A 576,716-nucleotide genomic window follows, 5' to 3' on the forward strand; every position below is an offset into this window, starting at 1 on the left:
TTAAATACATTGTGAAATGACACTGTGATAAAATATTGCAAAGCTGCTAAATTTAGGTTTTTGAAGAATGTTTCCTGATATCATATACTCACATCTCAATACCAAATTTTAAAAGTAGAATAAAAAATGATATGCATGTTGTGATCCCAGTTATCAAAAAACACATGAACATTTTCATGTAAATGAAATTCTAAGATATATTAAAAATACTCATTTACTCTGGGTGGTATAATTTGGGGTCATTTTCATTTTTTTTAATGTGCTCATCATTTCTATTTTCTCTACAGTGAATATGTATAATTGTTATAACAAGAGAAAGTGATAACAATTATTTTATAAGGGCTATTTTTATTTACTGAATTTTTGTGTTAATTTTCTATATAATTTATGTGTGTGTGCACATACACAAACTTATTCTGTACTACATTTCATCCTTTTATTTTTTTTAATGTTTATTTTTTAAATTTTTTTTAATGTTCATTTATTTTTGACAGAGAGACAGTGCAAGTGGGAGAGGGGCAGAAAGAGAAGGAGACACAGAATCCAAAGCATGTTTCCAGGGTGCGAGCTGTCAGCACAGAGCCTGATGTGGGGCCTGAACCCAAGGACCGTGAGATCATGACCTGAGCTGAAGTTAGATGCTTAACCGGCTGAGCCACCCAGGTGCCCCTACATTTCATTCTTTTAAAGATGACCCTGAGATAATTGGGAGAAAAAAATGTTTTTCTACTTAGTCACTAAGGAATAAAAAGTGCCTAATGTTCTTCTAAGAGATTTCTTTTTTTCAGGAAAAGGTTAATATTATTTAGAATCACCAATTACAACTGAAGCTTCAGTTATGGTTAAAGTTCGTTTAAGTGCTGCATGAATTTTGTTTTGTTTTTGAGAGAGAGAGAGAGAGAGAGAGAGAAAGAGAGAGAGAGAAACAGAGGAGAGAATGCAAGCAAAGGAGGGGCAGAGAGTGAGAGGGAGACACACAATCCGAAGCAGGCTCCAGGCTCCGAGCTGTCAACACAGGGCCCGATGCGGGGCTGGAACTCAGAAACCGCAAGATCATGACCTGAGCTGAGGTCGGACGCTCAACCGACTGAGCCACCCAGGCGCCCCAGTGCTGGATGAGTTTTAAGGGCCGGCAATGGGATAGCAAGATGAAAAGATAATGCAGTTATCTCTAAAGGGCTCGCAAAAATGTGAACAAATGTGAACACAGATGTAGATGTGCACATATACCTACATGGCTGGATTGGAAGTGGGATGAGCATTGAGGAGTCAGGGAAAAGGTCAGAGCTCAGAATGGCTCGTGAGTGGAACTTGAAGGCTGGGTAGTAGCTCGCGATTCTACTGCGTAGTGTGCATATATGATGTGTTCTGGAGATGGTGCTGTATCTGGTGAGGACTTGGGCACATCGGAAGGTGCAGAATGAGATGAGCCTGTATTTTCATGTTACGAAGTGGGACTTACGCACCGTACACAGTGAACAGACACTACCAGACTTTAATCACCAAATTCGATGACTGCAGATTTTCATTACAGAAAGAAAATTCTAGCGGCACTAAAGAAGGAAACTGGGGACAGACAATGTTCTCTGAGGATGTTCTCTGAGACAGAGAGAGAAAGGGCCTGAATCAGGATCCTGGCGTGAGATAATGTAATAAAGGGGACCCATTTGGAAGACGTGTCTTAGTCAACAAACATGTTTGGTGAATAAGGCCATGGGAGAAGTTAAGGGCGCACTGCTTTCCTACTCAATCCATGCTTCCTAAGAGATGTCCTTCACCCATGGTCAGCTGTCACGTATCTGTTTATATCTTTCAAACACATATCTTCAGGATGGCTGCACATCATCCAGCATCTACCTGTTGTAACCAGCTGGATGTCCCATAAGCGTTTCAAAGTCAACAGACTGGATTAAAGCAGAACTTATAAACTTCCCCTCCAAATATATTTCTAGATACACTCCGTTGCTTAAAAGGTGGTATCTCCCTGGAGTCTCCATGAGTCTTTTACTTGCCTCCACCCTTCCACTTAATCACCAAGTCTGGCTGATTTTGACCCTTGAAATATATTTTTTTCCAAATCTGCCCTTGCCTTTCTGTCAATACTATTGCTATCTCCGGGTCATCCATTTCCTTCAACTCCCCTCCTTCCTTTATTCCATCCAGTTCATCAAAACCTCGTTCCAATTTTGTCTCCTAAAGATTCATTTTATTTCTATCTTGGTTCAGGTCATCACCATTTCTCAGTTTTATTAAAATAATAAAGTAATAGTTAAAATGATGCTTTGTAATCTCCTCACCAGTTTGGTTCCTCAGCAAATTTCACCTAGCCTATTAAGGCATGTATAACCGGCCTCTCTGCTTCCCATTCAGGCCATTCTCCACCACCCCTTCCCCAGGCAAGCCATCTAAAACATGATTTGCCCATGCCACACCTCTGCTTACCACCTTTCATGGTCTGTCACCAACACTATGAAGGCCAAGATTTTAGCAGGGCTGACAGTGTTCTCTAAGCCTCCACCTCCTTCTCCCCACCAACTCCCACTGCTCCCGTTTTCACTAAGTAGTTTCTAATTACATACATTAGCATAACCATAAATACAAGTTTCCAAAATCAAAACTATTTAGTCATTTCCTGTTCTTTTATGCACAACCTGTGGTTCTTCAATACCTCTAATTATTGAATTAGAATATATTACCACATTCTCTACAGAGCATACAGTAGTCCAGTATTCTTGGATAATCATAATTACAAATGTAGTCCTAAAGTTCTGTATTAAGATACTGAATCTTTAATGGCATTTCCACGATTGAATTATGGAACAATTACTATGGCTTAAGTTTATCTGGTTTATCCTCAACCCTGGCAAATAATGATAGCTGTAAATAGTGATGATGATGATAGCTACCATGTATTGAGGACCAGCAGTGTCTCAGCTGTTAGTAAATACAGTTGACTCCAACAGTGCGGGGGTTAGAAGCGCCAAGCCCTGTGCAGTTGAAAATCTGCGCATTACATTCAACTCCCTAAAAGCTTAACTGCTAATAGCTTACTGTTGACTGGAAGACTTTATCAATAGCATAAACAGTTGATTGGCACATCTTTTGTATATTATATGTATTACATACTGTTTCCTCTCAATAAAGTCAGCTGGAGAAAAGAAAATGTTATTAAGAAAATCAGAAAATAGAGAAAATACATTTCGAGTGCTCTACTGTATTTATTGGGGAAAATCCCCATGTAAGTGGAGCCATGCAGTTCAAACCCATGCTGTTTAAGGGTCACCTGTACTTTGTCCACGTTATCTCAACAGTTCTCAAAGTATATATTATTGTCTCCATTTTACAGATGGATAGACTAAGTCTAAAAGAGCCCCAGCTTCTTCCACAAAACAGTAATGCCAAAGTGAAGATTCAATCTCAAATCTGATTCCAAAGGTCACTCTTGCAATCATGAGACAACATTTAACAAGAGTTTGTTAAATGTGTGAATAATTACATTAATTATAATAACAAAGTATATAAAGTTATCTTTAATTCTGTGCTTAAATTCATGCTTTATTTTTACCAGCTTGTGCAAAAACAGTTGCCAATGCTTAAACACTTACAATAATGTTCAAAGGATAGCAACATAATATCTTTGCAGTTGGCTGTAGAGTTTACACTTAAGTTAATTGCATGTCAAAAAAAAAAAAAAAAAAAAACAACTCTAAACATACCTGGGTGTCTGCCGGTGCTGATCCTCATGGAAGCTTCCTGCTATTATAAACTTCCTCAGGGGAGACTGCCTTCCCCCCATACACATTAGGTTAGACCCCCCACTCCTTGTACTATGTTGCAAGCCCTGGTCTTCTTCTATCATCCAATTTTTAAAAATTATAACTTATAAGTTTTTCTGTAATTATTTCTTCAGGAATATCTCCCACAGAGAGATAAGAAGCCCATGGCTGGAGGGAACCGGTCTCTTCTTTTCATTGTCTCCTATCATCTAGTCCTGTGCCTGGCACAAGCATTTGCTTTGCACCTGTCAGATGAATGAATGCATGCACAAAAATGGCAAGGAATACAGATATGTGAAAATCCTTTCAATGTTAAAAATCATCAAACACGGATCACAGGAACTGAGGAATGGGAGCTGTTGAAAGAGGTAAATATCCAATTTCAGAAGACCACGAGTGCCATGCTAAAGAGTCATAAACAGTAATTAGCAGGAAGTACAATGACTAACACAGTGTGTTGATTATAGCAGTCTTACGATGGAAAATAGTAAATGATCAATTTGATTACTTTAAGTTCCTAGTTACATGAGCTGGTTGTTTAATAGCTAAACAATAATTCAGAAAATTCGCCTGATGATTACCACATATGTTTTCACTTACTGCTTTGTAAATAAAAACCTTAACCACATTTAAGCTTTCTCAAAGACACCATCCACATTACTCTCTCGTAGAACTCTCTGTGCTCATGACATAAAGGGGCTTTGCAGTCACAACTCCCCATCTTACAACTTCTGCTGTGGCTGACATAAAATGAAACTAGGGAAGAGAGTGTGATCCAAAATTAAACAGGAGGCATTACATTTTCCATCTAAACAGTGCCCTAGTTCAATGTATGGCTGATAGGAAAGGTACATGTGCAGCAAGCCTCACTTTCTTTGCTTCAAAAACTAGCAGTCATAAATTGAAAAACATCTCATGAAGTCCAGTAACTTAATTTTTTAACTGGTACATTTTTATCATCATGTAAAAACCGATGATCATAGGGAAAAAAAACTAACTTGTGAAGAGCATGAGCTTCTCATGTAGAAAATTAATTGCCACATTCAAAACCACAAAATTATGTGTATGATCTACAACAAGGCAGTTGTTTCCCAGGCCCTCATGTGGTTCAGCTTTATAACACCCCATTGCCTTTTATGGGAGCCAGCCTCCCAAATGGTCTCCAGTGATCTTCACCTGTTGGAGTTCACAGCTGTCTGTAGGCCCCTCTCACATTGTACTATGGTAAGTCTGTGACCAACAACATACAACAGTAGTAATGGTATGTCCCTTTTGAGATTAGGTTATTAAAAAGACTGCGGCTTCTTAGATGATGATGCCTTTTCCTTCTCCTCCTCTTCCTTCTCTGTCTCTGTCTCTCTGTCTGTCCCTCATCTGGAATCACCCAGTTGCCATTAACATTAAATCAGCCTATGAGGAGGCCAAGATGGCAAGAAACTAAAGTCTCTGGCCAACAGACAGTGAGGAGGTGAAGTCTGCCAATAACCATGAAAGTGAACTTGCATCTAGATCCTTCGACCTGGTCAAGTCTTGAGATGACTACAGCACCAGCTGGCATCTTGACTGTAACCTCTAGAGAGACTCTGAGCCAGAAACAATCAGGTATGTTTCCAGATTCCAGCCCCTCGGGAATTGGAGGTAATAAGTGTTTTAAGCTGCTAAGGTTAAGCATAATTTCTTACACAGCACCTACCTCAGAAAATTCTTATGAGGGTAAAATAAGAGAAAGTACTTAGAAAAATGAAAATTAAAGTGCTATCCTAAGGTCAACACATCATCCCGGCTAATTCCATTTCCCACTAACTCTAGTAATAGACACAGTGTCTCAAGTGTCTGAAGAGAGATTTCTGCATAACAAAGTCAGCTATGGACATGTTCTCCTCAAATCTCGTAAAATAAAAGGTCTCTGAAATATCACCAGCTGTGTTCATTATTACAGCCAGCCTAAAATTCACTCTGTTCTGCCTTCCTTTAGTGAAAATTAAACTATAGTAATTTGTTTTTATAAGAAATTTTCTTAATGTTTACTTTTCCTCACTAAAGGGATACTACTTTTTAGCACTAAGAAGATAATCCTGCTGGGAATAAAAAATACCAATGTTACATTCATAATTTTAGCATTCACTTTAAAAGCGATCCAGTGTGTGAGTGACCATCACATATGTATAGCCAGAGATGTCCCCCAAGAAATACTTACCTTTTGAAGAAGCTAAAATCTTGGCATTGTTCTTCCAAACTGAAACTGGTAATAGCCCTAATAGCCTGTAGGAAAGAAAGAAAGAAATATGTCATTACCTAAAGTAACTCTAGTTTGAAAAAATATGATAACAGTTAATGCTTTATAGCTTTAAATTCCAGGAGTAATATATTTCAGAAATGACTTAACCTCCAGGATTAATATAATTCTGAAAGTAGTTAAAAGAAAACTATTTCTGGCAGTAGATAGTCTACAACAATATTATGCTTCATTTATGACTCATTTTCCACATGGAAAAAAAGTTTTAACAAATACATTTATAAGAAGCAAAATGTAATAAATAAACCAAAGAAATGAAAGTGCTTTATAAAGCTGTAAAAAATCAGATAAACAACAGGTATTAGAACATTGGCAATGTTATTATAAAAGCAAACCGTAAAATGGCATTTGGGGAAAAATGTGGACAGTGAGAAAATAAAAGCTACATAAAAGAACAAGGGAGGAAATTTAGACTCAGTCATGTCAAGAGCAATGTGTTTCTTAACCACTGAAAAAAAGCATTTCCATTAGAAGGACAGATTTAAGTGGTTTAACATTGGAAGACCATAATCTTCTGAAGGACGGAAATCTATGAAAAGATCTGTGAATAATAAAAGAATTGAAAATAGAATAAAGGGCAGAGGGAGGACAAGGAGGAGAAAAATGAGTAAAAAGATGCTTCTTAACAATATAATTTGAGTTTAAAACTCAGAACATCTGCTTTTATAAAAATCTGAGTGTATTAGCTTATAATAATTAGTATCTTCAATTGCAAGAAAGAAATAAAAGGACTATTAGGAAAAGAAAAAACCACACACCATCTTGAGGACAATAAAATTTTCTCTGATTCAAAAGGGGAGCTTCTTACAGACCAGTAGCAGCTGTATGTGTATCTTTCAAAGGGCATTCTTCTGAAAGAATTTAGATCAGACAGTCCATTTATTTTTGGTAATAAAAAATTATATCTGTAAAAAGATATTTGTTCTCTGTTTGATCTTCTTTTCTAATCTTACCATCATTTAAGAACTATGCACAATAAAAAGAAAGATCTCTTCTGTTTTAAAAAGTTAACATTTTAATTTGATAGAGTCCTCGAGCCTATCAAAGAATTGTTAGAAATACTCCTTATCTGAAAAAGAAAAATCTAGATTCCAAATTTTCACTCAAGGCTATAAATTCTTCTTTTGGCAATAATTGCTATAAGTATTTCATTTCCATAAAGGTGATTTTAAAACTGTATTTTCTGGGAATTATGTGACTTATTTTTATAAATTTCTGGGAATAAGATACATCACTATAAACTTCTTTAGGTTCTAGGGGCAAAATACCTAATAATAATATTTACTTCCTGAGAATATTGTTTCTCCTCTTGATATAGCAAAATTCTATGACCCTCAGATTCTCTTTGGTTTTCTACCTCTGGTTATATTCATCTTTGATTTTATATGTATTAAAATTACTACTTTCTAACTTGTTTTTACAAATCACCATGTTTATAGTATGCCTGAATCCCCTTCCATATTTCATATAGTTTAGAAAAACAATAAGCTTTTGTAGGATTTGAATGTTTTGTGATCACATTATGTCTCACGTGCATCAGGTTACCATCACCTGGAAGAAAGAATCTAGTTTGAAGGAAATTGCAAGACAAGAGGGTCCAGACAGAGCAATCTAACCCATCAAGTGCAGATGCATAAGAGTTTTGTAGTTCTTCAGTGTCATCTTTCCAGCCCAGCCTACAGATTTCTAGCTATTCTACTTACCGCAATGGCTTAAATTGTCTACTTTACTGCCCAAATGATTGGCTACTTGCCAAACCACAACTTTGCTTTAGAAAGCACTCCTTAAGTGGAGAGTTAAGACAATTATTGAGATAATTCATCCCAAAAGAAATGCATTGAGAAAATCCTGCCTTTTTTTTTTCACTTTATCAAGATTGATATTGTCTACGTGGATGAAATTCATTGCACAGTTTTTGTATTTTGCCTCCTCTAAACTAGACTAGTCAGGTCTGTAAACTAGAAGAGACTTCATTCTGCTATCTCATCTGACCAGCTCTGACTTTAACTGCCTCCTGACAAAGTTTTTCAGAGGCATATCTATGTTAACACACAAGAGAGCTGGCTTTTGTGTTACCTACATAACTCATTATGAAGTAAATGATGGAATGGATTTTTGAAAGCTCGATTGACCATTGACAAAGACCAGTTATTTTATTTATGTTGCATAAGGATCATGTACAGTTTTTTTGCAAGAGGATTTAACATTCCATCTAAACAATATTTGATAAGAAAATATATTCTGAATTTGTGTGTGTATTTGGAGTGATAAAATTGATATTTCTCCTCCCAGCTCTATTTTCATCAATGAAAGGAAATCAATAATCTTTTAAACATGAAAATCATCTAAAAGTAATAGTGATTATATAAACTCAGAATTAGAATGACATAAATCAAATATAAGAATTACACAAAAGTCTCCCAGAGAATATATTAACCACTCATGGTCTCCATGTAAGTTGTTAGTCTTATAAAAAAATACATTGTATAAATTATTTTTTTTTAACTTTAGTTCATATAATAGAACTTACTCTATGCTTAAGTGTTAATATAAATCCTCACAATAAACAATGAGGTAAGAACTATTATTATCACCTGGCTCCTTCATCAAATATTAGTGGTAGTCACTACAGGATGCCCACATATGGGTCATCTAATGCTCATCCTTCTCGACACATGCTAAGTTAGGAACAAATGGATAACTTTTTTGGTCAAAGAAAGGTGTGCAAAAGTAGTCTCTGTCATTTCCATGAAAAAATTTTAAGTGTTCATGTATGATTCTCAGCATTCCTTTCCACTACCTCAATAATTATGGAAATTCTTATCAGGATGGTATTTTCATTAACCTGAATCCCAGAATGATTATGACAAATAAAGGCCCCCTGAAGAACAGCTTAAACATATAGAATAATTAGAAAAAACTGTTGTTGTTTTTTTTTCTGTTGAGTTACTGGGATTTGGAGACTTGTTTGTTGTTGCCCCATAACCTAGTTTTTCCTAACTCATACACTAATTATTTCTTGCAACTTACCATTGTTAGTCTGGAACACATAAAGCTATCTTGTTGTTGTTGTTGTTTGTTTGCTTTTTAAAAAGATTGGAAGAGGAATGATGAGCAAGGAAGGAAGAAAAAGAGGGAGTAATACCTTTATGCTACTACTACTCCTTCTCATCTTTTCCTTCGTTCATTTTCATCTTCCTATGATAAATCTTGAGCCCTAAAATGGAATTTTATCGACTCAGGGGCAGGAGTGGAGAGAGTTTGTTTCTAGATATGGAAAAGAAACATGGAAGCTACCCATTTAGGACTCAATAGAAATATTCTTAATTGCTATGTTGGGAATATGATGGAAAAAAACCAGCTGACTCTAAAATATCAAATATCTTCTTCCTACTATAAAAAACTCTGAAGAATTAGCTTGCACCATGTGAAATTATCATTCATATGCATCAAAATGACTAATAAAATAACTTCAAGATAGTCACCTCTGACCCCTTCCTCATATAACATTGGAAAGAATGTGGGAGGAAAAGTAGAAAAATTATGCTTATCTCTTCAATTAGTACAACACTCAATAGATTGGCAGATTGGAAGTGTGAAAGGAAAGGGAAAAACTAAGAAGGAACAAAAGTCGAAAATCATTGGAATTTCAGAAACAGGTACAAATTACACAATTTCAGTGACAGCCAACAGGGTGGATCAGGATTGTGAACTAAAAGGTTAAAGGCAAGGTATAAAGCAAGAAAATTATAGTTATAGAGCAAAACTATTAATAAAAGATTTTTAGTAGTAGAAAGGGAATTTTGACAGATCCGTCAACACTTTCTCATAACTTTCCAGCATTGATCTTCAACATGGGGGCCAGAGCATAGAAATTAGTTGTAGATAGTTGCTAGTAATGGGGATAGAGGAACAGAACATAGTAAAAAGTCAAGGAGATGAGAGATGTTGGATGCCAATGAAGAGATTACTGAAATCACTACTGGAGGTCAGAGGATGTTTATATAACTTCGTGGATTAAAGTATTCTATTCCCCTGAATTACCCACCATCTTGGGATTCTACATGAGGGAGGCAACTAGATGTGAGGATGGGCTGTTTTGTTTTGTTTTTTTTTTAATCTCTGTTAGAGGAGCCAATCCAATGTTTTAATCTAATTTATTTTATTTTAATGTATTCTTTCCCCCAGGCAAGAGTTTTGCTTAGGGGAGATGGTATAAAGCTAACTGATAAGATGAAATAGCTAAAAGTATTTAAATTTTCTATTTTTTAATTTTTTTTCCAATTTTGAAATACAAATGGAAGATGAAAGCAATTCATATTATGAGTTTTATAAGTTGAAAACAGGCTTCCTGTGAATCATGTGCAAAGTAGCTGTAAAAAAAAAACAATTCAATAGAAATGGAATTGCCAAGTCATAAGAGATTCACAAATTGCCCTCAATTAGGCTGCTGAATTGATCTGTGGTCTCCATATCCACGGAGGAGGATGTTTACTGTCCTTGGCACAATAGAACAATCCTATCCAAATCACTACATCCAATCCTTGATGCATTCTTTTTGTTTTTGTTTTTGATGCATTCTTTTAAGGAACGTTGACATTTTGTGCATCCAGAGGGCAATAATGGGAGGGTACAGATGAGCAAACTAGAGTTTTGCAGCTTCAACGACTCTTGAAATATTTCAACCTTCTGTCACTTGAGAGAAAGAGATTTGACTCAGTGCTGTAGCAAAGGATTCAGCATATTTCATTTGGCTTTAAAAATCATGTTAGGTTGCTATTGAAAAAAATAAATAAAGGGCATTCAGAAATTCTGGGGGAAATGGTGGAGTAGGAGGACCCTAAACTGAACCTGACCCAGGGATACAACTAGATAACATCCACATTAGTGTAAATAATCCAGAAAATGGAAAGAAGACTGGCAGAACAGACTTTCCACAGCTAAATGGAGAGAAGAGGCCACATCAAAGAGAGTAGGAAGGGCAGAGACACGCTTGGGGACTAACAGGCCAGCAGCACTGTCTGTGGAAGGGAGGACACCGCACAGAATGGGGTGGGGAGAAAATAAGAGCCTCGCACCAGAAAACCCAATCAAAATAGGAGAGATAGAGTTTTTCAGACAAACCAAAGTTAAAGAAATTCATCACCACTAAACCAGCCCTGCAAGAAATGTTAAAGGTGACTGAGTGGAAAGGAAAGACCATATAGTAGGAGTAAGAAAGTAGGAAACACAAAAGCAGTAAAAATTAGTCAAGGGATTCACAATACATGAGTGTGGAGTATTATACCATATACCTAAATCATCGTTGGTGGGGGAAGAGGAGTGAAGAACGGATTGAAACTTAAGTGACCATTAACTTAATATAGACTGCTATATGCAAAACATGTTGTATAAAAAAAAAGGGGCACCTGGGTGGTTCAGTCGGTTAAGCATCTGACTTTGGCTCAGGTCATGATCTCATGGTTGTAGGATCGAGCCCTGCATCAGGCTTTGTGCTGAGCATGAACCCTGCTTGGGATTCTCTTTCTCCCTCTCTCTGCCCCTCCTCCTCCTCAAAAATAAATAAGTAAACATTTGAAACAATAAAAATAAAAAAATTAAAATGCAAACAAGTAAAGTAGTATCTAATGAAGTCAGTCTCTCTCCTTTATCTGAGCCTAGTTAGATTTCTGCTCTGATAATTTGTAATTCTCTGTAAATGCCTGTCTCTTCAATTTTGGGGAAATGGTCTGTCCTGGGACCTTACTTCTCTGAAGGATCTAAGAAGAGTTGATTTTTCAGTTTGTCCAGTTTTCACTTGCTAAGATGGAGTGGTGACATCCAAGCCCCTTGCATGAAAAACTGGGATCTGGGAGTCCCTGTGCTTTATTTTCTATAGTTCCAATGGTATGTTTTAAGACCAATGAAATTTCTTCATCATATAATTTGCAGTGAAATTTTCATGTAAGATATGAGTGTTTTAAAAGTTTATTTATTTTGAGAGAGAGAGAGGCTGCATGAGTGGGGGAGGGGCAGAGAGAAAGGGAGAGAATCCCAAGCAGGCTCCATGCTGTCAGTGTGGATCCCCAGGCAGGGCTGGATCCCACGAATTATGAGATCATGACCTGAGCTGAAATCAAGAGTCAGATGCTTAACCAACTGAGCCAACCCAGGAACCCCAAGATATAACATTTTTGACTAAATTTCCGTTTGCTCCTCATTAGATCTTCCATCATTGTCTTCATTATACTTGTGCTTTCCTCTATAATCCTTGAGTCATTTTAATATTGTTTGACAAGTCTACTATCTCTGCCATTTGGGGTCTCTTTCTGTTGGACCCCTTTTTTTTCCTGGCTGTGGGTCACATTTGTCTACCTCTTTTCATGCATAGTAATTTTTGTGGTTGATGGTCAATTCTGGACATTGTAAATTTTACACTGTAGCTTTTTAATTTCCTCTAAAGACAATTATACTCTGTTCTAGTAGACAGTTAAGTTACTTAGAATCAGTTTGCTCCCCTCCAGGTACATTGTGATGCATTGTAAAGATACCTCTTGAAATGCCTGGCTGGCTCAGTGGGTAGAGCATGTGACTCTTGGTCTCCAGGAGGTAGCTTCAGCCCCACTTTGGGCCTGGGACCTACTTAAAAAATAATGTCTTTTTCAATGCCTCCCCCTTCTCTCTGGTAACCTTCCTCCTTTTTCAGCACAACTTTCATTACTCCGCAGGCTCTGGTGTTTTCACATCAAATCATCCCTAAGAAAGAGAGCCTGGAAAACAAATTCATTCTAAGAAAGAAGTGACCCTATCTCACCAGAATGGTCACCCAAGGGAATAACCTCAAAATGATCAAGTTTTGACACTGGGTTAACTGGGTAAATAGGTTTTTGAGAGTTTGATGTTCTCCAAGCTCCCTTATAAATCATAGCACATGGGAATATCTAAGCCTAACCTACATTTGAGGAATTACTAGTCTCTTTTAATCACTATAAGGCTGTCAGCTTCTATGAGCTCCCCTCACTGTTCTGATAGTCTGGATATCCTTAAGGAACAGGTGAAACAGATTCTGCACCCAAGGGTGGGGAATCTTTTCCTAAAGAACTGGCTTTGACTTCTACTTGGGAAAATTACATGGGTGGTGCCAAATACTGAATTGCTAATATGAAGAAGAGTGCACATAGCCAAGAGAGAGAGCCTGACATCATTACCCAACTTCTAAAAGTGGCAAATCAAAGGGGGGGGGGGCACCAAATCAGGTGATATCTCAGTATGCCCATCTGAGCTCTGCTCTAGACCCCACGATTCTAGACTAACAAGTTATCCATGGATTTCCCATGAAATTTGGCCCATAAAAAGGAAAAATCCATTCAAATCAAATGAGAATATTTCCTTGACTCTGTTCCTTAGAGGACATATCCAGCCTTGGGTGACGTGACCGCCTTTGCTCTTCAAAAGCTACTGCCTTTCTCCACAGTTTAATGTTAAAAGTTATTACTTATTAAAGATTATGGCATGGTGTCCTCAGAAACTATCAGAAAGTCCCCAAATAACCCAGGTAATTTAAACTCCTCATGACTTCTGAATAACTGTAATCATTACAGTTACTTAGGATTCGTATCAAAAAAAAATTAAATTTAAAGCTCATGTTAATGAAGGCACCATTTCCCCAACAAAATTTAACTATAACTACTCTTCAAATTGTATTTGATTTAAAAATTTTCATTTCCCTTAAAATTCATATGTAAAAGAAGAATAATCATATGAATTTTTGGTCTTTTAATAAATGCATTTTAAAACTGTACTTAGAAACTGAGAATTATGCACAGAATTATGCTGCCAAGTATAGATTTCTACTAACTGCCTCCTTATGGCAATCCCAAGGCTATTGGTTTTTGGGGAAACTTGTCAGACTTTGAAGGTAGCTGTCAATAATTTAGAAACAGATATATCACTGACAAAATGTATTATTTTTATTCAGTAACTCTTGGCTTTTTTTAAGTTCTCTTTCTCATCTTGGTTGTCTAATCGGTGGCATTTCTTTCCTCCAGAGAATCCAAATATTGTATTTTAGGATAATGCAATGTTTTTCTAAGCCGTTCTTCGCATATTTCACTATTATACTAACCTTGTGAAAGAAACAAGGTAGGGTTGTTATCCTTATTCTATTAATTAAAAAAGAAAACAAAACTGAAGCACAGAGATGACAAATGGCTTGTCTAAAGACATGAAGTTGGCAGTACATTAAAAACTATTATTAAAAAATGATGACTAATCTCAAAATATTTTAGTGATGCAAAATGTTTACTTCTTCCCATTTTCAGAATCATACATAGCAAGAGCCCATTATATAGCTATCTTTACCTCACTTCCAAAACATGTACACTCTCATCCATCCTCTCTTTTCACGTTGCTGTTAGAAAATGGGTACCTGAGAGTGAGCCATGAAACTATGTCACCAAATAATCAAAAATAAGTGAAAACCATAAAGAGCCAGTTTCTATCCATCCCTGCCCCCTTCCCCAGTGCCCACCGGGGGTAAAAAAAAAAAAAAAAAAAAAAAAAAAAACACGACAGGCTTGTAAGCATCCAGCTATGGCCACAGAGCTGTTTGATTGCTTAAGCCGGGTGGTCAGACAATAGGACCAGAAAGAATGGCTGCTTCCTTCCTTCCTGTTGAGTGTTCTGCCTGAGTGAGCAAATTCAATAGCACTTTGCTTCACAGCAACACTAGGCTCTAGCACGAGGGAGAATCAACAAAGAGCCATTCTAGGGCATTTCCAACCCCACCTAAGCCAAGCCTCTGAGCTATAGAACCATGGGGGAGGGGCTGGCCAGGTTTGGCACTCCTGGGAGTGTGTGCATGAAAGCCCATAGACACGCAGGTTATTGTTTATATTAAGACCGCTGGTTACACAGCTTCAGGAATCTGTAATTGCCCAGTTGAGTTGTTATCATTTTGCACTTTCTAATATACAATTCTCTGAAGTGTTTCAAAATGTTCCTCACTGTGGCAACAAAGACAAAATCGGTATGGACAAGTGTGATGACAGTAATTCTAGAATCACCTGGCAGCCTCCTGCAGCAAACCATCTTTCTCTTCCTCCACTGACTTTTATATCTATATGTATAATAATTTAGCCAATTTGGCAGTTAAGAATGGGAACCAGAGAAAGTGTAAAAGTCATTAAATATTTAATACTGTGTAGTTTTAACTAAACCTAAATTTCTAAGTTAATACTGAAATAATTTTGTATTATCTGTAGAAGCATGTATATATATATATATATATATATACACACACACACACACACACATATATACATATATACATACACACACACACACACACACACACACATATATATATATATATATATATATGCATGCTGAGTGTATAACTTCAAATATCCTCAAAATTACCTATGTTGTAATTATACACAGGAGAACTAATATTGAGGATGATTCTTTCATATTGGTTCAATTTTTTCCTCTTACCATTTATGTGTATATACCTATGCTGTTGACATTTCAAGAAAATATACCTCTAAATTGCCCATCAAAAATTAAATATCATCTTACAGAATAATGCATTATTTGTTACTCCCCCTCCCCCTGCTCTATGTCAGTAGGCTGAATTTCTAGAGACAGTCCTCAAAATTCCACACCCTAGTCACTGGAGCCTATGAATGTGATAAGATATTACTCCCACGATTGTGTTATGTTATATGGCGCAACTGGTCTAAAAACAGATTATCCAGGTGGGCCTGATCTAACCATACAAGCCCTTTTTAACCAAAGGACTTTCTCTAGATCCCACATAAGAGAGATTCAGAGTGTGCAAAGGACTTGACCCACCAAGGTTGGTTTGAAGATGGAAGGAGCTACATGAGAAGGGGTGTAGGTGGTCTGGAGGAGCTCCGTGTGACTTCCAGACAACAGCCAGCAAGGAAACAGGAGCCTCGGTGCTATCTATATGTGCTAGGAACTAGATTTTGCCAACAATCTGAACAAACGTAGAAGGGAATTCTCCCCCAGAGTCTCCAAATAAGGGCCCAGCCCAGGAGATAACTGATTCCAGTCTGTGATACCCTGAACAAAGAATCAAGCCAAGCCCATCCAAATCTGTATCTACAGCACAGTGAGATAATAAATGGATTTTATTTTAGGCCAGGTTCGTGGTAATTTGTCAAGGCAGGAAAAAAAAAAAAAAAGGACCAAAGACAAATTTCCTTCTCTTCACTACATTGAATTTTCTTAATTGCAAGTGCAAAGTTATGAATATGAATATGTATTTTGTCATCTATTGTTATTGATATGGACACAGTTTCTGCCACTGTGACATCCATGATGTTTCAATATTTCTGACAGTGAAAGTATATGTGTATTTATACACAGACATTTCCGTAACTGGAACTTGGTGGCATCCAACATTGTTATTATAGAGACGTTTAGAGTACATGAAGCTATAATATGGTTAAACTAAATTATATTATTCATCTGATGGATTTGAACTGAAACATATCTTGGATTCACAATTGAAGATGAAAGATGAGATTCTTTATTATAAAGTTAAAAGATAAGATTCTGTATTAAGTGACTAAAGAATGTATAATGCTTAATCCTTTAATATGAAAAATTGAACTCGCCATGCATTCTCATTTGTAGTCATTTACACACGACTGCATTATAGCCTTTATTTTATTCCATAAAAATGAGTAAGGAAGGGGTGCAGTTGGTTAAGCCTCGGAGATCAGCTCAGGTCATGATCTCATGGTCTGTGAGTTCGAGCCCCACCTTGGGCTCGGCTGACAGCTCAGAGCCTGGAGCATGCTTCAGATTCTGTGTCTCCTCTCTCTGCCCCTCTCCCACTCATACTCTGTCTCTCTCCAAAAATAAATAAACATTGAAAACAATTTTTTAAAAATGAGTACGGAAAATAACCTCTAATGAAGAAAAATAATTCCTACAAACTAGAAATTATGTGAAGGCCTTTTACATTGAAACTTTATTTTCTTATCTTTTTTCAAGTTTATTTATTTATTTTAAGGGAGAGAGAGTGGCTAGTGCAAGTGGGGGAAGGGCAGAGAGAGAGAGAGAGAGAGAGAGAGAGAGAGAGAGAGAAAATCCCAAGCAGTCTCTGCACTGTCTGTGCAGAGCCCGATACTCGAACTCAGGAACCATGAGATCATGACCTGAGCCGGGATCAAGAGTTGGATGCTTAACCAACTGAATCACCCAGGCGCCCCTTTAATTGAAATTTTAAAACAACCCTTTTAAGAAGTTACTACTCTGAGGGGCGCCTGGGTGGCGCAGTCGGTTAAGCGTCCGACTTCAGCCAGGTCATGATCTCGCGGTCCGTGAGTTCAAGCCCCGCGTCGGGCTCTGGGCTGATGGCTCAGAGCCTGGAGCCTGTTTCAGATTCTGTGTCTCCCTCTCTCTCTGCCCCTCCCCCGTTCATGCTCTGTCTCTCTCTGTCCCAAAAAATAAAATAAAAAACGTTGAAAAAAAAATTAAAAAAAAAAGAAGTTACTACTCTGATACCCCTTTCACAGAGGAAGCAACAGCAGCTCAGAGAGGTTACAGGATTTAACCAAGCTCACAGACCGAAGCTGGAATAAGAAACAAGATGACACCAGAGTCCTGGGTCTTATTTTTAATAATGAAAAATATGATTTTGTTTTGAATTTCGAACATATTTAAGAGTTGCAGGTACAGAACAAAGAACTTTTTTTCCCTGAGCCATTTGAGAATTAGTATCTGATCTGATATCCCATTACCACCAAATGCTAAGTGTATATATCCTACAAATAGGACATTTTCTCACATAAGCACAATACAGTGATCAACATTAAGAAGTTAACCTTGGTACATTAGCACCATCTAACCCTTAGACCCCATTTAATATTTGCCAATTGACCCAATAATCTCCTTTATGAATATGGATCCAGTCAGAATTACACATTTCACTTACGTGTCATGTTTCTTTAATCTCCTTCATTCTGGAAGAGGTCCTCAGTCTTTGCTTAATTTTCAAGACTTTTGAAAATTCTAGGCCACTTGTTTTGCAGAATATCTTTCAATTTCTGTTTTGCTGTTGTTTCCTCTTCATTACATCCAAAGGGATATCACAAGGTAATTCCGAGTTCTCATTATACCTTATCTAGTGGCCTACAATGATGTTGTTCACTTTAATCTCTCTCTTTTTAAAAAATGTTTATTTATTTATTTTTGAGAGAGAAAGGGAGCATGAGCGGGGAGGGGCAAGTACAGACGGGGAACAGAGGATCTGAAGCAGGCTCTGTTCTGACAGCTGCGAACTGGACGTGGGGCTTGAACTCAAAAACCCTGAGATCATGACCTGAGCCAAAGTTCGACACTCAACCAACTGAGCCACCCAGATGCTCCCACCTTAATCTCTTGATCAAGGTGATATTTGACAGATTTTCATACTATAAAGCTTTTTTTGTTCCTTTACAATTAAAGTATTTTGTGAGGGAGGTTATTTGAAGGTATAAAATATCCTATTCCTAAGTAAAGTTTCAGTTTATTCATTTAGTATATCAGTATCATCTCATAGATTTTTACTTTATTCAGTGACTAATAATCCATTACTATCATTATTATATTTATCTTTATCTTGGCCAATGGGAGGTCATATAGGGTGGCTTCTATATTCATTCATTTGACACATTAACTTTTTATTTAAATCACTTCCTTACTTTCTGATACAATTGCTTTCTAAAAAAAGGTCCCAGAATCAGCTATTTCTTCAAGGTTCTTTGGTTCCTTTGTGTAGAGAATGATATGTAGAAGCCCAGATTTGGGTGCTAGACGTATTCATTGCTATTGGGGTATTATCCTGAGATCCTTTCACAGAACTAGGGAATGTATGTATGTATATACATACACATTAACATCTATTTTTATTTCTGTATAAAATATATTTAATATATGTTAAGAAGATATATATATATAAAGATATATATATATATATATAATAGATAGATAGATAGATAGATAGATAGATATATTTAATGTATATCTTTGTGCATTGAAATCCACGAGTCCACACCAATACTTCCTATTCCAATGCAACATCACAGGGTTAACTGTCATTTCCCCCTTTCCTCATTTATAACTTTCTTGTCAGAAAATAGGAACCTATCTCACTTTATCTATATATTCTACATTTGATCAATCACACAGTATGGAACAAAAATCATATCACCACAATTACCCCTCATTTTTATCAGGGCATAATGACCCTCTCTGAGACACCCCAACATGTAGAAACCCTCCTCATCTGCTTCAGCTCTAGAACTCCATTGGGTCTTTTCTCCAAATGGAAACTTTCATCACTTTGCTTGGACTCTACACCCAGCTGACACCCCCCTCCCACTCCCAACCACCATCACCATGTACTTGCTATTATCACCCTACTTGGGCTAAACATGCTGGCCAGCCCAACTTGAATACCCTTCCTAGGCAGTGACACTGATACCAGGACACCGCACAGGTGAACACCTTTCTCACCTTGCTTGGTGTCCCACATCCTCATCAGGCCTTTCTCCTTTGGGAAACCTTCTTCACACTAGACCCTGGTTCTTATGCACTCACATGAACACGGAGAAGGATGAAGCTATTACACTTGAATAATAATTTCATTTGTATTTGCACCTGACATGATGAGTAACAGCTGCTACTGAATCTACCTGCACAGGAAAAGACAGAGAGGATTAAGTAATTCATTTTCCCCTGAACTTAGAGATACCCTAATCAAAATAAACCAAGTTGGAGAAGTTTGCTCTTAGTGATTCCATCCTGCTCAGTTACCTTTCTTTTCCAGGACATAAGACCTTTCTCTTTGACTAGCTTCTTTAAGGCATCAGGCAAATTTAGGCTTAATGAGCAAGACAGGTTTCATTTTATTTTTTCAAGAAAATGCATTCACCCCTTTTTTGTCTCCTATAAATAGCTCAGGCTCTGCCTACATAAAGGATAGATTCCTTTGGTGCTAAACTCTGCTCATACATAAAAAGGCACCACTCCTAAGTCAGCTTCCAATACTATCATATTAGCTAATTGTTTCATTTGTGCTCCCAACTAATTTAGAAGTTTCAAGGACCATATTGTATTCATCTTTTTACCCCTAATGCCTGTAACACAATAGACTCTTAATAAATTTTTAATGAATGATTGAATAATTGAGTAAATGAGTGAACAGCAGGACCTATAAATGAAACTTCTTTCAATCCTTGGCATAGTACAAACAAATAATGAGGGTTTTGTAACCAAACTGTTTGCTTACATGTAAATGTATATATATCCAATTTTGTCCTCCATCTCATGCTGCTGTGAGGGACAAGAATTCTCAAATTCCTTGGGTGACATGTGACTCATTATAATTTCAAAGTCACTTCTTTCTCATTCACTAAAACACCTGAGCTTAATACTGTTTATGATAATAAGACAGAGAGTTTTCCTTCGTATCTGCCTCTGTTCCCTGCACATCATACATTTGAGCATAAAAGACCATCTCCCCAAGCACTTATTGTGCTCTGAGGGCACAATAAGCCAAACATTATCACATTTGGGCTTTAACAGACACGCACAGACAGTACTGAAAAAAGATTTGCTAATTCTAGCTTCCAATCTATCAAAATCTGTTACATGCTTTCCATACACATATACAGTTCTAAATTAACCTGTTTATAGCTATCTAGAATTCAATAAATCTAGTACTCACTACAAAATTCCCACAGATAGCTGATAAGATTCGCATAGTTAATGAGTGCTAAACAGAAAATCTTTCAGTCTGCTTGAGTAGGAAGACTGACATATATTTTAACTGCATTAACATTTTGACTGATTCAAACCACAGTATAATCAAACTAAAATGATGACAAAGCCTGTTGTTTCTATTTATGAGGGAAGAGTTATAAAGCGGAATATATCTATACCATCCAATTAGAATACCTCTTTCAATAACCGTTAGGAAAATTAATAACACTTAGAGTTTACAAGAAGAATTTACTGTAAAGTTTACTAAAACTTAGAGTTGAAGATTCTCAGGTGCATCGGTCTATAAAAAGTGTCAGAGGGTCGGGGCATCTGGGTGGCTCGGTTGGTTGAGCTGGTTGAGCGTCTTCAGCTCAGGTCATGATCTCACAGTTTGTGGGTTTGAGCCCCGCATCAGGCTCTCTGCTGACCGCTTGCGCAGAGCCTGGAGCCTGCTTCAGATTCTGTGTCTCCTTCTCTCTCTGCCTCTCCCCTGCTCATGCTGTGTCTCACTCTGTTTCTCAAAAATAAATAAATGTAAAAAAAAAAAGTTTTTTAAAAAAAGTGTCAGAGAGGCACCTGGCTGGCTCAGTTGGTAGAACACGCAGCTCTTGATCTCAGAGTTTTGAGTTCGAGCCTCATGTTGAGTGTAGAGATTACTTAAAAATAAATCTGTTTAAAAAAAATGTTAGATGGTCATGAGATCAGGTCCTGTGTCGGGCTCCACACTAAGCATAGACCCTACTGAATGTTCTCTCCTTTGCCCCCCGCCCCCACTCCTGTGCTTGCATGCTCTCTCTCTCAAAAAGAAAAAAAAAATTGAAATAATTGAAAAACTTAAAAATAACTAGAAATTTAAAAGTTAAGATTTGGGGAAATACACACACAGAAACAGACACGGGTGTGCCTGGGTGGCTCAGCTAGTTAAGCCTCCGGATCAGGTCATGATCTCCTGGTCCGTGAGTTTGAGCCCTGGATCCAGCTGTCTGCTATCAGCAGAGACGACTTCAGATCCTCTCTCTCCCTCTCTTTCTGTCCCTCCCCAGTTCTCACTCTCAAAAATAAATAAACATTTTTTAATCAAAAAAAAAAAGCACACAAAGACACAGTGTATACCTATTAAAAGAGGTCTTCTCAGATTAAGGTAACATGCTATACATTGCTATACATTAAGATGCTATACACTGAGTGGTGTTATGAAAAATAGCAAACCAGGAAGCCCCAAAGTCAATCATTTTATCCAAAGAAAAATTAAACTGGGAAAAAAAAACATCAGGATCACTTATTTTGGAACTTGGGAACAGGATTAGACATTTATGATAACCAGAGGAGTATTTGATAAAGGAAGAGGCTGTTGAACTTCGGTAGAGAGTGACCTGTGGGAACCAGCTATCATCCGCCATACCTCAGCCTCCCCTTGGACATGGGGATGGCAAACCCTCCTAGAGCAATGGGCTAAATCTAAGGTGTGCATGAAGGGCATTATCTTTCACATATTTAGGATTGTGTGTTTTGGAAGATCTGGCAGTTCCTTAAGGGACAAATGCAGACATTACCTTTGTTTTGTCCCCCTCAGACTGCAGGGAAGTCCCTGGCAACTGATTCTACTGGAATATTTAGACATATATACCTTTTATATATATACACACACATATACACACACACACACATATATATATATATATACATATATATATAAATGAGAGAGAGAGAATTATGTGTGTATATATATATATGGATATATATATAATTCAAGCATTTAAGAAAATAGGTCATAGACTGACCTGCAGAAATAATGGTACAGAATGTTTTGTGGTCACATATAGCAAGGAATACAAAGCTTGCAAAAATAGGAAAAGTCACTGTACAAAGGGACAACCAAAGCCCTCAACAAAGAACAAAAGTAATCTCTGAGGAGGAAGTGAATCTGATTTCCAGGCTTACTGCATTATAATATTCAATCTGTCCAGTCCTCAACAAAAAATTACAGTGCATACAAAGAAACAAGAAAACATGGCTCATTCACAAAAATAATAATATGATTTGACAGAAACTATCCTTGAGGAAGCTCAGATATTAGAATTACTAGTCAAAGACTAGTTAACTGTCTTAAATATGCTTAATTCAGTTAAAGGAAATCATGGACAAAGAACTAAAGGAAATCAGGAAGGGGTATCTGGGTGGCTCAGTTGGTTAAGCGTCTGACTCTTGGTTTGGCTCAGGTCAGGATCTCACAGTTCATGGGATCAAGTCCTGTGGCTGCCTGTGGGCTGACAGCATGGAGCATGTATGGATTTCTCTTGCGCGCTCTTTTTTTCCCTCCCCTGCTCATGCTCTCTCTCTCTCTCTCTCTCTCTCTCTCTCAAAACAAATAAATCTTTAAAAAATATAAAGGAAATCAGGAAAACCATATATAGACAAATGGAGAATGTCAACAAATAGATAGAAATTATAAGAAACCTAATAGATATTCTGGAGCAGAAAAGTATAATAGTTGAAGTAAAAAATCCACTAGAGGGGCTTAATAGTAGATTTGAACAAGCAGAAAAATCAGTGAACTTGAAGATAAGGAAATTGAAATTACTCAGTCTGAGGAGTCAGAAAGAAAGAAGAATAAAGAAAAATGAACAAATCCTGTAGGACACAATTAAATATGCCAACACATGCATCATAGAAGCCTCAGAAAAAGAAGAGAGAAAAGGGGGAAATATTTGAAGAAATAAAGGCTGACACTTCTTAAGTGTGATGAAAGACATTAATCTGTGCATTCAAAAACTTGAACAAACTCCAAAAAGAATTAAACTCAAAAGAGATCCACATCAAAACATCAATTATAGCAAAAAGACAGAGAGAATCTTGGAAACATCAAGAGAGAAAGGACTCGTCATGTACAAGGGAAGCATTAATAAAATTAGCTGACTCCCCATCAGAAATCATGGAGGCCATGAGGCAGTAGAATGACATATTTAAAACACTGAAAGAAAATAAACTGTTAACTAAGAATTCTATATCTCTAAAAATAAAGGAGAAATTAAGACATTCTCAAATAAACAAATTCAGGAATTTTGTTATGTTCTAAAAGAAATGCTAAAGGGAGTCCTTCAGGCTTAAATGAAAAGATAGCAGACAATAACTAGAGGTCATGTGACAAAAATACAGGACAGTGATAAAAATAACTAGATGAGTAAATATTAAAGCCTATATGATTTTACTTTTGATTGGTGACTTCTCTTTTTTTCTTTTATGCAAAAGTGTAAAACAATGATTATAAAAGTATGTTAACAGCCACACATAACATGTAATCTGTTATAATAATAACATAAAGGGAGTGGGCAGAGACAAAAGTTCAGAGTGTTGCATACTATTGAAACTAAGTTGGTATTAGTCAAAATAGATCGTTATAAATTTAAGATGTTAAATGTAAATTCCAAGGTAATCACTAAGAAAATAACAACAACAAAGCAGAAAACAAAGGAAAAGAATCAAAATGATACCTTACAAAAAATTAACCACAAAAAAATCATTAATAGAAGAATTGAATAAAAAAATGTATAAGACATATAGAAAATGAAGAACTAAATGGTAGAAATAAGCCCTTCCCTATTAACAATTACTTTAGACATACATGGATTAAACTCTCCAATGAAAAGACAGACATCGGCAGAATGGATATTTAAAAAAAAATGATTTTCTATTTAGAAGAGACTTACTTCAGATACGAAGACACAAAGAAGAAGAAAGTAAAAGAATGGAGGGATGCCTGGCTGACTCAGTCGATGGAGCATGGGACTCTTGATCTCAGGGTCAATAGTTCAAGCTCCACTTTGGGCATAGAGCTTACTGTAAAATTTTTAAAATACAAAACATATATTTAAAAAAGGGAAAGAATGGAAAATAATATTTCATGCATATAGTAACCAAAACAGAGCAGTGGTGGCTATATTATTAATCAGACTTTAAATTAAACAGATTTTAAATCAAAAAGATTAAGAGAAAAATGGGGCACTTGTCTGGCTTAGTTGGATTAACATCCAACTAAGTTGGATTAACATACAACTCTTGATCCTTGGGGTTGTAAATTCGAGCCCTGTGCTGTGCGTGGAGGTTACCTAAAAAAAAAAAAAAAAGATTAAGAGACAAAGAATGACGTTATATACTGATAAAAGATGCAATCCATCAAGAAGATATAACAATTATTCTTAAAAGTACACACCTACCAGAGCAATTAGGGAAGAAGAATAAATGAAAGGCACACAAATTGGAAAGGAAGTAAAACTATTTTTGTACATAGATGACTTAATCTTACATGTAGAGAATCCAACGAATCCATACACACACAAAAGTGAAAACAAATAAATTCTGCAAAGTTACAAGGTACAACATCAAATGCAAAATCATTTGCATTTCTATACAACAGCAGTGAAGAATCCAAAAAGAAAATTTTAAAAACATTCCATATACAATATCATCAAAAAAGGAATAAAACAGTCAGGAATAAATTTAACCAAGAAGGATCAAGACTGGTACACTGAGGGATGCCTGGGTGGTTCAGTCGGTTGTATCTGATTCTTGATTTTGGCTCAGGTTATGATCCCAGAGTCATGGGATCCAGCCCTACGTTGGGCTTCGTGCTGAGTGTGGAGCCTACTTGAGATTCTCTCTCTCTCTCCCTCTGCCCCTCCCCCGGGCTCTCTCTCTCTTTAAAAACCAAACAAAAGATTAGTACACTGAAAACTATAAAACATTATTGAAAGAAATTAAAGAGGATATACATAAATGGAAAGACATCTCGTGAGATCATGACCTGACCCTAAATCAAGAGTCAGACACTTAACCGACTGAGCCACCCAGGTGCCTCAAAAAATTCTAAGAGTTTTAAAATATATGTGCCTGGAACCTGGACAAGTACCAGACATGTGTTTGTTTTTTGTTTTTAATCTCACACATGTAAGAAAGTACTGGCAATACTATAAATTAATTCTCTGATAGAGTTGGTTTGAAATATGAGGAAACCATGCCCAGGGCAACGGGCTTGGGGAAAGCATCATAGAAGTGATGTGATGGAGGGAAAAATCTTGGGAGCTACATTTTCAGTGAGGAAAAACACCTGTTCAAAGTCACAGGTCCTGAAAGAAAAGGGATTATAAATGAGGACAGGCCTTGAACTTCCAGGAAGTTCAGGAGATGAGGCTGGGAGACAGGTGGGCTGAGGCTGATAAGGCTCATCAGTGCAAAGGGATTGGGGATTGATTTTATACGAAGCAGGGATCCCACTGAGGTCTGGCAAGAGGGGAGTGTTGTATTTATTATTTTTGAAGATAATGCAGGCAGTAACAAGAAGGATGGACTGTAGTGGGAAAGAGAAAAGAAGTAGGAATACATTTGAAAGGCTGTTATAATTTGTGTAACAAAGTTAACGTAAGACGGAGCCTTGCAATGGAGATAGAAAACTAGGCAAAAAAGCATTGGACATGGTTGTTCTGTTTGTTAAGATGCCTCAAATTGTAATTTGAAATGTTCACATGAGTATTGTTCTCCTCGTTAAAGGACAACAACTTCAAAACATAGTTCCAGGACCCACAATATTTCCCATAAACACTCTCTGATAGCTGTATTGTCTTGAGGATGAGGCTTAGAGGTATGTGGGAACCAACTTTGCTGTGTTGGTTCCATGCTGACCAAGAGAGGTATTAGGAAAGTGAAATAGCTCATTTTCATGAAAGCGCTTCAAATGATGCAAACCGTTCTAAGTGCATAACCTGCAGGTTAGTTAAAGCAAAGTTAAAGGATACAATACCAAATGCAAAATCATGTGCCTTTCTATACAACAGCAGTGAAGAATCCAAAAAGAACTTACTTGTAACTTACTTAAAAGTATATAAGCTTATAACTTACTCTCCAATAGCATTATATATGTGCCTCCTCTCCTTGTGTGCAATACAATAAATGTCTAGATCTTCCTGACATAGTACCTGGCACAAAATGTGTTAACAAAAAAAGTACTGAATAAACAATGGAATAAATAATAAATGGATAGAATGGCCAGTTTTTAGTTCACTCAGTGGAGGAAAGGACCAAATGCCAGATACCTGGCTTGGTCTGACTGGGGAAAATCCATTTCAAAGTATTGCCTAGACTGTAAACCCAGAGCACACTGGGATGATCAGATAAGATACACATTTGTTTCCTTTAAAAAAAAAAAAACAGTTTTATTTATTTTGAGAGAGAGAGAGAGCAAGCTAAGGAGAAGCAGAGAGAGAGAGAGAGAGAGAGAGAGAGAGAGAGAGAGAGAGAGAGAGAGGGAGAGAGAGAGAGAATCCCCATCAGGCCCCACACTGTCAGGGCAGAGCCAGATGCAGGGCTTGATCCCACAAACTGTGAGATCATGACGTGAGCTGAAATCCAGAATCAGATGCTTAATTAACTGAGCCACCCAGGTGCCCCAATGCACATTTCTTTCTTGTGTTTTTGACAACTACATTTGTCAGGTTAACCAGAGACATTATACCTAAGTGTTATTTGTTTTCACTTATTGCGAATTCCTGTATTTTGTTGTGTATAACTCACTGGTATTGCAAGATGAGTCCATTAAACGTGTTCCCAGGATGAAAATAAACACAGCACGGAAGGGCAAATATCACTATGTTAAATTAGTAAAACTGCAGAGAAAGTGAGAGTAAATCAACCAGTAACTATTTGCACTATTAGAAGAAAGACAATAATCGCCTTTTGGATATTTTTAAAGCCATTTAAATCTTTTTTTAAAAACATTTTTATTATTCTGCCTTTTTCAGTTAGCCTAATTTGAGAAATAAAAGCACTGAGACAGAATTGAAGGACATGTGTCAAACGATTATTTAAGGATCCTGTATTAGATGCACAGTTTGGACACGGATCTCCGGTTTCTGATTTTTGCTTCAGAATTCTGTTCACTAATTTACAACATTCTGAATTAATGGCTTTTTTTTTTTCAAGATTCTTTTACACTTTCCCTTACAAAACATTGTCAGGATCGCATCTAAAAAAAAAATTTTTTTTATGTTAAATGGTATCATTCACTCTCTTTTTCAAAAAGGGCACACAACAGGGGCATCTGGGTGGCTCAGTCAGTTAAGTGTCCGACTTTGGCTCAGGTCATGATCTCATGGTCCCTTAGTTGGAGCCCTGCGTCGGGCTTTGCTGACAGCTCAGAGCCTGGAGCCTGCTTCGGATTCTGTTGTCTCCTTCTCAGCCTGCCCTTCCTCTGCTCCCGCTCTGCCCCTCTCTCTCTCACACAAAAATAAATGAACACTAAAAAACAATTTTTAAAAAAAGGACACACAACTTCTAATAGTACTGATTCAGCAAAGGCAGTGATACTCTCTGTCTTTATTAGAATTCTGAATTTGGGCAAAGCTGGTAGAAAAGTGAAATTGTCCCCTAACTTGTGGTTCATAAGTGTACCTCTAGAGTGGGTTACGGCCACTCCGTCTAGTGGGTGATTTGGCATCCCCTTTAGTTCATTAAATGCTAGAATATATGTACTAATTATTCATGATAGAGCTGTCTGCTTTGCACTGCTGTTTACTCCATTATAAGTATGAGAGCACACTGTTATTTTGCTTTACAAAAAGCAGATCAGAAGTATTTAATTCATTTAGTGTGACTGATGTGCCCTCAGAAACAGAATGAAACGGTGGGTTGAAATAAATTAGGGTATTAATATTTGTAAACTATAAAGATGTCTGATAATACTTTAATCTGTGAACATTTCGTTTTCCAAATTCTATTAATAATGCAGAAAAAAATGTTCTCCCTTGATTTTCATAAAATATTTACCATTTTCCTTCTTTCCTTTTTTTCCCACCCAAACTAGTAAATCTATCTCTTTTCAGGACTTATAAAAGTTCTCCTGAAGCATTTATATGCTTGCAAGGTCTTGCACATTATTATCCTTTAACTATAATTGTAATAACTAAATAATTTTTCTAAATCCATACTTTATTTGAGGCTAACATTAGGTTCAAATGTGTGTATACACCGGAATTTAGCAGGATGTGCTATTTCTCAAAATCAGGAAGACTTTGTTAAAAGCTCCGTAAGAGGCATTCAAGGTTAAAATTCAGCTGGACTCTTTGGGCAGAGCGGGCACCTTCACTTCCACCCCCACTCAGCTCCTTGCTTTCCTCCTCTCCCCTCCCCCAGACAAGGAAGCTCATCAACATTAGCACACAAATGCAAAATAACCAGCCAGGCCTCTCCCTAGGAATACAAATTAGGGGCAGGTAGTTGAAGAGCTTAGAAAGCTGAAATCATTCACAATGAAAAGGATGAATAGATGAGAGACTGAAAGTAGGGTAAAGTGTTTAGCTTTTGTCATTTAAAGTGACGTCTTTAACTCTTTGCCTTCTAGAAACTACCCCTCACCAAATAATAGAGCTTTGCAATCAAGAGTTCCTCGGGTAAAAAAAAAAAAAAAAAAAAAAAAAAAAAGTATCGAGTTCCCTTTTATAAGATATAATGATAAAATTAGATATTGGTTTCACTAGGGCCTATGTGTGACAAAAATATGGTAGAGAACCTGTGACATTGAATAATTTAGTAGCAGACTTTTTATTAAAAAAAAAAAAAAAAGAAGTCCACATTAGCTGACTAGTGCATTTCCTTCCCCCCCACCCGCCCTTTGGTCACTACTCTCAGCTCAATGCAAATCCTGTTTTACTGCATTTACACTTGGCTGAGTTTTGACTTGGGAGGTGAGTTTGGCTAGAAGCTCTTGAATCTTATTTTCTAATTAGCTCTACCTTATCTAACAATCCATGGCAGAGACTTGACATAGGTTTTTGTAGTAATTATGAGATCGATGGCCAAGCAAGTCTTTTCCTAGATTGCAGAAGCTTTGGATACCCTGAAATTTTTATATCCTGAAATCAATACTGTAAATAAAGCAGCCAGCAGTGTGCATACACATTCTCAAATTAAAATCAAAATATTTAAGCATGATGCTACCTCAGCGGTTAGAAGCAGAACAGCTCCAGAGTAGGAAGATGTCTTAGAGTCTTATTATAAGACAGACAACCAAGGGACACACATGTACGTGCTCAGGCGGCTTAACAACTGAAACCCAGGGCTTCTACAGTGGCACATTTTGACTTAGAGCTAATTTTTGTTTGTTTTGTTTTGTTTGTTTTGTCTTATCTAAGAGTGCATTTCCTAATTTGGGGAGACCAACCCTGCTTTAATATTGATAAAGATCATAAATCATGTACTATAAGTATTTATTAAATACGTTTAATTTGTGTTGTGTGCCCTGCAACCAGACGCATGATCATCTCTTCAGTTTTTGGTAAGACTAGTTTAGACAAACAAGTTATAATTGCTGAAGGAGATACATGTCCTTAAAGCAGAGAGTGGGTCTGCCACAATGGTTGTTTATATGATGGTATTGACAGGGGGGGTGGTTAGGGGATGAACATATTTGTGGGGTGTGGTGGACATGCATGTGATGAGTTTTTACAATTATGTATGGCATTATATTCACAATATTTCCATTGCATAGAAGGGGAAGTGGGACCACAGAAAGTTTTGACAGTTCTGTTTTATGACACTCCTAACCAAAGCCAATGCATGACCTGTTTCCTCTTTTCCTCTTGTTTCTTGAGATACATGCAATTTTTGAGACAAAAATTGTCTTCCTTTATCAGTGTCTTGAATAGTACTGTTTACAGTATTAGTGCTTAAATATTTAACAGTTTAAGAATACCACTTGTTAAAAAGGAGACAGCAGGTTCAAAATAGCATCACTTGTGCTAAAGCCCATGTCAGCAAACAAAGACATCATACCCAGCCTAATTGCAGTTTCAAACCCACAGCAATGTAACCTTTCACGGTGCACGTGGAATTACCTGCTCCACGCGGAGTTACCTGATCCACGCTAGGAGGTAACCTGCCCCATAGAACCCCCTTTGGAAGGTGACTTTGCCTGAAACAATGCATTCTTTTCTACCCCCTTTCCACCTTTAACAACCTTTCCTTTTCTGCAGCTTGGCACAGCTCTTCTCTATCACTAGATAGGATGCTGCCCAATTCATGAATTGTTGAATAAAGCCAATTTGATCCTTAAATTTACTCAGTTGAATTTTTGTAGTTTAATAGATTTAGTGGCAACAGCGGGACTGACAGAGACTTCTGACAGCTTCCAGGACATGAGAAGCACAGGCATGGTATGCTGTGAACCCTTTCAGTTCACTGTCTTTCTTGCTGTTGCCCAAGGCTGTGGGTAGATTCTCTTCCGGTTCTGAGCTCTGCTCCTTTGGCGTTGAGCTCCTGATCTAATTGGCTTTCCAGCCCAGGACTTAGTAGGTCAGCTTGAACTGGCAGATGGTTCCATCTGGAGCTCCAGACTCTAGCTTTTGGCTCAGTCTGAAATTCCCCAGATGTTTGCAATCCCTTTCCCCAGTTTCAGTCTGCTGTCCCCATTTACTGGACATTGCTGGTTTAATCCACTCTCGATATTGCTGGTGGTGCCCGTGGCTTTCTCTTGCCAGCTCAGGTTAACATTTCTTGGTTACTGCTTGTATGTTAAATTGTGTGTGTTTGTTTGTCTTGTTTTGTGTAGATAAAGGCTATTGCTTTGGTTTAAGGAAATGTGGCTGGTTTGATTATCTAGACCACTAAAACTTTCTCCGTATCGGCAATAAGGCTGTTTTGCTCTCTTATCATTAGCGTGTTCACTGGAGTAGCACTTTTAATTTCCTTTAAGAACTTTTCCTCTGTATTTACAACACGACTATTTGGCACGAGAGGCCTAGCTAGCATTTGGCGCATCTCAGCCTTCAGCATGACTTTTTCACTAAGTTTATTCGTTTCTAGCTTTGGATTTAAGTGAGAGACGTGTGATTCTTCCTTTCGCTTGAACACATAGAAGTCATTGTATTGTTTTTAACTGGCCTAATTGCAATATTGTTGTGTCTCGGGGAATAGGGAGGCTTGAGGAGAAGGAGAGAGATGGGGGAACAGCCAGTCTGTGGAGCAGTCAGAATACACACTGTTACCCACTCGGTTTTGCTGTCTTACACTGGTGTGGTTCATGGCATCCTAAAACAACAATTACAATAGTAACATTAAAGATCACAGGTCACCAGTAACAAATGTAGTAATAATGAACATGTTTGAAATATTGTGAGAATTACCGAAATGTGATACAGAGATATAAAGTGTCCAGGCACTGTTGGAAAATGGCACCAATAGACATGGTCAATGAACGGTTGCAACAGACCCTCCATTTATTAAAAAAAAACAAAAAAACAAAAAACACCGTGTCTGTGAGGTGCACTTCCTGTAATTTACGATCCCTAGAAGCCCAAACCCCCTTGCCTTTATCTTCTCCTCAAATTAATCACCCTTTATTAAAATGGTCCATAAGCCTTTTGGGGTCTTCACTTCTTTTCTATGATGGCCTTCAGAAATGTAATAATTAAAATATTAACATCAAATGAAATCTGTACACTTTTTCTCCTCTTAACCTGTTTTTCTGTCAGTTTAATTTACATGCCCTAGTTACTGAATGTAAGAGGGTAGAGGAAGAGGGGCTTTTGTTGTCTTTGTTGTTCTTTTCCACCCCTACATACATTATAAATCCTCATACATGAATGGTCAGTTTTTGTATCCTATTTTTTTGACGTTTTATTACTGCACTGGTATCAGCTGAGTTAATTACCTTGCTTATAGGGCATAATTTATATCTGCTAAAGCAAATTACTCTCATCACATGCTGTTCCAAAACTTTTTTGCTAATTTTGTGTACTTATTAGGATTAATGTACAAACTCTACCAAAATGACATTTTTATTGGAATGAAAAGAAACTGACAAATATTTCATGAAGAAAACATGTTTAAAATATTTAGGCTTCTCATTCATAAATGTGGTAGCTTTTTTCATTTCCTAAAAAGAATCTACTTTTAATTTTAAGTATATTTTAATATACTTTTATAGTTTTCTTCATATAGGTTTTATATATTTTTATTGTTAATTCCCATTTTTTTGTTCTTGCTTGTTGTTCTTGTTGTTAAGAGGATATCTATACCCCATTCTCTCCAAAGTTACTTTTTTCATAATTGTTGGCCTATCCAATCCATTGCCCTGGCTTTTCAGTTGCTTAATAGCATCTCTATTAAGCATTTTGGCTTCCACCCTAATTCAGCCCCAAAGTCTTATTCTAGATCTGCACTGTCCAACATAGTAGCCAATAACCACATGTGGCCATTAAACACTTGAAATGTGGCTAGTCCAAAATAAAATGTGTTATCAGGGTAAATACATATCATATTTCAAAGACAGTATGGTATGAAAAAAGATCAAGTATCGCATAAATAACTGTTAAATTTTGATTACATATTAAATGGTAATACTATTGATAAATTAAATTATATTAAAATTATTTTCACTTTTAAAAAATGTTTATTTATTTGAGGGGGGGGGTTGGTAGGGGCAGAGAGAGGGAGAAAGAGAGAATCCCAAGCAGGCTCTGTGCTGGCCACCAGCATGGAGCCTGATGCAGGGCTTGAACTCACGAACTACAAGATCGGAGACTCAACCGACTGAGTCACCCAGGTGTCTCTTTTTTAAACTTTTTTAAATGTGGCTACTAAAACATTTTAAATTTCATTTTAAATTTCATTTGTGACTAGTATTACATCTCTATGGTTGGTGCTGCTCCAGACCTTGTTATTTCCAATAACTGAAACCCTCTATAATCTCAATTTCATATATTTAACTACTGAGCCATCATGATTCAAATTTTTTTCCTCTAGTACTTCCACCCTCACAGGGATAAACAGTCCATTGATCCCACTACCTTTTCATTATACCTGATATTTTGGCCTAAAACAAAATTTTAATGTCTCTCATAATTGTTTGGTTGGACTTGGCCCAGGTGGGCTGTTCTCACTTGTGGTCTTGGGGGCAGTTGCGGGTGTAGGGAGACCAGGGCCACGATTATCCTACATTCAGCCAGGCTAGACATCCAAAGTTAGCTGTTGCTAACTACAGATTGGAAGTTCACCTGGGACTGTCATGGGTCCTAGCATTGCACTTCTACCCCTCATGCAGGCTCAGGTTTAATATGGTAGAGGGAAAGAGCTAATTCCACCACTCAAAAGAGCAGCAAAGAATTTGTAGCCAACTTTAATTCAGCACATCTATGTCCCTCTAATATTCACTTCCCTTCTTACTCAGCTTAAATTCTTGGTCAGTTGTTCTAGACACAAACACCTTTATTTATAATTAAAAAAATTTTTTTTTTAATGTTTATTTATTATTGACAGAGAGAGAGAGAGACAGAGCATGAGTGGGGGAGGGGCAGACAGAGAAGGAGACACAGAATCCGAAGCAGGCTCCAGGCTCTGAGCTGCCAGCACAGAGCCCGACCCCGGGGGCTTGAACTCACGGACTGCAAGATCATGACCTGAGCTGAAGTTGGACGCCCAACCGACTGAGCCATCCAGGCGCCCCTAAATGCAAACACCTTTAATTCCTTTGCCCCCTTCTCAATTTTTGTCCTCATCTAACTAAACCATAAGCATGGATACAGCCCTCTGTCTACTTTTTTATGCACCAGCACATCTGGACAGAGCTAGAGAAAACCGTATCTCCCTGCTGGCTAGTTTCACAAAATGCATGATCACTAACATATAGTAGACTCAGTGCTGCCCAGCAGTGTTCATTCTGTATTACCTAAGAGACCAGATGATTCTTTCATAACTATTCCTTCTCTTCAAACTTAACCCAAAACTGCTTCCCTCTCGCCACTCCCAGCTGGCAATTTGCTTCGTATTTCACTGCAAAAAAGAGAAATAAACAGGAGAGAACGTCCATAAATTCCCACAAACAATACACCTGTGTCTGGCTCCATCATTCTTTATTTTTTCTCCCAATTCTGTGAATTATCTGTCCATGTTCCCAGCCAGAGTCAGCATCTTTTCTTATTTTCTAAATCCCTCTCGCTGCTTAATGAGCAATGATCTAGAAGTCCTTTGCCATGGCTCAACAACCTCTTCTCTCAACTGGATCGTTTTCAGTAGTATTTCTCCCATATTAAACTGTCATTTCTCACATACTGAAACAAAACCTTTCTGGACTTCAATTCTCCCTCTAGTTACCAACTAATTTCTTTCCTTCCCCTTTCAACGAGACTCTTTTATTTATGCCCACAGCTTTCAATGTCTTTATTCCCATTATCTTTAACCGCAATGTTCTACCGCAAGCTGCTTCGGTCAGCATCATTAGTAACATCGCATTGTTGAATCCAATGGTTCATTCCCAGACTACATCTTGTTTGTCCTATCTGCAACATTTGACCCTACAGATTATCCCCTGGCTTTTTGAAATAATTTCTTTCCTAGGTTTCCAAAACCTCACACTGTCCTAGTTTTCCTTCTCTATCTCTGGCTGCTCCTTCTCAGCCTCTTTTGCTTGTTCCTTCTCCTCATTTCCACCAATAAACAACAGAATGCCTCCCAGGACTATTTACCCTCAGTCATTCATCCAGTCATGACTAAATACAGTCTCCCTGCCAATGCCCCCTAGTATATGTCTGACAGAGATCTTTCCTCTAAGCCACATAATCCTATACCTAACTTCTTTCTCAATATCCCCCCATGGAATCTAACAGATATCTCAGTCTTAAGATGTCCCAAACTAAACGTTGAGTATTTCCTCTCAATCCTGGTTCTTTTCCATTCTTTTCTGTCTTAGGGTATCTCTATTCTTTCAGTTGCTATGGCCAGAAATCTGGAAGAGGTTCTTTACTCCCCTCTCTCTCCTGTCACACATCCAGTCTATCAGGAAATCCTGGCAGCTCAACCTCTAAAATAGAATTATATCACTTATACTTCCATGTGACCAGCCTAAGTTCAAACCACCTCCATCTCTACCCTGCATTATTGCAATAGCTTTCCAACTAGTCTCCTTTTTTCTGCCGTCTACCTGTGTGGTCTGTGCACAACACATGAATGCTTTTCTTCCTTTCTTGTCACTTCTCTACTCAAAACCCTGCAAAACGTCCCCTCAAAGTCCACTCCATGAATTATAAGGCTGTATGATCTGTACTCACTGTCTCCCTAGCTCAGTCTCTTTCAACTCTTCCCATAGTTCATCCTGCTTCAGCCTCTCTGTTCCTCTTTGTGGCCTTTCATTTCTTCACTTTACTCAGAGCTCTTCCTCCAAATATCTCTGGACTTTTTCCTCACTTCCTAGAGGTCTTTACTTCAATGCTGCATTCTCTGTAAGGCCTTCTTGGTCTAACCTCTCTAATACTGCCAACCATTACACCCTCCAGCGCTTCCTGTAACCCTTCATGGCTTTATTTTTCTTCTGAGTACTTATCACTATCTAACATATATATTTTTTCTAATACACATTTTATTTATTTAATTATCTTATTTGTTGTCTTCTTCTCTAATGTAAACTCCATGAAGGCAGAGGTTTTCAGTTCACCGCTGAATCTCCAGAGCTAGCCACATAGTACGCACTCAACAAATAATCACTGAAAGAACAAGTGGATGTAGAAGGTATCTTTTATACGTTTCTGATTCTGTGGGAATTTTCTCAGATTTCGATTTTTTATTCTGTTACTTATCATTTATTTAGGTATATACTCTTTCTTAAGGAAATTTTCTTTTGACTCTCAATTAACTTAGATATGTTATAAATGGATGTTAAATTTTACTACATGTCTCTTTTCATAAATATCGAAATAGTCACATGCTCTAGTCCTTTAAAATATATTGACCCAATCTTGCATTCTGGACAGAAACCTTGTGTGGTAATGGTTCTCTAATGTTATTTTGAATATTTTTGCATTTCTATCTATAAATGAGTTTGATCTATGTTTTTCTTTTGTGAGACATCTTTGTCAAGTTAAATATTACTATTTTACTGGCTTCATAAAATTAATTGAGACACTTCCTTCCTTCACTCCCTACAACACTTCCTGTGTTCTGGAATAGTTTGAATAACATAGGAAATACAATTTCTATTTGTAAGAAATTAGAAATTATGGCATGGAGAGAATAGCCTATAAATCTACTGGTACCTGACATTCTTTCAGGTATAAATCTTTAGCAATGTTTTCCAGTTGCCTCTGTGGTTGCTCATCTATTCATATTTCACTCTCCTTGAATAAATCTTGCAAACTCACATTTTCTTAGAAGAGCATTAATTTTATCCAGATTTTCAGATTGTTTAATAAACAACCCCAATTCAGTAAAATTTATGTTCTTTGCTTGCAGCATCATTGGTTTCCCCCTGTCTATATTAAATTGAATGAAACTGCTTGGAAATCCCCTGTGTATCATAAAACTGAATTATAAACTTGTATATCTGATGAAGAAATAGGATTGCTGAGGTCTTTGGAGGCATATTACTTTGGGGGGAGGAGCAGAGAGGGAAGATTATGCCTGTTTCCTTCATTGGGCCTACCACATGAGTTAGATCTTTTAAACACCCAAAAAGGGAATATACTGATTATGCCAAATGAGGCCAAGAGTGTCCTCATTCTCTGTGCAGATTAGTGGATTCTGAAACGAGGTATTTCAATTATCTTCTTTACCTTTCCTGTACCACCCACCTTGGGTAGACCCATTTATCTGTCCAAATCTTTGGCAATTTAATATCCCCAAATTGTCAAAACAATTGCTATTAAGCCACTGATCCAATCAAGTTGAAAGCTTACTATGGGCAAATGCTATAGGCCTTCTGAGAAATATAAAGAATAAGACATGGTCTTTGCCATCCAGGAACTGACAGTCTAGTTGGGAAAACTTGGTTGGAAATAGCTTCATAAAAGTCAATTTATAGAAGGGATACTAAACATCATTACAGCCTGTATTCTATTCAACAAACATCCAGTCAGTATCTATATACCAGGTGCTATCCTAGACATTATTGTATAAAGATTAATAATCCTCAAGAAGCTAATGATCCACCCAGAGGACACTCAGATACATAAAGCTAACTACACTGTGATGTGATTTATTCATGTATGTGATGAGTAAAATGGTGCATGGGAGTCCAAAAGAAAATTGTGGATAGGTAAAGAAATCAGTCATGGGAATGGTCTTATTGTAGTGCTAATATTTAAGATGGACCTAGGAGAATAAGACAATGTGGTACTAGGCAAAGGAAGGGAAGATGATGATTCTGGACTCATAAAGGCTCATAAGGAAAGACATTAAGAGAACATATGATCTTACAAGTATAGCTGACCTGTTAAAGTGTGTTTATACTGGACAGGGGACCTGGGTAGTGGAAAGTGATAACCCTGCAAACGTACATTGAAGTCAGTTATGAAGTATCTTGACTTTTTGAATATGGTAATAAAGAACTTAAATTTTTAAAGCAGCAGAGCAATATACATTAAATGCTCTGAGTGCCCTTTATCTCACCACAGCAAAAGAGTTGAATTTGCTTCATCAAATTTGGAACTTCTATTTGGATTGATGAGCCCTAAAACAAAGTTCTTGGCATGTGTTGGATTTAAATTGGGGGCCATAGGAGAATATGTCTTCCAGTATAGCTAAAAGAGGCTTGTGTGCAGCCCATTGGGAGAGGACTAACAACAAATTAAAATACTGTGGACAAAGGAATAAATAGTGGTTTCAACTATGAGCTCTAAGAGCAAATGTTCCAAATTGCAGACATTGATTTGCAATCAACCTGCTTATTATTAGAGTTCATTTATTTCATAAAATTCTTCTTTATTTAATGATGGCTAATAATTCACCCTTTCAACTCTGAGGAGTTTAGCCAGTATGAAAGTGAGGATAATGATGGTAATAATGTAATAGGAGCTTATATTTCAAGCATTTTGACAGAGCGTTTTTGTAGAATGAATTTTGTTTTGAAAATTATGTGCGTTACACTGCTCAGTTATCACAAAACTCCTATGAGATGGGTACCATTTTTATTCCATTGAGCCTTGAAGAAACTGAAGCCTGAAGAGATATGTATCTCTCCCAAGGACATACACTTGGTTGCAAATCCTTACTTGCATATACAGGTCTTGAATTCTACCTGTCTTTCAGAAAGACATTCTCAGTGATATTGTTGTTTTAGAAAGATAACTAGCAATAATTGAAAGGCAAAACAGACACAGGCTAACTGGAAAGAGAAAACAAGCCAGGAGCTTAGTGCAATATTCCAGGCAAGAAATGAAAAAAGTCTGGTGTCTGACCATGTATGAGTGGAGTAAACGGAACATGTATGAGTGGAGTAAACAGAAAAGCATTTTAATATTAGTGTTTCTGAAAAAAATGTGTAATATTTTATGTGAAAAGCAAAATATAATGCAAGAATCTCTTTTAACTGCTTTAAGAAAACTTAATAGCCTTAAATAAAGAGATTCCAAAACTGACATTCAACAACTATTACTAAAAATGCTTTTCATTGAGAATTTCCAGGGAAATATTATCCAAAAAAGCACACACACACACACACACACACACACACACACACACACACACACACACACAAAATGAATAGAAAGAACTGGAAAGATTCCAGTGACATTTTAAGTAAGCATGTCCAAAAGCTTCTCCATGTCCTCTGCTATTTTCAGGAAGGTTTAGAAGTTTCACTAGCTAATGTCGGCAGTTGTTTAGAAAAGTTTTTACAGGAGATTGCAAGGAAATGTGACTTTCCCATGAGGGAAGGGAACTAGGATTCTACTGGGCTGACTTTAAGCACCAGAGACGGAAATGGAAATTCATTCTTCTGAGAGAGTTAACAAGTGGTGTACTATACTTTGCAAACTCTCCCTGGAGAGAATGTTGCTAAATTCGTGCTCAGCAATGTTCATACCTGATTCATGCTCTATAAAAGAGAGGTCAAGGGATGTTTAAATTCGTTTATTTTAACAGCCTAAGAATTTCAGTCCAATGAGATTAGAATCCCCCCTCACCTCCCTAATGAAGCCACTGTGCTGTACTACTACTATTTTTATTGTTATTTTGATCTTTCTTTCTTTCTCTCTCTTTCTTTCTTTCTTTCTTTCTTTCTTTCTTTCTTTCTTTCTTTCTTTCTTTCTTTCTTTCTTTCTTTCTTTCTTTTTCTCTTTTTTCCCCTCTCTCTACCTCCCTCTTCCTTCCTTCCTTCCTTCCTCTCTTTCTTTCTGATTTCTTTTACAGTATCCACTGTGCTATTCATTATTATTTGAGTGAGTTGCCCAGATATCTGATTTGATTTTCTGTGAACCACTACAATAAGGAGAGATGCCATGATCAGAATCAGAACTCATAAACATGAGTTTTCTCCGGACACAGATCTTAGACACTGAGGGTTGGTATCAACCAATTTGAACTTTAATATTCATAACATATAGATAGCAGAACAGTATTAAGACAAAACATAAATGATCAGGAAGGCAGTTTTTCCAAACTGTGTTTGGAGACATATTCATACATTCCTTAAAAAAAATGACTTCTGGGGAAAATACTTCTGAAAAATGAAGAATTAAATAAAATTAAACAGGTTTACTTTAGGAAGTCTCAAAAATATTAACATAGTAATGTGTTTTGCAAATCTCCAAGATGACTATGCAGCATTGCTCAAATTTACACACTTTTCCAGAAAAGTATATTAGAACAAAGTTTAGGAAATGTTGCAGTAACAACATGAATGAATGAGTGAATGAATTAATGAATGAATGTCTAACACATTAACACTGTACTGTGCATGGTATTTGCCAAACACTTTTTATTGATTGATTGACTGATTGATTTTTTATGTTTATTTATTTTTGAGAAAGAGAGAGCACAAGCAGGGGAGGGGTAGAGAGAGGGGGACAGAGGACATGGAGGTTGAGAGTCCACTTTGGGGATGCTAGGAGTGGTTAAAGAAACTGAAGGAGAATTGCTTCTTGGTGACTAGGTAGGAAAACAATGGAAGAGTTTAGCTATTCCCAGTTTCTAGATTTCTCTTTGCTAAGATCAGAACTGATTCTTTCTTTTTTTTTTTTTTTTAATTTTTTTTTCAACGTTTATTTATTTTTTGGGGACAGAGAGAGAGCATGAACGGGGGAGGGGCAGAGAGAGAGGGAGACACAGAATCAGAAACAGGCTCCAGGCTCTGAGCCATCAGCCCAGAGCCCGATGCGGGGCTCGAACTCACGGACCGCGAGATCGTGACCTGGCTGAAGTCGGACGCTTAACCGACTGCGCCACCCAGGCGCCCCCAGAACTGATTATTTCGATAAAGGGTTTTGGTGACCATGTAGTATTAATCCAGTTACCCTACTTCACAGGAGGCAAAAATGAATTGAATGACTTGCCTGCTGTTACTCAGTTGGTGACAGAATCGGGATCAGAATCCGGTTCTCCTCACTGTTGCTCCATTTACTCTGCATTTTCTGACTTAGGAAGAATAGACTACAAATGCCTTTTGTAGAGGAATAGCCCACACCCAAGGTGCAGAGCCCTTGTGCAGTTTATTTACTGCCAGTAATTTACTGTCTTATACAGATGAACAAAGCCTTTCTTGGGGCAATCAAGCAATTAAATCGTTGTTTTATAAAGCATGCTTCCTTGATGTGGCATTTGTTGTCCTGGAATCTTGTCTGTAGGATGCCTCTGCTGAACTGCTTCATGAAACTCTGAGTTTCCATGACATACAGCATCCTTATCATTGTTTTTCAATGAACAATTTACACTCACAAGCTTCAGACTCTTAGAGGTGATAAAAAGAGTGAGGGCAGAGGAAGCAAATCTGGGATAATGCAAGCAGTATAATGACCTTGAGATAGGACACACTCAAGGAAGTGTTATCTGGTTACTCCCTTTGCTCGTGTTATTTTGGCAGACTGAGTTCACAGCAGCGGGAACAACGCATACGGGAGGATGTAAGGAAACAGAAGCCAGTGCAGTTATTGCAGCTTCATTTTAGGTTGTCTGTAGGATGAAATGTGTCCACCTGGTGGTTTTGCACATATGGCATGTGAATGTGGTCGTGCTAGATCTCTGGAACTCCTCTTCACAGTCCAAGACAAGGTCCTGTCCCTTGGTATAGGTGTATTGTCCCTAAGGCCATAATAGTGTAATTACAAAGGACTCACATCAGTTGTATTTTGCAGAGACTATGTAGGACCTTAGGGTTGGTTGAACTTGGAGAATCTTTACTGCAGGATCATGGTTCAGATAATGCCGATGTCCTAGCATCTCAAAAGCAGCCTCCAGGGATGCATCCAGTTTTGTGGGGCTGCCTCCCTGATACCTGAGCAACTCCAGGAAATGCTGGTCACCCTGTTAAAGAGAGAAACAACGTGACTCCTCAAAAGGACTTTTCAGTGTAATCCTTCAGAACAGGATGAGAAGGGCACTATTGTAGGAAGAGAATTATTCACAGTATTCAGCCTGTGTGTCTTGCTTAACTACAAATCTAAAGCTGAAACACCAAAACCATGGTTAACAGGAGAGACACAGGCTGTCACATCAGAGATTGATCGGATTGGGAGATATAGAGAATTGGAGATAAAAAGGAACTAACACATCCACCATCCACCATGAGCTAGGTGCTGGACTTGGAAATGCAAAACCTTATCATGAATTCTTATAAAACGTGACAGGTAAGTATTACTTTTTTCCTTAATAAGGATGAAGCAACTCAGAGAGCCTGAGAGCTGCTGAAGGCTATGTGGTTTTCTACTAGTAGAACAAGGATCCAATTAGGGTATCACAGACTAAAAAGCTCATGCTCTTTCTGGGACCCTGTACCAATAAACAAATAGAATAAAGAAATCATTGGACTATTTATTTTCGTAGGAAATTAATCTGTTAGTACAATAAGCAAATAAACTAATAAACAAGATGACTCACAGGAGTCTTTTAGATGTGCTCCCTACCAGCACATGTATCCCTGCAATGGATTAACCTACCTTGAAAATGTTGACATAATCTGTGACAGAACTGTAGTGTAATTTGTTCTGGTTCCACATGGAGCAACTGGAGTGGAGAATAACTGAATGAAGAAGGAGGGAGGTGGAACCAGGCTCTGGGTCCTTCCTTCTGGCCGTGATACCTGACAGATTTCGTTCCCTGACACTCAGAGCAGAGAGTAACACAGGGTATTTTCCTGTATCTTCCACACTCAGAGAGCTACCCTAAAAATCTATTTCAAAAATTAGCAAGTGGTTTGTTTCTCTCTGAATGTCTAAGCTTTTCTTTTCATTTAAAAATGAATAGGGACGCCTGGGTGGCTCAGTTGATTAAGCATCTGACTTTGGCTCAGGTCAGGTCACGATCTCCTGGTTCATAGTTTTGAGCCTCCTGTCGAGCTCTAGGCTGACAGCTCAGAGCCTGGACCCTGCTTCAGATTCCATGTCTCCATCTCTCTCTGCCCCTGCCCGCTCGTGCTCTGTCTCTCTCTCTCAAAAATAAATAAACATTAAAAAATTTTTTTTAAATGAATACACTACAGTCTCTCCTATATTAAATGCTCTCATATTTTCAACACCTGCAAAACAAACACAGGTCAAAGAATCCCGGCAAGGGCTATCAAACTAGTACTAACTCATTTAAATTAGTGGAGAAAGGAACACAACAAATGCAAGTCCACAATTTTTATCTGTAAACTTTCATAGCTTAGCTTTACCACAAAACTCACACCTGTTTTTTTTTAATTCATGAATTATTCAATTAAACTTAGAATTGATAAGATGCAATTAAACTTAGAATTGATAAGACTGACCATCAGGCTGACCAAACCAATTGCTTAGTGACTCTACCTCCATTTTCATCTCTGCTTTTGTTTACCAGTTATACTTAGTGGGCTGCAAGCCACGTCAGCTCTGGGTACAGAAAGGAGGTGAAGAAGGTGAATCAGCCTGACACCCACTCCTCCAAGCCCTATATAAGAACCACCGGGAATTCTTACTTTCTGCTATAATGGCTGAAGTCAGCCTTTTTTGTATCTTAAGTGGGAGATAAGTTATTGTTCACTTAAAATAGGACGTGGTGATTTAGCATGGCTTTAATTGGATTTGGACAATAAAAATACCCTTTGCTACTGAAAAAAGAATGCAAAACTTGAACATGAAGGTTATACAACCTCTTTACAGCAAAAGAGCAATCTTTTTTTCGAAAGGTTGTCCTCACAATAGAAACTGATTTTATATTCCTAAATGAGGCATGGGAGACAAAATCTGCTCTTGAAACATTTCAACTTTCTTCAGTGTTCTCTGTTTAATTATAATTGCTTCCTATATGAACCTCCCCAGCTAGCAATCTAATAACCATTAACAGAATTTATTTACTGTTTAAATTGCTACTTAAAGTTTAGGCTTTGTAGCAAGGATTTCGTCAGGTAACTAATAGAAGGCTTGGCCTTTTAAGTCAAATCCTTGCCTCATCTCTCCCTTCAATGTGTACACAAGGACTTTTCTTGTAAAAAAATAAACTTGAAGTCCTAGGAAAGACTTGTTTTTTTGGGGGGTGGGTGGGTTACAAGATAAGCAGATAATTATATGTATCTAAATACCTGCAAATCTGTTGAACTTGGCAAAAGTTTAGATTCTTTTGTTCTTTTGAATAAGCACATTTGCAGATGTGAATCTTAGAGTTTAAAAATGTATGAGACTGACAAATTAAAACAATAAAAATGGATCTGCCACACTCAATAGGTCAACATCTTTTCATTTCCTACACAGGAGAGAAAAAAAAAAAAAACCACAGTAGTAACCATCCTAGAATTTAGGAAGCTTGTAATTATAACTCTAGTACATTCCTTGGACAGACCTTATCTAGCATTTTACCAAATTCAAATAGAATATAAAATTTAGTGTTTTAGTTTCTAAATTTTAATATTTTGTCCATTTTTAGATGAGTCTGATTAGAACAATCACAATTGCGTTCTATAGTTATGAGGGCTAAGAATATCAATAAAATGGTATGTTTCCAAATGATAACTAAACAGGGAATTGAATGGCAGATTTTGAGTAAACTATTAGATAAATTGTTCTTAAACTCAAGGACCATGAGAACATTCTTTTAAATTGTTCAACAACTTTTTCAATTATGGTTCATTAAAATGCAACACATAGAGAGGAAATGTATTTTCATAACTTTCTCTTTCAATATGTTTCCAAATTGATACTAATCACTGAAGGAATAGTAGCAATGTTGATGGCAATTATAATTAAAATAGTATGAGACACCATATAAGAATATAATTTGTAATATCTTAATTTTGAATGATAATTTGTTACCTGTGTATGAAGACGCTAGAAGAAAAATGTCATCAGTGCAAAATGCGTTTAAGAGATGTTTCTCTGCAAACATTGATAGGAAGAAGCAGCTAGGATATGATCAAAACATGAGACTTGGGGTCGAAAGTCTGGGCTTGGAGGTGTTTTCACTTGCTTACTGTATGATTTGGAACAATTGTCCCATCTACAGAAATTTCAATTTCCTCTTATGTAAAATAGGAATATGAATATCTGCCCTATAAGCATCTCCAGGTTAGCAGTGAGGATCAAAAATCAAAATGAGGTATTGCATGTGAAAGCAACAGTAGAGTTCTGTTCAGTTATGTTTTGCACAGATGTGGCCTCAGTTTCCATATTGAGGTTTGGATCTAGAACTCAAGGGGAAAAACAAAGGTAAGGTACATTGGTACATAATGATATTTAATTTAAAATGGTTTTATTTCTATCCTACTTAACCCTGCAAAAGAAGGGAAGTGGTGGTCTAACAGCAAAAGCTGCCCTTTATTAAGTGCTTTGTTTATTGCCATGTGTTTGCGCTGCAAACATTGCAAAACTAAAGCACATGCTAGATACTGAGAATACAATATCCTTTGCCCTGTCCAAATTCAAGAAGCTTAAAGAAGACAGTGGTGATGCAGTATAGTGTTAATAATGAAACAGTTCACAAAAAGAATAGTCTTGGGGCACCTGAGTGGCTCAGTACGTTAAGCATCTGACTCTTGATTTTGGCTTAGGCAATGATCTCACAGTTCGTGGGATCGAGCCCTACGCTGGGCTCCGTGGTGCTGACAGCTCTTTTTCTCTCTGCCACTCTTCCATGCTTACTCTCTCTCCCTCTCAAAATAAATAAATAAATATTTTTAAAAAAGAATAATCTTAATCCTTCTTTATATATGAGTAAATTGATCTCAGGGATATTAAGTAACCACCCCAAGGCCATTCAGCCAGCAGGTGGGAGCACCAATGTGAGATACCATCCATCAAGTTCCAAAGCCAATAATTTTGACTGTACATTTGTATTGCATCAAAATAATTTTTTTGGTGCTTCCCTAGGGACCCACTAAAAGCTCTAAAAGGTAGTTTGGAAAATAAAAATAAAAAATAAAATAAAAGGTAGTTTGGACATTAAACTATTCCTTTGTAAAGTTATTTATGTACATAATGATGTTTGAAATGTCAGTTTTCAGAAGAGAAATATATTTTATATTCTTTAATATGACTTTTTGCTTAATACAGCAGTCTTAAGCTCTCATTAAAAATTTTTAAGTATATATTTTAATGTTTATTTATTTATTTTGAGAGAGAGAGAGCACGAGCATCAGAGGGGCAGAGAGAGAGGGAGAGAGAATCCCAAGCAGGGTTCACGTTGTCAGTGTGGAGCCTGTCACGGGGCTCGACCCCATGAACCATGAGATCATGACCTGAGCCAAAATCAAGAGTTGGACATTCAACTGTCTGAGCCACCCAGGTGCCCTTTAAAGTCTCATTTTTTAAAGCCCCATTTTTTTTTTTTGTCATCAAGCAGTTAATGTATGATGCATTGCTAAAGTCCTAAAGGCAAAGCCAATTAGGCATAACTATTTTAATTAAGAACCAAGTGTTTTCCTAGATCCTTGTTGTTTGTGATGGTTAGTTTTATGTGTCATCTTGTCTAGGCCATGGTACCTAGATATTTGGTCAAACATTATTTTGGGTGTTTCTGGAGGGTTTTATTTGTATGGGATAATTAACATTTAAATCAGCAGATTTACTTACTAAAAAAAATTTTTTTTAATGTTTATCTATTCTTGAGAGAGAGAAAGAGACAGAGCATGAGTGGAGGAGGGGCAGAAAAAGAGAGGGAGCACAGAATCCAAAGCAGGCTCCAGACTCTGAGCTGTCAGTGGAGAGACTGACATGGGGCTTGAACCCACGAACTGTGAGATCATGACCTGAGCTGAGGTCAGACACTTAACCAACTGACCCACTTAGGTATTCCTAAATTGGCAGATTTTGAGTGAACTAGTTTGGCTTCCATAATGTGGGTGAGCCTCATCTAATCAGTTAATGGCCTCAATAGGCTGACCTCCAAAAAAGAAAGAAGGAATTCTCGTAGCAGATGCCTTTGGACTCGAATTGTAATATTGGCTCTTCCCTGGGTCTGTAGCCTGCTGGCCTATCTTACAGATTTTGGACTTGCCAGCCTCCATATTCATTAGTGAGTTCCTTAAAATAAATCTGTGTGTGTGTGTGTGTGTGTGTGTGTGTGTGTGTGTGTGTGTGTGTATCCTATTGATTCTGTTTCTCTGGAGAACCCTAATACACTGTCCAAAGTGTGATGAGCAGACCTGCAGGATCTGTATAACCAGCATCATTGAGAGTTTGTTAGAATGCAGAATCTCAGATCCTTCCCTCCTTGACCTATTTTTTAGAATCTGCATTTTAACAGTGTCTCCAGGTGATGGTGTGCAGAGCTAAGTTGGAGAAGTCCTACCCAGGATGATCAGAAATTCAAGATGCTTTTTATCTCCTTCTTTTTCCTTTTCTTTTTATGCTTATATCTCTGCTAGACTTGGCACGTGTCTTCACAGCATGTGAGGGTCTTTTGATTTCAGGTTGGTTGATTGCTCTGGGGCAAGGAAAAGGTTAATGAGGTAAATTTTTGCTGGTTCTATTTGACTACTACCAAAGTTTCAAAAAAAGTAATAAAACTCTTTCCAGTTCTGTAATCTAACTTATTGCCACTAGGAAAGCTTGTTCATTTCTCTTTGGGTTGATGAAATAGAGGCAGGAACTGCTCAGCTAAGGAAAACACAAATATATTTTAAAGGGTCATGAGTATCTGAGATAAGAAATGTATACATTTAAAATCATAATAGACTCATCTGTATAATTGTTGGATTGTGTTAATAAAATCCCATGCAGAGAGTGCTTAGCTCACTCAGTTGGAAGAGATTTCGACTCTTGATCTCAGATCATGGGTTTGAGCCCCACATTGGGTATAGAGACTACTAAAAAAAAATAAATATAAACTAAAAAAACTCATTCAAATGATATTTGGAGAGCACCTATTTTATGCTAGGCATGTGATAAGCACAAGAGACAGAAATTTTCATTTGTCTGTTTACTTTTATTTATTTTTTTAAGTAGGCTCTGCACTGAAAGGGCTTGAACTCATGATCCTGAGATCAAAAGTCACACGCTGTACTCATTTCTGTCTTTAAAAACTTTACAATCAGTTCAGTAGAAGGATAGATGTGTAAATAAGGAAGAGCAGTAACATAGTACAGCTGCCCCCATAAATTGCCATGAAAGGAGGAAGTCAAGTTTTCTTCAGCTAAATTCTTACTCTTGTAATTTATTCCACCTAAAATAATCAGCGGAGTTTTCTAAAATGGCTACTTCTTCATACCTTTCCTTTCTTAGGAACCATGAGTATATCTTTACTCTCGATTGAATTCATTCATTCATTTCTCATCAAATACTTATTGAGCACTTCCTATGTACCAGGTGCTGAGCTTGGCCCTGGAAACCCAGCTGTAAACCAAATAAAAAAATGTCTAATGGAGAGAAATAGTCCACAAGTAACCACACAAATAATTATATAGCTACATTTGTATTATGTGCTATGAAAGAAAAAGACTTAATATGACAGCCAGTTACAAGGGAATGTTATTTAGATGAGGGATTAGAAGAAGCTTTCCTGGGAGGTGTCATTTTCACTAACTCTTTTTTTTTTAACGTTTATTTATTTTTGAGACAGAGAGAGACAGAGCATGAACGGGGGAAGGGCAGAGAGAGAGGGAGACACAGAATCTGAAACAGGCTCCAGGCTCTGAGCCATCAGCACAGAGCCCAATGCGGGGCTTGAACTTACGGACCGTGAGATCATGACCTGAGCCAAAGTTGGACGCTCAACCGACTGAGCCACCCAGGCGCCCCTTTCACTAACTCTTAAAGGAGGAGTAAGAGTTTCCCAGGTGAATGGATGTAGGATGAGGGTTAAGCATAGAGAAGATTCCATGTAAAAGAAATACTATTTGTGAAAGATGTGTTGAGGGAAGAAAAGAAACTGATACTGGAAAAAGAGAGAAGGTGGACCTTGATGGCTGGGGTGTAAAGGGACAAAGGAACAGGTATCAGAGTGGAAAGAACCAGATCATTCAGAGTCTTGAAAAAACTGGAACTTTGTTCAAAGAGCAAAAGGAAGTCATCACATCTGTTTAAAAAGGGATCAAATGTTTAGAATACACTTTTGAAGGATCATTTTTACTGTCCATTGGAAAATGTTATGGAATGGCCAAAAATAGATTTTGGGAGACATGTTAGGACAAAATCCAGGTTCTCTAGTTTGACATTCAAATTTCTCAGAGTTGAGGCCAAATCTGTTTCCAGTCTTCGTTATCACTTCTCTCTCACATGAATGTGCATTTCAGCCAGACCCATCCATTCTCTCTCCCCTGAACGGGATTTGCTCACTCCTGATTTTTGGCTTTCCAGAACACCTCTTCACTACGTATTTTTTTCAAGAACCAGACAAAATTTCATCTGTCCTCAGTACCCTGGTTGAACATTGCTCATTTCTGTAAATATCTCAAATGGCTACAAGGTTGAAAATTTAAGATACCATGGATTATAACAAACACCAATATTTTGAATCATGAATAAAGTGAATGTACTGCTGAAAAATTCATGACAAAATCTTAACATTAGACTGCTGAGATATGTAAAGTGGTCATTTTAGTTTAGCATTGCTTTGAAATTTCTCCCATCTATTCATGTACTTATGGGTTTCTCCCTTTCTTAGGTTCTATAAAGCACTTAATTGTTTTTTTCAAGAAAAGTTTGATCACAGTAGTTTGTCCAGGAACATGTTTTTTCCTTACCATTAAGTTTAAGGCCAATAGCACAATATTTAATATCCTTGCTTATTGGATACATGATAATTTTTCATTTCCATGCTGTTTCATGAAGACATTTTAAACAACAATTAAAATAGGGGTGTCTGGCTGATTCAGTTGGTAAAGCATGTGACTTTTGATCTTGGTGTTGGGAGTTTGACCCCCACATTGGGTGTAGAAATTACTTTAAAAAAAATCTTTCTTTGGGTCATCTGGGTGGCAGAGTTAAGCGTCTAACTCTTGATTTCAGTTCAGGTCATTATCTCATGGTTGGTGAGTTGAAGACCCACATTGGGCTTTGTGATGACAGTGCAGAGACTGCTTAGGATTCTCTCTCTCCCTCTCTCTGTGCCCCTCCCCCACTCTCACACATGATCTCTCTCTCTCTCTCTCTCTCAAAATAAATAAATTAATTAAAAAAACCTTAAAGGGGCGCCTGGGTGACTCAGTCGGTTGAGCACCGGCTTCAGCTCAGGTCACGATCTCACGGTCCGTGAGTTCGAGCCCCGCATCGGGCTCTGCGCTGACAGCTCAGAGCCTGGAGCCTGTTTCGGATTCTGTGTCTCTTTCTCTCTCTGCCCCTCCCCCATTCATGCTCTGTCTCTCTCTGTCTCAAAAATAAATAAACGTTAAAAAAAAATTAAAAAAAAAACCTTAAAATGTGTAGAAGCAACAATGCATATTAACTCAATTGGAGTGGAATAATATGAATAGCAATGATCAAGGTTAAGCACTGCAAACAATGAATGATAAGTATGCCATGACTGCTGCCTAGCCAATGACAATTATAAAACATCATTCATTGTGAGATGCATCCTGGTTTCAGAGATGTGTAAGTGAGAATACCAATGTTCACCTTAGAATTGAAGACCTATATTATATTTATACCATTGAATTGATACTTACATTTTACCATGTATTATTATTCATACCTTTTCTTTCTTAGCTCCAGTATACTTTTACTTTCCATTGAGTTCATTCATCTAGTCATCCACTCATCAAAAATCTTTATTGAGTATCTCCTATATGCCAGTGTTGGACTCTCCCCAAATGGACAACCATCACTAGCCCCACCACCCTTACCACCACCATCCCCACCCTGCCAAAACACACCTAAATCCATAGCATTGCCATAAATCCAATCATGAAGTTATTAATGTAAAGACACAGTACTTGGGACTATGAATGGATTCCTAAATTTCTTCTTCTGATTTTTTTTTTCTGATAGTGCTCTCAAATTAACATTGGATAAAACTGAAGTATATAAATCCATTGGCAAAGCTGTTTGTTTTAGTTGAAATGTTATGAGTCTATATATGCACACAAACGCATGAACACAGATACATGCACATACATGCATATACACATTCTCTGTGGAGAAATTATAGTCTATTGAACATATAACTACATTATTAGCCATACCTGCTTAACGTTTCCCTGTTAACAGGTACTGTATTTAAAGGGAAGTATCTCATTTCACTGTCAGGCCCCTCATGAGGTGTGTATTATCACCCACTATTTGCAGGGAAGAAACAGCCCCACAGAGGTTAAACAACTTGCTCAAGATATATGGCCAATGTTCCTTCTATTAAACCACTTTTAATATCTTATAGGTAGTTAATATCCAACAGTAACAGTTTCACACAATTTTTCTTTTCAGACTTTTATCTTAATTATGTTATATGAAAACTTTCATTGCTTTACAAAGGGACTTACCTGTGGTTTTTTTGCAGTAGAACTTTGTTTTAAATGTATGCTTCAATTTGTCAACTACATAGGTGAGCAAGAAGAAAATAACATGGTAGTGCCTAGCAACAATCAAAGATAAGTCTATAAAGAAGGGGCTTCTGAAAAGATCTTTAATCTTAACAACACAACATCTTTCTTTTAACTAGAATATTATTTAAAATGATTGATAATCTACCTTTTTTCCAAGAGCTTTCAAATAGCTTAAGATAAAAGATAGTATTCACACCACAAATTAATTAAAACTGGAGTAGGATAGGGGCGCCTGGGTGGCGCAGTCGGTTAAGCGTCCGACTTCAGCCAGGTCACGATCTCGCGGTCCGTGAGTTCGAGCCCCGCGTCAGGCTCTGGGCTGATGGCTCAGAGCCTGGAGCCTGTTTCTGATTCTGTGTCTCCCTCTCTCTCTGCCCCTCCCCTGCTCATGCTCTGTCTCTCTCTGTCCCAAAAATAAATAAACGTTGAAAAAAAAATTTAAAAAAAATAAAAAAATAAAACAATAAAACTGGAGTAGGATAGCTAATAATTTCATTTACAGAATCATCCTAACATAAAGTTTTCATTTGGTATACTTTTTTGGTGACAAAGGGATCTTGTGAATTTTATGGGATAGTTAACTAAGTTTGCTACTTGAAACAAACTTATGTCCATTAAGAAATGTCAGAGGCAATTACAACATCAATAAATTCTAAAGATGTGCATCTCTTGAGTACATGTATATATACACATACATGTATATACATACATATTGATTAGAAGCTAATTATCAGGACCAAATCTTTTATAAAGAAATATTTGTGTGAAATTTATCAATCCATTGGGCTTCATGTAAAAAAATTCAACTGAAATACAAAATAATAATAAATACTTCTTTAGTACTTACTTTGAACCAATCTCAAGGGTTAATATTTTACACATATCTCTTCAACCTTCACAAAAACCTTTGGGTCAAGAGTTACTATCTCTCAGAGAAGGCATTAGGCTTAGGGAAGTTAAGTAACTTGCCTGTAGCTGCACAGCTAATAAGTAACAGAAGAGGGCATTTGCATATAGGCTTATCTCCAAAGCGCGTGAACTTAAAGTATTACAGAAAAGTAGGTATATTGGACATATATAGATATTTACAAATGTAGGGCATTTTTCCATTAGAAGAATTTCAGAGGCTTAGCACTCAGAATGGAAATTCCAAAGTTGTGGTCCCAGCAATCTCCCCAAGTCCTTTGACCTCACCCTCCCTCACACAGCTGACAGCTTTCCTTGCTGTGTCAGGATATAGTACATTTTCCACTACTCCCCCAGCTTCCTCTATAGCAAGATTTCTGAAACTCAGCATTATTGGCAGTTAGGGCTAAATAATTCTTTGTGATAGAGGACTGTACTGGGCATAGTTAGTTGCTTAGTGGCATCCTTGGCCTCTACCTCTACCAATAGTTCCCTAGTTCCCTCCCTTGCACCCCCAGTAGTGAAAAACATAAATATCTCCAGATCTTGCCAAATGTCCCTTCGGGGATCAAATTGCCTAGGAGAGCAAGTCGGTAATGCTACCAGTCATTTTCTGTGACTTAGAATCTAAATCCTAGATAATTAGCTTCCAAAGGGCTATGAACATCATTCTTAATCCACTAGTCCACAATCACAGACCTAGTGAATGCTTTCCTCTCCACTTACTGTAACATCCTTTACACTGAAGATACACAATGAACATTAACTCGGTAACAAGCGATTGCACCCTAGGCTTGTAGTTTTGATTGCTCAGGTGGCAGGGCAGATGATTACAATCAGACCAATAGTCTGTAAAAGAATCCATTTCCAAAGTTTAAGCTTAAAGGTAGAGTGCTAGTCAATGAACTAAATCAATTAGGCTCTATCCTAATTGGGTAGGTGAGAATCCAGGTGATATCTAGACCTGATGCAGATGTTGACTGTGTGGTTGCTCCTGCCTCCGGACAGTTCCTCACTAGCACAGTGACAGGTTGGAAACATACATCCCGTGGGACATCCTAGCCATTAGCTCAACAACATAGTGGGTACTAAATGTATCCCAAGGCTCTGTATGCCCTAAGGCTTGATGCATGCTAGGCCTCTTGGTTATTAGGTTTTATAATGTTCACAGTGACCATTAGATATGCATCCTTAAATGCTGTTCTGAACTTACAAAGATGACTTTCTAACAAGAGTCTCAGGAACAGTTTTCTGGTATGACCAGCTAGATATTATGACTACTTTGTGCCTACTTTCGAGCAGAAAAACCAGGTTTGGGCTACAAAGAGTTCACTGAGCCTGTTAAGAGCTTGGAGTAATGAGAGATGATAAATATGGTATTTACCAGAGCCCTGCTTGACTGTAAGCCCCACTGATGCAAGTCAATAAACCAGATGCTATTTGGAGCACAAAACTATGTCAAAATGTGTAATTGTATTACCTTAAGTGCTAGAGATGGTCACCTAGGTTTGAGAGTCACATGAATCTGAGCAGCCCAGCCTCAGGTATTGTTTTTTGTTCCAAAGCTCAACCACTTCCCTTCACACTATGACGTATGCTCTTTTTTCCCCCTCTACTTGATTATCCTCAATTTGCTCTTAATAAGTAATTATCCTTTTCTAGGTACAAAAGCAAACTAAAATTATGAGCTAAGGGCAAGAGGTAAATTCCAGCAAAAACTGGAAGAACAAGAATTGATGAATTGTTTCAACTTTTTTCTTAGTTCTATATCTTAAAAATGTATTTTTTACTTTTTTTTTTTTTAGGGAAAGGTTTTAGTGAATCATGAATCTTAAAATTAAGAATAAACATAGCAGGATATAGCTGCTTAACTATTAATCAAATATCTCTACATTTCATTTAGGATTTGGGATATGAGCATGGTGAACATAGTTTTATTTAATGAGTAACATTAATTCTGTTGCATCTCTCTTAGCAGAACTCTTTTGGCTATTTTGGTAGCCATAACCATTACCGTTGCAAAGACCTGGAGACCAAACCCGCTATTGAGAATGCATCCATGCTTTTCCAATTTCTGTACTCTCACAGCACTTTGCTTGTGCCTTTGCTATGAAAGTCCTGTCTTGCATTAAAGTCACTAACACTCTCCTTTTGTATTGCATCAACTAGCTCTATGATTTGTAAAGTGTAGACATCCAAATGAATTGAAATGCCAAGTTATTTCGGTGCCTAAATTCCATTCCAAGTGGGTCCTTGTATTAAGCCAAATCATTTATTCTTCTCTGTACATTAGGATTGTTTTGAGAAAAAAGCTTCTTTCTAATCTCCTTTAATAGTTTATTTTTTTAAAGTTGCCAAATAAACCTGGCTTGTAAAAATTCTTTAGGTCAATCAGAATGCAGTTTTAGATAAAAATGTAAAACATTTTCTAGCCATAGATATTTCAATGCTAACCTTTTTTTGTTTGCTGTATTTCTATCCCCCCCCTTTTTTTTTGACTCTAAGTGAATATTTCGAGTTTAATTTGACCAGAGATGCACTCTCATTAGTGGTGTTCACATTTGTCTCTCATTCACATGGTTGTCTCTCGTGTTGTACGGAGGGTGATGGTGTGGCAGCCAAATGAAATCCAAGTATAGGATGTATATAGTCTGACAGCTTTATCCTCCTAGGAATGACCAAACCAGTGATTAAATGTTCCAGATGTATAATCATTCTGATAATCAGTTGGTCCTTATTTTAAAATTCTGCTCTGGTCTTCTATCAGTGGAAACCCACCCACCCTTGGTAGGTCATAGAAAAATAAGGCAACTGTCTTACTTAGAATAGAAATTAACATAACTTTTACCTTAATGAATATTGAAAACCAATATTGATACAATATTGATGTAGCTAGTTCATGATACAGTATTGATATAACAAGTTAATGCCATATTTTTCTTTTTTAAAAATTATTTATTTATTTTAGGGAGAGTGTGTGAGCAGGGGAGAGGGGCAGAGGGAAGAATCTCAAGCAGGCTCCATTTCATCCTGGCTTAGCATGGAGCCTGACGGGGTAGGGGGGCTTGATCCCAGGATTCAGATCATGACCTGAGCCAAAATCAAGAGTCAGACTCTCAAATAACTGAACCACCCAAGCGCTCCTCCCCCATTTTTATTTTTCTTTAGTAAAATAGTGGGAAATATTCTGCACAAGATGACAAACTGTTCTTGATCTATAGTTTAATCAGTTTTCAAAGTTGAGACTTTTGCATCTGTATCTGGGTCCTTGGGCACACTTAAGAGAGGGAGGCAAATGGCCAATTGTGGGTATAAATGCTAGTGAAACTCTAAACCCATTAAACCTTTGAAGAGTTTGACCTATATGCTCAAGTTAATAAATTACATCAAAACCCATCAGTTGCTTCACAACACTGTGCAAAGATCAAATTCATTTCTCTGGCATCATCAATATCTTAACTGATACATCCTGGAGGCAAATAATCCTGGAGACAAAGTGTATTGGAGAAAGAAGTTATGCGAAAAGTTTGGGTACTTGGTTTTGTCTTTCTTTCACCCACAATCCCCAGAGCCTGCTCCAACATGGCAGAAATTTGACAAGGCCTTAAAGTCTCAGTGCACATAAATGAATGTTTAAAGTAACAACCAAAGTAACAACTGTCATCTTGTCATTCTTAAATGAATCTCAATAGAGAGAACATACAGGTTTCTTAAAAGAAAAAAAATTGAAAGGCAAGAAACCAGAAATATAGCTAAGATCTCCCTAACTGCTTAGCAGTCAGTTGACAGGTTTGCTGCATCATACTTTTAACCTCTCACAATATCAAAATAATGGCCGCTGGATTATAAACTCCTTATATTTATATAGGACTTTTCGTAAACTTTATAGAGATTAAGAACCTGGGGTGGTTATTCCTCCATCTCAAGATGACCTACAACATTTAAAAACTCACTCACTCAAGTTACAGTACCAGCTGCTCTCAATCTGTTTAGATAGAAATTTAATTTTCCATATTCTGAACATGAATTTTATACTGTTATATATTCTAAACATTTAACAGTTTCATTGGAAGCATCTTGAGGAATCCAGTTTTCCTGTTTGTCTTTAAATAGTTTTCATCAGGACTTAACATGTACTTATACAGTCTCTTCGAATTTCAGTTGGTTATCACTAGATTGTGCATTTAAGCTAGTGAATTATGCTTTATATCCACTCCATTAAAAAAAAAAAGGCGCTAAATTAAGAAGCAGTTCCTCGGGTCAGTAATTTTTCAAACTGTATATGACTAGTGGAGTGATTAAAAATGCAAATTCCTAGGCAATACTTTATGACTCTGAGTAACCATGAGGGAGGGGTCTTAATTTACTTTTTCAGTAAACACCCAACTGTATCTGATGCGATGTGTCTGTAGAACACTTGGAAAACTGCTTGCATGCTGAAGAAAAAATGACTCAATTTCTATTCCAAATAAATCCTATCAGCGCGTATGGCAGTTTTTGATGAGTAAAGCTAATTAGTCAAAGTTTTTGTGCTTTACAAATCCTGAAAACCATACAATGAACAAGAAACTCTGCCCAACTTTCAACGTTGTAATTTCTCTTAGACTATCAGGATTAAATCTAAGAGTATTAGAATTGCAACACTCAGAATCCCAAAGTTGAAGTTTAGAGTAAACCATTTCTAAATTAATTTAACCTAGTGTTTTCTGGAGAAAGTTCATAGGACTATGAAGGTCCTTACAGCAAGGTCTTGGTTTAGAAGGCTGCATATTTCCTTGAAAGCAGATTTTAAAAAACAAAACAAGACAGCCTGTACTATGATAAGACCTAAAGAGGAGCCTCAGAAACAGGACCCAAGATTAAACAGTGACAGGTAAATCATTTTCTAGACTTCCGGTGATTCTTGGCAGCAAGAGGTTTGCTTTGGAAGAAACAAAAAAAATCCTCATCCACAAAGTGACTAATTAATGAAGTGACAAAATTATTGCCAAGTAAGAAAACCTAGTATTTCTTGAGATGGGCTATAGCAGCCTGCAATGTATTTGCTACCAAAAGACAAATGCAAACATGGGGACTTCTTGCCGGGTTGCATCTTTTTCCCAAAGTACAATTTAACCAATTCTCTGGATAATTTGATTAAGTAAGACAGGGCCTCTCAACTGGCTTCCTTGGACTTGAATTATGAGGCCTAGATTGGATGAAATTTCATGATATCCAACACCTGAATCAAAACAAGTTATGATTTCTGTGTCTCTCCTAACATAAGAAAGTTGTGGTATCATGGTGATAAACTTGAGTCTGAAACCAAGACGAAAAAATACAGCCATAATTGGCTAAGTGAAAAAAACATTTTTGCCTCAATTACAAGCATTGATCTGTGTATGCTGCATGCCTGACACAGAGGACATTCAATAAATGTTGAACTAAACTTGTTTTTCTGGTCTTGAATTAGCCTCATGGCTATTCTTAATACTTAATTCTGTATATAAAGAAAAAAATCTAATTGTTAATCTTTTAGGGAAGTCTCCTGAATGAGTTTAAGATTTAAAAGAAAAAGAAAACAAGGAAAACAAAGGGAAGCCAACAAATCTGTAAAAGGCAAGAACAGTAACAACGATATGGCCAAAACAAGCACTCATGATTAATACAGGTGAGTCAAATGCTCGGTTATTTCCCTCCTGATTGCTAGAATTATCTCTGAAAAAAAAATCACTGAATCTCCTCTTTGAAGAGTTTATAGATAAGTGAAACTATTTCATGGAAATGCTAACCTTAACATAAAATGTGGTCTCTTTCACTTCAAAAAACAAAAACAAAGCAAAGGTAAAATAAGACAAAACAGCTCAGTTTAATTTCAAACGTTAATATATTTTCTATTTTATATTGAACATATGCATCTGTAACCCCTCATTTGCAGCAACTATCACATCCTCATAAAAGGGGCAAAATTTGTAAGATGCCTCTTAAAATAAATATTCTTTTTTATAAAATAATAAAACTTCAAATAAATATTCTTTACACTAAACAATATGTTGAAAAAATTAGAAAATAAAGGTTGAATTTTACTGTAACTGTACAATATACATGAAGTCCAAAGGGAAATCAGAGTCTTACAATAAAGGCTTTTCTGTAAGGCAAAATACAATCTAAAAACATACTGATTGATTCACATTCTTCCGAATGTACAACATATTAGTATAATATTTTGTGACTGTGCCATATAGCATGACACAACGTGTTTTTCACAGTTGCAAATATTATTGTATATACAAAAATATAGCACATTATCTCTGGAGAAAACAATGGGGAAAAAAAAGTCATCTGCTAATTTACAAATTTTGCAAGTACTATTCACAAACAAAAACTTTGCCTGGGAGTGTCTGTTGTTTTAGCTGATGCAACACGTGGGTCCCCAAGTTCTGTATCCCATACCTTGAGCTCCATTAGCTGAGTTCTAACAAGCGTATCAGTTAAAACGGCACATGGACAAAAAGCATTTCACTGCAAACAGCGAAGGCTATCCCAACCCTCTATTAACAGTGCCAAGATTCTAACTGTTTAGTTGGTTGCATATGCGTTAAAAAAAAAAACAAACAACAAAAGAAGACAATCCTTATTACTGTCATATTCCTGATTAATGGTGCTATGTTGGTTTTTCAAAGTTCCTGGGTGGGACAGTGGGAACTTTGCAGCAAACCGTGTTGGAGTTTTTACAGCGGCATCCAGGCCGGTTAACCCGGTCATAACACCCCTGGCACAATTTAAGGCAACCCTTGGCTGGAAGGTAACACCATAAACAAGGCAAAAAGAGGGACATGACGCCCATGGCAGACCAGCGTGTACAACAGTGAGACTGGCTGCAAGAACACGGGTTGTCCGCACAGTTATCCTCGTCATCATTAGAACAGTGATAGAAGAGACCTTTCACACAGCACACGCAAGTCCCATAGTCAATCACGTTTTGGGCTGAGCAAAGGCACTGCTTGTCGCAGATCCAGTCTGATGGCAGAGGCCTAGGATAGGTGCACTCCTTACACTTGCACTTGCCACAGTCCTCACACCTGTAGGCGTGCAGGCCCAAATCTTCCTTGCTCAGTGGCTTAAGCTCACCTGGCTTGAGCTCCGATTTGGGCTGCACGCGGATTATCCCATCAGCGACGGGTCCCGAGGAGAAAGATGGTCCCAACAGTCTCTGTTCAGAGGAACTGCTGCTGGTACTTGTCCTCGTACTGCTCCGAGACCCCGAACTGACTGTGCTGATGGATCTGGACAAAGAGGCTCGTGCAGAAGAATGGACCTGTGGGTGCTGGAGCCTGGGGGGCTGGCGGTGCTCGGGCAGACCATGGAGCCTCTCGTGTTTGTGCTGAGTGGAGGGGCGAGGAGCAGGCTTGAGCCCAGGTCTCGGGACCACAGTAGGCCCCTCTGTGTACTCATTGGTGTTTCGGATGGCTCTGATCTGATCCAGAGACAACACGTGTACCTGCTGGGTGAGGGCATCTCTGGGGTCGGGCTCCCCGCGCTGCCTGCCACCGTCACGGGGTGTCTGCAGCAAGGACTGCGACCCGCTGCCACTCTGAGCTCTGGCCTCCATCAGGTCTTGGAAGTGTGGTCACTCCAGCGGGCTTAGAACACATCTGAATTCCTGCGGAAACCAAGAGGAAAGAGCTGGTTTACACTCCAGGATACTTCCCACTCTCCGCCTACCTGGATTAACTCTTGGCTTTCCACTCCCTAGAGAAACAGGATTTGAAATGGAGTGGCTATGGAGGCTACCAGACTAGCCATATGACCAATACCATATCAAAACGTGCAGGTTATGGAAGGATTAGACAATTCTCTAATCCTGTGTTGTGTAGTTACACAAAGCTGATCTTTGTTTCAATTGCACAGGTAACGATTCCTTATTCAAATGAACATAAAATTGCAAGGTTCAGGCTCAAAGTAAAGATTGCAAGAAACTAACATTAGACCATAACATTGCCGCCGACATACATGAAAGTTGAATACTTTTTCAAAATTGGAAATAGGTTTTTAAGTTTGTTGTGGTCATTTTTGCCTTAAACATCAATAAATGCAGCCTAGAAATTCTTTCTTGGTTCTTATTTTGTCTGTTTTTACATCAGATACCTTTAACTATGACTTATCCAGTATTCAGGAACTTTTTAGAATACCGTAGAATGAATGTGACTTGCAAAAAAGAAAATAGTCACCCCCCCCCAAGGAAGTTACAAATTTTACAACAGTCATGCATTATTAAGTATACAGTAGCAAAAGTTATAAATTAAAAACAAATCCATTCAAATCCTATTAAGCGCCAGCAACACAAGAAAGCAAACTTACACAATCATCAACCAGCAGCCGAATTTATTTTCAACTTCTCAACAACTTGAGGATCAAATATTTTACAGCCTGATAGCCTAGGAGAACATCTTAAATTCTGTAGCATACAGATTGTTCTGTTTTAGAAATAAATTATGTCAAAAATCTTAATGGCTTTGCCCGTTTCCAAAACTTTAATAGTTCAGGACATAAACCGACTAGTGATAACAGGAAGTGTTTCAAAAATTGGTGTCACGTCTCAAATCTATCATTCTGACAAGTAATTGCAATCCCTCTGTATATTTCAAAACTATCATCCCCTCTGGCAAGTCTACAATGAACAAAAACGGGCAAAAGGGGACCTTCATCCACTCTCCGATTTTTATAAGAGAGAGACGCAGGCAGGTGACACACGCCTCCCAACTCGGAACAAGGCAGAGCTGGAAACCGGATCTCACTTCCAACAGAAAGGCAGACAAGACAACGTTGATCTTTGCTTTCACTCCGTTTTATCGGCTCTATCGGCGTCCCAACACCGTCCCCAGCAGGTGGGACTCAGTCGGAGCCCCGGGGGACTTTTCTCCGGGGAGACTAACGCAGCCCAGGGGCTAAACTGCCCTCCCCCTGCACACAATCCGAAGACTGCCAAGCAGGAGGGGGCGGGGGGGGGGGGTGCCGGCGCCTCCCTAGGGGACGTGCCTGAAACGCTGGAGCACACTTCCCCCTCCCGACCTACGGGCTAAAATATACCCCACCCCAGAGCACTGGAGGGAGCCACTCCGCCCCCAGGCAGGGGTCACGCAGCCCACCGCAGGGCGTTCTGGCTAAGGCCCTTGAGTGTCGGGCACAGGTTTCGAGCCCTGCCGCCGAAAGCCCTGACTTACCCGCTGCCCGGACAGGTCTAACCCACGTACACTGGGCAACTCCACCACGCACTGACCGAAGGGGCATTGCCTGCGATCCGCACACCCATCTCCTTTTGGGTGGAGAGAAAAAGTGAAAGGAAAATTGCTTTATAAAAGAAGGGCAAGTCCCAGGGCCTCACTGAACAAACCGGGTCTGCAGGACGCAGATCCCTGGTCTGGAAACTTTCGCGCAGATTTGCTTGCAGTTTTAGCATCTTTGATAGGGGGGTTGGGAGGGATTTTTTTTTTTTTTTTTTTTTTAACAAAAATGACTGCTGCCCATTTCTGGCCTCCTTCGCAGCGCACGCCACCCACCCCCCACTCCGAAAGTGCTTAGAAACCCCCTTGAAGAACTGTGTGTGATCAGACTAAGGATTAAGGGGAAAGGACTTCAGCACAAGGGTGGGGCAAGCACAGAAATGGCTTTGTAAAAACGCACAAGATCCCGAATTCAAAGCAGCAGCAGCGACTAAAAAGTAAATCAGCCCTTCAAAGGAAATAAAACTATCCTCTTTTGGTACCTATTTTCAGGTAATGGAAAACGATCGCGACCGCTTGATGACTTTCTTCCTGTGCTAGGTCAGCCCAATCTTCCAAAAATAAAAAAAGCGTGACCCAGGCCGACCACAGAGAACGGAAAAAAGAAAGAGCTGCCACTTCCGAAGCGTAGCCCCGGCGTCCGGCAGGGCGACGTTCCCACCCGCACCCGGCTAGCCTCGGTGCCGGGCACCCTGCCCAGTTTTCACTCGCGGGGTCTCGCTGCCCCCGTGAGGCGAGCGACCCGACCCGCGAGTCCCCGGTCCCGCTGGCGCCCCTGCCTCGGGACAGCCTCACCCAGGACCTGCCTTCCCCGGAGCGGAACAGGTTAGAAATGCGGGCGCCTACAACGGGGACCTGGAAAACACAAAGTGTTCCTCCTCCCTCTCCCGCTCTCAGCGCCGAATTCGCGGTCAATGTAGGGCCAGCAGCCGACTCGCGACGAGCGGTCCGCCACCCCAACCCCCCAGAGCGCGGGCGCGTGGGGTCCTGGGGCTGGGGACACCGTACCCGGCGCGCACTGCTGCCCCCGCCAAGGCAGGCCGAGCCTGGGGCGAGGCAGTTCCACAGGCAGCTCCCTGGATCCCCCCTGGGAACCTGCGGGGTTAGAGAAAGGGAGGCCTGAGGAAAGACAGACCCCACTCCCGGTCCGACTGCATCTACTCCATGTTGCCCACAACGCGCCGGCCACGGCGCCAGGAGGGTAAGAGCCAAACGTGCCTCACCGTGATCGCGGCTTTGCACCAACCCCTCTCCGTTGGATTCTCTTCTTCCAAGCGATGTGCAAATAAAATCCAGCCCCGATGCAAACTTTTCCCCCTTCTTCCTAACTCTGCTTCAGTCCAAGTTCCGAGCGATCGGCGGGAGGAAAAAAGGCGAGGAAAATCCCGAGCCAAGTCCCCAGCCGATGAACACTCCGGGGTTCGGGGCTGGGGGCGACCCCCCTTCTAGAAACGCACGCGGAGTATTTCCTTTTTCTCAATGAACTGGAGGCCGAAGCGCCAACGGCGAGTCTCCTTTCCTGGCAGATGAGCGAAGGAGAAAAAGAAAACGGCCTTACACAGAATCTAAGGCCAGATGGCCAAGTCGTGCGGCCGCGGCCGCGTCGGAGCGGAGGTGGCGCGGGGGCGCGGGCCGGGCCGGGCGGGCGCGGGGGCCTGGGCGCTGCGCGCTCCGCCGGCCCCTCTCCTCCGCTCGCGCTGCGCCGCGCGGCTCTCGGCGGTGCAGACTGGGCGTTGTGGAGGCGCGGCGGAGAGGCCGAGGCGGGGGCGGTGGGTGCGGAGGAGGAGGTGAAGGAGGAGGAGGAGGGTCTGGGGCCCGGCCGGGGGGGCTCGCCGTTGGCCTGCGCCCTCGCCTTTCCGGAGGAGGCAGGGAGCTCTGCGGCGGCCGCGGCAGCAGTAAATGGCGTCATGTGGATCCGAGGCGGAACAGAGCAGTTGTTGTCCCAGAGGATATATCGCATCCGGTCCCAGCTCATTGGCTCCGCGGGGCTACATTCACTCACACTTCAGCGCCCGCCAGCGCTCCGAGCCGCAGGAGGCATTCAAAAGGGCAACCGCGCCGCCCCGCGCGTCCCCGGGCCGGTCCTGCAGCCCGGGCGCCGTCACGCGGGACGCCCGCGGGGCCGGGCTGGGCACGGCGGGGTCAGTTTATCTAGTTTCAAGGAAACACTGACCTTAAGGTTTCCCAGAGGCCATGAGGACGAGGTTTAGGCTCGGACTGACTTATGGAACTTTCTTCTTGCCATTAGGAAGAAAGGGAATGAACATTTAAAACTAATCCGGGCCACGCAGTGTTAGCATTAAAACAAGTTGCAGGTTTTAAGAGTTTATTCGGAATCCATTTCAAGCCCACCTCTCCCCTTTTCTGTTCCCCCTCGAGGGGGCGACGGGGAGAGGAGAGGGGGGAGGGGAAGGGGAGCGGGAAGTGAGGTGGGAGGGCTATTGGTTTATTCTTTGTCTTCTGGATTAACCCGATTATACACCAGGCACCAGCACAAACCGCCTCCCCCACCTCACAGCCCTGTAGGAGAGGAACGGAATGCAGATTCGGGTTTCAAGTACTTTATGCTCTGGCCGAGATTTGCTTTTAATTGTGTCGCTCTGTAGTTTTTGTTTTAATATTAGATTTTTTTTTCAAGAATTAGCTATAGATGGAGGCTTTTTGAAGATCTTTCTGTTTTGTTTGACGCAGTAGGTGAAGGAAATTCTACAGTCTATGCCTTTTAAAAATTATTTAATTCAACAACACATACAGGATAACTCAAGGTCGACATGACGGGCTTCTGAAACGGGAGGGGGCTCCCTGTTCCACTGCAGATTTCCTTCACTCAACCAGAAGTCATCATTTCCGACTCCTCTTTGTCACCTAGAACGTATCCCAAAAAGATCCTATTGTACATTTTGAAGGTGGTCTGTATTTTCCCACTTAAAAAAGTAGAAACATAAAGATAGAAAACGCGTAGATAAGCATTGCTCTAACTGCCGTTCATTTACTAAGAAACGTGCTTGCACGTGGGAGCACCGGTGGGAAATTACCGCCCCCCCCCCCAGACACTCCTGTTACTGGATTCTAATAATTTACAGAATGTTTTTACTTTACAGGGAAGTACGGGTTAAATCTCCCGAATAGCACCTGCCCCCGTGAGGGGTTAGAGTTCTTGAAATAATGCTAGGAAAACGTGGTGCTTGATTCCCCGGGTCCCGCTCCAGCTCACATCCATTCGTAGCTACCCTGGCACTCGCTGCCTTCTCCCGAGCTCTAGCTCTAGAATGTCCTGGGCGCGCTCCCCACTGCGCTGCGCTCTCGCCCTCATTCTCCATGTTTCTCTAGGGCTCTCCCCACTCGTCCCGGGTTTGGAACAAGAGATGGCAGGGGAAGTGGCATACATTATTTCCGGGTGCTGGCCTACGTTACCCCCACCCCAGCCCTCGGTGAGGGTGGACAAGGTTAGGTCGGCCCGCTCCGCTGTGTCCCTGAGGCTAAGGGCAGGAGAGAGTCGGGTCTTCCCAGCCCTGGCTCTTCGTCCAACGCCCAAGTCCTTTGAGCCTCCGGGTGAACTTAGGCGCCGCTGCGTTTACAGCCTATCCAGCCACCAGGGGGCGCCCAACCGGCGCAGGGTTGGGGCTATATTCTTCCCCGGCACTGGACTAGGGCAGGAGAGGGAAATTGCCGTCCAAAATGTATATCCTGTAGTCTGGTTCAAAGTGAATAAAATTCAGATAGCCTTCTCTACCATCTCCTCGGACACATTCCGTTTGGAATACGAGATGAGGTACCAAGGTTCTGAAGAGCTCCAGCTTTTATCAATGAGAAGAAGGAATTGGGGCCAAAGGCAAGTTGTGCAAGGCTAGTGGGGTACTCGTTCCCGTGTGAGGGCAGCAAGTCTCTGGCAGAACAGGTGGAAGATACACCTTCTCTTAGTCTTCTCAAATCCCTGCACCCAATGACTGCTCTTTAGGAGACACTTGTGCCCGTGTTATTCTCCCAGCACTACAGGAACTTTTTGAAGACACACTGTTCTGGATCAAAGCATAAAATGGAATTTAAATTAGGAGCTTCCAGCTGGTCAGAGTACCTTATATTTTTATTGAGTCAATAGAGAAGAATCTAGGAATTTATATTTCTCTTTCGTGAGCTATAAAGAATCCCATGTTATCTAGCTCTCCCATCCTTCCCCCACAGCATTTAACTGGGAAAACATTTAACCTATAACTTAAGCACAGAGCAAAAACAAGAACCTGGTGGATTCTTTCTAATTTACTCTTTATTATTTTATTTAGTGAAATTATTATTCTTTTTAGATGTAATGTATAGAACAATATATTGTGCCCCCAAAATTTGCTTGGTGAATTATAACCCCAGAGAGGAATTATGTTTATGTGTATGCATGTGTGCATATATATATATATATATATATATATATGCATATATATATGTGTGTGTATATATATATACACACACACACACACACATACAGAATGCAATGTTGGGTGCAGCTCTTGTAAAGTATCCCCAAATTAATTCTCACATTGCATTCCAAAGTTATAACTGGGATTACTTTTGGAAGATATTTCAGAATTACAAAAGAATGTTAATGTAAAATTTCACAGTGAAGCCCATTTTCAAAGGTGTTGTGCAAAGTTCCAGAGAAGCAACCCTGATGCATGAACAGGTGTTGCCATTTTCCTAATGTTGAAAAAAACTGAATCCATGGCAACACTTGCTGCACCAAAAGTCACTTCTAAGTTCTCAGGTTGCACCAAGTAACATGCTTTCTTAGTCCTAGCTATTGAACAGGATTGTGTGACATACATTTGGAATCTCATCTCTGCATTCATTTTATTTTCTGTATTCGTTTGGATTTACTTCATTTTATAAGTATAATTGTCCTCAATACCTTTTTTTTTCTAGATGAGGCATTGTATAAACCTTTGTGAATTTTGCCTCCAAGTTTTAGTAGAAGGCATCAATAGGGACAGTGTAGACATGCTTCTTTACCAGTAGGTTTGCTGGCTGAGTTAAGTCAGTATTTTCAAGGTTGTATTTACTCATCTAAGCTTCTGATTTATGTTGTAGTAATGGGAAAATGTAGTTTTAAAACAACTCTAGTTCCAGGGTCTTTGTGAAATTGAACAAACCACTTGGCCTTACTGGCTTCAGACCCAGTTTTGATGCCTACAGGGAAATTCTGCAGTGATATGATATGTGAGAGAAAGAAAAATTAATAGGTACTGACTATTTGGTTGTTTTGTTAGTTTTATAATCAAGGCAATTTATTTATATATTCACAATTAAAACTGGCCTGGAACACAATACTGTATACTGCTTCCAAGGGAAACTATTTAGGTCTTTCTCCTCACATCCCAAATGCAATAGAAAACTTAATTTATGCATGGTCTCTACTAGGAGGGACCTTCCTAAATTCAAGGGCTTTGCCATCATGGACCTTTTAAAGATTTGGTGGCCATGATTGTGGTCATTCAATTTTTGAATTGCTTTGATTTTCCAAATTCCATTGATACTGCCTCTAGGAGAGATTGGGAGTGACTACACTAAAAGATGCCAAGGAATTCAAAATAGACCAGGAGAGTTCTTATCTATATAGCCTGGAGAACTGGAAACAGTTTATCTCTGCATCTAACCTTCTTTGATGATGTCCTTTATCCCTAACCAAACTGGGAGAAAGATCTGGAGTGGTTAAGAGGGTGGTCTTGATGAGCTGACTTTGAACAGGAGGCTCCCGGGAGTCTTGTCTTTTTCAGAGACCTTATATCCAACCTGAATCCACCTAGTGGTTTCTACTGGTAAATCAATCTTCCAGCTATGACCATGCAAGTTATTACTACAATGTATGCAAAGTCAGATGTGGACTGAAGTTCTCTAACAAGGCAAAACAGAATCTCTTTGCTGGCCAACATGATTTTCTCATTATATTTTTAATACAGTGTATTTGTCCCTTGACCTGAAGATTAAGCCTTTTCCTTTGTAGGACTGATATGTGCAAAGAAACTCTAATCAGTGTAAACACTGCATTGTTGCTTTGCCTTTACTCTAATAGCCTGAGGTTTATTTGTTTTTCTGTTTGTTTTTAACATTTGATCCACTTTGTTCTGCAATCTTTTTAACTCAATGCTAAAGCTTCATATAAGTGAAAATCATACATTAAAATGAGTATTTGGATATTACTGGCCAAGCTTAGTAGCAGTAGGAAGATTTTAGCCTCTGAATAAATAAGAGATTTGGGTTTTATATTTTTCATTATGAGGACACTTGATCAAAAGAGCATAGAAAGTTCAACTTGTTTTCTAAGGAAGATGTAGTCAAACAGATTCCACTAAAGTCATTCTTATGGACCAGATGCCACAATATCGAGGATGCCAGCAAGCCCTGACTTAATTTCAGTTAACAACTCAAATCTAAAAATGTTTAATTTGGTAAATGGAGTAAGAGTGCATGCAAATTTAATTTGTTTGCTTCTTTGGACAGGAAGTGTTTTGAAGCTACAGGGAGTTGTGAATCATTTGAGGATATTATGGTGTTTATATAAAACTGCTTTTCTCATTTATTTATTTATTTATTTATTTATTTATTTATTTATTTATTTATTTATTTATTTTTGAGAAATTTATTTTTGAGAAGGGGGAGGGGCAGAAAGAAAAAGAGAGACAGAGAATTCCAAGCAGGCTCCGTGCTGCCAGCACAGAATCCTCCACACTCAGAGCTCGAACCTACATATTGTGAGATCATGACCTGAGCCTAAATCAAGAGTCAGATGCTTAACCGACTGAGCCACCCAGATGCCCCTAAACAGCTTTCCTGTACACACTCTGTGTTGAGTATGACTCTTCAAAAGGATAGACTATCCCAGGTATCTTGGGAGTGTATATAAGAGCTGCCATATACTTCTTTGTTAGGGGCCTGAAACTACAATAGAAAGATTCTTCACCCTCTCAATCTTAAAAGAAAGAAAACACACACTCTGATCTTTGTAAACATTAGACGCTCAGTAGTGCTTTTCAGTTAATGAATGAAATTAATGAGTGTAATTAATATAAGCAAATATTTTTTCTTAGTTTGGTAAGTTTTTTTGAATTTTTTTAAAGATTTTTTTTTCTTAGAGCGAGAGAGCGAGAGAAAGAGACGGCACGAGCAAGGGAGAGGGACGGAGGGAGAGAGAGGAAGAATCCCAAGCAGTCTCCAGGCTCAGTGCAGAGCCCAACGCACGGCTTGAACTCACCACACTGGGATCCTGTCCTGAGCCAAAATTGAGAGTAGGTCCCTCAACTGACCTAACCATCCAAGCACCCTGAAATTTTTAATGACAGAATTTAAGAGTCATTCCTCTAGCCTGGACATTATCATGGAAGTGAATGGAACATGTTTGTTAACACCATGATTTTCAATCACTGAAATAGCAAATATTATAAAATTAAAAAATAAATTCTGGGGCGCCTGGGTGGCTCAGTCAGTTTAAGTGTCCAACTTCAGCTCGGGTCATCTAGTAGTTTATGAGCTCGAGCCCCATGGGGCTCTGTGCTGACAGCTCAGAGCCTGGAGCCTGCTTCAGATTCTGTGTCTCCCTCTCTCACTGCCCCTCCCCTTCTCTCTCTCTGTATCTCTGTCTCTCTCAAAAATAAATAAACATGAAAATAAATAAATAAATCCCTATGGAAGTTTTGTGTAATAGGAAGGGAGCCTGTAGAGAACACCTATTCTTTTTTTTTTTTAAGTTTATTTATTTTGAGAGAGAGAGAAAGTGTGCAAGTGTGGAAGCAGTAGAGACAGAGAGAGAGAAAGTGTGCAAGTGTGGAAGGAGTAGAGACAGAGAGAGAGAGAGAGAGAGAGAGAGAGAGAGAGAGAGAGAATCCTAAGCAGGCTCTGTGCCATCAACACAGAGCCCGTCATGACATGAGAGGAAATCAAGAGTTGGACGCTTAACGAACTGAGCCATCCAGGCGCCCCAACACCTATTCTTAAAGTATATAATAAAGCAGTTAATAAACAGGCTGGTGATGGGTGGCTAGAGAATATAGGTAAAAGTAAACCCTTGTGAATTTCTTACTTTGAAAAGTACATTTGGCAAAAATATGACCATATTAATAATTAAAATTAAGTACTAATCTGTAGTGTCAAATTAAGAAGTTAGCACTGGGGCACCTGACTGGCTTAGTCAGAAGGGCATGTGACTCTTGATCTTGGCGTCCTCAGTTTGAGCCCCATGTTGGGTGTAGAGATTACTCAACAATAAACAAACAAACAAACTTGGGGGAAGAAAGGAGTTAGCACTTGTTAACTTTCAAGAACTTATTTTATACACAGTTGCAAGAAAGCCACCAAATAGTGAACAATTTTGACTTTCATGTTCTATATGAAAATCTCCTTGCCGTTTTGCTAAATATTCGTCTCACCCTAGTTTGACATCATGCAGAGACAAAGTTGCATTATACCCTAAAAGATACTAAAGTCGTGCATTTGAAAAATGAGAAATTAGGGCTTCAAAATTATTATTCCTTGTTTTTTTTTTAATTTTTTAATTTTAGCTGTAATTGCTAAAAGAAAATGATACTGAAGGTAGGATTCTCAAATGTCCTAATAGGTTTTGGAGGCTTTGGGAGTTCAAGACCTGGATTTAGATTTGGTCTCAGTAACTTTGGGCAACGCGATCCCCTAATTCTTAAATTCCACCCTGGCTTCTCATTACTCCTAGGATAAAGATCCAAGTCCTTAACCCAACTTCAAGGTCCTACCATCCAGCCAGCCCCTTTCCCATCCCAGCATCCTGTTACACCGCATTCCTCTGTTGTCTGCCCTATGGCTATAACTACTACCTTTTGGGTGCTCAAAGTACATCTCTCCTGCAACGGGGCCTTTGTATATGCTATTCCCCCATTCACTTTTCTGGCCTTTCCCATATTAATGCCTACTAATCTTTCACCTAGCAGTTACCTTGTTCTCAGGGAAGCTTTTCTGACCTCTCTGAATAGGTCAGATCTCCCTTTTTCCTCTCCTGACCTTCTCTGCTACAAGCATATGTGTGATTAGGTAATCAATTAGTAACTGTCCCCTTCACTGTATTTTAAGCTCCATGAGGTCAGGAATCCAAGTTAGATTTTTGCCTACCGTTTTACCCACAGCACTGAAGGGCCTGGCACAAATAAGGAACTCAAACATTATTTTTAAATGCAATGAATGAATGAATAAAGAATGAATGAGGTAATAAACCTTAGCTCCCATTTGTAAAGGGGTTGCTATAAGGATCGGATGATATAAAGCCTACCATATGGGGAGCTCTCAGTGGGCCACCATGATAATTTCAATTAACTTGGGCTAGGTGGTTTATTTGATGAAATTAGCTGTTTTGCCTTGGCATTTTAAAAAAAGTTTTTTAAAATCACTAAGCACAATTTGCTTTACTTTATGTATCCTATTTGCACTTACATGGAAATAAGAACCCAGGTTTAGAACAAGTTTTAATGACTGTATTTAGCTATATTTAGCTATTAATATTTCTATAGAAGCTTTAAGCTTACATTGATTTTTTGTTGTTGTTGTTTTGTTTTGTTTTCATGTATGATCTCCTCAGAGTAGATAAAGTACTTTAGGGACAAAGGGACCTATTTAAGCTGATGTGGTTGTTTCAGACTGGGATGTGTACTCATTGAATTCCTTGTTCAAGAAATCTGCAAGCTAGAGAAGTGTGAGTTCCCTCTTATTTGAGAGTGACTTCAGCATTTGGGCTCTTGTCCCACACTGAATTTCACTGTATATTTTGGGGATGGAGCCTTGTGTCTGAAATGGTATTGAAGCCCCCTCTCTTGTTGGGTGGAAGATGTATGTTCACTTACATTAAATGTTGTCTGGGGGCGCCTGGGTGGCGCAGTCGGTTAAGCGTCCGACTTCAGCCAGGTCACGATCTCGCGGTCCGTGAGTTCGAGCCCCGCGTCGGGCTCTGGGCTGATGGCTCAGAGCCTGGAGCCTGTTTCCGATTCTGTGTCTCCCTCTCTCTCTGCCCCTCCCCCGTTCATGCTCTGTCTCTCTCTGTCCCAAAAATAAATAAACATTGAAAAAAAAATTAAAAAAAAATAAAATAAATGTTGTCTGCAGAGATATTTGTTGTATATTAGAATGCTCTATTTCACTGTCCTAAATTCCTTAGATTATTGTGACTGTGTAAAGGTGAATTTGCATATGACTCAGAATAATAACAGTCAAATGCAATTCTTAGGTTGAGAGTCTTGCGCTGTGTAAGGAGTCCTATTCTACAGCATTTTGGGAAATCAAGTAGATATCAAGTGCTCTCTCTTATTTAATATCAGCAAGTACGTATTGAGTTCTCTTATTTAATATCAACGTGGTGTGGCCTTCTAGGAGCAGAATTCCTGTCTTCATGGCCTAGGCCTGGGGAGCTGCTGGCTCTATGACTTTGATCAATGGATGTGAGATGAGCATTACCTACTTTCTTAGAGCAAATCTAATGAGGAGATGAGGCAAATAGCCATGAAGGTACCAGAAAGCCATTTGAGGGAATCTACTAAGCCAATTTTCAGCTGAGTGCTACTGATGCTTGAGGGTATATTGGGCCAATAGAGGTAATGCTTAACAAGGCTCATGAAGGAGGCAATCTCTGAACAAGACAGTTGGCTATGGGGCGCCTGGGTGGCGCAGTCAGTTAAGCGTCCGACTTCAGCCAGGTCACGATCTTGCGGTCCGTGAGTTTGAGCCCCGCGTCAGGCTCTGGGCTGATGGCTCAGAGCCTGGAGCCTGTTTCTGATTCTGTGTCTTCCTCTCTCTCTGCCCCTCCCCCGTTCATGCTCTGTCTCTCTCTGTCCCAAAAATAAATAAACATTGAAAAAAAAATTAAAAAACAAACAAACAAAAAAAACAAGACAGTTGGCTAGTTGATTTCTTTGGTCCCCAGTTTACAGGTCTGGCATTTGTTTTTGTTTGGTTGGTTGGTTGGTTGGTTGGTTGGCAGTACAAATTATAAGTGTTTTGTTAAAGAATTTAACATTTCTCTGAATATATACAGAGAGTGTGGGTGAAAAAGGCCCTTATGTTTGTACGGGGCGCCTGGGTGGCTCAGTCGGTTAAGTATCTGACTCTTGATCCTGGCTCAGGTCATGATTTCACAGTTTGTCAGATTGAGCCCCACGTTGGGCTCTGCAGCCCAACTGACAGCATGGAACCTGCTTGGAATTCTCTCGTCCCTCTCTTTGCGCTTCCCCTGCTTGCTCACTCTCTCTCTCAAATAAATAAATAAACTTAAAAAAAAAAAGACCCTTATGTTTGTAGTACTGTAACTTTATAGTGGAGGTCAACTAAGACAGTTCTAAATAGAAGGTGAAATATGTTAATTGCATTAAAAAGTCCTATAAGTAAGTATATTCAAGACATCATAGGGGCATTTCAAAATCAGGCAGTGCCAGGTTTGGGGGCAAAAAATGATTGTGTTCCTGTATTTGGCATGCTTTTCTCAAGAACTTTATAGAATTGTTAAAATAAGTTGCTTTCATGCCCTATCTTCTTGACCACTTTTCCGGTTATTAGTGGATCATGATACTTCTGAAATGTAATATAATGTCAGACATCCTGCGTCCATGGTACTTAAGTGGCAAAAGGCATCTTCCATGTGGTAGTCACCAGCATTCCTGCTCAGCATGTATTATAAATCAAATCAGCTGGGATTGGGAGGGATTTAGTGTACTTCAGTAATAGAGTGGGGATTTTACCAAAAATCTCTAGTATATTTTGATGACTTCCATCAAATCCCACTTATGCTTACTATTTGATGAATATTTATTTAAAAAATCCTTTATAGAAGTGTGAATTAAGCTTTATTCAAGACCTAACATAAAGTTAGCCACATTCAGTTGGCAACTTATTAAATATTTTTTTCAAATAACAAGAGTCCTTGCTTTGTTTTCAAATTCAGTGATTCTCAGCCCTGACTGCATATTAGAATTCCACTTGGAGATTTAAAAAAAAATCAGATGATAAGATCTTTTACATAGCCTGATTTAGGTTGATCTCAGAGGGAGGACTTGTATAAATTTCTCCATCTTCCACTGTCTTAGTTTCCTTTCCCCCCACCCTCACCCCCCACACACAGTGGTAGTAAAAAGTGAGGATAAAACTATTCTTATGTCCAAGCATCGTTGTGAGGGATAATGCATTGGAATTTTAGAAGTCTGACCTACAATAAATGAAAGTCATTGTGTTATTATAACAAGACTATAATAGAGATTCATAGCTCACCAAGAACAAGAACAGAAAATAGAATAGACATCAAACAGAGTATAGATAGATGAAGATGCTAGAACAGGCTCATACCTGCTTGCAAGGGCTGATTGTGGATATCTCTTCTTGTCTCTACACCTAGCAATATTAGGTTTGAAAATCAGCCAAGATGGGTATGTTTACAATAAAGAAATCACTGAATGCTAAAATCAAGGTGTTCTTTCTTTCTTTCTTTCTTTCTTTCTTTCTTTCTTTCTTTCTTTCTTGTGCCCCAGAGATCTAGTTATTAACATTTATATTTACATGAGAGGGCCAAGGCAGTTGACAAGGAAGTCTGGAGTGAAAAACAAAATATACATACTACATGGGCCTGGCCAAACATGGCATATGCCATTCATGGTTCCATGGCCTGAGCTTTGAGTCCCAAAGGGTTCTAAGAGAAAGAGCATGGTGGTCTTCACTTGGTTTTGAATCGAGAATCATTAGACTGTGATTGAACGCTTACCTAATCATTAATTCTAAGTTTTGAGGTAAATTACTTAAACCTGTTCTCAACAACCTAAGGATTTAAACTCATAGAAACAGAGTGTAGAATGGTGGTTGTCAGAGGCTAGGGGACGGAGAAAATTGGGAGAGGTTGGTCAAAGGGCATGAACTGTCAGTTATAGGATGAGTAAGTTCTGAGGTTCTAACTTACAGCATGATGACTATGGTTAAAAATAGTGTATTGTATACTTGAAGTTTGCTAAGAGAGTAAATCTTAAGTGTTTTCACCAAAAGAAAAGAAAAAAATCCAAACAAACCAGTTGCTATGTAAGGTGATGGACATGTTAATTAACTTGCTTGTGGGAATTATTTCACAATGTATACATATATCAAATCATCACGTTGTACACTTTAAATATATTACAATTTTTTAAATTATACCTCAGTAAAGTGGGGGGGAAAACACTAAGGATTCACAGGATATACCGGGGGACACAGGCAGCCATAAGATAAACATGGTGCGCGTAGTTTCATTCACTTAAATTCTTAAAACACAAGCAGCTAATAATGACCATGATGATGATGAGGTGATGATGATGATGATGATGATGATGATGATGATGATGAAATCCCACTTGAGACCTACTTAAGGTTAATTTTGGAATGCTGCAGGAGCATATTTACAGTCCTTTGCCTTCGTTGGGTATTCCAGTGGAAATAGTTGGAAAGTATTGAAAAGTACTGGAGGGTCTCTGTGCCTCAGTTTCCTTATTGATCAGAATGGGATGTTTGTCACAATGAAATGAGATAATGGATTATAATCGCACAGTACTTGTAGTTACCGCCTCAGTTTTAAAGAATATTTGTTGGGTCAGTTCATGACCTAAGAACTTAGGGTAAGGTAAGGCACCCAGCCCAGAGTCTGAACTTTGACTTCGGGCCTCAGTAGCCCTCTGTACTCCTTAAGACCATGAGTCCTAATAGACTCAGTAGAGCTAGATAAACCTAAAGAATCTCATTGTCTAAAATTTGTATGTGGAAATTTATTTTCCACGTAAATCAGCATTTTTTTATTGTTCAACTTTACCTTTCGCTAACTTGCTTTAACAAAAGAGACATAGTAAACATTTTCTAGTAATGACTGAAACATTCTTCACTTAGGGAATTACAATGGTTTTTTAAAAAGCAGCTTGCATCATTCTGCTACTTCGTAATAGATTTAAAATGTGCAACATTGTTATTTTGGATTATTTCCTATGAATCTGTGTATAAAATCATGCATGTAAAAATGTCAATGTGATACTTTTAATTTCTTAATAAAGAAAATCCAAACCAAGATTTTATTATTGTAGCAAGAAAAATAAATCTCCTAATACTGAGTTATACAGTTACTCAACTAGAAATTTACATTTTTATAATTTCTCCTCCTGGGAAGCAGCAGGTATGTAAAATTATTACATATTGTGTTTATGCTGCATGCACATAAAATTCAGTAGAAACCCCGAAAGTAAGCTCTTTGGAACCCAGACTTGATTGCCAGGCTGAATACCCTCGGAAAACAAACTCTCTTTGTCTGAACATATGAAAGGTACCAAAAGAGAGTGAAAACTAGTTTTACTTTTTTTTTTCTTTTCTTTCTTTCTTTCTTTCTTTCTTTCTTTCTTTCTTTCTTTCTTTCTTTTTTTTTTTTTTTAACTTTTTGTTTTTGTAGGAGAACCAGCAGTGGAAGAAAAGATCACTTCCTCCGTAGACACTTTATGGGTTTCGGATTCTGTAAACTCTGCCATGTAACTTGACCCCAAAGCTAATGAAATCCTGTTAGATTTTCCCTGCCCTCCTTCCTGCTTCCACCTTTTCGATTGTCTCACCTTTTAAAAACTTGATTTGTATTTGTATATATGTGTGATCCTCATGTCATTGTTTGGCTTTTTACCCAGGAACTTTTCACCTACATCCTCTCCTTCCCTCATTTGGCAGCCGGTTTGGGCTTCTTCCTGCCTTGAATACCACATTCCCTAGTTATTCAAGCTCAGTCATTAGCACCCTGTCCCCCTACTAAAATTATGAATGAAAAGCCTTGTTGTTCTTTACAAATAACTCAGGCTTCCTCAGTCAGTCAAATTCGGATGGCAGTGACTGCCAGACAAAGGGGCGGGATGATGGACAGTCCTCACAGCAAGTCGTCAATGCCCACAGGAAGTTTCTAAGCCACAATATAGGTAGAGAGGGTTGGGCGTTCCTGGAGGACAAGCCTACAGAAAGGGGCTGGGAGCGGGGCACTCTTTGTGTCTGTATGGATCTCAGAAAAAAATGTCCACGGAGCCCAGAGACAACAATATCCAGAGTCCATTTTGCCCTAGCAAGAACGTAAAAATCCTTCCATGGAGACATCTACCTTGCAGTAATTCTGGTTGGAGCTGACACACGCAGACAAAAGTGAAGGCACCAGGCATTTACTTGGATTTGAATGCCGAACGGTGCGAGAGGGGGTTACGTGCTGGAGCCGCACACCTCCCTGCTGAGAAGTTGCATTGTCTTGGGTCCCTTTTTCACAACAGGGGAAAAGGTAATTGACAGCCCGATTGTTTGGCTGGGACCCCTGCTGTTTTAAAATCCTGGAAGGCCCCAGTCACACGTTGTCAATAATAGCCGTCGGAGGTGCAGAGTGAAGGACTGTTCAGGAAACAGTTTGAGCCCTTCAAGTGGACAGGCCTCAGTGACTTTTCTTGCACTCTGGCTGCCACAAGCAGCTCATTCAAAAATAACCTTAAAGTAATAAATCAAACTCGTTTCCTGAACTATACAAGGAACAGCTGGTTATTTTTCCTCACTTTTTTCTTTTTTTTTCAAAAACAAAAAAAAGAAGAGGTTGTTTTTTTGTTTTTTTTTTTTTTTTTTTTTTTTTTTTTTACTACAGGAAGTCAAGCATGTCAAAATTTGGCAAAGCAATTTGGATGATTTAACAGCTAAACACTTCTCTTTTTAATGTTATGCTTTCATCGGTCTTTTTTTATTTAGGCTTTTCAGTTTTGCATTCTGTTTGCTGCGATGCGTGTCTCTTATCTATTCTCTTCTCACTTTGGAAAGGAAAATGAGCCCAGTCTCCTGTCAGAATAGTTTCGGTGCAATTTCTAGTGTATTGGTCAAGTTGCTCAACGTGGACAGCTCAAATTTGTTTTCTTTTACAGACAGAGTTTGGTTGTAGATCTACAGCTTCACGTATTTGTTTCTCGTGAGATCCATATATTTCGAAGTTCTGATGACAAGGCAGTTTTTCTTCAGTCTGTTGATTTAGAAACCCCAAGCTAGTACATATGTCGTAACTGAAGTAGTCTGGTATTTTAAGAAAGTACATTGTGGACTCTTTTTGTCTCTTTGTGTCTCTGTGTGTGTCTCCCTTGTTGAATATGTTTGCCCTCTGGATTCTGGAAAAATCTGCCAACTTCTGATTGACTTTAAGAATAATTAGAAATTTGAGTATAAAGTGACAGAAAACAACTCCCTTCTGTGATGATTACTCTTTATTTCATAGATGACTGGTACTTTGAACAGATCCATTCTATATGGAAATATTGTATGATTAGTCAGTGTGTGTGTCAGAGATTAGCTTTTCACAACTTGTGGACATTTAGAATTAGGAAGGAAATGTATTTGAGTATCTGTCAAGTTTTAGGGCACTACATCTCTTTTAATCAATTTAAATATAATTAAACAGTCAAGATTAGATATAAAGATTAGGTAACACATCTCTTTCATATGCTATTTTGACCACTACTTGAAAATTACAAAAAGAATTACTGATCATAGCTTAGCATTATATAAGAAACTACTTAATTAAATTTCGGGATGCTTTCTTATCTGTATGATAAGTTTATTTTTCTCCTTCATTTTGTTAAAGAGATTACTCATTTGTAATAAAACAATTACAGTAAAAAGTATGTTTACAGGAAGATAATAATGGAATTTACATAGAATTAAACTACTGTAGGCTTCTGTTTCTATTCTTTTCTTCATCTACTTCTTTTTCTTTGTGTTTTGAGTAAATGACAGTGCCATAACAGCACAATAAATCCGTCTTTGAGCTGTAAGCTAGACCGGCACACTTTACTTTGTATATACGCCATGGCTCAGGTGAAGCCTGTGAACGCAGCAGTGGGTGTGGTGTCCGTATAAATGTTCTTGCATATATGGTTGATACATCCTGAACCTGTTTAGATGTAACATTTCTTTACTTTCAGCATTTCTAACTTCAAACATGTGATATGTGACGGGATAGACTTCCTTGAGAACTGTATTAACAGGTTTCAAAGAGTTCAATTCTGAGGTTAATACCATGTCAGAAAACAATGTTCCTCGAAAATTTGCACAATAATTATGTATACGATCATATAAATGACTACAGAATACAATTCAGAATTCATATGTGAGTTATATAAATCACGTATTCTGAGTGATACGAAATACCCACTTCTGTAGGTGACTCCTTCCCTCCTGGTTAAGTCGCAGCCTTTCATTTTGCTAAGAGATGCTCAGGACTCGATGAGTTAAGTGGACTCTGAACCTGCTGATGTTCCCGACAGCCTCACATCTCCTCCCATGGTCCTGCAGACTCTGGCTGCTGCAGGGGTGAGATAGCGAGTGTAGACTGAAAGTGCTCTGCACAGACTTGCTTTCTAGCCTCCCGTTCAGCTGCCAGTCTCACAGCTTGCCCTGAGAATGGACTTCCTGTGCTGTCATTTACACTCAGTATCACACTAAGCACTCTTTGTCACTCAGCCTTTGAGAAAGAAGGGGGTGAGATAACAAATCTAGACTGCTTGTGTTGACTTTGTGGATAAAGTAAAGGGCTGGAGTCAAGAACCCAGGGTCTTATCCTAACTTTGTGACTGCCTTTCCTGTGACATTGAGCCAGGCTTTTGACCTCTCCATTCCTCAGTTTTCCTCATCTATCAAATGAGGATCAGTATGCTGTGTTCTCTTATTTTCTCACGAAGGCGCGGTCATTGAAAAAATTTTGGTATCCCTAAGTCCCTTAGCAAAAAGGAGAAAAATAAATCAGATAAAATGACTTTTTCTGCTTTGGGGAGATGGAAAGGAAATCACGGCTGATTAATTGCTCCCCGCTTCCGGAAGGAATTCTTTCTATAATCCTCCCTGTAGGGAATTTCCCTTCCTATGCTGGTCAGCTTTCTCTCAGCCTTTTCTTTTGCTCTTTTGCTCTATCTTTCTCTTCCCTTCTCTCTTTTCATCCCTTTCTTTCCCTTTCCTTCCACCCCTGCAATGTTTCCTTCATAGCCACATGCTATATGATCAAGGTGCATAGGGAACTGGCAAAGGTGAGGGAAACCTCTAGTAGGTTCTGTCTAAAGTCAGTATTCAGAGACACAGAGGAAAATAAGGAAGGCTGTTTGAGTTAACTGGAAGCGGGGAGACAGCCAGGGCTATGGAAGCTTCTTCAACTTTCCTGGGCTCACAAAGATAAATCTTCAGAAGTTAGCTGCCAGCCGGCTAGATAGGTCTCTTTGGGACCTGGAACCAGTTATTTAGAAGGTTCTCTTTGCAAAGAGGTGAGGTTGGATGAGGGTAGGAACCTATAGAGAAATCCATGGATTCTCTCAATGGGATGGGATGGAGGGCCTCTTCTGGCCATATCTATGGCTACATCCTTTTTTCTTTTCCAGTTAAATTATGCAAATGAATGGAACACAGCTTTGAATGGAAAGGGTTTGGTCCACTACTTCAATTGGAATATGTGAAATATTGTGAATTTGAAAAAAATCCATTTTAATACATTCCGCTTTTTAAAAAGTTTGAGTGGTTGAGTTTTATTATGGTTGTTTTGTTTTCCTTTTGTTTTGTGAAGAGCTTGGTAATATAAATTGTATACTAGAAATTAACTCACCTAGTATTCCTCATGGCATTTTAAAAGGGCATTGAGCATTCTGGCTTGTTTATTTGTTTTTCCAGATCCACACATTCATTGAGATGTGTTTAGATTTTTTTTTTTTTCCATGTGGAAGGCACTGATATCATTTTGGTATTCTATGCTTTTGACCCTCTGTACACACATGGTTTCTATATGGCTTGACATTGTGTTTATTTGATACTTCCTCTTGAATCCACTGCATATTCATGGATGTTTCATGGTATTTTGCTACCTACAGATAGGCTTTTTTTAGTAGGACCCCACTTAAAAAAAACAAGTGAGGAACTCCTACAACTTTTTTCCCCTTTGTTTTAATGAGGATATGAAAAGACACATACAAGTCTGTTTATAACACAGAGGATCTCAAGGGGAGGTAAGAGATTATTAACTTTTTAAACTTCTTTTCCTGATTTGTTTCACTTTGTACAAAATGTGTTACTTTCTTAACTAAAATAATAACAAAGAAAATGTTTCAGTACTGATTTAATAAAAACGATTGAAAAGAAAATTTATCAGTCACAAATCATATTTGTATTTTACGAAGGTTTTGCCAATCTTGATAAAGTGTCTAAAGTGTAAAGAAAAGATAGTTCCTTTGTTTTTAGAGCGCACATACAAAAAAACAATGGTCGGTGCTCCCTCTGCTGGTTTCCTGCAATAGTTAGCTCACCAACTTGCGAGTGAAAAGACAGCACAAGAAATTATAATTGTTTGATCTTTAAATACCCTTTCTACATACAAGTCTTTCCTTGATTGGAAACATGTGTCAATGTAGTTTGTGAAAATAGATTCTTTCCTAGCATTTAACAGTGATACTGTAGTTGGGCTATCTAGATAATTATAATTCTTTTTAAATTTATTTTTTCAAGTTTATTATTATTACTATTTTTTAATAGTCTCCACACACAGCGTGGGGCTTGAACTTATGACCCCAAGTTCAAAGTTCCATGCTCTTCCGACTGAGCCAACCAGGTGCCACATAATCCTTTTTTTTTTAAATGAACTTTTCCTTTCTTATATCATAAAGGAGGACATAAAACACAACTATTCTTAATTTATTAGGGTGACTATTAGTCTTGTATAACTAATTCTCAGTAACCAGATCTAGTAGTCAGTAGGCTATTTGAACATCTTTACACTAGTAAATAATATTGACGGGTGAGTGACATTATCACTGGACAATTACCTTTTTTTATTAAACGCCTTGTATCAGTACTGCAATCTATACCTTCCTATATAGAAGATATTTGGAAATTCATTAATTTAGTTAATATTGCTGTCTGAATTATAATTAAAGATTTTTAGAATTCATTGAATTCATCAGTTGGTTTTCTGGGACTCCTGACTTTCACGGAGTAGAGTATGTTGAGCCATATATATTATTCATTTATCAAATACTTGTATTAAACCATTTCTAAATCTTTATTATTTCTTTATTATAGTACTATATTCTGTGTCTTAAAGGTGTTTAATGTGAAGATTCTGTTTATACATCTTCAACTTTTTCTGTTTCGCCTAGGGATATATGCATTTAATAAGGAGCTCTGGAGAATCTCTAAGCTTTCAAAGGAAGTGTTTCTAATGGTAGGTTTCAGAGACAGTGCTGCTAGTAAGATAGAGCAGACGGGAGAAGGGTTGCTTCTAGAAAATGGACAGGCCCTTGGGAATAGAGTGGAGAATGAAGCAATCTCCAAGCAATAGACAATAAAGAGTGGGGGAGGTGCTGTTTAGCAGGGAAGACAAGAGCTGCATTTCCTTGATAGAAATTAACAATACTTTCCTCTCAAAAAGGCATCTTTGTGAGGAGTGCTCCGTGAATGGTGAAGAAAAAATAACAGGGTAGAAAGCCAGAGCTCCTAAGTCAAACTTTACCCAACCTTGATAAGCTGGGGGGTCAGATCATCCTAACACCCCGGACAACACCAGGTAAACATGTAGGCAGGTGGCAATGTTAGCGAGAGGCCGAGATCCAGCCATAGCTACCGGAGTTTAGGTATGGGATTTCTACCCTCTGGAAAGAACGGGGAGGGTGAGTGTTTGAAGTGTGCGTATATTCTAGGACTCCAGTGCTGGAAGGCCTGGAGTACCAGGCATGAATTGAAGTAAAGACAAGACACAATTCCTGAAGCGGGGCTCTGGGGTCAGGAGGATTTATGGCAGGATCCCAATTCTGGATCATGGGGTAGGAGCAGTCAGGGCTAAGACTGATTTGATACTGACCCCAATGTGCTGCTATGTTCCTTCATCCTGAGTTTGGAGAGGGTTTGTACACATGAGTGCATGTTCAGTTAGGACCTACAAGTCACATAGACAACTGCCCCAAAGTGGGAATTTTGGGAGATATTATTGGAAGGGGGGTCATGCCCTTTGCCACTCAAACTGTGATATGTGGACTAATGCTTACTTAGCCTACTTATAAAGTCACTCTGCATTAGAGTGTAGGAATTAAAGAGACCAGAGCACCCCTTCTTCAACTTTTACATTTACTATTGGACTCACATAATTGTTCTCTAATTTTTTTATGTATTTGTTTTTAGTTCTGTCTTTTCAGATGATATATTTCAAGTTTGTTAAGTCCAGCACTGCTGTTCACATCTTTTGCATTTCCCTAAGTGCTTAATTTAATTTTCTACCCAGACTATTCTAATGATAGAGCTATTAGGGTTTTTTTTTTTCTTTTTTTTTCCTTTTTTTTTTCTGTGATGCTCTGTAGAGTTGCAACAATCCACATAATGCTGGGGAGGAGGGAATGGAGCTTTGACTTTACATATTTGGCATTTGCATAGTATTTCTCATGAAGAAAGAATTACCTTAAAAAATTTCAGAAAACTATGAAAGTGTTCTGCTGATGATCAAATTGATACTTTGAAGCAACTGAACTTGGAAACTTTTCACTGAAAGCTTACATTTTTCTAAGATGGGTTCTTTAGGAATTAATTTCTTTATGAATAAATCCTTTATGAATTTTTCATCCTATGTAAATCAACTTAAATGTATGTCTTTATCTTGTTTTGTTCACAAAAGCTATTTTTTAAAGTTTATTTATTTATTTAAGTGATCTCTACCTCCAGTGTGGGGCTCGAACTCAGGACCCCAAGATCAAGAATTGTATGCTCTTCCAACTGAGCCAGCCAGGCACCCCCATGAAAGCTATTTTTAAAATTATGTTTCTTATTGTTAGAAGAATTATTAGTCAAAAGTTTGCTCATAAGTCTCATAGTCTAAGAGATGGCAGTTTGCAAAGAGAAGAGTTCCTCTGTATTCCCAGGAGTTCCACATGGAATAGATTAGATTATATATATTTAGATGGGTGCACGTTTTCCCACCTTTGGACCATATCAAATCTAACACTAAGCAAGGCATTAATCTGAATCAGGTTAGAAAGCATATCAGGTCCTCTTTAACCAAAACTACCTTTTAGCTTTATTTACATTATCTGAGAAATATAGGTGGATCAGCTATCTTCTTCCCTGCTTCTATCTTTTTCTGGTCAAAAGGACAGGAATCCTTTAGGGATACACTGTTAACAGTAGCCATTAGCCATATGTGACTACTGAGTACTTGAATTGTACTGTAATGTACACCATATTTCAAAGACATAGTACAAAAAAGGAGAAATATCTCATTTATATACTTTATACTGACTATGTGTTTAAATGACAATAGTTGGGTTAAATAAAACATTGTTAACATTAATTTAACCTGTTTCTTTTTACTTTTTCATTACTTAACACTATTTGTTACATAAGCTGCTCACATTTATAATGGAGAGAACTCGTCTAGACCAAAAGTTCTTAAACTTTTTTTGCATAATAATGAATTCCCTTGAGAATCTGCTAGAATTCAATAAATTATAGAGATGGTAGATATTGTCAGTTCTACTATTCCTAACATATGTGTTCCTAAGTCTCACTATGCTATGCAAAAATCATGCAGTAGAAGCTATAGGGCTGGGATTGGGGTAAACACTCAAAAATGGGGCACCTGGGTGGCTCAGTAGGTTAAGCATCCAACTTCAGCTCAGGTCATGATTTTGCGGGTTCTTGAGTTCAAGCCCTATGTCGAACTCTGTAATGACAGTGCAGAGCCTGCTTGGGATTCTCTCTCTTCCTCTCTCCCTCTGCCTCTCCCCACTTGTGCTCTCTCTCTCTCTCTCAAAATAAATACAGAAACTTAAAAAAATTTCATCAGTGATACATTATGAAAAAGAAAGTAACATAATGAAAAGGTAGCATGGTTTTATCCATGGTAAATGGTGAAGAAATACATCAACTGAAATAAATATGTCACTTTACCTTGAAAAATGTCTCATTTGTCTATGAGAGTGACCACTCCTACAATTGCTCACAAGGCATGCCCGCCTTGTTCCCATGGCTCCCACCCTATGTGCCAGAGGAAGAGAACAATAGGGAGATAGGAGTGAGAGAAAGCAGAATAAAGAGAGAAAAAGAACAGAGAGCAGAAGAAAAAATACAAAATAGGCCGAGTAAGAAGAGAGGAACAATGCAAGGGGAGGAGTAGGGTCAAGTGGTTGGTAGGCCAGGGTTGCAGCTTGTGAGTCATTGAAAGAGGTTTCCTGAAGTCAGATGGAAAGCTGCAGGTGTAGAAAGTTGCAGCAGTAAATGAAACAGCACATGTAGAGCTCACTGTCCTCAAGAGATGAGGGTGTGCATGCGTTGCGATGGTTCCTGTGCAGCCCAGTTCAGCCGGGTGCAGTTTTTTGTATGGGCCTGGTGATGAAACCGGCACAAGCAATTGCAAAATTAGCATGGTCCTAAAATTTCTCCTAACTTAGTCACATTGGAATAAATTCTCATTTTCAAAACGGGCATTATAGCGGAACTGACTGTAGGTCCGCACACCACAATAGATTGTTATGTACAGCTCATGCCAGAGACCTCCAGACTGGAGGACTGCTAGAGCATGCCAAGCATTAGGAATCAAAGCTGAAATGCCAACACTAGGTTCTTTCAAGGGGCTACAGCCATGAGGGGTGAGATGGACAGCCTGATGAGCAATTTGTGGAGACCGAGTGGACCATAGAGAATGAATGTGTAATTGGGCTGGATCCATGAAGGTAGAGGAGATATGTTGGATTCACAGGGCAGAGAAGGTAGATTCCCTATAGATATCAACCACAATGACTTAGCTGCACAAGTCTTTTCTAATCTATGCCCAAATAAGTCAGGAAGACCCATTTGTGAATGGGCCTATCACATTTGTTCCCGGTGATAGTAAATGAGTAATTGGAAATTCCAATAGGTAGCAGAGAAAAAGGGCAGATGCTGTCTTAATTTTCTGCTTCTACTTATTCTAGGATTTAGTTGTAATCCACAGAATTTGGTTCCTGTAAATTCAGAGAAATAGGCCTCAGTATCTGTTAAAGGGAAGTGAACTGAAAGGATCTTTAAGTCACTGAGAATAATGAAGTAACTTAAAATTAAATCAAAGCATTGAAGGTGGTTGCCTGTCAAATATGATTTGAGGACGAGGGGAAGAGGGGGAGGAGGAGGAGGAGGAGAGGGAAGAAGAGGCAGAGCTGTTATTTATTGGGTTCTTAGTATGTGCTGGGAAATGTACTATGTTTTATGTATTTTATTTTGTTGATTATTCACAACATTTGGGGGTAGGTTTTGTTGTTGCCTCTTTTCATGGATGGAAATAACTCAACCAACAGCCCATTGGTAACAAGTAGCTAATTTGGGACTTGAATGCAGGCAGTCTAAAACCAATGTTTTCATGGAAAACATCAGACTCTTCGGCCTTATGAGTGGTATTGTTGGGGCCTTTCATTGTCTGTTATTGTATATTCTGGTACTATTTGAATTTGTGTAGTTAAATTATATTGAATTCTATTCATGTATTACTATTATTATTATTTTAAGGTTTATTTATTTATCTTGAGTGGGAGAATGTGTGTGGGAGGGACAGAGAACGAGGGAGAGAAATAATGCCAAGCAGGCTCTGCGCTGTCAGTGCGAGGGGCCCGATGAGGGGTTTGAACTCATGAACCCATAAGATCATGGCCTGAGCCGAAATCGAGAGTCAGATGCTTAACCAACTGAGCCACCCAGGTGCCCCTTGCCTGTATTATTTTTAAAGCAGGAGAAAAATACACACACCCACACCCCCCCACCCCACACCAAGATTTATAAGAGGAAACCTACAAAAAATGAATACAGTAAAAAGGATTTTAAGAAGTGAAAATCAACTTCTAAATTCTATATTCAATGTTTATTTATTTAAAAAAATTTTTTTTAAATGTTTTTATTTATTTTTGGAGGAGAGAGAGAGACAGAGCATGAGCTGGGGAGGAGCAGAGAGAGGGGGAGACACAGAATCCGAAGGAGGCTCCAGGCTCTGAGCTGTCAGCACAGCGCCTGATGCAGGGCTCGAACTCACAAACTGTGAGATCATGACCTGAGCCAAAGTCGGACGCTTAATCGACTGAGCCACCCAGACACCCCTATATTCAACGTTTAATAACACATGTATTTGGGTAGCATGACTTGAAAATGTTGATTTTACACATGTGTGGAGGGGGCTGTCTATCCACGTATAGGCTCCTCAGCAAACTCCCTTTGCCATCAGATGCATAAGGGATACCAATAATAAATTATAGCAACAGTAGGCAATATAATCAATTTTAAATTGCTGTTTGGTTTTACAGAAGAAATATTTAATATGAGGCTATTAAAGCATTAACAAATGCCATTCATAATTTTTCAGAAATGGGAAAAGTAATCATTTTTCTATGTCTAATTAAGTTTTCTTGTATGTGTTACAAGGATATTATGCTGCACCAAAGGTAATATATTATTGTAAACTCTACGTGTTTGTTAAAATTATTTTCCATTTATGATCTTTGCTTAGATTCTAACTTATAAGAAGTCCGTGGTGAGATATATCATATTTAAGCTGAAGCTAATTTCTTTAAAGACATTATTTTTAAGTAATCTTTATACCCCACATGGGGCTTGAACTTACAGCCCTGAGATCAAGAGTCACAGGCTCTAGGGGCGCCTGGGTGGTGCAGTCGGTTAAGCGTCCGACTTCAGCCAGGTCACGATCTCGGGTCTGTGAGTTTGAGCCCCGCGTCAGGCTCTGGGCTGATGGCTCAGAGCCTGGAGCCTGTTTCCGAATCTGTGTCTCCCTCTCTCTCTGCCCCTCCCCCGTTCATGCTCTGTCTCTCTCTGTCCCAAAAATAAATAAAAACGTTGAAAAAAAAATTTTTGAAAAAAGAGTCACAGGCTCTAGGGGCGCCTGGGTGGCTCAGATGGTTAAGCCTCTGACTCTTGATCTCAGGGTCTTGAGTTCAAGGGTCTCAAGTTCAAAAGTTAAGAGTTCAAGCCCTGTGCTGGGTGTGAGACCTGCTTAAAAGAAAAGAAAAAAAAGAAAAAAGAGTCACATGATCTGCAGACTGAGCCAGCCAGGCTCTCCTAAGTTAAACCTATTTTTTTTTAATGAAAAAATTTTCCCACAATTAACAAGGGTAATGCCTCATTTTATTTCCCCTTATTAATAATATTGATGACTATTAATAAATATATTAATAAATAACATTATTTATTAATAATAGTTTTATTAATCCATTATTTCTCCAGATAATCAGTTCTCTTTAGTGGATCAGCAATGGGGGATTTTCGCAATGAGAGTAAAAGACTATCCCTCTTCTCTTCCTCTTAGAATCCCTAGTTTCAGATGTTACATGACTTGCAGCGTGTCCTGTCACAACCTCCCTTCTTCATTCTCTGCTGTGTGAGAGGAAATGGGAACACTCATCGGCAAAGGGAATTTCTTAAGGAACTCTTATTGCTGGTGCTGCTGTTGTTTGAGACTTCCAGAAGCCCATTATCTCCTGTTATTGGACGGTGAGTAACCAGTGAGGCATGCTCGCTCTTCCTCCTGTCCCTCCTCAGATTTCCTCAGAGAAAAGCCACATACCTGGTTTGCTCCCACATTGCCTCATCTCCTTACCTGGCTCCGCAGACATTCTTGGCTGCACTTCCCAGAAAGATGGTGTGTCTGAGACTGCTCCAGGGAAGCTGTTCGGTGCAGCTGCTCTCCCCTCCAGTGCTGGCCCCCATTCGGCTTCCCCGAAGGGAATATTCCTACACGGCTTCTTAGATGGTGTAACTCGTGCACTTCTGCCAGCAGCCCCGGCCAGGGGCCAAAGGAGAGAGAACAGGGGGTGTCTCCTTCACCACCCCAGAGATACCTTCCTGCCCTGAGTGCCGAAAGAGGACTTAGTTCATCTCAGAATACTGTGGATGAAAAATAAAGAGTGGCAGGCGGGAGCTAACCTTTAATAAAGGAATATGCTTTCCTGAAAAATACGATACTAGTAATTTGTGATAAAGGGTTGAGTTCTAGTGAAATAACACTGATGCCCATGTATTTGTGATGCCAGACTAGTGGACATTAGGCTGGCAGTTTCCCTTTGAGTCTGGGCAAGTGCTAGCATTTCCCTCAGAGGCTGTTATTTCTCTAGCCTTGATCATGAATTGAGGCATGTCTTGGTTGCCTTGGCATTACCATTAGTTCTTCCAGGGCACCAGGAAAATGGTGCATAATTAAACTCATTCTTTGACAGGGGAAAACAAGCTGATAATCATATTGGAGGACAGAGTTTTCATCTCTGACCTCCCTCCTTATTTCCCTTATGTCCTTCCCGCTTTCCCACAGTCTCCAGTCCATGGTCACAGTAAAGTGAGTGCCTCGGGCACCAGGGAGCAGCACACTGAGTGTGGCAGGGGAAGCCCCATGAATCCCAGCATGCGTCCCTCCCTACAAGTCAACTCGCCCTCATGACTAACAGCTATGAAGGAGATTGGGACTTCTGTTGGGGAAGGTCATCAAAAAGACATGGCCACTGGTTGATCCCTGAGCAGGCCCTAGGGCTCTCAGAAGCTTCTCACCCTCTCCCCTCTCCTTGGAATGTGGGTGCTCCTTCCTTTCCTGCCCTCAGAGGCTGCTCCAAGCACATAACCTCGAGATAGTGATTTGGTATTGACAACGCCTGCACGGTATATGTGACTGAACCTAGTTAAGGTCTCTACAAACTTTTAAGATATGGTGGGCAGGTGCAGGGATCCACATATCTTGCTGCCGCCCAAGACAAGCCTCGTATGTAAGTTCCCTCTGCTTATTAAAACTGCTATCTACCAACTCAAGTGGCCCTCCCCTTCCTTTGGTCTCTCCCTGCTCTCTGCATTCAGAAGCTGGTTTCAGATTTCGCCCAGGAGGCTCCTGAGGAGCTTATAACTCCTTCAATAATGTATTGCCCATGGCATCTTTTGGAAACAAAATTTAAAAATGCAGTGATAATTCTAGCACCATTCTCCTCCCACCCACACCAGAGGATTGGAATGGATTGATGAAGGGAAAAATAGTTGTCCAAGTCAACTTCTGTGTATGCTAAGGAAAATAAAAAGCTCATGTGCTAATTCAAAGTCATCAGGCATATCAAGGCATGTCATGTGGAAGAAGGCAATGTGTCTTGCAGTACTGGTTAAATATTTCATCCTGCATTTAAAAAAAAAATTAATGTTTTATTTATTTTTAAGATAGAGAGACAGAGAGTGAGTGGGGATGGGGCAGAGAGAGAAGGAGACACAGAATCTGAAGCAGGCTCCAGGCTCTGAGCCGTCAGCACAGAGCCTGACACGGGGCTTGAACTCACGAACTGTGAGATTCACGAACTGAACAGAAGTCGGACACTCAACTGACCGAGCCCCCCCAGGCGCCTCAATTTCATCCTGCATTGTAACTATTAAAGCTCTCAGATGAAGGCAGAAGTTAGTAAGTTTCTGAGGTTCCACATTCTGAGGCTCTACATTGTGGCAAGTGCAGCCTTTAGCAGTACTCCTGGTACTTCCTCCTCTTCCTGGATAGTGTGCGTGAGTGTATCCTGGAAGCAGGCCAGGAACCTTGCTCAGGTGTAGGTCATTCCCTTTCTAGAGGGCAGTGGGGGGCCAGTGATGTTCTGAGGTGAGCCCAAGGTTTAGGAACTTCGTACAGTACTATAAAAGGAAACTGTTTTTCTCCTCTATTACCAATAGTTCCAATAGCAGCTTTGCAAATTTTTCCCACACCAAGTAATTCTCCAACTTTCAGTGGACACTGGCTGGGTGTCCTATAAATTTAACTCAATTTTGACACTATCTATCTGGAGATATCATTGGATCCCACAGGTCAAGGCCTCAGTCCCGTAAGACTGCCCTCACTTCAGATGCCAATTACAAGTCCAGATTGCCACCTATACTTACCGGCTGGGATCTGTGACCCCCTCCTTAGGTTCAAGAATTTGCTAGAATGGCAAATGCTTACATTTACTGATTTAGTATCAAAGGATACAACTTGGAAACAACCATATGGAAGAGATGAATGAGGCAAGATGTGGATGGGGGAAGGGGCATAGTTTCCATGCCTTCCTAAGGTGGCTACCCTTCCAGTTCCTCCATGTACTCACCAGTTCCGAAGCTTATCAAATCCTGTTGTCCAAGAGTTTTTATAGAGCTAAATCTCTACCTACCCTCATTACCACCTTGGGGTGTGAAGCTGAGTTCTCCCACAGAACAGGAGGGTGCCAGTCATTTAGGTACATTTAGGCATCTTTTTCATGTTTATTCTATCTCAGTCCCATACATTGATGTGGTCTTCTGTGCCTAAAGAAAATACTTGAAGACCTAATAGGAATAAGACTGAGTTGGTTCCTGTAGGAAGCTCACAGAAGTTGGACCTCAAGCCTAGAAAAAGATGAATTGGATCATTCAACAATAGCCTCAAAATAATCATCCCATGGGGCACCTGGGTGGCTCAGTCGGTTAAGCTTCCAATTTCGGCTCAGGTCATGATCTCATGGTTTGTGGCTTTGAGCCCCACATCAGGCTCCGCACTGCTTGGAATACTCTCCCTCTCTCTCTACCCCTCTCCTGCTTGCATGCTCGCTCTCTCTCTCTCTCTCTCTCTCTCTCTTCCTCTCTCTCTCTCATAATAAATAAGTAAACTTAAAAAAAAGTAAAAAAAATATGTAACTCATCCCACTTGAATGGATAGGAGACCCAGCACTTCTTACTATGCAAATTGACTTCGTTTGCTAAGGCTGCCATAGCAAAATTCTGCAGACTGGGTGCCTTAAACAACAGAAATTTATTTCTAACAATTCCAGAAGCTGAAAGTCCAAGATCAGGGTGTTGGCAAGGTTGGTTTCCTTGAGTCCTCTCTCCGTGGCTTGCAGATGATTTCCTTCTCGCTCTATTCCCATGTGATCTTTCTTTTGTGTGTGTGTGCATGTGCATTTCTGGTGTCTCTCTGTGTGTCCTAATCTCCTCTTCTTATAAGGACACCAGACCCTGATGGTCTCATTTTAACTTAATTTCCCCTTTAAAAGTTCTGTCTCTAAATACAGTCACATTCTGAAGCACTGGGGGTTAGAGCTTCAATATGTGAATTTGGGGGGATACAAATCAGCCCGCAACAGGAATAATTTCCCTTTGTTCCTCCTAAGAACACCCAAGCAGTAGTTGACTTTGGCTTCACCCTCTTCTTTTGAAAGGCAGGATGGTGTTCTTGGAAGGAGCATGCATTATGAAATTCAACTACCAGCGGTGTGAATCCTGATTTGATCACTTGCTCCTTTTTTCACTTTGGGGTCTCTGGGCCTCAGTTTCCCCATTTGTAATATGTGTGGACTCTTTACTTGGGGGTTAGATGAGATAACCTATGTAAAGTGCCTGGGGCAGCAATACAGGCTGTAAGTTTAGTTCCACTTCTGTCTCTTAAAGGATAGGTAAAGGTTTCTGTTACATTGAAGGAAAGATATTCTCCCGTGGCTTAAGGAAAGATATTCTCCTGTGGCTTCTCTAGTGAGAATTCAGTACCTCTCTCCAAAGGAAACGACATGGCAAAGGAAATAGGTGGAAGTACCTGAAATACAATTTTAGGTATACCATCCAGAGGTATATGGATGACTTGGGCTTTTGTGGGTTGGACCTACTTAGGCTTTTGGGATTAATAATCATTAGAACCCTGTATTTTAGGGAAATGACATTCAGTTTGGAAATTAAAAAAAAACAGTTTCAAGAGCTAGTGTTTTGGACAGGAGTTATAAAAGTTGGGTAGGGAATTAAGGACCCAACAAAATGTTGACTGAATAAACCAATACAGAAAACTCAGTTGCTGGTATGGAACAAGCATAGCAGGGGTTTGAGGAGCAGCTAGTAAACGAGTGGATTTCAAAGAAAACCACATTTGGGGCCACAAAACAACTTTCAGCTTGAACCTATTGGTGGTTCTAGGGCTTGTGATACATTGCTAAGTAGCTTGTTTGCCACAATTGTAAGTCTTTAGAATTTACCAGAGTAAGTCTGGGGAAGGTAGGATCTGGACAGTGGTCTGCCATTAGATGACAACTAATAAGCATTTTCTGAGTGTAATTATTGCTCCGACACTTTGCCCATTTATCTAATCATAGAAATAACAGACTGGATAATGTATAATTATCACCATGTTACTTTGACCTTCAGATCACTTCTAGAAAACATTTCTGATGATTCTTTTTAATTTTTTGCTATCATAATGATTCACAGTGGAGCTGGATAAGGAAGAATAAAGGAATAAGGTTAAGTAGAAAACTCAAACACACTATGGACTGGTAATTTTCCACTACTGAAGAGAAAATGTCACTTTTCTCCCAAACAACCCAATCTTTACTCATACCACCAATGTACGTAACATGATTGATATTGCATATCTGCTACATAAACATTGCTTTAATATTTTTCATTACTTTTGCCCAAATGACCCTGAGTAAATGTAGTATCTGGCACAAGGTGCTAGAGTCATGGCACTGATTCAAAGCCAGTGGCTTTGTTGCACAACATGGAACTCTCAGAACTTTGGCATAGCTAGAGGTTTTTTTCCTTAAAAAAGTTTTATTTGATATTTCACCTTTATTATCCATGAAGCTCTATTGCCTAGTAATAAGACACTAAAGGCTAACGGGAACCAAACAAATGAGATATTTTAAATTCCCAAATAGGGAAATGGTAAAGAAATACTCTACATGTGAATAGTGCCCAGCAGTTGGCAAAATATTTTAATTTACACACACATACACACACACACACTCTACCTTGTTTGTGTGTGTGTGTGTGTGTGTGTGTGTGTATTTTTTTTTTTTTTTAAGTAGGCTCCATGCCCAGCACTTCAGAGCACACTGTGGGGCTTGACTTCAAGACCCTGAGATAAGACTTGAGCTGAGATCAAGAGTCAGAAGCTTAACTAACTGACACTCAGGTGCCCTACCTTTTTGGTAGTAGTAAGAACTGATGTTAGCAAGAATAAAGCTTACCTTCTTACAAAAGAAGGAAATGTTATTCTCTTCTTTCTATAAATGTCCTCATATTTACTGATAGCAATGTTTAGAGAAAAGTTTTTAAACCTTCTGAGTACAACCTTCACAGTTGTACTCTTATTCAATGAAGGCCAGCTATCTGCACCCTTTGGACTGAGTCAAGAACATTTCAAGGACATTTAGATTTTCCATGTGATGCCACATGGGGCTGAAGCACACATTTTTTTTTTGTTACAATAAAAAATCAAGTGGAGGAAACTTTTGACACAATCTTTAACAGTTCTATTTTTATTTAGTTATTTTAAATTTTATTTTAACGTATATATATTTTTGAGAGAGACAGAGTGCAAGCAGGGGAGGGGCAGAGAGAGAAGGAGACACAGAATCTGAAGCAGGCTACAGCCTCTGAGCTGTCAGCACAGAGCCTGATGCAGGGCTTGAACTCACGAACTCTGAGATCATGACCTGGGCCGAAGTTGGATGCTTAAACGACTGAACCACCCAGGTGCCCAAACAGTTCTGTTTTTAAAAAACTGTAATTTCACCTTCTTCATGTCAAAAAGATATAAGTGTATACATCAAATGATCCTAGCTCACATAAACCAGTTGGAGTTTTTCTATGCCTACAAATATTTTATTACAATTTCTTAATTCATTTTTAAAATATAAAACATGTAAAAAAAAGAATTTTTAAATAAAAGCTTAGTAGATTATTTAAAGACACCTCTCAAATGTTCATCCATACTTCTCACAATGCAGTCATCAATTCTATGAAAAAAAATTTTTTTAAATCACACTAATGGTATTTTAATGCATTTTATTTATTTTTTAAATTTTAAAAATTTTTTAAAAAGTTTATTTATTTCGAGAGAGAGAGAGAGCACACGTGCATGTGCATACACACAGTGGGGGAGGGACAGAAAGAGGTGAAGAGAGGGAGAATCCCAAGTATGCTTTGTTCTGTCAGCCAAGAGCCTGATGCAGGGCTCTATCTCACAAACATGAAATCATGACCTGAGCCAAAACCAAGACTGGGTCTCTTAACCAGCTGATCCACCCAGGTGTCCCTAAATTTAAAAAACAATTTTTTTTGAGTAAGCTCTAGGCCCAATGTGAGGCTTGAACTCAAAACCCCAAGATCAAGAGTCCCATGCCATAAGACTGAGCCAGCCGAGGGTCCCACACTAATGGTATTTTAAATAGATCGGGCATAATCTCCATGATCAGAAAGCTACAAACACCCTGGAAATAATCACCAGGTTATTTTATCTTTATCACCATTGTCATCTTCTTCACTAATCATTCTAGGTCCTGGTGAGCAGAACTCTTCCAGAGAAGCTTTCACCCTATAAAAATATCCCCCAATCCTCTTAAAATGCAAGTAGTCCGGTTTTCTTCATGTATGGAGGGAAAACTGCTTACGACAAATTTACTTAGATGAACTGAGAAAGTGGTTGAATGAGAGGCAAAGTCGAAGCCGACGGAGTGGGACTGGGATACACTGTGAGTGAGGAGTCCGGATGCCTGGCTTCTCCATCTCACTTTGCCACTTCAAAGTTGTTTGGTCTTAGATGAATCTTTTAACCTCATCTCCATCCCTGCCCAGGACCTTGGTTTTTACATCTATAAAATGGAGATGCAATACTTTGTTCTGCTTACTTTGTAGCATACTTCTAGGATCAGATGAGATGGTGCATGTGAAACGCTTTGATATTTCCAAATGTCATAAAAATATAAGTGATTGTTGTTATTTCTGAAAAGAGGGAAATGCTTCATGAACCTGTTCAGAAAACTCAAGTCTAAGTTCCCATTCTTCCACTTACTAACTAGGGGGACTTGAGCATGTTGGTGAATCTTTTTCCATGCCTCTACAAAAAAGGGTAAAAATACCTACTTCACATATATAATATATAAAGTCTCTGTAAAATCCTAAGTAATCTAGTTTTGTTCCTGTATAGAAGATTGTCACAAATGCGATTAAAGTAAGAAAGAATTTGTGTAAGAGGTGATATGCAAGTTGTTAGAGTTTTTAAAACGTAAAAAACAGTAAAAAGAAAGTGTTTTTAAACTGTAAAGCTCCTTGCAAATCTTAAATCCACTTGCTGACAGCGCCTACATTTTTCCATAGGATGAACTATCAGTAAGACCGGGCTTGAAACAGCACTGGCATAGGACTGAACCTGAGAGTGAGCAAATGTTCATGGTCCTTAACAAGGGACAGGATAGAAAGCCCTCCTAACTGGGAGCTCACCAATTCACTTTGGTGCTGCTACTGGGACCCTCTATTGAAAGTCAGGCAAAAAGATCTAAGATTTCTTTGCATGAAAGAGTCAAATTCAGCTCACTAAGAGATGATTTAGAAAACAAAGAACATACAAGTGGAAATTTCTTTTTCTTCCTCTCCTCTCCTCTCCTCTCCTCTCCTCTCCTCTCCTCTCCTCTCCTCTCCTCTCCTCTCCTCTCCTCTCCTCCCCTCCCCTTCCCTCCCCTCCCCTCCCCTCCCTATCTTCTCCCTTTCTCTTCTTTCTTTTCTTTTCTTTCTTTATTTCTCTCTCTCTCTTTCCTTTTCTCTTTCTTTCTTCCCCTTAATTATTTACTAAATACAGACTTTAAGAACGTAAATAAAAGTAATTTACAGGAAATAGAAATGGAGTTTTTGATAATAAAAATCAACATAGTTTCTAAATCTAAAAATTAGTGTATCATTGCTAATATCTCATGTTAATTTTTGATATTAGTAAATCATTGATAATATTACTTCTGATACAGCCACATTCAAAGGGAGGGTGTTTCAGATATATTGGAGCAACTCCCTACATTAGCACTCATTTCAGTTACAAAAACTCCAGTGCTATCCTGGCTGTCTAGTTTTCTTCCGAAAGTAGTTCTCCTAGCTCTCCAGTTCTGTAATCTTCCTACTTCAGTTCTGTAAATTAACTTCGCTGCCAGCAACCAGCCTATTTGGCTTTGGGTATGTTTTAATAAATGTGGTGTTTGGCAATAGAAAGCAGGCAAGGAGTCAGAAGACCTTCAACCAGATAGCCTTTTATGGTTATGAAAATACTACTGCTAATGTCTTTTTTCCCCCTTTTCTCTCTCTGTGCTGCTTCTGATAAAAAATTACTAAAGTGAGAGCAGAATTACCAAGGATCCAAAAGATCCAAGGAAGTCCTGTCTCTGAATCTCAGTGTAGAAGAGGACATGAAGTGTCTGGGGAGCTGGTGATAGCAGATTTCCCCACTTGCTTGCCATAATCCAGCCAATACAGTGTTCTTGGTGCACTTGCAGGGTGCCCAGAAGAGGCGTAGGTACCCCATGTGGGTTCTGTGTTACCTCTTCTGGCAGATTAACATGATCACAAATCAGCAGTTGTAATGACTGGAGAAGAACAAATACTTCATTTTCCCATGTATTGAACTCCCCCAAGAAGAGTGACATGAATGAATGAATGAATGAATGAATGATGATCAGTGCCACACAACATTGATACTTCTGGCAGGAAAAGATACTTTCAAATCAGTTACTAGTTAAGGACACTTTTTTTTAGCCATTAAAGTTCTTCACTGACCATTGCCTTGTCTTTTGGTAATAGCTCTTTAATTTTTATAATGTAAGTACATGATTTATTTTGCGTAAATTTTTATATACGGTGTGACATTTAGGTCAAGTTTCACTTTCAAACAATTGATATCCAATTGTTCCAGTACCATCAATTGAAAAGGCTTCACGGAATTTCTTCATGGGTAGAAGTGGAATTCACAGCGTTCCATTTTAATGTGCATGTTTTCTTTTTCCTTCAATGCAGGAAATTTTTTCCCATTATGCCTCTGAATATTTTTCCATTTCCATTTGTTGATTTTAGAGAGATATATCCTTCAAAGTAGAGGTAGCTTGATTAGTGTCATTTCACTCCTTTTGCTTAATCTATCCCAGAGAGCAATCAATGATGCATCTGAGCTCTGCATTTTAGATGAATAACTTAAACCTGCTTGTCTTGGTTTCCACTCTTTTTCTTGTGGAGAATAAAAGCCCGAGGGAAGCAAGAACCAGGAAGCAGGATAACTTCAACCTTCCATGCAGTAATTCTTACTGGATCAGACCACCCACGTCCCATCACAAAGACCGCAACTCTCATCAGTGCTGCCTACGCCTGAATAAATAAGTCTGCTTGATTCTAGGGTTCAGTTAGCAGGTACATTTGGCCATCACACTAAATCGTGTCCTCTGCTTGGGGCTTTATCAACTGTAAAGGTGAAATTTTGGTTGTCCAGCAGCTAAAATGTCTCCTTTTTGAATTTCTAAATAATCTCAGCAGGAGAGAGGGGTGGTATTTATTAGCCCTTTGAAAGTCCTAGCATTGTTGTATAGGTCAGAAATATTGCATGATATAACAAAGAATAGAACTTGGAGATGAAAATTAATACAGGAAGAAGCTTTATGCGGCTTTGGACATTTGATTTTTATTTTTGAATATTTTATTTTTAAGTAATCTCTACACCCAATATGGATCTGGAACTCACAACCCTGAGATCGAGAGTCACATGCTCCACTGACTGAGCCGGCCAGTCACTCCTGGACATTTGATTTTAATGTATGTGTAGATTGTTTTGTCTTGGCACTTTGTAAGATATATATTTAAAAATTAAAAAACAATATTTATTTAGTTTTGAGAGAAAGAGAAAGAGACACATTGTGAGCAAGGGAGGGGCAGAGAGCGATGGAGACACAGAATCTGAAGCAGACTCCAGGCTCTGAGCTGTCGGCATGGAGCCTGACACGAGGCTTGAACCTACAAACCGCAAGATCATGACCTGAGCCACCCAGGTTCCCCTATTATACTAGCTATCTGATGGCACATGGTATTTGACTTTGGTCTGTGTCTTAATAAGCTTGAGCTTTTATAACAAAATACCATAGACTGGGGGGCTTAAACAACAGAAAGTTATTTTTCACAATTCCGAAGGATGGGAAGCCAAAGAATGAGATGTCAGAAGACTTAGTTCTTGGTGAGGGCTTGCAGATGACTGCCTTCCCGCTGGCAGAGAGAAAAAAACTCTGGTGTCTTCCTTTTCTAATAAGGACACTAATCTCATCATACCCTCCTCTAAACCTAATTACCTCCCAAGGACCCCACTTCCTATACCATCACACTGGGGGTTAGGGTTTCAACATATGAATTTGGGGGCACACAAGCATTCAGTCCACGACAGCCTGTAACTGTAGTATATAGGGGCTTGATACGCGGGTAAGGAACAGTTTCTGTATATTCAGGGAACATTTAAGGATTAAAAAACAAACAAACAAAAAAACCTGCCCATGGACTCTTTGCTTCTTTATCAAAAGTGCACAGACATCTTTTTAGGTGCCAAGCGTATACAGGGCTATGAGACCATGTTAAAAAGCTTGTGGGAATGAGATTCTTGGCAGGAGTACAGAGAGGCAAATGGGGCCTTGACAAGGGTACACAGATCCTGGCAGGTAGGCTGTAAACTGTCATCATCAAATAACAACCATGTAGGGGGCCAGAACCACATCTGTAAGCAGGTTCTAGGAAAGTCTATTTTTTTTAATTTTTATTATTGAAATATGGTTGATATACAATGTTTTTAAAAAAAAATTTTTAACATTTATTCATTTTTTGAGAGACGGAGAGAGAGAGCACAAGCAGGGGAGGGGCAGAGAGAGGGGGAGACACAGAATCCGAAGCAGGCTCCAGGATCTGAGCTGTCAGCACAGAGCCCGATGTGGGGCTTGAACTCATGAAACGCGAGATCATGACCTGAGCCGAAGTCAGACGCTTAACCAACTGAGCCACCCAGGCACCCCAGATATACAATGTTATATTAGTTTCAGGTGTATAGCATAATGATTTGACAATCCTTTTCTTTTTAATTTTATTTATTTATTTTAAGTAATCTCTATACCTAGTGTGGGGCTTGAACTCATGACCCCGAGATCAAAAGTCACATGCTGTTCTGACTGAGCTGGACAGATGTCCCTGATTTGACAATTCTCTACATTACTCAGTGCTTATCATGATAAGTGTAGTCATCAATCTGTCACCATACAATGTTATTATAATATTATTGACTATATTTCCTAAGCTGTACTTTTCATCTCCATGACTTATTTATTTTATATCTGGAAGTTTATACCTTTTAATTCCCTTCACCTATTTTTGTCCTTTACCCTTCTAGCAAACACTAGAGGAAAGGTTTGAAAGTACAAAGTGACATAACTTGTTATGCAAACTTAACTTTTCTTAAGCGTATTAGCTAATACATTGGTTGCACTGATTAAATCATTACATTAATAATTAGTAATACTTAATAATCAATTAATGCATGAAGTATACTGATGGTCCCTATTTTTCATGCCATCTGTATGTATGCCTTTTGGTAATGCTCTCCCATACTGATTCTGGGCTTGCTCATATGATTTTCTTTGGCCAATGGAATAGTAGCAGACATGATACAAGCAGTAGTTTGAAAAAGTACTTGGGTGATTCTGCTCCCTTCATAGAATCCTGCCGTTGCTATGAAAACAAGCCTGTATAGTTTGCTGAAGGAGAAGAGACCACATGAAACAAAAAAAGGTCATGAGTCCCTGACCGACTCCTTCAGCTGACCACAAATGTATGGAAGAACCCAAATGAGAGCAGCTAAACCTAGCCCAGGTCAACAAAATGGTCCAGCTGATATTTAGACCCATAAGAAATAATAAATACTTGATATCTTAAGCCTTAGAGTTTTTAAAAAATTAAATTTTTTAAAAATTCCACTGACTTAATATGCAGCGTTGTATTAGTTTCAGGTGTACAATACAGTGATTCAACAAGTCTATGCATTACTTAACGTTCATCACGATAAATGTACTCTTGTTTTAAAAAATGTTTTATGTTTATGTATTTTTTGAGAAAGAGAGAGAGAGAGCACGCTTAGAAGGGGCAGAGAGAGGAAGAGAGAAATCCCAAATAGTCCCCACGCTGTCAGCAGAGCCTGATGCTGGGCTCGAACCCACAAACCATGAGATCATGACCCAAGCTGAAACCAAGAGTCGCACCATTAACTGACTGAGCCACCCAGGCTCCCCACGATAAGTGTACTTTTAATCCCCATCACCTATTTCACTCATTCCATCCACCCACCTCTACTCTGGTAACCACCAATTTGCTCACTATAGTTAAGAGTCTGTTTTTTGGTTTCTTTCTTTTTCTCTTTGTTCATTTGTTTTGTTTCTTAAATTCCACAATGAGTGAAATCTTATGGTATTTGTCTTTCTCTAATTTCACTTAACTTTATACTAAGTCCATCCATGTCATTGCCAATGGCAAGATTTCATTCATTTTCATGGCTAATATTCCCTTGCTTATATATACCACATCTTTATGCATTCATCTACTGATGGTCGTTTGGGTTGCTTCCCTATTTTGGCTTTTGTAAATAACGATACAATAAACATAGGGGTGCATGTATCTTTTTTAATTAGTGTTTTTGCTTTCTTTGGGTAAACACCCAGTAGTGGAATTACTGGATCATATGGTAATTCTACTTTTAATTACTCGAGGAAACTCCATACTGTTTTCCACAGTGGCTGCACCAGTTTGTATTCCCACTGATAGTACATGAGGGTTCCTTTTTCTCCACATCCTTGCCAATACTTATTTCTTGTGTTTTTGATTTTAGCCATTCTGACGGGTGTGAGGTGATATCTCATTATGGTTTTGATTTGCATTTCTCTGATAATGAATGATATTGAGCATCTTTCCATGTGTCTGTTGGTCATCTATATGTCTTCTTTGGAGAATGTCTGTTCATGTCTTCTGCCCATTTTTTAATTGGCTAATTTGTGTTTTTGGTGTTGAGTTGTGTAAGTTCTTTATATATTTTGTATACTAACTCCCTATCGGGTATATCATTTGCAAACATCTTCTCCCATTCAGTAGGTCATCTTTTTGCTTTTTGATTGTTTCCTTTGTTGTGCAGAAGCTTTTTATTTTGATACAGTCCCAATAGTTTGTTTTTGCTTTTGTTTTTCTTGCCTCAGGAGACATATATAGAAAAATGTTGTTCCAGAGTTGTCAGAGAAATTACTGTCTGTGTTCTCCTCTAGGATTTTTATGGCTACAAGTCTCACATTTTGAGTTTATTTTTGTGTATTTTGTGTATTTCAAGTAAAAGCCTTGAAGTTTTAAGATGATTGGCTATACAGCAATAACTAACTGATACAGGAATCAAAGTTCCGAAAATAGAGAAAAGAGATTCTTTAGAGGCCGTTTAAGCATGTTTGGCCATCTCTCTGCCCTGCAGTCGCTTCACTTGAACTATAAGGCAGCTGAGATTTTGGTTTTATATTCTTACTCTCAGGCCCAAGTAGTCAATACCAGATAGACTGACACAAATACAGCTGAATTTTCCTGACAGGAGTAGAGGGAAAAAATACACTTGAAAAAAAACCCCACATAATAAAGAAAGAAATGCCTCACAGAATCTGGAACATTGCATGGATGTTGCCCTTTGGGGGTTTCCTGGGCTCTCAGTCTTAAGAAATATCTGCTTCCAATTATGAATGTGTTAAAGATGATTTTTCCAGTTAAATGTGGAGACAAGATGAAAACTTAATTGTGAGACTTTTTTTCTTTTTTAAATACCTAAGCCATTCTATAACAAGAGACAATACCCATAGAGGTATAGTGCTGAAAATGCCCAGTCATAGGAATTTGTGGATGCTATCTTACCAGGTAGAAGCCATATCAAGTTGAACAATGGAGTGAATAAAAGAGAGATTTTGAGGAAAAATCTTGGAGGAAAAAAAAGGGGGCCCTTGAATAAGACCAGGTGAACAGAGCTGCCTCCACCACAAATTTCTAATCTTTGCAAGAAAGTAGCATACATGTCAGGATGTACTAGATGGTGCTGCAGTAATAAACAACTTCCAAATCTCAGTGGCTCTTAGCACAACACAATATAACTTTATAGCTTTCACTTGACAGTGTTCTCCGTTGGTTGGAGGGCCTCTATTCATTGTAGTCTTTCAAGGACACAGGCTGATAGATACCCCATCTCAACCCATGCTTTCATAATTGCCAAGGCAAAAAAAATGAAAGGAGGAATTTGGTGAGTTGCATACTGGCTTTTTTTTTGTTTTTAAGTTCTTATGTATTTATTTTGAGAGAGAGAGAGTGCATGAGCTGGGGAGGGGCAGAGAGAAAGGGAGAGAGATCCCAAGCAGGCCCCACATTGCCAGCACCAGAGACTGATGAGGGGCTCACACCCACGAACCATGAGATCATGACCTAAGAGTCAGATGCTCAACTGACCTAGCCACCCAGGTGCCTCTGCATACTGGTTTTTAAAGCTATTGCTTGGAAGAAACATATGGCACTTCTATTTACATTTTACTGGTCTAAGCAAGTCATGTAAGAGAGGGAAATACAATCCATCTGTTTGCCTGGAAGGAGAGGGAAGCAGAACATAACCTTAATATCTCCTACAATCCCTCTGTGCAACAAAATATTTGGTTCAGGCTCCTTTTTATGTGCAAATACACTTGTTCCAACCCTAAGGCGGGGGGGGGGGAAACTATACAAAGCCGCATAGAGTAATGACACCAAATTCAATATTGAGGCTATCAGGTGATGTGCTGTAGTCTCTACATCAGGTCTAGAAATGGTGCCTTTTGGTCCAGAGACTTTAGGGCTAATGTGGTAAGTTTTCTCTACATATCCAATGTACAATGATGGTATTGGGTGGAGAAACCGTACAAACTTTCCCACTCAGAAAGACAGCAGTTGGGAGACACACAGTAGAAGAATTCTAAAATCGATGACATAGACATTTTGAGAGCCTGTTCACTGTGGGCGAACATTGTCCCTCTTGTAGTGTGTGTTCCATTAGTGTAATTCACATCCTCTGTCCGCCTCTTGCCTCATTCTATCCTCAGATAGAATTACTTATCATTGATAATTTTGGAAAATAAGTTGGGGATGCTTATGTCACTTCTGTCTCTCTTCCCTGTGGGAGTGGGCACAACATACTTTTGGGGAGCAGCCATTCACCTGATTAGGTACCCTATCCTCATAGCTTTTGGGAGAAATGGTCTGTTCTGACTCAGAATTGCCTAATGGATAAGGTAAGCATGCCAAACACTGTGATTTGGATAGCAGGTCTATTTAGCTGCACAGCTAAGCTATATACTTAGCTTTTATAAACAATGGTGGTGATATTTTGATTCTTTATCACTGATCTGCTTTATTTCTCAGTTTTTTCAGATGGGAATGATTAAGCAGGTTTTTCTCAGAGAATTCAACAGTTGAGTTTTCTATTTCAGAAATTCCAGTTAGCCTTATGTTGGAATGTCTTCACTGTCAGTATTTATGTTCTTTTCTCTAATTGCTCTGATCTGTTTGTTTTATCCTTTTCATTCATGATTATTTTTTTAGGATTTTCCTTAATGTTGGAAATTATATGTTTAGCATGCTTCTATTTCTGTTTCTATTTTTTTAGTTCTATGATCATGTTATTTTAGCACTAAATTAATTTTTTTGCAGACTCCTCTTGTATGTTGCTTTGCTGATATTTGAGTACAGTCCAGATATAGAAGTGAGATGAGATCATTTCTGTAGATCCTGATCAATTGAATGGGGAGATGAGGGAAACAGAAGAATAAAGATAATTCCTAGATGTCTGGCTTGAATAACTGGGTGGTTCTGTTCATTGATACAGAGATTTCAGCAGGAGGAATATATTGACCCCAGAAATAAATTTCTTTTACATATTGGACCTGATTTTTTTAGCCAGTGACACCTCAGACCTGAACAGTTAGGAATTTTCATAGGGCATACCTGACTGTATAGCTTCAGTGGGAGGGAGGGGGACTTAGGAGGCCTGTAAACACTGAATTTCTAAAGACACAGCCTCCAGCATGTTAGGGAGGGGTGCTAAAAAATGATTGGGACAGTGACAAAGATGAACTTAATGAGTTTCAGAAATTTATCTCAGATTTTAGAATCCTGAATTTTAGGAAAAAGGAATCCCTCTCTCTTCTTCTAATGGTCTGTATATAGGATGACTCCAAGCTCCACCAATCCAGTACTCTCTACAAAACTATAATTCACTCATGTGTTAGAATTGCAGGCTAATATTAGATTCTAAGGGCTATTTACAAAATGGGGAAAATAAGTTTCAATTTCCAAAAATAAGACAATGTATAAGAAAGTGCTAGTTAAACTGAATGTTTTTTTTCAATATGAAATTTATTGTCAAATTGGTTTCCATACAACACCCAGTGCTCATCCCAACAGGTGCCTTCCTCAATGCCCATCACCCACCCTCCCCTCCCTCCCAGCCCCCATCAACCTTCAGTTTATTCTCAGTTTTTAAGGGTCTCTTATGGTTTGCCTCCCTCTCTCTCTGTAACTTTTTTTTCCCCCTTCCCCTCCCCCATGGTCTTCTGTTAAGTTTCTCAGGATCCACACAGGAGTGAAAACATATGGTATCTGTCTTTCTCTGTATGACTTATTTCACTTAGCATAACACTCTCCAGTTCCATCCACGTTGCTACAAAAGGCCAGATTTCATTCTTTCTCATTGCCATGTAGTATTCCATGTGTATATAAACCACAATTTCTTTATCCATTCGTCAGTTGATGGACATTTAGGCTCTTTCCATAATTTGGCTATTGTTGAAAGTGCTGCTATAAATATTGGGGTACAAGTGCCCCTATGCATCAGCACTCCTGTATCCCTTGGGTCAATTCCTAGCAGTGCTATTGCTGGGTCATAGGGTAGATCTATTTTTAATTTTTTGAGGAACCTCCACACTGTTTTCCAGAGTGGCTGCACCAGTTTGCATTCCCACCAACAGTGCAAGAAGGTTCCCATTTCTCCACGTCCTCGCCAGCATCTATAGTCTCCTGATGTGTTCATTTTAGCCACTCTGACTGGCATGAGGTGGTATCTGAGTGTGGTTTTGGTTTGTATTTCCATGATGAGGAGCAATGTTGAGCATCTTTTCATGTGCCTGTTGGCGATCTGCATGTCTTCTTTAGAGAAGTGTCTATTCGTGTTTTCTGCCCATTTCTTCACTGGATTATTTGTTTTTCAGGTGTGGAGTTTGGTGAGTTCTTTATAGATTTTGGATACTAGCCCTTTGTCTGACATGTCTTTTACAAATATCTTTTCCCATTCCGTCGGTTGCCTTTTAGTTTTGTTGATTGTTTCCTTTGCAGTGCAGAAGCTTTTTATCTTGATGAGGTCCCAAGAGTTCATTTTTGCTTTTAATTCCCTTGCCTTTGGAGATGTGTCAAGTAAGAAATTGCTGTGGCTGAGGTCAGAGAGGGTTTTTCCTGCTTTCTCCTCTAGGGTTTTGATGGTTTCCTGTGTCACATTCAGGTCCTTCATCCATTTTGAGTTTATTTTTGTGAATGGTGTAAGAAAATGTTCTAGTTTCATTCTTCTGCACGTTGCTGTCCAGAATGTTCTCTCAGCACCATTTGTTAACGAGACTGTCTTTTTTCCATTGGATATTCTTTCCTGCTTTGTCAAAGATTAGCTGGCCATACTTTTGTGGGTCCAATTCTGGAGTCTCTATTCTATTCCACTGGTCTATGTGTCTGTTTTTGTGCCAATACCATGCTGTCTTGATGATGACAGCTTTGTAGTAGAGGCTAAAGTCTGGGATTGTGATGCCTCCCGCTTTGGTTTTCTTCTTCAAAATTACTTTGGCTATTTGGGGTCTTTTGTGGTTCCATACAAATTTTAGGATTGTTTGTTCTAGCTTTGGGAAGAATGCTGGTGCAGTTCTGATTGGGATTGTATTGAATGTGTAGATTGCTTTGGGTAGTATTGACATTTTAACAATATTTATTCTTCCAATCCATGAGCATGGAATGTTTTTCCATTTCTTTGTATCTTCTTCAATTTCCTTCATAAGCTTTCTATAGTTTTCAGCATACAGATCTTTTACATCTTTGGTTAGGTTTATTCTAGGTATCTTATGATTCTTGGTGCCATTGCAAATGGGATCAGTTTCTTTATTTGTCTTTCTGTTGCTTCATTATTAGTGTACAAGAATGCAGCTGATTAAACTGAATGTTAAGATGATATAGGAATTCAGAAAAAGGTCATACCAAGGTAAGAAGGAAAAATAAGATGAGGGCAAACAAAGAAGAGAGAAGAGGGTATTCTAAATGGAGACAAGGGTAAAAAGGACAGGATTAAAATTGGGTATGAATGTGTGTGTGCATGTGTATGTGTATATAAAGAATGAGAGAGCAAGAGAGAACACCAATAAGTGAAGTAGAATGCAATAAGAAGACAAGCTTAGCTAGAGAAAAGTTTTCATGGGCAGAAGTGGAAAATAATGATAGGCCTTACAGAATGTTGGTCTTCTATGGAAAGATTTGGTAGGAGTTCATCTTCATTTAGTGGGTAAATCGGAGACATTTTGGAGTGTTTTAGCAGGAGGGTAATGTAGAATTGTTTTTGAACAACTGGACTGGGGGTAGAGCCGTGTGCAGAGCAGACTGATGTTGGTAAATAATGGAAGATGTGGAGATGGGTGTAGAGGCAACTGTAATCATTCAGAAGGAAGGAGATCAGGGTCTAGAAAAAGTGAAGCCATGGGAGAAAGCATGAAGACAAGAAGCATTATAACTATCAGATCATGAACCTGGTATTTAGGGTGGTAAAGTTTATGGAAATCAGTATCCTCGGGGCAAAGCACAGAAAGTAGCTTAAAGAAAAATAACAACAATTTACTAGCATGCACACCGAAACTGTGGGGAGAGTGGTATTGAGACTGTCCTTGGGGATAGTTAGAACAGGGAGCAGATCTCTGTCTCTCATTTCTACATCCTGGACTCAGTCTGTGTCCATGAGGAAGGGAACCAGGCTGCCACTAGCTAGGGAGATGGCTTTTTACTCAGTATTATACAAAATCATATAACAATATTTTTAAAAAAATTAAATGGAAAAGTAAACAATTAGCCATAATCTTATAACCTTAGGGCAGTTATTGGAATGTTTTAGTCCTTTCCTTATCATTGTTTGTGGATTTATATTTTTTATGTGGCTATAGCTTTAAATTAGTTGTTTTCTACTTCATCAGTAACACAAGCACTTTTTTATATTGTTACATAGTCCCCACATTTAACATTTAAAAATTTTTTTAATGTTTATTTATTTATTTTGAGAGAGAGAGAGAATACAAGTAGGGAGGGGCAGAGAGAGAGAGAGAGAGAGAGAGAGAGAGAGAGAGAAGAGAGAGACAGAATCCCAAGCGGGATCCACACTGCTAGTGTAGAACCTGACACGGGGCGCCATCTCATGAACCATGAGAACATGACCTGAGCTGAAACCAAGAGTGGGACGCTTAACTGACTGAGCCACCCAGGCGCCCCTCCCATACTTTTCTTTTGACAGGATAAGTAGTTGGGTACTGAGTGGTTTTTAATATTTAGCCATTTAAAATAATACTGTTATGAGTATATAGATATGGATAGGTCCTTTTTCTCTTGTATTTTAACATAGAATAAAATTCCCACAAGGAGGGGCTACCGGGTATAATAATGAATATATATATTTTTTGCTGTGTATTGGCAAACTGCTCTCCAAAGGACTGTATAATGTATGTTGCCAGCAACACTGTGTGCATATATTTTGTCAGCATTGCATTACCTAATTTTAAAGGCAATAATTAATAATTATTACTAGGCAAAAGCTATTATATAATTTTAAAGGCAATTATTATTGGGCATAAAATTATATCTTATTGCTTTAAAATATTGCATATTTTTTGGTTACTGGTAAGGACTTGAATATTTTATTTATGTACTCATTGTATTAACTTTATAAAAAATTATTTATTTTGAGAGAGAGATAGAGATCAAGAGGAGGAGGGGCAGAGAGAAGGAGACAGAATCCCAAGGAGGCTCCGTGATGTCAGTGATGTCAGAGCCTGATATGGGGCTTGAACTCACAAACCATGAGATCATGACCTGAGCTGAAATCAAGTGTTGGATGCTTAATCAGCTGAGCCACTCAGGTGCCCCCTCATTGTATTAACTTTTATGTTAATTGCTCATCCATATTTTTGGTCAATTAACTGCCTTGTCATTAAGTTTTTGTGTAGTTAAATCTGTTAATTATTTTCTTTTGTTGTTTCTATTATATGTTAACTGTAAGAAGCCAACACCTTCTTGAAGAATTGTTAAATGTGAGTTTCTCTTTTGGTTTTCCATGATTTGACTAGATTTATAAAAAGCAACGTACTGATCCAACAGAAAATACTTTTCTCTATAATGTGAACTATATTTCTACATTTTTTTTGCCAAATTTTTTAACCATTAGTACTATGAAAGGTTTTTATAATAATAATCAGAACTGTCTAGAAATGTACTGGTTTGCTGTTTCTAGAGTGGGGACCATATACTGACTACTGGCCTTATTGTAGATGTCAAGTTTCAAATGGGTTGAATTTGGAAAATGTTTTAAGAATTCTTTTGGGGTTGCCTGCCTGGCTCAGGCAGGAGGAAATGCGACTTGATCTCAGGGTGTGAGTTTGAACCCCATATTGAGTAGAGAGATTACTTAAAAAAATTTTTAAAATTAAAACAAGATTTTGAAAGACCTCTTTCAAATCTGAAGTTCAGGAAAAAGGTGAGTTTAGAAGGGAACTTAAATGTGTCTATTTTTTATTTATGGGAGATTTCTTAAGAAGAATAAACTTTTCATTGCTGTTCAAATGAGTAACAGCAGAGAATTGTGATGGAAGGTAATTTGAAAAAACCCCACTAAACAAATGATTTCTTTTATTAGAAAGCAGTTTTCTTCTGGGGCACCCGAGTGGCTCAGTCAGCTGAGTGCCCAACTCTTGATCTTGGCTCAGGTCATGATCTCACAGTTTTATAGGTTTGAGGCACGCATCGGGTTCTACATTGGTGGCACGGTGCCTGCTTGAGACTCTCCCTCTCTCTCTGCTCCTCCCCCACTCACACTCTATCTCAAAATGAATAAATAAACTTAAAAAAATGATAAAAAAAAAAGAGAGCAATCTTCTTTCAAAAGGAAGTTATCTACCTGCAGTCACAAATTAAACTTCCTACACTTGATTTGATGTTAGTCTTTATAAGAAACTCTCTTTGAAATGCTCATCATTAGCCCCTATTGCTTGATCTGCCACAGGGAAGAGGTTAATGATGTATCTTTTGGGCATTTAGAGAGAAAGCTTCTTTGGTCCTCTAATGAATTCTTTCTCTTAGGTACAAACCTCTCGTCAGCAGCAAATAATACTCAACTGTCTATGATCTGAAGCAGTTGCTGATAGAATTTTGTTTCAACCACTTTAAATTCCATGTTTAGTGTGTTTCCTTCGTGGCTGTGTTTCCGGTATCTGGAAGCAGGATGGGGCAAAGATAAGATAATTTACTTATTGGAGACCTCTATGATGTGAGAAGCACCAATTATCTCTATTTACCAACAAAAACCCCTGCAAGTACTGAACTTTGTTATCAATAGCAGAATAATTTAGTTTATTGAACAAACACTTGTGTAGTGTTATTATGTGCTAGATAAATTACAATCTGACGACCTGAGTATTCTTTGTTATTCCGATTTTAAGATGAGAGAGGTGAGGCTCAGAGAAGTTAGGAAACTAGCACAAGTCACACAGCTGGTAAGTGGCAGAGCCAGGATTCAAAGACAGGCAGTCTGGTTCTGGAGAACTATTATTGTTCACCAATCAATAAGGCTAGAACCAGGAACAAGATCTCCTGTCTTGTGATTTAGTCCTCTTTGCAGTAAACTAGGTAAGTGCACATTCAAAGCCAGATCCACATTTCTGTCTAATGAACCTCCTTCACCAAGTTTTCACCAAGCATTCTTGCTAATCAGGCTCCTTGCACTTGATCTGCTGCTGGTCTTTATAAATGACTCTACCACAAAAGGGAAACAAAATCAATTCCCTTCTATAAGGAGCTGAGCCACTGAAAAGTACTGAACATTTTTGCTGGAAGTTATACTCTTTGAAGATATAGGTGTTAAAGAAGGATTTCCTGCTTGGCTGCTTCAAAGAGATAAAAAAGGAAACTAAACACAAATATGGTCAAGCTAAAAACGACCAGAAGATGCCCATGCTTTCTCCTACAGGCAACTTGAAAGACCACACCAACTCTATTCTCATCAATGCACTTGTTCACAAATAACACGAGGGCAAGGTTAATTAACCCCTGGAGAAGCAAGAGAGTTTAAGAAGAGTTCTTAACAGTCCATTATTTAATAGACTATGCAAGAGGGTTTCGATTATCAGCACAGTGATTTTTGCCACCTCTCCTTGAATCTGGATTCAATTGCTGCAACTACAAATTCTCAACCAGCTTTGCTACGAATATTTATAAGAGAGGGAGCCATGAGTTTATGAATATTACCTTCGATTTGTATTCCATTGGATTCCTCACTTCTTAAATGGAATGCAAATCTTAAAGCATTATGCTAAAATGTATCATCAGTTCAGGTTTCTTTGAAATATCTAATTCTTAGTTTTTCTGATATAAAAAAAATAGAAAACAGAATACTGCTTAAAATGTCAACGTTCATAACATTCTGAGCTATCAGTATTGTTATTCATATACCCTCTTCTCACAGTAAAAGCCTTACTTTTTTTGTGTAATGAACTCAAGCATTGCTTTAACCAGAACTTTGAACTGCTTGCTTAGGAGAACTGCAACATATGGTTTTCCTCTTCCACTTTTTAATATTTTGGTCTCCGGTGAATCCGCATACAAAAGCTTCCTTCCTTTAGCTGGAGTCCACAAATGAAAGGCTTTTCTTTTTCTGATTGTAGATTAGCCTGCCAAGAAACAAACACGAGCTGGAGAACATCACTTTAATTTATTGATGGGATACAGATGACAAGAAAGTCTGTCCTCTTGTAGGCTTTTGGGAACGCTTCAAGCTGACCCAGCACAGCCGAGTTCATACGGCAAAGACAGACTTTGCCAAAAACCAAAGCCAATAGTCATTGCAAACCTCTGAACCAAAACATTCCTTTAGTGCTTGAATTTCCCTATAATTTGTGTAGATTCCCTTTTTGTCAATGAAGCTAGCAGTGGATAACTAGCTTAGTGCAATCAGACAAAACAACCGTGCCATTCATTCAGTAATTAGATGAGAGCCGGACTGCATGCTTTATGGTTTCCGCTCTTCATTCTTTCCTTTCTTTTCAAGTCCTTGGAGACAAACTCTGGGATGTTTGGCAGAGCGAGGCCCTTGTTGAAAATATCCTGTCTTTTTTACTTCAGGGTTGCTAATAAGTTCTATTCTCAGAGGCAAAACATTAGATGCACAAGCAGGGAGGTTCAGCCAAGTTAAAAAAAAGTTTGGTGCTTATGTGTGTTACCTTTTGCCTCACTTCACCGTTTTGCCTCACTCAAGACCGAAGAAGGGGGAATTCTTTCTTATATCTAACGGCACGTAAATGAATTTGATACTTAAGCTAAATGCTTATAGCAGATCTTACATACGTTACCTTTTAAACTTTCAAACATGAACCTTGCATGAGAAGTGAAGCAGAGACAGGGAGATGGGGAAAAAGAAAAGGACAGCAGATCTGTGTGATTAGTTTAGCTGCTTTGAGGAGCACGTAGCTCATTCAATTTCCGAGAGGCACCTTGGGCTGATTGTGCTAATACCGTTCCCTCTTTCTTAAAAAATTTTTTTTTTTTTTTTTTAGTTTCCTAAACCACTAAAAGGGAAGGGAGGAAAAGCTTCTACCAGAAAATAGGAACAGCACTTCAGGTTTTGTTGCCTTGGCTTCTGTGATGATGTAGTGCTGTCAACATCCACAGAACAGGTGATGTTGGCTGCCTTCCCTGAAGGTCATCTGGCCATGGTAGTCAGGGGGCTTGGTTGTAAGAGATACCTCTTGAGTTACTTAAGGCAAAAGAGGGACATTTTTGGCTGCTGTACCTAAATTATAGGCATGACAAGAGTAGGTGTCTTTATGGTGACTGGAATCACGGACCTAGGGCCTGTCTTTTTCCTGTGGCCACCTCCCTACCCCACCCCCCTGCCCCCCGATGTGCTTCTCTTTTGGCTTGATCTTTTTAAATTTTCTTTTCTTTCTTCTGGGCTACCTGGAACCACAGCTAGAAATATGGTGTTAAAAATAAACTGAAGCATATTAAAAGTTTTAAGAGTTTATTGGAGCCAAAGTTGATTCGAAATGGATAGTGCCAAACTAGAGGTCGTTGAAGTGTTCCTCCAACAAGAGCTTGGTAGAGGGACTTTTATAGGGAGAAGGTGGAAGCACAGTAAGGGAATCATTGATTGGTTCTAGCTTAAAGCCTAATTGGCTCATTGTGATTGGTTTTCTTTAAGTTTCAGTTGGTAACCTTGAGGCATTTACAGATTTAGGTTTTTGTTTGTTTGTGTAGGCAGCTGCAGTATTAATGGCACCTCAGTCTCATGGCCTTGAAGGGGAGCAGAGTATGACACCCAAAATATGCCTCTTTGGCATGAGGATTATCTTGAGCTGATTACTTGGGAATGCCATAAGTTGAGATTCTCCCCTGAAAATACAGTAGAAGCGAATTTACCAAATGGAAATGTACCAAGTATATCTTAGTGGTAACATTAGGGAGGGGGAGAGGGCAGTCAAAGGAAATAAATGGTGTTTATAGTCATTGGTTTGACGTAGGAGCACAAGGGAATTTTGTAATTGCATCAAGTGTAAACTTCCCTTCCACTCTAAGAAACATTTGAGGATTTTTTTCTAAGCATTACAAAATAGTACATTGCCGTTAAACAAAAATCTAAGTTTTCTCATTATTCAAGAAAACAAGTTGGTCTGAAGGTGCGCTGTAGTGTGTAAGGTGCAAAAGGGAGTATGAGACTGTCAATTTGCTCGTGAGAGGGGATCAGCAAACTTTTTCTGTAAGTGGCTATATAAGAAATATTTTTTTGCTTTGCAAGGCATAGTCTTTACTTCAACTGTGCAACTCTGTTAACACTGAGGGGGAAAAGCAGCCATAGACAATAGGAAAATGAAGGAGAGTGGCCATGTTCCAACTTTATTTACAAGTAGAAAATATGCTCAATAGCATTTTGTTGACCTGACATACATAATATATGCCTAAGAGATGTATAAATTGAAATATTAAATAAATCCTATGCATTACTAGCATTACTAACACTAGTGACCTAAGGGTAGATTTATAGAAACAGCTTGATCAGAAGATTGGTTATTAAATATAAATATGTTTAAAATGGTATTTCTTGGGTAAAACATAACTACAGTTAAACTATTTTCATTATTGAAAAGTGCTTGCAGATTCACCATTTATTTTATAATGTTAAAAAGTTCTTCAAAAATGAACATAGCATTGATTGAAATTCAAATCTGATCTAACCCCTTGGGATAAAATGTGTTTTTCACAGGATGGGCATACCTAACTTTTTATCTGTTTTACTTCTGGGACAAAATGGTTACTGGCCATATATGTTGTAAGCAAATTTATTCCTTTATTTGTAATGCTTGCAGTCATATGAGCATGCCATTATTACTTGACATTTGAAATATGTCTCAATTGAAACATGAAACCTTTTATGAACTGAAAAACTTGGAAATCCTTCAGGCAGAGGATTATATTTATGATATAACTTTCAGTATTTCCATTATATACCTTTATTTTTAAGCATTTAATAGGTAGCTATAAAAAATCACTTTGGGACCAATTTGATGTGTTTCCTAAATGTGATGATTATACCGAATAAGAAAATGCATTTTCCATATTTCATCAATTCTAAGACACATTTTTTAAAAAACATTTTAACATCTTTGAAGACAGCGTTCTTCTAAAGATGGAAAACATCTTAGAAATTGTTTTACTCATGAAAACGTTGTAACTACCTGCATGAAATTGATCCCTAACTCCTTTCTTGGAACTTTATGGTAAGCTACAGAAAGCATGAAAATGTACAGTATGAAGGTCAGTGTCATGGAAGAAAATTCTTGAGACAATGGTGGTGTGCTCTCTTAAGGAATGTGCAAGATGCCCATCTTCATGTCACAAAACAGTCCTTTGTAGAAAGTCATAGATTATCAATGAGGCTCAATCAAATTGTGATTTAGAAGACCAGCTTCTGACTGCGGAATAGTTTGAAATACCTTTAGTGATGTATTTTTTTAATATGAAATTTATAGTCAAATTGGTTTCCATACAACACCCAGTGCTCATCCCAACAGGTGCCCTCCTCAATGCCCATCACCCACCCTCCTCTCCCTCCCACCCTCCATCAACCCTCAGTTTATTCTCAGTTTTTAAGAGTCTCTTATGTTTTGGCTCCCTCTCTAACCTTTTTTTTTTTTCTTTTCCTTCCCCTCCCCCATGGTCTTCTGTTAAGTTTCTCAGGATCCACACAGGAGTGAAAACATATGGTATCTGTCTTTCTCTGTATGACTTATTTCACTTAGCATAACACTCTCCAGTTCCATCCATGTTGCTACAAAAGGCCAGATTTCATTCTTTCTCATTGCCATGTAGTACTCCATTGTGTATATACACCACAATTTCTTTATCCATTTGTCAGTTGATGGGCATTTAGGCTCTTTCCATAATTTGGCTATTGTTGAAAGTGCTGCTATAAACATTGGGGTACAAGTGCCCCTATGCATCAGCATTCCTGTATCCCTTGGGTCCATTCCTAGCAGTGCTATTGCTGGGTCATAGGATAGATCTATTTTTAATTTTTTGAGGAACCTCCACACTGTTTTCCAGAGCGGCTGTACAAGTTTGCATTCCCACCAACAGTGCAAGAGGGTTCCCGTTTCTCCACGTCCTCGCCAGCATCTATAGTCTCCTGATGTGTTCATTTTGGCCTCTCTGACTGGCGTGAGGTGATATCTGAGTGTGGTTTTGATTTGTATTTCCCTGATAAGAAGTGACGTTGAGCACCTTTTCATGTGCCTGTTGGCCATCTGCATGTCTTCTTTAGAGAAGTGTCGATTCATGTTTTCTGCCCATTTCTTCACTGTATTATTTGTTTTTCAGGTGTGGAGTTTGGTGAGTTCTTTATAGATTTTGGATACTAGCCCTTTGTCCGATATGTCATTTGCAAACATCTTTTCCCATTCTGTCGGCTGCTTTTTAGTTTTGTTGATTGTTTCCTTTGCAGTGCAGAAGCTTTTTATCTTGATGAGGTCCCAAGAGTTCATTTTTGCTTTTAATTCCCTTGCCTTTGGAGATGTGTCAAGTAAGAAATTGCTGTGGCTGAGGTCAGAGAGGGTTTTTCCTGCTTTCTCCTCTAGGGTTTTGATGGTTTCCTGTGTCACATTCAGGTCCTTTATCCATTTTGAGTTTGTTTTTGTGAATGGTGTAAGAAAGTGGTTTAGTTTCATTCTTCTGCACGTTGCTGTCCAGAATGTTCTCTCAGCACCATTTGTTAATGAGACTGTCTTTTTTCCATTCGATATTCTTTCCTGCTTTGTCAAAGATTAGCTGGCTATACTTTTGTGGGTCCAATTCTGGAGTCGCTATTCTAGTTACATGGTCTATGTCTCTATTCTTGGTCTATGTGTCTGTTTTTGTGCCATTTACTGATGTATTTTGATGACACATTCCTTTTTTATATATGCACAAGAGTAAAATACAATAAAAATCTGTATCTGAGTCTAAAAGAGGTCTTCCAATAAATGTAGAAATTCCATAGGATGAAAAAGCATTGTGTCATAGATTAATTGGAAGCACTTTTTTTCTTAGTGGTATATAATATAATGGTGCTTCTTACAATCAATTATGTGTTAGATGCAATGATATAAAGTAATTAATATGTATATTTAAATTAACAAATCACAACTTTATTTATTATATTTGAAGTGATAATAAAAGAACCCTTTACTGTTCCTGTTAAAGAAAATCCAACTTGGGGCGCCTGGGTGGCGCAGTCGGTTAAGTGTCCGACTTCAGCCAGGTCACGATCTCACAGTCCGTGAGTTCGAGCCCCGCGTCGGGCTCTGGGCTGATGGCTCAGAGCCTGGAGCCTGTTTCCGATTCTGTGTCTCCTTCTCTCTCTGTCCCTCCCCCGTTCATGCTCTGTCTCTCTCTGTCCCCAAAATAAATAAACGTTGAAAAAAAAATTAAAAAAAAAAAAAAAGAAAATCCAACTGTTCACTGAAAAAGTTTGGTGACCTCATCATCCATTTTACTCAATGAAGTTTCATGAAGTCTTTCAAAACACAACTTGAAATGATCCAGCATGAATGCTCAATTTCACCACATCGAATTCAAAACCAAATACACATTTTACAAGGCTCATGTCTAGATTGTGATTATCATCGGCATCATCAATCTCATATTTTCTTTTTAATGTTTTTGATGACTTTTTAGAAGTTTTTTGTGATAACAGCACTCCAGTGGCAGTAAAGATAATTTGAGGCCCAATTCATGATGTATTATTGGGAAGATTTCGAATGGCAGGTGTAGCAACATGGGTGATTTTATAGTTGTAAGCTACTGTCTTACTTGCTCTCAGAAGGATATATCTTAGAAAATAATTATTATCAGTTTACCACTTTAGTTGAGGCCAATGTGCATTATGGATTTGGTGTACTTAGGCTGGAAGTGTTGGGGCTGCTTGAAACCAAGCCTATAGTTAATAAAGGAACATTCTTCAGAAGTAGCTGACTTTTGGTAAGGACTTAAATATACAGTTCAATGCATAAACACCATCTGTCACACTGCAATCTAGGTCATGAGTATGGCTTTATTAATGCCAAATGGGTTTGATATTTTTGCTCTGAAATATATAATAAATAATCATTTGAGAGGAAAGGTAAAAGTTTGGCCAAAGTAACAACTTTGATTTGCCAATTTAACTTGATTGCCAATCACACATTATCAACATTAGCAGTAGTTTCCTTAGTGATACTTGGCTACCTTTTTGCATGATATGAAATGTGGTCACGTATTGAAAGAAACATTCCAACATCTAATTTATAATTGTTGGCTTCTATTCTCTGATTACCATATGCTTCAGGATTTATACTATCATCTGCAAGTTTTGGCATGCTCTCGGGAGATGTCATTTTAGCAGAATCCATGATAGCAAGTGATCATACTTCTTTCACTAAGTAACCCACATTCATATATTTTGTTGCTATTTCAGTGTGACTTTTCCTTCCTATAGTGTATTGATGAGTAAGATGCTGGCTGACAATGTGGTTCATGCAGTGATTAGTAATATATTTTTGGTCTAAAATATAAACTATTATTTTCTTGTGATTTAATTCTCATTTTAATTACTTTTAGGATAAAACATCTGAACTCTTTTGGAGTCACACTACTTTAGTAAATTAAGGAATTTGCTTCTGCTTTGGGAACTCTGAAATTAACTTTAACTTTCCACATTGCAAATGAATTATACATTTCCAATTTTTGTATGTAGACCAGTAGATTTGATGTAGTTGGTACCTGGAAATGGGGTTTTACTCCACAAGCAAATGAAATGTACCAGAAAGGGGGTGGAGACCGGCAGAATTTTGAGGAGCATGATAGAGAAAGATTAATTTCTTTCAATAGACTGTTAGTTAACAATCTGGATTTGATGACACTGCTCCGTGCGGCTCAGGAGGAAGTGAGGAACATGTTACTGGAAACTGGAGAAGGAGGATCCTTGATATCTAGTGCCAGAAAGCTTTGCAAAATTGTTTCTTACGATTACATGTCAAGTAGAACTTACAGGTGAGGACAGCTCCAAGTAAACTACTGAAGGAGCCACCTGACTTCTTCCTGTTTATAGTAAAAGGTGAGAAGAGAGAGAGAAATTGAGGCAAGGGCTGTGAAACAAAGGAAGCAGGACTTGATAATCTTGGAAATTCTTAGTCTTCCTCATGGCAAATTGCTTAAATTAAGATATGGCTTCTGAGCAGTGTCGAGAAAGCATGCTTTAGAGAAAAGGCTGAGGGTGTGGTATTACAACCTTTTGCTAAAAGTCAGAAAGATCAAAAGCACAGAGCATTCAGTCACACAAAGGGACCTTTCGAGAGATTAAGGCTGCGCCTCACAGATTTTCTCACTCAGACCAGGGAACCTGCCAGAGGTTTTAGGGTGTTGTCTCTCAACCGTATCAGCAGGAGGCTGAGGTAGAGAAGGGTTTATATAATAAAGATCTGTGGGGTGAACCCCATTAAAATCCAGAGGAGACCTACAAAGTTCCTGAGGAAATTATTTCAACAGAACACTGCCAGCTCGGACTAACATGGACAGAGAGAATACGAAGTGAAAGCAGGCCGCCAGATCCTCAAAATGCCACAGCAGGAGGCAGGCTGATACTATTACTCAGATGTAGACACATGTTACTTTTCTTGAAAAGGAAGAGGAACCAAAGCCCAGAAGGTGGAGTCATATTTTACTATACACAAAATGGAAACCATGAGAAAGAGAGGAGAGAGAGAGAGAGAGAGAGAGAGATTGAGAGATTGCATACTAAAGTTATTTCTAGGCTTCAAATCATAATAAAGGAACTGCCAACATTTTTCCAGCTGGATTTCAGAACTGCTATGGATCAATGACTGATTTTTTTTCTTCCATTTTCCCCCTTTTGAATATGAATGTCTATGGCTGTTATCCTATGTCTACTCCACCACTGCACCTTGGGTATATTGGGGGCAGCTAACTTGTCTCTTTAGTTTCATAGGACCAAAAATGGAGAGAAATTTTGCTCCAAAAGCTGTACTTAAAGGATTATACCTAGGAGCCTTATCTGTACCTTGCTCTAATTTAGATGATAAGATTTTGGGCACTTAATTGAGTTTATAATAGGATGAGATTCCTGTAGACCTTGAAAGGGAGTGGTTTTTTTTTTTTTTTTTTTTTTTTTTAATGGAAGAAATTTGAAACATTAGGGGTCACAGGGCAGACTGTGGTGACAGGATTTAAGGAACCCTACCTGCCCCCCTCCGCCCTGTCTCCACCACCTGGTATTTATGTCTCTGTTTAATTCTCCTCTGCTTGAGTGTGGACAAGACTTGAAATTTGCTTCTAACCAGGGGAAAGGAGCAAAAGTGATGGGATGGATAGGGTTGCTTGAACATAATAACATAGAATGTATCACCTGTTTTACTAGGATTTCTCTCACCCTGTTACTTGCTCTGAGGAGGGAAGCTTTCTCAAATCTTACACCCACAACCTTCCAACAACCTGAGGGAGATTGGAAGTAAATCCTTTCCCAGTTGAGCCTCTCGAAGGCTAACTTAGCCTTGGCCACAAAAGTTTCGAGGTCATTAGTTTGCCACAACTACAATAGTCAGTTAATGTTTGTATGTATTTATGAATGAATTGGTCTGCCCATCCATCCATCCATCCATCCATCTATCCGTCTTTCTTAGCTTTTTCCAGAGCTGGGAAGGAAAGGAATTTGTTTGCTCTCGCTCAATGTTGTGCGACAGGTCAATTTATGATTGGGCATCATTCATTTTCTTAGGAGTTACTGGAATTTTGGCTCTGGCCACAGCTGGGAAAAGAGTTCATGGGTGTGCTTGTGTGAATGTGTGTGATTTTCAGCTATTTGAGTTAATTTACTGTTGTACAAAGAAGGAAGCAGTTCCCTACAGAGACCTATGAAGAGTTTATGGAAGTTTACTTATTACCTGACCAATTGGATGATTAGATTTACCAATAGTCTATTAGGAACCCATTTATTTTCTTTAGTCTTATAAGTGAACAGTAGTATTGTCTATTTTTGAGACCATATGTGTCTGTCTGCTGAGATCCTTCATGTCCTGGGGTTCCACATATACTACAGTTCTGAGTGTGTGGTTGCCAGGAAAATGGAGGGTGATCAACACACTGTAATTCGTACAGAGTAAACAGATAATTGAATTCATTAGAGACTTTTTTTGTGTGGATGTTCCCCTGGAAGGACACTAAGAATTGGAAAAACGTCATCATGTTATGTCCCTGGCCCTGTTTCTGCTCCTTAGTCCACATCTTCTTTGGATCACCATGTCCATACTAATGTGCATGTTGCTGGCATGGTATCATATAAACCTGTGCTTCCACATACTAGATTTATGATTTTTTTTCCTCATTAGCCTTTATCAATCTTTATTGTTTTGAAAAGATGCTTACACTTTTCTTTAATCCCACTCCTTCTTACCCTTTGAGAAAGGCTGCTGATAAGATCTATTACTAAACAGAACCTGAGGTGATATGAACATAACCTAGATTTGAGCAATGTCTGCATGTGGATTGCTTAATGCTTTCCCATCTACTGTCCCTTTCCTCACCCCTCTCATTTCAGAGTTCAAGAAGCCCCGAAACAGAAAGAGGTCAACTATATCGCACAAGTGTATCTAGTAAATCAGTAGGTAAAGATCTCATTTGCAGCCTTCTCTTTGGGTCTATGACAAATTCTATACTGTCTCTCATAGCAAATCTATTAGATTTAGAAAAATAAGCAGCTCTATGCCAGAAATCTTGCATTCCCCATAAGTGTGAGGAAAGTTACCTCAGATCAAACCTCAGAATTGAGCCTGTGCTTGCCTCCACCACCAAATAGCTAGTCTTTGCCAAGAACCTAGTTCCAAATTTTTTCTTAGCTATTTCTCTACATGCTCAAAACAGTTGCACAGTTACTAGGAATAGTGTGACAACTCACAGGATACAAGAGGAGTGAGGCGAGAGTTGCTAAAACCAGGGCTACACAGCTTTCCTTGAGACGTGGCTGTGTAGAGCTAGCTACCTCAGCATCTCACCTCTTTTTAAATATTCATTTAATTTTTTAAAAAGTTAAATTATTTTCTAGTTATGAAAGTTCTATATGCCTGTTCACAGAAGGTTGCAGGAAAATAAGCCACTGTAAAGAAACATCCATAATTTTACTACTTACTACTTCACATGTAAATACATTTCCTCCCATGATTTTCTTCAGCCTTTGTAATTTTTTTAAAGCTTTATTTATTTTTGACAGAGAGAGGGAGAGAGAGAGAGAGAGAGAGAGAGAGAGCAAGCAGGGGAGGAACAGAGAGAGGGAGACACAGAATCTGAAGCAGGCTCCGGGCTCTGAGCTGTGAGCATAGAGCATGACGTGGGGCTTGAACCCACGAACCGCGATATCATGACCTGAGCTGAAGTTGGACGCTTAACTGACTGAGTCACCCAGGCACCCCAATTTTCTTTGGCCTTTGTAAAGATATTTGAAATCAGAGTACTTTGCATAGGAACACTTGTACCCCGATGTTTATAGCAGCACTTTCAACAATAGCCAAATTATGGAAAGAGCCTAAATGTCCATCAACTGATGAATGTAGAAAGAAGATGGGGTTCAAATATACGATGGAATACTGCTTGGCAATGAGAAAGAATGCAATCCTGCCATTTGTAGCCACATGGATGGAACTAGAGGGTATTATGTAAGTGAAATAAGTCAGTCAGAGAAAGACAGATACCATATGTTTTCACTCATATGTGGATCTTGAGAAACTTTACAGAAGACCATGGAAGTAGGGAAGGAGGAAAAAAGTTACAAACAGATAGGGAGGGAGACAAACCATAAGAGACTCTCAAATGCGGAGAGCAGACTGAGGGTTGATGGGGGTCGGGGGAGAGGGGAAAATGGATGGTGGGCATTGAGGAGGGCACTCGCTGGGATAAGCACTGGGTGTTGTATGGAAGCCAATTTAGCAATAAATTATATTAAAAAAGTAAAATCAGAGTACTTTTACAATGTTATATGGCCTTAGTTCACTTAACATCCTATCACAAGTTTTTCCAACCTTATTAAGAAATATTTATACACATATTTTTAATATCTATATTATAGCCCAACATCTTGAAGAAATACTAACTCTTCCTTAATATGCTGTTCATTTCATCTGGAGAGTCTATTATAACCAAATTTGTAATTATAAGTCCAAGTCCTAATGATGGCTCATGAGACCCTATGTTACCTCATGTCCAGGTACCTCTCTGAGTTTACCTCCTACTACTCTGCCTCTCTTTATTCTACTCCAGCTTTACTGGATTCTTCCCTGTTTGTTGGCCTGCCAATCTCACTATCCCTCCAGCCTTCCCAGCATGTCCTCTGCCGGAAATGCTCCTGAAAAGCTTCATGGCTGGTTTCCTCAGCTCCTCAGGCCTTTACTTGAACTATACCTTCTCAGTCCTTTTTTCTTTTCTTTTCCTTTTTTTAAAGCAGAAGTTAAATTTATTAATATAGACAATGCAGAATTTTTTAAACATTTTTTAACATCTTTTTTTATTTAAAACATTTTTAATTTTTTAATTAAAAAAATAATTTATTTATTTTTAAATTTATATCCAAGTTAGTTAGCATATAGTGCAACAATCATTTTAGGAGTAGATTCCTTCATGCCTCTTACCCATTTAGCCCATCCCCCCCTCCCACAACCCCTCCAGCAACCCTCTGTTTGTTCTCCATATTTAAGAGTCTCTTATGTTTTGTCCCCCTCCCTGTTTTTATATTATTTTTGCTTCCCTTCCTTTATGTTCATCTGTTTCATATCTTAAAGTCCTCATATGAGTGAAATTATATGATATTTGTCTTAATCTGACTAATTTCACTTAGCATAATACCCTCTAGTTTCATCCATGTAGTTGCAAATGGCGAGATTTCATTCTTTTTGATTGCCGAGGAATACTCCATTGTATATATATACACCACATCTTCTTTATCCATTCATCCATTGATGGACATTTGGGCTCTTTCCATACTTTGGTTATTGCTGATAGTGCTGCTATAAACAGTGGGGTGCATGTGCCCCTTCGAAACAGCACACCTGTATCCCGTGGATAAATACCTAGTAGTGCAATTGCTGAGTCGTAGGGTAGTTCTTTTTTTAATTTTTTGAGGAACCTCCATACTGTTTTCCAGAGTGGCTGCACCAGTTTGCATTCCCACCAGCAGTGCAAAAGAGATCCTCTTTCTCCACATCCTATTACTTTATGTATGTATATATGTATGTAGGTATGTATGTATTTTCTACTATTCTTTTCCTTAGTATTTGTCACCATCTAACACTCCTTTAAAATTTGTTTCCAGACTCCTGGGTAGCTCATTGGGTTAAATGTCTGACTTTAGCTCAGGTCATGATCTTGCGGCTGGTGAATTCGAGCCCCGAGTTGGGCTCTGTGCTGACAGCTAGGAGCCTGGAGTCTGCTTCAGATCTGTGTCTCCATCTCTCTCTCTGCCCCTCCCCTACGCGTGCATGCCCGTGCACACGCTCTCTCTCTCTCTCTCTCAAAAATAAACAAACATTAAAAAAATTAAAGTTTCTTTGTTTCCTCATATCTATGTCTCCCACCCTCAACTAGAATGGAAAATTCCACAAGGACAAATGTTTTTATTTACCTCTCTATCCTAGATGCATAGAACAACAGTGTCAGGTTTTTAGTCTTCAGTTAATATGTGTTTAATGAATGAATGCAAAAAATAAACATTGCAGCAAATGTGTTTATAAATTGGTCTACCAGCATTATAGGATACTTCCTTAACACAGACTCTTAGGAGTGGAATTACTAGATTTATGATTTATTATTCATAATTATTAAACTATCGAGAATGCTTTTGAAAAATACTCAAAATTGATATATACTCATTTAATACTTTCCTCTTTCTTTCTTTCTTTCTTTCTTTCTTTCTTTCTTTCTTTCTTTCTTTCTTTTTTTTGTTTTTAAAGAAGATGTATTTATTTGAGTAATCTCTGCATCCAATGTGGGGCTCAAACCTATAATCCTGAGATCAAGAGTCACATGCTCCACCAATGGAGCCAGCCAGGTGCCCCAATGCTTTTATTTTTCAACTGACTCAAAGGAAATTAATTGAGCCTTTTTTATTTTATTTTAATTTTTTTGGCTTTTTTCTTTTGAAGGTTCTAGATAATCCAGGTAATGCAAAATGAGTCCCTCCCTTTACCTGATAGAGCAGGTTTGCAAAACCATCTATAATTATTATCTTCTCCAGTTTTTTCACTGAGTGATGATTCTCCAGAACATTCATGTGAAACTTTATTGTTAATATATCCTGATACACTATTATAAGCATGTCTTTATTAAAAAGAGTATTAGCACTATGGCAGTGTCAGTATTCATGATCTAATTTAGAGCCTTTGAAATACTGGAACCTGAGAAAAATTGGAACAATTTCTCCTGTAAAAATATATATTTAGGATGATGGGAATATTATTGGTGTTCTTCCAAAAGCAGAAAGTAATATCAGAAATCTTATATTTTAATACAACACAATTTTCCCTACTTTGGTTAATTTTGTCTTGGTGCTTTGATTCATATAAATGTAAAAAAAATATTTGAAACAAGAACAGGTTTCAAACTATTTGGTAGTACATTATCGGAATGCTTGTTAACACATACCTAGCAACCCACACCCTTCAGTATTCTGCTGCATTTATCTGAAAATTTCTGGAAAATTTCTTAGAGCCTGAACTTTAAAAAAATTTTTTTAAATGAATTTTCTTAATCAACAAATGTGTGACCAACTCTGCTGTAGGTTGGAGGTAATGTGGTTACTTATGTAAAACCTTAATCCATTAATTCCTTTATGTTCTCAGATTAACTTGTATGGACTATAGCCCAGTTTCATATTCTTATTTCCTAATACTTTTGTAAGTATTTGAAATACAGTTCCAGGTTCTCTTGTCACTGAGCAAGGTTAAAGAGTTTTCTACCTTTGAGTGATAACTACTTCTTTTCTTTCTCCTCCTTCTCTTCTCCGCCCTCTTTCTTCTGTACACACACGTAGGACACTTTACACACACACACACACACACACACACACACACATACACACACACACACATTTGTTATATTTGGGTAGATACCATATCAACACTGGGAACTTCTCAACTAACTTCGGTAGTAAAAACTTTTCAGGGCTCCTGGATGGCTCAGTTGGGTATGCATCTAACTCTCGACCTCAGCTCGGGGCATGATCCCATGGCGTACGAATTCCAGCTGTGTCAGCTCTGACCGCATAGGGCCTCTTTGGGATTCTCTCTCCCTCTCTTTCTGCCCCTCCTCTGCTCTCTCTTTCTGAAAAACAAATAAACATTAAAAAAAACCCAAAACTATTCATCTTACTTGATATCACTGATATGTTAAAATAATTGTTCCTGAGTAAGCATGTGAACCCTTGAGGTGAATTTGCCTTTCTGATGAGCCTATTACCATTTCACTGAGCTCCTCTTTCCTTGGATCTCCAAAATGGTGAGGAATTATTATTCATCCTCACTCTTGTTGTGCAGATAAGTTGACTCTGTCAATACCCATTCCAAACTCCGTCTCTTCTGACTTCTCCCATAAGATCTAAGGAGAAAAATAACCCACAAAAATCCCACCTCCTATAAGCCAGCCTGATGATGTAACACGGCAAGGAGAAGGTGGAGGAAATTCTGAGGGAGGCCTTCCCTCCTTTTCTTGCAAAGAAAAAGACAAAGTCATGTAAGGAAGGAGATTTTACTCTTCCGCTCGTACCCTTCTTTTTCTTTGTATGCCATGTCGAGAGGTTTAGCAGCTGTCTTGTGACTATGAGGATGAAAGTCATATGCCAAAAAATGATGGGACGGAAAAGGAGCAGCATGCTGGTTCCTAGGGCAGCAGGACCTTGTTCTGTGAGAGACATTCACCCCTCCCTCTAGTCATCGTTTTTTGGGTTTTCTGTTATTTGCGACCAAGCCCAATGCTAACTTCCTCAGGAGTCTTGCTATCACCCCTCCGCTGTACCATGCTTGTTCTCTTCTGAGGTTGTGTGGGGCTGTCATGTCTCCACCTCCCACACTTTGAGGGGCTGCCAGCCAGAATGACTGATGCTTTTCTAGTCCTACTTCCCCCTTGAGGGGAAAAAAATGTCCAGAGAACAGTGGAGTGGCAGGGATCGTGGTGAAGGCAAATTTCGACTTATGTTACTGTCATCTGATGTCCTTCATCTTTTTTGAAGTCTTTGACCAGAGATAAATGTCCACTCTCCATTGCCTCTGCCTCAGTCAGTTGATGCCTCTCTCTAGAAACAGGAGACATATTTTCACTTGTTTCACATAGAGTATAACCAAGCAACTATTATACTCATGATGTAATAATGGAGGGGTGGATTTGTTGTTTAGAGCTATGATCACATTTTAGAGAAACAGGATGATGTAGGATTTGATAAATGTGGATAATGCAAAGTCATGTCTGTAACTGAATTTTGAGAGGTGGCTAAAAAGAGTAAGAAACATCAGGGGTTATACAGAGGGATGGATTAAAGAAAGAAAGGGCCAGATGAGGAAGGAAAGACCAGAGAGATGGTTTAGGCTGGAGTCCTAAATTGAATAAAATGGTCTGTGAGGGGAAAAAAAATATCACAGCCATGAAGGTCGCTAAAGGACTGTTTAATAATGTCAATGCAGTATTTAGTTCGAATGGATGCTTGGCTTGAATGTAAAACTTCTTCTATGTCTTCCTCTCTTTATATGCCAGTTAAATCTGTTATTTTCCCAAATGATTTTGGAGAGAAACTACAGGAAAAGCCTGACTGTCACCTTTGGTTCAACAAAATGCCAAATAGATGTTGGAAAAGCAGAGTGGCTCCATGATTCAATGAAACTGCCACTAAAAAAGGCCGATGTTCTAAGGCTTCCTGAAAATCACCAAAATCTCATAGAGCAGACTTCTCAGTAATGCGATGTGGTTTACAGAGCCATGTGGACCCTGGCATAGGCATTAACCATTTAGAAGAATTGCTAAATTCTTATAAACAGAAGGGTCTATCCTAATAGGTATAAAATTTTGCTCCAATATTATTTCGTATTTGGGAAACTTTGGGGAGAAAATTTTTGTTTTTCCCTAAAACTTTTTTGCTTTTTTATCCTATGTGTAACGTAAGCGAAGGAGCAAAAGAACTGTTTTGTTTTCCAATAGATTCCTGGAATCCAGGGCAGACCTATGTAAGGGGTCTCAGTAGGTCATACCTAGTCACATAATAGATCTCAAGAAATACTTTTGATTGAATAAAATTGATTTAGAAATGGATTTTAAAGACATGAAATTAGGAGAGTATAGATTAAGAAGTTATGACTTCTTTTGTTCCAAGTATTGTCTAAAGATAATACGTTATTTAAAAATTGTATTGAAACCCTACACTGTATATTGCTATAGACACATTCAGATCCATTGGTAGAGCAACACAGAACTTTCTGCATTAGCACCCTACTGCTACATTGGATGAAAAAGTTCACTTGTCAGTTGTCACATTTTTTTTAAAGATTGTTTTGCCAAACCTCATTCATGGTAGAGTTTTTGTTTTGCTCTTTGCATTTATTTTGATGCTAAAATACAATGCTATGTGTAATGAATTTGAACTACATGATTGAAGAAATTTTAAGCAAGACAAAGTAATTAAAAGTAGCTATAAATAACAAAAACTTGGAAATAATGTATTAATCACCTGGATTTAGAGCCAGGCCATTTTTATTTTTTATTTTTATTTTTTTAAAACTGTTTTTTTAAATGTTTTATTTATTTTTGAGACAGAGAGAGAGCATGAGCAGGGGAGGGGCAGAGAGAGAGGGAGACACAGAATCCGAAACAGGCTCCAGGCTCCGAGCTGTCAGCACAGAGCCCGACGCAGGGCTTGAACTCATGAACCCGGAGATCATGACCTGAGCCGAAGTCGGACGCTCAACCGACTGAGCCACCCAGGCGCCCCGAGCCAGGCCATTTTTAAATACTATCCTAATTGCTTTTATCCATGTTATCAATCCTATTACTAGAATATTTGTATTTTTAAATACATAATATATTTTATATATTATATATATATATATATATATATATATATATATATATATATATATATGTTATGTATGCAGGTATTTTATTGAAAAATCCTGATTTTTTTCATCAGCATTCACCATAAATTCCTTCTTCTTCATTTCCCCCATATACTTCATTATCAAAAGACCCTGTTTCTTCAGAAGCAGTAAAAGGCTGTCAGACAAAAACTTCCTCAACTGAACCTCATGCTTTCCCCTTCTGATGTAGGAATTAGTTACATTGTTTTCAAATTGGTTGCAAATTCCAAGAGAGGTGGTGGGTTATATCAATGTAAATATCTTGTCTACTATATTCTACTATGGTTTTTATAAAAACGTCACTGTTAGGGAAACTGGGTAAAGTGTACATCCATGTCTCAGTTTTATCTTTCTATCTATCTATCATCTATCTATTATCTATCTATCTATCTATCTATCTATCTATCTTACAAATCCATGTGAATCTACAATTATCTTAATAAAAATTTCAGCTGAAATAAAATCCAACATAAGTCTGTTTCCCAGCAGGACAGGTTGGCTTTGGAAATGCAGGCATTTGTGATGCTTATTGTAAAATAAAGCCAGATTATTGATTAATTAGCATGTTGTAAATTGAAGTGTCTTTCTCCTCCCTAAAGATAATCCCTCACACTTAACTTTTGATTTATCTCTTCTTTCAATGGCAGGATCTTCCTCCTTTGAATAACTCCTGTATCACTATATGTTCATTTTTCCTTTTTGAATGTGGTAGTGGCATTACTTAATTGTTCCCTGAATTTATTGTTTTATAGCAACTTCCAGCTTCTGATTTCTGATTTTGAGAATCTGTGCACCTTTGAATGGATGAAATCAGTGCTGGAGAATATTGCTGAGGTTTGATCACGTCCTCCTGGACTGAAAGATTGGTTCAGTAGTAGAATCATGACATTCACAGTTCCAATCAAATTCCAGAGAATGTTGTGGGAACTCAAGCTTTCTGTGGTATGCAGATGTAAGGCCTACATCTCTTCTGTTACTATAACCAGCAAGCCAGGGATGGACTTCCTTCACAGAGGTGAGCAGACTTGAGAGAGAGGCAGAGGAATGGATATATGATCAAAAATTAACCAAAGACTACATAAGATAACCATACAAAAACCAACCAGGCAAACAAACAAACAAGCAAAAACCAGAACCAAAACCCAAATCTTTTACTGTTACAACATAATGCGTCTTACTGAACTTGACTAATCTTGACTTCAGCAATAGAAAACAGGGTGTTGTGGGGCACCAGGGTGGCTCAGTTGCTTAAGCATCTGACTTTGGCTCAGGTCATGATCTCACAGTCTGAGTTGGAGCCCCACGTCAGGCTCTGTGCTGCCATTTGGAGCCTGGAGCCTGCTTCAGATTCTGTGTCTCCCTCTCTCTCTCTGCACTTCTCCCACTCGCACTCTGTCTCTCTCTCAAACATAAATAAACATAAAAAAAGAAAAAGAAAATAGGGTGTTGTGAGTAAAAATGGGCTGGAGAGTTTGCTTTCTTATTTGTCCTTACAAAGGAGTTTTTCCAACTATGGCTTGTTAGGCTTTGAGATAAGGACCATGTAAGAAAGGTCAAAATGCTAAAATGTGTTGAAGTCTTCTTCTAATGTTTAGTAATGTCCTATGACAAAGAGATCTGCTTTGATTGAAATCAGGCCTCTGAAAGTTGAGGAGAGAGAAAATATGTTTTGTTAAGGAGGGTCTTCTACTTGTAGACTGTTATCAAAAACTACTTAGAATCTGGTTATCTGGTTTCTCATAGGGTTGGGATACCCAAATCCTGGCCCCAAGCTGTGGTTAATATATGCAAAAGAAGGGGGAGAGAGGATGTAGCAAGAGACAAATTTAGGGTACAGGAGAGGCTTGCTTTTCCAATCTTATTCCTAGTTCCTCTGCTGAGGCTTCACTATTTGTCAAAAAGTAAAAACCCTTCATGTTTTGGTGAAATACCTGGGATGTAGCCATGGGGAGCAAGGAACACATTATATTTGCCTTGTCAGTCACATGATTTTGGGTGGAAACTGTTATACTGAGGGCTGGAGTAAGGTAGAAACCAATGCTGGCCTAGTAGGAAACCGAAATTTCTAGGTCCATGTCTTGGTTTAACAGCTCTTACTGGATAACATCTATGGTTTTAACTAACAGCCTTTGATATGGGCTAGAAACAAATAGATAAGAATACTTTTTAATTTCCCATGCCAGCAGCATTTACCATGAAACCTAACCAAACCTAGCTAAAAATAGCCTATATCTGTTCAACCCTAGACCCTGAATTCATACTCTCAGAAAGTAGTCAGCTCAGACACAGCAGCCATTCTCTCGTCTATCTCTGATGTTGCAAAGGGGTAGGGGATAGATAAGGAAACTCTCCCAGAAAGTTGTCCTAGGAAGTGTGCATTTAGAAGGGGCTGGAGAGCACTGTTGATTTCAATTCTTCTTTATCTCAAATGGGAGGTTTTATTGTAATGATCCTGTTCTCCCTTCACTAATAAATGCTAGCTATTGTGTGGTGGACCAGTTCTCAATTTTAGCTGTAGGTACTGTAGGTGTTCTTGGAGAACACAGTACCTGGATACAGTAACTGGAAAGGATTTTGAGTTCACTCCATTTGGGGAGGGAGGGAGTATATTTCACATAGGCACAGGCGTCTTTAAAGTGTGTATCTGGGATGAAAGATACGTTTGGATGTCAGATATAGTAAGCAAAGGTGTGCACTACAGTGGAATCACCTTTTGGTTTTCTCCTCATGTCTATTGCCAACTTTTCCCTCATTTCACCAACAATCTCTAATTGGGCAAATCACGAGGCACCAAGGAAGCCAACCCCACTGCTGACTCCAGGGACTGGTTTTTACCAGAGAAGCAGAAACTTTTATCAAACCATTCCTGAAGGTGACTCTACTTCTGGATCATTTTGTTTAAAGAGTCAATAAATTCTCTTTGTTGTTTAAGCAATTCAAATTAAATTTCATATGTATCACATAACAGGAAAACATATTCAAAGCTCAAATCCTTTTCTTTTTTAAATTTTTTAAAAAATGTTTTATTTATTTTTGAGAGACAGAGAGAAACAGAGCATGAGTAGGGCAGGAGGAGAGAGAGAGACAGAGGGAGACACAGAATCCAAAGCAAGCTCCAGGCTCTTGAGCTGTCAGCATAGAGCCCGTTGCAGGGCTTGAACTCACAAACCGTGAGATCATGACCTGAGCCAAAGTCATATGCTTAACCGACTGAGCCACCCAGGTGCCCCTCAAATCTTTTTCTGGAAAGAAAAGAAACAAATCTCCTTTTGCATCTGAATCCTCCTGGCTATCGTTTCATTATTTTTCTTTTTATCATTCCAGTTGTTGAAAATGCAGTGTTTGCTTGATCTCTGCAATTCCTCTTCTCTCATTTACTTGACAGCCCCCTGGCTTCTGCTTTCCATCCTAATCGTTGTACAGAAACAACCATACATAAGGACATAAGTGGCTTGCAAATAGTCAAATAAGCGGACCTGTTTCAGTTCTTAACTTATTCAGTACCTCTCCATTGGTGTCAGTTGATACAAACTTGCTTTTTTCTCTTCTTTTCTTTCTTGACCTTCTTGAAGCCCCTCTCTCATTACTTGTTTTTAAGTTTATTAGTTTTGAGAGAGAGAAAGAGAAAGAGAGAGAGAGAGAGAGAGAGAGCAGGGGAGGGGCAGAGAGAGAGGAAGAAAGAGAATCCCAAGCAGGCTCCATGCTGTCAGTGCAGAGCCCAGCACAGGGATTGATCCCAGGAATGATGAGATCATGACCTGAGCTCAAATCAAGAGTCGGACACTTAACTGACTAAGTCACCCAGGCGCCTCTTATTACTTCAGTATTTTATATAATTTTCAAACAGCTTCTGCTCACTCCTCTTGCTTTCTCTTCTATGTTCTCCTATTTTCCAGAGTTTCATTGATGCTTTCTTTTTCCCATTCCTTTGAATTGTAAGCAAGTCAAAGCTTACTATACATCCTTATATAAATTAAACATTTTCCTAGCTTTGTGGCAATCCCCAGGACTCCTACCTCCTCCAATCTTCTTGTTTCTAATATAAATTATTGCCTCTGTGACTTGAAACTTGATTTTAATTCTGAGTAGTCCAAACTCGATAGTCTGATATGTGTTTGCTTTAACTGAATTTCAGCACAGTCATATGAATTTATGCTTGGGTTATCACTGGTTTTCTACTCCCCTGTGGCATTGGTTAGGAATTCTCTGTCATACCTTGGTCCTTGTACTAATCAGGGTTCTCCAGAAAAATAGAAGCAAGAGGATATATACAGATACATAGAAATAGGTTTGTTAAGAGGGATTGGCTCACATGAGCCAGTGAACCACTTATGGAGGCTGAGAAGTCCTACAATTAGCCATCTGCAAGCTGGAGGCCCAGGAAAGCCAGTGGTAGTCCCAGTCCAAACTTGAATGCTTGAGAACTGGGATGGGGGCAATGACTTACAGTCACAGTCTGAGTCCACAAGTCTGACAACCAGGAGTGCTGATGTCCCATGGAAGGAGAAAATGGTTATCCCAGCTCCTGAAGAAGCCAAATTTATCCCACCTCTGCTTCTTTTTGTTCTATTCAAGCCCTTAACAGATTGGATGATGTCCATCTGCAGTGGTGGGGGTGATCTTCTTTACTCAGTCCACTGATTCAAATACTAATCTCTTCTAGAAACACCTTCACAGATACACCCAGAAATAATGTTTTGCTTGCTACCTGAGTATCTCTCAGTCCAGTCAATGGAACACATAAAAGTAACCCTCCCAGGTGTATAGAACACAACCCCTACTTCATCCTTCCTCCACGTCAAGACAAGGTAAAGAGGGAAGAATTGAACATAGATTCATTTTCCTTCTTACCACCCCCTGTACATTAATTAAAGCTGGCTGTATTACAGCATCAGTGAAATCCTAGAAGGCCATTGGAAACCAAGAGAAAGATACAAAGGAGGGCTTCATAACTGGAGGAATTTTTTTGTTATCATATCATAGTCAGCATCTTTAACCAGTGATATTGGTTTTACATGAGGTAAGTAACAAAGAGAAAAAATGAATTTAAAAGCTGAGGGAGGAGCTGGTAGATTCCCTTTTTGGTCAAGTAGAACCTAATTGGATGGATGGTTCTTTAGAACTGTGCACTTAGGGTGGTCCTGGGGGAAAATGGAGAACCTCTGCATATATTGGAGATCTATGTGGGAGTGTTAGTGGCAGATAGCTGGTCCCTTATTTGTGTTACTTTTAGAGATATGCCCTCTGAAAGAGTTGTTTAAAATGTAGAGGGGTTTGTTATTCTTCAGACTTTGCAGTTTGAAGTTGCCAGAAAAGAATGTAAGGCTTGGTTCTTGGGTTAGAAACTTGGGGCAGGTAATAATTATTTGAAATCATTGCTCACTGAGAAGGAGCTGCCAAAGACAAGAAAATATTTTCAAGGGGCTCTACATGTCCAAGGAAACTAGAGAGAGTAATTAACGTCATACCATCTCATCAAGAAAGGAGCTGTGGTCCAGAATGATGTGATTTATTTTCTAGTCTTCCTAAACTCATCTCTTAAATTATGGTATTCTCCAGATGTCCATCCTCGACCCACTGTTCTCATGCTGTGAACTCTTCCAGAGTGATCTCATTTCCTCTCGTGATTTCAGTTCCTGATGACTTCAATCCTCTATCTTTATCCTTGACATTTTCCCACAGATTCATACTTCTATCCATCTGTCTACTCTATGTCTCCCATAATGTGTCTTAGAGTCTCAAACTCAACTTTTATAAAATGGTAATTACTCCCACCATCACAAATCTGCTCTTCTCCCATCTGCCCTACTCCTTTATTATTACTATTTCTCCATTCTTTGTGGTGTTTGGAAATACTGACAATACCTCATTTACCCTGGGCTAAAAATGGTCCTCAGTGACACTTTCTTCTCTTTATCCCAATATCCAATAACTTCCTATGAATTTTAACTCCTCTTTTTCTACCCTCTCTCCCCTACATTCAGTCATTCTTTACCCTTACTTGGATCAGGCCACTGTCCTCTTTTATCTTAAATTATTGCAAGAACTTCTTAACTGGTCTGTCAGAATTTTCATTGTAAGCAATAGAAAATGATGTTGGCTAGCTCACGTAGAAGAAAATATTTCATAAAGGTTTGGGAATATTTATAGAATCAACAGGATAGTTGGAGAACAAAATTCAGAAAATGTGCGGAAACCAATGGAGTCTAGTCATCTGGGGCCATAGCCAATGGGATGTGTTATAACAATCTGTTTAGAATGTTACTGTTAGCACTGGCCTTGCTGAAAAAAGTACCCTTCTTACCTCTGGCCTTAATGACACTCTGGCCCCTGAACAGTGCTATTTTTGAACGCCACCACTAACTGTCCTTTCACATTATTCACTCCACATTCAAAGTTCTGAGTGCAAGTATTGAACAGCTAGCCCTAAACTACATGCCCATGCTTTAGGTACTGGATGGTGGGGAGGAAAAAAATTTCTGTCCTCATTTGGTTGCTGTGGTGGGAAGTGAGTCCTGCTGTCCCCAAGGTTCACACACTAGGGCAATTCTTTTATATGGGAAATACTGAAAAATTGGGTAGCAAGAATAATAGTAACAAAAAGAAATATCTAATAAATGGACCTCTTTAATCAATCTTCCTCATGGAAACCAGGGGAAGAGAGGAGACCAGTACTCATAAGGAAGTTGCTGCAGAGACACCTGCAAGAAATTATGGGCTCCTGAAGTAAAGTTGTGACAAAAAGGTGTAGAGAAATGGGCAGATCTAAGAGATTTGTAAGGGCTAGCATCAACAGGGATTTGTGATTTACAGATGTGTGGGATGAGAGAGATAAAGAAATCAAGATTGGCATTGAAATTTATTTCTCAAACAATGAGGAAGGAGTAATGATTCCTTTAATTTGGAGTGCATTTAATTTGGGGGCTTGTGGGAGAGTCAGTGAAGATGTCATTTAAGTAGATGGCTCTGTGAGTCTGGGGTTTAGAGGACAGAGCAACATTGGAAATGTGTTTTTGGAGCCATTGTTGTAAAATTGATAATTAACGTTGTAGGAACTATGTGATCACCCAGGTATGGTATACACAGTGAGAATGCCCAACTCCATCAAAGCTGAGACAAATAAGTTCTGTTGTCCCACCTGCCTCTTTGTGGCAGCCATCCAGAGACATTTGGGCCACATAACCTCAAATCCTCCAGATTTAGCACTTGGCTCATTGCTTCTCCTTTGTTAACATCAATCCTGCCAAATTTTTGGTGATTTCAATATGCCTCTACTGAGTGTATTTCCATCACCCTGGTCTCTCAAATCCTTGATCTCATTTTCAAAGATTTAATCTTTCATCCTGCATCAACCTCTCACTTTTTATTGCCAGACCCTGGATTGGTATTTTTGAATCATGACCTTTTAGCAGATCTTGAAATCAGTGAATTTGTCATAAGCAGCATTTCTTCCAAATTAAATTTCTTTCAAAATTTCTTCTAAATTGAAAATATTAGCATGCTTAGTCTATGCTTAGTGTCTAGACTGGGTTATACATTGATATAATCTAATTGTATACAAGATTTACAATCGTTCACATTCTGTAAAAAGAGAAAAGATAGACTAAAAAGCAAGATGGCAAGTTTGGGTGGGATTATTTTGAATTTTTTTAGTGAATTGCAAAAGTATGTTTTCAGACAAGAAGAAGGACAAGAATGATATCTTTGCATAGACAAGGGGAAATGGAATCCAATACTCAAAATATGATTGCTCCTACTTTCTCTGTTTAACTGTGTAATTAACTTTCTTTGTCTACAATATTATTCTCACCTGTATACAAAGATGTAATAAAATCTGCAAGGAAAAAAAAGAAAAAGGCCCCAAGAAACCATATATCCTACTCCAACTCCTTCATTTTTGTTTCTTTTTTACAGAAAATTTTCTGTACACATTATTTCTTTTCTTTTTTTCTTTGAAACTTATTATGACCACTGCAGTCAGATTCTTATTTTTACTGCCCTACCAAAACTGCTCTTTTGAAGTTACAAGGATCTCAATAAAAAAAGCATTTGATCTAACTTAATTATGAACAATGTTTGACATGGCTGATCATTGTCTCCTTTTTGAAATGCTTTCCTTGCTTGACCTGATTCTTTAATAGTGTCTCTTCATTCTTCTCACACTTCACTAGTATCTCACTGGTAGCATTTTAAAGTGTTAACCTCTTCCTCCAGGTGGACACAGTCACTTCCTGTGGTTTTAGTGAGGCCACTGAACTCTTCCAGTTTATTTTTCCCCTCTTGAGAGACTACTCAGTTTTCTTCACAAGCTTCTTTTATTATTATCCCCCAAATCCTCAAATATGAATGTTCTTCATGGATCCCTCCTTAGATCTCCATTCTTTATTTATTCAATAAATATAGAGGAAAGGTTTATTATGGATCGACATTATCATAAGTGTTAGAATGTAGCAGTGAACCAAATAAGCAGAATTTGTTTCCATGAAGTAGGATCTGGTGGGAGGCAGGAGAAAATAAAGACATAGCAAAAAACAAAACAAAACAAAACAAAACAAAACATGGATGAATGAAATGAATGAATGAAAATAAAGCACAATGAGGCTATACAAAGTTACTCAATGGAGAGGCAGTTTTATGCAGGGGTCAGGAAAAGTCCTGAAAAAAATAAGGGAAGTTACAGGTTATAATTTGGAAGTGTATATTTCAGGAAGGTGAAACAGCAATACACAAAGAACTTCAAGTAGGAGGATGCTTAGTATGTACAAGAAAAAGCAAGAAGACCAGTGTGTCTCGAGTGGGAAGAAAGAGAGAGGGGAATGGTAGGGTATGGAGTGAGTGAAGGAGGTGAGGACCATAGCAAGGAAAGCTTTGTGAACCATGAGAAAGACTTCAAATTTTATTCCAAGTGAGATGAAAAATCACAAGAGAGTTTTGATCAGCAAGAACCCATGTCTTGAAGTTTAACTTTGCTAAGGAAGGACTGAATGATTTTAGTGAAAGTTGGTGGGGGGAAAGTGAATCATAAAGGCCATTTAAGAAGTTATTGAAATCAGTCCTCTGAGAAGTGATGACAATTTGCCCTAGGGTGGTGGTGGGAGAAATGATGAGTACTGGAAAGATTCTGGATCCATTTCAATGACAAAATTGACAGGATTTCTTGAAGGTTTGGATGTAAACCTTGAGAATAAGAAAGAAGTCAAGGATAACTCTATGAGCAGCTGGTAGAATGGAGTTGCCATTAAATGAGGTGGGGGTGACTAGAGGGTAAACAGATTGGGAGAAGGTGTTGGGGAAATCAAGTTTTGGTTCTGTGCATTTTAAGCTGCACCTACCTGTTAGAATTTAAGTGTGTATGTTAAGTAAGCAGGTGGGTATGATACTGGAGTTTAAGGGAGAAATCCATGTTAAAAGTATACATTTGGTTATTGTCAGATCATAGTTGAAGTCATGGGACTAGAGAGTTGGAAGTCACCTAGGATGAGAGTTAGATAGGGAATTAAAAAGTCGGAGCCCCTATTCTTGTACATATGTCTGTTTTTTTTAATTTTCAAAGTTTTATTTATTTTGAGAGAGAGAGAGAGAGAGAGAGAGAGAGAGAGAGAGAGAGAGAGAGAGAGAGAATGGGGTAAGAGCAGAGAAAGATGGAGACAGAATCCCAAACAAGCTCCACACTGTCAGCGCAGAGCCCAATGCGGGGCTCGACCCCACGAAGCATGAGATCATGACTTGAGCCGAAGTCAGAAGTTCAAGTGACTGAGCCACCCAGGCACCCCTATACATATTTCTTCTAGCAAGGGCGGCCCCACTTAGCCAGGAGTCTCTGATGTCAGTTCATTCTTCTTGCTGTCTTGAGCCTCAGCATTGCTAATGCCCTTAACTGTGACATCAGAGTGGAGTCTTCAAATGGCTCTGATTCTGAGTAGACATTGGAGCTAAAAACTAATGGAATATCAGGAGTTTTCTAGTTCAGGAGAAAATGAAATAAATTTGGCTGCAAAGAATAAGAGGATTTTTTTTTTTAACTAGAGAGCTGAATTTTGTCATGGATCTTTGCCAAATCTGTCCAGATGCTGCCCTGCTAAGAAGGGAGAGGAGGATGAGTATTATCAACAAGGCAAGGTCATGTTGGAGGAGCCCCTGGGACACCGACCCCTTTGTGATAATACGTGCAGGATTATAAGCTAGGCTCGTCTAAGCAGGATGCTGGTGGAGCAGCATGTCGGGCTGCCTGGTGGATTTTTTATTATACCAACAGAGAATCGCTTGAGGAGTGTGTGGGAATTGGAGCCTGGAATCATATACTTTTGGTCATCTCCATTTTGGCTTGTGGTAACATTAAATCTTCTCCCTTCAACGCTGCTCCTGTGTTGCCTTTGGCTAGCATTCCTTCTGAAGTCATGCGCCTTCTGGCTTCTGGCAGGTGGTGCAAGGGGCCAGTCTCTATGTTGGCAATGGGAGTGCAAGCATGCCTCTTGGCACGAATGTCAGGGGGATGCCAGCTAAAAGAGTCACACTTTTTGCCTTGGAGTTTGAAGTCAAATCTCTACCCATCCTCTTCTAAAACACCTGTGACAGCACATGTGTATTTGGGGGGAAAGGATATGTTTTTATAAATTTAAGGAAGTAGCAAAATATAGCAAACAATAAAAACTGAAACTCCTGAATGAAGACATGGGTCACATAAATGGATCATCTGAAATACATAATGGACCACTAAATGAACCATCCACATTTGCAGAATGTTCTTCAAGCGTGTTCACTCTCCAATTAGTGGGTTGTTATTACTGTATTCCCTAAGGGTTTTAATTTAAAGGCCAGATACAAATGGAGCAAAGAAATTGAATGAAAGGATATTGAGAGTCTCAGAATCACTGGGAAGGCTGAACCAAGAGGTTCTGATCTCATGCAGTAAGAACCACAACCTAAAACACATCATATAACTGGTCTGGAGAAAATACAATTGCATCTAATGCTAAGAACTATACCTTGATGTGTATCCCACCCACACTGCTCCCGGGGATCCCCTGGGTCTGCCATCCCTGAAAAACAGATACTGATGTTTCCACTACCACCAGGATCAGCTCATATTTTCAGCTCTTCCTTCTTTACATTGTTAATTTCTGATTTATAATACATGGTGGGTGCATCTGATTGGCTCAGCATGGTAAATGTGCCCATCACTAGTGGCAAAAACATCTGGGTTGGTTGTATTTCTGGCATCTTCTGCTTCTACAGTAGGATATGCCTCCCATCAAGATCTATAAGATGTAAAATTTCCTAAATGTACAGACGAAGGTCAGATGCTGGGCAGCCAAAAAAGTGACATGTCTATAGTAGTATATACCCTTTGGCTGCTTAAAATCAACACATACTTCTTTCTAAATGTACATTTCTAAAAGAAAATTGCTTGCACGTAACATGATAAACTATTCCATATAAAACCGAGAATACACCCACTACCTTCCAAAATGTAAACAACTCAAATCTTATCAGTTACTACATCTAGCTCAGGCCACACTCTTTGAGTAATATCCTTTCCTCCCTTTGCTTTGCCATGACCCCAACCAGAGATTCCTTCAACTTTGGATTCGTTGTGAAGTTAACCACTTCACATAAAACAGTGGGGAAAGGGAACAAAAGAGTAGGAAAATTAGTAGAGGTGTATAAGTATATATGGGACATAGAGAGGAAGTCTTTTTTTAAATGTTTTTTCCTAAGTTTGTAAGTAATCTCTACACCCAACATGGGGCTCGAACTCACGACCCCAAGATCAAGAGTCACGTGCTCTACTGACAGAGCCAAGCAGGGGCACGGGAAGTCTTTTTTAGAATTCACAGAGGAGGGTTCACAGACACTACTTCTCACTCCTTTTTAACTCTCTCATCCAGCTCTGTATTACACAGGCATGAAGACAATCTTACTGATAAAACCTTCTCAGTTTATCACAACCTTTCCACATTTCCTACCTCCACAACCATCATCTTGGATCAAGATGTTGGTGTACAATAGCCCCTAAACGTTTTTCTCTTTTCCCTCCTTATCTCCCTACCAAATTGTTTCCATAAATCTAGTTATCTTGAAAACTGCACATCTGATCGTGTCACTTCCCTGCTTCCAGTAACTTGTAATTATTCTTTGGAAAGAGTCCACAGCTCTCAGCATGGTCTGGCAGGTTTTCCATGTGTGACCTCTGTCCTTCCCCAGCCTCATGCCCCGCCCCCTCTTTCTCCTTTTTCATGTTCTCCTTAACACTCCTCTATCAGTTTCTCAGAAACCCGCTCCTTCCAGCTACAGGGACTGGCAATGATAATCTCTTTGCTTGGAATGTTCTCACCAACACCTTCTCATCCTTCAACAACTTGGATCTCAGCTCAATTTCAAATCTTCGTGTCTCTATCACATATTTACCCCCAAACCCAGACAAGTAAGGCTCCACCTTGACTGCTCTTCATACCTCTGCCACAAATATTATTCCTATTATGATTTGCTAAATACCTGTCTTTTTTTTTTAAGTTTATTTTTTTGAGAGAAAGAGAGAGAGAGAGAGAGAGAGCATGGGAGGGGCAGAGAGAGAGGGAGAGAGAGAATCCCAAGCAGACTTTGTGCTGTCAGCTCAGAGCCTGGTGTGGGGCTTGATCTCACGAACCATAAGATCACGACCTGATCTGTAATCAAGAGTCAGACGCTTAACCGACTGAGCTACCCAGGTGCTCCAATACCTGCCCCGACCTGTGAAACTTAACGGTCCATGAGGAAACAGGTCAGCCTATGTACTGCTGTGTCCTTGGTGCCTGGGATACTTACAACTTGGCATGTGGCAGGTGTCCAACAGGTATCTGCTGACCAGGTGGATAAGTGAAAAAGTCCTGCACTGGTAATTACTAGACTAGGCATTCTATATGGCTGCTTTCAGACTTCTGTTTTCTCAGGATTAAACTCCTTAATTATTTAATCCTCTGATTTCCTAGGTAATTAGATTTGACTGGGAAGGCATTAAAAGAAGAATTCTGTTTACGTTAAGGTATCAAGCCCTTTTTTTGCCATGGAGAGGTGCGACAGCTTTACAACAGACCAAATATCATTTGGTTCCCGACACTAAACTTTGGCAAGAATATTTCTCTGCTAATTTGAATGACCAAGAAATTATGCCATTTCTTTTGAAGAAAATTATCCTTTGAAGAACATGAAGAACTATTTGATTCTCTTCACCTAACTTGATCGTATTACCAGCCTCCATTCCTTCTTGCACCTGACTTTCTTTTTTCTTATAGAACACTGATTCTATTTCCTTTGTATAAACCTCTTGTTTTAAAAAATTTGCCTTGCAAATGCACGATGTCCTAGGATGTGTATATTGAACGACCAGAAATAACTCAGTGACATATTCTTCTTGCTTATTTCATACATATTTCCAACTTATGACTCATTGGTTTAAAGAGGACAAATGGGAACTAGGAGCAAAACAGAGGGCTTGATGTACTTGTGCCTGAGAGGAAGATGAATCACTCTGCTGCTGGCAAAGTGTCCCGGTCAGGGTCAGGGTTGCCTGTCTCATGGGTTTGAATGACCCCCACTGTTCCCTGCCCTGGCCCCACTCACAAACTCACAAGCAACCTCACACAAACACACATCCCAAACACCACACACGTCTTACTTTAGAAGCCCCGGGGGACTATTTTAGGCTGGAAGGCATGCATATGATGAAGAAAGTGACTGTCTTGGAGGCTATAACTTGATATATGAACGCGTCAGAGGGACCCAAAGTGTTAGCAGTGGCATTTCAATTCTCAGTTTTCAAAGAATTTTATTTTCCTCTCTCCTTCCACCATCTGTTTTTCTTACTGTAGCAAATGTCATTTCCTATGGAGTTTAATAGCATATGAAATGGGATTGTTTTACAGTGAATTTTGATGTAGTTTCATGATTTTCCCAAGAGTGGTTTTTCTCCCTCCCTCCCTCTCTGTTCCACCCCTCCCCCTCCAGCCCTCCCCTCCCCCTTTCTTCTTTCCCTTGCTCTTCTCTTTAACCCTCCCTTCCTCCTTGCTTATTTCTTTCCTTCCTTCATTTTACTCAGACAAATTAAGCTAGCTTTGACATCATGCTAATCATATCAACTTAAAAATAACTACTATAAGTTTGCTTCTAAATTCTGGACTGAAATCTGTGATAAGATGAAGCTCTGAACTAAGTCAATATTTATTTTATTTTGTTTTTGTAACAAACACAAATTCCCAAATGGCATTAAACTGCTAAATAGTAAATTCCTACTGAAGTGATAAGCAAAGGATTTTGACTTCCGCTTTTGTGTATAGAAGGAGTGACTGACGAATGCAAAGTAGAAAGAGCAGTGACCGGGAAAGTGCAGGAAGTGATAGTGAGAAGGCACACTGAGACGCCACTTCCTATGTGACAGGCAGGGTTTAAACTCAACATATACGGATTAATTTAATTGTCACCATAACACCTTGCTGGAGGTATTATTGCTTCTCCAATTTACATTCGAGAAAACTGAGGCATAGAGATATTAAGGACACACAGCTACTAATTGGCAGAGGTAAAGGGTCCACACACAGAAGGATCATACTGCGCTGTTTTCTCTCAATTGAAACTGAAGCATAAATTTGCAGCGTGACGGAGGACAGAGTCTTCTGTGAAGCATTAGGACTGTCTTTTAGTGCCTTCCTTTGAGGGAAGAAATCCCAAAGGGTTTCAGAAAGCTCCTCTCACCATAGTAAGGGAGGACAACTCCAGAAGGCAGGAGTGTGGCCAGCCTGAGAAGGTGGCCGTGTGGCACGATGGAGACTGGTGGAGAGAGGTGAGGAGAGAACCGGCTTGGGGGGAGAATGAGGTGCATTCACTGGGGCTGTACTGACTGTGGACTCTGCTGAGGAGAAACACCATGATGTCTGTGCTGGAAAAATCCCACTGCCTCAACTCTTTTCTCTCCTTGACTGATTCAGTGACGATCTGCTCTCTCTCAAGGAGAATGAGGATTCAGAAGGGCAGACATGACTCCATCTATTGAGAATGGCTCAAGTCTGTGGTGTCACTAGGAAGAGCCATGGCACGGGAAGATAATGTTTTAAACGTATCAAGCCGTGCTTCTCAGGGAAAGATGAGCTAGAGATAGACTGATTCATACTTTGGAGCCATGCTTTAGGATCAACTACTATGCTTTAAAAATACAACAACAAACTTTTCTCATTAGAGGAGGCTTTCTTTTCCAACAAGGGCTTCAATACTTAGATGTAGCTGAATGTTGGGGTCCATTTCTTGGGCTTAGGACCCCACTTCTCTCCACTGCTTCTCTTCTATTTATTCGGGGAGTCTGATTTTGTTCCCAGACTCTATGTGAGACCACCTTCTTCAAAAAAGGAAGTAGTCTTCAATTTTGCAGGCATTTCAGGAGTAGCAATTTGGGGAATCCTTGTATACTCTGAGTTTATGACTTTCATGAGGAAGAGTCAGAAATATTGACAAGTATATTTCCCAGATTGTCCTCAGGATAAATTTGTTGGGCTCTATGTAACTTTGGGTAGGATTTTACCCTTGAGTGTTTCTTGGCAACAAGTGTACTGACTTGTAAACTGCTGTGGGTCCCATACAGGCAAAACCTCATTTGCACTTAGAGAGCCTGGAAGAGGAAAAGGACGATAGCTTTTATTCTCTTGGCCTTGGGTTCCAATATAAAAGAAAGAAACTGAAAAAAAATCATTTCTTTTTTATATGTTTTGAAGATATTCCAGTTTTATTTTTCTCAACTGGAAGATAATATACCCATAAAACTGGGTACTTATTACCCTTTAGAGAATAACTAGAGAGGAGGGCCCTCCCCCACACACAGTTCTGCCGTCCCAAATGGAATGCAGCAGAATAAACAAGCAACCCACACCCAAATAATGAACTGAACATGTCGTATATGATGTGGTGTATCAATCATATATCTTTGATTCAAATTAGATTAACCAAAATAAGGGAGTTCATTGTATTTTAAGTTTGGAAAGGATGATGGGGGTAGTTTACATGATCAAAAGACAAGTTTCAGGGATTAGGACCTTACTGGTTGGGACTAAAGCTCAGTACTGGCAAATTTCTCTTCTCCTCTCCTCTTACCTCTCAACCTATTCTGTTATTTTCCCTTCCCTTTCTCGCTTCCCCATTCTCTGTCTCATACAAACACACACATTTGTTTGAATTCATATGCTCTTTCTAAGTGGCAGGAACTATTGGACTGCCGTAAAGCCCAGATTCATATTCTCACAGATTAGCAAACCTGGTAGAAAGAGGACTTCCCTCCCCAAGTTATATGTCAATCCCAGGTAAGGTGTTTGATTCTCTTGCTTGAATGAATGTTCACTCACAGATTAAGTAACATGGAATTCAAGTTAGCTGGGGGTTGAGGAGGATCTATTACAAGACTAACAGATGGTGCTTCCAACTTTTTGGTCTATTCAAGGTTGCAATAGTACATTTGGAAAAAATTAGTACCCATTATTTGAAAATGTTTATCAAGTTTATATAATTTTCCATTATATAAAAATCGAACTGTATTTGTAGGTCTACTGAAATGCCAAATCCATCTTTCATAAGATAAAATCTTTCTTTGGTGCCCCAGAATCCAGAGGATTCAAACTTTTGTCATGAATATGAACTTAATAAAAACACTGAAGCTATATATTTAATACTTTTGTATGTTTTTTAAAAAGTGTTTTAAATGTTTATTTATTTTTGGGGCGCCTGGGTGGCTCAGTCGGTTAAGCGTCCGACTTTGGCTCAGGTCATGATCTCACGGCCCATGAGTTCCAGCCCCTCATCAGGCTCTGTGCTGATAGTTCAGAGCCTGGAGCCTGCTTCGGATTCTGTGTCTCCCTCTCTCTCTGACCCTCCCCCGTTCATGCTCTGTCTCTTTCTGTCTCAAAAATAAATAAACGTTAAAAAAATAAAAAAAATAAATGTTTATTTAGTTTTGAGAGAGAGCGAGCATGAGTGGGGGAGGGGACGAGAGACAGAGAGGGAGACACAGAATCCGAAGCAGGCTCCAGGCTCTGAGCTGTCATCACGGAGCCCAAAGTGGGGCTCAAACTCATGAACCGTGAGATCATGACCTGAGCCAAAGAGGATGCTTAACTGACTGAGCTACCCAGGCACCCCAATAATCTTGTATTTGAAACAACGTGCAGATTTGCTTAGTTTTACTCTCCACCGCTTTTCTAGCCAGTGTAATTAAGAGCTGTTCCTTTGCTTAAATCAAAGATTGTTCTATTGGATTATTGATCTCTGTCAGTAGCCCACATAAGAAACAAAATAGAAACCGTGGACTTCTTAAAACAAAAGAGTGCTTTAAATAAAAGTATATAACTCTATAACACTAGTCCTATAGGATTTTTTGAAGTGCATTATTTTAGTTTTCCCCATGATGCAGAGATTTAAAGAAGCAAGAAGTACCATTTACTAAAGGGTGTTGGACTCCAGGTAGTGGAACAAATGAAGAGCATCCAGCTCATGGATCACTGCTGGTGTGAGGGCAGTGACTGAGCAAAAGCAAATAAATGCATGATGTCCAGGACAGAGGTACAGTATTCAGACAAAGTTCGGTCATGTTATTTTTGGTAGTATTGGAGTTTTATGTAGTTTGTAAACACACTGGACAATGGTTCCAGCAGTTTCAGTTGGTACATTGGGCTTTCTTTCCTTCTCTCTTTCCTTCTCTCCTTTCTCCCTTCCATAGAACATAGATAATTTTATGGCATATATGTACACAGTTATCAATCAATCACGCACTACTAAATAACTTTTGAAGAGAACTTAAAGTTGGCCCAGTCTTTAACTTGATTCAGTGAAATATGAGATATTTTATTGTAGATAGTTCTCTTTTCTGATCCTTCAAATAAGCCCTTGCCAGAGAACAGTGCTTCCCTGACAAAAGAGAACAGTCGTCTAAATCTTTGTTTTTCAAAATGTAGTCTGTACCACCAGCAATGATATCACAGGAAAATCTCAGGCTCCACTTCAGAACCTCTTGTATTGGAATTGGTAAGATCCACCAGTGAGTCAAAGTGTTCCTAGGATTTGGATAAGCAAACATTAGTGGTAAGTGCTTTTCTGGAAGGGAGGGTCAGAGGCAGCCAGGTATGTAGGATTTAAAGATCCCTGAAGATTGATCTGGATATGTCTAAGATTTTTTAAACTGAACAATAAAGTAAATAAAGTGGTGTTTAAGGAAGAGCAATATGACCCCAACTGGCAGGTGGGCATGGAAAGAGAGAGTGGAAGAACTGAGAACAAGTAGGGTGATAGAACCCAAACCTGAAGCAGACGATATTGGTCTGATATGGCCTTTCGGCAATGGGGATGGCAAGGAAGGGACTCTGTCAAACCCTCTGACTAGTAATTTAAGTGACTGGCTGGGGTGAGTCCACTTCCCGAGTTCCTCACGGGAAGAGGAAACAAGGAAGTATTCTTTGAGTTAGGAGGTGGAGATGTAGAATGCAGAGGATAGGAGTGCAGTGGTGAGCCAGAGAGAGAGAATATATGAACAAAATCTAGCTCTCTGTTTCTCAGGTTCAGACCCTACTCATGGCCTGGTATTGCCATGGTAACTAAAAATTCATTTAAAAATGAGGGTAGGGAGGGCATCTATATAGCTCTTAAGAAATTGACTACTTTATTTATACATGGTTATATGGTTTGCATATGGGAAGTTTTGACTTCTGCTCCTTTGGTACAAAGGACAATTTAGATATCCATTTTCTAAATATTAGCTAGAAACATTTAACGGCCACTGGCTATATTATAGTGCAACTTTTCAATATTTCAAAATTTAATGTTGTGAAATAATTCAGGGCCGTTATCTTCAAATAGAAAAATCGTTCTGAGAGGATTTGTGTTAGACAATTACTGGTTTTATTTTAAAGATTTTATTTTAAAAATGTTTATTTATTATTTATTTATTTATTTATTTATTTATTTATTTATTTTTTGAGAGAGAGAGAGAGAGAGAGAGAGAGAGAGAGAGAGAGAGAGAGAGAATCCCAAGCAGGCTCTGTGCTGTCAGCGCAGAGCCCGATGCAAGGTTTGATTTCACAAACGATGAGATCATGACCGGAGCTGAAATCAAGAGTTGGACACTTAACCGACTGAGCCACCCAGGTGCCCCAAAGGTTTCATCTTCTAAATAATCTCTACACCCAACCTGTGGCTTGAGTTTACAGCCCTGAGATTAAGAGTCACATGCTATACCAACGGAGCCAGCCAGGTGCCTTGACAATTACTATTTTTTTTTTTCATCTTTTTCCTCCACTAAAGCCATCAAAAAATATACATCAAATTCATTTTAGGATTACAGTGAATCCAAGAGATTAAGGACATTGAATAGTGATAGCACATACAACGTTTGCATTTTCTTAAAATAAAATATAAAACAAGGTACATATTGCTCTTGTATCATTGCACTCAAGGAATTCAAAGGAACCTAGGATATTCTTGACAGAATCTCTGAGAGTCATAAAGTAATGGTGCTTTACTTAAAATGACGTTTTTGACATTCTTTGTTGAATTGCATTGTTGCACTCTGCAATGGACATGGAAACTCTAATTCCAAGAGCAAAACCAAAACCAAACAGCCACCCCGCCCCCTCCCCTGCCCGCCTTTGCGGCATATTCCACCTCACTGTTCCTTCCCAGATTGTTCCCATTCACTCAAAATAGGCTTGAGTTCCTGCCTTGCAGGGATAACTAAAAACTGCAGTCAGATGTAGGAGCTGCTTAATCAGGTCTGGAAACCAGGCCTTAATTAGAATGCTTGGAAAAGAGGAGCAAATGAAAATTATTAAGCTTCATTCTCCAATCCTGTTTCTAATTTTAAAGAGGAAATCATGCATTAATCAAGCCCCATGCTAGAGCTCAGAGGCACGTTTTTGAAATATCCCAAAATAACAAGGGGAAAATTTTGCTCCGTTTCAATAATACCACCCTTGACTACTTGCTATGTATAGTAAGATCTATTCCAATGTGTGGTGTGCTAGGTTACAATATACTAAGCTTTGGTTACATTAAACTTTTTTTCTGGACTCAAGGTATATAGTGTGATATTCAAGGTTAGGCATGTATTCCCTGAAAATAAAACCAAAATTTGCAGAACCCATTTTCGGAGGCGAATGGAAGTGAATTAAATGGTTTAAGAGAAGAACACATCTCTACCAAGAGCCACATGGCAGATAATTTCTGATGAGCAGACAACTGCTTCTATAGCAACACGTTTTTGTGATACAGATTCACAATCAGTGATGATACTGTACTTTGTGTTGATCAAACTTACGCTTAAAAAGGGGATAGTAATTGTTTTATGGGACGGGGGAAATTATTCCTGTTTTCTACAATACAATGAAGTATAAATGCCATATTCTTAAAAATTTCTTAGCAATAATTCTCCAATTTTATATCCTGATTTCATATTATAAAAACAAAGAAACATAGGTCAATATACTCCCCATAAGTTTCTTTATGACTCTGAAGTAGTAAGGTTTAAGTTTTTGTTCCTACTGGCTTCACTAATGTTAGTAACTTCCTTTCAAAGGAGATTATATGGGGGTGAGGATGACGAATCAGGAATGCTTCCTTGTGAAGCAGTATTTACTTACGACACAGGAACTGTCTTTCTGCATCTCTGCTATTCTCTCAGTATCCAGAGGCCATAATTTAGAGACTTGCTTAGTCTCTGTTGTCTGTTTTTACCTTGATTCTGAAAGTCTTTATGATATAGATGCTCTAATCTTTAAAAATGTTTTTAAACATTTTTATTTTATTTATTTTTGAAATGTTTTTTATAAATATTTATTTATTTTTAGGGAGAGAAAGAGCACGCACGCATTGAGTGGGGAAGGGGCAGAGAGAGAGGGAGAGAGAGAATCTCAAGCAGGCTCTGTGCTGTCAGCATGGAGCCTTATGCAGGGCTTAAACTCATGAACTCCATGAGCCAAGATCAAGAGTCTGATGTTTAACCAACCGAGCCATCTAGGTGTTCCATGTTTTTAAAATGTTTTTTAAAATCAGGTTTTCTGGAGCCTAAAAGCTATGTGAGGACAGAGATTGAATCCATTGTGTGTGTGTGTGTGTATGAGAGTGTGTTTCTTTAATCAGTGTAGAGTTTTAAACACAGTACTCATACAGAAAATATTGGTCAAGTGACTGAAGCTACAGATGGGGGAATTGTTGGGATTAGGTGAACATGCCTGGGGATTCAGAGATATGATTCATCAAGAAGATGGTAAAATACTAAGAGATTAATGAACGTATAACTCTTCTAGGAAACTTTAATAGGCAGAGTTTCAAAACAGTCGCATTAAGTAGGCAAACTCATGTTCTCTCCTTACATTTAAAAAGAAGGGGAGTCTTCTTTAATTCTTGTCCTTAAGACTAGGGCACTGTGCTAACAGGCTTTTGTGTTGGTTGGTTTTCCTAGCATTTCATTTCAGGCACTTTCTCATTTCTGACATTTTTCTGATTTTCTTGTATTCTGGAGTAAAAGATCCCAGCATTTTCCTCCAGCCAGTTCTGGCCTTTCATCCACCCTGCCTACCCCAATATTATTAGTGATGATTTTGAAGATAATGATGATGATAACAATCCCTCCCCCCACCAAAACAAAACAAAACAAAACAAAACAAAACAAAACAAAAAACTACAAGAAAAAATCAAAGCAATCTTCCCCCATAGGCCTTTGGGACCCAATGACCAAGACTCTGTTTTAGTAAAGGTTGTTTCCAGATCTTTCACTACACCTTGGCACACTTAGTGTTACAGTTTCCTTCTCCTTCTCCTTCTCCTTCTCCTTCTCCTTCTCCTTCTCCTTCTCCTCCTTCTTTTTCTTCCTCTTCCTCCTCCTCCTCCTCCGCTGCTGCTGCTTCTTCTTCTTCTTCTTCTTCTTCTTCTTCTTCTTCTTCTTCTTCTTCTTCTTCTTCTCCTCTCCTTCTCCTTCTTCTTCATCTCCTGCTTCTTCTGTTCTTTTTTTTTTTTTTTTATGAGTGCTTTTGTTCCTCGAGCTCACTTTTAATCATGTCCCTAAAGGAATGGCAGAACAAGCAGCAGCAGGACTTAGGACACCATATCATGGCAAAGATAGCTAGCATTTGGCCTCCTGGTAAAGAATTAGCTGTTTAATGAATAACATATTATAAACAGACCCTGAGGTTAAAGGATAACAGACACAGTCTTGGTCTCTACCTTATTAAGTAGACATACTCTAGAGATGTTGGGAAGCACTGGGGCTAACTCAAACGTTTCTGTTGTAGTTTTCATCCTGTTTACTTACTTGGACTGCAGATCTGAAAGGGGCCAAGCTTCAGGTTGATCTTTTCTATTTTAATATTGTTTAAAAAGTAAGAGACCTCTGTTTTGAAAATTGGGTATGTTTTTATCACAGTGTGGTAAGTGCTGGGGGTGTGTGGGTAGTGAGCTTAGCATGTGTAGGCTGATAGAGAGGAAACTGGTCAGACTAAGGAGCAGAGGTGTGAAAAAATGTTAGCAAGAATAGGCTATAAAAACACGCGCTTCTTCTTACCAAGTAAACACTGTTTACATTTGCTAAAAGAGCCGAAATGTCCTGGTAAGTGTTGACGAGGTTCACATCCTCATTGATTCAAGTTCATCTTTTTCAGATAAATAGGCCCAATACTAGGTGTTAGACAGGTATTTTTGGCTCATGGGCTATTTGCCTTCAACAAAACATTTATTATGCTCCTATTATGTGCCAGGCATTTTGTTCAAAGCCGGCAATACTCAAACAAATAGAGCATGTTTTTGCCCTCGGGGCAATTTAGAGACTGGGAAAAACAATGGACATATAAACAAATCCTGTATAACATTCTGGTTTTGGAGCTTTGGTTAAAAATAATTATAAAGAGTATCTAATGGTCATAGACAAAGAACATTAATACTGTCATGGTTGGTGGGGAATGGGAATGAAAAAGAAAAACTAGGAGAGGGGGAAGTTTACTTGAAGTGAGATGTTGCTGGGCATTCATAGGAATGATTCACAGATACCATGCAATGGGAACAAGCAGGTAAATTCATGGAAGTGGTTTGCAAAGCATGGTCCCTGCACTAGCGGTATCACCATTACCTGGACCCTGTTGGAAATACAAATTCCATGCCCCATTTTAGATCTACAGAGTCAGAAACTCTGGAGGTGGGGCTTAGCAGCTGGGCTGTGGTGCACGCTGTATTTTGAGAACCACTAGTTTTAGAATGTGGGCTTTTAAACTTAACTTCACAAGGGCACCTGGGTGACTCAGTTGGTTAAGCATCTGACTCTTGATCTCAGCTCAGGTCTTGATCTCAGAGTTGTGAGTTCAAGCCCCGTGTTGGACTCCACAAAACAAAACAAAATAAAACAACAACAACAACAACAACAACAACAACAAACCCAACTTGTCTTCACATCAGAAGCGCTAGGAGTTTAAAAATATGGTGCCTGGACCTCACGCCCAAGATTATGATTTAATTGGTCTGAGGAAATTGAGACTCTGAGAGATTGACTAATTTCCCCAAAGTCATAGTAGAGTTAATAGGTAGGAATTAATGCTTAGATTAGACTGAAACGAAGGCCATGTGTGTCCATTTTGTTGCATACACCTGTCACACTGTGTGAGGGCAGAAGTTGAATAGCCTTTCTCATGGGCACTGAGGCTTATTATAAAAGGCTTCATATTATTTCTGTTTCCTCAAAGGAAAGAGTCCTTAAACTACAATGGTACATGTAGATACGATTTTGTATGTCAAGAACAAGGTATCGATATACCTTAGCTAGGTTTGTTTTATGCTACTTCAAAAAATACACTTGTTTATAAATTCATGAACCATCTAGACTTACTGTAATATGCCCCCATTTTCAACGAATGCGATATACAGAAATTCCATATAGAATTGAAAAATAGAACCACTCAAACAGGACAATATTTTCACATTATGAAAAGATTCATGGCAGGGTTTTGAGGCTTTCATGTGCATGGCCCTTGAGATTTTTAGTGGTATGCAAATGGATATTCAAATGATTAATAGTTATGCACGATTTAATGGCTTTTTCTAAACAATTATTCTATCTGATCTCTCTGCTAGATCCTTTACATGGATTATGTCATTTAATTGTAGTATCTGCTATGAGATACATAATACTATTCTACTTATTTTATAGATAAGGAAACCAAGGCTTAGGGAGATCAAATAACTTCCACGGGCTGTGTGGGCTTGGATATAGTAAATTCAGGATTCAGTTCAGACAATCTGAAAACAGAGACCAACTTTAAACTGCTTTGGATTCCAAGTCACTCTGAGTATCTCAGTATCCACAGTCCCTTTTCAGCAACATGGCCACCAGTTTGTTCCTTATTGACTGCCAAATGGCAGCTAGCCACAGGCTGGGCACCTGGAAAGTTGGTGATCTAGAAGGTGGCCTGGACTGAAAACTCTGTCTTCTAGGGATGTTCTCCAATGTGTTCTGCCTAACTGACCCAATTGGATCATTTCTTTCAAAGGACTTTGACATACATTAATCAGGTGGTATGTTTAGAACCTTGAACAGACCCAGAGAGAAGTCCATCCGACCGCTGCAGAGAGAGTTTTCTTTGCTTACCTACTTCTGGGTGTTTTCTTCCAAAAACTCATATCAGTCAGAGTAAACTTGCCATGTCTCTGTTCCTTGCCATCTCAAAGAGCCTGACTAATACAATCTCCGGGGAAACCAATGAGAGTTATGCATGTATGGGTGTGGAGAATTAAAAATTTAGCCCTGAACCTCCATATGAGTCAGAGGTGATTTTGTCAGCCTGGAGACATGAATACAGGATTCCGCCCACCATTCTCAAGTGATTTGTTTTGATCCCTGAAATAGTGAAAGGGAGGGTGTGAGTTCTTGACCCAGTTCTATGACAGGGCTGCAAAAGATCTCTTAGGGCACATTTAGTTTTCATTTCTGCTGAAGCTTTGAGTGACACTGGCATTCAGAATCTAGTCTCCACAGCACATTAGAGAAATTGTGGGATAAACAGGGTTGCAGAAAAGCAGGAGTTCAGACCTAAGAGGCCTTTATAGGAAACAGGGGCACCTGGGTGGCTCAGTAGGTTGAGCGTCTGACTTCAGCTCAGGTCATGATCTCATGGTTCATGGGTTCAAGCTGTGCTGACAGCTCAGAGCCTGGAGTCTGCTTCAGATTCTGTGTCTCCCTCTCTGTCTGCCCCTCCCCTGCTCGCACTCTCTCTTTCTCTCAATAACAAATAAACATTAAAAAATTTTTATAGGAAACAGATAATTTACAAATATGCATCTATAATGTAGGTGTTTTAGGATAAGTTACGATTCCACATGTACTTTGATAGAATTATGATTTTTTAAAGCTAGCCTATATAATTTTCTTTTCTATTTGAGATTTCGATTTCAAACCTAGGTAACAGCTCACCTATTATGCCCAGTGTGTAAACAGCTGAACCTCTTTTCTGCTCAAATACCTGAAATCATAATTACCTTCTTTAAAACGTGGCCATAGGCAAAACCTTTGAGTAATATGTTCTCATTCAGCATGCCAAGTCAGGATCTGAGAATATAAGACAGAGTCTTTGTTAGATTATCACAGTATTGCAGGAAAGTGCAATATAACTTCAAACTACTTTTAAAAGTCAGATGTTTTTTCTTAGTATGTTATTAACCTAACTATCCAAGTCATTCAATTTTTATTATAACAGTACTTAGAAGAACTGGCGGGACATCTGCAGCTCTTTCCCATCCCTGCAATCTGCTTTGACACCACCATGTTAACAGCTGAATCCTTTATGTGATAATTATACGAACAAATGTAAGTACTGTTTTCATAATGGATGTCCATAGAGAACATTACCCGAAACAATTCAGCCTAAGCCCACAATTATATAACGTTCCTATTCATGAAGATGATGTCACAGAGTCCAAAGAAGGTCAAAGAGACTTGGGAAATGGCCTTTTAAAGAGTTCTTAGACTATAAGTGTTTATTGGAAAGATCTCAAATAGTTGTATTATTTCATAAACCTCAGGATAAACCTGACAAGAATGTTTTGATCAAGATTCAATCAGTTGCTTTTCTGAACAATTTTAGGTTACTGTTAGGTTAGAATTTCCATAGAAGAAGATAGAAGTGTTTGTTTTTACTTGGGGTTTTGTTTTAAAGATGGATCTACTGGATGGAAGTAGGCTCACTTTGGCACAAGAGGCCTCTGTCCATGCCTGTAACCTAGTTAAGCAGTCTCCTGGCTGTGCAAGAGAGATTGATGCTCCTGTTATAATAATTTGCTTTGGCAAGAGATTTTATTCTGTATTTACTTTTCTTCTTGTTGTGGGTCATTTAAACATCTGTTCTTATGACATGAGACTTTTCCAGATGGATGCGTTGTTTGTCCCTCTGTCAGAAAAATCTAATGTTATAAATAAAGGAAGTAGCATAATGGCCAAAGTGTTCTTCATTCCCCCTGATAGTAATGAGAAAAATCCTTTGGAATGAATGCCTTCTCCACATTAAAGCTAACAAACATCAGTCCTCTTTTTCTATAACGTGACCTTATTACAATTAGGCCGATTGTTCTTAGCCTTCCTCAGCACATGCTGCATTGTTCCGCCAGCTAGGGATGTACTTCTTTTTCTTGCAAAGCATTTAGAGTCCATTCATTACAGGCCCAGCCCAAGACTTCTTTAGCCCTTCCATAAAGATATTTTACTGAGGGTAGTACATCTTTAATAGAACGAACAAGGACTTTGGCACCTGATGGCTCCCTGTGTGATTCCTGGGTTTGGTACTAACTGAATGGGAACCGTGCGGCAGGTTACTTAATCTTTCTGAATCCCAGTTTTCTCATTTGTAACACAGAAGTTATGTCTATCTCATACAGCATTTGTAAAGATTAGATGTGATGAAATTTGTCTGGCACTCAGTAAATTATTTTAGATACCTGTATTATACCTATTTATGATAATTTTCCCCTTAAGCAAAGGAGAATTTACTTGTATCAAGTTTATTCAGGCCCATGATTGAAATATCCAAAATACCGTATAAGATTTGCTTGTGGCATACAACGGTCCTCTACCACTTTTGCTTATTCTCCTGCTGCACATGGCCACTTTCTTTTTAAAATTTTTTATGTTTATTAATGTTAGAGAGAGAGAGAGAGAGAGAGAGAGAGAGAGAGAGAAAGTGAGTGGGGGAGGTGAAGAGAGAGAAGGAGACACAGAATCTGAAGCAGGCTCCAGGCTCTGAGCTGTCAGCACAGAGCCCGACGTGGGGCTCGAACTCATGGACCATGAGAGATCATGACCTGAGCCTAAGCCTGATGCTAAACTGACTGAGCCACCCAGGCATCCCTGCGCATGGTCACTTTCAACTCTGTTACTGCCCAGTCCCTTGAAAATTCTTATTTTGTGGCCTATTAACCTTGTGATTGACTATTGGTATTAACTATAAGTATTAACTATTGGTATGGAAGGGAATGAAGTTTGCCTTTACAGTCCTTCATTATTCTCAATTCTCTCCCTCTTCCTGTTACCTTACTGTTATTATAGTTACATTACAATTTTAGTGAGATCAGTATTCAGGATTTATATTATTATGACTATGTAAACACTAATTACAGGTGATGAGACTTACGATATATCATAGTTATTTTTTCTTCCCAGGAGTAGTTATTAAATGTCTTAACCTTTTTGATTTGGTTTTATTTATACTTATTCCTAATTTAAGTCCCAAATATCTATCAATGGTCTAAGTGACATGTTCACATTTTTGAAGAAATCTCTCCTGGTGCTTGCTGAACTGCTTAAATCCCGGCAAGCTGCCCTCTGTGCCTGGTACACAACGATTCTCCTCTCATCTGTACCTCCGCCGTTATCCTAAATATTTTCTTTGCCTCTTTCTGGTGTTGATCTTCTGTTTTCTGCACCACATGTGTTTGTATTTTCTTTTGGTAGAGCTATTTTCTGGTAATTTTCTAAATGTGGGTTCATGGAGGTAAACTGTTGATACTTACATATCTAATGAATTTTGTATTCCATCCTTATACTAGTTGATAGTTTTTCAGGATAAGAATTTTATATCAGAAAAAAATATTTTTCAGGAAATGGACTTAGGGCTTGTCTATGCTAAATAAAGTTGAGATAACAGAAGTTTGTTTGCATAACATAGGAGAAGGAATCCAAAATCATAGAGAGATAAGAATGTTATAGCAATTTATGTTCACTTGTCCCAAGAGGGCCAGAAGACATTACCTTCATTCAGTTTTAGATATACATTAGTGAGAAGAGCACAGGAATCTTTGAAAAGCACTGTGGATTATATTCTCTGGTGATATATAACTGGGGGGTATGCGTATTTGACATTACCATTAGAATGGGCTCCCTGTGCTCCCTGAGCACAGATGTTGGGATTCCAACAGAATAGAGGCCAAACAACATTGCTTATATGCTAGAGGCAAGGTGAATATAGTTACTCTATTAGCTGGTCAGGCCTACAGTGATCTTTGGGTGTTGGCTAAGTGATCATGTAGTCCTGGGACCAAAACAGATGGTTAGGGCACTGAAATCCTACTGAAATCTCTGAAAACAATATAAAACCCTAGGTTTGCTGAGTAGAAGCATGGCTTTCAGCCTTGAGCCACATCACATCACATCACATTGAGCTGTTGAGTGACATCACAGAGCCAGAACTTACTGAATATAAGAGATAAGTACCCTTGGAACAACATATTGTATCAATATTACAATACTTATTTAAATCTTCCTTCTAGCCTTCCACAAAAAGATTTGTGGCTACTAGGCACTGAAGAAGGTGAAATATCCAAGACTTTGCAAAGTCATTGGGCATAGATTGGACCTAAGACCAATCCCTGGGAACCAAACTGTCATTATGATTTCTGGCCAGGTGGATATCAGAGGATAAGTAATATTTTGTTCAAAGATCATTTCGTGTTGGTTTCAATGAGTCCCCAAGCCTATACTATGATTACTTCCTTAGTTCCTGTGTGTATAGTTTGGTGAGATATATTCAGAAAGTAGCAGGTTCCCCAATCTTTCCCTGACACATGGTGTTAAGACCACAATAGTGGCAACGGCATAGTGGAGTCCTGCAGAACATACCCCCTAACAAGATGTTAAGTCAAAAGCAATGCCACATCACTGGGGGATTTGCAGAAACGAGAGTCACCACCAAGAACTTGGCCACAGCAATGATGATTTCTAAGGTATCTCCATTAAACTTACCTGTTTGGTCTTTATAGAAGACAGGTAGGCAGATCTTAGGAATGATAATGAATTGTAGTATTTACAAGTATCTCATGACTCCATTCAGCAGCTATTTCATATGGTTCCCTTTAGTGGAACAAATCACCACATAACTAGAAGTTGGCTTTCTCTGTTCCTATCAGTATAGCATTTTTTTTTTTTTGGCCTCTAACTCCAATAAGCAGAACCCACAAGAAGAAATTTGCTTTCATTTGGAAGAGATAAATTCAAGCCTTTACCTTTATCTTTGTCAATTCTCTAGCTCCATGCCAGAATTTAGTCCTCAGGGATCTTTATTACCTTATCATCCCTTAAGGTATCATCAGGTGTATTTTTATTATCCTATCATCTTTTAGGCTAGAATGCTGGTATAGTATATTAATCATGCTGCTAGGGCCATGTAGTAGTAGTAGTAGTAAAATAAATGTTTTAGTAATACATGCACTTGAAAGAGAATGAAGGATATATCACATAAAATTCAGAGATCTGCTAGTTAAAATTTCTGGGGGTCCAATGTTGTGGAGTTTGTTGACATATCTCCTTCAAAGTGAAAGTCTTCTAGGGGTCCTCTTTATCCTATACTAATAAAGAAGAGATGCAAAGGTTTGTGGACTTATTCGGGTTTTGGATTAATATATAACACATGTGGATATGTGGCTCTGACATGTTTATCTAGCGAACTGCTTACAAAATTGGTTACAAATAGTGGGGCCAGAGCAAGAGAAGGCATTCCAGCAGATCTAGGCTGTAGTACAAGCAGTTCTCCCCCTTGGCTCTTAGGAAGCAACAGATCCGATGGGGCTTGTGATATCTTTGGCAGACTGATGGGTTATATAAAGCACATAAAGTCCAAATAAGAGAACTACAGTAGAAGCCACTAAGGTTTTATTACAAAGCTCTGTCTTCTTCAGCTAACTATTCTTAGCTTGTTACTGGTCTAAGGTAGATATTGCAGGCACGTGCCAGCAGCCTGAGCTCCTAAAATGAACGGTTGCTATGTTGTTCTCCAAGCATTAAGTCAGGTGTGCTGAAGAGTTCTCCATCAACAAATTGAAGTGGTAAGTATAAAATCCAGCTTTATCAGATTCTGAAGGCACAAGAACGTTGCATGAGTGAGTAGCCGATCCCTAGCGTACCTACTCTAAAGGCTCTGCTTATGACCCTCTAGAATGGCCTTAAGGGGCTGTTTCTATGAACAACTGACTCTGGGAGAAGGAAAATTTGAGTCTGCTTTAAAGAGGACAAATAAATTGCTGGCACCAGATGGCAGAGGACTAGTTTACTGTACAGCCCATCTGACTGGCAGCATTGAGACCAAAAGTTTCTTGGTGAGAGAACAACCACTCACCACCAGTTCACATAGAGTACCTGATGACTACATTGACCAGTCAGGGATTTAGAAAGAAAAAGCAAGACTGGTGACAGATGAGCTTGGGGAAGAGAATTATGGATGGGCCTCGCTCTGGGTTCAAAGTATGAGAACACTTGTGCCCTGGGTGAAAACTCACCAGAAGGGCCCTTCTGTGGAGAAGTCTCTCCATAATCAGTTAGAGAAGATTACTCTGTTGATGTCAATCACATCTTTTCTCACCCAACCCAGTGCTTATTTAATGGGTTCATTAGGAAGTGGTTATAATAACAGAGCTTGAGGTCAAGCATGGACTCAATGACACAAAACTCTCTTCACTGCAGTTGATCTGACTACCACTTCAGGTGGGAGCCTAGTCTGTCAGAAAAACAACAAACCTTGAGCCCCTCGTATGTTGTTGTCTTCTGGAGAGGCAAATTGATTCACTGCTCTAAGGAGTATTCTAAAACATAATCATGAAAAAAGGATTTGGGAAAATATTAAGTTAAGCCAGAATTCAGAGCTTAGCTTTGACTTACTAGGGATTCCATAATGATATTAATTTCTTCCCTACTAGGTATAGTTTTTATTTTCTCTAAGTAATTAAAAAACATCATGGTGTGGAAAATACTGTTAATAGTAGTATGACACAAATCAGAAGAAAAAATGATCTAAATTTAGAGATAATACATTATAACTCACATTATCCAAGAGAAAAATAATAGTTGTTTGAAATCATTTGGCTATTTTTCTTTCATTACACCCAGATTGCTTTTAATTTTGATTGATTTGACATTATCGTTGAACAAGAAGTCCATTTATTGATGCTGTTATTTTTACTTAACTTTCTATGTCAATAATTGCAGTTTCTAAAAAGTGATCCATAACTTCAAAGTGAATGTCTCTTATTACTGATAATGAGATTTGGGCTAGTAGATTTCCTTGCAGAAGAGGACTTTTCTCATTTTAAGTTGGAGAAAAATTGTTAACTTTTGGCTGTTGGAAACATGTTGAATCATTTTTCTGTAGCTAAATTTTCAGTTAATAAACTGCAAGAGCTCACAGAGATTAAATTTCAGAAATAATTATTGCATAGTAGTTGAAAAATTGTTTGTTATTAACATTTGCTAGCAATGTTGAAGTAAAATTTATTTAAATTGAAGGAGATTTACACTAGGAACTTGTTAAAAACAATTTAATGAAAAAGGCATGAACAGTAAATTTAGGAAAAATTTTAACTTTAGAATGAATAGAGCTGTGATGGCTTATAATTCTTATGCTCCTGAAGTTTCTTTTAAATGATATAATACATAAATACTATTTTGGTTACACATAGAAAAATTCTTTGGCTACTTTAAAAAACAGTGAAACTGGCTAATATTTATTTGTCTACTAGGTGAATATCTCCCTATGGGGCTAACACTAAAATAATCATAGTTTCTGCTGTCCAAAAATTCTTGAGGTAATTGAGTAAATGGGATTTAAATACTGTAGCTAAATAAAATTTAAATAATTGCTTAAGAGAGTATAGAGAAGATGTCAAAGACAGTCAATATATAAGTCAAACTAATTTTATTATAATAATTACTATAGGAATTCAGAGAAGGGACAGATCAGATAGGCTTGGTCCAGAATAATGTCACTTTTCAGTAGGAACTCTACCTCATTTTGAATGTGTTTTCTGGGCTAGAATAGGTAAGCAGTCAGATAGTTATGGGCTGTTTTAAAACTTCTTGAATAAAAATATACTTAGCTTGGGGCGCCTGGGTGGCGCAGTCGGTTAAGCGTCCGACTTCAGCCAGGTCACGATCTCGCGGTCCGTGAGTTCGAGCCCCGCGTCAGGCTCTGGGCTGATGGCTCAGAGCCTGGAGCCTGTTTCTGATTCTGTGTCTCCCTCTCTCTCTCTCTGCCCCTCCCCCGTTCATGCTCTGTCTCTCTCTGTCCCAAAAATAAATAAACGTTGAAAAAAAATATACTTAGCTTGAGAACTTCATTTTTAACATATCAATGTTAACTAGAAATGTAAAATGCACATTCAGACAGTAAAAGTACTAAGATTTCAGTTGCCTTCAATTCAAAGAAGGAGGTGAGATCTGAACTGTGTAGAAAGAAAAGAAGGCAGGTCAATAGAGAGGAAGATCTCTCCCTATCATGCATTAGGGGCATGGGTAACAAAAAAAAGGGGGTAATGCTTATGGTCAAGGGTACAAATACATTGGTTGAAGCAGTGACATCATACAAGGAAGTAGTTGACAATGAGGCTGGGAACTTGGGATGTTTGTTGTGGTCAAGGATCAAAGACCTTGAACACCCAGAATAACTTAATGTATCAGAATGAAGGACTGTGTAGTAGATTTGGAAGAAATCAATGACATGGAAGAAAAACTAAAAGACAAGATAATAAAGAATGGTAATTTCTCATGACTTTCTGACAGATGTACATCACTTTCCAAGATGCATCTTTCTGTGGCAGGTCCATCCAAACTAAATTCACAAGGCCTGTCATTGTACTGAGATCATTCAAAGCCAGTTTTTTGTTTTTTCGTTTTTTGTTTTTTTTTGGAGGGGGGAGGGGGGAGTAAATATAATGAAATAGTAAACTTCCAAGTATGTGAATTTTGTGTACTCTAGTGATTCATGGATATCTGAAAAGCCAAAATCAGAGGTTCCATTTAAAAAATGAAAATGCAGGGACACCTGGGTGGCTCAGTCGGTTAAGCGTCTGACTTCGGCTCAGGTCATGATCTCGCGGTTTGTGAGTTCAAGCCCCTCAGAGCCTTGAGCCTGTCTCAGATTCTGTGCCTCCCTCTCTCTCTGCCCCTCCCCTGCTCTCTCTCTCTCTCTCTCTCTCTCTCTCTCAAAAATAAATAAACATTTAAAAAAATTAAAAAAAAATGCAAAGGTATTTAAGAAAGGTTATCAATTCAGACATATCTGCCACTTATACCTCAGCGTGAATGCTTTCTCTAAAAACTTTCCCCAAAGAGTATGAGCAGATGGTATGGAAAAGAAAGCATGGGGCAAACACAGGTAGATGTAGCACATTAATGTCTGCTCAATCTTCTACTGATTCCATGTGGGTAAAGATGTGAGAAGGGATGCTAGTGTGAGAGAATGAAATATAAAAGACGGTCTTTCTGGTCCCAACAATACTACTTCAGTATTTTCCAGAGCCAGTTGATTATCAGTCTGTTTCCTCAAATTGCCTTATTGGACAGCTTTTCTTATTTTAACAAATATATAATGGGAGAATCAGTTGAGTGATTTCAGCAGTAAGCTAATGTGCTACCTGCTTTCTGAAATGGAGGTCTTGGAAGTTGCCAGAAAGAAGAACTTTCATTTTATTGCGATATTTTTTTCTTTCATTTAGTCATCTTTGTTTGGGGAATGCTGTCAATTCTTTCCAGTTCCCTGGTCTAAATGTCACTTTTAGGGCATAGTATCTTAAGGGCTCTACTGTATGCTCTGAATATAGTCTTGAATTCTATTTAAAGATTTAACTTGCTTTTCATTGGGAAGGCTAGGCATCTTGTTTTAAATATGCTTTCCTTGGATAGAATAAATAGGCAGAGAATTATGGGTGAGCTCTGAAACTTCTTGACAAAAGATGTTTGAAATATTTATTTTTGAAATATCATCATTATCTGAAAACAAAATGTTAAAGTCACTAAGATGTTAAAGCACAAGGATTTCAATTATTAATTCAAAAATACCGTTCTTAGTCAAGGTCTGGAATGATTTATGTAACTATTTAAAAAAATTACACATGGTTTTATTTTGTTAGTTCCTGGTTGTTATGAATTTGATTTTGCCCATGTTTGGTCAAGTTGATAAGTTTCTAAGAATTCTTCGACATTCCAGGCTTATTGTTTGTTAGGGATCTGCCAAGTCACTGAGCACATAAGGCTGCTCATGGCAAAGTGTCTGCTTCAATATTTAGCATCATATTCTCAAATGGACCAGAAGGACCAGCTGGAGAACACAAGATACTTGGCAGATATTTCAACCAGAATTGTAAGTTATATGTGAAAACAAAGCTAAAAGCTTGATGGGGTATAGGATGATCAGCAATGAGGTCGTTAAACTGGTACAGGTGTGATTGAAGTAAGGCCCAAGTGAAACCCTGTTTCAGATTTCTAAGGCCACAATAATGCACCATAAAAGTAGTAAGCATTTATTTAGCTGACAGGCCTGGGGGTCAATTACCTACTCTTGGCTCGGCTGGGCAGTTCTCCCTGTTTTGACTGGGCTTATTCACATGTCCATCTATCAGCTGGAGTGCTGGACACATGGGGCTGCCACATATCTGTTATCCTCCAGGAGGCTTGCCTGGGCAGGTTCTCATGGCAAAGGTGCAGGAGTGAGAGTGAGGGCAAGTAAAGGCTCATGGCCTGTTAAGGTCAAGTCTCAGGACTAGTACACTATTCACTGCTATTACATTTTATTGGCCAGAATGAGTCACAAAGCTTGCCCAGTTTTAAGGAATGAGGAAATAGACTTCTCCTCTTGATGGGAGAGGTTGCAAAGAGGTGATGATTTAGACCATTAGTGCAATAAATCTACCACAAAGCCCTGAACCCCAAGGATTGAATACTCTATCCCTAAGCTTCTATGTAGTTACAGATCAGTCTAGGTGGTTCTTGACCTAGGATGATCCAGGCCAGACTGGCCAAAGGACATGAGATTTGATTACAGGTCTTCTGTGTACAGAGTGATAAGTAAGCATCTCTTTTAGATTTACAATGGTGACAGATGATAACCAGAGAGAACCAGAGATTTATGCATGTTTTATCATAAATATGAGTGTGCTATGGACTGGATATTTGTGTTCTCCCAAAATTCTAAAATGGAAATTGGTACCAAGAAAGTGGCGTATTGCTTAATAAATATCTGAAAATATGGATGAAGCTATGGGACTGGGCAATGGGTAGTGGCTAGAAGAATTTTGAGGTGCCTGCTAGAAAAAGCCTGAATTACCTTGGACAGACCATTGAGGGTGCTTCTGGTGAGAGCTCAGAAAGGAAAGGGGAGAGCTATAAAGAAAGCCTCAGTCTCCTTAGAGAACACCTGAGTAATCTAGAACAGAATGTTGGTAGAAATATGGTGATAAGGGCCATTCTGATGAGATCTCAGGAAGAAAAATGAGAAACATGTTATTGGAAACTGGAAGAAGAGCCATCCTCATTATAAAGTGGCAATGAATTTGGCTGGATTGTGCTCCTGTGCTAGTGTCTTGTAGAAGGTAGAACTTGTGAATGTTGAAATTGGATATTTAGCTGAAGCTATTTTTAGGCAAAGTATTGAATCAGAGGCCTGGATCCTCTTGACAGTAAAATCAGAGGAGAGAGAAATGATTTGAAGATGGAATTTTTTAATCAAAAGGATAGCATAACTTTAAGATGTGGAGAATTCTCAGCTTATCCAAATTGTAAAGAATGAGGAACCCTGCTATACTAAAGGGTGTGTTCAAACAAGTGTGTGATAAAGAGATTAGCCAGCCATGTGCATACAAAATAGAAGCTCATATACGGGACCATGGAAGAATGCAAAGAAGGAGCCACCTCAGCACACACTGCCCACTGAACATTGCTGGCTCTACTCCAGCACCCCAGGTACAGCTCTGGCAGGCCTGGTGGCCTCTTCCAGCAGTGCAGTGGCAAACCTTGGCAGTGTCCCTGCTGCTGTCTCTGAAGGCTTGTAGAGTACACAAGCTATGGGTACTTGCTGCCTACACCTAGATTTTAAAGGTTGCAAGTCAGATCAGAGCCACTGGGCACTGGACACCACCTTATGAGAAGTGGGCATGGTACACCAGCCTTTGGGAAGGGTCCAAGCAGAGAGCGAAGGTGGGGACTCCCAGCCAACCTGTGGGGACAGGGTTGCCCAGAACCTCAGGGGTCAACCTGCCCTGCAAACCTGCAGGGGCAGGACCCCTTCTCTGGTGGGTCTAAAGGACAGAGCATTGATTCAAAGAGCATCGTCCTTGAGCCTAAGGTCTATTGGAATTTTCCCGTTTGGAATTGGGGCTTGCTCAATAACATCACTCCTTTCTTATTTCCTAATTCTCCCTTTTTGGAATGGGAGTATCTGTCCTACACCTGTTCTACCAGGTTTCAGAAGCAGATAACTTGTTTGATTTCACAGGTTTACTGCCAAAGATCAGTTTCTCCCAGGATGAATCACAGTAAGTGAGACTTACTGTATCTGATATAGATGATGTTTAGATGCGACTTTGGACTTAGACTTTAGATTTGATGCTGGAATGAGTTATGGCTTTGGGGGCTATTCCAATGGAATTAATGTATTATGCATTCAAGAAGGACATGAATTTTGGGGGGGGTCAATGGCAGAATTCTATGCATGAATATTTGCATCCTCCTCAATTCATATGTTGAAACCTAATCCCCAGTGTGATGGTGTGAGGACTTGGGGCTTTTGGGTGGTGATTAGGTCATGAGGGTGGAACCATCATGATTGGGATTAGTGCCCTTATAGAAGATGCCTCAGAGAGCTTTCTCCCCTCTTCCACCATGTGTAGCACAGCAGAAAAAAGGCCATCTATGAATCAAGAAGCTGGCTCTTGCTAGACACTGCATTTGCCAATGTCTTGATCTGAGATTTCCAGCCTCCAGAACAATGAGAAATGAATGTTTGTTATTTATGAGTGTTTTGTTAAAACAGTCCAAACTAAGAGAGAATAATAAGATATTTATAAGAATGTTAAAAATTAAACATGATGAAAATATGTTGATCCTTACAAACGGTCTTGTTAAAAGGGAAAAAAGAACCAAAAATTGAACTTTCATGGAAGAGGATCTTCTGGAATGTGTATTAGCTTCAGAAATGCTGTATACCTTCATTGTATTGGTAAAGAGGACCAATAACGATAGTTTTTCAAAGTCTTTATTGGGAGTGTAATGGCAGTGGATTTGAACGATTAATTTTTCAAAGAATATTTTTTGGGTGGATTTCATCTACTAAGCAGTGTTAGGCACTGAGTTTATGAAGTTGAATGAGGTGACAGGGAAGGGACCTTTAAGTGACATGAATGAATGAAGTGTTGAGTATTTCCATGGGACATGCTGTTTTTCCCTTCTCTTCACTTCTATTAACATGTACTTCCTCTCTGTTAGCACACAGTCTCTCACTATGGTGATTTGGAGGGCAGAGGGCATTTGTGACCAGTGTGGTGATCATAAAGCACTACTTGAAACAAATAGAATTACACATCCCAGAAGATCCTTTTCCCTGAAGGTCCGCATTATATCTCCTTTCATCGCAAGTAAATAAATCTATAGAGCAAAGAAGTCAACCTGGAAGTGAATCCATCAACCAGCTATTTACTTATCTGATCTTGCTAGTTGCTATTCCTCATACTGACTCATCTATTTTCTTACCAGATTTATGTGGCTAAAGGATCAAGAACATATCCATGTGGATGGCTTATTTTAGCCATGCAAAATTTCAGTTCTTCTTGAGCTCCTATTGTTTTATGCTGATTTTATATCAGCTTATGAAGTTATTTGGTGAACTCTAACACTGTAGTACTCTTTGAACACAAAAAGCTGTTGTCTCTAGTAGATTTTTCATTTCTAATACAATATGTAAACAATCTTTATTTTTGGCTTTTTAAACAGTGCTATTACAAATTGCAGCTTGTATTTCTGATTCCTTTCCTCAAATAAATCTTTGAAAATAAATCAGTGTGCTATTTCCCAAACTTACATCATACAACCCTGACATTTGAATCATTGCAAAAATGTGTCTTGGAAATATTTCCAGTGTCTTGTTAGTCAAAGTTTCATAACCTAATCCGTACATGGGCAATTGCTAACTTGTTTGCATCTTTGCCTGTTTATAATTATAACAAAAAAAATTTTTAAGATTCTCTGGTCTGCTCTCTTCTACCAAATGAAAGAAAGAAGTAAACATGCTGTAACACATAAAGATATGAGGATGTAAATATGCTATGGAATGCTTTGATTATTATGTGCCTCAGGACCAACCTTTTTCCCCTTCAGGGTCTTTTGGGAAAGCAGTGGATACCAGATAGCACCAAAGAAGGTTTTTTTCCCCCTTTTTCATGACTATATTGTTCCTCGTTTCCCTCTTTCAGCATTAAATTTTCTACCCAGTAGCTTCTAACCCTCCTTCTCGCCACATCTATAATTAGTATAATTTGGGAATCCTGGTTTCTGCTCTGTTTTGACTCTATTCCATATTTTGCTCCTCTTACCTTTCTTCCTCAAGATCTTTAGTGCTACATTTTATTCTCATTTGCCTTCTCATGGCCAGTCTTTTTCTGTTGTCAGTGCAGGTGTTTTCTCATCCATTTCCTTCCTTGGTATTTCTCCACAGAATCATCATAACATGCATTTGAAATACAAAGTAACTATTATTCTCATACGAGGCATTGCATATAAAGGACGTAAGGACAATGACTTGGGTGGTGTTACGACCATGACAGGCCCAGGTTGCGGTTTAGAGCTCAAGTCCAACTCTTAGTCTGCGCTGTCTCATTTAGGCTGCAGTTTCCCTTTCTATGAAAGAGTGAGCCATGACATTTTGACCCCCAACTGTAATTTATTTTGCCTTTATATAAATTCATATCAGCAACCTCCAGCCATAGAGTTAGTAAAACGTTAACATTTTCTTCAGGGCTTCCCATTGTAAGTAATATTTTACCACGTGACACTTCTCTGAAGAAAGCAGAGAAAGCCATAGTACACTGGTTCAGGCCTGCTTGACTCAGAAAATTTCTGCAGATTAGATAGATGATGTGCATAACCTCAGAGTATCTTTTCTAAGAAGTAGCATATCACAACTGATTATTAGTCCTCAGGTATAGAGTCTTCCTAGGAATCAAATTGCTCCCAATTTGTTGGATTTCATTCTTTCAGTAATCAAGAATGTTCTCTTTTTTTTTTGTCCCCCAGAATCATCTGATGCCCAAGAAATCTTGGAGGGTTATCATTGGATTTTGATGGATTTAGAAGCTCACTGATTTTTTCATAAAGCCTCAGACAAGTTTAAAAATAGTACACACTTGGTTAGTAAAACTGCACAGAGGAAAGGGCATATGGTTATATCAGTTAGTGGGTTTTATGAATAGCATTCATGTATATATAGTTTTTACTTAACAAGGGGTTATAATTTCTATACACATAGATACATCCTGAACCAGGCACATTTTGAGCATTATGTTTCCCCTCCTGGAGAATATAATGTCACATGAAACCATGGGAACAAAATAGAATTGACTTACAATTTTAGCAGCTAATTCCTTAATATATTCCTGATGTTTGATTTCCAGAAAGTCATTAAGCTGTCTGGACAGAATAGGATTACTGATCACCTGTATTTGGGGGAGTTGAATTCCTTATTTTAACCAAAAAAAATGTGATTCTCCCTTTTCTCTTGAGACATTGCAAGAAAGATACCATTGCAAGTATATGGCAGGATGATTTCAAACTGATTTTTGCTCTTATTTCTTAAATGTTTGTTTATTTATTTATTTATTTATTTATTTATTTATTTATTTATTTATTTATTTGAGAGAGGCAGAGAGAGAGGGAGACAGAGGGTCAAAGCAGGCTCTGCATTGACAGCAGAGAGCCTGATGTGGGTCTTGAACTCATGAATCATGAGCTCATGACCTGAGCCAAAGTTAACTGCTTAACTGACTGAGCCACCCAGGCACTCCTAAGTTTTGCTTTTTATTTGACTATAATCAAACTGACAAATAATTCATTTGAGGTGGTGGAACTTGTGGCCATTGAACAAAACTGTTCTATGTTACTGCAAGAAACCAGGTGGCTGGCTTCGCCCTGTCCCACAGCACCTTTGGTACTATTGATCCTTTTCTCCTTTTCTGAGGCATTCCAGCTCCAGCATACCTAATTTGCTTCAAGTACAAAAATTAAATGTTTACCTATCTAGCTAATGGCCTAAAATTGTGTGTGCATGTGTGTGTATTGTTATGCATGTTGAGTGAATATGTGTGTGTGTGTGTGTGTGTGTGTGTGTGTGTGTGTGTGTGTAAATCACTCATAGACTAATTTTTCTGTGGTCTCAGCACAGCTCTTTTAAGTAATAAAATCATAACATTCCAGGTAATTCCATTCTCCTGTGTTTCTGGCACAGAGCAATAACTGTTGGTTTTTGAGGAGGACAGACCTGGGTCTAGATCCCATCTTCAGCACTTATAAATTAGATATCTTTAGGCAAGTGTGATGGTTAATTTTATGTGTCAACTTCACTGGGTCATGGGGTACCCATATATTTGATCAAATACTATTCTGGATGTTTCTGTGAGAGTAGTTTTGGATGAGTTTGACATTTCAATAGACTGAGTAGAGGAGATTGCTCTCTCTAATCTGGGTGGATTTCAATCAAATCACTTGAAGGTCTGAATTGGACCAAAAGACTTATCTGCCCCCAAATAAGAGGGAATTCCTTCTTTTGACTGCTTTAGGGCTCAGATATTGTTTTTTTTCTGCCGTCAGATTTGAACTGAAACATTGGCTCTTCTTGGGTCTTGAGACTGTAGACATTTGGACTAGAATTATGCTATTGGCTCTCTTGGGTCTCCAAGTGGCTGACTGCACATCTTAGGACTTGTTGACTTATTTAAACATGTGAGGTAATTCTCTATAATAAATCTCTTTCCATATATATTTTTTATGTAGGATATATATACATATCTATATATCTATATATCTATATTTCTATATATCTCCTATTGTTTCTATTTCTCTGGAGAACTCTGACTCATGTGGCAGGTGACCCAATCTTTTGCAGCCTTGATTTTGTTAGATATAAGGGGGGGAAATATTACCCATTTTTAAGGTTGTTGTAAGGTTAATGAGATCAGGATGACAAAATATCTTGCACAAAGTAGGTATTTATTAAACGACAACTGTGTTATTATAATGCTTATTTTTCACAGCACAGAACCTTTCTTAAGGCCCCAATCTTGAAGGAAACAGTTCTAGTTCAATTATTTTCTTCTTTCAACTTTTCTTTTCAACTGCAGGGAGATAAGGCTTCCTGCAGTTAACTTCCTTTTGAATTCTGGCAAAGTACTGTTTATATTCTACTGTCACCTCCTTCAAAATTCCAGCCCCCCCCCCGAAAAAAAATTCCTGGCCAAAATTGTTTCTTACAAAATTCTGTAACTCAGCAAAGCAGCTAATGATACTCTTGAGTCTCATTTTCTGTCTCCCCAGGCTCCAACTGCTTTTGACCATACCACTCAGGATTAAGGCATCTGGACTTCCCTGTATGTGACAGATGTCCCTTGGGCCTGGACAACAGAAGAAGTTGCCATGAGATTTTGGGCCTTCTGGCTTGAGCTCAGGATCTAGGAATGTGGTTAGAAGAGGTATGTTGGGTGAGAGATTTGGGGTCAGATGTATCATGTCAAATACTCAAGTAGAGGGCTATGCTCTGAGTCCCTCTGAGGTGTGCTCTTTTTCTCTGTAATGTTTACTTCTCTCCCCTCCCTGATCACCCCTTCCTCATCCCTACACACACACACACACACACACACACACACACACACACACACACTCACACATGTTTGTATTCTTCCACCTTTTCTGTGGCTTGACTTGGTATGTGTGTGTGCAGTAATACTGTGCTTACAAGGTGTGACTGGGCAAGTACTCAACCTCTCTGCTTTCATTTCCTCAACTTTAAAGTGGTGCAAGTAACACCTACACCTGGGATTGTGGGGAAATTAAATAATACAATGTATACAAAGTATCTTGTATTCTGACTAGTACGTAGTAGGTGTACCATAAATTATAATTATTGCTGTTATGTGATTCAGATAGAATAGGCTCTGAGTACCAGGGCGAGAGCACAGAGGGGAGACTAGGTCAGAGAGATGTAGGGCGATGCAAACTTGTCAAATTAATGTGGGCAAAAACTATAGCTGAAGTAGAGGGTACTTTCATACATCAAAAAAGTGTGTGCTGCTAAATCCATTTATCTATATATCAATTTAAAGACCAAATCAAGGTTAGAGATTGGGCTGTATGGCCAATAGAGGCTGTATGCCTCTATAGAGGCAGCAGGCAAAAATAAGCACTAGAGACAGTTTGTAGGAATCCATAATGGCTAAGAGGAAGCAGAGAGAATCATAGTTCAGGTATGGCAAGATTGGGTTAAACTGTGTGCAGAGCCCTGAAGGATGACAGGCTGGCAAACTTGCAAACTGTCAACAGCCAGGTGTGAGGAGATACCTACTGTGATTTTGATTTGCATTTTCCTGATGATTAGTGATGTTGAGCACCTTGTCGTGTACCTGTTAGCCGTTTGTATGTCTTCTTTGGAAACATGTCAGTTCCCTTGCCCACTTTTTAATAGGATTGTTTGTTTTTGTTTTTGCTGTTGGGTTGTATGAATTCCTTATATATTTTGGATATTAGCCCTTTATCAGATGTATGATTTGTAATTATTTGCTCCCATTCCATAGGCTCCTTTTTCATTTCATTGATTGTTTCTTCTGCTGTGAGAGGCTTTTAGTTTGATGTAGTCCTGTGTGTTGATTTTTGCTGTTTTTGCTTGTGCTTTTGGTATCATATCAAAAACTCCTTGCCAAGACCAACGTTAAGGAACATTTTCCCTATGGTTTCTTCTAGGAGTTTTATAGTTTTAGATTTTATCCTTAAGTCCTGAATCCATTTTGAGTTAATTTTGTGAGTGGTGTGAGAAAGAGGTCCAACTTCATTTTATGCGTGTATTTATCCATTTTCCCCAACATGATTTATTGCAGGGACCATTATTTCACCATTGAGTATTCTTGGCTCCCTTGTCAAATACTTAGCTTTTGACATGCAGGTGGTTATTTCTGGACTCCCCATTCTTTTCCATTGGTCTCTGTGTTTCTGTTTTTATGCCAGTACTATACTGTTTTGATTACAGTGGTTTTGAAATTAGGAAGTGTGATGTTTCCTGCTTTGTTCTTCTTTCTTAGAATTGTAGGGAGATGTTAATCAAAGGGTACAAACTTGCATTTAGAAGATGAATAAATTCTGGATTGTGATTATAGTTAATAATACTATATGCATATTTCAAAGTTTCTAAGAGACTAGATTCTAAATGTTCTCACCACAAGAAAGAAATGAAAATGATATCATATGATATGCTGGAAGTGTTAGCTAATGTTATGGTGGTAATTATATATATTGCAATATATAAATGTTTGAAATTGACATGTTGTGCTCCTTAAACTAGTCAAGGCTGTATGACAATTACAGCTCAATAAAAAGAAAAATTGTCACAGTCAGAGTAGGGAGGACCATGGGTGCTCAGGCATTGACCACCTGTCTTCTTCCTTTGTGGTGGCACCCATTTAGTAAGGGTGGAGATGGTTGACTGTTATGTGTGGGGACCAACCAGGTTTTCTGGACCACACAGCTAGCCAGAGAATTAGAATTTGATCCCAGAACTTTCAAACACCAGCTGTTTTGCAGAGCAAGGTTTTCACCACATCCCACATTCCTATAGTGCACACTTGCTGAGGAATCTTCAGGAAAGAGGAGATACTTGAACTAACTTTTGAACAGCATTCTCAACAAAGAGCTCTAATTAGGAAAGCACAGCATGTTTAGAGAAGTTAGAGCAGAAGGTGTCTGAGTGTAGGCACAAAGTGGGCATGATAATGGAAAAGGAGCTTTGAAAAGAGTGCAACTTAAAACTAATAAATAGAAGTGTTGCCCTGTAGTCCTGGAGTTACTGAGGAGATCATTAGAATATGTTAAGCAGAATGACATGATGAGATTTGTGTTTGAATGAGTAGTGAGCGAATTGGAAGGGATTTAAGCTGGACACTAGTAGATCAATTAGGAAACATTTCAATAAATGGTAAGAAATGGTAACAAATCCAATTGAGGAAATGTTTGTGATGGAGAACAGGGGATGGCTCTGACAGATATTAAGGACATCCAATGTAGGGCAAATGAGTGAGAGGGAAGAGTCATTAAATGAGTTAATAAACACAGGAAAAGAAGTGGCTTCTGCTACCAAAGGTTTTCCATTTGGCTTGAAACCCTGCTGCAGGAGAGTTTTGGCAGATAATGTGCACCTTGCTAGAACTTAGCCTGCTACATAGATTTCTAGAAGTAATCCAGTTCTTGGATGTGAAGGAGAGGAATATCATCAGATCTTATTGAATAGGGGTGTATTTGTCTTTGTAATCCTCTTGCACTTGAATTATACAGTCTCTGAGTCACTGCTAGATATAGAGAGAGTTGAACTCTAAAGCTATATTTGGTTCAAATTCATTGTTTTACAATGGATCATTTTTTTCCCTGATATTGAAGATGACAGCTTCATTTAAAAATACTATGGCTAATCAAATACACAGACCATTCCAGCGTATTGTGGCGTGCCTATAGGTACCTGCTCAGTTTACATGTTCTATACATACTCTTTAAGAAAACAGCTCCATCTGCCATGATACACCCAGGAAAACTAATTATTTTTGAAGGTGTTGAAATGAATATATATTTAGCTTTATCTTAGTATGTGTTTATGACTAAATGCTATTGAGCATTAAGAGGTAAAACCCTTTATGACCTTTTTTAAAAAATATAATACAGCATGATATCAAACTTAATACCCTAATTGCAAGCTAACAAGAGATGCTTTTACAATTACTTTAATGTTTGCAAGGTTATGACTCACAAAGAAATTACTTTCACGGTTGGGTTGTGTTTATACAAGACAAGGTGTGAATTTTAAAAATGGATCAACAAGATGGGACAGATTTAAGTGTGGACATATTTATGTAACATGTTTAAATACGGGAGTAGAGAAGCAGAAAAACAAATACCTCTTTTGGCATGTTCAATACTTAAGGAAGAATTTGTGCACTATTAATAAACATTTATGAATATTGAATGAAAAATGGTATCAGGAAGGGTATTGGGAAAAAATTCTTTAGTTAGGGTAAATTGAAAGCTAGTGACACTTCAATCCTTAAGATAATATGTAATAATGCCACCTGCAAATCCTTCACTGTCAACAAATGGAATGCAAACTCATTCTAAATGGCAGGCCACTCAACAGTGGCTAATGAAATTAAACCAATAATGGCAGTATGAATGTGTAAAAAAAAGGAAATAGACCATCCAAGAAATTAAAATGGAAGATTATTATTCTTTCACATCTAGAAATACACCTCATTCACAGGTGATATGCTAGCTCACTCTGGTAATTGTCATCCAGACGTTTTATTCTATGCTGATTTCCTCTTTTGCAAATGTAGCCCTGCTGTTGTTATGCACTTTACCCACATCTGAGTCCTGTATCCCTCAGATTGATTGTAAGAACTGCCTAATGCAGTTCTTACATACAATAGGTTCTCTGATGTGTTGCCAAGGTCTTAAATAACTCTTCTCAGAACACTTAACAGGGGTCAAAAACTTGAGTCTTCTCTGTGGTTCTGAAACCAAGGGTCTTTTAACCAACTCTGCCCATGGGTAAGGCCAGTCTGCTCAAATGCAATCTCTGAGCAAGTTCAGAATTGTGCAGTGAGTAGAATGCTATGCATTACCATTTATATTAAGCTAAATTGGTCTTATTAAGAGATTAACTGTAGGACAAAAAATAATTCCTAGAAGCTTAAGAATTCTATTTAAAAATGTATCTCAAAGGAGGAGACTAGAAAAAAAATAATCATCCACTAATAAGTAATTTAGGTGGGGGGGGGGGTTATATAACAAAGGAACCCAGATATAATATATAAATATGTATCCTAGTAAACATTTCTAACTCTGTGTGTGTATGCATTTCCTATACCATATATATTATTATTATGCCTGTGTTTAATTCTAGCATTCTACATGGACAAAATCAACTAGATGCCTACATCACATTCCACTTTCTTGACACTTTCTGTCACTAATAATTAGGGAATGATATCAAATTGTTTGTCACAGGTTCAAATCTTGATCCAGAATTTCTGTGATTCCAACTCTATTGTTAGGTAATTGTCAGCATCTTTTAGGGAGATTTTATAATAAAGAGAACAATTTCTTCTTTGTCAGAAATACTTAGCAAAGGATTGTGATACAAATTCTTTTGCCCTGGGCTTATTGGCATCCTTTGAACTCCCTGTTATTCTTGTGGGATTCCCAGAGACAATCATTCTTCCTTCCTCCTTTGGCTTAGAGCTACTTCTCTCAGCATTTCTAGAGCACCTAATATCAGTGCTCTCAGGTATAGAATCACAAGCTTCTTTCAAGGACTATTCCACAGAAAAATTTCTAGGAATCCTTGGAGATTGTCTACAGAGTATACATTTTCCTGATGACTGCAGAATGTTATCCAAGTGATCTCAAATGATCTTCACAGGGGCTGCATTGCAAAGCTCTGCAAAATAGAAGTGTCCAAACCCTGTACCCATACTTCATAAGAATCCTGATACATTTTTCATATGTCCCTGCCAAAAATCTGTGAGATATTATGAACATCACCTTCTTTCTCTCCTATTTCCACATATTCAGTTCTATGAATTCCACCTACACAGCGCTCTCTTGAATCTCTTCATCCCAAACATCTTCACCATAGCTGATTCACTTCTCATGTGAATACTGTAAAATCCTCCTCTTTGATTTTCCCACATGTACCACTGATGCCCTCTGATTAGTCTTCATACAATACTCAAGATATCTTTACACTTACCATATTCTTTTTATAGTTAAAACCCTTCCAATGACTTGACTGTTTCTTAGCTCCAAAATCCTTAATGTGGTCTATAGAGCCCTATCTGATCTAAGACCTGCCTGTCTTAATAACTTCATTTCTCACAATGCTCTCTCTTGAGCTATGATCTCTGGTCTTCTTCCAATATTGTTTTCTTGTCTGCCTCAGGACCTTCGCACATGCTCTTCCCTCTTTGGGAAATACTTTTCTGCAACTCTCTATTCACTTCTTTATACAGTTACTCCTACTAATCCTTCACATTTTAACTTAAATATCACTTCTTCAGAGAATCCTTCACTGACCCCAGTTCACACCTTCAAAATAGGTAAGATCAATTATTTACTCTCAGCACAAGATTCATCACTAACCAATCATCACTGACATTAATAGTTCAATACTTATATTCTCCTTTAGACTTTAAGCTTCAAATGAGCATGGACTATATCTTGATCCTGTTTACAATGTCTATACTACCATTTTCTCTATGCTTAGCTTGGAGTATTGCATCCTCTAGGTGCTCAATTAATGTTTATCTATCCCTTACTAGGTGTCTCTGGAAGTGCCTGCATAGACTTTAGTTCAATAAAGTAATCTTGAACAATTACTCTATTAAACTGATTATACTATTAAGACTTTGGGATATATGAACAATTCCAATTTTTCCCTTATTTTTTGGTATGGGTAAAATTGTTCACATAAATAGCTTGTTTCTGGAAAATTATGTCTTTTTCTTTTAATCTCATATGTTAGCTGCATAATAGATATAGTTGGTTAATTAACAAATGCTTAAGAGGGCTTTCCACTGCCCTAATTCTTTGACTTCTTCAGTATCTCTGGGGATTTATTTGTTATTTTTTAATTTTAGAGAGAGAGCAAGGAGGGGCAGAGAGAGAAGGAGAGAGAGAATCTTAAGCAGGCTCGGCATTTTCAGCATGGAGCCAGACATGGGGCTGGATCTCATGACCTTGAGATCATGACCTGAGCAGAAGTCAAGAGTTCTGAGTCACCCAGGCCCTCCATCTCTGGGGATTTAGAGCTATTTCATTTGATTGCTTTCTTGGTTTAATATTAATATCTGAAGTTAAAAATTAGTTATAGGTCCAAAACTATGTTTTTTGTCTTATCTATGGCTGAAGTTTAACCTATTTACTAATGGTGATGTTTCTATAATCTCTTTTTGGGTTTGGAATATGTATATAATTTTTTAAGCCATGTCACATAGTCTGAAAGGGAGTCTATAGGATGAAAGAAAAGCCAGAAGAATCACATCTGCTCTTGCAGATGGTAGTAAGTCATACTTACTACCTGCATGTTGATTATACTGATACCAAGACACGTTTGGACCTGCACACAAGACTGGATTTTTATAAACAGTTACTGCTAATTGGATTATTCCCATATTTCTTTTTGAACTATATAAGGGAAACTCAGAAATATGTCTTATTTCTCTTTTCTTCATATCATCTTTCAAAGTTTCAAATGAACAAAGGCTTAATAATGAGAATAATTTATTTATATATTAACACATGAGTACTCATTCAAAATGAAATAAAGATGAATACATCTTGAAATTTTTTATTCTGGATTTCATTTTATTTTCAGCCTCTCAACATATGGATGTTGAAATCTGTGCTTGGGTATAGACTTAGTGCTTCTTTTTGAAAAATATGTGATCTTTGGGCTAAGTCTGACAATGATTTATTTCTCTGGCTTAAACCTAAGAAGTCTTCTCCAGTTACTCATTTTATTTTTTAATGTAATTAAAAAATATTTAATCCACTCATATATTCAGTATGTTCTCATTGCAAAATATGTAAGCAAGACAGGTAAAGCAAAAGTCATTTTTGATAGCCCTATCTACCTTCTACCATTTTCTTTCCCAACACTGACCATGATTAGATGTTTGATATATACTTTTGTTAAACTTCAAAATGTATTTCATACACATATGTGCATACAAAACAAAAGAAATTGACAATTTTAAAACACATAAACAGTATCATATGTATTAACATGTAATGTTCTCCTGATAGGATAGTGTCTCCTGAAGGTTGTTAAATGTCTTCACATCCTATAAAATACCGCTTGGTTTTCAACAGCCTGATCATTCAATTGTTGATAGACATTTACATCTCTTTACATTTTATGTTAGTCCAAACTCATTACACAGAAAACCTTGTTCATGCCTTTGGCTTTTCATGAATATATCAGAATATTACAAGGTAAAAGGAAACCTGTGTTTTTAAGTTTTATTAATACAGACAAATACCGTTCATATAGTCTCTGACAGTTTACATTTTCAATCAGAGTTTATAAGAATATCTCTTTACACGTATTCATTGATATTCGTATTTTTAAAATATTATTCCCAATGTAATGAGTGAAAAATGGTATGTATTTTATTTTCATTTTCTTTGTTCTTAGTTAATATTCTTTGATAGGTTTATTGCCATTTTTATTTCCTCTTCTGTTTATTTCCATGCACAATTTTTTTTCTGTTGGGTTTGGTTAATTCCTTTAAAAAAATTGAATTAGAGGAATTATTGAGGTATTTTGGATATTATTTATATTTAAAATATTTTTCTTTCATTGTTTACTTCTAAAAAAATTTCTTATTTTTTATTCAGAAGTTTTTATAATGTGGTAAACTTAACAATTTCTTCCTTGTGTCTCTATGTTTTGTGTTGTAATTAGGTTTTGTTCTCTTTCCAAAGTTACAATAATGTCAACTTATACAATCTTTTCCTACTTTAATTTTGTTTTTATTAAGTTTTATTTTATTTATTTATTGTGTATATGTGTGTGTGTGTGTGTGTGTGTGTGAGAGAGAGAGAGAGAGAGAGAGAGAGAGAGAGAGAGAGAGAGAGAAAGTACAGGCAGAGAAAAGGGAGAGCCTGACAAGGGGCTTGAACTCATGAATGGTGAGATCATGACCTGAGCCAAAATCAAGAGTCAATGCTTAACCAACTGAGCCACTCAGGTTCCCTAATTTTGATTTTCATATTTGTTTGCTATAACTTATCTATATCTGCATGAATAATATGAGGTAGGACCCTAGTCTAATTTTTTTTTTAACTGGATACATCTTCCAATTTTTTCAACAGACTGTGGAATAGCGAATGTGAAGGACTTAGTATGACATCATCAGTTATTTTATTATAGTTTAAGCATGATTTTAAATATTATCAACTTATACTATATGTAAACTTAAAGCTTTCCAGATCTTGTCAAGTTAATTTAGGTATCTTTCAATAGTATGTGTTTGAATGATCTAAAATATTTATTTTATTACCTATAGTAGTTTACTTTGAAATTTAATAAAAAGAAAGAAAATTTTTATCTTAACGATTTTTAATAGTCTAAGATCTACCCTGTGAACAAAAATCGGGTTGGCACTGTAGGTGATGGAACAATTTACCAGCTCTTGAGGCTTTAAAAAGCCTGACAGCTGACGAACAGGCATGTTACAGGTGATCTCCAGGGAGAAAGTGATATGGAGGAAGGTCACTAATGATTTAAGGAGAGTTGATGATGATAGTTCATAAAAGGGATAGGAGCTGGATATATGATACAATGGAAAATTTGTATGCTAGTGCAGTATAGATGTATTTGTCATGATTAACCACAATTGCTGATGGGAAAGTTTCTATGTTACTTCTCTGCCTTATTGAATCTTTCTCCCTTCAGTTAAAAAAGCAATTGCTATTAGTCTGCATTTCAAGAGATATTATAGTAGCAGGGGTGAGAAATAAGCAGAAACAGAAGATAGTGATTTGAGATGGAAGTTGTATGCACAAAAAGCATGGAAGATAGGAGTTGAGATATAGTCCTTTTACTGTGTGAAGGGATAGTAGGGAAGGGTTATTAGTTTGTTTGTCCTGTTTGATACTTAAGACTCTGAAAGATGAAGTGATTTACTTTCAGGTCATACTATTAGTGGTAAAACTGGATCTATGGACTTCCCTTTTCATTTCCCTTTCCACACTGCCAGCTAGGTCATGTGCCCAATCAAATAGGCATCTATTCCATGTTGCTCAGAGCAGACGTCAGGAGCTATTTCTTCACATTTCAGTTAATGCTACTACCAATAAATAAATTGCTTAGGCCCGAAATGTGAGAGTCAACCTTGATTTCTGTTTTTAAGATTATCCTTATCTAATTCTTTAGCGGATCCAGTCAACTATAAATACACTATACATTCAAAACGTATTGAAGTCCCCTTCCCTTATACCATTTACTCTGTCAAAGCCACCATCACCTCCCATTTAGACTACTGTAAGAGGCTTTTCAGTCTTTTTGCTTCTTTTATTGCTTCTTCTATTTTATTTCCCACCTAGCAACCAGGGCTAGATGTATCTTATCTCTATTTCTGTATCTTTATAGTAAATTATATTTAACATGACTTAACATCAGATCACTTTCTTGCTTCAAATTCTCCAATGGCTTTCCATGTCACTTAGTGTATAATCATTGTATCTCTCCCTGGACTATTAAGGACCTTCATAATCTGGTCCTTGCTTGCTTCTCTAACTCATTTCCACTTGTTTACTATGGTCCATGCACAGTGGGTTATTCTATTTTTTAATATGTCCTGCACGTGCCTTCCTTAAAGAATATTCATGGGCCCCTTCTCTCCCTGGAATAGTTGACACCAGACCTTTTTAAGGCTAGTATCTTTTTATCATTCGGATCTCAGCTTGAATATTATTTCTTCAGAGGGGACAGTTATTCTAACCATTTAGTTTCTGCAAAGTACTCTTTAGCTAATTATCTCACATGAATATTCACAGAACTTACTACTACTCAGGATTACATATTTAAAAAACCCACAAAACCCATGATGATTATCTGCTTTCTCTACTAGAATATAAACTTCAGGAGAGCAGGGTCTTTGTCTGGCCTATTTATGAATTTATTTCCAGTGCCTAGAATAGCACTTGGCACATAATAACTAATTCTTGAACAATGAAGAGTGGAAAGCTAAGAAAGACCTGTTCACACCATGTTTTGTCTTAACATTTTTAAAGTCCAATAGAATTGGATGTGAGTTCTATGTATAGTTGTGCATCATGAATAAGTTACTTAACTTCTTTAAGTTTTCTCCTTTGACAATTGTAATAATGATAATAATACAAGGTGCTTCATCAAATTACTGTCAGAATATTAACTGGATTAATGCAAGCAAGGTGACTGGCCTTGTGTCTGGCATATAGTATATGTTCAATTAACATTATCATTCTCTGATTTGAATAATCAGATGTCACTCATTTGTGTCATCCTCCCCCTGACAACAATTTGCTATCTATCCATGGAAAAAAGTATCTTTGTAAGAGCTGTGGGATCTAGCACTAGATGCCACATGACCTAGGAGGAGTCTTGCTCACCCATGTGTCAAGGGGTAGGCATACAGCACTCAGCCCCAAGCCCTAGCTGTGGACCTGCAGTGGTCTGTGAATTGTTTTCAGCCCCTCTTGCTTTGCTGGGGTCTGGAAACCCCTGGAAAACACTGTTTTAGACAATTTCCCAGAGACCAGAGAGACTTTGCGGAAGTCTAGGTCCCCAGTGGAGAAGTTCCAACATACCATTAGAATAAAAAATATGAAGTTTGGATCCATTAGAGCGGGTAAAAGAAACTCGCATCAACCACTCTCACGGCAGCACGGCTTACAGCCAAGAGAAATCTTCTTAGTTGTAATAAAATAAAACCAGAAATGAAAAATGAGATATTATAATTGATACTAGAGAAATACAAAGCATCATAAGAGAATACTATAAACAATTATACACCAACAAATGGGATAACCTATAAGGAGTGGATAAATACTAGCACATAAAACTTACTGAAACTGAATCATGAAGAAATAGAAAACCTGAACAGTTTACAATTATTAGTAAGGAGGTTGACTTAGCAATAAAAAATACCCAAATAAAGAAAAACTCAGGACCAGATGGCTTCCCTGGTGACTTCTACCAAGCATTTAAAGAAGAATTAATGCTAATCTTTCTCAAAATCTTTCAAAACTGAAGAGGAGGGAAAACTTCCAAACGCATTTTATGAGTCCAGAATTATTCCAACACCAAAGTCAGATAAGGACACTACAAGAAAACTACAGACCAATTTCTCTGATGAGCATGCAAAGAGGAATTCTCAATAAAACATTAGCAAATGGAATTTAACAATACATTAAAAGGATCATAAACCATTATCAAGTGGGATTTATTTCTGGGATGCAAGGATGGTTCAATATATACAAATCAATAAATGTGATACATCACATTAATGTAATAAAAGGTAAAAATCATGTGATAATTTCAATAGATGCAGAAAAAGCTTTTGAAAAAATACAACCTCATTTCATGGCAAAAACTTTTATCAAATTGGGTATAGAAGGAATGTACCTCAATATGATACAAGCCATATATGACAAGCCCACAGCTAAAATCATACTCTATAGTGAAAGTAGGAAGTCTTTTCTTTCCTTTTTTTAAAAAAATTTTTTAACATTTATTTATTTTTGAGAGACAGAGAGAGACAGAGCATGAGTGGGTGAGGGGCAGAGAGAGAGGGAGACACAGAATCCAAAGCAGGCTCCAGGCTCTGAGCTGTCAGCACAGAGCCTGATGTGGGGCTTGAACTCATGAACCATGAGATTATGACCTGAGCTGAATTCAGATGCTTAACGGACTGAGCCACCCAGGCACCCCAAGAAGTCTTTTCTTTTAAGATCAGAAAAAGACAAGGGTGCCCACTCACCACTACTATTCAACATGGAAATAGCCAGAGAAATCAGACAAGAATGAGAAATAAAAGGCATCCAAAATTGAAAGAAAGAAGTAAAATTGAATTTGTTTGCAGATGATATGATTTTATATGCAGAAAATCCTAAAGACCTCACCAAAAAAATATTAGACAAAATATTAGAAAAGTTTCAGGATACAAAATCAACATGCAGAATCAGTTGCTTTTCTATACACTAACAGCAAAATCTCTGAAAAAGAAATAAAGGGGGGTGCCTGGGTAGCTCAGTCGGTTAGGCAGCCAACTCTTGATTTTTGGCTCAGGTCATGATCTCCTGGTTCATGAGTTCCAGCCCTGTGTCAGGCTCTGTGCTGACAGTGAGGAGTCTGCTTGAGATTCTCTTTCTCCCTCTCTCTCTGACCCTCCCCCACTCACTCACTCTCTTTTTCTCTGTCTCTCTCAAAATAAATAAATAGACATAAAATTTTTAAAAAAGAAATAAAACAATCCCATTCATAATAGCATCAAAAGCAATAAAATACTTAGGAATAGTGGTGCAGCCACTATAGTAAACAGTATGGATATTTTTCAAAAAATTAAAAATATAATTAGCATATAATCTAGCAATCCTACTTCTGGGTCTATAGCCAAAGAAAATGAAATCAGAATCTTAAGGAGATATCTGCCCTCACATATTCACTGCAGTATTATTCACAATAGCCAAGATATGAAAGCAACCTAAGTTCATCTCCAGATAAATGGATAAAGAATATATCATACACACACACACACACACACACCATGGAATTTTACTCAACCATGAAAATAAGAAGGGGCACCTGGGTGGCTCAGTTGGTTAAGTGTCTGACTTAGGCTCAGGTCATGATCCCGCAATTCATGAGTTTGAGCCCTGCATCAGGCTCTGTGCTGACAGCTCGGAGCCTGAAGCCTGCCTCAGATCTGTGTCTCCCTCTCTCTCTCTGCCCCTTCCTCCCTCACACTCTGTCTCTGTCTCTCAAAAATAAATAAATATGAGAAAAAAGGAAAGAAAAGAAGGAAATCCTGTCATTTGTGACAACATGGATGGACCTTGAGGGTATCACGCTAAGTGAAATATGTCAGACAGAGAAAGACAAATGCCATATGGAATCACTTACGTGTGAAATCTAAAAGAGCTGAACTCATAAAATAAAATGGTGGTTGCCAGAAACTGGAGGGTAGGGGAAAAGGAAGATATTGCTCAAAAAGTAGAAACTTTCAGTTATGTGATGAGTAAGTTCTGAGGATTTAGTATACACTATAATGGTTACTGTTAACCATACTGTATTATATATACTTGAAAGTTGCTAAAATAGTAGATTTTAAAAGTTCTCACTACAATAAAGAAATGGTAATTATATGATGGAGGTATTAGCTAACATTACTGTGGTAATAATTTCATAAATGCATAATACCTGTATAATGTATAATGTCGAGTCAACACATTGTACACCGCAAACTTAGACAATGTTATGTGTCAATTATATACCTATAAAGCTAAAAATAAAATGACAATTAAAAGGGGAAGAAGATGGGGCGCCTGGGTGGCGCAGTCGGTTAAGCGTCCGACTTCAGCCAGGTCACGATCTCGCGGTCCATGAGTTCGAGCCCCGCGTCAGGCTCTGGGCTGATGGCTCGGAGCCTGGAGCCTGTTTCCGATTCTGTGTCTCCCTCTCTCTCTGCCCCTCCCCCATTCATGCTCTGTCTCTCTCTGTCCCAAAAATAAATAAAAAACGTTGAAAAAAAATTTAAAAAAAAAGGGGGAAGAAGTTAAGAAATAGAGCTAGTTTAAAAATTTGGCATCAATTCATAAGTGACATTTCTGAGGTCTCTCATTTTTTAATTTCTAGCCCAATGTTTCTAACTGAGGAGGAAAAAGATTTATTTGCTTGTTTATGAAGCATGAGAGAGTAGGAAGGCAAAGATAAACTACTTTGAAAACCCATCTTTCAAGATGGCGGAACAGCAAAAAGGTTTTTGTGTCTCTCGCATCCATGAAACACAGCCACACCAACACTAAACCATCCTGCACACCCAGAAAACTGATCTGAGGATTAACACAGCAATCTGCACAACCTGAACCACAGAATTCAGCAGGTATGTAGTGCGGAGAGGTGAACTTGGGGAGAGAAGCTGCCAAGGGCAGGGAGGTGCTTTTGCGGGCGGAGAGAGGATGGAGACGGTGAGGAGAATACAGGAAAACCACCCCTCCCCAAAAGCAGCTGGAGAGAAAGTGGAAAACTGGAAACAGCTGCAGGGACTGAGCTAAAAAGGGAGAAAGGAGAAAGGAGAGGGTTTATATTCCATTAAGACTGTAAACAAGGGGAGCACAGAGTCTGAAACTCCGCAGTTCAATACCTGGCAGTGCTCTTGGGGGGAAGGGCAAATCCCTAGGAGCAGAGTGGAGTCCGGGATGTTCTCAGGCCACACTGGGAAAAGCGGTTCCACTGCTGGAAGGACATGTGGTAGAGGCTGTGAGGCCACCTGGGCCCAGCAGACCCCAGAAGGTTGCCACATTCGCTGGTGCTGGAACAAGGTTGTTGGGGGTGAAGCCTGGTGCCAGATGTGTGTTGTGATTTTCCACAATCCTTGAGGCGCTGCTGCTACACTGTCTCGGGAACTTTTTCTGGGGTGGGCTGGCACCTGGCAGCAGTCTCTGGGCATTGGTAACAGCACGATCCTGCAAGCGTTCCTGGGTGCTGCCGGCAACTGGCCATTGCTCAGTGAGACCCTCCATTGCTTGGTGAGAACCTCCGCAGAGGGGTGGCGCTGGTCAAAGCCACAGTCCCTCAGAAGTGGGGGGCTGGGGCAGCCACATCTTAGACAAAACTGGGGGGGGAGGTGCTGCCTGGGGCTTGGTCACGGACAGTGTGGAAGCAGGGAGTGGATGGAAGCCAAGGACAAAGGATGGGTGCACGATTGCTGATCAGGGAGAACAGAGTTCTGATACTAGAGACTGAAGAGGTGGGTGACACCATTTTCACTGCTCCTGCACAAGTGCATACACACTTACAAACGCCACAACAATCCACCCAGTAAGCTAAGCAGCGCCATCTAGTGGAGAATGAAGTCGTTACACTAAGCTCCGCCCAACTAGGCCAACCTTGCTCTTCAGGAACACAAGTCTCTCCGCCTGCTTAGTTTATGGACTATAAAGCGCTTCATAGTTTGACTTCTAAGGGAAAACGAAGTGATTTCAGTTGTATTTCAGTCTGTTCGCTGGTCTATTCAATTTTCTTTCTTTTTTTTCTTTTTTCTCTTTTTTGTGTCTTTTCTTTTTCTTGAATACAGAAAGAGAAGAAACTCATTTTTAGTTTCAATTTTTATTAAAAATATTTTTCTTTGATTTTTTTCTACTATATTTTTTACTTTTGTGTAAATTTTTTCAAATTCTATTTTACTTTCATCATTTAAGTTTAGTCAACTTCAGTGTATTCATTTTTTTCAAATTTTCAAACGATTTCCTTTTTTTCCCCCTTTATTCTCTAATTTATCAAGCCACTTTCAACACTGGGACCAAAACACACCTAGGATCTAGCATCATTTATTCGATTTTGTGTGTGTGTGTTTTTAATTTTTTAATTTTAATTTTTTTAATTTTAATTTTTTTAATTTTAATTTTTTTTTATTTTAAATTTTTCTACCTCATTATTCCTTTTCTCCCTTCAAAATGATGAAATGAAGAGATTCACCCCAAAAGAAAGAGCACGAAGAAACGACAGTGAGGGACTTAACCAAAACAGATAAAAGCAAGGTGTCTGAACCAGAATTTAGAATCATGATAATAAGAATATTAGCTGGAGTCAAAAATAGATTTGAATCCCTTTCTGTGGAGATACAAAAAAGTAAAAACTAGTTAGGATGAAATTAAAATGCTATAACTGAGCTGCAATCTCAAATGGATGCATGGTGGCAAGGATGGATGAGGCAGAACAGAGAATCAGCGATATAGAGGACAAACTTACAGAGAATAATGAAGCAGAAAAAAGAGGGAGATTAAGGCAAAAGAGCACGATTTAAGAATTAGAGAAATCAGTGTCTCATTAACAAGGAACAACATCAGAATCATAGGGGTCCCAGAAGAGGAAGAGAGAGAAATAGGGGTAGAAGCATTATGTGAGCAAATCATAGTGGAAAACTTTCCTAACCTGGGGAAAGACACAGACATCAACATCCAGGAAACACAGAGGACTCCCATTAGATTCAACAAAAACTGACCATCAACAAGGCATATCATAGTCAAATTCACGAAATACTCAGGCAAGGAGAGAATCATGAAGGGAAAAAAAGTCCTTGACCTACAAGGGAAGACAGATCAGGTTTGTAGCAGACCTATCCACAGAAACTTGGCAGGCCAGAAAGGAGTGGCAGGATATAGTCAATGTGCTGAATCAGGAAAAAGTGCAGCCAAGAATTCTTTATCCAGCAAGGCTGTCATTCAAAATAGAAGGAGAGATAAAAAGTTTCCCAGACTAACAAAATTTAAAGGAGTTCGTGACCACTAAACCATCCCTGCAAGAAATTTTAAGGGGTACTCTCTGAGGGGAGAAAACAAATAAATAAATACCAAAAGCAACAAAGATTAGAAAGGACCAGAGCCCACCACCAGAAACTCCAGGTCTACAAGCAACATAACAGAAATAAATTCCTATCTTTCAGTACTCACTCTAAACATCAACAGACTAAATGCTCCAATCAAAAACATAGGGTAACAGAATGGATAAGAAAACAAGATCCATCTATATGCTGTTTACAAGAGACCCACTTTAGACCTAAAGACACCTTCAGACTGAAAGTAAGGGGATGGAGAACCATCTATCATGCTAATGGTCAACAAAAGAAAGAGTAGCCATACTTATATAAGACAATCTAGACTTGAAAATAAAGATTATATCAAGAGATGAAGAAGGGCATTATATCATAATTAAGGGGTCTACCCACCAAGAAGACCTAACAATTGTAAACATTTATGTGCCAAATGTGAAAGCACCCAAATATATAAATCAATTAATCACAAACATAAAGAAACTCATTGATAGTAATACCATAATATTAGGAGACTTCAACACCCCACTCACAGCAATGGACAGATCATCTAATCAAAAAATCAACAAGTAAACAATGGCTTTGAATGACACACTGGACCAGATGGACTTAACAGATATATTCAGAACATTTTATCCTAAAGCAGCAGAATGTACATTCTTCTCCAGTGCACATGGAACCTTCTCCAGAATAGACCACATACTGGGACACAAATCAGCCCTTGGCAAGTACAAAAAGATCAAGATCATACCATGCATATTTTCAGACCACGATGCTCTGAATCTTGAAATCAACCACAAGAAAAAATTTGTAAAGGTAGAAAATACTTGGAGACTAAAGAACATCCTACTAAAGAATGAATGGGCTAACCAAGAAGTTAAAGAGGAAATTAAAAAGCATGTAAGCCAATGAAAATGAAAACACCACAACCCAAAACCTCTGGGACGCAGCAAATGCAGTCATAAGAGGAATCGAGGCCTTCCTAAAGACGGAAGAAAGATCTCACATACACAACCTAACCTTATGCCTTAAAGAGCTGGAAAAAGAACAGTAAATAAAACCCAAAACCAGCACAAGACAGGAAATAATAATGATTAGAGCAGAAATTAATGCTATTGAAACCAAAAGAACAGTAGAACATATCAACGAACCAGTAGCTGGTTATTCGAAAGAATTAACAAAATTGATAACCCCCCTAGCCAGTTTGATCAAGAAGAAAAAGGAAAGGACCTAAATAAATGAAATCAAGAATGAAAGAGGAGAGATCACAACCAATACAGCAGAAATAAAAACAATAATAAAGAATATTATGAGCAATTATATGCCAATAAAATGGGCAATCTGGAAGAAATGGACAAATTCCTAGAAACATATACACTAGCAAAACTGAAACAGGAAGAAATAGAAAATTTGAGCAGACCCATAACAAGTAAGGAAATCGAATTAGTAATCAAAAATTCTCCCAAAAAATAAGAGTCCAGGGCCAGATGGCTTTCCAGGGGAATTCTACCAAACATTTAAAGAAGAATTAACACCTATTTTCTTAAAGCTGTTCCAAAAAATAGAAATGGAAGGAAAACTTCCAAACTCTTCCTATGAAGCCAATGTTACCTTGACTTCAAAACCAGACAGACAACCAGACAGACACCCCACTCACTAAAAAGGAGAACCATAGACCAATTTTCCTGATGAACATGGATGCAAAAATCCTCAACAAGATATTAGCCAACCTGATCCAACAATACATTAAAAAAATTATTCACCATGACCAGTGGGATTTATACCTGGGATGCAGGGCTGTTTCAATATCTACAAAACAATTAACACAATTCATCACATCAATAAAAGGACAAGAACCTTATGATCCTCTCAATAGATGCAGGGAAAGCATTTGACAAAATACAGCAAACTTTCTTGATAAAAACCCTCAAGAAAGTAGGGATAGAAGGATCATACCTTGAGATCATAAAAGCCATGTATGAATAACCCAATGCTAATATCATCCTCAATGGGGAAAAACTGAGAGCTTTCCCCCAAGGTCAGGAATAAGACAGGGATGTCCACTCTCACCACTGTCATTCAACATAGTATTGGAAGTCTTAGCCTCTGCAATCAGACAACACAAAGAAATAAAAGGTATCCAAATTGGCCAGGAGGAGGTCAAACTTTCACTCTTTGCAGATGACATGATACTCTATATGGAAAACCAAAAAAATTCCACCAAAAAACCTTCTAGAACTGATTCATGAATTCAGCAAAGTTGTAGGATATAATATCAATGCCCAGAAATCAGTTGCATTCCTATTCACCAACAATGAAGCAACAAAAAGAGAAATCAAGCAATCAATCCCATTTACAATTGCACCAAAAACCATAAAATACCTAGGAATAAATCTATCCAAAGAGGTGAAAAATCTATACACTGTAAACCATAGAAAGATTATGAAAGAAATTGAAGAGGCACAAAAAAATGGAAAAAGATTCCATGTGTCCAGATAGGAAGGACAAATATTGTTAAAATGTCAATACTACCGAAAGCAATCTACATATTCAACGCAATCCCTATCAAAATAACACCAGCATTCTTCACAGCGCTAGAACAAATAATCCTAAAATTTGTATGGAACTAGAAAAGACCCCAAATAGCCAAAGCAATCTTGAAAAAGAAAACCAAAGCAGGAGGAATCACAATCCCGGACTTCAAGCTACACTACAAAGCTGTAATCATCAAGACAGTATGGTACTGGCACAAAAACAGACACTCAGATCAATGGAACAGAATAGAGAACCCAGAAATGGATCCACAAACGTATGGCCAACTCATCTTTGACAAAGCAGGAAAGAATATCCAATGGAATAAAGACAGTCTCTTCAGCATGTGGTTCTGGGAAAACTGGACAGTGACATGCAGAAGAATGAATCTGGACCACTTTCTTTTGTGTACACCATACACAAAAATAAACTCAAAATGGATGAAAGATCTCAATGTAAGACAGGAAGCCATCAAAATCCTCGAGGAGAAAGCAGGCAAAAACCTCTTTGATCTTGCCCGCAGCAACTTCTTACTCCACACGTCTCTGGAGGCAAGGGAAACAAAAGCAAAAATGAACTACTGGGACCTCATCAAAATAAAAATCTTCTGCACAGTGAAGGAAACAATTAGCAAAACTAAAAGGCAACCAACAGAATGGGAGAAGATATTTGCAAACAACATATCAGAGAAAGGCTTAGTATCAAAAATCTATAAAGAAAATATCACACTCAACACCCCAAAAACAAATAATCCAGTGAATAAATGGGCAGAAGACATGAATAGACACTTCTCTAAAGAAGACATCCAGATGGCAAACTGACACATGAGAAAATGTTCAACATCACTCATCATCAGGGAAATACAAATCAAAACCACAATGAGATACCACCTCACACCAGTCAGAATGGCTAACATTAATAGCTTAAGCAACCACAGATGTTGGCGAGGATGTGGAGAAAGAGAGAGGATCTCTTTTACATTGTTGGTGGGAATGCAAGCTGGTGCAGCCACTCTGGAAAACAGTATGGAGTTTCCTCAAAAAACTAAAAATAGAACTACCCTACGACCCAGCGATTGCACTACTAGGTATTTATCCAAGGGATACAGATGTGTTGTTTTGAAGGGACACATACACCTCAATGTTTATAGCAGCACTGTCAACAATAGCCAAAGTATGGAAACAGCCCAAATGTCCATCAATGGATGAATGGATAAAGAAGATGTGGTATATGGTGTGTGTGTGTGTGTGTGTGTGTGTATATATATATATATATATATATATATATATATATATGTATACACATATATATGTGTGTATATATATGTATATATATATATATATACATATATATGTGTGTATATATATATATATATGTTTATATACACACACACACAATGGGGTATTACTTAGCAATCAAAAAGAATGAAATCTTGCTATTTGCAACTACATGGATGGAACTGGAGGATATTATGCTAAGTGAAATTAGTCAGAGAAAGGCAAATATTATATGACTTCACTCATATAAGGACTTTAAGAGACAAACCGGATGAACATAAGGGAAGGGAAACAAAAGTAATACAAAAACAGGAAGGGGGACAAAACATAAGAGACTCATAAATATGGAGAACAAACAGAGTTACTGGAGGGTGTGTGTGTGTGTGTGTGGGGTGGGCTAAATGGGTAAGGAGCACTAAGCAATCTACTCCTGAAATCATTGTTGCACTATATGCTAACTAATTTGGATGTAAAATAAAATAAAATAAAATAAAATAAAATAAAATAAAATAAAATAAAATAAAAAGTACATGAAGTACAAAGGAAGAAAGATAAAAATGATGGTTGACAGATGTTGGGGGAAGTCATCAAAAAGACACGACCGCTGGTTGACCCCTTAGCTGGATCCTGGCAATTGCAGGGTCCTCACCTCCTCCCCTATCCTTGGAATGTAGGTTCCACTTGCCTTCCCTGCTCCAAGAATTTGTCCCAAGAACATAGCCTTGAGATAGTGATGTGGTACTGAGACCATCTAGATGGTATATGTGATTGAACCCAGTTAAGACCTCTATATAAACTTTCAAGATTTGGCAAGTAGGCATGGGGATCTACTTGACTTGCTGCTGCCCAAGACAAACCTTATATATAAGTTCCCTTTGTGTATTAAAACTTACATCTACCAACAACAAAAACAAAAAAGAAAACTCATCTTTCCTTACCTTTGGATGGGTCTGCTTCCTCTCTTTCACTTTTTTTGAAGCATTTCAGGTATGAACATAGAAGGAGAATCAGGAAACAGAATACACTAAAATTCTGTTTTATTTACCACATGGTTAAATGTGTACTGTTAGTGGAATTCATGAACTCTATACAATTTAGTCTACCCTCCCTGTGCAAATAGCCATATTATAAGCAGAAAACCTGAGATGGAGACAAGATGGTCAGTTTGTTAGTTCAGAACTAGTGTTTGTCTATTTCTAGTATACAGGACTTAAGTTTATCTAAAATTGTAGACAAGCCTTTCCTACCAACCAAATAATGCTCTGTTCTTTACAAACAATCGCAGTTTGGAGTCCTGTTTAATTTTCTCATGAAGACAAACAGGAAGGGGAAGAAGTGAAATTCTTAAGACTGTGATATAAACAATTGCCCAATGAAAAGATGTAGACTGTTATAGCCAGGTCCTCTCTGGCCCTTTCACTCTTTCATGCTCTTCTTTTCCTGGAATTAAACCAGAAGGAAATTAATCTGGTTAGCAGGAATTTCTCTTGTTTAAAGATTATTTACAAGAAGGAAGAAAAACTATACAAAATGTTTCCTTGGGTAACAGCATAAACTGAAAATATCCAAGTCTCAGTCAGCATTTCGAGCATGTGTGACAACTCTTGTTGGAAGGTCCGCCATGGCTCAAGTCTTTAAGTTGGGAAGATAGAAGGACCGGATTGACTGGGAATATCTAACTTTTCAATTCACAGTAAGAAATCAACTGTATAATGAATTCTGGCACTTCCAGATTCAAGAAAACACCAGCAATATGCACTAGATTCTCCCCTTCTGCCTATTTTTCTCTTAACTAAAAAGTCAGTGAAATCTTTAGTTTGACATATCATCAGGAGATCTGGTTTTATCTAATTTTAGATTTCTCCTCTCACTTTGTCTGAGTTCTGTTGATTCCTTCTCTGTTTCTTGGTCTTTCTGTGGAACATTTTCTTTACTTTCCTAAGAACTTTGCAGTAGGTTTTTAGATAGAGCGTGGAATGCGGGGGATCTGATCCCAGGTCGGGTGCTTCCTTTGTGGATTTTCATGTAAGTCATTTAACCTCCCAGTCTCTTGCTTTTTTCTCTCTCTAAATGGGACTTAAAAGTGACAACTTCATGGGGTTGACATGCAGATGAAAAGAGTTAATAAATGAAATGTGTTTAGAAAGGTTTCTAGCACATCAGAACTGCTATGCACATTTTAGATACTATCTTTATTTCCAGTGGAAGATTTAGTTCAGTTTCACCTGCATTTGTTCAGATTTGTTCACTTTTATTAACTAGTATTTTCAAAGATATTCGTGAAGAGGTTGTTCTCAGCATCATATTCTGTCAACTGCCTCTACTAATTGTTTACAGCTCAGGAAACGGTTTCTGTACTGGACATCATGGCCATGATTAATCCAACAACCATTGCCCCCTACCTTGTAAATAGAATCCAGTTTCCTTTTAGCGAATTCTCTCTCTACCACCTTTAGGTACAACTTGGCAGAAGGTGATTTCTTCCCCTCAAGTCTAATTGGGAATTCTCAGAATTCTGAGAATTCCAAGTAGTGGGCAGTGGGCAGTGGGCAGAGTGACAAATGGAAATGGTTGGACCTGTACATTCCACCTGGATGAATTTCTCAAGTAGCTCCTTCTAACTTAGACTGTAAACACTACCTGATTGCTACCTGAATTTTCCTCTTAGTCCTGAGCGCTCCTTCTATATTCATCCTATATTCATTTACTCAAACTTGGCGAGAGTAAACTTCTGCTACTCAAAACTTCATGTATCCTACCTGATATAGGTTCTTCCCCTGTGTGTTAGCCCTGCAGCTCTGCTTTCTACTCACACATTCTGTGCGTACCCCAGTGGTTTGCTCTGTTGTATTCTTTATGCTCTGCCCAGCTGCCTCTGTGTCTTTCCCACTGCAGCAGTTGCAAGCATATTTCATTCTAGTACATTTGGCAGAAAGAATTGTTTCTTGATTAGTATCTGAGCTGAAAACGGTTTCTCAGTTGAGCAAAATTATCAAAGCTGTACTAGACTTGTATATAATGGCCTGCTATTTCCTCAGCTCTTTCTATGGGAATCTGCTGAGGTCCTTGCTTGATAATGAGTGGGTGTGTTACGGTCATGTGCCATGTGATCACACCATCTGGCTGATACTTATTGGCTCAGGGATGTGCATCTACCCCAAGGCAGCAAGTCTATGTTTCAGCAAGGCAGAAACTTCTGACTTGCATAGCCTGGCTCAAAAAAATGTAAAGAGGGCCAATCAGATCCATCATTTAGGAATTTAGAATTGGGAAACAGACCTGCCTAAGGCAGTTAACCTTAAGGACATCATCACAATGATGTATGAAGAGATGCTTATTGTGTAGAGGGGGCTGAAGTACTCATTTGGAGAAATGTGCAGGCTGATGCAGGAAGGGACCCTTGCAAGAGGGACAAACGAATGAAGTAATCTAGCAGAAAAAGCAGAAATGCATGAAAAATATGATCCCAAGAGAATCTTTGGTTTCTGACGGCTTTCCTTGTCTAGTTCCTGTGAGACCTGGCTAGACAGCACTACCATTCTCAAATTTCTGGGTTCTTTATATAGCCTTAAAATATTATATCCTACTCTTTTTTTCCCTATGATTTTGTGAAGCCAAATCTTTCCTGCTTTAAGCCGATACTATGACACTTTCTATTTAACACCAATAATTGTACTCTTTGGCAGTAGGATGTCAAGATTATTTCCTTTAAGCAGCATGGGAATTTTCATATAATTTTTGTTGTTTTTTTGTTAAACTGTTGGCTTTGCATATGCTACACCTTCTTTCTGGATTTCCTCTCCATCTTATTGTCTAGGTAGTAGTGATCTGTTCGAAGACCCAACACAGCATTAGGCACTGGTACCTGTAGTCGGCGTATCTCACCAATTCTCTATGACCATTTAAGAGCACCATGGTTCAACCAGATGTTTAAAGCTCTTCAATTTTTGCCTTTAGAGAAAAAGATTAATTTGCATTTTCAAGTAGACAGTTGCTTCATTCAGATGTCATGTAATCATCCCCACCCCCTCTGCTTTTGTAAATGCCCAATTCCCTTTGAAAAATACTGCAGAAAATCTTTTAGGAGTTTCTTGGAATCATGCCGTTACAATAGTACAATGAATTTTACAAACTCTAGCTACTGAGGTAGTATTGCATGGTGGTCAACACCACAGGGTCTATCTAGAGCTGTATTTGGTTTGATCTCAGCCTTTACAATTTTGCTAGTTGTTGCTTTGGTTAAGTGCCTTAATTTCTCTAATCTGTATGTTTAAAATGGTGATAATGAGGGGCCTCTGGGTAGCTCAGTCGATGGAGTGTCTGACTTTGGTTCAGGTCATGATCTTGCGGTTCATGGATTCAAGCCCTGTGTCAGGCTCTGTGCTGACAGTTCAGAGCCTGGAGCCTGCTTCAGATTCTGTGTCTCCCTCTCTCTCTGCCCCTCCCCTGCTCATGCTCTCTTTCTTCCTTTGTCTCTCTGTCTCTTTCAAAAATAAATTTAAAAAACATCAAAAGATATTAAAATGGTGATAATGATAGTAACTGTGTGTAACAGCTAGAGGATGGGATAACCTGATAAAACAACAAAATCTCTAACAACTGTGGATGAAAAAAAATACGGGAATTTATTTCTGACTTACGTAATAGTCCAAAGGGAGGGGAGCATTTAGAGTGGGAAAGTGACACTGTAATCCTCACACTTAGCTGCAATATGTGGGTCCAAGGTGGCTACTAAGATTTCACCATCTCCATCTAGCAAAAAGGAGAAAAGGCTGAGAGGATCCTATGACAATTGCATTATAGGAAATACCCGGGTATTTGCACAAACATTATATCCTTACCTTTTGCTGAAGGTCACCCCTAGCCTGAAGGCATGCGGTGAAGCGTTCTATGGGTGAGCAACCATGTGCTTGGCTTCAAGGCTGGGGAAGATTAAAAGAATGGCTAATAACAATATTTAGTTTTCTGCCACAGTCCTCATAAAGTTGTAGTAAGGTTTAAATTAGTTAATATAACTGAATTATTTGCAAATGAGTTAATACTCAGGAAAAAGAGTAACAAATCATACACGGATTCCTAGTTACATGTCAATTCATTCCCAAAAGCATTTACATTGCTTCTTTGGGAGGAAAATAAAAGTTTTCTCTAAAGAAACTACAGTATACACAATACACACAACATAACACATGATCTAATTTAGTCTTGATAGTATTGACGTTTCAGAATAGTGGGTTGCTATCCTGTGCATTCTAGTATGTTTAGCAGCTATATCCAATAGATGCCCATAGCTCCATTTACCCTTCGTTTCCACAACCCAAAACATCTCAAGACCTTGTTAAATGTTTCCTCCAGTGGGAATGGGGAGGGAGAGTGGGCAAACCTGTCTCCATTTGACAATCATTGTTCTAATCTCATCAACTCTCTCATTATTATTATCAATGCATTTGTTGATTTCGATTAGCCTTTTGAAAAAAACAAAGAGTATCTTTACCATTCAGGTCAATGAGTTGGAGATAACATTCATTACTATTAACTAATGAGAACAGTTTAAAAATTTGCATGTCAAGACATCTTCTCTTGGGTTTTCTGAGGTTTCTGCTTGTTCATTGAATTAAAAAGAATCATGATTCTTTGTTTTCACCTGGTGTGAACTTTTTTTTTGGTCCTTCCTAAATCTCTAAATGCATCTTGAAACTTGTAAAGAGCTTTCTCTATAGTATATACCACAAAATGGCCACCAGCAGATGAATTTGTGTTCTTTAGAGATCCGCATGGAACAGTGGGTAAATGGCTCGAGTTCCCCACAGGGACATTTGGAAAAATATTGTCTGAAAATGCCATTGAAAATCCCTCAAAATGGCAACACACATTTTTCAAATTGCCAATTATGGCTAAAGGGACTGTGATTCCTTAGTGGGTAGGAAATATTGTGCCGCTTGAATGATCTATAACTGGTTCTTTAGGAGAATTAATGCACCCTTTCCCATGATAATATTTTCAATTATGCCCTGTGGGAACTTGGTTAAGACCGAAAATTCCCAAGCCTTTGTCTGCAAAATTCAGAGGCACTTATTAAAATAATATATTATTTTGAATAGAAATCATTGTATAAAGTTTGAGATACTCAGGAAAGGTCAAAGTTAAAAATAACTAGATCCCATTCCCTTCACCCCAAAACTATGGTTAATATTTTGATTTATGTCCTTTTAGTCCTTCTATCATTTCCTTATTACATATAGGTGCTTCCAATTTATGTCATTGTCAAATAAAGACAATTTAATCATCTTTCTCTATGTAAGACTAATTCTTTTTCTTACCTTTTTACATCATCTGGAATTTCCAAAAACTGCTAATGCAGACAGTAATGTTAATAGCACTAATAGTGGTAACAGTGGGTAATAGTGGCAACTGTTTCTTACTTTGTTGGAAATATTTCTGCCATAATCAAATGTGACATTAGCTATTTTTGAGATAACATTTTCTATCCTGTCTAGACACTCCTTACTATATTAATTATCTTTTTATTCATAATTGATTGAGATTTTATAAATGAATGTTGAATTTAAACACATGTATTTCAATTTCTATTAATCTTGGGTATGTTTTATCTCATTTTTGATGTAATAGATTATATCAGCAGGTTTTCTAATATTAAGCAATTATTCTATTATTGGGGTTAACTATACTTGGCTATTGTGTGTTGGTTTCATAGATCACATGATCCATGTGGGTTTCATGGATCCGTTAAGATTTTACTCTCTTTACGTATAATTTAGATAGGCTTCTAGTCATACTTCAAATTGCAGATTTCAAAACCTGTGTCTGACAAGAAAATTTCCTGTATTATCTATCATCACTTAAAAACTCTGATCAAATCTTGTAGCCTGAAACTTGTTTTACTTATTTAAACTTAGCATTTCCTAATGATCTTTAACTACAAACCCCCAATTTTCCCAAAAAATATTTAGCATAATCCTAGATAACTCGAATTCTGTAGAACACTCTTCAGGAAGTGGTGGTTTGCTATTTTCCTGTGGGGGTTAACTTTAATGAGATGCATTTCTTTAAGAAAAGACATAAGACAGTGGCGCCTGGGTGGCTCAGTTGGTTGGGCATCCGACTTCGGTTCAAGTCATGATCTCGCACTCCATGAGTGAGTTCAAGCCCCACGTCAGGCTCTGTGCTGACAGCTTGGAGCCTGCTTCGGATTCTGTATTTCCCTCTCTCTCTGTCCCTCCCCACGTTCATGCTCTGTCTCTCTCTGTCTCAAAGATAAATAAACGTTAAAAAAAATGAAAAACAAAAGAAAATACATAAGACAGTTTCATTTATTTTTATGTTCCTGACCAATTTAATTAGTACTGTAATTCTTGACACATTTAACTTGCTGATAAACGTATGTGGAAAGAATAAAGTTTTCTGTTGAAGGTCCTTTTTGAAAACATTGCAAGTACTTCACTCATTATAGTTCTATTTCAGTTTTTCTAATACTTTCAGAATAAATTCTGATCTGTATCTTCCTCTGAAAATAATTGATATTAAAATTTTCAAAGATATTAACACAGAACTCTATTAATATTCCTCTATAACGAAGAAAAATTCCTTGTATTTAAACCTTCTTTCAAAGGCCCACTACAACATTTATTCATTTTTTTCTAAATACTCTTGTTAGAAGTTTGTGTATTTTATTAGTCTTTTTGATGAAGGCTTTTCTCTGGCTCTTGAATTTTCTTTTCTTTTTAGAGTTTATTTATTTATTTTTTTTGAGAGAGAGGAGTGTGTGTGTGTGTGTGTGTGTGTGTGTGTGTGTGTGTGTGTGCCCCTAGCAGGGGAGGGACAGAGAGAGAGGGATAGAGGATCTGATGCAGGCTCTGCACTGACAGCAGAGATCCTGATGCGGGGCTCAAATTCACAAACTGTGAGGTCATGACCTGAGCCAAGGGAGACCTTTAACTGACTGAGTCACCTAGGCACCCCCTGAATTTACTTTTCAATTCTATTGTTACTCTGCTCTATAATTTATTAACTTTTGTCTTTCATTATTTCAAGATATTTTGTTCTTTACTTTCCCAATTGTAGTTGAATTCTGACATATTTTGATTATTTCTTACTTATAAATGAGGAATTTAAATTACACATTATGAGTACCCTTTAAAAAATCCCCAAAGTTGGGGCGCCTGGGTGGCTCAGTCGGTTAAGCGTCCGACTTCGGCTCAGGTCATGATCTCACCGTCCATGAGTTCGAGCCCTGCGTCGGGCTCTGTGCTGACAGCTCAGAGCCTGGAGCCTGTTTCAGATTCTGTGTCTCCCTCTCTCTGCCCCTCCCCCATTCATGCTCTGTCTCTCTCTGTCTCAAAAATAAACAAACGTTAAAAAAAAATTAAAAAAAAATCCCCAAAGTCAGGTAGCTTTCACACTTTCCTAATTTTTAAAGTAGTCTTAATTGTAATATTGCAGAAGTTATTTTTTCTTTGTTCTAAAATTATTAGGAGTTTAGAAAATAAATTCTTTGCATATGAAGGAACATTTTTAAATTTTATTTTTATTTTTTTAAGTAAGCTTCATGTCCAGCATGGAGAACAATGCGAGGCTTGAACTCACGACCCTGGGATCAAGACCTGAACTGAGATCAAGAGTTGGACACTTAACCAACTGAGCCACCCAGGCACCCTGCAACACTTTTTTGGAAAATTAAACTTTAGTCATAAAGCTCTGATTTTAATTAATTTAGTGGATTTATATTTTCTTTTTTAGCAATGGTGGAGAAAGCTGTCAATGTGCCTCCTCATTTTAGCTTGATGTGACAATATATTTGGTCATAGCACACACACACCTATTTACTTCACCTCCAACTTACTCTTTTGGGACTTTGTTATCAACAGTTCCATGTCCTGCTGATTTCAAGTCTATTAGGAAATCAATAATAGTCTTTTTTCAAAAAAGATTGAATAGCCCATCTTAGATCACTTTAATTATTGCAGCAGCTTCTTTAAATTCTTCTACAGCATAATTATCTATATAAATGTGAATCTTTTGTATCCATCCATTTACTTTTTCATTCTCGTTTGTTTCATAAGTGCTTGGCATATTGTTTTCAAAGAGCTACAATTCCTCCTGTCCAACCAGCCCCTTAGAAATGTGCCTTTATCACTCTTTTTATCCAGAGAGAAAGTCTCTTTGCCCTTCTTTTGATCTGTGCGGTCGTGTGATCTGCTATGACCAGTGGAATACAAGAGTGGTGACACTGTGTGACTTCTGGCTTTATGTGTTAAGAGGTTTTGGTATTTCCATGCCTACCCTTGGAAAGATTCTCTGTCTAGACAACCAAATGGTAAGAGTAGATTAAGATTACTAATTGCAGAGACAGATTATGTGGGGAACAGTTGCTAGCATCAGAGCCCGAGATATGTGAGTGTGCCATCTTGGACCCTCCAGGCCCCGTTAAGCTATCCAGACAATGCTATATGGAACAAGAGCCAGGTTTTCTCTTACAAATCTTGCTCAAGTTCCTGAACTGCAGAATGATGAGCACTGAAATGGCTTTTGTTTTTAGCCAGTAAGGTTTGGAGTAGAACCACTATAATGTAGAGACAAAAAAAATAGGTAGGTATGAAGCACTGGGGAGAAGAGAATGTAAATTAATCATGCCTAATTTTAAGGCAGTTTAACTTATTTGTTCTGAATTGTGTATCTTGGCCTTCTTAGAGTAAAATAAATAATACCAAATAAAGAAAACTCAGTAGTAAAGGAATGACAATTCCACATTTTCTGTATCTAAGAAAAACACCACAAATTGAGGAAACAACTATTAAATGACAGCTATGCAAAATGTGACATCAATATACTACACAAAAATCTGTGGTCTTTTATCATGAAGGGAACATAAAAGCTAGTTTCTGAGTATAGTATAATATTTCAAAGCATGTGTGCATTATTAAAGGTTTTACTGTTTTGACTCTTCCCTTCCTTCTTCTCTTTCTTCCATACCCCCTTCCTTCTAGTGTATGGCTAGCCATTATAAAAGAAAAGAATCCTAAGTACCAAAATGGATTTTTGGTCCTGTTCCTTTAAGTAACTACATTCGACATTTTGATTGGTTGAAAATGACTCCCTGTCTTACTGTCACCTCTGACAGCCACACATGGGAAGTTGTGTCTTTATTTATCTATTTTTATTTCTTCCATTAGTGTCTAAATAACAGCAGCTTGTACTGAATTACCGTAGGGATTGTCTCTCCTTCTTTGAAAAGAAAGTCATTCATTAGGATGCCTTACCTTTACCAAGAGACATGCTCTCAGCCTCATGATGGCTGGCAGCCAGAGAAGCAATTTCCTTCCTTTTAAAAGGGGTTGGAAAGCATCTGATGGTATCAGGAAGAGGTATTTCAGTTTTCAAGGTGAAAGAACACTTGCTTCTTTTATAGATAATGGAAGAAATAAGATACATTAGTGAAAGGCAGAGGGCATACCAATTAAAAATATCCAGGAAGGGCAGGACATAGTCTGTCCACATGTTATCTCAATGTAAATTAGCAGAGCAGGTAATGACACTAGTTTTCTCCTTTACAACTTAAATAATTCAGCTTAAGACAGGTTTTATTTTTAGAAATATTTTCTATACCAGAACAACTGATTATACAATATTTATTACTTAGAAGTCTTTACATTTTGTTTTCCTTTCTTAGACTAATATTAAATGCATAGAATTAGTTATAATGCTGGGGGTGGGGGGAGAGGTGGGAAGGAAACCCCTTACCTTATCCTGGCCTTTAGAATTTGTTTAAAAGACAGAGATTCCTGGAACTAGCAGATGTAAGAATTATAGCCATTGAAATTATCTTTAATTGTTGTGAATCAAGATAAAAAATATAAATTAAAACCCATGGAGGGTATGCAATTAATATTTATTGTCTACCCTTTCCCACATACGCTTTATACAAACATTGTCCAATAGAAATCTCTGAGCCACAAATATGAGCCACCTGTGTAATTTTAAATTTTCTAGTAGGCATAATTTTTTTAAAGATTTATCTATTTTTGAGAGAGAGAGAGTGCAATTGGGGAAAGGGCAGAGAAAGAGGGGGACAGAAGATCCGAAACGGGCTCTGTGCTGAGGGCAGTGAGCCCGATGCAGGGCTGGAACTCATGAACCACAAGATCATGGCCTGAGCTGTAGTTGGACACTCAGCTGACTGAGCCACCCAGGCACCCCAAAAGTAGGCATACTTTAAAAAAAAGGCAAAAAGAGGCCTGTAGTGTATTTTATTTAACTTGATATACCCAAATAATACCACATCAATATGTAATCAATATATACATTATGCATGAGATTAAAACATTTATTTGAGTATAGTTGAAACACAATGTTACATTAGTTTCTGGTGTACAACATAGTGATTCAACTTCTCTACATGTTATGCTATGCTTATCACCAGTGTAGCTACCCTCGGTCACCATACAATGTCATTAAAACGTCATTGACTATACTTCTTATACTGTGACTTTTACTCTCATGATTTATTTATTCCATAACTAGAAGCCTGTATCTTCCACTACCCTTCACCCATTTTGCCCATTCCCCTACCCCACTTCCCTCTGGCAACCATCAGTTTGTTCTCTACTTATAAGTCTGATTCTGCTTTTTGTTTGCTTATTAATTTATTTTTTAGTTTCCACATATGAGTGAAATACGGTTATCTCTCTACGTTTTACTTATTTCCCTTAGCACGAGATATTTTATATTCTTGTTTATACGTCCTAGAGATCTGTTGTGTATAGATCCTACATGTAACATATCTCCTTTAGCTACAGTAGCCAAGATATGGAAGCAACCGAAATGTCCATCAATGGATAAAGGGATAAAGAAGATGTGGTATACACACATATAATGGAATATGACTCAGCCATAAAAAAGAATGAAATCTTGCCACTCACAAAAACATAACTCAAAATATATCAATTTCCATGCAAAGAATCACCTAGAACAGTTTTCCTAATACATTTTTTTTTTGTATTCAGAGCTTTCTGAGTTTCCTAGGGTAAGCACCTACTATTCTGTAGGAACTTTTTGAAACCAGATGTTATAAAACAGAGGACACACATTATGTTCTAATGCTCACAGTCCAATATAGAAATGCAAAAAATTTTTATTTGCTAAAAATATAGTTTTGCAGGGGCGCCTGTGTGGCTCAGTCAGTTAAGCATCCAACTTCGGGTCAGGTCATAATCTCACCATCAGTGAGTTTGAGCCCCGCATTGGGCTCTGTGCTGACAGCTCAGAGCCTGGAGCCTTCTTTGGATTGTGTCTCCCTCTCTCTCTGCGCCTCCCAGCTCATGCTCTGTTCTCTCTGTCTCTCAAAAGTGAATAAATGTTAAATTAAAAAAAATAAAAATATAGTTATGCAGAGAGATAAGTGGAGGTGTAGTGAAGAAGTGGTTACATTTAGTTGGGGCATGGTCCCAGAAGACTTCATACAAAAGTTGATTTCAAAGAAGCATTTTAACTATAGATGTTCCCAGTTGGGCGTGGAGATAGGGAAGGAAAGGTAAATGTAATTCTGGAATGATGATGCAATCTTAATGGAAGTACAGATGTGCAACCCAGAAGCTGGAAGAAATACATTACGGTTTAAGTGTTGAACACAAGGTGATACAGCAAGTGGCAAGGCAGGATCAGTCGCTACTTGCCTGGTTATGGAAAGCCGGGAGCTTGTGGGCTTGGGCTTTATTCCACAGGTCACAGGAAGTTCTTGAAAGATTTTAAGCCGTTGAGTAAAATGTCAAGATTTGTATTTTAGGTTAGATAACCCTCATAGCACTGTTGAAGATGGATTCAAGATGCTGGCAGCGTGAGGAACGACCCTGAGAGTGGGGGTATTCCTGCTGTCTGTGAAAGCGCTGAGGAGATGAGGCTTTGAGAAGAGACAGCCATGGGCAGAAAGAAGGGATGGGACAAGTAAAAGGAGAGAGTAATAAATGTCGGTGCAGGTGACAGATGTGAGGCTGAGGATGAAGAAGGAGACTAGGATTATTCCCAGGTTTGGTCCTCAATTTCTGTCTGAATTACTCTGGCTTTCGAGAAAGAAGAGAACCCAGAAAGATAAGGGCATCTGGGAAAAATTCTATGTATGATTCTTGTCATTTTAAGAGCTCCAATCAAGGAGGTATGGTAGGTGTTTGGGCACCTATTTTAGCTAAAGTCATGGATGAGGATATCAGAGAACGTCTGGCAAGAAGAGAAGATCAAAGACAAAGACGGAAGGACATAAAGCTTCGACAAGTGGGCAAGCAGAGGTGGCTGAGGGATATTTAGAGGTAGGAGGAGAACAAAGGGGAACAACAAGCATGTTAACAGTGACACGGAGTGCATGCACCTAATTCAAATGAAATAAGGACTGAAAACAACCCATTAGAAAATTGTGACATTTACTGCAACATTCACAGAGTCACGGGAGGATAGAAAGTTAAATTTTAAGTCATTTGAAGAAGTTAATGAGAGACGGTGGAGACAGCAATTTCAGGTCATTCTTTTGAAGACTTGGTCACCAAGGGGAAAGCTGGGATAATGTGTGCAGTAGCAAATGATGGAGATGATGAGGTAAGGTCTGATTTTCTTGATTACTTAATTAATCTATAAGATGGGAGAGCCATTCTGAGCATGTTTATAGCACATAAATCAGGAGCTGAAAGTGGGAGAGAAAAATTATACAGAAAGAGAACATAACTGCTGGAACAAGTTCATATCAAGAGTAAAACCTACCTTTGAGGAGGAAAAAAGACAGCTTCCTCTAATACTAAAAATGGATGATATGGTCTGTGAAAACTGTCTTATTTAAAATCCGAACCTCGTGAAGGTAGCAGTTTCTGAGAACATTACATGAGATGATATGTGCTTAAGTGCTCTACACACATGATGTGATTAATGCTGATTTATCTATCTGCTCCAAACCTTATAATTTTCTCTTTTCAGTACTTGTATCTTGTAATTTTTTCCCCAACATTTTTCTTGGCACCAGGAAAATTCCCTCTGAAAAAACCATTAGTATAGACTCTGGTTTCAATTACTACGATTGCCCATTACTTCATCAACCTCAACACTCAGCAGCCACAGACCTGGTTAATTTTAAGTGAGAGCTTCTTTCTCCGGGTCCAGGCCTTGTTCCAAGCTTGTTCCAGTACGACATACTGTTTCTTAAACAAAACAAAAAACAAACAAACAAAAAAAACCCACGATGCTTAAATTCCAACAAAATTATTTCTGAAAATTACTTTTTAAACAAATATAGTAAGGTAAGAAGTAAAATAAGTAAATGTATAGTTTTGATATTTACATTCCAACATTTCTACAAGGCTTTTAATGAAAACAGTGTCTGTTTCTCTCTCCTTTTTTCTACCTTGCCCAATCAGTTTCAAATCATCTTTGCTTTTTTTTGATATTTGCTTATATATTTTTGAAAAATCATCTTACTTTAATAAGATAGCTATACTTTTTTAGTTTTAGAAATGATGGATTCACTTACTACAGTGAAAGACAAAGTTTAATTCCTTCATATCCCCCAATCTCCACTTTCTTCTCCCGCTTTTCCAATGTTTATTTTTGATTGGTCAGTAATCAGTTTTTACATTATTGTGAGTGTGTAAATATTTTTCACAGCTAACTCATGTAAATTATTATGTGTACCTTTCCTTGATTTGATACGTTTTTATTTTCGGTTTGCCTTTAATTGATTTAAAAATTGTGTGTGTGTGTGTGTGTGTGTGTGTGTGTGTTGTTTTAGTTGCTTGATTTTCTACATACCTATTACTTATTTATCTCCAACTCTGCTAAAGTATAAATGTCTTCTCAATATTTTAAACATATAGGCATTTCTATGAATTCTATCTTCTCTGAGCTATCCTTCTAGTATAGTTTTCTTCTCCTAGTCTTTTTTCGACTGACTACTCTCTTGGCTTTTTGCATAGTTATTGTTGTTTTGGGATGTTCCTTCATCATTATCCTAGAAACTTTCATCCTTTTTCAAATGCATTGGTTCCCCTGTGTGTAAATCCATGTCTTTCTTTTTCTTGATTTACACCTTGTGTGTGTGTGTGTGTGTGTGTGCGCGCGCGTGTGTATGACGTGTCTTCTATTAATTTCCTGAGAAAGCACTCAGGAGGATCAAGTTTGTGGTACTTTATAAATACGGTATGTCTTTTTTAATTTTTTTATCTATTTTTAGAGAGAGAAATAGTATGAGCGGGGTAAGGGCAGAGAGAGGGAGGAGATGAGAGAATCCCAAGCAGGCTATGCACGATCAGTGCGGGGCTTGACTCACAAACTGTGAGATCATGACCTGAGCTGAAATCAAGAGTCAGACGCTTAACTGACTGAGCCACCTAGGTGCCCTGTAAATATGGTATGTCTTTATTCCACTCTCACCCTTTATTTCCAGTTTGGCTGTTGTAAAAATATAGGATAACAATAATATTCCTAATTTTGAATCAGTGTTTTATTTGTTTATCTAGTGTTGCTACTGGCAACTTTGATGTGGGTTTTTTCTCTCTGGAAGTATTGTCCATGTTCTAAGTTTTAAAGTGATATACATTGGTGTGGGTCTTCCCCCCCACCCCCACCCCCCACTCCCAGCCCTGCATTGTGTTAGGCATTCAATGGACTTTTCACTTTGAACATTAGTTTTAGAACATTTGTTAAATTATCTCCTTGCTAATCTCCTTAGCATATTTTTTTCTGTTCTCTCTGACTTTCCTATTATTCAGATAATGAGCTTCTTAAATTGATGCTCTATTTTTTCTTCTGATTTGATTTTTTACATTTAGGCTTTTTATTTTAATTTGTTAGAGATTTTCTTAAGTTAAAATTCAACATTTTCTACTTAATTTTTTCACCATGTCTGCTAATATTTTTAATCTCCAAAAGTTTTCCTTTACTTGTCTGGATATTTATTTTTTTTACTATCATGGTCTTTTTTTTTCTGAGGAAGTAAAATTTCCTAGCTCTAAGAGGTAGAAGTTAAACGTGCATGCACACACACGCATACACACGTGCATGCACATACACACATACACTTAGAGCTTTCTAGGGCTTCCATCATTTTATTTTCTCTACATTTGTTATTTCTGTTTGGTCTCTGTCTTTCACCTTAGAGGCTTCCTCAGATGTCTGGGGATTCTTGGCCACATATAAATATGTAAGAATGAGTCACTAAACGTCTAATTAGATACTTATGGGCTTGTCAACTGGTGCACCTCCTTGGTGGGTGATCTGGCCTTGCTGTTTGGTCAGTGAACTCCCGACTGATAATAATTTTTGGGTCTTTTCTTTCAGTCTGGTTCGATTCCCCAGAGAAGAATTATCCAGCCTCATACCAGGAGGGTCTAACACTGGATGCTAGTGTTCAGAGAGTTAGGTTAGGGGAGAGATCAGGAAGGCCTCATGTGTTCTGTGTGCAGCCCATGAATATAGAAATGTCCTAGCCAGGACCTGTGTCCTCTACTGCAGTGTGCCCTCTGACTCTTTTACAGAAAGGAAACCTCAGCCTTCCATAGAAGAGGAAGCCGTGATGCAGTTAGGGATCTGGTTCTCTTCATGTAGACATTCAATAATCCTCTTATATTTAATTAGCTTTAGGTTCCTGGATACTAATGATGGCAATTCTGGAGAATTCCTGAGTTTTGCAGTACAAATAAGTTTGCTTCTGGGGCACCTGGGTGGCTCAGTCGGTTAAGCGTCTGACTTCGGCTCAGGTCATGATCTCACAGTTCGTGAGTTCGAGCCTTACAATGGACTCTGTGCTAACAGTTCAGAGCCTGGAGCCTGCTTCAGATTCTGTGTCTGTCTCCTTCACTCTCTGCTCCTCCCTCGCTAGCACCCAGTCTTTCTCTGTCTCTCAGGGATTAATAAGCATTACTGGGTGTTATATGTAGGGGATGAATCACTGGATTCTACTCCTGAAATCATTATTGTGCTATATGCTAACTTGGAAGTAAATTAAAGAAAAAAACAAAATAAAACAAAATAATTTTGCTTCTGCTTCTGGACATTCTTTATGAATATCTTGCAATTCACCTTTCTTCAGGCTAAGGCAGTTACTATTTGTCTATTTGCTTTCTAGCTTCCAAAATTGTGTCACAATATCTTTTCTTGCATGACGTTTGTATTTGTCATTTAATGCCTTAAAATCCACTGAGTTATTTTAGTAGAGCGTCATGAAGAAACAGAGGTAAGCATGCATTGGTTCGGCTATACAATTTAGGCCATTTAAAACACACACACACACACACACACACACACACACACACACACCTTCCTTTCCATAACTGGAAATCTGTACCTCCCACCCCTCATCACCCATTTTGCCCATCTCCCACGCCTTTCCCTTTGGCAATCACCAGCTTGTTCTCTGTATTTAGAACATATAAGTGTTTTTGATACAACCTCTTAAGATATAGCATTATTTAAGAACACTGCTCTAAGCATGGAAGTCTCAACTTCTAAATGTTTTATAGAATGCAAAAACCCAACATGAGTTTCTAAATGTGATAAAATTGAATCACGAATCCCTTCAGTAACAAATAATCTACATCTAGTTCTATGTGCTTCACACATCTCTTAATAACCATGAAGGGATTATAGTATTCTCAGTAGATCAATTCCATACTTCTTCTTATTAATCATTCTAACTTTTATAATGCTGAAAGTGCCAAAATATCTCCTCATTGCAGCTGCACATTCACAGTCCAAAACATTCTTTCCAGTATGACTTGATTATCCTCATCAACTTTGTAACAACCTTCATATGTGAGGTGAGAGAGTGAAGAAATCAATCTTGCCATCAATAAGATTGGATTAGGAGTTCCAATGTGAACTCAGAAATAGTGCACTAGTTGGGAGGGGAATTAGTTGGAATGTTTGCTCATTCTGTAGCAGAAAATAAAAAATAAAACAAAAGTAAATTAGAGTAAAAATCTTTTGAAACATGACTATTTCTCGCTTTCTAGAACTTGATGAAATATTTAATAATTTCAAAGAATCAATAAATGTTGGGTCAGAAAAGCAGACATCTTCACCTGGATGAAAAGGCGAAAATGAAAATATCTGTATCTAGTCGTGTCGGTGTGGCTTCAAACCAATATGCTAGTAGAAAAGATTAAGCAACATGTAAATTAGAATCGAAGAACTGCCTCCGTTTTTGTAAGGTACAATTCTGAGGTCTGAATAATTTCTATGAGTTAAAATAGTCCACAGCAGTGAGTGGTTTATATGACAAAAGAACTTGAAGAAAGTAGGAGAGTTCTCCTGAGGGCCAACCACCCTTATTCAAGTAAATGGGATAAGTGCCTGAATAAAGCCTCAATCAGACATTGAAAAAAAATTAAGCAAAATCTGAAGTTAGAAAAAAAGTACCATTTTTCCAAATAGACTTTTTACTAATGAGCACTTCAGTTTACATGAATTTCTTTAAAAAATTTACATGAGTTTTTTTCCCCCAAACTATGTATCTTTATGCCACATGTCCCTCTGTAAAGAAAAGTCTCATTCCCCATTGCAGAACACAGAAAATGAAATATGGTAAAAATATTGGTGGGAAGAGAGGGGAGGGTGGTGAGATGTTCTGAAATTAAGTCAGAATAAAATGAAGAATATTTATGTTCCTTTTCTCTTGGTTCTATTTCCAAACATGCACTCTCAAATTAGTATAGAAAAATATTTATTAAGTGCTTAATGGCATGTAACTCCACTAGATAAATTATAAAGAAAATGAAAGATATATTAAAGTTACATCCAACTCTGAATTTTAAAGCCAAGAGAGAAAGCAAAGTAAACAAATTAAATGTAGAAAATGAAAGCCAAAAAAAAAAAAAAAAGAAAGAAAAAAAATGAAAGCTTTACACAAAACTCTAAGGAAACAGAGCAATGCAAAACCATTTCTAAGGAAAAAAAATCTACACCTATTAAAAAATCAGAGGGACTATTTTATCGTGTTGACTCATGAACTCAAGAGATATCAAAAGATATCCAGTGCACTTTAATAACTTGTCGAAATCGGTCCAATTGTTCAATTCCATTTAACGTAAGAAGATGTAAATTGCATAATGTTGACCACAATTTAAACAGATTTCATCACCTAGATCAGTTATATATCTATCATTCATTCATTGCTTTATTCTTTCACCTTATAAACAATTACTTAGTGTTTATTGTCAGCTGGGTGTCAGGATATTGAAGTGGAAAAGACACGTGGTTCTCATTCTTTGTGAACTCAGTTGGAGAAGGTGAATACAATAACTTATAATACTAGAATTGCCATGTGATAAGTTTTTATAGAGATAGGATGTTAAATGTTGTGGTGGGGAGAATAAAGGAAGGTTTCAGGAGTTATTATTGGGGTGCCTGGGTGGCTCAGTCAATTAAGTGTCCGACCGTTGGTTTCCGCTCAGGTCATGATCTCATGGTTCATGAGTTCAAGCCCTGCGTTGGGCTCCATGCAGAGCCTGCTTGGGATTCTCTCTCTCTCTCTCTCTCTCTCTCTCTCTCTCTCTCTCTGCCTCTCCTCTGTTCATGCTCACTCACTGCCCCTCTCTCTCTCTCTCTCTGTCTCTCTCTCAATATAAATAATCTTAAAAAATTTAAAAAAGGAAGTTATTCTTGATTTCAACCTCAGTGTAACTAAGTTCTCAACAATAAATCAGTGGAGGGATTGTTTCAGGTAGAAGAAAATGTGCCACAGCACAGATCCTGAGAGAGCATAGATTGCTTTTTGGAAATTGCAGCATAAACATTGCAGATTTTCAGGAAGTAGTAGGAGAGAAAGGTGTTTGAAGGGACTTATGTATGCTAAACCAAGGGATTTGTACTTCAGTATAGGTATTGGGGAGTCACTTAAGAATTTTAAGAGGGAGATAAATGATTTAATTTGCCTTTGAAAAGGTTTCTTGGTAGGATCTTGGAAGGTGAACTGGAAAGAACTGAGCACTTAGGCAGGAAGAAAAGTGAGTAGCAATTACAAGAAGAGAGGAAAGAATAGTTCTGAGAAATATTTAATACTTAGAGCCATCAGGTTTGTATCATTACCTAGATTCAGAGGCAGAAAGAAATCAAGCATGATTACCTGGTTTTTAGTTTGGTGACTGATGTTTCTATTACTCAGGTAAGTAGAAAAAGAGAAGAGCAAAGAGAGGATAATTTGTTTTGAGTAAATTGGATACTTTAACAATGGAGAGTAAAAGAATTTACTTAAATATAAATGCAAGCAGAGCTTTTGGAAAAAATTGTTTTTTTCTTTGAAAATAAATCTTTTTTCCCCTAAACCCTGGAAATGTGTTACTAATATTAATTGATCTCTACAAATCCATACATGTACCTTTCCCATTCCTGGAACTGGGTATTATTTAAACCTACTTTCTTTGGAACATTGCCTTTGGCAAATAGCCTGAAGAAGTATATAAATTTAGGAAAGCCTTTGCAGATGGAAATTCTGCTTTCCCCATTTTATTACCATTAATGTCCTTCCCTTTTCTTGACCATGAAGAGGAAGAATTCAATTAGAGGACACTTTTAGGTTTCAGCTTCGCCTTATAATAATTGGATTTCTTTAGTTATCACAGGACTAACAGATGTGTCTGAAACCACCTTCTGTTTCCCAACATAATATTGTTGATCTCTATTTTTTTTTCTTTTTGGAACAGGGATGAGACAAATGGTGACCAGACGGTCCAGTCTGGGAAAGCATAATTGCCAACCGTGATTTAAGTGGGAGTGGAAAAATTCCTCAGAGGAAAGTGGGAATTTAGCTCAAGATAGTAGTTTCCATGTGTGAGAGGGTTTTAATTTCTCCAAAGGAAGAAAAATCGGAATAACAGAAAAGAAAATCATTTACAGGATTTAGGATGATAAGTTTATTTTTAGGGAATCTATTTAAAATAGCTGTTTCTTGTGTGTGTATATTTGTACTAGTAGAAATAATTAAACTTTTTTTTTCAGGTCTTAGAATTTCCCATCAATACTTTAGAAGGAGTTAACTGAGCTGACAGATTTGATTACTCAAAGTGGTCAGTCTCATTTTTTATTTCACTTTGACATAAGACTTGGCACAAGTCTATTACAAGCTATGCTCATTTACTGCTGCACTTCGAAGTTATAAATCTGGTTTACATCTATGGAAAATGTAGTGTAGAATTGAAGACATGTCCAATTATCTGGGCAATTTGTTTTATGAACTTATACCAAATTAAATAGAAAGCATAGCCAGTATTTGTTCTTCCTCTGTGGGCTGCAAATCAGTTAAAAAAAGAAAAAAAAAAAACAACCTTCTTGAACAGGGGCATTGAAAGTTCTGGCTTTTGAGACTGTTTCCTGAATGTGTTCTGATTAAAACAGGATCTGAAAGTCTGATTGATAGTCTCTATTTCCTTTCTTAATGTCACAAATACATTCAGAATGTTGATCCCATGAAAGGTAGAATTGCTGAGCTGGACTGCATCGCCTTTAGCAGTTCTTCATATTAGTTAGAGGAAATGATTTGACTAAGCACTTAAATCATGGATATGCAAGGCTGGTTCACAGGAAATAGTTATGGAAAGGGATTTTGTGAGTCTCTCATCTATAAAAACGAAATAAAATTCAGCCTAGGATGGGTAATCAAGACATGGTATTGCATGTATACACGTTTGGCTTTTACAAACAGAGTGACTCATTTAATCAAGCATCATACGTAAAGATGAATTGTCAAGCATTTGTCTGCTGGTAATAAAAAGTCCAGGAATATAAGACTATGACATTAGTGGGGATGATGGTGGCAAACTGTCTGCTTTTTTGATTTTACTCTGTTTTGGAGAGGGAGACAGGACTACTGAATTAAAACAAAACAAAACAAACAGTGGAGCAGACTTTAAGCTCTTGAAAACTTCTTTGATGATAGGATTCGTAATTGTATACATTTGCATCCAAGATTACTTGTGAGAATGTCTGTTTATGCATTTGCACAGCCTGTTTGATAAAGGTATTAACTTCTGCTAACACTTGCCCTCTACTGGGGCGCCTGGGTGGCTCAGTCGGTTAAGTGTCTGACCTGGGCTCAGCTCATGATCTCATGGTTCGGTTCTTGGGTTCGAGCCCCGCATCAGGCTCTGACAGCTCAGAGCCTGGAGCCTGCTTGACATTCTGGGTCTCCCTCTCTCTCTCCCACCCCCACCCCCACCTGCACTCTGTGTGTGTTTCTCTCTCAAAAATAAATAAACATTAAAAAATAATGACATGCGGTCTATTGTGTCTTCCATTACATTCAGAGACATACACATTTTCTTAAAGGCTGGTTTTCTTGTTCTGAATGTTTCTTGTTTCTAGGCACTGACAGCCACCCAGGTCTGTGCTGCTCTTTAATGCAAGCTCCCGTAGCTGCCTTCTATCTTGGAAATTGACCTCTTGTTCTCTGGAGAAGGGACACCTGCACGAGGCTGGACCTCCCTGAAATGTCCCTGGAATATCCTCCCAGGCCTGCAGGACTATGATGGAGCACCCAGTCTATAGCGAGGCCTTCTACCTTGCATTTCCTGGGTCACATTTTCCCTCTTCATTGTATTCCCATCCCTATTTCCATTACTTAGCAATTCGACATGGTTTCTGACTGCAGGGGGTTTCTCATCTTATTTTTCCGGATAGCTGTGTGTTTATTCAGTTAAGCTGCATTTCCATCAACTTAAAGATTTGACATCATTCATGCTGCCATATTGACTGGAATCAATACTTTTTTTTAAGGCTTCATTGAGATAATTGTGTTTACTTAGGAATTTTCATTGCTACCTTAGTCCAGACTCTGCTTTAAGACCCACCACCAACTGTCTCTGTACTGGAGACAGTTACCGTCGTGCACATCCAGAGCTCTACTGTACATGGGGACTCGTCACTTAATTAAATTATTTCTATTTCTTTTAAACAATAACAATTTACAAATCTCAAGAACATACGTATTAAATAATTTTAAAAAATAAAAATTAAGCTGTCTTATTTCTTTCTATTCCTTTATTATTATTCCAGGTCTTAAATACAACCACTTTTTCTGTCAACAGAGGCAAAAAAGGTATCAACAGGGAGGAATATTTTAAAATCCAAAAGTAATGAACCTTTACTTCACTCTTAAGGTTATTTGCCAGTGAAAAATACTTGCTTAGTTTCAAATCTGCAATCATATATGGCAAATAGATTAGCACAAATAGATTTAGAAAATAGTCCTTTGTGCTAATGAAAAAATTAAATCACTTGGTAAAAATAATTTATTTTTGTGGGTGAGGATTTTGCTCCTTAGAGGATAGTCAACACTCATCATTTTTATCATAGATAAGAATTTAAAACTATTTCTCAGGAGAGCTATTATGAAAGCCTTAAAAGGAATCTCCTTATTCTCATATACATTTCCTGATCTGTTTTTCTTTCTGCTGTTAAAATTAAGTGGATGCTGTATTGAAACTTATCCTCATTGCTTTTTATTCTCTCCAGAATTGTTCACGTCATAGTCTATTTTTCTCCATTTATTATACTAATTTGCTCTTAATTTGACAGGTTTCCTCATGTCTCAATGCATTGTTTTGACAGTGAGTTACTCATCAAGATTTTACTTGAAAAAAGAAAATGATAATTCATGTTCACATGTTAAACTTAACTCATTTTAGTCTCTTTTTTTTCCCACAGTCCTATGTGCTTTCCAAATGACAGAGACTATAACTGACAAGATAATGGATTAAACTTTATAAGTTAATCTAGCTAAAGAGGGTTCACTGGATACTAGAAAGTAAACTAAGAGCAATGTTTTTTTTTTGTTTTTTTGTTTTGTTTTTTAAATAAAAGAATGCCACCCCCCCCCCCACCCCCCACAAAAACCCACATGACACCTGGGTGGCTCAGTTGGTTAAGCATTTCACTCTTGGTTTCAGCTCAGGTCATGATCTCGCCAGCTGTGAAACTGAGCCCTGTGCTGGGCTCTGGGCTGACAGTGCCAAGCCTGCTTGGGATTCTCTCTCTCCTTCTCTCTCTGCCCTTCCCCCCCTCACACTGTCTCTCAATATAAACAAATGTTAAAAAAAAAAACCCACAAGAATGCAAGCTGGTGCAGCCACTCTGGAAAACAGTATGGAGGTTCCTCAAAAAACTAAAAATAGAACTACCGTACCACCCAGCAATTCCACTACTAGGCATTTATCCACGGGATACAGGTGTGCTGTTTTGAAGGGACTAATGCACCCCAATGTTAATAGCAGCACCATCAACAATAGCCAAAGCATGGAAAGAGCCCAGATGTCCATTGATGGATGAATGGATAAAGAAGATGTGGTATATTTACAAAGGAGTAGTACTCTGGTTTCTCTTCAGATCGTATATACAATGGAGTATTACTCAGCAATCAAAAAGAATGAAATCTTGCCATTTGCAACTACATGGATGGAACTGGAGGGTATTATGCTAAGTGAAATTAGTCAGAGAAAGACAAAAATCATATGACTTCACTCTTCACTCATTTAAGAGACAGAACAAATGAACATAAGGGAAGGAAAACAAAAATAATATAAAAACAGGGAGGGGGACCAAACAGAAAAGACTCATAAATGTGGAGAACAAACTGAGGGCTACTAGAGGGGTTGTGGGAGGGGGGATGGGCTAAATGGGTAAGGGGCACTAAGGAATCTACTCCTGAAATCATTGTTGCACTATATGCTAACTAATTTGGATGTAAATTTTAAAAAATAAAAAATAAAATACCCCCCCAAAAGATGGAAAATAATTTATTTGAAAAAGCCAATACTTTTTATACTTAACAAGCTAACATATACACCATTTAGTCCTGTTTTTCTTCATGATGCATGTGACCTGGAAAGGTATGCCATGCACTGGCTTATGAGTAATAATAGTTTTCCCTAATCTGCACTCCGCCTCTTCCTTTTTGTGCATATTCCCCTTGATTAATGAACTTTTCTGTTTTCACTCCTTTTCTCCCCTATACTGTCTGCTGTTATTTTTTGTGGGAAGAGGCAGGGACAAAGCGTTCAATTATCTATTGACCTCTTGATCTATTTATTTATTTATTTATCTTTATTTTGGTCTCTATCTCGGGTATTTTAATAATAGCCACTGACATAGGTTTGATGATGGCAATGAGACTTTTCTTTGCACATTTTGTCTATATGCCCTTACCTCCTATTCACTACAGAGTTTGATAAAGAAGATTGAGAGGTTAAAACTCTTTGAGTCTACAGTTTCTGGAAAGAGCATTTTGTTTGCCAATATTTGCAATCTATTAAGCCAAGGTGTCCAACAACCGGTAGTGGGTGTGGTGGGCAGCTTACATGGAGGTCTTTACTCAGTATATTATATCAGGTGTCATCCACCCACAACCCTTGAACTGGCTCTGCCTAAAAGATAGTGAAAGACAGACGAGACAGGAAATTCCTACCCCATTCTGTGTCTCTTTTTTTCTTCTTAGGAAAACCCACTTGGTATGGAATCTGTGGTAGAAGGGTGTTTTCTCTTTTGATATAGATTCAAAATATTTCACCACTATTTTTCACAAGTCTATGTAAAGGCCCATGGCATTGAACCAAATAGCTGCCTCTCCCTTATTGAGGACAGTTAAGAAAAAAGATCAAAAGCACTATAATTTTCGAGTGTGTGCAAATTTTGAACAAAATAGGAAAGATTACTTTACCTCAATAGTTAATTTTAAATAAAAACGCTTGCTTTTATGGCAATCATTTATTTAATTTTTAAATATTTTTGGATCATAATTATCATACTAAAATCCGTGTTAATATGACAGAGAAATTTAATAGTCCTTTTATGGACTTAAAAAAATGTTATCCCAGTATACATCATTTAAAATTCTTCTGAAATGGTTAGTACAAATTCTATAGAACTTGGATGGGGTTTTAGCATGGCTTTAGTTTAAAAATTATTCTTAAACACGGCCATTATCATATTAAATGCATAGCTGCTCTATTACCACTTTTTTGAAGCACTGATCTCAACAATAAGTTGAGAAAATCATTCTCACTCATAAAAGTCCATTTAAATTTAGTGGTGTGAACATCCCATTTACTTTAAAGAAAACCCCTTCTTATTCAAAACATTTAGACAAAAAATTACTTCACACAAAGAAGTTAAATACCACTGTTTAATGTTTTATTGCAGCACTGGGAACATTAAATAAATAACAATGGAAATAAAGGAGGGCAGAAGGTCTGTTAAGCAGCCTGGACTTTATTTACACAAGAGACTGTTGAAATTTATGCTCAGGTTACTGAATACCAATTTATATAACAGCTGAATATGTGGTTGTCACATTTAATTCTTTAAGAAATCTGCTTTTCAGCTGGAAACTGTGCCTTGCTCCACTTCATTGTCCTAGACATGCCATTTTACTACACAATAGCCGATTAGTTTAAAACTGGGGAAATTAGGGTACCCCATTCTCTTGGCCTCAGATTGATTGACTGGTCTAGTTATAGGTACAAAGCCAGTGTTGGCCAATGCATCCTTTCTCTAGTATTATCTTCTTGCCATGTGCATTTATTGTGGCTGAAGTTTTAATATGTAAAGAAGGCTGCAGTTGCAAATTGACACATGTCATATTTCATTGGCTGTAAGGGCAAGGGTGGGTTCTCTGTGGGGGCAGGGGATTGGTAGAGGGACAGTAGAAAGAATGAGAGAGAGAAAATGAGAGAAGTGGAATGAAGAGAAGAATGTGAAGGGAGAGAGAGAGATTAAGGTGACCCACAGGGTGAAAGAGAGGAGAGGTGGATAGTCCTGATGGCGCTTGAATTATTTGAATTCTTGGTACTCTGCCTTGCCTACAGCCCGGTTGTTCTGCAAGATACTCCAATATCTTTCCAATAAAAAGGCTCCTTTAAAGTTTGTTTTTCCTAAGTATCTGTTATTACCACCAAGATATTTCTAAAAAAATGCAAATTATATCTTATTTTACAGGTCTCGTTTAGAGAAACATCCATTTGAAGAAAGGCTAACTTGCAAATATGGTCTATCTCCAAATGCAGAGATCCTCATAAAACTACTTACCATTAATTATGTTTAACTTTTCTTTTTTAGTGTTTATTTTTGAGAGAGTGTGTGCATACAAACGGGAAGGGCAGAGAGAGAGAGAGAGAGAGAGAGAGAGAGAGAGAGAGGATCCAAAGCAGGCTCTGTGCTGACAGTAGATAGCCGGATTCAGGCCTTAAACTCATGAACTGTGAAATCATGACTTGAGCCAAAGTTTGACGCTCAACCGACTGAGCCACTCAGGCGCCCCTAATCATGGTCAACGTAAAGAAAGCAAATAGCAAAAGTAAAACCGTTGAATCTACTAACATGACTTAGTTCAAGACTTAGGCTTTCTTAAAAGAGTCAGAAAGGCAATTGATGAAATAATATTGCATATGAAGTTTGCTTACTCAGTTTACTTCATGGAGACCTAAATAATCCTAGTGATTTTTGAATGTCTTAGTAAAACTGGCAAGTTATTAGAAATGAATTTTACCCATTTTCATACATAAATCCCATTCACTTTTGCCTGTAAAATGAGCTCTTATAGTCCAACTCCAAACTCTTCTTACTTTAGTATCCTTCTTAAGGGCTTTCATTGTAAAAATCCTTGTTTTCAATTCTGTGTTGGTACAGGCATAGTCCCTGACATAATGTAATTTATATTTAGTGGAGGAGATAAATAAAATATGTCACTATAATACTGAATGACATACAGAAGCTATGGATATTTACTATGAGGGCTTAAGGATGCTTAAATTGCAAGACCTGTGTCTGCCTTTTTGGAGGTCATCACTATTTTTTTGGCTTTTTAGCCATCAACCAGAAAACTAGGAAATACAACTTTTATTGGGTAGCTCAGCAACCCATGTTTATAATTCTGTAATTCAAGACAGTTTTTAGGATAATAGCTATGCAGAATATTTTGTCAAGAGTACAGATCAGGGAAGAGCTCAGCCTCTTATGGAGAGGCTAAGGAGCACTTATATTGAGCCTATTTCTAGTCTCCTTAAGGAAACTCCTTAACAGTTGCTAAACTGATGATGTCACTCCAGCCCCTGATAATTGTTTCTGAGTTTCCTTGACTTAATTCTTTATCGAATGCTACAGCTCTAAGGGCTCTGACTGCCAGATCTTTGCTTTGCTGCTTTGCTTGCTTATTTTTGCTCTGACTCAACTTTCCTTCTTTTGACCTAAGTTCATGGCTGCTGGGTGATGATACACTCCATGCTCTTCATTTTCTTACTTTGGTTCACACCCAGTTTTGACATCCTTGCTTTTCTGTCTTCAGAGTTTGTCTCAAAGGGACTGCAATTCGTTTGCCCCTTAATTTTCTTAGAAAAATTGTCTGTTTCTTCCTAGACATTTACTAGGCTCCTTTATTGCTTAGTTAGCATGATGTCTTATTTCAATAAATAAATTAAAAATAATAATTAAAGTTTATTTAAAAAATTTTTTTAAATGTTTTATTATTTATTTTTGAGAGAGAGAGAGAGGCAGAGCATGAACAGGGAGGAGCAGAGAGAGACACACACACACAGAATCTGAAGTAGCTCCAGGCTCTGAGCTGTCATCACAGAGCCCCACGCAAGGCTTGAACTCATGAACCTGTGAGATCATGACCTGAGCTGAAGTCAGATGCGTAACTGACTGAGCCACCCAGGCACTCCAAAAATAATAATGAAAGCTTAAACCAAGGCTGCCAGGGAATGAAAGAAAAATTATAATCAACACTACCTGACCTCTCTTTAGAACATGGAGGAAAGGAAGAAGTCTAGGCCCACTCTCAGATTTAGGTTCATGTTTCTGTGTTGGTGCTATTATTGACAAAGCAGAGGAAATAGCAGGGCTAGCAGTTTTTGAAGCTGCAGAGGATGACTTTGGTTTTTGTTGCGTTTAACTTTCGAGACCCAAGGGGTATCCCAAGGGAGCTGTCCGTTAAAGTGTTAGGTATTTGGATCTGGAACTCAGAGGAGAGATTGAGGGTTAGATGATGGGATTCTTAGAGAGGGGAATCTCAGTTTTTAAAGAGTGAACTGTAAGCATATGCTATAGAGGAGATGGAAAAAGATAGATTTAAAAACTATAAAGGTAAATAAAAGAACAGTGGTGTAGAAATTGGAGAAGAGAAAATATTCAATGTGATGAGAATGCAGAGATATACTGCATGTGGTACTTCTATGGTTTGACCTATCCAAATGGGGGGTGCAGAGCAAGATGCACTGGCAGAGAATCTTCCAACTCTGCCAATGTCCTTCAGTTGGAGCCCCCCACCCCCACCCTTTTTTGTAGGGTTGACTGCAGAGGCTACTAGAGGTATTCAAGACAATCTGTGTTAATAGCTTTCTCCTCTCTGTGCAACTGGAGTGCATGATGCCATCTTTTGCTGTGATCTGATTCAAGCATTCACGTTTCTCTTTCTCTAATTGGAGAGCATTTGCTTGTATACTTGAGAAGATTGCCTTTGCTTAATTTAAGATAAAGAATTTCACCTCTGGGTCCTCAAAAGAATCTCTGGGCAAACATCCTCATTTTAACCTTTAGTTACTTGTTTCCTAAGTGGTATCTGAACACATAGTTTGTGTTTACCCAGAAAATGTCAAATGAATGATGTTGCTCTTGACCTCTATATTTATTATAATCTGTGAATATGGCCCACATAAGGCTGATTGCATTGGGTGTTTTTAAAATATACATGTGGGCATGATCATTAGTCAATCTAACAAATTTTCAAAAAACATTTTTTGATAATTTTATTTTATTATTTTTTAACTGTTTTATTTTTTAGAGAGAGAGAGAAAGACAGAGCATGAGTGGGGGAGAGGCAGAGAGAGGGAAACAGAATCCAAAGTAGGCTCCAGGCTCTGAGCTGTCAGCAATGAGCCTGACGTGGGGCTTGAGCCCATGGACCATGAGATCATTGATCTGCGCCAAAGTCGGATGCTCGACTGACTGAGCCACCCAGGTGCCCCCATTTTTTATCATTTTAAAGTGGATTCCATCTGTGAGATGAGATTGGTAAAGGAAGTGAAAAATGATGATTTTGATCAATAAAATGTTCAAATATTTCTTACTCTTGGTAATTTTAGTGACAGTTTTCTTACCATTTCTATGCTTTAGTTTTTGACTCTGGAAAACTGAGTCTACTTGGACTTGAGCCATTGGCCTATTTTGTGTTTCCAGTTTTTGCAAATTGGAACATGTATTACATTTCAGAGTTCCTAAGCCAAAAGTATATTAAAAATCCCCATTTGCTCTTTTCTAATGGAAAAACAAAGTGATCTCCAACAGAGAGGGACTCCCTTTTCTGTGAGCTTGCCTGCAGAACAGGAGAGTATTTGCATGTGAGCTCAGAATCACTGTGCCAAAAAGGTGGTGTGTTTTGATGTATTCTATCAATCATTTTGTTCTTTTGTTAAGATTTTTATTTTGTGTTTCGCAGAATGTAAATCTGGCTCATTGCCTTTAAATATTCATGTGGAGTCATATATTATCTTAAAAATTTCATGTTTTTCTTGGCATAATTCTTAAATTAGAATTAAGAGCCTCTATAATTTATGAGCCAATCAATTGCATTTCTGGATATAAAATGGAACCAATCAAGCCAATGGAGTAAAGATGCATAAGTCAAGTTGCTCTGGAAATGAAAATACAGTTGAGAACTATATTTTTCTGCTGGAACAAAACAGATCGTCTTTATGAGAGTTATGGGGTAACTCAGTCAAGTCAAATAATCAAGCAATTTGTTTTTGCTGTTGTTTCTACTCTGCTGAGGTGATCCCAAATCTGGATTTCTTTTATTATGGACTGAATGTTTGAGGCTACCTCAAATTTCACATGTTGAAGTCCTGTGGTAGTTGGAGATGGGGTCTTTAGCAGGATACTAGAGTTAGATTAGGTCATGAGGGTGGGGTCCTCCTAATGGAATTAGTGGTCTTATAAAAAGAGAAAGTGAGAAAGAGATCTCTTTCTCTATCCACCTGTGTGAACATAACCAGAATGTGGCAAGCCAGGAAGCGAGTTCTTGCCAGAAACAGAGTTGGCCTGTGCTTTTATCTTGGATTTCCCAGCCTCAAGAACTGTAAGGAAATAAATTTCTGAAGTTTCAGTTACCTGATCTGTGGTATTTTTGTTATGGGAGTCCAAGCAGACTAAGACAAATACGATGGTCCCTTAGCTGTTTCCTTGTTTCTTCATTTTTCAGAATCTTATTTGATCCTTCATATTTCAGATGCAGACAAATCAATAAACAAAATGTTCAGAGATTGTGAGGTACTGTATGGGACATAAACAGGGTAATGTGATGGAGAAATAGAAGAGTAATCAGGGAAGACCTCTTTTTGGAGATGGCATTGTTGTCGAGAATAAGGTTAATTAATGTTGTGAGGAGTAAGGGCGGGAGAGTGTTTTAGGAAGAGGGAATGGCCATCTCACTGATCCTGTGTGCACCCTAGAATCCACTCTTTGCGTATTCTTAATATTAAATAGAAACAGCTGGAAAGAAGTAGAAAAGATGAAGTTTGTTTTGAATTTGGTTAGGGCCTTTGAAAATATAATTTTTTTTTTTACTGAGTACATATGCAAATTATTTAAGAGAAAATAATGGCAAAGTATCTAAAATTGGAACAATTGCTGAAAATGTTGTTAGTTGACATTCTCATCCTTCCTCTGTCCTCTACATTTGGGTTACGACACAATTTTATGTGTCTCCAAATTTTGTAGGATCTCCGTTCATGATTGTGAATGCCTCTCTACAACCTGACGTTAGAAACTATGAATGGATTTGGGAATTCAGTGTAGATTTGCTGGAGCGCAGTGTCTTATTTCTACCACATAGGTTAAAGTCGAACCTCTGGAGCCAGATTTCTGCAGCGATTTCCTGGCTGAGGCTCTACAAATGTGGTTGGCACCACACTAGGTGGCTCAGGTAGCCAGGAACTGAGATTATGTTTACCATTTTCATAAACCCTCATGGAATAAATATAGGCTCCAGTCACCCTTTCTTCTACCCCCACTATAGCTGTTAGCAGGAAGGAAGTATCATTTCCATCTCTTGGTACAATGAAAGCTCTGAGAATCTAGTTACAATTTCTCTTAGCAAATGGAATCCCAGCAGTGTCTGTACATAGCTGAAATGCACATGTATTCTCCTCTTGGAGTTTTTTTTTCAGACCATGGTTGAAAAATATCTGCTCTTTAAATTATTCCATTGCTTTCCAGAGGAAGTATTAATTACATGACTGCAAGCATAGATCAGGCTGGGATGTAATTACAGGGCTTACTTTGTCTCTGTTGTCCAACAGAATGAGGCAGGAAGTGTGCACGATGCCAGCGGTTTAAGGTGTTCTGGAGCCCATTATGTTTCTGGTTCTCTCAAAAACTTAAGCATGGATCAAATGACAGTTCTGTTGCCCAATTGTCTGGAAAAATGACAAAGCACGTATTACCAGAGATACATTTTTACAAGTTTTATGTTTGTACATCAACACGAAATGCTGTATGCAGCCTTAAAAAGGGAGGCTTCATTCTTATTATCTGTTTTTTCTCTCTTTTGTCATAGTTTGAGTCCATCATTCTATATGGGGGTATCACTTTAAGCAATGATGTAGCTATTAAGATAAAAATGTGTTTGCATTATAGAGTTATGTCTTTTTAACAATACTTCTATATAAAATTGGTGTTTAAAAAGATGTCTAACTTCAAATTGGAATGTCAGAATAACAATAATTGCCTCTAAAAAATACCTATCTCATTTGCTCTTTTTTAAAAAAGTGTTGTTATTTCCTGTGTTGTGATTTTTCATCATTCTTGTAAAAATTGGATCTATTTAAGTTTTTACTTGTTAGTTCTCTTGCAAGTTTCCTTGCAATGATCATGTTCATTCTCAGTTTTTAAGCTCTCTCGTTCAGTTAAAGAAGCGTTTTCATTTTGCCTCTGTTTCCTGTCATTTGGGGTGCTACATCTTCTGAAAGTTCTCCTCTTAACTACACATTTTCCTCTGTCTATTCTCCCATCCCAAATATTATATTTCTTGATATTTTTCTTGTCACTCTTGGGCAATCTGTACTATATCCCTACTCTTTCCTTAAACTTTCCTCTTAAGGAAATGTTTGGTTTCCTCTTAATTCACCCCAACTTACATTCTGAGTGTACGTTTTTCTCAAAGCCTGTGTACATATAATCATTTTTAGGACCAGTTACATAACTCTGATCTTATTACTGTTTTTGCAATCATTTTATTTACTTCCTGTTCCAGGTTTCATTTTTCATATTCTTATTCTTGTCGTCTTAAAAACAGGCTGACAATTTCTATTATACATCAGAGCAGGAGAAATGAACCTCCAGAGTTGTACATGCCTCCTTCTCCCTCCCTTTTTTTTTTTTTGATCATATTGATAGTAGCCATCATTCCAGAGACATGGACTTGGATTTCGATGAACATCTCCATTCACTGCTAGAAAAGTAATGCTAAACTGGATTGGTGGATTTGCTTCAGAAGGAAATAAAAAACCATATTTAATGTATTGTAAGATTTGACGTGTAGGTAAATTTATGTGGTAAGGAACAAAAGAAAATATTCAATGAGAAGACCATTAAAAGGTTCTGTAATGCAATAGCAGGTGTAGGTGTAGTGATATAAAGCCAAAAGGCCTGGGTCTGAGTCTTGGCTGTGTGTCTTGCGGTGTGGTATTACTGGGCACGCCATCCAAATTCTTCTCTCTTGTCTCACATAAAACGGGAAAAGGTATTCATCTTCAAGAGTTGTCATGTTAAAAATTAAGTAGGATTACTGATATGTAAGTGCCTAATTTTCTTTTGTTATCTTCTTTCTGTTTTTAACATTTTTTTTTTTTGCTAGTCTGTGCTCATCTTGATTAAATTGGTTCTTTGTTTATAAACCTGTACTGAACACTGAGTAAGAAACAGTGATAGACTTTTGGTGGAGGTCACAGAGCATCACACTTAGGAGCACAGGATCTAGTCAAGTAGAACTGTGTTCATCTCTCAGCTTTCCTGCTTCCTATGGGTGTGATCTTGGGCAAGATGCTTAACTTCTTTAAACTCAGCCTTTTCACCTGTAAATTTGGGATAATAATAGTATGAGACAGAATATAAAGCAATGAAAGGAACTGTTGCATATTTCATCAGGATTCAATCGATGTTAGTGATCACAAGTCAATAGCATTGACTTAAAAGCATCATAATATCAGTCAGGAATTCAGTGTTATAGCTGTTTTCTTTAAAAAGCATCATAATATCAGTCAGGAATTCAGTGTTGTAGCTGTTTTCTTTCCTTAAAATCTATACTACGTAAAATGTCTTAACTTCATCTAGGCATGCAGCTTAACTCCGCTTTGTAAATATAAGTTAACTAAATATAGTTAGTTCTGAATTAGTTCAAATGTTAGATTTCGTTTAAACAAATGCAAACAATATGCTTTGTACTTAGTTTTTGCTTTTAACAGACCACATGTGAGTATTTGTAATGAACGTGTAAATGCAAATGACTGTTGCTAAATAAATAATTAAGAGACCGGGTTATTACACAGGAAAGAGCAGAGAACTTCATAACAGTTTTTTTTTCATGTTTTACTTAGTTTTACTTTTGTTTCTGTACTCTTTCCATATTTTTTTATTTATTTTTTATTTATTTTTTTATATATGAAATTTATTGACAAATTAGTTTCCATACAACACCCAGTGCTCATCCCAAAAGGTGCCCTCCTTAATACCCATCACCCACCCTCTCCTCCCTCCCACCCCCCATCAACCCTCAGTTTGTTCTCAGTTTTTAACAGTCTCTTATGCTTTGGCTCTCTCCCACTCTAACCTCTTTTTTTTTTTTTTCCTTCCCCTCCCCCATGGGTTCCTGTTAAGTTTCTCAGGATCCACCTAAGAGTGAAACCATATGGTATCTGTCTTTCTCTGTATGGCTTATTTCACTTAGCATCACACTCTCCAGTTCCATCCACGTTGCTACAAAAGGCCATATTTCATTTTTTCTCATTGCCACGTAATATTCCATTGTGTATATAAACCACAATTTCTTTATCCATTCATCAGTTGATGGACATTTAGGCTCTTTCCATAATTTGGCTATTGTTGAAAGTGCTGCTATAAACATTGGGGTACAAGTGGCCCTATGCATCAGTACTCCTGTATCCCTTGGATAAATTCCTAGCAGTGCTATTGCTGGGTCATAGGGTAGGTCTATTTTTAATTTTCTGAGGAACCTCCACACTGTTTTCCAGAGCGGCTGCACCAATTTGCATTCCCACCAACAGTGCAAGAGGGTTCCCGTTTCTCCACATCCTCTCCAGCATCTATAGTCTCCTGATTTGTTCATTTTGGCCACTCTGACTGGCGTGAGGTGATACCTGAGTGTGGTTTTGATTTGTATTTCCCTGATAAGGAGCGACGCTGAACATCTTTTCATGTGCCTGTTGGCCATCCGGATGTCTTCTTTAGAGAAGTGTCTATTCATGTTTTCTGCCCATTTCTTCACTGGGTTATTTGTTTTTCGGGTGTGGAGTTTGGTGAGCTCTTTATAGATTTTGGATACTAGCCCTTTGTCCGATATGTCATTTGCGAATATCTTTTCCCATTCCGTTGGTTGCCTTTTAGTTTTGTTGGTTGTTTCCTTTGCTGTGCAGAAGCTTTTTATCTTCATAAGGTCCCAGTAATTCACTTTTGCTTTTAATTCCCTTGCCTTTGGGGATGTGTCGAGTAAGAGATTGCTACGGCTGAGGTCAGAGAGGTCTTTTCCTGCTTTCTCCTCTAAGGTTTTGATGGTTTCTTGTCTCACATTTAGGTCCTTTATCCATTTTGAGTTTATTTTTGTGAATGGTGTGAGAAAGTGGTCTAGTTTCAACCTTCTGCATGTTGCTGTCCAGTTCTCCCAGCACCATTTGTTAAAGAGGCTGTCTTTTTTCCATTGGATGTTCTTTCCTGCTTTGTCAAAGATGAGTTGGCCATACGTTTGTGGGTCTAGTTCTGGGGTTTCTATTCTGTTCCATTGGTCTATGTGTCTGTTTTTGTGCCACATAACAGTTTTTTCATAACTTGGTTTTATAAACCATTTCTCCCAGCTTCTGGTAGTGTGACCATATACTTATCTGACTCTAAATTTTGATCTTTAAGTTTTCTATAATCTCTGCCTCCTTGCATTTATCTCCTTGGGTCAGAGAAAATAAAAACAGTTTTATTCAGAGAAAAGGGGGGCAGCTCCAAAATACTCTTAATATTTCCCAGGAAGAAAATACAAATACATGGCAGAAATAATGAAGGAATTTCTTAGATTAAAACCTGAGTTTTAAGTAAGTGGTATAGGAGAAGACCAACATAAATACATGAAATATTTCAATTATGGATTATTTTTTTAAAGTGATTGAAATATTAGCACTTTCCGTTATAGAGACTTGAACTCTTAAGTAAGTTTTTTTTTTGAAAATTTAGAAAATATTTTTATTGTTTTGAGCTCTTAAGTAAGGTTTTGGCAGAAGTTTTAAGGAGATAAATTTTAATACCTAGATAAGGATTATTTTAATAAGAATATGAATTTTTGATTATTCATACATGTCCCCCTAATTCTTGAAAATGGTTTGATGTACTTAACATTCAGTTATGATTTGTTTACATCAATTTTTTCTAGCATATTTATTTTGCATAAGGAAAAGAAATATTTGTGGTGGAAGAGATGGCTATATGCCAAAAATGAGTATTCTCTCTTCTGAGCGCAGAGCTGTGTTTGGGAACTATCTGCCCATTTTCCCACGGGGGGGGGGGTGCTTCCCTGCTCCACCTGCTCTGCGGTTAAGAGCAGTCATGTGACTGAGGCACAGTTAACGGAACAACAGAAAGAAAACACTCCTCTAGGCCTGCCAACTCTCCCAGGATTCACTCCTGCCCTGTTCCATTTCTGGCTGGCTGGAGTGGAGAAGACCCCTGGGGTGACCTTAGTAGAACCCGAGTTCCAGGCTGACTGCGGGGAGAAGGCTCTCCAGCTAGCCTGGACCTCGGACGCTTCCGTGGGACATTAAGAGTGTGGAATTAAATTTTAGTTGTGTGAAACCATTCAGTTTTGGGAGTTTTCGTAACAACTTGCATTAGTACATTTTCTTAGCTACTTCCTGAATCCTTACAAATTAATACAGTCACCACTTTAATGCCAGGTGGTTTGGGGGTTAGGGACGGCAGCACCCACACAATTGAAAATTGGGTATTAGCTTTTGACTTCTCAAACACTTAACTACTAGTAGCCTGCTGTTGACTGCAAGCGTTACTGATAACATAAACTGTTGATTAAAATATATTTTATATGTTATATGTGTTATGTACTATATTCTTAAAGTAAGCTAGAGAAAAGAAATTGTTTTAAGAATATCATAAAGAGAAAATACATTTACTGCACTTACTGTCTTAATTTTTTTAATGATTTATTTATTTTTGAGGGAGAGAGAAAGAGAGACAGAGCGCAAGTTGGGGAGGGGCAAAGAGAGAGGGAAACGCGAATTCGAAGCAGGCTACAGGCTCCCAGCTGTCAGTACAGAGCCACTCCAGCCCCCCACCAGACACACACACAGGGCTTAAGCCCAGGAACCGTGAGATCATGACCTGAGTCATAGTTGGTTGCTCAACGACTGAGCCACCCAAGCACCCCTGTGCCATGTGTTAGTGAAAAAAAGATGAGTGCATAAGTGGACCCATACAGTTCAAGCCCATGTTGTTCAAGGGGCAGCTGTATAACCCAACGTTATGATATTATATTGCTTATAGCTCTTATGCAATGTTTATAGCTTTTATGCAGCATACCAAAACAGCGTGTCACTTAGCATAGAGGTACTTTCACTGCAATGATCAGGAACCTGCATTTACAGATTTAAGAAAAATCTTTATTAATAATATATTAACCCTCTCCTCATATCTTGTTCAATTTTATATAATCCTTAATATTGCAAAGACCTTACATACCTTTCAACTACCAAAAATTAAAGAACTGACACTCCCTTAGCCCAGAGAATAAAACTCTTCAAATCTCGAACTGTCAGAAAAGAGGTGTCTGAGTGATGATTCAACACTACTCTCCTGATTCTACCCTGAATTTTTTTGGTAGTTTGCATAACCCCAGAAGCAAATCCTGAAACAGGCATTCAAGTTCAAATTACTTACTTGAGAGATAATTTCAGGAAATGTCAGTAGAGAGAAGGAAAGTGAAATAGGGAAGGAAAGGCAGCCATTAACAAATTCGTTAGCAAGCAGCTTACTACTGGGCACAACCACATTTTGCTTTCACTGAGAAAACATGGGTGTCTTTCAGAGTTACCACCAGGTGGGGAGAGCAAGCTAGAATATTTGTACACCAAACTCCCTTCTGTCATTGGTTGAGGGATGCTCCTAGGGGCCGTTAACTCTTAAATTTTAAGTGGCTTTGGTAGCCAGATAAAATATAAAGGCAACAAGACACATGTGTAAGCAGTTGCAAGTTGCGACAGCAGGTATTGAAATAATATATGTGGGGGGATCTGATTGGGACACCAATGATAATTGCTCTCACTTCAAAGTCATACTCACAGAACAGGAAACATAGAAAGGGAAACTATAAAACTTTGGCATTTTCAGTGACTATTTTATTTTAGAATATGTAAATTGTATACAATATATACATGAATCTCTTTTTAGCCTATTTTTAATTCCTGTAACATCAAGGGCAAACTTTTCATTTCTTTGTGTGACTATTTCTTTTAGTATCTTATCCGTGTTTATCGCTTAGATATATCACCTGATTTTGTCCTCTGGACATCTGTTTTTGTTTTTTTGTTTTTGTAAAACAAAAACAAAGAAACCTCTTAATTTTGTTCAGTGATTTTGGGTTAGTTTCTTTGCCATAATCTTCATTTGGACAGTTCTATTAATTTGGTTTTCCTGAAAGAGTGATGGTGTATAAATTTAGATCCTGAAGAGGAGAAAGAAAGGGAATGTATTAAAAATCGTATTTGTGCCTCCTATTCCTGTGGTCAGAGCAGATATCACTAATGGATTTCATCATTCCCTTTGAGAGACACTTTACCCTGAGTTTCAATCACGTTTGTCAGTATCACTAACCTTGTGTCATGTTGCCCTTCCAATGAGTTCTTTTACAATTAAAATCACAAATTTTGATCAGTTCAACAGCCTACCTTCTCCTCATCTATCCCTGGGTTTCAGAATGCTTCTGTAGTAACTTGCATACCAACCAGATGAATACTGTTACCATTTGTCTTCCCCAATTTCATTTGGATTCTGTGACTTGGCGACGTCTGGTAATGTTTAGATGTCGCCCTAGTCACCTCTGTTGCTTTCTCCACTGAAACGATTTTTATTACTTATAACCTTTTTATCACAAGTGTCAGAAAACCAGCTTGAACTAGCTTAAGCAATTGGAAGAATTTGTTAAAATCTGGGATGTCTCAGAGAATAAAAGGATGGGAATAGGACAGGTCTTCAGTAACACCTGGAACCTGGGGATTACATTCCATTTCTCTCCATCATGTGTTTATTGTCTTCTTTACAAATCTACTTATTTTTTTTGGTGCAGATCACATCTTCTCTGTAGGAAACATGGGAAGGAAACATGGGAAACATATGGTAGGAAACATGGGAAAAACAAAGAAGGGACAATAGGGCGTGGCATTCTGATTTCTGTCATAAAACCTGGATTACTAGAAAGACACTGACTTTAAGGCCCAGTGCCAGAAATTCTAGATGGATGCTCTGGTTGGTTATTCTTGAGTCAGATGCCCATGTCTGGGCTAGTCAGCTATGGCCTAGGAGGCATATTTGTGGTAGAATATCTGGGCAGTTCCAGTGGGAAGACATGGATGAAGCACAGCAGACAGGACAGTTACTGGAACTATGAGGATGGCGGACAAATGCTACCATAGACACTGATTCATCAACCTTTTCTACTTTCCTTAAGTTGTAACCTCAAAATCTTGCCATTTGTGACAACATGGATGGACCTAGAGACTATTAGGCTAAGTGAAATAAGTCAGATGGAGAAAGACAAAAAAAAATATGATTTCCCTTATATATGGAATCCAAAACCAAAACAGACGAATAAACAAACAAAATAAGAAGTAGAAACAAACCCATAAATATAGAGAATAAACTGATGGTTGCCAGGGGCACGGAGGTGGGGGGAGGATCAAAGTGGCTGAAGGGAAGTGGGAGATACAGGATTCCAGTTATGAAATGAACCAGTCATGGGGATAAAGGGTACAGCATAGGAAATAGAGTCAATGGTACTCTAATAGTGTTGTATGGTGACAGATGGTAGTGACACTTGTGGCGAACTTAGAATAACGTATAGACTTGTCGAATCACTGTGTTGCACTCCTGAAACTAACATAACATTGTGTGTCAACTGTACTTCAGCAGAAACAAGTAGGAAAAATTGTAACCTCAAAATCCTTCATTCTTCTAAAAAATGACCTTACTTTCTATTTTATGAAATTAATATGAACATGTACCTAAACCTTTGTTCCTTTTTCTAACCTTCCCCACTTTTATAATAAAATAGTTGTACTTCATACTTAGGGTGAATTTCTGGCTCCTCATTATTTTTGCTCTGTCATGTTGTCTTTGAAGTGGTCCCCACGACTCTTGCCTTTACACTGTCTGCTTCAACTCACACACTATTGCTAGATAAATCTTCCAAATCGGGAGTTTTCTCCATAATGCTCTCTTTGGAGGTGCTTTCTCAGGATACTTATTCCAATAAAATATGGTTAAAAAAAATCTATTTAGTTTGGCATTCAGGGCTCTCTTGTCCAAAACATGCTGCACCTGCTGCCCAGATCTATCTCTTATTGTTCCCCTCTATGTATATATTATGCTTTAGAGGCTCTCATGCATTTTTAAAACAGATTCTGAATTTTTTTACTTCAGTGCCTTTCTTCTTTTGCTGCCAATATCTGTAGTTCTATTTTTACATTTTGAAATTTCATTTACCTTCCAAGAGGAGCCACCTCTTCTGAAATGTGTTCCTTTGTCCCCCTACTGAAATATTTTGATCTTTTTACAAAGGCCAGTGTCCCTTGAACTCTGCTTCTGTTGTGGTCACTGGAGGACTTGTGTTAGTCTGTGCATTAATCTAAAATTTTAATCCAAACATTACATAGAACTAGCACTCCTTGTGTTAAAAAAAAAGTTAGACTTATTTAGAATAGACCTACTTATTTAGAATAGACTTTATGTGATCCAATGGGAAATAAATACCTTTGCAAGTTTTCTCCAGTAGAGTCCACTTGAATACAATATTTGCCACAAATACAGGCTTTACTGAAGGTTACATAGAGGCTTTAGTTGAGGGGTTTACATAAAAACACACGCAGCTTTTGTGGACACCAGAGCTGTCCATACAGTTTCTAGGTAACATACACATAAGTAGTACAATTTTTAGGTACACACAGCATCCCGTCCTGTGGACTCTTTCCTTTAACATCCATTTCTCTTCTGCTCCTTTACTTCTTTCACAAGAGTAGGGATACCTGGGTGGATCCGATTCTTGATTTCAGTTCAGGTAATGATCTCACGGTTTGTGGGTTCGAGCCTTGTGCTGTCAGTGCAGAACCTGCTTGGAATTCTCTCTCTCTCTCTCTCTCTCTCAGCCTCTCTCTGCCCCTCCCAACTCACATGTGCTCTCTCTCCCTCAAAATAAATAAATAAATAAATAAATAAATAAATAAATAAATAAGCTTAAAGAAAACATTAGTTCTTTCATAAGAGCAAGATATCAACATCCTTTGTGCTTTCTTTCCATTTCCTTCTTTAGAGTAAGTTCTCTCTGAAGTCTTGACATAGGCCAACATCCTTCTTATGCATTTTACTGAATTTCAGGCAGGGGTTGGATCTTTATGGTCGTTGAATCTCTTGTAGCAACAGCAAACATGCCTCGCGCACACTTGAATTACTAGGGAGCACTGAATGACTCAGACGTTAAATGTCCCGTTGATTCTACATATTCAAGTAATATGGGGACAGAAACAAAACTAGAATTATGGAAGACATATCAAACTTTCAGGTTTGCCTTTTAAACTTGGAAAGATTCTAGCAATTATGAACATGTCTTCCTGTGAATTTACACCAGGACATTCCTTCCTTTGTGAGGTAGTGAAAAGTAGAAGGGAACTAAATATGTGATGTAAATGAAATTAGTAGCTTGTATGGGAAAATGTATTGGGGAGAACATCCATATTCATAAATAATTTTATTAGCTCTGTTGCTGGTTTCACTTATCTACAGGAAGTGTCTTCAGTACGAGATATTGCCCTGACAACTTAAATAGTCTTCCAGTGCTTGGAATGACTTTAATGAATTCTCTTATTTTCCCCAATATAAGAAGAATTAATTCTTTATGAAGTCATAATTAGGAATTTTTTTCAATGGTTTGGATTGCAAAACTCATCCATGTACTAATTAAGAACATCATTCTCTTATGACTGAATTAATTTTTGCATGAATGTGGCTTTTAGAATGGTGTACTGGAGGTAATCTTAAGTTTCCAATAATTTTATATTGTTTATAGTTTGCCAATGAAAAACTTTTTTAAAATAAAATTATTTGAAAGGATATAAACTTCAAAATATCAATTTAAAACAATAAATGTGGAATTTTCTCCTTGACTACTCCAAATTTTACTGGGTCACATGAGCTAGGTTGTTGAAGCATATTTTGGTAGAAATTATTGTCCTGAGTGCACCAGATATGCATATTTTATTAGTCAAGTTTAGATCAGAGAAACAGAGCCACTAGGAGTAACAAAGACTTGGGGGTTTATCATAGGGATTTGACTGTACACATTTGTAGGAACTTGTCAAAGAGTTTATATAAGCTGTTTTTCTACATTGGATGCTGGGCCTGAGGTCAGCAGGGCAGGCCAGCAAGGAGGAAAGATGGTGAAATCGGTGAGGGTCAGGACAAATTTGTAGCCACGAGGGAAGCTGGATCCCATGTAGGTTTCTTGCCACCACCAAGCCTCGACATCAGCGCTGCTGGTGACTTGAGTGAGACTACTAGCGTCCTTCATGGTGGAGCCCAAATCATGGAGCTCATGGAGCCCGGCTCATGGAGCCCAGCTCATGGAGCTGGCCTAACAGTCAGAGAAACTAGATGGAGAGAGAGTGCTATTGTGGCCACAGGAGCTGCACACACCCTAGGGTCGGGGGAAGCTGCAGGAGGAGAGCCGGTGGTGGTTGGAGTTGCTGCAGGCTGGCTGAGATCCACTTAGACTGGGTGAGTCAGCCGGGCAGAAAACAACACACCACAGTTGAAATGACACCCCGTGTCTGATGTTGACCTTCGTGGTGTAAAAGGATACAGCTGCTTCTTCTTTCCACCTTTCAGCTATCACCCTAAATATCTCTCGTGGTTCACAGGGACTTGGAACTTTAAAAGGAATTCTGAAAATCATAGCTCCAGCATAGACGAGCTGACATGGCACAAATCACCTCGCATACATTAAAAACAAAACATGAAATAAAAATCCAAACAATCTCATCTTCTCCCTAGAACAAAGACTTAATATCTTTTGGTCAATAGTATGCTTTCCTCAGGATTTTCATTAGAGCTTCACTGCCTGCATCAGATAACATCTTCGGAACTCTCATCCAGGTCACCTTTCCTCCAGACACACTGGATAAGATCTTAATTGCCACAGATATTAAGAGAAGATAGTAAGATAATAAGGGATGCAACAGTCATGTGATGTGGTAATGTCAGTCTGGCCCTGGAAGCTTTAAGAAAGCTATTGGGTAATAAGGACTTGGAGACTTGCATGTTTAACTTCTTCATCCATGGTGACCTGATGGGTATGTTTATCATGATGGTAAAGGTCTTGCATTCAAATTCAAACCCCTTCTGAGAGGACTGGAGGACTATTTAAGTTATCAGGGCAGTCCAATAATGAACCAGGGCTTCATACAAACCATTAGTGAAAAGTGCTAGAATACGTGTAACACACAGGGCAATAAACAAAGAGAAACTTGTGTGGCATGTAAGAGAAGTATAATGCCTACAAACTGCCCAAGGCTTTGAAAGCAATTTACTGAGAAACCTTTTACAGTGGCTCACTTTGAACCACTGATAATTAACCAAACAAATAATTCAAAGTACGTCCAACTGGTTTCAGCACATTTCCTTAGGGAGTTGTAACATTTTAAATTTCATATTATGATACTGTTGGATCAGTGGCTTCAGTGGCAGCATGTAAACATAAAAAGCTTGATTCATGATCGTATGGGTAATGACTTGAGATCAATATTTTAAATGATGTAATAGAAAAGCAGCAAGGAATCTCTTGTAAGTAATAAACAGCAATTGAGCCTTAGTCGTGGGCATAGGGGTCATTATGAAATCTGCCAAGTCTATAGACTTATGCTTACACAAATTATCGAGTGATAAAAGAGATAACATTTCCTCATAATAGCAATGTAATTTCATAACTTATTAAATACTATAGATGTATTCATGTATGACACCAGGAAACCAAAACTATTATTCTTACCACTTATTCACGCAAGGTCTGAAGTTTAGCAGTTGATGTTCCTGCCTGGCAGGAAATCTTTTTTTTTCCTCCATCTTGATATGCAGATGTAAAGCTTGTCTTACTCATACTGTGTGACATTATGGAAGAGGAAGTTTGGGCCAGAAGAACATCTTCTTAAGGGATCTGCTAGTGCTAGTTTCTACTTCTTTATCATGGGGAAGGAGGCGCCACTGTGTCTTTCTCACAGGGTTACCCTGAGGATCACTGAACATGGTAGAAGACAAAGTGAGTTGTAGACAGCAAAGTACCATGAAAATGATAGTTAATTTGTGATTTGCATCTCAGGTTTGTAGTGCCTCAGGGGCTAGTGACAAAGGGCAGTCATTCATGTAGAAGGGCCTTATTGAGACGTCTCTGTTTTATTTGTGAAACTTACTTACTTTCTGCTCTAGACATACTCTTCTGGATGCTCACTGAAAATACACATAATTTTATCTTTTTCATAGCTTAACATTCTTTTCTGATGAACTGCGAAGTATGAACTGAATATGGGACACAGCGTCATATTTGCTTTTTCTACCTTCATTATTCTAACTGCTCATGTACAGCAAAATCTTCAATTGCAGTTTACATATTACTCATTTCCAGATTTGATTTGAAAAACTGTTTTGGGACATGGGATTGCCTTTTCAGTAGATACAAGCACCCTTTTCACTCCCTTTCTTCTACTCATTCCACAGCCATTCAGTCTCCCATTCTTTGGTCTATCAGCAGACTCCTGCCAACACTACATTTTTTTTTTTAAATCTTGCCTAGATCATTGTGTTGGTTGATTTTCCAACATTCCTGTCCAACTAAAACCAAATCTTGAGTTTTTTCAACTCCTTGATTTCTTTGTTCCTATTCCAGGCTCAGGGAGATTGCTAGAAAAAATCAAGCATCCTGAATCCACACATACCCTTGTAAATGTCCTGTCTGGACTTAGGTGGAACTCACCTAACCATAGGCAAAATGAACATACCAGCCAAATAATTGTGTTTACAAGATGCATTCTCCTGAATCAAGCCTCTACTGCCCACAGGCTTTGTTCTCTTCTGCACTGCTCAGACTCTGACCCTTTGCCTCCTCATTCCATCTGTGTTTGCCCCATTTCCAGTGTTGGCATCTTAGCTTATTCTTCCCAACCTCATCGGCTAGCTTCAAGGTAATCTGTGTGGGTTGCTATGTTTAAACTGATTATCCAATATTTTGAATAGCCTAGCTTGTCCCCAGGACTATGTCTTTTGAACTTCTCCCATGGATAGCCTCGAAAAGTTTGGTGTCTTCCAGATCTGTCTTTTTCTGAGAGGATCAACAGTTAGAAATTGGTTTCCAACCCTAATTGAACCCACATTCCCCTTGGCAATACTTTTCTTCACTATTCTAAGCAACATTGTTTTCCTGAAGCACATACTGCCAATCTTACCCCTTTTCTCATACTGTGTTGCTCTAGGCCTTTCATGTTTAATCAGTGACTTTCTCTTTTGCTTCCTAGAAAAAACAGAAGTCATGAAAATGCACACTCCTGTCACCCCTCCTCCCATATTTGTCCCCTCACAAATTCTACTGTTCTCTTCAAATCTCAGAGGAAGAAATTTTCTCCATCTTGTTCAAGGGTGTCCCCTCTCTTTTCTCCTGACTGTGATCCTGAAGTCTTATTTTCAGCCCCCAAGCATGTTGAACTCTTCCTATTGCTTACAGAACACACACACCTATCACCTATAAGCCTGTTATTGTCATTCTATTTTCTTATTTTCTTTTACTCTTTCAATTTTTGTAGAAGTAGCTTCCCTTAATGCTGCTGCACCTGTCTGCTCACCTTCTCTAAGGTGGACTTCTTTTGCTTATATCATTTATTTGTTTGCTCATGATTGCATTAATTCTAGATGTATTTATTGAGTTCTTGTTATATATCAGCCTGATTCCATACCCTGCTACATCCAGGTCTCCACGCTTCCAGAATTGCTTTCTAAAAAATTATGCTACTTACTTGCTTGGGATCCTTCACTGGCTCCCCAATGCTCTTTAAAGTCCAACCCCCCTGCTTAGCATGGCTTGTGAGGCTCTTCATGTTCTGGAACCCATCCTCCAAGCTAGTGTCATCTCTGAACCCCCTACACCTCAAACTCTGCCCTCAAGACAAAGTGACTTCCTTCACTAACTGTGCTGTGCTTTCTCTTGTTGTTCGTCTCCACACATACTGTTTTCTCTGCCCAGAATACTTGACTATCTTTAGCTCTCCCTTTTGCTTTTTTACACCTTTTCAGCACTTAACTGACATGCAACCACTCTTGGGAAGCCTTTTGGTCTCTTCTGCAATTGATCTGGTGCTCCACCTCTGTAGTCTCTCAGCACATGAGGTTTCATCTCCATATCTTGGTTTTACTCTTTTATTATCCTGTTTACTAGTTTGTCTCCACTAGACCATAAACTCCATGTGGGAAGCAGCTTTCTTTTTATTGTTTACTATTTTATCTCAGAATATGGCAAAGCCATATTAGGCACTTAATACAAATAAGTTGCTGAATGAATGGATGAATGAGTCCTTGAAAAAAATCAAACTGCTACATGAGAATATCACTTTATCATAGAATCTTATGGAAAGTTTTACAATCATACATGGGAGATTTTAAAGAATGGAGCTATTTCCCTGAAGTGAACATTTATGGGAGGATTGGCTTTAAGGAATTTCATGAAATAGTAATATGATGACAAGTTTCCTCATCCATTTGCTCATAATTCCTCTTAAATTCTGGCATTTTACGGCCAAGAATCTCAGGTTCCTCAGGTTCTATTGATGGTCTAGTTCCCTTACTGAGTAACTCTATCCAGATTTTCCCATTCAGGTACCATCTCCCCAAATCCCTCTCTGCTATCAATATCGTCTGTCCACTTTCCTTTAGTCGCTTTGCAAGGCTATTTGCCCAATCTCTTACAGGCTTACATAAGAGTTTGATAATTTTATAATGAACTGTGCCTCACAGAGATCAGTTAAGTATTTTAATAAAGCCCCTATAGTTCCTTAATTTCATTATTATTATTATTATTATTATTATTATTACTTGATACTAACATAAAGAATCTGTGGCAGACCAATGGAAGAGAGAGATTTTTGGTTTGTAGAATTTTGTTTTCTTTTTTTAATGTCCTTTTAAATCACACCATGGAAGCAGCTGCTAATTTTGCCCACAGTTTAGCTCTTTCCTGAGAAGCTTGGGGGAAAAGGATTGAAGAAGAGACATAGCAGAAGAAATGTCATATTAATTAATTCCTTCCTTTGTTCTCTCATTCCTCCCTGCCATGTTCCCTAATTTTCCTTAAATTTAGGAAATAAATGTTATCAAATGAAAATAAAATTTAATCAGTTTCCTATTGATTGGTGGAAGCTCCTCGTGGTTAAAGGACATGTCTTACCACAGCCAGCCTTCATGAACACATGTATCTTCATATGGTCAGCACTCACTAAAAGCTTGTGGGCTTGAAATGCCCTGGATTGGTCCTAGGTTTCCTGACCTTCTGCCTAGAGTTCTTTCTCTGATACTATTTTGCTGTATAAAGAGGGCATTACAAATTGAAAGTGGGCTCCTTATTAAACTTGATCTACTGCCTGTAGCCTTGGGCAATACAGGATTAAACAAAGGACTTTCTAAATAGGTACAGGGTTAGAGAGGGAAGGGTAGTTTGTATCAATCACATCGACTTGCCCTTTGCTTATGGGACTAGCCCCTCCAGTTGATGATTTTTGGCTTCTCTCATGCTTAACAGAATTCATGTCGTAACCAAGGTGTGGATTATAACCAACACTGCAGATCCCCAGCCAAATTTGCACCAGCTAATGACTTTTTGCTGCCACTATGTATTAGTTTTAGCAATTAGTTATGGCCAAGTTTCATGTTGCCTTCAGGGAAATATGCTAGATGTTGAAATGGAAATAGGTGAGGGGGGGATATGGTGTACAGGAGGCACATTTTGGAAAGTGAAGCTCAAGGGGAATATATATCATTGTGTTGACACAAAGCAGGTCAAGTCATCAGGAACTGCTTATAAGTAACATGGTTAGAGATGCCAGCCATTTGGGCATGATGGTGATTCATAGTAACTATCCCATGAAACACCTAATTGCAGCTGTCCATTATATTTCATTTATATGACTCCCATAGAGGTTCTCTTTTAATTCTTTGTAACTGCCCTGACTGCCTAGAGTGTACATACAAAACTGGCTTAATCCAATTTCTGAATGAGGGATTAGTCATTTGTATAACTGGCATGGCACTTTGAAATTTTCTCTCTCTATGCAGTATATGTTTAAAAAGCAACAATCAGACATTCTGTTCTTAACACTTACACATACATCTTTAGAGGATGGAAAGTTAGGTTTAGAAAATAATGAAGTTTAACCTTTTCAGTCTAAGGAAACTTTCCAAAGTACAAATTACACTAAATATTGGCAACAGGTTTCTAGGAAAAAGATTCTTATGAAGCTTACAAAAAGTTAGAAAAATCCTTAAGATCATCATTAGTCATTAGTCTAGTATGTAACTAAAACATGGAATACATGCAATTAATTCATAATTAAGATCAAGATAAGAGAATTTCTATAGAACTGAGAAAAAAGAACTGATTATTTTCCCCAAGCCCTATGCGTCATCATATAGTATACAGGACAAGTCTTGTTTCCGAGTCTCCCAACTGAGAAAAAGTGTTTTACACATAAAATGTCAGTTTTAACTCCTTGCCTTAAAAACCTCTTCTTTGATGGTACTGTCACCACTAAAGTTTAAGTGATTTGAAATTCAAATTTCTCATAATTTTGTGCTAGTATCTTCTATTTATCCAGTTAGCTTTCTTGGCCAACAAACATCCTATTATCTTTTTCAAGGAGTCACATATAGATCACTGAAACGTGAGAGGAAAATAGAAATTTTGTCATACCAAGAAATCACAGCAGCTTGTCCATTTTTAAGCTTCACATTTTGGAAACTAGAAATCATTTAGAAACAATGCAGAAAAATTTGGAAGAAAAGAAAACACAAACGCAGTGTAAAAGCTAATCAATTAGTAGCCTCACTTTCTCAAGAGACAAACCAGTTATCAGCAGTCTAATCAATGTCAGTAGCTCACAGGTGTTCGTGAAAACTGCAAAACTGTGGGGCGCCTGGGTGCTCAGTTGGTTAAGCATCTGACTCTTGGTTTTGACTCAGGTCATGATCTCTTGGTTTGTGGGATCGAGTCCTGAGTTGGGCTCCATGCTGGCCGTGGAGCCTGCGTGGGATTGTCTCTCTCCCTCTCTCTCCCTGACGCTCCCTCGCTCTCTCACTCTCTCAAAATCAATCAATCAATCAATCAATCAATCAATAAACTTGCAAAAGTGGATCAAACAAATCTAGGTCTGTGTGGAAAAATAGATTTTCTAACAAAAGGATATTTCTTACTCAGGAATGTATTTAATCTACCTAGCTTTATTTTTTTATGGTAATTTCTTTTTTTTTAATATATGAAATTTATTGTCAAATTGGTTTCCTACCTAGCTTTATTTTAATATCTATTTTCATTTATCTTATCATTGACATATAACAAATTACACTTGGGATTTAATTCCCAACATGTAAGGTATAAAGATACATATGTTTATCATTGCTTCAATGTCTGTCCATGCTTTCTTTCTACTCTTTAAAAAGGATGCAATTATAAAAATGAATGAAATCTCAGCTTTCCATATAACTTTTGATTTTACCATTGCCTGGTGGGAAATACTCTGACCACCAAACTGAACGAGCAGCTATACTGTAAGTCAAGGAGGAGTCTAATGAGCAGAAATGTTACAGAAAACAACCAAAAGTCGTTTGAGGAGGTAACATGACTTTTTGATTCATTCAAGAGGAAATCTCACATGCAGCTCAGATGCTGTCAGAATCTACCAGGAAGCTGTGGGGACAAGGGCAGGAGAGACACTAGAACTGAACAGATGAATGACACTAGTGGTTAGATGAACTTTAAAAAGAAAACGCTATAGAGCTTTGACTCGACTGCAGCAAAAGGGAACTTACTTCACTAACACATTATAAGATATGAATTGGAGCAGGAAAGGTGCAAAAGGAAACTGCTATCCACTGTGGATCTGTTAATTTCTCAGTTGTGGTCTGGAGCCTTGGCTATATAAACGTACTAATCTTCTGAACTTATCCTTAATCTGTTGATGTACATTGCCTAGATGGCATGGTGAGTTAATGACCTCCATTAATGACATTCTGCCCATGCTAATGCCAACTTTATTCCCAAAACAATGAAAAATTTCTTCTGCACTTGGTTTCTAGACATCAGTGTATTATTTAATGTGAGTTGTTATAACATTGCCTGCAGTTCTATTCTCATACCTACATAATTTGCATTGAAATAGGCAAGGTGGCCACCCAGGGATGCCTGGCACACGCACAGTGCCACCTGCATGAAGAAAAACACAGCGCTTTATGAGACAAATACATCAGTTATTTCCAGGAATGTGCACAACATGCTGCACTAAGTAAAACAATATGATTCAAAGATTTGAAGAAAATGAACCAGAGTGGCGATAAAGGGAAAAAAGTAAAGGAAGTTTCTTAGAGAGAAGATAAATTTATATTTGAAAAATTTACATAAAATAATAAAAATAATTTTTTCCAAATTTTCATGATACTTTCCTCAAAATTGCAAGTCAGATGAGAGTGAAAGACTCAGAAAAAATATTCTAAATGAATGTCCAGTTGTTTTCAAAAGCATTCGATTGCCTTCGTATTGTGGATCTTCAACTACGTCACTTGTTTGAAATAACATTCATTTAATATAAAGTATTTGCAAAATATTGGAAAAGTACAAAGAAGTACACACACACGTATAAATCAGGAATAACCTCTTAATGATTTTGGTGCATGTATCTATTTTTCATCATTTCATTTTCCTTTTCATAAATGTGCAATAAAATTGCATAATAAAATAAATCAGAATATTTGAGGGAAAATAAAGTGAAATATTTAGGGGTACAGTCCCCCTATTTTGGGGGGAAATAGTTGTACAAATACTGGGTGGTTGTGGAGTGTCTCTTATTGGATGTGAGACACTGACTGGATTCTTTGGGAGAGATCTCGTTCTTGGAATAGCTTTGCACTCCATCTTTTTGCTCAACATGTCGGCTCCATGGATAATGCTCCTTGGCCACTGCATTCCCAACCCCTGTTCATGGCCTGAGCTAAATTGCAGACATTCTTTGTTCTTTGTTTCTACCCAAGTTTTGAATATTAGATGTTTCTGAAATGGGAAAATGCTTACTTTTCCAAAAATGTAAGCAATTTTCTCTATGTATATTACATTTTTTTTCTGTGATATTTCCTCAAATAATCATGGTATTGAAAGCACAAACTTTGATATTATTTTTGAAGCCATGCTGCTTGATACTCTGGTAACATGCTTTTTAAAAACAATTGTATACACCTTCAAATAAATTGATTATAAATTTAGTAGAGATACCAGAAAAAAACACCCAACACTTGTAAGTGAATCAACTTTGTCATAAATCTTAATGATTAATCTTCTTAAACTGTTTAGATACAGATACACAATGGCTACGACCTAAAAACACTGGACAATTTTATTTTGATAATCGATACTGCCTACTTAATATCTTACATTATTATACTAGCAGCCTTCTACAAGATGTATCTAAACTGGGAATACATTGTTAATTTTCATTATTAGTTCATGTTAATGAATTGTAAAGTGTTCACTTCTTTTTAAAATCGTGGAGTACTTTCTTGGGGGAAGTAGGAGTATATATTAGCAAGCTGGGGAAATTGTTTAGCAAATTTACAAAGTTCTACCATGTTATGTTTAAATGTCTCCAACTTAATATATTGAGTCCCAGTTTTATTCTGTTCTAAAATTAATACCAGGGTAAGACATTTTCAAAGGGCACAGATAAAAATGTCTGTGTTGGATGTATGATAGGAAATTTCATTCTATATCTATGATTTTGCAACCCTATATACTCTATTGTCTCCGTTAGTTATGAATACTTTTATCTCTTCATCATCAACACAATTTTTAAAAGGTTATTTCAGAAGAGTACCTAGGAGCTTCCAAATGTTTTCTATTGAATTAAAAAAAAAAACTATGTTTGTGACAGCAGCTACTTCACAACTGTCTTGGCTTTGGATCTTAATTCCTGATTTCACAGGCAGTCTTTGTGACTCTGGGCTTTTTCACTATGCCTTGCCTTTGCCTTTTGTGTTTAAAGACAAAATTTTGTCTTCAAAGAATCACCCTCTCCTACACTGATAAAACATTATGTCTATTACCAACATAACCTATTAGTCATCAGCTCATTCTTGAAGTATGACCTCAGGTGATCAGAAGGAACTATTATAGGTGCCAGTGATTTCTTGGTATTCCAGACATACCAAGTCTCTGACTTTACAATTTAGTAAAAGAGGCAGCTAAAACAAACAGGATGTTAGGTAATATCACGAGGTGGTAAGGGCTATGAAGAAAAATAAAGCAGCATAAGGGGATAGAGAGTGAAAGAGATGCTCCTAAAAATAAGATGGTCAAAGGAGTTCTCTCTGAGGAGGTGACCTTTGAGCACAGAACTTATAAAACGAGGCAGTGTACAATGTAAACCTCCCAGTAAAGGGAAAAGCAAGTACAAAAATCCCTAAGGTGATGTGTGTTTTACATGTCTACTAAGAAAACCGATATAGCCAGATTATAGGGAGAGAGAGAAAAAAAGTGGGTAGAATATGAGGCTGAAGAGGAAATCTGGGGCTAGAACATACAGGACCTAGTAAGTTATGCTAAATTCTGCATGTTTGCACTGGTGCAACCAATCTTAGTATTTAACCAATGAAACACTTCCACACTACTGAGTAAATAGCTGCTACTCAGAACCCCTTATTATCTCCTTTCCTTGGCAGATGCCCTGATCCTTCCCTAAGGATCGATTCATTAGTGGGCTGTTTGGGGCCACTGGATTACTTATTCAATGTTTTTAATTTAATCCCTGACAGTGAGGATTCAGGGATTCCTGAATTCCTAAGTGTTATGGAGAGCTACTAGAGGGTTTTAAGTAATGGGTAGGGAATATGTATGACACAATTTGATTTACTGATTTAAAATATTAGAACAGGGGTGCCTGGGTGGCTCAGTCGGTTAAGCATCCGACTTCGGCTCAGGTCATGATCTCATGGTTTGTGAGTTCTATCCCCACGTCGGGCTCTGTGCTGACAGCTCGGAGCCTGGAGCCTGCTTCAGATTCTGTGTCTTCCTCTCTCTTTGCCCCTCCTCTGCTCACACTCTGTCTCTCTCCCTCTCAAAAATAAATAAACATTAAAAAAAATTTAAATATTAGAACAATAGACTAAAGGAATGGATGGAGTGGAAGCAGGACATCATCTAGAATGCTAGTGTAGAATTGCAGACAAGAGATGACAGTGTATTAGACCGAAGTGGTCGAGGTGGAGAAAGTGAGGCTTGGTCAGAATCAGGATATATTTTGATAGTCATATTTGATAAGTATGCTAGACTGGGCTGGAGTAACAAATAGATCCCAAATGTATAATGACTTCAAACGAAGTAGGGATTTATTTCTGATTTATGGAAGAGTCTAGGGACATAAAAATCAACATAGGTTAACAAGAATACAAAGGTCAAGAGTGGAATAAATGAAAGTATAGAGTGATTATAAGGTTCTTATATTGTTCATGAGGGATGGGAATTATTTGTCAGTGAATTGATAACCCAGGTATGCATATTGTAACTTCTAGGAGTTAAACATCAATATACATTTTGATAAAATATCAAAATGAAAGATAAAATGCAATACTAAGGTAAAAAGAAATGCTTGATTCATAGAAAAGACAGAAGGAAAGTAAAAACAGAGGAACAAAGAACAAATGGGCTAAATTGAAAAAAAAAATAAAGATAGTAGAATTAAACCAATATAGAACCATGACTACATTAAATAGAAAAGAAATACATTTCAAATAAAAGCAGAGGTTGTCAAAGTGGAGGAAAAAAAAGCAAAACCTGGTGTGCCTGGGTGGCTCAGTCGGTTAAGTGTCTGACTTTGACTCAGATCATGACCTCACAGTTTGTGAGTTCGAGTCCTGCATCCAACTCGCTACTGTCAGTGCAGAGCCCGCTTCAGATCTCCTGTCCCCCCTTCTCTCTGCCTCTCCCCTGCTCATACTCTCTCTCTCAAAAACAAATAAACATTAACAAAAAAAACCAAGACCTAATTGTGTGCTGTTTAGAAGTATAAAGACTCAGACACATTGGAAGTAAAGGTTGAAAAATACATACTGCAAGGAAGACAGCTATTGTGACTGTAGTATTATCAAGGGAAGGTGTCTTTAAGCATGAAAGTGTTATAAGAGATAATAAGGAACATTAATATTGATAAAATGATTGCTCAAAAAGTCATAATAACTAAATATGTATGGACCTAATAGCACAGCTTCAAAATACGTGAAACAAACATTGGCAGAACTAAATGAGAAAGAGAGTAATCCGTGATCATAGATGGAGATTTCAAAACCCTCCTCTCAGCAATTGATAAAATGCCGGAAAAAATCTTAGTAAGGATATAAAAGATTTGACTAACACTATCAACAACCTTGACCTAATTGACATTTATAAAACCCTCTTCCAAATAAGTGTAAAATACACATTGTTTTTAGACATTCATGGGATATATACTAATTAGACCATATGCCGGACCACAAAATAAATCTCAATAAGAATCATCAAAGTATTGAAATCATACAGGGTATGTTCTCTTAGCACAGTATCATTAACTAGAAAGAATAACATGAATATATCTTAAAAACCCAAATTATTTGGTAACTAAGCATCACATTTCTAGATAATTCATGCATTAAGGAAGAAATATCAAGAAAATTTATAAAATATTGTGAGTTAAATGAAAACAATAGCACTATATACCAAAATCTCTATGAGCCATCTAAACCAGGATTAGAGGAAAATTTATAGCCTGAATAACTTAATGTTTCTTAAAGTAGAAATATGCTAGAGACAATTCTCTGAGTTATGTCTCTTTAACAACTTTTTTTTTTGTATTTTTGTTTGTTTCTACTCATGAAGGATATTTCATCTACAAATAAGAGTAGAGATTGATGCTTAGTTTTTAATTTTAGTACTCTAAATATGTTATTTCATTGTCTTTTGGCCTCTATTAATTCTAATGAGAAATTAGACATCATTTTTCCTCTTTATTTATTGTGTATCTGTGGCTATGGCAGCTTTTAAGATTTTGATTTTCAGCAGCTTAAAAAAAAATTAAATCCACATTAGTTAACATATAGAATAATAATGGTTTCAGGAATAGAATTTAGTGATTCATCACTTACATATAACACCCAGTGCTCATCCCAACAAGTGCCCTCCTTAATGCCCATCACCCGTTTAGCCCAACCAACCAACCCTAACCTCCAGCAACCCTCAGTCTGTTCTCTAAGAGTCTCTTATGGTTTGCCTCCTTCCCAGTTCTTATTTCATTTTCCCTTCTCTTCCCCTATGTTCATCTGTTTTGTTTCTTAAATTCCACATATGAGTGAAATCATATGATATTTTTCTTTCTCTGATTTATTTTGTTTAGCATAATACATTCTAGTTCCACCCATATTGTTGCAACTGGCAAAATTGCATTCTTTTTGATCACTGAGTAATATTCCATTTTATATATGTATATCACATCTTCTTTATTCATCAATTGATGGAAATTTGGGCTCTTTCCACAATTTGGCTACTGTTGATAGTGTTGCTATAAACACTGGGGTGCACGTGCCTCTTTGAATCAGCATTTTTGTATCCTTTAGATAAATACCTAGTAGTGCAATTGCTGGGTCATAGAGTATTTTTAATTTGTTAAGGAACCTCCATACTGTTCTCCAGAGTGGCTGCACCAGTTTGCCCTCCCACCAACAGTGCAAGAGGGTTCCCTTTCTCAACATTCTCTCCAACATCTGTTTTTCCTGAGTTGTTAATTTTAGCCATTCTGACAGTTGTGAGGTGGTATCTCATTGTAGTTTTATTTTGTATTTTCCTGATGATGAGTGATGTTGAGCATCTTTTCATGTGTCTGTTAGCCATCTGGATGTCTTCTTTGTAAAAGTGTCTATTCATGTCTTCTGCCCATTTCTTCACTGGGTTATTTGTTTTTTTTTTGAGTTATTTGTTTACTGAGTTTGAGAAATTCTTTATAGATTTTGGATACTAACCTCTCATCTGATATGTCATTTGCAAATATCTTCTCCACAACTTGATTGAGCATGGTTGGTTTTATTTTATTTATTCTGCATAAGTTTGACTGAGATTCTTGGATCTGTATATTGATGTTGTTATGTTCTTAGATGTTATCTTTTCAAATATTTCCTCTGTCCTATTATATTTCTCTTGTAATTCTGGGATTATAATCATATATATATTAGACCATTTGAAACTGTCCCACAGATCTTACTTGCTCTGTTGTAGATTCTCTAGTCCAGCAAAAAGTAGAAGTCTGAAAACATAAACTTTGATGTGCAGTTAACCATCCTTTCCACAAAGATGAGAGCTAAGGGGATCTTCTAATATGAAATGTGCAAGAAGGAAAGGAGTAAAGGATGTCTCTGAGTGTTTGCTTGGGCAATTCAATGAAAGGTGGTGATCTTTTTTGGGGAAGTTGGGAGAAACATGTTGAAGAACAGGGAAAATAATTGACAGCTTGCTTATAAATATGTTAGGTTTGAAATGCCTCAAAGAATTGTAAGAGATGTCAAGTAGGCAGTTGTATACCTGAAGCTCTCAGTTTAGGAATTATCAAACTACACATACTATTCAAATTTATGGCAATTTATGAGAATTCTTAGGAAGAATGTTACAGATAGAGAAGAGGTTGGAAGACTGCTCCATGAGGTACACTGATGTTTTGAAGTTGGAACAGAAGGAGGATCTTTCATAGGGGATTGAGAAGTAGGAGGAGGGAAACCAGGAGATAATTGTGTCCGGGAATCCATAGAAGGAAGATGTTTCAAAAACTGTGTAATCAAATGTGGAAGATGGTGTTGTGGGGTTGGAAAGGTAGGACAGGAATACTGATTAATGGATTTGGCAATGTAGAGATTGTTGCTGACCTTTACAACATTCTCAGTGGAGTGATGAGGATGAAGGTGTAGCTGGAGTAGGGATTGAGAGAGGACAGGAGGAAAGAAAGTGGAAATGCCAAGTATAGATCAATTCTTTTGGATGTCATATTAATTTCCTACTGCTGCTATAACAAATTACCATGAATTTAGAGGCTTAGAGAACACAAAGTTATTATCTTGCCATTTGGAACTCAGAAATCTCACTAGATTAATATGAAAGCTCCAGCAGGGCTGTATCACTCCAAGAGGACCTAGGGAGAATCTGTTCATTGTCTTTTCCAGCTTCTAGAGGCTGCCTACATTCCTTTGCTCCTGGTCCTCTTCTGTCTTCAAAGCCAGGAAATGTACTGCTCTGACCTCTTCATCCAACATTACATCTCCATTTCTGATTCTGGTTTTATAAAAAAAAAACCTTTGTGATTACATTGGGCTCACCTGGATAATCCAGGATAACTTGTCCATTCTCAAAATCCTTAATCTGATCATAGCTGAAAACTCTTATTTTGCCTTATAAAGTATATTCACAGATTTTGGGGATTAAGATGTGGGTAGCATTAATGCAGCATTATTTTGCCTCTTAGAAGTGGTTGTGTGTGTCTTATCTATGCAGAAATGTCCCAGTTTGCAGACAGTTGCACTTGGCTCTATATTGCTAAATGGACCCTGTCAACATTTACAGAATGATTATTTATTAAAAATTAGAATTTTCTTCAATGAGTAGCATGTGGTTGAGTATAGTTTTAAGGATATCCTTTTAAAGTTTTTCATTGCTATTGTGTTTTTCATTGCTATTGGTCTAAAACACCCCTGAAATATTTTCTAAACGTAGAATCCTTGGAGAGGTACACTTACCTTTAAGTGGACATATTTTAGGTATGTATTATATATTCGTATCTAGTAGAGTCTTACCCTGTTTTAGAGCGAGGTGTGATCTAAACAAGTAATTTTTTTAAAAAAGTAACACGAAATAACACACATATGATAATATCTTTACCTGTTAATTCTGTTGAACATTATGACCAGTTTATTTAATTTCAAACCATTCATGTTTTAGATTTCAAAAGCAACTAATTATTGATTTCACAAACAGCAAAGATGTTCATGTGTATCTACGTGTATTTGAGAAATAAAATTACTGAGTTTTTTTTAGTGATGTTAAGTCCTTGTTGTTAATTTGTTTGGAGTCCCAAATAAAGTGACTTCTAAAAATATATGTAAAACTAAGATAAAAAAACTAGTAAAAGAGAAAACAGAGTAGAAGAATAGCAAGAGGTCAGAGGATAAGTTGTATACAAATCAAATATGAGGCCCTAGTAGGTATTAACATATAGCATAGACATATGTGTATAATGTGTGTGTGTGTGTGTGTGTGTGTGTGTGTGTGTGCGCACATGTGTGCATCTCCCTCCCCCCAGTTGTAAAATCAAAAGGCAGGGCTTATGAAAGGTCAGTGTAAACTCTTCAATGGCATTACAAATTGAATTTACTGATCCAAATCTGAAGAACATGATTGCTGCTGATAAGGTCAGAATCAATTTTACAAATGGTACAGAAATTTGTATGACTGTTGAAATAGGGGTTCTATTTAACTTCCTTGGAAAGGAATCATATTATAGAATTTCCTGGTGCCTTAAGTGCAGAAATACCATGAAGAGGTAATGTGCAATTTGTTCTCAATTTAATTTAAAATAAAAGGCTCTAAGACAAAGAAGCATTCTAGCTGTTAGAAAACGATTCTCCAGGAGACTTGCGGGAAAGTACCATTTTAAACCATCCATTTGTGGGTTCCTGTGTTTACCAAAGCCTGTACTTAACACAGATTAAAAAATAGTAGGCTCTACTGGGAAAAATGGTTTTCAAGGCTATTGTTGGTAATAAATGGGAATAATCATTATAAGCCATATTGTCTTCTCCATTGCTACCTTCAAGTTGTCTCTTGCCTCCCTCCTCTAGCATTGATGAGGGTTTTTCTGATCTTCCCATTTTATTACTATATAAAATTCCTTTATTTGTAAGGATTCTGAGACTCATATTCATAACAAAATATTTGGCATGTATGACATCCACTGGTTTTAAAAAGCCATATGTGTCCTGTTTGTTTTATTTTCAACATTATTATAATAAAGCAAATAACAAAGCACATATAAAGCATTCAATTCTTTTAGGTTATTCATATTTTGTCGATATTCATGATCCTTGATTCATTTCTTTGTGTTCAGAAAATAGTGGAATATATGACGATTTCACAAAATAGGACAAAAAATTCTCCAGCTCTTTCTTTGTTTACTCTTTTCCACTTGAGTTAAGCATGTTGCCCTCTTCTCTGCCATCCGTTCCATTAATCTAAAAATGTGGTAGTTTACTGGTCAACCCTCTACCATGACTAAGCTTAGACCACTTCCTTTCGGGAAAAGACAATTGAGCATGTTCTTTATAAACTCTGAGGTCCTTTACTGAAGTAAATGCAAGTAGAGACATTCAGAACGTCCCTCACAGCTCTAGACCGGCTTAGTGCCCTCTGTTTCCATAAGAATTCTGAGCTCTCACCCTTGCACCCCTCCAAGAACGCACTGGCTATCCTCTTGACTAAATTTTACTTCTAAACCCACCTCCCTAGGAGTCCCATGGTAATAATAGTAACAATTAAAACAATTACAGAATGATTAACATATACTGAGAGCTTAATATACACCAAGTTTTATGCGTTTTGTGTGCTATCTCACTTAATTTTTGTAGCAATCCAGTGAAGTATCACTGTCAACCTTTTAAATGTGAAGAAAATAAAGCTTCGAAGACGGAGAGATACCTCCAAGTCTTCCTTCAAGGTTACATGGTCAGTAAATGGCAGAGCCAGGATTCAAACCCAAGCCCAGGACTAGATCATCTCAAAGACTTTACTTTTTTAAAAAAAAATTTTTTTTAACGTTTATTCATTTTTGAGACAGAGAGAGACAGAACATGAATGGGGGAAGGTCAGAGAGAGAGGGAGACACAGAATCTGAAACAGGCTCCAGGCTCTGAGCTGTCAGCACAGAGGGGCTCGAACTCATGGAATGCGAGATCATTACCTGAGCCGAAGTCAGACGCCCAATCGACTGAGCCACCCAGGCGCCCCTCAAAGACTTTACTCTTAATGATGATGCTTAGACACCATTTTCAGCCTCAAGCTTATCAATTTTTAAATACCCTCGTATTTCCAATATAGAAAATTTCGATGCTTCTTTCTGGAATTCAAAAGGCAAATAATTATAGCTACCATGACTTAAGCTCTTACTACAGGGCCAGACAATATTTTTAGTTCTTTATGTACATTGTCCCATTACAAGAACTTTGAAGTTACATCTTTAAAAATCTTGTTTGTATTTTACAATTGAGATAACTGAGTCTCAAAAATATTAAATCACTGTGCAAAAGCACTCGGTAAATTACAGATGTGTGATTCAAACTCAGACCTACCTGATGTTAGGAAGGGCGTATTTTCATGTTTCTGCACATTTAGGGATTTCTGAGCAAAGACAACTGGAAGCTGGGGTAAAGAAAGTAAAAGATGACCGAATAGATAATTAGAAAGCTTTGGAGAGAGCTGGGGATTTATTTCTAAATGGGCTTGCTTTTCCAAGGGGGTAAACTCCATCTAAAACCTGGGGCTATCTGTTCACATTCCAAAGAATTAGAAAACATTAGGGAGCAAAGGTTTCTTTTCCTTTCATAAGAGGGGAGAGGGCACTAGGTAGCCTAAACAAGCTTCCAAACTTAAAGTTTTGGGCTTCCTCTTCTGTGGTGTAAGAAATCCTTTTTGTGCACACACAGGGTCTATCTGGTTCTCTTCCATCACCCTGAAGAGGGAAAAATGGGCATGGGGAAACTACATGGTTATTGCTATAAGTAATAATAGTAAAAATGCTATATTTCCTTTAAAACTCTTCATAATCCATCTCTATCTTATGACCACCCTATTTTCTACTGTTTCCGAAATGAAGCCTTGGTGCTGGTCCTCACTATTCCATGAGACTGGGTATTGCTATATCTGTATCATTACACATTTTATTTATTCTTTCTTGATTTTATTTTTTTTACCTTAATTTATGCATATTTTCAAAGTCAAGTTCAAATCCAAATAGTAAAAAAAAACATTTTCTGATCATTTTGCTTTGAAGCCCATCCTTGGACTTCATGTAATTCTTGAATATTTTTTTTGAACATTTATTTATTTTTGAGAGACAGAGACAGAGGATGAGCAGGGCAGGAGCAGAGAGAGAGGGAGACATAGAATATGAAGCAGGCTCCAGAGCTGTCAGCACAGAGCCCGACGTGGGGCTCAAACCCACAAACTGTGAGATCATGACCTGAGCCGAAGTCAGACACTTAACTGCCTGAGCCACCCAGGCGCCCAAGACTTCAGTAATTCTTATTTTTACTTTCCCTTATTGTGCGATGTGTGATTTTCCACACCATGTGCTAACTCTGGTTATTAGCCCCTTGAAAACAGGGCACAATTGTAGACTTCCTTGGTTTTCCTCTAGCAACTACAGTAGGAACATCTTAAAGATTGATTTTGATTCATGAAAGACAGCAATGCTTCTTCCTAATGAACCAGGTTTCTTAGAATTCAGAACCTTTAATATTTCCCCACTTAGAGCAGTCCTTGGTTACTCCATTCAGGGACACAATAGATATGAAGAAATAGCAGGGCTATTCTGGTCCAAAATTTTTAATTCCTGAAAATTAATTTTATTGAAAATTAATAAACTTTTAAAGCAAGGGGCAATTATTTTACTAATCTGTATTCATTCTGATAACTCAATTACTCTCAACTCAAGTAAATTTTATACCCAAGATTCTCTTATTGTCACATTTGTCGTAAGTTTTTTCTTATCAGTAGTGATAAGACTAATAAAATCTTTATTATATTTTCACTTTTCTATGTTTTGGATCTATGTTCATGTTTTTCCTTTGAACTGAGAATCTTTTGAAGTAAAATACTTTTATTTGCTGCCTAGCAGTTTTGAAAGCAAAAAATTAATACCTTCTGAGTTTCAAAGGTTTGTTTTAAATACCTCGTTTTTTAATATTATCACTTTTATTTTGTTCTACTACTGGCATTTTGTTTTACCTCATTTCCATCTTATTTTATTTTTTCATCAAAATAGTACTGTGATACTATTTTATAATTAATTCTTTACTGCTGTTATTCTCACTTTTTATTTCCTGTTCTTTCTGATTTCTCCCAAAAGCTAAAACTCATATTTTTTAATTCCAATTTTGAGCATGTTCACTTAAGTATTTTTTCATATTTCAAGTATGTTAATTAGCTTTTCTCCAACTAGAAATTATGTAATAAACTAACTAGCTATAGCAGTATTAACTTTCACTTACTTTATTAACAATACTGATCAATTCTGTTCATAGTGCTTGCATTTAGGAATAGATTATGTTCAAATAATTTCTTTTAGGTGTTTATTTATTTAAATACTTACTTATTTTGAGGGGTGGAGGCAGAGAGAGAGAGGGAAGAGAGAATTCTAAGCAGACTCCACACTGCCAGCACAGAGCCTGATATGGGATCGAACTCATGAGCCATGAGGTCATAACCTGAACTTACACCAAGAGTCAGATGCTTAACCGAATGAGCCACTCAGGCACCCCTAGGTGTATATTTAAAGTACGGTACAAAATAATTAAAATTGAGTGAATCAAAGATGTTCTTTATTCTGGAACCAAAGATCCAGTAATCAAATTACCTTACTAATTTATTTTTCTAGGACACAGATTTGATGCCATTGTTTATCTTTGTGAAATGATAAAAAATCTGAATAGCCATTTCAAAAAAAGATATTATTTTGCAAAATATTTAACTTTTATAAAAATGTCATGTTGATTTTTGCTGCTTTATTGAGGTGCAGTGAAATTTAACAGAAATTGTAGAATGAGCTGAGTAGTCATGGCAGTGTGAGGCCAGCTTTCCGACTCAGTTTAGTACCCAGGAGGCAAAAGAGGTTGTTTGTGTAAGAAGGCATCCAGAGGTGCATGTGTGCGCATGTGCGTGCACTCACATGCACTTGATGAGTCAAAATTGTGAATATTAGAGGTAAAGCTAAATCAGCATCACTCGGGCATTAAATATAAGAGCTGGTTAGAAGCAAGGGATAGACAAAATTTGGAAATTACAAAATGCATTTGATAGCAGAGGAAAGATCAGGTTTTTAGGCAAGGGAAATCACTGACCGACGTGTTTGCAATTATTATTAGTTTGGTCGAACACTCAGAAAAAGTCTTATTAAGGTAAAAGACCTTCCTCTCACTGGGGAAAATAGAAATCTCATGAATTTTAATAGATAGGAAAAACCTCCTATGAAGACATGAGAGAATGACATACAGAGAATGAGATGTAGAATGTGTTGTTGGAAACCTACATAAAGACATTAGCAAATCTGGGCCATTGTCCAACCTTGTGGGATTGGGTTATAATAAAGGACATTTTGACAGTCATTAGACTGAAAAAGGACAAGCACTTTCTGGAGGATAAGTAGTGCGAACGTGTGAAATAAACTTCGGAGGGCCTCAAACTCAAAACTTCGTTGTCTCATTTTGTCTAGAACGATCTCAGCCTTGAAGGGACAACTATATGTGTGTATATCATACATGGTAATCTTTCAGTAATTGGCTTATAAATCACTGAAGTTTCACCCATTTGTCCTTCATTTACAATAGAGTGTAGGAATTTGGTTCTAAAAGACTCAGAGATTAATATGACAATTTAAGTTTAAAACTGAATGAATGAAATATCAAACGTGTGTGTGTGCACACTGTGTGTTATATGTTGTGTAGTGAGAAGAGTTCGGATCCAATATATCAGGGTTTGAACTCTAGATCTAAATCCAAAGCTCATATGTGAGCTTGAGCAAGGTAGTTAATTTCCCTGATCTTCGGTATTCATATCTGTAAAACAGGAGTAATCCTCTTTATACTAAAATATTGTAAGGGTTATATGAATTCATATATGCAGAGAATATAGTACTGGGTCTAGCAAATACTGGGTGATCAGTAAATATGTATTATTATTCCGTTCACATCATTGTATCTTGTTAATTACAACAAGATACAATTCTTCATGAAGCTAATTCTTTAGGTAGTGCCAAGTAATAATGTTTCCATTATTACATATTTAGTTACCTTATACATTATTCTTGGTAAAACATTAGGTTTTGTTGTGTTTCTCAGGTTTCCTCAAGAGTCATTGCATATTGTACTTCAGGTCCTGGTCAGCTATCATAATACACATTTAGTTAATTTAAGAGTTTAGAAGCTAATGGCCCCACTGCAAATCCCTTGACATTTTAAACCAAGCCAAATAAAGCAAGCAAGAGAGTGTTTTACATGAATTCTCCAAATAGGGAGGGTTATCAAGTTCATTTACATGTTTACCAAGGCTGCCAGCCATCCTGACTTGTTTGGTAGAGGCCTGTTTTTATATGAACTGAACTCCGTTTCTGATGGTCTGTTGGCAATAAAACAGCATGAAATCTCACTCATCATTATTACTTACTCAGTGGACCTGTTTTTCATCAGTAAAGTTTGGCATTTAATCAGAGTTTAGGGTGCATCACTTCTGAACATGTATTTGGTGCTAGAGGCAACAAAAATCATTAAAATTTGGCTCTTGGTATAATGACGAGGTGCATGAATGGGGTGGAAGTTGTAAAAGGCTATAAAACTGTTAAATTTGGTGTGTGGGAGGAAGAAATTATTTGTAAAACCCATAAACTTCTTTAGCCAAAATATCTATTACATGCTAAATGGCACTAATGAGCTGTTCTAAAAGTCCAGGTTACTAAGTATATATGCATCTCTTTCTGTGTTAAGTGAATATTACAAAAAGGAACTTCAGGTTTTCCTTACTATTTCTGTAGGAAAAGCCAAACAATCTTGGTGCTACAAATTTAAGACCTGGGCCACATTAAAAAAAGAAAAAAAGTATTAGTTTTAGAAACCATGGCCTCAAAAGTGAAAATTTCACATAAGATTTTGGATTGAGATCTTCTACACTGTTTCCTTATTTTTAACAATATCATAAATTTTAAAAAAAAGAATTCTCAAAGGACCAATGTTTTTAAATATTAATACTAAGAAACACTTAAGCATGCCAGTAATTATAAGTATACCATTAAACACTATGACAGTTTACTGAAATTGATGAAAAGAAAAAAATCCAGCATTATATGTATTTCTTTACCTATATTTCTATCTCTCTATCTCAAATCTATGTCTATACCTTTCTATATCATCTATATCTATATAATATCTATATTTATGTCTATCTACATCTGTGTCCATATCCATATCTCCACATCAATATCTATATATCCATATCTATTTACATGAAAAGAAAGAAGTAATGAAAATCAGCTTATTTTCAGCTATAAACATCCTATAAATGCCTATGAAATAATCAGATAGAAAAAACTGAAATTAAAATGACCTCACCACCACAGAGCCACCATTCTAATTATTCACTTTAGGGTGTTGCTTTGAATAGCATTTATCCAAACTGTGATGTTGGTAAAAGGTATGGTTTGAAATATGGATTGGTGATATGAGATTATAGTGTGCTTGGCTTAGATCAGACTTAATGTTTTCGTGGGAAAGTTAAATCCACCCATCCAATTCCATTAGTAAATTAGCACTAGACCATCATAAATCACACAGCTACTGTCACACACAGCTATTTATGTCAAGTGAATAAAGACAACTCTGGGTCTGTTCCAGGAAGCTACGAGTAAACTGATTTCAGATCTCAAGGTGGAAGCCTGCGTCAATCAATCTTTATTAGGGAAAGGGTCTGAGCAGGAATAACAATAGCAAACCAATCCATTAATTAATAAAGAAATGAAAGTTTAATTTAAATTTAATTTAGCATCTCTATTAAGATTTGGAATGATAACAAATAAGGAGATGAAAGACATTTTCAATAAATAGTTTGGCTTTTACTAAATTCTAATGTGCAAAATCCGTCTACCAATTGGTATCTGACTTTTACAAGTTACTAAGAGATGAGATTGAATACCAACCATACAAGTCCATTTTGAAAATTTGTTCCCCAAAATGATAATACGTATACATTTAGACAAATTGATTTTGAGATGCCTGTGGAATAGATAGGTTATTTGCAGTTAAAAGTAGAGATCTGGAGCTCAGGAGAAAATTTGAGGCAATTGATGTAGATTAATGAGTTTTCAGCATATAGATGGTTATCAAAGCCATAGAAGTAGCCTAATGGGTATTTACCCAAAGAAAACAAATATACTAATTAGAAAAGATACATGCTCCCCTATGTTTATTGCAGCATTATTTATAAAAGCCAAGATGTGAAAACAATCGCAGTACCTATAAAAAGATAAATGGAAAAAGAAGATGTGGTATACACACACACACACACACACACACACACACACACACACACACACACAGGAATACTACGCATCCATTAAAAAAAAGGATGAGATCTTGCCATTTGGGACAACATGGATGGATGTAGAGGGTATTATGCTAAGTGAAGTAAGTCACTTTGATCTTTTATCACATTCCTTACCCATTTGGATGATGGGAAGATTCACAATAGGGACAAATATATAATGCTTTAACTTATTTAGAAGAAAAATTGAGAGAATACTAATACAAAAAGAGATTAAAAGATGAAGACCTGGGCTTTATAAGCATGAAGGAACAATTAATTCTATGTCTCTGCTAAAGACAGAACAAGAAATGTTCTGGAACTGGTATTTGGTCTCTAATTGGACTTATGATCCTTAGAAAACTAAAGACAATATTTTTAGGGCTTGCTCCAGTTTGATTTATAATTTCTATAAGAACAGTCTAAAAAGCCACCTGTACGATTTCTCAAAGATCCAGTTCCTAAAGGATTCATTCATTTATTCATTCATTCATTTTTTTCTAACATTTAAAAGATGATATTGCATGTTTCATTATAGTTTTAAACATTTCCAAATATCTGCATTGTTTTTCAATTCCAGAGCATTACTCCTCCATTTGCAATAGTTTGTCAGTTTATAGAAAACTTGCTACTCTGTGATTTTTCACAAGCCTACCTTTCGTTTTTAGGAAATAAATCTATAAACACCTAATAAGCTAATGTTTGCAATGACAATAGAACATAGGTTATACAAATAATCACGGAGTTCTGGCTTTACAATGAATGCATTCAGTAAGAGAATGTAGTTTATATGTTTTACTTTAAAAGAAGTTATGATAGAAATAGCTTTAACGTAGGCATTAGCAAATGTTCCCAGAGAAAGATTTTTGCTACAGTGAGACCTTAGGCAATTAGTTCCGAGTGAATTTATTTTACTAACAGGAATGATTTGTCCTGCTAATCAAGCTAGGATGAAAATAGCAAACAGGGCTTGGCCCATATTGAAGTGAAGTTCTTTTGAACCCTCCATTGCAATCTTCTTTTTAATCTCCTTGTTCTTTCTGTTTTTGTAATGTAACATTTCTTATCTCTAAATGGAGTAGTTCCTTCCTCTTTTTCTACTTTCCTTTTAAAAGAAAAAAAATTTCTCATCAGTTCTGGGACAGGAAAAGATAAAACTTGCAGGGAAATGGTAAAACATAAAATTTTGTGTCATTCTTCTGTTTTTCAGGACAAAAAATATTGCCTTGAGAAGTCACTCGCTGTGCCATTGGTTGGCCCATGACTCAGCAGAGGTAAGTGGACATTTGCTAGGACTTCCTCCCAAAGTCTACTCACACTAGCTCCTCATTTGGATTGTCATGTGGGACAACTGATAACTCCTAAATTCCCATTTCAGACATTCTCATGAGTTGAAATTAAAAATGAAAAATACCCTATTAATCAACGTAAGCATTCCTGGGTAAATGAGGGAAATTTCTAAAGAAATAAAATTAGGCCTGTCACATAAACACCCCAGATTTGTTTTGTTCTTCTTTTCTTAATTTTAAAGGATTTTTTTGGGGGGGGGAGGGTATATGTTCTATTCAGTTGTTCTGAGGCATTTGTTTTTGTTTGGAATTGCTCTGGAACAAATTTAGGCATCATAGAATAAATTAAATACAACCTATGAGAAATGTAATGAATACAAAAAGTTACCCAGTGTTGACTTTAAATTTGCACAAGGCTATGGATATTTTTGGTAAAAACTTAGGATATTTTTTTATATAATACGGGCCCCCCCCCCCAAAGGCATTAGAACATTTTCTTGGGCAATATTCATTCTATTACTTACTTACTTGTGGTAATGAAAGCTTCTGAAGAAAAATAGAAAAAATAAAGTGAAACAAAGAAAAGTATTTAATCAAAGGGATATGGCATAAATGGTTTTATACTTAGTTCACCCACACAGGTAAAAAAAGGTTAGATAAACATTCAGGCAACTAAATGAAGGGAAGAAATAATTATCATGTTAGCATATGGGATAAAGAAAAGGGAATATTGATTAAGACCTCCAAAGTGAAGCAACTGTCGCAAAGATGAGGAGAGAACAGTAGGTCTATATGGAAAGAATTTGAAGGTGGATTAATAAATTGCAGCATACCTGAGGTATGTCTCCAAGAAGGTAGAATTCAAGCTAGGGAGGAAAGGGTGGATTTTTAAGCAAAGGGGCTATATGTTCTGCTGGGGAAAAAGCATGGCAAAGATGTGGCACAGAGGAAAAAATAAATGTGGTTTCCTGGAATGGCAAGTCCTCCCATTGAAACTTTAGGAAATGTTTCAACTAGATATATTAAATGGTTCTGGTGGAATGCTGTAATTCTGAAAACATCAGTTCCTTCACTGTAGTTTTTAAACAACAGGGGAGGGGTGTCTTCTTTGACATTCCTCCTTCTTATCACACATCCATATCCAAGTCCTGTTTGTTCCCGGGTAAGATCCCTCAAATCTATCACTGCTCCAACCCCGATGTCATACACCTTCCTGGAAATATTTAAATATTTTTAACCTTTATGAAAAAATTCCTTTCTTCTAATTATATTCTAAAAATAGATTTTGCTTTGTAAAATCTGGGCATCCACAGAGTATGGAAAACTGAGCTCCTGTAAAAAGTTCAATTTTCTCTAATAAGAGTGTCAAAATTTGGTTTTTTATAGATGGAAGAAAAAAATAATAATTCCTGCCAAAAATAAGTGAGGCTAAAATGTGCATTTTAGCTCTGTGTTCTAATTAAATTATAAATTCATGTTTGGTTTATTAAGTCATCGGATTTTGACTTATAAACTTGAATGAGGAGTCATGGAACTTCTCACTTTGATGATGTACTTTAAGTATATTATATAAGAATATTATTCATAACCTAACTTGAATTTATTCATAGAAAAAATAGTTAGGTCTACCAGGTCCATCAGGGTAGCTCAACCAATGGTTCCCCTTGAGCATAATTTTGAATTTCCTTATCAAATATATCACCGTTTCCTGGAAAAACTCAAAATTCAGTGATGTCTTTCTGAAAGCACAGTCTCCAGAATGGACATAATTTCAACAATGATCTAAGCAGAGTAGAGAGAGATTCTTAGCTTCCTTTTTTTAGATGTCATATTCAATTGACAAAGTTCAAGATTATATTAGTTTTTTCAGAAACAACTATTTTATTCAGTTAAAACAAAATACCGAAGTCTTTATAAAATCCACTTACATTACCTCAGGGAGGGGAAACAAACTGGATTCCTCTTAAAGTCAGTTCAGTTCAAAATACAATGAAATCCTCTTAAATCTGTTAAGGATTTGTTATAATTATATGCAATTACATGATGTGTAAAGAAACAAAGAGGGGAAAAGGTAGGCTAGTAAGCTATTTTCAGGATTAAAAAATACATAAGGAACATTTGGTGTTCATTGAGAATGAGGGTGGGAAACAGTAAAACGTCAAATTGTTTTCACTTTTAGCTGGAATCATATCAGCTCAGTGTTACATTGCTCATTTTATGCTGCTCTGAGGTTGTATGTGCATACTTACATATACATATCTGCAATACATATTTGATTAATAAACATAGGAAAATAAATGAATTATTCCTGAGTAAATGCAACAGATCTGCTGCATAAATTCTATGGGAAACATTTTGGAATTGGTATCTTCAAAACACAGAAATCTGAATATATGTAAGAACATTTAGTAAATCTCCTTGTCGTTCCCTGGTTTTTCATATTTCAGAGGGTGTTCCTCATCCACTTCTGGATGGCATCCATTCTGTGGCTGGCAGAATGTGGGCTGGAAGAGCCATGTATACAACATACTGCAGTTGTGGCTCTTTCCTTATGAGTGTGGTCAGGTTTGCCGTTGAGATTCTCATACAGATACAACCTCTTCTACATGCACCATCTGTATCAGCCCCTAGACAGCTCTCTTCTCCGGGTTTTCACGTTTATGCACAAAAACTATGATTAGTCCCATGAAAGAAAAGCAAATTTCTTTCCATTGCCTCAAAAACTTGTTTGCTATTTTCCCTCTAATCTGGTCTGAAAGACCACACAATTGTGTAATACGTAATTTAAATTTCGGGTAAAGCGAATGGAGAAAATTCTGTGAGTTTTCAATTTGGAGGCTTGCTTTGCCTCTCCTGGCAATCCAGAATTCCCATCCTGCTTGTGTCTCTTTGTTTCTGATGTGTGTTCAGCAGTTCCAGCCACCAGAGAGTTTCCTTGCTCAGGGCTCCTGCCTCCTGTGGTTAGGAGCCATAACATCTGTGATTCTTTTCTTCTATTGATTTGAGATGCAATTATCATTATTCTCTTTCTTTTTGGTATAAACATATGCTTAAATACATGGCCCAGTTATTATTCATTTCGTGTACATGTTATTATACAGAAATCATTTACTGCCACTGGGGATAACATGGATATTTGACAGTATTTTTTTAATGTTGTCTTATCATTAATTACCTATGTCCCCATTTTTGATGCTATGTCAATTCAAAAATTCCTATATATGGGCTTTTTATTGTATATGTGTAAATATCTTTATGGAGCACCAAGCGGTGGGTATACCGTTAAAAGCATTACAAGATAATTAAAGGAAATCCTAACAAGTAGGAATTATTCTCTAACTAAAAAAAGAAAAATTCATGCCTTGTGAGAGAAAATCATCTCAAAAGTTTGCAGCCTTTGGCTCACATATGCCTTCAAGTTACTCCTGTGATAGCACAGTTTGGCAAAATTTCATTTTGGTTCGAAGGAAGTACAACACTCATGACCGTTTCATGTTGTGGCCAGAGAAGGGAAAAGTTAATGACGGGACTCGAGGACAGGCACACGGACAACCACAGATGAGGTCCATAGGATACCACATCTTCGCACTATGCGCGTTTAATCTCTCTTCCCCCACGAAAAGAACTGAGCTCGATCAGTTGACTGAAAAATGAACCCTACCTTTGGGGGTTTTACACTAAAGCAAACTAAAATAAAATACACTTATTAAACAAAGGTCTTGGGATTTTATTGTGAGACTTTTAAGTGATCTTCAAATCCTGGATTCTATTTGAGGTATGTACAAGTTTGTGAGGCACTTGGTATTTGCACTTACCCATATACAGTAACCTAGATGGCACAGGCACCTGGCACCTGTTAAGAATTTTAGGCTGTTCTTGTGACAGCAAAGAGTGGCAAACTGAAAATATCTGTGCCATTAATATGCAATAATATATATTTTTTCATATGAAAAAAAGAAAGTCAATTTGTAGATCCTGGATGGACTGAGTTGATCAATGCAGACACGGCTATCACTACCACTTCTGATTCTAATTCATCCGCGTGCTTTGGTTTTAATTTAATTGCTAAATAAATAGGGTCTATAATTTTAATCTATGTTTTTTATTCCACTTACTTATTGTCTCAGAAATGTTGTTTGTTTCTTGTAATAGCATACATCTGATGTCTCTGCGTCTCAGGAGGGTTGTGGTGTGGTTAGAGTGGGGCTTAGTCTTCGCCCATCCCTGTAGTAGCTATGTTAAGTATATGCTAAAGATATATGGGAATTGGTGGCCGTTTTAAAGAAAGCTCAGAAATGCATATACATTTTGTTTCTCATTTCCTCTTTGTTCCTTTTGGAGAGTTACTGTACTGTTTGGTTCTTTGGAGACATTTCTCTTTCCTGTCCTTTGATAATCAAACTATTTTATATAAATTTAGAGACAATCTCATTGGCTGTCTTTATTTTATTTCTTTGGACCCGATTTTCTCTTGATTGTAAATTTGTCATTAGGGAATTGTTTTCTTCCTTTAGGCCAAACAGCTGTTTTTTATTTTATCTTTCTTCTTCTTCTTCTTTTTTTTTTTTTTTCTTTTTCCACTAAGGAGGTCAAGTTCCTTTGGGGGGAAAACTTCAGTTCATTATGTTCTTTTCTTTTACATCAACATGTACAACAACAAAATACAAATTGCTTTTGGGCTCTGAGTTGCTGTAGTAGATTTAGTATTATTCATTTAAATATCTTTGAATTTCCAAATGGTAGGACTACTTCCAACCCTCAGCTAATGCCCAGTTAGCAGCTTATTATAGCTAATTTACTTTCATCTGTAGATATGGAAAACACATCCTTAACCATGTATTAGTAGGTTGCTGGAAAGAGTGACATCTGGTTAGCTTTTATTCCTATTTTGCTGCGCTTTTACATTCCATTTAAAAATACCCAGGACTGGTTAACACAAATCATTAATCAAAAGCCTATTTCAGATACTGTCAGTGGTTTTGGCATTACCTATTCCATCTATAAAGTGTCCAAAGTCTTTGAATTAAATGACTCATTACATCTCTGGTCTTGATAGCCAGTGGGCTCTCTTAGTATGATGTTATATACTTGGAATAGTGATTGGCAATGGGGATGCTGTTCAAGTGCAGAAAACTATTAGCAAAATTAGTAAAATAAAAGTTTAGGTTAAACTTGAAAAAAGGATAATACATAAAATAGTACTAGAAATTCACAAGAATTTGCCATATCTTTTTGAAAGTCAGGATATTGTCTAGGCCTAAGTGATCTTATGTCCCTTCTCTTTGTGAAAGGAAATAAGACAAATATAATGCTCATAATAAAACAATCTATTTGCTCTTTCTTCCCTCCCTCCCTCCCTCCCTCCCAAGGTTTTGATATATAGATTAATTTAATTAACTGAACCATGTATTACAGAAACACAAATAGTTCAGTTGCACAATGGGTGGGAAAACACAGGCTTCCTGTAGCTTCACAATCATTCCTTCATGTTAGAATAGGAAAGAAACCCTGAGTGTGTGTTTGCCATGTGAAAAAACTTGCTTTGGTTCTATCTAATTTTTGCTTTTTCTAAGGTTTTAGAGATCTAGGTATTTACTACTTTCAAAGTTTGTAATGGGGCGCCTGGGTGGCTCAGTTGGTTGAGCATGACTTCGGCTCAGGTCAGGATCTCACGGTCTGTGGGTTCAAGCCCCGCATTAGGCTCTGTGCTGACAGCTCGGAGACGGGAGCCTCCTTCAGATTCTGTGTCTCCCTCTCTCTCTCTCTGCCCCTTCCCCACTCGTGCTCTTTCTCTCTCTGTCTCTCAAAAATAAATAAACACTAAAAAATTTTTTTAAAGTTTGTAAGTCAAGAATTATGAGGAAAGGTGGGAGCATGCGGAGTGTGTGGTTTATCATCTCCTCTCCTCTGAAATATAGTTAGAACAAGGGACAACTTGCATTTATGATTAAAATCATAAAAGTCACCAAATTGATAGCCATGTTGAGAATTTCAGCCAGACACAGCATATATAAGATCAAACTAGGGAAAAGCACTGGAGGTCAACAAGATAATAGGTGCCATCACTCAGGTGACAGTAACAGGTGAAGCCATCTCAGCAGTTCCTACATCTGGAGGGATGGTTTATCAACATGGCAAGTGGCAGCCCAGTAATTTAGGCTGAGTTTTGGTGGCAGAAGCTATCACAAGAGATGGCCTACATAAGAGAGAGAAGCAGTCAATAGGGTGGCTCCAGTGAAATTTTACAAGGTGAATTCCATCTTAGGGGTGACAATGCTACTCCTACACCAGGCAAGGGAACTGGTAATGCACAGTCTGAAATCTGGCGTAGTACTTCACGAATGAAACACACAAACGCACACATGAAAACAAAAGAAATGAGGCCACGAAGACATGTAATTCTCCATCTGGAATTACCCATATTTCCAGCACCTTGTCTCTACTCAAAAAATTGCAAAAAAAAAAGAACCAATTAAAAGTTCATTTTCAGACCCACAAATGTACAGACAACTAATTTTTGACAAAGCAGGAAAGAATATCCAATGGAATAAAGACAGTCTCTTCAGCAGCTGATGCTGGGAAAACTGGACAGAGACATGCAGAAAAATGAACCTGGGCCACTTTCTTACACCACACACAAAAATAAACTCAAAATGGATGAAAGACCTCAATGTAAGACAGGAAGCCATCAAAATCTCCGAGGAGAAAGCAGGCAAAAACCTCTTTGCCACAGTAACTTCTTGGCCAAAGCAACTTCTTACTAAACATGTCTCCAGAGGCAAGGGAAAAAAATGAACTATTGGGACCTCATCAAAATAAAAAGCTTCTGCACAGCGAAGGAAACAACCAGCAAAACTAAAAGGCAACCGACAGAATGGGAGAAGATATTTGCAAACGACATATCAGATAAAGGGTCAGTATCCCAAATCAATTAAGAACTTATCAACCTCAACACCCAAAAACCAAATAATCCAGTGAAGAAAGGGGCAAAAGACATGAATAGACATTTCTCCAAAGAAGACATCCAGATGGCCAACTGACACATGAAAAAATGCCCAACATCATTCATCATCAGAGAAATACAAATCAAAACCACAATGAGATACCTACCACCTTACACCTGTCAGAATGGCTAACTTAACAACTCAAGCAACAACAGATGTTGGCGAGGATGCGGAGAGAGAGGATCTCTTCTGCAGTGTTGGTGGGAATGCAAACTGGTGCAGCCACTCTGGAAAACAGTATGGAGGTTCCTCAAAAAATTAAAAATAGAACTACCCTATGACTCAGCAATTGCACTACTAGGTATTTATCCAAGGGATACAGGTATGCTGTTTCGAAGGGGCACATGCACTCCACTGTTTATAGCAGCACTAGCAATACAATGGAGTATTACTCAGCAATCAAAAAGAATGAAATCTTGGCATTTGCAGCCATATGGATGGAACTAGAGGGTATTATGCTAAGCAAGAATAGAGAAAGACAAATATCATATGACTTCACTCAAATAAGGACTTTAAGACACAGAACAGATGAACACAAGGGAAGGGAAGCAAAAATAATATAAAAACGGGAGGGGGACAAAACATAAGAGACTCTTAAATATGGAGAACAAACTGAGGGTTACTGGAGGGTTGTAGGAGGGGCGGATGGGCTAAATGGGTAAAGGGTATTAAGGAATCTACCCCTGAAATCATTGTTGCATTATATGCTAACTAACTTGGATGTAAATTAAAGAAATTTTTTTTGAAAATAAATAACAACAAAAAAAGTTCATTTTCTGATGTTTGCGTTTTATGGAACCATGCAGAAATGTGATGATTGGAGCTGATATACTTCCCTCTGTCATCCTGGAGTGAGTCTTGAACTCCAAGTACTCAAGCCAAAAAGGAACAGGTTACTTGAAAGCAAAGATAAGGCTCATTTCAGATTTTGCAAAATTAGATACCAGAGGCAAAATGAGAAATTCTAAGTACAAAAGAATAATACTGTAATTCAAGAATATGTGTTAGTCCAAGTAATATTTCCTGTCTGAGAGCAACAAAAAAGATATTTTTAGATAGGCAAAGACTCAGCACACCATGCAGTTCTGGTAAAGGAAGAGAATGAAGTTGTTTTTATGTGAACTTCTGCCTGAAATTTCTAAAATGATAAAAAAATGAAAATTAACCTTAACTCTAATAAACTAAGGAATAGCTTCATTATCAAATCATATAATATCTTTTAGAAACAGTGACAATCTGGAGTGCCTGGATGGCTCAGTTGGTTAAGTGTCTGACTTTGGCTCAGGTCATGATCTCACAGTTGATGGGTTCAGATGGGGCTCTGTGCTGACATCTCAGAGCCTGGAGCCTGTTTCGGATTCTGTGTCTCCCTCTCTCTCTCTCTGCCCCTCCTCCGTTCAGGCTCTGCCTCTCTCTGTCTCTCAAAAATAAATGAAAAATGTTAAAAAAACAAAAACAAAAACAAAAACGGTGACGACCTGAGCCTAAAACAAATTGGATGTCAAGAACTAATACATATCTCTCTAGAAACAGCACAGATGGCAATTTTTTAAAAACCTAAGTAGGAAGGGCATTAAGGAGGGCACTTGTTGGGATGAGCACTGGCTGTTATAAGTAAGTGATGAATCACTGGGTTCTACTACTGAAACCAATACTACACTGTATGTTAACTAACTTGAATTTAAATAAATAAGTTAAAAAAACACTACACATAAAAAAGAATTCTTTAGCCAGGTACAAATCATACACATATAAAGGAAATGAAAACATAATTATGCAACAACTTATAGTATATTACTGGAGACAAAGCCCAATAACTGAAATATTAATTCAAAGGGAAAAGAATTGTGAATGAAACATCTTTATATAAAGACTGGTAGTAAGCATTTTATCCAACAGGGAATGTATCTTCTTTGTAAGGTGTTCTTACAACATTTGCAAAAGTAAGAACTTACAATAGGCCAAGGTAAAAGCATAAACACATTTAAAATTTGGAATAATAAAGGGACACCCAGGTGGCTCAGTCAGTTAAGCCCCTGACTTTGGCTCAGGTCATGATCTCATGGTTCCTGAGTTTGAACTCTGAGTCCAGCTTGCTACTGTCAGTGCAGAGCCTGCTTTGGATCATATTTCTCTCTCTCTCTGCCCCTCCTCCACTTGTGCTCTCTCTCTCTCTCTCTCTCTCTCTCTCTCTCTCTCTCTCAAAAATAAACAAACATAAATTAAAAAAAAATTAAATAATAAAAATCAAGTAAGTTGAGTATACTATAATAAAACTAGAAAATAGAAGCATATTTAGAAACAAACAAAAATATCCAACAATTTGGACACATGGAAATGTTTTCTTTCATTTCCTCTTGGCTCCAAAAAAAAAAAAAAAAACTCAGGACAACAAGAAACATGATAAGATGCTACATATAAAAGATAAAATTCAGAGCAGTAACCATCATAACATTGAACTACAAAGAATGGAATTGAATTAATTAAGGACTAGAGGTTGGAGATTACAAAAAGAGCAAGAAAAAGAAAATTTAAAATGCTCTATAAATGAATAAGTTCTGAGGATTGAATGTAAAATACGGACACTATAGTTAACACTGTATTATAGAAATAAAATTTGCTAAGAGAGTAGAACTTAAATGTTCTCATCAAAGAAAACAAAACATGGAAACATATGTGGTGATGGATGTGTTAATTAACTGGATTGGGGAGATCCTTTCACAATGTATACGTATATCAAACCACTATGATGTTCACTCTGAATATCTTACAAATTTTATGTCTATTATACCTCCATAAAGCTGATTTTTTTAAAAAGCACTAAAATTTATTGTTATGGACATGAGTTTAGACTGAAGTACAAGCAGAGATGGCAAGAACAGAGGCCAGATATGAAGAGTTTATCTGTTTAGAAGGCGACCACATCTCCATCCCAGATACTAAAGGAAGAGCGGAAAGGGCTTTGAACAATAGGCTGAGTAAATTTCACTGGAATGAAATCAAATCAATTCTGTGGTGAAGAGTTGATTAAGGATGCTATCTTCTGACCCACACCTATTTTTTTTTTTTCAAATGGTTTTACAACTAAGAGAGAAGTACAACATCTTTTGTATGCAGTAATTAGTATATGGAACTGACTAGACAGCAGAAAACAGAAGCCTCACAGGCATTTGATGGAAGGATATGAACCTGGGCAAAATAAAAACAGTGTTTCACTTAAGCCTTAAAATAGTCTTTGGGCCTCCCAAAAGTCTGTTCAGGAAGATTTCATAATTGCTATTGATTAGCAATTGCTGTTTCTCTTATGTTTTCTTCTCTCTTTTTCTCCCTGAAATTATCTATTTGTGAGGCAAGAAATAATTGGTCCTTTTTATTCATAGGTCACTAAACCCACAAGGAACCTCATTCCAGATCTGATGGAGAGAACTGCCATGCATTTAGAGATCCTGGACTCTTAAGATGGGCATTTTGGTTGCCTCCCTGGAGGGGAGGGTGGGTGTACTCTGGAAAGAAAAGTACAATTTGGAGCTCCAAAGGGAGGCTGTGGTGCTATAGCTTAGTTGTTCATCAGTTTCCTTTCATCCAAGGCATGTAACTCAGCTGTCCTTCCCAGACTCCCTGGCAGTTACAGGTGGCTAGATGAATGAGTTCCTGCAAACTGAGCATGAACAGAAAGACTGACATGTAATATCTCATACGTATGTTACTTCAAATGCTTTGGAAACCATGGATTAAAAATGGCACAGCCACAAGCTGGAAGGAGCATGGCTCCTTGGATCACAAATTAGAGAAGAGCCATTACTGGTCAGAACCATGTGGTTTATGGGGTGCCTGGGTAGCTCAGTCGGTTAAGCGGCCAACTTAGGCTCAGGTCATGATCTCACGGTTTGTGAGTTCAGGCCCCGCATGGGGCTCTGTGCTGACAGCTCAGAGCCTGGAGTCTGTTTCAGAGTCTGTGTCTCCCTCTCTCTCTCTCTCTGCCCCTCCCCCACTTGCACTCTGTCTCTTTCTCTCCTTCTCTTAAAAATAAACATTAAAAAAATTTTTTAAAAAGAGAAAAAAAAGAATCACTTGGTTTGTACTTACCCATAACAAATTTGTTTATATTTGCAGCATTGGATCTGGAGGTTGGTTATTGCAGAAACTAGTGTTTGCTGATCAATATATAGCACATAACTTTTATTCTTTCCACTATTATTAGAACTTATCAATTTTTTCCTTTTCCCCCCTATATAAGTAACTTATTTTATACTGTTCTTGGGGCAGATATCTGATTATTTTCTTATGGGTTCTAGACAGGAATTTTCTGCATAAAAATGTAGAATACTTTAAAAGAGTTGATAAATATTGTCAAAATTCTCTCTAGAATGATTGTGCTAATTTTATAATTCCACCAGAAATGAAGAAGAGGTCAACATTTTCTAGACTAATAGTGTTCTAAACTAATTGTGTATGTTTCTATTGATTTGTGATGAAAACCCATAATGTACATATATTTTTTCTAACACAATACATAATCTGCTTCAGAACAATGCATTCTGATATTTTTATACTCTGGACACAGATCCCTTTGTTTATATTTTCTTAGTAATTGGTGCTATGGATGCTCACTTTTCTTAAATGCTTGTTTGTTTCTACCCACATGTTTTTCGATGAACTTTAGAAACATTTTGTTAAGATCCTTAAAAAGTTCCACAGGGAATATTATATGAGATGCGTTCATCTAATAAATATTTTTAGGAAATGTACTATATTTACAATATTTAGCATTTCTAAACAGGAAGATATTTTTATGTTTGCTTTGTTAATCTACCTCAGTAAAAATTTGTACTTTTTTTATGTGCTCATGTATACTTGCCTTTTAAATTTAAGCCAAACTATTTTATTATTTGTATTGCAAGTATGAGTGGAATGTATGAAAGCTTACAGGGAAACCATATGTTTTAAAAATCAGTTTTACTTGGAATCATTTTCTGTATAAAAGATTTAGCTTTTTTTTTTTTTTATAATAGGAACTAACAATGTCTAAAACCCGAAAAGGCCTATCTGTTCCATTTTTAGGCTGATTCACACAACTACATAGTTTAAAGTTAAAATACATTGTTTAAAATTGAACAAATGTAATTTAAAAACTAGTCAAACTTCTTCTGAGAAGCTATGCTTTCTGACAAGTTTTGTAAAGGTAAACTTGTTTAGCAAGGGAAAATAAAGATTGTGAAGATTCTAGAAATTATGCCAAATATGAAATCGTTGCAAAAATCAGGAATGTTTAGTCCTGGGAAGGGAAGGCTTGATAACAGATGTCACAAAATATGTAAAAAGTTATCCCATCAAAGGAATAGATTTTTCAGGTCTCTGATGTGTGTGACAAAACTACCCAACAGGTAAAGATCTGATGATAGAAATTTTGATTCAAAGTTAAGTGAAATCTTCTGACCTTTTGAAACATCCAGAAGTGAGCAGGGCTGTTTTCGGAGGTTCTGAATTTCTGCTGGAGCTAGGCAGGCCATCTATCAAGGACATGGGGTAAGATGTTCCTACCCGGGGTCAGAGCCTGGTCTCCATGTCCCTATGGTCCCGGCCAGCTGTGATTTTGTCATGCGAATGTCAGGCAGTGAAGGTGGTCCCTCTGGTGAGTGGAACTTCATTTTAGCTGTGTCAGCAGTCAGTACTAGGGCCAACTATGAGTTTATCCCTTTATCTAGTGGTTCTGTGCTGTAAACGTTCTGCCTGTGAAGAACAACTTCCTATTCTCTGCATCTTCAGTTGCAAATTCGAGTTACACAATCACGAGTTTCCTTCTCATATTCAAATGGTTGTTCCAACAACAACAACATGATTTCCTCGGCTACATTAAGGTTTTTTTTCTTTCTAAAAAAAAAAATCTTACCATAGTACTTGTCAATCATTTGAAAATAATCTCTGGTTCTTAAACACAGAGCATTAAAAAATTGTGAAATCTAGAATAAAAATCATCAAAATAATAGGTCTTTATAATTCGGGCATTTATTACATGTAGTCTGTTATACTATAACAGCTTATTTAAAAAAACAATCTTATGGGACTATGTCTTCTATATCTAAACTCATGAATTTAGCTTGATTAACTTTATAATATTGTCCTCAAATGTAGAAGGATTACTATGGGGCTTTGGGAATAATACTGAAATTGGCTCAGTGATACCCCCATTACTGGGGTCTGAGGGGCATAATTGGACTAGATAATGCCTGAGGGTCTCTTCCAGCTCTACCGTTTGGTAGTTTTGGCATTCGGTAGCTAGCAAAAGTATCAATTATCCAGGCACTCATCAGTGACGTAAATATTCAGGGTTTTAAATAGGGAGGGGGTCATTGGCCCAGGGAGAGTATAGGAGGGATTGGCCACTGCTGTCTTGATATGAGCTGGTTTCCCTCCAAGGTCATAGTCTCTCAATAGCACTCATTAACCCTGAATGCTGTAAAAAGAGATGTATGCAAAGGAATGCTGTACTTTCATGGTGGGAGAGTCCTTAGAAATCATGTGGTTCAATACTCTCCATGTATCCTTTTTCTCCAAGTGACTTCCCAAGATCACATATCTGCTTAGGGACAGAACTATAATGAACACACAGAGTAACTCTAAGAAAAATGCATTTTACAAGGACATTATAACTGCGATAACACTGTCTTTATATCCTGATATCAAGACCAAATAAAATGAAGATCTGAAGGAAGTGGCCTCATAAGACTGGATGCGGCTTTTTATTGATGGAAAGAGGAGCATTCTGCTCACCAGAAACAAATTCAGTCGTCGGATGCTCGCTACGCTCAGGATTTATCAAAGCAATAGTACGCTGTGGTTTCTTTTTAAATTTTTATTGAAGAAAAAAACCAAAAAAAGCGGCAAAATATTTTTTTTCAGGACTTCCTTGTTTTTATTTCAGGGATTTTTAAGTCATTCTTTTAAGTCTCTGACAGATCTGGAAAACTTTGGATGATGGTACATTCTTCTTTGTGATGTCCTTTGTGCTGACAGACTGTCTTGGCTCCCTTAAGAAGGAGGCTGAGAGCCTGACAGTACCCTGGATGACTGGACCGTAAGTTTCATATTGCCTTCCCTGGAATGTCTCTGTATCTCTTTTTCCAGTCGTCTTTGCTCTAGTCTCTGGGACATATCTACTAGGTCTTGTCTTAGTTCATCATTCTGTTATTTTCATTGCTTTCCTGAGAAAATTGAGGAACATGGAGTAAATGAAAATGCATATGTTCAGTTGCTCAGTGTGATTAGTTTACTTGGTGGGTAGTTTTTCTGGAAGTGCTAAAGGTGAAACGACAATCTATTGTAATATATCAGTTTCTTCTGACAAGAAATCCTGAAGACCTGAATTGTACTGGACTGAAAATGAGGCAATGGACAGAGATATTATTTGGAAGAAAATATCAGCAGATACTGATGGTGTTTTATATTCAAGAGTAAGTACACATATGAAAAGATAACTCTGAGGGTCTGTATTAAATGCAAGGACATATAAGCACAGGACCTAATGAGGGTTCAGGGTAGAGAACCTAACCAAGTTCAGGGACATCAGGGGAGGCCAGGGATGAGGAGGCATCAGATTTTGTCACTTAAAGCTCATTGTTAAGTAGGGTCACATGCTGGATTTTAGGAGGTTGAGGTAGGGACAATGATGGAAGCTGCTTTTTAAAACACTTGGTTATGAGAGGAATGAAAGTTTCGAGGCAAAAATCTAGGAAGGTATGGAAAGCCATGAAGGTTCTTTTTTTTTTTTAATTTAATGGAAGTGGATTAGAGAATATTTATAGAAAGTAGAGATTAAGTGCACAGGACTGATGGGATAGGTCATTGGTAAAGCTTCTGGAAGGGATAGATTTCAGGTGCAGATACATGAATAGCCTGGATATTCCTTCTTCTGGGACAGGGTAAGGTAAGGAAGTGTGAATGCAGAAGTGGGCTGGTAAAGACCTCTGACTGTGTGATGATGAAAGTGAAATATTCTTCTGTGAGGTGAGAGTGTGCTGAGACAGACAGCATGAGGGTAAGTGTGAAAGCTTGGAATGACCATGAAAAAGACTGGGAGAGGGAACTTATTCAGAATATACAACTGGAAACTTATTCAGAATATGCAACCGGATGGCCATGTGGTTTTGAAAGCCCAGATGAAAATACATAATACAAAATTTTTGTTGGAATAGTCTACTGATCTACATAGTTGTGTGGGTGAGTTTGTTTTTTTATTTTGAGCTGAGCCTAGCATCCTAGCCATGGATGGTTTTGCAGAGGGACCCTTTGGAAGAAGAGAAAGGTGAAAGGGTGCAGAGTAACAGATCATCAAAAAAGAAGGATGCAAATGGACTTGAAAAATAGGGAAGGGGGGTGAGAGTAGGAGATATATTTGGCAAGCTGAGAGGGTTAAAAAATCTTAGCACAACAGAAAACTATTGGTGGAAGAGAAAAAGGATGTTGGAGTTTGTTGTTGAGGTGGAAAACTCAGGTTGATGATGGTGCTGGTTGCAGCAGTTAAGTGAAAACCAAGTCATTCCAGTTGAGAGGTCAATAAACTATAAGGCTATTCAGTCTTTGAAGAGCCATCTACATGACTTAGGACTGTATCCAAATTACGGCAGGGAGAAAATGATGAGGTAGATGCCAAATCTTTGGGGTGATGTGAACCTCAAAGGAACATTTGCTTTTGAAAGGTTTTAATTGTTAAAAAGTAAAATGAAGTATAACATCCATGAAATAGTAAATCCAGGATTATTACGTTTCCCATGCCCAAGGATCTCTTATAAATCTGCAGGAGGGATAAAAAAAAGTAGTCCAAGAAAGGATAAGGAACAAAAATGGATGCATGAGTGAATAAATGGTGGGTCTATCAGGGTATTGTTAAAAACAGAATAAGAAAGACATGAAGAGGGACTCCTGTATCTGTCAGGCTTCAGCTTTAACCTCAGTTCTGCCAGCTCCTGACTGATGAAACTTGGCTAAACTAATCAGTCAGATTTCTCATCTGCAGAATGGAGAGAATATAGTAACTAGTGTATGTGGTAGTAGTGAGAATTAGATGTCACATGTAGAATACTTAAAATAGTGCATGGTGCCAAATGTTTTAAAAAATGCTAGCATATGGTATTATTATTATTGCTTTATTAGTAATTATTGTTATCATTTTTTAAAGTTTATTTACTTTGAGAGAGAGAGAGAGAGAGCAAGCAGAGGAGGGGCAGAGAAAGAGAGAGAGAGAGAGAGAGAGAGAAAATCCTAAGCAGGCTCTGTGCTAATGGCATAGAACCCAATGCGGAGCTTGACTCATGAAATCATGAGACCATGACCTGAGTCGAAATCAAGAGTTGGACACTTAACCAGGGGAACCACCCAGGAGCCCCTATTGTTATCATTTAACTCATCATAATTAAGAAGCCAAACCTAGTAGAAAAAAGAAAACAGTTCATTATGAAGCTAAATATATATTGGTATTCATAGAAATGTTCCCTTTAATCATTGAAGTAATAGAGTCTTGATACAGAGTCTCTTTCTTTGTGTTTTCCAAAACTCAAAGCGCTCTTTTTGGATAAGCTCAACTCTGGTTGTAGGACAGCCTTTGGTGTTGTATGAATCACCAGCATCAGAATTACCAAGACGCAACCTGGCATTTCAGAGTTAGAATCTTTCTGTTGGAAAGGAGAAGAAAGGGGAAGGTGTCATTTACAGTATCAGTTTTGGAGATCATTCATCTCAAAGAGATCAGGCTCTCTGCTTCCAGAAAATTTTGGAATATTTTCTTCTTTAACTATTGTCCCTTTTATAAAATGAATGACTGTACCTAGGAGAGGAAATAATATTGATAAATAATTTTCAGTTCAGTATAAAGTATTTACTGTGACTTGAAAGTATATTTGCTAGAAAAAATTATTGCAAATGTTCCTGAAAGGTGAGTCTCAGACTTAGGTAAATAAAGAAAAAGAATGGACTATTCTTAATACTTTCAACAGTTATAAGTATGCATATTGCAAAAAGTTAATGTTATTTTAATTCAAAAGTAAGAAAGTGATGAAATATTTTCATCCTACATCTGAATGTGTACTGTCACTGCCATGACATGTGGTGTATCTAGATTTGACCCAGCTTGGTATGTCTTATTACCCAGGGGTACATTCTTTCCCTGGGAGCATTGTGGGAATCTGCTTAATGTGGGAAGAACTTTTTCCTTTAATAATCAATTTATCCACCAGACTTTAAAAGTACATAGATATTTTCGGAATCTGTCGAGTGGGTTGTGTTCTCATTCTTGGAGCATTGAATGCATCCTTCCACATTTAGCCTCCAGCCCTACCTCTCAAATCAATTGTATCATGTGCCAAAATCATTACCTCTCTTCCCCCTATCACTGTATTTCTTTACATGTCAGAAAAGGTCATCTGAGAGGCTCTAAGAGGAAATCTTTAAAGACTTTAAATCTTCACTTAGAAAAGAGTTTTCCATGTATCTCTAGGGGATTGTTTGTATTATAAAGGCAGATGGCCTTATGATGCGAGTGCTTCATTCCCAGAATAGCCACATTCTCCTTGACCACGTATTCGCTTAACAAATATAGTAGCACTTGCTAAACACCACCGAGTATCAGCATTGCAGAAAGCATCGCAGAAGAACGATGAAAAATGTTCTTGCTCTCAAGGAACTTACTGCCTGGTTGGCCTCCAGTTTGGGGAAACAGGGAGGCACACAACAAATTATATTACATCAACTGATTAATATCCTTTGAAGATTCACACCAGACCATCCACCCACGTCTGACCCCTCAAGTTGTGAAATAATTACATTATATGTAACATTAGGGATGAAAAATCTTTTTTTGTCCCATTGCTTTCTTGAAGTACAGAAGTTCTGCATGAACACATGATTATAACAATTCAAATACAAAAACAAACAAGCTAAAGCATGTAAGATCTCACCTTCCACTTTCCCTTGTGTCTCTCTCCAACTGTCCTTGCCCAGAGGTGCAAAGTACTAACACTTTAGGATGCTATCGTTTAGAAGATTTATTTTAAAAGAATAAACATCTTGATTATTTGTCTTCCCATCTAGGAACATGGGGGTTTTGCTGCACTTGGATCTTTTTTATTATGTTTTCTATTTTCTGGTTGCTAATTCATGGAAAAGTTATTTTTGATTTTTAATATTTTTACCTTAAGCAACATTACCATTTGCTCATATTTTAAAAATGCTTCTGAATTGAATCTCTCTTTGTTCTAGATGGATATAAATACCACCTACACATAATCACATCTTTATTTTCACTATTTCTTCTATTCATTTTCTGTCTTTTACTGAACTTCTTGGGACTTGAGAACAATGTGGAGTAGTAGTGATGATATTTCAGTCAAGATCTTTCTGGTTGCAAATAACATACACTTAACTTGAATGAACTTAGGTAAAAAGAGGAAATGCACACAGTTTGCCGCTGACCCGAAGTCACTGCAGGTTGGCCCAAAGGACACCCTCAACCAGAAGCTGAAATGCAGCCAGGACTCATGCTCTCACTAGCTCATTTTTAATTTTCTCTCCATTTGGGACTCATTTTCTATACCTATTGATTTCCCCCTATTGAGAGGGACCCCAGATATAGGGAGTTTCATGTTTCATGTCTCAGAACATCTGCCACTAGTTGGAATTCAATTCCTTTGCTCCACGTAAGTTGGGAAAGCAAAACCTAGGAAAGAACAATGATTGGCTTGGTTCGGCTCAGATTTTAACCTTAAACAGTGCTCTGGAGGGTGGACCCGTTCATCCCTACCATACAGTTGTCTTGCTGTGGGGATCAGTTCCCCATAGAAGGAGGTTATTTTTCCTAGAGAAAAGGAATAGGGCTAAGCAGACAAACAGAAGATGTCCACAATAGTGGACTTCCTAATCTTATTAGTGCCTTTAATGGGATTGTATTTAAAACAGTGTTTATCTGTGAAGTGTGATATGTGGTAAATGCTATAGTTTTTGGTAGATACATTTTAACAAGGTAATGAACTGGTGTTAAATTTTATGTATGTAATGTGTTTTCAATGTTTGTCTAATGATCTTGTAGATTATATTTTAAAATCTATTCATATCATTTTAGTATTTACAGGATTTTAAAAAACCCCAAATGTCCCTTGCTTCAACTTTTGCTCCTTTTTGCTTTTTTTCTCATTTCTTGTCTCCCTTCTCTGCACTCCACTCCCATTCATTCTTGTTTGTTTGTTTTCTACTCCCTGTCTCCCTTGAACCTTAACAAATTATAAGATTGGGAAAACAGCTCTTAAGAGAATTGTTCTGACAGTTGTTGGGGTGAGATTTTACCAGTGATTCTCAAACAGGAGGCATAGACCCTCTCTGACTGTCCCATACCCAATTTCAGCAGCTGGCAGAGATGATGAAAATTGCATCCTGGATCCCACAAGGACATGTACCAGCTTCTCTTCTCCCTGTTCTCTGAGACTCCAGTCCTGCTTTGGCTTAAGGAGTCACACTTTCTTCAGGTACAGGGAGATGCGTCATCTGAATATAAAGCCTTTAGCTTCTACATGAATCTTACAAAATACTTCATATACTTAATATTCAGAGATGCCCTACAGATGAGCAATCCTTGCATACCTGGGAAAAAATTCTCCTTGGCTACAAGCATTATTCTAATCCACAGCTGGACTGTACTTAGATAAATTTTATTTATACTTTTATGTCTCTTTCTATCAATGTGATTGCACTGGAATTTTTTATAATGTTAATTATTTACATTTTGCCATGAAGATGTTGCCAATTTGAGATGCCCTCTGTATTTTTCTGTTTTTGAAAAACCTTTTTATATCATAGAATTTAACTCTGATGGTTTTGAAAGACTTGCAAATAAGGCTGTTGTGGTTTGATGCATTTTAAAGGAATAAAATCTTTTTTTGTTCTTTTTTGGAGAGAGAGAAGGGGAGAGACAGCACCAGCTGGGGATCCTGGGAGAAGGATAGAGGGACAGAGAGAGAATCTTAAGGGTCTGACCCAGGGTTCCATCCCACGACCCTGGAAACATGACCTGAGCCAAAATCAAGATTCAGACACTCAGCTGACTCAGCCATCTGGGTGCCCCTAAAGGAATAGAATCTTTTAAATTTTTTTTTTCAACGTTTTATTTATTTTTGGGACAGAGAGAGACAGAGAATGAACGGGGGAGGGGCAGAGAGAGAGGGAGACACAGAATCGGAAACTGGCTCCAGGCTCTGAGCCATCAGCCCAGAGTCCGATGCGGGGCTCGACTCACGGACCGCGAGATCGTGACCTGGCTGAAGTCGGATGCTTAACCGACTGCGCCACCCAGGCGCCCCGGAATAGAATCTTTTAAATCTCAATGATTTTCCATTTTCAATGGGTCAATCTAGTTATTTTATATTTTCTCACAAGTCAACATTTTGTTTTTTGAATTTATACATGGACAGTTGCAGGTAGTAACTTTCTATAATTTATGAAATTTCTTTCATATCTGTAGTTATGTTACTTTTCCACTTTTAAAGTTGTTTGTGTTTTCTAACTTTTTTGATGATGCACAAACATGGTCTGTTTCGCTAGTATCTTCAAAGAACCAGTTATTGTTTTTATTTATTTATTATTGGTCTTCTTACTATATTTTTATTTGATTTGTTTTTTTATCTTCATTAATTCCTTCCCTTTATGAGTTGAGTCTTATTTTATTATTTTCCTTGATCGTTGAAGTGAATGTTTGTCAATCTTTTTTATTTTAAGTTCCGCTTTAGCTCTATTCAACAGGTTTTGATATGTAGTGCATTTCTAAATCTCTAATTTTAAAATTGATATTCTCTGTAACCCTATTGTTATATTGAAGTGTGTTTTATGATTTTTTTTAAAGTTATTTATTTATTTGGAGAGAGAGAGTGAGCAGGGGTGGGGCAGAGAGACAGAGAGAGAATCCCAAGTAGGCTGTGCACTAAGAGTGGGCTCAAACTCATGAGATCGTGACCTGAGCTGAAATCAAAGGTCAGATGCTTAACTGACTGAGCCCCCCAGGAGCTCCCTGAAATGTGTTTTATGTTTAAGAAGATAAATTTATTTTGGATACCCTTTGCTTTTATTTTCCAACAGCTCATATTTGGGCAAGATGTTGAAGAAAAAGTCCGAATCTAGTTTAAATAATCTTCAGCTTTCTAACTTTATTTGACTTATTGTTCTATTTCCTTACCTCTATCCTTATACTTTTTTTTTCAATATATGAAATTTATTGTCAAATTGGTTTCCATACAACACCCAGTGCTCATCCCAAAAGGTGCCCTCCTCAATACCCATCACCCACCCTCCCCTCCCTCCCACCCCCCATCAACCCTCAGTTTGTTCTCAGTTTTTAAGAGTCTCTTATGCTTTGGCTCTCTCCCACTCTAACCTTTTATTTTTCTTCCCCTCCCCCATGGGTTTCTGTTAAGTTTCTCAGGGTCCACATAAGAGTGAAACCATATGGTATCTGTCTGTCTCTGTATAGCTTATTTCACTTAGCATCACACTCTCCAGTTCCATCCACGTTGCTACAAAGGGCCATATTTCATTCTTTCTCATTGCCACGTAGTACTCCATTGTGTATATAAACCACGATTTCTTTATCCATTCATCAGTTGATGGACATTTAGGTTCTTTCCATAATTTGGCTATTGTTGAGAGTGCTGCTATGGACATTGGGGTACAAGTGCCCCTATGCATCAGTATTCCTGTATCCCTTGGATAAATTCCTAGCAGTGCTATTGCTGGGTCATAGGGTAGGTCTATTTTTAATTTTCTGAGGAACCTCCACACTGTTTTCCAGAGCGGCTGCACCAATTTGCATTCCCACCAACAGTGCAAGAGGGTTCCCGTTTCTACACATCCTCTCCAGCATCTATAGTCTCCTGATTTGTTCATTTTGGCCACTCTGACTGGCGTGAGGTGATATCTGAGTGTGGTTTTGATTTGTATTTCCCTGATGAGGAGTGACGTTGAACATCTTTTCATGTGCCTGTTGGCCATCCGGATGTCTTCTTTAGAGAAGTGCCTATTCATGTTTTCTGCCCATTTCTTCACTGGGTTATTTGTTTTTCGGGTGTGGAGTTTGGTGAGCTCTTTATAGATTTTGGATACTAGCCTTTGTCTGATATGTCATTTGCAAATATCTTTTCCCATTCCGTTGGTTGCCTTTTAGTTTTGTTGGTTGTTTCCTTTGCTGTGCAGAAGCTTTTTATCTTCATAAGGTCCCAGTAATTCACTTTTGCTTTTAATTCCCTTGCCTTTGGGGATGTGTCGAGTAAGAGATTGCTACGGCTGAGGTCAGAGAGGTCTTTTCCTGCTTTCTCCTGTAGGGTTTTGATGGTTTCCTGTCTCACATTCAGGTCCTTTATCCATTTTGAGTTTATTTTTGTGAATGGTGTGAGAAAGTGGTTTAGTCTCAACCTTCTGCATGTTGCTGTCCAGTTCTCCCAGCACCATTTGTTAAAGAGGCTGTCTTTTTTCCATTGGATGTTCTTTCCTGCTTTGTCAAAGATGAGTTGGCCATACGTTTGTGGGTCTAGTTCTGGGGTTTCTAGTCTATTCCATTGGTCTAGGTGTCTGTTTTTGTGCCAATACCATGCTGTCTTGATGATGACAGCTTTGTAGTAGAGGCTAAAGTCTGGGATTGTGATGCCTCCTGCTTTGGTCTTCTTCTTCAAAATTCCTTTGGCTATTCGGGGCCTTTTGTGGTTCCATATGAATTTTAGGATTGCTTGTTCTAGTTTCGAGAAGAATGCTGGTGCAATTTTGATTGGGATTGCATTGAATGTGTAGATAGCTTTGCGTAGTATTGACATTTTGACAATATTTATTCTTCCAATCCATGAGCAGGGAATGTCTTTCCATTTCTTTATATCTTCTTCAATTATCTTCATAAGCTTTCTATAGTTTTCAGCATACAGATGTTTTACATCTTTGGTTAGATTTATTCCTAGGTATTTTATGCTTCTTGGTGCAATTGTGAATGGGATCAGTTTCTTTATTTTTCTTTCTGTTGCTTCATTGTTAGTGTATAAGAATGCAACTGATTTGTGTACATTGATTTTGTATCCTGCAACTTTGCTGAATTAATGTATCAGTTCTAGCAGGCTTTTGGTGGAGTCTATCGGATTTTCCATGTATAGTATCATGTCATCTGCAAAAAGTGAAAGCTTGACTTCATCTTTGCCAATTTTGATGCCTTTGATTTCCTTTTGTTGTCTGATTGCTGATGCTAGAACTTCCAACACCATGTTAAACAACAGTGGTGAGAGTGGACATCCCTGCCGTGTTCCTGATCTTAGGGAAAAAGCTCTCAGTTTTTCCCCATTGAGGATGATGTTAGCTATGGGCTTTTCATAAATGGCTTTTATGATGTTTAAGTATGTTCCTTCTATCCCGACTTTCTCAAGCATTTTTATTAAGAAACATTGCTGAATTTTGTCAAATGCCTTTTCTGCATCGATTGACAGGATCATATGGTTCTTATATTTTCTTTTATTAATGTGATGTATCACGTTGATTGATTTGCGAATGTTGAACCAGCCCTGCATCCCAGGAATGAATCCCACTTGATCACGGTGAATAATTCTTTGTATATGCTGTTGAATTCGATTTGCTAGTATCTTATTGAGAATTTTTGCATCCATATTCATCAGGGATATTGGCCTGTAGTTCTCTTTTTTTACTGGGTCTCTGTCTGGCTTAGGAATCAAAGTAATACTGGCTTCATAGAATGAGTCTGGAAGTTTTCCTTCCATTTCTATTTCTTGGAATAGCTTGAGAAGGATAGGTATTATCTCTGCTTTAAATGTCTGGTAAAACTCCCCTGGGAAGCCATCTGGTCCCGGACTCTTATTTGTTGGGAGATTTTTGATAACTGACTCAATTTCTTTGCTGGTTATGGGTCTGTTCAAGCTTTCTATTTCCTCCTGATTGAGTTTTGGAAGAGTGTGGGTGTTCAGGAATTTGTCCATTTCTTCCAGGTTGTCCAATTTGTTGGCATATAATTTTTCATAGTATTCCCTGATAATTGTTTGTATCTCTGAGGGATTGGTTGTAATAATTCCATTTTCATTCATGATTTTATCTATTTGGGTCATTTCCCCCCCCCCTTTTTTTTTTGAGAAGCCTGGCTAGAGGTTTGTCAATTTTGTTTATTTTTTCAAAAAACCAACTCTTGGTTTCGTTGATCTGCTCTACAGTTCTTTTAGATTCTATATTGTTTATTTCTGCTCTGATTTTATTATTTCTCTTCTTCTGCTGGGTTTAGGCTGCCTTTGCTGTTCTGCTTCTAGTTCCTTTAGGTGTGCTGTTAGATTTTGTATTTGGGATTTTTCTTGTTTCTTGAGATAGGCCTGGATTGCAATGTATTTTCCTCTCAGGATCGCCTTCACTGCATCCCAAAGCATTTGGATTGTTGTATTTTCATTTTCGTTTGTTTCCATATATTTTTTAATTTCTTCTCTAATTGCCTGGTTGACCCACTCATTCTTTAGTAGGGTGTTCTTTAACCTCCATGCTTTTGGAGGTTCTCCAGACTTTTTTCTGTGGTTGATTTCAAGCTTCATAGCATTGTGGTCTGAAAGTATGCATGGTATAATTTCAATTCTTGTATACTTATGAAGGGCTGTTTTGTGACCCAGTATATGATCTATCTTGGAGAATGTTCCATGTGCACTCGAGAAGAAAGTATATTCTGTTGCTTTGGGATGCAGAGTTCTAAATATATCTGTCAAGTCCATCTGATCCAATGTATCATTCAGAGCCCTTGTTTCTTTATTGACCGTGTGTCTAGATGATCTAACCGCTTCTGTAAGTGGAGTATTAAAGTCCCCTGCAATTACCTCATTCTTATCAATAAGGTTGCTTATGTTTATGAGTAATTGTTTTTATATTTGGGGGCTCCCGTATTCGGCACATAGACATTTATAATTGTTAGCTCTTCCTGATGGATAGACCCTGTAATTATTATATAATGCCCTTCTTCATCTCTTGTTACAGCCTTTAATTTAAAGTCTAGTTTGTCTGATATAAGTATGGCTACTCCAGCTTTCTTTTGGCTTCAGGTAGCATGATAAATAGTTCTCCATCCCCTCACTCTCAATCTGAAGGTGTCCTCAGGTCTAAAATGAGTCTCTTGTAGACAGCAAATAGATGGGTCTTGTTTTTTTATCCATTCTGATACCCTATGTCTTTTGGTTGGTGCATTTAGTCCATTTACATTCAGTGTTATTATAGAACGATATGGGTTTAGAGTCATTGTGATGTATGTTTTATGCTTGTAGCGATGTCTCTGGTACTTTGTCTCACAGGATCCCCCTTAGGATCTCTTGTAGGGCTGGTTTGGTGGTGACAAATTCCTTCAGTTTTCATTTGTTTGGGAAGACCTTTATCTCTCCTTCTATTCTAAATGACAGACTTGCTGGATAAAGGATTTTCGGTTGCATATTTTTTCTGTTCATCACATTGAAGATCTCCTGCCAATCCTTTCTGGCCTGCCAAATTTCAGAAGAGAGATTGGTCACGAGTCTTATAGGTCTCCCTTTATATGTTAGGGCACGTTTATCCCTTGCTGCTTTCAGGATTTTCTCTTTATCCTTGTATTTTGCCAGTTTCACTATGATATGTCGTGCAGAAGATCGATTCAAGTTACGTCTGAAGAGAGTTCTCTGTGCCTCTTGGATTTCAATGCCTTTTTCCTTCCCCAGTTCAGGGAAGTTCTCAGCTATTATTTCTTCAAGTACACCTTCAGCACCTTTCCCTCTTTCTTCCTTCTCCAGGATACCAATTATGCGTATATTATTTCTCTTTAGTGCCTCACTTAATTCTCTAATTTTCCCCTCATACTCCTGGATTTTTTTATCTCTATTTTCCTCAGCTTCCTCTTTTTCCATAATTTTATCTTCTAGTTCACCTTTTCTCTCCTCCGCCTCTTCAATCTGAGCCGTGGTCATTTCCATTTTATTTTGCATCTCATTTATAGCGTTTTTCAGCTCCTCCTGACTATTCCTTAGTCCCTTGATCTCTGTAGCAATAGATTCTCTGCTGTCCTGTATACTGTTTTCAAGCCCAGCGATTAATTTTATGACTATTATTCTAAATTCACTTTCTGTTATATTATTTAAATCCTTTTTGATCAGTTCATTAGCTGTTGTTATTTCCTGGAGATTCTTTTGAGGGGAAGTTTTCCGTTTGGTCATTTTGGATAGTCCCTGGAGTGGTGTGGACCTGCAGGGCACCTCCCCTGTGCTGTGGTGTATAACTGGAGTTTGTGGGCGGGGCCTCAGTCAGACCTGATGTCTGCTCCCAGCCCACAGCTGGGGCCACAGTCAGACTGGTGTGTGCCTTCTCTTCCCCTCTCCTAGGGGCGGGATTCACTGTGGAGTGGCGTGGCCCATCTGGGCTACTTGCACACTGCCAAGCTTGTGGTGCTGGGGATCTGGCGTATTAGCTGGGGTGGGTAGACAAGGTGCACGGTGGTAGGAGGGGCAGGCTTAGCTCGCTTCTCCTTAGGTGATCCACTTCAGGAGGGGCCCTGTGGCAGCGGGAGGGAGTCAGACCCGCCGCTGGAGGGATGGATCCACAGAAGCACAGCGTTGGGTGTTTGCACGGAGCAAGCAAATTCACTGGCAGAAACTGGTTCCCTTTGGGATTTTGGCTGGGGGATGGGCAAGGGAGATGGTGCTGGTGAGCGCCTTTGTTCCCCGCCAAACTGAGCTCTGTCGTCCAGGGGCTCAGCAACTCTCCCTCCTGTTTCCTCCAATCTTCCCGGTCTCTGAGCAGAGCTGTTAACTTATGACCTCCCAGATGCTAAGTCCCGCTTGCTGTCGGAACACACTCTGTCTGGCCCCTCCGCTTTTGCAAGCCAGACTCGGGGGCTCTGCTTGGCCAGCAGGCTGCCCCTCCTCCCCGGCTCCCTCCTGCCAGTCCCTGTATCACACACGGCATCTCCGCCCCCCCCCACCCTCTTCCTTGGGCCTCTCATCTGCGCTTGGCTCCGGAGACTCCGTTCTGCTAGTCTTCTGGTGGTTTTCTGGGTTATTTAGGCAGGTGTAGGTGGAATCTAAGTGATCAGCAGGGCACATGGTGAGCCCAGCGTCCTCTTACGCTGCCATCTTCCCTCCCCCTTGATTAACTGTTTCAAAACGCATTCCTTTTACAGCTTAGAGATTGTATCCAAAAGACTTTGAATGAGTGGAGTTCCCAAGTCAGCCCTGATTTGGTCAGGGTGAGTAAAATGTGAATGAGGAAATCATGTGGGTCAAAAGGAAAATGCAGTAAGCAGGGAATTAATTTGCTATCTTTATACTTTTATGTCTATATCTTCTGTTTCCCCTCCTGGAACTGTTATTATGTGGATGGATATTTGAATTGAGCCCACCTTCCATTTATGTCAGGTTATTTGACTCCTCATCCTTTTTGACTGTTTTCTGTGGTAATCTCGTGGCACCACATTAGCTCACTAATTCAGTCTTTAGGTAAATGCATTCTACCTCACCGTATCTATTTTAACAATATTTTTGGTTATTCTAATTATTTTGATTATTTTTTTTTCTTAATGGAATTTTTTCTAACAATGCTAAGCTCTGCCAAATTTCTTTGTGGACACTTACTATACTTTAAACCTTTTTTTTTTTCTTCTAAATCTCAATGTATTTCTTGAACGTAGTCATTCTGTACTTGAAAATCGTTTATCTTATAATTTTGGCTTCCTGATGTACTTGGAGATTTATGCACAGTTCAGTTTTGTTCATAAGTATCTGTATCAGTTTTAATAGGTAGAATGTTTATTCCAATTGCAATTCAAGTTATGCTTTCCTAGTGAAATAAATATTTTCCATATCTGTAGCTGTGTTACCTCTTTATGCTTAACTTTGTGTTTTCCAACTTTTTTAAAAAATGAAATTTGGCAAAAACTTGTTTATTTCGTTAAACTCTTCAAAGAGCTAGCTTTTGACTTTACTGTTCAATAAAAAAGAGCCTGGTTCTTGTGTGCGTTCATATGTGTGTGCACATCAAATGCTCATGTGTTGGTAGCATGTACTCTAGAATGGAGATCCTAGTCCCTTATTTTGTTTCTAAATATTTAGGGCACTGCCTTGATTGATTCCCCAGCTCGTTCACTCAATTTCGGATTGGCTACTTCATAAGAAACTAGTTCTATTTGGGGGATAGCTCCTCAAGTCAGTTGGGGGGGCACCCTTCTGGGATTTTTAATTCTACTACTGCTTGTGTCTATTTTTATATTTCTTTAATAATTTCAAACAATTTTTGTTAGCATTAGAGTAAATTTATATACTCATGTATCTATGTTGCCAAATTGAATTGAACTTGGTCTATGATAGTTTTACTTATGAAAATAAGTATTTCCTTCAGTGATAATGATAATTTCAGAATGTTTTGTGTTATGGGCTGAATGTGTTCTTCCAAAATTCAAACATTGAGGCTCTAGCCCCCAGTGTGATGGTGTTAGGAGATGTGGCTGTTGGGAGGCAGTTAGATTTAGATAGGGTCATGAAAATGGGACTTCCGTGATGAGATTAGTGTCCTTATAAAAAGAGGAAGAGATGTGAGAGCTTCTTCTCACCACCAACTGGAGGTGTCCATCTATAAGCCCTAAATTACTGTACAGATATTTTAATTCATATACCACTGGCTGAAAAATCCTTTATTATATAGGAATCTTAAGGCTGACCTTAATTTCCTTAGACTTCTTTTTTAAAGTTATTTAGACATTAGGCTATAAACGCAATGATGAGATCTTCTGTACTTAGAAATGACCCCTAGATCATCAACTGCTTGTTGGGCAAGTTGCTAAGCTCTCTGAACTTTGACTTGGCCCTTGAGTTAGAGCAATGTCCTTCAGTATGTAGTATGAATATGAATTTTCTGAGTATCCTTTAAAGTTTTTTTTAATGTTTATATTTGAGAGAGACAGACCTTGAGTGTGGGAGGGGCAGAGAGACAGAGACAGAATCTGAAGCAGAGAGCCTGATGTGGGGCTCGAACTTATGAGCAGTGAGATCATGACCTGAGCCAAAGTCAGACACCCAACCTACTGAGCCACCCAGGCGTCCCTATCTGGGTATCCTTTTAAAAGGCAGACTTTGATCTGTAGATCTGGGATATAGCCTGGCAATATGGATATCTAGCAAGCAACCAAGTCATGCTGGTGTTGTGGAACACAATTTGAATAGCAAGAATAAATGTTCTCTAATTTTCCTTAAGCCATTCATACACAAAAATTAAATGAAACACTTCATAATATGCAAATATTCAGTCAGATGCAGTGACACCAATTTCTTACCTCCCCAGTGTCTCTCTTCTGTTCTCTAGATGAGCTAATCCCACAGGGTAGATGTGGCTGGTGAGGGAGTAATGTGAATAATGTACCTTGGACCATAGTTTGATTTCAGCTAGGCTCCTGTTATACTTTCCCCTCTACCCTAAAGGGGATCAGCCTGGAATTACAAATGAGCTTCAGTGTGTCACAGAGGAAAGCAGAATGTACACTCCTGTTGTCTCACACCATCATATTGTTTTTGGAAGGAAAGACGTGGATCTTCATGCTTCTTCTCCCTTGAGTGGCTACATTAAGTCAGGAACCTTATTGTCTATTGACTTCTCTCCGTTAAGGCCTGCTCATAAAGACAAATGTCTTACTTTTTGGTGGTTCAGCAGCTTTACCTTGCTAAGTGACACCGATTTTCATTTTATTTCCATTTTCATTGGAAAATACTTGTGGCCACACTTCATCGACCGACTCAAAAGTGTTACTGTTTTCTGATCAAAGCGCTTCTTGTTTGTAAAATGACAGAATACTTGTTCTCCTTTTCTTATCTCTTAATAATAGGAAAATAAACAGAAAATTTAAGGCATTCCCTTTACAACCCACAGAACTAAAAATCATAATTTGGATTTTACAGATTTCTTCTAATATTGATATATATGTGCTTAAGTAATTTTTAGGCTTGCATTTTTTAAGTTCAGACATAGGTTGTAAATTCTTTTTGGCAAGGGTTACACCCTTGTATCTTGAGGCTATTTATAGCTTCTGTATAATGGTTTGTATACAGTGACACTCATTTTGCATTTTTAACCTAATGAGTTTTAAATTTAAGTTTAGTACATATTTTCCAATGGCACTTTATTGCCTTCAATGTACACAAAGAATGACTAATATTTGCCTGACAAGTTGGACATAGCAGTGATTAAATGATATTGCTTGATTTTATCTTAATACTACAGAAAAAAATTAGAGCATATTGTATGGTGACTAGTGGCTTCTGTCAGATATGCATGTGTATTTGCATGTGTGTGTGTGTCAGAAAGAGAGTTCAAAAGCAGATAGAGTCTAGTGTGCTATAGGTAACTCTTGAAATAACTTCCTAATTGATACATACCATTTAAAGTAACAAAATAAAATTTAAATGAGGTCAAGGTCTGTGGACACTTAAAGTGTGGTAATAAAAGCTAAAATGAGGTCTCCAAGTTCATGGATGACTAAAACAGAATAGTAAAATAGACAGCACAGCACACATGAAAAATTTTCAAGTAATAATAAAAAATAGAAGAGAAAGAGAAAAAACATTTCATTGGGGAACATAAGACTCCACTAAATCCAGCAAAGTCCTTGAATCAGATCAAATACCATTTTTCAAAATCTATATAGCATTTTCCCAGATCTCACATCCTGTAACCTTGCTCTTTAGAGAATATAGAGGTTGTCAGAAAATCTCATTCAGTTGGATAATCCTGTGTCCTGAGCCCTCTTTAATACTTGATGACCCAAGATAATTCTTAATAGCACCTGTTTTACTACCAAAATGTCATTAGAATGGATGATAAATTGTATAATGATCTACCTTTGAGCAGAAGAGGAAGGTAAATAGACCTACTAGAAACAGAAACATACCTTCCACGACTAGCACCCATATTAAAGTCTGTTTTGTGTTGATTTGGAGCAAGATTGAATTTTCTACTAAGCAATAACAAAACAACCAGTACCAAACTAAAGGGCAAGGCAAAGAGAAAGGCAGTGAGAGGACAAACTACAGCGTTTGCTGCAGTGTGTCCTTCAATGAAGGAGTCTTTGCTCAAGGTCTCAGTTCTTGACTCATCAGCTTATTCCCTTAAAAGCTTGGAGCCAGTGATTCTGTCCAGAGCAGGGAAATCCGTCTATGGTAGAGGCCAGTGGAAATGGCAGCACATGAGGAAATATACTCCCACGCATTAATCTCCTTAATTTCTTTCTTTCTTTTTTTTTCTGGATGAACATCTGTTCTTGTCTTAGAATCAGGAGAGCTAATATCATGGGAAGTAAAGGCTATTTCCTAGACTGGTTTGTTGCCCAATACCACATCCTGAGGTGCTGAGAAGAGAAAAAACAGCTGGGAAGATACCAATGCCAGCTGCTAAAAGACTGTTTCCAGAATTTTTAATGATCAAATGTAGGAATATGGATATGTAAGAGCTGCATGGAGACTTAAACTTCCAAAGGTTTCTTTAGAAAAATCAAAGAGGCAGAAAAAAACAAAACAAGACACTTCATCTCTTACAAGGAATATATGATAAAAATTACTTCCTAAGGGGAAGAAAACCATTCCATTTTTCATTTGGTAAACATATGAAACAGTCTGTAAACAGGATTTTATCCTGAGTACTTAATGTTTTGCTTCTCTAATATTAGTTCGCATATTCTTAGTTGATAAGAACAGTTTTTTTTCTCTCTCTATGGTTTACACATAGATCAAAATTTTGGAGTCATCTTTGACAACTTCCTCTAAAATTTTAATTTTGTTTCTTTTTTTTTTAATATTTTATTCTTTTGAGTAATCTCTACACTTAAGTGGGGCTTGAATTCATAACACTGATATCAAGAGTCATATGCTCCCCCCGGCTGAGCCAGGCAGGCACCCCTTAATTTTGTTTCTTTATCACTTTTATAGGTTTTCTCTTATTTGACTCTCACAGATACAACAGGTACAACCATTTTTTGTTCCAAACAGTTCTGGACATTGTCATGAATCAAATTTCTTTAAAGCAACACTCTCTAAACTTTCTGGCTCAAAATCCTTCAATGAATTATCCTTGATTTCCAGATAATGTATGAAATATTTTAGTATCCAAAATCCTTCAAAATTTGACACCAATAAATTTTCCAATAGTATCTTTTATACTTCCTTTATATAAAATCCATGTCCTAGGCACATTGGGATATTTAATATTGCAGGAAAGACCATTCACAATTCCATGTGTTCAATTACACCACATGTACCTTTTGTTCCAACCATGTACAACTGTCCAATCTTCCTCAACTACTTTCAGATGATTCATGTGTTTGTGCTTGTGCAAAATATCACCTCTTCAAATATCTTCTTTCCCTCAATGTATGAATTCCAACTTAAGTCAAGAACTTGAGGGAGAAAGCTACATGTAAAATAATGAGACTGAACCGTTTTCTTACACCATACATAAAAACCAAAAATACATTAAAGACATACATGTGAGACCTGAAAACATAAAACTCCTAGAAGAAAATGTAGGCAACAATGTCTTTGACATTGGCCTTTGCAACATTTTTCTAGATATGGGAAAGGGAAACAAAACACAAAAATAAACTATTGGGGCTATACAAAAATAAAAAGTTTTTGCACAGTGAAAGAAACCATCAACAAAATGAAAGAAAACCTACTGAATGGGACAAGACATTCACAAATGATATGTCCAATAAGGGGTTAATGTCCAAAATATATATAAAGAACTTATGCAAGCTAACATCAAAAAGTAAATAATCCAATTAAAATGGGTAGAGGACCTGAACAGACATTTTTCCAGAGAAGACATACAGATGGCCAACAGACACATTAAAAGATGCTAAACACCACTGATCATGTGGGAAATGCAAATCAAAACCCTAATGAGAAACCTTACACCTGTCATAATGGCTAGAATCAAAAAGACAAGAAACAAGTGTTGGCCAAGAAGTGGAGGAAAAGCAACGCTTGTGCACTGTTAGTGGTAATGTTAATTGGCACAGCCATTATGGAAAACATTATGGAGCTTCCACAGAAGATTAAAAATAGAAATACCATATGATCTAGTAATTGTACTACTGGGTATTTACTCAAAGTAAATGAAAACACTGATTTGAAAAGTTGTATGCACTCCTATGTTTATTGCAGCATTATTTAAAATAGCCAAGATATGGAACACACACACACACACACACACACACACACACACACACACACACAGGAATATTACTTAGCCATAAAAAAATGAGATCTTGCCATTTGCGACAACATGGATGGACTTAGAAGGTATTATGCTAAGTGAAATGAGACAGAGAAAAACAAATACCATATTATTTTACTTATATGTGAAATCTAAGAAACAAAACAAATGAATAAATAAAGAAAAAAAAGCAGAAACAGACTCATAAATACAGAGAATAAACTGATGGGTGCCAGAGGTGACGGGGGTGGGGGATGGGCAAAATGGGTGAGAGGGAGTGGGAGAAATTGATTTCCCATTGTAGAATGAATAAGTCATGAGGATAAACAGTACGGCATAGAGAATGTAGCCAATGGTATTGTAATAGCATTGTACAGTGATAGATAGTAGCTACCCTTGTGAGCACAGCATAACATATAGGCTTGTGGAATCACTGTGTTGTACCCCTGAAACTAATATAACATTGTGTGTCAACCATACTTCAATTAAAAAAAGGAACACCCTAGGGAGACTATCCATATTTCCTTAGCAGAGATGATCATTTATCCTTTTGGACACCCCTAAATGCAGTGCATTTCTTCATAAACATACTTGTGGCAATATGCCACAGTAATAGGTTTACTCTTCTCTTTCTCTCCTTCCAGACTGGTGAGATACTTGATGGCTAAAACACACTTTTGTTCATTTTTTGTAAATCTCACTATCTTGGCAGAGTTCCTGGCATGTAGTAGGTTCTCATAAAGTTAATGTTGACTGCATGAATATTCCTTATTCCTTGAAATGCATATTTTCATATTTCCATTTTAGGAGCATTTTCTCTTCCTAGAAAGTCCTTTGACTCATCCACCATTTTTGCTTTTAGTGGTTAATAGTGAGAGAATGCACAGGCTTTGAAATGAAGCTGTCTTTGGTTTGAGAGCACCACTCCAATTCCAGTCTGAGTTACATGCTTTCAAGACATTGTAGGCATAAATATATCATGTGCCTAGCACTTGACATAATTCTTTCTTTACATCACAGTCCCAACCACCTGGCTGATGACTGTATCAATACAGGAACCATATTTAAAAAACATTTTTGTAATTTAATATTCAGTATATTGCCTTGCATATGAGAGGTGCTCAATAACTGTTACTGAATATGAATTGATGGCTTTATTTCCATCAGCTTGATATTTCACTACCTAGAATAGCTATGTGCTGCTGACAACCTGGGGTATTGTGTTCCATACTTTTTTTTTTAATATTATTTGCTTAAGCTCTAGAGACACTCACTCTTTAGTTATTTACATTTTAAGGAAAAATTGATCTTTTTTCTCACATAAGTGTTCCTCTAGGTGAATTCTAACTATAAATATATTTCCCTTTTACATCTTCTCATTTAAAATTTATCTCTCATATGGAATCATATTATAGGTCTTTTGAAAGTCTAAACCAGTGATCTTCACTGATTGCTTCTCAATCATGTTTAGTTATTTCTAAAAGAATCCACATATCTTAAGCATGATTTTTCTTGATTTTACAGAAACAATTTGCCTTTTGCGTACTTATTCTGTTTGTTTCATTAGCCCATCCATTAATATAAGCTCTGCATGTTTATCAAGTAAGCAATTGATACTCATTGGTCTATACTCCACAGAGTAACATTGATGATCTTTGATTTTGATTTGATTCACACTCGCAATCTTACAGTCCTACAGTATGGTAGAAGTGGAATAGTAAATTTTACCTTTTGCCCAAGAGTTAGACATTTTCATCTTCATATTTTTTCAACCTCTTACATGGATATAATCCCATTCTAGGAAATTATGCTGATAAATATGGTTAATTTTACACTAGGGTTTATTTTCTCAACCTCTAATAAATATTTAGAGATAAGCATCTGTCAGATATTTTCCTCAGTAAAGAAGTACCAAGTCATGCAGTTCAATACCAGTCTTTACCAGTTCATCTCCTCTATATTTTTCTTTCTCCTTTGCTTTTTCTCCTGTGGTACACAGTAATGTCTGGCATAATAGTTTACTTATGGTCTATCTTTCCTCATTGGAACATAAGGGTCACGTAGGTGATATGAGGCTATTTCGTTCATTGTTTTTTTATGCTACTATATTCTAGAATCTAAAACAGTGTTTGATGTAGAATAGTTCTACAAGAGACATTTGTTGAATAAATAAAATCACTTAGTTTTGTGGTTACTTTTATTTATTCCTGAGCATGTCTTCTATATATTGATCATTAAATGCCACTGTTGTCTTTCTCTCATTGATGAACTGAAATTTTTATATTCATTTACGTATTTCCCTGCCCTTCTTCTAGCTGGTTATTTCCTTTTTCTTTATTGAATATTCCATAGCTTGTTCATTATTTATGTCACTAGAAAGAAATTTTAAAAAGAACTTGGAACAGAGGAAATAAGTCAATATTTTATTTATGTCTTGTGAAGAAAAAGCATCTGATAAGATTCAAAAAATCTATGAGCCAAAAAGCATTGCCCATCTCAGAAATGAGCTGATCCAATCCACTCTGGATGTAAATGAAGCAGAGTGGGGTGGAACACCAGTCGGTACCCAAGCTTATTAACACAATAGCCATGCTTTCTCCTTAGGAACTATCATTCTGCAGTTAAAGCATATTTGGTTCACAACATGTTTTTCACTCACTGCTGATAGTTTAGGACTGGTTATCTTCAGTTCAAATGTGTCAGATAAAATAATCCAGTATTTCATGGTTCTTACATCAAAATCTATGAAGCTAGACATCTCAAAAATAATTTTTATAAATGTTTATGAATATTAATAAATCCTGACTTTTTAATATTTGATCATGTTAAATGACACCATTCATGTTCAGAAAGAATTTTTGACTCAATCCATTCAAAATCTTTTAAACTTAAATAGCAGGATCCAATCAAATTGGCTTCCTTGCAAATAACCTAAGTGAGCCACATGAGATTCAGTAGGATTGCATTAAGCCTTTGATGAGGATTTATGCTCCCAAAGTATAGCAAAGACAAATAGTTAAAGTTAGACAAATTTACATGCATACTCAGAAGTAACTGATCTTCAGGGGTGCAAGTATAGGACATAGAGAATTCCTATTTGTGTCTCTGCCAATTTCGCGCTATGTTTCTTCATTCAACCCATAATTGCATTGCTAAAGATTCCACTGTGGCAAGTGAAAAGATGAATGGAATTTAGGTCTCTTTTGTGAGTTCTAAGAGGAAAGAGAAAGGACACAGTAAAGCTTTTATTGACCCAACTCCAAATCCAGTGTGTCTAACTAGGAAATTGTTCATTCAGATGAAAGCTAAAAAGCATCTCAGCCTAATGTGGCTGAGACAGCAAAATCAATTTTGAACACAACAGCTCTGTTTAGTAAATGTTTAAAGGAACAAAAAAGGGCCTGCATAAATTAATAAGTGATATTAAGAATAAGACATATATAGCCTATAGTGCATATCCCTTTTATAACATGCTATTTTATAAATGCTAATATACTGGTGAAGTTAAAATGAGTATTTTTTTCACCCATTAAAAAAATACTATTTTACCAAAACAGTGGTCTCCTGGAACAGTTATTTTTAATATCACAATTAATTTATGCCTCTGACCTAACCTTTCTTTCCAAAGACAGGATGGATTTACTGTTCCTATTAATCATATTTTATCCCACTCTTCTAGCATAAATAATTCCTGTGCATATTTACGGATATATTTTCACTTTTGTTTTATTTTTTATTGGCTGATATTTTTCTTAATGCCAATTTAAAAAAAAGATAAAGCAATTTTTAAATGGACTTTTATAACTCATTCTAGGAAGAAAATATTTTTAAGTGACTGGTTGAATGATGTTCTGAAAGAAACATCCCAATAAACATGTATTTTTATTAGATTTCTCGGACAATCAGAGTTTGTTAATGACTGTCTAACATCTGCTATGAAAATTATTTTGGCTCTATATACATGCACTAAAACCTATTTCCACTGTACATCTCTTTGTTATCCATGTTTTGATAGATAAGATCTAAATTTAGTAATTGTCAATCAATATAAGCCTGTAAAAATATCTTTATCTAATAATCACTTCCTCATATTGTGTTGTTACCAAAGTTGTCATCTCACTTGATTATGTTTTCATAGTGACATACTATGTTCTATACGCTAATACTCTTCCCTGGATTTATACTAGGGAATGAGGTAATCACTGGAAATCATGCTTTTTTTTCTCTCATAGCATATTATATTTAATATATTTAGCTTGGTAAGTGTTTCAGGTTTCAGCATAAGGTAACCAATAAGGCTTTAAATATTTGTCAAATTATAAGTTTACATTTACTTACGTTGGAAGGAATCTGTTTTATAGATGCAAATATCTTGTTGGTTTCAATTAATAAAAACTGATAGGCTAGACTCTGGGATATTGCACCAATAAAAAATATCACAACAACTGATTCAATTGAAATACAGACTCATATTGTATGCCATGCTCATCAGCCTATTTACACACAAAGTATAGAATAGATTATCTTGCCAGCAACTTAATCTGATATTATCTCTAAAATCACCAACATAATCTGGACTATTCTGAAGTGTCCATCATACGATCATTGTTGTAGCTGAAAGAATTGATTTATTGCTATTAGTTTGCTGAAGATTCAACAGCCAGATACAAATGTATTGTGCAGTATTGAGCTATTTGTGTCATCACAGTATAATTTTGTATTAATCTGTTAGGAAATAAGAAATGTACATATGAATTCATTTTAAAGGTCATCTTGGCATCTTTATTTCAAAATAGGTGTGTGGTACTTGGTCTTTTCCCACTACATCTTTTATGTTACAGTTGTGTTACTATAGGACTTCCATGCACCATGCTTTTTTTCTCTTCTGCTTTTTCCTTGACTTCTATAGAACATCTCTCATACACTCTCCTGGGTAATTCTTTTTCAGGTTAGATGCTATTTTACCCTCAGAGTGTTAAGACTCTATACCTGAGCCTGGACTAAGTAAGTACTCTGATAACAGGAGTATTTCCACTGTTGAATGTACCAGATTACAGATATGTATTTACTTATTTAAATTTTATTTTAATTTCTTTGAAAGATATAATTGTATATATTTAAAATGTTCAACATGATGATTTGACGTATATAATATTGTGGAATGATTACCAAGATCAAGATGATTCACATATCCATCACATTTAAATGATCTACTGGTGTTTCCATTTCATCCATCAACTCCTCAAAGACTGACCATTTTAGTCAACTTTGTACCTCAGTGCTTATGACAAGGCCCATTGATACCAAATTCTCAGGGAGTATTTTGTTTCATTTTGTTTTTTGGTTTTAACATCTTTACTATAAAATGAAACAAATACATATGGGCGTATAAAATAAATGAGTAGCTTAATAATTTTTAAGCTGAACACACATAATCACCATCCAGATTTAAAAAAATTAGAATGATGCCAGCCACCCTAGAAGTCTCTCCATTTTCCCCATTCCAAACACAACCCATCTGCCTCTCCAAAACTAACAATTACAGTATTATTTCTGTGCTTTTCTTTTTATTTTATTTTATCTTGCAGCTGTACATTCTCAGACTGTAGTTTACTCTTGCCCATTTATCTTTGATTTTTTTTTAATTTACAGTTTTCATGCTCATTTACTTATTTTCCCTACATTTTATCTGTTCTAGAACCTGTACTATTTATAGTTTCCAACACTCTGGATTTTGCTGATTTTAAACTGTTGATCAAATTCCGTCCTTAAGATTTCCTGTATCTAGACCTGTAGGCTTGATCAGATTCAGGGTTGATTCCGTTGGTTAGTTTAAAGGTTATGGTGTATTCATTTGTCAGGAAGCATATAGTTTCTAGTTTTTGTACTTCATTTTATTTTTGTTGGTCGTCATTTCTGCTTACTACCTTGATATGTTGATTCATTGAAGGTTGTAGAATGATGTTATAATTCTTTTAATTATTTCTTGGCATACTTTAAAAGTATACTTGGCATAATTTTATTTAACAGTTTTATAGATAACATATTTGTTCCTTATCCTTCAAAATGAACTAATTGGATTTTTAATAGCATTATTAGTTCTACAACTAATTACGTATTCTTTATCACCAGTCAAATGTATATACCTTCATGTTTATGAAACAAAATGTTTAGATTATTTATTTTACAGAGTTGCTAAAGTGAATAAGCACAATAAAATATTTTGTTTAACAAAAAGACAAACCAATAATTATTAGTATAACTTGTTTTAGCAACTAAAATGATTTTTTTAAATGTCTTTATTTATTTTTGAGACAGAGACAGACAGACCATGAGCAGGGGAGGGGCAGAGAGAGAGGGAGACAGAGAGAGGGAGACACAGAACCCAAAGCAGGCTCCAGGCTCTGAACTGTCGGCACAGAGCCTGACGCGGGGCTCGAACTCACAGACTGTGAGATCATGACCTGAGCTGAAGTCGGACGCTTAACTGACTGAGCCACCCAGGTGCCCCTAAAATGATTTTTGTTTTTTAAAGAAAACCAAACTATTTACTTCTTAGAGCCATGAATCTTGCTGTTGGTTTTATCAGTATCTTCTGGGATGTGTTTATTATTTTATTTTTATCCAGCTTTATTGAGATATAATTGACATATAACTTTGTATAAGATTAGGGTATACAATGTGATGATTTTATGCATGTATATATTGTAAAATGATTATCATAGTAGGATTAGTTAATATCTCTATCAGTTTATATAATTATCTTTTTTGTGTGTGGTGAGAATATTTAAGATCTACTCTCTTAGCAACCTTTAAGTTTTAAATACAATATTGTTGGTTATAGTCACCATGATGCATATCAGATCCTCAGAAATTATTCACTTATAACTCGAGGTTTGTACTCTTTGACCAACTTTTTCCCATTTCTCCAACACCACTCTATGCTCTATTCCTATGAGTTTGGCTTTTTTAAGATACGTATAAGTGATATCATACAGTATTTGCCTATCTCTGACTTATTTCACTTTAGCATAATCTACTCAAATTCTATCCATATGGTTGCAAAAGGAAGGATTTCCTTCTTTTTTTTTATGATCGATAATATTCTCGTATGTGTGTGTGTGTGTGTGTGTGTGTGTGTGTGTGTGCGCGCGCCCGCACGTGAACGCACTTTACACTTTCTTTATCCATTCATCCACTGATGGATATTTGGCTGCAACTGTAAATAATATAAATAACAATTATAAGTAATGCTATAACAAACATGGGAGTGAAGATATTTCTTTAAGATAGTGATTTCATTTCTTTCAGATATGTAACAAGGAGTGGGATTGTTGGATAATATGGTAGTTCTATTTTTAATTTTTTGAGGAAACTCCTTGCTATTTTTCATAGTGGTTGTACCAATTTGTATTCCCATCTACATTTTATTTTTATTTTTTAATAAAATTTATTTGTTTTTAAGAGAGAAAGAGGTAAGAAGGGCAGAGAGAGAGAGAAAGGGAGAGAAAGAATCCCAAGTAGACACCACGTTGTCACTACAGAGCCCAACATGGGACTGGAACTCACTGACCGTGAGATCATGACCTGAGTCGAAATCAATAATAACTGATTGAGCCACCCAGGCACCCCTCCCATCTACATTTTAGATAACTGATTAGATAACTAATAAATAACTGAGTTCAGATCACTGAAAATTTTAGATACCTGATTTGAGACTTTTCTCCTCCTCAAATATAAGCGTTTGTGTTTAAATCCTCCTCTAAGCAATTCTTTAGCTGCATCCTACAAATTTAAATTAGTTGTATTTTCAATGTAAGTCAATTCTCAGTATTTTCTAATTTTCTTTGGGACTTTTTTATTACATTAGTTATTTAGAAGTATTTTTGTTAAATTCTCCAATATTTGAAGACTTGTCTATTATTGATTTATACATTAATCGCATTATGGTCAGAAAACATACTTCATATGATTTCAATCCTTTATAAAATTGTTGCATTTTTCTTTTTGGGGGGAGAAGGGCCAAATTAGGGTCTACCTTGGTGAATATTTTATATGCACTCAAAAAGAATGTGTATTTTGCTCTTGGTGGAATGAAATAATGTCAGTTATTCCAATATATTGTGTACTTATTCTATCGATTACTGAGTTAGGAGTGTTGAAGTCTCCAACTGAATTGTGCATTCAACCCCATGATTGTTTGCTTTATGTTTTTGAAACTCTCTTGTTAGATGTGTACATGCTTAGCATTGTTATAGCTTCCTGTTGAATTGACCCGTTTATCATTAGGACTTTGGTTTTTCCATCTAGTTTATCAATTTTATGTGGGGATTGAAAAAAAAAAACTATCACTCTTTTCAGAATCCTTAGGAAAAAACTACATGAATAAAATGACCAAGAATCCTGTAAGTCCATAAGCTGCCTTTATATGTAGTACAGAAAAGATATCCTCTTTGCCGGGCACATATCTATGAACATATATCTTTGTAAGCAAATAATGCGTGAATAAGAAAAAGGGGCTTCTTCCTACGGACCCTTGCAGCTTCTTGGCAGGCACACAAAATGGTGTGAAGCATCATGCTAGATTTTTGCCTCCAGTCACTCTTAATCTAGGTCCTCTTGTGCTCTGAAGAAACTATACAATTATACAAAAGCATATGCAGTGGGCCTGGTAATTGCTTCCAATGAATATACTGCAAATAGTTTATGCTTCAATGTTACATTTTCTGTGACGTACCCATAATGATAATATGTAAAGTATGGAAAGGAAAACTAAAAACTCTTAGGTGGGATCAAGCATAGCATAAAAATCCCTGTGGTTATAAATGAAGGAGAAATACATATGAGTCAGATGAATTCATGGGTGTGCTGTACTTTTAGCATCCTGTGGTAGTCAGGAAGTTACTCCTGCAGGGTCATATGAAGTAAGTGTTTTGTGTGAGATGGTGGATGTGAGCCAAGTTCACTGCATGAATATAGGGTTTGGTTGGCACTGCTCCCACCTTCCACCTGTGAAAGAAACCTGAAAAAGATTCTTCTACTTGATTTCTGTTTCTATGGGTTATAGGAAATGGTGAGCCTGGGGACATGAGAGGAAATAAGACAGGATCACCAGCAGGATCTGCAGCTTATTTGCCCTCAGCTCAGTGGCTTGATATCTGCAACACCTATAATGTCATTGCATTGCAGAAGAGGCCACATTTTTACTTTAAGATCTCATCCTGGCCTAGGGATCTCAGGATGAATTTCTTTTCTTTTTTTTTTTTTATGAAATTTATTGACAAATTGGTTTCCATACAACACCCAGTGCTCATCCCAAAAGGTGCCCTCCTCAATACCCATCACCCACCCTCTCCTCCCTCCCACCCCCCATCAACCCTCAGTTTGTTCTCAGTTTTTAACAGTCTCTTATGCTTTGGCTCTCTCCCACTCTAACCTCTTTTTTTTTTTCTTCCTCTCCTCCATGGGTTCCTGTTAAGTTTCTCAGGATCCACATAAGAGTGAAACCATATGGTATCTGTCTTTCTCTGTATGGCTTATTTCACTTAGCATCACACTCTCCAGTTCCATCCACGTTGCTACAAAAGGCCATATTTCATTTTTTCTCATTGCCACGTAGTATTCCATTGTGTATATAAACCACGATTTCTTTATCCATTCATCAGTTGATGGACATTTAGGCTCTTTCCATAATTTGGCTATTGTTGAGAGTGCTGCTATCAACATTGGGGTACAAGTGGCCCTATGCATCAGTACTCCTGTATCCCTTGGATAAATTCCTAGCAGTGCTATTGCTGGGTCATAGGGTAGGTCTATTTTTAATTTTCTGAGGAACCTCCACACTGCTTTCCAGAGCGGCTGCACCAATTTGCATTCCCACCAACAGTGCAAGAGGGTTCCCGTTTCTCCACATCCTCTCCAGCATCTATAGTCTCCTGATTTGTTCATTTTGGCCACTCTGACTGGCGTGAGGTGATACCTGAGTGTGGTTTTGATTTGTATTTCCCTGATAAGGAGCGACGCTGAACATCTTTTCATGTGCCTGTTGGCCATCCGGATGTCTTCTTTAGAGAAGTGTCTATTCATGTTTTCTGCCCATTTCTTCACTGGGTTATTTGTTTTTTGGGTGTGGAGTTTGGTGAGCTCTTTATAGATTTTGGATACTAGCCCTTTGTCTGATATGTCATTTGCGAATATCTTTTCCCATTCCGTTGGTTGCCTTTTAGTTTTGTTGGTTGTTTCCTTTGCTGTGCAGAAGCTTTTGATCTTCATAAGGTCCCAGTAATTCACCTTTGCTTTTAATTCCCTTGCCTTTGGGGCTGTGTCGAGTAAGAGATTGCTACGGCTGAGGTCAGAGAGGTCTTTTCCTGCTTTCTCCTCTAAGGTTTTGATGGTTTCCTGTCTCACATTTAGGTCCTTTATCCATTTTGAGTTTATTTTTGTGAATGGTGTGAGAAAGTGGTCTAGTTTCAACCTTCTGCATGTTGCTGTCCAGTTCTCCCAGCACCATTTGTTAAAGAGGCTGTCTTTTTTCCATTGGATGTTCTTTCCTGCTTTGTCAAAGATGAGTTGGCCATACGCTTGTGGGTCTAGTTCTGGGGTTTCTAGTCTATTCCATTGATCTAGGTGTCTGTTTTTGTGCCAATACCATGCTGTCTTGATGATGACAGCTTTGTAGTAGAGGCTAACGTCTGGGATTGTGATGCCTCCTGCTTTGGTCTTCTTCTTCAAAATTCCTTTGGCTATTCGGGGCCTTTTGTGGTTCCATATGAATTTTAGGATTGCTTGTTCTAGTTTCGAGAAGAATGCTGGTGCAATTTTGATTGGGATTGCATTGAATGTGTAGATAGCTTTGGGTAGTATTGACATTTTGACAATATTTATTTTTCCAATCCATGAGCAGGGAATGTCTTTCCATTTATTTAAATCTTCTTCAATTACCTTTATAAGCTTTCTATAGTTTTCAGCATACAGATCCTTTACATCTTTGGTTAGATTTATTCCTAGGTATTTTATGCTTCTTGGTGCAATTGTGAATGGGATCAGTTTCTTTATTTGTCTTTCTGCTGCTTCATTGTTAGTGTATAAGAATGCAACTGATTTCTGTACATTGATTTTGTATCCTGTAACTTTGCTGAATTCCTGTATCAGTTCTAGCAGGCTTTTGGTGGAGTCTATCGGATTTTCCATGTATAATATCATGTCATCTGCAAAAAGCGAAAGCTTGACTTCATCTTTGCCAATTTTGATGCCTTTGATTTCCTTTTGTTGTCTGATTGCTGATGCTAGAACTTCCAGCACTATGTTAAACAACAGCGGTGAGATTGGGCATCCCTGTCGTGTTCCTGATCTCAGGGGAAAAGCTCTCAGTTTTTCTCCGTTGAGGATGATGTTAGCTGTGGGCTTTTCATAAATGGCTTTTATGATGTTTAAGTATGTTCCTTCTATCCCGACTTTCTCAAGGGTTTTTATTAAGAAAGGGTGCTGGATTTTGTCAAATGCCTTTTCTGCATCGATTGACAGGATCATATGGTTCTTCTCTTTTTTTTTGTTAATGTGATGTATCACGTTGATTGATTTGCGAATGTTGAACCAGCCCTGCATCCCAGGAATGAATCCCACTTGATCATGGTGAATAATTCTTTTTATATGCCGTTGAATTCGATTTGCTAGTATCTTATTGAGAATTTTTGCATCCATATTCATCAGGGATATTGGCCTGTAGTTCTCTTTTTTTACTGGGTCTCTGTCTGGTTTAGGAATCAAAGTAATACTGGCTTCATAGAATGAGTCTGGAAGTTTTCCTTCCCTTTCTATTTCTTGGAATAGCTTGAGAAGGATAGGTATTATCTCTGCTTTAAACGTCTGGTAGAACTCCCCTGGGAAGCCATCTGGTCCTGGACTCTTATTTGTTGGGAGATTTTTGATAACCGATTCAATTTCTTCGCTGGTTATGGGTCTGTTCAAGCTTTCTATTTCCTCCTGATTGAGTTTTGGAAGAGTGTGGGTGTTTAGGAATTTGTCCATTTCTTCCAGGTTGTCCAATTTGTTGGCATATAATTTTTCATAGTATTCCCCGATAATTGTTTGTATCTCTGAGGGATTGGTTGTAATCATTCCATTTTCATTCATGATTTTATCTATTTGGGTCATCTCCCTTTTCTTTTTGAGAAGCCTGGCTAGAGGTTTGTCAATTTTGTTTATTTTTTCAAAAAACCAACTCTTGGTTTCGGCGATCTGCTCTACAGTTTTTTTAGATTCTATATTGTTTATTTCTGCTCTGATCTTTTTTATTTCTCTTCTTCTGCTGGGTTTAGGCTGCCTTTGCTGTTCTGCTTCTAGTTCCTTTAGGTGTGCTGTTAGATTTTGTATTTGGGATTTTTCTTGTTTCTTGAGATAGGCCTCTATCGCAATGTATTTTCCTCTCAGGACTGCCTTCGCTGCGTCCCAAAGCATTTGGATTGTTGTATTTTCATTTTCGTTTGTTTCCATATATTTTTTAATTTCTTCTCTAATTGCCTGGTTGACCCACTCATTCGTTAGTAGGGTGTTCTTTAACCTCCATGCTTTTGGAGGTTCTCCAGACTTTTTTCTGTGGTTGATTTCAAGCTTCATAGCATGGTGGTCTGAAAGTATGCATGGTATAATTTCAATTCTTGTAAACTTATGAAGGGCTGTTTTGTGACCCAGTATATGATCTATCTTGGAGAATGTTCCATGTGCACTCGAGAAGAAAGTATACTCTGTTGCTTTGGGATGCAGAGTTCTAAATATATCTGTCAAGTCCATCTGATCCAATGTCTCATTCAGGGCCCTTGTTTCTTTATTGACCGTGTGTCTAGATGATCTATCCATTTCTGTAAGTGGGGTGTTAAAGTCCCCTGCAATTACTACATTCTTATCAATAAGGTTGCTTATGTTTATGAGTAATTGTTTTATATATTTGGGGGCTCCTGTATTCGGCACATAGACATTTATAATTGTTAGCTCTTCCTGATGGATAGACCCTGTAACTATTATATAATGTCCTTCTTCATCTCTTGTTACAGCCTTTAATTTAAAGTCCAGTTTGTCTGATATAAGTATGGCTACTCCAGCTTTCTTTTGGCTTCCAGTCGCATGATAAATAGTTCTCCATCCCCTCACTCTTAATCTAAAGGTGTCCTCAGGTCTAAAATGAGTCTCTTGTAGACAGCAAATAGATGGGTCTTGTTTTTTTATCCATTCTGATACCCTATGTCTTTTGGTTGGCGCATTTAATCCATTTACATTCAGTGTTATTATAGAAAGATACGGGTTTAGAGTCATTGTGATGTCTGTATGTTTTATGCTTGTAGTGATGTCTCTGGGACTTTGTCTCACAGGGTCCCCCTTAGGATCTCTTGTAGGGCTGGTTTAGTGGTGACAAATTCCTTCAGTTTTTGTTTGTTTGGGAAAACCTTTATCTCTCCTTCTATTCTAAATGACAGACTTGCTGGATAAAGGATTCTCGGCTGCATATTTTTTCTGTCTAGCACCCTGAAGATCTCGTGCCAATTCTTTCTGGCCTTCCAAGTTTCAAAAGAGAGATGGGTCACGAGTCTTATAGGTCTCCCTTTATATGTGAGGGCAGGTTTACCCCTTGCTGCTTTCAGAATTTTCTCTTTATCCTTGTATTTTTCCAGTTTCACTATGATATGTCGTGCAGAAGATCGATTCAAGTTACGTCTGAAGGGAGTTCTCTGTGCCTCTTGGATTTCAATGCCTTTTTCCTTCCCCAGTTCAGGGAAGTTCTCAGCTATTATTTCTTCAAGTACCCCTTCAGCACCTTTCCCTCTCTCTTCCTCCTCTGGGATACCAATTATGCGTATATTATTTCTTCTTAGTGTATCACTTAGTTCTCTAATTTTCCCCTCATACTCCTGGATTTTTTTATCTCTCTTTTTCTCAGCTTCCTCTTTTTCCATAACTTTATCTTCTAGTTCACCTATTCTCTCTTCTGCCTCTTCAAGCCGAACTGTGGTGGTTTCCATTTTGTTATGCATTTCGTTTAAAGCGTTTTTCAGCTCCTCGTGACTGTTCCTTAGTCCCTTGATCTCTGTAGCAAGAGATTCTCTGCTGTCCCGTATACTGTTTTCAAGCCCAGCGATTAATTTTATGACTATTATTCTAAATTCACTTTCTGTTATACTATTTAAATCCTTTTTGATCAGCTCATTAGCTGTTGTTATTTCCTGGAGATTATTCTGAGGGGAATTCTTCTGCTTGGTCATTTTGGATAGTCCCTGGCGTGGTGAGGACCTGCAGGGCACTTCCCCTGTGCTGTGGTGTATAACTGGAGTTGGTGGGCGGGGCCGCAGTCAGACCTGATGTCTGCCCCCAGCCCACCGCTGGGGCCACAGTCAGACTGGTGTTTGCCTTCTCTTCCCCTCTCCTAGGGGCGGGATTCACTGTGGGGTGGTGTGGCCTGTCTGGGCTACTTGCACACTGCCAAGCTTGTGATGCTGGGGATCCGGCGTATAGCTGGGATGGGTAGGCAAGGTGCACGGGGACAGGAGGGGCAGGCTTAGATCGCTTCTCCTTAGGTGATTCACTTCAGGAGGGGCCCTGTGGCAGCGGGAGGGAGTCAGATCCGCTGCCGGAGGTTTGGCTCCGCAGAAGCACAGAGTTGGGTGTTTGTGTGGAGCGAGCAAGTTCCCTGGCAGGAACTGGTTCTCTTTGGGATTTTTGGCTGGGGGATGGGCAGGGGAGGTGGCGCTGGTGAGCGCCTTTGTTCCCCACCAAACTGAGCTCTGCCATCAGGGGGCTCAGCAGCTCTCCCTCCCTTTGTCCTCCAGCCTTCCCGCTTTCCGAGCAGAGCTGTTAACTTATGACCTCCCAGACGCTAAGTCGCGCTTGTTGTTGGAACACAGTCCGCCTGGCCCCTCTGCTTTTGCAAGCCAGACTCGGGGGCTCTGCTTGGCCGGCGAGCCGCCCCTCCGCCCCGGCTCCCTCTCGCCAGTCCGTGGAGCGCGCACCGCCTTGTAGTCCTTCCTACCCTCTTCCGTGGGCCTCTCATCTGCGCTTGGCTCCGGAGACTCCATTCTGCTAATTCTCTGGTGGTTTTCTGGGTTATTTAGGCAGGTGTAGGTGGAATCTAAGTGATCAGCAGGACGTGTGGTGAGCCCAGCGTCCTCCTAAGCCGCCATCTTCTCTTCCCAGCTCAGGATGAATTTCTATGACCTTGCAGTAGTCTATTTCCAGTCTTTTCTGCTTTCCTTCAGATGTAGAGTAGAACAGGCTTACATCTTAAGACATTATTGTACAGATTTATTTTGGGAATAATTGGAAAGTTCTGAGTGTGGATGATATATTAAGGATGATAATGACATGACACTGTGTTTATGTAGGACAATGTTCTAGTTCTTAGGAGATATATGCTGAAGTATTTACTAGTAAGGAGGCAATGATGTCTGCAATTCCCAGATGATTTAGCAGAAAAATCATCCATATATCTTTTACATATTTATGTATCTATGTATTTATTATCTATCTCTCTATTTGTCTATATCTATCATCTCTCTACCATCTAATTACAATTTGTGGAGAGATGAAGAAATGTAGTGAAATATTAACATTTGATATATATGGATGAAGGGATGTGGATGTTTACTGTAACAATCTATGTAGATCTGAAAAATTTCAAAATAAAATGAATAAACTCACAATAGGACGACTGAGGTCTTCTGACATACGTCTTTGTTCTCATCTTCTGGCCACAGCTCTGCTTTCCAGGATAATTAAGATTAAGACCGCAAGCCTACGTAGTAAATTTCTCTTCCTGCTGTCTCAGTGATATGATAAGCTCCAAATGACCAGGCGACAGTCTTCAATTCCAGGTTAATGTAATGACCATATACTCCCTGGTAAAAGTATTCTCCTTGGCATCAATTAGAAGAAGAAATGGTTTATTAAAGGGTCATTTGGGTTTGTTCTTTTGAAAATTTTTGAGCAGTGAATTCTGATCATGGTAGTAATAATACTACATCGAGTGCCTATTTAAGGCACAGATCACATCTTGAAGAACCAAGCCCTCTGCCATTTTCTTTCTCTCTTCTCCCTCTGAGACTCTGCATATCACTACCAGTTAGAATCCCCTTAGATCTAACGTACAATGGAAAAGGAAGAACTTCACAGAGGAATGAGCCATGGTATATGGAGAATAATGGACAAAAAGTACTCTATCCAGGGAGCAGAACTGGCCTATTCAAGGAATATTCTCCACTTTCAGGGTAGATGAGCCTCAAAATGTCTGCCTAGTGTATTTCAGAATTTTACATGCCTCAATCTGTTGATTATCTCCTATATTTCCTTTTTAGCAACAAGGTTGTTTTTTGAGGTGATCTTACTCCTATTTCTCCATTTTACATTGGATGTATATGGGTGAAATAGCATATCTTTTTAGTTCAGAGGTGTCAACTCAAGAGGAGCCACTTCTGAATGTAATGTGCACAACCATGAGTCATTTCCTATGGAGAGACTACCATGCATCATCCAGATATCCTGTTTTTCAAACTTGGTGAAGTGACTGGATGGGACTTATGTGTTGTCTCCATTGAGAGTGCCTTGAATGCAAGAGGGAGAATGTTCCAAATATCGGTGACCAGAAGGTTAGACTGTGGTAATTTCTGGAGCTACTCACAGTTCTATTTCAGTTCTCCAACCTTAGAGTATGTGTTAGGATTGGACTTCCCTTTCTACATGAGTGGAAATGACATGTATCTTTTAGGAGTCACTGCATTATTTACTATCATCCCATTCTTCCACCACACTAGTTATGAAGGCAAGTATTGAGTGGAGCCTTCATCAAACTGGATCTTTAATGATATGGATTGAATATTTAGTATAAGCAAGAAATAAATGTTTCTGATGTTATGACATTGAAGGTTGTTTTGTTTTTGTTTTTAAACTGCATCTAAAACTAGGCTATACTAGCATTGATATTACCTAAAAGTGAGTCTGGCCTCAAAGAGCTATGTACAAATAAAGCTCTCAGAAACAGGGAAGGTATGATAAAGGAGTTGGTGGTGAGCACTGAATCCATTAAAAAAGCAGCATCAAGATTATATACTGGGTGGAATTACGGTTTAAAAAGAGAAAAATAAACATTTGAAGCCTTGGTAATATAAAAATAAGAACATAACTAATAAGTTTTATGAGATAAAGGAGTAGTAACATGGTAAAATGTTACTATTTTATAACAAAAAGTAAAACAACAACATATAAATTAAAATGTTAAAATGACTCTAACTTCATAATATTTAAGAGGATATATTTTGTGCTAAAAGAATATTTACTAAAGTTTGGGAATATCTTTGTTTTTAGTCAAGTTCCTCTTGTTAATTTAAAGACAATAAAATTTACTTTAATTTCACTATGATGCCAAATATAATATTTAGTAGGTTTTATAAAAACACATCCCTTCATACATCCACCTCTGCACCCATCCATATATCTGGTATCCATTCACCTATCATTCTCTTTGTATATATTTCTATTTAGTGTGCATATGGTGTGGATATAGGTCTGGAATGCTAGTTATAGTAAGGTTATTATAGTAATTTATAGGTGTTGGAATTTATAGTGATATATTCTCAGATATTTTGTACTTTTTTTTGTTTTGGATGCCTTCCTTCTATCATTTTTTTCAAAACCATCAAGTCCTAAATCTTATTAAAAAAAAAAAGACAAATTTCTTAGCCTCAGTTCAGGTACCCTATTTAGATAACATGAAAAAAAAGTTTCTGTTATGTTTCAGTTTCTATTAAAAATTTTTTCTCTTCAGTAATTTTAACAGACTGAAAAAAAAAAGACTTTGAGGGGAAGTAATAGGATCTGTTGGATAGTATTCAAATCCAGATTTTAATTACTCAATAGGATACATGGAAATAATCTAAGAAGAGAGAAGGGTTGATGCCTGTATTTGCTTGACGTCAGTCACATGGTAACTCAGGGCTTGAAAATAACTGTTCTCTAAGGCTTCTTGTTCTCTTCACTTCACACCTAATTTATCAATGAATACATCCATATTGGATTTGGGAAATCAAATTATTACTAGTCTGGTGATTAAACTGCTCTACCCATCTGCTAGTATATTATCATTATTACTTGAACCTACCTCCATGATAACAGATAATACAAATCATTTTCACTGCATTTAGGCAGTGATTGTACAAACTCTTTTAGAAAAAAATGCTTTACCCATATTTGTATGTATTAAAATTAACAAAATATTAAGTGCAATAGAATTCAGTTGAAATTGAAGATTTTCAGAAATGGTAGTGTTTAATGTGTCCAAGTAGCAGTGTCTTTTTTTTGGATGATCTTCTGGTTGAGATTGAATCCAGACAGATTTCTGGTCTAATGGACAGCCAAGCACGTGTGAGGTTGTGATGTTTGTTTAATTAGTGTAACTCATTTTATGCCCAGAATAATCATAATACTTTAAGTGCACTTGTAAAGCTTTTTTGTTCAGTGAGAATCTTTGTTCTTTTAAAATCCACTGTTTATTCTTGAAGTCACAGAACAAGAATTGTGGCTAGTTTTTAAAATCATAATTTGATTTCTGTGTTATTTGTATGATCTGCTAAGAACATCCATATAACTGAAGTCAAGAAATGATAAAGTTGTATGACAACCTTATTATTGGCTTGCTATATCATTGTTAAAAATAGAATGAAAGGCAGCCTTGTTTTATAAGCACTCTTTCTACTTTCTTATTACTATGAACTGAATAAATGCTTTTAGTATTTAAAAGAATATCTATTCATTTAGTAAATATTATTTGAATGCCTCTTGTTTCAGAAGATACTCAGGATGTACCATAGATATGTGTTTTCTCAAAGTATTTGCCATTTAGCAATGTTCTTCCACATAAATCAAACAAACACGATTGCTACACGCTTTCATAGAATTCTGTTTTTGCTTTCATGGCACTTATTCACTCTTCATCATGTGCTTACTTTAAATAATTTGTAAAATGTCTACCTTTACTGCTGGACTTTAATGCGGATACCCCATGTGGGTGGGAGGAGTGTCTCTTTTGTTGATGGCTGTATCTTAGTGCCTAACACAGTGATAGCCATGTCATTAACATACTAGCTATATATTTTTGCCTGACATGCAGATTGTGGGAACTGTTATAGGAGAAGTACAATCTAAAGGAAGGCTATCAATGAGGTATAAATGATGGTTCAGAGTAAATGCATTGAAATCAAGGGAAGGGAAGGTTAGGCACGAGGGGAATAGCATAGCATGTTCAATGTTTCCAGGAAATTGAGGAGGAATGAATATTTATATAATGGTGAAGTACTCAAATCCACTAGAACACACGTTAGATGTCAGGAAGTCATGCAAGGAGGCCAGTGGGTACTGGAAAGAACACCTGAGTCAGATTATTAGAATCTAATGTGCAAGTCTAAGAAATTTGAAGTTTTCATTTAATGAGATGCTGAGAAATTTTAGATAGGATTGTATAATTCAAGTTAAGTGACTAAAATAAATTACATTTTAGTTGCACATCGATAGTCTCAGTTTTATAAAAAAAATTTAAGAGCAGAAAGTTTTTTTAAAGGCAGAAACTATACATTTTAATGGTTTAATCACAGCAACTGGCATAGTCCCTAGTGCCTTTTAGGTATTGGGCACATATTTTTGATTAGATGGTCATTTAAATTTGTTAAGTGAAATAATATTCTATAAGGTGTGAGTGATTCTTGATTTGGACTATAGGTAGATAATAGGTAGGTAAGTAGGTAAGTAGATATGAAGACATTAAGTGTTTAATCATATTAGATGAATAAATACAAACAAATGTGCCCACATAAATACTCAAACACATAAACCACACTCACAAACTCATATACACATACAAAAGCATACATATAGACAAATCCAAACAAGTACACATATGTTCATACAAATACATATACAAGTGCACAATCACAAACACACACTACAGATATCCACACACATTTGTGAGACAATAGATGAAATATTAGGATTTTGTTATAGGAAACACAAAGCTCATGGAATTATCAGGGAAAATGGTATTAGAAGAGCAGACAAATAACAGATGGAAGAGGATTTAAAAGAACAAATTAAAGAATGCAGAGTTTAGTCTCCGTGAAGAAAAGGAGTACCCTAAGTAGATTATCGCAGTGTAGGCAGATTTCCCAAACTCATATTGAACATTGCCAAATACTTACTTGCACGTCAAATATTATCTACACTAGAATCAGAATCTGAGGATGGATGGCATATCATATTTATCAAATTTGACAATGTCTTAACTTTGTTTTCCTTTACAGAATTCAAATGTTTGTTTTAAAGAAAATGGAAAATAAAAAAAAATGAAAGATGAAATAAAAATCCCATTACCACCCCCCCAAATTAAATAGTGCTAATGTTTTAGGTGTTTTTTATTCTAAGTTTCAAATCTCTAGAACAAGTGTTTCGACCTGATGCATTCTCTCTAAGAGTTTAACTGATTTTATCCACTCTGGGTCTCAGAATTTGTAATTTATGAGAGTTCAAGAGATTCATCTAATCTGATTAGTCATCTGTGACAATAACAGGAAAAGTTATTTAGAATTATACTTCATGAACATACTAAAAATATTAAGAGTGATAAAATCAACATTTAAAAAACATTATTGTTAATTTAAACGTAAACATATACAATCAATTTTATAGTGATGCATAAAATATGTAAAGTTTCTGTGCCTTTTCACTAGGAAGAGCTAAAAAGTCTTTCATCTGATTAAGTAGACTTTGCTTAGGTGAGAATGTTGGATAGAACACCTGAGGTCTGATCATTAGAATCTGATGTGCAGTGTAGGTTTGATGGCAATTTTTCTTTGAAGGTATTTTGATTTTTGCTAGTGTCCAGCAAAATATTTCACTGGATATAGAATTTGGAGTTCTTGGTATTACAAGTGACAGCTATTTCTTCCAGCTGTTGAAAAATGTGTCACTTCCTTCTGACCTCCATGGCTTCTGATAAGAAATCCGTTGTAATTCAAATTTGTTTTTGCCTATAGATAACATGTGGCTTTTCTTTCACTGCTTTCAAGATTTTTCTTTGCCTCTATTTTTATTTTTTTAAGTTTATTTATTTATTTTGAGAGAGTGAGCAAGCAGGGGAAGGGCAGAGAGAGGGGGAGAGAGAGGATTGTAAGCAGGTTCCGTGTTCCCAGCACAGAGCCCAATGTGAGGCTTGAACTCACAAACCGTGAGATCATGACCTGAGCAGAAACCAAGAGTCAGAGCTTAATTGACTGAGTGACCCTGGTGCCCCATCTCTATTTTTAGAAGTTTGAATAGGATGTGTTTTTGTATGGGTTTCTTTGGGTTTCTTTTGATTCACTCAACTTTGTGAATATATAGGTTTATTTCTTTTGGCAAGTGTGGAAATCTTTCTGCCATATTTCTTTGAGTACTTTTCAGTCCCTTCCTCTTTATCCCCTCCTTCTGGGACTCTGATTATGCAAATGTTAGACTTTTGATTTACTCCCATAGGTCCCGGAAGCTCTGTTGTTGTTGTTGTTGTTGTTGTTGTTATCATTATTATTATTTTATAATTTTAGTCTAGTTTCTCTCCATTGTTCAGATTTGCTAATTTCTATTTTTCTACCTTCAAATTCACTGATTCTTTCAACCTCCTGCTTCATTCTGTGATTGAGTCCATCTGTGGCATTTTTTGTTTCAGTCATTGTATTGGTCTGTTCCATTGGTCTTCTTTATATTTTCTTTTTCTTTGCTGAATTTTTTATATTTTTTAATTGGTTTACATGTGTTCATAATTGTTTGTTAAAGCAATTTTATGATGGTTGTTTTAGAGTCTTTGTCAGACCTCTGTGGCCTCATTACTTACAGGAACAGGTGAAAGTCCTTACTTTCCATTGGGCCTATTCTGACCCACCCCAGCAGATGGAGGGAGGGGCACTCCATTACTACCAGGTGAAATGGATGTCTAGGCTCTCCATTCTGCCTTTGCTGGTGCATAAAGGGATCAGGTCAACATTTTTCCTGTGCTGTTTGGCTTGAATAGAGCATTATTGTCTAAAAGTGTTTATCTCGGTAGGCTGCCCATCTTGGTTTTTATGATTAGGGAGCATAGGCTTTTTCCGTGGATTTTTTTTTCTTTTTGGTCTGTGTCTGTTGGCATTTCTGGGTTGCCAGCTTCTTCAGCTCCACGTCTGGGATCTGAGGCAAACAAAACAAATCCAAACCCAGAGAACTCACCATTATGTCATCCTTTGGGTCCCAATGCACCTAGCCATTCTGCCTTCTTCTCCCGTGTCTCCGTCTTCCTATATTTGGTTTTGATAATAATGCTATGGTGTTTAGTTGTTTGTAGTGGAAGGAATAGGGAAAATATGTCTACTCCATATTTCCACATGATGGGTTTTGAGGAAATGCTTTGAGATGGATTTATGGAAAATCAGGCCAGAAATTTATTCAAATTATATTGGTCTTCCAGTCAATTCACACTCTGTGCAGAGAATGGTAATCATTCACATTCATCTTCATTAAGAATAATCAAAAGAGATTGAGAACCATAGATTAGATAATACAAACAATTATCTGACCCATTTCTTTAAGAGGAATTTCTTGAATTAGTCTTTCTTGGGGCAATTATTTACAACAGAATAGGTTTATGTTGGATTTTGCTAAAACACAATGTTGCAACTTGAGGGAATCTTATGAGATACCTTTCAAGTTTTTATTTACATAGATAATACTGTGGCTCCTAACATGTTATAAATGTTAAGTAGGCATTTAGTTGTTTCACAGATTTATGTAGGTAACATCTCCTTCAGAGTAATAGTTTTAAAGGCAATTTTGAGCTTGTTTTTTTCCCTTACATTTCTTTTGAAGAGTAAATCATTCCAGCTCTAGAATGGAAATGCTTAATCTCCTGAGACTCCTCTGATGAATAGCCAAAGGGATAATTGCTTGGCTACATGGATTTCAACATAATTTTTAGCAAAATCATAGATATCCAAATGTAGATTCTGGCATTTGGGATGCATTGTCAATATGAGAAATTCCCAAGGGGACTCTGGAGTGCTCATGCAATTACTAGATTACAGCAGTAAACATGCGAGGCATGGTTTTTCAATAGTCAAAACAAAGTATGATCCATGTAACATATTTTGTATAATAAGTAATACAAGCATAATACAAAACAGGTGACTAATATTGCTTTACTATTTAAATGCACCATATGCGATAAAATATAGCCAAGTGGTAATTTAATTATTTCCATGAAAATACAGATAAATTCCAACATTTAAAAAGCATATGACCCACTGTGTTGTGAACTCTAAGGCTATACATGCAATTATTATTGTGATGAACTTTTCAGTTTATAATATATAATCAATTATGAAAAAGTAAGTTCATATTCAAATATTCTGGGAAAAAAATAATCGTCCTTTTTATGTGAAGAAACCAGTCATCCAAAAAAAAAATATTTCCTAGAAATATGTGCTGCCATGTTGAGTTGGACATTGGTACTGCTTAACTCAGTTATTGGGAACATGAGGGTTTTGGACCAGATCCAACCCTCTGGTGGATCTTGAGTTGCTTCTCTAATCCAAGTTATGGATCAGACCCTATCTTGAGACTTTCTCTTGGATAATGCAGTTTGTGAAAAACAGATGAGAAAATATATTTGAATAACTGGAAAAGCTATTCATGCTGATATATCAGTAGCATTAATTTTCTTTACTATAGAGAAAGTTTAAATAATTAGATGGAGTAGTTGAGTCATGTGTAGATGATAAATACAGTGATGGAATTAATAAAGCCTCTGATCCTGATCTGTTTTGGGCAACCTATCCCAGGACATACCCACCTGTGTGAGTTACTGTTGGCTTAAATTAATATCTTATTTCCCTTAAAATCTTCTTCTAGTACCTATGTACATTTTCACTTTACCTTGTTAGCTTGACTTTGACAGTGCATATTGTTAAGTGAATGAAACTAGTGTGAAAGGCTCATACTGTACCATTCCAATTATATGACATTCTGGATAAGGTGATATACTCTAGCGATAACAAATAGGTCAGTGGTTGGCAGAAGTTCAGATGGAATGGAAAGAAGTATGAATAGGTGAAGCACAGAGAATTTTTAAAGCTGTGAAACTACTCTGAATGCTATTTTAACGACATTATGCATTTGTCAAAACCCATAGAGCAGTACAACGCAAAGAATAAGACACTGTAAACTATGGCTTTGGGGTCATAATAATATTTGTTCACTAATTGTAACAAATGTACCACCCTAGAGCAAGATGTTAATAAAAGGGGAGATGGTGGCTAGGAGGGAGGAGATATCTGAGAACTCTATATTACTTTCACAAGGTTTTGGTACCTAAAACTGTTCTGAAAAATAGAGTCTATTACTTGAAAAACGCAAGCACCAAACTGAATGGAATTATGTGTAGTATGTAATATGTAAACTTTTAATTAGCTTTCTTACTTTGAGACCTGTGCCACCCCTCCCTCTCAACTTCATCTGTCTGGTGTCTTAGTCTCAGGAATCAAAGTCCTCTTTACCCCCAACCCCATGAACACACAGAGAAAAGCAGCTAAAAGCTTCAACTTTTCCTTAAGCAGATTTTAAAAACCAAGCTTTGGATTTTCTGCCTCAACACTCTCCCTCCTATAGACCTTGAAACTGAGTCAATTTGTAATTCTGTCTAAATTTTCTCACTGATCTTTAGTGTCCTCCTGTCCAGATAGCTTGAATGAAACTTCTTCTATTTTGTTACTTCACTTACTGTTCTATTTATTTTCCATCTTCAAACATTTGTTGTAATATCTTATCTACTGTTGTCTTTTCTTTTTGTCATTGTTAGTTTAAACATTCATAAACTGCTTTATCTTCATTTTAGAGAAGACTCAGGGGTGAGAAGAATAAGCACATAGACCCAAACAACCATGTTTAGCTAAAATTATGGGTGGCTTTCTGGTACTCTGTCTTTTTTTTTTCCCCACGGTCCTCATCTTTTTCTTTCTCTCTACACAACCACTATGAAGTAAAGTTAAACACCATCTTTGTCAATATACCGCATAGTAATATGAACTACTTTAAATTGAATAATGAATGTTTTTGGCAATGAATGAATTCAGCTGAACCAGGAGACAGTGTTGGTTGTAATTATTTAATTAATGGAAATGAAGTATTGCAATATTGAGGGACTTGAATATATGTTGAAGGATACTGTGGATAAGAAGTATGGCTCATAGCCAACTGAGAGCAATTCACATTTCAGATAATGAAATGATGAATTTTCATTGCTTTTTTTTCTTTTTTTCTTCTCTAAGCTTTGCATCCTGATTGAAGCAAAGACATCTGTCTTTTCCCAGATAGCAACTTTGGTTGCTGTGGCAACATGTTGACTAGGGAACTTAAAATAAAGGTGGCTCATTTCCAAATCACTTTTCTTCTTTTTCTTCACAAAAACAGCACACATTGGCAAAAGCAAAAAAGAAAAAAAAAAGTTTTACTGGAATCTTTATAATCAATAAACCTGTTGTTTGCTGAAGGATTACATTCCCGAACTTGCATGTTAAGCAGGTGAAAAGTGTACATTTGGCTTTCATATACTTTTTAAACTATGAAAAACTGCACAACCTCATTAAAAAATTTTTTTCCTCTATCCCTGCTTTCCTCCCTTCCCTTCCTCATTCCTCCCTTCCTTCTTCCCTTCCTTCCTTCCTTCCTTCCTTTTCTGCTCCCTCTCTCTCTCTCTGTTTTAAATTGGGATAGTAGGGACCTGGGTACATGTAGAAGGAGGAGGGGCAAAGGCAGTGAAAGAAACTCTTCAAAGGCCTTTGCTAGAGCACAGCCTGGTTGCTAGGGCTTGAAAAGATTGTTATTTGTAGCTAACACAAAGTTATTCCAAAATGCACTCAGCCTTAGAAGCAAACAAGTACTAAGTTCTTAAAGAGAGGCATGGATTGAATCTCCCAACATATGAAAATAATATTTTGACACTTCAGGATGCACATACATTTCATGAAATGTAAGAGGGGGTGAAAAGGAGGTTTTAAAAATTATTTAAATTAAGGACACCCATCTTTAAAAACTCATCTATTTAAAAACACTTGGATTTTTACAGTATTTATTTCTAAAATTTCATTTTCTTTTAAGTCTTGTAAAGTTGGGTTCATCAAAACAAGCCTACATGACAAGAAAATAAATGTGTAATTCTACTTTAGTTTTATGTATTGACTTTCTTCCAAACCTAGAGCCTTATAATTAGTTTCTTTTCCATTTTTTCTGTTTACTTATAAATAAGTAAATGGTATTTTATGGAAGATCCATAAATATGCACTTCTTTTAATAGAAATTATTTAAATTAATTATAGAATTACTCTAAAGTTTGCTATGGGACCAGGCAGAGGAAATTTACACAGAATCAGTTATTTTAACATAAATTCAGCAAGCAAAGAAAATAAGAGTGATGTTAACACATGAATCCTGGGTAGTGGGAAGGGGAGTAGAGAAATGCCTTCGTTGGTCTCTGTGAAGAATCAGAGCTTAAATATGATATGTTTTGGTGAGTTTTTAATTTGGTGGGGACAGAGAAAGCCTAGATATTCATCATTGATAAAACACAGATCGGAGTAGTTGGGAAGGTAGCCATAGTACCAATGGATTAATAAAGCCAACCAATGAATGCTACTAAAAACAGATCCTAACTTCTTTTAGTGTCTATTTTGGCATTCATTTGGTCAGAATGACATACTTTTTAAAGATGCAAACTGCAGAGGAACTTAGAGAGATGACTAATATCCTCCCTCACCCTCCCTAGTATCTGAATGTCTTCAAGTTCTTGGGTAAGGAACCTATAGATAATCAGAATCCTGAACGTGGGCATAGAAAAATTAAAAAGATGATTATGGAATGGAAAAAAATATAAAAGCACATATTCAAAATTAACTCTCTTGACCTTGTAAGGTTGACAGCACAATCCCTAGAAGTGTTCACTTTTGAACAGAACTGCACCCTGAAGACCCTATAGAATGAGCTTCTGCCCACCAGAAACATGATCATTGGAGCACTTTTCTCATCACCTCTATTGAAACAAAGCAAAAGAAAAACAAACAAACAAACAAAAAACAGGAATGTAAGTTAATACTGTTGTTACCCAAAGCACACAGGGCAATTTATGTTTTCATAGAATGCCTAAGTAATGAGAAGAATTAATTTTTATAAAAATAACTATTTGCAATGGTAATACAAAAATTGATCATTCACTCTGCACCAATCACTGCGCTAAGCATTTAAAAACAATTTTTTTTTAATTTTAACTTTCCCAGTGACCTAAGATGTTGATCATCTTTCAGGTGGGAATATTGGGGGTCCTGGAAGTTGGTCAAGTGTACACAGCTAGGATAAGTGCTGGAAACAAGATTCAAATAGAAATTCAACTAAAAATTTAAGTTCTCAACCACCATTTCCTTTTTGCATTGAAGTCTTTATGGCTGTGAATAATTTAACTCATTTCTTTATGGGGTCAAAAGTTAAAATTTCAGGTAAACATTTTACTATAAATGGGAATTCACTGTGTAATTATTTGCCTATGAGGAATAGTTCAACGGTTGAATAATTTTCATTAGTTTTTAAAATTAAAGAGAAGTACATTATTGGGGTGTCTGGGTGGGTCAGTTGGCTCAGGTCATGATCTCGCAGTTCGTGAGTTCAAATCCCACATTGGGCTCTGTGCTGAGAGCTCAGAGCCTGGATCCTGCTTCAGATTCTGTGTCTGCATCTCTCTCTGCTCCTTCTGTCCGGGCTCTGTTTCTCTGTCTCTCTCTCTCTCAAAAATAAATAAAAACATTAAAAAAAAAAGAGAGAGAAGTCTATTCTTTAAAAGATCCATTTATCTTTTGAAATATCACATAAATATTAGGCTAGCCTGTCAGTTACAGTTAATTAAGAATAAAACTGAATTCGGGGCACCTGGGTGGCTTAGTCGGTTAAGTGTCTGTCTCTTGATTTCGGCTCGGGTCATGATCTCATGGTTCATGGGACTGAGCCCTGCATCAGACTCTCTGTGCTGACTGCATGGATCCTGCTTGGATTTCTCTCTCTCCCTCTCTCTCTGCCCCTCCCCTGCTCACATGTGTGTGTGCTCATGTATTACTCTCTCTAAATAAATAAATAAATAAATAAATAAATAAAAGAATAAAACTAAATTCAAAATTACATAGAAATAGTATTGATTTAGTGAAACAACTTCCACATACTATACTGAATGAGTTTAACAAAACTGAAGTGTTGAGCCAATTTCTTCAGTGTCATTTAAGCTCTCTTCACATGATAACTTTGGAGTGAATGGGAAACTCATGTAGTTGGCTCCATGCAAATCAAAGTATAAATTTAGTAAATAAGTTGCTCACTTTTCACCATGTTTACATTTGTCATGAAAGGGAGATGAGTGATGGGTAACTTTTTAAAAAATCCATCTTCTTGATATTTTGTTTGTTATCCTGTGGTCATAACCAGGAAAGCATACAGTTTCCTACACAAGAGAAAAGTCAAAGCCAAGGGAGGGGAGAAGGAGTTAGTCACAGCCCTCAAGGTGCAGCAGCTGCAGGATTTGGTAATCATTAATGCACTTCAGAATATCTGATTTTTAAAGTAGTTCTAACATGCTTTGTATATTATGGATATATTTGAGAAATTGATTTGGACAGGTCAGAATTCAACCTGTATTACCTCATGGTAAGACCTATATAGTTCAAGTATAATATCTATTACTTCTTTAGAAATTATTACAATATAAGAAAGGACGACATTTTGATGCAAATTTAGCTACTTGGACATCACAATTCATCTTCATCAACTGATAATTATGGTTTTTGGTGCCTTTGTACATGTCATTACACTATATCCTTGATTTTGTGAGTGATATTTTTCATGAAATAAGTAGATTATTATAAATAGCTGTTTTTTTAGTATAAGAGGCATACCAAGAAAAGATAATGATGTAATTATAAGCACTTATGACATTTTAAAACTACCTTTGCAGTTGGGTACATTTATTCCTCTTTGAATCCATTGCATTTGAAGTCATTTAAACAGTTCTATGCTTTTTTTCTTATTTCTTTCTCAGTTGTAGTATCTAAAAATTGATAACCAAATCAAATCCATTTGTAATGCTAACCATAAATTAAATGAATATAGTATTATGAAATTAATTCATTCCTAATTTCAGACACATGGACCTGAATAAAGATTTCTAAAAGTTTTTAATGCATCTTTTATTTTTGGAATTTTATCATGACTAAATTTCTAGGCTTGAGCACTTAAGTTTCTTAATATTTTCTTGTCTTTCCTCTCTGCAGCTGCACACTGAATTAATGTGTCAGTCCGGTTTATAAATCCCATAATGGAGAGAATTGGATTTTTAAAAATCATTTCCTTTTTGCCAGTAGTTCTTAACCAGGGGCAAGTTTTCTACCCAGGGGACATTTGGCAATGTCTGGAGACATCGTTAGTTGTCACTAAAATTTTGAGGAGAGAGGCAGCAGGAGAGGCCTAGGGTGCTGCTAACCTCCCTACAATGCACAGAACAGGCCTACGTCAAAAATTATCCAGTTCAAATGAGCACTGGGTGTTACATGTAAGTGATGAGTCACTGAATTCTATTCCTGAAATATTGCAGTGGATGGTAACTAAAATTTAAATTAAAAAAAAGAAGATGAAAAAAAAAGGTTAATTGTTGAAATAAAAAAACATATCCAGTTCAAATGGTAATAGAGTCACTATTGAAAAATCTCTTCTATGCAATAACCTTGTGAGCAGTATGATATTTAGTTCTACAATTTGGTAAAAAGAAGTAAATTTAATCTTTTTTATCATGAGTGGTATGTTGTGGAAAACATAAACCTCAAAAGCCTCAAAAAGCGCACTTGCATGAGGAAAGAAAATCAGTAAGTGGAAATAACAAACGTGAAGTAGTTTGAGTCCAATAAGTTGGGATCAGAGCGTTCAGATGCTGAACATCTGATGCTCTGAGCAAATCTTGGCTGTCTCAACACAGCCCAAAACTAAGCATGTGTAATTTCAAGAGTTTGAACCCCGTGGCACGTGGAGTATGTGAGAATAAGCAGTGTCCACTGGAGAAGATGTGTGTTGAACAAGGTTTTAACATTTTCTAAAGAGAGTGAGGTTTTGATTAGGGCAAGGAGGAGATGTGAACACGATGAAAAGATTGAGCATATGGATGAAAGCTATTTAAAATGGAAGTAGGCTTGGGAGAGCAGATGACTGTTGTTGAGAGAGAGAGGTCCTCCATGGAGGGAGAATCAGGGCACATAGGTTATTTGGAGATGGTCTTCTTGTGTGCTTAGGATGAGGCCCCAAAAAGAACAAAAAAAAATAAATTACTTGTATCTTTAGTGTCATACATTTTGGCCTTTAAAACTTGGCCGAGGGGTGCCAGGGTGGCTCCGTCAGTTAAGCTTCCGACTCTTGATTTCGGCTCAGGTCATGATCTCATAGTTTGTGAGTTTGAGCCCCGTGACGGGCTCTGCACTGACAGTGCTGAGCATGCTTGGGGTCCTCTGTCTCCCTCTCTCTGCCCCTCCCCCACTCATGCTCTCTCTCTCTCTCTCTCTCTCTCTCTCTCTCTCTGTCTCTCTCAAAATAAATAAATAAACAGTAAAAAAATTAGCTGAATCTTCTAATTGATTAATTCGGCTCAAAATGGGAGATAAGAGTAAATAAAGGACATTTTGGATTGTGCTCAGCCTGAAAGAGATAAGGAGCATTATCGATTAGGTCTGAAAATATGAAAGATAAAGTGCAAAAACGTATTATTTATTAGTACATTGCTCGCAGGTTGGCTGCATAAATTTTATACCACTAATGGATGCAGAGAAGCTTAAGGATGCTGGAAAAATATAACTTTGGTTATTGTTTAAAATTGATGACACCTTTATGGGCTAGAGGAAAATCTCTGTTGGGAAGTGTTCTCCCTAAATTGTTGAGGAGAATTTGAGACATCTATCTCTTGCTGGAGTCACCGAAGCCTTTTATAATTGGGAATGGGGGTGGGGGAGAGGTCTATTTTAGAAATTAAATTGGAGATAAGCAAGAAAAAGGAGCAAGGGAGATTTCAGCTTGATTAACATATTTTAGTTTTTTCTTAGCTAAGGGCCAAATGGATGTTTTAGTTCCTTTTAACTATATTATTTGGATAAGACACTAAGTGTATGATATATGGTTTTTCTAAAATGGATATTTGTTCATACCAGAAAGTACAATTATTTTTGTAATATAAATACAAAACCTCTAAAATGAACTAACAAATAATCTTGAGAATTTTTAAAGAACACTCATTATCTGTCTACTATGTTTTGAAAACTGTTAATATAATAGCTTTTGCAGTAATACAATTGTATTTCAGGATTTGCCAATTCATTTATTCTTGGGAAAATCTATGCTAAGTACAAAGTTCAATAAAAAACAGGTTAGCTTTAGGATGTTGTTTTTACCCTATAAGGAATAGCAGATAATATAAAGTGTGTGGCGTTTCAGGGAATCGATAGGGAAAGGCTGGACCTGAGAAGAAGGGAAAAAAGCGCGTGTCCTGGCTAAAGGCGACACCATTTACTCATTGCCTATGGATTGTTACCATCTGTAAATATGGATACATCTTCTGATTTTTCAAGGAAGATAAAATCAAGATTTTTAAATGTGACAGATGCTTATTTTTTTTTCATTGGTTTTCCCATTTTTTTTCCTGTATGTAAGAAATAAGCATTTCTTTTTTTTTTTAATTCTTTTTTCAATGTTTTTATTTATTTTTGGGACAGAGAGAGACAGAGCATGAACGGGGGAGGGGCAGAGAGAGAGAGGGAGACACAGAATCGGAAACAGGCTCCAGGCTCCGAGCCATCAGCCCAGAGCCTGACGCGGGGCTCGAACTCACGGACCGCGAGATCGTGACCTGGCTGAAGTCGGACGCTTAACCGACTGCGCCACCCAGGCGCCCCAAGAAATAAGCATTTCTAAGAGGCAAAATGTCATATCATCTTTCTTCTTATTAACGAAGATTATACAGATCTTCCTTGACTTACGATGGGCTTATGTCCCAATAAACTCATCGTAAATTGAAAATATTGTAATTCATCAACTATACTTAAATTAAAAAAAAAAGAAAATATCATAAGCGGAAAATGCATTTAATAAATCTAACTTCCCCAACCTCATAACTAGCTTCGCCTACCTTAAATGTGCTCAGGGCATATACCTTAGACTGCAGTTGGGGAGCATCAGCCAATGCAAAGCCTGTTTTATAATAAAACGTTGAATATCTCATGCAATTCATTAAATGGTATACTGAAAGTGAAAGAATGGTTGTATGGGTGCAGAACAGTCGTAAGCATATTGGTTGTTTGCCTCATGATTGTGTGCCTGAACTGGGGATGCTGTGGGGAGCTGGGATGCCGTGGCTGCCAGCCTCACGAGAGAGGATCACAACACATATTGCTAGCTGGGGGAAAGATTCAAATTAAAAATTCCAAGTATGAATTCTGAATGCATATTGCTTTCACACCATTGTAAAGTTGAAAAATCTTAATGACCCATCGTTAAGTTGAGGTTTGTCTATACATTGTTTTTCAGTCCATGTAATGTCTGCTCTTCTCAATTAAAGTTACATTTTTCTGAAATCATAAACAGTATATGTTTGTAAAATATAATTAAATATTGTGATATAAGCTTTAATGTTCCTGGGTAGCAAAGTACAGTGTATAAATACTGGACAGGGTAACATGCTCATGATGGCAATATTTGGAATTAACTTTAAAACTTGTCAGTAATGATATACTAGAATTTCATTCATTAAATTTGTTAAAGTTGTAATTCAGTTCAACATTGTTACATTGTTGATTTAGAAAGTATGCCAGAGGGATATTTCCAACTTTAATAAAAGGGGTGAAAACATAGTCACCCCTTCTTTCAAAAATCGCCTTTGCAAGGAGAAAAAAAAGAGCCACAAATGACATTTTTGTTCTAATTTGTCAAAAATCTGTAATCTCAAAATTTATGAAAATGGAAATCAGACAAGGAAACAGCAAATGATTCAGCAAAGTAAAAGAGGGTCAAGAGAGAGAATCAAACCAGCGGCTGATTTACCTCAGAGCCATAGAAAATAAATTATGAACAAAATGGGCTTTAAATGTAAAGTTAGAGTGAAGGTCTGGAAACAGGTGAATTGTTTCAAAGTTTCTATTAGAAGCAGTTAGACCTCCTGGATCACACCTTTACCTTGTGCCCTGAGATTGCTACCTTTCCTTCCTTAAGAAAGACCACATATTTTTTCTACGGAAGCTTCATTCAGAATAGTACAAACTCAGTTTCTTCAGATCCAGAGAAAGGTAGACATGAAGGTGCAAGTGAAAATAAGGACCTACCTGAACACTAAAACATACCAATGTCAAGTTTGCTGGTAGCTAAGCAATACCCCAGACAGGTAGCTAAATGATCCTTCTGTGAAGAAACTTAACGCTCCAGAGGAAAAACCTCCAGATTCTGAAGTTTGGAAAGTTCCAAAATAAACTTTGCCCAGTAACCCATTACTCTATAGCCCACTATTTCTATGCACTCAGAATCTTTGTGCTCAGCTTTGATACCTATTTCTTGCATATAATTAACAAGAAAGGGTCACTAGACATTTGAGGAAAAGCTCCACATTCAAGGAGGCCCATCCCTGCCCTTTTCACCCCCTCTGAGCAGAATAGAATGTAGTGGTTCTGCTTCCAATGGAGGTTCTATAAGTTCATAGTGGATCAAAATTCTACTGATATAACAACTGTAAATTTTAGACAAAATATTTTGAAAACCACTCAAAGGCATTAGAAAGTGGACAAAAGCAAGAAAATGCTGCAGAAGAGCTCATATTTGGAAGAAAGAATGCCATTATTTTACAGTGTCTTTGATATCAGGCTGAGGCTGCAGCACAGGGATTACTTATGATTTTGTTTTGGAAGTTTTTCTGTTTAAGGATTTTCCCTTTTAAGGAAGGGCAGGGTGGAAAGTCATGAAGTGGAGCCAAGAAGTTCCCTTGCACAAGAATTTGAAAGGCAGAAAGACACATAAATAAGGAAACTGATTTGGTTGCCCAGATGTGTGATAGAGAAATATAACTAAGTTAATTCTATGTGAAATAATTGAATTGAGTAAGAATTTGTATGATACTGGGTGCCATACGCTCCTCTAAATGGTTACCACATATTAACCCATTCAATCATCTTAATAATCCTGGGAGGTTGGTAGTATTACATACACATTTCACAGATGAGGCTATGAAAGCACAGAGAGGTTAGTAACTTCCCCCCAGGTCTCACAGCTAACAGGTGACAGAGACCTCTTTGGCTCCATTATGAATAAATGCTATAGCCAAGCAATACTGCCCCCGATTTCTTACATAATATATTGTACATTATGGAGCCATGATAATGTTTTGGTACAAATCTTGTAAGTAGATTCTTCCTCACTCAAGGCTTAGAGTAAAAAGGGCTCCTTCACTTGCTGTCTTCCAGACCAGTTAGCTCAGTTAAAAACTACCTGACATTCAATTGCCAGACTGTTTTGTATGTTATGTCTTATTGCGAATGCGCTGTGCATTCCTTTCATATACTCTAATCCCCTGACTCCCAACTCAGGCCAGTGACTGCGACTGTGGAGCTACCAGGGACTGGGCCCCTGTCCACGAGCACGTGACCTCTGCTCCCTGCCTCAAGTCACCTGCAGGTGCTTGGCTAATGTGTCAGCCTCGCAGAACCCTCTCCTATCTTAGAGTTCCTCAGCCTTTCATGAGCTTCCCTTTTCCCCCACTTGCCTTGAGAATTTCCTGTATTTCCTTGCTAGTCCCGCTCTGAGAATTTCTGTCCTCACTGCCCTTTATCACAGGGACTCCAAGGTGCCTGAGACCTGGTCCGTTGGCGGCTGTGTCGTTCTCAGCAATAACCCTAGTCCTCTACACTGCTACTTTCTTTTTATTTTTTATTTTTTTTATTAAAAATTTTTTTTAACGTTTATTTTTGAGACAGAGAGAGACAGAGCATGAACGGGGGAAGGTCAAAGAGAGGGAGACACAGAATCTGAAACAGTCTCCAGGTTCTGAGCTGTCAGCACAGAGCCCGATGTGGGGCTTGAACTCACGGACTGCGAGATCATGACCTGAGCCGAAGTCGGCGGCTTAACTGACTGAGCCACCCAGGCGCCCCTACACTGCTACTTTCAACTGTTTTACTTTATATTCACATTTTGGGGACAGCCAATGATGATGAGAAAATTGACTTCAGTTTTGGAAAGGGTTGATGTTAAGAACCTTTTTGATAATACATTTGTATGCATGGCTTCAACTCACACAAAATCAATATGTTGTCTTTGCAGGTACAAAACGAATAAAATAACAAAAAAGATAGGTTGTTTCCTTCTAATAAACACAATATAAACAATCATGTAGTAAATCTCTACATAATTACATGCACATGGAGAGAATGAAACTTCAAACCAATTCTTCATTTATATACCTCAAGAAAACCTAAATTTTCAAATTCCTATAGTCTAATGAGGAGGTTTGCCACCTTAAAAATTTTCCCATGCTTATTTTTTCTAAAACTAAAATACTGTTGGATAAAAATGTGGAATCAAGGCCTTCTGCATATACATTTTATTTATAAAAACCTTTTTTTTCCCTTTAATCAATTCTTGTGATTTGCAATGATAGGCAAGTCAGGTATAATTTTCTCTTGGTTATTGCATTCATACACTCATGCAAAAATAAAAAAAATGTTTTATTTTTCTTTCTTCACTTTACCAAAATTGGTGACTTACATCATACTGAGAGGCCCACATGAGTATTTGTTTTTAAATTAGGACCATATTCTCAATTCGCTACACAATAAAGGGATTATACATTTAAAAGAACTGTATGCAATCAAGAAGAAATTTTAATTAATCACAAATAGAACTGGCCCAATGGAAATAATTTGACCCGACAGTTTGAGGTTTGATCAGCATAACACAGAGATTAAGAAGACTTTTGACCTGAACAGAGTCGGAATTGGTTCAGTCTGGAACTTTAGAAAGGGAAAGCTAATGGGTTCAAATCACACAATATTATTGTTTCCCATAATGCTACCGACCCATTAGCAAACAGTGAGAAACTTGCTTAGTTTCTGTAGAAACCATCCAGAAGCATGTATAGCTCCAGTCCACAATGAAGCAACAGAGATTATGCCATAACAAACTATAATCTTTCTCCCATGTTCTTCATGTGTAAAACACTGAGCCAGTTCCTTTGAAGCACTAATTGACTGTCTGTATCAATTAGTGGCCTGATCGCTTTCTAGCTTACATTTATGTCTCCACAGTAACCAATTGGCATTTGGAGGAGGATGAGAGTACTCACTGGGAAGTATTTAAACAGGTACAACATAAAAGAATAACTGAAATTTAGGAACAAGGCTCAGCAACTCATATTTTGCAATAGGAACTTAGTGTGGAAAAGCTGAAGATTTAACTAAAATGGAATCCTTTATTAAAATAGCAACATGGTATAATAAATATATAACATGCAGTAAAAGGCAGAGGATACGGTGGGGAAACGTGGCTTTGATGCCAGAGAAACCTAAGTTTGCTTTTCTTGTGCAGTTTCTTAGCTGATAAGAAACTATCGGCGCAATCTCTCTGAGTCTCAGTTTACCCATATGGTAACTGGGTCTTTGTGGGTCTATTGGGGGGAATTAAATACACTAATACATGTGAAATGATATAGATAATTCCTGGCCCATGCTATGTCCTCAGTAAATACCGGACATTGTCATCATCACCATGATGATGGGCTGGAAAGGGGGGAAGGAAAGTGCAATATGATAACTAATGCTTACCATTGAAAATAAACAAAAACCACAATCACCTTGAAAAAAATGATAGACTTGTTCTATGTTACTCCAAAGGGCGAAACTAATTCCATCAAATACACTGAAGTTAGGATGACAGAAGCTTTAATTCCATATAAGCAAGAACTTTACTAACAATTTGAATGGAATGGAACCTGAAATCCACCTGATTGTGGATAATCACCTATTAGATTGTTAGAGATAGAATGGTGCTTATACTGAAATAACAGGGGCCTAGAGTTTCTATGAGCTAAAATATTTTTTAATGTTTATTTATTTATTTTGAGAAAGAGTGTGCACATGAGCAAAAGCACATGAGAGAGCGGGGGAGGGGCAGAGAGAAGGGAGAGAAAGAATCTGCACTGTCCGTGCAGAGCCCCACACAGCACTGTATCCCCCGGCCCGTGAGATCATCACCTGAGCTGAAATCATGAGTCGGACGCTTAACCGACTGAGCTACCCAGATGCTCCTAAAATATTTTATAATTACAATATTTCTTATTAAAGTAAAAGGACAATTTCCTGAAATGGTTAGGTGATAAATACCAATAGTTATAAAGGTATCATCCATATAATAATGACAGAAAACTGGACACATATAAGTTTATAAGAAAGGAACTTCAGAAATTAACTTAATATAGGATTAACAGTAATAAGATTATTGAAGTTAATACCAGGATTATAATAAACAGATTGAAAATATTTTTGGATACATACTATTATAATTTGACGTTGTGAAATTATATAAATAAGTATCAGTATATTAACAACTAAAAGCCATCCAGCTATAAAAAAAGATGAACAAATAATAATTCAACATAGAGTTTGTATATAATTTCCATATATCAAAATAGAAGGATAGAATTTTACTGGAAGTGAACTGGTCAATAATTACGATTTTCCACAATTTTATGTCATTAAAGTTTTAGCAAGTATAGTCCTTTCAAAAATCTCTGAATGACTCCATATTTTTCATAGTGAATAGAAGAAACACACAGAATCATTACATTCACTCTATGACCAGTCACAACTTTGGTAATAAACCTCTTTAGTAAACAAGAATGTACACAATTAGAAATATGATGTTTCTTGTCCTGTTTTTAAAAAGAAACCATGGGATATCAGTGTGTTTTATTTCTTACATATGTACACAGTCTGGAATTAAGCATGCGTTTTCATGTAATTCACACACAAGGAGTAATATGCTATGAATCAGCAGATGATTTACTGGAGATATTGATAGTTGAATATTGATTGAAGGAGGAAGCATAGGACTAAGGTAAGAAACATGGGGTCCAGTCATTATTTTGGCACTAATCAGGTGTGACTTTGGGAAAACCACCTAAACTCTCTGGTTTCAGTTTCTTCACTGAGAAACCACTAGTTCTCTCAGATTAAACATTTTTATAAAATTTAAAAGTATAAATCTTATACTAGAATCCATTATTCTTTCTGAGACCCAGTGAAAATTAATGTCCAACTTTAAAAATATTATGTTGTTTTCCCTTCCAAATCCATGAGTGCTTACTTGAGATTAGGGGATCTGATTTTGAGAAAGATGTTTATTTTGGAGATTGAAAGCTTAAGGTTTCCAGATATTTTAGCTAGAAAGTGGTGGAGGTGGAACTACTCTCATTTCCCAAGCTTATACCATCAAGAAAAGGAGATCTCTTGAGCAAGTTGGCACTGTCTTGGTCTGCTAAAAAGCAGCATGTTTTTTGGCTCTGTGACTTCCCTGAGGTCCCTTGTCAAATACAGAGCCTTTTGGCTTTCTTAAATTTAAGGTCAACTTTACCCATTTAGCTAACTTCAGAACTCATCAAAGTTTCCAAAATGCAAAAGATCACATGAGAGAGGACATATTTTTCTAACATAATTTAAGTTTGTGGCACACTGATTTCCTCAGGACACATTTTTGTCTACGGGTAATAGGGTCGTTGGGAGGAAGCATTCTTTTTTTTTTTAATTTTTTTTAATGTTTATTTATTTTTGAGACAGAGAGAGACAGAGCATGAACGGGGGAGGGTCAGAGAGAGAGGGAGACAGAGAATCCCAAGGCAGGCTCCAGGCTCTGAGCTGTCAGCACAGGCCTGACGCAGGGCTCGAACTCATGAACTGCAAGATCATGACCTGAGCCGAGTCGGCTGCTTAAACCGACTGAGCCATCCAGGCGCCCCAGGAGGAAGCATTCTTAAATAAAGAGAAAAAATAGCAATATACATTACTAATACAGGAAAACTTTATAGTAATGAATTATATACCCCCCCAAATTGTGACACATTATTTTCTCAGTTTTTGCTGATTTCCTGTAGCATATTACTTTGAACTCTACTTCTGTATAGATTCCTTTTAAAGGATTTACACAATGCAAGATTAATATAAATCTGCTTGGAATACTGTCACATGCCCAAGCCTAAACCAACCTCAGGTATAAAAAAGGAAATAATGCAATTGATTTGAAATAGCCATGGTTCACTCCATGGGACTGGGGTATTCTCATTGTTTATCAAGACCCAGGCCTTGTCAGAGAGGTAGGAATAAGTTAGAAGGGAAGAAATTGGGAATAATTGGGGGGTAGCTACTCAGCAGGTTTGTTTCTCAGTTGTGCAAGCCAGGGAAAGAAAGTTTGTGGCTTAACTGTTCTGAACCATAGTCATGGTTCACTCCATGGGACTGGGGTATTCTCATTGTTGTCATTGTTGTCATTATTATCCATCTCCAATTCCACAAATAAGATACACCTTCAATAGAAAAAAAAAACACCCTATCATTTAGAGCTGTGCTTCTCAAATGTTAAGTGAATATGAATTACATGAAGATCTTTTAGACTTGCAGATTGTGATTCAGTATATCCAGAGAGTAGCCTGAATTTCTGTTTTTCAAACAGCCCCTCAGGTCATGTCCATGCAGCTGGTCCAGAGACCACATTTTGTATAGGAAAGCATGTGATGTCAATCTAACTCCACTTCCTTGCTAATAAACACCAAGTGCTCAAAGAAAGTAATCACAGACAGTTCTGGAATTACAAAAGAAAGTATGATTCTTTGAAGTTTAAGATGAAATCTTTGGATAACACAGGATGTTGTGAGCCAATTATGCCATTGCTATTTATATGTCTTTCATTGCATAGGATTTTCTTGCAGGAGCCCTATGCATATTATTTTTCTGTAATCAATGTAATTAGAACCAAGGACAATTTAATCCGATTTCTATAGTTCCTAATTTCTAGATTGTGGTTTATTTTCCTCATGTAGAATAAAACATAAAGAATGTAAACCTTCAAATTTCTGTTTGACAAAAGAAGGATGTGGTTAATCTGGACAGAAATTAATATATATTGCTATTATTTTCTGAATTTTATAAGGAGTATTGAGCAATGATTAAATAAAAGGTTGGTTGACATTATTTGATAAGAATCTAATTCAAGCATTTGAACTACTCAGTAACATTAGCAACAGAATATCCTATGGAGTTTTATAAACCAAGTTCAGGCCAGATGTTTTAGTAGGCTATATTCAGTTTCTCTGGCTATGAACTACAATACACAGCAACTCATTGAAAAGGAAATAATTTAGGCAATCAATATAATTTAGTAAAATTGATTTTTTAAAAGGACTGCATAAATGTTACATTGAATTTACTTTCATTTCATTTAAAAAATTTTTTAAGTTTATGTATGTATGTATTTACTGAGAGAGAGAGAGGGAGAGAAAGAGAGAGAGGGGGAGCATGAACATGGGAGGGGCAGAGGAGAGAGAGAGTCCCAAGCAGGCTCCGCACTGTCAGTGTGGAGCCCAATGTGGGGCTCGAACTCAAAAACCATGAGATCACGACCTGAGCCAAAATCAAGAGTCAGACACTTAACTGACTGAGCCGCCTGGCCCCACTACTTGCATTTTCATACTGTGAAAACATACTCATACATAACATCTCAAAATATGTCGGAAATGAAAGAAAAGACAGGAACAATGGCTCAGTACCTAGTACATAGAAACCATTAACTATTTGTATGGGATAGCTAAAGACCATTTTTGAGAAACTATAGCAGGTGCTTTTGATACCCTATGTCCCATCCGTATGTATACCTCTGATTTGAACTATAACAATGGGGAAAAAACTCCCTGTTCATTGACAGCTTTTCACCTCAAATGTTTATCACATATCTTTCTAATCTTTTGCCTCAGGTTCTTCTCAGTAGTTGTCTCGAGGAGTCTGCTCAGACTTAGGTGCAAATGCAGCCTGAAAATCAAGAGAAAATTCTCAGAAGTGTTCTACAGACATACTTTGAAGATATTTCAGGTTTGGTTCCAGATCACCACAGTAAAGCAAATATAGAAATAAAGCAAGTCAAATGAGGTTTTTGGTTTCCCAGTGCATATAAAAATTATGTTTAGGGGTGTTTGGGTGGCTCAGTTGGTTAAGTGTCTCACTCTTGATTTCAGCTGGGGTCATGATCCCAGCATCATGAGACTGAGCCCCTCATCCAACTCCATGCTAAGCATGAAGCCTGCTTGAGATTCTCTCTCTCTCCCTCTGCCTGTCTCCCCCACTCATGCTCTCTCTCTCTCTCTCTCTCTCAAAATCATGTTTACACTATACTGTAGTCTATTAAGTGTGAAATAGCATTATGTCTAAAAAAACAATGTATATACCCTAATTAAAAATACTTTATTGCTAAAAAATGCTAACCACCATCTGAGCTTTCATTAAGTCATAGTCTTTTTGCTGGTTGAGATTCGTTCTGGATGTTTATGGCTGCTGACTGATCAGAGTGATGGCTGCTGAGGGTTGGGGTGGCTGTGAGAATTTCTTAAAATAAGACAACAATGAGGTTCGCTGTATTGATTGGTCTTTCTTTTCACAAATAATTTCTCTGTAGCATGCAATGGTGTTTGACAGCATTTCACTCACAATAGAACTTCTTTCAAATTGGAGTCAATCGTCTCAAACTCTGCTGCTGCTTTATCAAATGATTTTATGCAATATTTTAAATCATTTCTTGTCATTTCAACAATCTTCACAGCATCTTCACCAGGAGTAGATTCCATATCAAGAAACCACTTTGCTCATCTATAATAAGCAACTCTTCACCTGTTAAATTTTATCATGAAATTGCAGCAATTCAGTCACAATTTAGGCTCCACTTCTAAATCTAGTTCTCTTGCTGTTTTCATCACCTCTGCAGTTACTTCTTCCACACAAGTCTTGAACCCTTCAAAGTCATCCCTGAGGGCTGGAATCAACTTCTCCCAAACCCTAGTTCATATTGATATTTTGACCTCTTTTAATGAATCACAAATGTTCTTAATGCCATCTCGAATGGTGAATCCTTCTATAGAAGCTATAGCCTTACCAAATGTATTTCTTCTTGACCCATGGACTGCAGAATGGATGTTGTTTTAGCAGGCAAGGAAACACTTCTCTCATTATTTATCTCCTTCAGAGTTCTTGGGTGACCAGGTCCAGGTGTATCGTCAGCAAGCAGTAATATTTTGAAAGAAATCTTTTTTTTGGGGGGGGGGACCTATTATTTTCAGAATGGTCAATGAGCATGGGCTTCAATTTTAAGTCACCAGTTGTACTAGCCCCTAACAAGAGAGTCAGCCTGTCTTTTGAAGCTTTGAATCTGGGCATTTCTTCTCTTCTCTAGCTATGAAAGTCCAAAATGCCATCTTCTTCCAATAAAATCTGTTTCATCTACACTGAAAATGTTTCTTTAGTGTAGCCACCCTCATTAATTCCTCATTATTCATTTGTTCCTTGGAGTAGCTCTTCTGATTTCCTTCAAGAACTTTTCATCTGCATTCGTAACTTGGCTAAATGTTTGGCACAAGAGGCCTCCCCTTTGGCCTATCTCAGCTTTTCAACATGCCTTCATCACCAAGTCAACCATTTCTAGCTTTTGATTTAAAGTGAGAGACATGTGACTCTTCCTTTCACATGGACATTTAGAGGCCATAACTTAGGGTCATTAATTGGCCTGATTTCAGTATTGTTGTGTCTTAAGGAATAGAGAAAACTGAATAAAGGAAGAGAGATAGGGGAACAGATGGTTGGCAGAACAATCAGAACACATAAAACATTTATTAAAGTTACTGTGTGATATGGGTTTGTGGTGCCCCAAAACAATTACTGTAGTAATATCAAAGATCACTGGTCACAGATGACCACAACAAATATAATAATAATGAGAAATTTGAAATATCGCAAGAATTACCAAAATGTGACACAGAGACATGAAGTGAGCAAATGGTATTGGAAAAATGGCACTGATAGGCTTGTTGGACTATGTGCAGATATGTGAGAGGCAGTATGTTCTATTGAAAAACTCCAGAACTTTCAAACTTGATACTCACTGAACAGCTCCTCATTTATTAAAACACCCACCCCCGCCGGCCTTGGTAACTGTAATTGTGTCCTCTGTGTCTATGAATTTGACTATTATAGATACCTTACATAAGTGGAATTATATAGTATTTGTTTCCACTGTAACTGGCTTATGAATGAGCCTGGAGGACATTATGCTAAAGAAAATGTTCTCTTGATGAAGTTTTATTCTTGCAAAATTTCAGACAGAATATTCTTCATTGGAACTCACATCATTTTTTTTCCCCTTTACTCCTTGTGGGCATAGATAGTTTTCTTTAACCTCTCTAAATGATTAGAAGATGAGATAGTCTATTTTACTAAGCATAATTCACATAATTCAAAGTAGTGGAATTATTTATAGGATGATAATAAAGAACTTTTATATGCATAATAGTCCATGCATAATAGTCATTAAATTATGCAAGACAGCCACTAAGTAAGTCATAGTTAGGTGAGAAAACATGTTCCTTAACTCTTTACTTTGTAAGCCTTAATCTTATACCTTGCCATGTCTCTAGTCTAAAATAAAGTTAATATCTAACTCACAGGGATGATTTGAATAATATAAGAAAACTGCCTTGAAATAGTGGTTGTTAAAAAAATCTATGATGATGAGCCTTTTAACTTCCATTTTTGCTTAATAATTAACTTAATACAATTTTATTTATTTTTTATTCTACAATATTTATCAGTTGTCTTTTTTTTTTAAGAGAGAGAGAGAGAGAGAGAGAGAAGTGGGGGAGAAGAGCAGAGGGAAAAAGAGAGAGAATCTCAAGCAGGCTCCATGCTCAGCACAAAGCCCCATGTGGGGCTTGATCCCATGATCCTGGGATTGATCATGACCTAAGCCTGAATCAAGAGTCTGACACTCAGCTCACTGAGCCATCCAGGCACCCCTCAATTGTTTTCTACTATGCTAAGTACAATATGACATCAAGATAGATAAAATTCATAATATATTTAATGAAAAATACTCTTGTATTGTCAAAATAATTTCTAGTTCATATTTTCCTTGGCTTATCCAACAGACAACACGACAGTATTAAAATTTGTAAATAGGTAAATTGAAAGCGTAGTTGGATATAATTTTGGTAACGGATTGATATTTTGCACTAAGACTTGATTGACACAAGCTAATAATTAAACACCTACATGCAAGATACTACATTAGGCACTGTGGAGGATATTAAAAACAATGTCTAAGGCATTCCTCAACATTGAAATCAGTAAAAATCAAGGATGAAGGGAAAGATACCAGGTTTGCAAAAACATGAGGCAATGGTAATCACATATGAATTTAGTGTAGTTTTTGCTTTTACCAGTTTGATCTCTTATTTTGTTTTGCATTTCTGGAGATAGGATTTGCTAAGGTCAATACACAAACTTACTATAAATAGGGAAAGATTGAACCTTATGAGACTCCCTGCATCCCTTCAGATGCCAGTCACAAGCTCAGGTTGTCACTTGTGTTTCTGACCCTCTGACCAACTGGTTATAGATTGGAGGTTCCATCAATCCCCTCCTTAAGTTGGATTGATTTGTTAGAGTGGTTCACAGGGCTCATAGGAACATTCTACTTACTAGATTTCTGGTTTATTATAAAAGGATGTAAGTTGGGAATAGCCAGTTAGAAGAGATGTAAGGGCAAGGTATTGGGAGAGGGAGTGTGGCTTCCATGCTTTTTCCAGGTATGCCACTCCCCCAGTACCTGTTTACCAACCAGAAGCTCTCTGAACTGAGTTCTTTTGAGTTTTTATGGAAGCTTCATTACAAAGGAATGATTGATTAAATCATTGGCCTTGGTGACTGATTGTACTCAATCTCCACCCTCTTTCCCCTCCCCAGAGGTCAGGGGGGTGGAACTGAAAGTTCCAACTCTCTAATCACATTGTTGGTTCTCCTGGGCAACTAACTCCCCATCCTTAGGTACAGTCCAAAAGTCCCCATATTAACATAACAAAGAAAACCTTTCTGGCTCTCCTCACAGGAAATTCCAAGGGTTGTAGGAGATCTGTGCCAGGAAAAGGGTGAAGAATAAATACAGTTGACCTTTGAACAATGCCGAGGTTAGGGGTGCCAACCTCCATGCAGTAGAAAATCTGGGTATAAATTTTGACTTCTCCAAAACTTAACTGATAGCAGCCTACTGTTGACTGGAAGCCTACAGATAACATAAACAGTTGATTAACACATATTTTGTATGATATATGTGTTACATGCTATATTCCTGCAATAAATTAAGCTAGAGTAAAGAAAATGCTATTAAGAAAATTATGAGGAGGAAACACATGTACACTACTGTATTGAAAAAAATCCATAGACAAGTGGACCCATGATATTTGAATCCATGCTGTTCAAGGGTTAATTATATATATATTTTTAATTATAAGTCATTGTGTCACAGATCACTTTTTCAGGAAGCTCAGAGAAGTTAGAGACAGCGACGTTACTTTGGAAGCTACAGAAATTACTGTTACAGAAGATGGCATTAGTTCTTACTAGATGTTGCATCAATACCTTCCATGAAACATGGCCACTGTTTACACACAGTGCACAGCAACAAAACACAACAAAAAATGCAGGGAGTTTGTGTCAACAGAACATCTTTCAAACATCTATTTTAAGCAGACTCGATTCATGACAGTCATTTGTTTGGAATAGTTCTGTAAATGGCAAGAAAATGATCAGTACACATTTGAGTTTTCTCAGTGGTTGGACCATGAACTATGACATTTCTTAAAGTAGTTTGGCATTCAATGTCCCATCCAGACTGACTGTATAGGTACAGATACTAATAAATTAATTTTTCCTTTCACTATTTTTTCATTTCTGACTTCATCAGCTTTTTATTAGTTTCTTTTTTTAAATGTTTATTTATTTTTGAGAGAGAGAGAGAGAGAGAGAGACAGAGACAAAGCATGAGCAGGGTAGGGGCAGAGAGAGAGGGAGACATAGAATCTGAAGCAGGCTCCAAGCTCCGAGCTGTCAGCACAGAGCCCAATGTGGGACTTGAACTCAAGAACCACGAGATCATGATCTAAGCCGAAGTCAGACACTCAACTGACTGAGCCACGCAGGCATCCCTTTATTAATATCTAACACATATTTAAAAAGAAAGTAGGGATGCTTGCGTGGTTCAGTTGGCTAAGTGTCTCACTTGGTTGTGGCTCAGCTCATGGTCTCATGGTGAGTTCAAGCCCCACGTTGGACTCTGCACTGACAGCCTGCTTGGGATTCTCCCTCTCTGCCCTTTCCCTCCCCCTCAAAATAAATAAAAACAAAAAAAGAAAGAAAGAAGAAAGAAAGAAAGAAGAAAGAAAGAAAGAAAACACAGAAACTGAAACAAGAAAAGCATGACAAACTAATTAACTTTACTCATTATCAAGCCTCATCGAGTAAGGTCTGCTGGAGTCAATGGCTGTTCGTATCACACTTCAGCCAGAGCTACAGCTCGTAGGAGACCTTAAGGCCAAAGATGTCTTTAGGCATGCTTGACAAGGAAAAAGTACTGCATCTGGGCTCAGGCAGAAAATTGCATTACCTATATGACTTATTTATTCTTGGGCCACCTCTCAGCTTTCCTGTTTGTTCTGTGTCTTACTGAACTGAGGTCTCTGAATTGGCCGTGAAGATGCCACTGTCACCACTAGTGGACAAAACCTCCATAGCTTTCACTATGAATCCACTGTCACTGGACAGATTTTGCACAGTGCTTCTAGAATCACATGACAGTTGCATCAGGACTCTGGGCATGACGGCTATTGCTGCCACTGCTTTCACCATATTCAATGCTGCAAACCCTTGCTTTTCTTGCCTTGTTTCTATTTTGAAGTCTGTGCCGAGGGCATTGGATTGACTGCTGATTTCATGTGTCCACACCCTAGCTGCATGAGAGGTTACAAAAACTTTTCAAACTTTCAATGATGGGAGATGTTCTCTGTCACACATAGTAGGTGGAGGATTCTCTAGACACAACAAAACGCAGCCCAAGAGGATAAAAAATGACCACTGCATCTCTCTTACAAAGCAATGGAGAGACTATTGTACTGGAAGTCAAGAGACTGACTCTTTACACCTGGCACTGTCACTTCCTTGGTTTTTCACTATGACTAGCTAATTTTACTATTTTGGGCCTTGCTTTGCCTATTACGACATGGGGTTGAAGAACATAATCTTCTAATTTCATACCTACTATAGATCCTACTTTGATCTAACACTTGTGTACTCTTCCAACCAGTTTTTGTGACCTTTGAGAAAGATCCTACCTGTACAATGATCCCTTTTCCCCATCACTGGTGGCACAGTAAATGAGAGGGCAAAATTAATAATAACATTCATATATTTGCATCATCTGTCCCCATTTTTGCCATGGCTATAAAAACTTTGTCAGACTACTGATCTTATCAAGTTAAGAAATATAATAGAATGTTTTTTATTTGAAATGTTTATTTAAATTATTTTATTTCATAGATAATCACAATACCCCCGAAAAAGCGACATCACCTTGAATGAGTTATCAAAATTTAGGAAGAAACAAAGTTCATTATTTTGTGTAAGAATGATTTATGATTCTTTTCCCCTGCATTCTATCTCTTTATAACACTTATATGTCTAACGGTGTGGTGAGGTCAGTTGGGATTTAATTTAAAAATTGCTTTACCTCTTCTCTCCTACTGTCCTATTGGGGGTCAAGGACAGGAAATACATGGAACCCAAGGCAATGATGGTACAGGGCACTTTGTGATGTTCATGTGTGGATCCTGACACTAACAATTAAATAGTGATTTGCCTGGACTGTCTATGGTGTGTTTTTCACACACAAATCAGTAGGAGATACAGACGACCTCAGGGTTTATGACTCTGACCATTTATCTTTGGTATTCTTTAACAAGGTGTATGAAAGAGACTTGCTCTGGAGTCTCAATCCCTTACACATGAGAAATTAGGTCTTTGTGTTAGAAATAGACTTAATCCAAGGTGTCTAATTAATAAGAATCTGGTTTTGGTGATAATAGAAGATTTGTTTCTCGGGTGAAGATGAATTCGCATTAAAATAGGTATAGCTGCAGTGTGTTTGTTTTGGATTTCATACTGGTGGTACCAGACAGATCTGAATGGTACAAAATGGTTGCTTAGATTCTATCCCTTGAGGTGGTTTTAGTTTCGTTTCGTTTCATTTCAATATCTGCTTGTTCCTCATCACTATCTTCACTAACTTATGGGAACAAAGAGGCAGCTTTGTCAGAAACAATTTATAAGCTTCAGTGTGGCACTTCTCAGAGAACCAATCCCACGATGTGCTCTCAAATAAGCTCTTGTTTATTTCTTTATGAGTTTGGGGGGTTGGGTGAAGAGAAGGTGAAAGAACATAAGTAAAAAAAAATCAAAACTGAAGCCATAGTAATTCTCTTGGCTTGTCTCCAGGACATCCGGAGATGAGCTTTTTTGTGATGGTCTGTCTTGACTAAGGCCCCCAGTGGATGTTAGGTAGTAAATACTAAGATTTTGGCTGTATCATATGTGTTAACCACAGCAAGTGAGTTGAATTAGTTAACAAAGAAAGATGAAGGAAAACTCAGATACCTATCGCATGGAAGCTTTTCCATCAGATGAAGGAAAAACTTAACTATACTACCACAAAACAAGGACTTATCCTCCATGGAAACATGGAGTCTGTTTTAAGAAGAGTAAGAAGGAAAACTACAGTTAGGAAATAACCTTCACAACTCTGTAAGTAAACTAAAAACTATTGCTGAAGTTGTGGATATTGGGAAAAAACTCAGTGAGACACAGAATCATCTTTACACACAGGATTTGATGTAGTGATCGAATGACAACCCATATGAAACAACAATAACAACAATAAACTCAGTGGTAAGATGTATTTGTTCTTTAAGTAAAGGAGAAAAGGATGTAGGTAAAAACCATGTTGAAATTTATAAATACGACCCATTTAAAGAAGTCAGGAGATCAAAGCAAGGGCAGTCAAGCTTTTCTAATACAAGGATATGGCTTGCATAGAAGAATATCTGCCATTAAATTACAACAGTTACCCAGGACCTAAAATTTGAGAAATGAAAAGATTTTAGGGAGAAGTGCAATTTATCCATGTTGCTCCACAGAGGATGTGGATAATAGTTTTGGGAAATACAGGTCACAACTGAAAGTTGGGTAGTACAAATTTCCACTTTAAATATCTGTCCTAGGGATTCTCCAGATTGGGAAATGTTTGGAAAGAAGATTAACTCAAATAAAAGAAGAAGGAAGGAAGGAAGGAAGGAAGGAAGGAAGGAAGGAAGGGAGGAAGGGAGGGAGGGAAAAGAGAAAGAATGAGAGAAAAATAAAGAAAAAGAGAAAGAAAAGGAAAGAAAGAAAGGAGGGAGGAGAGGAGAGAAGGGGAGGAGAGGAGAGGAGAGAGGAAGGCAAAGGGAGGAAGAAAGAAAGAGTACAATTAAGATTCCAAACTTGTCTTCGTCCTTCACACCCAAATCACTGGTGCTGAGAGTCGGAAGTCCCTATGTTGCTCTGAAATTCACCTTAGAAGCACAAATGTGGGTTAATGATTCAAAGTTAAGCCCCTTTTATAACTCATTTATCCTATCATGCTGGTTGCCTTCCATCAAGAGCCAAAGAAAGTAACCAAAGATGGGTGAAAAACCAGAGGAAATTGAAAGGAAGGGACTCAAAAACTCAAGGAAGAGCTGACGTCATTCTCTCTTTCAAAACTGTCATAATGCCAAGTTCAGGTTAAGGGTGAGAAGGAGGGCAGAATAACACAAAAACTTGGCTTTAATTTACCTTGTGAGAAATACAAATAACTTATTAAGAAGGTAATAGTGGGGCAGAGGTGAGGAGAGAGCCATGCCATGTAGGTGTTGGTAAGAAGAAATAAGGGAATATTTCCTAATAATTCATTATACATGGGTACAATTTTAATTAAGCAGAATTATTAGAAACTTTTATTGGATTTACATTTTTATTAAATGTGGCTTTGGTAACCTGCAGGAATATTTTGCATATATTGGCATAGATTTTTTGGTAGGATTTCAAAATTACTGTATGTGGCTTTTCATTAGCTACAGGCTTTTAAAGTTCCAAGTTATATTTGAAAACAAAGTAATATTTAAGGGAATTATTGATTTTTTAAACTGATACTGTGACAAAATAGAATTCCAGAAAAAACGTAAAGTAAAAAATTTTATAAAGTAAAGACAAGGTGAAATACCTAACAGTGAAAGATTTAAAGAAGTGCAATGAAATCTAATGAATTTTGAGATAAGATTGAGCAAACCTGTGACATATCTTTCCAAAACTCCACCTTACCTTATACCTAAATGCAGTCCAGACTGTTCAGATAGAGTTCTTACTCTACTTTCTCAATGTTCTCCAAATCCTTTTCATGTTCGCTCCCAACCATACCTGCATATCCCCTAAACCATTATCATACTTTTATCCAACCTACTATTATTCAATGATTTCTACAAGCCAGTCATAATTCCAAATACTCGGTAATTTCCTGGTGAAACTTGCGAGGCATAGAGGTAGAGTCTAATGAAATAGAAGCTGCCTTATGAAAACTGACTTATTAAAGCTGGAATATTATTTCGTCAAGATAAAACTGATATCTTCTGGTGAAGTAGATGGTAGAAATAAACCCTGTTAAAAAAAAAAGTAAAAGAATTAGATGCAGACAAGTTTGGGAATAATACATGGCATATGAATGGGTAGTATTTGAAGATCCTACTGGTTCTTTTTCATTTTTCATCTTCCTCTACCCTTCTGTAGCATTTTATCTATTGACCAAGGCCTTCTGTGACATGCACTTTTCCTTGGCTTCCCAGAAGAAACACTCTTCAACATCTTTGAATCCATTTCACCACTCATTCCATAACTCCTTAAATATATGCATTTATGCAAATCCTCTTCTCTCCCATAATCTCATTCAGCATTAGGATTTAACTAAAACTCCTGTAATTATCAGCAACTCTATTTTACTAGCATCGCAAATGGAAATGGGTGCATTATTAAATACCTCATTTTGCCAACCCTTTCTATCTCCATTCTTCTATTTATCCAGGCTCAATTTGAGAGCCTTAACTTTTTGCTGTTTGGCTCTCCAAAATTAATTAGTTCAATTTTCACATGTTTAAGCATCTTTTAAAGTCTCTTAAAACTTCTCATCTCCAAAACCCAATGCTGGGCTGTCTTATTTGACCTATATTATTTCCGTATTTTAGGACTGGTTTCCCAACATCAGTTTCTCCCAGTGGCCAACATCTTCCTTTGCAATCCACTGTGTTTGGGCTTTTAAAGTACTTTTATTGAAGCCTATCTCGTGTCACCTCACTGCTCCCAAACAAACACAATCAGACTTCTTATGCTCCTTACATTCTAAATTAGAATTTTAAATAAATTTTTAATGTTTTTTATTTTTGAGAAAGAGAGAGCATAAGAGGGGGAATGACAGAGAGCGAGAGGGGGAGACACAGAATCCAAAGCAGGCTCCAGACTCCAAGCTGTCAGCACAGAGCCCGACGTGGGCTTGAACCCACGAACCATAAGATCATGACCTGAGTCGAAGTCAGACACTTAATTGACCGAGCCACCCACGTGCCCCGGAATGCATTTATTGAGTAAGGAAAATTAGGTATAGCTGAAATAATGCAATTGATAGTATATTTCCAGGCACATAGATTAAAGAGACTGTTGAAGACTCTAGAAAGCAAACTGCCACTACTGTGATTTCCATAGAGAAATGTTTTTTAAACTTCAAAAAAAAAATTATTTATGATAAGCTTTTTTTTTTTAATTTTTTTTTCAATGTTTATTTATTTTTGGGACAGAGAGAGACAGAGCATGAACGGGGGAGGGGCAGAGAGAGAGGGAGACACAGAATCAGAAACAGGCTCCAGGCTCTGAGCCATCAGCCCAGAGCCTGACGCGGGGCTCGAACTCCCGGACCGCGAGATGGTGACCTGGCTGAAGTCGGACGCTTAACTGACTGCGCCACCCAGGCGCCCCTATGATAAGCTTTTTAATACAAATATTCCTAACTTGGATTCCTGACATGCAGCTGAGATACATAAAGGAGGAATTATTTTATTACAGCGGATTCTTTATTAAAATAAAAAAACCTCACCAAAGTCTTCTAGAATCAAAAATTTGCTGAGACTATTAAGGATTTTACATGATTTCAAAAATGCTGTTTCCATCAAGCTTGTATTAAGTACAATATCTTTACCTCATTGTCAGTTTTGTAAGGTTCTAGTATCTATCTTAAATACAATTTTTTGAATTTCTGTGTCTTAGCCCATATTTAGAATTAGCTCTTTGCATATAAAAATAGACTAAAAAGGCAATTGTACCTTTTAAATCTTTAAAAAGTTTGATCTGACTTTCATTTAAAGTTGTGGCAAAAGTCAGAATTAGTTCCCTTTTGGTACAAAGCTCTTACCACTTACCCATTTGTTATTTTTAATTTTTTTGCTTGTTTTCTTTGAGAATATCAGAAATATCAGGCATCATTTTTGTGAATAATTTTCCAGATGTTGCCCCACTAGTTATTGGTATAAATGCGTTTGCAGGAAAGTTTAATTGGTGCTGTTAATTCAACTCAGGATCCTGTTTATTTTCCTAATTGCTGCCAGACATTGAACGGGTGGCTAATATATTAGAAACCTCCTGTTTTCCTGAACCTTTGCCTTACCCACTGGCAATTTTGTTAGGGAGAAAAATCTGCTTTTCATTTATTTTCCCTACCTTGAAAGCACTTGCCTAAGCTCTGGCAACATTGTTTCTGAAGATAGCGCTTGAAAAACTCTCCCCTCTTGCATCTTTGGGTATGACCATACCACTTCATCCCATTTGTCACAAATGTGTGACTACTATTATTATTGTACGTGCATTATATAACAGCATTATTCTCATGACAAAAGAAGTACTTTTGAGCTGAGTAATTTCACATTGTGAGATACTCACTATAAGCTGTGTACCAGGATAACAGAGAAGTAGTGCTGTCAGGGGCAAAGGGTCAGATGTGTGAAGGGGTCACAGTAACACCGCGGGAGGAGCGCTGGAGTGAGGAAGGCTCATAATGCCCTGTAGGATGGAGGAAACGGGGGAGGTCAGAGTGGCTCTCCAAAATGCTCCGACTCACAAAATTTAACAGTAAGATTTTTGTTCCATATTTTACTCTATAAATAACTGAGAAACCGTGTAAGAGAAAACAACTTTGATACTTTTTTTTTTTTTGGCACATGCTATTTCTTTCTCATCATTTCAATGTTTTCTAATTTTGAAGTGGTCCCTTCAAAGAAAAAAAAAATAGTTCTCCCTTCTCCCTGCCTCTCACCCACTTTTGCTAGATAAATATCTTCGCCAAATACTTAATATGCCAACAGTGTTTTATTTCAAATACTCAAGATCTTTTATTGCTGTCTTTTTCATTCAGAAAAGGAAATAACACTGTAATTACCTACTGGGCTACCTGCTTTGTGTCTACCCAGTGAGACTGCACCATAAGTACAGTGTTTCCTCAGATTTCAGAAAGCTTGTTTCTCATTAGAAGAATTAAAAAAAAAATGATTAACATCACATTTGCTTTCTGCTGATTTCTTGCAATTTTGTCCTCTGGTCCTTTCCTGTTTTCTGGGACCCAATATACTCTTTCTACCTTTATTGTGAATTGATCAGTCACCTCTCCTTCCCAGTTAGTTCCCTTTCTTCTGACTATGTTAGTCTTCTTCACCCAGTTAGTTCCCTTTCTTCTGAGACTATGACAATATTGCTCCCTTCTTATCGCTTATCGTGGTTCCGAAGAAAGATGTCCATTTACTATTGCTAAAAATCCCACAAACCAATCTTCTTTTCTAATATTTCCAGTTCTATGATCTTGGGAAAGTCACTTCGCCTGTATGGCACCTGGCATTTTTATTTGTAAAGTCAAGGTTTCAACTATTTGACATCTAGAGTCCATTCTAAGTCTAAAGACCAATCTTTATCCTGTATTACCTGTCTCTTCCTATTTTTTTATGCACTCATTCTATGAGGCTAATATAATGATACTAACTTCAGTCAGAAATGCTGTCACTTTCGGGGTGCCTGGGAGGCTCAGTTGATTAAGGGTCCCTCTCTTGATTTCAACTCAGGTCATGATCAGGTTGTAAGATCAAGTCCTCCATCAGACTTCATACTCTGTGTGGAACCTGCTTGGGATTCCTTCTCTTCCTCCCTGTCCCTCCCACCCCCTTTCTTTCTCTTTCTTTCTCACTCTCAAAAACAAATAAACATTAAAAAATAGCTAAATATTTAATGCCTAATTTAACCAGTGGCTTCTTAAATTAATATAGTGATAATTTATAACCAGCATTTCTTTTAAAAATATTTTTATTTGATATTTTTCTTAGTAAACATTGATTCTTTCACATATAACATTTCTAGCTGATGGAAATGAATAATTTATACTTTCCTAAGTTCCCTTCCCTCCTTTCTTATTTCTAAACTCTTGGTAGAATTCTACCCTTATTTCAGAAAATAATTTTTTTATAGGCCTCCTGTTTTTATTCATTGTGCTAATTAGATTTTCAGAGCCCTGTATTATTGTGTTATGATTTAATAAAAATATACAATCTTTCTCTTAAACACACACACATATTATACAAGTCTTACAGAGACATATTCAGGTTGTGCTTTTATTTTTGCAACAGTAACAATCTTAATATAAAATAAATCACTTCCTTTCCCCTGCATATGTCAGTCCTTACCACTTGAGTCATTTTCTTCACACCCTTTCACTGTAGAAACAGATGTTATATGCCAACTGGAAGAAAACGTGCTAGCAGGCTTTGTAGACCACCTGGCTACCTGCACAGGGTTTTGCACTCCCATGGCCGCTTTTTCCACCTTTGTGATTCACTTAGCCTCGTTTCTTGTTCAGCTCTATAATAATTTCCAGCAGCCAAAGCCAATTGACTTTGTGCAGAGGAATTAAAGAGGGACGTGATGGATTATGTCACAGGACAACGAGCCATGTTGACCCTTCCCCATTAAACATTTAGTCCGAAGCCTGTTAAATACCTCGTATGTCAGTAGAGTTCCTCAAGGTTAAATATATATTTATAGATGCAATTGGAAAATATTGCAAAGGAATAGGGTATCTCTGAAAATACTCTGTGAAATTTGTCTGTGATATATGCCCAACCTAATAAATAGAATCCAGGAAGAGAGCTGATTTCTACAGCACGGTTGATTGTGCTTTGTCTACACAACACGGACAGGATCCACAGCTTCTCCCTGGCAACATGAAGTTGGAATATGATTTTGTTTTCCCTCCACAAACACTTTCCTTTACTCATCTCTATTTCTATTAGGACATCTTCCCAGTTTCTAAAGCTCAAATCCTTAGGAATATCTGAATTCTTTCTCCTCTGTTTTCCATGTCCAATTAGTGGCCAGATACCGTGAAATCACTTTCATATCCTTTCTTACATGCATTGCTTTCCTGGAGTATGGTTGAAATACGGCTACTAATGTTCTAATTAGTAGTTCTCTGTCCAGTTGTGTGCCTATTCAGATACATATTGTACATTGATGCCACAATCTTCTCAAAGTTCAGTGCTGATATCGTTTTCTTCTTTGAGAATTATAGTAGCACAGACCAGAGTATCCAGGTGTTTGAGTTCTGACTCCATTATATGTGACTGTAGGCAAGTTACTTCAGCTCTTTGTGCCTCAGCTTCCCCTACTGCAATATAGGAATAATAACAGTGTTTCTCATAGAGTTTCTTAGGGGTAAATGAGTTGTTAGATTTAGAATACTTGGAGTGGTGCCTAGAACACACTGAACTTTAGATAAATCTTTTCCAGTATTGTTTAAAAACTATCAATGGGTTCCTATTGGTTTTAGGGCACCTTAATGGGAGAGCCAAGATTCTGTGAGATCTATTCACATATTGTGCTTCAACATACAGTTTAGCATCTGGATGCGAGGAGGTACTGACTAAAGGTTAACTGTTTTTTAAGATACCTTTTAAGTGGTGGGTTGGACAATCGATGGAAAGATACAATGCTAATAAATACTTCTTTGGAATAGAGAGAAGAAAAAGCTAACTTGCTTGTTTTTTTTCCCCCTCTCATTATCTGCATACTATTGATTTTATTAGGAACTCTGTACTTATCATAATTTCACTGAAACATATTTCCAATCGTACATCACGGTTATTTCAAATGTTTAGTTTTTTGCCTCTTCAACTGTACTGTGCTACCTTAAAGGGCCTGCACATATCATTGCCAGCAACAAACATACTGTGTAGCGTTATGCGCAGCATAGAATAAGTGTGCTGAGAAACTCATCACTAAATATTTGAGGAAGTAGCCATCGAAGTCACCTTGCTAATCACTTTTTACATACCTCTTCTAGGAAGTGGTTTCATGTATATTTCTTTGCAAGATGCAGTGGAGTTGATTGTGAAAGGTACTGAGTAAGGGGACTTATTTTTTTTCTTCCTCAGCAGGCATTAAAGCAAAATTTGGGAGTGGGGATAGCATAATGACTATAATTTAAGCTACTGCACTGGTCCTTACGAAGTGTCTGTACATTTAACACTCCATATGGTAATTATAACTTCCCTAGAATGAGTCACGGTTGTTTATGCTTTCATAAATCAAGCAGCTGCAGCTGAGCAGACAGACTCCATATTAGCACTTCCTCCTAAGACCATGAATGTGCTTAAAAGATTTTTGCAAATTTCTCTTGAATTCAAGTTGTTTGTTAAAAGTGATAGTTTTATGAGACTGCCACATGGAAAATGTCCTTCATTCTCAGATTTTCCATTTGTGATATAAATCCACATGTAGTACCATTTTTAGAGAGGCATTAAATCTGATATAATAACCCCCAGCTGAGTTTGATAAAAGGAGACCTTAATTTACAGGTAAAGTATGGTTATATGAAATGACAGCTAGGGAAGTTATGAGTAAGACTTCGAAAAAAAATACACACTAACTGGTTGATAACTTATTTCCTGCATTCAATCTTCTGACTATTCAGGGAAAATCCTCCTATAACAAATGCTAGCTGTCCAAGTACTTTCCTTAGCATAATTACACAGGCTATTTTGAAATTATATTGAAATATATGGAATCTAAATATCTTTTATTAAAAATGTTAGATATCTTGAGGTGAATATCTAATAATGATACATACATAGAATATAACTGTGCTATCTTTGGTGAATTATTTTATACCTCAAGTTCAGTTTTATCAGCATGAAATGAGAATAGCCAATTCCATCATGAATGTTTAGACAAGAGAACTTGGAAAGAGAGGTAGCTGTGTATATCAGAAAACAAAAATTCCCATTAGGAGTAAAAGAAAGTATGGTCACAAAATTTTAACTCTGAGAGGATGTTTAGTAAATAGGCAATTAAATGATTTAGAAAATAGTCACCAAAATTGTTTCTTCTTCTCTTTCTTCTTCTCCCTTCCTCCTCCTGCTCCTTCTCTTCCTACTCCTTTTCCTTCATTTATTTTAGCTAGAAAGGATATGAAATAATTAACAGAATAATTTCCCCTTATTTTAGATTTGCAAACTGAGAAGCATAGAGGATAAGTGAAATTTCTATGGTCATCTTTTGACAAAAGATAAGACTGGGAATTTAAATTAGTTCTCCTGACTTCTTTTCATTGCTTCATTTCAAGACCTGGGGTCTACATTCTAGTATATTGCAGATGGAATAGATGAGTTCTCTGAGAAATTAATGAGATGGTGATCAGAAAAAATTAATGAAGGCAATGAGTAAAAATGTCAAATCGAATTATATTTTGTTACTTCCTTTCTATAAAATAATATTCTAGGGGTGCTTGGGTGGCTCTGTTGGTTATGCCTCTGACTTCAGCTCATGATCTCATGGTTTGTGAGTTCGAGCCCTGCTGGGCTGACAGCTCGGAGCCTGGAGCCTGCTTCAGATTCTGTTTCCCTCTCTCTCTGACCCTCCCCTGCTTGCACTCTGTCTCTCTCTCTCTCAAAGAGAAACATTAAAAAATAAAAAAAATAATAGGAGAACCTGGGTGACTCAGTTGGTTAAGCATCTGACTTCGGCTCAGGTCATGATCTCATGGTTTGTGAGTTCAAGTCCCGCGTCAGGCTCTGTGCTGACAGCTCAAAGCCTGGAGCCTGCTTCGGATTCTGTGTCTCTCTCATTCTCTGCCCCTCCCTGTTCATGCTCTCTCTCTTTCTCTCTCTCAAAAGTAAATAAAAATCCTAAAAAAATTAAAAAAAATTAAGCTAATATTCCATTTCTAAGATACATTAACTAGTTTTTATTTGATCCATTCTTTTATGCTTTTGTATTTGCAAAATATATTAAAATTATCCAAATGTCCATACCAAGTGCTATGGTAAAAGCAAGTATGATACATTTTGATTGAATTAAGCATAGCATTTTCATTTCAGATTTTGGTTGTATGTCCTGCTCTGTAGTATTACACACAATTTTGAAACTCAAAAGATATGTCCTGCTTATTCTGAACATTGATTGAAAAGATAAACTGAATGACCTTTTCAGCATTGATATTCTGAACTGATTATAAAGTAAAAAGGTAAATGAAATAATTGCCTTTGGGAGTGAATAGTTTTTGAGGAACTACTTTAAGGCAAAAGAGAACTTACTGGAACACTCTCTCCTTTGTACTAAAAGAAGGGTTTCCTGCCTTCACAGCATGAGTCACCATCCGGGGTGCTGATGTGGCTTCTCATCAGTTTTCTCTTGCCTCTTCTCAGTCCTGCCACTTAGTATAGATTCTGGGCTTCCCACATCCTCACCAAGAAGCATATAAAAACTCTCGGGCTGAAGATTATTCTCTCTGATTGAAGGATTGTTTAGTAATCCAGACCGTTTTTGTTATTGCTACTTCAAATCTATTCTTCTGTTTGTTTTGCCTTGTCCTTTTCCACTTATTTGAAACGTTCTTTCCCCACTGACACTGAAACGACCTTCTTGTCCTACCTTCTGGTTTCCATGTGTATCTATTTGTTCACGTTATGCCTCCCTTCTGGGCTTCGTTTTCCCTGACCCTCTAGCTGCATGTGTTTATCCATATCTAATTTTGACTCAGATTTGTTATGAATAACCCTCCTTGTCTACCTCGACTAAGCTTCTCCAATCCTTGCCTTAAATGCACAACTGGCTGCATTCTATGGTTTAGCAGAAAATTATTAAGTATATTTTTTCAAGAGATTGAAGAAATTTTCAAAAATATTTTATAATTATAATATACATTACATTATTTGTATATTTTATATTTTGTTATCATAATAGTATATACTGCAATCATTTTACAATGGCATAAAAATTTAGCAGCTTGTCTTAAAAAACATCAGTGATTTATTGAGCATTTATATGTCAGGCACAGCACAGTTTGGTTTTTTTTTTTTTTACGTATGTTGTTTCTTTCATTCTTTATAATATGACTTGTAGATATCAAGAGCTCAATGTTTTAAAGTAGTATGCTGAAAGTGGGAGAGGCTAAATTGTTTAGCTTAGTTTTCAGTTATTGAGCAGCGGTTGAGGATTTGGACGCAAGCGCACTGGACTGAAAGTTGTACGTAGTTCCATAACTATTCATGTGGGTTTTAGTCTAACCTTACAGGGTAAATTCATAGATCCAGCTATTGTGCCTCATCTGAGACACTGTATTACTGAACTTTGGTATTTTAATGGATCACTGTATCTTTTGGCCTGATCATTAGGTGGCTGTTAGAACATCTTGTGGACACTATTCATTAATGATGCCATGTGTAGATTAGTCTGCATTCCAAATATTCACTTGGATGTATTGATACTCAGCTATGTATAAACTGGGCTCTGGCTGTTTTCCATATTGCACTGACAGAACCAGAGCAGATCACTGCTCATTTCTGGATTTGCTTTTGATCAAGCGTTTTAGGCTGGAGTTTCATAAATTCATGGGTTACTGGTATTCTTTGAATCACCTGAAAAAAATGCATATGTGTGTGTGTATTGTGTGTGAATTTTTAAATAGATATATTTACCTATAGATATATTCATTTATCTATATAAATATGTATTCATATTAATATATTCTTTTCATTGATATATTCATCCAAATCTCAAAGTGGTTTGAGTTCGTAGACTTAGATCCAATAGGCCAATGTTCAAAAATCCACTATTAAGTATAAATCAATTCCATCATTATGTTCTTTAAGTATAATCAGACAGCAATGAATTTACTAAAATATAATATTACTTAGTTGCCCTTTTCTTCTTAACATGTGATTATACAATGAACTCTTGAAGTAGTTGACTTTGGAATATTTATGTGAACGTTAGTCCTCTCACATCAATCCAGGAACCTTGGTTAGAAAGGAAATGAGATTCTGTAACTATAAGAAAGATACCCTTTCTGCCTCCTGTACAGCTAGACCAGGATGGTGTTCTGTCAGCTCACTTAATCAGGTCCTCCCAGGTATTTATAATAATCTCAGCCTCAGATCTTAGAATGAGCAACAGAAATTTCAGAATTTGGTTTGTCAGTAGATGCCAAAGAATATAGAATTATTCTATAGAAAGAGAACACAATATGTTCTATAGAATATATATATATTTGAATATATATAATATATATAATATATATAATATATAATATATATAATATATATAAATAAATATATATATATAATATATAGAGAGAGACATACATATATATTTGCCCCTTAGTGTAGGGAAGGGAAAGAAGGGAGAGATTAGAGTAGGTAGACGGAGAAAAGAGAAAAGGTGGTCTAAATATTGCAAACAGGCTAATGAACTTCTATAAATAGAAATTAAATTTTAACTTGTTTACTTTCTTAACAAAAGAATTCAATAATATTAATAACTAATATTATTGGGCTTTTATTTGTATTCCTTCATCGTGCTAATGAATGTCCTTAGTAACTACTTAGTACAACTATTTGAGGTGATGTTATCATTTTACAAATATGTGACCAAGATCATAGAGGTAGTAAGAGGCACAACTCAGTCTAATTCATATTCTTATCCAACTCTTTCTTCATATTCTTCTGTAAATTCCTTCCAGCTTTCCTGACTTGAGTGGCTGTTGTATTGTTCCAAACACACTACTTCTACTACTACTATTAATACTACTAGTGCTTGTTAGCTTATTTTGGTTAAAACTATGAAAAAAGGTTGAGTTTTCTATTTGTATGGCCTCCAGTGCAGAGATAAAGAATTCTTTGACAGGTAAAGAAAGAAAAAGGATCTTAGCAGGCAGACATTTGGAGTCAGAAACTTGAAACCAGAGGTGTTCAAGAAAGTGTAAACTCCTCTGGAATTCTCAGAAACCTTTTCGGGTGCTTGAGAATTTCCACAAGACATGGATCTTTGCGTTAAAAGGGCAGCATGAACGCAGCTGGTATTTGAGTTACATTTGGAAAGGTCACAACTTGACCTTTGGGAACTCACACTTATCTTTCCTAACAATCTAGTTAATAATCTTTTCTGTATTTATTATCTGGCAATTTTACATCAAAATTGCCTGGGTTACAGTTTGAGACATACTATTACTCGTTTCTATGTGTGGTATATTTTTATCTCTAGGTTTGGAAAAGGTGGCCGTATTCTTAGTTTGCTCAGGATAATCTTGGTTTATGCTTCTTCTCCTAGAAAAATTATGAATAGAGTCCTCCTTTGTATAATTAATTATATGATTACCCTATCTTTTAGTGCCATGTATATTTCTTATTATCTTGGAAGGATTCTAATAGCGGTTTATCAGTCTCACCTTCAAATTTTCTAAGGTCACAATGATGCAATCTAATTAGATAAAATATATGAACTCATTACTCTTAATACAATTTCTCAGAAATATGACTGTTACGAATCTATAATTGACTGCAAGATATATGTGACAGAATTTATCTTCCATACTTCTCTACTAAAGAAAACACTGCAGACTAATGGATAAAGTGAGGGCATTGGAGTCAATGATGCCTGGGTTCATTTCTCAGTTTCGATAATAATTGTGTGATTTTTCAGAACTTACTTTTGAGCCACTATTCTTTGTCTTTCTATTTCTTTATCCTTAAAACAAAGATCCCAATGAATGAACTTCATAAGGTTGTCATAAAGGTTCAATTTGGTACTATATAAAATGATGAGCATTACGCCTCCACTAAGTAGGAACAGGCTTTGATAAATGGTCACTCTATTGCTGTTATTTTCGTGCAAGAAATGCTCTTCAATCCCAATCAGGTAATAAGGTGAGTGATGTCTGGCTCAAGAAGAAAATGAACTTCTGAATTTAAATAAACTCAACAATTTTATTCACTATTTTTTAAGATACAAAAGTAATTTCATAATCTAAAAAAGTAAGCTCTATCACTGAATAATAAGTGACACATTTGAAAATTTCAGAAATATAAACACTTTAAATCTATTCACAAATAAATATTTAACTTTCACCCATAGTCTGATGTTTGTTTAAAAGCAGTTTTTCTTTTTAAAACTCATCTGCTTTGAAAGATATTCAGAATTTTGAAAAAAATATTCTCAATTTGTAAATCTCTGCCTCTCATTTGATTCTCAAATTTTCAGATAAATCAAGATACCTTCATTTTTTTAGTTTTTTTTAAATACAATTTTATTGAGGGATAACTTACCTACTATGAATTCATACACTTAATTATACATTTTAATGACTTCTAGTAAATTTACCAAGTGGTGCAGTCCTCACCATATCCAGTTTGACAGCATTTTTGTCATCCAATAAGATCCTTCATATCCTTTTACAGTTAATCCCCATTCTCACCCCAACCCCAGTCAAAATAAGTTTTATTTTATTTTAAATGACCAATCATATTGAAACTTTTTCCTCATTCCTCCCAAGGCCACTCTGAATCAGGAATAGCATTAGAGAGGATATGACTCTCTTTCAACAAAAAATGAAGTGAGAATAGATTCACGTCTACAGGAACAGGAAAGAAGGGCTGGCAGGGGAGGTCAGGATGGCACCACTTGATTGGAACTCAACAGAGTTGAGTTATGCTACCCCGGGTAGCATAAACCTGAACACTTTCAGTGGAAGTCTGTGCCCCAGTAAATATAGAAGCCTCACTCTTGTCTCATTATGTTTTGCATATAATATGATTTGTAACATATTTCAAAATTGACCAAGCCTGTAAATTACCATTACTGAGACTGGGAACTTGCTGATTATTTCAGCATAATTTTATCAGTCAAGAACTTGACAGAAAGCAGTTCTGATTATTCAAATTGAGTGCATTTAATGAAGAAAATCAATTGCATGGATGATGTAAGAGTAGACAAAGCTGACTAAAGACAGGAAGGCAGCCCAGAGATTAGCTACTAGAAGCTGCTACCCTTGGAGTGGAGGAGCACTGGGAGAAGATGGTATTAACCAAGAAACCAAGGCCATACAATGAAAGCCAGGACTGCACTGAGGCCTGCTTGGTAGAAACTGGAACAGTTAGAGGGCAGGGTAGCTATTGAGAACTAGAAACAGATGCATCAGAAAGCAAAGGCCAGAGGATAGCCACCATTCCCTCTTTGTCTCTTCCTTAACCTACTGGCTGCTTCTATCAAGAATTCAGAGGTAAAGAGCACAGAGGAATGTAGTTCCTACAACATAGCAAAACTGGGAAGAGGCAGTAAAAATCTTAAAGCAAATTGGCTGTCGCCTGGCACAAAAGTCTAGGATATTCAGCTGATGGGCTGACTGTATGGGAGAAAGCACATAGAAAGTGTTCATTCCTCACGTCTGAAAGACCCATCCTTCCCTTTGTCAAAATGAAAGAGCCAGTGCCAGTCCTGTGGCCCACTGAACTTTTTCCCCTTGGTTTTGACAAATTTCTGGAGGAGAAGGGAAGAGGAGTATTGGAATAAGAACGAGGAAGTTAAATAATGTTTTTACTTCCTTCTGGAGACCAATATCTTTCCCAGCTTTTGTTTCTCTTTTAATCCAATGGTTTTACTAACAATGCCTTAGTGACCTAGGAATGCTGATAACTGCTCTTAAGGGAGAAAGGTATCAGAGAACTAGAAAACCAGGGCTTAAAGGGACGTGAGACTGTATCTTGCAGCAGAGACTGTTGGTTTGAACCCAATTTTATTCAGATTGAAATTGCACATAGTTGGAGGACACATTCAGCTGGGCTGAATGAAAAAGGTGCCTGAAACCTGCCACCATATTGAGGGACTATTGAGTGTATTCTACATACGAATCTCCAACAGAAAAGAATGAAGCTGGGCTGACTTTCGATGTTCTGCGGTCAAGTCATGCATATTAACACAATGTTTTCTTTTCACATCTCTCTCTGCCTGTCCTCTGTAAGAGTTCAGAGATGAAGGCCTAACAGACTGGCCAGTGATGGAATGGATGCTTCAGAGCTATTTCAGGAGGGCTACAAGAATCCCCCGGTTTAGTCCTACTACAAATCCATCGTTGATCCTGGACGCAGGCTACAGCTGGCAAAGGAAAGGAAATACAGGGTTCAAAGTAAGGTGAGGAGGCTCATGGCCAAAAAATCCCATATGCAGGGACTACTTATGGCCTACTCTGGCCCATCTGGAAGTTCACTGCTTTTACCCTTTAGAGTTCCCAAGAGAGCCTGTCTGGAAGGAGAAATACACCCCTATCCCCACTAACAACAGACCCTGCGTGCTGCATGTGGGATATCACTCAGCAGGCACAGCTGCACTTGCAGTCTTATATAAACAGCCGAGGCCTTTCCTAAAGCATGAGTTTCAGTCTTTCTTGTGGGGAGCTTTTCTCCTAATTTCAAGTTCCCTGCACATATATGATCTTCAGAAACTGGGCCAAATGTAAATCATGTTAAAGGGTGAAAAAAGATGGCATTTGGGCCAGGGTCCAGGATATCAGCCACTTGAATCCTTCCTTCAACCCACATGGCCCCAAATGCAATGTGCCTGAGAGATATGTGCACAGAGGGCAAGGCCAGACTAGAGCATATTCTTCATCATTACGTGGCTTTTGCCCCGAATCCCAATGTAATATCACCTCCTCAGGCAGTTACCAAATGGAATTGGCCCCAGACTGGTCTCACCTGTCAAACATGTGGGAGCAGATCCCACCACTACTGACTCGGGGCTTAACTTGGCACCAAAAAGTCTCCACCCATTAGGACTGAGGCCAAATGACATTCCCTGACTTTGACAATGACCTATTTTTGATGGAAGAAGAAGGATGAGTGAGAAGGAGGCAGGAATTGGTCCCATTTGGTTGGCTGATGTGTAAGGAACAGGACAGGAATGTCAGCTTCCTCTAAGGGGCCAAGGTTAAGATGCTGTGTTCATGTTATTTGTGTACCTTTGTTGAAGTAGGAACTCTGCACAGTTTAGCAGAAAACTTTTTGCCTGCATAACATTCCTTCTCTCTTTTATTACAGTTCTTTAATTTTTCTCACTTATTCTAAATTCATGTTAACCCTACCCCTTAGTGTCCAGATGGACAGATATGTTCTAGACCCAGACAATCATAGTATTCCATCCCCTCAGCCACAGCACTATAGAGATGGCAATGGCAATCAACAAAGCCAATGAGTCTACTCTTTGAGATCTTCTCTTCTATTAAATAGCAGAACTACCCACATCTCATTTTCATTCATTAGCTGACTTTGCTCAATATAGCCCAGAGTATTGGTTTGCTGCCATTCATGGTACATCCTTTGGAAAATGTTCCAGATTATTTTTGTATTCCTTATTATGCCATTAAATTCAATTCTCTTATTGATTCCAGTTTATATGATCTACTCTGTGAACAAAGCATTGGCACTGAAGTTAGAGTTGGCAGGGCATCTAATCAACATTTAATAGAATATATGCTAGCGAGATGTTGTATACCCATGGTGAAAGAGTGAGCCTCAAATATGTGCTTGAAGCCTTTTAGTGAACTGGAACCAAGAACTTCAACTTGTAGGTGCATTAAGTCTCATAACTTTGAGTCCTACGTTGGCAAACTGCTTAAATTGCTTTCTTGGTCACAAGGGCAAAGTCATGTCAGGAGTGAACTAGTTAACTTAAACTCTGAAAACTTGCTGTTCTGTCCGGGATATTCTGCCTGCCAGGGGCACTTGTTGCACTCTGCTCTCTTTGTATGAGTGGTCTTCTTGGCCCTGATCCTGGGCCCTAGCTGTTCCAATAGTTGATCCCTCTAAGAGTCAGGGCTTCCTTTCACTTTATAGAAAAGCTTCCCCTCCAACTCCCCTAAATTTGCAGTAGGAAATCAGCCCAGGCCATATTATTTGCTCTCTGGTAAACAACATGGAAACTTGGTGAGCTTTGGGGTTCAGCTAATGCCCTCATACTCCAACCCCTGAAAGATGGGCTGAAGTTCTCTCTTAACTTTCTACAAAGCCTGGATTTATAACAGGTTAAATAATCAGTTTCTAATATTTCTATTCCCTAGATGCTTTTGGGGGGGATTTTGGACTTCATCAGCTTAGAGAACTAACACAGAAAAGTATATGATTTTTCCATTCTCCCACATATTTGTTCATATTTTTTAAGGTGTCAACGCAGCCTGGAGCAGCCCCCTCATTGCTGAATAAAGGGGCCCCAAAACTTGCTGTCCTGTGGACATTTGCATTCTCTATGTACAGCAGTCCTCTAACAATTTAGATTTTATTTTGATACATTATGTCCTATTACCACACATACTGGAGGAACAATAACGCTGGAATCACACATTATTTTAGAACTAGTATGATATGCTTGTCCAATATTATCTTTTGTGAAACAAAAATATAAAAAGTTCAGGACAAGTAATTTAATACCTGTGAAAGTTAGCCCTCTGAATTTTTCCATGGGTTTCTCCAGGTAATTTATATCATAACTAGGTAATATTTGCATATTTCTCTTTTCCAGAAAAATCTGGCCTTTAGGACTCATTCTCTTATCTCAGAGTTTTACTCTTAGGATTGTATAGCATCCTTCAGTTCTTTGATTTGATTATGGGAACCTCTGTCCCTAAGTTGCCAAATGTTTGAGCCTCTGACCATCTGCCCATTATATGATGACTAGTGACTAGATGATATACCAAAGGAGGAAATGGGCAAGTATTTTAGGCTTTCTCCACTTAGCACCACCTAAAGCATTTACTGTGATATCACTTCCTGATATTTATTCTCAATTTACTAGAATTGAGCTGTTCCAAACACTTGTGCCTTCCCGTTGCTTATCTGGATTCTGGAGCTTAACTCAAAATTTCCCTTAGGAACTCCTGGGGATCTATATTAAACAGGGGACTGAGATTGTCCCTGTTAGTGAGATGCTGCTAGAAAACCCAGAGATGGAGTTGCCCATCCCCCAGAAACGTGAGGCTTTCATGTCTGAGGGGATGGAGCAGTTCTCCAAAGTTATACCAGCTGCTAACTCACAGGACTGGCCTGATACCTTTGAACTTGAAATCAGAATGAACCAGGTTGCCTATGTTGCTTAAAACTCAGGGCAAGGCATCTTGGGCATTTTGAAACTAGGTGAGTGCACTATGTTTGTTCTTCATGCACACTTAATGGACTGGATTCTTCATCCTGGGGCTTGGAGTGAGCCCTGTGGAGTTGGGGGGAAATGCAGGGATGAAGACTAAGTGTTATTCAAAGATCCCCCCCATGTCTTGAGGAAATATGTGGGATTATTTGGGTAGAAGTTGGAAAGTTTGTAGAAATCTGAGTGGAGGTTACATTTGAGCTGAGTCTTTTAAATTTTTTAGCAACAATTTTTCTCAACATATTTAATAAATGCTCCCTATAGAAAATGTGTGTGTGTCGGGGAGGGGGGGAGCTAAATCTCATTAGGGTGTGTATTTTTTTTCTAAAAAGAAAACCCAATTTCTTGCTTTTATAGCTCAGCTAGCACAAAAGAGGCAATGTGGTAGTGAAGAAAATTAATGTCAGTGAAAATAATATGCTGAGGTGAGAATGAGTCCAAATTCATTTTATGACTTCAATCTTCACATCTGAATGTAAAGAAAAATACACATATTTACTGCTCAGTAGTGTCACATAAGTACTGTACTTTGAATTGTGTATCTAAGATGCAAGATAGAAATATTTTCTGGAATAAGTCACTGTTTACTTTTTTATTATTGGGGAACTGACGTAGCTAAAGCAGTTCTTGGAAGAATTTGGCAAGCAGTGCTACCATTTTGTTGATGAAAGAGATTCAGAGAGGCTGATATATCTTTCCTGTTACACTACTACCATGCAATGTTTGTGATATTCTATTGGTTAATCAAATCTGCAGATTTAGAAATAAAGTGTTAGTCATAGAGACAATGGGTCTTAGACTTTGGTTTCCTTTTAAATTTGCTTTTATTCATTCATTATCATTCATTTAACTACTCATTCAAAAATGTTTACTGAGTGCCTCTTACATGGCAGATTATCTGAGACAAATATGCAGAAAATGGTCCTTAAATTTTGAAGATGATAAAACTTTCCTGGGTTACACGATAAAAAAATGCAAACAACCAGGTTCCAGACTTATTATATTAGACTTTTTAGGGAGAAGATGAGTAAAATCCAGGGTATGCACATGCTTTGCCAGTTGGTTATGGATTTCTATTACATAATAACATAACATAATCTGCAGCAGCAGATAAACAAAATTTTTGCTAATATTTGAAATTTCATAAGCCAGCTAGTTTTATCACAACTCTGTAAGATGCTATGCTATTTAATTTATTATGATATACAAATTTATGCTACTTTCTACTCTTGGTGAACTCTTTAGCTGATAGCCTTGGTGTGTCAATCAAGCTCTCTAAAAATCTCAATGCAGGAAGGGAGGAAAACCATGTTACTTGTAATTTACTAAGTATCAAATTTGCATCCAACTAAAAAATACTGTAATTCTTGTGTCCTTAAAACTTCTTAGGGAAGAACAAACTTCTTATGGAAAAATATTTCAATCCCAAAACAGTTGGCCATGCAAAGGAATCCTAAGTGGTACCTGAAGAATACAAGAGAATTACATAATTTGTGGTCCTAGCTCAGGTCCTTCTTCCAGGAGACCTAGATTTCTCCTCAATATAAGACCTATATGCTATAGGTAGACCTATATACGATAGGTATATAGGTATATAAGACCTATATGGTAACTTATGTTCAGAAACTGGGTCTGAAGCTATGAATTTCCTCTATGGTGACTCAGGCCACTTTTCCACTCACCAGACCTAGAGTTTTGTTTTGTTTCGATTTTTATCATATTTTCCAGGATACACTTTATGTATTTTCGCATTTCTTTTATTCTTAGGGTCACAGTGATTAATCAGCCACAACCACAGGTCCTTCCATATCAGGAACTGTTACTTCTTTCTATTATAGTAATTGTTCTCATCTTATACCTGACGGTTGGTTGCCATATCTGCTCTCTGCTCCTGTGGGATTCTCTTGTTCCTATTGCAATCTGTGAGCCCAGTCGGTGGCAGCATCTCCCAACTGTCATCTCTAATCTTTGCAGAGGACAGTCACCACTGAGCTTTACAAAGAGGCTGACACCCCAAGCCAATGTGTTTCCCAATGTCTTCATGAAGAAAGTCTCCTCCAAATACTCCTGGAGGGATATGGTTGATGGTTGCTGAATATGTTGCACATATTTGATCCACCTCAACATTTTTTTTGTTTTTTTACAGTTTATTTATTATTATTTATTTTTGAGTGAGAGAGTAAGCAAGAGCAGGGAAGGGGCAGAGAGAGAGAGAGAGAGAGATTGGGAGAGAGGAAATCTCAAGCAGGCCCTGCATTGCCAGCACAGAGCCTGATGTGGGGCTTAAACTCACAAACTGTAAGATCATGACCTGAACGGAAACCAAGAGTCCAATGTCCAACTGACTGAGCCACCCAGGTGCCCTGACCTCAACATTTCTATTTCTGAGCCTTTGGATTTTCTCCTGTACAGTATGCCAGGGAAGTTCCATATCTCAGACACACTGAATACAGGCCATTATTGAGACTAGGCTTCAATTAACCAACCAAACTGTCACCAATTGCTACTCAAAATTTAGAGTAATTTGTGACTAATTTAAATCTAGAATCACAATGAAATCACCTATGGTTTTATTCAGACAAATCTAACCTTATGTTCCATCTCATTTGGCTATCATCTTCAGAAATCATTCATGCATATATTCCCCAGACTTTTTAATTTTTATTTATTTTTGAGAGAGAGAGAGAGAGAGAGCGAGCACAAGTGGGAGAGGGGCAGAGAGAGAGGGAGACACAGAATCGGAAACAGGCTCCAGGCTCTGAGCCATCAGCCCAGAGCCCGACGCGGGGCTCGAACTCACGGAGCGCGAGATCGTGACCTGGCTGAAGTCGGACGCTTAACCGACTGCGCCACCCAGGCGCCCCAAGACTTTTTAATTTTTATTTATTTTTGAGAGAGAGAGAGAGCGAGCACAAGTGGGAGAGGGGCAGAGAGAGAGGGAGACACAGAATCTGAAGCAGGCTCCAGGCTCTGAGCTGTCAGCACAGAGCCTGACATGGGGCTCAAACTCACAAACTGTGAGATCATGACCTGAGCCAAAGTAGGATGCTTAACTGACTGAGCCTCCCAGGCGCCCCTTCCCCAGATTTTTATTGATATATATTCATGAGGTCTTATAAGCTCTTCAGCACATTCACTATATTTTACTGGATAGTGTATGTACAAAATCCTTTCTCTTGCTCGGACATTCCAGAATCTGAATTTTTAAAAAAATGAACCTGGAGGCAGTGAGGAGTGGTAGAATCTGGATAAGAAGTAAGGATAAGAGGCCTTCTTTGGGGGCACAACTGATGAATGTTTTTAATGAAAGAAAAGCAGTTTACCTAGACACGTGAGAAGGTGGCTGCTTCTGGCAAGGGTGGTGTAAAACGGTTTTGGGGGAAAATGTTTCTCAGACTTGTCTTTGCCCCGATGTTCTCATTCCAAGAATAAGGGCCGCATTCCTTTTAAACCAGTGCCCATCCTTGGTATGGAAGACTTGGTGAGTCAGGCATTTAACTAGCTTGTAAATTTGCAAATTACATAATTAGATTTGGGGTTTATCCTTAGCCATCATGCAGACAGAACAATGGCCCTCAAAAATGTTCATGACCTAATGCCCAGAACTTGTGAATTTGTTACCTTACCTGGCATTAGGACTTTGCAGATGCGACTAATGTGTTTTTGAGATGTAGAGATTACTCAGGATTATCAAGACAGGCCCATTGTAATCACAAGAGTCCTTATAAGTGAACGTAGGAAGCATGAAAGTCAAGGTCAGAGTCAGAGAGAGAGATTTGAGATGGGACTGGCTAACTTTATTTTTTATTTTATTTTTATTTATTATTTTTTAATGTTTATTTTATTTTTGAGAGACAGAGTGTGATTGGGGGACGGGCTGAGAAAGAGAATCCAACTGAGGCACCCAGGCGCCCCCTCTTCTTCCTCTTTAAAGTTAGCCAGTCCCGGGGTGCCTGGGTGGCTCAGTTAGTTAAGTGTCTGACTTCGGCTCAGGTCATGATCTCAGTCTGTGAGTTCAAACCCCGCATTGGGCTCTGTGCTGACACCTTGGAGCCTGGAGTCTGCTTCGTATTCTGTGTCTCCCTCTCTCTCTGCCCCTCCCCTGCTCATGCTCTGTCTCTCTCTGTCGCAAAAATAAATAAAAACATTAAAAAAAATACATAAATAAAGAGGAAGAAGAGGCCACTAACCAGAAATGTAGGTGAGCTCTAGAAGCTAGAAAAGAAAGGGGATGTATTCTCCCTGTAGTCTCCAAAAAGAACACAGCCCCGCTGACACACCTTGATTTTAGCACAGTCTGACCCATTTCAGACATCTGATCTCCAGATCTGTAAAATAAAAATTGTATGTTGTTTCAAGCTATTAAATTTGTGGCGATTTGTTAGAAAAGGAAAGGCAAACTAAATACCTTCATGCTTTCCCTGCAGGGATTATTTCCAAGCCATCATAGAAGGCTTTCTGACTCCCTAGAAGTGCCTTGAGTTGGTGGTTAAAGTCTCTGAGGTTATCACTTTCGTTTTGTCATCTTTGCAGTCCTGTAAGTGAGCTTATCTCCTCTCCCTCACAACCTCTGTCATCACCACTGGTGTCATTGTGGTCATAAGCATCTGTCAGTTGATTACCAAAAGGCTTCCGTCCACTGGTATTTTATCCCACACCACTGTGGTGACTTCTAAATAATCACAATGCCTGCATGACAGAGATTTCTAATGACGCATTTCTGCTGGACAAGGGGGAGGTCTTCCTTGTGTTCACCAAGTAACATCTTTATCCTTTAATCCCATTTTGAAGCTTTTGTTTCTTCCCTAGAACTCCTCCTGATACCAAATACTATGCCATTCCAGGGCCTGGCAGAAAAATAGAATGCATTCCAGATGTTTTGAATGGACTATGTTAAGGGACAAAGCACTGAGAGAATAGAGATATCAGAAAGCTGTGAATGGATGGATAAATAAAGGGACAAGGAGAGAGAAAATAGTCATTGGAGTTCAAGGAAAGCTGTAAATGTTAAGGATGGCTTGGCTACCAGGGAGCTAGAGATTCTGGACCAATTCTGAGGATGTGGGGATGGAATAAAGTCAGCCTCTCTATTTTTCCCACCCACTGATCTCCAGGTTGTGCTTCCTGTTGGCCAAATTCAATCAGAATGAAGCTGGCAGTTAGAACTTTATGCTTTAGTCAGTAATACCCAGCATTACTGAAAACTTTAAAAAATGTTCATGAATGACATTTCAAATTAAGAAAATACTCTACCATTTAGAATATTCTAGTATATAGAACTCTAGTGATAGGAAAAAATCTGAAAAACACCAAAAAGCATAGAGAAGGTAAATTAAAATCATATGCAATTCCATTACTCAGAGAAAATCACTGTTGACATCTTGAGGTATTTTTTCATTCATTCCCTTCTCTTCTCACATATGTGTATATATGTGAGACATATTTATGGATATGCGTATATAAGAATAAGTGCTACTTCATGAATGTTTAAATTTAATGTACTCTTTCAGATTTAAAATATTGTTATAACATATATATTAATGGCTATATGTTGTTCTATGATATATACTTCTTCACATACATATATATATATACATGCATATAATATATATTTCCTATATCATACATATGTATATAGATGTACAGTTTACTTTGAAAATTTCAATATTATACCTGATGCTGCAGCAAATTCCCTTGTACATGAATAATTGTGTATATTCTGTTGTTTCCTTAGGGTAAATCCCCACATTTATCTTTCATCTCCCAGTCTCCAAAGCTTTGTGCTCATTACTTTCTGGCTTAAAGTAACAGATGTTTTCTTTTATTGCTCTCCCTGACCCCAGTTCTCAAAGCTGCCTTTTCTATTTGCCCCCCAACCTGTGAGCCTTCCAAGGGCCTCAGGGCCAGTGCCTTCTCTGGGCATGTCATCTCACTGTTTTTCCTGGCCTTTCTCACAGCACCAACCACAGTCTTGCATCCAGTCTGATCTAATCTTGTGACCAGTACTGCTCTGGCTTGCCCTGACTGTCCTGTCTCGCACCTTTTCTCAGGAATATTGGTCTCTTTAGAGGTTTTTATACAGCTTCTGTACTTCAAAGGGGCACAGAAAATTTCCAGAGACAGTGCCAGTAACAAGTGTTTCACATAGAAAAACCAGACCTCCTACCCTCACTTCTTCCGAATCCTAATTTTCCCTTCCCAAAACTTCCTGCTACTCTATGGTTAAGAGATAAGAGACAAATCTGCCCTGTTTAACATGCAAGAGCGAGATCATAGTCAGATGGGAAACACGTTTTTTCACCCTCCTTAAACCGTTTTGCTTTCTTGCCAGCAATGTTGAAAGTACAAATCACATTGGGAAAGAAACACAACTATGTGTGTAATTACCTAAAAAATTATTCATAGCAGGGCTAATCTTTCAGATGATGAAAGAAATCAAAGATACTAGCAATTCTGTTCTATTCTGGACATTGGCTTTCATTCACTCAACTTCATTCAAAGCACAGTTGGTCAGCAATTTTTATTGATCTTTCACATAATCGAACATGAGAAGAGTTGTATAATTTCTAGGCTTGGGCAATTAATCACCTCCTGCCTGTTCTATGGATGCTGTGGTAGCAGAAAGCTCACTTATATTGATGCTCTTCCTCCCTTAGGACCCACGAGGGGAAGGCACTGTGTGAGGAGGTTGCCATTGGGAGAGGGAGGACCTGCCCTCAGCACCTGCCCCCCACCCCACCTGGCAGGTGATACAGTGACCTCTGGTGGAGCAGAGAGCCCAAGAGCCATTATGTTCCATAAGGGACAGCTGGGCTGGAATTGTTGAGGACTTTTATTTGTGAGTTCCTTAAGATGCACATCCTGTGATAAAATTTACATATGCCACTGAGGATGTATCTTATTGTATATAGTTATTTCCGGTTTATACAAACACCCCTGACCTCATTCTCTTCTGACTCATGGCAACAGCGTTTTTTATGTGTGGAGGAACTTGTATATTTATTTTTGAATCATAGCAAATATTATTAATTTTGTTCACCTTTTATACTTCCACTTGCAAAGAGAAAATAGATATTGGCATTGTGAAGGGTACATATAATTATGGATTTAGATTGACAAGATCAATATAAGCGTGTAAAATACTAAATGACTAATAAACTTACCAATTCCAGTCGCCATTGAAGCTCTTACTGGATGTGTGAAATCTGGCTGGTTATTCTTTCAGTTTCCTCATTTGTAAAATTAGGATAATAGTCACTTGCCCCAGAGGAGTGCTGTAATTATTCAAAGAGATAACGCTGTAAAATTCTCAGTTCAGTAGCTGGCACATAGTAATCCTAGATAAATATTATTATTGTTGTTTCTTTTTTATTTTATTTTCACAGTTATATTGTGGTTAAGCTTGTGCTTGTAAATTTGTGGACCGGTATCTTTTTTTTTGTTTTTTAAAAAAATTTTTAACGTTTATTTATTATTTTTGAGACAGAGAGAGACAGAGCATGAATGGGGGAGGGTCAGAGAGAGGGAGACACAGAATCCGAAACAAGCTCTAGGTTCTGAGCTGTCAGCACAGAGCCCGGCGTGGGGCTCGAACTCATGGACTGTGAGACCAGGACCTGAGCCGAAGTCGGCCGCTTAACCAACTGAGCCACCCAGGCGTCCCTGTGGACCGGTATCTTTACCCACACCAGGTTATAAAATCTTTTTTCAATTATGTATTTTGAATATATTCAAGTATATATATTTTTCAATTTATATTTCAATTTTTATGTTTACTTTTTGATTAGCAAGAATAATAACTAATATAAATTGTTTTAATAGAAGCTTACAGAGTAATTTTATCTCAACCTCAGTACAGCTATATGAACCAGATATTATAAGCTTTAGTTCCCTTTAATAAGTATAGATGGCTTGACAAGTTCACTCACTTATTCATGCATATATTTTTAAACTTCTATTACTAATGTCATTTGAACTAATTTATGAGCTTCCCCAACATTACAAGCAAGGAAGTACCAACCCTAATATTCAAACTCTGTTCTTCTGATTCCAAATCCCATACCCTCCATTGCCTGTTGAATAACATTTGGGCCACCCCAGAACTTGCCAGCTTTCCTTACTGTGGCCATGTGAAGTAATCTCAATTCATTTACTAATTTTAGGCTAGCTTGTTCATAAACTCTCTCAGTCAGGTGAGAACCTACCCATTAAAAAGATCTCACAACAGGATTTCACAACTTCCCTAGCTTCTAGGTTTTTATAAAATGCTTCAAACCTCTATGACAAAATTTATAATTAGATTAAACTAAATCCCTCATGTTTCTGCTTAAGTGAATATGTAGTATGCCAGATAGACAAGACAAATGGGACAGAAAAAGCTGGGATGCTGAAGTGCTATTTTAGTCTGAAGAAAGTGAGAGAGAGCACCATGCAAAAATCTGTAAAAAAGAGCGCCCCCTGTAGACGGAACAGCAAGCACAAATGTTCTGAGAATGAGGGACAGTGAGAAGAGCGGTGTGTGGGGACAGGAGAGTTCTAGATCAGCGCAGAGTCCAGAGGGAGCAGCAGGTTTTGTGGGGTCTTGGGACCATTGGTAGGATTTTGTCCTTCACCGTGAGTTGTGAAGGCTTGGACGGTTTTGGGCTGAGGAGTGCTATGACCCATGTAGGCTTTAAAAGGTGAGAGCCAGGGTGAGAAAGGGAGGCTGCTGCCCACCAAGGGTGACTTTCCCCACGCACTTAATACTTAGTATAGGTCTTATTTTCTAACTGTTGTAGAAAACAAAACCAAATAGTTGTACTACCAGAAGCTGGCCTTCTTTATTTTTCAGGAAAGTTATGGGATCAGCTTTTCTGTATTTTACACTTCTCCTGGATCTGTAAAACAGGACTCTCACCACTCCCTAAGTTAATGGTTCCCTGACTTCTTAAATATTTTCCCCCTTAATACCATTTTCTTGGTCTACTGAAACCATTATTAGAAAAGTTACATGTATACCTATGTATGCATTATATATACACTTAAAAAGTAAATATATATTTAGTTTTTAAATTAGTATTTATTTTGTACCATGAATACATGATTATCTCATGGCTGTAGACAGTGAGGTAATAAGAGAAATTCTCAAGTACTGCAAACATCCAGTTGTAAGCACTTTGAGACTAGGAACCAGATTTACCTGATATTTCTATTCCTCTGTCTACAGAAAAGCTCTTTGTACAAGAACTCCTTCCAAAATAGCCATGAAAATCCTTTCACTAAATGTGCTAATAAAATCTGATAATAATATTGACTCAATTGTATCGAGTGCTTTCCCAGCTCACCATGATTCTCCTTTTTCCAAAAAATTCCTCCAATCCGTATAGACACCCTATCTCACATCACACTGCCCCATTATCTTTGGGCAGAACATGGCTTTGGCATCTCTTTATAAATAATTGGATCAGGAGAGAGTACTGAAGGGTTAACAATAATCTCTCCCTAACATGTAGAATTAAGACCAAGGCTGGAGGTACAACATGGAAGATCATTATCCACTCACCCTCTAGATGAGAGAAACAAAGAAAGTTAATTCGTTCAGAGGGAAAATATTACAGCAGATGTCATATAGCAGATATGCAGGGGTAGTGAGGAGGCTGGACACTTTATCGCTTCTTTTTCTAGAAGCTTCAGAGTAATTGACTTATTCCAAGAGAATTTTTGTGTCCTTATATTGAATTATCACTTTTTACCTAAGCTAGCTTTGGCTGGTTTCTATTGCCTGTCCTAATCATAATTTTCTATTCCTCCGGTAGCCCATCTAAATGTTATTTGGTCTAGCAATACTGGTGTAATGGCAGATACAGCATGCAGGATTAAACCAAACTTTACTAAAAGCCAAATATACTTAATTTATTATTCCTTTTATTCAAGAGGCAATTTCAAATGTAAAACTGGACAACTAATTATAATAATAGTTATTATTATATATTTATAATATATATTTATATCATATAAATATATAGTTATATTATATATAATATAATATATTTATATAATATATTTGTATTAAATTTATTATTATAAATTTATAATAAATTATAATATAATTTATATATTATATAAATATATATATTTATTATTATATAATATATATATTATATATATATAATATAATATATATATATTATATAATATAATATATATATATAAATATATATAATAAATTATATTATATTAAATTTATATAATATATTTATATATTATATAAATAATAGTTATATTATTATATATAATATATTATTAATATAATAATATATTAATATTGGTTAACCCTTTGTCCTTGTGTTCATATAATAAATATACTATTAAAATAAATATTCTGCTCATATGAAAAGCATTTCAAATACTATGCATTTCTTTGAAATAGTTATTTGTATTTAAATGTTGATAAATTTGTTTGAATGTAGGTAAAGAAAACAAAACATGAAAACATCAAAATGTGAATTTACAATGAAGTGTTACACGTGGATTAAAGTACAAAATGAAGTAATAATACAGAGTTTTATTTTTTTTACTAGTATGAAATCTTCACTTTCGTGAAGTTTAAATCAAGACCTAAAAATATTTGGAATTGTAACTAAGTTACAAATAAATGGTCTACTCCTAGAGATCAGGAGTCTAATTGGATTTATTGACTCTCCATGGAGAGTCATTCTGCGCACATTTGTTCTGTAGTTACAGGGTAACAGGCAGTTTCTGTGTAGGTTTTTGTCTAGACTTATAAAAACTTTCAATAAAGCTATGGAGACATTCAATTGCTTCCTGTCTCATGGAAAAAGTTGTAGAACCCAAGTCATGTTGCCTGTTATAAAGCAATTTCTGAGTTTGTAGCCTTTCTTTTAGTGCTTCATCTGAATCAAAGAAAGGAAATCAGGAACGATGATTACTAATGATACAGTGAAAGAATTGTCCAGAAAATGTGTGCTGAATAAGATTTTTATCAACTATGAAAGTGAGAAAAGTAATTGTTTTTTGATAAGTAGCTTATTATGGAGCACAGACTATTCATTCATTTTGTGGGAGTGTCTTCATAACTATAAGAAGTAAAATTTTCATGGTAATAATGCTGAAAACATTTCAATGGGTTTGTTAGTCACTCAAGATATCTGTCCTTTACAATGTTATTATTATAGCTCATTCTGTGATACATTTTAAATTAATATATTCTTGGAGTTAAGATAATATTTATACCACTGAAAACTTTAGATTACAGACACAAGACAATTATTTCTGTATTGTAGAAGAGTTTTCACTTGTTGCACTTCATGATTTTATTTTGCTGGAACAGTTACAATAGTTATAAAATGCTCAACTGTTTTTTTAATGTTTTTTAAATTATTTTTGAGAGAAACAGAGAGGTGGGGAGGGACAGAGATGGAGACAGAGAATCCTAAGCAGGCTCCCTGCTGTCAACACAGAGCCTGAGGCGGGGCTCGAACTCACATGTTGAGATCATGACCTGAGCCGAAACCAAGAGTCAGATGCTTCACCGATTATAAAATGCTAAACTCTTAATAGTTACTGGGATGGGTTAATATGCTAATTTTAAAATGCCCAGATGGATGGAGATGAGAGTTTAGAACAGTTGGCTTTGCTTCCTCTTTAATCTCCAATCAAAGCAATGTTGGGAGTGAGGACATAACAGAGGCTCTGGAAGCTCCTAAACAGGTCTATGTGTAAGGGATGAAAACATAAGGATCTGTTTCAAAGGAGAAAAAAGGTCTCCAATCAGAAGGCTGTGAAAGTTCATGAGGAATTTTCCGGTTGATAACAAGAGCAGATACAGAATCAGAAAATAAAAATTTTTAATTAGGAAAGCAAAAATAGCACAGCATGCAATATAAAGTTAATAAAACTGAATTCATCATCAAAATGCTGGATCAAGGAAAGAATTTTTAGCTGGATAGATATAGAAGTGGGAATTGAATATCTTCATTGAGGGTCAGTTTCCCAAGAGTGCCTAAGGACAAACAAGCAGGATAAATTGTAGGAACCTCAGCACTAGGACAGCTCAGATAGATCACTGTTGCCATCATACAGTGTGTATGATGTGTGTAGCCTACACACAGAATTGTGTAGGCTAATCATGTATGTAACTGAGATATGATCATAGTTAAGTCCTTTCTTCTCCTTCTGGCCTGGTGAGTACAAACAAATTGGCAGGACAATCCCTGTCAATCATAAAAATAAATTCTTTTCTCCCTTGTATTCTAAAAGCTATGAAAAAGTGTATATACTTAATATAGATGTTAACATAAAACAACTAAAATTCACGAAGTGATTGTTGAAAATACTTCTCAAGTGCCTAATATGTGTAAGGCATTATGCTGGGCATTATATAAGATTTAAGGATATCCACTATGTTCCATGATGTAGATGCTCTTGGATAAAACAAACATTTATACAAATAATACAAGGTACTTGATCAGTGTAGAAGTAAAGGCAATCAATAGAACAGCTCAAGAAGTTAGCCTCAGAGTTCCAAGAACCCTGTTATCCCACTGAGATCTCCCTTAAAGTGACTGCAACGGCACGTCCATCCCAGTTCAATTAGCACAGCTTCTGAGCTTGCCACCAGTTTGTCACCCTCAAATTATACCTGCAAAATCAATGGTGTTTGCCTTGTTAGCAGATTCAATCTATTTGTAACACTTTATTAAAGAACTGAAAGTGGTAGATAATAAATAAGTTTTGACCAAATGGCCCACTCTCTTTATATCGTATATTTGTAACAAAACCACTACTAGGAGTAATCTTAGAACTTCTGACATTTTGCAACAACATCAGATTACAAAATCCAGAAAGCATGTTTTTTCTCTTTGCAGATTTTTGACATATTTATTTCTGTGACTCATAACACAATAATGATAAGAAAAGCTTTTCATATGATGCCAACTATTGAAAATTTTAACTCAAAGTATAATACTAAAATCAAAAGTATTGGCTTATTCATCAGAGTTCATATGCTATTATATAGAAATCAGTTTTTAAATTATCACCACCTATAGGAATTTTCATCCCTATCATATGAACTAATTTGAATACCTGTTTTTCTATACAGTATTTTTAAAATAGAAGATTATTTAAAAACAGAAGATTATTATGTAACACCAGCATCACCTTATATAATTTTTTTATTCTTCTTTAATTTAGAAAAACATAAAGTTAGGTACAAATATTCCTTATGCTTTTAACACTGATATAACTAAAAATTAAAAATTAAGGAAAACAAAACTATAAAAGCAGAAAGTTAAAACTGCCAACGTTAGTTTGGTATAACTGATGACAGTGTGCTTTATATAAATTGCAGAGTACAGCTGAACGTAATGCTGACTGCTCCAATGCAGGTATTTTGAATCCAACACACCTAAAAAAGCATGTGATTAGTAATGAGTAACTTGTCATACTCCTTCTTCACATTTCTTTTGAATCTGTGAAACATATTACAACGCTCAATGTCATTTCAATATTACTTAGCAAAAATATGCAATTTGTGTTAGGGTTTTGTCTATTATTTTATGGTAGTACCACTTGTCATCAGGTCCATAATAAACCAAAAAGCCAGTGCGTGCAATCGAAACCAGAAGTGAGGTTAAGGGGATGCATGATGTCAAAAAAGGACTCCTAAGGAGCAGCTGGTGAGGTAGACAAGGATCCTGAGAGGATGGTGGTCCAGAGGTAAAGGCTGTTTCAAGAAGGAGGGAGTAAACAGTGGTGCCAAAAACTAATGAGATGTCACCTAAGAGGATGATGAGGATTAACCATCAAATTTGTAATATGGAGATAATTTAACAAACTCACAGAAACCCAGTTGGATCTTTTGAACCTAAATGACATCTATCATGAGTGGCATCTGAAGTTTGCTCATGTATTTTTTCAATGTATCTCCTAGCTTCTTTCAAAAGTGTGGGGCCTTTAATCTCTGTTCTCATACTGTCTTTCTGATCACTCTTCTCCTTAGAGGAAGGAAACCACGCTTCGCTCTTTTAGACACATCCTCTCCTCTTGCCTTTTTTTTTTAAGTTTATTTATTTTGAGAGAGAGACAGCACAAGCTGGGTAGGGGCAGAGGGAGAGCGGGAGAGAGAGAATCCCAAGCAGGCTCCACACTGTCAGCACACAGCCCGACAGGTCTTGAACATATGAACGGTGGGATCTCGATCTGAGCTGAAACCAAGAGTCCCATGCTTAGCCCACTGAACCACTTAGGCGCCCCCGTCTCACCTCTTTTTAACTGCTGTGCTTCATTCCTTTGGGACTGCACTGGTTCCCCTCTTTCCAGCCTGAAGTTGTTATTCAGTCCATTTAGCTCCACTGTAGATGATACATGAGGGTAGAAGTGGCAGAGAGGCCATTCTGGGTCCTGTGTCTGAAGCATGCACAAGACAAAAAGAGTTTTTTCTTCCAACAGAGGTGTCTTCTTAGTGTATTTACTTTTATCACATATTCTGTAATGAAAGTGTCTCCATATTTTGTTTTTTGAGCTGCATTACCTTTTTGTATTCCTTTTTGTATCCCTTTTTATATTGCTGCTTTAGTTTGTTCAAGCTCCTGGATGTGTGATGGTGGTAATTTGATATATTCCAGGAAGATCTGGGAAGAGAAAAACTTCCTCCAGTCACACACAGGCAACATACAAAAACACACAAAGCTTAAAACTTAGAATTAAAAAAAAATGTTTTTACATACATTATCCCATTTTATCCTCACCACAGTCCTTTACTATGGATACATCTAAGCATTTTTAATGTGGAAAATGAGATGAGAATTAACTAAATATAAACTCTTTTCCAGATCTTTGAAAGAGAAGCACAGTTTAAAGCAGATGCAGACAAAAGCCCACATATTTAGATATTCACAGATATTTAATATAGATTATGATAGTTTAAATTGTGGTGGACTCTTTAATTTAAAAAAAATGTTACTGGTTTAGTATACAGGATACAAATGAATAGCCAGATGAAAAAGTATACAGAGTAAGGTACAGAAGGTCTTGAGTTCAAGAGCTTCTATTCCCGTGGAGGGCTGTGCTGCCTCCAGGCAGGTGGTTTTGTTTGCTTATCCGCAGTTTAGTCAAGCTGAGGGGGACATTAAAGTCAGCAGCTTTAATAAAGCCCCTCTAACTCCCACACTAGTGGCCAATAAACTGCAGCAAAAGAGCAGGACCTGAGTTGCACTGACAAACACACGGTACTAGTTTCCTGTGTTAGACAACCCTGGCTCTCTCCTGATGATCTCCTCTCTTCTTACCCTGCATACTTCAGAATTTTCAGTCTCCGCCACTGCTTCAGTTTTCATGAGCACATTGATAACATCTAAATGAGCATCTCCAGCACAGATCTTCCCATAAATTTCAGATAATTATTTCATATTGTCATCGGATCTCATATTCAGCATTTTCAAGATCACATTCGTCTCCCATCCACATATTCCTGCTTTTCTCTTCTGGATTTCAGTGAATATCAAGACTTGTTAGAGCTGGAAGATCAGGGATCATGCTGACACCTCCATCGCTTTCATCCATAAATCTGATCAATACAATGATACTCATGGAGGAGATTTTTACTCAAGTCCTCTTATGCATGCTTCTTTGGATGATGGCAAAATGTGTGAAGAAAAGGGCTCCAAGAAGAGTCTAAATAAATATGGAATTATGTAATTAAAAAAATTGTTTAATGTTTATTTATTTTTGAGAAAGAGTGTGAGTAGGGGAGGGGCAGAGAGACACACACACTCAGCACAGAGCCCAACGTGGGGCTTGAACTCACAAACCACGAAATCATTACCTGAGCTGAATTTGGATGCTTAACCAACAGAGCCACTCAGGTGCCCCTGGAATAAAGTAACTTTTAAATTTATCTGACAGGTAATGATCAGGTGCCTACCTTATGGTAGGAATTGGGCTATGATCTTAACTACTAATTTAATAAGATATACATGTAAAATTATACTACCAAGTTAATTTCCAATTCATTCAAGGAATTCAATAAATATGAAATTTTAATTTTAAAATTTAAATAGTCATTATTGTAACATAAGTATTAATCAGTTAATATTTAGTTGTGATGTTAAATAGATTTTTTTTTAATCAGACACTGGTAGTAGCCCTTAATATTCACTTAACAGAAGATGTTATTGTTTCTTCAGAGAGGCAAGTCTGAGCCATCTGTGAATATCTGTTGATTCTGGTCAGCAAAGAGAAAGATAGAAATTCCATTATACAGCTTACCTCACAAAGTGAAGCTGACTAAACTAGGCAGAGTTGGGAATGCTGAAAGCACAGTTCCTATATATTAACTAATACAAAGTACAATAATGTTTAATCAGTTGTACGACATAGATGTATATAAGAATGTAATCAAAAAAGAATGCCCATCCATTAAAAACTGGTTGAAACGCCATCTCCATTCGGAAGCTTTTCCCAACCCCATCTGGATTTAATCTCTTTCCTCCTAGTTATTTATCCTAACTGGTCTGACAATGATTACTTTTTATCATGCTCCATATCCCACACCGGACTGTGTCATTTTTTAAAGTATTCTCCATAGCACCCAGAACTGCACCTCTTGTCATGAAAGCATCGAAATACTCCTTTGTAACTGCAAAAAAAAAAAATGCGTAGAAATTTATTTGGTATACACTATTACTGTAAATAAGATGATAAAAATTCTTGCTAAAATTTTTCTTTTCATTTAGAAGCACACATTTTGAAGGTATTTCACAAAGATTTCTCAGCTTTTTTTTACAGTGAGCTACTAATAGTATGTTTTGTCAATAAATTTTATTTTCTCATTATAGCCTTAATAATTTAACAAATACATAATAAGTGTTGGTATCAACATAATATACTTTCTCTAAGATATACACTGATCAATGACAAGTGTAAGTCAAACTAAGCCTGGATATAGTTATGAAAAAGCATGCTTATTATGAATGTCCAGATATCCCATGTGGACAATGTATACCAGAATTATATCTCAAGAGGTCTCCTAGGTGACATTTGTCAGCTTAATGAAGTTACAAAGGTCCAGGGTATGGCTGTCAGCTAGGAAAGCTGTAACACAGGTGAAAGATATATTTTCACCATATTATACCATGAACTAAGGACTCAAGAGTGAGATATAATACAGAATTCCAGTAAATTCATTTGCATTGACATGCTACAGCCATGGCATCTTCTTTGGATAGGCCTTCTCAGCCTCAGTTTCTCTGATTTTCCCTTAAATAGAAAACATGTTCATTACATCTTTAACATCTCAATATTCCATTTGCTAATATTAAACATAGAGAAGTCCGAGCATATACCCAAAGAGTGGTCAAGTTCATATTTCCTTCCTATTATGTAGACTTTTTTTTTTGCTTCTCGTGAAATCTTACGTGAGAGTAAAGGATTTTGAGATAAAGTATAGGGAAAGTTAAACTCTTAGAAACGTAGTAGGAAAGTGGTGTCCAAGACCTGAAGGGTGAAATGGGAGAAATGAAGAATGGTTGGTAAAATGGTAAAAACCTTTAGTTTCTAAGATGGATCAGGTCTAAGGATCTAATGTATAACATGGTAATTATACTTGATAATTATACATAGTAAATATACTTGCATATTTGAAATTTGTTAAGAGAGTAGAGTTTAAATGTTCTCATCCTCCCCACCCCTAAAGATAAATAAGTGAGGTGATGGATGTGTTAATCAAACTGTAGGAATTCTTCCACAACATATATGTATATCAAATCATCATATTATACATTTAAAATATCTTACAATTTTGTCAGTTATGCCTCAATAAGGCTGAAAAAAAATCCAAACAGAATGTAGCTTAAAAAATGTGAATAGATAAGTGTAAATGGAATTACTTTTCATTTTAAAAATAATTACCTTTTTCTCTCTATTAATAAAGGGGATTTTGTTTATTTAATTTTAATTTATTTAATTAATGTTTAATTTAGTAATGGGTTACATTACTTTCTCTATTAAGGTATATTGTAATATTAAAAAAATAACTATCTGGACTAATATTTAGCATTCTTGTGTACTTTCTTTAAAAGTAGGAGGAGGGCAGTGTGCCTGGGTGGCTCAGTCTGTTAAGCGTCCAACTTGGGCTCAGGTCATGATCTCACTGTCTGTGAGTTTGAGCCCCACATCTGTTCTGTGCTGATGGCTCAGAGCCTGAAGCCTGCTTCAGATTCTGTGTTTCCCTCTCTCTCTGCCCCTCCCCAGCTTGCACCCTGTCTGTCTGTCTCTCTCAAATATAAACATTAAAAAAATTTAAAAAAATAAATAAAAGTAGGAGGAGGGGGATGTCTGGGAGGCTCAGTTGGTTAAGTGTCCAACTTCAGCTCAGGTCACAATCTCAAGGTCTGTGAGTTGGAGCCTCCATCAGGTTCTCTGCTGTCAATGCAGAGCCTGCTTTGGATCCTCTGTCTCCCTCATTCTCTGCCCCTCCCCAGCTTGCACTCTCTCACCCTCTCTCTCTTCCAAAAATACATAAACGTTAAAAAAAAATAGGAGAGATTTACATTGAAAGTTTAGAGTTGGTGCTTCTAACAATCTTGTATTAATATGGTAATTTTTTATCATTGCTAACTGGGTGTCCATTTATGCCCAGTTCTCATTTTAAACATTAAAATTTTATTTTTGTTTATAAGTGAAATGAGAAAATTTAAAAAATGGAAGATTATCACACTGAAATTTCCAGATCCTTTGTGTTGTTAAATGTTTACTTAGTAGGTGCTTCATATTTTTCAATTTTCCTTTCTGTATTTATGGAATATAATTTGGGCTTCAGAGCTCAGTGAACTAGACTTATATCCATATCTCTGCGCTGAAAAGGTCGCTGTCCTTAATAGAGATACTTAATTCTTCTGTGTCTCTATTTTCCCACAAGTAGAGTAGGAAAATAACAGCATTCACCTCATTGGGTTATTGTGATATGCAGGGCTGAGATAAAACATATAAGCCATTTGGTACAATACCTGTTATAATAAATAATAAATGATAGTGTTATCATTTTTACATATTTTGCATTTCATTTTTCCTCAGAAAATGAAGTGAAATGGGTACTGTTATCCCCATTTTACAGATGAGAAAGATGAGAATCAGAGAAATTAAGTAAACTTCTGAATTCTGTGTAAGCCTAGTTCTATCTGGTTGCAAGATCACTTCTCCCATAGTATATACACCACATTGCCTTAAACAGAGTTTGATTCAGCTCTCTTCTTCAAAAATCTTCAAAAATCTCAGCTTCAAAAATCTGTATGAGCCCTTTGGAGGCCATTGTTATTTATTTTTCAAAGCTAACCTTTAGAGTCTGTCTGAAATAATATTTTTTAAAAATTTTTTGTCAGCTTGTTATTTACCTAGCAAATCCCCTAGCTAGGTAATGAAGTGGTTGTGGTCCAGTGGTACGAAAGTATTAATAAGAATAGTTACCATTAATTACGAACTAGAGTGAGCACTTTGTATTGACTTCTGAAGTTTCCACAACAACCCTATCCATTTTATGGGGGAAGAAATCGAGTTTAAGGAATTTAACCTAAGGTCACACAGCCAGCAAGTGACTGAGCACAGAATTGCACCAGCTTTAACTGATTGTTGTTTCCTTTCCTGATTACTAAACCAATGATTCTCAAATTTGGGCAACTTGAATCCTTACACAAGGAGTAAAATCATGATTTCTGGATAATGGACATAAATCTCTCTGATTTTGCAGTGTTGCCTAGAACACTGGCCTCTACGCATGTGTCACTGAAAATCATTGCCAGTGTCTAAGAGGTCAAGACTGCATCAAGGACGTAGACCAAATTTTGTCCGAACTTAGTCTAGTTTCCTCCAATTTAAATTTAGTGGTACATGTAGCAGTTCCCATTCTCAGTCATTACAAAAGAAGGAGAACAAAGAAAAGGTGTGAAGGGTGGGGAGGAAGGTGACAAGTAAAAGGAAGGAAATTCAAAACTGGATATAACCTCCCCCATTGTCATCCTTTGTCCACCTATTTTCAGTAAAATGTGGTTTTATGAGTGTGCACCTACTTGGATTGTTATATTTCTAGAATATATTTAGATCTGGGATTCATACTGCATAGTTTTTTCCTGGTGAAAGTTGCATCACCTAATTTCTTAGAGTAAAATATCTGTTCTTGCAAATTTGTAAGGGCATGTTGGCCACTCAGAAACGAATGAGTTTTCTTAGGCAACGAATCCATTCCAGGCTTCAACAGATATGAGTACAAGGACTGCCACATTTACAGAAATTTATTGAAATAACCCATGTTAAGTGAACCTGATGGAGGCAGAGATTGGAATGGTGGTTGCTAGGAGCTGGGGACAGGGAGACCCGGGGGGTGTTAGTCAAAGGGTACACAGTTTCAGTTATGTAAATGAATAAGTCCTAAATATCTACTATTCAGTATAGTGCCTATAAGAAACAATACTATATTGCATACTCAAAAATTTGATAAGTGGGCAAATTTTATATTAAGTGTTCCTATCATACAAAAAAGAAATAATAAAAATGGCAGCAGGAAATTTTCAGAAGCGATGTACATGTTTATGGCATGGATTATGGTGGTGTTTTCATAAGTATATGCTTATCTTCAAACCCATCAAGTTATATACATTAAATATGTACAGCTTTCTGTATGCCAGTTATGCCTCAATAAAGTGGGATTTTTTTTAATATAGGAATAATCCCAAACACAAATCTCCAAGTCTGGAAATAAGACTTGTTTAGAGTGAGCAGAGACGCACCAGGTATTCCTGACACTGCACAGTACAGCAATGCTTGCATGTACAGCTCAAATGTGAGAGCCATTACTTTGAGGGCCCAGGCGAGGCCATGTTTCTCCAGCAGGAAGTGTATCATGTGTGTGCAGAGGCTCTCTCCCTCTGCAGCCCTGCAGTCCCTCGGCAGTGTCCCTTGCCTTCTCACCCCTGTTCTTCTCACCCCTGGTCTTCTTCGGTCAGCTTCTAGCCTCAGGCCCTTGCTAGCTTCATTTAACAATCTTGGACACTCACAAGAGGAGATATGAACATGGCAAAGAGGATTATGGGTAGGGGACAGGTTTAAGAAGGCAAAATTTGAGAGTCAGATTTGGCAACGTGCAGGATGTGTTTCAGATTTTATTAATTTTATTTATTTAACTTTGTTTTTATCTCAGCACCCATCATCCTCCCATAATGAACTCCAGATGATGTTCTAACAGAGCCGGTGGCCTCTGCAAACAGAGCCAAATCAGTAGAATCTAAAGTCATATTATTTATTAATGACTTAATGTTTAAAAAAGGCAGTGCAATTCACTAAAGAGGATTTTTGGTGAGGGATGCTTTAAATGAGATGCTAAATCAGATGCTGTTGACAGGAGACATTTATTCATTTACGGTGACCCATCTTGACTTTTATTTTTTATTTTTTTATGTATTCCTTGAACTGAGAGTTAGAAAAAAAAGTTACGTACATGTTTCAAATTGTCCATATTTGGGTTGGGGATTGTGTTGTAACATTTAACAACAAATTAACAAACTGATTTAACAGTCTGTTAAATTAACAAATTGATTTAATTGGCCATGCTTTTTCGTATGTACAGTAAAGATTATGTAAAATACAATCTTACTTTTATGTATGTGCGAGTATGGGGGGTAATTTTTTTCTTAAGATTAAAGCACAGTTTAGAATGTTGCCAAAGTAGAACAGTCTGTGTCTAAAGTAAATTCAGAGACTTAAAACCAAGTAATTGGTGAGCAGATTCACTCGACTTATATAACCAAATATTAGAGCACATTATCTATGTGATTAAGGTGTATGACTTGAAATTAAACCATCAGTTTCAACTTTTGATCCATGATGTTGAAATATGGTAGGGTAAATTAGACCAGCTAAATATTATTCAACTGTATGTATTATAAACATGTAGATAAATCTATGCTGAAAACATATTTTATACCAAAATATATCAACATTTTTATCAAAAGTAAAATATGAATATTCTGTTAGCAGTTGGTTCATATTTACATTTTATTTTCTTACTTCCAGTCTTTACTTCCCCATTTATTAAACCATTGAGCAACAGAGAAAGGCCAAGGTTTTTTTCACCTACTGTAGCCCAGATAGGATGTATTGCACGTGTTACTTGAATAAGTTCTCACAGGGACCCTGATAGAAAAGTAGTTCTTGCTAATTGTTCGAGGTGAGGGAACTGAAGCACAAGAAGAATGTTTATTCGTATCACTAAGAGGTTTAAGATTTGGAAATAGAGGGACACCTGGGTGGCTCAGTCGGTTGAGCCACCGACTTTGGTCATGATCTCACAGCTCGTGAGTTCGAGTCCCACGTCGGGCTCTGTGCTAACAGCTCAGAGCCTGGAGCCTGCTTCGGATTCTGTGTCTCCCTCTCTCTCTGCCCCTAACCCACTCACATTCTGTCTCTGTCTCTCTCAAAAATATATAAACAGTAAAACAATTTTAAAAAAATATTTGGAAATAGAAATCAGTGCTATATGAATCCAACAGTCATCTTTTCTACTGGTCCAATATAATTTTCAAAATCTCTTGTCAACATTTAGTGCCTTGATTAAAAAAAAAATCTGATGACTCTCAAATCTTTATTGCTATAAAATTCCTTAGCATGGCATTTATTTTTTTAAAGTTTTTATTCAAATTACAGTTAACATACAGTATAATACTAGTTTCAGGTATACAGTTTGGTGATTCAACAATGTGGATGGACCTAGAGAATATTATGTTAAGCAAATAAATCACTCAGGGATAGCATGGCATTTAGTATCCTCCCTAATACAGCTCCCTCCATGGTTTCCTACTTAAGTCTCACTACTTTTCTTTGCTTTTCTTATTATCAACTCAATACAGAATTGGCATTTCCTTAACAGGCCCAGTTTTGTTTTGTTTTGTTTTGTTTTGTTTTTTTCCCTCTGTTTAATGGATCACCCTATTCACTTCTGCTTGGGTTATTTTCTCTCTTACCTGTATTTGTTGAAATCCTATATGGCGTCCAAATCTTAGGATAAATGCCACGTCTTCCACGAAGCTTCTCCTCATCTTTCTTAGGCAAGCCCTCATAAACCATTGCTTATGTTGGGAACCTGGGCAGTCTCTCCTATGTTATAGTTATTTGTGCCTCTGTTTTATCTCCTTTATCGGAGTCTCAGAAGGAAGACACTCATCGTTATATTTTCCAACTGTGAAAAGGCAAGGTCTGGCTATGTGGTAGAGGTTCAATAATTATCTCTTGACGAAGTGGGTTAGAGTGACAGGAAACTAAAGAATAATTTCAATTTTATTCTTTATTAGTGAGGTCCCAATATATGTGGCTGATTCTCATAGAACTTTTTAGAACTGTTAAAATGAAATTTGCTAACAACAGAATCTCCAAATGTTATCCCCAGGATAGGTTCTGGAATTGTAATATATAAAACCCTCTTGTAAGCTCATGGAAATCATTTCAAAATGTCAAAGATTCTGGATTTGAAAACAATGATGATGACATTAATATGGAAAACACACGCAGTAATTAAGGATGCATATGTATGTGTGCATGCAATATGTTCAATTTTTTTTATCAGATTGATATCCTTGCTTACTAAAGAATAGAACCCACTTGTGACAGAGAATGTTAAGATAATTTTTCAGTAACACATGCATTGCTACAAGTTATAACAGTAAAAAAAAATATTATAAATTAAGGCACCTGGGGGTCATTCATCTCAGCTGGCAATACACCTGAATAAAAAAAGGAGAGCTGGACTTAATCTCCATGCCTGTCATTTATTTCTTTCACACAAAAAGTATGGGACACAGGTGGCCAGAAGTCAAAGATCATACTCTGCCTGAATGCTTCTTAAAGCATGGTACATATGTATGGGACCTGCTGGGTGAAATCAAAAAGTCACTAGAATGGGGTTCAATTTTAGTGACCCAGGTCAAAGGCCGTACTGCTTTTGGTGTTTTACAAATGTTTGACAGATTAAATACCCACCTCCTAGGGATAACAAATAGGCCATGGAACTAAAAGTATTCATAAGCATTAAAGCTTCATTCAGAATTCTTCTCATGAAGGATGTAGGTCACATAAAATTAGTAATACGGTTACAATAATTTTTTCCTGTTGTCAAAAAATTATACTCTGGACAATATCCCTGAGTGTAATTGCAGATCATCCAATATGAAGAGTAGAAAAAAAAAAGAACAGAAGCAGTTTATAGACCTGACCCTCCCTGAAACATAGCATTACCTTTTACATATTTTTTCATATTTGCCACATTCTTTTCTTTTTTTTAAGTTTTTTAATGTTTATTTATTTTTTACAGAAAGAGAGAGACAGAGTGCCAGGGAGGGAGGGGCAGAGAGACAGAGACACAGAATCTGAGGCAGGATCCAGGCTCCCAGCTGTCAGAGCAGAGCCCAACGTGGGGCTTGAACCCACGAATGCAAGATCATGACCTGAGCCGAAATTGGACACTCAACTGACTGAGCCACCCAGACATCACAGCCACATTATTGTCTTAGATGCAGTGCCATTTTTCACTAATCTGCTATTCTGCATTTTTTATAGTTCAGTATTTCTATAAAATTGATCTGGTATAAAGATATATTTTGACATAATCTGTGTGTATTACTGGAGCAATAATGTACGAAAATGTATGTAAAAGTGCTTTACACATAATGCAAAATGCTCTGAAATTAAGACAGTGTGTTTATTTATTGACTGATTGATACCTTAATGATTGATTTTAAACATATTGGTATCAAATTGGCATAAACTGGAATATTTTACACTTCTGTACATATTATGGTTACTATTAGAAACCATCACCATCATGTAAGAATAACCAATGTTATCACTGTATGGAGAATAGCAAATAATTGATTTTTCCAACTGATATCAAAGTTGTAAGGGATCCATTATTCACCACATAATTTTTATCTTATTTGACATTCTTTTTTCTTTAAGTTTATTTATTTTTGAGAGGGAGAGAGAGAGAGAGAGAGAGCATGAGCAGGGGAGGGGCATAGAGAGAGGGACAGAGAATCCCAAGCTAACAGCACAGAGCCCAATGCAGGGCTCGAACTCACAAACCGTGAGATCATGACCTGAGCCAAAACCAAGAGTTGTACGTTTAACCAACTGAGCCACCCAGAAGCCCCTTACTTTACATTCTTTGTGTCATTATTACATCTCTTCTTCAAATTTAAGCAAATATGGAAGATAAAAGTCAGACATTGATCAACATGAAGAATTTTCTTTATTTTTTAAAAATATTTTCTTATATAGGAAATATAATTCATTTTTTGGCAGCATACTATTAATTGTGAGATTTATGTTTTTTCATGTTTCAGTTAAACAGTTTGGAAAAGTTCATGTTCTTTTTTTAATGTTTCAAATTTTTATTTAAATTCTAGTTAGTTAACTTATAGTATAATATTAGTTTCAAGGCACCATTTTTATTTAACACAGTTTCTATTCACATTTGAACTCTTTCGGAAAATATGCTTACAAATTAATTTTTTTTGTAATATAACTTCCTCTTCTTAGTGTTCTTTTACAATTTGAAAACAATAATTTAATTTCCTTTGTGGCTTTTTGTAAACCAATGGATTAAATTATTGTTGAGTGAGAATCACCTTGAGGGTTAAAATACTGATTGCTGGGCCTTACCCTAGAGTGGGCCTGGCTGGGGTCTAGGAACTGTCATTTCTAACAAATTCCCAAAGGATGTTGAAGCTCTTGGTCTGGAGATCACACTTTGAGAATCACTGATCTAAGCAATGTGCCTTCACAATGTTCACTTCATAAAAAGTGAAAGAATGCTCTTAATAATATGGATATGGTCAAGTATGCCAATATTTTATATCTTACAGATTTAATAGTAACACTTTCTTTAGTTCCTACTTTTATCTCGATGTTTTATCAAATAATTTGTCTTTCTTCCTAAGTTATGTCTCACCATCAACATTATTTTCTTTAATAGTAATTCTTAGAAGATCTAAAAACCATTTTAAAAGAGTTTTTATTAATTAATTTTTTGGCATCCTGTGTGCTATCAATATCATTGTTATTGCTTTTTGAATCAGAGATGATGCTGATTCTATTTATACAAGGAAGAAGGTAACTGAAAACTCAAGCCATTCATTTTCTAAATTAAATTACAGTTTAATTACTGATTGCAAGATTTTACAATGTGTAATTTCCTTTTCATCAGAAGTAGTTCAAGCCACCTCTGCCTCCAGTGCTTTCATTTTATATTGGTTATTGTCTGCGTTTTTTCTCAGAAAGCAATGCCTTTGTCACATAGACTTTACAGTAATTCTAGGTTACTCTAATGTTAACATATAATATGGAAAGTCTTGGAGAAAGTGTGCCCAAACCAATTACTTTTCATATGCACTTTAGCAGGTGAAATATATTGAGCCTACTGTCAATGTCAGATTTGTGTACCGGAACTTATTAATGTTGTTCTAGGCAAAGAGATTGGCAGAAGGAAGATGGGGACCTAGAGATCTGGGATGTGAATGAAGCACTTAGCATCATATAAACACAACAGTGGGTCTTGCTTTTGGTTTGCTAGTGTGGACTTTTATCCCTCATTCTCCCTCTGATTATGTAGTTTTGTTTGACGCTATGTCTGTGTTGATTTCTTTAGATAAAGAGACAGAGGAAAATAAGGAATAGTCTTGGTGCCCAAACTTTCTAATTTATAGTAATTAATTCTAATTATCACTATCCTCATTGTAGATGAAACGTTCTAATTGTTAGCTATTATTTTTTTCTTTTTTTATTTAAATTCCAGCTAAGTAACACACAGTGTAATATCAGTTTCAAGTGTATAATTAAGTGATTCAACACTTCATACAACACACAGTGCTCATCACAATTGCCCTCCTTAATCTCCATCACCCATTTAACCCATGCTTTCACCTCCCTTCTGGTTACCATCAGTTTGTTCTGATGTTAAGAACCTGTTTATTGTTTTTTTCTCTCTTATTTCCCTATGATCATTTGTTTCTTAAATTCCACAATGAGTTTCAATAATTATTCATATACATGTACTGATTTGCTAACTTTTAGACTTCTATTTATGCACACATACAAACACCACACACAAGGTTTTCAGTCTTAAAAAAAATCAGAAAGGATTAACAGCAGGCAAGTAAAGGGATATTGTCAATGTAAAAACACATGCTGATAATGCATTGTCCTTAACTTTGTTATTTAACTACCTCTTGAAAACATAGATGTGACATATATTTTTAGATGTTCAGACTGATTTTTATTTTTAACTTATATATATTTGAAAAAATATGTATGTGTGTCTAAATATACATATACATACATACTCCTATGTATATCTATATAAATATATACACATATACCTGTATATTACATATACATATATTTGTGTGTGTCCTGAGGGGTAAAGAGAAAGGAGACACTATAGAAAAAGCATTATGTAAGGGCAAAGATATGACTATGAGAAGTGAAAACAAAACAAATAAAACAAAACAAAAATGGCAGAATCATTGTTTATTCTTATTTTCTTCTGAAACATGTTATCAAATATATCTAATCACTGTGAGTATATCTTAGCACCCCAGTCTCACTTTCCTCTTCCCATTCAGACTCAGGTATATTCTATCAAAAATTGTAGGTAAAGTCCTGGGGCGCCTGGGTGGCTCAGTCTGTTAAGCATCTGACTCTTGGTTTCGGCTCAGGTCATGATCTCACGGTTTGTGAGTTCGAGCCCTGCATTGGGCTCTGTGCTAACAGCACAGAGCCTGCTTGGGATTCTCTGTCTCCCCTCTCTCTCTGCCTCTACCCCACTCGTGTGCCCTCTAAATAAATAAATAAATAAATAAATAAACTTAAAAAAAATTAAAAAAAAACTGTAGGTAAGGTCCTGCTATAATTTACAACAGAGTATAAAAGAGTCAACTGACATTTCTTTGAGATTACAAATAAATTTTCCATAAATTAAAAAATTTCATGTTTACTGCTACTATCACAGTGAATTTATTTGCTAACTTCCTCCCTCAAATGATTTATATTTTAAAAGTTTTTTTTAATGTTTTCTTTATTTTTGAGAGAGAGAGAGAGAGAGAGAGAGAGAATGCGAGCAGGGGGAGGGGCAGGCAGAGAGGGAGACACAAAATCTGAAGCAGGCTCCAGGCTCTGAGCCGTCAGCACAGAACCCCACAAACTGCGAGATCATGACTTGAGCCAAAGTTGGATGCTTAGATGACTCAGCTACTCAGGCGCCCCAAATGAGCCATTTGGAAAAGTTCTCTAAGTGAAGCAATTCAAAATAGAAATAGGAGTTGTAGTTATGCACAAAGGTGTGTGTGTGTGTGTGTGTGTGTGTGTGTGTGTGTGCATGTGCTCATGTGTGTTTGAATATGTTGGGAGGTAAACTCTACTGAGAGGAAGTCGGGAAAAGATTGCTTGTGAGAGAATCTTAGCCTGATGGAAAGCTCCACTCTGGAAATATATGATCATTTTTCATCAATAATGTATATTAATATTTATGTATTTACACTTAACTTGAATAGGCTCCATTTTTCATATTATAGTTTATTTCCTTTATGCATGTTGAGTATTTTCTTTTTTTAAATTTTTTTAATGTTTATTTTTGAAACAGAGAGAGACAGAGCATGAATGGGGGAGGGTCAGAGAGAGAGGGAGACATAGAATCCAAAGCAGGCTCCAGGCTCTGAGCTGTCAGCACAGAGCCCGACGCTGGGCTCGAACTCACGGACCGTGAAATCATGACCTGAGCTGAAGTCGGACGCTTAACCGACTGAGCCACCTAGGCGCCCCAAGTATTTTCCTCCATTAGACTATAAAGCTTATTATTTTGAAAAAATAATACATCCAGTATTATACATACGGGATCTAGGCAACAAATTTTGACCAACAGAATTATTGTCCCATTTCAATCCTACAGCTGTATCCTCTAAAGGGGTAGAAAATAGAGTGCAGTGTCAGATATTTAGATATTCTCAGCCAAAAAAATAGATAGAAGCAATAATGTTAATAAATGGAATATTTGGCTATATTTACATCATGGAATTTCTCTCTTTCTTCACCCACATTCCTGCTTCCAGACATCCAAGCAGATGGCAACCTTTTTTCAAACCTTGAAAGTTAATTTTAAAACTGATTTAAAAACAGAGTAATGGTTTTCAGGTTAAATATTTCTAAGAAAAAAATAGGGAATCATTTTTATCTAACTTTTGATACAGTATTTTTTGATAAGGAGGTTTCCTGCGAATGAATAAAGGAGATTTGGAATTTGATACCCTTTCATAAATCAGCTCTCCAAACATGGGACTCCACTTTTCAAAATTCAGCTAAGAAAATAACATCTGCCTAAGTAGGAAGCATGCCAATTATTGGCATTCCTATGTAATATTCTGAAATACCACTCACTGAGGTTTCAGTACCTAACTCTTAAGCTACCTTTCATCTTTTTTTCTGTTTTGTGGTTTGTTGTGCAAGACTTCACACTTTAAACAACTGAGAAAAACAGAGAGTTACAATGACACAATGCAAGGGCCAAGTTGTGCTCAAAACTTTGAATTAGCCCCCCCTCCCCCCCCCCGCAGTTGCCTGCCTCCAGGTGATTTGTTATCTCCTAAATGCATGTTACTCTAATCATTATTATTAATTAATTAATTTATCTATTTTGACAGACAGAGAGAACATGAGAGGGGGAGAGAGACACAGAGGGAGAGAGAGAGAGAAAGAGAGACAGAGAGAATCTTCAGCAGGCTCCATGCTCAGTGTGGAGCCAATGTGGGGCTTAATTCCACCACCCTGGAATCATGACCTGAGCCGAAATCAACAGTTGGACCCTCAACTGACTGAGCCACCCAGGCACCTCCTTAATGCATTCTTAAAAGCCAATTCCCTCCTGTTGCTTGTCAGAAATTGAGAGCCAGTTTATTTCAGAAAAAACATGAGTTTATAATACTTTTATTTTTCATCTATAACACAAAGCCAAAGAGAAACGATCTATTTATGAAATATGGAAGTAACCTGGAGCTAGATGGATATACCCAAAGAGTAAAGGAATTTGCATTTGAGTTGCTGCGTGACATTCAGGACAGAAGCAGACAAGGTGAAGGCAGAGACAATCTGCCGTTGGTAAAACAGTTGACATCAGAAATTCCCTGCTGTTGGCAGCAAGAAGAGTTCTCCAGCTAAGGTGAAGACACTTTAAATTCTGATTTAATCCTTCTACTTGTTTTTCCCCCGTGTATTATGGTTCTATAGCTTTGAGTTTTCTGTGAGACCTGGTCCCATGTTGGTGATTACTATTTTCCTTCTAACCAGACAGATTCGGATACAAAATCATCTGTTACTTGAAGTAACACGATGGAGACTCTTGCCAGCATGACCGGCAATGCTCATTTATTTTGTTGCCAGTGGTTGCTGTAAAAAAAGTGTCAGTATACTGCTTAAGTGCACATTTTTATACCAAATGGTGGAATATCTTAATGGCTTAGTGTGCCAAAGGCAAATTCAAATTTCTTTCAAGGATTCTAGTTATGAATATATTTTAAATTGTTTTCAAATCTAAAATAAAATAATTAGTGATCACAACATGGGACCAGTCTTATTCTCCGTATAAACTTATCAGAGTTTGACTGAAATCACTTATTGTGTAACATTAAATGTTCGCATTGACTATGATGGGGCAAATTATTGCACGTGAGCAACTAACAAACCACAAGAAAGTAAAAGACCATTAATGCTGAAGGGGGAAGATTAAACTGGGTGGTTTAAATTGGGTAGTTCTTGCAGGGGTATGTAAACCCAGAGTGGTACAATGTTCTGTCTCAGTCTTTGTGCCACAGGTTGTCAGTGACAATTCTGTTGAGCTTCTGAGCACTGTAGGGGCACAACAATATATATCCTTCATGTTGGAAGTGGGGGAAGGTCTTTCTTGCCTCATCTCACAAGCCTTTGATGTGATTGGCTTTAAATTAATAATTTTATCCATTTCCCTGGAAGAGCAGTTTAGCACACGAGCTTTTGGCCTCTGCTTGAATGGGTCCTCCAGCTCTGCCACATAGTGACTATGCGACTTTGAAACTGTGTCTCCATTTCTGTATCAAAGAATATGTAGCCAAGAAAGGAATTTATAGAGTTAAATAGGGATGAAGAGAGGTAAATATAAATGTAAAGTATCTAATACATAGTAAGCACTTACTAAACGTTAACTTACAGCATGATGAGGCAAAAGATATTCCACCTATTATTTATCTGTCATCATCATCTATTCGTCATTCATCTACCTTCTGACTTGTTACAAAACACATTCAATGTGGAAAAAGCTATTCTACTAAAAGAAAACATGCACATCTTCTGGGAGTTATAGTAGCGTACTCAGGAATTTCAGGCAACCACTTGAATTTGATGTTACCTCTCCTTCACTCTGTCCTTCATGCTTTAACATGAAGGTCATATAGAAATAGGAATGAATCTTCATGAACTGAGTAAATTACACTTTCCTCTCCCTGTGCAAAGCCTGTAGTTTCCTCAATGGAGTGAAGTAGGTTTGTTGACCTCCATTATCTGGATTTGTAAGGTATCAAACAAATCATTTCACTAGGTCTGCACTTCTCAATTTGGGGAAGGCTGATACAACATGTGATACTAAAGCAGGAAACTAAAATCAGAAAATATAAAAGCAGCCACATTAAAGGGTAGCTTAAGAAAGAGGTACAAGCCAATCAACGTTGAAGTTAATAAGAAGTGGACAGATCATTCTGCTTGGTAGGACTCATGATTAAACTTCAATTCCACATGGCACTGTGCAACTGGATATAGATGGATGACTTCAGATATCAAGTGAGGACATAAAATACTGAAAGAAGAAGCAAAATTCCAAAATAACTTTTGTGGTTGTAATGTACTCTTTTATTTTGGAGAATTTTTTCATGGTTTGCATATTATTAACAACTCCAGATGGGTGGATTTGCCCAAGAGCCACGCTATAAATCATCATCAGAGTTGGTTGTGATAGTTACTATTAATGCTTGTGTTCCATACTAAAATGTCTTTTTGTCTGACTTTCTCTTCTTCCTTTGCATTCTACTGATCATCAATCACAAAGGCAGCTTGGCCATTTCTCTCTGTCTTGCCTCAGTGAACTTCGACTTTCCTTGACCATTAACCCCTCACTGGAATGCACACAGCCTGTACGCCTCTCTGGGCTCCTATTCACCTCTCCCAATGAGCCTCTCTTCCTGGCACTGAGCTGTAAGGCAATATTTTCCATCTGTTGAATGAAGAGCATGACACATGCAGTTCGATATGGTTTTGGGGCCCACAGCAAACCAACGATGCACAACTCACTTTTATTCCACAAGCCTGTGGGAGCCCAGAAAGATAAGAGACCTTTCTGCTAGGCTGAACACAGAGCCTGGTATTCAGAAACAAATATTCCTTCCTGAAACACTCAATATGTTTTATATTCAAGCCAGAAACATTGTGGGTTGGAATAATCTAAGGATAAATCTAATCGGAAGTTATCTTGAAATGTGTGAGCAAGCTTCTCTTTCATACACCAGCTGTTTTCTTTCCAAAGAATGTTTACTGGGTGGGGGATTAGCCTGTTTATTATGCAGTAGCAAGAAAGTTTTGTCTGTTTCAACAGAACCTACAAGGCCTCTCCAAGGAGGAGAGATGAAGAATGGTTCATCATGAGCTCAGAGAAATTTGGGGGGCTCTGAGACTATCACATCCTAAATATGGGAAGATTTTTCTTTATATAAAAAGCATTTACAAATGTGTCATGGCTGCTAGTTCTCAATATCAGAATGTTTGTGCCAAATTCTTAAAATAACATTGCTAAGGGTACAAAATACTTTTTACAAACACTATGTCATGCTATAAAGGGTTTGTGATAATTGCTAATATATATGGTTCCTTAATATACACATTTGGGGAGAAAATTGAGTTTCTAGGTATTCTTAATAGGATCATTACCTTCATTTTTTAAATTTTTTATATTAAATATAATTTATTGTCAAAACGGTTTCCATACAACACCCAGTGCTCATCCCAACAAGTGCCCGCCTCAATGCCCATCACCCACTTTCCCCTCCCTCCCACCCTCCATCAACCTGTTTATTCTCATTATTTAAGAGTCTCTTATGGTTTGCCTCCTTCCCTCTCTGTAACTTCTCCCCCCCCCCCACCTCTCCCCCATGGACTTCTGTTAGGTTTCTCAGGATCCACATATGAGTGAAAATATATGATATCTGTATTTCTCTGTATGACTTATTTCACTTAGCATAACACTCTCCAGTTCCATTCACATTGCTACAAAAGGCCAGATTTCATTCTTCCTCATTGCCAAGTAGTATTCCATTGTATATATAAACCACATCTTCTTTATCCATTCGTCAGTTGATGGACATTTAGGCTCTTTCCATAATTTGGCTATTGTTGAAAGTGCTGCTATAAGCATTGGGGTACGATGCCCCTATGCATCAGCACTCCTGTATCCCTTGGACAAATTCCAAGCAGTGCTATTGCTGGGTCATAGGGTAGATCAATTTTTAATTTTTTGAGGAACCTCCACACTGTTTTCCAGAGCGGCTGCACCAGTTTGCATTCCCACCAACAGTGTAAGAGGGTTCCCATTTCTCCACATTCTCTCCAGCATCTGTAGTTTCTTGATTTGTTCATTTTAACCACTCTGACCTGCATGAGGTGATATCTCGGTGTGGTTTTGATTTGTATTTCCCTGATAAGGAGTGACATTGAGTACCTGTTGGCCATCTGGATGTCTTTTTAGAAAAGTGTCTATTCATGTCTTCTGCCCATTTCTTCACTGGGTTATTTGTTTTTCAGGTGTGGAGTTTGGTGAGCTCTTTATAGATTTTGGATACTAGTCCTTTGTCTGTCATTTGCAAATATCTTTTCCCATTCCGTCAGTTGTCTTTTAGTTTTGTTGATTGTTTCCTTTGCAGTGCAGAAGTTTTTATTTTGATGATGTCCTGATAGTTCATTTTTGCTTTTAATTCCCTTGCCTTTGGAGATGTGTCAAGTAAGAAATTGCTGTGGCTGAGGTCAGAGAGGATTTTTCCTGCTTTCCCCTCTAGGGTTTTGATGGTTTCCTGTCTCACATTCAGGTCCTTAATCCATTTTGAGTTTATTTTTGTGAATGGTGTAAGAAAGTGGTCTAGTTCCATTCTTCTGCATGCTGCTGTCCAGTTCTCCCAGCACCATCTGTTAAAGAGACTGTCGTTTTTCCATTGGATATTCTTTCCTGCTTTGTCAAAGATTAGCTGGCCATACTTTTGTGGGTCCAATTCTGGAGTCTCTATTCTATTCCATTGGTCTATGTGTCTGTTTTTGTGCCAATACCATGCTGTCTTGATGATTACAGCTTTGTAGTAGAGGCTAAAGTCTGGGATTGTGATACTTCCCGCTTTGGTTTTCTTCTTCAAAATTACTTTGGTTATTCGGGGCCTTTTGTGGTTCCAAATGAATTTTAGGATTGCTTGTTCTAGCTTCAAGAAGAATGCTGGTGTAATTTTGATTGGGATTGCATTGAATGTGTAGATTGCTTTGGGTAGTATTGACATTTTAACAATATTTATTCTTCCAATCCATGAGCATGGAATGTTTTTCCAGTTCTTAGTATCTTCTTCAATTTCCTTCATAAGTTTTCTATAGTTTTCAGCATACAGATCTTTTACATCTTTGGTTAGGTTTATTCCTAGGTATTTTATGATTCTTGGTGCCATTGTGAATGGGATAAGTTTCTTTATTTCTCTTTCTGTTGCTTCATTATCGGTGTATAAAAATGCAACTGATTTCTGTACATTAATTTTGTATCCTGCAACTTTGCTGAATTCATGTATCAGTTCTAGCAGACTTTTGGTGGAGTCTATTGGGTTTTCCATGTAGTATCATGTCATCTGCAAAAAGTGAAGGCTTGACTTCATCTTTGCCAATTTTGATGCCTTTGATTTCCTTTTGTTGTCTGATTGCTGATGCTAGAACTTCCAACACTATGTTAAACAACAGCAGTGAGAGTGGACATCCCTGTCGTGTTCCTGATCTCAGGGGGAAAGCTCTCAGTTTTTCCCCACTGAGGATGATATTGGCTGTGGGCTTTTCATAAGTGGCTTTTATGATCTTTAAGTATGTTCCTTCTATCCAGACTTTCTTGAGGGCTTTTATTAAGAAAGGATGCTGAATTTTGTCAAATGCTTTTTCTGTACTGATCGACAGGATCATAAGGCTCTTATCTTTTGTATTAATGTGATGTACCACATTGATTGATTTGCAAATATTGAACCAGCCCTGCAGCCCAGGAATAAATTCCACTTGATCATGATGAATAAATCTTTTTATATGCTGTAGAATTAAATTTGCTAGTATCTTGTTGAGAATTTTTGCATACATATTCATCAGGGATATTGGCCTGTAGTTCTCTTTTTTTTTTGCTGGGTCTCTGGTTTGGGAATCAAAGTAATGCTGGCTTCATAGAATGAGTCTGGACGTTTTCCTTCCCTTTCTATTTTTTGGAACAGTTGAGAAGGATAAGTATTATCTCTGCTTTAAATGTCTGGTAGAATTCCCCAGGGAAGCCATCTGGTCCTGGACTCTTATTTGTTGGGAGATTTTTGATAACTGATTCAATTTCTTCACTAGTTATGGGTCTGTTCAAATTTTCTATTTCTTCCCATTTGAGTTTTGGAAGTCTGTGGGTATTTAGGAATTTGTCCATTTCTTCCTGGTTGTCCAGTTTGTTGGCATATAATTTTTCATAGTATTCCCTGATAATTGCTTGTATTTCTGAGGGATGGTTGTAATAATTCCTTTTTCATTCATGATCTTATCTATTTGGGTCCTCTCCCTTTCCTTTTTGAGAAGCCTGGCTAGAGGTTTATCAATTTTGTTTATTTTTTCAAAAACCCAACTCTTGGTTTCATTGATCTGCTCTACTGTTTTTTTAGATTCTATATTGTTTATTTCTGCTCTGATCTTTATTATTTCTCTTCTGCTGGATTTGGGGTATCTTTGCTGTTCTGCGTCTATTTCCTTTAGGTGTTCTGTTAGATTTTGTATTTGGGATTTTTCTTGTCTCTTGAGATAGGCCTGGATTGCAATGTGTTTTCCAGGACTGCCTTCACCGCATCCCAAAGTTTTTGGACTGTTGTATATTCATTTTCATTTGTTTCCATATATTTTTTAATTTCTTCTCTAACTGCCTGGTTGACCCATTCATTTTTCAGTAGGATTCTCTTTAACCTTCATGCGTTTGGAGTTTTTCCAGAATCTTCTTATGGTTGATTTCAACTTTCATAGCATTGTGATCTGAAAGTGTGCATGGTATGATCTGAATTCTTTTATACTTATGAAGGACTGTTTTGTGACCCAGTGTGTGATCTATCTTGGAGAATGTTCCATGTGCACTGGAGAAGAAAGTATATTCTGTTGTTTTGGGATGCAGAGTTTAAGCATATCTGTCAAGTCCATCTGATCCAATATATCATTCAGGGCCCTTGTTTCTTTATTGATTCTCTGTCTAAATGATCTATCCATTGTTGTAAATGGGGTATTAAAGTCCCCTGCAATTACCACATTCTTATCAATAAGTTTGCTTATGGTTGTGATTATTTTATATATTTGGGTGCTCCGAATTTGGGGCATAGACATTTATAATTGTTAACTCTTCCTGATGGATAGACCCTGTAATTATTATATAATGCCCTTCTTCATCTCTTGTTACAGCATTTAATTGAAAGTCTAGTTTGTTTGATATAAGTATGGCTACTCCACCTTTCTTTTGACTTCCAGTAACATGATAGATAGTTCTCCATCCCCTCACTGTCAATCTGAAGGTGTCCTCAGGTCTGAAATGAGTCTCTTGTAGACAGCAAATAGATGGGTCTTGTTTTGTTTTTTAAATTTTTTTGTGTGTTTTATTTTATTTTTGAGAGAGAGACAGAGTGTGAGTGGGGGAGGGGCAGAGAGAGAGGGAGACACAAAACGTAAAGCAGGCTTCAGGCTTCAAGTTGTCAGCACAGAGCCTGATGTGGGGCTCGAACTCATGAACTGTGAGATCATGACCTGAGTGGAAGTTGGATGCTTAACTGACTGAGCTACCCAGGCACCACGATGGGTGTTTTTTTTATCCATTCTGATACCCTATGTCTTTTGGGTGGAGCATTTAGTCCATTTACATTCATTGTTGTTACTGAAAGATATGGGTTTTGAGTCATTGTGATATCTGTAGGTTTCATGCTTGTAGTGGTGTCTCTGGTACTTTGTGATCCTTGCAACATTTCACTCACAGAGGCCCCCTTAGGATCTCTTGTAGGGCTGGTTTAGTGGTGATGAATTCCTTCAGTTTTTGTTTGGGAAAACCTTTATCTCTCCTTCTATTCTGAATGACAGACTTGCTGGGGAAAGGATTCTTGGCTGCATATTTTTCCTGTTCATCACATTGAAGATTTCATGCCATTCCTTTCTGGCCTGCCAAGTTTCAGTAGATAGGTCTGCCACTAGTCTTATGGGTCTTCCTTGTTAGAGCCCGTTTATCCCTAGCTGCTTTCAGAATTCTCTTTATCCTTGTATTTTGCCAGTTTAACCATGATATGTTGTGCAAATCGATTCAAGTTATGTCTGAAGGGAGTTCTCTGTGCCTCTTGTATTTCAATGCCTATTTCCTTCCCCAGATCGGGGAAGTTCTCAGCTATGATTTGTTCAGGTACACCTTCAGCCTCTTTCTCTCTCTCTTCCTCTTCTGGAATTCCTATGATACAGATATTGTTCCATTTGATTGCATCACTTATTTCTCTAATTCTCCCTGGTACTCCTGGATATTTTTATCTCTCTTTTTCTCAGCTTCCTCTTTTTTCATAATTTTATCTTCTAATTCACCTATTCTCCCCTCTGCCTCTTCAATCCGTGCCGTGGTCGCCTCCATTTTATTTTGCACCTCATTTATAGCATTTTTAATTCATCATGACTATTTTTTAGTCCTTTCATCTCTGTAGCAACAGATTCTCTGCTGTTCTCTATCCCTTTTTTCAATCCCAGCAATTAATTTTATGACTATTATTCTAAATTCTTGTTCAGTTATATTGCTTAAATAGGTTTTGATCAATTTGTTAGCTGTCACTACTTCCTAGAATGTCTTTTGAGGAGAATTCTTTCATGACATCAATTTGGCTAGTTTTCTGTCCCTTATGTGTTTTAAAAGCTTGTTGTGCACTCTGCACCTGCAAGCACTGCTATTTTAAAGGAGGGTCATACACTGTCCAGGGCCTGGCCCTTTAGGAGGTGTTTTTCAGGAGATTGTTACTTGCTCTTTTATTGTGACTTTGATTATTTTATTACCCTACTCGTAGTGATATTTTGGACCCTCCACCAGGTGTACTTTGATTTGTTTCTTGGAGTAACCCTGTGTGCCAGGGCAAATTTTCTTTACCAAATATTTCCTTGTCTCATCTTCCTGTGATCTGCCTTCTTACCTTTTGAAGTGCCCAGACACCTTCTCCCTTTCCTTAGCTCAGGATGGTATATAAGGCTCAATTGCTTGCTGTCTTTTTGGAGTCTCATATCTTTGTGGGGCTCCTGTACATAATTACAATGGCTTTTCTACCATTACCTTGACTGACTATTGTCAGGATCATTAGCTTTTAAGTCAAAATAAGAGACACAACCTTGGTAAAGGAAGAAATGTTATTTAATAATATTTACTTGTTCAAACAATGTCAATTGCTCTTCAGTGCATCAAAAATCAAATTCTACTTTCTCGTGTGGTTTTCAAGACTCTTTATGACTAGACCTAACCCCACTTTGGTTAAGCAGTACCACTTACCCATATTAAAACATCCAAACAGGGGCGCCTGGGTGGCGCAGTCGGTTAAGCGTCCGGCTTCAGCCAGGTCACGATCTCGCAGTCTGTGAGTTCGAGCCCCGCGTCAGGCTCTGGGCTGATGGCTCAGAGCCTGGAGCCTGTTTCCGATTCTGTGTCTCCCTCTCTCTCTGCCCCTCCCCCGTTCATGCTCTGTCTCTCTCTGTTCCAAAAAATAAATAAACGTTGAAAAAAAAAATTAAAAAAACAAACAAAACAAAAAAAACATCCAAACATTCTAGCACTTTTTTCTGCTGTTCTCTCTGTCTGAAAATCCCTTTTACATCAATTTTACATATTGAAATCCTAACCACATACTGAGGATACTTTTATTAATTTGTCTAAGTCTTCCTCTTTCATTAATTTTTTTCAAACTTCCCCTCCAGAAAAAAAAAATCACATTTTAACTGTTTTGTGCTCTTAATGGCATTTGTGTGTGTGTGTCTTTTTTTTTTTTTTGACAGTTCAGTTGGCAACTACATGAAAGCTACCTTTATTTAATTTTTTTTTATTTTTTTTGAGACAGAGAGAGACAGAGCATGAACAGGGCAGGGGCAGAGAGAGAGGGAGACAAAGAATCTGAAGCAGGCTCCAGGCTCTGAGCTGTCAGCTCAGAGCCCGATGAGGGGCTCGAACTCACTGACTGTGAGATCATGACCTGAGCTGATGTCGGACGCTTAACTGACTGAGCCACCCAGGCACCCCTTTAAAATTTACTTTTTTTATTTTTTTATGAAAGCTACTTTTTATTATACAACTGCTTTTAGACTCTGTGCTAGATGTAATATATGTGTTACCTCATTTCATCTGTATGACAATTTTTTGAGGTTAATAATATTATCTCAATTTACAAATGAAACAGAGCTCAAGAAAGACTAGGAAGCTTGTTCAAGATTATTCAGTGCTAAGTGGTCAAACTGGAGTTTGAACATGGATATGTCTGATTTCAAAGTCACATTTTCTTCTCTGCCCCAGTTCTGTGGGTGTTTTTGTGGACATACCAACTGCAAGGCCTAGTCTTAATCTTTCTAGACTCTGTCCAGTTCTGTACTGATGTTGCCAATCAATTTTTCTACACTAAATCAAACCTGTAAATTTTGGCCAAGTTTACTGAAAATGGAATCTAAAACTACCATTGGTTTCGTTTAGATATTTGTCTCAGATTCCACATTTGTTATATATGAAATATAAATTCCGATACATACACACAAAATACCTAGGAATATGAGGTTTATGTGTGCATAGTTTGTGTATGGTATAATCCTCTACTGCTTTTCAAGTAACAGACAATTTATTCTTTTAATACCTGTCACTTAACAGTTTCTCTCATTTACTGAATTCTTTATGTTAATTTTGGTAGCTAAAGCATTGAGCTATGTTTCTTATAGACAAATAAGACTGAGATCTTTCAGACGCTAAATGTAGTCATGTAGAATATTGGGGGAAAGTAACTTAGAGACAATGCCAACCATGCCCTGTGGACCAAAGACATCTTACAAAATTTTCTCTATTAAAAGTCTATTATCAGCATGTGGTGGCTCCTAGGCATTAAACAATTACAATTATGATTTCATGTATGCTTAATACATTTATTTGTCATTGCAAAGTTTAACAAAAATGTGCTTTTGCCAATTTCAGTGGAACAGGATATGTGTGTATGTATGTGTGTGTTTAAGAAGGAAAGTTATTGAATTAATTGGAGGAAGACCCACATCTTAGTTCCTTTCCACTTAAATTCTAATAAAATTTACATAGATCATCACAGTTTAGTATCCTTACAAGTATACTTACAAGTCACTTGGCCATAAAATTCTTTTTTTTTCTTAATTTTTTAAACATTTTTTTAACGTTTTATTTATTTTTGAGACAGAGAGAGACAGAGCGTGAACGGGGGAGGGGCAGAGAGAGAGAGGGAGACACAGAATCGGAAGCAGGCTCCAGGCTCTGAGCCATCAGCCCAGAGCCCGACGCGGGGCTCGAACTCACAGACCGTGAGATCGTGACCTGAGCTGAAGTCGGACGCTTAACCGACTGAGCCACTCAGGCGCCCCGGCCATAAAAATTCTTATATGCAAGATGTAATCTATTCCATTAAAATACCTACAGTTATTTTGTGTACACATGCATAATTATTCAAAGAGATAAAATACTATCCCAGGCTCCAGTCTTTCTTGCTTCTAATGTATCCTTTCTTTCAGTTACAGTGATTTTTCTCAAACACAAATAAGAATTTAACCTGTTCTTCCTCAGAGTTCTCTCTGCACTCTATGACTTTCATAATAAAGTTTAAACTTGTTGGTTTATCCATCCAATGGTTTTTGACATGATTTCTGCCTATATTAGTGTTAACAACACTTTAATTCCCCTCCATATCAAAACAAACATCTTTCTGCTTCTTGAATTCACCATGTTTTGGGGAGGGTCTAGAGATATTTAATGAAGAAGGAGAGCTGTACATTGACAAGTAAAGGAAGAGGCAGGTTTAAGTGTGCTGGGTATGAGGAGGAAGGGTTTATTCTAAAAGCAAATGGAATCAGGAACCAGAATCTGGATGAAGGACAGGTGTTATTGGTCCCTAATGCACAGATCATTCCTAGATCTACAGAGTGAGAAGTTGTCTCAGAAATTGAAGACAGGAAATGAAGAAAGAATAAAAAGGAGAAAGGAGAAAGGAGAAGGAGAAAAAGAAAGTAAGCTTAACCTAATAGAACTCATCTTTACAATTCCATTCTACATTAACTATATTTCAGAAAAATATTTTTCTGTTAGTATTACATCTACCTGACTTTATTATACTTGTGGCTTCTAGGTTATATCCTTAAAGGCATACGAATTGTTTCACATTCAATATTGTGAAACAAATATTTCTCACTTAATACTCCACAGTTAATAAAAAAAGTCCTGGGCATTTGTACCCTTAATTATTATGATTAAAACATGTATTGCGGCAACAGAAATTGCTAAATAGTGATTCAGGTCATGGATTTCTTTTTCTGGTAATTATTTAGTGCTGTTGATACAACATAATGGAAATAAATACTGTTTAAAAATATAGTAATAGATTTCTTTTCCAATGTCATCTTAGCATTACATAGCACCTAAAACTTCCCCAATACATTTACAAAGAGCTTTGAGAGGGAGCAGAAGGAAAAGCTGATTCTCATTACTCTTTTGAAGTTGAGACTAAAAACAAAAGATAAGAGTCGGAAATTACTTATATCCGAGCCAGCTTCCTATCATCATTAATGAAGTTATCTTTATCTCCATGGGTTGTTTATTATTCTGATTTAATATAAAAAAGTTGATGTTTCTGAAAGACACTGTGTTCTTTTGAGGTTAGTAAAAAGCAGATAATAAACTACCCGTAAACCCCAAAAAAGGAATGTATAAATCTACGGTGCAGTTTTTATTATGTTTCAGGCTTTTTTTGCTTCTTATGTATTGATCATGAACTACATGTTTACATTAAGGTTTTTTTCTAGGCTTTGACATAAATTAATATTTAATTAAAGTAGAAAAGTAGATTCTTTAGAGGAAATTTTTCTTGGAATTATAGAATTAAACACAGCACACATTTAACTTTTTATATTTTGTAATATATATAATTTCACATATATATATGTGAATATATACTTATATACATAAATATATACTTGTAATATAAATATATATAATATTATATATTATATATATATGTATATATATTATGTATGTACATATACATGTACATATATATTTATATAATATGTATATATAATATAAATATATATACTTACATATTTACATATATAAGTATATATATTCATATATATAAATATATATATAAGATTTCACAAATTTTACCCTTGTAAATATCACCAAGTGAGTTATTATTACATATTGGATTATCAGCTAACATTATGATAAAATAGAAAGCTAAAATAAAAGCAGATTTCTTGTCAGCCACACCTGCTTAACACTCTGTGAGTTACTATGAGAAACATATACAAAGTTGCAATCTGATTGAGAGGCGAAGTTTACATACAGAAAACAAGCAGAGAATGCTATCGCTTGTGTAAGAGATTGAGCTGAAAGAATTGAGCTGAAAGAAGATGCTAAGCACTAACACTAAGGAAAATTGAACAGTTACCTGATGTTTCTCAGTAAGTGAATATGGGGGTTAGAGTCAAATTTTATCATTTTTTTTTTCATTTTCAGTCTTGCCACTACGCCTAATTTTTTTAAAGAACGTAATATAAAGGGTAGTACACATATTGTGTGAAGTGTTTCTGGGTGACATCGTGGAGATTTCTTTTCCAAATGTCATTTTAACATTACTTAGAGCTGAAAACTTTCCCCATACATGTACGTAGAGCCTTGAGAGGGAACAGGAGAAAGAAAAGCTTGTAGGAAAATTTTGAAGTTGGAAATAATTTTTGAGGAAGTAGGAAAGAAAACTGCCTAAGGAAAATCAAAGATTATTAAGAAGCACTAAATCCCCAGATGAGTGGACAACCACACATTTATGATCAGACAAATCTGTGCATTTGGGAGAATTTCCTGAGAAATGCTCAGGAGCTGAGGCATGATAATATTAAAATTCTAAGATTAGTAAATCATATTATGTTCATTTCAATCTCCCAGCCTCTTTAAAATTTTTGGTGCTCAGTGATTTGTTGTTAATATAAAGTGGAAATCCAATTTGTTTTGGATTTGACTTGCCTCTTCTCCAACCACTTAAAATCCCTCCATCCACTTGGAGATTCTCAAGGAGCATCATTTTTAACATGGGTCTCTTTCAGTGATTGTTCTGAAGACATCCATCATCACTGTGTATGATGCCCAGTACAAAGAGAACTCTTGAAGAACTCTCACATCCTGATCTCTTCTCTATTCTTGCTTTGGTCTTCTGTTGAGAATGTGCTAAAGAGAAAGTACCTATCAATGTGTTACCAGCGTAAAATAAGATAAGCAAAGGGGCCTTTTGCTCAGTGAAACCTCTACCAATTGGCATTGTAATAAATAAAAATCTATCCATTTTTAATCCTTTCTACAATTCAAACTCAAAAGGAAAGGACTAAAAGTAAATGGGACAACTGTTTGTTTTCAGATCTTTCCCCAAGAGCATATTTTACAATGAAACAAAGGATGAGACCCCAGAGTACAGAATGAATCTACGTGTGTACTGGGAACTGGGAGATGAGGGCAAACGTGAGTGCAAAGAGAGAAAGAAGATGGAGGCCCCATGATTCTGCTTCCGTGGCAACAGCCAAAGCCATATTCTGCCACTTCTACCGTATCTCCTCTATTCTCTAGATGGCGGCTGCTCAGCCAAAGGAAAGAATTCGATCTGAGGTTGGAGGAAGAGGAATGGTAAGTTTTCTTTGGAGCCTGAATTTGAAGAAAAGTTGAAGCATGCGAGAATAAATGAAGGTTGGGGGCGGTATTGGTGTAAAAGGGCAGCAGTCCCGTCGGAACAACGTTAGGCATTGGGGGTTACAGATCGGCAGTTTAGGTAGGTGATAAAATTTGGAGACAAATCTGGAAATCATTCACATCAAAATAATCTCTCGTGTTCAGGTGATGGATTCGTCGTGGAGTTCCTCATAGAATGAGAGGAATACTGAAAATAAAAATGTAATTTAACATAGTGATTGAGAACTCAGGTCTTGGTCTCTGAGACTTTGCTGTCAATTAGTGCTCTTGGAATTTCTGTCACTTTGGACAAGATACTCAACATATTTTAGCCTCGGTGACAGCTTTGGTAGCTGGAGATCACACATACTTTGGAGAGTTTCGGCTGAGGATTAAATGGATAATGCATGTAAAGGGCTGGACGGATGCCTGGTATTTACTATGTCCTCAACTGTGCCTTAGTATTATTATTAATGTTATCATTATTCCAGGATATATAAAAATTGGCAGGCTTGCCTTTCACCAATTGTTGGTTTCTTAAACAACTATCAATCACAGTCTTCTCCACTGTATACATAGGATACTTGATAAAAATGCAAGAGGGATTTTTAATGGCTTTAAAAAAAAGTCACCGGAGTCAGGAAAAAGCACCTGGTGAATGTTAGCATATTCAAAGTCTACAGGCAATTCAATTCAACGAATAAAGGAAATCCAACATCAGTCTGAGTAACTGTCAGTCTCCAAAATTGATTTTTGTTGAGTGTGGAGTGATAATCTTTTACCCAAGTTTCTTAGGGCGAGGGTTTTACAAGGGGGTTGTCTGATAGTTGAGTCTGTTTTAAAAGATATTTCTGTAAACATGCTAAAGTGCTTCCTGTCTCAGCCTGGTTCTTGCTGAATGACATGGCATTGAACAGTGTTTGTGCCTGGAGCCTAAAATGCAGGAAGCTATAGATCATTCTGAATGAATAAATCATGTGTGTTCCTGCTGTCAATTCTGCTAACGCTTTTGTAGAAGCAGTGGCAAACTATCAATAATTAGGACCAACTAGGTCAGCTATTTAGTACCTTGACAGAGCAGTAACAGCTGCTTCTGTATATATTTCTTTCTTTCTTTTAACGCACTGAAGCACAACTTAGAAAAAAATTCGTTCCTAGGATGTGTCTGTCTGGGTTTTTTTTTCTCCACCAGTGTTTTCTCATGTGAGGCAATAAAGCATCCATAAAAGCAAACTATTTTTGAATAATGCAGATAATCTTGATGAGGCATTGAATTATGAGAAGGAGAGATGAGCCGAGAACAACAAAAAAGTAAAAGGGAAAAAAATTTAGGTGCTCTTCTCTTCCAAAAACATCTAAATTGATCGCTCCATTTTGGAGGGAAAATAGATAATTATTAGGAATGTATAAATCAAACAAATGTTTAGCAGCTCACATTTGTTTTATATAAATTTACATGAATTCTATACAAGCAGTAATTAATAATCTCCATTTAAAGTCAGGGACATAAAATAGCAACTAAACATAAAATAGATATCTTCTCATCTTAAAATAATTTTGAATGTCTACTCTTTTATTTTTTAAATTATTTTTAATGTTTATTTATTTTTGAGTGAGAGAGAGTGTGCACAAGTCGGGGAGGGGCAGGGAGAGAGGGAGACACGGAATCCAAAGCAGCCTCCAGGCTCTAAGCTGTCTGCACAAAACCTGACATGGGGCTCGAACCCACAAACCATGAGATTATGACCTGAGCTGAAGTCAGACACCTAACCCACTGAGCCACCCAGGTGCCCCTTATTCTCCTCAAGTTTTATGTTTATTCAGTGTTTGTTGAGTTCTTAACAAACCTGCACCAAACCTGCTTCATTTAGCAAGTATCTATAAATTTTTTGAGATTTTGGCTTTAATACAGATTTTTTTTCCCAAAGAGAAACATCCAGGTAACAAACGTATCTGTGAAGCAAGCACTACACTTTTTATGAGCATATTTGGCCAAATAACTATGTAATCTTTATCCTAAGGAAACTTATTAAACTAGATAACACAGTTAAGTGAATAATTTTTACAACATAGGGATGACAGTAACTATGATAAAGGCATTTTCAGGGTACTAGGTGAACATAAAATAGAGGCATCTAAATCATATGGACTGGCTATGAAAGTATAATTCAAACACGAGTTCAGGTAGGAGATGAACAGGATATTAGAGTGTTAGGGTTCTCATCACGAATGGCCTTGTGGGTTAAATTAAAGCACTTGACTTTTAACTAGAAAGTTAAAGGAGGCAGTAAAGGTTACTGAATACCTCAGAGGAGAGATGGGGTTAAGAAAAATCACGGAGGCCTAAACAATCAAAAGGTTATAAAAGATCCCCAACAAAGAGGACACAGTGTTAAGGTGCCCTGAACCTGAGCGGGTTTGGAAAATAAGGTTTACAGTATGTTCCTTTACACTTTTCTGTGTTTGAACTGTTTAGTGATAAAATAGACCATATTAAAGAGAAACTGCTATTGTCTTTACCAACTGCTTATGGGTTGATTTTTTTAAATTTTATTTTACTAATAATGTAATTCATAACAGTTTGTAGCTAAATTAAATAGCTTTGCCTGGCAATTAAACCTATTCTTATCCAATCTATTATTTTACTGCTATATAAAATAGGTCCCACTGTGAGTTGTCTAACTATAAAATTAGAGCCCTCGAGGACAAAGAACTAAATCTGATTATATTACATTTAAGTCACGCTTTGTATGCATAACCTCTTGCCAGTGGCCTATCTCCATTTGCACTGAGTTTAGCACCCTCCTCAGTCAATAGTTTTAAACCTTTCTTTAGCCCATAAACTTGTTTTTTTCCTGCTGCATAAGACAAGGGAAACTGTTTACACATAGATGAATTTTTAACAACTATTTTAATATCTCTTTTAAAAGTCTCTCCGTGGATGGATGGATGTCTTTATCTGAGCCAAGCTTCTGTCAACTTAATAACTACAGTTCTGAGATGGAAGGGCACTGTTATGTTGTCAAAGCACTTTCATCTGAATGTTACTCTCACGTAAAAATGACTTTTGGAAAGTTCTTGTTCCAGAAGCCAAAAGATAATGGGTCCATGTGGAATATGCATGTTTACTCACTTGTGCAATGGGTTATTAAGGCAAATCGGTTGAGGAATGTAACATCGATTTTTAACACAACGTGAGGTTGCTATGCTTGTGTCATTTGTCATACCCAGACTTCCTTAAAAGTCTGGACACCTCAGTTTTGATATTCTGTTTATTTCCTTACTCTGGACTTTTCACCTCCAAGCTGGGCACAATAATATTTATCTGGTTTTGGAAAGCTTAGTACTATCTTGATATCTCTGATTCTGACTCTCAGGTAATAGTCTTCCTTTTTAGGAGAAATAAAACAGAAATGTGAAAGTATTATTTAGGCATTCATTGAAGAATTTGGATCTCTGAACATTTCATTTAATGGTAACATATACTTCCTAAAATTAGTCTCTTATTTGGGTAAATTTTAACGGCTTTTCAAACATTAGGCAAGATCCTCTCTTCACTGGAGAAAGAAGATTTTACAATTTAATGGCAACAGGTTTTATAGTAGAAAAAGCGTATCTAGTGTATATTTTTTAAACCTTTGAAAGCTGATGTGCTATTTCATTCACAAAGATTCATTCCTAGAAAAAAATAATTTCAATCATCTGGGTATATGTTTCAGGGGAGTGCAAATATCTCAATATAAAACATATTAACATAACATTCTATCATTGTGGAGAAAAGCAACTCTAATCCACAAATTCATGAACACACACAAAAAAATCAAGTGGTCTCCCCTTATAGAAACAACTATTTGAGGTAGAGTTTTCAGGATTGCAAAAACTCAAAACTTGAGCCAGATGTTTTAATAACCTACATTGATTTTCGGTCTTTGTAGTGAAACAAAAATCAGGTAAATATTTCATGACTTAAAGGTTTCATTAGGAACTTTGCTGCATCCAATTACTGACAGCTGTTACTTAATCACACATCATGTTATAAATTCATACCTTCTGTTCCACAATCAAAATCAGTACCACAGGGGAGGAAATGAAAGCGAATCCATTTTACACCTAGGTCCTTTTCAACCAGGGGCTCGTGGCATTATATGCATATTAATTTCCCATCAAGTAAAAGTGATATTCAGTAAGTTAGCAGTCATGAGAGAAGCCGTAATTTGGACATTACTTATTATTGTAAAGTCTTGAAAATGATGAAGGATGCTTTTGCCAGTGCCGCAAAGAAATGAATTTTATTTTTGTTTTTAAATTGCAAATAATGTGAAAAACAATGACATATGGATGATATCTATGCACACATATATATATCTGTACACACTCTAAGGAGAAAGTAATAATCCACCCACCTGAGACAGACAATTCTGAGAGAGAGAAAAACAGTCAAATATGGTAGTTAGAGAAACCGAGGCAGGTGGTAAACTTTTCCTACTTGTTACTTTGTTCAAGAATCATGGTTTTTTTTTTTTTTTTTTAGAGTTCTAAGGAATCTATGGGTATTCTTAAAATACCATAATGAGGAGTAGGCTACCTATTTACATGTTTAGACCCTTGTAATATTTCATTTGGCTTTTGTTACTGAACACGTTTATAGTTTTGGAGAACTTACTGTGGGAATTTAATTGCTTCTGCAGCATCAAAAAACCATCTTGAGGTGCTAATGTATAGACTACACACAATGACCCATGCTGAGAGTAGAAGCAGTAATCATGGTAAACAACGTACATTTCAATCAAATTATATTTCAAAGTGATTTATCTGGCAATTTTACACTTTTCTTGGCTTATCTTGGTGTCAAAGCATAGTCTACAGGCCTTCTTGACATCTGAACAAACCCTCTGCTATAATCCTAGGTAATACAACAAAGGAGTAGCATCTATCAAGAAGTCTAAGAGCCATTCCACAGATTCTAAGCTATCGGATAAATATTACCCCAGGGAGTCTTCAACACACTAAGAGAACGCTGCCCCCTGATGAAATGTGTCCTTGCCAGAGCCAGATAGAATCTGCCATCTGCAACCCTCAGTTTTAAGGGAAAAAGTTAATGTCATAAAGAGGGCCACACTCTTTGCAAGTAACTGAAGACAGCTTTTCTTTGCTTCAGTCCAGGGCTGTTGTCAACAAAATAAGCTTCTCTCAGGACCAGCGATGACACTGGCTCATGAGCAGGAGTTCTACACTGCTGTCTGTGTTACTAGTGACAGTCTACATGTGGATATCATCTGTCTCCTTGGCTGCCCACCCAGTTAAAACTCTTAACAGTGTCCTTTGGCAGGGACTGAAACCATTGAGGCAACCACATGTCTGATCTCTGATATTGTGACCAAACCATTGACCATGTCAGACTGATATCTCAGCCCTTCCAAAATTCTGAAGTTCTAAGCAGAAAGCTAAATATAAGCATGAGTTGCTTCTTTATGTACTGTATCAAGGTTTACCAGTACATCACTTTGGGTAAATCAAACTTAAAAACATTTTTGTTTTTGCTGCTTCAAATAATGTTTATTTAAAAAAAAATCAGATCAGTGTAATAGATCACTTGAGTAACTTTGTCTAGCTTAGAACAAAATAATTTTCTTGGGATGCAGTTAAGCCACTTCCGTGTCTATTTTTTGATAAGTAATTCTTCCTAATTCATCTGAAAAAACATTAGCTATATTATCTATGTCTTTTCTTGAGAAAACACTCCCCAGTAAATCCATAGCCATACATGCAGAAATAGGATATTCTTAAGAAATCAGATTTTAGGTGTAATCCACAATTACCCGAGCATAATTGTGTGAAATAACCAAATGCCATCAAAGGGCAAATTGACTATGTCTGGAATAAGGGATCATTTTAATGTAGGCATGAGAAGCAATGATATATGAAAGGGCTTATTTGTAAAAAGTAATTGACTTTTGGAGCTGTTTTTTTGATACTTGGCTCCTACTAGTTAGTAAAATTACATGAAAAAAAATTTAAAGTTCAGTGATTATGGGCCCTATCCCAGACTTACAGAATTAGAAATCTCTGAGTTGAGATGCAGGAATATGTGTTTTAAAATCCTACTCCAGTGATCTTGATGTACAGCCAAATTTGGTAACCCAGTGACCAAACACCAAATGTGGAAGATAATCTTATTTCCATCAAAACTAGGTGAGTTAAAAAATAATTCTCATCAGTCCTAGAAAGTATTTCCTAAAGGAATTCCAGACATCCCTGTGCCAAACACATTTTGTACTAGAGCCATTGTACCTCCTGGGTTTCTAGCATATACATAGACTTCTGGTAGAATAATTAGGAGAATACTGCATTTTGTATTTAAAATATGAATTTTTGTCAACTACAGAAAGATAAAAAAATGTATCCTCAATAAATACAGCAGTTCAAATAACAATAATAATATTAATGCAGGATTTTGACATATCATTTATAGTTTCTGTATATATTTTTATAGTTTCTGTATATTTACTTTAGTTCTAAGTATGGTTTACTCATGCTTGATTAGCTTAACATACTTATAAATTACCAAGAATCCCAACACATAATTATTAAAGAGAGTTATCTAAGTATAGTGGACTTCTCTGGCATTTCAATCATATACAGATATCCAGATACAGAAAATCAGATAAACATGTTTCTCATAAAATGTTTTTGGAAAAGTGTACATTATTCATCCAATGTGCTGCATTTTATATAAAGATACCTTAGTGTTCCCCAAGGAGCAGTTGGATTTCCACCTGTTCCCTTCCATCCCTCAGAAACTTCAAGCCTCTTGCAATGGTTCTTATTTCCTCTCATGCATAGTTCCGATAGGATTACTAATAATCACAGCCCATATATCTAATGTTTAGAAAGTACAGGTAGATGCATTATCATCATGTCATTATTTCCATAATATTGCAAATAAATAAGGAATGACAAAGAGGATGATAACAATGTTGAGAATAATAATGATGGTGATTGCCAAAAGGTCAAGGAGAGAAGGAGGAAGAAAAAAAGGTGATGAGGGAGAAAAGAGAATCACAACTTTAGTAATTTTTTATTTTGATTAGTCATCATGAGCTAGATTCAAAGTCAAGCAATTTATAATCTATCACGTAAGCACTGCAGAGTCCCATTGCTATATACAGAATTGTTTATATAGTTTGCTCTAATCATTAAACAACAACAAAAAGGATGCCAGATATCTGGCATCAGATAACCCTGATCTGCCCAACTCTTTGGGATAAGTTATGAGAATTACATACTCTTGGAAAAACTAATGTATAGAAGCAGAAAGCCTATTTTGAAAAAAATCATATAGCAATAAATTCAGGTCTCTGTACAACAGAATTCTAGATATTTGCAAACAAGTACTTTTTCCACGACATTTAATGACAAAGTAAATGGACAGCAATACTCTATAAATACTTATGAAACTACACTTTCAGAAGAGTGGGTGTACATCTACTTTATTGAAATTTTTATCCTATGAATAAAAAGATACTGTACCCTGTTTTTTCATCATGTAATGTTATGAGCAAAAATATTACATTTTATGTGTTTTCATTATGTAATGTTAAAAGTGTTAACACTAAAAACAAGGCTATGAGATCAAGATCTCATCATGTTGTATAAAAAGGCATTACAATTTAAAGTTAAGAATGTGAATATTACCGGGGCGCCTGGGTGGTGCAGTCGGTTAAGCGTCCGACTTCAGCCAGGTCATGATCTCGCGGTCCGTGAGTTCGAGCCCCGCGTCAGGCTCTGGGCTGATGGCTCGGAGCCTGGAGCCTGTTTCCGATTCTGTGTCTCCCTCTCTCTCTGCCCCTCCCCTGTTCATGCTCTGTCTCTCTCTGTCCCAAAAATAAAATAAAACGTTGAAAAAAAAATTTTTATAAAAAAAAATAAAAAAAAGAATGTGAATATTACCAATATTACAGCTTCTGAGTGATGATATTAATTTTTTTTTTATTTTAGAGAGAAAGCATGCACACAGGGGAGAGGGGCAAAGGGAGAGGGAGAGAGAGGATCTCAAGCAGGCTCCATGCTCAGTGTGGAGCCAGAAGTGAGGCTCCATCCCATGAGGCTGGGATCAAGACCTGAGACAAAATCAAGAGTTGGATGCTCAACTGACTGAGTTACCCAGGCACTCCAGATGATCCTAAATTTTTTTTAAAGAAGTTCTGGTATTTAAATTTTAAAAATACCATAGAACAGGTCATTATAAAGTTTTATGTTTATTTATACCTGAAAAGTTAGATATACTTATTGGGTATGCATTTAGCATATATTAAAAAAAGATATCCAAGATCCTTTTAAGAAAGCTATTTTTGGGGCACCTGGATGGCTCAGTCAGTTAAGCCTCTGACTTCGGTTCAGGCCATGATCTCATGGTTCGTGGGTTCAAGCCCCCCATCAGGCTCTGTGCTGATCACTCAGAGCCTGGAGCCTGTTTCAGATTCTGTGTCTCCCTCTCTCTCTCTGCCCGCACCCCCCCTCACGCTGTCTCTCTCTCTCTCTCTCTCTCTCTCTGAAAACTAAATAAAAAATTTTAAAACAGCTATTTTTCCAAAGAATACCTCTTTAAGACAAAGAAGCCCCCCCGCCCCCGCCTAAAATAGTTCTAGTATGGTATCATTAAAAAACAAATGGATTTTATGTTTAAACTTTTTCATTTATTGACTTTCATTTAAAAAATCCTAATTGTATTGCCCTTCCCTTAGAGTCCACAGATACACATTTTGGATGTGCTGCCTGGAGATGATGCAAGTGCTGTCAAGTTTCCCAACCTGGATTTTATTTCCTTCATGATGAGAAATAGAAGTACATAATTTGGCAGAGAGAAAAGTGATTATCCTGTTGGTTAAGAGGAAAATGTTTTAGTGATATGAAAAATAAAAAATCACTACAAATTCCAAGTGATATGTGATGCTGCTGTAAGTGTGGGAGGTAAGAATGTCTGGGGAAAAGGAATTGTTTGTGGAGGATGGGTGGGTTTGAATGAGTGGGACTTTGTTCCAGAAAACTAAGATGGGCAGATGGAGTTTGGTTTTGGAGCATGACTTAGACTGGAATGTGCATCCAGAAAAATCCACTGTCTCTCTATTTTTCATTTTCTTGATGCATCCTCTAACTTTGTTTTCTGTGTCTTTTTTCCCCTGCGTTTCACTCCTGACCTTTTCTTTTAACCATTTTTTTCAAACAATTATGCCTTTACATGTCTTGATTACATGTCTTCTTGTTCAAAACACACGCACAAATGACGTGCCTCCAACTTATACATATAGAAGTGCTATTAAACTATAAAAGGCCCAGGTGGAAGAACACTGCAGCCTGGACCATCTGAAGAGCTATATCTTGCTCTAGGTTTTCCCAAAGTTGGCAGATTTTAGGGTCAACTCGATAAATGAGTCTGTTCTGAACAGTATATCGAAAGTGGTGTATGTAACTTCTCAAATCCAAAGAGACATACCTAGCATGTAGTTTTCAAATGCACCATTTTTTTTTACACCTGAAGGTAACTAACTTACATGTTCAAACTATTAGACACTAGAAACTTTACAGAGGTATCAGGCTCCAGGATTTATCTCCCTATTCATAAATATAACTTAAAAGACCTCCATGATAACTGGTAATTCTGAGTTACCAAGTCCTATTAGAATGCTATTACTGCTGTAGTGTTTGAAAGATCCATAAATGCATAATAGGTCCTGGGATCTGTGTTGATATGCAATTGGAGTAAATAACTGATTAAGCTTAAAATAACTGCCTGGTATATACTAAGAATAATCATCTCCTGTACTAGCTGATTTAAAGGAGAATGTAATAGAGATCCTAAGTCTTGCATCTTTAAAGTTTTGATGATGGTGTTAGTCATTGATTTCCCCAGGAGTATAACACTGTTTTTAGCATCAATTTTGAAAGGTAGGGTAAATTCCAGGAACTTTCAGTGTTCAAACTTTCTCTCACTCCATGAATTGGAAAAGCAACATGGGCATTATGCTAGTTATTAAAGTATCAGTTATATGTAATTAATATAATTGGATTTATCTTCCTATCTAAGAGAAACGAAAAAACTGAACTAAATAAATAACACAATGCTTTTCAAGATATTGGGCATGAGGCAACAGAAAATGGAGACTTTTGAGATACAGAAAATGAGGTAAACCCTAAAATTGCCTAAGGTTACTTATTTGAGGGAACTTCCAGGTTACAGAGTGAGAAGGAGAAACCCAGGTAGAGCTAGGCAGACTTCCTATGTTGAAGACACAGATCTCATAGTCCAGGGAAAACAAGGTAGCTAGATTGTCAGTAGATGATAGAGTACTGGGATAACAAAGCTGCACAGAGAGAGTTCCAGAGATCTGTAGAGGGATCCCTCAAGTGTTCATCAGACTACTGATCAGTGAAAGAATGTGAAAAACTACCTGAGGCTTGGAAATGAACCACCTAAAAGGATTAGAATACAGTAACTTGAGCTCACCCAGGGCTGGGAATAAACTCTATTTCCATCACCCAGATTGGAAACCCTCATAATTCATTGAACATTTGGTATTCAGAAGACTCTTGCCTCTGTGCTAGGGAATAATTAGCTAGACTGAGCACTGCTCCAGACCTTAACAAATCTTAAATATAAGGCTCAAAAGCCTCAAACCATTTTTTAGTATCATGAATGAGTCCAAGAACAAAGATTGAGAATATAGGATTACAAAATTATCCAGCATCCAACAAGGTAAAATTAACAATGCCTGATGTCCAATAAAAAATTATCAGCCATTCAGACAGGCAGGAGAATGCAATCCATAATGAGGAGAAAATGAAATCAATTGAAACTGACCCAGATGTTAGAATTGGCAGACAAGAACATTAAAGCAGTTATTACAACTGTATTCCATATGTTCAAAAAGCTACAGGAAAAATTGAATATGTAAGTAGTGACAGAAAAGACATAAAAATATAGCCAAACGTCTAGAGGTGAAAACGACAATGTCTGAGATGAAAAATGCATTGGATGTTATTAACTGCAGACTATACATTGCAGAACAAATGATTAGTGAATTCGTAGACAAAGCAATAGAAATTATGCAAAATTGGAACACACAGGGAAAAATATATAATTTAAAAATGAACAGGGGCACCAAAATAGCTCAGTCAGTTTAGCGTCTGACTCTTGGTTTCAGCTCAGGTCATGATCTCACCATTTCATGGGTTCCAGCCGTACATTGGACTCTGCACTGGCAGCACAGCACTTGCTTGGTATTCTCACTCTCTTCCTCTCTCTCTGCCCCTCCCCCACCCGTGTTGTCTCTATCTCTCTCAAAATAAATAAATTAATTTAAAACATAATAATAAAAAACAAAATGAACAGAACACTAGTGAGCTTTGGGACAATTTTTAAAAAAATTTATAATTGCAATTGGAAGCATGATATTTGGCTGAGATGGGGAAAGGGAAGTGGCAGAAAAGAATATTTGAAGAAATAATGACATAAAAATTTCCAGATTGATTAAACTATTCAAAAATTTTAACAGTTCCAAATATCTCAACTAACTCCAAGCACAATGCAGAAAAACAGTCCAGCTAAGTGAAACGTGAAGCATTAGTTACTAAATCATCTTTGCACCATGAGTTAATGGTTTGAACAGTGAGTGCTTCAGATAGTAAACTTAATCCTAATAGTTTCTAAGGAGCCATTAAAAGCATTACAATAAGTACACGGTAATATTAAGATAAGAATGAACATTTTGGGGACACAATTATACTGTAAAAATGTCATCAGTTTTAATTACAAGTGGAATATTTGACCTACGATATTTCAGAACGGGTGTTGAGTATCTAATGTTTAAAATCTAGGTAACTCATAAATTAAACTGGACCAGTGATAAAGAGAAAGTCTTAAAGGTACACAGAGGGAAATACACATTATATTTAGCAGAACAAAGATAGTTTGCTGGAAATAATGCAAACGATAAAACAGTTGGGAGGAGAAGATGGCAGCAGAGTAGGATGACCCTAGGCTCGCCTCATCCCACAAATACAACTAGATAACTATTAAATCATCCTAAGTACTCCAGAAATTGATCTGAAGACTGGCCAAACAAACTCCACAGCTAAAGGTAGAGACAAGGCCACATGCAAGAAGGTAAGACGTGCAGAGATGCAGTCTGGGAGAGAAACAGATTGTGGCCCCTACAGTGGTAAGGGAGCACTGTTCACAGAGAAGGGTGAGAGAAAAACTAGCACACAGAGGAGGTCACGGGGAAAACAAATCCTCATAGCAATTGGCTTGGAAAGTGAGAGAGGGTCCACATTGATGAGTTCTTTCAACCAGAGGGACTTAAAGCCTAGAGTTTTTAAGGCCAGTATGCTTGGTTCTGGGAGAGCTCAGAGGATATTGGGGCTGCTCTTGGAGAAAAGACTGGGCAAACAGACAGCTGACATACAATGTGGAAACACTATATGAAGAGCTTGCACATACAATGAGGAAATTAGTTGATCATTATAGAGCATGTCCCACAGAAGTAGTGTTCATAGAGAGATCCCTCCAGGAACCCATCCCTCAGCATAAGCACAGAGCCACCTGCAGGAATCAGTGCAGCACTGACACTCGCTACCTAACTTACTTACACCAACCCTCTCCCTACACTCTGCTCCAGAAGAACCACCTTTCCCAATCATACTTGCTTCAGTCCCAGTGCAGCAGGCCCCCTCCCCCAGAAGACTGGTCCTAATCCCTGTCAACACTGCATCTAGTTTTGTGAGGCCTTGGTTCCAGCGGCAGCAGCAACAGGTCTCATTACGTAAGCAGATCAGAGCACACCTAGTTAAAGCTGACCCATTCAGGACAGGGACCAAACAGTCCCACAGCAAGCAAAGAGAGCATTGCAGATGACTGGCCTGAAGGACAACTGACCAGGACAAAACAGCAGAGCACATGCAGCACACACTGGAGACAGTCATGGAAGCACCAGGCCCTGGGGAACAGGGAATATTATATGACAGGGCACTACCAGACCTCTTCATAATAAAGCCATTACCTTCAAGAACAGGAGACATAGCTACTTTCCTAACACACAGAAACAGGAGCAGAGACTTAAGACAAAATGAGTAGACAGAGGCATTTGTCCCAAATGAAAGAACAGAACAAGGCCACAGCCAGAGATATAAGCAAAACAGATATAAGTAACATGCCTGATGGACATCTGTGAGACCATTAACATAGAAATAAGGAATAATATGGCAGAGATAAAGGGATCAATATGCAACGTGAGAAATATGCTTGATCTAATGAATTAATGACCTTAAAGAAAGAGTAATGGAAAGTAAGTAAGCTGAACAAAAGAGAGAAAAAATAGTTATGCAAAATGAGAATAGACTTAGGGAATTCAGTGACTCCATAAGATGTAATAACATTCATATTATAGGAGGCTCACAAAAGAAAAGAGAGAGAAAGGGGGAAGAGAATTTATTTGAAGAGATAATAGCTGAAAACTTGACTAATCTGGGGAAAGAAGCAAATATGCAGATCCAGGAGGCACAGAAAACCCTCCAAAAATCAACAAAAGTAGATGAACATCAAGATATATTATAATTAAAATGGCAAAATACAGTGATAAAGAAAAAAATATTAAAGGTAGCAAGACAAAAGAAGAGAGTACATGCAAAGGAATCCCATAAGGTTATCAGCAGATTTTTCAGCAGAAACTTTCCAAGCCAGAAAGGAGAATAGAAGAAGAAATAGTTTCCCAGACAAATAAAAGCTAAAGGAGTTCATGACCATTAAACCAACCCTGAAAGAAATATTCAAAAAGACTCATTGAATAGAAAGGAAAGACCAAAAATGACAGTATGAAGATAGGAAACACAAAAGCAATAAAGATGAATATTTCTATAAAAAGTGCATCAAGGAACTCACAAAAGAAAAGAATGTAAAATATGCACCATATACCTAAAATGTGGGGAGGAGAGGGGTTAAGAATGGGCTCAAACTTAAATGACCATCAACGTAGTATAGATTGCTACATGCAGAAGATTTTACATACAAATGGTATACAAATGGTATTGATTTTATATACTAATGGTAACCACAAAGCAATAAAATAGTTAAACAACATCTTTAAAGAAATGAAAAAATAAAAAAAACATAAAACCTCTCAGCCTAGAAACTATATACCTAGCAAAATATCTTTAATAATAAACCCAAAATAAGGACAAAAAAGGCAAAAGGATGTTTAAAAACTTTGTCACCAGCAGGCTTAAATTACAAGAACTGCTAAGAAATGTTAAAGAAGTTTTTTTTCTTTTTTAGGGAGATAAGAAATTTTCTTCTTCTTTAAGTTCACTTTCAAGATATTGAATGATTAAAGAAAACAGTAATACTGTATTGTAAAGGTTATGAAAGTGTAGAAATAAATGTATGACAATGATAGTGTAGGGGCCAGGAGGAAAAAAAATGCAATTAAACTGTTGAGTTTCTTACAACATATATGAAGAATTGTATTAAGTCAGATGGTAAAGTTAAAGATACATAAAACATAGGAAAATAATCACTAAAGTAACACAATAGTTACAGTATATTGAAGATATAAAATATTATTAACCATGAAAAATATTAAACGAAAAGAAGGCAGTACCAAAAAGGTGGGGGTAAAAAAGGCTAAAAGGGAAGAAAAAAGGAACATGGAACACATAAGACAAACGGAGATGAACAAGAAATTGTTATATTTAAAACAAACTATGTAACCATTACATTAAATGTAAATGGGATAAAAATAACATATATTGCTAGATTGGATAAAATAGCAAGACATATGTGCCTATGAGAGATCAGTGTTAAATAATAAGATACAAACATGCCAATATTAAAAGGATAAAAAATTACATGTCATGATAACATTAATCAAAGGAAAGCTGTTTTGGCTATATTGATAAAAACACAGTACACTGCAGAGCAAAGAATATTACCAGGATTAAAGAAATTCATTTCATTGTGATAAAGGGATAACCTACAAACCTAAATGTTTATGTAACTAGTGATAGAGCTTCAAAATACATGATACTAAAATTGAAGACAGTCAAGGAGAAATGGAAAAATCTACAACTATAGTCAAAGATTTTAATATCCTCATCTCAATAATAGAAAATAGCTGGAAAATCAATAATCATACATGGGATTTGAGCAACACTATTAAACATATTAACTTAATTGTCTCAATACTCTATCCAAAGGCAGGAAAACATACATTCTATTTTTGTTCTCATAGAAAATTTACAAGATAATCGATATTGTGGGCTATAAAACAAGTCTCAATAAATTTAAAGAGATTCAGGCTAGATATTCTCTGAACAAAATGAAATTAGAAATCATTAACAAAACTTTCTGGGAAGTTTCCTATATTTGGAAACTATATAACATGCTTATAAATAACTCACGTCTCAAATCTATTTTAAAATAAATAGAGTTTCTAAAAAACATCAAAATTTGTGGGATATTGCATATTCAACACTTAAAGAAATTTGTGGAACTAAATGCATGTATTATTTGAAAAAAAAAATGGTCTCAAATTCATGACCACAACTTCCACCTTAAGAGTGTAAAAAATAAAATGCAAATGACACCTAATGTAAGCAGAAGAAAGAAAATAGTAAAGACCAGAGTGAAAATCAATAAAATAGGAAACAATTTTAAAACAGAGAAAATATGAAACCAGAAGATAGTTCTTTGTAAAAGTTTTAAAAATAAAAGAAATAAATTTCTAGCCAGAATAGTTAGAAGAAAAGGTAAAAGAAACAAAGTACTTCTATCAGAAATGAGATAAATGACATTACTAGAGATTCAATTAATATCAAAAGCATAATTGGAGATATTATAAACAACTTTATGCAAAGAAATTTGACAAAAACAGTAAAGTGAATAAAATCTTAGAAACAGGAAGAAATATATTGCTTGTATGTCTATTAAAGAAATTGGATTTGTAGTTAAGACATTCCAAAAAGAAAACTCCTGAATTGAATGCCTTTACTGGTGAATTAAAACAAAAATTAAGGAAGATAAAATTCTAATTCTACACAAAGTTCCAGGAAATTGTAGAGAAAGAATTACTTTCCAACTCATTCTATGAGGCCAGCATTACACTGCTATCAAAACCAAAGACAGAGCAAGAACACTGAGAATGAGAATGCTGAGTAATATCCCTTACAAACACGATACAAAAATTCCTAACAAAATTTTACAGAACAAATCCATAAATATATAAGGTTCAGTTTATCCCTGGAATGCATACATAATTTACCATTCAATAATAAATTCATACTATTTACTATATTAATTAACTAAAAAAAATGAGACTTGATATATAAACCATTTCCTCTAGGAGTTGTGCAACCTGGAGGAAAAGGTTGGAGTCAGATTCTAGTTATAGGTCTGAAAGTAATAAGGGGTGGCAAAAATGGGACACAAGCAGAATTCCCTTGTCCTTGTAAGGTAAATGCTTTAGGCATTCATTACAGAGATCTCAAACAAGTCAAGGAGAAATTAGTTGCTTCCTCAGGCAAAAAATAAGCTCTGTAGGATTTAGTGGTTCAGAGTGAACTGTTTTATATAACTTAATCTTATGACTTTATTCTAAATCTCAGTTTACTACTCCTCCCAACTGTTTCCTAAGGTCAACTGGTCTGTTTGTAAGTATTATTAACATTTTATTTTGCTAACTCATTTTCTTGCTCAAGCTTCTGCTACAAGTGATAAAGACTTATCGAATGGGGAGCGCTTTGATAGCTTTGTTCTCCTTCTTTACGGCCACACGTCAGTTACAAAAAGGGAAGCTGACATGACAGTCCTAGAATTTTTCATAATCAACATTTTATTTAATCACAGCTGCTGTTTAATCAAGATCTAAACTCCTTGACATAGGAGAACACAGACAATAACAATGCGCTGTTTTGCCATTGTGTGTCAGAGACTGTTAGAGACCTATTCTCTAATTGTAGTTTTCTCATGGCGTTCAGATCCATGCATATTAAATAACCCATCCTAGATTCCTATCATTGAATGTCTACTACCTTCAACCACTTCCAGTGTCAACAGTCTTTCAGTCATTTTTGTAGTCATAATAAATTAAAATATGCTGTCCAGTTTAAGAAAAAAAGAATTCATTAAAGAATATTAGAATTTAACAGAATCAGTAGGATAATTGGAGGAAACAAAATTTGAGGTTAAACTTGTAGGTGACGATCTAAAACTATGCTGCAAAATTTACCTCAGAGGAAAACCTGTTTGGGCTGCCTCTCAAAACGAAATGGCAAAAAAATAGTCAACTTTACTACAATGCTTCTATTAGTACTACCAATGTTGATGGCAATTCTGCATGAGAAATATAATCTTGCTACTACTACCATTCCTCAAGTATGGAACTCAAAATTTCAGTTCTACTGAGTGGAACATGATTCCTGATATGATGATTTTTTAAAACACAAGCAAGTTATTAAACAATGGTTGGTGCCCAAGAATATGCCATATTTTCCTTACAGTTAGCATGCTTTGCTTATTTCTCCATTTATAAGTAGGGTTTATTTATCATATTCAATTTCCTAATTTAGTACATACCCTGTAGGATATAGGATCATGACAAAACCATTGTTTATCACCTACAGATCCTGTATTTTGAGCTAGAGATACCATGTGATGGGACTTTGTGCTGTTTTACTTTTGACAGTGTAAGAAAATATTCTCAGCTGTCTGAAACTTGAAAGTATTATATTACATGGGAGCCTTTACAATAAAATGATTATAGAAGCAAGAGGCATGTAACTATTGAATAATCAGAAGGATAGGATCTATTCTGGGTATCTGTCATTTTTTGGCCAGCTAGTTCTGAACTACCTTCATATTTAGGGAAAACTCTTTATTATGTGAGTTTTGGTGAATGGGGCACAGATAATCTCTCACTACCTGCAGCTAAGCTTTCAGACACATAATTTAGGGTAAATCAATCATATATGCCCAATGGGACTTTGAAATTTGAGAGTAGTACAAAGAGAAGGATACTTAGAATTTATTCACAGTGGCAGAGATGGAACTGAGATTTTGTTGATCACAGCAGGGAATGTCATCATTGGGTTTTTATGAAGATTTAGTAAGTTGAGGTGCATAAACTGGTTTCAATAATTCACAGAGTACATCCTAGGTAAGTGTTTATTATTAAGTCAGAGGCCATTTCAGGCATTACCAAAATTGGACTTAAGAGCATGTTACTAGTCCAGGAATTCAGAATTAAAATCACTCCTTGCTACAGTAATTTTCACACTTTTGTAGTTTAGTTTGTATTTCCTTAGATGTGAAAGAAATATTTTATTAAATTGGATGTCTACATAAATCAAATGGAGTCAATGTAACCTCCAATCAGTGTAACTCATTTACTCTTGCAAGAGTTACCGTGTGATCACTTTTTGTGTTTTGGGAGTAGACTTGCAAAAGTGGATCCAGAACTAGTGCAATAGATAGACAACTTCACTCCATTAATCTTCTTAATGGGAAGAAAAGAAGAACTAGTGTTTGCTATTGCCTAAGCATAAAGTCAGATGCAGTAAGTGGAAGGCTGGCTATCCGATGTAGCCGGTCTGTTCATTTCACCATATCAAGCATTCACACTAGTTGGAAGCAATCCTGGAGTACTGTGTAATGTTTCAGAAAGTCCAGTTTGGGAAGTGTCATTTGCATAGTATATACCACCTATGGCTTTGCACTTTATTCTCAGATTTTTTTATAAAAATTTGTTTAATGTTTATTTATTTTTGAGAGAGAGAGAGAGAGAGAGAGAGAGAGTATGAGGGGACAGGAACAGAGAGAGAGAGAGAGAGAGAGAGGGAGACACTGAATCTGAAACAGGCTCCAGGCTCTGAGCTGTCAGCACAGAGCCTGACATGGGTCTCAAACTCACGAACCACAAGATCATGACTTGAGCTGACGTTGGATGCTTAACCGACTGAGCTTCTTCGTTCTTAGGATTTTTGGAATTAGTGTTCTTGAGTACTGCCAAACTGTGCCTCAGTGAAAATAAATATATTTTATTCTCTATCTGGAAGTATGGGAATTATAAATGTTGTTTGCTTGTTTGCTTTTACTTTTTCTTATATTTATGATAAAAAATAGTATTATAATATAATTGATAAATTCTGAATTTCATCTTGATTTTTATACTCCTAGGGTCTTCATTTTATATGTAAGAAAGTTGAAACCTAGCAATTGTAATGACTTGTTCAAGGTCAGATATATAATAAATGGCAGAAATGGATGAAATCTGGGTTACAATAGTCACTCATTAAGCTGCCTCCTAACAGAAGACATTTTATTTATTTATTATTTATTTATTTATTTATTTATTTATTTATTTATTTATTTATTTAAAAGTTTGTTTATTTTAAGAGAGAGAGTGTGTGTGCACTTGCAGGAGCTCATGTGAGTGGGGGAGGGGCAGAGAGAGAAGGAGAGAGAATTCCCAGCACGCCCTGCACTGTCACCACAGGCCCCATGCAGGGCTCAGACCCACAAATTATGAGATAATGAACTGATCTGAAACCAAGATCTAGAAGCTTAACCAACCGAGCCACCCAGGAGCCCCTAACAGAAGATACTTTATAGCTGACAAATGCTCATCACAAAAGAAGAGAATTTCAACAAGTCATCTGATTTTCAATCCTACCTTTTGATTCCATTAGGAAGAACTGATACCACCCTACAGGAAAAATAAAAACAACAGCACAATTGGCAAAGTTCATCAAGCCCCTTTACCTCCTCTTTGTCAATGTTAACATGGACACATTATGAAAATGATCACCCTAATTATTAGTATCTTCTCATTGTTGTCAAAGCCATGTGGTGAAAAGCCTATATACACTTTGACACTAGGATGAGTCCAACTATAATGAGCACACTTAATTCATCTTAATACAAATTATATCAATAAATCAGGAGCTATTGCTTTCCAATAAAGCACAAACTAGAGCCAGTATTTCTATTTTCAAATATCATATGTTTCAAAAATTGTATAATGTGCTGTTTTGGTAAATTATAACTCTTAATTTATTTTTTCAATATAGATCTAAAAAGCACTTGCCATATACAAGCCAAGATTTGTAAGAAAAATACTAAATATTATTATAAAATTTTATTTTATAATTCTTCACAGCTTAAAGATATAGTGAGTAATAATTTTATTCCCAATTTTTTTTTAGCATTTTGGGATTATCTACTCATAAATACATAATTCAGCAATTATGTCCTACTATACATATTCCATCAGTTTCCTTTGACTCAACTTTTTGAAATTTCTAAACTTGAGATCTTGAAGAGATTCATAATTTTCAACTTTATCAAGATAACATCTGCTTGTTTGTAAGTTTATCCAAATTCTAGAATATAAGAAACTTGGAGATTTGAGGGTTCTTGATTTTTTTCCATTTTTTATTATTGTCTAAAGGCACAATACTATAGTAATTTCTTGTTTTGCCCCAATTAAAAACAGAGACCAATTTTAAATAATTTTTAATAAATATTTTATTAATTAATTAATTTTTAATAATTAAAAAATACTCTGTCAATAATTTGTGCTTGGTTTAAGTTGGATAATTCCTTCATTCTCTCAATTCTCTTCTGCTCTACACCAATTAAGAAATCGAAGAAAAATGAATATTATTGTATTCTTCTCTGAATATTTCATCTACCTATTTGCCTTAAATGAAAGTGAATCTTTCCTGGTATCACTCTTTTTCTACAGTGGAGACCACTTACTGTGTCATATTTCAATACATCAGAGTTGGGAACTGTAGTCAGTGTCCTTCATGATCTCCAAACCTCCTCCAGTGTATTACTCTCCTTCTCTCCGGTCAAATCCCATTCTAATTTGAACATGTTTAATCCAGTTATATTTCAAATATCCATTCATTTTTTTCTTTCACTTTATATGTTTACTGCAACTGCCTTCAGGTTGTCCCATTTCTCTCTTCTATTGCACCCAGTTTACATCAACAACAAAACACAGATCTGCAAAATCTCTCCCTGTCTGCCTTCTCTGAATCTACACAATGGTTCTTGAGTACTGGTAGGAACACTAATCACATACACATACAATCATAAGTCTACAATTTATGGTTCTGTCCATAAAAAATTGCTTTCTGTCATCAGTTTCCTTCCCCATTCTCCAGAGTGATATTTCATATCTTCTATATTCTCAAACTTCTGCTCTACAACCTACATCCCTCCCTTTTCTTCACAGGTAACACAATTTTTGCTGAGGTTACAAAGACTTTGGAATTCATTATTTCAGGCCTCCCTCAATTTCCTCCCACTTTTAAGTTATTTGTACCTATACCCATCAATTCCTGTAGGCTCATGCTACTAGGGGAAAGAAAAAAAAAACATAGCCAATTGCACCAAACCCTTGCTATATAGTTGTCAGAGTTCTAAGATTTTTTTTTTCTCACTAGCCCTTCACATAAAATCTATGATTTATACTTATTTCCACTTTGCTTGTGAGGTACAGAAAAAAATGAGCAACTAGTTCATATCACTCAGCTAAAGAGTTTTTTTAACCAGGATCACACTCAAGTTACCTTAAACACAGTTAATATTACACTTTACGCTAAAACTAATTATTCAATCTCTACTACTCTGTATAGAATATTTTCCTGCTTGTTCATGGGCTTTATCTTTTTTAAAGTATGTTAATTTTTTGATGTTTCATGATATCTTAGGATTCAGTTCCTTTAATAAATATCAATGTTATTCATGCTGTGATGTAGATGATCTTAGACAATTAAAAGTCAAATAAAAATTTATTTTACCTATATAAGATATATAATTTAATTGAAATAATAAATATGGGTTTTTTTTTGTAATTATGAAAAGATAATAGTACCCGTAATATGTGCTACAGAGACACATTATAAGACTGAGATCTAGATCTCATGATTTTAAGGCAATTATTCACAATGCAAATGCTATTTTAAAAATAATATAAATATACATATATAAATTTAAAATGGCACAACATTATTGTTTCAAAAATATTTTGCCCAACCTTCACTTATTTCCTAATGGCAACCAAGTTTATATTCTTTATTTATGGGTCTGTTTCTGCTTTTTTGTTTGTTTGTTTGTTTTGTTTTTTAGATTTCACATATAAGTGAAATCATTTGGGATTTGCCTTTCTCTCTCTGACTTATTTCAATTACTGTAATACCCTTGAGGTCCATCCATTTGGTTACAAATGGCAATATCTCATTCTTTTTTATGACTAACATCCAATTGTATACATATATCACCTATTTTTTATCAGTTCATAAAACATTATAATGGAGGTTAAAAATCCTTTATACTAGCATTCTTAATCCCAACTTCCTCTCTGCCTTTCCTTTGGGTAGCCATCTCTTAAAAGGTGTTTGTCATTCCATATGATTTTCTAAGTATTTCTGTACATATACCTGTTCAAAAATGAGTGTTGGGATAGTTAGGTCCTAAACTCTACATATTCCTATTTGCTGTTTTTATAAAATGGTGTCATAATTTCAATGGGTATAATTAACTATTAGCTTCAACAAAGAATTACATAATATAGATTTTATTTGGCCATGTTCACTCTAAAAGTAATTTTAAATAATCTACTTTTTCAATATTATGAATAATATTTCATAAATGCTGTCCTGATACATAATTTGATTACTTTTGAGATTAATTACAGAAGGGAGGTAATTGTTTTGTAAATGTCATCTGCAGAGTTTATTACAAAAAATACTGAACAGATTTTCAAATTCATGTGACTTTAAGAGTGATTCTATTCTTTTTTTAAAGTTTATTTATTTTGAGAGATAGACACAGTGATGGTGGGGGAGGGGAAGAAATCAGGGGAGAGAAAGAGAAATACAAGCAGGCTCTGTGATGTCAGCATGAAGCCCCACAGGAGGCTTGATCCCATGAACAGTGAGATCGTGACCTGAGCCAAAACCAACAGTAGGACGCTTAACTGACTGAGCCACCCAGGAGCCCCAAGGATGATTCTATTTTAAATCAGAGTTAACAGGGGTACCTGGGTGGCTCAGCTGCTTGAGCGTCCAACTTCAGCTCAGGTCATGATCTTGTGGTTCTTGAGTTTGAGCCCCACACTGGGCTCACTGCTGTCAGCTTGTCAGCAAAGATACTGCTTAGGATCCCCTGTCCCCCTCTCTCTGCCCCTCCCCCACTGCGGTTTCCCAAAAATAAATAAATATTTAAAAAATCAGAGCTAACAAAACACTAATATATTTTCTGTTTTATAATTCTGTATCTATTTTTTATTAAATAAACTTTAGAAAAATAATAGTCCCATCTTATTAAAAGAATCCAATAAGTGAATGTGAATAGGAGAGTCCTAAAACTCTCACATAACACATTTTATAAGTTGTTTTTGTAAGAGTAAATTAAAAGGTAAATCAAAATATATATTTTCAGACAAAAAATTTAGACACAACACATCAAAACAATACAGCAAAATAAGTTATTTTCCTTTTAATTTAAATTATAGTTAATATACAGTGCGATATTGGTTTCTGTAGTAGAATTCAGTAATTCATCACTTACCTACAATACCCAGCGCTCATCACAAGTGCCCTCCTTAGTACTCATCGTCCATCTAGCCCATCTCCCACCCACCTCCCTCAGTTTGTTGTCTATGATTAAGAATCTTTTGGGGCACCTGGGTGGCTCGGTCGGTAAGCGTCCGACTTCGGCTCAGGTTATGATCTCAGGGTCGGTGAGTTCGAGCCCCGCGTGGGTCTCTGTGCTGACAGCTCAGAGCCTGGAGCCTGTTTCAGATTCTGTGTCTCCCTCTCTCTCTGCCCCTCCCCTGTTCATGCTCTGTCTCTCTCTGTCCCAAAAATAAATAAACGTTGAAAAAAAAATTAAAATAAATAAATAAATAAATAAACGTTAAAAAAATAAAAAAAAAAAGAATCTTTTGTGGTCTGTTTCTTTCTCTTCTCTCCCTGCCCCCACTCCACCGCTTCCAATTTATTCATCTATTTTGTTTCTTAAGTACCACATGAGTGAAATCGTAAGGTATTTTTCTTTCTCTGATTGACTTAATTCGCTTAGCATAATAAATTTTAGCTCCATCCATGTCATTGCAAATGGTCGAGTAATATTCCATTGCGTATATATACCACTTCTTTATCCATTCATTAGTCGACAGACATTTGGGCTTTCCATAGTTTGGCTTTTGTTGATAATGCTGCTATAAACATTGGGGTGCATGTATCCCTTTGATTCTGTATTGCTGTATCCTTTAGGTAAATACTTAATAGTGCAATTGCTGGATAATAGAGTAGTTCTATTTTTACTCTAACATTTTACTCTATTTTGAGGAACCTCTATACTGTTTTCCAGTATAAAACTTTGCACCAGTTTGCATTCCCACCAGCAGTTCAAAAGTGTTACCTTTCTCTGCATCCTTGCCAACATCTGTTTCTTGTGTTGTTAATTTTGGTCATTCTGACAGATGTGAGGTTGTATCTCATGATGGTTTTGATTTGCAGTTCTCTGATGACGAGTGATATTGAGCATCTTTTCATGTGTCTGTTAGCCATTTGTATGTCTTCTTTGGAGAAGTGTTTATTCATGTCTTCTGCCCATTTCTTCACTGGCTTATTTGTTTTTCTGTGTATTGAGTTTGATAAGTTCTTTATACATTTTAGATACTAATCCTTTATCAGATATGTTGTTTGCAAATATCTTCCTCCATTCATTGGCCTGCCTTTTGGTTTTGTTATTTCCTTCCCTGTGCAGAAGATTTATCTTTATAAAGTCCCAGTAGTTCATGTTTGCTTTTGTTTCCTTTGACTTCTGCAATGTTCCCAGTAAGAATTTGCTCTGGCCAAGGTCAAAGAGGTTTCTGCCCATGTTCTCCTCAAGGATTTTGATACTTTCCTGTCTCACATTTAGGTGTTTCATCCATTTTGAATTCATTTTTGTGTATGGTATTAAAAAGCGGTCCAGTTTCATTCTTCTGCATGTCACCATCCAGTTTTCCCAACACCATTTGTTGAAGAGACTGTTTTCAATGGGACATTCTTTCCTGCTTTGTTGAAGATTAGTTGACTGTAGAGTTGTGGGTCCATTTCTGGCTTTTTCATTCTGTTCCATGGATCTATGTGTCTGTTTTTGTTCCAGTACCATACTGTCTTCATGACTACAGGTTTGTAATATAGCTTGAAACCTGGAATTGTCATGCCTCCAGTTTTGTTTTTCGTTTTCAGAATTGATTTGGCTATTTGGGGTCTTTTGTAGTTCCATATAAATTTTAGGATTGTTTGTTCTAGCTCCACAAATATGCTGGTAATATTTTGATAGGGATTGCATTAAATATGTCGATTGCTTTGGGAAGTATAGACATTTTAACAATGTTTATTATTCCAATCCACGAGCATGGAATGCTTTTCCATTTCATTGTGTCGTCTTCAATTTCTTTCCTAACTGTTCTATAGTTTTCAGAGTACAATTCTTTTACCTCTTTAGTTAGTCTTATTCCTAGGTATCTTATGGTCTGGGGTGCATTTGTAAATGGGATCGATTTCTTGATTTCTTTTTCTGCTGCTTTACTATTGTATATGCAGCTATACATTCTCCTGTATATGTAGCAGATTTCTGCATGTTGATTTTGTATCCTACAACTTTGCTGAACTCATGTATTAGTTCTAGCAATTTTTTGGTGGAAACTTTCAAGTTTTCTATATAGAGTGTCATGTTGTCTGCAGGGAGTGAAAGTTTGACTTCTTCTTTACTGATATCTTTTACTTCTTTTTGTTGTCTGATTGCTCAGGCTAAGGCTTCCAGTACTATCTTAAACATAATGGTGAGAGTGGGCATCCTTGTCTTGTTCTTGACTGTAGGGGAAAGGCTCTCACTTCTGCCCCATTGAGGATGATATTAGCTGTGTGTCTTCTGTATATGGCCTTAACCATGTTGAGGTATGTTCATTTATGCCTACTTTCTTGAGGGTTTTTATCAAGAATGGATGCTGTATTTTGTCAAATGTTTTTTTCTGCATCTATTGACAGGATCATAAAGTTTTTATCCTTTCTTTTATTAATAGGTGTATCACATGGATTGATTTGCAAATAGAGAAACTTCCCTGCAGCCCAGGAATAAATCCCACTTGATCATGGTGAATAATTCTTTTAAAGTACTATTGAATTTGATTTGCTAGTATGCTGTTGAGAACTTTTGCATCCATGTTCATCAGGGATACTGGCCTGCAATTCTCGTTTTTAATAGGGTCTTTGTCTGGTTTTGGAATCAAGGTAATGCTAGCTTCATAGAATGAGTTTAGAAATTTTCCTTCCATTTCTATTGAAATACTTTGAGCAGAATAGGTATTAACTCTGCTTTAAATGTCTGGTAGAATTCCCCTGGGAAGCCATCTGGCCCAGCACTCTTGTTTGCTGGGGAATTTTTGATTGCTGAGTCCATTTTTTTGCTGGTTATGGGTATGTTCAAATTTTCTATTTCTTACTGTTCCAGTTTTGTTAGTTTGTAAGTTTCTAGGAATTTGTGCATTTCTTCCAGATTGCCCAGTTTGTTGGCATATAATTTTTCATAGCATTCTCTTATAATTGTCTGTATTTCACTGGTGTTGTTGTGATCTCTCCTCTTTCTTTCTTTCTTTTTTAAATGTTTATTTCCTTTCGAGGGGGCGAGGAGGGGCAGAGAGAGAGGGGAGACACGGAATCCGAAGCAAGCTCCAGGCTCCAAGGTGTCAGCACAGAGCCTGACCTGGGGCTCAAACCCACAAACCATGAGATCATGACTTGAGCCAAAGTCAGACGCTTAACCAACTGAGCCACCCAGGCACCCCATGATCCCTCCTCTTTCATTCATAATTTTATCTATTTGGGTCCTTTCTCTTTTGTTTTTGGTGAGGCTAGCTAGGGGTTTATCAATTTTGTTAATTCTTTCAAAGAACCAACCCTTAGTTTCATTGATCTGTTCTACTGCTTTTTTGTTTGTTCATTTTGTTTTGTTTTCCTTGGTTTGTTTCTATATTGTTTATTTCTGCTCTAATCTTTATTATTTCCCTTCTTATGCTGGCTTTCAGCTTTATTTGCTGTTCCTTTTCTAGCTCTTTTAGGTGTAAGATTAGGTTGTGTATTTGGGACCTTTCTTGCTCCTTGAGATAGTTCTGAATTGCAATATACTTCCCTTTAGGACCACCTTTGCTGCATCCCATAGATTTTGGAATGTTGTGTTTTAATTTTCATTTGCTTCGATGTATTTTTTAAATTTCTTCTTTAATTTCCTGGTTAACCCATTCATTCTTTAGTAGCATGTTCTTTATCTTTCATGTATTTGAGGGATTTCCAAATTTTTTCTTGTGGTTGACTTCAAGCTTCATAGTGTTGTGGTCTAAACATATGCATGCTATGATCTTGATATTTTTGTACTAGTTGAGGGTTGATTTGTGACTCAGTATGTGATCTGTTCTGGAGAATATTCCACGTGCACTTGAAAAGAATGTGTATTCTGCTGCCTTAGGATGAAATGTTCTGGATATATCTGTTAAGTTCATCCGGTATAGTGTGTCATTCAAAGCCATTGTTTCCTTGTTATTTTTTGCTTAGATGATCTGTTCATCATTGTAAGTGGCCTGTTAAAGCCCCTTATAGTTATTGTATTATTATAGTAAGTTTATGTTTTTTATGAACTGATTTATATATTTGGGCATCTCCAAATTGGGGACATAAATATTTACAATTGTTAGATATTCTTGATGGATAGATCCCTTAATTATGATATAATGTCCTTTATCTTTTGTTACAACCTTTGTTTTAGAATCTAGTTTGTATGGGGATACCTGGGTGGCTCAGTTGGCTAAGCATCTGACTCTTGATTTTGGCTCAGGTGATGATCTCACAGTTCATGAGATGGACCCTCATGTGGGGTTCTGCATTTACAGTGAAGGACCTGCTTGGGATTCCCATTCTCTATTCCTCTATTTCTGCCCCTCCCTCTCTCTCTCTTTCTCAAAACTAAATGAAAATAAATAAACATTTAAAAATTAAATAAATAAAAAATTAAATAAAATCTAGTGTGTCTGATATGTATGGCTACTCTGGCTTTCTTTTGATGTCCATTAGCATGATAGATGGTTCTCCATGCTCTCACTTTCAACTCACCTAAAATGAGTCTCTAGTAGAGATGGATCTTGTTTATTTTTTTAAAAATCATTTCTGATACCCTATGTCTTTTGATTGGAGCATTTAGTCCACTTACATTCCAAGTGATTGAAAGGTATTAATTTAGTGTGTGTTACCTGTAGAGTTGGTATTTCTGGTGATGTTCTCTGGTCCTTTATAGTCTTTGTTGCTTTGGTCTTTTTTTTGTTTGTTTTTTTCCACTTAAAGAATCACCCTTAAAATTTCTTGCAGGGTTGGTTTAGTGTTCACAAACTCCATTTCTTTTCTTTCTTTATTGTTTTTCTTTTGCCTGCAAAACTCTTTATCTCTCCTATTCTGAATGACAGCCTTGCTGGATAAAGAATTCTTGGCTACAGATTTTTCCCATTCAGCATATTTAATATTTCCTGCCACTCCTTTCTAGCCTGACATATTTCTGTGAACAGAGCTGTTGTGAACCTGATCTGTCTTCTATGGTAGGTTAGGACTTTTTTCCCTTGCTGCTGTCAGGATTCTTTCCTTGCCTGTGTATTTTGTGCATTTGACTTTGATATGCCTTGGTAATGATCAGCTTTTGTTGAATATAATGGGAGTTCTCTGTGCTTCTTCAATTTTGATGTCTGTATCCTTCCCCAGGTTAGGGTAGTTTTCAGCTATAATTTGTTTGAATTAACCTTCTGCCTGTTTTTCTCTCTTTGTCTTCTGGGACTCCTACGATACTAATATTATTATGTTTTAATCAGTTACTGAATTCAATACATCTGCCTTCGTGGTCCATGGCCTCTCTTTCCCTCTTCTTTTCAGCTTCATTAGTTTCCATATTTTTATCTTCTCTATCACTGATTTGTTCTTCTGCTTTGTCCATCCTTGTTTTTATGGCCTCCATTTCAGATTGCATCTCAGGTATAGTATTTTTAATTTCAGCCTGACTAGATTTTTGTTCTTTTATCTCTGCAGTAAGGGATACTCTAATGTCACCTATGCTTTTATCAAGCCCAGCTAATATCCTTATAATTGTTATTTTAAATTCTAGCTCAGACCATCTTACCTATATCTGCATTGATTAAGTATCTGGCCATCATTTCTTCCTGTTCTTTCTTTTGGGGTGAATTCCTCTGTCTTGTCATTTTGGAGAGAAAGAAAAAATCAGAATAAAATAAAAATGTAAGAATCAAAGAAAAAAATTTTAAATAAAATAAAATACATAATGGAAGCTAGATCCTAGGTGTGTTTTGGTCTGCTTGCTACAAGAAGCTTGGTAGAAAAAAGGTAGAAAGAAAGAAAAGAAAGGAAGGAAAAAAATCTAAAATTAAAAGTATATATAAAATTAAAAAATAAAAAAAATAATAAATCGCTGTTTCTGTATAAAACAAACAAAACATAAACAAATAAAACAAAACAAAACAAAAACAAAAAGAAACCAACAAACAAACAAACCCCAAAGGAGCTGAAGCTTTGCAGCACTCTATGATCTATGGACTTGGTATGGGCAAGAGGCTTGTGCTGGTCTTCTGGAGGAGGAGCCTGCTGCTCTGATTCTCAGGTGTAGTTGTCCTAGTGGGGATGTGCCTGCAAGGCTCAAGGTGGTGGGGTTTGGTGTAGCGGCTCTGCTCTCCACTTGGTGGCACTGCTTAGCTCACAGAGGGGGATCAAGCTGCCGGGTGCGGGGAGAAAATGGCTTTGCCGGGTTCTCTCATCTTGGGAGTGGGAGATACATGCTACCCCTCTTCAGTGAGCCCTAACAGACATACAAAAAGCGACCCTGCCTGTATCCCTGGTTTCAGTAAGATTCCCGCCTTCACATTGTCTGTGTCTGAGCTGTCAGCCTGCCAAATGGCAGAGCACTCCTGTGTTTTAACTCAGGTTGGGCTGTTTCAAAACTCCACACTTCAGAGACCCCTGTGGCACAGACTGGCACTGGTCATCTGAGGGAGGGTCACCCTGTGTTGTGGCCACTGCCGGCTTGTCATAGGTTACAGCCAAGAGACTATGTAGTGGATCAGTTTATGGTAAATTACAACACACAGCTGGTGTCAGGGATTGCCGCACTCATCCATCATCTTTGTTCTTACAATGGTGAGCAGGACAGCTGGATGGTGCCCTTGTCCAAGGAGAGGTTGTATCACCTCTCCCAAATGCATTCCATGCAGGGGAACCACTTCTCCTCGTGTAACCTTGGGGATTCTCAGGCTGCCAGTTGCTGGGGACCAGCTCTGCTGTCCCACCAAAGCACGGCTTACCTACCCAGCATGAACTTGGCAATGTCTCAGACCTCCAAAACTTCAGAATCCAAGCTCTGCTGTTTATAGAAAACTGGCGGTATTATAACCCTCTCTTTTTTCCCTGTGAAAGATTTTGGGGAGTGGTTTTCTTGTGCAGTGCTCTGCATGTGTTTTTGCTTCCTCCCCTGCCTCCCCCGCCCCCCCTGCACTTCTCTCTCTCCTTCTCTCTTGCTATTCCCACTGTGGTCAGGGCTCCCTCCCCTGGGAAGTGCTGGAGGTTCTTTTCTCTTAGAAACTACACAGTTCCTACCTTCCACAGGTCCTTTTTCTCATTTGTAGAGGTGCAGCTTTGTTCTCTAAGACTTCCAATTGATTTCTTGGGTGTTCAGAATGATTTGATATTTATTTAGCTGTGTTCCAGGGAAGAGGCTAGCTTAGGGTCGCCCTACCTCTCTGCCATCATACCTCCAACCAGCCAGCAAAAGAAGTTCTAAGAGAAGCCTGTAGCTATAAACACGTATACAAGACAAAAACATCTCAATAAACTACCCAACATTACATCTCAAAATATAGAAAAAGAAGAACAAATAAAACCCAGAATTAACAGAAGGAAGGAGATAACAAACACTAAGAAATAAGTGGAATACAGAATAGGAAAGATTAATGAAACTAAGAGTTGGTTCTTTGAAAATATAAACAAAGTTGGCAAACTTTTAGCCAGACTAATCAAGAAAAAAAGAGAGAGGCTGAATCATGAAGAAATGGAAAATCTGAACAGATTAATGACAAGTAAGGAGATTAAATCAATAATCAAAATTCTCTCACCAAAGAAAAGTCCATGAACAGATGGTTTCTTAGATAAATTCTACCAAATATTTAAAGAGTAAATACTAATTCTCAAACTCTTACCAAAATGCGAAGAGGGAAAAGCCCTCATAAACTCATTCTATGAGGCCACCATTATCCTATACCAAAGCCAGACAGGGACACTCCAAGAAAAGAATACTATAGGTCAATATCCCCAATGATTATAGATGAAAAAGTTCTCAGTAAAATATTAGCTAACAGCACATTAAAAGGATCATACATTATGATCAAGTGGAATTCATCCCTGGGATACAAGGATGGTTCAACACATGAAAATCAACAAATACATCATATTAATAGAATGAAAATAAAATCTATATACTTGTCTTGATAGGTGCAAAAAAAGCATTTGACAAAATACAACATATTTTCATGATAAAAACTCATAACAAATTGGGTATAGAAACAATATAACTCAACATAATAAAAGTCTTATATGACAAACCCAAAGCTAATGTCATACCTAACCCTGAAAGGTTAAAATATTTTCCTATAAGATCAGGAACAAGACAAGGGCACTAACTCTTATCAATTTTATTCAATACAGTAAAGGAATTCCTAGCCAGAAGAATGAGGCCAAAAAAAAAAAAAAAAAAGAAAGAAAGAAATAAAAGGCATCCATATTGAAAAGGAAAAAGTAAAACTGTCTTTTTTCAGATGACATGATTTTATAAAGTCCTAGACTCCACCAAAAAGTTAGAACTAATCAGTAATACTCAGTAAAGTTGCAGGATATAAAATCAATATTCAGAAATTAGTTGCATTTCTATACTTAAAAATCAAATGTCTAAAAAAGAAATTAAGGGATTTGCAATAGTCTTCTTTCTGCTTGCATGCTGCAGCTTTCTCTGCTTTTTCACCATGCATAGCTCTATCTTCAGGTAACTTTCTTTCTTTAATTTGTCAATGTTTATTTATTTGTGAGAGACAAAGAGACAGAGCACAAGCAGGGAGGGGCAGAGAGAGAGGGAGACACAGGATCCAAAGCAGGCTCCAGGCTCTGAGCTGTCAGCACAGAGCCCGACATGGGGCTCAAACTCACAAACCATGAGATCATGATCTGAGCTGAAGTCAGATGCTTAACTGACTGAGCCAGCCAGGCACTCCTTCAGGTAACTTTCAGTGACACCTTTTCACTAGCTTTCCAGACTAATTAAATCTCGTTGCTATTTAAAGGGTTCTTATACTGCCCCTTTCTGATATTGATAACACTTGTATTTGTTGTTCAATGTGTATCTTCATATTAGACTGTAATGTTTAAAAATTCAGAAACTGTTCTATTATGCTCAGTACTGTGTGCCCGGATCTGTCAGAGAGTAGAGATCGATGATAATTGTTGCTGATAATATCTTCACTATTTCAAAGTTGGGTGACTTAAAATATGAAATAATTATTGACAGAAATAAGGATCAAAAAGGAAAAGCCATTTTTTTCCAGGAAATAAGATAGATGTATGTTTTCATGCTCCATTTTAATTTAGATAGGATTTCCAGGTGTAGATATTTAGAGCCAATTAGAAGCATAAAGTTTTAAAAAAAGTAGAAAAGGAAACATTAAAACAAATACAAAACTTAAAATACAAGTAGTCATATTGATGAGAAAAAAAAAACATATTGCAGAAATACAAAATTGCCTAAGCATAAGCATCAACTATGAGAATCTGGTCATTAAGGTTATGGTAATTAATATGATTGCTCAGGAAAAATACAGGGATAAAGCCAAGGACTGAACCTTGTAGAGTGGCTAAATTTTGGCAATTGAATGAACAATAATAGCATGTAAAAGATATAGAGAAAGAAGAGAACAATGTTTGCATGAAGTACAGAAACTAGATAAGGGAGTGCATGAGTGAGAACAAGAGGTACAAGAGAGTCTGAGGCTGGAGACTGAGAAATAACTGTTCAATATGAATGCGTTCAACGGTACTTTTCAAGGAAGAGTTTAGTAGGGTAGGGGAGCTGTATTAAAGAGCTTCAAGAACTATTTTGGAAGATAAAAATGGGAAGTAGAGCACAATTTTTTCCAAGATTCTGGTCACAAGTTGGAAAAATAGGGTTTTAGCTTGAAAAGAGGGAAAGCTTTTTATTTTTCTTTTAAAGGAAAAGGAAGATTTGACCATGTATAACAGAAAGAAATAGCCAACGAATTGGGTTGAGTTAGAGAATTAAGAAACAAAAGAGATGATTGAGGAAGAAACTTACTAGGAAATGCATAGAGATTATAATTTACTTTTATCATCATCATTATTATCATTACCATCTTTATTAGGATAGATAGGCTCAAGGATGCACGTTAAGAGCCTTAGCGTCTCAAATAATAATAATAGTTGTAATTTGTTAAATGTTTACTATCTGTTAAAAAATCTGTTAATTGCCCTTTATTACCCTTCAAGTTAGAAAATTGCACATCCACTTTGGAGATGATGACATTGAGGCTGTGAAGTTGAAAAACTTGTTAAGGTCATACCATGTCAACAAAGAGTATTAACTCTGACTCCAGACCCAAAGCACTCCACCAGTGCATGCTGCTGTTACCCTGCAAAGGAAACAATTTCCTCAAGACAAAGCAAAAACAAAGAGGCAGAGATGCACAGATTTTCTGAGTAGAAGGAGGAGGCATTTGGGTAAGCTTAGGCTGGGATGGTTTCAATTTTCTCAGTAGGAGGTTAGGTTATGTGCTAGGAAGGGAGGGAGGAGCACTGGGATTAGGGACTTGAGCGTAGCGGAAACATTTGGAACAGCTGCAACTAGGAATGCAATAGGGAGTCAACAAGTGATAAATAAAAGATTTGCTGAGATACATTGAGAGCCCAGCTGAGGTCACTTGACTTGGTCACTATTGTTGAGCGACTTGCTTCAGTTTATAAACGTGGGAAGAGAAATTGGGCAGTAGGCGTTATTGAAATGTGAGGATTGGCAAGGGGGAAATAGCTGAAGAACAAAGGGGCGGGAGATGTAGGCGGGTTGTAAGTGTATTATTGACCTAACTGTGTGGGTTTTGGCAGAGTAGAGAGGAAGGGCGTGGCTCACAGCCAAGAAGTGGGCATGGCTAAGCTACTAGACAGCATGATGAAGATGAAGACAGAAGAAGGGAGACATGAGAGAGGTAGAAGGATAGCATTCCATGGCAGTTTAATAATGATAAAATAATTTTAAAAAGACTTGCTAACATTTAATGGTTGCTTATCTTGGGCTAGAACCAATACCTGTATTACTGTGTTGAATTCTCATAATGACACCATCAGCTTGATATTATTATCTCCACTTTATACATGAAGAAACTGAAGGCTGGTTAAGTTTAGTAACTTAAAGAGGATTTTAATCCTTCTGGTGATGGAAGAGAAGTTTTCAAGGACAGGTTGTTGGGAAGCAGACTCTGTGACCTTATCCAAAAGGCAGTCTTTGATGAAGACTGAGGCTCCCTTTTGTTACCTGTATTTACATGGTTGAGTAACTCCAATTCTTTGAGATCCATTAGTAGAAACAGACATATATTTGCTTATATGTAATTCTTTTATAATCCAAGTGTACTACTTTATACATTTCATGTCATATGAAAACTTTCTGGAGAAGGTACACACCTGTTAATTGTTACTAACACCCTCAGACACATTTTATTGGTCAGGCTGTAGTGCTCTTGCAAAGTTTTAGTTCTTGCAGCTGGACGAAGCTGCACATTTTGAATGCCTGAAATTTGACCTAAATGGTGTTGACATTACAGTGACTGTGAGTGATGGAAAAGGAAACAAAAAATCCTGGATTTTTTTCCTCTACAGAGACCTCTTCTTCTCAAATTAATAACAACAACAGACTCAGAAAATATCTCTTAAACTATAGACTGCAGCCAGCAGTACAGCTGCATTGTCCCAAGAGGCCCACAGAGACTTCTGCATTTTAGCCTACAACCTTCCACTCAGAAATCCCGTTATTTTGTTAAAGTGTCCTCTATCCTTGTGATTTTACTTATTCATTTTTGTTTTATTCTATTATATTTAAGTTTACGTGTCAGTGGAAAATATCTCCAATGCCTGACATAAATAACTTTAGGGGTCTATACCTACTGTGCTGTGATTTCACAGAAACAGAAAGAGGGAAAGACAATTAAATTCAGTAAGTATATACTGGCAAGTACACTAATGAGTAAAGTTCTAGACCTCCTAGGGGGGTTCCAACATGATTGAAGCATTCTCTCTGTCCTCACAAGTGATATGGTTTAGAGAGACAGGTAGGCATACTGATCACAATTACAGGTAGGCAATGATTACAATACGAATCACAAAAACTTTTGATAAGTCTTTGAAAATGTGTTTTGGTAATATAGAGGAAAAGATATGTGTGGTTTGTGGATCTGAAAAGTGACTGGGGCATTAACAGCAAGGAAGATTTTGATAGGTGTGTATAAAATTAAAACTCAATGCAGATAGAGTATCACAGGCAGCAAGGCGAGATGGTGAAGATAATTTTCGTGAAACAATATGGACTTCTCTGTATAGGAGCCCAACCTGTACGCATAGAAACATGAATTGAGGCCAATTTTGAGATTTTTTTAAATGTGTGGTTGAGGAGTACAAACAGCATTCTGTATGCTATAATCTGATATATTCTTTAGGCATCCCATTCACTCAAAATATGAAAGAAACAATTACCTGGAACATTACACTTAATTACCTTTTCACTATTTACTTATACATTGTGCTAAAAGTAATGTGCAAACTTTAATTACATTCATGTGATAAGAGAGTTAAGAAATTGACCCTATTTAATGATAGAATGTTTAAATGAAGGAGCAGTAAGAGTTATGATCTATATGCCTTTCTTGCAGTAAAATAGACCTCATACTCTGTCCCACTTGAAGCTGCTGGACTGTGTGTGGCAGGAAGACTAAACATGTTGATATCTGCATTGCTGAGGTGGCAAGATATGAAGAATCCCACAGAGAATCAAAATGAGAACATTGGAAAGTAATCAGCCACAAAGCCTACTTTTACCTTATGGAAAAAACCTGGATACCTTGAATTTTCTGCTCTGAGAGTTATATGGGAATTAGCCTAAGGAGATAGTCTAGCCCAGAATAGGAGCCCAAAAAGGGACTCCTCCTATAAAGCTGGGGGGGGGGGGGGAGGTGTGGAAAAAAAAAAAAGAAAAAAGGATTTCACTGACATTGGAAGGATAAAAGGGAAATGAAACTGCCAAACAGAAAGTGACAGAAAAACAAAAGAAAAATCAACAAAGCAACCAAAACCTACCTTCAGCTTGGCATCTGGAAGAGAGGAAAAATAGCCAACCCTCATTTCAGATTGTGCTCATACATACTATCCGTATGGTCAGAAAAAAGTAACTAACATGAATTTAGGTTGATAGTATATCCATGGAATTAACAGTCCCAACTTCAAGGAAATAGTATCAACATATATAAAAATGATATTTTTAAAAATGGTTTTACTCCCAAATTAATTTTTTGAGACTGTCGTAACTTTGACACTAAAACAGACTAGAATAGTATAAAAAAGGAAACATATAGGCCAATTTCTCTTATGAAAGAAAAAGTTTTAAACAGCAACAAACCAAATCAATACTGTTTAAAAAAAAAAGATGATTCAGCATGAACAAACTTCATTTATCCCAGAAATGCAACCCTTGGATTAATGTTAAAACATTGATTCCTATAAGTCACCACAAATGTCAAGACTACTTAGTGTCCCAATATTTGTTTTTTCTTCTTCCACATAGATACAAATTTTGCCAAGAATTTGCATTTCTAGAAATACAGTATTTTTTTAAATTTATTTAAAATTTTTTAAATGTGAGTATGTACTTTCCCAAAACAGCACACTAATTTCCCAGGCTTCTTTGCAAATATGTCCTGCCTTGGGTCTAAATTCTGGCCAAAAGAATGTCAGATGGTGTGATGCATTTAACTTCTGTCAGTTCTCCTTAAATAAAAAGGATTTCACCTTTTTTCCCTTTTTTGCTTGCAAAAAGGTTGCTATCAATACAACACCCTTATAAGCACAACGAGGAATGGAGGCACAAGCAGAAAGAATCTGGAACAGATTCTATACCATACTTGCATTCTTCATGTCTGGTTTATTAAATAAGAAAGAAAGAAACTTTTATCTTCTTTAAGCCATTCTTACTTGAGATTCATTTACAGTTATTGAATCTACCTACTGTGTAATACACCACATTAATAGCATAAAGAAGAAAACCCATATGAATGTCTCAGATGAGGGAAAAGCATTTAAAAATGTTCAACATTGATTCATTAAATATCAAATTAGGGATAGAAGAAAATTTCATTCATCTAGTAAAAGGCATAAAATCATCTGCAACATCTACAGTAAATATTATTAATTAAGATGAAATGATGCCAGCATTCTTATTAAGAATGTGGTGGATTAAAGAGGGCCATGAATTGTTTGATATCCTTCCTATCAAGAATCGGGTTCTATGTCTCCTGTCCTTGAATCTTGGTAGGCTCTTTGAAGAATATGGCAAAGTGAAACTGCACCACTTTCTGCGCTGAAGCTTTAAGAAACCAGCAGCTTCTTTTTCCAATACTGTGCAACTCTCTGTCTGGGTGCCCCGGTCACGACGTACGAAGTTGAACTACATTGCGAACAGCTTGCTGAAGAGGGCATGTACCCACACTCAGATTGGTAGTCCCACATAAGCTCAGCTGCTCATTCATTCCTGCCAAGACTCCATGTGAGCGAAGCCATTTTGGAAATTCCAGACCTGCCCATCTGCTAGCAGAACATTAATGAGCAGTCACAGCTAAAATACATGGAACAAAGAATTGCTCAAATTCTTAATACACTTTTAAGAATAACAGAAAAAGTGGTTTTATTCTCTAATTATGAAAAAAAATAGACTTTAGTTTCTAGCACGGTTTTAGATTCACCAAAAATTTGGGCAGATAGTATGGAGAGTTCCCATATACCCCTTCCTCATAGAGTTTCCCCTGTTAGTAACATGCTTTAGTGTGGTGTTTGTTACAATTAATTAATGAGCCCATCAGTAAGCCCATAACGTTCATAGTTTATATTAAGGCTATTTGTGTTGTATAGTTGTATAGGTCTTGACAAGTACATAATGCCATGTACCCACTATGGAGATACCATGGTTTCACAGCCCTAAAAATCCCCTGTATTTTTTCATGTTTACCCTGTTACCCTCCAACTCTTGGAAACCATGAATCTTTTCCTGCCTCTAGAGTTTTGCCTTTTCCAGAATGTCCTATCATTGGAGTAATACAATACATGGCATTTTCAGACTTACTTCTTTTATTTTGCAATATGCATTTAAGGGTTTCTCCATGTCTTTTCATGGATTGATAGCTCATTTCTTTTAATCACTGAATGTTTCATTGTATGGGTATACCACAATTTTCCATTCACCAATTGAAGGGCATTTTCTTTGATTCTAGATTTCGGAGATTATAAATAGATCTACTGTAAACATTGTGTGAAGGTTTTGGGTCGACATAAGTTTTCAGTTCAGTTGGGTAAATACCTAAGATGTAATAGTTGGTACATATGGTAGGATTATGTTTAGTTTTGAAAGAAACTGCCAAGCTATCAGTTGCAAAGACTGAATTCCATCGTGAATTCTCACCATTAGTGAATGATAATTCCTGTTGCTCTCATCTTCACAAGAATTTGGAGGTGTCAGTTTTTGTATTTTAGTTATTGTCAGTGTTTTGCCTTTTAGCCATTCTAATAGGTGTGTAGTGATAGTTTTTTTTTAATTCGAAATTCCCTAATGATATATGATGTTGAAGATCTTTTCATAGGCCTATTTACCATCTATATTATACATCTTCTTTGATGAGGTGTTTCTTCTGTCCATATTTAAATGGGGTTGCTTGTTTTCTTATATTTAAATTGTAAGAATTATTTATATATTTTTGTCAAAGGTATAGAGTCTGTGTCTAAATTGTTTTTTTTTCTATTCTTTTTTTCCATGTAGATGTAACATTGTTCTAGCACAATTTGTTAAAAAGACAATCCTTTCTCCATTGAATTGTCTTTGCTTATTTATAAAAATCAGGCTACTCTGGCCTTGCATCTAGAAACTAGAGACTCACAGGTGGAACGTATGGGCTGTGTGAAGCTAAATGCAGGAGGGTATAATTTTATCAACCAACACATGACACAGAACATCTGTGTGTAAAATCCTGTGGAAATGAAGCATTTTTTGGTCTCAAAGAACATTCAGGATAGGATCATTTTGGCTACTGTGCTGAGAATATACTGACAGAGGGAAGGGGGGAAGAGGGAGAAGGAGGAAGTATGAACAAATTATGAAGTTATTGCAAAATTTGTCCATATCATCTAAAATGCCTAATTTTGGCTCAAGACAAGCCTGATGTAGGAAGACTCTTAATTCACTCCTCCATGGAACATGCCAAATTATGCCTATTTATAGAACAACTCCGCCTGAAAAACTGAGGGCTGACTGAACAGCCACCAAACAACCAAAGATAGAGCGAGTGGCAAGAGCACAACAAGAGAGATGGAGACATGCCATGGCTTAAAATGGTAACAGGCATATGCAATCACACCTCCAGCCAGCCAGCAAAAGTCACCAAGCATGCACAGTCTGCACAGGGGACACTATCCATGAGACCACTCCTTCAGCTTTAGGAGAGGTGGCCATTTCACCCAATCCATAGAAACAAACACAGAAAAGCCAAACAAAATGGACATACAGAGGAATATGCTCCAAAAGAAAGAACAACAACAACCACACCTCAGAAAAAAAACTAAATGAAAGAGAAATAAACTGATAAAGAGTTTAAAGCAATGACCATAGAGATATTCATTAGGCTGGAGAAAAGAATGGAAGAACTCAGTGAGACCTTCAATTAAGAGATAGAAAATATTAAAAAGATCCAACTATGGCCAAAGAATACAATAACTGAAATTAAAAAAAAACACAGTAGAGGGAATCAACATTAGGTTAGCAAGTGCAGAAGGATGTGTAAATGATTTGGAAGACAGGGTAATGGAAAGAAAACAAACTGAAGAGTAAAAAGAAAAAAACTTTTAAAAATGAGAATGAGAATGGATTAACAGATCTCTTGGACAACAGCAGGTGAACACATGTTCATATTATAGGAGTCCCAGAAGAAGAAGAGAGAGAAAAGTAGAGTAAGCTTATCTGAAGAAATAATAACTGAAAATTTCCCTAGCCAGGGAGGGAAATAGATATCCAAGTCCAAGAAGAATAGAAAGTTAAAAACAAGGTGAACCCAAGGAGGACCACACCATGGCCCATAATTAAAATGTTAAAGGTTAAAGAGAAAAAGAAAATCTTAAAAGCAGCAAGAGAAATAAAAAGTTACCTCCAGGAGAAAACATATAAGGCTCTTAGCTGATTTTTCGGCAGAAACGCTGCAAGTCTGAAGGGAGTGTCATAATATATTCAAAGAGCTGAAAGGGGGGGGGGAGGAAACCCAAAAACCTAAGACCAAGAATACTCTACCTAGCAAGGTTACCATTCAGATGTGAAGGACAAATAAGGAGTTTCCCAGACAAACAAAAGATAAAGGAGTTTATCACCACTAAACCAGGCTTACAATAAATGGTAAAGGGACTTCTTTTTAAAAAAAAATTTTGAAAGTTTTATTTATTTGAGAGAGTGAGAAAGCACACACACAAGCAGGGGAGGGGCAGATAGAAGGAGAAACAGAATCCCAAGCAGGCTCTGTACCATCAGCACAGAGCCTGATGTAGGGCTCGAACTGACAAATTGTGAGATCATTGACCTGAGCTGAGATTAAGAGTTGGACGCTTCACCAACTGCACCATGCAGACACCCCAAGGGGACTTCTTTTTTTTTTTTTAATTTTTTTTCAATGTTTTTATTTTTTTATTTTTGGGACAGAGAGAGACAGAGCATGAACGGGGGAGGGGCAGAGAGAGAGGGAGACACAGAATCGGAAACAGGCTCCAGGCTCCGAGCCATCAGCCCAGAGCCCGACGCGGGGCTGGAACTCCCAGACCGCGAGATCATGACCTGGCTGAAGTCGGGCGCTTAACCGACTGCGCCACCCAGGCGCCCCCAAGGGGACTTCTTTAAGTGGAAAAGAAATGGCCATAATTAGACATAAAATAATATGAATAAAAAGATGTAAAATATAACAACATATACATAAAATGTGGAGAAGGGACTGAAAAAGGAAGAGAAGGGGAAAAAATAAGAAGAAAGATTTTTTCCTTTTTCATTTGTTTTGTTTTTAAGAATATGTTTGCACTTAAATGACTATCACACTATTTATTTGTACTGCTATTTATTTGTGATGTTATATATGGACCTCATGATAACCACACACCCAAAATCTATGATAGATACACAAAAAATAAAGAGAAAGAAAGCCAAACAAAACACTATAAATACTCATTGATCACAAAGAAAGAGAGTGAGAGAAAAAGAAAGGAACTAAGAACTATGAAATGACCAGAAAACAAATTTTTAAATTGGCAATGAGTACATACCTGTTGATAATTATTTACCTTTTTTAAATTCTTTTTTAAATGTTTATTTTTTTTGGGAGAGGGAGAGATAGAGTGTGAGCAGGGGAGGGGCAGAGAGAGAGGGAGACACAGGTCTGAAGCAGGCTCCAGGCTCTGAGCTATTAGCACAGAGCCTGATGCAGGGCTCAAACTCATGAACCATGAGATCATGACCTGAGCTGAAGTCAGATGCTTAACCAAGTGAGCCACACAGGCACCTCTATGGATAATTACTTTATATGTAAATGGCCTTAATGTTCCAATCAAAAGATGGAGAGTGGCAGAATGGCTTTAAAAACAAACAAAAACCCAAGACCCATCTGTATGCTGTCTAGAAGAGACTCACCTCAAACCTAAACACATATACAACTGAAAGTGAAGGGATGAAAAAACATTCACTATGCAAATGGAGGCAAAAAAAAAAAAAAAAAAAGCCAAGGTAGTAATACTGGTATCAGACAAAATAGACTTTAAAACAAGAGACAGGGGCGCCTGGGTGGCTCAGTCGGTTAAGCGTCCAAGTTCAGCTCAGGTCATGATCTCGCGGTCCGTGAGTTCGAGCCCCGCGTAGGGCTCTGTGCTGACCGCTCAGAGCCTGGAGCCTGTCTCGGATTCTGTGTCTCCCTCTCTATCTGACCCTCCCCCATTCATGCTCTGTCTCTCTCTGCCTCAAAAATAAATAAACGTTAAAAAAAATTTAAAACAAGAGACAAAGACATTGCACAATGATAAATGGATCAATCCAACAAAAAGATATAATAATTATAAACATGATAGCACCCAAATTCTTAAAGCAGTTAATAACAAACATAAAGGAAGTAAGCCATAGTAATATAATAACAGTAAGGGACTTTAACACTTCATTTACATTAATGGGTAGATCACCCAGACAGAAAATCAATAAGGAAAAAGTATCTTTGAATGACACATTGGATCAGGTGGACATAACAGATATATACAGAATATTTCATCCCAAACAATGGGATAAACATTCTTTTCAACCACACATGGAACATTTTTCAGAATAGATCACATATTAGTCATAAAATAAGCCTCAATAAATTCAAGACAATTGAAATTATACTGTACATCTTTTCTGATGGTAGTATGAAATTAGAAATAAATCACACACGCACACACACACACACACACACACACAACACCAACATGTGCAGACTAAATATTATAGTAAACAATCAATGTATAGTAAATACATGGAGACAAATGAAAAAGAACACTACAGTCCAAAATCTCTGGAACCCAGCAAAGGCAGTTTGAAGAGGGAAGTATAGCAATACAGGATTACCTCAAGAAACAAGATAAACAATCTAACCTTCCACCTAAAGGAACTATACAAAGCCCAAGGTAGGTAGAAGAAAGGAAATAATAAAGATCAGAGAAGGAATACATGACATAGAGACTAAAAAACAATAGAAAAAAATCAATGAAGCCAAGAGTTGGTTCTTTGAAAAGGTAAACAAAATAGACAAACCTTAGCCAGATGCATCAAGAAAAAAAGGAAAATGACCCAAATACATAAAATCAGAAATGAGAGAGGAGAAGTAATAAATGACACCACAGAAATACAAAAGATTGTAAGATATTACTATGACAAATATATGCCAACAGACTAGACAAACTAGAAGAAGTGGATAAATTCCTAGAAACATACAATCTTCCAAAACCGAACACCAATTACAAGTAACAAAATTAAATTGATAATCAAAAAAACTACCAAAAATTAAAAGCCCAGGATTGGACAGATTCACAAATGATTTCTACCAGACATTTAAAAAGAGTTAACACCCATTCTCCTCAAACTATTCTAAAAAAAAACTAGAAGAGGAAGAAAAGCTTCCAAATATATTCTATGAAACCAGCATTACCCTGATGCCAAAACCAAAGTTTCCACAAAAAAAAAAAAGAAAGACAAAAGAAAAAAAATTACAGGCCAATATCCCTGATGAACATAGATGCAAAATTCCTCAACACAATATTAGTAAACCACATACAACAATACATTGAAAAGATCATTCACCATGATCAGATGGGATTTATTTCTGGGATGCAAGGATGGTTCAATATTTACAAATCAGTGTCACATACCACATCAACAAAACAAAGGATAGAAATCATATGATCAGGGTTCCTGCATGGCTCAGCTGGTTAAGTATCTGACTCTTGATTATGGCTCAGGTCATGACCTCACAGTCATGAGATCAAGCCTCCACACTGGTCCCCATGCTGGGTATGGAGCCTGCTTAAGTTTCTCTCTCTCCCTCTCCCTATGCCCCTCTCGTGCTTGTATGCATGCTCTATCTCTCAAAAAAATCATATGATCATCTCAATAGATGTAGAAATAGCATTTGACATGATTCGGTATCCATTCATGATAAAAACTCTCAACAAAATGAGAGAATGTACCTCGACACAATAAAGACCATATATAAAAAACCCACAGCTTACATCACTGTCAATAGTGAAAAACTGAAAAAGAACAGAAAAATAAATAAATACCATTCATATTGGTAAAGAAGTTACACTGTCACTATATATAGATGACCTGATATTATATACAGAAAATCCTAAAGACTCCATTAAAAAAAACTACTAAAAGTAATAAAAAAATTCAGTAAAGTGACAGGATACAAAATTAATACCCAGAAATTGGTAGCGTTTTTATACACTAATAGCAATGATGCAGAAATAAAATTAAAAAAAAAACTACAATTTACAACTGCACCAAATATTATAAAATACCTAGGAATAAACTTAACCAAAGAGGTAAAAGATTTGTACTCTGAAAACTATAAAACACTGGTGAAAGTAATTGTCTTCAATTACACACAAATGACACAAACAAATGGAAAGATACTTCATGCTCATAGACTGGAATAATTAATATTGTCAAAATGTACATAGTACCCAAAGAAATCTACATATTCACTGAAATCCTTATCAAAATACTAAAAGCATTTTCCACAAAATTGGAACAATTAATACTAAAATTTGTATGGAACCACAAAGATCATATACAATCAAAGCAATCTGAAGAAAGAAGAATAGCTAAAGGTATCACAATTGCAGATTTCAAGACATACCACCAAGCTACAGTAATCAAAACAGTATGGTACTGGCACAAAAAATAGACACATAGATCAATGCAACATAATAGAGACCCCAGAAATAAACTCACATTTCTATGATCAATTAATCTATGACAAAGGAGGCCAGAATATACAATGGGGAGAAGGTAGGCTTTTCAGTAAATGGTGCTGGGAAAACTGGACAGCTACATGCAAAAGAATAAAAAAGGACTACTTTCTAACACCATTCACAAAAATAAACTCAAAATAGATTAAAGACCTAAATGTGTGACCTGAAACCATCAAAATTCTAGAAGATAACACAGGAAGTAATTTCTCTAACATCAGTCATAGCAACATTTTTCTAGACATGTCACCTAAGGCAAGGGAAACAGAAACAAAAATAAACTATTGAGTCTACATAAAAAGCTTCTGCACAGCAAAGGGAACAATCAAGAAAACAAAAAGACAATTTACTGAATGCAAGAAGATATTTGCAAATGGTATATGCAACGAAGGGTTAATATCCAAATTATTTAAAGATCTTACACAACTCAACACCAAACAAACCCAAATAATCTAATTAAAATAGGCAGGGACCTGAACAGACATTTCTCCAAAGAATACATACAGATTGTGTACAGACACGTGGAAGTATCATATTCAACATCACTAATCATCAGGGAAATGCAAATCAAAACCACAATGAGCTATCACCTCACTGTGGTCAAAATGGCTAGTATCAAAACCACAAGAAAGAAGTGTTGGCAAGGATGTGGAGAAAAACCCTCCTGCATTGTTGGTTGGAGGGCAAATGGTTGCAGCCACTGTGGAAAACAGTATGGAGGTTCCTCAAAAAATTAAAAATAGAAACACCATATGATCCAATAATTCAACTATTGGGTACTTACCCAGGGAAAATGAAAACACTAACTCAAAAAGATATATGTACTCTTATTTTTATTGCAACATTATTTACATAGCCAAGACATGAAAGCAACCTAGATGTTCATCAAGACAAATGGATAAGGAAACTGTGGCATATATACACAAAAAATATTACACAGCCATGAAAAAGGAGGAGATTGTGCCATTTCAGACAACATGGAGGATCTAGAGGGTATTATGGTAAGTAAAATAAATCAGACTGAGAAAGACAGATACCGTATGATTGTAATCATAAATAGAATCTAAAAAAATTAATCAACAAAAAGCAGAATCAGAACTATAAATACAGAGACTCATCTGATGGTTGCCAGAGAGGAGGAGGAGTGGGGGGTTGGGAAAAATGGATGAAGGAGAGAAGGACAGTCAATGATACTGTAATAGTGATGTAATGGGGCACATGGTAGTTATACTCACAGTGAACCTAGCATAATGTATAAACTTGTCAAATCACTAAAATATATATCTGAAACTGATGTAACATTGTGTCTCAATTATACCCAAGTAAAAAACACTTAAAAAGAAAAATCGGGCTACTTTGAGTAACACCAGAGAGCATGATTGCTGGATTGTATGGTAAAAGTGTTTTCAGTTTTGTAAGAAACTATCAAATGTCTTACAAAGTGGCTGTACCATTTTGCATTCTCACCAGCAATGAATGAGACTTCTTGTTGTACATCCTTTCCAGTGTTTGGTACTGTTAACCTTTTATGTTTATAACTTTTATATGATTCTATTTTCTTTCATCTCTTAGTCTATCAATTATATTTTTAAAACTTTTAGGCAGTTACTCCAGATTTCTCCATATATATATATATATATATATATATATATATATATATATATAATCTAACCCTACCTATTGCAATGTAGCTACCTTACAATAGAGTATTTCCAATTCCTCTCTTCCCTCACTTAACACATTGCTGTTATTTATTTTATTTATACATATGCTACAATCACCTAACACAGAGTTGCTATTTCTCTAAGCAGCTGTCTTGAAGATCATTAAGAATAAGAAACATAAACATTTTAATTTTATTTATTCCATCTCTGATGCTCTTTTCTTTACATCAATCCAAGTTTCTGACCTATGTAATTTTCCTTCTCCCTAAAGAACTTCTTTTATCTGGGGCACCAGATAAAAGACTGGGTGGCTCAGTCTGTTGAGAGTCCGACTTTGGCTCACATCATGATCTCTTGTTCACAAGTTGAGCCCCCATGTCGGGTCTCTGCTGTCAGTGAAGGGTCTGCTTCGGATCCTCTGTCCCCCTCTCTCTGCCTGTCTCCTCCTTGTGCTCTCTCCTCCTCAAAAATAAGTACACGTTAAAAAAGAAAGAATTTCTTCTACCATTTCTTGCAAGGCAGTTCTGCTGGCAGAAACTTTTCTTAGTTGTTGTTTGAGAAAGCCTTTATTTCTCCTTCACTTTTGAAGAATAATTTCACTAGATGCAGAATTCTGGATTCACTTTTTTCTTTCTTTCAACATTATATTTTACTCCACCCTCTTCTTGCTGGCATCATTTCTGATCTTTTCCTTGTTCCTCTAAGTAAAGTATCCCTCCTGGCCCAGTATCCCTCCTGACTCCTTTTAGGATTTATTTGCACTTTGAATGTATGTGTCTAGGTGCAGATTTTTTGATATTTATTATGCTTGGTGTTCTTAGAGTGCCAGGTCTGTGGTTAGGTGACTGTCATTAATTTTGAAAAATTCTCATCCATTATTACTTCAAATATTTTTTGTGCTTCTTTCTTTTCCTTGTTCTGCCTCTATGCACATATATTACACTTTTGTCACATAGTTCTTGGATATTATATTCCTTTTTCTCATTTTTTATATAAATTTTAGTTTGGAAAGTTTCTATTGATATATAGTTCAGCAAATTGATTCTTTATTCATCTCTGCCCAGTCTACTAAAGAGATTACCAAAGGCATTTTTTTTTGTTACTGTTACACAATTTTTTATGTCTAGCTTTTCTTTTCTTTCTTAGTGTTTCCATCCTTCTGCTTTCATTAAATCTGTTCTTACATGCAGGATAATTTTTCTTGGGGGTTCTTAATATGTTAATCATAGTTATTTTAAAATTCCTATCTGAGGATTCAAAAAAAATAGCTTTAACGGATTCAAAGATGTTTGCTTTGTCTTCACAGACTGTTTTTACTTGCCTTTTTAACATGTTATGTAAATTTTTGTTGAAAGCTAGACACGAAGTATCGAATAATAGGAACTGTGGTAATAGGGCTTTTGGTCAGGCTTCATGTGACTCTGGCTGGGAACTAAGCTGTTTCATGCACAATATTGCTGTAGATGCCAGAGGCCTTGGTTTCTTATAGTTTCCATGTTTTTGTTTGTTTGTTTTCTTTTGTTTGTTTATTTGTTTGCTTTTGTCCCCTACTGTCCTTGGGTTTCCTGAAGAACTCCTTCTAAAATAGAGTCTGTATTTTATACCCTCTAAAAGTTGCAATCCACTGTTGTACTAAAGCCCCATTATTGTCTCCAATATCTTGGGGTTTGGGTAAGCTGATCTTAGCTCTGACTATACATATTTACCTCTCTCTCCAGATCTTGAGGTGGTAGTTTGCCTTGTGACCTCAATTCTCTTGAGGGACCTATGAAAAATCATTGATTTTGACTTTGTTCATTTCTTTATTTCACTTGTAACAGTGGGAGTTATGACTTCTAAGCTCTTTACATGTTGGAGCTGATAAGAGAAATCTACCCAGGAGATTTTTTTGAAGTCAGCATAATTTTGACATCAAAATAGACTAGCGCAGCATGCAGAAGGAAACCTATAAGCCAAAGTGGCCCACAAAAATTGTGAAATATAATAAAATAGTTACTTTAAGGTACTATTTTTTTTTATTTATTTTTGAGACAGAGACAGAGCATGAGCAGGAGAGAGGCAGAGAGAGAGGGAGACACAGAATCTGAAACAGGCTCCAGGCTCTGAGCTGTCAGCACAGAGCCTGACGCGGGGCTCGAACTCACAGAGTGTGAGATCATGACCTGAGATGAAGTCAGACACTTAACTGACTGAGCCACCAAGGCACCCCTAAGCCATTATGTTTTATAGTAGTTTGTTATAAAGCAATAAACAACCAAAATACCAATACACAAAAGTATGTTACTGGAATTATAAAGAGAGTTTGGTAAAATTGCTGGATACAAATCAATATGGAAAATCAATTGATCAATCATACATCAGTTGTCATCAATACATCAACTGTAATAAGAAAATGTGACTAGAAAATATTTAAGATAGCAAGAAAACATAAAGAACGTTCAGATAAATCTAATGAAAGATAGTTAAGCCTTTTACAAAAAAAACATTAAAACTTTACTTAAAGTTAATAATGAAGACCTAACGATGGAGAAATATATCATTAAACATGAAAACTCAGTATTCTAAAGATATCAATCTCTTCAAATTGGCCCATAGAATTAATAAAGCCCCCTGAAGTTGCCTAGTAAATTCTATAATAAGAGTGAAAGAACAATAAGAAAAAGACCTTATTCCTGTGAAAGAAGGAATAGTTTTGGAGGTCTTCTCGCTTGACTTGGAAGAGGTGGTGACTTTTTATATTTATTATTTGATAATAAATATCAAAGGAATTGCAGAACTGAGGAAAGAAGATCTAGGACAGGGTTGGCAGAGTACATTTAAAATAGGTTTGTCACAGGTGTTCAGTTCAGCCACTAAATCTCTCCTGCCCCTGACTCACACTCTACTCTCATTTTAGAAACTCGAATTTCTAGTAGTTTTTTAAGACAAGAATGTCTTGGCTACCAATTTACTGCAGTAAATACTCAAGGGCATCAAGAGGTAAACGTAACTATTATAAACAAGGTGGAAGAAACTCATTGTTTTTTGTTGTTGTTGTTTTGTTTTGTTGGGTTTTTCTTTCTTTCTTTCTTTTTTTTTTTTTGTTTTTGTTTTTGTTTACTTTGAACATGTGAGGTCACATTAGAAAGCACTTCCAAGCTTGAGGTAGAGATCTTCGCTCCTGCCCCTAGGTTACAATGTTCTAACCTAACCTATATGTAAATGTTACTATCAAGAAAACTGGGAGAGAGGAATCACCCCCTTCCTGTTCTCAATTTATTATTTACTCCTTCGTTTTGAAATACTCAGAAGCACAGGTATATTTCTTTTTTAAAAAAAAAATTTTTAATGTTAATACTTATTTTTGAGACAGAGAGAGACAGAGCATGAATGGGGGAGGGGCAGATAGAGAGGGAGACACAGAATCTGAAGCAGGCTCCAGGCTCTGAGCTGTTAGCATAGAGCCTGACATAGGGCTCCAACTTATCAACCGCGAATTCATGACCTGAGAGCTCAAGTCGGACATTCAACCAACTGAGCCACCCAGGTGCCCCAGCATAGGTATATTGCATATGACAATGAATTAAGAGAGGAGGAGGTGGTAGAAGGTGGGAAACAAGTCTGGTTTTTCTTATAGTATTATAGTATTAAGGCTTTCTTTTCCCCAATAAGTCATATCGATTCATTTTTAAAGAAGTAACCACTGAAGTCAACTGATATGTTAGAATTCAAGACTATATATATATATATTATATATATATAATATAAATATATAATATATATAGTTATATAAAATATATAAATGTAAAAAAATTATTTTTAAGTGTTTAAAATAGTATAAATACTATGTGCATTCAAAGTTTCAATGTTTGGTCACAATATGAAGAATCAGAATGGTCACATCCAAAAATCAAACATTTTGAAATAATTTTGAAGACATTTGATTACTTACAAAAAAAGTCCAATAAAATTTCAACCCCTCCTTTTTCTCTGTTAGAAAATAGAGGAATTAGTTGATGTGCTGAAAGGAAACTAGATGTAGTACAACTTACATAGATGTCCTTGTAGATTACATTGTTCTTATTTTCTTATTGGTTTAAAATGAACTCCGACTATTGGTAGGCATTGTCTATAATTCCCCTCCCCCTAATTGTTGACAGGTCATCATACTGACACTTGTAGAAACCTGCTGTGTTCATTGTTTTTGGCAATGTAGCACAAATCACAAAACACAAAGGGTTTTTACAATCCTGAGATAGTGTTGTACTTAAATTCAGTACATTTCACTTACAAATTTTTTAAGTATATTTTTTTCATAATTTGTACTTGCATAATTTTGAAACTTACCAATACTTGGCAATTGCACTTGCATTTGTTAAAACTGCCCCACCCCCATGCATACCTAACCAAGACTGAACAAATATTCCAAGTGTCTTCATAGCTGGTCATTGGGGACATTCCAATTGGAAAACAAAACTTCAGATGCTATTTCCTTTACCTAAGCTAATTGCATACAAATGTTCCTTTTGTCAGAAAGGAAAGAAAAACAAAACAAAACAAAACATTAAGCCCAGTGGAAAAGCTCTTTCTGTGTTTGGTGCTAGTTTCTGGCAGCCAAGGTAGTCCAAAGATCTCACTTTTCCTCTCGGTTGTTCTCAGTCAGGACTGCCTATGCGTAATTATTTTACTACTAATTCAACCTCAATTATTGAATTTATCTTGAGGATATCAAGTAACTAGAATTTATTTTGGGTGCTAGGAATCATAATGCTGTTCATCATTGCAATTCCCATGGCTGCTGGCTACGAGAAAATAAGCACGGCAGCCCCAGGGACTCAAATCGCTAGCCTGACAGGCTTCCAGAAGAACAATAAGATGCAAAAAGTCAGAGGGAGAAAAATGCTCAGTTTACTAATAGAACTGCCCACACAGAAAAGAAGCCTCTCTGAAAAAGTTGATTTGAGCCCTTAAGCCGCACAAGGGAAAAGACTCAGAGCCCACTAAAGAAAGGAAGCCCAATAAATACAAAGAACAAGCTGCTTTATTCTTTATTTCATACTTGCATTACCAAGTGCCTATTCTGAGCTTGTTTTCTGTTTGAAAGGCCTTGAGGGTTAGGGAACTATTCACCACTGTATTAATTGGTAAAGTTAAATCACTTGCCCGCTGCATTTGCTATAACACCCACATTCTCAGCAAAGCCATTGGCCACCTGTACTCAGCATGTTCTCACACATGGTCATTAACTCTGAAAACTAATGCAAGCCAAACAAAGCCTGAGGAATAAATGGGTTGCCATAAGAAAACAATTAAAAAGTCACCTGTTGTGAAAAGACATATTTAATCAAACCTGGGCAAAGAGACCACCCAAGATTAAACAGAAGTTTTTCTACAAGTCTGGTATTTACAATACAGGTGCATTTTTGTCAATGAGTGATTGTGATGAACTGTATTCAGTTGATATATGTGAGCACTAAGAATAAAAGTTCCTGATATAATAAATATCCAATTAGTTTGTACTTCATTTATCAATATTAAGGATCTATTTTTTTTCTTAAAGGATCAAAAGTAAATTATGTTTTACACAAATTTTATCATTAATGATACTGTAAAATGTCTGCAATTGTTGATTAGACTAGTCCTTGTATTCATCAAGATTTGTGTTACAAATTATATTAAAATGTAAATCTGAGTTCTTTCTCCATTTAGAAACAAGTGATCAGGGTGAAAATACCTTTACACTATTTCAAACATTTCTTTCCTTAGGATAAATTCTTTCAAACATAGTCTTTTAGATTTCCAATAATAAACATTTGTTAAACATTTAAAAACAATTAAAGTTATTCCGTCATAGTTAAATTTTCTGTCACAAAATTTTACATTTCTAAAATTAATGGAGGAAAGCACTTACAACATTGTTTTATAACAAAGAGTAAGTCCATACTAGAAGATATGATTTGTATTGAAGGTCTTGGGAAGAAAATAATCAGACACTTTCATTCAGACATGAACACATGTATTAAAAATCAGGATGTAAAAAAAAACCCCAAAAAACAACAAAAAAACCCAGAATGTGTATGTGTTGCTAAACAGTTAATTTAATGATATTAAGGAAAATATTAAGTTATGATATTAAGTCAAATATTGCCCTCACTGTTAGCTAATTTCCTTCTTAAAAATGGCAAGAGCAAAATTATATGGTGGAAACAGTAAATCATTATTGGCCCTATTCTAATAATTTTATTACAAATCATTCTTTTTTTTTTTTTAATTTTTTTTTCAACGTTTATTTATTTTTGGGACAGAGAGAGACAGAGCATGAACGGGCGAGGGGCAGAGAGAGAGGGAGACACAGAATCGGAAACAGGCTCCAGGCTCTGAGCCATCAGCCCAGAGCCCGACGCGGGGCTCGAACTCCCGGACCGCGAGATCGTGACCTGGCTGAAGTCGGACGCTTAACCGACTGCGCCACCCAGGCGCCCCATATTACAAATCATTCTTAATACCATTTACTTTGCACAGATTTTATGCAGAACTTGAGTGCTTTGTCTAAAATTACAGAAAAGCAACAGAAAAAATTTGGACTTGAGTTCCGTATCTTTAAAATGCGAACAAATTTTTGCTTTGTGTAAACACTGTAGTATGCGAAGTGGTTACAAACATAGAAGGTCTGGTCAAAATTTGCCATTTACAAGCTGTGAGACCCAAGCAACTTTCTTAAACTCTCTGTGCTACACTTTGCTCATCTGTAAAATGGTAATAATATTAACACCTACCTGATAAAAATGTGAGATTAAATTATCTAACATATGTCAAGTGCTCTAGTATCTGCCAAGTGCTACTTGTTAGTAATTGATGATGTTGCTGGTGTTTCAGATTTCATGAGTTTCTGAGGATTCAGAAGATAAAACATAAAAAACCTCATACTTTCTAAAGCATTTCTTTCTCTAATTCATGATATTATCAGTACTAAAAATATGTTTTCATGCTTTGGAATTTGAATCAGCCTTTCAAAGGCAAAGATTAGTCATAAACATACTTAATGAATTAGAGCAATTAATTCACTACAAATGAGATTGCAAGAGGTGGCAAATGTTTGTTTTAGAGTATCTGAGAAACACAAGTATATATCCACAGAGTGATGTTCACTACTTCTACATCTTTATAGAGTTTTCATAGGGCACTCAATGTCTTTCTGTTTTTCTCCTCTACTTTAACTACACGACATACAGTGATATACCATAGATATTCCACAGAGCTTAAGCTCAGTATGTCTAAAACTGCCCTTAATAAACTTACGTTTTTAAAGTTTATTTCCTCTCTGGCTTATACTACATTTAACTTCTCAAAATTATCTTCAACAATTACTATTGACTATGTTTTATCTGCCAGGGTTTCATTCTTCACATTTACTTCATCACATGTTCCTATGTATTCTCCCTCCTAAACTGCTCTTGGATACTTTTTATTATTTCCTTCCTGATGCCTTGGTTCAGGCCCTTATCATTCTTTGTACTGAACTCTTATTATAGCTTTCTACTTGTTCTCTTAAACCTTGGTCTAGTTCTCTTAAGTCTGTCCTCCACACTGTCAGTATCATCTCTCTAACATGCAAACTTGCCATAAATCACCAAAGTATAAGGGGCTTTGTGTGACCTCATCTTGGCTTACTCCCCTTCCAGATCCCCCTACTTCCCTTCCCTTCTTCCCTCCATAAAAAACTCTAGTCATTCTTGGGAAGTGCCCATATCCTTCTGTGGCTTCAAGCTTTTGCATTGTTCCCTCTGCCTGGCATATTCTTCCTTTCATTAAACAATGGATTCTACTCATCTTTCCTGAACCATATTAATATCATCTCCTTTACAAATTCTCCCTTGACACCCCAGAATAGACTGTTCCTTCTTCCTCTGTCCCAACATAGTATCATATCCTCACTTCTATTCTAGGATGTATCACAATCTACCGAAACTGTTTGTTTTATTTTTCCACCATTAAACTGTAAGATGCATTAAGTTGGGTTTTTGTCTATTTTTTAATATTATTTTTCCTTTAAGGTTATACAATTTTAATTTCTCTGGAAAGGACATTTTAAAAAATTCTACCATTTATTATAACTATTATGTTATGAAATGAAGACTGTTTTGACACCAAAAGTTGGAAAAACATACCCTTAGTAAAATATATATATCTTACATTTGTAATAATATGTACAAATATTTGATTGTTGTTTGTTTGATTGTTTTTGTGAACATGAGAAACACTTATCATGGACAAGTACACATTCAGGAACTTGCTACTGGGAAACATTGATTAAATACACTAGTTTTAACTCAGGTTCAAGAATAATTGAAAGGGAATTCAAGAACTTACCTGTGTGTGGGATATTGTGTGCTTAGCATAGAGCCAGGGGATTGAATACCCTTAATAAATATCCACTGAATGAATAAATATGTTAAGAATGAAGAGTTAGTTAATTCTAGTAGTTCGTGGGAGGATACGTCTCTACATCAAGATCAAGTTACAGGTGATTATTTTCAACCCTATCTTTTGCTTCCTCTCTTGTCTTCCCCTTTGATTTGCTTTCCTTACTCTACTTCATGTTTTTCCTCCTTTTTTCCTTATATTTAATGAAGTTTTAAATTGAAAAATTATTTTTAACCTAAAATATTTACTGTCTAATATTGCAGAATTTTTGCCTTCTGTTCACTGTGTACCACATTAGCAGAGACATTGTTTCATATCTGTTCATGAATGATGTTATTGTTTTTGTCTCTTGTCATAAAAGATTTTTACTCTTGTGATACCTTTATACATGTATATGGTATACATGTATATGGCTACATATTTATTATTTAATGGTTCTAAGAAAAGAACAGGTAGCAATTTCTGACTTCCAAGAGAGGAAGGGAAAAACACTTGAACCTTAGAGATCAGCTATCATTCTTATCCTGCTTTGGAATGCCTAGATTCCAGTCTGAGTTATAACAAAGAGCAAAGAGAGTTGTTTGATCTCTTCTTGTTCAAGATTATTCATCCCTAAATAGGGGAAAATAGAGTTCCTTTTAATCTTTCTCAAGGATAAGTTATTGAGCAAATGCATATTTTGGACTTCTCAGAAGAATCAACAATAAGGGTGATAATAAGAATACTGATGATAATAGTATTATCATAAAATATTGAGGTATTTCATCAATATACTGTTTAACTAAAACCCACGCATAGTTCAAAGAATCATTTTACACTGTTATACTATTATCTGGTTATTATCAGTTGTGAATAGTTCCAAACAACAGCCTCACTGAATAAGGAATTTAATCCGGATCAGTTGTGGGCTTCCTCAAAAATGCCTTTTCAATGAAGGGATCTATTTTAAGTTCTTAGTGTCTTCTTTGGAGGGTTTTCTACCACGACTTTGTCTTGAATTATGTTTTTAAGGCACTCAGAGTCTACCAAATAATTCAAAGAAAAGTTGAAAAAGAATGCGGTTGTCCTGTTTCTCGTTCGGCTCAGAGAAAACGCAGAGGCATCGGGAGCAGCACTAGAGACCACCAGCGAAGAAAAGCTGTCTCGTGAAACAGCAGGAAAGAGAGCTCTAGGAAGGACAAGAGGGACCCCAAATAGAGGTCTGGAACATGAAAGGGTGTGTGTCTGGAGGGCGAAAGGCAGGATGACTAGGAACTCCTGGAACTGGTAAGTAAACTGTCATGGTGACATAAAATGAGAAAGCACTCCAGATCCAAAGTGAACCGAACACAGAAATGTCCAAAGGAAATGCAACTCACATTTAGAATATTCCTCAACTGCCCTCAACTAAACATCTATAAAATGTTTTTTCGGTGAATGTTAAAAGTCATTAGACACCAATATTCCCTTTAAGTAACATTTTCATGAACATTCAGGGGTAGCAAAACAAAATAAATGCATTAATTTCATATTTCCATTGGTGACTTGTGGCTCACATGCGCCATTAGGCAAAACCCCTGCCTCTTCTTCTTTCTATTGCCTTTCACCATGACACTCATTTTGTGATGGGCGACCCCATCACTTATTTTATGAAGCTCCGTCCAGCTGCTTCTGGTTCTATTTATATACCCAATAGATTCCTGTCCCACATATTTTCATGTATGTCCGGGACTTGTTTTATCATCCTCACTGAATTTCAAGATGTTATTAGATGAAGTGGCTTCATATGACCATTTCCTTGAAAATATACTGCATCTTTTCCTTTGTGTAGTGTGTGGTCATTTAAGTGTTCCTGATACTTCCGGGCTTTTTAAAATGTAGTGCCATATTCTGAGGAGCTTGCTTTCAGATATGGTAGGAACAACTTTTCTGTAGGTAAGTCTTCTCATTGCTTTGTCCTTAAAATACTCTTCTCGAAACACACATGTATTTATATCCATGTTTTACCACTTTCTCGTGTATTTGAAAGCAAACATTTATGAATTCTTTCAATAATAATCCACACCTTGTCCTTCCCATATAGCCTCCTTGGCCATCGCATCTAACAATAATATCTGTCTCCCTTCACTGTACTACTCTGGGAAATGTCCTGTATTATTCAGTAATAAGATCCCTTAATTGTATATAAAGGGAGAAGCTTCAGCGCAGAGAAGCAAGTTTCTAGGCTCGGAGCCATTAAATGAGATGATGTGTACAAAGTTATTAGTGTAAAGTTAGTACTCTGAAAGTTAGGTATGATTATAGGTATGGTGGTAAATACTTAATGGATCCATTTATGATATTTTTATCTCCCTAAGTAGACTCTATGTCCCTTTAAAGCACTTATTGAATTTTTACCTCTTGTGTAGCATTTGCAGCTTAGCAAAGTGGACAAAGTATTTGTTAATTGTTTGATTAATGGCAGGAAGGCAGAAGACAGGGGAAAGAATTAGAGGAACTAAAAAGAACCAAACAAATCCTATCAAGGCATAAAGTCTATAAGATTCAGATGGTTGCAAATTGAATTGAGTGGGAGATGGAGGCTATTGGGAAAAGTTTCCCAGAGATAATATTCTAAAAGCTGTAAGATCTGTTATTTTGACAGTTTCTGGCCCAAATCACAGTTTTTGCAAAATTAAAAATGTAAACATTACTTAGTCCCAAGACTGTGAAGCTCTGATCTTTTATATCCTTTATATTCTTCTATTAGTCCATTACATGCAAAAGGATGCACAATTATAATACAAAAGATAAAGTAAAGGCACAGAATTCATTAAGAGAAAACAATGTAAGTGGAAACTGCAATGCACAGTTATAGCCAAAAAAAAAAAGTCTACAAAATAGATTCCAGGAACATTACAATAAAATGTTAGACAAAGTGGGAACCAGGAAGGGAAATGAGTTTTAACAGAAAGAAAAGAAGTTTACAACCTCCTGTGGCTCAAGGGAGAAAAAGCTCACCCACATTGCTCCCTTTAAGAGTTTTTCCAGGTTTAACTAGCTGTGTGGAGGTTCCCATATGGCTATTAAAGAATTATATTATCAAATAGAAAAATAATAAGTATATTAAAAACAGTATATAATCATGCTATTAGAAGGGAAGGGCCATGTCATGAGCGCATTATGTTTAAGAGTTTAGAAGAGTAGGTACTCAATAAACGCTCCTCTCAGCTAGGCTTTGAGAGCTTAGTTTCTAAATCCAATATATAACTAAATAAATAATGCAGCCTTGATAACCCTCAAAATAGAAAGTAATGGTCCATTAAGAGAACACATTAAGGAGTCTTACTGACTCTTGCATGGACCCTCAAGTGCCCATTATTAGCCAAATGCTCCCATCAATTGTATTACCCACATGAAAAAGTGTTCTTAAATACACCTTCAAGCCATAAATTCCCATTCTTAGTCAGCTAGCTAGTGACCAATGTTTCTAATTTGAAATTTTATAATTTAATGTTATAATTTTTGCTTTAAAGTTGCATTTTTAAGTGGTATGGCTCATTTTTAGAAAGCAGTAACAGTCAAAAATTTTTTTAAAAGTAGACATAGTATCCAACAGAAAGGTTCTTAGCTGTGCCTCTGCTCTCATTCATGCTGTCACTATGAAAGGGATAAATCAGTAAGCTTCTTTTTCAATGACACTGTAATCATATACAGATCAGCATGCCAAGAGAAATCATTCAAGTCATTTTCTACCAAATGGCAACAGTACAAAATGAACTAGAAGGTTCACTTGTACATTGTATCAGGATGTTATTTCTGCTTTCTGAATGGAGAATTCATTTTATACAGACCTGGAAGACATGCTAATTAATCCAAATGCATTGCATTGGTTTTCAATTAGATTGGTCCCCAGGCTCCCTATGTTACATTGTTTTCAACTTCTGGCCATTTAAGCTGGGAAGGTCCGGTTTCAGGCACATCTCCGAAGTTAGTTCAAACTGTTCACTTAATTGTCATCCTACCTTGAAACTCAAAGCTCCTCTTACTGCTCTGGTTCATGAATTCAGACTCTGATAATTTCCTCAACCTCCAGCCTAGAACCCTTTGCAAAATTGTTCCTCCTCAGCTCTTTCTGATTAAATTTTAGCTGTATCTTTTATCTTCTTTCTCTGAGTTTATTGCATGTCAGATATCTTTTTTTCACTTTTCTTTTTGGTATCACTTTCTTCCTACTCCCCTCAAAACTAGCTTTTTTTTAATCATCTGGATTCTTTCCTTTAGTCATAGATTCTCTTTATCCCCACCCACCACCACTTTTGGGGCCTTCTCTGATGTGGACTAACGGTTTCTATTCTTACAGCTCCAGTCAGACAGCTTCTGGCAGGCTTCTACATTAGCATTCCCCAACCTCATTTTCTACCAGTAGATAAATGATGGCTTTTTTGTCTGTGGAAAGGAGGTAAATGTAATACACATTTAATTTGAGAAGGGTTTAGTCATCACATAAGTCATTATTCAGATAGAGCTGCTCAGCAATTTATACATCTGGAAATGAATTAAGTATGTGTCATGTGGAATCTATTTGACACAAATTTTAATCTCTAAAACATTTGTGAGGAGGAAGTTGACGATATCCTTTCTTTTAGTGGAAAGGGCAAGGTTAAGTGAAGGCTGTATTAAAGGGATGGAGAAAAGTATCTGAAAGAAATATCCAGGGAAGGAGGAAGAAGGAAAAATGAAAAAGGAGAGAAAGTAAAGGAGAATGGAAGGAAATAAAGGAGAGGAGAGGGAAATGGAAATAGCATTAACTTCACTGGTAGCATTGTTAGAGTAAAATATTTGTGGTTTAGTTTGCATGCCAAATGAACTGAAATCCTTATTCGATAGCTGCAGAACTGGAGAAGAGCTTGGATGGAAGGCCCAGAAGATGCATCTTGCTCCCCCTCCTTTCTGGAATCCATATTTTGACAGTGGCTTCCCAGGTACAGCTTTCCTCCCTTTATTTATGTTCCCCAGGACTACTGCCAATATTAACTCATTCTCTTAACTCAGAACTCTTTCTTTTCAACCACAGAGGAAGAGGGCATATCTACATTTATACTAAAAACAAAAAACAGAGAAAAATATTTAGCCACTAATATATAATAAAAAGATATTTTATTGTCATTGAAAAAAATATTGAATTTAACTAGTTTAAGCTAGTTTATTAATTAAAGCATTAATAAAAGGTTATGGTTTTATTTCAGTCTTGTTCTCAGAAGGCAAACAGTAAAATATGACTCTCAAAAGGAAAATACTTAGGTAAAAATAGCCCACTTGCATTATGAACTATTATGCAGACACAAAAAGAATAATTGATCTGATTTATGACTATTTCCATGATTTAATAATAAGTGAGGAAAGAAAATAAAGAAAAGGTTCACAGTTAGTATCATTTTTATAAATCAGTGACAAAACCTCCCTCATATGTATATGTGTATATATATTTTCTTATATATTCTTATGTAATGTTACGTATGTATAGATAAAAATAGATAATGATATCTACCAAGTTGTTAATACAGATTTCATGGATAGGGGTGGGTGAGAGATGTGAATGGAAAAGGATAGGAGAAAAAGACTAAGAACCAAGTTGGCAATTGAGTGGAGGTGGTAACTGGACAAAAAAAAAAGTGTGTATATATACATATACATATACATATACATATACATATACATATACATATACATATACATATACATATAAATATACATATACATATACTGTATATATAATAAGTGCTTAATTACACTAATATATATATATAATTGTATATACATGAATTCATATGTGTCTATGCACATGTTTTTCAAAAACAACTGGAAAGAAGAGGACTTAGCCTTTTCTCCATCCCATCTAACATTCACTAAAACCACATGCATGCATTAAGAGTTGTACAAACGGATGTGCAGAGATGCCTTCCTATAATTCATCTCATCTCCTCTCTCTACAACTTACACAGTGGGATGTAAACTTACACTTTAGTTGCAAACCTCCAAGGGCCAGAAATGTCAGAACTCTACAATGGCAATTCAAACTTGTGAGAAATGCTACAGTAATCACACCACAGGCTTGGTGAAAATAGTAACCCCTGAATGCAAAAATGAGATTAGCAACAGAAAAAGGAAACCAAAGAAAGAAATGTATACCAGGTTAAGAGTCAAAACTATTTTTGCTGTTTTCAAAAGCCTATGGTAACCATTAACATGGTGATAATTTTGTAAATGAGTGTTTGCTATTTGTTCTTTCAGCTTTTAATTTTCTTTAGGTTCTCTTCTCTTGTTTTGATGAAAATATGTATATTTCTCTCTTGTATATTATTTTGAAACTGAAATTTTGTTTTTATCTGATTGATATGTGCCCAGTTCTAATATATAAAAAATTCAGTAACCCTTAGCATGAACAATAGCGGTCCCTTGCCTTGCCTCTCCATATCATGATTCCAGCCCCCCTGAAGCCCATTATGTTATTTTAGCTATTTCTTTTAGGATTTACCTCTATACATCTAAATGATATATTAAAATGTCTACATTCTGGATGTTTGGTTGACACATAATCCACTGCATTCCTCTTATGGAAGTTTTATGTTTAGCTCACTTTTGCCTTATATCCCGCCCCCCCCCCCCGAATGTATAACCCAATACCAATTCTTTCAATATTGTCATGTAACAATTTTAATTGAATCAATATTTATTCACAGATATAACATCAAGTTCTGCACTGGGCGATTATTTAGTTCATATTTTTTCTTGAGAAAAATATTTAGTTCATCTTTTTTCTTTGTTGAGTTCTCCTGTCTGCTTGTTGGATCTAAACTGGTCTCTCTGAGCATGGCTTTACCACTGTCATCTTGAAGCTATCCTCACTATAAATCACTCCCTCTTAGATTGGATCTCTTATTTCCTGAAAGCCATGACTTCCTCTTTCTTGGTACACTTCTTGTGGGAGCATATCTTCTATTAGCTTTCTTTAAAAGAATACAAGGGAGAGGATTTTTGTGAAGGTGACATGTATGAACTTGATCTATACTTATAACTGATTAATAGCTTGATAGAATACTGAAGCTGAGGCTGTAGATGGTTTCTCCTCAGAATGTTGACCACACTGCTTCATTTTCACTTGCCATCTAGTTGATTTGAGAAATCTAACATCATGCTCAATCTAGTCTTTCCTATGTAAACTGTTTTGTTTTCTTTTGCCTTTTTGTAAGCCTTTAGGGACTGTTCTTTTTTCTTGAAGTTCTATAATTTCATGATCATTTGCTTTGATGTAGTTATTCTCAGCATTTAGTTAGGCCTTTAAATTTTAAAATTGATGCTCTTAGTTTTGGAAATTTTCCTTGATAACTTCTTCAACAATTTCCTTTTTTTCTGTTTCGTAAGTCTTAATTCCCTAGTACTTCAATTTGGGATATCCTGTGTTGAGTCTCTAATTTTATTTTTTTTAAGTTTATTTATTTATTCTGAGGGAGAGAAAGGGAGGAGGGCGAAGCAGAGAGAGAGGGAGAGATAGAAAATCCCAAGAAGGCTCTGCACTGTCATTGCCCCAATGCAGGGTTCAAACTCATAAACCCATGAGATCATGACCTGAGCTGAAATCAAGAGTTGGATGCTTGACAGACAGAGCCACCCAGGTACCCCTAGTCTCTAATTGTCTTATATTTTCTCTCCTATTTTACTTTTTTAAGAAAATCATATTACCTAGTTTATGATAAAATTCTTTGATAATCTTTTACCTATTCTTTTTTTTAATTTATTTTTCCTTGTTCTCTGAATTTTTATTGTATATTGTTATTTCTTCACGTAACTCGAAATTTTCCTTATTTTCCTAAGAATGTTAATAGCAGTTTCTGTTTGCTTCTTTGCAATCTTCTTCTCTCCTAGAATTGCTTCTGTTTCCTCTAATTCCCACTTTGTTTCCGGATCATTAACATCAGTGTCTGTCTTTCATGTACTTGCATGTCTTGTGCATCCATTCACTTTTAAGAATGAGGCGCTAAAATGTTCATTAGAAGATTTGTTTGGAGTGGGAAAAGCATTTCAACAGTCTATATGCGTATCTAGTAGAACAAGCAAAGGTGGATGTGGCTTTTTTATTTGTAAAATCCACACATATTGTTATCTGTAATTTTTCCTGGGCCAGATTCCTCCAAAGAATTCTCTCCAATTTCCTATTTGAGGCTTAGAGGAAGGAAAGATAAAGTCTTGGCATATAGTGCTCAGAAATCCCAAAGGGAGCTAGAAACTATATATTAATATAGAGAATTTCCATTTTTCATCACTACCCCTCTCCCCCACTCTCTGCTATAGTTGGTGACTGACTCCTATCCCCTCTCTTTCCATCTTCTTTTTATTTATTTATTTATTTATTTATTTATTTATTTATTTATTTAATGTTTACTTATTTTTGAGAGAGAGACAGAGTATGAGTGGGGACGGGCAGAGAGAGAAGGAGACACAGAATCCGAGACAGGCTCCAGGCTCCAAGCTGTCAGCACAGAGCCCCACATGGGGCTCAAACTCACAAACCATGAGATCGTGACCTGAGCGAAGTCGGATGCTCAACTGACTGAGCCATCCAGGTGCCCCTCAATCTTCTTATGAACGAAAATGCCTTATCATCCCATAGAAATTGAATTAGACAGGTGTTTATCTCTACATAGCTTAAGAGGGAACCTGGGGTGGGGGCACCTAAGTGGCTCAGTTAGTTAAGCATCAAACTCTTGATTTTGGCTCAGGTCTTGATCTCATGGTTTCTGAGAGCCAGCCCTGTGTCAGGCTCCTCATAGAGCTCAACATGGAGCCTGCTTAACATTCTCTCTGTCCTTCTCCCTCTGCCCCTCCCCAACTTGCTTTCTCTCTCTAAATAAATAAATTAATTAATTAATAAAAATAAAAGAGGGAATCTGGGGTCATAACTGTTCTTTATGTAGTCTCCCAATTTTTTTAAATTAATTTATGTTAATGTTTTATATAATAAATGTTAAATATTTTTGAAATATGTTACAAATATTTTTCTCAAGGTTTTTGACTTTTAGTTATTTTGGTTCAAGTAGAACTTCTGAAACTAAAGAAGGTTCTACAACAGCATAGTGAACACCTGCTGTCAGCCAAGTATTCTGTTAACTACTTTCACACAAATTATATCATATATCATATTTAGTGCAAGTTGTTAGTCTTCCCATTTTATGTATAATGAAATTGATGTTCTGGAAAGTTAGTAAACCCACTGTCATTGTGCTTGATATGATCCATGAAGTGACTAGACATTGAGAATGAGGGCTTCTTTGTTTCTTATCTTTGTTCATATATTTGTCATTATGTCCAATAATTCTAAATGGATACAGGAACACTAGAGTTGTTACCCATAATATATACAGAGGATGTGGACCTAACTTTGTATATACATTAAAACATAAAAGAAAAAGCTGTTTTTACCTTTTTAAGAGTCTTATCTAATCAGATTGTGTTCTTTAATGCAAATTGGTGGGTATAAATGTACAGTAATCCAAGATGATATGAACTGCCATATTATTGTAAATTTGCATCATTAAGAGGCCTTAATTCAAACAAATGCTCATATAGTGTTTTCTTCAGTGCTTTAGTCAGATAAACTTGAGAATTCTATCTTCCTGGAACTCTGCTAATTCTGGTTTGTCAGGAGTCTATAGGATTCTTGTAGTCTCAGTTTCACTACTGGGATTTACACCAACCTGATTATTTACTTCAATGGCTCTAAGCTACTTGATTCTGAAATCTGGCTAGCTGAGTGATCCATAAACTGTTTTAGACATGTGAGGATGAATGAACACTTTCTAATTATTTTTATAAAGCAAATATATTATTGATAACTAAGTCTGACAATGATATTATAAGCAAGGAATACTACAGAAAAATAGTACTTCTTAATATTGATGCAAAATACCAAGTACAATATTAGCAAACAGAATTCAAAGTCACATTAAGAAAATCATACACTATGAAAAAGTTGAATATGTTCCAGAAATTCAAGATTGGTTTAATATTAGTATTTCCATTAATATCTCACATAATAAAATATATAAAAATTTTCCTTAGTTGCTAAAAATATCTTCAAGAAATTCAACATTTATTTTTCATTTATAGAAAATATTCAAGGAAATAGAACTTTCTAGAGACGTTCTTATATGCTATGATACATATGCTTTAGTCCTAAAGTCAGTTTCTTACTTAATGGAGAATCTATAGAGACATTTCAACTAAAAAACAAACAAACAAACAAACAAACAAACAAACAAACAAACAAAATGGAGAGAATGCCCATAATCTCCAATAAGGTGGCAGGATATAAAATTAACATACACAAATCAATGGCCTCCATACATACAAAACATAACCAGTTTGATGACATAACGGTACGAAAAACTTCATTGACATTAGCAAAAAATAAGGTTAACATATTTGGACAAACAAAATAAGAAATGTAAAATATATATAAGATAAACTCTAAAGTCCTCCTGAAAGGGTGGACTTCTGTTCCCATCTGGGAGTACTGAAGCATTCTTCCTTCTAACTGCTGGGGTGGTATCAGAGATCAGAGGAGGCCTAGTGGAGAGGCAGGACTTTTACCACCCCCCAGAAGTAAAGAGGCCACGGCCTCTGTGGTGTCACTGGAAGCCCTGGAGAAAGCAGTAATGAGGAGCTTTTTCACCACTAAGCCTAAGAGGTATCAGTGGAGACCTATTTGAGAACTAGAACTGTCACTGATACCCCTAGTAACACGGAACCCCTCATCAGCTCAAAAGTCAATGAAGACCTATTGGGGAACTAGGCTTCTAACCCAGTAAAAAGGCTCCCACCCCCCTTCCCCTGCTAGAGCAGTGTCAAAAGAAAAATCTAAGATAGAAGGTTAAATAATTTCCAGAGACTCATAAAATAATACTCCAAATGTCTGAATTAACTGAAAATCATCCATGATATTAAGAATCAAAATATCTCAAACAGAATGATAAAAAAATACTTATTGGGTGCCAAATAATTATCATAAAATGCTTCAACAAGCAGTAACAAACACATGAAATAAGTGAAATCATAGAAAGTCTATGCAAAAAAATAGAAGATATAAAGAACAAAATGAAAATTTTATAAAAATACAACAATCAAAATACTAATAATAAAAACAAAATCCTCCATAAATGGAATCAATAGTAGAATGGAGGAGACCAGGGTGTAAACAAGTGAACTTGAAGACAGAAAAATAGAAATGACCCAATCTGCACAACAGAAAGAAAACAGACTGAAAAAAGTAATTGCCCAGAGCCTCAGTGGCTTGTGGGACTATAACAAAAGATCTAACATTTGTGTCATTGGAGTCCCACAAGGACAGGAGAACGGGGAAGTAGCAGAAATACTACTCAAAGTAACAATGGGAGAAAACTTTCCAAATTTGCCAAAAGACACAAATGTACATATTCAGAAAGCTGAGTGAATTCCAAGCAGGATAAACCCAAACAAACCCCCATCAAGAAACATAATAGTCAAACATCCGAGAACTAAAGACAGGAAAAACAAGACAAAACAAAGCAAAACAAACAAACAAAAATACTGAAAGCAGTGAGATAGAAAAGTCACCTTACCTATAAACAAACAAACAAACAAACAAACAAACACCATTTAGAATGACAGTGGTCTTCTCATGAGCAACCAAGAAGGGCAGAAAGACAGATTCAACAGTTTTTAAGTGGTGAAAGAAAAGAATGCTTACCTCCACATACTACAGCCAAGGAAAATATTCTTCAGAAACTGAAGAAAAAACAGCGCATTCTTCAGATGCAAAGAAAATTTGTTATCAGCAGATATAAAAGAATGACTAAAGAAAGTTATGTAAACAGAGGAAAGGGTAAAAGATGGAATCTCATAACATCTAGAGGGAAGTAAGAACAATGCAAAGAACAAAAATGTGTTTAAATACATTTTTCTTCTCCTCTCGAGTTTCCTAAATTATATTTCATTGTTGAAGCAAACTTTAAGACACTATTTGATATGGCTCTAAATGAATATAGGGGAAATGTTAAGACAATTACAAATAGGGAGAGTTAAAGGGATGTTAAAGAAGTTCAGGTTTCTCTACTTCACTCAAACTGGTAAGTATATGGTGGATAATGACAGCCAGGTTTCTCACTGTCCAGGTCAGGCATTACAAATAAGGAAAAGGATAAGGCCAGGATGAAACTTGTGCTGTTGTACTGGAATAAAAAATATCAATATGAAATAATATTTTTAAAATGTTAAATATGCACAGATAGTCGGGTATAGATATAGAAGTATGTGAATATGTGTACATACATACATGTGTGTATTGTATTCTAAAAGGAATTGCACCCAAATAGCAATGAGCAAATCTAGTGCTCAGAAATTCATTTTTAAATGCCATTTACCAACAAAAGGAAAATTGATGCTCCTAGGTCTGGGTCAAGGGAAGTACAAGATGAACTTGGAACATCAACCACATAACTGCAGAAAGTAAGAAGATGCTAAAAAAAATAGTGCCATGTCAAAAAAAACTCAGAAGACACTCCACAAAGCTACCAGTGCTCAAATCTGGGACATCTTTTGCCAAGAAATAATAACGCTAGTAAGGTATTATAGTCAGAATCTATGAGTTTGCACTAACATAATAAACATATAAAGAATACATAAGGTAAGTAGGTAGGTAGGTGGGTAGGTAGATAGATAGATAGATGCATACCTATATAGATAAAAAGACAACTTTTCCTTATAGTACAATTTGAATATAGAGAGAAAGAGTCATAGAAATAGAAAATCACAGGGTGCCTAGGTGGCTCAGTGAGTTAAGTGTCCTACTTTGGCTCAGGGCATGATCTCCCGGTTCGTGACTTTGAGCCCCGCATGGGAGGGAGACAGAATCCAAAGCAGGCTCCAGGCTCTGAGCTCTCAGCACAGAGCCCCACGCGGGACTCGAACTCATGAACCATGGGATCATGACCTGAGCCGAAGTTGGATGCTTAACTGACTGAGCCACCCAGGCGTCCCAATTCCTTAATTTTTACAATTGAACTATGGTTACATAATTTGTTTACATTTGGAAAAGCTGGCAAAGGAGTTTTGGGAACTCTTTGTACTGTATTTGCAACTTTTTGTAAGTCTAAAATTATTTTTAAATAAAAAGTTTAAAAAGACAAAAGTAAATAAAATAATTAGTATGACTTCCATCTCCTGATTGCACCTATGGTTTCAAATTTGTTGGTATAAATAGACTAAAATATTTGGAGATTTATAAAAAGAATATGGAGTTACACTGTAGAAAATAATTTCAATACCCTAGGCTTGTATTTGGTCCTAAAAGAGTTTAAGTTAAATGTCTCAATTTATTACTGTAGTTATGTTATTAATCTTTACATTTAGATTTAGATTACTCTGTGGCTTATAATTTTAAAGCATTGTGACTTCTTCCTGTCTTTTATGTAAACTTTTCATGGTTGAATAAAAATCAAGGACAGATTGGGAAGTACTAAAATAGAACAGGCCTTTATCACCATATTTTTCAAATAAAGTTATCCCAGTATATAATCTTTATAGGCAAGCCCTATTTGGTAAAGAAACTATGCATAAATGTTTGTGTTTCAGACATAGAATAAATTATAAATAGTGTAGCAATTTCTTATGATTGGCAGAGAACAGAGCACACTGGGGTTTTGAACATTCCACATAGTTTTATTAACATGTATCCTGATTTAGACATTTGGTACACGTGCAGGCAATATTGGAGCTGAGATAAAATATTTACACTTAGTGTTTCGTGTAAGGCTAAAAAGAAGATAATGTCTTATTTGATAGTTTGAAATAGTTAGAATTTGACCAGTTAATATGAATAACTTTGCTTGAAAATCTTTATCTAGATGGTCAGAATTTAGGTGGGTAAGCTGCCTGATTAATTCCAGATTTCAAATATTTTCATTCCAAATTTTCTTCCTGTCAAGATAATTATCAGGAACAATATAGATGAGCACAAATTTGGAAATTTTATGTTGTTTAGGGTTAAAAATAAGTTCATCATATTTAAAGTTCAGTTGTACTTGGTAAATGTATCCTTAGTCATATTCTAATTTTTAAAAATTTTTGGAAGTAATTTTTGCATGGTTTTGTCACACTCAGTGTCATTTGGAAGATGAATTCCAGTTGGCTGTATTTCATAGCACCTGCAACTTTAGGAAATAACTAAGATTTTCAGTTGACATGCCCTAGATATCAATTTATGTTACAAGTTAAAATGAATATATCTGTGAGCTTGTGAGGCAAGGTGCCTTTGTTAAGAAGAATATCTAATGATGAAGAGCAAATAAGGTCAAACAGTGATTTAAATCAGTACTCAAGAGGAAAAAAACATACAAAAGTAATGCTTGGAATTTGACCTCAGCTGTTAAGAAGAAAATTAATTACAAGGATATGTACAAGCATAAACCTTAGCTTTTCTCAATGTTGTTGATATTTTATAAGCTAAATAAAAAATTACATTTTGTAGTATTGCATGATATATGTAAATCAAGTATTTTAATAAATTAATATTCTACACCTGAATTTTGTAACATAATAATCCCTCATTATTTTGAGTTGACATTCTGAGATTTAAAATAAATCATGAAAGACTAAAAAGGGATGCAGATTTCTTGCAATTGGGCCAAATCTCAAACTTTTAGGGGGAGAAAGTTCTCTTGATATTAGATACAGAAACTATACTGATTTAATTTGTTTAGAGTCTCTGGAACAAAAATGATCCAGCAAAAAGCATGATAACAAATTAATAAAAGATTGAATAATAGAATTACAAACCAATCAAAAAATTTTATATATAACCATATACCCGGGCCCTTTTTGAATTTAGTTATTATTTGGAGAGGTGCCTGGGGGGATCAGTCAGTTTAGTGTCTGACTCTTGATTTCAGCATGTCATGATCTCATGGCTCATTAGATTGAGCCCCACATCAGGCTCTGTTCTGACAGTGCAGAGCCTGCTTGGCATTCTCTCTCTCCCTCTCTCTCTCTGCCCCACTCCACACTCTCTCTCTCTCCCTGAAAATAATAAATAAACTTAAAAACATTAATTACTTTGGAAACTTGATGATACTGAGGGTGGCTTGGAAATTTAATATGCATGTTTAGCATTAAGGGTTATGAATGAATATTAGGATATTAAATAAGAATATTTGAAGAGATATTGGTTATTTTGTCAAGTCGTGAGTTTATTTAACTTTAAAATACATTTAGGAGATAACAATTGACCATCTACAGTTGGATTTTGGGGAAAAAATTTCTAAAGATGCAGACATCTTTGACCTAGGTCTTTCTTAGAATAGAGCAAAGGGGGGAAGAAAAGAATTTGCAAAGGATAGCTACAGGGGCAATTATAGGTGACAAATTCTGGGCTTTATTGACATGTTTCTTTAATACAAACCTGGAAAGAAAAAAACAAGTTTTCTGAAAGGGATGTGTAGAAGGAGCACAGATGTCACTGAAGGGCTAGTGTGCCCCTGCAAATAGGAGCTATAGTCTCCAGAATATTTCAGCGACAATGCTGACCTTTAGAAACACCAAGAAATACTTGAGAAAGACTGACCGAAATATGTCCTTCAGGGAGGCAAGGGCTATTTCTATCTTGCTCATCCTTATGTTTCCAGGCCATAATGGAGTACTTGACACTTAGATGATACTTAGCAAGACTTTATTTAAGAGAAAGAAATTTAGGGGCACTTGGGTGGTTTAGTTGGTTAAGCATTCAACTCTTGATTTTGTCTCAGGTCACGATCTCACAGATCAGAGGGCTAGGTGTGGGGCCTGCTTAAGAGTCTCTCTCTCCCTCTCCCTCTACCCTTCCCCCACTCATGCACACAGGCATGTGTGCACATATGCATGCTCTCTCTCTCTCAAGAAAAAAAAAAGAGAAAGAAAAAAAAATTTAATCACTGCTTTTTTCCTTTATTTTCGAACTTCAACTACAGTATTTATTACAGTCTGTTGAGTTATTATACAGTATGCTGAATATTGAGAACTGAATTTCAAGCAGTATAGAAATAGCTTTCAATCAAATTCTATTCACTATTAGTTTGAGAATTTAGGAAATTTACTTACCTCCACTGATTGTCAGTTTCCTTATCTGTGAATTGAGATTAATACAATGAAAATTATATATAAGAAGTGTAGCACAATGCCTATGTAATGTGGAGTCAGTGGACTGAATAGAAGATGATAAAATCAGAATAGAGAATTACAAATTTGGGGTAAGACATCTGCTGAAAATCTGGCCTAAATGAAGCGGTTGTGTTAGAAATGTAGCAAATGGCATATTCCCTCATGATTTATGCAATAGTACTAGATTTTTCAGTTTACAAGGAGAACAAATTTATGTCCCCTAACAGTGGTGAATATTTAGGAGTTATTTGCCAATGCTCTAGCTCAAGGGCAAGGAAGATCATTTCGTTCATTGGCTGGTGCTTATTACTCCATTTCTAGAGCAATGCTACTGTTAGAAATGGAAACTAGGTTGTATATGGACCTACGCTGATCTCTGTCCTACTGGTTCTCAAGAAGAATAAGGAGAAAAACTGGTAAGATCACCTTTGGAATCCGGTATATTACTGCAGTGAACTGACTCTGAAGACTAATGGACAGACGGAGACTTAAGAGAGCAGTGTGAGAATCTAGCATTCATTCTGAAGACAACAAAAAGAAGCTAGGGCAAGGTCGTAATTTTTACCCACAAGTGGAGGACAAGGAGTACAGGAGGTGGGCTAAGGTTGTTGATGTGATTTCTTCCTGGGTCATGTTGGGTTCTCTTTGTCATGGAAGAAAATGAAAATAAGCTCGTGGAGACAAAAAGGGGAATTTGAGGGGTACTTGGGTGGCTCAGTCGATTAAGCACCCAACTTTGGCTCAGGTCATGATCTTGCAGTTGATGAGTTCAAGCCTCACATCAGGCTCTGTGCTGACACCTCAGAGTCTTAATCCAGCTTCAAATTCTGTGTCTCCCTCTCTCTCTGCCCCTTCCCCACTCGTGCTCTGTCCCTCTCTCTCTCTCTCTCAAAAATAAATAAACATTAACCAAAAAAAACCAAAAAACAAAAAAGGAGAATTTGACATACTGAAATTCCAATTCCAGGGGAAACCAGAAAAAAAGCAGATGCATAAACAAATAATGTCTTATAATTTAGCCTCGTGTTTCTGACACATTTGGCGGCAAGTTTCTAAAAGAAAGTTAAATATTAAAGACACAAAAAATGACAGAAGAAAAGTTAACATTCAAAGAAATACTTTAAATATGGCTGGTCTTAACATGTAACAGGCATACTGAAGTGAATTTGACCTTCTTGGCAATTTGTAACAAAAGATGAATACTTTCATAAAAAAAAAAAAAAAACTAAATGATAAACATTATTCTTCCTGGACTCTTCTTTGTCCTTGATCTATCATTTTCAACAATGAATGATGTATTCATATATTTTTACTGAAAGCCTTTCCTTGATTCTTCTGAAGACCTGGTCTCCTTTGTGTTCAAAGGAAAACTAATGGAATGGAACTGATTCGCTTTGTAAAATAGCTCAAATATAGTTGGGTAAGTGCATGTGTAATCTCACTTCATTATAACCTTTATGACTTTGATTTATCTATCTCATAACCCATGGAAAATATAATTTTTGTTTTCTTGATTAATAATATCTTTTCTGAAAAAAGATATATTCCAAATGATAAAATTAAAGATGTGTTTGTTTTTAAAAACTATTTCTGTTCAAAGCTTAGTCTTCCCGTTACCTACCAACACTGTTTATACTAACAACTGATGAGTCTCCTGTTAAAGTCTCCTTACTAAATCTGGGTTTTAAAACTTCTCCAAAAGACATTTAGTTTATCTATCTATCTATCTATCTATCTATCTATCTATCTATCTATCTAGCACTTGTAGTAGGCCTGGGAATATAGTCAGTAATTCTGGTATTCCTTAAGAAGCCTCTGTAGTTTGGTGAATCAGCCATTTAGAACACTGTATAAGGAACACAAAAGTAAACCAAGAATACAGCACTGTGGAATATCACATGATAAAGAATGGTATCTCTGGGACTTTCACAACCTACTACTTGTGATCTAAACTTCAACGCTGAATTTTAGAAGAAGCCTAATGGTGAGTTTTAGCTAAAATTTCAAAGAGGGCCGGTGAGCAAAAAATTTTGTTTCGTTGCCAATGAAGTCATAGGCTGTCTGCCTTCCTTTTTAGTCAGCTTGTCCAACAAGTTGATGTTGTAGGGAATTTGGGGTGCCCTTGATGACACAGGTGCTACCTAAAGTCAAACGGCTCTTAAATTTAAGAACTAAGGTATGAATCCAGGCCTCCTAACTCCAGTTCTACAGCCAAAATATATACTAAAGGGCTTAAATAACTAATCCTTTTTAAGAGAGTTAAGTAAATTTGGGTTTGATTTAATAATCAAGAAAGTACCCGAGTGTGGTTCCATCAGAGAAGGAACACTCCTTTTGACGTCAGTGGAAACAGGACTTTATCCTGAATTCAGGGTAGGGCTCCAAATGGACATTCCTATTGCTTGATCATATTTCTTAGTAATTTCGTAATATTTACAGATAGAATGCCAAAAAAAGTTAAGTGTGTGTTAATCAGTTCCTAAAACGATTAGACCTTAACTTTAAGTATTAAGCCTTTGCTTATCTTGTCAAAACCTTCAGTTTTGTTGGAATCCTAATTACTAACCTATTCCCCTGTGCAGATGGTCATGGGGAGGAAGTTCTTCCTCCCTTGACCAAAGTAATTTATTAGTTTGTTGACAGATTACACAAGGCTGAGTTCTCTGCTTATCACAGTTAATGTCTTGAATACGCTTGAAGAGTGTGTATATTGTACTTGTAAGGTCATCGTGTTACCACAAGCTCCAGCCTGTTTGTTTGAACAAGGGTAAGAACATATACACAGATCATTCAGTAAACTTATTAGTTAGAGGCATGGTGGTTAACAAAGTTAAACATTCTATCTACATAGTACCTGAGGAAAAGATCTCAAAATTCCTAGCCTGTCTTCACATTCTAATACCAACACAAATTTTATATAAACTTATTTATCTGCCCTTCATTTTACATACAAGCAAATAGTTTATATACATGCAAATGTCATTATTATCTGTATCACAATAGATTTAATTCATGCAGAATTATTTCTTAGAATTAAGAAGTGAAAAGATATTGGTACCATCACATTTATTACTCATGAAATGTCTTTCATTTTTTCACATTATATATAATATTTTAGTTCAAAAGTATGAATTGATGAGTTTCCTAAAGTAACAACCTATTACGAGTATTTACTTTTATATGTCCTAAATCAGTTAATATTTCTGAGGCCTTTCATATAATTTTAACATTTGAGATTCAATATTCAGTCTAATCATGCCTCTTTTCATTAAATTTAAGAAAAGCAAAAAGGATAAAAAAAAATCCTTCTGATAGTCACACGGATTCAAATCAAAATTCAATTACTGATTGATGTTGTTCCAAAAAAAAATTAATTAAGCAGTCTGCCCATAACTCAAGAATAATAGAGTTGTGAAGACATAATGTAACAAATGGAAAAAAAATGAATGATAATTTGTATCGAGGAAATGTTTCAAGATGAAAAAGTATTAATTTTCCTACTTCCTTATTTTGTTTTCCAAATGCAAAAAATTATAACTCACTGATAGCCAAGGCTCATTGAAAATGGCAAGTTATAATTTGCCAGTGACTGAGGTAGCAGAAGCAATTTCTTCTCCCTTTGGTTGAACAATTGCCTACTTTTGAAGGACCATTTGGTCTACAAGACATTAAGGGATTGAATCAGTGACAAAAGGTAGAGAGTTTCCTATGCATCTGCCTTAGGATTCTTCATCTAGTGTCAGTACATTCCTGGGACTCTTGTCACGTGTTCATCCTTTTTTCACTTTCTATTTTTCTGTATTCACTAAGAACAAGTCTTGCTTTATAGTTCAGTATTTTAAAATTATTTCAATTCATTACCATGAAGAAAGTTATATATTTTTATATTATTTAAATTTTTTAATATCAAACTTTTGAATTTCTTATTTACTTCTTTTGTATTATACCTTTACTTTAAATCTTCCATATGGAAAATTCATATTCTTTTTACTCTTTATAACTTTATCTTGTTATATTTATTCTACATTATTAAATTTATTCAATTACTTCTTTGTCCACTATCTTATTATTTACCTTTCTTTTCATATCTTTTTCTTCAAAACATGTAGTATCCTATTTGATTATTTAATTTTCTTTTAATTTCTTAATTTTTCTCTTATTTGAGAAAAAAAGAGCACAGGAGTAGAGGAGGAGGCAAAGGAGAGAGAGAGAGAGAGAGAGAGAGAGAGAGAGAGAGAGAGAGAGAGAGAGAATCTTAAGCAGGCTCCATGCTCAGCACGGATCCCAACACAGGGATGGCGAAATCATGACCTGAGCCAAAATCAAGAGTCAGACACTTAACTAACTGAGCCACCCAGGCATGCTTACCATTTTGAGAATGGCCATGGCAGTGTTGTAGCAGCAGAAAGTCATATGGAACATTTGTTTATTCGTTCAGAAAAAAAAATCACATGACCACAAGATCCTAGGTACACTAACCAGGACATATATTGATTATTGAATAATAATTTCCTCAAGCTTTGGAGTTTATATCATCACCATAAAATAATATGGATTTGGCATAGTTTCTCAGGCATTTCTTGGAGATTGAATGTCCCCATAATACCAAACAAGAGATTGTTCTCTCGGGCCTACCTGAGTGCGGGTGATGCACACAGAGCATCCCCCTGATTCTCTCCTGACAAGAGAACAGATGTTCAAGGGCACCCTTGCAGGGCCATAGATAAGCCTGCTGATGAATGCACTCTTGCCAACTTGTGTTGCTTTTCTGAGGACCCTCCACGGTTAATCTCTTAGGGTTTTCTGCTTGGGAGTAGTTGTCTTTCTGAATAATTCTTTTTACTATATGTGCATTTGTGAATGACAAAGCTGACCATATTTTCTATTTTGCTTTGACTGTTGAAATAGTCACAGTCAGATTTGTGGCTCACTTCTTGCAATTTTGTGGCAGGGGTTTATAGGATAAACCTGATGTACTAAAATTCACCTTTGGCTGTCTCTTTCCTTTTCTTATCCTTATATCCAATTTGCCCTGATTTCTTTAGTAATTAGTATCCTTTGTGTTGTTTTTCCTCTTCTTTGCATTTGGAAAGGTGCTTTAAATTACTTTTAAGAGTGAACACAGCCTTTTTTATACTATAAAAAGTTTTTAACAGATTGTGTATTTTTTAACAGAAACTATGCTCCATCTGCCTCTGTTGGCACTCAGTAGTATACTACCTGATACAAAAAAAGGTGTGAATTCTAGCTTAATTGATTCCAGAGCAGTTTTATGTTTTTATCATCATATAGAAACCAAGTGTTTAGAATTCATATACACCATCATTTCTGATTTTAAAAAATCATGCAATGAGCATTGTTTCTAGAGTTGCCTTCATTGGGCTGGTGTTCTCAGGACAATAGCTTCAACAGCTTCTGGTTCCTATTCCTCTACCCCCTCTAATAGCTCAAGATCCGCTAATCCAAGGCATTTTCTTTCACCAATTGACATTCACAAACTTTTTGCCCACTTAGTGTCGTGAGGTTTCCCTATAGTTTTCTCTGTTATCTTGGAAAAAATGTTAAGTATTTTTCCTAAGACTAAACATTTCTTAGGGATATGTATAATGAGGAGCAGACCTCTGTAAAGTTATGGAGAGGAACAAAAAGAGGGAGTTTTTGAGGGAAATCTACAACAAACTACTTAAGCAGCAATGAATTGGAACTATTCTTATAGAGGAAAATATCTTTATTATCCTGTATATCCTAAATGTAGTGCTGTATCTGGGGAGAGATTTGATTAGGACTAAAGGCCAAATTCTTCAGGAAATATCTGGAATATAACCTCTTGTTGTCTCTCACCCTGAGGATATAGGGAAATTATTCACATATGCTCAGTACGGTAAGAAGATTCCTTTCTTCCTGTGCACAGCAAAACGAGCTGCTGTTGAGGGCACAAACCAGAGAGCTCTTGCGAATGAGCAGATTAACACTTGTTTCAAAGGAAGGAGTTAGACATATATCTGTATTCTTTAGAGTGTCTTTTAAATTGAACTTTATTATTTGTTTAAAATTTTTAACGTTTATTTACTTCTGAGAGACAGAAAGAGACAGAGCACTATCAGGAGAGGGGCAGAGAGAGAGAGAGAGAGAGAGGGAGAGAGAGAGAGGGAGAAATTTAACTTTAAATGCAACGCATCCATGTTGACAACAATGTGAAATGTTATGTGAATTTGCCTGAGAGCTCTCAGAACTTCAGATGGAGGGGTATAGAAGGTAAATTACTGTATTGCGTTTTTTTATATGAAGCTGGATAGTATATTCCAGAAAGAGGAGTTATAGGCCTACAGACATTCCTTTAATTCTGCGAAGAATACAATAGTTGCCAAGAGGCAACTGCACAACAAAATCATCATTTATCAAAGATTATTTACATAATAATTTGAATGTGTTAGGGAAATTTAAGTAATATTAAAAACAACAATGTACAAACTTTTAAACATAGGAAATTCCACTCTGGATTTTAATTCACATCAGTTTAAATATAGTCACCATAAATCATTTTATCCTAAAATTATTTTCTTTCAGCAATAAACATGATATTCTCCACTGTAAGCAGATATTTCTTTGGGATCCAATTAAATGTCTAAAATGTGACATTACTCTCCTAACTACACAAATTATCTATTTTTGAATGTCTGGTCTATTTAGCCACATTTGGCCTTTACTATAGATTACTGATGAAATAATTAATTTAATACCATCATGGAAATATAGCTTGAGTGCTGTCCATCAGATGCTTGCATTTGTATTTGCTAATGTGAGACACCTATCTCTCCATCCTCTCTGTCATCCTTATATATACTGAAGACCAAACTCTAGAGGTATATGGTGGGTGCTGACTAGAGCCCCACTTCTCCCTTCCATGACCACACTGACAGCTTCGACATGACAATCTACAATGCAGTCTGTCAGCGTTGCCCTTTATCTTTATGTATGCCAAATACCAAACAGAGCAAATTTTCTTGGTTGCCCTTGTTACCTGGGTTTCATTCACAACATCTCTCTCTCTCTCTCTCTCTCTCTCTCTCTCTCTCTCTCTCTCTCTCTCTCTCTTTCTCTGTGTGTGTGTGTGTGTGTGTGTGTGTATGTGTGTGTGTGTGTGTGTGTGTGTGTGTGTGTATACACTTATACATTCACACAAACATATATGATTTTACCTACAACAGGGCTGAAATAGTCACTATGTGGCAATGGCCAACTTTACAGGGATTTTTAATGTTGCCAAGATAGTGATTCTAAGAATAATATGTTGGGAAAAATTCCAGTTGCCTGTTAACCATTGGTTTGTTGATATTGAGAACAGGTACCACTAAAACCAGTTATTTTTATACAATCCATTTTTACAGGCTTGCAAAGAACTTCTTGCCCATAGGATGCTTTTCTCAGGGTGAACCTAGGGAACATCACAAATTTGGATATGTATCATAGAATCCTGAGTATGAGTTTGAATAATTTTAGAGATAAGTTTTGCTTATCTATAAATTACCAAACTAAATAGAAGAAAAGTTTCTTTTTTTTTTAGCAGGCCATTTTTGAAATTTATTATAAATTTTCCTCTAGTGAAACTATATTCTTTTTCTCTGAAAGCCTTTAGTTTGTCAGTGGATGATTTTTAGCTGTATGGAATAAAATAAAAATGATTTTTCCACATATGCATAAGATTGTAACCATATGCACCCAATAGTGCAGTTTCTACTATGGGTTATATTACACCAAAATAAATGACAAAATTTCTGCCTGGAAAGCCAATATTACAGGGGAATAAGTGATGTAATAAAAATAACCAGAGTGTTGTCTGTTAACTTTAATTGGAATGTAGTTTCTTTCACTGCAGTTTCCAGAATAAGATTGTTTAATATATATTAAGCAAAATAAAGGAAATTCATATATTAAACAAGTTCAATAATTTAAAAATGTACTATTTGCATTTTATAAACTTTGCCTTCCCCCTTTTTTGTGTAAGCATTATTTTAATAGAAATTAAGTAGAAACTATGATTAATTAGCATTGGTTAATGATATTTGTGACCCAGAGTAAATTTTAAGGCTCTCCTCCTTACTCTTTCACGTAAGCAGTTTTATGTACCAAGATTCACCTTAAAAATTAACTTTTAGGGGCGCCTGGGTGGCGCAGTCGGTTAAGCGTCCGACTTCAGCCAGGTCACGATCTCGCGGTCCGTGAGTTCGAGCCCCGCGTCAGGCTCTGGGCTGATGGCTCGGAGCCTGGAGCCTGTTTCCGATTCTGTGTCTCCCTCTCTCTCTGCCCCTCGCCCGTTCATGCTCTGTCTCTCTCTGTCCCAAAAATAAATAAACGTTGAAAAAAAAATTAAAAAAAAAAAGTTTAATCTCAAGGCAAATCTTATACTTGTAACCAGTTTATGTAAAAGTTAATTTTTTTTTCCAACGTTTATTTATTTTTGGGACAGAGAGAGACAGAGCATGAATGGGGGAGGGGCAGAGAGAGAGGGAGACACAGAATTGGAAACAGGCTCCAGGCTCTGAGCCATCAGCCCAGAGCCCGACGCGGGGCTCGAACTCCCGGACCGCGAGATCGTGACCTGGCTGAAGTCGGACGCTTAACCGACTGCGCCACCCAGGCGCCCCGAGATTAAACTTTTTAAGAAGAGCTTTTCTAATACAGTGTTTGAAAACTATTAGTGTTAGAAGAGAATATCCTTTCCTTAACTCTGGTTTTCTTGAGGAAGCATTTTCCCTTAACACGCCGTTGGCACCTTCCCACCCCTACTACTATCCTGAAGTTCTCTCAGTGATCAGAGTTACGTAGCTGATGGATGCCAAAACTGGTTCACAGCCCTCACTGAGATGAGTTAAACTCTCAGAAGTCCAGTGCATGGGACTAGATCATATTACTGCTTCTTCCTCCATTCAGACTATGGACACAAATAAATCCAAAGACTTAAAACTTTCAGTAGCGGGACGCTCCAAAGTTCAGGCTGGGGACAGTGTTCTCGGTCTATGTTGTTTGGCTCTCATGACAGCTATGCAACAAATGGGATACTGTGGGCTTCTGTATTTGTTTTGTGTTTTTTTTTCTTAAATTGATCAGCATCTGGACTGAGAAGTAGATTGATGGTTGGTAAAATAATCCCAATTGATTAAATAGCCATCAAGTGTTTTCTCCACTATATAGAGAAAATAGTTTGCTACTAACTAGTGATTGATTACCAGGAGTCATGCTGTGTTTTTTTTTTTAATTTATTTAATGTTTATTTATTTTTAAAGGAGAGAGAGACAAAGCACAAGGGGGGGGGGCAGAGAGAGAGACACACACACACAGAATCTGAAGCAGGCGCCAGGCTCTGAGCTGTCGGCACAGAGCCGGATGTGGGGCTGGAACCCACAAGCTGTGAGATCAGGACTTGAGCTGAAGTCAGATGCTCAATTGACTGAGCCACCAAGGCGCCCCAGAGTCTTGCTCTATTTTATGTGGTTTTCACATACCTTGTCTTTTAAATTCTCTACACTCTAACATAGTTGCTATTCTTATGCTTATTTTATTGATGAGGAAACTGAGACCTAAAGATGTTAGTTACTTGCCAAAGGGTAAAAAGTAATAACTGGAAGAATCATGACTCAAATTTACAGTTCTGTTTGATTTTAAAGACTATCTTTTTATTTTTAAATTACAAGACATTTAATGTGGAAAACATAACATAGCATGGCATGATTAAATTAACATTAAAAACCATGAAATTTTTCTGTTTTGAGAAAAATCCCATATTAAAAAAAGAGAAAGAAAAGAAACAGGTGCCTACAGTTCAACCATCTTCTATCTTATCCTTCCCTTTCAATATCCCACGTTTGATCAATCCAGTGCTAAAAAGTTGTTATCTCCTCAGAGCTTTCTTCTTGCTCTTATAGAACTTATATACACACATAGATAATTTGGGTTTTTAATTTATGCATTAATAATAATCTACAAATTACTATAAAACTTTTTCATGAACTACTTGCCATGTATCAAATTCTATTTTTATTTTAATTTAATTTTAAAAATCTATTTTTTTAGAAAGAGAGAGAGAGAGCACGCACACACAAGCTGGGTGGGAGGGGCAGACAGAGCGAAATTTCAAGCAGGCTCCAAGCTGAGAGTGCTTGACACAGAGCTTGATCCCATGATTCTGGGATCATGACACGAGCTGAAATCAAGAGTCAGACACTTATCCAACTAAGCCACCCAGGTGCCCCTTAAATTGGATTTTTAAGTTAACTTTTTCATATTTATTACTTTACCTAAATTAGATGTCATACATGGTTGACTATGTTTAAAGTTTTATTTTTCTCTTTACTTCCCTCTGTCCCCTCTTTGTCCTTATGCCATTGCATACAACAACCCCACTACCTACGTAATCCTAACAAAGACTGGCTGTACTTAAGTACTCTTCTACATGCTTATGTATTTATATAAAATATGTAGATTTATAACTTGATTTTAGATAAATCAGGTTATAAGAACTCAACTTTACAAGGAGTTTCATTTACTACCCCTATTTGTCTTGCAAAGTTTTCTTATGATTTAAAAGGCTTCTTAAGGATTTCCTTTGCTTTAGGAACAGATGGGCACCATCACATGAGAGCCACCCACACAAAGTTTTATAGTTAATGCATTTTGTGGCAAGTTTTCCATTTGACGTCTCCCAGTTTATAAACTCGTAGCAGTAACGATATTGTGCAGCATGAATCCCATGATGTCGTTCCTTTTGTTGATTATGGTATCACAATTTCATGGGTTTCTTTAGTCTTTACTCTTTTACTTTTTTCATAAGTGTAGAATTACATGAACTATTTATAGACACACACATATTTTGCTTATAAGTATGGTTGAAAATGCAAAATAGTTACAAAAACTTTAAGGAGAAAAGTTAACAAAATAGTAGAATGATTAACTAAAGGATTTATAGGATTATTCAGATTTTCTCTTGGCTTTCAGTTGTGTAAGTTGTATTTTTCCAGTGATTTGTCTATTTCAAATTTAGCATATAATAGTTTATAACATTCTCTCATTACCTTTAAGTGTCTGATGTCTTTATATTGGCTAGTTGTGACTTGTCTTTTTTTAAAGTTTTCTCTGTAAGTCTTGCCAGAGATTTAGCACTTTTATTATGTTCCACGAAAGAGTTTTTGCTCTCTTGATGCTCTTTATGTTTATTAATATCTGCTCTTATGTTATTACTTTCCTCATTTTTTCATTTTATTTTATTGTTCATTCTATAGTATATTCAATAGGTGCTCAATACTTTAGTGTTAGCCTTTCTTCTTTCCTAGTGTTTGCATTTAAAAATGTAAGCGTTCCTCTAAGTACTGCTTCGGCACATCAAAAAAATTTTGGTATATAGTTATTTTATTGTCATTTATTTCAAAACTTTATTGTTTTCTACTATTATTTTTTATAGGTAGATTACTTAGAAAACTACTTTTATATTCAATAAATATAGGCGATTGCTAATATATTTTTGCTTATGATTTCAAATATAATGAATTATGGTTAGAAAAAATCTATATCATTTCAATCTTCTGGCATTTTTGTAAGATTTACTTTATTGTCTACCATATGGTCATTATTTTTAGCCAGTAATTGCAAATGTTTATTGCATGTGTGCCTGAAAATAATGCTATGCTGTATTTTTGATGGCAAACATTCTGCATATGCCCAGGAGTATGCTTTAAAAATATATTGTTCAAACTTCTATATCTTTATTAGTTGTTTATGTAATCAAGCAATTATTTAGTAAGATTTTTCTCTGTTATTGTGGATTTGTCTATCTCTCCTTCTAGTTTTATTAAATTAATAATAACTATTAAATTAATAAAGCTATTAAATTAACAGCATCTATAGTTTAAATCCATATTATCATTATTTATAGTTATTACACATTCCAGGGAAATTGGAAAAGAATACCATTACTAAGTGGCCCTTTTAATTTTAAGTAAAAATGTGCTTTAAAGCCTACTTTGTAAAATTGCAACAAAGCTCTACCAGCTTTCTTATTTGCTACTCTCTGCTATAATTTTCTACTTCTTTATATTCAAATTTTCCACATCTTTACATTTTAGAATGTTTCTGGGTAAACAATATAAAGCTGTGGCTCTTCTTTTGCTGCTGCTGTTGTTTTTTAGTAATATTCAATTGAATAAATGACAAAAATCAATCCGCTGTATGGAAATGGACAAGGTATGTAATAGGTGAGTGTTTGCTGCAGCAATGGGTTCTTTGTATGTATCATTGTAGCTGCTTTTTTCTTCTTCTGTAGCTGCTGTGAGGTTTCCCAAACACCACATACTGTAGAGTGTATCTGAATACACTCAACGCTAATGATGAACAACTAAATGTGAGCACACGGTTTTGAAATCCGTTCGGTGTTCTCTGGGTGAGTATTTTGTTAAGGTGCTTGCTTAAAAAGCTGAGTTACACGAAGTCTAGACAGATTATGAAGGAATCAAGTAAATGATCATATTTATTCTTAAGGTTTAGAACACATTCTGTGAGCGGCAGTGTTTTCTCACATTTTTCTATACCTCAAAATGCATTTACCAACTACATGTATAAGAAATGCAACTGGGAAGGGTGCCTGGGTGGATCAGTTGGTTAAGCGTCCAACTTTGGCTCAGGTCATGATCTCACCACTCGTGAGTGTGAACCCAGCATCGGGCTCTATGCTGACAGCTCAGAGCCTGGAGCCTGCTTCGGATTCTGTGTCTCCCTCTCTCTCTGGCCCTCCCCGCTCATGCTCTGCTTCTCTCTGTCTCTCAAAGATGAATAAACGTTAAAAAAATTTTTTAAAAAAGAAATGCAACTGGGAAGATATTCAGACATGGAAAGTCTGGAAAAAATAGTAATATAAACAGATCAACTAGATCATTTGATCATTTAGCTTATTTTACTTATTTTCATATTTTAAATACATATTCCATATTTGTTCATTTAACTATTCTTAACATGTGGAACAGGAAATTAAACCATTTGTAGAAAACTCCATGTTTGAGGAAGGTAGTGAAGTTTTGATGTCCTTCTCCACTTTCTGGAGGAAACCACTCTGAAAGACCTCTGGTTTTAGAAAGAAGTCATATCTGAAAATAAATTATTAGGCTGAGTTTTCTTATGAATCTTTCTTTGCTGCTTGGATGACATTTTAACCAGACTATTGATATATTTCATTATAGTAAATTATGTTAAAGATGCAATTAAGCATCCAAGTTATCTGAGATTATGGTTAAAAGCAGATTAAACATTCCTCACTCTGAAAAGCACACTAGTTATATGAACATGATAATTTTATGAGGGAATTGTGAATGTGAAGGGAATTTTTTTTCTCATCATAAGCAGTAGTTACTTCCAGCCTAAATCATAAATGATACTCAGAATGCGATATTTTGAAGAGAAAAGTGTAATTAGAGAATATGCCTCATGTGATTATTGATCCTCCTTAGAAATGCTGGGTTGAGATGAAAATATAGTAAGTATTAACATGGCCTTTATTATTTCAGGGCATCTAATTATCTGACTGACCCAGATAGGGCCCCAATATCCTTTTGGAGGAAACATAGTAAGGAGATAGATTTAATGATTCTATAGCTCAATACAAATCTTAACAGATCACATTTAATCATTAAAAATAAAATGAATACATTATTTGGATGCAGCTAATGAGGAGACTGGAAAATGCAGAGCAGATAAAAGAGAACAGTCACAACATTCAGGTTGGTAAAGAGATGGAGACAAAGGGATCAGGAAATTAGCACGAAAACACAATTTGTCGAAAATTCATGGAAACCTTTAGAGGCTATTGGCTATTCCATAAAACTAGCCTTGGGGGCTTGAGCCAGCTTGATCATTTGATCTAAATATCAAAGCACAGAGCCAGCTTGATCATTTGATCTAAATATCAAAGCACACAGTAACCTCAGCTGATGCCTTGGCTAAATTTTGACTAGTTAATATTTAAATAGGAATTGTTTTGGTTATTTGACCAAAATTCTCCCAGGAGTTCAGACTGAAAATGCTTAATTGTTAAATTTGACAATTTAGAGATTGAACAGGTTTAAAAGTAGGAGAAATATTATATAAAATGTCTTGTGAGCTTTCACCATGTCACTGACCCTTTTAGAACATGTTTATATTAAAATTCCTTTGTTCTCATTCATAAATACCAAACAACACATCTCACCTAATTTCATTGCAGATAAAGGCTAAAAAGACTATGTTCCACACCTTATATAAAAGCTGCTGTAATAAAGATTATGAAAAGTTGAAGCCATGTTCTCAGGTACTTGGGGAAAAAAGTATTAATAAAGAAAATTGCAAATAAAATAAAATATTTCCTTTTTCAAAAATACATATATTTTAGATTTTAATATACTGATATGTATATATCTATATATCTATCTCTATATACACACACAGACACACACACACACAAATTATATTATACGGCTTGATGAATTTTCAGAATGGACACACCAAACTAAATGGTCAGTTTTCACACACACACACACACACACACACACACACACACACACACACCTGTTGTGATTATTTGGACTGCAATAACTCCATGAAGCAATGTGGGAAGGGAATAATTATCATTTTTACATCACTGAGTCCTCAGTGATGCAGTGATGAAATCCTCAGTGAGAAGTTCTAGCTCTTCTAATTCATCCATCCATTTTAATTTTTTTAAAACCCCCTAGATATTCAGTTATTTATCTATTCATCAACACATACATTTGGAGATACAATTATGGATGAACCTATCTTTTGTTCTTTGAGTAGTTTTAAGCTAATGGGGTAAATGGGATATGCACATGAATGACAATAACGCAAGTTGAGCCATTTTAAATTCTTGGAAATGGTACACATAAAATGAAAACGAATTTCGAAAAAAATAATGAATACAAAACACAATCAAGAATGACTTCATGGAAGAGAAAGCTTTTGAATTAGTCCTTGAAGGAAGGAGCAAATTAAAACATACAGCAAGAGGGTGACGACATTGTAAGCACAGCAAACCCACTACATAAAGTTGGGCTGGCAAAGATGTAAACAGCACGGGTAGATTGTTAAATCTTACACCCAGAGTTTTTGTTTCAATATTTCTGGGATGATGGAGCCTGAGAATTTGCGTATCTTACAATTATTCATCTGATTAGGACACTATTGGTTCAAAGACTACAGTTAGAGAACCACTGTCCCATTATAAAGCAGAATCTCCCTTGGTGCAGGCAGAAGGCTCCCTTCGATCTTCTGATTCCTCTAATCCATGTCATCTGCATCGCATACCCAGCCTGAGCAATACTTGTAGCCTGGATGCTCTTGTTGGACAGGCCCTGATCCTAGTCCCACCTTTGTATCTTGGAGCAAGGTCATATAGACTCATGGAAGAAAAAGGGAAGTAAGAATCTAAAAAGGACAGAAGGGAAGGAGTCCTAGCCAAACACAAATGTTCATCAATGGGCTTTCACTCACAGCTCTCCGAATATATTGAATTATTAATAAAAACAGACATTGTACTCTCCATTAAAAATAAGTTTAAATGATTGGACAAATTCACTGAAAATGTGGCATTTGGACTTATAATGTAATAATATCAACCATAACGTGGAAGACTGGATACATTTTAAAAACATTTCAATATATAACGCATAGTGGTTGAGAAGACCCTGTTATAAATTTATTTGTGAATTATATCCTGAAAATGAGATTAGTTCAGTATCAACATGTTGCATACCTCAGGGTGGGTAGCATTCACTTTGTATGCTCTGTAAGTGGGAAACCATGCAGTTGTATAACACGGTTGATCCTTCATTACTTTCAAAATTTTCCATAAGGTATAGCTCATTAGGTAGATAACCATTTTCTTGGATTTGGCACTTTATTGGTCACTGTTACAATAAAGTTTTTTTTTAAGGAAAGCATTTTTTACTAATCTAGAAAATATTTCTTCCTTGGCAGGTATGGTTTCTGCCAGTCTAGATGGAGCCTGCTCTAAGAACTCTCACTGTGGATCTGGATTCTTACATATGCATCCTTTCTCTAAACCTGCTGACTAGAGTCCCAGAATGTCTGCATTCCCACAAATCCATAATCTGCCTATGGGACAGTGATAAAGTTACTCACTTGATAGTACTAACTTAAAGAGTTATAGCATAGCAAATTTTTTATTTGTTTGCACACACATTTAGCTATGACACATTAGCAACAGATAGAAAGCCTTCTAGCAAATTTCCCACCAGCGAAAATTGCTCATGGAGAAAAAAACTATTACAGCCCACCTGAAGTTTAAACTTGTGAAAACTCGTGTCCAAATACAGATAAAGTTATTTCCGAATAAAATGGCCATGGGAGGGATGTTTTCACACATTTTAATTTTATGAGAAATAGGTAATTTGAGGATAAATAGCAAAAGCAAGGGAATCATTCTTTAAGCAGACATGTTATCCTATGAACTTGCCTTTGTGAAAAACTGCCATGAGCATATTTAAGGGCTTATTGTTCTGTTTTCTGTGTATATGAGCTATGATCCTACATCTGGGGAATGAGTTATGAAATGGAAAATGTTCCCTGGCCTGAAACAGAGCTGTTCCGGTGTTGCTTTGGCGTGGTGACAACACTTAAAAATTCTTCTTAGTCCCCCCAAAAATAAATAAAAGTTGGAAAAAAAATTCTTCTTAGTGCAGCCAGAATTGAGAGTCTCAATTTCTCTCAAACAGTAAGGTAAAAACAATCCTAATTTGCATACTTCACTTGTTTGATTTTATAATTTTGACCAAGAAATCACAACAGCAACTTGTGTATTCAATTATATGATAATTTTGAAGCATCCTTTCTCATTTTTTAATTTGCTTTCAAATACCATTTAATATCTAACTAAAAAAACAAGTAAAACATGTGTGAATATTTGTATCGCTGTCCAAAAGACATAGATGAGTAGCAATGAAATAAATATCATGATTTTTTCCTTGGCTCCAGGTTTGTTGGTTATGGACACAACAAGTTAAGAAGTGTGATCTTTTTTATAATGCTGTGTCTCTATTATTTGGAGATGATTTGTCCAGTTGTCAACAGAGTTAATCTAATTTCCTAGTAGTTTGTAGCTGGATGGTATGAAGAGAAGCATGAGGTGATTTCAGCATAAACCTATTAACTTAAAAAATTTTTTTTTCTATGTTTATTCATTTTTGAGAGAGAGAAAGAGAGAGAGACAGAGCATGAGCAAGGGAGGAGAGAGAGAGAGGGAGACAGAATTTGAAGCAGGCTCCAGGCTCTGAGCTGTCAGCACAGAGCCTGACGCAGAAACTAGAACTCACGGACTGAGAGATCATGACCTGAACTGAAATCAGGATGCTTAACCAATTGAGCCACCCAGGCATCCCTTAATTTTTTATTAGTAGTACTTCATTAAGTTTGTTGGAAGAGAAAAATATGCATGTACTAAAACATTTATGTTATGTTAAAACATAATGTTATTTTGTAATACCTCTTAATATTGAATTATTTTTTCTAAGGGCTAAAGATTGTAAAATGCTTGAGAGAATCTTTTGTTTTTCAATTTAGACATGCTTTTTAAAAATTTGTTTACACAGGACATCAGCAAGATGGCAGAATAAGAGGTCGCCTGATCATATCCCAAACAATAATTTTGCACCCATCCATGGGCAAAAGTGCTTCTGTGGGAGCTATGAGATCCAGGTAAGGGGTTTGGAAGCAATTTTGGACAAGGAAGTGACAAAGGAAGGTCATTTAAGATGGTTGGCTCATGTGCAGATGGCAAGCTTGTAGTCTGTGGTTCTGGTTACAGATCCAGAAACAGCCACACCCCCTATGAATTTGGCTACAACCTTACTTGGTCTTGGTCTTGTCATCAGCACCATCTACCAAGGGACCTAGGAGGAGCCATACCTGTTCATGCCTTGAGTAACAAGTCTGCCAAATTCAGGTCCCAGCTGTGCATCATGAAGCAGTCCATGGGCCCTCTCTAATCACTGGAGAGTGATGTAAATAGCAACACTGACGATGTAAAAAAAAAAATGGTGGGGGAGAATAAAAGTGTAAAGTTTTTGTGTGCAAAGTTAAGTTGTTATTAGCTTAAAATAAATTGCTAGAAGTATAAAGTGTCTTATATAAGCCTCATGATAATCACAAAGAAAAAAATTGTGATAGACATGCAAAGGACAAAGAAAAAAACAGCGTGAAAACTACAAAAAGAATCAAATCACAAAGGGAGGTTACAAGAGAAGAAAGGAACAAAGAAACTATGAAACGGAAAACAACAAATGATAAGAGTAAGTCCTTACTTATCAATAATTACTTCAAATGTAAATGGATTAAATTCTCCAATCAAAGAGCATGTAGTTACTGAATGAATGAAAAATACAATCAACAATATGTTGCTGCAAGATGCTCACTTCCTTTAAGGCAATACATAGGCTCAAAGTGAAAAACCCTATTCCATGGAAATGATAAACAAAAAGCACAGGGTGGCTATATTCATTTCAGATGAAACAGACTTGTCAAAATCTGTCACAAAAGGCAAAGACGGTCACTATAGAATGACAGATGTGTCAGTTCATCAAGCGTATATAATAATTGTAAATATATATGTATCCAACATTGGAGCACCTAAATATATAAATAAAGCAAATATTAACAGGCCTAAGGTAGAGACAGGAATGCAATAATAGTAGGAGACTTCAATATTCCACTAATAACAATGGATATATCATTCAGATAGAAAATTAATTAGGACACACTACAGTGTCAATTACACTTCAGACCAACAGACCTAACAGACATACTGGACATTCCATCCACAGCAATCCTAAAATTCATATAAAACCACAAAAGACCCTGCCAAAACAATCTTGAGCAAGAACAAAGCTGGAACCATCACACAACCTGATTTCAAACTATATTACAAAGCAATGGTCTTCAAAAGATCATGGTATTGGTATAAAAACAGACCAATAAAACAGAATACACAGCCTAATAATAAGCCCATGCATATATGGTCAACTATCTTCGACAAAGATGCTAAGAATACAAGGTGGGGAAAAGATGGTCTCTTCAGTAAATGGTGCTGAGAAAACTGGATATCCACATGAAAAGGGATGAAATTAGACCCTTATCTTACACCATACAGAAAAATCAACTCAAAATGTACTAAAGACTTAAATGTAAAACCTGACACTGTAAAACTCCTAAAATAAAATACAGAGAAATCTCTGTACCATTTAGTCTTGACAATGATTTTTGGAGGGGTATGGCACCAAAAACACAGGCACCAAAACCAAAAATAAACAAGTGAAACATCAAACCAAAATACTTCTGCACAGTAAAGAAAACAATAAAATGAAAAGGCAACTTATGGCATGGGAGAAAATATTTGTAAACCATCTCTCTAACAATAGGTTAGTATCCAAAATATATAAGGACTTCATACAACTCAATAGTAAAATCCCCCCAAATCTGATTAAAAATCAAAGGACTGGAGTAGCCATTTTTCTAAAGAAGACATACACATGGCCAAAAGGTATATGAAAATATGCTCAATATCACCAATCATCAGGGAAATGCAAGTCAAAACCACAATGAGATATCTAATCTCACTCCTGTTAGGATGGCTCTGATCAAAACCATGAGAGATAGATAGTGCTGATGAGGCTGTAAATGGCTGTAAATGGAGCCCTTGTGTACTGTTTCGGGGAATGAAAATTGGCATAGCCAGTATAAAAAATAATACAGAATTTCCTCAAAAAATTTAAAAATATGAATATCATATCATCCAATAATCCCACTTTTGGGTGTATATTCAAAGGAAAAGTTCTCAAATAGATTGCTGTTCTCCTATGCTTGTTGCAATATTATTCACAACAGACAAGATATGGAAACAATCTAAATGTCTACCAGCAGATGGAGGGATAAAGAAAATATGGTGTATATGTATATTTATAATGGGATATAACCCATTCATAAAAAAGAATGAAATCCTGCCATTTGCAACCACATGGATGAACCTCAAGGACGTTATGCTAAGTGAAATAAGCTGGACATGGAAAAATAAATGTTCATGATCTCACTTATACATGAAATCTAAAAAAGTCAAACTCAGAAGCAGAGAGTAAAATGGTGGTTGCTAGATGGGGGGGAATGGGGAGATGTTGGGGAAAGTGTACAAACTTTCTGTTATGAGCCGAATAAGATCTAGGGATCTGATATACATCACAGTGACTATAGTTAATAGTACCATTAATTATTGTATTTTAAAACTTGCTAAAGGCGTAGATCTGAAGCGTTCTCACCACACACGCACTAGAACACACACACACACACACACACACACACACACACACACATAAATGGTAACTGTGTGAAGTGATGGATGTGTTAATTAGTTTGGCTATAGAAATCATTTCACAATGTATATATATTAAATCATGTTGGATGATTTATCCATGATTTATTAAATCATGTTGGATATTAAATCATGTTGGATCATGTTGGATGCCTTAAATATTTACAGTTTATATTTGTCAATTATACCTCCAGAAAGTTAAAACATACCTTGAACAAAACATTAAATTTATCAGTTTGGCAAAAATGGCTTATTTCCTCTTCTACTCTGTTTGATTTCTGGAAAATGATTCTTCATAAATATAAAATATTAAATAAAATATTTAAGTGGAATTAAAAGACAAAAACAAATTTAATTATTAAAGATAATAGAACAAAGATGAAAGTAGCTTTATTTTGTAACCTTGTCTTGTATTATATCATTATCAGGCACACCAAATATTGTGATGCTTGAAAATTTTCAAGAATAACTTGGAATTACAAAAATTAGGTACTTTGATAGGAAAGTTTATATTTCTATAACACTTATCCAACAATTTCCTAAAATTGAGAGCTAATTTGCAAAAAAATAAACATTTTATTCATTGCTACTGTTGTAATAAAATTTAACTGTGGTATGATTAACAGGATTAATGTATTGTTTTATGTGAAATAATTTTGCATAATCACTTAACCTGCAGTTTTATTGGTTTATCTTACTTACTTACTGTAATAACTAAAGCTGTGATTGACAGAATCTTTTAAGATGTATGTCTTTTGTTATCCACTATAGAATTGCAATTTTTTTGTTATAACTGCTTCTAGTTTATTAGATTCTTAAATTCGAAATATAGACACTGAATTTCATAAGTTTAAACATTAACAAAATGAAAATTTTCCCTGATAGGCAGATTTTCAAGGTGGGAAATTATGTAAAGATTCTTTCTCTATAGCTGGTTTATTAACAATAAATATTTCCTCATTAGATATAGAAGTAGGTATTTTCTTAAAATAATATGTACTTAAATGCAGTACATTTTGAATAAACACATGTTCTGATATTACCAATGTGCTAAATTGTAAAATTTCTCTCCCACTTCCCTCATTCTTTGTTCTCCTTTTCTTAATTGCATTTACAGTATCAACTATATGGGAGTTTTGCAAACTACAGACAATAGTGAGCAATTTCATGATTAAAAAACAAGAAAGAAGGAATCCCTGCATGCTTCTCAGTATTTGACATCAGAAAAACTTGAAGTACTTCAGGTTTATAGAGATGGAGTCATTACATGTCACCCTGAAGGTACCCATCAGGATAATGCAGGAATGGGTGTTTTCATTAGACAAATGGTCAAGACAGAGAGAGATATTAAGTCATGGAAGTCAATGCCTATTTGCATTACTTTTGGGGTAAAATGCTGCTGACACCAATAATGGTACCTAATTTTTTTAATTAAAAAAACTTTTTAAACTTTATTTATTTTGAGAGAGCACAAGCTGGGAAGGGGCAGAGAGAGAGGGTGGGAGGGAGAACCCCAAGCAGGCTCCAAATTGTCAGCGTGGAGCCAGATGTGGGGCTTCAACTTATGAACCATGAGATCATGACCTGAGTCAAACAAAGAATCCTATGCTTAACCACCTGAGCCACCCAGGCTCCCCAGCACCTAATTTTTTTTTAATTGAGCAATTCAATATTTTGATATGTGCTTCATGATGAGTAAGTTGGAGTTCTCTTCACTATCAAATAATAGAAATCCTAACTTAAAAATTTTTAGTATATTGGATAATTGTGGGTTTTGAATTTTTGTTTCTTTTTAGCACACCAGGAATCACTTAGATTTTACTCAGTCATATCTGTGCTTTCCTAGAAGACTTCTATATAACATTGTTCATAGTAAAGTATATTTTGCTTGTTTGGCTTTTTCTAGCAGATACTGAGAAATAGCATGTTGGTTTTTTTTGAAGTGTGTTTGCTTTTCACGTATCAGGGCACAAATATCGTTTTCCAAACTGCCATTATAATTTGTACTCCATCCAAACAAATCTCTTGATTTCATAGTATTATTCCTTTTTGTCCTGCTCTGTCAGCTCAAACATTTACAAACCAACTCTTCAATTTCAAAATATTAGCCTAAGAAATAGAGATGGGGACATTATTGTGGGGACAGCACCTTCTATTGAAGCCAGAGTTGATTCTCATAAGGAATTCAAAATGAGGAAGATTTTAAGTACTGAACAATGACTTTCAAAGTCATCACTTAATTAATCATATTTATCCTCCCTTGGCAAAATGAAAGCAACAAAGTACCCAGGGCATAGAAATCGCTTTGATACATATTTGTAATAAGAATGATGTTTTTCCTGAGTGAAATACATAATGATAATATGTATTTCTGATACATATTATCTGATAATATGTCTAAGCTAAATATTTTCCTTCAGAAATCAAAGGCAGAGATTTATTGATATGAAATCCGCTCCTTCTCCTGTTCATTCCCCTGTCCTCATGTTTAGTCTCAGACAATTGGTAGAAGCTGGGGAGTAACTGAAGCTGCTATGGAATGAACGTGTATCATCAATTCTTTCTCTCAAGTCAGTGAAAAAAACAAACCAAAGAAGGTCATTACCTCCTTCCTTCCTTCCTTCCTTCCTTCCTTCCTTCCTTCCTTCCCTTCCCTTCCCTTCCCTTCCCTTCCCTTCCCTTCCCTTCCCTTCCCTTCCCTTCCCTTCTTTCCTTCTCTTCCTTCTTTCCTTTCTTTTCTTTCTTTTCCTTCTTTGTTTCCTTTATTCCTCCTTCATCCCATTTTTTTTAATAAGCCTTATGTCTCAGAGAAAACCCTGTAACCAAAAGGTCATTAATGAATTTCTGTTTGATATGACTTCCGAATCATGAATTGGCTTTGAAAGCCAACCCAGGAATGTAATTCTTCTAGTGGTAAATAGTCGCCAGTTTCCCAAGAGTTTGGGGCATTTATAGTTAAAATTTCCTCTTTAGCCTTCTTCTTCGAGCATATCTATAAGAGAAATCTAGCAAGGGAAATTTACTGATGATCTTTTCTAGGGTCTATTCATATTAATAAGCCTATAGCAGCATATAGCTTTGATGTTCCTAATTAGTCAACATTTCTGCATATCACCTGGAAAGAGAAAAGCAGTAATTCAGGTACAGGGGCTAAATTATAATCATAAGTGATATATTTCTGATATGCTTAAGTGGGCATTAAAGACATATCATTTAAAATTCAAATATAGGTAATGGATAGATATTTGAAAATATTTTTGAAAACACCCATTGAAAATTGAAGTTAAATAATTTGGCTTATTTAAGGGGTCATTTTAATAAATATTAATACATTATAAATTACACATGCACACTTCTTATTTCAGTAAAGATATAAAGACTAAACAACAGAAAGCTTTAGAGTATAAAAATTCTAGTGCATAGGAAATAGTCAGAAAGCTTTATAAACACGGAAGTTAAAGCCCAAATGACTCTGGAGAGTAGTGTAGGTCATTTATCAATTATACATGCAAACAGATTTTTTTTTCTCAAGTAGAACTTCTAAATGAGCTTGTTTTCTGGTTGAAAACTAAATCTGTGAATCATTCAATACTGCAAAATCAAAAATTAAAACAGTACTATCTTAAATTAGCCTCTGTGTTAAAAATGCCTTTAACTTTTGTTAATCTAATTTTCTACTTTGTCAAAATATGTGGTGGTCAGTGTGCTTGTTTTGTGTAGTTTTTGGTGATATGCACTTCCTACCTCCCTCAACGTGTTTAGAATGAATGCACTGTTTGTATACAGCAAAAGACCATCAGAACCTCTCTACTTAATGGAGTTTAGTCTAGAATTGCTTGCCATAAACAAAGATGAGAAAAACGTCACTTGCTTTCCCCAGGAATGTGCTCTAGTGTCTGAAGTTTTCGTTTTATGAGCTTAGCATGTTGCTTCAAATGAATTTCAATTTTGTAAAACAAGCTGTAGATATTCTTAGGCTTGATTTTTTTAAATGTGTGATAGCTAATTAGCTAAGATAGAAACTTAAGTTTGATTCATCAGAAATAAATTTTTTTTTTCAGTAGTATTGGGGAAGCTGGAAAATGCATATTGCTTCTTTTATTGAGAAGTTGAATTCCATTCAATTATTTATATATGATAAGCTTATTATGGGCCAACCATTGTCATAAGTGATGTAGGAACTGCTCAGTGGCCTAGGCTTGTCACCAAGAAAATAGCAATTTGAAAGCCCCTTATGGCCAGAGTCACAGAACTAGAAAGTGACTGATGTTTACTGCTTCCTTCCCAAAGTAATCTGTAACTGTGTGTGTTGGTTCAGTGTCCGTGGATGACTGACAGTGAGGTGAAAGTAAGTATGCAAGATATCTCACTGCTTTCCTGATGCTACCGTGTGGGTCCTTGCATTTTTCTGGGCTTTCCATGTTACTTGGAACAGAGAAATAAATGAAGCTTGAAAAACCTCACAAGCTAAATAAAAAGCATCACTGTTTCTGTTTCTAACTTCCCTTATGTATTAAAAATATTTAGCTTAACTTTAGCTATACAGATAGCTCATTCAGGTAACACTTCTACTAGAAGCTATTAAGATAGAAGATGGTTGGAAAAATAATTAGAAAAATAAAACCACGCATTTGAAGAAAGGCTTTATTTTTGTCTATTAGCATAAAGTGTGGCATTTCAACTACCTCTTCACTAAGTCATACAAAGCTTATTTTTTTAGTCTATTTTATCAATAACTAAATTTTTGATTTTCGGCCACCATGAGGAATGCATATTCGAAATAAATAAGTTACCTGGCTTAAATATTCGAAGAGAATTTTGAGTAGTAAAATTGACTCAGAGGGAGAAATTACGAATGGCTGCATTTTACCTCAGGGAATATCTAATAATTGTAGGATCTAACATTCTGGTGCCCCTTTTGAGGTCCAGGGTTAAGAGAGGATCACTGAATTTCTACGTCTTGAGCAATTGAATATAAAGTAGAGGTGGTTTATGAGTTGAATAGGAAGTAAACACATATGTTTTAAGGCTCAAGCAACATCCTGGGTATGTTATCTGGGGAAAGTCAGTTAACCTCTTAGTTTTCCTGCTTGTTAAAAAAAAAGTATGAAAATACATGTCTTATTTACCGTATTGGGTTGGTATGAGCTTACACGAAACTGTTAGGGAAATGTCTGACAATTTTAACACTTACTACAAATAAACAGGGTCCTTACATTTTATCAATCATTATTATTATCAACATCACTTCATGTCCTCAGCTTTTCTTAAATGTTAACTTATTTTTGAGAGCGAGAGAGGGAACATGTGAGCGGGGGAGGGGCAGAGAGAGAGAGGAAGATAGAGGATCCCAGGCCGGCTCTGCGCGGACTGCAGAAAGCCCACATGGGGCTCGAACTCCCAGACAGTGAGTTGGTGACCTGAGCTGAAGTTGGGTGCTTAACGGACTGAGTCACCCAGGCACCCCGCCCCCAATTTTTATATTATTCTACAGAATATAATGCTTCAAATCTGAGCCTCCTAAGTGAAAATGTGGAACGGAAATTTGTCTGAAAAACTGAATATGTGCTATCACTGAGCGCTAAGCGCTCAGTGCCAGTTAGGGGGCACATGGTTCCTGGGGGAGGGCTGGCAGAGAGCCCCGCATCCCACATCCACACTGCCCTAGGGCAGAAGAGCTGTGGTCTAGTCACAGCGTGCCCGCCCCCCAAAGGGCTCACCAATTCTCTCTGGAAGGCTCAACTAGCTCATCTATGAACCTATCTCAATTGCCAAATTCCATGCTAGTATAAACCACCATTAGAGATGAACTAGTGATGTTAAGTAAAGTATTTTGAAACATAAGTAAAACAGTCAGGAGTGGAAGTTTTGAAACCAAAAATTGAAGCAAGGGACTCATTACTTTATGCTGAGATTTTCAATTTACAAAATTGTTTTTATTAAATTAAATGAATTAATGTGAAGGATACTTTAAGACGACCAGGTATGTAGAAAGCCATATCAAGGGAGCTTTTTGTTCTTAACACACACAAGAAAAAACTTATTTTAAAAGATCATATATATTTTAGAATTTTCTCAGAGCATTTAATCTATCATCTATATGTGTATATATATATATACACACATAATATGTATATATACATATATATGTATATATATGCATATTTTTTCTATTAATACTTGGGAAAATAAAGACTAGTGATTGAGAGGTTAAATCTGGAATCAGAAAATTCTGAGTTAAATCTTGACTCCTCCTAGTTCCACCACTTAGAGCTATATGAGTTTGGTCAATATTCCCACTTCTTTAATCCTTAGTTTCTCATATATGAAGGAAAGCTAGAAAATAACTAGTAGGGTAGTTATCAAGATTAAATGAGAATATGTATAAAGAACATAGTAGAGGAACACAGAACATTGTGAATAAAATGTAACTATTAGTCTGATGAATGATCATTCGACTGGCATTTAATATTAACACTATTCAAAGGCAGGAGATTTGGAGATTTATTCCCCTCAACATTCTAAACTTAAACAGCATATTGATGAAGAATATGATCATCTCTTTTTTATCGATTCAATACCAATCTTTTATATTGTTATGCAAACTTTCATTGACTACTTTTCTAGAGTGTTTTCATCACTTAATGTTCTTGGTAAAATCTGAAAAAATCCTGAGTAATGTACTAAAGTAGAAGGTGAAGTGTTGTTTTTCAAAAGGGGGGAAAAAGAAAAAAGTCTTTTCCCTTTAGTTCCAGTATTATTTTTGTTTGTTTTAATAGGTGAAATGGAAATGTAATTGTGATTAAGTGAAATGAAGATTGATAAAAGGGAACTGAGGTCAAGTTATATTGTAAGGAAGAAGAGATACAAACATGTTGTTGGATTCTCAACAATGTTTGCTTTAGGTACCTTGTTCCACAAAGTTTTATGTTAAAACACAGGATAACAAGATAAAAAAGTCACTAGGAATCTCCCAGTTTAAGGAGATGCATTTATAAATAAATAATGAAATAAATTCCTAAATAGGGGACCAGATAATGTCCTGTTGGACTACAGTGATAGAAACTGTGTATTTTCTTCCAGAAAGTCGAGAGGGGGATGTCACAAAAAAGCTTTTAACGAGCTTTTCAGATGTTACACAGTAGAAAAGAGAAAAACATGTACAATTGTATAGTTATATATATGGGCACAGCATCTTGGAGAATGTGGTTGTGAATTAAGAAAGCCTAATATTTTCAATACATCTTCACAGATTAAAATTGCATTCACATACATTACACTGTTTAATTCTCAATGATCTTTATAAATTACTATATTTTTAGTAGATAATGCAACTCAGACTGAAAGCAGTTCAGTGACTGATAGAAGCAAATACATCTAACACGGCTTTCTTATTACTCTGAGAAAATATTTTAAAGATATATGGTTTTTTGGCTGTGTTTTTTTAGGTTTATTTATTTATTTTGAGAGAGAGAGAGAGAGAGAAAGTGAGCACGAGTAGGGGAGGAGAGGGAAAGAGAGAGAGAGAGAGAGAGAGAGACTCCCAAGCAGGATCCTCACTGTCAGCACAGAGCCTGACACGGGACTTGAAAACAGGAACTGAGAGATCAGGACCTGAGTCAAAATCAAGAGTCTGATGCTTAACCAACTGAGCCACCCATGCGCCCCAAAGATACATGGTTTTAAGAGTAAAACTGAGAGTAAATTATAGTAAATTTAGACACATTAATATAAAAAGAAAAAAATTACTCAAAGGAGATGAGAATATGGTTTATGGATTTTAACATAGTCTATGAAATGTGTAACATATGTACAGCTCCTCGAAGCTTTGTAAGTGAGGTCCTAAATATCAAAAAATGCATCAAAAGCATTTATTTAAGCTCAGTGTTGTTTAAAATGTTATCATAAATGGCAGAGTGGTTATTTATTCTCTTACTTTTCATCCCATGTTTGGTTGACTGGATCTTCTCCAAAGAGAACTTAGAGCAGAGGCAGGAGTATTACATTCTAAAATACTGTCAGTGAGATAGAAATCTAATGACTCTGCATAAGAACTCCTCGTCTTTCCCTTCATTTTGCATGTGAGAGAGAAGATCCAATAATGAGTAGGCAGGTGGAACCATGAATGTTATGCTATATAAGGAAATTCAGAAGTCATCTCCAGTCCTAGTGCTGCCATGAAAAAGCTCTGTAAACTTGAATAAATTATTTTCTATCTCAACAACACTGTTCTCAACTACAAAATAAAATCATGAAACTACATAGGTTTTAAGATCCCTATTACCTTTAACTCTACCTTTACAGAAAGCTGCAGAGGGCTTTGACATCTATTTAGAAGTAATAGGGTGACTTCTAAATATAACTTTTTTAACACCAGAAGAAAATGTTGGAGAGAGGAAGAAAAAAATGTACTAGCAAGTTAACTGAAAAACATTTCCATTGTAAGCAATTTCCAAGGATGTACTGAAAAGCACATAGGAGTCATTTATTATATTGAACTTTAAAGAAAAAATATTTTATATTTATATTTAAAAAGCTAAGAGTAGATAAAGAAACAGAAGCTAGAATAAAAAAGAAATGTCTTTTGGACAGTTAAACCGTTTTATCAAAATCTACTTAAAATTTGAGCAAAATAATTATTAGAAAGAAAATCAGAAGAGGGTAAAAAGAAATGATGTATTGGTGTCCCAAGGGAGATTGTCGCAAACAGTGTCTTCATCTAGGGTAACAGGGGAAAAACACTTAGGTGATGAAATATGTCTCCAAAACTAATTTTCAGCAAATGCACAAATAATTGACACAGAACTAAAATATTTATATTTAACTCTATTATTTTGGTGATATTGCATATGTAAATATGGGACCTGAGTCATCTGATAGTCATAAAACATGTTTCAGTAGTGAAAAAAAAATGATTTGGCTAATAATTTAGACTTCAAAATGTCTACATGGAGCTAGAAAACAGAATGTTGAACCTGTTTGGGAGGATATGGATGAGTGTTTAGGAGAGGAGAGGGAAAGAAGTCAGGAAGCGACTTACGGAATTGGATCACAATTGTCTTTATACTTGTCTGCTTCCTCTACTAAGGTAAACTCTGAGCCCTGGCAGTTTTCAGCCTGATCATTGTTTTCCATTGATCTTAACACCATTTTGCTATAAAGTATGCCAAAACAATGAACTAAGGTCTGTGGTAGCATCAATTAAGCTAGTTGGTAGAGAAACAAAATAAAACAAAACAAAAAATACGGTAAAAATTAGGTGTGAGAACAGAAGTGAGATGTTCAAGAGCTAGGGTTCTAATAAGAATGGGGTGTTTGTTTTTAAATCCAAGATGTGTCACCTAATCTGTGATTAAGGACCACTATTTTCATTTTTCTAAGAGTTTCCAAATTTATAAATGGACACAATAATGTCTATCTATAGGGTTGGTGGGAAGTTGAAATGAAGTAATACAAATGCTGCTATAGAATAAATTCTCACAAAGTATTAAGTGTTATTTTTGTCAGCTGTAATTTCTACTATAAATGTCACTAGGAACACAAAAAATACTGAAGGGTTTTCTCCAAAAATTAAGTATATTAAAAATAATATGAAATGTTTTATGTCATGAAAAAATGTGTTTGGGATAACAAAAACCTGTCAATACCCATTTGGAAAAGCATGATATCTTAGGAATTGTATAACTTCAATACTGTAACAAGACTACTATGTCTATAGTGTCTGACATATAATAAGTATTCAATAAGTATTCTGTCGCATATGTGATGCCCCTTCAATGCCATCCTAAAGCTCAGAATATCATGGCCCTATATGTTGCAAAGATTTCTATTCTTTTCCTTTTTCTTTACTAGATAAACTTCCTATCTTCTATGAGAAGCAGGTTATTTGATGAATATTGGTAAGAAGAAAATATACTAAAAAACCCACAATATTCTCTTTTTTGGTCCATCATGCAAGTTTCTACAAGGTGCATTTCCCTTTAGGATTATGATAATCCTTCTCTTTGGAATCGAAAGGATAGTTCAAGCTTGCATGTGCATTTTTCCATATGCGTGTGAGTGTTGTAGGAAGCAAATTCAGTAAGATTATGTAATTTGAAAGAAGAATAGATGCTTTGATTTTTTTTTTCTTTTCTAAGAACCAGGGTGTTGCCTTTTCTAATACTAGGTTGAGTAATCTTCCTGCAGCTGTATGGGATATACATCATATAATCACAGAGCACATAATGACAATGTGAAAATGTGCTTCCAGCAAGAACATCAGAGATGGAGCACAAGACATGTTTAACAACAGGTAGAAATTGGCTCTTTGGGGGCATTTATTACACTGAAAGTGTCTAAAACACAATTTATTTGCTCTATCTCATACAGTAAGTATTCTTTTTTTTTTGAGTCTGTACTATCCTAAACTTTTTGAAAGCATCTATTTTAATGGTTCTTAATATATCTGATGCCTCCATATGCTTGAGGAATGAATATGTTTCAAAAAAGAATGCCATCTACAACAATAACTCTCAATATCATTGCATGTGTGAACTTAATGCACTTACTACGCAATGAAAAAAACTATTCCAGATGAATTTGATTCTTATTCCTAGGAAATCATGACTCCCTCTCACTCACCATTAAATTCACAACTGTTGCTTGTGGTGATATTGCTAGTTGTTCATTCAACATCTACCCACCTTCCCCTTTCCTCCATATGAACCTCTGCTAAACTACTATATTTTCTAGTTTCTCTTATAAATACAGGTGGCCAAATCACATAGTTTTGTTGATAACATTTATTGCAGTCTGGTGGATATTTCTGAAAAAAAATGCTGCTTTTTTTTTTAATTTGGCTCTAAACTTCTCTTGACTGGAATTCAACATTAGTTTGGAATGGAAGTGAATGTCTAATAATTGCGAGGGCAATGTTACATGATGAGGATAACTTTTTGTGAGTCAATAAGTAGTCTGAGTCATTGAGATTTTCACAAGCAGCCAAATCTGTGTTGGCATGCCTTAACTGATACTTCCTATTATTTTAAGTAAATAAATTGGTTTCTGACTTCAGCAGAAGGTTTTCTACATCATGCCCATGAAAACACTTCTGGTACATAATTAACTATTGTGTGTTTATAGATGTGGAGACTGAGTTCCAAAGTATTTCATCACTTGTATCAAATGGTGTATATACTAATAACTCTTATATTTTTATCTCCATCTTGAAACTTTTCATTGAATTCCCAGCTCTCATATCCAACCGCCTACTTGCCATGGTCATGTGATTGTCTAGGAGCATTACGAAATTAACAAGCCCAACACGAAACCTCATAGTTCTACTTATGCACTAGCAGAAGCTGTTCACCCACTACAGTTCCCCATTTCTAGTTACTGACTTGTGCTAGTTACTGATCTGGGCTCTTGTGCATGCCAAAAATGTTGAGATCACTCTTCTTACCTTCACTCAAAACTCACATGTATCAACTCACCTGTTCACCTTTCCTATAAAATATATTCTTATACTCTGATACAACCATTTTTCATGACTTCCATTGCCATCACCATAATTCAACCCACTGTTACCTCTCTTATGAATTATTAAAAAGTCTCCTAAATGGTATTCTTACTTCCAGCATATCCTTCCAATGTTTGAAACAAGAGGGATAGTACCATAGAGTAAATAAGTAATGTCATTTCTCTGCTCACAATCATATTATTCAGAGTAAAAATCAAATTATTTGCAATTACTCACAAAGCCTACAAGGTATTGTCCTCCTCTTATCTCCGCCACATCATTCCCTAACATTCTTCACCTCTCTCACTCCATTCCTAGGCTGAAAATTTAACTAGGTACTATATAATATGTCAACTCATGTGATAATAATCAATTGGATTTCCTTTTGTTTTCATCAATCCCAGCTCTGTATCACAAAGCTTGAGACCTTTTTAGCATGTTCACAGAAATTACCTATTTGTCTTTGCCCTTAGCGACTTGTCTACATCTGTTTTAGGTTATTTACCACTGGCTATGATCAGTAGCTACCTCATCTTGTGGCTCTCTGATCCCCAATATTCTTTGTAACTTTCTATGGTGGAAGCAACCTGGGTCTCTAGTAAATAACAGAGTATTTATTTCATTATTGCACTTTATGCTGTCACTTTCCATTCTAGAAAATGAATAAAACATGTTCCTTTCATCCATTCTTGAAGAGATAATTCCAAATACTGTATATTCTCTGAGGATCTGTGGCTAATATTCCATTCTCTCACACTCATTTCTGATTCATTTAGGATTCTGTGGTTGCAAGTTTAAGCTGATGCTGACTAACTTCTTGGGAAAAAACAAAAACAAAAAAAAAAGAGATTACCAGAGGTCTAAAAACCTCAGTCAAAGACCTTAAGAGCAGGTTTGGAAATCAGCAAAAAAAAAAAAAAAAAAAAGGACTAAGTGAAGAGAATTATGGAGTATTCAGCATGGTTTCATAGTATGAACAATCTTGTTGAGGCTCCATTATGAAAGAAAGAAAGAAAGAAAGAAAGAAAGAAAGAAAGAAAGAAAGAAAGAAAGAAAGAAAGAAAGGAAGGAAGAAAGAAAGAAAGAAAAGAAAGAAAGAAAGAAAGAAAGAAAGAAAGAAAGAAAGAAAGAAAGAAAGAAAGAAAGAAAGAAAGAAAAAAAGAAAGAAAGAAAGAAAGAGGCAGGAGGGAGGAAGGAAGGAAAATCTTAACATTACTCGAGTCACTTGCTCAAAATTCAAAGATCCAAAAGAATGCATTCTGTTGGCTGACCCTAGCTATGGATCAACCTGTGGCTGTGTCCCTAGTGGAAGAAAGCATCTATCTGGCCCTGTGGCATTCATAATAGAGGGATTTACCATCCCATCCAAATGGAGGAGACAATTACCAAAGGAAATATGCCTGCTATTTGTTTTCAATATATTAAATTTATTGTCAAATTGGTTTCCATACAACACCCAGTGCTCATCCCAAAAGGTGCCCTCCTCAATACCCATCACCCACCCTCCCCTCCCTCCCACCCCCCATCAACCCTCAGTTTGTTCTCAGTTTTTAACAGTTATGCCTGCTATTTTAGAGGGGATCAAATGAAATATGGGTGATCTACTATTAAACTTATTATTTTAATCTTGTTAGTTGAGAGTCTCCTCATCAATGTTATAGCTACTTCTTTTTTTTTAATTATTTATTTTGAGAGAGAGAAAAAGAGCATGAGTCAGAGAGGGGAAGAGAGAGAGGGAGAGAGAGAGAGAAATCCAAAGCAGGCTCCACACTGACAGCATTGAGCCTGACGTGGGGCTCGAACCCACGAACTTTGAGATAATGACCAGAGCTGATGTCGGTCACTCAACTGAGAGCCACCCAGGAGCCCCAATGTTATATTTACTTCTTAATACTTGAAATTTTACCTATGGGAGAATAAACAGATATAAATTTTTTATGGAGACCAAAAGAAGAGATGATAAAAACAAAATGTGGTTTAAAAGACCTGCAAGAATTTAAGAAAATCTTTTTTCATAGCAAAGCATACAATGTGAGTAAAATGCCATCTTGAGATGTGTCAGCATATTATGGTCTGTTATGATTTCCAAGTAGGAAAAGAACTAATGTAAAACAAGTAGCTGATAAAACTGTTCCATATATTAATTAATAGAACTATTACTATATATTTTTAGATTTATCGATTTCATTCTGTCATAATTACTTTCACCTTTTCCTTTTTTTTCTTAATCCGTGTAATCTACTTAATCCACATACATTTAAAATAAATAAATGAACTTGTTTACTCTTTAAGCTTTGAAAAGCCAATTAAAACCACTCATAGCAAATTTTTAATATTAATTTTGAAGTAAGGATTGAGGGGAGCCTGGTTGGCTCAGTAGGTTGAGCCTCAGACTTCAGCTCAGGTCATGATCTCACGGTTTGTGAGTTTGAGCCCTGCGTCAGGCGCGGTGCTAACAGCTCAGAGCCAGGAGCCTGTTTCCGATCCTGTGTCTCCCTCTCTCTCCCATCTCCCACTCATGCTCTGTCTCTCTTCTCTCAAAAATAAACATTAATTTTTTTTAAAAAGATGCATAAAAAATAAAGGATTGGACTAACCTAGATAAAAGTATCAAACTAGTAAAAAGAGAAGAGGCATTAAGAGGTTTAAATACGAACAGCACTCATAATCATATTTAATTTTGGATGTCGTTACTCTTGAGAAATCTGGGGAGAGATTTCGAAGGACAGTCAAGGTTATGATACCTATAGCCAGACCCGTTGAACTTTTCCTTAAAGAACACCCCCACATTAGTAAAGACAAATATCAGGAGTAAAGAATGATGTTATACAAGGAAGCAAAATATTTCTTCTGTTGTCAAGTTTTACCTAAAGGAACAAGTAGAAAACATTATCTTTTCCAGAAAATATTTGCTAAAATTATAAGATTTTAAACTACCATATTGTTCCTTCTTGTTCTCTTATGTATTTTTCGCCTTTTCAGACTCACAGATCTTCTTCTCTTAATTTTTCTATAAAAATGTTGTTTATTTTTTATCCTAATTCTATAAGGAAGCATAGGATTCCAAAATGAAGCAAAACCAATGATTCTTCATTGTTTCATAAATATAATCATAGAAAACTTATCTACCTTTACAATATAAAGAACTGACACAAGTTTTTTCACTAACCTAATGTATTTTAATAAATATACTCTTTTTTTTAAAGAGGCTAAATAGCTAAAAATACTTGAAAACATGGGAAATTTGATTCTGATCATTATATTCTGTTTAGTAAGTTCAGATAAGGAAGAACCTCAGTTGATAGGTGTATAGTCCATCAAAGTTATCTGTTTAAGGTTAACAAAGGAAAAATAAAAGTCTATTAAAAAAAGGCAAAATCAGGGGGCACCTGGGTGGCTCAGTTGGTTAAGTCTCTGACTCTTGGTTTTGGCTCAAGTCATGATCTCACGGTTTGTGGAATTGAGCCCCATGTAAGGCTCTGCACTGAGAGCACAGAGGAGCCTGCTTGGGATTCTCTTCCTCCTTCTTTATCTGTCCCTGCCATGCTAGCATGCTCTCTTGTGCGCTCTCTCTCTGTCTCTTTCTCTCAAAATAAATAAATAAACTGTTAAAAAATAATAAAAAAAGGAAAGTCAGGTGGAGGTAAAATTAGACAGTGTCAGTGAAATTATAGAGGTTTGGTTGTATTCAAATTATTTAACCTCTTGAGTTTTATTTTCCTTATGGACAAAATGGAGTAATTTACTCATCATATGTTTATGTGGATGTAAGATAAATATATTTAAATATCTGTGATCAATAGAGGAGATGGGTTCCCTACTTCCTTCTAATGTATGTTGTTTTTCCAAAGCTGAAAAGTCAAAATTACATTGCACAGTCACCCCTGGAATTCTGGATATGATACATATTTGGCTAACTCATGCACCTGATCAATACTGATGGCAGTAAGGCAGAGGTCGCCTTTCTGCTGCTGGTGAAACGTTGTCTATTCACTACCTTGGATATACTTGAATTTTCTGTGGCATTATAAGCAGAAGTGCAACATAAAGTCACTGGCTTTCTGTACAAGCAGAAATAGAGCTGGAGCTGGTGACAAAGGTATTTAGAGGTGTGGCATGGTCTGGAGATGGGGACAATAGCTGATCATGGTGACTCTCAGCTTTGATGGGGTTCTTGTTTCCGGCAAGAACATTATAGCTGCAACAAAACACAGGTGTATACAAAAGGTGCATTCAAAATTTTAAGTGCAACTAAAAGGCTAAATTCTTCAGTAAATTCTGAATGAACTCATCATGCTTAAAAATCTCCAACTATTCTGTTTCCTTCTATCAAATCAAACATTATATACTAAAATATAATTGAAGAGGGGATACAGTACAAATTAATTTTTCTCTGAATATAAAATTGGGCTCTAATCATTATACATTTATAATCTTTTTAGCAAATCCAGATAAAGAAGTTATCTATACACTATGTGTATAGGCTGTTGAAAGTTCTCTGAAGAATGGTTTTTGCATAGTTGATATAAATATTTAAGTAACATGCTCTGAAACATATATAGAGTGCCATAAATTGTATCAAATCCAAATGCAATGTGGAAATATAACCTTAATAAATTAAATCTGAGAAACTTCTACATTGAAACCAACTATATCCCTTTTCTCTAAAGAAGTTTATGTTAACTTATGGCTACATGTGTGTAGTCTAAATTTGATTGCTCCCAAGTTATTTGAAAGTCACAAAACAACATTGAATGTGCTTAAAAACACATGTTGCTGCTAAAGTCCTTTGAGAAAACAACTATAGTAAGTCACCTTGTGGTCGTCAAGAACCAAGTCAGCTTAAACAGCAATAAGTAGCATATGTATAATAAAGACAGGAAAACTGAAGGTTTTTGGCTTCTGCCTCCAGCAAAGTAACAGGAAATGAACAGTTCAGGACATATGGGCAGACTAAATATTCCACTATAATCTTTGCCTAAATCAAGAATTATTGCACAGGATACACTTCATGCTGTTCATTTAAAACAGCCATAATCACCAATATTGCAATGTGTTGTTTCTGTAAGTGATGTTTTTGTATAAAGTTATTAAAGACAAATGGCTTCTATTGTTTTATATATTTTCAGACTGCTACTCAAGTTTTATACATTCTAAGATTATTTAAAATAAAGCAGACATACACTATTGGTTTATTAAATTTATATGATGAAAATATAAATTAAAATCTTATAAATTCCCATTAAAGCCTGCATCCTGATCCACTGATGGAAAATTTTAAATTGAATAGAATCTTGCAGCTTATAATGCCCCTCCCCCTTCACCGAAAACCTCAACATTTTCAAAATAAGGAATTAGTTAAGAGATCTAAGTAAGGTCAAACTTACTGCGTGTTAATCAGCAATTTTCTTAAGTATGACATAATTATGGGTATTTATCTAGAAATACACACATTTTCTTTATCTCTCTCTCCTAGCTCCACCTAGTATCTCACATGTAAGTACTTAGGAGATACTTTTGCATAGCAAAACTCTGAGCAACAATGCATAGGCATTTTTGTTTTACTTTAACCTCTATAGTCATAACTTGTGAACTCAAAGCTAAGTAATGAGAGAGAAAATCTTACACATTTGAAACCTGAATGGATTTCCTGTCTTATCCAAGGGCTAGTGCTGGTCTTCCCTTCATCCCCACTTGGACCAGTAGGGTGGACAAGAACTCTGTCTTGTTTTTGCATCTTCTGCCCTGAACCAGAGCAAGGATAATCAAGGGAAAGACATGAGAGTCCATGTGAGGTATTTAGAAAGGGTTTGGGAGAATGCTGGAGAAAAGCCAAGTTCTTGCTGGACAGTTTAGGTACAATATGGAAGGTTCTGAATGGACAAAAAGAAGGCAACTAACAGGCTTCTGAGTTCATCAACACTGGATGAGAAAAGATGGTCTACAGTCTTTGTTCTGCTTCTTTCAGACTTCCTTGTTCTGGATGGGCAGAGAAGGTGCTCAGCAGTTCTTAATTCCGACCCCTCTACTTTCTCCAGGACTCACTGGGGCCAGACATTTAATTTGATGACCTTTGGACACCTTTGAAAGGTCTCCTCTGGGTGACTTTCACCTCTTCACCCCAAGGAGCAGATATAGATGATTTTGCTCTCCCAGTTCTCTTTTTAGGCTATTATAAAACTCTATTCCCAGCTTTCCTCCAGCATTTCCCTTTTGATTCTAAAATGCATAACTATGAAATATAAAGGCATTTGTTTATTTGTTTGTTTGTGGAACTTTTTTTCATGCCTATGCTAATCTTACTGATTTTTCTTCAGATAGTGTTGATGGGGCTGAATGACTATAAAAGCAAAAACAAAAAACAAACAAGAAACAAAGCATAGTGATTAATATTTCAAAACACATTTTTCTGCCTGTGTAAGTAGAAAGTTTCTTTTTGCCAGCCTAAAGCCACTGACGATTATAAAATTCCCACTTCAGCCACAGAAGGCATTAACTTTTATTTATAGACATTCTACAGCAGCGAATTTGGTGGAAGTCATCAACAGGATGTTCATCGTGAAGAAGATGGCATCTTCATGTTTTCACAGATTTATGAGTCAGCTCATAGAAATAGAAATAGCCTGAGGTCTTGGAACGCATTTTTAGGAAACTGTGACTCTAATCACTATGTTTACAGTGATTTCTGACAAAGAGATTAAAACTTTTTCGTGACTGTTGCACCAATATAGACAGGAGCAGTGTTAAGCTTGACAAGGGTTGGCATGAGTAATGGAAATAGAGCAGAAGACAATGCAGAAATAATTAGTCTCTGTGAAAGATGTAGATGAATATCAAAACCCGCACATAACCATTCTTCCCTGAACAATTCACCAATATCCTCCTGAGGCAAATGTCAGGATCATGCTGCATCTGCCTACTTTCTTATCTTCCCACCTGTCAGTTGTTAGAGCCTCTCCCAAGCACTAATTCATCCAGTCCTTATAACAGTATTCTGCATTATGTAAAATTTCCTAGATGTTTGAGATTCTGGTAACACAAGGATCTGTGCCACACGATGCCTGAACCTGATGTGAGAGTTGCTTCCAACAATAATAGTAGACATATATCGACCACATACCACAAACTCTTACAAGCACTTTGCAGGCATTATTTTTATTTAATCCTTTGAGTAATCTAAAGAGACAGTCACTGCTATCTGCTGAAGGAAAGTGAAGCTAAGAATGGGTCAGTTATTTCCTAAAGTCACATACTCATGCCTAAGGTAGTGTAAGACAGAGGTAGTCTGCCTCCAGGACACTTACTGTTGAAAATTAAGTAATAAATCAAATGAGAATGTCAAAAATGCCCACTGTCTTCCTTTCTAGTCTTTCAGGAAGCATTTGTGTCAATATGTGCAAGGTAATATGTATTCTATCTACAAACTTTTTTTCCTTTACCAAACTCAAGAATGAAGTAATCATCAATTTCACTAGCACAAGATGAGAGTTAATTAATTTAAAAATATATGTATTAGATATTGCACTAAATTCAATTATAAGTTGAACTATAAGTCTGTAAGTGTCTGAACTCCAGAAGTGATTATACTAAATCCAGACAATGTATTTTAGATTTTGTAGCTTTGCTTGTATAGGTATTTATTCTTATTCCACTTTTATATTTCCTTAATACTGTGAGATATAATGATTATTTTTTACGCTTAGTAGTTTATTTTGAGAGCAAGGGGGAGCACAAGCAGGGGAGGGGCAGAGGGAGAGGGAAAGAGAATCCCAAGCAGACTCCTTGCTGCATGGAGCCCAAGGTGGGGCTTGATTTCACTAACTGGGAAATGGTGACCTGAGCTGAAATTGAGAGTTGGATGCTTAACTGACTGAGCCACCCAGGCACCCCTAAGATATAGTGATTAATTATTGAAATGCAAGCATATTTTGTTGCAGATTGGAAAGCCTGGAAAGCATGCTCTGAGTCAGAGATTATCCTGCAGGAAGGAAGTTTATGAGGGAGTGCTTTTGGTATCAACACCTGTGGAGACAGTTGGTGAGGGAGAATTTGACTCTGATGCAGCCACAGCAAAGATCTCAGTCTACCTCAAGAGGGTCACTGAAGCCATTTGGCTCTTCAGATGTGGCAGGGAAGGTGGACTTTTATACTATACGAAGCAGTCATTAGATACAGGCTGCCCCTAGAAAAAGGCATGGCTGTGGATGAGGCAGCAATCTGTAGGAGAGAAAAATTTCCAAGAGGACTGAGAATTGAGGGTCAGAGGTACTCACCAACCTGGAACAGTAAGGCTAGGTTTCTCATTATTTGAAGGTGAGAGCTACAAATAGGTAAAGGGTCAAATCTAGAACAAATTAATAAATGTGATGGGAAATGCCTTCCTAAAAGAATAGAAAAGAAAAGAACAGAAAAGAAAAGAAAGGGGCGGAGAAAGAAATGCTTTCCTTAAAATAAATGTCAACTAACAAATTTAGAAAGGATGATATTGGAAAATCAACATGTGGCAACCATCATATTAATAACTGATTCAAATAACAACCATCAAGGGACTCTAAAACTAGGGAATATGGTTTTCATAAGAACTGCATTATTTACATAGCCTCAAATTAGATCTTCCAAAATACTTAAAAATTACAAAGATGTAAAGAGTTAATTCCCACTGGAGAAGACTGGCACCATTATTCAAGTGATAAGAAATAAAATAACTTTGATGGGCAATTGATAGCATGTACTGCCTCACAGGAGTAAGAATATGGCATAACTTCTATAAAATTTCTACCAGAAAACGCATAACCTGAAATTATACTTGAGGAAACATCAGATTAATCCAAATTGAGAGAAATTCTACAAAGTAATAGGCCTGTAATTTTCAAAGTTATTAAATTTATGAAGATCAAGGAAGGTCAGAACCATCCCAAATGAGGGATACTGAACAGAAATGACAGCTAAGTGCAATAATTGAGAATTGGATCCTTTTGCTATAAAATACATAATTGGAAAATTGGTAAAATTTCAGTGAGTCCTCCTGGTGAGGAATATATGAGAATTCTTTGTACTACTCTTGCACTTTGTCAGTAAGTTTGAAATATGTCAAATAAAACATAAAAATTTAAATAAAAGAAAAAAAATACAGATTTAGTGTTTTGAGTTCCTAGTATAAAATAAATGATAATTACAAAACAAACCAAAAATACTTTTGACTTGCAAAATTCTTTGAAAATTGTTGATTACTTGCAGTTTACCACATCAATGGAGTCCAGTCTCGTTTATGCCTGATTCTAAAAGGAAATAATTCATAATTCATAAGAAGCAGATAAGCACTTTCGATTCCATTTTCAGATTCATTCTGCTTTCTTTCCCAATCCCATGGTGTCTTAAAATACAAAATGTATATGGAGAAAGGTTTTGTTGCTAACTTGTTCATAGAGCGTTATTTCCTTTGATATTTTATGACCTACTACATTGTTAATATAATCAGCACAGAGCTTTCAGTATTTGATGTTATTTAAAAATTTATATAAGTTGAAATAGCTTCCTATTAGAATAATGCAGGAAATAGGAGGCATTATAAAGCAAATGGTTGAAGCACCAGAGAAATAAGGAATACAAAGCAAAACAAGAAAGCCACTATGTAAGTATATGAACATATTAAGTATATTCATAACCACCCAACCTATGGGGGGAAATATCATCTTTAACAGAAAGTGAGAGAAGTTAGAAAATAATATTTTTTGCTAAGTATAATTTTATTAGTGTACTAACCTTCATATTGTTACTATGAGTCCTTCCTAGCACTAGGCTTTTGCAAAAACAAAAATATTCTTCAACTGTTAGTAAAATTGGGTAGAATCAAAACAATTTATTCATAACCTTCACTTGTATCGCCCTTTGATGAGATTCCTTACAAGGTTTTGATTGAGCATATTGCATGCATTATTACACTTAATTCTCAAACATTTTAGAGAGTATGTACCTTATTACCTCTATTTTATTGAGGATTAGAGATAATAGTAGTTATGTAGTCTGATCAAGGCCACACAGTAGTAGAGTAAATAACTGCACATGGGCAGAATTATTTCTGAAGAGTTTTCTTAACTCCTCATGGGGAAATATATGTTTACGCTAATTTGAAATTTAAAAAAATGATTTCACATTTTTCCTACTTTTGCATGAATTTTTGTGAGTTTTTGTTTCATTATCTCAATATTCTATATTTTCTCAAACATTATAAATATGCATTATACTCCTAGTACAAATAATAATTTCAAGAAATAAAAGGTGATACAATTTGAATAAGATAGAAATTTATTGACAGCATAGTAAATATGGGAATCTTACAAAGTTAGATATATAAATATTTTAATATATTATATATATACTGTTATATCATGTTATTTAAAATGTATAATATTTTATATATCATTATATATACACATTATGTGCTGTCTGATTTTATATGATATTTGTATATACTATACAGATAGGTAGATATTTTAATATATAGAACTAGGTATGTTCTGGTACATGTGCATGCTTTTTAAGATAACTATAGCATCAACAGTTCTCCTACACAAATTTAGAGTGATGGAGTTATGGAGAGAATTAAAGTGCATAGAGCAGAAACTAGGTCACCACTTTGTGACTTATCAAGGTTTGGTGGTAGAGTTTTGTTCTCTCTCTAATGGATAATATAATAAACATGTTTCTAGAGGGAATTTAACATTTAATGATGGGGAGTTTGTTCTTTTCCTAAGTAAATTGAGAACCTCTCAGCCCTCCTTCAGATTCATAACTACCATTCTATATGTGGTGTCCTACAATTCAATAGACATTTGCTAGAGAGAATGCAGTCACATACACTTTCCCACTTAGAGTCAATCTATTGAAATAAGGTAGAGGTATGAGGCAGGTAAATTCTAATCATAATTTCATAAGACTTAAGTCTTATTTCAAGTTCAAAAAATACAAGGAACTATGCAAAAATCCGGTCATCCTCTTATAGTTAGGTCTGTTGATTCCTGAAAAACGATTGTGGCTAAGCTTCATAAAGTAAAGCGGACATTGAACACTAGCAGAGAAAAAAATTACTCTTTGTGTGTATCATCTTCACTGAACTGAATTCTCATTTCTCCATATTGTCTACAAACAGTGTTCATTTAATGTTGGAATTCCCAAGATGAATTTACCAGACACTGTGGAATCCTACTGCTTAAACATCCACCTAAGCAGCTGACGTCACCTTTCGCGGTCTATGGAAGATGAACTGCATTTGTGAAAGAGCTGTTCTTCAGTACTGAAAAGAGACTGAGGAATCAATTGTGAATGGACTTGGGCAGCTTTGTTTGTTCAGTTTATAAACAGTTTGAAAGTTCTGAAACTTGCCCGGAACACTTTGGCTTAGAGACAGCTGTGTAAGATTCGTAAAAACAAGCTTCGTTTTCACATTGTCCCTCACTATTTTATTGCACTATAACAAATATTTTCCGTTTGATAGTTAAAAATATTTGTTTGGCTGTGTCATACAGATATGCCACAAAATAACTCCATTTGACTTCAGTGATCAAAAAATCATTCATATGATATAAAATGTTTTCCTAATTAGTATAAAAAGTATCAAAGAACAAAACCATTTATGTTCATTTGTCAGTACCTTTTTATTTTATTTTATTTGTTTAGGATTTACTTTCTAGAACAGTTTTAGAGTTACAGAAAAATTGAGAAGATAGTATAGAGAATCCCCATGCAATCCCCTGTTATTACAAGAAGACTCCTGCACAGTTTCCCATATTATTAACATTGCACATTAGTATGGTAAACTTGCCACAACTAATAAACCAATATTGATTCCTTACTACTAATTAAAGTCCACAGTTCTTCCAGTTTCCTTAGTTTTTGCCTCATGCCTCTTTATGTTCCAGGACCCTGTCCAAGATATATTACATTCAGTCTTCATGTGTTCTTAGGCTTCTTTTGGTTGTGTTGCTTTGTCAGACTTCCCTTGTTTCTGACAACTAGGAGAATCTTGAGGAGTACTGCTCTACTATTTTGTAAAATGTCCCTCAAATAGAATTGTCTGATATTTCTCTCATTATTAGACCGGATGTATGGATTTTAGGGATGAAAAAGCACTGAGGAATTACCATTTTCAACACATTATGCCAAGAAACATAGTACCACTACTTTATCAAATGTTAATATTCACTTTGATCACTTGGCCAAGGTAGTGTCTGTCAAGTTCCTCCACAAGATTATTCTCGCTTTTTTCCATTTCCAAATTGAAATCTTTAGAAGGAAGTCACTACCTACAGCTTACCCTTAAGGAGTGGGGATTTACTCCTGGAGGACAGAATACTTCCATGATTTATTAGGACTTTTTCTGTAAGGGAGATCTGTCTCTTCTCTACCATTTATTTATTTATTCAATAATGTCTTTATATCAGTGTGAACTCATGAATGTCTATTTACTACATTTGGTTTCAGTCTAATGTTTTTGGTGTTTTGTTTTCTCAAAGTTTTTGTTGCTCAAATTCTACCCGCTTTGGACATTTGGAGCTCTTCCCGTTGGCTCCAATGTCCTTATGCCAGGTCCCCAACAATACAGAGGTGGGCTTTGTTGCTATCGTAGCACTGACTTCCTTCCTTTTATTACAAAAAGATCCAGATTCATCTTGAATCTTTTTGCCCCACCTTAGAATCATTTATTTCTTCAAAGAGCCCTGGAGTCTTTTATTGAGAATGTGTAAGAAATCAAGATCTGGGGGCTAGGTGTGTTTGTTGCTAAAGGACTGAAATTGCTTCTAGGCCCTTTTAGCTGATAGAGAAAATAAATTTGTCTCTATAAAAACCTGTATATATACACATATATAGAGATATTTCTATACATAGCCATCTCTACGCATATTGAACTACACATGAATTCATACTATGTCTCCAACTTTAAAACATTGCCACATGGATCATTTTAGCATCCTTGCCTTGATTTGCTGTGAATTCTCACTAAAATGCTAAGAAATCTGGATCCCGCTTTTTGCTATCTGTTTACTTAATTATTTAGTTCCAGTCTTCATGTATAACAGTAGCAGAAGAGAAACAACTTTATCAGCTAGAGTACAGTGAAAATGTCTTGTTTGCCTCTAGTCTTAGAGGCTTCACTCATTTCCAAAGCTACTTAGGTCATCACCTTTGCCCACACTTCCACCTACATTCAGTGATTTTGTTTCAAGTATTTGTAATAACATTAGATTCTCTTATCAAAGTCTGGGTTCCTTCCATGAATTTCCCCAACCTCCTAAACAGTTTTTTATTTGCATACATTAAGGTTGACTTTTGTGCATGAAATTATATGGGTTTTGACATATGCTCAGTAACATATTTCCATGACAGGATTACACAGAATGGTGTCACCCATAAACAAACAAAAAACAAAATAAACAAAATACACAAATACTGTATTCTAATTTCACCCTCTCTGCCTCCCCCTAGAATTTCTGATCTTTTGTCTTTTCTAGAATGTTATATAGTTGGAATCAAACAATATGTAGCCTTTTCTGACTGGATTCATTCACTTAGCATTATGTCTTTTAGTTACTTCTATATTTTCATAGCTTAACGAAGCACTTATTTTATCACTGAATATGATTCCATTGTATGGTTCTACCACAGACTATTTATCCATTCGTCTAGTGAAGGGCATACTGGTTGCTTGCAGTTTTTAGCAGTTGTGAATAAAACTGCTACCGATATTTACATGCCATTGTGTGTGTGTGTGTGTGTGTGTGTGTGCGCGCGTGTCTAAGTTTTCAAATAAGTTGCGTAAATATCTGGGAGTGTGACTGATACATCATAGGACAAGATGTTCATTTTTTAAGAAATGGACAAACTATGATCATCTTCTAAATCATAGGAGAGTCTGTCACCAAAAATTATGATAACAATAGGTTTTTTGTAGATGTACTTTATCAAATTGAAGATATCCCCTATTCCTAGTTTGTTGAATTTTTAAAAAAAAATCATTAAGGCAGGGGCACTTGGGTGGCTCAGTTGGTTAAGCGTCCAACACTTGGTTTCAGCTCAGGTCATGATCTCACTGTTCAGGAGATTCAGCCCCGTGTCTGGCTCTGTGCTCACGGCTCAGGGCCTGCTTGGGATTCTTTCTCTCTCTGCCTTTCCCTGACTTGCACCCTTTCTCTCCAACTAACTGACTAACTAACTAAATAAACAAACCTTTTAAAAAATCATTAATGGGTATTGGATTATGTCAAATATTTTTTTCTTCATCTATTGACATGATCATATGATGTTTCTTCCTTGTTTTTTTTTTTTTTTTTTTTTTTTTTGATGTAGAGGATTATATTAACTGAATTTCTGATGTTGAACCAGTCTTTCCTACCTGGTTGCAGTGTGTGATTCTTCTTACACATTGTTGGAATCAATTAGTTAATACTTAGTTGAGGATTTTTGCATCTTTAGAGAGACTGATCTTAGTTTTCCTTTCTTATAATGATTTTATCTTTTTTTTTTTTGTATTAGAGTAATGACTTAAATTATGACTCCTCCCACCCAGAAGCTACCTTCCTTGAGAGGAAAACCAATCACCCCAGGAAGAAGAAGACAAATGACTTTTTGCCCACTGGATAATTTTTATTGTTTTGATTTAGTCCTTATCTTTTTACTAACAATCAATCCAGCAACCTTATTAAGACAGGCAAGATAAAATGTTAAATTTGACTCCTTGACTTGACTCTTTCTTATCAAGAGGTTTATCACCTTATTATATCACAGTTAGGTGTTGTTTGTTATTTATTGTTATTAATTATTATTATTATTGATATGCTTTATATGAAATGTTTCACAAAATAGGAGGAAAGGTAAATTTGATTTATGTGTGTTTCTTTCAACTTGTCTATGTTCCCGAGGGACTTAATCAGCATTCGTGTTCTATAAACCAATAAGACACTTATTAACACGTAATCGGAGACAACATGATCTATCAAAAATACACTTTCTCACTGTACCACACACTTCTCATCTTAAAGAATATACTCTTTAGTGGTACACTGAAACGTTGCTTTTTTCAAAAAAAAATTGTTTGCCACTAGTATGCTTAATATTCCATTTTAGAGGTCACAGCCTGTTTTAATAATGAATACAGCACACTAGCATGTAACAAACATTAAAAGTGTCTTAAGGCTTTAAACGGAGCAACTTTACTCCAGAAAATTTACTTTTGCTCCCAGCACTGAGATGAAGAGAAAGGTCAAGTAGCAAGCACAGTTATTTCTGGTCAATAACAGTAAAGACATCTGGAGAATTGTATTAGCATAATTTCTTTAAAAATGCTTCTCTGACTTACTTTCACGCAGTAATTTTCATTTTTCACTGTGGAAAACTGAAAGATTTTTCCATATTAATTACATTTTAACAATTTTTTCAAAAGCACTGATGTTTCTTTCACTGTTCCTAGTTTTAAAAGTACATTGGAAGTTACCATTTGTCAATGAATGATTCTTTTAATTTGATCTCTATGCTTGTCTGTATCATTAACAAGAAACCTTTTCCATACTCTTAAAAACAAACGAATTTGTGCTTTTACACCAATTCTCCCAACTGTTTTGTTTTTTAAATTAGATTTTAAATATCCTCAGAGTCCAGAAGGGGGACAGTCAAAATAACAAAGAACATTTCACTGAATGTTGCTGAATATTTGTATAGTTGGATTAGGTCAGAAGAAAGGAGCATTTTTAAAGTATTTGTATTTTGCTTAAAAACATAGTCATTTGTAATTTCTGATGACTCTTGAGAAGTGGGTCAGATAGAGTATCTTTGGTACTGATTTGCTAATCTTGTATGCAATAAACTAATTACCCTGCAGGACTGAGGGCATTCAGTGCTGGGACCTTTCCCAGGCTCTGAGCCTCACTCTTTCAATGTGTTCTGCCAGTCTATCAGCCATTAGCAGTGTCTTAAACAACTGCCAGCAACTGCAAACATCCGGCCTCTAGTGAGAGGTATAAAGGGCCAATTGATAGGAAAAAACTTCAAGATGCCTAGAATTGCCAGAACAATGGCAATTTCATTCTTTGAGTTTAGGAAGATTTAATAGAGAACATAAAGGAAGAAAAAAAAATAAATGTGGCCCTTATGTAATATTCCATGTCAGTTTGATATCATTGCACAGATCATTTTTAATGTGCCCCCCCCTTTTTTTTAAATGACAGGGCAATAGCAACTTCACTCTTCGAGTTAAAAAAATAATGTAAACCACAAGTATGAAAAAATTTTAAAAAATGCATTGTCGAATTTATTGATCATTCCCTTTCGGTCTGACACAATTACACAGATATTTGAAAGGTGACTTTCTAAATTTATAATTACTTCCTTATTCATCTGCCATTGAAGAAAATCTTGAAAAATCTGACATGTTGATTAATAAGTAACAAGTAGACTTTAAAGAAGACTGGAGATTTTTAGGTTTGTTTGATTTTTCCTGGTTAGAGAGTAGCTAAAGGGTTAGGCAGCTTCACAGTCAATCAGGTGACTTAATGGATAAGTGTATTTGTTTTTCACAACTATGGGTTAATGTCCTTTTTATAAATTACCTACTTGTTCTCCCACTGCTTCCTAATCAGTTACCGACTTCTACTATCCCTTGATGAATCTCCTTCTATCACTACTTCTATCAATCCCTAATTAAAAATAATAAGGGAAGATAAATAATTTTTTGATTATATCATAATCTTTGATAACATATCAAATAATATAGTGGGACACATTAGAATTCTTATAAACTATAAAAATATTAGAAAGGAACACTTTATTTGCTAAAATGAATATAGCTTTCAAAATGTACATTTTTAAAGTTAATACTCTTTTTCTATTAAGCAAATGAAAGAATGAATTTCAGTTTACATTGCTGTCTTAATCTAGCTGTTATTTAAGTAAATACCATATTACTCAACAATGAAATGCAATACGTAACTATAAAGTTGCTGAAAATTGCTCTTAGAGTTTGTGTCCCATTTAGGGGAAGTCTAACCTAACACTGGTATGTTAACATATGGGATGCTCAGCCCCTTGGATATGCATGTGAAAATTGAAAAAAACTACACTCATCAGAAAAAGTGTCTTGCTAACAATTAACTTCTAGTTATTTGAAGTGAAATGTTGGTTTAAATGGTATGCTTCTTTTTCAAGCAGGTCCTGAGTTTAATCTTCTTGCTACATTGTTAACAAGTATAAGCAGACCAAAAAACGCCAAAACAAAACAGAAAAAGCCACAGGAATGCTGTAATCATTACATTTCTTTAGGTATACATCTAGCACTTAGTCTGAGATTCTACTGGACTGTTCTGAGATTTTGTTTGTTTAATTTAATGAAGATAGAGAATAAACTGAACAATTACCAAGATGTTTTCAAACATAATACTTTTTCAAAATAGTAACTCCAAAAGGCAGATATGCAATAATTGCTAAAGAGATAAGGTCTATCATTAGACTAAATGACAATCTGTCTTTCTCAAATCAAGATAGTTAGAAAATAGGAGGAAAACTTGGAAGAGTGGAACGTGGAAATAGAACAAAGGAACATGGGGAACATGTTGATAGAAGTTATCTCTCAAAGCATTTTGAGTCCTTACTGTTCAGGACTTTGGAAATTTTGGTGTGTGTGTTGGGGGTACTTTATGTAAGAATTCCACTATGATAGGAGTTGACTACAATTCAAATTTAGAGAAATGTGATTGTATCTTTTTATTTTATCCAAAGAACATATCAAATATTCTGTACTCCAAATTATCTATAAAGAATATCCTCTTAATGAGTGCCCCATAAATCTTCTTTCACAAAGGAAACCAAGAGTGTCTCTTGCTAATTCTATTTCCTTCTCTATATAGCTCCACATGACAACAATGTCTCCTACTGTTCATAAATGGAAGTTGTCTATGTTCATTTTAAACAAGCAGCAGAAAATGTGCTCGTTTCAACAAGCAAATCATCTCATATCTTGAATTTTTATATTTGGTTAATGTCTAGATAAAGGGTCAGCAAAATATGGCTCATGGACCATATTTAATCTGCCATCTTTTTTTATGATATGTAAGTTAAAAATGTTTTTCCCCCACTTTTAAATAAGTAAAAAACAAAAAACAAAAAAGAGCACTTGAATATTTAGATGTAAATCTAATAAAACCTATGTTAAAACTACAAAATGCTGATAAAAGAAATCAGACAAGATCCAAACAAATGGAGAGACATATTGTATTCATGGAGTGGAAGACTCAAGAGAGAAAAGATATCAATGCTCTCCCAAATTGATATTTATATAGGTTGAAGATGATTCTTATCGAAACCAGCAAGGCTTTTTTTTTCCAGACAAGATTATTCTAAAATAAATATGGAGATGCAAAGGAACCAGAATAGTTAAAACAACTTTGAAAATAGAAAATAGAGCGAGAGAACTCTGTTACTTAATTTCAAGACATTAAATATCAAAAGAAATCAAGTATATATAGTATTGGTGGAGGGACAGAAATATAGATCAATAGAATAGAAGAGAGAATCTAGAAATACCCATGCAAATATGCCCAACTAATTTTGACAAAAGTTCAAAATCAACTGGATGGAGGCAAAATGGCCTTAGGCAAGATGTATTGGAGCCACTGGACAATCTAAACCTAAATAAACGTAAACGTAAACCTAAACCTAAACCTAAACCAGATACCTTATTTGGTTAAATATCATATTCTTAGAGGACAGTTAATACAAGCTTCAGTGAAAGATAGTTACCATGTAAGACTTAAGCTTCCTTAGATTGACACTGTATAAGATCATTTTAATATTTTTGAAGCGGTGCGTAGTGTAATTACTAAAAAGTTGTAATATTACCAACTCTTCCCCAGGTTTTTCCAGATATGTGAAGAGTTCCAGATCTCTGCTGGATGCAATTGATTTCATTTTACCTAATGAGTTCAGACTCATAAGTCATCAAGAAAACTGCAGGCCATTGCCAATGGCTGTTTATAGTGCACTGTGTCTTTAAAAACCTATTCTATGGAATTTCACAACATTGGAAATAGAATAAGCAGGAAAATATTTATATTACTTTTGTTGCTCTCCCTTATTTTTTCCTTAACAGCTAAAAATAACAGCTCAGATTCCCAGTGGTTGGCTATTTCTTTATTGCTTTTGTTTAGCCTGAATAAACTGTAATAACTTCAACTATCCAAGGAAAATATATTTTAACTGTAATGTATAAATTTATCATTTTTTAAGAATGTGATATTCATTGCAGGTAATAAAAGGTTAAAATAATAGTAAAATTTGTGTATAGTAATTACCTATTTATTGGAAAATTAAGAGTGATTACTAGTAATATGAACCTCTGCCACATTTACTTATGTTTAACAGAGAGTTCAAATTTCTTAACGCTCTCTTAGTTCAGTTTTAGTGATTTTATTATCTTGTAAAACAGTGATGAGGCTCAAATTTTAAACTAACTTGACTAGCACTGTAATTAATATTGCTTTGTATTTATTTTTTCAGAATTTATAGTTATATACCTTTTACATATAAATGTTTTGTTTTCTTTTTTTTCTAATTTGACCAACTTCTTTTTTTTCTTTTGCAAAAAAAAAAAAAAACAACTGTTATTGCATTTATGATTTTTACTTTTCCATTATTTTTTTTTCATTAATGTTTATTTGGTCCTTATGCTATCACCATTAGGATTGCTTTTTTGGGGGGCACCTGGGTGGCTCAGTCAGTTGAGCATCTGACTTCGGCTCAGGTCATGATCTCGAGGTTCATGGGTTCAAGCCCTGCATCAGGCTTGCTGCTGTCAACACAGAGCCCACTTCAGATCCTCTGTCCCCTCTCTCTGTTCCTCCCCCACTTGCACTCTCTTAAAAATAAATAAACATTAAAAAACAGGATTGCTTTATTGTTCTTTTGTGTCATCCCTAATGAATACTTAGCTATATAATTTCAATGCATCTTGTTTACTCTGGGAGCATTTATGGCTTCGGGTAGAGATATGACAGCATTCTGATAGCCTTGCAATATATTATATAAATGTAAGATTGTTCTCTATTATATCTTTTTAAAAATTTTTTTAATGTTTATTTTTGAGAGACACAGAGCATGAGCGGGGGAGAGGCAGAGAGACACAGAGACACAGAATCCAAGCAGGCTGGAGGTTCTGAGCTGTCAACACAGAGCCTGACACGGGGCTCAAACTGACTGACCACGAGATCATGACCTGAGCCGAAGTTGGACACTCAACCAAGTGAGCCACCCAGGCACCCCTCTATTATATCTTACATGTCTCTTCCTATATGTATCATATATATTATACATTTTATAAGTACATATGCTGGTTAATAATGATGTATACATGTATTTATTTTCTACATATTCTAACCATACTCCTGATTTTCTCTTTTCTCCAAGAATTATTTGAGGATGGGTTAATGTTTATAACTGACTTAGCTTTGTTAATATATAATTTTATATTATATATAGAAAATATGTTTGCATTATGAATTTATCACAGCGTATTTTTTGTGTGTCATATACGTTTACTTTTTAATGTTCTCTAGGCACTTGTAAAGGTTATATGCTCACTTATTGCAAGGTAAAATGTTTGATACACATTTATGAAAATATATTTCAGATTAATATTTTATTTATTATATTTATTTAATTATTAATTATGTGTGATTATATAATTACAATGAAATCCTATCAATTTTACAAGATTATCTGTACTGTATCATATTATTGTCTATTTGATCAATAAAAAGTAAAGAATGTATATTAACCTACCCAGTACCACTGTGAATCCATCAACTTTGGCTTTTTTTTTCAACTTTTTCTTCTGAGATAATCGTAGATTCACATGCACTTGTAAGAAACAATACAGAGATCCTATATGTCCTTTATCCAATTTTCCCCACTGGTAACATCTTGCAAGTCCAAACCAGTATATTCAGATAAATATGGTCAATATGCAGACCATTTCCATCAATTCAAGGATTTCCAAAGGCTGCCCTTTTACAGTCACACCCACTTCCTTTCACCACCACACTCTCCTTAACCACTGACAACCAATAACTTGTTTCCTAATTCTATAAATGTACAATCACTGTACAATCTGGCTATTCTCCACTCCTACATTTAATACATAGAACAACTTTACTATATCAGGTTTGTATCTATTCGAAATAGAGAGTATGAGCAAGTCATGTTAGCTCTGAAATTACTATGAATCTGATGCTAGACTGTTCTTTATCTGCACTGTGTTACCTATAATGTTGGTCTTTGATCCATTTGAAACTCACACTGGTTTTTAAATCTTTTTTCTTCTTTTTTTTAAATCTTCTCTTAAATTTATGATGAGCTTCTGAACAGAAGTACTTTTCCTAAGGACTCATTGTGTGTTTCAATAGGGTTTATTTCTGAATTCCTCTCTTGTGTTTTGTGTGACCCAATCTCACTAGAGAAACCATATCCTGACCCATTGGTCCACTCCCAATTAGTCTTCCCTATAAGGAAGCAAAATTAAGGCTTTACTATGTTAATTCCCGGAAGTGTGCCAAGAAAAGGTCATTGGACTGGGAGTCAGGAGGACCAACTTAGTCTAAGTTTTACCTATTTATACCACATAGTTTTACCTACTTATGTAGCAGATGGCTTCTCTGAATCTCAATTTATATAATAAACATAGAAAGTAATATCCTTGTATTATTCATATTTTTAAAAGGTTGATATTTTGGAAAATTTTAAAGCCCCAAAAGTCTTTAAAACTTTAGGAATCAAAAAATAAGCTATAGTAATATAATGTTTAGTGGGAACATTGGCCTTGAAGTAGAACTGTTGGAATAACGTCACTTAAGTAGCTACATATTCAACCCACATGTAAAATGTAACTTGAGGAAGTGCTCAGTAAAGACTTGCTGGGTGTCTCAATGCTCAAATTACATAATCAATGCAATAAAAAAAAGGAAAAAAAATTAACTGGATGTTTTGCTTATACAGTGCCAACCAAAATGAGTGGTGAAGTTTACCCAATCTGATCAGATGTCTTTAAATGTTATTTAACTTTGGTTTCCATTAACCTATTCAGCACAAATCTCTAGTATAGCACATAGGAGAAAGGATAATGTGTTATAAGGTTGTTGAACTAAAAAAGCTACATAATTAAGTTACAGTGTATTGTCCCAATGAAATACAATGCAAAAAAACATTTTATTGGATCTTCTTTTTTGTCATTCAAATAAAAAGTTCTCCAAAATCAACATTTACCTTATTTGGTTTTAAAACAGTAATACTGAGAGTTAAATAGGGTATTTTCTGAGTTAAATTGTGAAATTGAATAAAACGGAGTTAAACTAAATATTTACTAGGCAAACGATGTTTGTGAAACATTGAAAAAACATAAGTACTGTACTCTGCTTTTTTATAGATTGTTCTTTTGCTATCCATCATGCATGATAAAAAGATATTTAGGCTAGATCATTTATTTTTCAAAAGAAATAGCTATCTGAATGTCATTTTATGATCTTGGAACACAAAGGGTCATGGTTCTAGTGCCCTAAAATATTTAGCCACCATCCCATGAAAGGTTAACAATTTTTTTTTCTCTCCAGAAATTCCTTAACAGAGAGAGAGCAAAGTAGGGCTACTTTTAAAAAAAGCATTTAGGCCTAACAGCCATACTTTTTGAATATTTACTAAATATAAAGGGTAGTAAGTTACAGTTCTTTTTTAAATGCACATTATTACTTTAGTCCAACCCATTAAGTTCTCTAAACTAGGGTTTGTGGTATTTGGCATCAATTCTTCTGTTCTCTTGATAAGTACCTAAACAGGATGTCCTTGCAAATTAAATGAAAAATAGCTCTGGAAGTTTTCCTCCCTCAGGAATAAGCATTAACTGGCAGATGGCTTAAATTGAAATACACAGGAATGCACTTTAGCTAACATTAGAAAAGTGTTCCAGAAGATATTACTGAGGTTAATTCATGAAGGCCCATCTCACTTCCTTCTGTACTGAAATGTTTTAACAGCTTCAAACTGAAGAGGCTTAATTTATTTTGTCTAAACTGTTACAAGACAGCCTCAATGAGGAGGAGAGCTTAATTATAACTAGTAAAATTAAAAAAAAAATGGCTGATTTCTTACCAGAGAGATTGTATTCCTCGATGTTGAAAAAAGAGAGACACCTCAACTCAAACATGTTTTCCAAACCTTGGGCTACCCAAAGATTAAGTCATTCTCCACACAACCTAAATCCTCTAACTTACTCTTTTTCTCTTTCTAACCACTTTTTTGGGCACCTAAAGTTAATACGGCAGATATGACATTATGCTCTCATGACTAAGTGTTTATAATTTTTTAATAAAGTGCTCAATGGTGGTTTTGTAAAACCATTAGAAATACTTCAAAGCCATTAGTAATACTTTAATGTTCTAACTTGAAGATCTCAGGTATTTGAAATGACTGGGGAAAAAAACTACATGAAAATGAGAATTGGGGAAATAATATTTGAAACTAAACCCCTTTTTTATTTAATTAAACAGTTCATACATGGGAGGTATCCTTTTAGACTGCCATTATTTTTAAGAATTGACATTTCTAAAAATATGACCATATATATTTAATAAATAAGGAAAATCCTAGGGAAAAACTCAAGTGGGGAAAATGTGGATTTGCCCAGCACAACCTAGCAGTACCTTTTTTACTGACATAAAATGAGCTTTCCTGATCTTGTCATAAGTACAATCTATATCAAGGATAGTGAAATACATACAGAAAATATTGAAAAAATGCAGAACTTTGTTTTAAATGATAGTTTTAACTTCTTCCTTCTTCAGTAAAACAACTAGATATCAGTAAGTTAGCTATCCACATTTTATTCCTCATCATGAGAAAGTACACACAATTAGTGGGAATGAAGGTCAAAGAATGGAGAGCAATTAAAAATACATATTGATAATAGAGAGACTTAACTTGTAGGATTTGTCCTTTCTTGAACAACCCAGATCATATTATACAATTTCCTTTTATTTTTTTCTAACTCCCTAAATATAGCTATCCTGAAAAATATGTATTCTATTCCCTACCATTTCAATTACAATGGCAACAAAATAGACTGGAATACAGCTAATTATCCTTATCCATATGTCCTTGCCTGAACTCACTATAATCATTCTCTCTAATCCTGATTTTTCGTTTGTATGTGTAAGATAGGTCAATAGCACTGGGTAGTGCTATCTAACCAGTACAGAAAACTCAAACTCTCATTATTCTCTCAAGCCAATTATCCAATCAATAATTAGGTCTTTTCAATTGTTAATCAGATAGCACTAAAATCTTTTTCTGTTTTTAAAATAGGTTTATTTAGGGGCGCCTGGGTGGCTCAGTCAGCTGAGCATCCGACTTCAGCTCAGGTCATGGTCTTGCGGTCTGCATCGGGCTCTGTGCTGACAGCTCAGAGCCTGGAGCCTGCTTCAGATTCTGTGTCTCCCTCTCTCTCTGCCCCTTCCCCCCTCATGCTCTGTCTCTCTCTCTCTCTCTCTGTCAAAAATAAATAAACATTAAAAAAATAATAAAAAAATAAAATAGGTTTATTTAAGAATTATTATAGTATCTATGTGTCTAGTTTCTCACTCTCCTGGACTGCCTCATTTCAATACACATTACGTACTTTTGCAAGAGTAAATTTTTTCTCTCTCTCTTTTTTTTTTAGAGAGAGAGAAATAGAGAGTAAGCAGGGAAGGGGCAGAGAGAGGGGGAGAGACAGAATCTTAAGCAGGCTCTATACTCAGCACAGAGCATGACACAGGGCTCAGTCTCTCAGACTCTGAGAGCACGACGTGAGCTGAAATCAAGAGGCACATGCTTAAGTGACTGAGCCTCCCAGGTGCCCCACAAAAGTAATCCTTTAAAGCAAATATGATCATGTCATTTCTATCACATACAAAAAAATTTCCCTCCCAGAGCTTTATTGTCCATAGGAAAAAGTAGGAACTCCTCACTATGGTGTATTGCATCAAAGACCTCTTAATCCAAGACTGCCTACCTTTCCACAGCCACACTGAATCACCCCAACATCCAATCATACTTGTATAAAAACCTTTTTCATTGTAGCATATCATATTGAAATCAAAATGTCCAAATTAAGTCATACTAGGATGGTTGTGCATTTGTCTCTTTCTTCTTTGAGCTCTACTAAATTTTCCTATTTATATTTTGATCCTAATCATTAGCTGCCTTAAAAAATTATGAAATTATATCTTTGCCTTGAGCTGTATGTAGGTAGAATACAACTTTTCATATAGTTATTGTACAAAACTTAAAGAACATCCTAAGGATTGTATCCATTGTAATTGAGTGATGAAGAAATCTTGCTGACCGCTTAGGCTATTATCAACTGTACCAATTAAAATTTAAAAATTGAACAAAAAGCCATCTTATGAGGTAGTCACAAGAGAGTCTTTTGGGCTCCAGTGATCCTGCATCTAGAAAAGGGGAGGAGGCCCCTGGGGAGAATTCTAGGCAGCTATGCCCCTGGGGCTTGTATTCTCTGGATTAGAGGTAGACACCTCTGAAATGTCCACCCTAATGCTTAGAGTGAGATAGAGTGCACATGAACCTGGCCCAAAGAGGAACAAGAATGTGTGAAAACCAGCTGCTTTCCTTAGCCAAACTTTGTGATTTTGCTCTCTTTGCCCTGCCTTTACCTTTTCACTCCTGCTAGAATATCTATTTCCAGAGGTAATACATACCTCCCTAGCTCCTAGTGGGTGGAACACAGTGGGAAAGAAACATGCAAAAGACAAAGGTATCAGACACTTAGGTGCTTTTCAAATATCTGCAATGCCAGCATGTTCCCTACTTTGTCCACAAACCACCTGAGAGGTGGATTCAGAGTACACCATTTGGGCTTTAGGGTTCCAGCACCTGAGCATCAGGTCCCTTGAGTTTTCTCTGGGCACGAATACAGCCTCGGAATTTCACTATCCTTAGAATTTCCAGTAGGCATCCCGCGGAATCAACTATAGCCAAAGAGTACTTTAACTTTATCAAAGAGAGAGAAAGGGTCTTTTTTCTTTTTTTTTAATGCTCACTTAAGAGCTCAAACCACACACAGCTTTTGATATATATTTTTTAAATTTTTAAAAATGTTTATTATTTATTTTTGAGAGAGAGAGAGAGAGAGAGAGAGAGAGAGAGCGAGCACAAGTGGGGGAGGGGCAGAGAAAGAGAGGGAGACGCAGAATCTGAAGCAGGCTCCAGGCGCTGAGGTATCAGCACAGAGCTCAAACCCACCAGCCGTGAGACCATGACCTGAGCCTGAAGTCAGTCAGAGACTTAACCGACTGAGCCACTCAGACACCCTGCTTTTGTTATTTTAATTTATCTTTAGTTCATTAAAAATAACTACTGGGGGCACCTGGGTGGCTCAGTTGGTTTAGTGTCTGACTTGATTTCAGCTCAGGTCATGATCTCACAATTTGTGAGGGAGCCGGGCATCAGGCTCCATGCTGACAGCGAAAAGCCTGCTTGGGATTCTCTCTCCCTCTCTCTCTGCCTCTCCCTTGCTCACACACTTTTTCTCTTTCTCAAAATAAAGAAATAAAAACTTAAAAAGATTTATGTATATAAAAAAGGATTCAAACCCAAGATGAAATCATTTACAATGATTTTCCCTAGTTCTGTACAATCTTGCCCTGCAACACAAGCTACGTTTAAAATCTAATGTCTGGGTTTTGAGTATTAAGCCGATTGTGGGTGAACAAATGCAGTGCTATTGTAAAATTGCTCAAATATAGTTAGTATCTCCCCATCCACCTGTCTATTCAGAATTGTGAACTGCCCCTATTTTTCCAAGATCACGTGAAAATCATGCCACTGTCCTTAACCTCTTGTCATCTACTGCTCGGTTTTGCAATATTCCCAGTTTCCAAGAAAATTATGTAGCTCCTTAGGAAAGATAAAGGTGAAAATCGACATGAACACTAAAAGACAACGTTACATTTAATGCTTCACTTAATGAGACATTTTCTTTTAATAAGTATATTTTTCTACCGATTGTTTCAGAACACTAATCTTATTTTCACTCTACTCTTTTAACATGCTTCTTTAAATGTTTATAATGTACCTTGTTAAATATTTTCATGAAATTTTATTATACCTTTTTGGTATATGTGCACCTTTACAGTAGCAAGCATAGTTTATTACCTTATTGAGAGTGATGTAATTCTCCGTTAAAGGAAGGACCTGACTTGCTTTCCCTCTATATTATTTTGGTACTTTACTAACCTTTAAACTATTAAAATTATACCAGTGGTTTAGTAATTTTGAGGCATAGGTTAGTTTAGGTAGTAGAGGATGTGCTAACTTTGTCTTCAGATGCCTTCTTCTCAGCCAATTTACAACTAAGATAAGTGTGTGGCATCTGATTACTCCAACTATTGATTGGAGATCTATATAGGCCCAAGAAATGAACTATAGTCCATGTCAGTCCTTCTCAATAAAATATAATACTGGAGTGTGTTATGAAACGTATTGATTTCTTTTATGGTGAATCTGTCGATAGGAAAAAAAAATGAATCAAATAGAACTACATGTAGATTCAAATAGAGCAGTACCTATCGTTTTCTAGCCAGTCTTATGTCCCTGTGTCTTGTGACTTTGGCCAAGACACTTCATCTCTTTGGGCCTCCATTTCACCATCTGTAAAACAAGAGGCTTGAAGTAGATGATGGCAGAGATTCTCGCCTGCTCTAAGACGCCTTGGTCCAAGGCCCTACCCCTCTACAGATCCTGCCAATGTGTTGGTACTAGAAGCTGTTTCAAAATAAAATTGACTTGTCCAACATATACACTCATTTAATAGCATATGAAAGGCCTTTTGGTTATATAGCCTTTTCTAGTTTTACGGTCTTGGCTACTATAATAATGTCTTATTTTTAGCCATATAACTCTAAACATCATTCACTTGAGATCCCCAGTTATCTGCATTTGATATATAGTTGGTGGGGTTTCATTATTTCATAGCATTCTTTGGCTACACTTCTCTCCAGCATCTTATTCACCTAAGCACTGTGATCGTTATTTGGAAATCTGTCCGATGGAAAGAATAAAAGCATATACGTCACATGTTCTTTACAGAATTGAAAGAAGTTTCATTAAAACCTCATTGTTCTCTTTACTGGGAAAAAAATTATGAACTGTCAAATCTTTTCATTGGATTGAGTCTTTCATCATTACAAAGCATATCTTTTTTACCTCTGCTGTCACTACTTGGTTAAAGTCTACTACCGAAAGAACTACCACTCCTTTGGCTGGGGTTTACATGCTATCTTTACTATTCCTTCAGATTCAGTTGTGTTGAAATGTTTAAAGCATTCTATTGCAAGCAGCATATATTTGTGTTTTTATTTTAATCAATTATGAACATTTTTCTTTAGATTTTAATATATATTTAATGTATTTACTAATGTATTTGGTTTTAAATTTGCCATAACACTCTTTCACTGGTATTTATCCTTACTTTTGTTCTCCTTCCTTGTATTATTTTGAATTAATTATAGGTCCTTTTATTATTTCATTGTTGTTCTTTCTTATTTTGTTAGTTATACGGTGTTTAACAAATCTTTTCATGGTTACTTAATATTGTATCATGAATCTTTGACTTACTGAAGTCTAATATATATTATACTTATTCAAATCTAGCATACATTATTATACTTGCAATTTCTTATAAAATCATTCTTTAATTCAAACACTTTAATTTTTCTCTTTTAAAAGACAAATTTTTTATGATGAAATTTTTTGTATTTTAATTCTAAATTTAAAACCCTACAGGACACTGATTTTTTTTTTTTTTTTGGTCTACTTCAGTTTTACTATGCCAACTTCATGTGTAGTTTTACTTGTATTTATTCTAAAGTTTTGTACCACTTCATTATTATATTCTTTGATATATTTGTGGTAGCTACTCAATTACTAATTCTTTAAATATTGCCTTTAGCCTCATTCTTTCATTCCTGTTATACTGGGATTCCAAATACATGTGCATTTTATACTCTTTTCTGCATTTTCTTTCTTATGTCCTTATTTCCAAAGATACCTTTTATTTTTCCTATCTTCCAATTAATTAATCCTCTTTTCATATGTTTCTAATTTTTGTTATACCCGTATACCGCATCCTTATTATTATATCACTTCTATAATATCACTATTATATCACTTCTAGAGTTTCAACATAATTTTATACTAGTTTCTGGTTTTCTACTAATATTCTCCTTCCTGTCACTTAACTTATTGAAGTTTGAGTTAAAATTTGGAAGTTCCTTTCTGATCACCTTTGTGTCTGATCTTCAATAGGTCTGTTGTTACTCTTTCCTCCTAGTTTCTGGCTCATTCCTAGGCTTTGCTTGCCTAGATATTGTTGATTGAATAGAGGGCTTTTTGAAGGAGAGAGAGAGACAGAGAGAGAGAGAGAGAGAGAGAGAGAGAGAGAGAGAGAGAGAGAAGTTGAGTCCTACAGTTCTCCATACTGCTCCATGTTCTTCAAAAAAGAATTTACCTTATGCTTATGGAAGACAGATGAATGATAATCTCTTTAATTAATCTGAGATTGAGCTGATTCAAGGCAATGCTGGGCATAGCTTTTTTGAGAGGCTATATCTGACTTCTACAAATGTAGCCCTCTTCATGCAAGTGGAAGCAGGGTGCTTACCAGTTCTCTCTTCTTTGGCCTTAACTATAATTCCCTTCATCAGCATAAAACGGTAGAAATCTTGGTTTTATGTCTGAGTCTCTCAAAAGGCATACTCTCAGGTTGGCACAAATGTTGGCAGGGGAGGGGGGAGAATTGGGTTCAAATATCAAGATTTCCTCTGTCAGCTGCTCTGCTCTGATACCTTGATCCTTTAAGTCTTTATGCTTTAGGAACTTCTTGATAGCCTTGTCACTGCCCTCTCCACCACCAACTCTCTTTGTTTTTTTTTTTTTCACATTGTGTTCAGCAATTCTAGTTTTTCTTTTGGTGGTGGAATAGTTGCTTTGAAGCAAGCTAGCACAGTATTACTGGGAGCAAAAATTCTACAAAATGCTCTAGCACTGGGCCTGAGTACAGTGCTAATCATAAAGGGTAACTAATACAGGGAAATTCTGGTTTCATGGAGCATATATCCTGAAATGGAAAGATACTAAAAAATACAAACAAACAAACTAGGACTTGTATGTGTAAAAACTCTGAGCAATGAACAAGGTTGCTGTCTTTTATGAGAATAAACATTAGTGCTCCATGTGGATATCGAGTGAGGTGGAGAGTAGAGAGTGAGGTCAGTAAGAAAGACTTCTTATTTTCCAGTGGGAATTCTTTGAAGGTTTTAAATAGAGGAATAATGAGTTGATACATATATTACTGAATGATAATTCTGCTTCATATGTAGAAAATGAGTATTATGGAAGAGCAAGATGAAAGAGGGAGGGCAGAGGATTCCAGGCAGGAGATGACCCTGGTTTGCATTACAGTGATAACAATAGAAAGATATGTAAAGGTTTGGAATATGTTTTGAAGAAAGCACCAATTAAAGTTGTTCACGGGGGATGCCTGGGTGGCTCAGTCAGTTAAGCGGGTTAAACATCCACTTTGTCTCAGGTCATGATCTCACTCACGGTCCATGAATTCAAGCCCCTTCTTGGGCTTTGTGTTGACAGCTCAGAGCCTGAAGCCTGATTCGGATTCTGTGTCTCCTTCTCTCTGTGTCCCTCTTCTACTTGTGCTCTGTCTCTCTGTCTCTCTGTTTCTCTCTCTCAAAAGCAAATAAGCATTAAAAATAATAGAAATAAAGTTGTTAATGGATTTAAAGTACAGAAGTGAGGAAAAGAAAAGAATCAGGAATAACTCAATTTTCATTTGTTTGTTTGTTTGTTTGAACCATGGAGTACATAGTGGCATCATACAGAAGAAGAACCGACACGGAGGGGAAAAAAAACCTCAAGTATTAACTTTTAATAACATTAAGTGTGAGATGTCTATATAAGAAAAGTCATGTGAGGTTGGAGATGATGTCTGAAACTGGATAGAAGAGAATGAAATTCAGTGTTGCAGTTTTGAATTCAGAATGTCATTCAATGTTTATAAATATTTAATGTTGAGAATTCACTAATAATGAATAATTTTTTAATTATAAAAAATTACAAGTTAAAGAAGTATGTTTTGACTTGTTATTTACTACACAATTTAAAATGCATAACTAAAATAAAGATATTATCTTTGTTTATTAGTTTTCAACGTTTTTATTTATTTTTGGGACAGAGAGAGACAGAGCATGAACGGGGGAGGGGCAGAGAGAGACGGAGACACAGAATCGGAAACAGGCTCCAGGCTCTGAGCCATCAGCCCAGAGCCTGACACGGGGCTCGAACTCACGGACCACGAGATCGTGACCTGGCTGAAGTCGGACGCTTAACCGACTGCGCCACCCAGGCACCCCTATTTATTAGTTTTAATACTTATACTTCTAATGTGGAAAAAAAATCAGATAAAAAATTCCAATTGGTTTGAAACAGATTATGAATATTTCTCAGTCTATCAACCTGAACCTTCCCAATGTCCTTGCCTTATCTACAGCTGTACATTTTTGTCTATTTTCCCTTAAGTTTCATTTCTCAATGCTTAGAAATTTGGCTTTTATCTTTAGTATGCTCCCAAAAATATTCTCCATAAAATCTGCAATAACTTCTTTGTTGTCAAATTCAATGACCTCGCTCTGGTCATTATTCTATTCTATTTCTCTGTAAGATTTTATAATTTTTACCTTTTTCTTCTGCAGGCTTTTTCAATCTTGTTCTTTATAATAGCAATCTGTCTCGTAATGTCCTTAGTCTATATCCTCTAAATCTTTATCATTGACTCCTCTTTCCTTATAAATTATGTGAAAGATAGACTTGATGAAAATCCCTCTCTGGGGCTGCTTCTGCTCTCCTTTGAGACACTCTCCTCGTGTAATGAGTTCTGCTTCAAATGCTTCATCTACCACCTTCACTCAGAAACATCCAAAGCCATTTACCAATTCATACCAAAACATTTATTGATGCCTGAGGTGTATGCAAGACTGTACTATATCATTAAGATGAAGAAAAATGAATAAAAACAGTTCTAAATATACTGGGATTATAAGTCAAATGAATAGAACAGAAAAACAGACAATGAAAATACTGTGTGATAATTATTTATAGAGCACCAAATATTATGAAAGGACAGAATGGCTAACCTGGCATAAAAAAAGGAGAGACCAGAGAAAGGGAAATTGGATTCAGTGTTTAACAATGACTAAGAATTTACTTGGTCACAAATCAGGAGGACAATGTAAACAGAAGAACGTCTTGTACAAAATGATAAAGTATGAAAGAACTCGGCATCTACAGAACTGAGAACAGTTCTTCATGATTAAACTTTTTTTTACTGACTTAACCCAGTAAAAAAGCTAAAGGGCATCTTTACAGCACAGTCCTTAATACACTAATAAGTATTCTTAAGCTCTGAAATTCCTTATGCTAAATGCTAGTGCAAAAGATGCACTAATACTATGCACTAATAATTTATAGAATTTCTCAAGGTAATTTGGCAGGGACACTTTTCAGAGCATCTCTCTTGGGAGCTAGTCTTCCACATGTCACTAGTTAGAAAAACCGTGGTTATACAGGTGACTTCCTGTTTAATTATTCACTTTTCAAATTATGTCATATATAGCTAGCACACTTGCCCTATCGTCCTATTTCCTGTTCAGTGAATAAACATGTGACACGACACACGAAGCCTGTCCTGAATTAATGTCTGTTACCCTATGCTACCCAAGCTACTCCCTTTCTCGGAAAAAGTAAAATAAAATGTTTGTCTGCATTTCCCATTTCTTCCTCTTCACTTTCTATCCACCTTTTGTATAATGATATTATCATATACATTGAAACAGTATGTAGAATAATATAACCCATAAACAAAACCCAATTAATCACATTTTAATAATTGGCTGCAAATATTTTTTTTTTGGCAAATCAGTTTATTATGGAAACAAGGTCACTCCACCATCTCCAGTTCCTAAAGACCCGCTGATACCTCACTCCAGAATATATAATCTATGAAGTTGTAGTGAATTTTTCTCAATAATTTTTTTTGAGTGAGAGAGAGAACAGGGCAAGGGCAGGGGGAAAGGGAGAGAGAGAATCTTAAGCAGGCTCCACGGTCAGTGCAAAGCCCATCGTAGGGTTCCGTCTCACAATCATGAGATCATGACCAGAGTCAAAATCAAGAGCTGGATGCTCAACTGACTGAGCCACCCAGGCGCCCCTCAAAAAATGTTTATATGCCTATTTATACCAAAACAACAAATGTAATATATGAGAATAAATACACAATAAACAACTGATACACTATTGTTTAGGGTGATTTTAAAATTTATATCAAAGGTATTATAGTTTATCTACTTGCTGCTTTTTCCTAATCAATTGTTGAGTTTTTAAGACTTTTCCATGTAGACATACTTAGTGCTAATTCAGGCACATAAATTCCAGTAGTATGGTATATATGCTACTTTCTATGGTATGAATATGTCCTAATTCATCTCTTAATTTAGTATTCCTTTACTAATTAATTCAATAATACTGTTGGAGACATACTTGTACCCTTCTGCTTGTGCAAATGTCTCAGAGTTTACCTAAGAACTTAGAATTTCATTGACTGTCAGTTAGTTTGTAAAGTATTGCCATCTATTATGTTATCTTCTTATCTCTAAGTATCATTCTAATACACATACTAGCAAACAAAAAAATCTGTATTTGACTTATGGGATCATGGAAAATTCATTGATTTTCTTCAAAGAACTTATCAAAGTGTCATGCTCAGTTTTCTCAAATACTAAAATGATGTGTTATATCACCAAATATCTCAATGACAATTAGAATATAAAGGTATTATCATTCACCCTTGTTTACCCAGAACTGGGAGAGTCCTTCTAAATAGTAAATGGCCCATTTGCATGCATTAATAAAAGAAAAATTAAAATAAAATAAAATAACAAATTCATGGAACAAAACAAATTGAAAGAATATATTCTAATATCTTATGCATAAACCAATTAAATCCTACACATTGATACAGGTAAAAATTATAGTTGCACCCAAAGACAATATTAAAACTAACTTTGTCACTTGTTAGGCATGACAGGAGATGTGTCTTCTATGCCTTCCTTCCAAAACATTTATTATAATTATCCCTGGAATTATCCCATTTGAAAATCATTCCTTTCTCCTAGCAGAACACTTTGGTATGGCTATCGGTTTATATGCAACTTCTGAATGATACTCTGTATTTTGTACCAATTAAAAAATACAGTATCATTCATTCATTCAATCATCTATCATTTGTGAAGTGTTTAATATTAGCAAGATATGAAGTTATATAACTAAATTACAAAAGTAAGAAAAAATATATATTCCTGATTTCAATTAACTCAGTTTGCAGACCAATAATGTTTTCCTACATTAAAGCAGGGACTGAGAATACAGAATTAATGAAAGCAAGCAAGTAAGCAAACAGAAAAGAATGAATGAAAAATCCTAAGGAGCTATGTGAATAAGTGAGGGAAAAGCAGAAACAGAAGAATTTTAAAATATGAAGTCATATTCATAATTTCAGGTAACTAAAAACAGATTCGTCAATCTGGTACTAAGAGGAATTTTTTTAATAAACAGAACTTTACTCTGCTATTATAATGATTTACCCCACATCTACTATATAGCATGCTCTGCTTGTTGCTTTACTGATACAGAAATTGAGGTTTAGAACCATTCGTAAGTTTGCTTCGGTTGACATAATTCCTAAATGGCTAGTCAGTCTGGCTTTAATATCTATACTTTCCCCCTTATCCTACGTTGTCACCTTATGAAGACAGTGTTGACGGTGATCAAAATATTATTGGCTTTAACCCTTGTAGTATTAGTAATCCTCATTTTTCAGATGTTCAGAAAGATGAAGTAACTTGGAAATATTGCTGGTAAAACAGTCATCCTTCCCAAAGAGTGGTGCTTGTCCTCTAGAGGTCGGGAACACGTGAAGTTCGTGCCCAGCTCTATATGCTTACAAACTGAGCTGCTTCCCTCATTCCTACTCACTATGTTCCCCCCCACCACTCACATATGCCTGGTGGTACAGGACACAAGACCTTTCTGTCCTCCATTGTTTAAAGTTTAACAATAATATTTCAATGTTCAAATGTTCTTTTCCAAATTATACAGAATATACTTACATATTTCATTTTGTGATTTAGTTTTAAGACTATGTACCACACAGACAGTTGAGACTATTTTAGAAGGAAGGCACAGGAGTGCTTTTTGTACTTTTATTTTAAAAGGCTCTTGAAGAAAGAAAATCAAACTGTGAGTCTAATGCTTGATTATTCCCCCTAAACTGAAAACCTTAGTCCTTAGTTCTTAAATCCCAATTACTAAGCACATGACCAAAATCAAGAAGATTCTTGATAAATGTGTGTGGACTAAACAAACTAATGAATTAATTACTAAGTGAATAGATATGGCATTTGATGTAGGATCCTTTGCAAAATCTTCAACTGTGCAGAATAAGCAGGGTAGAAAAAGTAAATATTTCTTAATAAGCTGTAAGGCAAGAGATCTGTTCCAACTTACTTAACTCCCCCAAAGATGCACAGATGTTCTTCTCCCGTAGGGAGAAAAGAAGAGGAAGATGAAATTGAAGAGATAATAGTATGTCTTGTCAGCAGTTCTGGGGCAACTGCTAAAGAGATCCTCTAGTAACGAAGAGGGCTTAGAGATAATGAGTGTAACAATCTTGTCTTCACACAGGAGGTGGAAAGCTGGCTTTTTTTTTAATCAATACTCTGCTATTTGCAAATTAGCAACAGATAGAGTATGGCAGTAAAAAATATATATGTAAATAAATAAATGAATAAAGTCAATAAAAAAAAGACGGGGAGAATGAGAAAATTAAACTGTTCTATAAACTTTGTGAGAACTACATACTTGACTAAAATGGTATTTCTTTATATTTCTTCTCTAAGTAAAATTTGGAGCCTTAAGTTATTATGAAAATTTGAAAAATATAGGCAGTTGTAACTCTCCTGAGAAAATAGCGTAGAAATACAATAGTCTTTTGCAAAACTTTCTTCCTTTTCCCATCCTTCTTCCTCCATCTGCTTCTTAACTGCTCTTTGTATCTTTTTCTTGCTTTCTCTTTTTCTTTATTTTTTTCTCTTTTTCTATTCTTCCTCTGTTTCTAATTCTGTCTTAAAAGAAAAAAAGAAACATTATATATATATATATAATATATATATAATTATATATATTATATATAAATATATATATATTTAACCACCAATTAAATTCTGCTCAAGGTCATGGCTGGTAGCATCTGGTATTCTTTTTTTTTAAGTTTATTTATTTGTTTTGAGAGAGACAGAGACAGCACAAGTAAGGGAGGGGCAGAGGGAGAGGGAGGGAGGGAGGGAGGGAGGGAGAGAGAGAGAGAGAGAGAGAGAGAGAGAGAGAGAGAGAATCCCAAGCAGGCTCTGCACCATCGGCACAGAGCCCGATGTGGGGCTCAAACTAGTGAAACCGAGAGATCATGACCTGAGCCAAAACTGAGAGTCAGATGCTTAAGCGACTGAGCCACCCAGGCGCCCCAGCATATGGTATTCTTGATGAAAGTGGGATAAGTAAAAAAAAAATGTGTGTATAGAGAAGAAGAGCAGGAAGTCCCTGCGCTCTGTGAAGCAGCAGATGCTTCTTCCATCTGGCTATGAGCAGGATTCCTAGGGGACAGAGGACAGGAAAGAGACCGTGGCCCAAATTCCTAGATGCTCTAAGATCTGTCACTTTAGCACCAAGCATTCTTACACCTCATTGATGAACAGAGTTTCCATTTATAATTATATCAGAAAGAAACTTTGTTATGTATTGTTTTCAGAAGCAGAGGTTGGGTGGAAGTTGTAATAGCTGGGAAAGAACATAAAAGAGCTTCAGAGGGGCGCCTGGGTGGCGCAGTCGGTTAAGCGTCCGACTTCAGCCAGGTCACGATCTCGCGGTCTGTGAGTTCGAGCCCCGCGTCGGGCTCTGGGCTGATGGCTCGGAGCCTGGAGCCTGTTTCCGATTCTGTGTCTCCCTCTCTCTCTGCCCCTCCCCCGTTCATGCTCTGTCTCTCTCTGTCCCCAAAATAAATAAAAACGTTAAAAAAAATTAAAAAAAAAAAGAGCTTCAGAGTGTGCTGTTGCACCCTACTTCACTAGCATTTTAAAATAAATTGTCAGTATTAAAATGTAGTTTATTTCAGGCTTGTCAGTGGCATTAATTCTGGAGTTTTTATTTGTTCAGTATTTTTTAAATGCATTGTATTATAGATATACATTTCATTTTGGACATTGGTGACCAATAAAACACTTGAAAGAATTACTCTTGTCCATTTTAGAGAAGATATTTATGTAAAATAGGCATTTCTTTGGATTTATCTATAGGAAGTCCCTGATTTGCTGTATTTACCTGACACAATAAATGCAGCTATCTAAAGAGGCACCAGCAGTTGAATTAGCAAATACAAGTGGATCAGAGAGCAATAAATTTCCCAGGTTTTAACAAAATTAGCACAGATTGGAATTGGGTGGCTTATTTTAAAACTATATTTAAAAAGATGTTTATGGGGCCCTGCCTCTTCATTTATCATGTAACTATACTATACACATATTTTTGTGTGGGGTGTGCATGTGTGTGCTCTGATCTCCTGAAAGTTGGAGTATTAAGACTGTCACAAACTAATATATATGTGTGTACGTATTGTGCATGTGAATTTGCCTTGAAAATTAGGTCAAACCAAGGTTTCCAATAACCATGTACAAAATAGAATTTAATGATTTAACATCTGTTATTTGCATATACTTTATTTTCAGTGCATTCCCATTACACTACAGGAGAAAATACAGGGGAAAGCAGATACTTTTCATAGAACCAATGGGAATATAGCTATTTGTATTTGGAAACACGTGGGGACTCCTTTATGCATGGGACAATGAAAAGAAGGGAACCATTGCAGCTGGTAGAGGGATACAAACCTCAGAGTTTGGCATTCGACTGCACAGGAGCCAACAGCATCAGCATAGAGAAAGAGTCTATATATAAACATACAGTAATGTCTGCTTTAACAATAACCTGAAATGAAACTAGTGATACTACTCATTTAAAGAACAGTAGATGAAAAGAATTATTCACCACGATCAAGTGGGATTCATTCCTGGGCTGCAGGGCTGGTTTAATATTCACAAATCAATCAACATGATACCTCACGTTAACAGAGGAAAGGATAACAACCATATGTTTTTGTCAATAGATGCAGAAAAAGCATTTGACAAAATACAGCATTCTTTCTTAATAAAAATGCTTAAGAAAGTCGGGATAGAAAGGATATACCTTAACATCATAAAAGCCATATATGAAAGGCCCACAGCTAATATCATCCTCAATGGGGAACAACTGAGAGCTTTCTCCCTGAAATCAGGAACACGACAGGGATGTCCACTCTCACCACAGTTGTTTAACATAGTGTTGGAAGTCCTAGACTCAGCAATCAGACAACAAAATGAAATAAAAGGCAACCAAATTGGCAAAAAAGAAGTCAAACTTTCACTTTTCACAGATGACATGATACTCTACATGGAAAACCCGAAAGACTCCACCAAAAAACTGCTAGAACTGTTACATGAATTCAGCAAAGTCACAGGATATAAAACCCATGTACAGAAATTGGTTGCATTTATATACACCAATAATGAAGCAACAGAAAGGGATATCAAGAAATTGATCCCATTTACAATTGCACCAAGAACCAAAAAATACCTAGCTATAAATCTAATCAAAGAAGAAAAAGATCTGTATGCTGAAAACTATAGAAGGTTATGAAGGAAACTGAAGAAGACGCAAGGAAATGGAAAAACATTCTACGCTCATGAATTGGAAGAACAAATATTGTTAAAATGTTGATACTAAAATGCAATCTACACATTCAATACAATACCAATCAAAATAGCACCAGAATTATTCACAAAGCTAGAACAAACAATCCTAAAATTTGTATGGAATCACAAAAGACCCCAATATTCAAAAGTAATCTTGAAAAAGAAAACCAAAGCTGGAGGTGTCACAATCCCAGACTTTAGCCTGCACTACAAAGTTATAATCATCAAGACAGTATGGTATTGGCAGAAAAACAGACACAGACCAATGGAATAGGACAGAGAAGCCAGAAATGGATCCACAAACGTATGGACAACTAATCTTCAACAAAGCAGGGAAGAGTATCCAGCGGAAAAAAAGTCTCTTTAGCAAATGGTGGTGGGAGAGCTGGACAGCAACATGCAGAAGAAAGAAATGGAACTACTTTTTTACAGTAGACACAAACTTTCTTACACCAGACACAAACTCAAAATGGATGAAAGACGTAAATATGTGACAGGAACTCATCAAAACAGGCAACAAACTCTTTGCCCTCAGCTGCAGCAACTTTTTACCTGACCTGTCTCTGAAGTCAAGGGAAATAAAAGCAAAAAGGAACTACTGGGACCTCATCAAAGTGAAAACCTTCTGCACAGCAAAGGAAACAACAAAACTAAAAAGCAACCAACATAATGAGAGAAGATATTTGCAAATGACATATCAGATAAAGGGTTAGTATCCAATATCTATAAAGATCTTACCAAACTCAACACCCAAAAAAACAAATAATCTAGTGAAGAAATGGGCAGAAGACATGAATAGACACTTTTCCAAAGACATCTAGATGGCTAATAGACACATGAAAGATGCTCAACATCGCTCATCATCAGGGAAATAACAAATCAAAACCACCTTGAGATGCCACTTCACACCAGTCAGAGTGGGTAAAATTAACAACTCAGGAAAGAACAGATGTTGGTGAGAATGTGGAGACTGGGGAAGCCTCTTGCACTGTTGGTGGGAATGCAAACTGGTGCAACCGCTCTAGAAAACAGCGTGCAGGTTCTTCAAAAAATTAAAAATAGCACTACCCTGCAACCCAGCAAAAGCACTACTAGGAATTTATCCAAAGGATACAGGAGTGTTGATTCATAGGGCACATGTACCCTAATGTTTATAGCAGAGCTTTCAACAATAGCCAAAATATGGAAAGAGCCTAAATGTCCATCAACTGATGAATGGATAAAGAAGATGTGGTACATATATACAATGGAATACTACTCAAATGGAACTGGAGGGTATTATACTAAGTGAAATATGGGAGATGCAGGAGAGAAGCATCAAAGGAAAAGGCTTCAAAAGGGAAGGGCTGGAGAAGGTGCAAGGCCTTAGGACATGTTTACACAGCTGAATGAGCTGCAGCTCCTAAGGAATGCCTAGAGCCATTAACATTGCCGGGCCATCCTCCTTCACACCTGACTCTTGAAATTCAATGTCGAAAAGCTAAACCATTAAATTGACTAACACACTTGCTTAGCTGACTTTATGCACATAGTCTTTAGCAATTATCCTAATAAAAAGAAGCTACATTTTGGAGTGGGGCCTCATTCTCTATGAGGCCTTCAGACTATGAGGCCTTCATTCCACGTGGGGACCTTCACTTAACTGCACTTTGTTTGCGGACTCATCTTTTGTGACTCCGGCCATACTCCCGGCAACAGTGAAATAAGTCAGTCAGAGAAAGACAGATAGCATATGTTTTCACTCATATGTGCCATTTGAGAAACTTAACAGAAGACCCTAGGGGAAGGGAAGGAAAAGTAAGTTACAAACAGAGAGGGAGGCAAACCATAAGAAACTCTTAAATACAGAGAAGAAACTGAGGGTTGATGGGGGTGGGGGGCTGGGGGGGTGGGGACAATGGGTGATGGGCGTTGAAGAGAGCACTTGTTGGGATGAGCACTGGGTGTTGTATGTAAGTGATGAATCAGGGGAATCTACTCCTGAAGACAAGATTACACTGTATGTTAATTAGCTTGACAATTATTTATTTTAAAAAAAGAACAGTGGGTGCAAAGGATCATGCCTTGTGGATGAAAGAAAGAAGGAAGGAAGGAAGGAAGGAAGGAAGGAAGGAAGGAAGGAAAGAAAGAAAGAAAGAAAGAAAGAAAGAAAGAAAGAAAGAAAGAAAGAAAGAAAGAAGGAAAGAAGGAAAGAAGGAAAGAAGCTCTGGATCTGAGAGACTATATAATCATTTCAACAAAAAAGCCAAGAGCAGAAGTCTTTGCAGTGATCTGTCTCAGATACAGAGACTCTAGATAAAACAACTTATAGCACATTAGAACTCGATTTAGATTACCTTTCCTTTTCTCTCATTACTCTCTACACCTAGCCATGGACTCCTACAGTTTTTCTAACTTGTTATATTCATCATTATAAAAGCAGATAGACCCATTTTTTAGCCCAATTGGAATTTCTGCATGACCCTCTGTTATTGTGTGTTTGCTTAAGACTGCTTTCAGTCCAGGAAGTGCTTATGAACAACAGTACCTAGAAGGAAATGGTAACTTTATATCTTTAAATTAATAAGACTGTCCATTAGTAAATAATATTCTGCATATTTATATGAGAGAATCAATCCAGACCATCTCATTATGATCTTATCCTAAGTGAGAACATACTCCTGTCTATAGATGACAGAGTTCTGCTCTCCTTAAAAATATAACTTGGTATTTTGGCCACCATTATGTCTGATAGAACCAAAACCAAACCAACAAAATGAAATATCAGAAGATAAAACCTCCAAATTACATAGATTAGAAACACATTTCTTATACTGATTTTCACAACAAATTTCAAAAAGTTGTTTTTATATTGCCCTACATCCATTTTTTGACTTTTGGATTTGCAGGTTTTTTCCAGTATTTTTAAAATTTTTTTTGAATGTTTTTATTTATTTTTGAGAGAGAGAGAGAGAGAGAGAAGGAGGGAGGGAGGGAGACCAAGCGTGAGCAGGGTAAGGAGCCGTGCGAAAGAAAGACAGAATTCGAAGCAGACTCCAGGCTCTGAGCTGACAGCAGAGAGTCAGATGCGAGTCTCAAACTCATGAGCTATGAGATCATGACCTGAGTCCGAACTCCAAGGCTTAACCGACTGAGCCACCCAAGCGCCCCTATTTTAAAAAGATAATATAATACACAAATCAACATGAACTAGACTCCATTACTAATTAGGATGCTCTATGGATGACATTTATTTACAGTTATGATTAGATTTAAACATTCACTCATTAAATTTGACAATCTATCATTCCTTCTGCAGTTTATCAAATTATATTAAGCTGTTAATGAATATCAGGTATGTAAATGTTAAAATATCACCTAGATGAATGTTTCTAAAAGTAGTAGAGAAAGCAATAAGAAGAGCTTCATAAGGAGGTCAGAGGCAAGGCAGAAAGGGAGAAAGGAAAGCAGTGATGGAGGAAATGACAAAAAAAAAAAAAAGGACTTCACATCTGCTAATAAATTACCCTTATAACAATTTTTATGGTTTCTATAAAGGATATTTATTATATCATTTTTTATGGCTTCTCCATAATGGCATTCAGTTAAAGAAAATAATAAATAAACACCTTAATAAGAATATATATTTTAAAATATTATTAATAAATTTGGCTCTAATTTGAGCTTTTACAAGAAACGTTGTAAAAAGTAATTAACTTATCCTCTGTAAGGATCAATATCTTGATTGGGAAAGGAGGAACTTCTACTGAAAATCTGTAGAGTGATTTTCTAAGCTGCATTTAATAGCAGGTTCCTTGAATGTTACTTGCTGAGTGACCACTAGAGGGCACTCAAAACATGTACTCTGGTAATCGGCTTTCTGTTTTCTATCACCAAAATGGTTCTTTACTCTCAAGTCATAACCACAAGAAAATAAGAAAAAAAATATTTCTCACTCATTGAAATTAATTATAAATTTAACTTAATATAAAACCACTAAAGTTTACTTGAAATAAACAGAGAAGGTAAATACTTTTGTGGCATAAATAAGAATAAAATCCTCATTTAAAAATAAAGTTTGATTTGGACCTTTTACATGAATAGGGATGTCTAAATAGGTAAACATTCAGAGGTAATGCCAATAGAGGCATAATGAGATTAGATCATGTGATGAATGATCACAGGACTTAGAGTTAGAATAATAATGATAGCTATCATTTATGATACTTATCACATACCCCATACTGTCCTATACACTTTATATATATATAGATATAGATATATAGATATATATAGATATCTATAGATAGATATAGATATCTATATAGATAGATATATATAGATATAGATATATAGATATATATATTACTTCATTTTATTTACACACATACATACACACATAAAATGTACTATATCAACCCAATATTGTCATGAGGGGTTCTTTAGAAGAAGTAATAGAAGGCCTTGGAAATAAGAATGAATCAGATAGTGTCTTTCACTGTGTTTTTATGGAACGTTAACCCCATAATATCATGTGAGCTATGATAAAATACCACTATTTAATAGAAAATTTGTTTCTATTTGAATTGGTTTTCTAAAAATGTTTAGATAACCTATAATCAAATAGTAACATGCATATAGATTTATGTTGTCTTTTATTCCCCTACCTAATTTATTATTTTTCTAATTTATTTACAGAAGCTAAGAAGTAAAATTTTGAATTCTCAAACTCAATATTCAAGAACTGACTATGGTAAGACTAGAACCCAATAGAAACTGTTTTTTTTTAATTTGTTTTTAATGTTTTTATTTACTTTTGAGAGAGAGAGAGAGAGAGAGAGAGAGAGAGAGAGAGAGACAGAACGTGAGCAGGGAAGGGACAGAGAGAGTGAAACACAGAATCCCAAGCAGGCTCCAGGCTCTGAGCTGTCAGCACAGAGCCTGACACGGGTCTTGAAACCACGAACTGTGAGATCATGACCTGAGCCAAAGCCAGACCCTTAACCGAATAAGACACCTAGGCATCCCAGGAAATGTTTATTTTAATTTGCAAAGCATAATTTTCAGTTCAAATAAGTCTTCTACACTAATTAGAGATGTTAATTCATGACAAAGCTTATGATAAATAAGGCTCCCTATTATATTCTCCATAAAGGAATGTTTAAGAGTGCTACCTCTCACTGTCTTGATTAGAGTTGTGAGGCCTTAAGACAAAACTATCAGACAGAAAATATTATCCCCTTCTTATGAGAAAACTAAGACACAGAGAGTTTAAGTTATTTGTATTTCTTAAAAGTATCAAGTATTGCTATAGATTAAATGTTTATGCCCCCCCCCAACCAATTTATATGTTGAAACCTGATCCTAAATGTGATAGTATTTTACAAGGTGGGCCTTTAAAGGTAATTAGGCCATAAGGGCTGAACCCATATGATGAGATTAGTGCCCTTACAAGAAGAAACAGGAAACAAACAGCTTGCCTTTTCTCTCTTTCTGCCCTGTGAGGATGCAGTGAGAAGATGGCCATCTGCAAAAAAGGAAGAAGGTTCTCACCAGAACCCAACCACACTGGCTCCTTCATCTAATATTTCTGCTCTTCAGAACTGTAAGAAATAAATTTCTGTTCTTTAAGTCATCCAGTCTATGGCATTGTTGTTATAGCAGCTTAAGTAGATTAAGACAAGCAGTATTATCCTGTCCTTTTATTTATATATTTAATATTTAAGTGTATCCTGTCCTTACATTCAATTATATATATATATATATTTTTTTTTTTTCCCTTGGCTCAGAGGTGTAGAATTCCACTGTCATTATTTACTAAACATCTGTTGTTATTTTGCTGTGTAAGCTTACAAAATTCTTTGTACTTTCATCCTTTATGCTTACTGTTAATATCATATTTAAACCATTTTCCCCCATGATAGCAATTGCTCAGGAAAGCTCTAAAACATGAAAGCAAAAAACTAGAGACTTGTTTTAGTAAGGTAGGAAGGTACCATTAAATAAAGACAGGAGGAAAAAAAAGTGATCATACAATTAAATCAGTAGGCTGAGAGTCTGACTTCTGGTCTCATATTTTTAGAGGCCTGGCTCACAGGGCTGTTACATAGGAAAACATCACTGTGAGTAAAGAATGTGAGGACTGAATTTCATTGAATAAAATTGTTAAACTTGTATTAGTACGTGATTCCCATTTTGAGTAACCCCTCTTAACCGTAGCTTCCCAAAATATAGTCTAGAGAAATCACAGGACTCTAGCCTGTATTTCTGCTGCCTCTGAAAATTCAGTAGAGTTATGGTAGAAACCTAATCAAAACATCTCTTTTAGGGGTTCCTGGGTGGTTCAGTTGGTTAAGTGGCCGACTCCTGATTTCAGCTCGGGTTGTGATCTCACAGTTTGTGAGTTCGAGCCCTGACTCGGGCTCCACACTGATATCAAGGAGCCTGCTTGGGATTCTCTCTCTGTTTCTGCCCCTCCCCTGCTTGCCTGCTCTCTCTCTGTCAAGGTAAATAAATAAATTTAAAAACAACAACATCTCCTATAGCTAAACTTTGACTTTTATGGATGCTCTAATGCTTGATGCAGCAAAAACTACTCTAGAAAAAATTAACACAGTAGAGCGAGTACATGTGCAGAAAAAGTGTCTACATTAGCCAAAGTGGCCAGACTAGGCTTCCTCAAAGGGATTTTTTAAAGTCCTAAATGAGGTGAGAGAAACATCCAAAATAACACCTGAGAGAAATGTTTTCTAGGCATAGAACCTCAAAGCAGTGCCAAGCCCCTCAGGAGAGAATGAATATAGAGTGCTCAAGCGATAGAAAGATAATCTCTGTGGATGCAGCTCAGTGACAAAGAGGGAGAATTGAAAGACACAAAGTCATATAGGTAGATGGGGCCAAATCCTTTGGATCTTGCAGGCCATGGGAAGGAATTGGGTTTTTAATCTAATTGTTATGGACGCAACTGGAAAGAAATGACATAGTTTGACTTCAGTTTAGAGATGTTATTCTGCTGCTAGTGGACTAGAGTAGAAACGAAGAGATCAGGGAGGCTGTTAACATGCAGTCGAGGGAAAGACTGGAAGAGATTCTCCATGAGAGGCTACTGGATTTTACACATATTTTGTAGCTGATGAACTAGAAGTTGTATATGAGGCCTTGGGAAGAATCAAGGATGAATCCTAAGGTCAGCCAGAACTACTCAGTTGGTGGTGATGCCATTTGCTTATCTGGGGAAGAGTGACAGGAGAACCTATACTATGTAAAGCAAGAGCCCTGCCTTATAGATCTTACTAGAGGATCACTGCCCTAAATTCAACTGCTGCCTAGGAAATACTTAACTGATTTTCCTCACGAACGCTTCCATGGTTTACATACAATGCAAATATAGATATGCCCACTATTCAGATTGTTTGTCAAATAGTAGGTAGCAAATGTATATGTTAAAAACATACATGAGTTTTCCAAAGACATCTCAGAATTCAGAACTAACCAGAAATGGAAATAAAATCTGATTTAGGAATTCTATATGAACTTTAATGATCGCATAAATTAGAAAATAGTTTACTAATGGTGTAAAAACAGGGAGTTTTCAAAAACAGAGAAAGTTGGCCTAAACCATTCAATAAAAATTATATTGGATGGATCCTTTCAATTTACAGAAAATAAAAACTACAAGTTATGACACTAGGAGTAAAAAGATCTGATGTATGTACAAAGAAATGGAGAGGGAGAAAAATCAACACATAGAAAAGGAATACAATAAGTCAACAGTAGGGATAATTCAGATGTTTTGCTGTTGTATAATTCTAAGGCATAGATGACAGATTTTTTGGTCATGATGCATATAAAAATTGAGTTAGAAACAAAAAATACTCTTCAATTAATTTTTATTGTGATGACAAATTGTACTATTATGTAAGTTCTTGTCCTTGTAAAACAAGAAACTGTCACTGGGAGTTAACATGGAAAGTTCACTAAGTAAATCAAAGAAAGGGAACACTTCTGGAAGTAATAAATAATTAATAAAAATGCTAAAGAGAAGAGTATCAATACATTAAGTAAGATGTGTATGGAAAACTGGAAATAGTCAAGAGTGGCATACAATTGTAAACATCCACCTTCTAAAAAAAGGACAAATGAATGATTGATCAAATTACCAGATCTATTTCTCATGTATGCTTTGATCATCCACAAAGAGAGAGAGAAAGAGAGAGAGAGAGAGAGAGGATAGAATTAGAATTGGCACTAACATGTGGTAGAGTGAGTTGAACTGAATTGAATTGAGCCGCTTTGAATTGAACTGCATTGAATAAAATTGAATTGGGGATTTGTGCTGATTGTGAATAGCTGGCTGTGTGAAAGAGTGGCTGAGTGATTAGCCAGGAGCTTTATACTAACGCCAAGTGTGTGAGATTGCTGCAGAGTGAGTGGAAAAATAAAATGAGGGTTTGCTTCTAACAGGAACTGGATATGAAGACAGTAAAATATAATCATTAGAATAGAAGAATAAAAAGCTATTCAGAGAAAAGAAAAGAAAAGAAAAAAACGTTGCTACAAATAGATGCCAGAAATAAAGAAAATGAAAACAAAAAGAAACATAGGAAAGAGAAATACTGGAATAAAAGTCTATTAAAGACATATATTAATGATTATTTGAATTACTATTTTCTAATTCTTGGATATTACCAAATTTCGGTACAAAGGCCTCTCATTTCTTCTTCTAAGAGTTGAATACAATGTACCAATCCATACCCCCAAATCAGATGAACCACTAAAGAAGGAATTATTCATTGATGGCTCTTGAGAAATGGCAGAGCATCTTTGAATAACTGCATTGAGGTTATGACAATGTCCTGTGTCAGTTCTTCATAGCTGCACATCCATTATCTTGCCAGACACAGAAGAGTGAGAACTGTAGTCTCTGACATTTAACTGTTTCATGGGTGTCAACCAAGAGCAAAACATAGGTGGTCCTAGAGGTCCATTATGAATAAGAATATTGTTAAATGGATTCTTCATTCTAAAACCACCAAAACATAACAAACTGTATTCTTCAAGGAAGAATTGCTTCACCAGAATAACTACTTGTAATGGGTAATAATCTGTTCTCGCTTTTAAAAATACTACATTTTGTGACAACCAGTTCTGTCTGCCTCTTGGTTCTGCGTAACTTGCAAACACGAAACACCACACTGAGAAGTCTTCTGCAACCCTGTACTGCAGTGGGCTGTACCAGCCTGAGGGAGCTGATGGCACACATCTTCTCCCCCACTGAGCTTTCAGTGACTCGAGATTTGTGGCTTGAAATCAGCAATGGTGGGAGTATTTATACCTCAGAAGTCATCGAAGGCCATAAATAGAAGTTCCCTCTAACCCCAGTACCAAATCTATAAACATTTATCAGCACACCACTTCGAAATGAATTTGAGAGCAATAAAATCCAGTAAAATAAGTGGTATGCACAAAGCAATGTGTCTGTCCTCTATCTTGTACTTTTTTTGTTTACCACAGTGTGTTGCTAATAGACATCATTAATGGCATTAGAGAGATAAAGATTTTAAGTGCCAACTCCTGGTTCCATAGCTATGTGACCTTTGGTATATTAAATACCTTTTCCAAGCCACTGTTTCCACAGTTCCTCTTTCTCATGGGACTGTAGGGAGATATATAGGAAATAATGTATGTAAAATGTGTAACTCCATCCTTGGCATATAGTGTGTGTGTCAGTAGCATAACATGTTGTACACTTATTAACTACTGCCTTAGTTTTGTTCACCATCTTTTGGATTCTCTGTTTCTCTCTCTCAAACTCCATCATAGTATCTAGGAAGACTTGATTGGATGTTTGATTCTATTAGCTGTAGCTCTCAGCTAGGCTTACGTCTTCTGGCTAGATCATGCACTCTTCCTGGTAGATTGTCTACTACCCATTTGGTATACCTACCACCTCTATGCATTTCGATCAGACCTTGTCCATATATCTTAGTCTATAAAATGAGCACAGTTTAAATGTGTTATATTTATAATTTATTTTCACTTACAAATCATGTGTTAAATATACATGCATGTATTGTAATTACACTGAAGTGAAATGTCACAAAATTAATTTACATTTAAAAATAATTTTGTTCAAATATACAAACTTATTTATTTATTAGTCATTATGTTTTATAGGAGTTTATTTCAGATCTTTAAAAAGTATTTAAATTCTTTGAGCAATTTTTAAATAATATTTTTACTTTTTTAAAGAATAAGAATGTGTTTAAATATAAAAAATGGACATAAATCACCTATTTATAAGGTGAGATAATTGAGAAATGGAAAAAAAAATAAGAGCAAAACATTAGAGAGAAAAGCTCTATGAGGTGCAAGTCAAATCCTTCTTTGTCACAACTCAAGAGTGACATCAACTTATTTTCAAACTAAGAGACATATTTTTTATCTCTATGTTGAGAAGTATGAATTACTATGAGTTCTTCAATTTCTTCTGGCTCTAGCATTTTCTAAACCACATTATCTTTCAAATTTCTACCCAGAAAAAACTTTCTATTGTTAACCTAATAGCAAAAACTAATTTTATTTTATTTTTTTTTAATTTTTTTTTCAACATTTATTTATTTTTGGGACAGAGAGAGACAGAGCATGAATGGGGCAGGGGCAGAGAGAGAGGGAGACACAGAATCGGAAACAGGCTCCAGGCTCTGAGCCATCAGCCCAGAGCCCGACGTGGGGCTCGAACTCACGGACCGCGAGATCGTGACCTGGCTGAAGTTGGACGCTTAACCGACTGCGCCCCCAGGCGCCCCAGCAAAAACTAATTTTAATACAACATAAATATATTGTAAATATGATGGTGCCTAAAATAGGAAAAGCAGTAAAATGTCAGGAATATATATACTTCCCCATATATAATATTTTTAATTGAAGAACTCTAATAGATGGCAGCAAACATATTTTGATTCATTTTAAAATAAAGCTTGAAATCAGCCCTGAAAAGCTAGCAGAGTCATAAATATGGGACACTTCAGGAAAGTATCCATCATAGACGTTGGCAACATATGACTATGGGCAAAATCCAGTCCATTACTCATCTTTGTAAACAAACTTTTATTGGAACCCCACTACACCCATTTGTTTATGAATAGCCTATGGCTGCTTTTACACTACAGTGGCAGAGTTGACTAGCTGTGAGAGAGACCATATGGCCTGCAAAGCCTAAAATACCATACTATCTGGTCTTTTACAGAAAAAGTTTGCTGACTCTAATACTGTGAAATAAAATGCAACTCCAGTAATTTTATTACAATGGATAATGAGGTTATTTTACAACAAAATACAAATATTTTCCGAAGAAAAAGGCTATATTGAAGAAAAATAGGTCATGAAGCTATTTGATAAGATAAATATGCAAGGGGCTCCTGCATGGCTCAGTCAGTTAAGCGTCCAACTCTTGATTTCAGCTCTGGTCATGATCTCATCGTTTGGGAGTTCAAGCCCTCCGCTAACAGCCTGCTGACAATTCTCTGTCTCCTCTGCTCTCTGTCCCTTACCTTCTTGCTCATGCTCTCTCTCTCTCTCTCAAAAATAAATAAGTAAACTTAAAAAAAAAGATAAACATGCCATAGATGTGATTGTGGTGGTATTCGTTCTATTTTCTGCCCTTTCCAAGTAAATACTCCAACTGCAAGTTTAATCAACAATTTAGACTTTTTCAAGTATTTGTAGATTTTTCCCCCTGGTGCTTTGTTATCATTTAATGGGTTAAAAATTTTAGAGATCCCTCAGTTTGAAATTATAGATTATCCATTCATCTTTGTTACATTTCCTTTTATTTGATATTGTCCTTTAGTTTTTACTTCAGAGGAAATAGGTCAAAATTAATTTATTGAAAATAATTCTAATCAGAGACTGTTCAAAAATAAAAGATTTAAACCTTTCTTGGGTTCAAGTTCTGTTACTAACAGTAAAATAAGAAGTGGTTCATGTGTATTTCTGTGATACAGTCCCTCTGCACAGTTTGGGGGTATAGGTTGTGGTAGAAATGGGTTGACGAGGGACGTGGGGAAATGCCAAAGGAGGAAATCTCCCCAGTGCATAGTTAGCCCTGAGAAAGGTGAACATTATTATTTCAGAGAAGCCAGAGTAGTGTTTTCTCTATAGACCCATAATAAGGTAAAATATTTTCATAATACTTTTATTGCTGTCATATACAGAAGGAAAATGATGATCTTGTAAGGAACAAAGAATATATTAAGAACAATGTAGAAAGACTTGGATATACTATTTTCTTAATCTTTAAAAATACAAGGTACTTTAAACTGATCAAAGCATGATATTATGGTTGTAGTTTGTATGCCTTTTTGTTACTAGTATTTTCTATCTTTGTCTTTAATTTTCTCAATTCTTGTTTTCTTCATTTCAGTATTGGCCCATAAAAAATCTAAACCTAAGTCTTATGGTGCATTATGCATTTAGGTGCATTAGTCTAGAAAGTCCTTAAATACACTCTTTTTTTTTAAATCATTTTTACCCAATTGTTCACTAGCTAATTTTTTATCCCTATGGTCTAGTAAATCATCCTAAGGAACAATTTATTTTCTTCTTCAAAAAAAATATTTCCTTCCACCACTATTACTAGTGTATTTGAAATACCCTCAAATTCCGCAACAGTTCAGTGCCAGCAATATAAGTGTATTTAACACTAGCAGTGCAGTATTTCTGGTAATCTAAAAGGAACTGGGCTATAGACTGAGTTTGTGTTGAGTTCTGCAATTCTTTTACAGTTAGATCAAGCTAGAACACATACAATAAAAAGGATGATGATGCCTACAGAACTATACGGTGAATCAGCCTTGGGAAGCATGAGAAAAATCATTCACATAGCAGCAATACATATTTTTTGTAAGGTGTAATTATTCTTTAAGAGAGGAAATGTCAGCATACAATATATTGTCATATGATTTGTTGAGTTCCACCTAGAGTGATTGCCTAAGTTTTTCTTGTGTAATTGCTTAGAAGCTTTATTTAAGTTCTTTGAAATCCTCCCTGCAGCCAACAATTATGGCAACTCTAGTTTCATCTGAAGTCATACAAAGAGAAATATTATGTTAATAATTCTGGCTATAAACACTGAGGGGACGTTTGATTAGAATAGTAATTCAGTGTGCTTCTCAGACTCTAGAGGAAGTGTCATGCTTAAAGGCAACCACACTTCATCTATGATTCTAAGAGAGAACAGATGATTTTATGAAACATATTAAAATTATTCGAATAGAAAAAATGTATTATTCATGTTGATACAGAAGTGTGTTATCTGGGGAAAGCAGGTTGATGTTCTTCCAGGATGCCCACTTTCTTGGTGAATTTTCAATATCTATGGCTCACCTCTCAACCTCTGAAGTCGCTACAGTTTGATTCTAATTTATGAATTTATTCCTTCAAAGATTAATAATTGAGGGTCTACTATATGCCAGGAACTATTCTAGTTGCTAGGCAAAGAGTGGTAAAGGAAAAAGCCCTAAGTCCCTGAGTTCATGGAGCTCACTTATATCCTACTGGTGAAATTAATAGTCCTTTCTATCAGGGATCACTCTTCTAAGCACTCTGTTTAACTCATTTATCACTTTATGGAATAAGATATTATCATTTTCTCTATTTCAAACAGGGAGCACTCAGATATTAGGTAATCTGTTTAAGGTCAAACTAGGAACTTTGGAACTTGGTTCCATGGTCTGTCCTTTAGACCATTGTACTATGCTGCTGATATTGGCAGCATGTTAATAATACAAAAATGAGCTCAACTGTCATAGGTAGAGATCCACTAGTCAAGGTCATATCAACTTACCAAGGCCTTGAAAAATGTATTAGTTCATAATCTTGTGCAAAAATTCAATATTGTAACCTGTAAATTCTTTAATTTTGGAATACATCTATTCCTTGGTAAGGCTCACCGCTAAATGTCATAGCACTCGACTTTAATGATTTTATACTACAACTCTAACTTGATTTTATAAATTCCAAAGATGAAAAGTCTTATTTTCTGTGTGCCAAGAGAAAACATTTAAGTAGTGGCAGGATATCTAGATAATGATACACTCAAATATTACTCATTGGTGTAGGTACCGAAAAGGTGCTTAAAATTGTATACCTGTTTACGTAAAATACTTTTCAATCATTCATATATTCTCCAAATAGCTTAATGAGTCACTGCTCAATATATCAATGAGGAGCCTGTCCTGTCAGTAAGCAGAAATGACCAGGTATTGCAATAGAAAGAATTTAATATGAAGAATTCTTAACTAGGAATAGAGTCATCAGCCAGGTTATTGAAGAAGCAAAAAGAGAACACTAAGGTATCAGACAGGTAACAACTTTATGAAGCAGCTGAGCTAGGATGCAGAAAACAAGGAAAAGAGCTTGGAAGTTTTAAAACTCAGAGATTTAGAGGAGGGGTCATATGAAGCTGAAAAGCAAGTTTCTGGGAAGTGGGTGTTACAGTGCTGATATTAGGGTCTCAGCTAACTGAGGAGAATTAAGGAAAATTCTATAAAACACTTGAACAGTACTCCACAAAAGTACTAGTGGGGGAGCCTCGTTGAGGAGCCTCAACTACTTCCACCTCCTAATTTTCAGACCAGTGCATTCCTATATATTCCAGCTTATGGGAAAGACATCTCCATATACGGGTTGCTGATGCAAAGAACACACTGCATCCTGTAAGACAGAACCAAATCCTTTCAAGATGTTATCTTGAAAATGACACTGTAACTGATTCTTGTATTCAAGAATCCATATCTAGATTTGTGTCTATTGCAGTCCAGAGGACAAATCTTTGCCCCTTCCATGATGAATGAGTCCACTCTTAACAACTTGTTCCGGGTCCTGACTGGTCCCTACAAATAAATGGCAACACATCTGTAGGTCAATATTGGTCTCTGCTGATGGTAGGCCTGGCCTTTTTTTTTTCTTTCTTTTTTTTTTTTTTTTTAATTTTTTTTTCTCAAAGTTTTTATTTATTTTTGGGACAGAGAGAGAGCATGAACGGGGGAGGGGCAGAGAGAGAGGGAGACACAGAATCGGAAACAGGCTCCAGGCTCCGAGCCAACAGCCCAGAGCCTGACGTGGGGCTCGAACTCACGGACCCCGAGATCGTGACCTGGACCGCGAGATCGTGACCTGGCTGAAGTCGGGGGCTTAACCGACTGCGCCACCCAGGCGCCCCGGCCTGGCCTTTATCAGTAGTAGTACCCAGGCCCTGCTTGATGAGGGGAAGTTAATGTTATTGAAATCATGCAGAGTCATCATCTTTGCAACCATGGACACTTTGTATTTGGGTTACTGAGCAATTAGTGGGTGGTTGGGGGAAGAGGCTGACCCACATGCCATTTTATCCACTTGATTTCTGAGAGCTTCTCTTTAGTGGATGCATTAACATGAAACAATCATCCTCACAGTCTGTACCTGTTCTGTGAGGTCCAACCACATACATGTCTTCACCAGATGTTCTTACAACCAGTCTTCAAGTCATGTTCTTTTTTATGTCTTGCTTACTATCTAAATTGACAGTAGAAGCTCAAGAATGAATGTATATTTGATTCCGGGCTACCCCGAGAGGGACAGGGCAGTGATACTGTTTCCTACTTATTCAGCAGCAGTGTTATAACATAGAACTCTTTGGAACCAGGACCAAGTTTTATCCCCTTCAGTTAACCATCACAAAGAACTGTATTTCAGTCTGATGCACAACTGTGAAACAATAAAAAAGTAACTTTCATGATAGAAAATACACATAGAACAAAACTGATGTCCAAGCATCACTGATACATTCACCCCTAGAACCTCCCTAAGAAATGCAGCTCTGTCAACCCCTTGATTTGAGCTAGAAGACCCTTTCCAGATTATTGAATATCTGAATGGTAAGGTAATAGATTTGTGCTGTTTTATGAAGTTAAATTTATGGAAATTTGTTACAGTAGCAATAGAAAGCTAACATACCAGTTTTTTCACTAATGTCCTCCTCCTTTTCCAGGTTACACTCTGGAGATCCACACTGAATTTTTATGCCACGTCTACTTGGCATCCTCCAGAGACTGAAAATTTCTCAGTCTTTGTGTATTTTAAGATGTTGATACTTTTGTGGAGTACTGTTCAAGTGTTTTATAGAATTTTCCTTAATTTGTGTTTGTCAAATATTTTCTCCTAAATAGACTGAGATTATCCATATGGAGAATAAATACCCAAAAGGTGAAGTGTTCTTTTCATGACCTTATATGAGGGTACCTATGATATTAACATGACATATTGCTGGTGATGTTCACCTTGATCACTTAAGGTGGTGTCTGCAGCTTTCTTCACTGTAAAGTTAGCTTTACTCTTTTTCCATTTTTTTTCTTTTTTAAAGATAGTAAATCATCCAGCCCACAGTCAAGAAGAGAGGAATTAATTTTCCCTTCCTGCTGGAAGGAGTATTTTGTGGATATACATTAAAACAACTAGAGTATTTAATAACTATATTGGGAGAGATGCTTTGATGTCATGCAAATATCCTATTTCTCCTTAAAGTTCACCTGCTAATTTTAGCATTAATTAGATGATCTTGCCTGCAGCAATTATAACCATGGTATTTTAATGGTGATTTTTCTATCTTCCTCATTTCTTCTACATATATTATTTGGAAGTCTTCTCTGAGGAAGATTGTCTATCCTGGCCACTCCCCATTTTAAAGGAAATTATTCAACCATTTATTTAGATTAGTATAGACTCTTGGATTTTCACTGTATTCTTTAGGTTGCAATATAATACTATTGCTATTTACTTTGTTGTTCCAAATTATTCCAGCTTTGATTATTGGAGCTTGTTCAGGCTAATTCTCATTTTGACATGAGTCCCATGCTCCCCAATTTTTCATTTCTTTTCCTCCTCCTTCTTCTTCTTCTTCTTCTTCTTCTTCTTCTTCTTCTTCTTCTTCTTCTTCTTCTTCTTCTTTCTTTTAGAACTACAAGATACTCAAGTCTCATAGCTTATTTTTCCTGCCCAAATCAAAGAATTGGCAAGAATTGGCCATTTCTTCAAGGATCTCTGGCTCCTTTTATTGAATAATTGGCATTTAGTAACTAAGATATGGCTCTATATATGCTCATACAACAACTGAATTTTATTTTATTTTATTTTAATTTTTTTTCAACGTTTATTTATTTTTGGGACAGAAAGAGACAGAGCACGAACGGGGGAGGGGCAGAGAGAGAGGGAGACACAGAATCGGAAACAGGCTCCAGGCTCTGAGCCATCAGCCCAGAGCCCAACGGGGCTCGAACTCACGGACCGCGAGATCGTGACCTGGCTGAAGTCGGACGCTTAACCGACTGCGCCACCCAGGCGCCCCTATTTTATTTTATTTTAAAATAAACATTTATATCTATGTTTACAAGTATTGTGAAAAGTAAAAAATATAGATAACAGTATAGGAAAGAGTAAATATCATGCTATGTCCCATCATCCTGTGATAATCACTATTAATTTCTTCATGCACTTTACTGTTTATATATTTTTGTAATGGGATATGTTTATGATTTGAGGTAGGCCTTTAGTTTTTGCTTAAATAGTTCTTAATTTTAGTTATTATTCATTATTAAACATTCTTTGAGGATTTGTACTATGTCATGATTCATTCTATTTCTGAACTTCTGTGTAAGAGATGTGCGGAAATCAATTCATACACATGAAATGACGCAAATAAAAGAATAATACAAGAATATGTTCTTAATTTAGATGAAAAGGAAATTGATATAGTCATGTAGATTCTTATTTGAGTAAAGACGTTAAAAAATATTCAGCATGAGACCTTTGGAGCACAATATAATTAAAAAGGTCTGATCACAGCCAAGAGAAGAAAAATAGAAAATTTGACAGTTACTCCTAGCTTTACATATGTATCTGTACTTTGTAATTTACATTGCTTTTTTATTTTACATATAGTTTCTGCTTCAATAATGCAAAATGGGATTAGTGTTCCCACATATGTAACCTCAGGGTTTTTTAAAATTTTTTTTAATGTTTATTTATTTTTGAGAGAGAGAGAGAGAGAGAGAGACAGAGTGCAAGCAGGGGAGGAGCAGAGAGAGGGCGACACAGAATCCGAAGCAGGCTCCAGGCTCCAAACTCTCAGCACAGAGCCTGATGCGGGGCTCGAACTCACGAACAGTGAGATCATGACCTGAGCTGAAGTCAGATGCTCAACTGACTGAGCCACCCAGGCACCCTCATATGTAACCTCAGTTTAATGCACATATTTATCCCCAGTAAATTTTAGACTTTTAAAACCAAGAAATAAGAATTTACTCCAGTGTTGGATTTAGTTTGTTTAAGAGAAAATGAACAGAAAAATGATCAAAAGATGACTTAATCTATATCAAGAGAGATGGAATGAATAAAACCTACTGCACTCTATCTCTTCAGTAGCAAAATAGAATAGAATTTGCAACAAAAGCAAAGGGTAGCAATAGAAAAAATAAACAATTATTATATGATGTCAGGGATACACAAAGCATAATTAAGTGTTAAGCACAATTTGGTTTATGTGTTCCATAACTGGGGGAAAAACGCCTGAATTGAGTAGCATCTGTATTGTTAGGGTCAAGAACAACTTTTTTTTTTTTTTGCTTTTCCTACTTATACATTATTTGTTAGTATTTCATACTCAATATTTTGTTTTTCCAAAAAAAATTATTGGAGTACATTATAACAAATAATAACTATCTCTCACCAAATCAATCTGAAAACAATTTCCCAAATAAACCTGAAAACGAACAAAACAAAAAGAACTTTAACTTCTCATTTGAATCACAGAAAGCCATGCTATCTGAACACTTTGTAAGTGTATCTAGGCATATCATTTCAGTTTCTGGGGGAAAAATCATCACAAAAGATTGATATTATATAGGTAAATATGGAAAAAAACAGGAAAATACTAATTTTCTACTTTTGCATAGCAAATTACCACAAGCTTAGCAACTTAAAATAACACACACGCACTATCTCTCAGTTTCCATAGATCGGTTCTGACATGTCTTAGCCATGTCTTCAGCAAGACAATAACCAAAGCATCTTCCAGGGCTCAGTTCTCATCAGAAAGTAAATAAGAATTTACTTGCAATAGATCCACACCAAAACCCCCTCTGTTGTTAATAAAATTCATTTTCTTGAAACTGAGGACCCCAGCTTCTTTCTGACTCTTGGTTGGAGGTCTCTCCCACTCATTACAGACCCCATACTTCCTCACCATAAGACTCTCTTCATAGGCCACCTCACAATATGGAGATTTGCTTCTTCAGAGCCAGCATGAGAGAAAGATAACAAGCCTGCTAGCAAGACTCAGTCTTACTAGTATATTATATAGAATATTATAGTATATTCTATATAATTACAGTATTATAGTATATTCTATAATTATAGATTTACTATAATTAGTAATAGTAATAGTAGTAATAGTAATAGTAATAGTAATTATTATAATTAGTAATAGAATTATAATTCTATATAGTATATTCTATATAATCATGGGAGAAATATCAAATTACCTTTCACATTTTCTTTGGTTTAGAAGCATGTCAAGGGTTCTTCCAACACTTAATGGAGGAGATTATACAAGTGTGTGAACACTATGAGGCGGAGATCAGGGAGGGGTACATTAAAATCTGTTTTCCATGGTCCAACACCTTGTCCCCTAGGATTCACATCCCTCACACGTGCAAACTACATTTACCTCATACCAAGGTTCCCAAGAGAGTCGTGTTATTAGAGCATCGGCTCAAAAAATATAACATCAGCAACGTGTAAAATCTCATCATATAAATAAGATCCAAGTGCTGATTATTACCTAGTATGTAATCCTTTAAGTACCTCCTGGGACATCGTTTCATCTGCCCATGGACTTGTGTAACGAAAGAGACAAGTTATCTGCCACTATACACCCAATATACAAGGAGGGGAGAGGCAACGGCTGACAGCTGTAGACATCACCCTTCAAGAAAAGGAAATGGAGGGTGAAAAGAAGTTACTGATCCTTAGCAGTCATGAAATCCAGCCAAGCAAATGTTGGGAGTTCCCTGATTAGATTTAAGGCCTGGGAATAACTTCAGTAAAAAGGAAATCTGTTTTCTCTTCATGATTAGTTTGGTATAATATAACATGACTCCACTTTTTGGGCTCTTGATTCTGAATATTGGGCTCTGGGTCTACCCTCTAAGTAATCTTTATTTTTTCAAGCTGTGGTTCCTTTTTTGTTGTTTGTTTAAATTCTTCAGTCAATTAATTACTATCCTCTTATATTTTATTATAGGCAGAAAAAAAAAAAAAAAACCCACAGGTGGCACCACCAACATTTCCCTTGGAAATCTCTTTAGATATATTTCCAAGTCATTATTTTTGTCAATCTTATTTTATCCCTCCACTTTAATTTCTGCTGTCAAATACTAATTTATACATTTCTCATTGATACAGATGCTCTAAAAATAGCTACCGTACCATTATCATAGACTATAAAATTTCTATATTGCTTTTTCCCCTTCTGAAAATTGGGTAAAGAATGTTCCTGAGTGGTTAGGAAAGAGTATGTACCAAAATTTCTACTACTACATTGATCTCAAATCTGAACTTGTAAAAACTTGTCTGTGTGGAATAACATTTTAGCCTCAGTGGCTTTTTGCTGTCTGTAGCAAAATACAAGGATTTTTATTTAAAAATGGTCACAAATGACTGATAATTTTTCATTACAAAGATGCCTTTAAGAAAAGCAGTGTTTTCTTTTAAACTTTCTAAACATCTGCTATTTATTCTGTGGAGTGTGTGTGTGCGTGTGTGTGTGTGTACATGTGTATTTATCTATGTGTATGTGTTGTGAATACTTGGATTCAACAGTGATGGGGCATAGTGAGTCGGTACTCAGACTTGATGCTGATGAAGACTGAGGTCCTCTATAAACCCGTGTGTTTGGGCAAGTCAGAGTCCAGGATTTGGCAAGTATTTTCTAAGAACTTCTACAGTTTTGTTTTTTGGGTTTTTTGTTTATTTTTGTTGGGGTGTGTGTGTGTGTGTGTGTGTGTGTGTGTGTGTTTGCCACCAAAAGGCACAGGATTCCCTCCGCTGTAAGAAAGACTTGACATCCGAGAGACAGAGTATGACATACAGCACTTAGTCTTTTCAAGCCCATTTGCAATTCTCCTCTTTGAGGATGTACGACATCCCCCCATCTCCCCATCCCTTCTGAATATTGCAAAACCATACTAGGAGTTCATCAAATCTGTGACAGTATACTGCTCTACGTTACACTTGAGTCCTCCTCCATTCCAATCTAAAAGCATCTGGGCAATGTGCTGGTACCACAGCCTGGATTTGTGTTTCAACATAATTATTATAGGTTAGATAGTACACCAAAGTGAATAATTTCCTTACATTTCCAATGGTCCTGGATTATAATTAAAGGAGATACCAACATGCTTCGGTAATCAGTGAATGTTGTCAAGCTTACCAGGCATTCAAAATATATTCATTTGCCCTCATCCTTTGCAAATATCATACTCCAATCCAACCCCTACACCTACAATTAAACACATAGAACCTCAAAAAAATTCTGATCCTTTCTTGTCTGTGCTGAATGGAGTCAAGTCTTCACAGTTTTACAAAATGTGTAAATATCATTTGTGTCGGATTATCTACTACCATCATATTATTGTATCTTTGTTAGACATAAAATGAGAGTAAAAATAGTAATAATTATTTCAAAAGATTGAACATGTTATCAGTGAAATAATGTAAATAAATTGCTTAGATGAGTGCTTGCTATAAACAGAGCTAAATAAATATTGGCAATTATTACTAATAGCTGGGTCCTCACTAAATCCTTAATTCCTGTCCTTTTCTCCAGGCCAGCGTCACTGCACTCCTCCTTAAAACAGCAAGTTAATTTAGCAGTAGTGTGCTATTCATTTGAGATCACAGAGAATAGGAAAACACATTCAAGGCAAATAACCCTACATCTAAACAGAGGGATTTTAGTCTGGCCTATTCTTATATACACCATAAGCAGTGTCAAACACAAACTTATTTTCACTTACCATCATGGTACTAGGGGAACATCTGGCTCTTAAGTAGGATAACTTGCCTCTGTGACACTGACATTTCTGGCATATTATAACTAATGTCAGCCACAAGTAAACTATTATTTAAAATAGTATGCTGTGACTTGGGGATCATCAAAAGTAAAATGAGTTAAATATGGAATCAAGTCCATAAAGTTAAAAATAAAAAGAATGTAATTTTTACATGACAGTAGTTTATATTTCTACTGCACAATTCAGAAGCAGAGAATATGTTTTAACAGAAGGAAAGGGTGCCCTCTAGTGTTTTAATTAAAGATGATCAATTAGATAAACTGAATTCATTTCCCATTTGGATTTATATAGAGTCTCAACTGAAAATTACATTATATAGAGTATAAATTAAGAAAATATGTGAGTAGGATATTAGTATAAGGTGTTAGGAAACTACATGGTGTTTCTGACTCAATTTTTTTGACATCAAGCATAGACAGGATTGGATGAAAGATTAGATTCAGTTATGCTGATTTCCTCTTCTGTGACCTAATAAAACACTCCTCTACCTCTAAGGTTTGCTCCAGGCTTGGGATTGCTACATGTTTGTAAATAATATTACAAAATGTGAATGTAAAAATTACACAGACACAAACATTTTTATCACAAAAATGTTGATTGCACACTACTACATTTCCCTTAAATTGATTGCTTCCATATCCTTGAGTGATAATGTTAGCCTTATTAGATCAAAACTTAACGTAATTTGTTTTTTAAAAAATGTATTTGAAGACGTTTCACTGGACATGGTCAGAATTTCTATATGACATTTAATTACAGTGAAGATTAAGGTACTGTATTGTCAATTTTCCCCTTAATCTGAATACATGTTTTTCACAGTTTACTCAAGAGGGATTTACACAGGAAAGTTGGGAAACTATCTCCCCCATTTCCTTCATAGTACTAGGGCAAAGGTGTCTGCATACAGTAAAAACTGAGCAGTGAAACACAGATTATTTGCCAAGTGAGCTTGTAGCCCTACATGATCCCCTGCTATGGGCTGGAATATGTCCTGGAAAATTCCTATGTGGAAGTCCTAATCCTTTACCTCCTCAGAAGGTGACTGTGTTTGGAGAGAAGAACTTCAAATTACTTGATGCTAAATGAGATCTCTGGGGCAGGCCCTATTTCAATATGACTGGTGTCCTTGTAAGAACAGGAGATTAGGACACAGACATGCAGAAGGGAGGCCATGGGCGGATACAGTAGGAGGCCACCAAGCCAAAGGGAGATGCCCCGGAAGAAATCAACTTTCCCAACACCTTGACCTCAGACTTTGAGGCTCTGGAACTGTAGGGAAATACATTTCTGTTATTTAAACCACTTAATCTCTGGTACTTTGTTGTGGCAGCCCTAGGAAAATAGATTCTCTTTTTCTCCACCATGTAAAAATTTGAACTTTATTTTTATATTTATTTTTTTTAAGTTTATCTATTTTTGAGAGAGAGAGACAGAGAGCATGAAAAGGGGAGGGGCAGACAGAGAGAGAGACAGAATACTAAGCAGGCTCCACATTGTCAGCACAGAGCCCAATGTGAGGCTTGAACTCACGAACCCAACCGCGAGATCATTCCCTGAGCCGAAATCAAGAGTTGGAGCCTTGAGCCACCCAGGTGCCCATGAAATTTATTTTTTTGAGAAAACATTACTTTCAAATAATTTTTCAGCTCCAGTAAAGGAAACTTAAACATTAAATGGTGATAAATAATATAAACTTGCCCACAATAGATGCTGAATAAGTATTAGCAATCCTTTTAATTATCTGGGCCTATGGCTCTGCTTTTCCTCCACCACGACAACAGTATCCTCACTGTATCTTCTCTTCTTCTCTTTTTGCCCAGGCTAGCGACATTGCCCCTTCCCTCTCAACAAAACAGTGGACCCACCTGGCCATAGAGGACACACAGTGCAAGAAGTCTCCACCTTGCTGATTGATTAGTTGGGGAGAAGCCAAGGAAATAGTGGCTGGTTATGCAACTCTTTCGTGTAAAATTTGTGTGTGTGTCCACGCTCGCCTATTTCCTAGGGTTACTGTGACCATCACATAAGTTAACATGTCTGAAATACTTAGAGAAGTAACCTAATACAAATTAGGTGCTTAATAAACTGAGAAAGTGGCATAACCTGTATAAGCCCCAGGTTCTGCATCCATAACATGAGACAAAAATATATCTACTTCACGGAGTTGTTGTCAGGATTTAATAAGATAATGAATGTAAAGCAAGGCCATATATAAACACCTCTATCTATCTATCTATCTATCTATCTATCTATCTATCTTCATACATATTTCATATATAGTATATATATATATACTACATAAGTAGTTATATATATATAGCGTATATATATAGCATACATATAATGTATATATATATAGTACATATTTATATAGTACTGTTTGTACTAAAAATAAATGCATATTATATGAGCACAGGATAATTTGCACAAGTTATATTAACATTAAGAAATTATGCATTTTATTTACTATGGAATTGTGAACTCTGAAACCTCAAAGTTACTTGGAATACAAACATCACTGATTTCTCAAACTTTCTTATTCTTCTATGAGATGAGATCAGTATCTCAATGCTCCAGAAATAACAGAATCTTTGAAAATAAGTGTCTAAGCTAGTAGTGATGAAATGCTATTTTTGACAGGAAAATTTCTTACTTTTTCTTGAGGTCATCAGTTTAAATGCTCAATTGGCAGGCTCATTACCCTTTTATGAATAAAACTAAAATAACAAATTCAAAGAATATTTTACTCAATGACATTTTGTAGTAAGACCTGTCAGGTATATTACTGAAAGACACAGACCGCAATTACTACTAAATTTATACTTGAATTACAAAAATCTCAAGGAACTCTGCAAATAACAGTTGACAAATGCATGCTAGGGTGTTGGGAGACAAATACTTCTGAAGAATATTACATTGGTTGTCACTATTAGAGACCTTTTCTTTTTGTGTATATATGTGAAGACTATGTAAAAATTTTAAAAAGTCCGAGAAATTGGAAACCTGAACACAAACTGATAATCATGCAACTGTTTTTACCTTAAACGTCTCCCCAAATAAGATAAAAATCTTCATAACAAGTAGAATAGACTCATTTCAAATTCACATATCTGAATGGACTCGATGGATTGTTTATTTCAAAGTTAGGCATTTTCTAGCCACTGCTGCAGTCTGTGTATTGGTAGTTGGGAGTAGGTAACATTAGACGGCACACCTAGTGATTTTTAAAAACTGGGAAGATTTTCATGTTCTTTATGGTTTATATTCTTTATGCAAAACTTTTAAGGTTAACATTTACTATATAGTTCATCAGTGTAGAATCGATAATGGGACATCCAAGGATTTACAGCTTTTATACTTTTCATTGTTATCACACTTTATCACTATTTGTATTTTTAAAATTTTATTTAAATCCAACTCAGCTAACATAGAGTGTAATAATGGTATCAGGAGTAGAATTTAGTGATTCATCCCTTACATAGAAGACCCAGTGTTCATCCCAAGTGACTTCTTAATGTTCATCCTCGCAACCCTCAGTTTGTTCTCCATATTTAAGAGTTTCTTATGGTTTGCCTCCCTCTCTGTTTTTATCTTATTTTTCCTTTCCGTCCCCTGAGTTCCTCTGTTTAATTTTGAGAAATTCCTTTCCTTGAATGGAAAAGATGTATGTTTTTCATAAATAGTTACACACTTAATCTGGGAATATAGTATATGCATATAGACCATCAGTACTGGTCATTCTCCCTCTCTTCCCTCACTTAAGCTCCAAACAGGCTAAACTAATTCTGCTTTCCAAATAGCCCATGTTTTATAGCACACTCATGTATTTAGAATTGCCTCCCCAACAGAACTAACCCCCAACTGTTTTGTCTGCTACTAACACTTCAAGACACTGATGTATCTCCTTGGGGAGATTTCACCCACCATCATTTTTTCTTCACCTGCTTAAAAAAAAAAACAAAACAAAACTACACCTTAAGGACCTCACACATTGGTTATTATATTATGGGCTCTGGGTATAAATATACTTACTCTACCTGATTCTCACCCCATACTCTGTCCTCTGTGCTTTTAGTACTTTATGAAGAGCTATGAAATAATATGTCCCCCCCGTAAACATCACCGGACTTAATTCCCAGAAGGCAAATTGTCTAATTTGCTTCCTCAACAGTTTAGTAAAAAGTAAAAATATTTAGAATTGGGGCGCCTGGGTGGTGCAGTCGGTTAAGCGTCTGACTTCAGCCAGGTCACGATCTCGCGGTCCGTGAGTTCGAGCCCCGCCTCAGGCTCTGGGCTGATGGCTCAGAGCCTGGAGCCTGTTTCCGATTCTGTGTCTCCCTCTCTCTCTGCCCCTCCCCCGTTCATGCTCTGTCTCTCTCTGTCCCAAAAATAAATAAACGTTGGAAAAAAAAATTAAAAAAAAAATTAAAAAAAATATTTAGAATAAAATAAATGACAAAACATATACAGGGGAAAATGCTACATTGATAAACAGCAAAAAAGATACTACGGGAAACTTATCTTTAACAATTTCATTGAATTAAATTTCTATGCAATAAAATTACCCTTTTCAAGTATACGTTTGGCAAGTTGTGACAAATGTAGTCGTCCTATCATCACCACCACTACCAAGATTTCAAACATTTCTACCTCAAAAATTCCCTATGCCCCTTTGTAGTCAATCCCTGATCCCTCTGCTGACTCCAGGCAAATACTAATTTGTTTAATGTCACTGTAGTTGGCCTTTCCTACAATTTCATATCAAGGAGAATATACAGTATACAGCCTTTCATGCTTGGGTTCTTTTACTGAGTGTAATGTTTTTGAGATTCATTCATTTTGTTGTATTGGTAGTTTGTTCCCTTTAATTGCTGAATAATATTCCATTGTATGGGTATATCAAAACTCGTTTATTCATTCACCAGTTAGTGGACATTTAGGTTGTTTCCATTTTTAAGCAATTATAAATAATGTAGCTATAAACAGAGTATCAATATTTGTGCAGACATATGTTTTCATTTCACTTAAGCAGATACAGAGGAGGCGAATTACTGGTTCTGTGGTAAGTGTATATTTCACTTTTTAAGAAACTACCAAGTGTTTTTTTTTTCCTAGAGTGGTTATACTCTTTTACATTCCTAGTAACAATACATGAGAGTTCTAGTTCCTATATATCAATGACAATACTTAGTATTGTGAACATGTAGACTTCACAGTTTTAAGTTCCATTTTCCTGAAGACTAATGATGTTTGACCTCTTTAAAAAAATTTTTTTTAATATTTATTTATTTTTGACAGAGACAGAGCACGGGCTGAGGGGTGGGCAGAAAGAGAGGGAGACACAGAATCTGAAGCAGGCTCCAGGCTCCGATCTGTCAGCACAGAGCCTGACATGGGGCTCAAACTCATGGGTGGCAAGATCATGACCTGAACTGAAGTTGGACGCTCAAAAGACTGAGCCACCCAGGCTCCCTGATGTTTGACCTCTTTCAATGTGCTTATTGGTTATTCCATACATCATCATTTGTGACGTATACCTTTGCTATTTTAAAACTAGACTGTCTTACTATTGACTTGCAATGGTCCTTTATATATTCTGGAAATATGTTCCTCATCAGATAGATGTTTTATAAATATTTACTCTTATCCTGTGGCTTCTTTTTCTTTTATTAATAGTGACTTTAGAAGGAAAAATATCTAAATTTTTATGAATTGCAACTTTGTATTTTATTATATGAAATATATTTGCCTTGCTTAATGACACAAATATTTTCCTCTACATTCTTATAGAGGTTTTATATGTGTAGCATTTCTGATTAAGACTATGATCCATTTCAAACTAATTCTTGTAAAGCAAGAGGCTGAGTCTAGGTTCATTTATTCCCTTCAAGACTTCCAACTGTCCTGGAACCTTTTTTTGAATACCATCCTTTCCCCATTGAATTATCTTGGCATCTTTGTAAAAAATCATATGGGTCACCTGGGTGGCTCAGTTGGTTAAGCATCTGACTTCAGTTTAGGTCATGATCTCACAGTTCATGAGTTCAAGTCCCGTGTTGGGCTCTGTGCTGACAGCTCAGAGCCTGGAGCCTGCTTCAGATTCTGTGTCTCCCTCTTTCTCTCTGACCCTCCCCTGCTCATGATCTGTCTCTCTCTGTCTCAAAAATAAATAAAAACACTAAAAAAAATTTTTTTAAAGATCAGTGGACCATAAAACATAGGTATATATATTTTTTACTTTCAATCATGTTCCATTAAATTTATATATTGTGCCTTATGTCAATACCACACTGTTCTGATAATCCTAGTTTTATAGTAAGTCACAAAGCCAGATCACAGGAGTCCCAAACCTTTTTCTTTAAAATATATATATATACACACACACATATATATCTATATCTATATCTATATCTATATCTATCTATCTATCTATCTATCTATCTATCTATCTATCTATCTATATATTTAGGCTATTCTAGGTCCTTTAAATTTTGTTTTGTTATAACCTAATATTTTCTAAAAATGCCTTAAACTAGTCTAAATTAGTGATTAGCTATTGGTCATTCCTAGTTCCGTATAAAAACTAGGCCCCCAACCACTTGACACAACATTATCAAGTTCATGGATTCTTTTTAGTTTATTTTTCAAATTTCAGCTTCAACATGGAGGAAAAAGTTTAGCGTTTAACCTGGGGGGAAGCTAATAGCATAACTTGCATTGGCTAACAAGTTTATTTCTAATTTTCCCCGGAAATTTGTCTTGAAGAGGAATTTGGTGCTGCATCTGAAACCAGGGAAGAGAACTATGGCTTCCTGGGAATGACTACAGTGCATGCAACCCGGGGTCACTGATGGCGCAGCAGCTGTGTAATTCATGTCACTGACTGCCCTACTCATTTACCCTCCATGAATCTTCGTAATCTGCCGCCTACCAGGCAAAATTAGAAAAATGCCCTAATAAATGCTTGATTTGTGAAATTTAAATTTAAAAAATTCTAATATTAATTACTTTAGAGACATTATAATCATATAAATGCCACGTTGAAAATAATGAAGCTATATTATTTTGCCAAATTCAATACATATGGTGATTATACTTAGGATTATTAATTTTTAAATAAAAGCCATG

At 36.8% G+C, this 576,716-nt stretch overlaps 1 protein-coding gene and 4 long non-coding RNA genes across 6 annotated transcripts; 2 read left to right on the forward strand and 3 right to left on the reverse strand.

Moving 5' to 3' along the window:
* The first annotated feature begins 3,915 nt into the window (after window positions 1-3,915).
* Window positions 3,916-59,237, forward strand: LOC109498776. Its single transcript, XR_002155674.2, has 3 exons — window positions 3,916-4,144; window positions 5,165-5,378; window positions 58,146-59,237. It is a non-coding gene; the product is annotated as an uncharacterized LOC109498776 (long non-coding RNA).
* Window positions 58,475-63,142, reverse strand: SPRY2 (sprouty RTK signaling antagonist 2). The gene is made up of 3 exons (XM_045054876.1): window positions 63,114-63,142; window positions 61,831-61,922; window positions 58,475-60,269 (listed from the first exon to the last, which is right to left on the reverse strand). Exon 3 carries the CDS (start codon window positions 60,216-60,218, stop codon window positions 59,271-59,273), a length of 948 nt encoding a protein of 315 aa, XP_044910811.1. The 5' UTR covers window positions 60,219-60,269; window positions 61,831-61,922; window positions 63,114-63,142; the 3' UTR covers window positions 58,475-59,270.
* A 79,621-nt stretch (window positions 63,143-142,763) lies between these two features.
* LOC111560110 lies at window positions 142,764-416,372 on the forward strand. The gene is made up of 6 exons (XR_002741673.2): window positions 142,764-143,568; window positions 154,487-154,596; window positions 170,617-170,771; window positions 259,654-259,717; window positions 404,882-405,144; window positions 413,931-416,372. It is a non-coding gene; the product is annotated as an uncharacterized LOC111560110 (long non-coding RNA).
* Window positions 343,231-346,418, reverse strand: LOC123384596. Its single transcript, XR_006595926.1, has 2 exons — window positions 346,299-346,418; window positions 343,231-343,976 (listed from the first exon to the last, which is right to left on the reverse strand). It is a non-coding gene; the product is annotated as an uncharacterized LOC123384596 (long non-coding RNA).
* Window positions 367,632-376,655, reverse strand: LOC123384595. 2 transcript variants are annotated; one of them, XR_006595925.1, is made up of 4 exons: window positions 376,151-376,655; window positions 375,394-375,493; window positions 375,125-375,269; window positions 367,632-368,134 (listed from the first exon to the last, which is right to left on the reverse strand). It is a non-coding gene; the product is annotated as an uncharacterized LOC123384595 (long non-coding RNA). The 2 variants fall into 2 exon arrangements; XR_006595924.1 differs by having other exon boundaries at window positions 375,125-375,493.
* Window positions 416,373-576,716: the final 160,344 nt, after the last annotated feature.

Source organism: Felis catus, chromosome A1 (genome assembly GCF_018350175.1).
Source record: "Felis catus isolate Fca126 chromosome A1, F.catus_Fca126_mat1.0, whole genome shotgun sequence".
Taxonomy (NCBI): Eukaryota; Metazoa; Chordata; class Mammalia; order Carnivora; family Felidae; genus Felis; species Felis catus.

Excerpts from the sequence above, each read along its gene's own strand:
- SPRY2 (XM_045054876.1), bottom strand. The coding sequence starts at position 60,218 with ATGGAGGCCAGAGCTCAGAGTGGCAGCGGGTCGCAGTCCTTGCTGCAG.